At 28.6% G+C, this 494762-nt stretch overlaps 10 protein-coding genes, 4 long non-coding RNA genes and 1 other non-coding gene across 18 annotated transcripts; 4 read left to right on the forward strand and 11 right to left on the reverse strand.

Annotated features, from left to right (window-relative positions):
- Positions 1 to 44425: 44425 nt before the first annotated feature.
- LOC148230781 (uncharacterized) lies at positions 44426 to 55373 on the reverse strand. The gene is made up of 4 exons (XM_088194494.1): positions 55163 to 55373; positions 50597 to 50792; positions 49886 to 50157; positions 44426 to 45953 (listed from the first exon to the last, which is right to left on the reverse strand). Exons 1-4 carry the CDS (start codon positions 55187 to 55189, stop codon positions 45195 to 45197), a joined length of 1254 nt encoding a protein of 417 aa, XP_088050620.1. The 5' UTR covers positions 55190 to 55373; the 3' UTR covers positions 44426 to 45194.
- Positions 55374 to 98792: 43419 nt separating this feature from the next.
- Positions 98793 to 99901, reverse strand: LOC148230782 (uncharacterized). The gene is made up of 2 exons (XM_088194983.1): positions 99824 to 99901; positions 98793 to 99264 (listed from the first exon to the last, which is right to left on the reverse strand). The coding sequence occupies exon 2, from the start codon at positions 99257 to 99259 to the stop codon at positions 98894 to 98896; it is 366 nt and encodes a 121-aa protein (XP_088051109.1). The 5' UTR covers positions 99260 to 99264; positions 99824 to 99901; the 3' UTR covers positions 98793 to 98893.
- A 3568-nt stretch (positions 99902 to 103469) lies between these two features.
- Positions 103470 to 103588, reverse strand: LOC148230783 (5S ribosomal RNA). Its single transcript, XR_015811235.1, has one exon. It is a non-coding gene; the product is annotated as a 5S ribosomal RNA (ribosomal RNA).
- Positions 103589 to 106883: 3295 nt separating this feature from the next.
- Positions 106884 to 109864, reverse strand: LOC148230784 (uncharacterized). The gene is made up of 3 exons (XM_088194672.1): positions 109808 to 109864; positions 108206 to 108664; positions 106884 to 108127 (listed from the first exon to the last, which is right to left on the reverse strand). The coding sequence occupies exons 2-3, from the start codon at positions 108662 to 108664 to the stop codon at positions 107006 to 107008; spliced, it is 1581 nt and encodes a 526-aa protein (XP_088050798.1). The 5' UTR covers positions 109808 to 109864; the 3' UTR covers positions 106884 to 107005.
- Positions 109865 to 118690: 8826 nt separating this feature from the next.
- Gtpx (phospholipid hydroperoxide glutathione peroxidase Gtpx) lies at positions 118691 to 122463 on the reverse strand. Of its 2 annotated transcripts, none has more exons than XM_088194444.1 (2): positions 122113 to 122463; positions 118691 to 119111 (listed from the first exon to the last, which is right to left on the reverse strand). In XM_088194444.1, the coding sequence occupies exons 1-2, from the start codon at positions 122303 to 122305 to the stop codon at positions 118798 to 118800; spliced, it is 507 nt and encodes a 168-aa protein (XP_088050570.1). In that variant the 5' UTR covers positions 122306 to 122463; the 3' UTR covers positions 118691 to 118797. The 2 variants fall into 2 exon arrangements, with proteins under 2 accessions (XP_088050570.1, XP_088050571.1); XM_088194445.1 differs by lacking the exon at positions 118691 to 119111 and adding an exon at positions 119321 to 119964 and having other exon boundaries at positions 122113 to 122407.
- Positions 122464 to 123967: 1504 nt separating this feature from the next.
- LOC148230786 (uncharacterized) lies at positions 123968 to 140136 on the reverse strand. The gene is made up of 5 exons (XM_088194443.1): positions 140084 to 140136; positions 139811 to 139907; positions 131236 to 131417; positions 126680 to 126783; positions 123968 to 126338 (listed from the first exon to the last, which is right to left on the reverse strand). Exons 2-5 carry the CDS (start codon positions 139842 to 139844, stop codon positions 124553 to 124555), a joined length of 2106 nt encoding a protein of 701 aa, XP_088050569.1. The 5' UTR covers positions 139845 to 139907; positions 140084 to 140136; the 3' UTR covers positions 123968 to 124552.
- On the forward strand, positions 127887 to 140136 carry LOC148230787 (uncharacterized). The gene is made up of 2 exons (XR_015810960.1): positions 127887 to 128223; positions 140090 to 140136. It is a non-coding gene; the product is annotated as an uncharacterized LOC148230787 (long non-coding RNA).
- Positions 140137 to 151976: 11840 nt separating this feature from the next.
- On the reverse strand, positions 151977 to 153060 carry LOC148230788 (uncharacterized). Of its 2 annotated transcripts, none has more exons than XM_088194120.1 (4): positions 152983 to 153060; positions 152502 to 152895; positions 152289 to 152435; positions 151977 to 152213 (listed from the first exon to the last, which is right to left on the reverse strand). In XM_088194120.1, the coding sequence occupies exons 2-4, from the start codon at positions 152872 to 152874 to the stop codon at positions 152140 to 152142; spliced, it is 594 nt and encodes a 197-aa protein (XP_088050246.1). In that variant the 5' UTR covers positions 152875 to 152895; positions 152983 to 153060; the 3' UTR covers positions 151977 to 152139. The 2 variants fall into 2 exon arrangements, with proteins under 2 accessions (XP_088050246.1, XP_088050247.1); XM_088194121.1 differs by having other exon boundaries at positions 152304 to 152435; positions 152983 to 153056.
- A 1314-nt stretch (positions 153061 to 154374) lies between these two features.
- On the forward strand, positions 154375 to 157622 carry Polr3D (RNA polymerase III subunit C53). Of its 2 annotated transcripts, XM_088194150.1 has the most exons (8): positions 154376 to 154693; positions 154769 to 154890; positions 154985 to 155097; positions 156279 to 156399; positions 156556 to 156642; positions 156874 to 156986; positions 157067 to 157150; positions 157217 to 157622. In XM_088194150.1, exons 1-8 carry the CDS (start codon positions 154485 to 154487, stop codon positions 157484 to 157486), a joined length of 1119 nt encoding a protein of 372 aa, XP_088050276.1. In that variant the 5' UTR covers positions 154376 to 154484; the 3' UTR covers positions 157487 to 157622. The 2 variants fall into 2 exon arrangements, with proteins under 2 accessions (XP_088050277.1, XP_088050276.1); XM_088194151.1 differs by lacking the exon at positions 156556 to 156642 and having other exon boundaries at positions 154375 to 154693.
- Positions 157623 to 159103: 1481 nt separating this feature from the next.
- Positions 159104 to 159933, reverse strand: mRpS26 (mitochondrial ribosomal protein S26). Its single transcript, XM_088193984.1, has 2 exons — positions 159359 to 159933; positions 159104 to 159297 (listed from the first exon to the last, which is right to left on the reverse strand). Exons 1-2 carry the CDS (start codon positions 159842 to 159844, stop codon positions 159151 to 159153), a joined length of 633 nt encoding a protein of 210 aa, XP_088050110.1. The 5' UTR covers positions 159845 to 159933; the 3' UTR covers positions 159104 to 159150.
- Positions 159934 to 161963: 2030 nt separating this feature from the next.
- On the forward strand, positions 161964 to 170027 carry LOC148230791 (uncharacterized). The gene is made up of 3 exons (XR_015811049.1): positions 161964 to 162061; positions 168099 to 168148; positions 168216 to 170027. It is a non-coding gene; the product is annotated as an uncharacterized LOC148230791 (long non-coding RNA).
- On the reverse strand, positions 162554 to 175029 carry Tps1 (Trehalose-6-phosphate synthase 1). Its single transcript, XM_088194977.1, has 9 exons — positions 174724 to 175029; positions 166130 to 166286; positions 165782 to 166051; positions 164715 to 165718; positions 164460 to 164649; positions 163862 to 163999; positions 163593 to 163779; positions 163426 to 163532; positions 162554 to 163074 (listed from the first exon to the last, which is right to left on the reverse strand). Exons 1-9 carry the CDS (start codon positions 174858 to 174860, stop codon positions 162817 to 162819), a joined length of 2448 nt encoding a protein of 815 aa, XP_088051103.1. The 5' UTR covers positions 174861 to 175029; the 3' UTR covers positions 162554 to 162816.
- Positions 175030 to 184532: 9503 nt separating this feature from the next.
- On the forward strand, positions 184533 to 188449 carry LOC148230793 (uncharacterized). The gene is made up of 3 exons (XR_015810977.1): positions 184533 to 186830; positions 186911 to 186954; positions 187036 to 188449. It is a non-coding gene; the product is annotated as an uncharacterized LOC148230793 (long non-coding RNA).
- Positions 188450 to 190708: 2259 nt separating this feature from the next.
- Positions 190709 to 407778, reverse strand: LOC148230794 (limbic system-associated membrane protein-like). The gene is made up of 10 exons (XM_088194479.1): positions 407285 to 407778; positions 240017 to 240135; positions 235850 to 236045; positions 215396 to 215527; positions 212423 to 212572; positions 212056 to 212124; positions 210962 to 211209; positions 206826 to 206934; positions 198957 to 199145; positions 190709 to 191168 (listed from the first exon to the last, which is right to left on the reverse strand). The coding sequence occupies exons 1-10, from the start codon at positions 407346 to 407348 to the stop codon at positions 190873 to 190875; spliced, it is 1572 nt and encodes a 523-aa protein (XP_088050605.1). The 5' UTR covers positions 407349 to 407778; the 3' UTR covers positions 190709 to 190872.
- On the reverse strand, positions 333363 to 334324 carry LOC148230795 (uncharacterized). The gene is made up of 3 exons (XR_015811082.1): positions 334229 to 334324; positions 334105 to 334148; positions 333363 to 333859 (listed from the first exon to the last, which is right to left on the reverse strand). It is a non-coding gene; the product is annotated as an uncharacterized LOC148230795 (long non-coding RNA).
- Positions 407779 to 494762: the final 86984 nt, after the last annotated feature.

The raw sequence follows: 494762 nt of genomic DNA on the forward strand, positions 1-494762 counted from the left end.
TAAGTTGAACTATATATTGAAAAATAATTAATGATGATAAAGAAATGAATGATATAATTTCAATTATTATTAACATTCATTTTGGAAAAATTTGATTTAAATTTCCTCTACAGATTCATGTGAAATAAATTTATTTTTTCTGCATTAAATATCATATTTTGCATAATAATAAAAAAAACATAAGTAAACCAACATAAATATATTTTAAAATACATTTTGACAAGAACAAATCATCTATGCGTTTGACCTGACATTAATTAAATTATACTTGAAATATTTTTTTATAAAATAATATATAATGTGAATAAATTGATATATTGCATATTTTTTTACAGATTCATGAAACATAATAACAGATAATTTTCTTCTGTAGAAGTTTTTGATATTAACAAATAAAAACTTAGGCCCGGAAAGAAAAATATATTCAAGTATGGCAAAAAAATAATGATTACACATATACAATAAATACAAATTATTGCCGTAAATTTGACTTTCATAGAAAAGTGCATTTAACATCATCATCAATTTTTGGTTCGATTCGTTAACTTTGTCAACTTAGTCTAGAAGATATAATATGATTTTTTAATAAAAAAGAAGTAAATAATTTTACTCCTATTTATTTATAAATTTAAATAAAGTGAATTTGATTTTTATGCCCATTGCAAGATTCTATAATATTAACCATTTCGTATAAATGAAATTCACATTATTTAAGCTTTTTTATATACCGTTTATTATTTTTCATGAGATTTGTTTATAATACATCATCAAACTTAAAACGTATTAATTTTATGCATAATTTTTAATAACTGCTATTATATTGTTGTATTTTGTAAATTTAATCTAATATAATTAATACATATTTTTCATATGAATAAATTAAACCGAATTTTAAAACCATTAATGAAACATATGCAAATTTATCTTCAAGAGTTTTACACAGGTCAGAGCGCTTATTATATGATATAATATAATATAAATTTAATGATTATAAAATAATAATGCTAAAAATACAATAACTTAAATTTAATTCTAATTATATGTAGCTTTATATGTAGGTTTATGGATTTTTTGAAACGACAATTTAAATTCTTAAATATTTACTTATATATTTTAATAGCTAACAAATATTGAATGCAGTGTGCATTCTCTAAAAACAAGATTGCTATTATTATAAGTAATAATTCAATTTAATTGTTTTATAAAAATTTTCGATTTAATTTTAAAATAAAATGCTTATATTTCATGTTTCTAACCCTGAGGGGTGTGAATTTGCAGCCAGTAAGACGCATGTGGAAACTAGTGAGAATTTTATGAGATGGACGAGATGTTTTCTCCAAGCAGTAGTGGAGAAGCTGGCGGAGGGATGATGTCGGTGGAATATTCTCAGAGATCTTTTAGGTGTCGTGGCAATGACAGTATAGCTGAGGTTGATCTCTCTCTGCTAGTCTCTTTGAGTGTCTGCCGGAGTCTGCTAGGTGACTGCATGTGACTGCCTTCTTCTCATAGGAGTCCAGGCTTAAGTATCCAGGACTAAAAAGCTTGCTGACCAATCGCAATTATCCAGTCACGGCACTCGTTTCTTAGAACAACGAAGTAAGTATACGCCTTTAGAAAGTGACATTTGCATGATAGATATCTCCGAGGTGAATTGCGTAACGGGAATATTGAGTCCTTACGGTTATTTAATAATTTATCTTCCGGGGATATATTGTTCGTAACAAATAAATATTCATTCTATGCACCCAAAAATACTTGCGTGCTATTTATGAGGGAACCCTTTAGTTCTAGTCGTAACGAGAGCCTTTGTGTGATCGCACTTTTGGTCAGAATAATTTCGCGAGTTTCAAGAATATGGTCTTCCACAAACGTGGGCATTTTTTATTATTTATTAGGTTTATTTTATTTATTACATTTAATTCGTTTGGAATGCTTTACAAGATATTTCCAGTTATACCGTGTATACCGAATATTTAAATATATTTAGCAATATTTTCAATTAAAATATTATTCCTACTATACATTTATATTTTTTTTAATGAAATATTTTTTTTTTTAAATTTCTATATGAATATTGTACTAATTCTAAAAATATATAACTCCATGGGAACTTTTTTGTGCGAAGATTACCTTCTTATCTTAAGGTTATAAAAGCTGAAAGCTAAAAGCTAAAAGCTGTCAAACCAGTAGTCGCATACAAAATAAAGAAAAAAAAACTTATTTAACTGCCATAATTCTAGAAATTACTAATATTTCAGAGTTATTATTATGCAGCTGTGGACTTTTTCAATATTAACAATTGATTTTTGTCTCTTTTAAAATAATATGAATAGTGTGTAGTTTTAAGTAATTTACTATGGTAATATTTTTTAACATACCGAATTGTAATTGCGGTGACCCATTACTGACAATAAAACATACATCAATAACAACTAAATGATTTTTTTCGGCAGCAGAAATAACAAAATTTAAACTTTATAATCAAAGAAAAATATTATGTCCTATTATTTTTTAAGTAAAATTAAATAGTGCTAATCGCTAAGATTCAATTTATACATTTTGTTGCAGTAAAATACATTTTTTTTCAGAAAGTAAAGGTTTCATGAATATTTGTACTAATACAATTAGTACAAATATTATAGTATTTGTTCATTTTTAACATACTTATCAAAAACCTTAGTATTTAGAAAATTAGATTTTTTATTCCATCAACAAGGAAGACTCGCAATTATTTTTTTGCACCCATCACAAATTCTATATAATTTTTATTATTAACAGTTTTAAAAACGTTTTGTTATCGATTAGGCAGTCGTTAAAGGTCTGATATAAATAGTTTTTTACTTCTTTTTGCTTAAAATTTATGATGTATTTGAAGTCTTTCCAGCATAATAATTATGAACAGAAACTAATTGCTGCAGATATTTTTCTTTTCGCACAGAAAGAGGTGTATTTTAAACGAACTACTTAAATTAGAATATAAAAAATTGACACGAGTACTAAAATATATATTGCTAGTTCAATACTTTTAGGCTTTGCAAATACGAGATAATAAACTATACCTTACCTAGCAGACCCCAGAAGAAACGGCAGTAAAATAAAATCGATTAAAAGTGAGCTTTCAATTTTACCAGCAATTATATATTTATATTATTGTATAGCTAATATTACTTACGTTCTATACATTTTCTGCTAATTATTATTATATATAATATATAAAAAAAATAGCTTCACATATATTGAGAAATATATTTTTAAGCATAATATTTACATTACAATATGTTAAATTTGTAATATAAATATTTGCTAAAAATGTTATTAAATTATTAGTCATTGCGTCAATTTTTGATTACATAAGAATATTGCGTTACATTTTTATTTAAAGATAATTATTTTTTAATTATTTTTTTTAAAGAAAATATGTAATTCATAAATCATTTTCTGCAATAATAAAAAAAAAGGTAATAAATTTTAATATCATTTATAAAAAACAAATTTCACATAAACAATAGCACATTCGTAGAGACAAATTTAATATGGGAACATTAGTTTTTACCGTTTAATTAATTTCATTTAATTAATTAACAATTCGGTCGACTGTACAATGTCGTGTTTACATTTTTCCATCAGCCACCAACGACGACAATGAAATGGGGGGCGCGACCTTGCTTTTCGGTTTTAACAATTCGCAAATATCAATCGCTCACGAATTGTCGATAAACGCCGGTTGCGAAACTTAATGGTAAAATACAATTAATTAAATAAATATACACAAAAGCGCACAATTTAACCGCAAACGTAAATACGCATCTTTCATTACGTTTTGCTCGGTTTGTGCAACGCGTTGTATAGTAATAAAATTATTTATAATGTAGACGTAGGATATTTTATGAGACAATTTAGTGAGCGAATCTGTCGTGCAAAAGTTCTAAAGCTCAAAATTGCTCATGACGTAACTGATGAGCCGATCATGTGTAACGTTTTGTGTGATATAGCAAACTCAACAATGGTCGGTTCCGTGAAATTGCAAATGGTATGCTTTTTAGATACTGTATATTTTATCTAAGAAATTTATGTAGATGATTATAAGTTGGTACAATAATAAATACATAACAAATTATAATAATATCCTTATTCCGTATATTATTTTTTTTTGTTCATCGACAGAAAGCATTAAAAAAGCAATTTAATGTATAACAGACTTATCGACATGCATTAGGTAACAACATCTTGGTACTTCTTTATTGTACTCTTTTTGAAGAACTTCCTACTTATTTATGCACTCATATGAAAATAAAAAATCTGGACCAAAATTTAAATCTTTTGTTGCAACATTATAGTCGTTTGCCCAATTCGTTTCAATGAAATAGACACAATTAATAATGAGACACCAGACTAAAATCAGCCTGGTAAGATCAGTGACAATTATCTTATCAATTAAAATTATTGTATAATTATTGATTGCAATAATTAGATGTCATTAAAAATAAAATGAAGCTCGTGCTTGACAAGATCTAGCGTAATATTATTTTTAAATATTCATAACTGTATCCATCTGTGAGACTAGGAAATCTAGAAAACTTTAATTTGTGACGATCGATCGGTATTAAATTTATATAATTAAAAATTCTAATCTGGCAGAGATCTATATGGGTTTTGAACCCAGATATTTATTATAATGATCATCAATAGCACTAGGCATTAGACTACATATTGACAATTTTGGATTAATGGAAATTTTTGGTTGGCATTTAACTCATTCTGTTTTTATTATTAACCTATATTTTAAAAGTATAGAGAGCAAAATTGCGCATTAAATGTATTTATTATGTACTATGTATTTTTTTTATATGTACTTCGTATAATTTATAATGTTGATTATCAATCTTTATATTGTTGATAGTCACAGTAGTAAATATTAAATTTTGCTTAATTTGCCAAAGCAAATGTACTAAAAAACATTTAATTTTTTTAAGTCAGAAAAACTAACGATTTTCTGAGATTTGAAGAAGCTTTTTATATCAGCGTTAGGAAGCAACTCTTTACACTTACTTAATGCGCTTTGAATTTTCAATGGTCTTTGTCGATGTCTTATCTTAACTTCGTTGAAATTTTAACTATTACTCTTGGTCAATCTCAATGTCATGTTTTTTTTTCTTAGAAAATTTTGGTTCATATTTTCATGATAGTTATAAATAAAAAATAACATAAATCAATTATTTATGTTTTTAATTTTTTTCATGGGTTGTTAAAAATAATATTTGTATATATAATTAATAAACGTATTATTAATATTATGGAAAAAGAAATTCGTTTTTGAATAAAAGGGAAGTTAAAATACATTTAAATTACAATGTTACTGTTTTTAGAATATACATTACAATAAATATATAATTATATGACATTTAAAACAGAAAAAATGATAAGATGGTATCTTTGTTATCTGTTTTCAATGCGAGTTGAATTTAATAGAAGGTAACATATAAACAAATATATGTAAATACATTTCCTTTTATTGAAATACACATATAATATATTATTTTTTCTTTAAAATTGGAAATATTTATTTAATAACTTAATTATTAAACCTCGTTCACTATTATGTTGTAAATTAATTTATTTTATCTCTTTTGGCAAAAATATTGTTGAAGGAAAAATGGGTTTCTAATAAGATGAATAGCTATTGTAACTCACAATCGTTTAATCTGTTAAATTTATTATTTCAAATGCTATTTCATTATTTTTTTTACTATGTTAGTAACCTAAATACCTTATTTATGTTACATTTTCAAATAAAATGTTTTGAGCAACGTACCATATAGAATTTAATCTTACATCTCATTATAGCCATTAAAAAAACGCTACTATTCAGTCTAAATTCCGCAACAGATTAAGACGCTTCCCAATGCAAGAAATTTAATTTGTGTAAATAAAAATTGTAAAAAAGCACAACATACTGGACAAAAGGTCAGAAGAAAACGACGCGATTTTTTCCACTGCGAAATTCGTACAAGAAAATAGGAGCATCTCGTAACTAAATTAAATTCGTACCACGAAAAGGCCGAAATCGTTTTTCAACACAAAAAATAGTGCAATTCGAGTTAGATGTGGTAGCAATAAAAAAGCAACACGAATCTTCGGACGGATCAATCAAAAATGCATTTGCAAATTTATAACATACAAGTCAATCGATTAAGGAGGGTGAAGGATTTTCTTTGAAATTGAATCGTGATTACATAATTTGAAATATAATATTTTTTATTTATAATTTTTTATATACATTTAATTGTGCAACTTATTATCATACATAAGGTAAATAATATTGAACGATTTATACGAAAGTATGGTAATGAAGTTTTCTTTTAATATAATTGTACTGATATATACGTATATATTGTAGAAATAATACATAGCCCCATGTCAATGATTTATTTATTTAAATAATATATGTGTGTATATATTATAAATTGTTTTATGCATATCGATGTTGTGATAGCTATACAAAACTGATCAAACGACACACACAACTTGAGAATGTGAATAAACGATAAAACGTCAGATTTACATAATTCGATTAAATCACACTGAATTACGGATGCATCCCAATTGTAGTGATGCTAATTAAAAGCCTAGACTCGCAAAGACTATCCGTCTTGCGCAACAGTTATATTTATGGTTCAAACTCTATTCAAGAATAGGGAAGAATATATAAATTGTGTGAAGTTTGCATCGAAGCGCACGGCATTTGACAATTTATTTCATATTAAAATACACTATAGAATAAAATTAAATGAACGTATAGAAAAGCGCGGTTTTATGGCTTTATTTATAAAAAAATATGTTTCGTAATAGATTCGATTCCTTTTGTGGCATAGTTATGGTCAAGATGCGATGACAACAGAAGGACTCGTGAGATCTCGAACGGCCAATATGGACTGAGATTTTATGACGATGACAGTGTACTACTTAAGACGGACATAAATCTTACAAAGAAAAACACAATAATAAAGAGAGCGTCTTAAAAATCGAAAGATGTGATCTTTTCAGCGCGAGCGGAAGTATTAAAAAATAGATTATATAATAACAACCCAAAGACAAGCATGGGAGAATCGTCAAAATTTAATATATTTTATAACCGGGTCGAGTTTTGAAACATTTATAATAAACGCTAATTGCTGTAATGTTTTCAGTGACTGCTTTTTTATCGTAGCTGAAATGTATTATACAATGCTCGTTTACTTTGCATGAGAAACGAATGCGAAACGATACTTGTTTTTTGTTGTATGTCCAAAAACGATTGTAAAATTTATTGTTAATAATTGCCAAATTATTATATTCTTTTTATTTACGTTATAAATAAATGTTCTTAAAAACATAAACGAATTTTAAACATTTTATTTATATTAAACACTAATGCTTACGCTTACCTTTATTTAATACATTAAATAAGATTAAATCCATTTTAAATTTGTATATTTTTTTTAAGATCATATTATATGCATAGCTGTTTCACTAATTTAAGTATGACTGTATTTATCAAAAAAAGGGTTAAATACTGTGCACTCTTATGCCAAATAAATAATATAAAAATAATGTTTACAAATTGAATGTTTATTTGAAAGTGATGTAGATAATATTTATTACCGGCAAAGATTACAATAAGCCGACGTACGAGTAAATGGCTAATCCTGGAATCAGTTTTTGTTTAGGTTCAACTTTAAAGTTGCAGCCTAATCTAAAGTGTTTAAGAGGTAGGTTGACGGCTTCGTGACATCTTTTCACAACTAGAAGCATAACGGTCTATGCAGAGAGGCAGGATTAGCTGACTGAGGTCGGTTCACGAGAGTTCTTTCGCCAGCCGGCTAGCTGCGGCTTCTCACGGCGGTCCGAATGAAGCAGTTTATGATTGTAAATCACATTCGGGAATTTATTTGAAAGTTAAAAGAGAAGTTCTTTAATGAGAGCGGCCGGCCAAGGACAAAAGCTGCTGTGCTAGCATATTAAAAAGCTTTTTATGTAGCACTAAGGTGAACTTTAAATTATTTTAGCATGAACTAAGTATAATATTTATTTTATCTTTTTAAGAGAGCGTGTGAAATTATTGTAACATTATATTGGAAATTAGGTAAAAATAATTATAATCAAATCAATGGTGATACATATGAAGTTAATTTGTTATTAATATATATTGTATTATCGTACGCAAATAGTTGTTTTAATAAAATTCAAAAAATATGTAAAGTAGAAAAATTATCACAATAATATATAATATCGATTATGGCGAAGAATTTGATCTATTAAGTATTTGTGCTAATTATTTTCCATTAGTAATGACTTTTATGTCATAATATAAAAATTAAATTACGCCGAAGAGTCTGTATATTAGAAACATGGTGATATAATAATAATAAAGTATCTATATACGGTATTAACGTATTTATCAATTACCTTGTTAATAATGATGTATACATAAAGTAATTAGTTAATCCTATCTTTATAGGATCAGCTTATGATTTTTTAATGTATACGGAAAACGACATTTTTAAATAATATAACATAACGTGATAACATATGACTACTTCAGGTCTAATTTATAAAAAAATGTAATTAAAATTCTTAATTCTTTAGGTCAGAGTATCGTCTGCTCATCGACAAGATGATTGCCCGTCTTGGCGTTTGTAGGTTAAGCATTATGTTTAAATTTTTAACTAGCAATCATTCATAGAGCACGGTGTGTTATTAATTTTGCAATGTGGATGTTTATTTAAGTTAATTTTCCACGGTACAAGTAGTAATGGGCTTCGATGAAATTTTCTTAAATTAAAAATATACGATCGTGACTGCCGCGTTCCGTTCTTCTTTTATGATCGACATGCGGTAGCTTAATCACTTTTAAGTTAATAAATCAATAGATAACGTTTCAATACAATCTTAATTATATATTTTAAAACGTAAATGTACACTTTATATCAAATTCACTTAAAAAAAAACATGTTTTTAAAAATATGTTGTAAGTCACGTTCTATATTTGTTTTAGTTTAATTAACATGAGCAAAAATGATAGATTTATGAGTGAAAGAAAATAATTATTTTGCGCATCTACATATATCAGACAGTTGTGCTGCTATTTCATTAGTGAAACGTAACGAATTGCATTACGTTCATCTTTTTCATATTATAGATAATTATTATCCTCTGGCGGATTGTGTCAAAATGGTTTCTTTCAACTGTCCACACAATGGAAATTATTGGAATTAAATCTTATAAACTTAATGATAACGGTGATTACGAAACAATACAGTTGATACTTGAATAGGCTGTAAATATTTGTAAAACGCGCGTCTTTCATGATTATTTTGTAAACTGTCTATGTTTCGAAATTAGCTCATCTTCATAATAAAGGTTATACATCTGACTTGTGTATGCAAATAAATTGCTATTCTGTGAGCAATGAAATATGTAATCGGATGTTCTACGTCCAAGGAATAAAGCAATTTAGTCGGTAGTTAATTTCTTAATAAAATACAAAAAAATAAAGCAAATATTTAATATTAGTTTGGGTGTAAATAATAAAATATATTGTAAATATTATGTTACTGTATCGAATCGATAATTTTTTTTCTTTCCCTAATAAAATAAGGGAGAAGGAAAGTGAGAGAAGGAGGAAAGAAATCGATAACCAGGTAAATTGCTTTATGCCAAGGAACTGGGAAATAAAATATTAGTCACTGTAATGTCATCTATATAAATTATTTCAATGAAATGCATATATGTATTTAAGTGTCCTTTATGAAAAGGTATTGCTCGTTAGTGAAAGTCAATTATATTTTCATTATCCACACTCATGAGTTAGAGATCGTTTCCTCGTTAAATATAACAATTCCGTATATCAAAGTACAACTGGTGTAACAACTACCTTTTATTTTGTAATATTACCAAAGTCGGAATCAAAAATCAAGTTTTTTTGTAGTGCATTAATTTATTACTAAATTAAATTGAATGATTTTGATGAAATATTTCAATACATGTTTTTAAAGTGTATGATATAATAAAATCAGTAAATGTGATGCCACTTTTATTTTTGATTAAATTATTAATTTTTTAAAGTTTGACGGTTTTAACTTAGCATTTTGAATTTAATTCTCTTTGATAGTAGATGTGCTTAGGAAAGTTGTAATATTATAAATTATTAATATTATATATCACATAAATTTGCCTCAATTTTAATAAAAAATAAAAGTAATATTATTAAGTTTTAATCAAAGCAAAGTTGTGTTTAGAGTGTGTTTTAAATGCCCGTATAAATTCATATTCTTGCCAATAGCAAGGTGCGGTAAGTGCTCGGTTTTTTCTATGCAAAAAAGTGTCGATAAACAGTTTTTGTTTATGAATATTAAAAAGCATGATGCAGAGATAACTAAAATCCATATGATATGAATTGTTTAAAATAATAATATGTGTCTGTTTTTTATAAACATAAGATTGTCGAAAATTTTGCGTGAGTTGGGTGCCAAAATAGAGAGCAGAAGGGAGACTTTTATGACTTTGTCAAATAAAAAATCGTTCATTAGCTCACAACTATATTGAAATATAAATATGATTGTGTTCTAAGAGTAATAAAAGGCAATCCTTTTATAAATAGTATCTTTTAAACTTTTATAAATAATACATTTCGAACTATCTGAATTTTTTTTATTATTTATTTTCGAATATCCTTCATATTCTGCCACTGATTATAAAGCATATAAATGTATTCACTATTGTTCACAAAGCATATGAAATGTAATTTTTTAATAAAATATATAATTATTGAAACAATTCCCACTCTATAATAGAAATCATACTTGTGCAAAACTCTCTTGTCAATATGCATAATTTTAAGTCTATAATTTTAAAGTAGCCTCCAGCGCGGTGCAGTCGGTTGTGCCCACACAACACGGCAGACATTGATGGAATGTGTGCCGCATAAAATCAACATGAACCAATTTATTTTGATTGATGAAATGTGCCCTGGTTGTTCGGAAGCGTTCTGAAGCTTTTGAAGATGCGTTCAACGAACCTGAGCGTAGGAATGATTTACATTGTGCGGCAACCGGTCGCTGTGTCACGAAGTGTTGGATGAAGTATTCCGTTGGATTTGTAGGAACTCCTTTTGGTTTCGTCACAAAACCGAGAACATAAAGGAGATGGCTCCGTGGATTCCGCTCAATGCCGCTGTTGATACAGTGTGGTTTAGAGTTGAACTAAAAAAGTTTATGATTGATTTTTCAACATCAGTATTATTTACGATAAGGCTCCGTTAGCTTTTAACTAATGATTTAATATCATTGATATTTTTACACGTCACTTAAGTTTTTATTGCCATTCAACTCTTTAGTTACTTTGTTAAATTATGTTTGTTTTCAATTTTAAAATATTCAACTCTTCAGTGATGTTATATTTTTAAGTTTTTAAATGTACAGGCAAATAAGTTTTCTTCCTATATTTAATTTCATACTTAAATATTAGTATATGTTTATTCTGATTCACTCTGTGTAGGCAATATTTCGTTACATGTTCGAAATTTTATGTCTAACATACGGCGTGATCGGAGAATGCAAGTTGTGCGTTTTATAATATGCGAATTATTAAGAAGCGCGGAATGCTACGTCGTTGTGTGATTGGCGTTTGCTTTTCTCGCATGCATATCTCGAAAAACCGCAATCGTCTCTCGGGTTTATTTGTCACGTTTGGCATGTTAAACATAGTAATAAATCCATTTAATAATAAATTTTGCACTTTATATTTTCTGGATACTTTTTTATCTCGCATAAAGATCTCCGCTGAGCGCACACTTTTAATGTCGTGATTATAATTCGAGTCTTATGATAAATTTTGAGCTAGGATATAGACGCACGACATTTGCGCTAATATATTCGTGCATTGTATTGTTGTGCTGCGTCCTTGCGGTTTTTTTCGTGGTGTCTTGAAAGCAAATTAAATATGTGTGTTATCCGTAAGTCAAGTTAATGTGCACAAATAGTAAATACATACTAAAAAAATTTATTGTATGACAAAATATAGTGACTTAGCCAAAGTAAAATGTAATAAGTATATAGATCAAGTAAATAAACAATTATGTAAAAGGCATGATCAAATTTACTTATTTAATTTAAAAATATAAAAATTAGAAACGTACAAATGCAATCTAAAAACCTTAGAAAGCATTGATTTTACTTTTAAAATATTGGCATAAACAACTTTGACACAAATTGATTTAAAAACTATCAATAAATTTTTATTTGAAAAATTCTTTGTATAATATTTTTTACACAATTAGTTCGTAATTGCAGTTTTTTATTTGATTAAGATTAAACTATTATATGTTACGTATTTTAAATCAAATTTATTAATAATATACTATGCACAAGATATTAAATAAATATAAAAAATGAAAAAATTCGGTATAAAAAGTTTTACAAATATGCGAGTTTTTTTATATTGTCATTTAGAGAAATTTTTATTTACAAATAAACTACTAAATAACGTACAGTATAATGCCATGGAAGAACAGGAATAATTAAAAAATACAGATCAATTTTTATTTGGTTTTAAAATATGTATAATATATTTACAATACAGATTATCACTTTTTTATTAAATAAAAAAATCTGCGATTCTTGTATGCTTTTGAGAATCTATCTATAATCATCAAATATCAGTAAGAATTTTGTCAAGGCAAAAGTGTTACATGTAATATTTTTCAATAAAATAAGTAACGATAAATTAAAACATTACCTATCACATAAAACTAATGACAGTGGATTTCAGCATTTAATTCACTTATAAATTGAGTTATTTTATCATGTTCTACACTGTAATTACATCCATAGATTATGGTAAACATCTTGCAATGATTCATCATAGATTAAAATTTCACAATTGAACAGCGTAAATCATCAATTTAAATCAATCGAATATTTTTATATACCAATGTATAGATATATATATATATATATATATATATATATATATATATATATATATATATATATATATATATATATATATATATATATATATATATATATATATATACAAATGTGTTAGATAATGGTACCAAAATAGTAATAAATAACTCTAGTATAGAAATAGTGGATAATATAAAATATTTAGGAGTAATTGTTGATACAAAATTAAATTTTAAAGAACATTGTAATTACATATTAAAAAAAAATAGTAGAAAAATAGGTTTATTATCTAGATTAAGAAATATATTAAGTATAAATACAAAAAAAATAATTTACAATAGTATAATATTGCCCCATTTTAATTATTGTGCAACACTATTAAATATGTTAAATAAATTAGATAAACAAATGTTGCAAAAATTACAAAATAGGGCAATGAGAGTAATCTTAAATAAAAATAGATTAACTAATTGTAAAAGTATGATTGATAGATTAGAATGGTTGAATGTTCAAGAAATATTGAGTATGAATGTTTTAATATTTATATATAAGTTAGAAAATAATATGTTACCAAAATATTTTAATAAGTATTTAATAAGAAATAACGATGTACATAAATATAATACTAGAAATAAAGAAAATTTAAAGATAATTAAGTATAAGAAAACGAGTACGGCTAGGGGAATTATGTACGGAGGTTTTGATTTATATATTAGTCTTCCAAGAGAAATCCGAAACAGCAAAAATATAACGGGTTTCATAAATGGAATAAAAAAACACCTTCGTACATATAGAAATAAATTATAATATTAAGACTTTATTATTGTATATTTTTATTTTTATTTCTGTTTATGTATTTTTTATATATTTTTATATATGTTTACTAAATTTGTTAGATGTAAAGATTAGCTATTAAGCTAAATAAATTAATAAAATAAAATAAATAAATAATAATCATTAAAATGCTGTTTAAAACTATTTTTTATTATTTTGTCTCAATATGCTAATATATAAAACAAATCCCATAAAATATACATGTTATGTATAATATATGTAAAATGAACGGTGTGTTAATGTAATTATTATGATTGCTTGCTACGTTAATATTGATTAATATAATAAGAAAAACGTAAATATAAAGTTTACTAGTAATATTTATATCTTATGTTGTATTGCTTCTAAATGCAATAATAAGTGTAATATATTTATGGATTCGTTGTTCGTTAATAAAATCTAACATTTTTCAATTCTACTTATGAATTAAAGCGTTATAACTAATAATGTAGTATGTACATGTTTTATAAATTAACCACCAAACAAAGATCCTCATGGTTCAAATGAATTGGATTACGAAAGTCACGATTTTTCAACGACGCAGCCGTATTAAATTCAACAATGGTTAACCGCAAAAGCTCGGGGAAGGCCTCGGCGCTTGGACGGTTATGGCTTTTCGATTATTTATTACCGAAACCGATTAAGCATTTTATGTCTTTATATCGATCGAAGGCGATAACAATACGCAGGAATCTTAGGCGTGACGACATGTTTGATCCGCTCTTTGTTCCTTCTGACGACACAGAAAATAATAAATAAAACAAAGCTCTTGAACAGACGATGATCTATTCAGCTTACACAGGTCGTTCCCATCCGCATTCGCGTAACTACACAGAATTCGAGTATTGCATTCTCGAGATGTTGTGATATTTCAATTATGCATCTGGCGCGACACAATATTTTGCCGCTTTTTAATCGTTATGTAACGATCATTAGGGATCGGTTAACTATTTTAGAATGGTTAATGTGCACTGCGGATGATACAATAGAAAAGGTAGTACCGCTGTTTAATTGAAAGACTACTAGTAATGCTGGCATTCGTGACAATACGTGGAGTAGAAAGTGTATCAAGTAGGATAAGTCTCAAGTAGTGTGATTACATCTAACAATGCTATATAATACAACAAACCTCTAATTTATCATTGTTAATTTAATTGAATTTAAATAGAGGCAAACATATTATTTCTTAGAAAAAACCTATATACCCTTTATATTGGTAAGAAGCACAGATCTAATTTAGACAAATCTGGTAGAAAATTATTTAATTTAAATATCGTGAGCGTAAATGCCATAAAACTACATTTTGATCAAATTTAATTAACATGATAAATACAAATACAATTTTTGTATACTCTTAAATAATTTTAATTAAAATATAAAATTTTTCCATAATTAAGGTTACTTCTGATTTTTTTGTCATTAATTAAGAATTTATGTAAAATTATTTTTACATTTTTTTAAAGCCTATATGGTTCACGAATCATCCACTGTATTGAAAGGATAATATATAATAATACTGTTAACCGGTCGTCTAAACTATTATTATTAGCTACAATACGAGTATAATAAAACGTTGGCAGTTAAAACTTTAGGGGATAAAAATAAAAAGATTGATACAATTTAAGTAAAAGAATAAAAAGCAATGGATTAAACATATTTAGCTGAAGATCTGGAACCATTGCAATGTGTTCTTCAGCCTCTAAAACAATATGTGTTTTCATTTAAATTAAAAATTGTTTTTTGTCGAAGTTTTCGATATACGAGATTAGTGGGTTAGTGTGGTTACGCGAAAAAAATCTTTAGTATTTTCTCATATGAAGCTAACAATGCTTTTTGATTGTTGGTATCTAAAAGCGTTTTAAAGATTAGTATAGAAACATGTAAAGCATATTATCAGTAAAGCTTTATTTTGGATTTTTAATTTTGTTAATACACACAATAGGTATGACTCATTGTATATGCATTAAGATATTTTTGTAAATTAAGCAAGCTCTTTCTATTGATTGTCTATCTAAGGGCCGCAATGGCAGCAAGTCATTTAGAGTGTAATTTTAAAATATGTTTGTAAAATTTTGGCATAGAAACAGAATTTCATGTACTTAATAAGGCTAAATTTCCATTTTACGTTACTGCCTGTAATTTTTATATTTTCTACATATAATCTAAAAAAATTGTAAGGTTATAAAAATTTAGTGGAAAATAATTTATAATATTTTTAACGATGAACTTATTTATTGAAGCAAACTTATTAAATATTATATTACCTACATGTTATAATTTAACTAGTATAAAACAGTTTTTTTTTTAATTTGTACGACTTAAAAAAATTAGAGTTTAAGTTGTTATAATCCAATATTTTATTAATACTGTTATATACTTTTAATTGAAAATACGTATTGTACGTCTTAGTGGTAGTAAATTCATTAGCGATTTAAAAATAAGCTTTTTCTCTATGTACTCTTCTCAAGGTTTTTGTTTAAGGATATATGTTTAAACTTTGAAATCGTTAAGAGAGTAAAATACCAAGAGTGACACTGAAAATCAGAAAGAAGAGGAAAATCAGTTATGATAAAATAAATTAATCGCTAAGTAATATTAAAAATTTATAGTATTCTTATAATTCTGCTTCAATAAATTATTATCGTACATTAGATAATATACATATTTATTTTATTTGTTTCAAATGACATGCGTTAGTCTAATGCGTTACAAAAGATATTTCACAACTACTAAATAAGTAATAAAACATTAGTAACATATATTTTAATAATTATAAACTAATATTGCAGCTAACAATCAATTGATGTCACTATGCACGATCTAAATATATTTTATTTATCGCGATATTTAATATTAAATCACGTGAAAAATATATTATATAATATATTTTCATCTATATTATATACATCGCTAGGAAAATCTAAGAAAACATAATCTCAGGGTAAAATATCGATCGAAATTTTAATTATATAGTAATCACTAATGCAGATCATCCAGACACGATCGAAATTGTAAAAATATTGATTCGAACCCTGATCTTTCAGATATTAGTCATCAACTTTTTCCTCTGTTCTATTGTACTAGTTACTTAGCAAAGCAGAATCAAATATTTATTTTATTCAATTTTAATCATAAAATAAAAAGGTATACAAATGGATACTTTTTTACAATAAATTATACGTGGAAATGTAAATACGTATGGCTGAAAGAATTATTGGAAATGTTTCTGTAATTTATAAATCATGATTGTGTATTTTAATAAATTTATTCTAAGCTGGATTTTTGTTAAAATATTTAGCTTTGTTAAATATTAAATTATTTACGTAGCGTTAACTATCGAATAAGATGACGCTTGGTGCAAAATATAGGGCGGTGCGTTAAAAGGTTAAGCCATTGCATCACTCAACTGTTAAATCAGCAATGGGACAAATGTTAATGGATCTGCCACATGAGAGCACCGAGCAAATTAAAACAATACATTATTATGTCTAAAAATATATAAAAGATCTCATATATATTAATGTTAATATGTAATTTTTATGATTGTATCAAATTTTAATTTATTTGGTTTAAAACTGTATGTAGACGTCATACTATTATTATGCTTTTCTATTAAATGTTATTAGACATTAAATTGTACTTGTCTACATGTGAACATCGCGTTTGTGTCGTTACAAACCTAATGTGATTATAAAATGTTCTAAAACAATCTTGCAGACATTCAAATGGGTTTGTTGTAATTTATTATATCTGATTCTTTGTCGTGACCATCTCACGGCTAGATCAAGGGCTCATTCACCTCCGATTAGAAATTTAATAAATCAAAAGATGATTGTTTTCGATTCAAAGGTCCAATAACCTAATTTATTGCAAAGCTGCGAATGACTTAATTATTTGTTAGCAAATAAAGGGGTTAATTGTATAATAATCTAAATTTCGTCGGACGTTAAAATAAAATTAGTAAACTGAGATAACATCAATTGCTTTTTCACGGTTTCGCAAATTTCTCTATCACGATACTCATCCACGTCCATTATTCCATAGAGAAAATCCACATCACAACACATACATACAAACACATTAAATAATAAACCCAACCGCCAACAAAGGCGTTATGTAAAGATAATTCGTTTCTGCGATTGGCTCGGTAGTTATCCTGTGAACGAAAATCTAAGATGCAACCGCCAGTTTTGCAAGTATCGATCCGCGTGTTTACAATGCTATTTTTTCGTCATGTGGTACTTATACTCGGGTCGTTTTGCAATACGCAATCGGAAAATCTGGACCGCTGGGATGTTCCGTCATTATCTCGTGCAGAGATGATGTCTCTTGTAAGTAATTATTTCCATGGACCACATGCATAAATCTCGAGGAGAAGAAGCGCCGAGGCGTTGCTAACTGCAGCCGAAGCCTTTCTCAAAGTGAATAATAATGCACATTTTCAAATGCATGCAAATAAACATTGCCTATGTGGTAACTCAAAGTTAACTGTATAATAAATTGAACTCATTAATTATTGTATTAATCCTTAAAAGTAGCTTGTTCAACATTTGCATATGTACTATTTGGATTTTATGTATATTATATAACTACTATTACATTTCGAAAAAACAGTTTTTATATAGGTATAATTAAAAAAAATAGAGTATAAAACTTAACAGCAGAAAAATCAATTACATATATGATATAACCATTTATATACAACATAAAATTAAATATGGTTTTTAAATAATGTATGTTAACGAAATAACTGTCATAATAAGTTCTTACTGTCTTAAAACAATTGCAAGTAAGTTACAAACATTTTCACAAAACTTGAATAACTATTTTAATAAATGGAAAAGCAAAATAAACCAAGAGAAACTAAAGCAGTATTTTTTACTGTTTAATAGTAAACAAAGAAATGCAGGGTGATCGTCAAATACCTGAAGCCAAATTCCCGGGGCCCAACTATCGAAAAAATCATAGCAAGAATATATTTATAAACAAAGTAAAAACCGACCTCAAATAAGCTACAATTGTTCGAGATGTATCTCTATACTGATGTATTTCAGTTATAAGTTCCTTTAGCCCTTTTTTAAACATATTATACAATAGATAAAGGAAGCAGAACATTGCCTTCAAAAGCATCCATTTTCTAGGTAGTACTTTTACAATAAACAATATTACTCAAAGGGATAGATTGTAGTTTTTTGACGCGGCTCTGTTTGTGCTAAAACTTGTTTGTTAATTGTTGACTTTATTGATTTTTGAACGTTTAAAAAATATGAGACATAAATGGAAATATTCAACGAATGTAAATTAGTAGCAGTAAATTTATGTATTCGATCTGAAAATTCAGATCGAATCTATCTCAAAAACATTTTAGTAAAATCATATCGGAATATATTTTCACCAGTAGGTATATATTTTTACTAGTGTAAATATAAATTATCCAGCAGGTGCTAGTAAAATTATATGATTTCAAATTTTCTATTTGTAGTAATAATGAAAAGTATGAATATATATATATATATATACACATACTTTTCATTATTTATTTACATTCGATGTATAAATGTTACAACGAATATGTATTTTTTTGTAAAGTTATATTTTCAGTAGTTAATTCCAAATACACTATCGCCATGATATATATTTCTACTAGAGAAAATACAATTTAACTGATAGGGAAATATTTTGCTTTAAAAATCGCAATTTGACAGTTGCGAAACGTCCATTTGTTGTTCAAACCCAAACCTAACCTAATGAAAGTTCTAAAACTATAATTAGTTTTAGAACTAGGTAGTCCAAAATACAAACTAAGCCAGCTCATCTCTCAGGGGTATATAAGCGAAAGAATAAGTAAAGACAAACATCGCGTCTCACATATTGCTCCACAGTTTGTCTGCATTTCGATATTACACTATATTTTAAAAATATGATAGCTATCCTTACCGATATTAATATAGACTTCTGATATAATAAAGCTGATCAAAGCATATTCAAACCGAATTTTGGTCAATAGGTGAGCGTAAAAACAGAAGGCAAAAATTCACGTCTAAAGCAATAAAATTGTGTCGGAACGATTTTATTGCTTTTGACGTGAATTTTTGACTTCCGAGAAGGGATAATAGTTTTTTGCGCTTTCCTATTAGTCAAAATTCGGTTTAGATGTGCTTTATTCGATTCTCACTCGTAATATTGTATAAAATTTTTTAATATAAACGCTTGATAATCGAGCATTTTTACCGCGATTGCATGATTTTGTTGATTTTCATCTGGACTGGAAATTCACTATATGGCAACACTGAGCAGTAAAGAAGACACGATTTGTTATAAGGTAAATAATTTAAGTGGAAGTTTTTAATAATTATTAATAGCTAATTAAAATATTTTGCATATATGTCGAAAGGTTATAAAATATGATTTCTGAAAATATATAACTTGTACTTATTATTATTTATTTAAGAAATTATATTACGATGTCAAAAATATATTAAATGGCATTTTTGTCATGAGGCCCGAAATCATTGTTTTTCCAGGACCTAGATTCGCTCACCTGTATACACCTGAATATTTATTCACAAAACATATTGTGGAAGAGCCTGGTTTAAATGGCATGCTGTGATGACGGTCCTAAAACCAATATTTAGCCCCAAAACCGCAATAACAAAAAACATAATAAAACACTTACAAAATAAAATGATGAAAATAATATATATCAAACATTTTTATAATAATCTTAAAAAACTTCATAGTAGATTTTTAATAGAAAAAACTAAAGAAAATTGCCAAAAAAGATTATAAAATACTACGCGAGAACATATTGATCAACTATAACAACGACAAGAATAAATTCAAATATAAACATAAAATGCCTAACTACAACAAATTTTAGAGGCATATTTTTTTTGTAGTCCTAGTTCAGTGGTCGGCAAACTTATTAGCCAAAGAGCCAAATATGTACATTACAACGATTAAAAAAAATTGAGAGCCAAATCTATTTAATAATTTAGCAAACCTTTATTATAATTTTCCAAATCAACACAAAGACGTTTAAATTTAGAGCTCCATATTTCCTTATTTTTTAAATCGAATGCGTGTGGATATTTGTGCCAGAGCCGCACTTAAGGGGCCAAAGAGCCGCATGCGGCTCCGGAGCCGCACTTTGCCGACCTCTGTCCTAGTTCCCTAGCTAAGTAAATATTTTTAAATAGTCTTAAATTGAATATCAATAATAAATTGTATAGTTAATTTTTTGACTTAAATACTATTTTTAAATACTCTATAATTGTCAACAAAACATGATGGAACAATCAATTGCTACATTCTGATCTATTTGTTATGTTTGTGTATAATTTCGCATACTTCGATATAAATCATTCGCGGTTACCTTTAACGCTGCGAATGATTTATTCACGACACAAACAATCAGCGAGTCGAGCGTGAACAACGTTATATTGATGTTTTATAGCATGGTAAAAACTTGGTTTAGTTTGTTTAAAGCTACAAATCAGTTGTGCAAACTTGAGGTTGAATTCCACATAATCCATAAGCACCCAGACCTGTGCGGGGCTAATAAACGTTTCAAAGATCTTATCTAACGATTCACTTGCATCATGCTTGAGTTTTGATACGGATAAACACAGAGCCAAAAGCGACAGTAAAACTCCGAATAAAGGGAGGCTCGTGATGCGTGAAAGCGTCAGCGGAACATTTTGCGCAAACTTACTATGATTGACGGCGAGTGTGATGCAAAAACTTTGTAGGAATTGTCGCAAAAGTCGTTTTTGGACTGCGATTTGGTAAGTTGACCTATGATGATTGCTGTTGATGTTTGTGGTATTGTAACACTTGGATATTTATAGTTAGGTAATGTTATGATTGAGTAGTGTAATAAAATAAAAAAAAAGTTATATATAGCAAACTATTATAATTTATTTATTTGAGGATCATTTACAAAAATAAATAAATAAAATTGATTTTTAATTAAAAATATATTTATAAATTTAATTAATATATTTTTATGAATTTTGTAATTCAGTTTGCTATAAATCCAGAAGAAGACGCAAACACATCTTGGACACATTAAAAAAATAAAATCGAGGAAGCAAAAACAGCCACAAAGAAAGCGTCGAAAAAACTAGATCACTGATAAAACATGGGACCTGATAAAAAAATGAAACAATTCGAGGTATAATCACTAAAAAAGACCATGAATATTATGCAAATCTTTACATATATTTTTAGAGAAACTAGACATGACAAGAACAAATACATAAATAATATCTGCGTTGAAATTGAAACGAAAGCACATGAAAATCATACGAATGATCTATTTATAACTATGTAATTAGTTAGTCGCAAGTTTCACCCAAAACCATGGGTAGTTGAGGACCGCCCAGGAAACCTCATAATGGAAAATATAGCAGAACTTAACAAAATAATCCAACACTTATTCAGCTTAAAACCAGATATCTTATCAGCCGAAATTTAAAAAGCTATTTTAAAAATAGAGAAGAACAAATCCAATTCTCTAGTGGAAATAATAAATGATCTTGGAGACAAGGGTAGTGTCATTTTGTGTTGATATATTGTATGATTACTTATATATAGTTTTACAATATAGTTCATATAAGATAAGTGAGAAAATTGCTTATTTTACACGTATGAATCGTTTGTAATGTATTCAAGATTCAATGATATGTCTTCCTCATAAATACAAAGACGCCTCTTACGCAAACGGATCTGTTGAATCTGCTCGGTTTGAAGTATCTCAAAAGGAGCTTTTATCTCATTTAATGGCACAGCGTGGGCGCTTTTGCTCATGCCGTGAAAATCATGAGTATTTCACTCATGAAACTATTTCATGGTAATCTAATGGTTTTAATATATACGTACGGGATAATAACGGCAGGGAAAAACAGTCGAATTTATCGACATTATGAAATAATCGACGATAAACATAAATATAATACATCTCTAAGACGAAGAAGACCCATTACCATTATCCCTTGCTATTGACGATGGGTCAGAGTGCGAGCGTTTTGCTTCGGAACTTGTGAAAAATCACATTGTTTCCAAGACGATCACGTCACGAGACGCAATGCTGAAATTATGAAATGCAATTTAATAAACAAAGCGCCTATAAATTTTAATTGTAACTGAATTTTGGGAGAATTGATGCTTTGATGTAAAGTTTTGACGCAATGGCGTATTTGCAACTGAGAGTAATTGAGCGAGAATTGAGACGATAGCCTTCAAAATAATTGAGTTATTAACGTTTGAATATATACATGTTTTAGCTACTAATATTCAACATCTATTGATTGTAATAGTATTATTGTGATTCCAAAGAGAGATTCTGTATAGGCGACAATAATTGATTTTATTTACTTTTATGTATTTAACGTTTTTTTTATAATTATTCAATCTACATTAAAATATTAAAAATTTGTTCAAAATATATTATTGAAAATCCCTTAATGTCTTAAAAATATTTCTACAATTATTTTAATAAATTCAGTAACCGGAAATTATTGCTCTTAATTTGTTTCTTCATATTTTCTACATAACATGTTACTACTCACAGAATTATGTTACTACTTAGTTTATTATTAATTTATTTATGTAAATAAGCATCTTAATTTAAAAAGCAAAATCTTTATTCTAAAATATATTATATGAATTCAACATGTACTATTTTAATAACTTTGTTACATAATCGATCTTAACTAATTATTAATAATGATAATAATTAGTAAGTAGAATTAAAATAAATTAAATGAAATTGAAGCGCTGAAATTTTTTTTTTTTAAATTAAGAAGAAAAAAAAATATGTAATAAAATAAACACAAGTATATATTTATATAAAATCTAGAATAAATTATATTAATGTCTTAATTAAGTTATCTTATTTTTACGGTAAAAAGAGCTAAAATATTAGTAATGTTTTTGTTGCCCTGAATTTTATTGTCGTCACAAATAATGCTGGCGTTCTATAACGAAACAATTAAACCGCATCACAGAAATATTATGAAATCGTTTTAAAATACAGCCATAAAATAGTACGTATCATAACAGAAAACATTGATACCAACACTGCATGACACTAATGATGTTTATTACCAAAAATGCATTAATTAACCCATAGCATGATCTCAAATAAAACTGCATGCAATATTATTATGAGCGCAGGAAATTGAGAGAATGTTCTGCTCTGCGATCTACGATCGTTAAAAGAAGCGATATACATTTTTTCACACATTGTAGTACATCAAAATAACTGACGTTTCACAATTGACGGATACAGAACTTTCGTATGATTGTGTTCGTTTGTGTCTTTTGTGAGATGATTAATATTTCAGAGTTAATTTTGACGAAAGCTCTATTACGCAACCGCGAACAGGTTAATCAATATGTAAATTATTTTTTATCTTATATAGAGATGATCTTCAAATTTGACCCCAATCAGTGGTCAGATAGTTGGAATACACATTGCAATAATGGTGCGTTACATAATTGCAAAAACGATAGTGCTATCGCTTTAATTATTGTAACTCATTTACAGAATGTATCATAATTGGTACTACATCTGATGTTAATTACATATGTAAGAAAGGTGATAGAACAAGATGCCATTAATTAAAGAGCACTTAAGTAAAAGTTAAAAGTGGACATAAGTAGGGGAGAGCGGAGCAAAACGGGTTACTGAAGGAGTGATGGGTGATGTGAAATATTAATAAATTAATATTTTAATATCTATATTAAATTTCATATATTTTTAACATGATTCATAAAGTTAAGAATTGATTTATATTTATTTATATATGTTCAGAATGAGCTTTTTTTTATAAAATAATGAACTCCTGGCGAAAAACTAAATTTCAAGAATAGTTATTTAGCGAGCAAAGATTTGACGATAAAAGGTATCTAATATTTTTTTCTGTGGTAATTTTTGTCGTACCCAACAGAGCACCATTCGTAGTTTATGGAGATGGTTTATAACGCTTGATTAATCAGTCATAAATCTTTATACAACGTTAGAGTTTGCATTAAAAATATCAAAAATAAATTTCTTGACCAGAATTTATTGAACCAAAATCGAAACGCATTAGTCATAGTAGTTGTTCTACTTCCTTTATGTACTAAACTAATTTATTTATTTAAATTAAATTTGGGCCATCGTGACCTAGCAGGTTACTCAAATGCGTCATGATAATACACAGAAAAAAATTATGCAAGTAGGGTAAAAAATCATACATAGTAAGAAAGAAAAAAAAAATCATAAAATATCAAAATTAAATGATACGGACCAGACCAGCTCCTCGTAGCTGGCATTAAACATATCCATGTGCAATGCCAGCGTATTTAGGAGCCGGATAGCGACACCCAAAAACGAGTTGGCTAGTGCAGACGTCCTAGCTCTAACGAGCATCAGAAGGGGACACGATCGTGATTCTCGACTAGAATGCTTTGAGAATAGTTTGCTTATTGACATCACCCTTTAGAAGTTTGAAGAAATGCTTAGCGACATACAACTTTCTGCGAGAAATCAGCGAATCGTATCTCAGCGTTTCTAAAAGAAAGGCTCTGGGTTACAAGAACGAATAATAACCAAATATCCTTTTATATATGAATGTATTTTAAGAGCCTTTTCTGTACTTTTTAGAATGCTGCGAATTAAAATGTCATAGAATACGCAAATAACTGACGGGTCATCAAAGTGAAATACATTCTTTATGAGCCGAGCATCTTGAAAAATATATCGCAGACATCTTTTACATATAAAGAGAATCACTACTTGCTCTCAAAGGGGATTCCGAGATTTAAGTAGAAGTTTCCGCATCGAGAGATTTTGTCACCTTTTTGGTGAAATATAGAAGGTAAAATATGGCAAAAGAAGGCAAAATAAATTTAACAAGCAAAAAGAAAGACTCCAGTCCCATCAATGAGTCTAAGTAAAGTGTGGTCGTTGCTTTTATCTTCTCTCCCGATTGCACATACGCCGGAACGCTACCACAGAAAAATCATTGTAAAGGTGTCATTAGAACTTCCCACTTATTTTTCGATTTGTTCTGACTAAATTCGAATCCACCGAAGTTCAGTCAAGTAGTAACGTGAAATCGTAAAGAGTTTATTTCGATCTTTAAGACTGCAACGAATGACATATAAGATATATCCACTTATAAATATATAAATAAATTGTCGGGCCAAGCCGTTACTCAAAAATAATTGATAAATCTCTGTAATTCGCACTTGAACCGCACATTAATGTTTGTATATACATACATACATACATATATATTATAGATACATGATTAATATAACTTATAGAATTCAGGGTTTATCTTAAATAAAATATTAAATTAATTTAAAATGTAGGTTAAATCAATATTTTTAATCACTTCTTAATAAATAAAAACGTGGTATGCTTTTATCTATAATATATTATCCAATCTTTATTGTCAAACTTTGACTTAAATTGCCGATTGTTAACTCAAAGTTTGAGTTAACAATCGTGCTAAATAAACACAAGCATCATATCAGTTTTGCAATGTATAAATTCCTAGAACCTGAGGTATGAGATATTAAGTTTTTCGCACACTTTTGGCCTAAAGCTGTGCAAAGCTCGGAGCCTCGATCGACCTCGATATTCATCGCCTGCTCATCGTGCCAAATCCTATTTGATATTATTTCGTAACGATGGCATTACATGACTGACCGGTCGCGAAGCCGAAGACCGATGACCTTAACGGAGAGCCCGATGGACCATATATCACGTTTCAGATCATGGCAATAATCTGTAACGGTCGGGGTCGGCGTTAATTGCACCTGTGGCTAGTAAATAAATTTGTTCCAATAAAGAACGCGTGCGAAAAATTATTAAAGAACCATTAGAGCGGTTGCGGCTTCATCGAAACTATTGACGTGTTGATTTAGCTAAATTATGTTTCATAATCTTTGATAAATTTGTAATTTATAATGCTAAAGAAAGAATATGATCTTTATACGCACAGTGTAGAATAAAAAGTTGACTTTAAGTGTAAAGAGTAAGCTAGAGTATAAAGAATATTCGAAAAGTAAAAAAGAAAAAGAGGAAATTGAAAATATAAGAGTGTTCAAATACATCGGAATTAAAAATAACCCATTCTTAGATATTTTGGCTATCGATTATTCACAAATTTATAATCATTGTAAAATGTCGATGACATATAAGAAACTACAAATTTATAAGCTGTGCGTTGGCTGATATATATAGCGTTACACTGGGACAGCGCCGATTTGATCGACATCTTTCAATCCTCATACATACTAAGAATATATTACACGTTTACGTTTAAAACGTACCTGGCTTATTTGAAATTCGTCAAATCTAACAAATATGTGCATTAAATCTGAAGCAATGATAATTTTTATGTATTGTAAAAGAAAAAACTCACTTTTCGACCTCGGAGCCCGTCGACAGGAATTCAAAATTTGAAGATTTCATTATGAAGATTGTTTATGATCGTTTATCTAGTTAAATCAATGTATTCTTATAATCCTTACACACATTATGTATATATTTCATTTTCATAGCTATAACATACCTAGTTAATTTGCAATCCAATTATTTATATTCAGCCAAATCAAACAACGCGCATGACAAAGTAACGAAAATTATTGTCGCATAGCAAAATTTTGTTATAAATAATAATTATTTAAAACTGTTGTCACGTTCATGTCGGCCATTTTGTTTTATATTTGAATGCTTATTTTTCATTGGTCGAAACAACAAAATGAATTACCAATCAGAAAATTAATCGGTGCAAATTCAAATTTTATTTTTATCTATATATATTTCCTTTGTTTACGTGTAGTATTATATACGCCGTTCATACAATCCTATTTCTCTCTTAGTTAAATTTGATGTTCCGTTTATTAGAATAGTTATTGAAGTTTTAAATTTTATACCTTAATTGCAATTAGGTTAAGACTGTAAAAACTAGTTATGGTGGTTGTGTTATTTTTAAAAATAAGAACGTCATTAGTGTATATAATGAAGAGGAACCCGTCGAAGAAGAGCAGCCCGAGCAAATTGATAGTTCGTTATTTAGCGAAACAACACAGCTTCGACCTTTCAGGTATGAGCTTATTATATATTTTATATAATTAAAGGGTTTATATTTGGATTATTTATAAGTTAAACCGTCGTGGCAAACGGTGTCGAATGCTTTTTATGTGTATTGCATATTTGATCCCATATTTTTGTTATGTTGAAACTAGAAAAAATGCGTTTATTTTGCCTCTCAAATTGCCGAGTTAATTATAATTTTACGTTTAAAGATATTTTTTTAAAAATATTTTATTTAGCGAAGATAATAGCTTTATAGGATACTAAGAATATAAGCATATGTGACTGTTTCACCCAGTCATATGTTTTTAAAAAAAATATTTGCGCTTCCGATGTTTTTTCTGTTTTGTTAGAGTTGTATGGACTTTAAAATTAGTATTTTGTAGTAAAAATATATGCTGATTAGTAGTAGAGCATTTAAAAAAGCAGTAGGAACTTTCTAACGATTTAATACAGTTATGAAATATTTAAACAATATAAATAAATATACACATCATACTTTTAACTAGATTTTAAAATTATTATCACTGTTGCCGTCTTAAGGAAACCTCTTTCATATTATTTATGTATACATATTTCCATTAAAATTAACTACACGCAATATTATAAAATTTATTTATAAAAATAGTTAGATTTAATCTTTCGTAAATTAATATGTATTATATAAACAATTAATCAAATATTAAACGTAATCGTGCAACAATCGCATATTTTATATAAATAAATTTCATTGCACACGATTGTCACAGCTTTTTGCCATCATTTTCATACGAACAATTATAATGAGAATGAGCAAAAAGTTATTGATATCTCTGCTGTGACACTGAAGGACATTTCTTTAGGAATTTTTGAGAAAATACAATCACAGTCGAGCGTTCCTTAGGCGTTTTTAATTAATCGATAAATTTAATCCAATTGGGTCATAGCTTGTGAACTTTTAAAAAATTAACATTGAACTAGAGAATTCCACCAGGCTGTAATAAATTACGACTATTATATAGATCAATCGCTCGAAACGCTCACGTTGCGTTATGCTGTCCGGTTATAGTAGATATAAATGATACTGGTAATTTCTCAATTTTAACAATGGTACACGGGCGAGAGCATGGGAGAAAGAAGAGCAGAGCGTTATGTAAATTTGCATGGTACAATTAGCAACAATGAGGAAATGTGAAAAGTTGAATGTGTGACCTTGGACTCTAAATAAATAGAGCGTATACTGTTTCGTAATAGTAAAAACATGATTTTATTGTGGGAAATTCAGCATTAACATGTTAAATAAATTTATTATTAATCGAAAGATAATCTTATAATTGATACTGAATTTCTTTTATTAGTAATAAAATTATAAAATAATGAATTACCACTTAAAAAAAACACGTATTTGCTGAATTTTATAATATAATATATTATTTACAATATTTTTCACTTTTTCATCTGTTCATCACATCGATTGGAAATGATTTAAAGCTAAAAATATAACATTTTAAAAGTGAGTTATAATTTGTACAGAAAACTTTTTTGTATTTAATATACATGTAGTATCGAGACAGGTTTCTTAATTTCAACGTCATAGAGCAGTAATATTGTATTTTTTTTTATGTATAACTGTTTTAAATACTTGTGAACATTATTCATAAAGTTCATCGATCGTTAAATGCCTATGAAAACATTTTTTATTCATTATTTGAATGAGTTCTTTAGTGACCTCTGTGACTCTTATACTTCTTTCTTCATCATGAACGTTACTTTTTCTTGCTTTTAATTCACGAAGTCATTATGTTTGATCATAACGCCTTTGCAATAAACAGGAATTGATCAATACACGAACCTCATACTTGCTAAAATTAGTAATTAATTTACTCTCCCACGTCACGTGTACTTGAGCGGAAGTAGCAGTGTTTAATCTTGCTAACCTAAGTTTGCATTTAAAGTAACATTGTATATTTGTATTCCGAATATTTATTATCCGATACTATATTTGTAAACTTCAATCAATAAATATCATGATCGCTTTTTAGTGCTTTATGAAAGCAGAATAAATATATATTGAATGAAATAAAATATAAAATAATAATTTTTATTATTATTAGTTATAAAGAATGTAGATAAAAGTAAATGCAAACAGAAAAAGACATGCAAAAAGATACCGAACTTTTTAAATATCGTATTGTGAACTTATAGCCCCATTCTTTGTAGGTAACATAGCATTCATTGCATATATAATACATATCTATCGTGCTTATTTTTTATTACGTTACATCGTTTTATTTACGTGTCGGTCATATTTGAAATAATTTAATTTTACGTTGAACGTATTTACATATAATGTTTTCGTAGAAAAAACTGTAAATTAAAAGTTGTGGAAATTCTTGATCAACCAGTGTTAAATAAAATTAAATCATTGTTTATCAATCGACGATTGTTCATTCTTCTTACTCCATTTCTCAACATTATCTAGTTCAATTTCGGGGAAGTCTAATTAGCAAATATTCAGGGGTTTCAACACCTATTGGGGAAGATTCTCACTGATGCTACCATCGGCGCGCAACTTGCTATGACCGCGGTTGCGAAAGTGCTCACATAATCAATTGTCTTGTCTTGGTTTTGTGTGAACGTTAATCTGCTGCACATTATTCACGGTGGTCGCCATTGTTGCCGGTTTGCTCGTTCAAAGCGGACGGTTTGATCTCAGATATGCGTGAAAAATTTGTTTTTAGTTCAACTTAATAGTGTAATAAGGTCTGACAGAAGCAATGTTTGGTCAATGAGAAAATTCTAACTATAAATAACTTAATACAAAAGAAAACTCAACATTTACAATAAAAATATTAGTATTTAAAATAATAATTATAGAAGAAGGACTTAAATTTGCACACTTCAAATATAAAATCATCTCGTTTAATGTACTTTAGTGAAATATTGTGCATTTTTACTTAATTTTTCAAGAAAATCTCGAAAATCTTCATTGAAAGCGTTCTATAGATAAAACGTTATCAATACAGAAAATTTAGGTTATAATAACTTAATTTACGAATTAAAAATTTGTCAGGGTCAGGGTACTTATTTTTTTTTGAGAAAAATCCTAAATGCAAGTGTTTAGTATCTTTTACCAAAACGACGGATATTTAAATCTTTTCTGATTTATATTACGCACTTTTCCACTTGAGCTATTAAAACTTTTCACACGGTGGTGTTCCATTTTAACAAATAAATCTATTTTTTCTTAGACGATTCAAACACTTCATAACAAGTTAATCTAGCCGTTGTTTATGAGTAAATAGGACGAGTTTATCTCACTAATTGTGAATAGGAAAGTGATTAAATTTATAAAATTGACTAAAAATAATTAAATTAGTTTTATTTTTTAAGCTCTTATGTGTAATTCGTATTGTTTCATTATTAAGTAATATAACTAATTAACGCTTCTTCCTCAACTATGAGATTGATATTGAAATTCAATACTAATAATACCATACCATAATCGAAATCACAGGAGTGGGAAAGTAATATTTTTGTATACGTTAATATATATGTAGGTACACAATTTACTAAATAGCCTATATAGCATATACAATTTAGTGTATTTAAAAAAAATATTAGGTACATGTACGTAAACAATCTTCAAATACAATATATAATATTATACGTTTATAAATTATAATGTGAAAGTTAAAAATACGATTTTTATGATATTTAACACCATTGATGAAATCTTGTTTCTTTATTTTTTATTTTTTATTTTGTAAATTGATACGAATAATCAAATTACTTTTATCTTTGACGTTTTTATAATTGTGTATTAAAGGTATTTTTATTACTTATCACCATCCTGATATCCCGCACATGACAAGTGCAGGTGTATCGAGAAAATTTGTTCAAATTGTAACTCGATTATTTTTTGCCATTTTGTATTGTGGATCGTCTGAGATTCCGGTTCTCGAGTTGTTACGGATGAACTCAATAAAAACAATACAATAAAATATCAATAAGCATTTAACAAATAATGAATTTTATCAACAATATCAATAAGTGCGCAAAACTATTTTTTATGATTGAACTATTCGAAACAATTAATTCGTTCTTAGACGCACAAAATAAATAAATATGGTATTCTGAAGCATCATAATAAATCAATTCCAAAATTAAATATAGAATTGATATATCAAATGATAAAAAATATCTAATACTTTTTAACTGTCAAATTTCTTCACTTATTTATAATGATATTTACTAAGTTGTTTTTTATTTTGATGTTATAATGCAATAAATAGTAATATGATATATTTTTTTCTATCTTGTTCAATTGTGTCTGTATATTATTTACATATATCACTTACTAGTTTTTATCTATGCAGCTTCATTGTTAACTGATATTGCCTAGCATTGTTAAATGTTCAAAGACATATAGTAAAATGTTTTCATGTAGATTTAAATGTTATGCAATTGATACATTTTTTTTAATAAATTAATTATTATAGTAGTATATACATTTAATTATGGTGCTAAAATTTTTTTTTTAACTTCGTTGTAAACAAAGCTTGCAATGTAATTGACCTAATATAAATTAATATATATTGCATACAATATGACTTTACTTTGTTACGCATTATTGCCACCTCAGTATCTCGCCCTTTTCTTAAAGGTCAATCCTTTCCGACTTGAGTCATCGATGCCGATGATGATAATATTTTTGAAAAACACAATAAAAGCACCCACGACACTGTTGTGATGATTGTCGAAAGATATTTGTTCTAACGTGTACATCGATCAAATGCTTTGATTGAATTATCGCCGACTCGGGTATTAACCCATTATCGCCGGCCTAAAAGTGATTGACGTCTCAATGTGGCGGCCTGGGGCCGTTTTGACCCCGGGACCCGGGACAAGTACATAAACAAGAAGTTTAGTACTGGCTAGGAAATGTTTCCGATTTCCGTAAACGGCCTATAATGGCCGATGCATACGAATAAAACGATCGGCCGACGATTAATCCTGAGATTGCGCGTTGTCACGACACACTTTCTTTTGTTCTAAGCATGGGAATGGGACGTGTTATAGCTATGTCATGGGTAACCAACTTGAAATGTTTTTTTGCAAATTAAGAGTATGCATAAAATATCTGAGAGATACGTTAAAAAATAAGCATTGTTGTATTTTTATTCTATATACCATTTATATGCTATGATATAGTTAAATATAGATGGTTTAAATTAGCTTAATTTACTTAAAAAATACTTAGAGTACGACTTTGCATTCGCTAAAATCACAAACTTGTTCACTGATTTTTCATAAAAATGGGTAGTGATGGCCTAGAAAAAAGGAGATAGAAAACAGTTCGATATTAGTCTGAAAGATCTTACTGTAACCTCATTACGATGCATTAAAATAATTCATGCAGTTATTTGTCTTTTCTCTGAAGATAATTATATAGTTATAATTGTCTTCAAAGAAAAGAATTTTATCAATTCGTAGGAATTCTGAAAAATAATTGATAAATCATGTGTGTTTGATTTAAATCTGACCTTTGACACACGAACGATATATGTATATTTGGCAAGTAAAGATGCTACTGAAAAGTAAATGGCATTTTTTTACTCGTTTACAAACACTCGATTCTCATTTACGTGACAGTGTTCAAAAAATTTTATTCGCAGCAAATATGTGTTTGCAGTATGTGTTTAAAGTGGGCATGTCAATTTTTTATACCACCGAATTCCAGATTTGTTTAGTGATCTGTTTATTTTATGCCCATAAAAGAAAAAGCAGTATTATCGCAATTTCTTTCTTTGAAGTGGTTCCGAAATACATAGTTATCATTTTTGAGTAGCAAATGGATTGAAAAATGGTCATCACAGGTCATGTTTATAGCGACTGTGTTTAAAATATATAAAAGTTTGCTATTTTATTTTGATTATGGTCAGATAATTACGTGTATATAAATCTTTTATACTTGAATAAAATCTGCAATTAAGAACTTGCATTAAAATAATTAAAATACTGAGATTTTTAATAGGTTGATTTCTAAACTGTACTGTATTTATCTGGCGCTATTTTTTTATGAAATATAAAGTTGTTTATTGATTCCTTTTTATATAATAGAAAAAACATTTTTATTTTCCGATTTATCAAATGTAGACTTAGTTAGTAAATAGTAGTGACCCATTATAAGGGAAATTTATGTCACGGCTTAACATATGCATTTTTAAAGGCCAAATCTGAATTCAAGTGATTTACGAAATTTATGTTAAAGTATCATATAATATTATATATTGTTGTTTTAAATTATGTTTTAATAAAAAAATATGGATTTATATACTTAACCCAGATTCTATTCTATTTGTTTATTTATTTTATAGAAATTAAGATTTGTTACATCTGACTTTCGCTGGGTAAAATTTGCAATTGTACGTGCAATATGTAAAGCATCTTCGGAACACACGATTTATACCGTAGTATTGTTATGGAACTGTACTATACTGGATTCAATTTATTTGTCCGACACGATACGATGTTACATTATGAAATTAAAAATAAATTTTAATTGAATTATCAATAGCTTATATCGTGCTCGTTTTAAAACCAACGTAAGAGTTTTCTATTTTTATTACCCAATAAAAGTATAAATTATTTTTAATCCATAATTATTCGTATAACTAATAAGGCAATCTTATATATTTATGTTCTTAACTTCGACACCTTCGTCTAAAGATGCTTTAAGAACAGTAATAAATGAAACATATTTTGGAAAAATAATTTTAGTGATATTTATGGAGTGTTCTGTAATAAATAATTAGAATAAGTAATAAGTATATCTGAAACGTGTTAAAATAATGTGAACGCTGTATTAATTATTTTATATGATTAATACGGCTCAGGTGTATGGCTCACTTTGGAGACCACTGAAATAGATATAATATAAATTCAAAATATGTACAATTAAATAATTTATACATATGTATGTAAACATCTATAAATAAAAAAATATACCCATATGTAGTAAATAGAATAAGTCATTTTTCTTTCAACTAACTTTATATGGTACACACGGTGGGGTTCAATTTATCGTGTTTTATGCCGTTTCTGAAAAGGAATTCATATAATTTACTTATTTTTTTATTATATTAGCTGCTTTTTAATAGTATATAAACTATAAAACATAGATATATAAACACATGACATTTAACATAAATATTATAAGTATCAATGTACCGAAATTAGGGTCAACATTTTTATTGTAAATTGACTGGATATTATCAATTTCTATACTTATTTAATTGTTTAAGAAATATCTAGGAATATTTAAGATCAAACATCGTTCGTCTTTCTAAGTTAAGCTATAGAATTTAGTCACTGAATAACAAAACCTATGCACCCGTATAAAAAATCACTTCGTAATACTAAGATTCGATCCGCCTAGCGCATACAACCTATTAATACTAAGATAACAATAATTTTCACCTCATAATGAGCTATGGCCCGCAGCGAATATTTAATGGCAATGCCGCATTTTGGCAGGTTCATGCTTCGTGGGAATAATAGCGTTTGTTTAATACCATATTATTTATGTAGCTTGCGATAATAAGCTTAGATTATATTGCCGATGACAGTTAATTTTTATTATATTTTTAACAGCGTTAAGTGATGACGAAAAACAGGTTGTTTGCTCACAGATTGTCAATATATCGATGATCTCTCTTCTTTGTTTTCTGGGTCGAGAGATTGACGAACGATAATTTGCAATCGCTTTTAGACGATAATTATCCAAAGCAAAATTTAAAGGGCGCGCACGTCATGGTTTCAATCATGTGGAAATGATATCATTTTCAGGAATTCAGATCGTAAACCTATATTGCGTTGCGTAATTTGCAGTTTAGAATAATTTAGAAACTCGTATGATATAACATACTTTTATTTTGTAATTAATCTGTATTTAATTTCATAACATTATGTTGATTTAAATTTCGTAGCCGATTTTTACGAAAACGAGTATATTTTATTTATTCTACAAGGGATGTTTTCTTCTTATTCTTTTTCTTATTTAATTTTATTTTTTCAAAATTATTATGCCGATAGAATATTTACGTATCCATTTTTATACACTATCAAACATTTATTAGGTTAAATATACACCCCGAGCAAAATTGGATATTGATCATTAATAGATCAATTTAATATAATAAAACTATCTCATAAATATATAATTGTTTTTGATAAAACATTTACTTAATGCTATAATTATATAATATTACACAATCATCATAAAAATAGGCATGTTAATCATATTCGTGCACAAAAAGTCGTCAAAGGCAAAAGCTTCCGATCGAAGGACTTTATTTTATATGGTACCGACCTTCATTAACGTGTAATGTACGTTCTTCTACCATGTCCTAAATCGATTTTTTTAAGTGTTTACCCGCTGAATTGTGGTTATTAGTTTAACAACGACCGCTACCTCCCCATATGTCACGATCTCGGTCTTCTTCATCATCGTCGGTTCGATCGTGTGGCGTCGGTGACAGGTTAACTCACGAACACGAACAAACTTAGAAAAACATAATAGTATCCATTATTAAAATGCAAATTAAATTTTAAGATTTGCAAATTTGAATCTATAGAAATTAACGTATTTATTTAGAGACGCACTCAAGGATACAAATAATTAAACTGTGTAGGGTCAATGTTTAGGCGTTAATAATGTCTTAATCGATCCATTATAGAGTCAATCATCATACAAGTAGGCTCGGTTAAAAAAATATGACATTATGTAATGTTGTTAGCATGGTCACGATGGCGGTTAAGTTAATAGTATTTTTTGAGATCTTCGTTTTTTGTTTTGCATAATAGAGGCTAAGGTCAATTTATGTGTAGCAGCTAGAGCTTCCGAGTTGCGGTGGCCTTCTTCAATTGTAAAGCTTTATTGGAGTATATTTTGAGCTGTTTTTAAAGTGGTTAGCACGATCGCGTGATGTAATTTAATTTAAGTAATTAATATAATATTAATGCATAAACTGTGTTGTATATATAATATTAACATTGCTAGTTGGAATTAAATTGATAGAATTTATCATTAGTGTTTTCCTAAATTATCATATAAGAAATATTTTATATATATAATTTTTAATTCGAAGGGATATAGTGGTTTTCAGTTGCCTTTTTTAACAGATTTATTAATGGATGTAGATATGAAGTATAATATATTTTTTCATTAATTATTACATTAATTGTAAAATTTAGTGTTTCAAATTGTATGTATGTATATAAATCGAGTTATTGTATAGCTTTATAGCAAAACTGTTTCAGTTTTAATTTTTATTTATTTAAATTAAGCCCATCGTGACTCAACAGGTTACTCCAATGCGTCACGATGGTCAAAAAACAATGCATAGTATTATTATAATACATAGTAAGAAAAATAAAACATAAAACATTAAAATTAAATTATATGAATTGTAGCTGACATTAAACAGATCAATATGCCAAGGTCAAGGAGTCAGATGGCGACAGTCATTGGCTAGTCGGCTAGTGGTCATCAAATGAGGACGCGATCGTGATCTTCAAAGACGTTCCGGAACCTAAAACTGGAATTATTTGAGACCATTTGAGACCACTTGAAGACCCCGAAAGGGTGAAATACTCATTTGGCAATCGGTCGGAATAAATTACAAACTGTCTACAATCGCTCAAAGAACTCGAGAATAACCGAGTTATAAATCATCCGAGCAACCAAGGTCCGACAATTTTTTAAATAATAACCCATGATGAATCTTATTAAAGGCCTTCTCAAAATTAATTTATACGATGTCTACTTAAATTCTCGCATCGAGAGATTTTGTCACCATTTTGGTGAAAGACTGAAGGTTAGTAAAAACGGAACGGGCAAGATGAAACCTATGCTGTTGATCTCACATTTTATTAGTATCATTATTATTATATTATAATGTAATACAAATCATATATGTTGTCATTGTGATGTCAACAAAAAGGTCGCGTTTTGAATCGCATTGAAGCTAGATTATATGGTTTTTCAACATCATGTTTATGAGATTAGGGCGTTCAAACATATAACATTTTCAATAAATTGCACACCGTTTTGTGCCAAATTCGTGCATAAAATTTTGACATCGATTTTAATCGAACCCTGTGTCAGATTATTGTGTATACTTTTAAACGATCGACTCTATCATTACCACGCGTGGCGTTTGCCTGATTTCTCCCTCGTGGATGTGCGTCCTCTGATTATACACATTACGTTAAACGTGATATAGTTTGTCCACCTTGACATTTCGTCGGCCGAATGTGCATATGTGTGTAATAACGTGGAAACGTCGTCGCGACGTGAAATCATTCTTGGATCTCATGACATCACACGTGAATCCACCAAACCACGTTCTCCTTATTAATAAGCAACCTAGATACGCCGGTACACGAATATCGTATCTTTGCTCAAGGATGAGCCCTAAATCCTCCGTGGCAAAATTCTATACATTTTAAAGGACCTTCTGAATACTTGAATTGAGACCTAGACTAATCTACCATGAACTGTATTATTTTAATTCAATTTAACATACACTTTTTGTTTTATTTGAATGTTACTATGTGTGAATATACAGCGTTCTTGAATGGTTGGGAAAGTCCTGATATGTCCTCATTAGGTAAAAATACATATTGACTTATAATACATTTTTTAACATGCACCTTAAATGCATTTGGTAAGCTTGAAACAAGTTTATTAATTCCTTTGTCATGTCTTGTGTCTGCTCTTTTTCGACATTAATAATTGTTCTTAAACTTAAGCATAATCTATTTAACAGTATTTAACATTATTTTAAACTTATACATTTTCTCTTTAATTATTTTAAATGAATTTGTGTTGATTAATTTTAATTTGCTGTACATATAACTGTTTTTTAATAATGATTAATAGAAAAAGTAACCTAAAATTAATATATTTTTTGCAAATACTACGAAATATGTTTCGCAGAACTATTAAGGCATTTTATAAATAATAAAGCATTTCATAAACAACCATTTATCATCTAGTATTAATATAGTTATATTGATTGCGCCCATTCAAGTATCAGACGCAAGAGAGCATCCGCGTTATGGTAACCAATCATTTATCATTATTAAATAATAACTAATTTATTAAATTATTAAAATAACTTAACAGCTTGTTAAGCAAATATCAAAATACCCAGTAGCAAAAGCTGTTTAAAATAATTATATTACAAGTAACATCCTTTTTCCGTGTAAATTATAATGATGGTATTCGTATTACGTTTAAATTAAACAGCATGTTTATTACCATTCTCTTTATCAAAATAATCGTATAGGATAGCTGCAATAAGAAAAAAAATCTGTAAAAAATAGATGAGTTAAAATTATCGTCAGCCGATATAATAAGCATGTAAATACTCGTATTATAACCATTAATAAAATAATATTATTTTTATATGAAATATTGAAAGCATATTTTAAACATAAAGGTGTTATTTAAAACTTTAATCATTTTTACACGGACAGATATATTTTTTTCACTACATAAAAACATTCTGAAGCTTCTTTAAAATATTTATAAAATGCTTTATATATTTTTTAAATCCAAACAATTAAATAAATAGCGATTTCCCATAAAATAATCAAACCATAATATCTCTATACCCTAAACTGTAATATGCAACCAGTGGGATATTCTAACACTATTTTACGCCTATGCTTAGTGCCAGGGGTTCCTAAAAAATAAGAAAAACAATTTTAAGATAGACGAATAAGTCACTGATTATTTCCCTAAAATACCTGGGTTCGAATTTCATATGAACCTATTTATATTATGTATGGGAGATTGGAATTAGTGATTGTAATTTAATTATAATTTCAATCGATCATCACAGATCAGTTTTATCTAAATTTTCACAATCTCACGAGTGAATATCGTGATGATTAATTAAAATTGAGCTAGGTCGTACATATTAACACTTAAAATTTCTCTAATAAAGAGCTTCTTCAGCTCATAGATAATATATTTTATGTATTCAATAAAAAAAGATATTCATCAAGGGTTAATTTAAATTTGTCATAAAGTTTGATACACCGGATAAAATGACATTAACCAATTTTCATTTTACATACGGCATATTATTAGTTTCTAAGGGATACGAAATGTATTTTCTCAGGACCTAGTGTTCTTAAGGAAATTTCGCTTTTGTACAGTTCTTGGCTTTTAATTGAAAGTCCCATAATTACTAAGTCGTTTTCATGTATAATAGACAATGTTGCATTGCGGTAATGTGGCTCAAATTTAAATAGTCGATAAAATTATATTTTCTCTGTGATCTTCACTTAAATTGTAATTTTTCAGCATTTATTAAATGTTTATATAACAAAATAAATTAGTAATATACAAATCAAATAAAAATACAAAACATTCACCTGTAAATTGTGTTTTATGATAGCATATTAAGTAAAAATCTGAATAATATACAATAATTTAAAATATATTCTAATTTTATGTTTGATGTTGTATATAATTATTATATTCTATTGATTATATCACAAGCAATGCCACAAATACTTTTAGAGAGAGATTGCTTGCACCATTCTACGCTGTGTCCTTCTTTAAGCGCGTACAACACCTGGTTAACTTATAAGGATAAAATTTATAACTCAATAATGAAACGTTAGTTTATATTTTATAACAATCACTTGACGGATGATACACGCCGATCACGCGTTCACGCTCCATCCGATAAGACAGAACATAATTTTGTACACGGGTTTTAGAAGATGGTTCACATGTGATTGCCGTTGCGTGCAAAGCGATGCACAAAACGCAACGATGGTTGAGCATCGCTGCCTCGTGCAGTCACGACTAATTGGTCGCACACTAAAATCCAGGCGAATTGCGTAAATATCCATCGAGCGGCCGGTCGCCATCGATCATCACTGGACCGTTGCAAAATTGATAAGGGTTAATTGATGTAGAGTTACGATGAAGAAATTACTAATATATTCATATCATATTATACATTCTAGCTCATACTTGTTGAAAAATCAACAGAGAGTACACATCATACATATTTTATAAGAAATATAATAATTATTCAAAACAACTTCCTGCCGTCAAAAAACGCACAAGCTTTTTTAAATTGAGCGTTATTAAGGTTAAGTTATAAGTTCGAGTAGAAGAGCGTTATACCCAAGGGCTCCGTCCTAGGGTAAATAGCTATCAGTTCATAATTGCATAATGCTTAGGAGTTTCGGCAACTACATATGTACCTAGTCAAGTTTTACATTGTGTTGTGCGTGAATCGATGCTCTCACTGACATCTTACCTCACAAAGTTAATAATTGTTTTCTGAGATTAATGTCTTTGTTAGTTTCGGATATGTGAAACGAGGTGATATAGAAAGCAACGGCTCAATACAGATCCGTGTGGATCTTTTTAAAGCAGTAATCCCAACTACGCGCTCTGCAATTATTTGCAGGCGACTCTTAAATAGCTTAGGTCAAAGATGGATATAGGTTGAATTTTCATTCGTCATAACTAAAACAACAGAAGTCAGAGCCTTCTTAAAACCTTTCCTATTTATAGCACTTTACAGCAAATTTTGCATTATTATATGAAGCGATTTTTCTTACCTATTTTATAAGACTTAAATTTATTATTTATACTTCGATTTATATTAATGACTTCCATCACCAGGTTGAAGAAGAGTGTGGATACCCTTGTTTGACATCCGATTTAATTTTAAACTATTTTGTATGTAAACTATCGCTTTTAAGCATTTTGATGTTGTTTTAGCTTTTCTCATTAATTTATCTAGGAGGTCTAGTATTTTTATAATATATAACTTTTTTTCTATGAATGCTAGAGAAAGCCTGCTTCAAGTCTATGAATATGTGGTACAGTGTTATACCATATTCGTAAGTTTTTCCAGTGTTTATCTCATTGTATGGATATGATCTATTGTAGACCTGTTGGTTCGGAATATACACTGATATTCTTCCAGTATTTCATTGGCATGATTTTCTAGCCTTTTATATATGGTGTTTGAAAATATTTTGTATGTGGTCTTCTGGTATTATCTAGTTTTTCCAGGCGTTTCATATTACTTTATATATTAATGTAACAAGAACATCACCTTCATACAACTCTCAAGTAATTTTATCTACCCCTGGTGCTTTGTGATTTTTTAAGCATTTCATAGCTGATTTTATTTCTTAAATTGTGGGATCATCAATGTTTATCTCTGCTGAAAAGTAGGCTGCTTCTCGGATACGATATTTTTCCTCTGCAGTACTTTGTATATTTTCAAAAAACTCTTACCATCTCTCTATGATTTCATCTTTCTCTATCAGTATTTTTCCTTCTTTAATTTTGCAGGCATTGAGACGTGGTTGAAAGAATTTCATTTGAGTAATTTATAGAGGGTTTGGTGCTCTTTCTTATTCTATTATTCGCAGTTAATATTTCATCATTTTAGTTATATTCTTCTTGCACAATTTTATTTAAATAATAGTATATACATAAATGAATAGTCTTTTTTTACTTATTTCATTTACAACAATATTATTTATGTAAGTTAAATATATAGTAGTTAATAACCAATATTTAAATGAACGTGGAGAATGATAATTTTTTTATAAAAATATACCAGTACATAATTGTTACATTATTATTTTATTTCAAATTTTTATCAGAAATATTAGTATAATTCTGACTAAACTATTTATTGCGTGTTTAATTAATGTTTATTTTTCATTACATGATATTTTCCCTTGTATAAAATCTTGTCATATGATTTAGAAAAATTGACTCTTGTTTCATTTAGCTTTGTCTAATACCTTATTTTATAATCATTCTTAAGTTATTGATCCTTGCATTCTAATTTTTTGTTGACCTGAAAATGTTTGAGCATGTAGAAACAAAATGTCAAATAATCGTAATTTCTAAGGTCGGTCATAAAACTATATACTATATAATAAAAGTATATACTATATAATATTAATATGTTGGCAAACAATGTTTTCGGAGAGTTCTACGGTAATTTCTCTCTTTTATCACTACTTGCTCTGAATGTAGCTGTGAATTTAAAGACTTTAAACCACTTCTTGTTTACAAATTTGCAACAATTGTAAACCTAGTCGGATAGATTCAATTTTTATAAAATAACTTTTAATGAGAATTTTTGGGAAACTTTTAAATTTTATATTATGTAAGAAATGATAAACTATTATTTTGCATATTTCTCAAGCAGCAATATTAAATTATTAATGTATTGTAATTAAACTATACATCTCATTGTTTATAAATATAGAAAACCCAACCAATTCTTACTATTTTCATCTATTCTTCATTGAGTTTTATTTTTATTTTTAAAGATATTCTTACAATTAGATTTAACAATAATATTATAAGGTTATGAACAGAAATATTAGAAACTTTGTTAGGAATATAATATGATATTGTATGGAGCGTAACATATTTTTCTGATAAACTTAATATAAATAATTATGTACTGAATTTTCCATTTATAGTTTAGTATTCATTCTATGATGATATGGAAATTAAAAAGTATATGAAATTTTAATTAATATTTTAGAGACATCTCTTGGGCAGCAAACTTACTATTATATATTATTATATTTTATAATAATTTCAATAGTAGTATTAAAAAATTTGCAGTTACTCTGCCTATTTAATATTAAAATAGCCTTTTGTGTAATTTAATAGTTCATTTTTCAGTATCGCTATGGCAAAAAGCTATGGCGCGTTGAAAGAGCAACGATACATATAATTAGTTATTATTGTATTTTTATACATTAAAAATATATAATTTATATTTATAAATTAATTAAAAAATATATATTCAATAAAATATATACTAATGAACTTTTAAATTTTTTTTGTGTATTATTACAATTGAGCTTTTATGAAGCATTATGTACCTAGAAATATGAAGTACACTGAAAAAAACTGAGTTTTCCTTAAAGAAAATTATGTGTACACATCTTATATATAATTGTTCTAAGCCTATTAATAATTATGTTCTATAACTAAATAAGCATATTAATTATATTGTATAACATTAATACTTTTTTGTAAATAATTCACACTTAAATTACGTCTAAATAATAATTAGGAATTTGATATATGTTTATGTTTATAAGAGGCTGAATTTACCTGATTTCCAAGGAAAATGTTCCATAAATTTGCAACGACATCTCTTAACTTATATTTAAACTAATACCGTTGATTTTAATTTCAAAATTTACCTGTAGGGGTAAAAAATGATGTTCTGATTAAAATTAATATTAATCAGTTTCTTGAAGTCGTTCATCTTAATATATTTGCCTTTAAAATTTTATACCGGATATTTTTTAATGTTGAAAACCTTTTTTATTTAAGGCAATTTCAAGAAATATCACATTTTTAAATGATTGATTTATTAAGTTCTTTCAGAAAAACCACGAAGTAGTAAAACTTTCATAAATAAATAAAAATAATTATATATTATTATTTATTCCATTCGAATTACATTATCTTCAATGAAAAATACAATAATATAATAATATAATTTCATAAAATATAATATTGATTAATTAAAAATATAATATATTAGTAACATCAGTATATAAATATATTTTTTATAATATTCATTAGCTTATTTACCGTTTGAACATAACATTTTATTTTATTTGGTATGACTATCGGTAACTTGAGCAATTTGTTTGCCTTGCCTTTATTTTGACTATGGTATCTACATAGTTTAAGAATAACATTTACTAAATTCAATATATAGGCACGGAATAAATAATAATTATCTAAATACTTAAAAATATAAAAATGAATGTTATTTTAATTAACCTATATGGCAACATTGTGGTTAATAAAAATAAAATTATGATAAAATACTGTCATTGGAATAATTGTAGGTCTTTCTAAATATAATATTTTGATTCAATAACTTTCAATCTTAAATTAAATCAATCATTCGACTAGTTATAAATGGTATAAACCAATCAATTAGTAAATTTTATCAAAATATAAAATATTCATGCAGTTCGAAAATAAACTTAAAATAAACAAAATTTATGACATGGACATGAAAAAAAACTACACAAACACGAAGACGACATATAATTTCGTCATTGTTTAAAACTTAAAATAAAATAACTATAAACTATCCTCAATGGTAATCGTATATAAAACCTATAAAATGATCAGGTAATCGTTTATAATTATCACAGTGTTTTCTTGTAAATATGTAAAAAAATAGATTTTTGTAAAAAAAATAAAATATAAACGGACTTTAGTTAAGGCTCATCCAGTCTCTTTCGATGAACTCGTCTACGACGTCCAAAAGCCTTTCTTTTAATTTGATGGTATTGTTGTTAGCATCTAAATTTAAAAAGTCAAAAGTCTCGCTTTTCGAATCAATAGTGATGCCAGGGAGCATAAATATAGCGTTTAAGAGTCCGTATAAGCGACAATGTTGGAACTCGCTCAAGAAGCGTTCATAAGTAAAGCTTTTCTTATATTCCTCAGCTTCGTTTCTAAGGTAGTTGTTCAGATGTTTCACGAAGCATTTGTAGTAGAATTCCAAGAGGTTTTCCAACTTATATCTGCGTATCCCTGGCTCTACACTAGTGTATAATAAATGATGCAAGTCCATCGACGAAGCTCCCATCCGCGAGCATTGAAAGTCTATGAATTTCGCACGCATCGGTTTTTTGCTGACGGGATCGTGGCTGATCATGACATTGTTGATCCACATATCTCCATGGATAATCACAGCTGAGTGGTCATCGAAGGGTTTGCGAATATTTGGTAAGTGCTTGCTTTGGTTATTTGCGATGTCAGATAATATGGCAATCGCGTTATTGTACTTTTTATCACATCTCTCCTCCAATATTTTAATGGCATCCATTATGCTCTTCTGAATGAAAGGAACGACTTTAGATAAACTCTCTTCAGTGTCGTAGGGATGTTGGATGTCTTTCAGCAGCTTATATCTTTTAGCGTCCTTATACTGCATAGCTAGAGATGACGTATGCAGGCGAGCCAATTCCTGAAAGCAATTCATTGATAAGTTAGGAATTTAATAACATAACATACTGCGATAACTATGACGCGAATTTAGATTTTTACTATTGTCAAACGCGGAAAATAATATTGCATATCAGTACAAGGTCAGTAGTACTTGTATTGTATAATATAAACAACAATAAATTACAATTGGTATTTTTCAATCATATATAATAGGAAATCACATTAAAATATTTTATAGCTTAAGCACTATTGTTAAATTAATTATTCAATTGTAGCCAAAATAACGCGCAGGTAAATTATATATTTTTGCATATTGAAAACAGTGTCTCTGTGTTTAGAATTATCAATATAAGAAGATTGCTAAGGCCGAATCTAACGAGAAACAGACAATGACAATGAATTTTAATATATCACATAGCTATGCACATATCTAGTGACAATATTGCAGTGCACTTGAGAATGTAAAAATTATTAGTGATAAAGCAATCACGCGCATATTGCCAAGGCCATAAATATTAACAGTTATTTAATGAAATATTGTGCATAAAGAACCATTTTTTAATTGATTAATAATTCATAAATCAATGAACTATTAAGCAATAAATATAGAGTCGTTTTAAACAGTTTTAGCAGTAAAATAGTAATTATTAAAGCAATAATTTTCTTAAATTAACTTTTTGTATAGCTCACTATATAGGTGATAAGTTAAAGTATCATAATAGCTTAATGAAAGTATTTAGCTAGTGTGTTGTATGTCATATTAATTTATATATCATGTATAGCATTAAGGTACTATATACGTATTATTAAAAATATGTATTATAACAATCTTTGTTCATTGAAAAAAATAAAATATGTTAGTCTGAATCGGGAATTTTTTGCTGAACGTTTTTCTAATTGAATGAAAAATGAGCAAGTGATTGTATAAGGCTATATGTAATAAAAAAACTAATAATTTAGCAGTTATTTAATAATGAAAATACTCTGCAAAATGTTTTTGCAGTGTTTTTATTATTTATATGTGTAAAATTACACGCTTATTTTAAATTTGTCATTGATTATTTTCAATAAGGTTTAGTTTTTTCATATTATCAATTTTAAGAAATTATTATTATTACACTCTATACTCTTAATTTATTTATAGCCGAAATTATAATTATTGATTTTATTGTATAAATAATAAAATTATTAGTATAGAATTGCATGTTGACGTAATCCGTTTTTACTGGCATATGTTTTATTTTATTTTAATAGTCCATTTCGTCATTTAATTTTATATTCACGTATAAAATGATATATATTACATATTGTAAAGAAGGTCAGTTACAAAGAAGCAAGGAACCCATTAAAAAATCAGGTGCACAATTATTGTAAGAACATGGCCTGAATACACGCTTCATCTCACATTGCGACGGTCATTGTAAACACAGATTAATTCTACAAATATTATTATTTTATATCTGACAACCGAAAATAATCTATTGATCTCTCAGGAAGTACCCATACATAAAATCTATAGTCTTAATCTATTAACAATGTTATACATAATATGATACATGGTAATAGTTTTCAAAGCTGTAAGACAAAAACCCACATAGGTATACAAGGGAAAGTTGATACGAGATGTAAGATCGAGATAGTGTGTAGTATATATAAATCTTGAGATTAGTAAACATAATTCTGAAAATTTTGCGATTGATTTTTTGTCCAGAATAATGGAATTGGTATCTGTTCATTTTTTTAAATGTTCAATGCTTGTATGAAATTACTTTAAAAATGCCCGAAAGAGCATCGTATTGTAATAATTTTCCAAGTGTCAAAGTGCGCGTTAGAAAATTTTCCAAGCCATAATACCAATTGTGCATCGCTCATAAGATTCATCTCGCCAATTCTGATGTACTTTAGCAAAACGTTTTAGCTCAACTCTCGGAATCATGCTCTAAATCTATCTACAAATTAATGTATCAGAGATTTAGTAAATAGAATAAAAAATAGAGACACTCGAAACGCTGTCTACACTTATTGAATTCTCTTCCGTCTTCTCATCCAGAAACTTGGTAATCCTTACTAATTTTATCAAATTTAAATTCTGAAATCCCGGGATTGCAATTTTATAGTTGTTGCCAATATCAAGATCAATTTTTTAATTCGTTTATAAAATTTCCTATTTTTTTGTGCTAGTGTAAATTTATTAAAAAAATAAAAATAATTTTCTCGTTTTACCATCAAGTATAAAATGGTATACCTCACATCGGAAACTACTGCTACATGCAACAGGAAGAGCACCATCTAAAATAGCTGCGTGTAACGTGCATACTGCACTTTAGTATGACCTAGTTTCCGCATATCGATCGTCTCGCTGCTAGCTGCGTCACTGCCAATGCCAATGCCAAGCCATTACACTGGTACTATACGTATATAGATCTCGGGTAATTATCATAACCCAAAAGGTGTCTAACTAGCAGCCGAACAATGGGTAATCAGACGTGTGAGTTTTGGGCCAATGATCTCATTAATGGTCACCGATGTGAACGAACTACCAAAAAAAGCTTCTGAAATCTATGTTATGTAAATCATTGCGCAACTTCTTGTAACAAACGTTTGCCTATTCTAATCGATGCGGGAAATTATAAGGAAAACAAAGGATCAGTGCGATGACTTGTGGCACGTGTGCGTTGAGCTTTGGAAAATAATACTATTCTGGTGTTTTTTAAGAATGATATTTTAGACCCCGCGAGCAATTAGTAGAGTCTACCAATATCAACCATTTAATATTAATTTGCTTTATTTTAATAATATAATAATATACTCAAACTTTAATTTAATAAAAGCGAAGGGCCATTATAATGTATTTTACTTAAAACGTTTATATTTTTACTTCGCATATTTTACTAATAAACTAATTATTAATGTAGTAGCGCAACAAAGAATATAGAAATCGTGTAGGACAACTAGTACTGCACAATAACCACAATTTTTAAAAGCCAATAATACGTAATGAATTTTTTTTCCACCTTGGCCATCTAGCCAATGGATATTAACAAATAGGGTGTTGTTTTTGAATTATCATTGTTAGCGATTCGTAGAGCATACTCGGCAGAGCAAAGTAGAATGCCGAGAGCATCGGAAGAGCATATCGTGAGCATTAACAGAAATTATCTGATATATTAGTATACGAATTTCTCTCGTTTAATTATTGAGGCAAGTTTATTTATGAGCAAGTTTCTAATTAGGTACTAAGATTAAGTATTATCTTTTTGTATGAACTGAATTTCTTTACTCTGATCTGTGCTCAATAAATCTTTTTAGTATGAATCACAGTTTAAAATTCGTAATTTTTTTAAAAAGCACTATCGAATTGTCAACATCTATTTTAATACATACATAACTGTATAACCTTTTGTAAAATATGATTTAGTTTATTATATAAAAAAAAGAATTTTAATAAAAAAAAAAAAATTAGATTTTTAAAAATAGTTGTTCAAAATATAAAAATTACTTTGGATCAAAATCATAATACAGTAGATAATTATTAATTTACCCTTAACCAAATCTTATAAATATTGTAGTAAATATATTTTTTTACTATAAGTTAATGATTGGTTTCAAGTCATATTAATGGCGTGACTTATCCAGATATAACTAGTACTAAAAATATTGCGACATATTTGAATAAAGCAATATTATCGTATATTTGAAATTCGTTTGATCCATTTATAATATGTATTTATCAGTCATAATATTTGGTTAACACATTTAAATTATTGCGTCTTTTATTTTTAATCTATTGAAACGGATTTCAAAAGATCGTTTGAATATATTGACATATTGATTACAAAATGGTATATGAGTTAATGTGTATTTAATTGATCTATTGAATTCGACTACAAAATCTTTGCCTAATCAATCTATTGTGATTTGATAACAAAAAATATTTAAAATTATACTCACATCCATTACAACCTTAGTTTGATCCATATCAAGACCACAAACCCTTTCCCCCATAATGTATCCGCTTTCGCACAAGTCTTCAACAATTATATAGTTAGAATCACCATAATAGAAATTTGGTTGTGGTAACTTTTCTCCGGCATAGTGAGTCAGAGCCGGAAGCAAATTTTCGTACATGTATATTTCGTTGTTCCAGACCTCATTGGCCATCAACATCATTTTCTTGCCATCGTCCTGCACTTGTACTTTCATTATGAAGCTTTTTTGTACACCTAAAAACATTAATGATTAAAATTAATGTTTAATAATCGACATCTATTAACTGTTTGATAGGGTTAATGACTTTTGGACTTTGAGACACTTAATACATTTAGATATAACTGTGACCACTAAATTCATATTTCATTTTTAATATCTATGAAAGTTCAATAACCAAGAATGATAAAGCAATAATTTCAGCATAAGCGTTAGTCTTGATATACATAATATCAAGACTAACGCTTAACTTTTATGGATATTTTTGATAATAAATACCTTATAATAAATTAAATGTTGTTTAATTAAAATTGTAATACAATATATTTAATCAATCAAGCAATCTCATGACTAGATACATTGGATTAAATATTAAATGAACAGTTATACTGTAGATTGTTTAAAAAAATACCTATAATTGAAAAGAAAATTATTTTAGTATTAGGGTTAACTTACATTTTCCGTCAGATCTTCTAACTTTAACTTTTGCTTTTTTAATCTGAGACATGTAGTTGTCTCCATTTCCACACGGATATGAAATATCAAAATCGACCATAATAAGTCCCCGATCATCCTGATCGTTCTTCATAATGTCCAGCAGGATCGTTTTGTCTTTTGCCAATGGTTTGCTGAAGACCATTGGTTCTGGCATCTGTAAAGAATATGTATATCAAACATCGATAAATCACACTTGCGGAAAATCTTATTATCTAGTCTATTAATATTTTACAAACAAAAACACGGGGTCAAAGCGATTCTATTTAATGCTTACTCTACATTCGTAGTTCATTGCCGTCATTATAGAAAAGTAAACGACCTGATATATTCTCCTCTAAAACGTACAGTGACGAGCGATCACTGTGCGTTTTCAAAAAATATAAATTAAAACGAACGTCAGTAAACATATTTATAGATTTTTTGACAATTTACGATTATCTTAAGCGAGATCATTGACCGCCAATCGTATCTATTTAACAATCTGCATCGGTGATGACCTTAGCATTTTGTAAATCTGCCTTTTATAAATAAACAATATAAATAATAGATACCTTAATTAATTATTTGCTTAATGTTTTAAAATCGAACGATCTTAAATATTTATTCTAATTCTATAGAATAAATACAAGACGTTCAAAGGCGGTACGTAGGGACCACCCTGAAAGCTCGAGCGGCGAAACAAGACTATTAATGCTTAGTAATGTTGTATGTTTCGTTATCATATGTTTGTTAATAACATATTTAATTGTCAAATTTGTGCGCGCGAAATTGCTTTCGTATGCACTCGGTTCATCGACCTTTCATTCATCGTATCTTATCGACGAATTAATAACCGATTATGTCAATTCGCAATCGGTCAACGATCGTGATGTAATTTGGAACGATAAGAAATCAAAAATATGATGATTAGTACGTTAACTCCGGTCAGATAATCTGCATAATTCGATCGATAAGGATTATGTTTGAATACACTTAGAAAAAAAATTTGATTACTTATCGTTATTATTTGGCAACTTTGAAAGTTTATCACTTTCACATCCGTATATTGTGAGTGTAAATAAAGTATTAAATATTAACTAGGTCTATTATAAATGTATTATTAATAATAGACCTAAATTAACTGTTTTGACAATACGCTTCATTTTAAAAATACATTAACTGCATGATAATGTAACGAAAATAAAATTCTGTACAATGATAAAATCGTATCTTCACACGTAACTTTAAAATTTGGTATTCAGGTTTTGTTGACATTTTAAACTGCGCGTCGATATCTATTTTTTATCATTTTAAGAGCTAGCATTTAAGCAAAAATCACTTTTTAGAATTATAATAACTAAAAAATTATTTATTGGGTATTGTTTTTTTATAGTATAGAAATAAATATTAAAATAAGGCTGTAACGCTATTTATTAATTTCCAGTTTAAGATCAATTTAAGTGACGGAAATTGGAAACAGAAACAGCCTCGTCGACGTAATAACCACAATCACAAATATCAAGCTGGTTATAAATACGCAACAACAATAAAAATATTATCAACCAAAATGACTGTAAGTGAGAATATGAGAATGTTGTACATAACACTTCCACCAAAAATTATGGAATGATTCATGTGATGATAACTTTTTAGAACACGATACCATTCTTACGGCGTATTATAATTAATATATGTAATGTTCATAAAAGGTATTAATTATATCATATCTTTTAAATTAATATATTATTGAAGTAAATAAGGTTTATAACCAATTAACGATCAAACCATGGCGCTTTTACTTAAATGCATGTTTACATCATTATGTTTTAATTTTCGTTTGATTGCATTTTTATCAAAATCGTACAAAAAGCGTAACGCTTTTTGCTCTAGATTAATCTTATTCGTGTAATATATTATTACTATCAATATTTTAGATTTATATATCACATAAACAATAAAGTCCTAATTCAACATAAATAAAAATTTTAAAGCATTTCCTGCTTTAAATTTAGTTTATATAAAAAAACAATTGGACTTTTTATGTCTCTCATATGAATTATCAAATAGTGTTTGAATAATAAACCATTTTATTTATATACACTGGTAATTCATCTTTATATTAACTCATTAAAAATATGATAGGACTTTATTATCTTGTAATAAAAAAAATATGGACCAATATAGTGGCAAAAACCGTTGATTTTACAAAAAAATAAAACCCTCCATCTCTTTTTATTCATGAATATATTATATAAGTTCTTACTACGAAATTTTAAAGGTTTTATAGAACACGTGAACTTCAGTTAAATATAATATATACAAATAAACATATTATTGTATTTATTAAAAAAATATGAAAATTTTACAGTAATAAATCTTTCGTACAAATTAAAAATTTAAATAATAGATAAATAATTGTGATTGACGAATTTTAAGTATAATACTAGCTACCAATCTTAAGTCTAAATAAAACAAATTTTTAACAAATTAAAGCTAAATACACCAACACATGCACTTAATTCTTCAAAATTTATTTATTCTGTTTATTGCTTTAAATTAGAAGAATCAGTAATAAATTAATTTTTTTAAATACATATATGATCTTTTCTATAAGCTGAAGTAGCTCACTATTAGATTTTTCTTGATACTTTATATGAACACCCCTTCTCGATTTTAATTAATCATCACAATATTCGTCCATGCGAATCGTAAAATCTGGGAAAACTGTGATCATATAACATAATCATGAATATATTAAGGTCACTAATTACAATCTTCCAGAAAAGATATAAAATTAAAACACTAGAGTCAATATGGGATTTGAACTCAGGTCTTTTCGGGTAATGTAATACCTACAATTATACAAAGCCAGACAGCTCGTATGTAACGTTATCAGGGTGAGGTATATTAATGGCATTTTAGTACCGTTTTTTAATATAAAAAGAGTATTGTAATATTCATGAATAATTTTAATAAATAAATTAATGTTATATATGTTTGCATTTAAATATAATTATAAATATTGCAGTTTTAGATTATTTATATAATACTTATATTATAATAAAAGACAACTTTATGAGATTTTTATTATATGAATATTAAAAATATGACATTAATAACTTTTGTTTGTAAATATATTATCCTGCATTTAGGTAGAGAAAAAAAATTGTTATTGTATTTAATTTAATTTATTAATTTTTATTTGATAAATGATTTTTTCACCGAGTTTTATTTCAGGCTTAATATTGAGAGCATATTAAATAGTTCAATCGCTTAGTAACATTTTTTTCTGATCTCTTCCTTTATTATTTTTAAAGATTAAACATATGCACACTTGAACGTTGTTAGACTGTTCATTGTTCACTAAAAGCTTGATACCCTGACACTCGTGACGTCACGACATAGCTGAGCTATTTGGCTTTTATATAGATGGTGTTGGTAATATTCACCGACTTGAACCAATCGTATATTATGCTGGTGTAATATAACAAGTTCGAATTTAAAACACTGCAGCTTAGAAAAGACGGACGTTAAAATTACAGTTTAATCGCAAAAAGCATTTTATGAAAATATCTTAGTGCAACACTCAATATATACGAATCTTATACACCTATTTTTTCAATAGCACCGTTTTTGCTAGATTGAATGATCACAAGCTTTTATTTGTGATGTGGCAGATATCTTCAGGTGCAAATTTTCAAAGCAATTTTCGTATAAAAACAGTAAAAAATAGAAAAACACAATATTTTTCAGGCTCAGTGCTTATGTATTATTAAGATTTGTGCAGAATGCAGAATTTAATCAGCAGAGAATATTGTATATAAAACAACATAAAACCTCGAAAAAAATATACATACTAAATCTCGTATATAAATATACATACATACATACAAAACTTAAATAATAGTTTAGTTTACAGCATATATAGTTGTTCTTTAAACTATCCAAATGTTAATGTACTTTTTTACACTTCTACATTTTTATTTTTGCCACCTTGTGTATCAAATAAGAAAAAAAAATATTCATTAAAATTATTGATCAGACGGATAAGCCACTGACCCAAAGCCATATTTTATATGTCCATCCACTTGCTTTAAAAAACAACCTTCGGCGCATTTACCGCTTGATTATTTTTATGATATTTATATTATAATCCATATTTTATATGCCATAAATTTCAAATTGTAGTTAATATTAGAAAACGTGTTTTTTTTAAATAATTGTGTATTTTTCTTTTATTACTAATAATTTACTACAATTATTTTTACAAACTTTAAGCGCATTTGTAATATAGATGTTGAATATCAAAACTGCACATTAATAATCAAGATTGCTATTATCCTGATTTACTTGTTAAGATTATATATCATGAATATTAATTGAATAATTTCGTTAGACAGGACAATTTTAAACTATTCTTTTACATACTATCACGTGCATTTTCATATTACACAATAAGCTTAATTTATGATATTTGATCATTACAAGTTTTCATCGAAAATATCATCACAATCTTTTATACACATTTTCACATTTCCGCTTTACCTTTTCCCGCTCCGCATTCAGCGACATGTGTAAGGGTCGCTCAGAGCGGACTGACCAACAGGGTTGATGGAAGTGGATCAGTGGATCAGGTGCGAGGTGATGCACTTGGACTTGGTGACGCGTCGCGACTCACTGCGCCTATCGCCATCTAATAGCTAAATATACGTGGGACGCGACCTTCGACGCGAAATGCCGCGCAGCTGCATATGCAGCTGATTGCATGTGCAGGAAATGCGCAACTGGCGCCAAGGGTTGACCAGGGACTGAGCGCCACCATAGCCCCCACTTACACGCCAAGGTTAAGGTTAGGTGGGAAGGCGTCCAATAGAATTCAACGGAAAACTTTCTGATCCATCCCACTGTGCGGTAATAAAGCAACTTTGAAGTGATATGAGAGTCAGTAATAATATTTTCCACTACCTGGAGTGAAAATGTATGAAAATTACAAGAAAATTGCATAGAAATCTGATCCAACAATCAAAAGCTACCGTAAACAATATAGTAATTTCTTATTCAAAATATTATAGACGAGTTAATATTTTTATTCCAAGTGGTTATGTTATCGTGGTGAAAAGGTTGACTCATGTTGTATAACATGTAAATGTTTTGTCAACAATAATTGTTATTTATATTGTTAAATAAATAGATAAAAATTATAAACTTGAAAAAATTCGATTATTAAAAGATTATAACGGCAATACACTTTTTTATGAACCATGAATGTAGTTTGTATTCGCACTGAGCCTAAAACCTATCGATCATATTATTTTTGCAATATTAATGAAAAATGCAGCATTAATTATATTAACACATTGGAATGTTATGGTCATATTTAACTTTTATATAAGGGTGGTTAAAACAATTTAAAGGTTTCACGCGTTTATACATATATGAAACATGATATTTAGCTCAATATTAGGAAATTTATATACTTTGGAGGTTATTGCTCTCAGTGAATCAGGCTGACAAATTCTTATATGTGATAAGAGGTAAGAGCCTATATAAAATTTAGTTCCTCTCCCTGTAGGAACGTTCCCACTACGACAGCGATGGCACGATTTTATTGTTTTTGACGTGAATTTTTGACTTCTGAGAAGAGATAATTGTTTTTTGCGCTTTCCTTTTGGTTACAATTCGGTTTATATACGCTCCATTCAATTCTTATTTATTGTAGGTCGTAATATTATTATAAAAAATCTTAATATAAACGCAAGACAACCGAGCGATTCTACTGCAACAGCGATGGCACGATTTCATTGATTTTGACGTGAATTTTAAACAGGAAATTTTGCCAAATAAATGCATGTCATTTATTGAAATTCTGTGAATCTTAATTAAATATAAATATTAAAAATATGACAAGTTCAAGACGACTTTCTTTGCAGAATTCTGTATCCCCAGATAGTTTAAAATCCACAAAAGTAACAAAAATAAGATACAGTAGTACCTTGAATTGCGAGTATTTTGTAAAACTAGCGATTTAAAAATAAAAAATTGACTTGATAAACGAATGATGTCACGTGATTACAACTAAGCTAAGTTAAGGACGGAAAAATACCTCTATTTTAAATGATATCACGAATGTGTAAAACGTAAAAAACAGTGAAAAAAATTGTGGAAAAGCACCACCCAAATAAAACTGTAGCAATGCGATATTTTTGCGAAATTCTCAAAAGCAGGCAAAAGCGAGTATTATTTGGTAGGTTCTTTGTTGAAGTCATACTAAAATAAATGATCTTAGTGATCCAACTCTGATTCTATCTTCTCGCGTCTCTTTCTTACCAGTCCTAATTATATTTGATTCTTTCAAATTAAATTTAAATAATAAAAATATAAAAGGTTGTGGAACATTTTATTTCTAATGGTAAATTCACTTTGATATACGGGTGCAAAGCCAATTAAACATAGCTTTAATCTCAGCATCGACTAACTTTTTTGACATATTTTTACATAGATATATTTTCAATCACTGTAACTGATTTTTCGTTTATGACCATCGCGGATGTTCCACTATCACTAATCTTTTGACATACACGAAATAATGATAAAATCTCCCAAATACTACTCGATGTTGGGTTTTTGATGACCAAACAAGGTTTTTTCATAATTGCTTAAAAATTTTTCAATAACTGATTGCAATAAAAAAAAAGATTATTTAGCAATATTTCAAGTCGACGACTAACATATAAATGTATTTATTGCTAATCTTTCGTTAAAATATGGCAGGCGTTAGCCAAATACGTTAAAACGAAGTAAACATAACCAACAACTATTTATTAATTAGATATAGATACTAGACTAAAACCAAATCATATATATTATAATTTATTATTTATAAACTATTATTACATCTTACAGTCAAATGTCCCTATGCACAATCTAGCTTGATTTTATTTTAATTATTCATTACGATATGAATTCTGTGAGATTAGGAATATCTAAGAAAAACTAATTTGTGTTAATCAACGCATGATTATTACGGTTATATTAATTTACTATTTCAGAAGAATTGCCTTCTTGTTTATGCATGCATGTGGATGTTATGTTGTATATATATATAGATACATATGTATCACACGTTACTTTGAAAATTAAAAATTAGACTAAAATAAATATTTATCTTAATCTTTTGTTACAGTATTATAGGCGTTACACAATAAATAACTACTAAGTAAGTAATGAGACTAAAGTTAGGTTAGATTATAACACACGAGCATGTACTAGAAACTTGGAATTAAAAGACAATGAAAAAATATTTGATTAAATTTGTTTAAACAAAGATATTCAATGAAACTAACTGAAAATATTTACATTGCTTCAGATATTAATATCTTAGTCATTTTCATCGTAACCCTTCACAATTATTGAATTAATAATTATATTATATTTTCTAAGGGTAGTTAAAAATTTAAATGAGTATAATATTAAATGAAAGACTAATAATAATATTAATGTAATAGAAACAGTGTATTTAAAAGTTTAGAGCTTAAAAAGTTTATGATAAATGTATATAATTGTGTAATGGAAAATGTGTTATAGAAATAAAGCAATAACAGCTCAATTGTATTATAATGCAAAAATGTTTTAAAAATGCGTGTTTAAGTACAAATTTTTAATAGAATAAAAATTAATTTATGACATTGATACATTAGCATAAAAAAATTCTTTGAATACGCTTTCATTTCATGTTCAATTTATGTGTTTTGCAAACAAAAATTGTTCTGATGCAAATATAAAAAAAATGTAATTAATATTGCAATGTATATAAGTTTTAAATTAAAAAGCGAGAATAGCTTAAGAATTAATTAATAAAATGTTTACTGTGTATGTATAGTTTCGAATAAAATCGTAAGCACTTATTTATGATCAGATTTTGTTTAAGTACTATGGGTTTTCAAGTATATTTGGATTAGAAATTAAGAAGATTTTTAGTAATTTTTGATATTATTTCGTCATACAATTAATTTTGAACATATTCTAATATTTTTATTATTGCTTTATTTGTATCAAATCAAAATGTACAATTGAAGCTTTTTGTAAACTAGTAATAACATATTAACTACAAAGTAAAAATTTTCATTCAACTGAATTTAAAAGCTCACAATTTTATTAAAGCATTGTTTGCAATGTATGAAAAATTAATCTGTTGAACAAATCTATCAAATAAAACATTTGTTCTTATTAATGTTTATATTTTAAAATACTTTTTTACATGTTTTAGATTAGATAGGATTTGTTGATTTAAAGAATAATATTTTGAGTGTTATTGTTTATTACATAAAAATAGTAAATTTCAAGTACTTTATTATCAATCGTAATCTTTGTAGTAAAAATATCAATACGTCATTATAACAACTAATTACTAAGCACATTTTTATTGAAGAAAAATAATAATTTATTTTGGAATGTTTCACAAAATGTGTCAATAACCTTTTATACATTATAAAATTATTATAAAATCGCTATTAAAAAAAACATTTTCGATCAATTCTCAACAATTTGACGATTCTTAGAAATAAAACGTTAAAAATATATTTTTTGCAACATCTAAAAATTATACAAATGCATATTGGCATAGAAAACCAGTTATTTTTTTCATGCAAACTGCGTTTTATAACCGACCTTGAGCGCTATAACCCTGCATCTCTGCATTAGTGATTAAAAAAATATACGGTTATATTTTTTTCAATATTATTCTATCAAAGTGCGGTAGGCATGTCAAGCACAACATATTTATCAATACATTAGTAATTTTAAATGTTTTTCTCAAAAAAGTCATTCTTAATGCATCCAGTCTGGGGCTTAACACAATCTAATAATACCCTAGACATTAAAATGTATTTTTTGCATACAAGATCGTTGACCGTATAAAGTTTAAAACTAAACAATATTTCAGTTTTAATATACATGTAAATATAATTAAAATAAGTATTTGTTAATAATAATATAAAACAGTATTATTATGAATAAAATTAGTTCGTTGAACTCGTAATATGAATTATGCCGTATTCGATAATAAGATATGCGATATATAATCTGATTAATTTCGCATCGTCATAATATAGAATCAATGAACCGTCACATGGGTAAATTTATTATTACATAAAAATGACCCTGTACATAAATTACACATTATTGTTTAATGTTTACTACTTTATAAAGCGCATGTGAATCGGTGTTTAAAATTACATAAATATGCTTAACAATATATAAATAATTCAATATCTCACGTAGATTAAATCAACCATTATTATAATTAAATTTATATATTGTAAAAAGTTGACACTTATTTTTTTAGAGTCAAATGTCAAATGTTCAGGAAGAGGTATCGTTGAAAAACATATACTGTTATATATGTGCAGCATTAGCTGAATGCAAAAAGTGCACTTCACCTTGACGGTTCTAGACATAGCAATACGTGCAACCGGTTAAATATTTTGCTGTTGCCGAATATTAATAATATATAAAATATTCAGAGTCGTAACAATGTATGTATATTCACTTTTGTTAATTTAATATCAAAAATGAGCTTTTAAAAGGTAGTATATTATTATTTAAGGTATTATACATATATGCATTTTGGAAACAATCTGTATATGTATACACGTTGATATTATATTTATTTATCTTTGTATATTTACTCGACCTTCAATAATTAATATCACTGGAAAACTTCCAATAGAACTGCTCGTGCATTCGGTCATTGTACTTGCATTTTATTAAATAATTTTCTTGGAAATGCAATGGATTATGTGATCAGCAATCTTGTTTGTTGTTTTTTATTTACTTATAACATACTACCATTACACACTCGAATATTTTACATAAAACGATGACTTAACAATGGTACTTGTGTAGATATATCAATTGTCAAAGTAAAATGCCGATTACTTAAGTTACCTTTATACCATAATATGATATAACATCAATCGTTTAATTATGAAATTCTTTAAACATGCTTATATATATACATATATCATATGCAATATCACGTGTTACGTTCAAGGCTAACATTGACGTCCGTAAACTCATCGCGGAAAATTGCAACGAGGTTGGTTGGTTTTCCGCGACGAGTTTAGTATTTTAATTTTTAATAGAAAAGCTTAAATATATTATTTTCTTTATAATTATTATAAATATTTATTTACTTGGCATTTAGATCTATCGTAATTGTGTTATAAATAGAAATGCCGTAACAACTGATTTGGCAGTTGAATTATGCAAGCAGTCGATGCAACGATCAACGAACTCACTTTTTGCAATGCGTTTATAATAAAATATGAAGGTCAAGTGCTTAATATCCGGGTTTTTGAGACCTTGCACATGCACCGTAGAATGCCGAAAACTAAAAAAAATGCAATATTATCATGAAGAAAATTTTACTTGTATAAACTTGCATAGTTCACTTTGGTGGTTAGTTCTTATTTTATTAGTACGTTATTTTAACTTTACTTTTGAAAATAATAACTTTATATATTTCCAGAGATACGGGGTTTCTCTTGGCTCGCATTACATATAAATTATATAAACTACGTTAAGATTTTTATTCTGAGAACCTCGATATCTTGTACAAATACTTTTTAAATTTGATATGTAACATACTTCAGATAAATATTTGAGTTGCTAAAATATTATATAAAACGATCGAAGTAAAAGATATATGAGACAGTCAGATTAGTTTTTTTGAATTACCAAATATCAACACTCAAATTGAATAAATACAGTGATTGGTTCATCCTTTTGCATTGAATTTGTTAATCTCTATTCATTCAGGTTGATGTTTATGCTAACATCGGGTTTGATATGATTGTTTGTCATTTATGATTTAATGCTTGCTTTGTGTGTAGTATATAATATTTACATTGGTATTTTTTAATATTAAAGATTGTTTGCTTGTTTTTATAAGAAGATTCTATAAGAGAAGAAAACACGTGTCGAGAAAAGTGTACCGAGTTTTCCCTTGAAAACCCGATTGAGACCAGCAGGACAAGGATGAACGATTTGACCTCTAGTTTAAATCATACGACCAACACACGTTGACATGTGCAAACTAACTAATGTAATGTGAAAGATTATATAATGCTAAAAATCATCATTAATATGCATGTATAATTTTATTGCACTCAAGCGCCGCATTAGGAAAGTATTTCGTATTTATTAAATTGTATGAATTTACTACCCATATATGTATACATATGATATACATATGGGAAAAATATAAGAGCAGATATTAGATTCTATAACAGAATTTAGTCTTGAAATGTATTTTAACCTGTTAATTCAACTTTTGCAATAAATATAAATGGTTAATACATAGTTCTAAGATTAGTATATTTTCAAAAAAATATTTGTAAAAGATCAAGATTTTTTTTTAATTGTTTATTTCAAAGTATTATATAATTTATTTATGTAATATTTCACCATGCGAAATATATCGTTGACTCTATTTTTGTGATTGATTTCAAGTGCAGTAGGCCATATATGACATTACAATTTATGTACGACAACTGTCCTACATTTCCTAGCCAAGGGCGGCAATATTGTATTATATTACCGATATCCGTATAGGAATTTAATATATTTTGCAAAATTCTTGTGTTTTTATTATCTATTTTTATGTCATCTGATGGACCTACAATGTCATCTGATGGAAAATACAAAACACATATAAAATATAATTTTAGATATGCATAACTTTATTATAACATTATGTATTTGATAATAAATTAAATGTGGACATCTATTGGTGTAAGTTCAAAGTTAAAATAATAATATTTTTGTGTGTCATGTACAATAAAAAGCCGCCCTCATTTAATTAATGTAAATATTCTTAAAAAAATATTTAAAATTTAAATTAAAATAAAAAAATATTTTTTTTGGAAAATATTTCGAATTTCGTAAATCTATACAGAGTTTATTTAAAGATTACCTGATTTATTATTTCAATTGTGGTTCTAAATAATAATAATAATAATAATAATAAAGTTCTTGATTTAAAATTTATAATTCACGTGGAGTTTTTCTTCGATGTAAGGGTTTACTTTAAAAAGAAAATCATTAATTGAAAACAACAATATATTTGTAGTTTTTCTTTCAATATTCCAATGAAGCAATACAAGTTTTATTTCAGACAATAACTGTATTGTTAGTGAATTTCATTCCATTTTAATTAAAAAAATATAAGATTAATATATGATTTTTAAAATATGCACAGTAGCAATCTGCAGTGGTGTTATTATATAATACAGCTACCCACTGGTCATCAACCTTTGATTAAAATTTAGTGTGAATAAAATATTTTTTTAGCTAAAAATCTTAACACGGCATCATTGGATTAAAAAAAGCATTTATTCAATTTTGTAAATGTAATTTACTGTGGTTACTACAGTAGTCATTACAGAATTTAATTCAATAATTTTACCACACAAATATAATTGCAAAGGTTACAGTTCATTTTTATTTAAAAATATCCTGTAAATGCGTTCTATTAATTCAGTATTGTAGCGGATCATATTTTTGGCGTCGCCTGTAGTGATTCTAAATTCAATTCAAGTTCGTTAATCGTTTCTGATACTTTTAAAAATATATTTTAACCAGTAGTAGTGTCATTTAAGATTTTTATCGCTGCTAGCTCTTGAATTACTACCACATATAAAAATAATCAATTGAGCAATCACTTATGTCTTAATTTTCATCGATTGCCAGGGAAAAGATGTATTAACGTAGATGCCTTTTCTTTTAGCTTAAAAAAACATTTGCTCTTAGATCTTCGATCTCTCTCATAACTGTACTATCAGATAAACTTACATATTTCGCTAATTTAAAAAAAAATCTTTAGCAATTGCAGGAAGACATTTTTAACAAATTTTCTATAAGTTAAAAGTTGGCCTTCCTTTGCAATAATTTGAGCAACACGGTAAAATTCTGCGGCAACATGTTGATTTCTTAAGCCCTCTTTAAGTTCTTGAACTTTTTTCATTCAACAATCTATTTATAAGAGAAAATAGTGCACGACATTTCTTTTATTGTTTTTATTATTATAGTAAGAGCAGAAAAACCCAGTTCAGATACGTATGTGGTTGAAAATTCTATTATTATTATATTTATAGCTTTTTTATTAAATATAATGTTAGGATACTATTGTAGGCAATTTAATGCATTGTAACTTCAGAGTGCGGTCATACCAAATATTGGTTAGCTCTTTTTCTTCCTTGATATTAAATTGTTGTACATAGTACACTTCACAATTACTAACTGATTTCATATCAGTACGGAAGTTCCATATTTGAATTTTAAAAATAATAGTTAAAAGATGTAAAATTGAAAAAATAGAAGTTCTGAATACATTTTGCAAAACATATTTTAAACCCATTTCACCAATTAATATTTTTATAACATATTTTAAATCAAATTAAATGATGTTACTGGTATTGATCTGGTAAAATGACAGAGTATATATACATGTTTTAGAATAAAGAATTCTTTGGATATGTAATGGTTTGGTTGTCAAAGAAGTTATATGGGAAGTAAGATATTTTAATTATATTAGTATTTTTTTGATCAATACGAAGTAAAATACTATGCATTTCAGTTTTATAAATTAAAAACTTGGATTTCGTATATCAATTTTTATTCATTTTTAATATAATAAATTATAATTTTTTAACTTTCACTATACATTAACTAATTAAATACAAAATAATAGGTGGTTAAGAGCATATAATATGGCTTTATAAATAATTTAAATACCCTATATACAATATTACTCTTCATTACATAAATATTATTGTATATTACTAATTATATACCCATTCAATTTCCATCACATTTTCATAATCAAACATTTGCTATAAGCAAATGTACTGAAATAAATAGCCGTTATCTAATATCAATCTTGTTCTATTTGGACGAGGGGAGGTAAGATCTGTCGGGACTGGTGAACTGCGCACTTGCTTTATTGCCATTGTAATCATTTGTTTGTTCTAAATCGACAGGAGTTTCTTCGGCGGTGATATCATTGCTAGGTGGTGGCAAATAGTCTCTGCTTGGGATTACTGCTCCGTTTCCTAAACCATGCTGGAATACGGCAAGATGACCATTTCCGTTTCCATTAGCGTGATGACCGTTTCCATTAGTGTGGTGACCATTACCATTAGTATGACGTCCGTTTCCATTGGTATGGTGTCCATTTCCATTCGTATGGTGTCCATTTCCATTCGTGTGGTGGCCGTTTCCATTACCGTTACCGTTGGCATGATGACCATTTCCGTTAGTAAGATGACCGTTTCCATTTCCATTAGTGTGATGACCGTTTCCGTTGCCATTACCATTTGCATGGTGTCCGTTTCCATTACCGTTACCATTCATTAAATGTCCATTACCATTTGTTGGAGGAAGATAAGTTTTTTGCGGGGCGCTTAAGCCATTGCCGTTTCCATTACCATTTCCATTACTATATCCGTTCGTTGGTGGAAGATATGTCTTTTGTGGTGCGCTCAGTCCGTTTCCATTTCCATTGCCGTTTCCATTCTTGTGTCCATTACCGTTTGTATGATGACCATTTCCATTTCCATTGCCGTTACCATTTACATGATGGCTGTATCCATTTCCATTACCGTTGGTGTGGTGACCATTTCCATTACCATTGCCGTTTGCATGGTGGCCGTTTCCATTACCGTTACCGTTGGCATGATGACCATTTCCGTTATTAAGATGACCGTTTCCATTTCCATTAGTGTGATGACCGTTTCCGTTTCCGTTAGTGTGGTGTCCATTTCCGTTAGCGTGATGACCATTTCCGGCTACAGCGTTTGCGTTGCTATCGTATCCAGCGAAAGTGTTTAAGTTTGCCAAAGTTTCTACTTGATTAGCGCCGTTGTATTGATATCCATTGCCGTTTCCATTTCCATTGCCATTTTTGTGTCCATTACCGTTTCCATTTCCATTTTTGTGTCCATTACCGTTTCCATTTCCATTCACAGCAGGTAATCCATACACTGGACTCAATCCATTTCCATTGCCGTTTCCATTTTTGTGTCCATTACCATTGCCGTTTCCATTTTTATGTCCATTACCGTTTCCGTTTCCATTTTTGTGTCCAATGCCGTTTCCGTTTCCATTTACAGCAGGTAGTCCATACACTGGACTTAATCCATTTCCATTGTGTCCATTACCGTTTCCATGATGTCCGTTTCCGTTTCCATTGTGTCTGTTACCGTTTCCGTTGTGTCCATTACCGTTTCCATTTGAAGTGGGTAGTCCATAAACTGGGCTTAAACCGTTGGATCCCTGGAAACCAGCTGGGGGTGGGTATTCGTAACCGTTACCGTTCTTGCCGTTACCGTTTTGCTGTTCTTCTTGTTTCAGAGCTTCTAGTTTAGCTGTGGCTTCTTCCATTTCGCGAACGATCATTTCATTTACACTGTAGAGCTCTTCGGCTTTGCTGCAATCAAAGTCGTACCACCACACACATACGAGGTATTCTTGATGAAAGACGGTTCCGATCGGGCAGAGGAATGAGTCGCTTTTGCCACCCTTTTGACAAATGTAGAAGGCTTGGCACTGAGATTCTGGATCGGCATAGTAGCCAGGGAATTCTTGGTTGTCGCAGCTAAAGCTGGTTTCTGGGACTTCGGTATAATTAGGGTAATCTGTTCCAGCTTCTCCGGGTATTTCTCCACCGCTGGACTCTTCGTCATCCGATCCGTTATCGCCGAGGGTCAACTGGTTGGAGGGCACGTCCTTGGAATAGCCTTCGTAGCCCAACTGGCTAGATGGGGCGTCCCTGGAGTAGCCATTTTGAGCTTGGGCCAAACCTACTGCACAGCATATCACAAAGCACCACTTGAGTAGCATCGTGAAATCTGGAAATAAAACAACTGTGTTAATTAAATTTTATGGGAAATTAAAAATCGCTTTGTTATAACAGATACAATCTTGCAATGGATCATATAAAGATTGTTATCTTTTGAAGTTTGAGCCATGTTTGTTTTTGTGATCGTTTGTATATTTTTTTAACTAATTTTTCGGTACGTTGAGCGCCCTTGTCTAGATTATGCATTAGATATGAATGGAATGATATAAATCAAGATAAAAAAATGTAAAATTGCTAATAAGTTTAACATTATTTTTAAATAAATAATGGATTTAATAATTGTTACCAAATAAATACCTTTTTAAATCCATTCCACGTTTATATAAGTTGGAAAAAAATTGGAACGGAACAAATAAATTATCAGTTTTTAAATGGATAAAAATATAATAAATCAACTGTTTTATATGCAATGCATGAGTAATGCTAGTTAATAATTTTAAGTTATTGACAGTTATTAAAAAAATATCTTGATACTAAAAAAAATATTTAAAAAATCATGTAGATAAACAAAATTATTGATTTTGCTCAATAATACTTTTAATTAATATGCATTTAACAATAGCTTACTTACTTAATAACTTACTATTAAATTATAATTATTTTTAATTGGCTGAGGTTCAGCAATTTTTATTTTATGTTGATATTTCAACAGCAAAGCAAAAGGTTTTCGTACATTATTTTTAATTAAAGGTACTTAATTTACTATCATTTAATATGTGATTTTAAAAGAAGTTTTAATTTTATTTAAATTATTAGATATTATTTTAATCACTTTAAATTTGTGTGAAGTAAATGAGTTTAACAACATAAAAAATAATAGGAAAATACTTCATTGGTGATAAAACTCGGCCCTAATTGGCAATACTTAATGCATTGTATTGTACAAACAACGTTAGTCGTTTTTATGTATTATTAAAATATTTTAATTAAATATTTTTTAATAATTTATAAAAGTCACTCAAAAATTATAGAAAAAAACAGTGGGGCATTAAAAGTAACACTTGTTTATATCTATTATACTATGATAAAAATACTTTATAGTCAAAAATCAAAATTCACAAATTAATTTAATATATTTTTAACTTTTGTATTTTTAATATTTTTATTTTGCACTTTATCCATATTTGATCACAAACACGTATCACTTTTTTATTGCAATAATATTTTATTAAGATAAAACATCGATCGCTTTCATGCGATATCGAGACTATTACCGGCGCAAAGCTTTGAAGCACTTTCGCCAGTAAACACAGAACGGTGGTTGTTATGTAGGTTTTGCACACACGTCTTCACCCCGATGGATGCTGATGGATCAGTATGATTTTAAAAAATCGACTTCTCTTTTTATACTCGATGCGTGTCGAGGACTTCGTGATCGGAAGATGGCCCCCGCCCCAACGAATTTTCGATCATCCGCCAGAACGTGTAAAATGAGATCCAGAAATGGTTGTTGCAGCAATGTCGACGTACATATGTGCTCTTAGATTATCACGAAAAGAATTTTCGGTGGCCTCGAGATACATATCTTTCGATCGTAATATGTGTTTTTTGCTTCGTGCTCTTCTTCGGCTGTGATGTTAAGATGAATAAAAAATCATAATATGACACTTTAGGTTTTATCTATTATATGAGTTAAGGGTATGTTATGTTTAGCTCTAGATTATAAAATAGCACAGATTTTATGTCATAGTTACAAGTATTTTCGTAAGATTATAGCAATGTGAAGACTGAAAACAATCTTATTTACAGAATTCATGATTAAAAAAACTATAAGTACATGTTTTTATACTGAAAAAAATAATTTTATAATCTATTAAATAAGTTGTACGAACAACGATAGAATGATATACTATGTGTGTGAATCTTAACAAAACTTTTTAGGTAATAAACACTTCAAATAGGTAGTAATAAATGTCTACAAAAACTATAATATAATAATATACGTTAAAGTTGTATTTGAATAAATCCTTTAAGAGTAATTTCGCCATTGAATGTAAATTAATATTAACTAAAAATACGAAATAAAATGTCTTTTCGTTCGGTTTATACAAACAATAAATTATTTACTATTTTATAAATTAATTTAATTTATTAAAATGTGTGAAATATAAAGAGGCATTATTTATAACATACTAGTACATGTGGTTTAATATTTAATAATAAATAAACAATATTAAAGTAAAATAACTATGATCCATATTTATGCCATTGATTAAAGTGTTAAGTCTAGTGACATCGTAATTAGATTTATTTTAATTTTATTAATTATAATTATTTTCTTCAGATGTAAGATCTTATTATATCATCTATTAAAATATGTTGATATTCATCACATCAGTGTATTAAAGATTTCTTAATAAATTAATTTGCATTAGTCTTATTAAATACGACTTTTAAATGGTGTAATTATATTTAAATATACGTAAACAAGTTATTTTTATATATATTAAAATATACACACAAACATTTAGATAATAACAATCAACTAGCATAAATTGTTTAATTATCTTTGTTCTGAATCGTCATTGAATCAACACTATATCTACATTGAAAGTATTTTAAATAGTTTAAGGTCAATTATTTAGCTCATTTTGACCCTAAGGTCGTTACAAAATTATTATAAATAATCTTGACTGGTGCAATTTCAAAATTGGAAACAATCTAGAATAATGTGCAACCTAAACGTGCAGACTAGCATATGATCTTCAATTTCATGTTCACTTAAGACAGAGGTTGAGAATCTTTTATTTTTTTTTATACAAAGCAGTAGCGATCGACTATTTTTAATGTAAAATATTGCAAAAAATATTTTGAAGAATCAACGATTTTTTGACAGGCAAATTTATTAAATAAAACTAACATCATATAGGAGAAAATCTTGATTATTATTTTTATCTCAGAACAAATCCAAATAAATCAAATTGTGTTACACTTTATGCATTGTACGTATAGTTTAAATTTTTAGATTGATATCAAGTGTAAAACGTATCACTGAGTCTACGAACAGAATGGTTAATTTGTATAATTTATTAATTAAAATTGTTATTTGAGAACAGCGAGCGATATCTTATAACGATAGATAGTTAAAATAAAATGTTGAAGATGCTCGTTGGTTGTTCGTATTTCATTTTAACGTGTTTGTTGTGTAAAAAATATATGAGCTACAAAAAAGTATTCTTTTTTTATTAAAATGCAATCATCTATTTGGACAATAAGCAATTATTACATTAAATATATTTCTATTGGTAAAACTATTAACAGCAAGGGGAATAAGGATGCTCCGTGAATATTACGACTGTATGATCCTGTTAGAACGTAATGACATGATTAATGTGTTACATGTGCACATGCTGTGCTACACGTGTATATTATGATAATTACATATAATTTGATTAATGCATTACACGTGTATATAATGATTATTTTATTAATGTGCTTGGATGTTTTCACTATAACACATTACATACACGTGTAGTGTATGTAATGTGTTATAGTGAAAACCCCAAATCTTAGCCTCATAAGACCACACCGGTTTTATAATAAAGTTCTATACTATCATTTTGTTTCTCAATAATAAGCTTGAATTCGGTCCTGTGAGCCAGTGCAGCCTGCGAATTTCAAGTCCCAGAAATCTTTTAATTACAAATATTAGTTTTTCAGGTCAGTCTTCTATTAAGACGAATTCTAGGATTTTTGGCGGATTTTGTGTTATCTATTTCCCGTTAAAAGATCCCGGAAGAAAAGTATCTTTGTTCAGCGTAAATGTAACATGGATTGATTTAGTTTCATTAGCTTTGATTCGCCATTTAGAAAGCTAATCTTAGACTTTTTTGAGATTATCTTGTAGTCCCTTTGGTACTATTTTTGGGTCAGTATCAGATGCTTTTTTTAAAATGTCGCCGGCAAATGTAGCAATTCTTGTGAGGTTCTGAGGAAGATCTATTGTGTATAACAAATACAGTATCGGTCCCTGAAGCACACCCAATAATATTTAATACAATTTTGTGTTTAATTCTATGATTTTAATTTGAAAGTGTCTTTCAGGTAGGATTCAATTATTTACAAGATGTTGCAAGAAGAAGTTTCTTAATTTTGTAAATTAGTTCAGGGTGCCACACTTTGTCAAAAGCCTGAGTTATATCTAAGAATATATCTAAGCAGTATTTTTTATTTTGTCTTTGCCAGCATATGCACTAATTTTATTGTAGAATGTTTATTTCTATACCCAAATTTATGATTTTGTAAGAGCTTAAGTTCCTTTATTACTGGTTTTATTATATCTTATAGTACCTTTTAAATATGTTTAACATAACTGGTAAAATATTGGTTGGTAGGAAGAAATAACGTATAGTTCTTTTCCTGTTTTCAGTAAAATTTTAATTAGAGCAAAGTTCCTTCAAGTTAAAATCTATTTAAAAAGGACTAACAATGCCCCCAATGTTAATACTATTTAGGATTTCGATACTTTATGATAATTAAATTATTTAGAGTCTAAATAATTGATTCATCATCTTTAGACCTCATACAATGCACAATTCATTTTAATGATAATATCATTACGCCTGCGTGTTGTTACCATTATTACGCAATTCAATATAAAATTCAAGAAAATTTTTTTGCAAAGGTTGCCGATCCATCTCGTGATTTTTTCCGCCGTTTCGTAAATAGTAAAAATCGTGGCCCTGCTGGTGAAAAATTATTAACGCGTTACCATTACCCACTTCTGTTAATAGAAGCATGTTTAATTAGGCGATTTATGAAACCTTCGTGATGCGCGTATTGAACGCTTCGTTTTAATATATAACATATGGTAATATACTGCTCTGATCAACCGTGATTATAATTATTAGCATTATTATGTGTGTTTGTATGTGAGTGTAATTCGTGCAATTTCAACATGTTATATATGAGTATACATATATAGAGTGGCGAAGACCTCGCGCTGAGACTGTGGTAATAACAGGTGCCATAAAGATCATCTTCATTTGGATGCAAATTCACAAGAAAAAATACGAAAGCAATGCTAAAGACAAAAGAAACACAAGAAGAAATGCAACTGCGATTAAGAAATTATTTTAATGCTCATCCATCTTTTAAATGCACATTCTCGTCGTTTTAGTTTCTCAATATGTTTGTGGATGTAGTGAATGTAACAATCATATTTTTTATTAACATGATTTATTTACACTAAATTGTTATGCTTAATTGGTGCAGTAATAAATTAACATCATTGCAAATATAATTACGATTAAGAAATTTAAATAGGTGAATCAAAATATAATTTGTGAAGTATAGGCAAGGAATGCCTGAAGCAGGAGATGCTGTAATCGTTTCTTTCAAGTTTATATTTTAGATTAAATATAATGTAATATTAAATTTAAGGGGCGTAAAACTTATATTTTGATTAGTAGGTCAAGTATTTGGTGTGGCTCTAAGTGCATTTGTAAGAATGCTGTTATAATAATGATGTAGTTAAAATTAAAAAAATATAATAATTGTAAAAGAGCTTTATTACTTGATAATTGCAGAGATAAATAATAATTTATTTATTTAAGTAAGAAAAATATATAAACAACTTGTATTTGAATTCGCAAATCTACAAAATATAAATTTATTAATTTTATATACTGTATATGGTAATATATAATATATTATAATATCAATTTTATTTTTTTTTCTAATATGTTTTAATTTTTTTGCCTTTTATACACTTTTCTCTGAGATTTTTCTCAACAGAGTTTGGATTTTCTATTTTTTTTAATAGTCGCTATTTTAAAACAATATGTTTCTAATTTTTTAATGTTTTTAAGTAGATTTTTTTAAATAAATTAATTTTCTAATTATTTTAATTAGTCGCTATTTTAAATAAAGATATTTATTTATTAAAAAATCATTAAATATATTTATTTATAAAAAGCTATGAATTAGGCTTCAAACAAAAAAGGCCGCATTCAAGAAATTTAAATTGATGACCTCAAAATTAGAATCAGAAATGTTAGGCACCCGCAACAAAACCAAATCTGTACGGCCGCAGGTATTCATTTTATTTAAAAAAAAATTTCGCGTCATTCAAAAGGCAGCATCAAGGAAGCCAAAAGGCCACATGCGGCCTAAAGGACCTTAACCCTTTAGCGCGCAAATTAATTATTTTGGAATTAAGGGTTAAAAAAATACTTTTTAGAACTTTTATTATATATAAAAAGTAATTTTAAAAAAAAAAATTAAAAAAAAGAATTTTTTTTTTGGAAATTTCGAAAATTTTGTCGGTTGATATATCGACCTTTGACCACTTAGGGTGATATTTTAAAAATATGTTTATTATATAATGAACGATCAAATATTGGCACACAAATATAATTTATTGTTTGAAATATATTACATATACACATATAAAGAAATATTGTTAAAAAAATAATTCTTTTAGAGTTTTGTAATGTTTTATTTTGATTTTTGATTTTATCGTGTTTTAGCCTATAGCAACAACTTAATTTCATATGGTCGATATATCAACGAAAGAGCTTCCTCGATGACATATTATGATGCTAAGTAAGATTTTATTATGAATAGGTATTGAATTATAGACCGTTATGTCGTCGGTCGATATATCGACCGTTTTCGCCCTTTGCGCGCTAAAGGGTTAAGGCAGAAATGATCTGTGCCCAAATTGGTTTTTATATTTTGTTTATATAACATATTTTTTAATTTATGTAATATATATTATATTTAAATAAGCAAACGGTAAAATAAATTTTAATCTGAAAATTGTTGAATAAAAATGGAAATTTTGCACTCTTGTAATTTTTTTGAGACATGTTCATTTTATCTAATAAGAATAATTTTTAGATTTAATTTTGTTTCAAATTAATTTTTTAAATCTTTGGATAATTTATTAATAGAGACGAATTATTGATATATAAAGCATAATTTTTGGTAAAGAAATCGCAACTATGTTGTAATAATAGTAAATTGTAAATAGTAAATAATTGTATAATAGTAAAATGTAAAAAAAACTATTTAGTTTTGTAGTCTCTAAGATATAAAATCTATCAAATAATATTTGCCTCTTGATTCAATATTTTTTTGCCATTTATATTCACGACCTAGCTCAATGTTTTTAAATCGTCACGGTATTTTTTCGTGAGATTTGAAAGATCTAGGAAAACATAATTTGTGCATATACATATAATGTACTAATATTATTTCATCGATGCCAAACGATCATTTTTACATATGATATTTTATTTAATTTATTTTTGGGTGTCGAATGTAAATATATTAAAAATAAGTTCTTTGTAGAAAACCCTCATTGTTATTCGGAAAGTTAAAAAAAATTATCAACGATCGTCAGAAAAGTACATATAATTTTACATTATTTATAACACGTAAATCAATATCAATGAATGCCACAAAAACGATATCATACATTGAACCAACATTTGATTATCCCGATCTTATCGTTATTGCAAAGCAAGTTAATGTTTGCCAAAATTCATATCATGTCAATGACCTCTTAGATAATTATTATCACATGTTGCATTTTAACGTTCAGTTCAACCAAAAAGTAAAAAAGTATGTTTGGTAATTTAACACAAGCTCTCATAAAACACTTACCTTTCTTGTGTACATAAATATAAAATTAATTATTTAATTTAGATACATATATCAACCGATATAATATGCGGAGAAGGTCTGACAGATTGAAACTGTTTTGGTCGTCTTAGATTAATATATACTACCGGGGAATGATAGAATAATATTTTTTACTCCATAAAACTAATGCGAAAATATTATGCAAGGACATACTTAATGGATATGATATTTACGTATTTTTTTGTATTAAAATACATAAGTATGCAGGGCTGTAACAATTTATATGGTATTAAATTAAAAAATATATTGCTTTAAAAACAAAATGTTTGTATTAGCGTAACTATGTAATTAATCATATTTAGTTTAGTACATACTTTATTAATGAGTTTTATAATCATTTCACATTATTTTAAAATTATATTATTGTAATTTAATTTAAATGTAAATTTCATGAAACGTTACACAAAAAATCAAACTTTAAAATTACGAAAACCCCCTTTGATCCGTTATACAGAACCATGACACACTTTGAAAAAATTTAAGATGTTACATACGCTCTACTTATATTATAATATAGTATGTATCTAGTCGACTATTCAAACACGAAAATGATCAAGGACTTAGTAGTCCTCGGGCGCAGAGAGCATCGAGACCCCCTATAATTTATAATTATTAAATTTTATTCTTATTCAAACGCACAGATGAACAGTTTTCTTTAGCATCACGAATTCGCTTAATCTTAGACAAAAGACGCTGATATCCTGCAGCGCTCGTTAATCATCATCTAAAAAATGAGGATAGCATCTCTAATCGAAAACAATCAATACGCTCGTTTTAATGATGGCGATGATTTGCTGGAAGTATCTTATAAAGTTATCAAAAATGTTGCGAAAAAATACCTTGAAATGTCATATACACATACATATGTATCTAAATATAAGTATACCTGGTTAATATATTACATCAGATTATGTTAAGAAGCCATTAGGGCGGTACTTATTAGAGGATGGTCAATCGCACAAATGTATTTAATAAAATAATTATGATTACTTTTCTTATATGCAAAATGTACAACAATGTTTGAACCTATTCTTTAAGAAGTTTACCATTTAATTATAACAGTTGTAGCGCAATATATTGTGACAAGTTACTGCACCTTTTTTTCACTGCTGTAAGGTAAAAATATATTTTAATTTAAACACATCTTTATCACATTTTTATCTTATATTTATGTTTATACGTCAACGCAATTTACACGCCGCCACTAACAAGTTTTTTAAAGGTACAGTAGAACTTCGGTTTACGAGCATAATTCGTTCCGAAAACGTGCTCGTAATTTAAAACACTCGTACATCAAAGCAAATTTCACTCTAATAAATAATTGAAACTAAATTTGATTTGTTTTAAAACCCAAAAATATTAATATAAAAATGATTAATAAAAAATACAGGTATATTTTTTATATTTTTCATTATTTAAATTTAATATAAAATTATTAAAATAATTATGCATAACCGGACATTTTCTCTTCTGCTGTAATATAGGTCATCTTTAGTTTTTTTTATCAAAAATACTGTGGGTAAAAACTTGCAGGTAACTCTACACTATAGCAATCACCTCAGTTTCCTTAGAGTTGAAACTTACAGCCTCCCCGTACCTCACAAGACTACGAATGCCACTTCTCCTTTTAAATAATCAAACTATTCACTGCTTGCTTTTAAGCCTTACAAAACTTTTGCTTTCTCGCAGATCAAACTCTAAGGGCCCATACGCACTGTCGGCTAGCCGCCGGCGACTAGCCGCCCGGTGACTGTACTTTATATGGTTTTAAATGGGTGCATACGCACGCAGGCGCCGAGTCGCCGGAGCGTCAGGCGCGATCCTGCGCAGAGGTGATGCACAGGCGACTTGCCTGTCGCGGCAACCTATAAAAGCATGGGTTTAGATGAGTGCATTCGCACGAGGAGCGACTTTAGAGGCGACTTATACACCATTCATAAAAAATGGTTTCGACACAGAAACGCTCATCGTAGAAATTGAATCCCGAATCGTTTACAATAATTTTATATGAATATTGATAACGAAAAAAAAATATTGTGAAATAATATGTATAATTATTTTATATTATTTCTTGCTTCTCGATTTAAATTAATTTTATTAACATAATACAGATACATTTATAATTGCATTTGGGAAACAAAAAGCGTTTCATACGGGGAAATTCAATATTATATTGAAATTAAAATAATATTTTTTTCTCTTTAAAATTAATATTGCAATTTCTTCGCGAATGTACACCCGACCTCTAGTCGCTCGGCTTAGCTGCCTAGACTAGTTACCTACGTTTTTTAACCGGCGGCCGCTAGTCGCCGGTGGCTAGCCGACAGTGCGTATGGGCCCTAAGACATAGAATTACAGCTAGTTGCTCGTATATTTACACCAAACAATATATTCTACATCTTTCAGAATGCATGGTAGTTGTACAAGCACTTGCAAATTCACAGGTGAATTTGTGTGACTGTGAATGGGAGAAACTAACTTTCTGTCCACCATCATTTACAGTCCTCCAACAAGAGAGAAATAAAGAATAATCATTGGCTCAGTTTGGGAGAGAGTGATGCAATACGTACTGCTCGTATAATTTTGCTAGTATTTCAAAACTCTCGTAAACTTTAATTTTATTTGATAAATAATCTTTATTATTTAGTATTTAATCTTCCCCGCGTATACGGCAAATGTTGTAATTCATTCACAAGTAAGGTTACTGTGTAACTATTTTTTAAACGAGCTATATATATTTATAATCTATGAGTATAAATATATATTTTTCAAAATTATTTAGGTTATATAAGACACACTTATATCTTAGAAACTAGTTCAGATCAAATTAGGATCTTAAAATACACGAATAAGTAAATATGTAGATTGGTATATTTTTGTAGCATTTTTCCTATCTTTTTTAGTTGCATTACTTTATTAATTTATCATTACTGATGTTATGCAACAACAACAGTAAAAATGTTGTATTAAGAAACAGTAAATTTATTGTATTTTTATTTATTTTATGTTAATAAATGTATATCAATTATATTTATAACTTTAAAGGGAACGATTTTTTACAGAATAATACAAATATTTTCACTTAAATTAATTAACTATAGAATTATATTTTGCAACATATTTTATTAAATATTAATTGAAGGATATTCCATGAGTTATTGAGTTAATGTTGAAATTTCCTAAAAGCATATTTGTATATATATAATATATGTAGGTATTCAAACTCTTGAAGAAGATTACATGTTTAATATTTAATAAATGTTTTTCCGTTTCATATTGCAAAATTTATTGTGTGAAATATATCTTATTTAATTCATGTAGATATATGATTTTAAATATATACTACCTACTAAATGTTACGCGAATCATTTATATGTTATTACATATTGATGGATGAACCATGTATCGCATAACGTGTTATTAAAAATTACGACTTTGCTTAACTACTGAAGTGTTGCGAGTTTGTTTTTAATGATTTTTTCTTCTCATATTCATCAAATGTTAAAAGCGAAGCGTTTGACGTTACGACCCGGCATGCATTCGGTCATAGTTATGCAACAAAAAGTGCACGCAAAAGCGATGCAATAAGTCAATGTGAGGAATAAGATCGTGACCGAGGATGAGAAATGCCCCTGGACACTATATAGTTCGCAAGAAAAGCGTTCATCTTGCTTTAGCCCACAAAAAATGAAGCACTTTCTATAGTGCATTCTTTGGCGGGGATTCGACATTCAATGCTATGGCTCAATGGCAAAACTCGACCAACTATATATAGGAGAGTGCATTTTAATTTGCCAAAACAGAACGTCTTCGGCGACAGAAGAAGACATCGCTTATCTTCTTCCTACAAATGTAAACAAAGTATCAAAATCAATTTAAAACTTAATTTATTTAAAATGACCGTTACTTTCAGATGCGTTACCACTACATATTATTGATTTGCTCGCTTGGAATCGTTAAAGGACAGCTCGGTTATTCAAAAGATGTGCCATCTAAACCATTTGGATATGATCAAATAAGTCAAAAGTATGAAACCTTTGATGAAGAACAAAATGGAAATGAAGGCATTCAAGGAGAACCGGGCCAAGATTATCCCGTTTACAATGAGGTACCAGCAACTGGATTCAATTGTAATGATCAACAGTATCCTGGGTATTTTGCTGATCCGGAAGCCAAATGTCAAGTATTTCATATATGTCAAAGAGGGGGACAAAAAGATTCATTCTTATGTCCTATCGGAAGCATCTTCAATCAAGAATTCTTAGTATGCGATTGGTGGTTTAACGTAGATTGCAATAAGGCTGTCCAACTATATAAAATAAATGAAATGATATTCAATGCCATGGAAGAAGCTAATGTCAAAGGGAATAATTTTGAATTGCAAGCTTATAAAAATAATGACGATTCAAGACCCAAAACTAGTTATGACGTGCCATCATCTTATAAAACTGACGATTATAATGGTGCCATAAAACAGGAATACGCTACTCCATCAGAACGATTGACAAGTAATGGATATCATCAAAGTTCATCAGAACCGATATATGGTACACCTTCACAGAAAGCAACGGACGTAAATAGTTTACCAAAACCAGTGTATGGATTACCAACAGAAAAGTTGATTAATAATGGTACACCAAAGTCAGTATATGATCATCCGTCTGCAAAATTGACTAATGGTTCACCAAAACCAACTTATGGCGCTCCTGCTCAAAAATTAGTTAACAGTGAATATAACTCTAACAACCAAAATGGAGCATCTCCTAAGCCAGTTTATGGCGTACCTGATAATAATGATAAAGGGATTTACAGCTCGAAATATTCAGGTGTAGTCTCTCAAATCAATTCTTTGGCTGATTCAAACAAGTTTAATGGTTATGAACAAAACAACGCTGCGAGAGGTGGCAATATTAACAATGCTTATCTACCTCCTAATGGAAATAATAACAATGGTAATGGAGTAGAAACGGAAGCTGATGATGAAGCTATCGATCTTCTGCAGCCTGTCGCTGAATTGGAAGCTTTGAAACAATCTGAGGAACCTAGTCGTTCATATTTACCGCCAGTCTGATTATAACGTGATTTTGTAATGATCTGTGTAAACAATGCTTTATATATCGCTTAAGTAGTCAAAACAAAAATAAATGATTGAATAAGATTTTTTATTTTTATTAAATTTGTTTTAATTAAATGTGTTTATCATGAAAGTACATATTTATTTTAATAACACGTCAATCAAATTTAATTAAAAACTAATTTAGTATGTAGTAAAATTAATATTTATTAATTAATTATAAAGCTTAATTCAGTTATTTTTTTATGTAATCAAAGTAAAAAAAATTACAAATAAATATGCTTTTTAAAATAAATAAATAAAACGATAATTTTAATCAGTTATATTTTTATTTTAGAACCTGTAAAATAAATTAAAATAAAATAAATGTCGCTGTCGCTTCCGCTTCCGGACGCACGCTCTTTAAAATGAAACATTACATGCTCAATCTTATACTCTGTAAATCGTATCGTTTTGTATGAGCGGTGTATAAAAAATAATACACGTAAACAAAGGAAATATATTTAATTATAATATTAAAAATAAAAATTGAATTTGACCGGTAATGAATTCTGTTGTTTTGACCAATGAAAAATAAGCATTCAAATATAAAACAAGATGGCCGACAGTACCGTGACAACAGTTTTAAATAATTATTATTTAATAATAAAATTTTGCTACGCGACAATAATTTTCATTAATTCGTCATTTGACAATATAAATAATCAGATTGCAAATTAACTAGGTGTGTTATAACTATAAAAATTAAATATGTACATAATGTGTTGAGGAATAGAAGAATACATCGTTTAAACTAGATAAACAATCATAAAACAATCTTCGTAATGAAATCTTCAAATTTTGAATTCCCGGCGACGGTTTCCGAGGCCGAAAAGTGAGTTTTTCCTATTATTATTACCTAAACATTTAATGCTTCTGGTTTAATGTACAATAAAAATTGCAAATAAATCAGGTATGTTTTAAACGTGAACGTGTAATATATCCTTAGTATGTATGAGGATTGAAAGTTAATGTCGATCAAATCGGCGCTGTCGCAGTGGGAACGCTGTATATATCAGCCAACGGACAGCTTATAAATGTGTAGTTTCTTGAATGTTATCTAATAAACGACATTTTACAATGATTATAAATATGTGATTGCATACCTGGTATAATCTATAGGCAAAATATCTAAGAGTGGGTTATTTTTAATTCTGATGTGGCAAAATATGTACGTCATGGTTTTTATTCAATTTTTGTTCTGTGCTATCATTCCTCTTTCGGAATAGGCAAATTCAATATATTCAGTTACATCAAACTTATGTAATATTTTCTTGATATAAAGATAATACTTGCTGACAGTGACTTTAACATGAGAAGATTCGCTCTTTGTTTATGTATATCAATTCTACGTTGTAGCCATATAGGTCATCAAATTGTTCTATTATTGTTTCTGAAAAATAATTAAAAACAATAAAACTTTATCAAAAGTAAACATCAGACACATTAATACTACTAATATAATCTATAAATAATCGCCGTTCGTCGTCGTTGTTGTTCAACAACGAGAAGTAATATTATTAGAATATACATACAGACTTATATTTTGACATTTGTAAAAAATACAGTAAATTATTTCAAAGGTAAAAAATACAGTACTTTAAAGGTAAAAAATACAGTTTAATACGTAAAAAATATTATATTTTAAATCAATAATTTTCATTTCATTCGATAAGAACAATTTATATTGGGTTAATTTGAAAGTTTTAACTTTTTTTATAGGAAATATTTTTTATTAGTTTATTTAATTATATAATTTCTATTATCGAATTGAACTCTCTTAAAACTATTAATACATTAATTTATTGCAATAAAATTTCTTTGAATTTGATACAATGATTTAAAAATATTACGATTTTGCGGCAGACATTTACAAATTTTTTTGGAGATCTACTGTTGCAAAAGACAAAACCATAGGCTTGACAATACATTATCTTTAAGCATTGGCAAAAAATTAACAAAAAGTGAAAAGGAAGTGACACTAATATAATGGGATAAAATTGAATAATAATAAAAATAAAAATAATATATAAAAACAGCTAATTGTAACAAGCTTAAAGTCGTTTTTATATTTTATTTTTATTTTTATTATTGTTCAATTTTAATTTTATTTATTAGTTCTGCAATGAATGGTGTTGTGATATTTATTTTATATGTATAGAAGATTTATTTTTATTTTTATAGATTTTTTTTTTTATTAAAATATTTGTAATAACATATTTAACAATGATAATATGATAATTATATGTGTGTACCAAATAAATTAAAGCTTGCATTTAATTAATATTATTATTCACATTGAAAAACATTAAGTTAACGCAAAAAAATGTTCATACACTAGTCATTTTTACTTTTATAACATATATTGTTATTTAATTTAATTTTGTTGTTAAAGTGATTTATTACAGCAATTTATGTTTTCAACTAAAAGATTATTTATTAAATTCTCGTATTTAGATAAACTAAATATTTCTATACAGGTTCTCTTGCCAAAAAACCGGTCGTTGTCCCAGAACACGTTCGTGCGTTATTTAACTGTTTTAACATAACTTTACTTTTCCAACATAATTTCAAATTTATATTTTTAAAAGAGCAGCTGGACCCTTTAACAAATATCTGTATCTATTTAGTATATGGGGAGCATGAAGTTTTTTTATAGAATATTATATGCTTATTTTACTCCTTCTATTTGTTAATATATTAAATATATAAATATATTATTTTAAGGTAATTTAAGTTTATTGTTTTTTTGTATAAAATTCATTAGCGCCTTACTTTTGAACACAAAGATGCATAATACATAATATTCACAAAATAAGTCAATGTATAATATATAAAATAAAATTAGTTTGATATTTTTTGTTATTATATTTTTATTTTTTACATTTTTGTAAAATTGCATACATATTATTTTATTGTTAGTTTGCTATATAATTTTATAAATAAATATTCACAATAAATATGAAAAGCAACATAAAAAACTTAAAATTATATCACATTATAAAAAAATTAAAGCTAAAAATAATAAAACTTGTACTGAAAAAATAAATATATTCGTTAAATTTTAAGACAATGCCAAGTCGCACAAAATATCAAAGAACACATAATGGCCATTTCGTCGTACATTTAATTCGAAGGCGGTAAATAAGATCTATCAGTAGCTTTACCGCTATAACCGTTCTGGTAACCATTCGAATAATTTTCATTCGATGGTGGCAAGTAAGTGCGTTCTGGATTTCTTTGCCCGTTTCCAAACGTAGCAGAGGTAAAGGAATTACCATTGGTAGGCGGAAGATAAGCCCTATTGGGTTCACTGAAAGAATTTCCATTTCCTGCATTATTGCGAGGAGGTCCATACACAGGTCTTGGCAAATTTCCATTTTTATAATCTTGATTTTTGTATCCGTTTCCATTTTGGTTTGGTCTTCTAATATCATTTGATTGATTCGGAACACCGTAAACTGGACTCACGTTGCCATTTTTATATCCATTACCTTGATTTTGGATCCTTTCAGGTGCATTATAGTTGTAACCAGCTTCTTGAAGTTTATTTTGAGCTTCTTCAGCTTCTTTGGCAATCATCTCGTTGATGCTGTAATATTCTTCAGCCTTATCGCAGTCAACGTTGTACCACCAATCGCATACCAAAGATTCCTGGTTGAATATTGTTCCATTGGGGCAAAGGAATGCAACTCCACGACCACTTTTCTTGCACACGTAAAAGGCTTGACATTGAGATTCTGGATCGGCGTAGTATCCCGGATATTCCTGATTGTTACAGCTAAAAGACGTTTTGGGCACTTTGGAATATATGGGATAATCTTCGCCTGCTTCTCCTGGAATTTCTCCTCCTACGGATTCGTCTTCGGTGATGGCCTGACCAAAAGTATTATATCCAAGCTGATTTGATGGATTATCACGGGAGTATCCATTTTGTGCTGTGGTAGTGCTGATAACACAAAAAAGTATGACCCATCTAACAGACATTTTATCTATAAACAAAAGAATTTAATTTTTAATATAATATTAATATATACATATAGTAAATCAATAATAACCTATTTAAACTAAAACTCGTTCGTATTGAGTTAACTTTTGATGGTTCTATGCTCAGATTTTAGACGAGTGAACGCTGGATGAGCATATGATGATCTGCATTGATTTAATCTTTGAGTTCGATGTATATATATAGTGAAATATGCAATACAAGTAAGGCAAGGATGGGTGTTATTATCTCCCCTCTTACACTTATCATATTTTAAAGGAGCACGTTGATCTAGAACGTTTAGAAAGTGATCTGTGTGATTAGACTTAACCCTAAATAAGCTGAGATGCGTGCCTCAACTATGCATGTACATATATTACACGTACGTGTAATACTTTATTTAAAATTAAAATATTAATTGCAATTATCTATCACCATTTAAAAATAGTAATAATATATTTTAAAATCGAATAGCTTCAAACCAAAATATTATTTTTAGGAAAAAACAGTATGTTAAAACGTCTATACGTATTTGTAATTATACGAGTATTTTGTATTTATTTATTATGTTTAAAATAATTAATACAAGTATCCATATACGACATCCAATGGCTAATGAATTTATTTTTTTGCTCATACTTTCCGATAAATTCGTGTTAATGAAACACTTTATTGCAATAAAAGCTTCCTTTATAAAGGAAATTGAGGAGTCAGAAACTAGATGCATGATGATTGAATTTTAAATGGGTAGATGTTGCTAAGTTCTTATTCTACTACCTTTTAACAATACCTTATTTTTCTTCTATCTTTTAAGCTATGAAAATTTCATAACGCCAGAGCTCACTGTACGAGAAATTTAGCTGCTTCAGCAATTAGTTTTTGCTATATATTGTCAATTAGGCCACATTGTAAATATTTTATGCTCGCCGAGCTGGGAAACAAAATAAATGAGAGCTTAAAAAAATAACTTCATTCATACTCTAAGAAAAAAACGCGTATTTTTTCTAAAATTAATAATTTTAGCACCGATTGGCATATTTTTACGATTTTAGCATTTATTATGCATTTTAGCATATATTGTAAAATGCTCAAAACATGTGGCACTTTAAGTAAGCTTTTCTTATTAAGATATATATTTTTTTGCGATAACATTTTATCAAACTGGGGTTCGAAGTTCTTCACTTTTTATCGGTAAATGCTCGTCTAATAATACTGACCTAAAATTGTGATTTTATGTACTTTTTCTTTAAAAATGTCTTTTTACACACATATGTGCTGCTAATTCTTATATGATCTTAATTGCTCTTATTTTTCGCTCAGAAAACATATTTAAAAAAAATTGTTAGTATATTTTTTTAAATTTATTATTTAGCATGTCACTACTTTGTAAATTAATCACTTCCAATTGAAGGAGAGATTGACGTTTCGTAACAACAGAAAATGTCAAATGGATTTTTAAAAATCGAGATGTCAAATGGATTTTTAAAAATCGAGATGTATTCTGCATTTGCATCAGTATTCGAATACCTCTGCTAGAACTGCAGTTCCTGCTTGAAAAATATATCCGCCACAATTTTTTTCGGATTAGAGATTTTACTTATTTAAAAATATTCCCACTATTGAAAATACTCAAAGCAGCTTTACATAAATTGTGACTTAATCAACGACAGTTGTCGAAAATATATAAGTTTCATATATGATTCGTTAAAATATATTTATTATATCTGCAGCAAATGCTATCTAAAGCCATTCAATATTCGATAAAAATAGCTAAAGGCAAATTTATTCGTTAAGAACAATTTTCTTCAAAACTTCAGTCTTCTGTAATGTAGAAAAATCAAGAAATTTATTTTTCCTTTTTGTTAAAAAACCAGAGCTAATAAGGTTAAAAAGCGAATAAAGTACACCACGGTTAAATAACATGTGATTGGTTTAATATTTCACACAAAGTATCTTCTGTTAAATAATACAATAAATAATCAGGAGTTTTAAACACTACATTTTCACAAGCCTTATATTTTTTCCAACTTAGCCTTAATCCGTTTCCCACATATTTTTACTACCTTCGGATATGACACACTTTATTCGATTACACTTGAGATTGTTCTTTGTTAAAGTTTTCTCAACTTCATTAAAAATGTTTTGTTCCATATAAACTATTCGTGGAAGTTAATTATTTGAAGTTACTTCAAACATATCACTGACTTCTCTAATAATCAGTTACTGTCAAAAATGTATATAATATATCGTTACAAAAATATATCAGTAATAGGTAATTTTTAGAAATATATATAAATATATGTGAGGGTGTATTTAAAATACTAGTATATGGTTAAGTTCTTGCGAAATAGTAGGTACGTGGTAATATAATATCGCGAATTACATATGTAATATTGTAGGCTTTAAATGCACGCACGCTTAACACGTACATGATAATAATTAGCATATATGTTCCTTTCATAACAAATTAAACATAGAGAACAGTATTTTAATTAATAAATAAGGTATTATGTTTTCGAAACTATACTATGTCCGAATCATTTACATGCTTGTATGTGTACGTACATATATTGCTAATGAATTAAAAAATATTAAAACATATTGCTTCTTATAAAAACTTACACTTTTAATTATTTTTATATGCTATTATTAAATATTATTAATTTACTTATTTTTGGTACAAATATAAATATTTAAATTAGGATTAGGAATTGAGGGGGGGAAAAGTTATTTTTTAATTTTAATTATGAGCATAAGCGATTTCATCAATAATTGCAAAGTTAAATTGCAATCACACTTGGTATGTGTAAGCTCTTTGCTAAGCCACTTTTTTAGCACGCGTGCACGTGTATTAGCACGACTTCGTGCCACGACCGTGAGGGTCGTTCTAGGTCTTGAACATAACGCACTAAATAAATTCGATCACGATCAAATTCAATTTCGATTATTCTCTATTTATTTTCTTATGTAAATCGAACGATGTATGTAATTTATTGTTTAGAAATCCACGTGTGCGTACATAATACATACTCTTCTTGTTAGTTTTGCATAATGATTGCGGTTAACTTTTTACTCTATTTAATAATATATCTGAACTTCACAATCGCTATTGAACCAAAAATTAATAGGACGCAGTTAGTATTTTTAAGTCTAAGTTGATCGGAAGCTTTTTTTGTTGGTTAAAATTATTTTTTGAAAATATAATTTAAGCTAAAAAAATATATTTTTAGTATAAGTTGAAGTGGATCAGGTGTTATGGCATCATACATTACTGCTTAACCCGTCATAGATCTTAGGTTGCCGACTACTGTTTTATTACAGAAGTTGCTCAAACTTTATGAACTTGAAACCAATCTTATTTAATAAAAATCAATCTAAAATCATACTGATGTAGAGTTTTCGATGTTAATCGGCTTCAATTGTAGCAATTAACTTACCATTGAACACAGTGATGCATATTGATTCAGATGATCTACTTTATAAAATCACTGGACAATTTTGTTTACAGATACAGATTTGACAATTTTGTTCACATATACAGTTTCGCTGATTTGATTAAGTGGAACAAGTCCGCTTTTGCATTTGGTAAGATAAATAAGTCATAAAAAATTATACAACATTAACTATTAATTTTGTATAATAATGTTAACTTGAAAATGTATGTAATTCAGCAACTTATCCCAATTTTGCATTTCGTATTTAAAAGGAAGAAAAACTGTAAATAGCCAGCAAAAAATACACAAAATCAATGTTAAATTGTGCTTTATTTATGAAACTCATAAAAATGCTTTCAATCGCAATAATGTAGATGTTTTACGGTTTATGTAAAAATAAATAATTCTTCAATCTCCCAGAATTTATTATAGTTAGTCTCAGTCTGAGATAATCGAGGCCGCTTAAATTCGCAAAATATATACTTGCACGACCGAATAGCCAAAGCCCAATTTCGACTGAAAACTTTTGCGATAAATCACATTAAGCGGGGCATGATTGCATTATATCGTGTAAGGTCCCATTTTTGACCAAGCGCATCTAAGGCCTTGGTCCGATTGACTGCGGAATAATAAGATTAATGAATTCAGTACTGAATTTTCGATCATGATTTTTTGCTGCGGTCAGATATTGCTTTTGTCAATAGAACGAAAAAAACATGATTTATGTTATGTCGTAAATTGCGCAAACATAATATTTTGACCGGCGGCTATCAACTTGTCTGGATGCTTCAATTTGTAGTTAAATCTTAATTTATATGATTAATCGTTGCATAATATGTAGATGATATGCGTTGAATCTATTTAATAAAACAAATTTATATGCTATATATGTAGTTTTTGTTGAGAAAACAATCTCATTGGTTGTTTAAATCATGTCACCATAAATTAATAAATATCCTATTTTAGTCACTACATTTAAGCTTTAAATTTTATATAGATGTAGAGTATAAATTATTGCTAATATACAGAGTTTTATTTTGTGCTATTGATTGATATGTTTAAAACATATATATATGCTTCTTCTTATTCATATTCTCCTGCACTGTGATTGACAACCATCATGGCTATTTTAATTGCTACAGTTCAACTTCTAAATTATTATAAATCCACATTATTATATTTTTATTCTCTCTCTCTCTCTCTCTCTCTCTCTCTTAATCAAACTTAGTATTTATTTATTTTGTACCTTTTTTACCCAAATAATCGTCAGAATTACTCTATAGCATTATATTTCAAAGGTTTTTATTTGCTCTTTGGTAGCGTTCGTGAGCTACCAAACTTTACATTTTTTCCATACGGCATGACATAAATCATGTCCACGAAATAAAGGTTTTCTTAATTCAATATTGATATCCTGTTAAGGATATTTTTCATTTTAAAAAATCAATACCAACACAATCCTATTTTTGATTTTTTGTGATTCAATTAATCCAGTAATTCAAAAATTTATGCACTTTTCAACACCATGTACATTGTATTTTCGACTAAGAATACCATCACTACAGCTAAATATTTCAGTAATGCCTTCCGTTGAAAGGTAGATAAAGGAATTTAAACGATTTCTTTATTTAAAAAGAACATATGTAATTATAAATAGTTAACGATATGGTAAGAACGATTGTAAGTTATGATTTGTGTTAAGTATCTTACAGTATTCTACAGAATCATGAAGCTAAACGATTTTTAATGGCATAAATTATATATTTGGATCTAATATAAAACTATGGTTATCTTCTAACCGTTTTCGAACAATGTGATATTTATTAGAAAAACTTAATGATCATTTTCTATTCAAATTAGTGAAAATAAATTACCATAACATAAATTCGTACATACAAAATAAAATGATAAATTAATTTTAAAGAACACTAATTAATTACATAATAAGTTTAATTTTATTGTGCAGTGAAAATATTTTTGATAATTTTAAATGTAGAGATACAATTAAAACAAAGGTTTAAATAAATGTTAATTGAGTGTTTGGTTAAAAAACTGATATATTCCTTTAATAAATATAATCAGTCATAAAGATTTTGATTGCTTTTTTTTATATATTAATAACAAATACATATTTCTTTTAATGTAACTTTAATGGTCGCGTAATTATTTTTTTATGTTTTACTTATTCATAATATAAATGAAAATTTACTACTTTAGTCAGTAAATGTCGTCATTAAATTGCATGGAATATTAAATTAATTTAATAATTTTAAAACCAATCTAAATAATTGTTGAAATAAACACTGTAGTAGTTTTCATTGGTGCTAAAACGATCGTCATCCACAAACTCGTCCAAGTAAAGTTTTACAATTTTGATTATGTTTATATGATATTCCACTTGAATATAGATTTATATTTCTAAAGAGTGTTATATATATACGTCCTAAAAGCACTACTATTTTATTAAAATACTTTTATTGATACATTATGTTCTTGTAAGAGAATTCTATAGACTATTACAGTAGAATCATATTGTAAGAAAAATAAAACTACGCATTGAAAATTAATCATTAAACATCTGATGTTGAAAAACAGACTAGAAGCGGTATTGCTATATTTATGATAATGTGAGACTTCATACTTAACTTATTATTGTTGCAAAATTAGATGAATTTGGATTGCCAATTTTGTCTCATCCCCCATATTCCCCTGACCTTTTCTCTGTAGATTATTACCATTTATAATATTAAGACTTATTTCTTAGAGATAAATTCAATAATTAGAATAATAATATTAAAATCTCTATAAATTAATATTTTTATAAACAGGTGATTCATTCATTCTTAAATCGTTAGCAAAATACCATTTTTGTAAACAAAAAACAGTTTTATTACACTTTATAGTTAATATATTATATTGCATTGTTATAATTCTATAGATTTTTAACTAATAACATTGTCCAATCGATATTGCTCAAAAATGAATAATAGTGTTTTAATTTAATATTATTTCTCGTGGTTCTATTTTATTTAAGCTTTTTATTGCTCTTTATTTTTCAAATATATTTTTAATTTACACCTCGGATCCAAATTAGTAACAGCGGTATGGATTGTATCTTAAAAGAGTTGTGGTTCAAATGAGAACCTCTCTCGTATCGGATCCAGCCCGCGGGCCGTATTTTGGAGGCACCTGCTAAAACTCCATCAGTAAAACTCACAATATTTGCCAAATCAACAATTTTAAAATCTTGCAATATTCGAACATTCAAATTGAAACACTAATAAAGAGCAATAGAGATACTGTGATTTTTTGTAGCTAAAACCAAATTAATATAAATGCATGTTTGCTTAAAACCCAAAAACATATTACGCCAACTTATATTGTGTTATAAAATTATAAAAAATCTTAATGCATCTTACATGTTTTTGCATCAAATTCATGCAAGCTCGTTTAGATACAGCGAAGATCTCTCACACAATCTTTTTTTGTAAGAGCATCATCTCCAGATTTCATCTCGTAAATTGCAACGTTATCAAGTTTATTTCCCAACGTTCATCCACTCGAGCCATTAGCACCAATTATTGTTTTAATTCAATACATTTAACCTAACCCAAATATGCTTGTAACGTTGTTTATATAGAGATGTATTAAGCAACTACGTTTTGATAATCAAAGTGCAATAAATAAATTTAATTAAACGTGCATGGATATATTAAGTGGTAATGAATAATATTTTGATCTATAGATTTCATTAATTGAAGATCCATTACGGAACCTTGAGTGTTTAATATTTTAGATCTTTAATTAATGCATTTTTTGTATGTATTATTTAATAGATCACCTGCAGACAATTATAAAATTTATCTGAATAAATATGATGAAAGGTCACGAATCTGTATTAAATTTAATTTTTATTCATATTACAATTACTTCTAAGTTGAATATATTTATTATATTGTATATAACAATAATTATATATTAATTTTGTATTTTCAATAATATTTTTGAGTAAAAGATTGCTTAGTAACATAATTAGCAGGATTTTATTTTATTGTAAAATCATCAGAAATATTTGAAAAAATAATGTTTTCTTATATACATATTATTAAATAGACAAGTAACATAATTAAAAAATATAAACATACGGCTTCTTAACTTTATTTATTAATTAGCTCGAGAAAAATAACCCTTTTGCAAGACGATTAATTTTTTTATCAATAATTTCATTCATACTTTTTTAATGCCAAATTTATTGTTAATAGCTATTTATTACAACGAGGTTTTGAGGTCATATTGTCAGTTAATATGAGTATTTGTTTCTCTTCATTATTTTAATCAATATAGGATAAACCAACAATGGATGTTACTTTTCGCCTTGAACATTTCAATCAGTCTATCAATTTTGATTTTCGCCCCAGAGCCATATTTCACTTGTGTTCATTTACATATCGTAATTATCAGATAAATCATTATAGTGTTTAACCTCCCGAAGCTGTAAATTTTGTAATACATTGTTAAATCGTGTGTTTGAACAGCATAATTGAAACGTAAGTATAAAATTATTACTGTGTTTATTTGCCATAAAAGTGTAAAAATTAAATTATATTACGTGTTATAAAATATTATTTGTATGCGTAAATATATATTTCAAAGGAACTGTTGCATGGCGGATTTGTTGGTTTGAACACGTACGAACCTTTGACTTGCAGTATAGCTTCTAAAATCGCGCAAGTCACGTTTTATTTTAATTTGATTAAATAAACTGCTTCACCATAAAGATTCTTCGGGATTATGCCATTAAGTTTTCACATATTACGTGGCGAAGACGCGTGATGGACCTATTTCACGTACGACCGTTTTCGCTTTCGCGTGTGAAGTTAATTTTTATTGAATTGAGATTAGTCTCTCGTTAACCCACATGTTCGGAGAAAAGGAAAAGTCGGGAGTTAGTCGTGTTTTATGCAATACAATGTGCAGATCTATATTTGCATATGGGTTAAGGGTAAAAGGGTTTATGCAAAAAATCTATAATTAGGAATCGTACAAATATTATTTTTCTTTGATAACTTTTATTCATTAAAAATAATAAATTAATTATTAAAAGCATTTAATATAAAATACTTTTCCGTAGATTTAACTTTAAAGTTTATTTTCATAGTTTAGAAATGTATTGAATGTTATTATTATATCAACTGTTAAAATATCAAATAATTATCGTATTTAGTATGTGCTTATTAAATTCAGAAGAGAAAAAGTAATATAGCAGCATATCGAAATATATAATAAATTAAAGGTTTAAGACTTTGCTAGAAATATTTTATATTATTTGTACATACACATTGAAACAGATGTCTATAATAAATGAATCATTTTTATAATTATTTGTAAATTAAACAGACAGAGATTCTCTATCTTTAAAAGTACTCAACATAAAAAAACGGTCTAATTGTTTCATTCGCCGACTTGTCAACAAAAAATGTACATGGTACGTAAATGCTTTTTACCTGTTTCTGGATCATTTCAATGAATTTTTAATTAAACCACAATTATGTTCCTTTCAATGAAGTTGTTATAGGGACTACCCATTCAGATAAAAAGCGTTTTAGCAGATATGTATTGACGATGAAAACGGACTTGTCGCACATACGCGTTCAAAGCGAAATTTCAATTGTTAAATAAGTTAATTGGGTTTTATTTATTTTAATATTAAAAGAAATAAATATTTTTCATAATTACACGTAAACTTTATTTATAATACATAGTAAAAAGATAAGTAATATAAAAACTATATGACATTCTAATTGAGATAATAAAACAATAAAGTAGTATTTCAAAGATGCACGCAAAATTATAATAAAATATCAGTGAAAAATTATAAAATTTTACAAAATTTATTTTATTCTGTATTATAAAAATATTTTTTTAGAATATAACTATTTATTAAACCATTTTAATACATACAAAATATACTAATCTATAACTTATATCATCTGTACTGAGTATTTATTATATATAAATAATTTTATTATCGAACTACATTGAACCCGTATTTTGTATTTTAGCATCATAGTCTAATTTCCCACGTAATCCTCCTTTCACTCGATCGGTCTTAGTATTCGCATACTCGTTTTTAGAGTCGCTCTCGATTTTATCAGAAGCAGAAGCTTTCGGTTGATCGTTTCCGCCAGACGACGCCAGATTAAGATCGTACTGATCATCCAATCCGAAATGATCATATTGTATATACTCTTGCTGAATAATCGGCTCATTTTTTAATATTTCATTAGGATCGGGTGAATCGTAGGAAGATTGGCAATCCACGTCATACCACCATCCACAAACTAAAACTTTTTGGTTAAATATGCTTCCGGTTGGACAAAGAAACGATATTTTGCGATTTTCAGCAACGCATATGTGAAAAACCTTAAAAATAAAATGTATTAATTTAATTTAATATATACATAAATATTGATTCAACATACCTGGCAGTTAGCTTCAATATCAGCGTAATATCCAGAGACGTGCCTCCCTCTACAAGAAAAACTAGTTTTGGGTATTTCCGTATAAGATGGAAAATCTACTCCAGAATTTCCTGGTATTGTTTTAGACAGATTTTCATTCTGAGGATCTTCTTCGTATTCCTCTTGAGCGAATGTAACGCTCCCTCTGTATTTTTGTTTCGATGGATTAATTTCGTTCTCTTCATAGTTAAGTATTACTGGAGTAGGAGATATTCCTATTATTTCTCCTTGGTCATATTCCTGTCTATCTTTATCTTTTGTGTATACAATCTGAGAGGTCACAGAGTCACACAATAAATACGCAATTATTATAAGGTACATTTTGGACCATAATCAGGCCATTAACTGTCGACCGTTCCTGCCACTTTGTTGCTCTGATGACAATACTGTTTTGACTACATAAACGATGAAAATCGCTTATTTTATACTCGTTCTTATGATAGTAGATTGTGCATTATTGCACATTGCATCTTCACGACATATCACATTGAAACATACAATCGCCGTTCGTGGGGCTAATGATATACATGTGGTTGTTTCTCCAACAGTTTATAACGAATATTATAATTTTAATTTAAGGAGAAAGTTATAGTATTGTTTTAGTTAATAAACTACTTTCTAGTTAATTAAGTATATGTCTTAATTTATTGTTAAGAGCCTGTATTATTCTATAATATTTACATTGAATTGTTTGTTAATCGTTAATTTAAATTATTATTTTATATTTAGAACAGTTTGAAAATAGCTTTCAATAGCGTGTGTTATAAAACATGTACAAACTAGAAGCAATGCACACATATTTTGATTCCGGGTGTAATCGTGATGGAGCTTTGTAAGATGCAAAAGCGTATATATAAGCTATACATCATAAATTGCGTAAATAATGGGTTATATACAATAATTTATATAAATATTTATTAAAATATTAATATTTTATGAAAATTAGTTTCTGGTTTTATTTGTAAGAAATCTTAGTAATCTATTTATATTTAGTATTGTGTCGAAATAAAAATGTTAATACATTTTATTTTTCAGTAAAGTATTATTGATGTTACAAATTTTATTTTATTTTGTGAAAAGAAAATGTAACTGGGGCAATTGTTTTGTGTAAGAGGATATTATCATTTGGATAGACGTGTATCACGACATGAGATGCAATCAATTATTATGTTACGTCGTTGTTTAGGTATTAATACATACGTATGTGCGAGAAAAATATGTGCAACATTACATCTTGCACAAAACATGAATGAAAACTATTTTTTATTTTAAATATTCGAAACTAGGATTTTTAAAATTATTTACTTATATAAACTACAGAATTAAATTAAATATTATGTATAAGTGAGGTAATTATTTTTATAGAGAATAATATAAAAATAATGAAAGTTAGGAGTGAAATTTTATTAAAAATCAGAAAATAATTCCATTATAATATTTAAGTAAGAGGATATTTTTTGCACGGCTCATATTTTTTATACCGTTCAGATTATTATTATATGAACATTATTAATACATACAGTAACAGATTGGAAGGAAAATGCAGTTTGACACTTTACTGTATACTTATGTTGGTGTCAATTAGTAATATTGATATATACGACAAAACAACCAAAAAGTTACTTGTTATTTTTAGTAAATGGGTATTTTTCATACATAAGAGACGTTGTCCTGATAGACAGTTTATTATAAAATATCGAATATCTGTTAAAAGTAGGAAATTCAATGTGCTAAATTAAGAATTTAGAGCGTTATGTTTATTGAAAAACTGATTCCTTAAAATGTGGCAAATGAAGAAACAGTAGCCCTCTGGCAAATGTGGGTTAGATTATAAACACAAGAAGGCGCTTATAAATTATGTTGCACTAAAGATTATTTTGTATGGTGAAAAAAAAATGATGTAAAGTGGCAAATTGCGCAAAAAGACGTGGAACATACGACATTGTCTCTATATTGACATATTTAAATCGTTTAATTTAATCAATAAAATTTGACACAATGGAGTTTGTTGTATATTTACAACACATTGTTTTTGCTAAATAAAAACATTATGAATAATTTCTACTTATATTAACAATTTAGGAGTTGAGTTAAAATATTTTTAAATTTTTCTTTAATCAGATGGTCAACAAAAGTGTATTTTATTGTGTGGTTTTTTAACCACTTGCGCCATAAGTCACAATTTAAAGGTCACCATAACTATCACTTGAACAACGAAAAGATAAATATCTTACACTACTTAATTATCAAACCCAATAGGAAAGTTAAATACCTCACACATCACTACATGAAAGAGAGATCTTGGTAACACAAAAACAACTCTTTGTATGAGAAGATGTGCGCCAGATAATACGTTCGATTCACAGACAGTGGCTGGTCGACACCAGAGACATGAGCTGATCGTCCAGAGAGCATAATAGGAACAGGATATCATGATTAAAGTCCCAGATATTCCACCAGCATTGAACTGACAAATAATATGATCCTATTTCGATACTGCGGTATATTGTACCTATACAATAAACTGCTATAACATTTTTCGAGGTTTATTTGGGTACAAATTTACACAAACAATAAACCAGTATAGCAAAAAGGTATAAATACCAGGGCTGTGGAGTCGTTAAAAAAAACACGACTCCGACTCCGATTCCGATATTTACCAACAACACGACTCCACTCCGACTCCGACAAAAAAGTTTAATTTTATCAGGTATTTTTGCTGTTTTTCTACACGTTTAATATTCATACGCTATACACATTCATTATTACGCAATTAAAATATTATAATTGAAAAAAATGCATTTTATAGAAAAAATGGTCAGAGTCGCTCATTTTTCACGACTCCGACTCAGACTCCAACTCCGGCCAAAACACCACGACTCCACGACTCCGACTCCGACTCCACAGCCCTGATTAAATACACCATGCAGCAAAAGTATGAAATAGATTACGTAGTACTTCACAACATATGTACATGTGAAACATTTTTTGAACTTAAAGTTCTGGAAGCAAAAAATGAATATAACGGTGTATTGTAAAAAAAATGGATTTAATAAACAAAATGGAAGAGTTGAAGATATAGATGAAACATTAGAAAAGTAAGATTAATCCATCGTTTTTAAGTGCTGCTGATTTATAAAAATAGTCTGTAAATATACACACACATATATATAATATAATACTATAATAATTACGAACGTATATAAGAAATTTATATTTCAGAGTTTAAAGTTTGAAAGAGAAGTTTTATAAATTCAAATTAATTAGAATCAGGTAATAAGTAAGATGATTAGGGCATCTTCAGCTTAATGACAAAATAATTTTTATGATATGATATCTTGTGACATGTGGAAGGGGGTTTTACAATTTAAAAATTAGTTACGGCACTGCTTTTAATGTGAAATCATGTCTAAATTTAAACTTCTTCGTGACATCTAGATATGTTTGTAATTATATATTTATTTATTAATGCAAGTGCAATAAAATAGTTTCGATTGCAAAATATAACATCGACGTTCGCCAACGACAGTACAGTGCTTAATGTACCGGTTCTCGCCCGATCACCGAGGCTAAGCAGCATTGGGACTTAACAGTACTTGGATGGGTGGCTACAGAAATAGTGTTTTGCGAACACTAGCGAACACGGTTTCACTAAGTCGCAAATGAATGTGCAAGGATGGGCCTTAATAGAAAGAGAAGCGGCCTGGGGAAGTCGTTGATAAACCAATCAGGGTACCATCGGAAAAGAATGCCACGCTTAAAAAACAGCAAATGATGCTCAGAACCCCAAATTATCGCTCTTATAAGGAATGGAGGGGGGTGAGGAAAGCAATAGGAACATGCCAGAATCCAATCAGTACAGAATAAACTACTTCCGAAGAAATGCACTAGCAGCAATACCAGTACGCTACAAGTACAACACGGACCTTAAAAATTAAACGAAGAATGGAGTGAGAGGGTCATCAGATATTGATTCAATCAACAAAATGAAGAATTTTTTGCCTTTTAATAATCAATTATTCTTATGAACAATATCATAATTGTCCATTGCCGTTATTTATGAATCAGTTATCTAATTAGATGCTGAAAAACACAACAAGAGGGAATCATATATTAAGTCTGAATAAAAAAGGCTTACCAAATGCATTGATGTTCTTATTAATTTTGTTAAAATAAAAAGTTATAAATAAGTAAATTCCAAAATATAATACTCCCGAAATATTTTCTGTTTCCTTTTTGTATTTTTGTTTGACATTGTATATCGATTAATATGTTTATTTTTGTATGCAGGTATAATAATAAAACAGTCCTCTAGAGAGGCACATTAAAACCATAATAACTGAATGTAGAAAAATATATTCTATTAAAGTTGAAATAAGTTTTTATCAAAATATGTCTATTGTTCGATCGATAGATGTCTCTGATTAAAGATATATTTATTAAAAAAAAATTTTTTTATTTTTTTTCTTAAAAATATTTAATATTATAGGTAAAGAGGTATCACAAAATTAAAATCATAACATTTGGCTGGTTCGACTTCAAAGGTAATACAAATCAGCCTATAACTTGGATAATCCTGACATGGAAAAATTCTGAAAAAAATGTAGCAAAATTCTGAAAAAATTTAGCCCTACTCGGATGCCGTGTCACATCTAGAAATATTCATAATTTTGTTGTATTTGTAGCTCTGGTAAGATTTTTTTTTAAATATTTATTTATTGAAAAATCAAATGATTCTTTACATTAGTGACTTCTTTATTAGTGCTAAATCTTTAATTAAAGGATGATGAAATATGTTAATAGCTATCAGGTATTTCATTATTTTAGAACGTGCTCCAATAAAAAAAACAATAGACAGCATCTGGTGTAACTTCGACTTTTACCGATTCTAAGAAACTTTTCGGGCCCGTATTTTTTAAACTGTTGTTTATTGTTTTCACACATTCAACTTTCATATAGCGCATTTTTTAAGAACCACATTTCACGAACGGTCCTTCCATCGCGAAAAGGCCGACTCCAAGCGGTCCACCTCTCCCCTTCTTAGCTAAGCCACTGCCAAGCACTACAAATTTATTGCATTTTTATGGCACTCTTCTGTATTTTATAAGCGACTCTTTTCCATATTCTTAAATTTAGACCTTAAATAGACAAATTATTGAACCCAGATGCTATCTTGAAATTTTGGAAGCTGCATCTCCAAATCAGCAATTTGCATTCATTGGAAACCATTTAATTCCATGGTACCGTTTACTACGTCCAAATACTTAATTATTTAAATTGTCTGTTTAAGTCTTCTAAATTGCTTTAAACTTTCACCAAACTAGTCAAGTAGTAAGTTTACAATATGCTGATATTTTTTATGCATGGACTCAATTACATTTCATACAGTTGTTCTGGCCTTTTAAAATACATTTTTACTCGAGAAAAAGTTTTTGCCTCTACATCTTACTTAAAAATCTTAAGTTTACTTTAAGAAGTTTTTATTTGTATCCAAACATAGCGTCAATACTTCTTCCTTAGTGAAGTTCAAAGTAAATTAAAATACCGTTAAAATATGTTTGACTATTTTTATTTTAATAAAAAATTCTTATAAATACATCGTTCAACAATAAATTAAATAAATTATTTCAAAATACTAGGAGATCGTCACCAGTTCATCGCCTCATTATGAAGCCAGCATCCTTGGCTAGTTTGTAGATTTTCTCTCTGGGTATCCTTTCAGCCTGTCTGTTATGAACTGGGAATTCCTTGTTGGTCATCCAAGACGCTTTGGCGAGACCAGCGGCGATACGGGGATCATCGTAGAACTTCTTGGACTTCAATAATTCTGGTGGCAATAAAGCTTCATGGGCAGCGTTGATTTCTACAGCTCTATGAGGCGGAGCAACTTGTTGAATATCTGGTACAATCCCATGGTGATTGCCTAACTGATAGGCAATCGGCTGCTGTTTGAAGAAGATTTGAGCCAGGCACATTTCAGCGGCTAAGGCTACGCCCAGGACTACGGCGAAGAATTTCATTTTTGCTGAAAATCAAAATTCTCATTAGTGATGCTTCGATGTACACTGTTGCACTATTAAGGTGAAATCGCGAAACACGCGGGTTAATATTCAGATCGTTTATAGACATTTGCATCACTATTTACGTGCAAAAGCTTAACTTAATTGTGTAATAATTGTGTCAATGTCTTGATCCATTTAGGAGATGAAACCTTGATCTAGGCTTTGCCCTTTACTGAGTGATACAATGATAGGTTGAGCTGTTTGAATCAATTAACAACCTCCATTTGGCGTAGTGATCGGTTTATCATTTGCATATGTTTTGATTAGTATTGAGTTAGTTTTTTTGTGAAATGTATAAAATTAAACCTGTTATCGTTATTTACCATAAATATATAATTTCTTAAGCTATATAGTAATAAAATTTATGAGAATTGTAGTCTATGTATAAATCTATTCGAAAATTTACTTTAAGAAACTTCAAGGAATTGATTTAAGCTTTCTAAAATTTGAGTTTTCTTTTTATGTGTGCAATGTATGATTGTTTATTTTGAAGATGTTTATATTAACTAAAAAAGTACTCACAAATATTTTGATGTAAAGGTGACAGTGGTTAGTAGTTGTTACCAACAATAGGAGTTGCTATGTACTGATGCAGTCAAGGGGTGGGTGTACCATTTTATATCCAAGCCGGATCTTAACCTTCGCTTATACACTTCCTTAATTCATTCATACGGCGTATGGCAGTCAAGGTTGTGAGCATAAGCATTGTGAACTATATAGAGTATGTGTTAAAAAATAAAATTCAATTAAAAGTATTATAACATAATACAATTCTAAAGACATATTATAATAAGAAAAAAATATTTTAATTAAATATTAAAAAATATTCTCTAGTAAATTTATAATAAAACAGATAATATAACTACTGATTTTTACATATAAGCTTTGCTTAAACATCAAGGTTAAAATGTTAAAATGAATGGCAGTTAATAAAGCTGCTATTATTTAGCCCCACACATTTTTTAAGACAAAGAATAAGAAAAAATATATATTAGGTACTGTTCTGAACTTTCAGTACAGGCTTTTTAATTAATTGTAATTAAATTTACAAACGTAAAACTAGTTTAACTACTAATTAACAATTTTTAAGTATTTCATTAAATATGTTTTGTTGTTGTTTTATAATTGTTGTGAGCTTTTTTACTTAACGAGTATGTGCATATTTCCGGTAAATATATTGTTTAATTTTCAATAAATATTACATTAAATATAAACACTGTTTCTTTGACAAACGATATATTGGATGTAACTAATACAGTATTTTATTTCTTATTTTCGTTAAATTTAAGGCTTTTTCTAAACAGTTCATATCATGAATTCAAATTATATCTTCGCTAGTATTTTTTTAATAGATCTTCTGTATTATTTAAAATTTAATGGACAGTTTTGTTTAACTGAAATGTATTCATGTTTAAGGTCCTGACAACCATGTAATACGTAGCAAAAGCATTCAGCAGTACTTTTACAATTAGCTACAGATACTTGCTCTTTTTACGTGTACGGTAAAGTGTCACCGATAAAAATGTATTGTCTATTTAGTGTTTCTCTTTATAGTACTACACTTATTTGCTGTCAGTGTAACTTATTAATTTATATTTTAATAATAAGAAATCCCCCTATTAGCACTGAAGTACATAGTCTTATGCGTAGTCAGTAATGAGTAATACAGTACAATTTTTGGTACTTCAAAATCTGTTACGCAACGACGTATAATGATCGCCCTGACTTACTTGATTAATATGATGTATAAATCGATAATAACGTCCTCAAAAATATTTGTACCTTCTGTAGGTCTTCGTAAACGGGCCATTGTCAGAAGATGCTGTCGGCGATACATGACCATGGTACCTGTCATGCTGGAAAATAAAGATTTCACATACTATTATATATTCTACTCGGACATTTCACGGTAAATGGTCAAGTTAATATTTAAAAGTGTTTTGTTTGTAAGCGCTAATAAACCGTAATAACATATGATTCATCTGAATATGAAACGTTTTACCGGAATTATGCACAGCCTTCACCCGGTAAACTACCTTCCGAGAGGTCTTTGACTCTCGGAGGACTACGAACTCGTATTTTGAAAACAAGAACCATGTTGGATATGAGAGTGTATTTTTTGCTACCATTATTTCTCTGGGTCAGCTTCTCTCAAGGTTTGCTCTTCAATACTATGCCAATTATTAGTTAATGTAAACACGTATGGTTCTGTGTTGTCGTTGCACAGGAAACCATGTAAACAGTATATGAATAAATTTATAGTGAAACTGTTTAAATTTAGTTCAATTAAATTTAAAAAAGTAGTAATTAAGAAAAATAATTGATTAACAGCTTGATTTGGATTCTTCGGAAAAATCACTTTTATTACATATATTTATATGTTGTAAATCTTCCGTTGCCATATAATAGGCGATAACCAATGCGATAAAATGGGGGAAAAACAATCAAAAACTACTAAGTAAGTGGTTAAACAGCAAACTGAAATCACATTCTGTAAATCAGGGATAAATATTTTAATAATTATAAACGAATACAGTTTACAATCAAAATATGTAACTATGCACTACTTAGTTACGTTTTTATTTTTAATTATTCATCACGATAGGGACCTAGTTCGATTATATTTTAATTATTTATCCGTGAGGTTAAAGGAATTTGTGAAAACCGATTGGAGCTAAGATTACATAATAATCACTAATTCCGATCCCTCAAACACAATTAAAATTACATTCGAATCTCAGTGGGATTCGAACTCACGTTTTTTAGGTATAAGTTACCCATTTAAAACTGATCTTGCAAATATTTTATATGTTAAAATGATTTATAATCAGTAATAATAATAACTTTTACGAATAAAATTATTTTTGCCTGTAAAAAATACATTCAGTTTTAAATTTGACTTATTGAATCTTCTTAAGGTATAAACTGAATAATTCAGCCAATAAAATATAAATTTTCCATTAAAATTTTGAATCGCAATGAAAAAATACTAAAAATTTAAAAAGATAAATTAAATATCTTGTTGCTGAAAATATCGAGTATCGCCAAGGGAATTTTGTACGGGGGTGCAAATTTTTATAATTATATTCCTAGGAAAATCCGCAAAAAACTCCTTTTCTTAATGGAATAAAGAAACACCCTCATGCATTAAGAAATAAATTATATTATTAAAGTATTTTTTATATATTCTGTGTATGTTATATGTATTTATTGATTATACTTGCTTAGTGTATAAACATTTAGCAATATCAGCTAAATAAATAATTGTAAAACAAATTCTTCGAACATCTATATATTGATGAATACATATTTTAATAAATGCATTGTAAATACTTTCATAAATCAGTCAGTTGCTTTGCAACCCACCGTTTAAAAAACGTTGCTTTAAGCTATTTTTGGATTTTAATAAATTGCTGATAAATCTTATTAAATTTATTTACTTACAAATGATTCCTAGAATCATTAAATCATAGTGTCTTAACACAAGGCTGTATCTGACACTATTCACCTTCTTATTTTCGCTTATATATTATTTTTATTATGAATTATTATTATAAGGATACGAAATCAATAAGATTTGCGGTTCAATGAACAGATCGAGGTCAATCGCATAAAATTTCATCTCAAAACGATCGCTTATTTCGACCTCTGAAAGGAGTTATCCTTGCCTATGTCTCCTACACGTGATCATAGTCAGGTATTACTATATTTTTTACCATATTACATATGGTGTAAATAAAATATATTTCCCAATTTGAAGTATTAAATCATCTTAATTTTTTAAAATTTAAATGAACAATAATGTACGAGGGGTCTTCTGAAAGTATAGATTCCTAAGCATATTTCTAAAGCAGTTTATCATATAATAGAATTGACTTACTTCAAAATACCTTTTTATTAACATAAACATCAATGAATTTTTTAGACGTATTGGATAACTCGCTATAGCTTTTACATAAATACTTTTTGGCATTGTTCATCTAGTAAATCGATGCTAAATCCAATCAAAACAAAATTTGAATCAATCGGTAACAATTGATAGCATTCCACTCCTTTTTTCATCACGAGCGTCACTTATTTCTGCTTAACCAATCGCAGGTCATGCGATTATATGTACGAAAAAGTAGTAATTCATTTTATAATATAATAAGAAAAAGCAAAAAGGAGAGGCCAACGACACCCGGTGTTCCCAAGCGGTCACCCATCCAAGTACTGACCGGGCCCAATGCTGCTTAACTTCGGTGATCGGATGAGAACCGGTGCATTCAGCATGGTATGGTCGTTGGCGAGGAAGAATCTTATATTTGACAACATATATAATCGGATTTATTTGAAGCCCTTTAAACAGGGGTATCCAACTTGTGGACCACAAAATCTATTTTATTGTGACCACATGTTAATGTCGTTAAAATAAAAATATAATTAAAATTATTCATTATTTTTATAGTATGGCTTATCCTTTTAGCTGCCCAGACTTTTTTCGCAAGTATATGTCCCACGCCCAACATTTTAAATGTCTAAAAATAGGGTAAAAAATTTTTTTTTAATGTAAAACATGCTATTACTTACATAATAACAGCTTTTGGATTTTTTATGCCTAAAAAACGCCGGAAATCGGGAAGTAAATGTCGAGTCAAAAGTGTTGCCTGCGTGCAACAAACAAATTCCACACACATAATTTACCGCCACTGATTTTTTACTATTTATATTTTTTCACTTTTTCGAACTAAGTTATAAGTTTTTTATTTTGTTTATATTAATATAATATCGTTCTTTGTTGCAAACATATATTGTTTGTTAGTTTCCGAAACAATCAAGTTCATGATTTCATCATTCATAATTTTTTTTAAATAATCGGATTCTTCGCAGTTATTTATATGAAATTGTGATCCAGATTGGCTAGGATCAAATGGATGCATTTGTGGGACAAATGTTTCGTGCTTCCATTCAAAAGTTGGCTGTATATTTACTTAGCTGGTGGAAGAAGTATCATCAGGAGTATCTGATGGAAGGAGTATCAAACTGTCTTCGTTGTCCGGTCCGACAAGCGAATCCAAATCGTCGTTATCGCTTTCGTCTTCAGATTTGGCAGTTATGATATAATAAATATCTTCTGTATCTTCAGAAGCCATTATTATTAAAAAATATATAGAACACAAACACAAAAAACACGAAATTATAATTTTTTTTGTAAATGCACTTTTATTATCGAAAACTGTATTATATATGCACTTTTATTATCGAAAAATGTATTACATATCTGATATTTAAAATATTATAAGATCAACACTAGCACTCTCGAGAACAACAAAATACAAACTAAATACAAAAGAATGCAAGATGCTTACTTTCAACGCAAAAAATAATACACATGTTCCACAGATGTGGGAGATTTTTTGCAAGCTGGCAACCTCGGGCCGTTATATTTTGTATGGAATCCAAAAGACTTGCCTTTATATTTAAACTGGTGGTTTTTATCTTGGGTTATAATGAAGAATCCTATTGCTAAGAGATGTCAGACCTAAATTAAAAATTAATAAGTCGAAATATACTTTTATATATTTTTTTATTGATATGGGAATATATGCGCCATATGGCGCGCTTGGGCGTGTGGGACATACTCGCGTTCGCGCCATATGGCGTCTATGGCAGCCAAAAGTTAATACATACAAGTTTTAAATTATCTCTTAATAAAACTGGAAAAAGAAAAAAATATATACGAAAAATTATGTTTGCAATGGAAGAAAAAGTTTGTCCGGCAAAGACCGCAAGGCCGGTTTCACACGTGCCGGATGGATTTACCCGGCGCCGTGTAGTGGGGGTGGTGTTGTATGGGCAGCGTCGGGCCGGCGCCGGATGGATTCGTCCGGCACGTCTGAAATGGTAAGTACTAGCCCATACAACACCATCCCCACTACACGGCGCCGGCCCGGTGCTGGGTGAATCCATCCGGCACGTGTGAAACCGGCCCAACAATTAGGTAGCTTCGTGTAGAAATGTTTTTATTTTAAATTTTATTATAGAACAATTAGTTAATAAACAAATATTATAAAGCAAATAGAATTTTTGAAAAAAAATAATTTATATTTTTAAACGTTTTACTATTTACTCTTTTTTTTAAATATTTTTTTTTTATATATTTTAAATAAACATTTAATTCTTTGTGCGATGAGACCAAGATTATTTTAAAGGTTTTAATTTTTAAGACTCAAAAGTTGTCATTTTTTATTCAATAATAATATTCTTTCAATCTCTAAGAATAATATAGTTGAAAATTGATTTCAAAATAAATTCTTAAATATACATAAAATGATATTTATAATATTGAGTACGAAATCAACATGCACATTAAATCCCATATTTCCACTATTCGCCAGCCCAGCAGTTACCGACTCATACCTTATTATTTTTAATATTTCATGCTAAATTTATTTTTCATTTTAATATATATTTATGTACATTAATCTTTTTTGTAGTAAACGTTTTAGCTTTATAAAAAATAAATTTGTATTATATTAAAAATAAATATTTAGTACAGAATAAAAATAAAAAACTAGAGACATCTATTGATAAAAGTCAATAATTTAAACTAAATTTATTTGCCTTTTAAAACCTTATATTATACATTAAAATGATTGATGTAATAAAATTATATTTATATATTTTTTTATTTATTTATAATATAATTTAAAATTTATTTAATTTAGTTTTCATAAACCTCTATAGAGGGCAGTTTTAACTACGTATACAAGCTTTCACGAAGAACTTCATAATACTTGCAAATCATAAAATATTTAATAAACAAAAGAAAAACCATAAAATATTTAATATAAAAAAACAATAATAAATCTAAATAATGAATTATTTGAGTATATATTGTGTAATCATTTATCATCAGCAAGCTACCGTTTAAACGTTTCTGAATCAAGGTTAATTTCTGATTACAGGTGTGAACGATCAATGCGTAGTAATAGTTCAGATTTAGAATGTTGCAACAGGATATATATTTTTTTATTAACTATATTATTATTTTAATTATATGTATTGCAACAGCAAACAGAGGACATATGCCAAACAAAAAATATATTAAAAAATAGTCGTTGACAACACAATAATTTTACTTTTTAAATTGTACGACAGTTATCCTTGACTTGACACAAACAATGTTTCCGATCGATTTAACATATTATATATTATTATGAAAATTATGAAACTGATTCGTTTTCTGCTTGTGAGGAAAACAAAGTAAAATACGACGCATTTTCCATCACGACTATCCTTTGTCGTGATATGCAAAATGTCGACCCAGTAAACCCGGAACCCAATCGCTTAGGTTTTGAAATGTATAACGCCTTGTGTTGTAGATACATTATTATATAATTTCACATTTATGTAGAACGAAGGTCATAGTGCAGAAAATTATAGATTGTCAGAATATTTTTGCGTTTAAATGATTACATATGTAGAAAACCTGAAAAAAGTACTTGTTGTCACATCACGCAAACGACCCATTACCTCTAATTACGTATTGCAAATATTGCATAGCTCACGTTTTGTCGTTACATAAGTGAAACGAAGCGAAAAATGTTTATTTAGATTTTATTTATAAATTCGTTTAAAAAATATTATTTACAATCATAATTTATTAAATATGTATATCAAATATTTACTTTACAATGTTTGAGAACAACTAATTGCATAATTTTACTTGTGGTAATAGCTAACTGGTACTTGGGCGTGTGCGATCGCCGGAGCCAGAGTTTTTCCATAAACTGGCACTGATGTGTGCACTCTTTCGACACCGACCTTAGCCGTCTTGATTACGGTGTGTTGGTTGATGGCTACCCTTTCTATCTTCGTGGCTGGTTCGACGACGTCGATTTCTTGGAGGGTTTGGACCGGGCGAGACACTACGATTCTTCTGGTCTTAACCTTCTCTTCGACAGGTGGGTGGAGTGGAGACGGGGTGGCTGAAAGAACGCGAGCTCTGGAGATTCCAGCATCTCCCACATGTTCGGCGTGTCCTGGCCTTCCGAATCCGATTTCAGCAACTCCTCCCCTAGCTGTCAATAACTTGAGCAACTTTTGTTGGTTATCTTGAGCTTCCTCGTGGCTCAAATGATTGAGTTGACGCACGTGGTGTTCAGGTGCGATTTCGTGGTGCTGAAGTTGGACGATCTGCTCATGGGGAGCTCCATTGGAGTAAGATTCTACGCCGAGATGAGCATTGGCATGGTTGTAATGAGCGTGAGCAGCTTCTTCATGAGCTACATGAGCGTTATAAGCGGCGTGTTCGAGGGCAGCGTTTTTGGCAGCGTGTTCGATGGCAGCGTTTTGAGCGGCTACTTCAGCTAAATGAGGAATTGGAGTGGATGATACCAAATAAGGTTCTGAAGAGTAGTGAATTGGAGCTGGAGTCGAAGAAACGACGACTTGTTCATGATGGATCTGTTTGTGGAGATATGGAGTATCTACTACGGCCAACTTGGGTGTGACTGCTACGTAGGGTTCTGATTGGTGGTAATGGTGAGCATGTCCACTGGTGACGGCGATGCTGTGTGGAGTCGGAGTGATGGCTATGGTGTTCGTGGCAATTGGAGCGTGGTATTGTACGGGGACTTGGGCATGGTGTTGGATGGCAATTGGAGCATGATGCTCAGCGGCAACTGCTACGTGATGGGGATCTTCGAGGGATTGTACTAGAGCTGGTCCCTTTTGGGCCTTTGATAGAGGCTCGTCAAGTTCGACCAAAGCAGATCCTACTGGACGGATTATGGTATGCTCTTCAATGTCATAGAATTGTTTTTGGATAGCTGGACGACGAATCTATTAAATGTTAATTGATCAGTAACTTATTCTTGTTTATAATAAATAAATAAAAAAAGCTTTTTAAAATGTACTAACTTCGAATTTGCGTGTCTTGATAGCCGGCTTTGCGACATCGACGATTTTCTGGAAAACGGCTGGTTGAGCTTCGATTTTAGTGTATGGTACGTCTGCGACTGCTGGTACATGGTGTACAGTTGGTACAGCCACGGCGGTCTTGACTGGTACTTGGGCGTATCCAATAGCAGCTGGTTGCTGAGCATAATGCACATGCTCTTGTTGATAGGCGTATTGAGCATGGGGTTCCGAGTAAGTCACTTGCTGATGACCATCATATCCTTGCTGATGACCATCATATCCTTGTTGATAGGCGTACTGAGCATGCGGTTCAGAGTAAGTCACTTGTTGATGACCACCATGCGGTGCTTGACCGTATTGAGTATAGGTAACACCGGCAGGGTTCAAAAATGGCATTCGCACTGCAACGTGACCACCTAGGGCCACATTTGTGAGTGCCAAGATAACTAACAGTCTCATCTGTAACAATATAATAGATTAAAATTAAAATGCTATAAATTATAATATCGATATTAGAGTAATTAGTGGTGGACTATTTTTTTAATCTCAAAGTTGTATTTATAATTAATTATATCACTATTCCAATCGGTAATTAAATGTAACACATTCTATAACATAACTGACAGCCTTGAATCTCGAGTAATTTATGGAATTATACGAGCGAAATTGTATTTATCGTACAAGTCCAAATAAGATTGAAACATTGCGCAATTTAAAAATATATGTGTCAAAGTATTTATATGTTAAATTATGCAATCAAAATTCAATATTCAAGTAATCATGCCATCAATCAAATGCAACTGAAGTCTAAGAACTGATATCGTATATTATCATGTTCCACATGTTTGCCATCAAACGCAGTAATATAATATTTTAATTAATAATAATTGTTTAGTATGATACTAACTAGGATTAAATAGAGAAATAACGATAAAACTAAATATGTTTTCTATACAAGATACATTTCTTAATTACAACAATAAATACGGTGTAGCACCAAAGTCTCTAGAAACCGTCAAATTTAATTACACTCCTAAAAAAGCTCTTATGCATTAGGCATTCGAGTCAATGAGCCACGAGACTTAATCACTTATTGTATTCCAAGCAATTTTCCTGCGTTGTAAGCTTTTAGATGATATTTATTAAAGCTCAATTTTAGAATGATATATTTTTAAGTAACTGTCCAACTAGTCAATGTAAATTTTGGAGATAACGTCATCGAAGTTTTTAGCATTAGCAAAAGGAAAGGAGATGTTTTAAAATTTATATATTAATTAATACATATTTTCTGGGTCTCCATTAACTCTATAAAATAAGTTTATTGGGTCGTATTAGGACAAAATCAATTATTACAACACAATACTTACAAACTATGATTTATTAAAAAAAAAATTAATTTAGCACAATACACTTAAATTCCCAAAAAAATATTTATTTGTTTGTGGGCTACTTTTAAACGCGCCAGTCATTGTTTACTGGAACGTTTCTAAATCATATGTTAACTTTATGGGATGTGTCTATATGCCACGATCATTTTTTTCGTTCGATTAGAGAGCAAGGTTAACTGACACGGTTAGTAATGTTAATCGACAAATGGCTAACCTTGGTTCGGGTAGCACAGGCGGTTATTTAATGCGAGGCTGGATTTTCGTTGTGAGAGGAAAGGGTGTTCGGAGTTGCTTTTTATAGTTTTCTCGAAATCTTGACGGGAGGGAGTGGTGTCAACTATGTGGGCATAAAGTTGATATCTACTGGTAAATTTAGATTACCATAATTTAATTTACAATAGGTATTAAATTAGAATGCTGCAGTTTATTCTATCAAGTCTTGATCACGTTCATTTGCAACTTTTGTATTATTTGGGTATATGCCCAATGAGCCGATTAGTCTAAAAGGCGAAGAAAATCAAGAGAGCGATGCAATTAGAAATTTATATCCGGAACGTTGATTTGTATGTTTTAGGTGATTTGTTACAATTGGTGGTTAATCTAATTGTTCAATAAAATCTTATTATGACAATAAGAAGAGGCATTTAGAAATATAAACGACATTTCTAATTTGTCTTATAATGTAATATGTATTTATACCCTTAGTAGATTAGATACGTATTTAAATTATATATACATATGTATATATATATTGATAAAAATAAAACAAATCCAAATAGTTATAATAATGTTTTTTCACTAATATCATTATATTTTAATAATATTACAAGGTATTTTCAATTTTAGAATGATATATTTTTAAGTAACTGTGCAACTAATCAATATACATTTTGGACTGAAGTTTTTAGCATTAGGAATATGAAAGGAGATGTTTCAAAATTTAGTTTATTAATTAATATATATTTTTTGGGTCTTTATTAACTCAAAAAATAAGTTTATTGGCTCATAAAGCAAAATAAAACTATCATGCAAACAAATAAATAAATATATATTAAGCATTCAATTTTATTCTTTTTAATTTATTTTATTTTATCTGCACAACGAAATGTGCTTTTTATTTATTACATTTTGTCAGTGGTGATAATTTTCTCTATAAAATAATAAATATTTCTGAAATAAAATAATAAATATATACCTTGGTGCTAATAGTTGCCCTCATACGAGTGATTTTTTTTGAACACTTAAATAAGGCACAAATAAAGCTGGATGATACGACAGATAAAGTAAATAAAAATAAGTTTTAAAATGCGATTCTTAAGTTTATAAAGTCTTAGAAAACTTGAAATATGGTTATAATTTATTTTTTAGTATCGTAATGTAATAATTATATAGTTTAGACGTTGGAACCAAAAGACTTACTAAACTCATTGATGTTTATAGTAAACAAATACATGTCTTTTAAATAAAATGTATATTATTAGTAATTATCATACATTCTTCCACTATGCACCTAAGTGGAAATTCACACTAAAAATTTATGAAAAAAATTCGTATTGGACGAACAAATAAAACTCTTAACAGTAGTTTATTTTTTAGTAAAATATACATTTTCAATGTGTATTATTAATTAAATATAAAATATTTATTATTTTAAAAACGATTAACTTTGTGTCTTACACATTTTTTTAAATCTTACCTTGTAGCCCAATGCGTTACAACAGGCAAATCTATACCAACTGATTAAGTAAATCAGATATAATGAATACCTACAAATAAGTATTAACCGCCAGACTGAAAGTCTAGGAATTGCTGATTACTATATTATTAATTATAAATAATAATTATGTGCTATACAACTTATTATTAATAGATGTCACTGCAGCTGGGGCTGTTTTTTTTAATAATAGCGCATTTTTATAAATAAAAATTCGAATGCCGCTGCCGGGACTTGAACCTGCAACCTCAGAGTTACTAGTCTGAGACGTTTCGGACTACGCTATTCCGTTCTTAATGAGTCTTGATAATTCAAATACGAGCGCGAAATTAAGCCGGTAGGTTTAACTACTAATAGAAACATATATGCGCGTAATGATTCCGTTACAAAACTAGAATATATTTTATTATACATATTTCTATCGATCATGTATGTAAATAAAATATAATTAAACATAAAATATATTAACCGATGTGTTTGCATTAGGAATTTTTATTAACATAATAGTAACTTTCAATGTTATGAATATATTAACAAGATTTTTATATTGATCTATTTTATTTATCAATTTACAAACCTGGAAGTGATCTAAATATGTATTTTTTTTATTAATAAAAACATATTCTGATATAGTTTTAATGTGGTTTATTGGCACTAATTATAATTTTAAAATTGCATGTTGAAAAAAATAATACGAGAGCAATCAAGTAAAATTGCGCCACGCAATGATCGACGAGAAAAATATGCACGGAACAAGATTCGTAGTCGAATTTCGAAAAAATGGGTCACCAAAAAAAGAGTAAAAACAGGGGCTCACACTCTTGTTTCGAAAGTAAAACGAGAACAAAGGACGGGCGATCACGAATCGGTAAGCGTACAATAAGTCGTGACCAATTCGATAGATCATCGATGTTTGACATGTCATGTCACCTGTTCTTGTTTTAAGCATAAACTAGTTTCCTGAGTTATATGCAACTTTGAACTATTACTTATGCAATTTTTTTGTTATAATATATGTATATCCGTCTAATTTATTTTATTTTAGGCGATAACATGGCATATACCATTCTGAAGCTGTGTCTGATTATAGCCAAATAGTATATATTTGTTATGGATATAGTAGCATTTGTCCTGCATCATGAATCGTCGCGTTATCGTGTTGATTTAAATGACTAATTATGTCTATCTCGACTAAGAATAAAGCGGAAATGTTGTACTCATAAGCAACATTTTAATTTTAAAATATCAAAGTTACTTTGGATGGGCAGAGAAAACTTCCTTTTAAAAAAACAGACAGCATGGGCAAAAATAATGTGCACTCGGTTTGTAGTTCGCAATTTTAACAGCGTGGGCAGTTACTGATGATGATTCTAAAGTTATCAAAAACCGTTGAATATTTAAGTTAATTTGTCTGAGAACTATTTTTACGAAGTTACAAGAAAAAAAAAACCACATAGAACAGAATCTCTGTTTTAAGGAAGCCAACTCTCCAAATCTTCGGACTTTTGCATCAGGACGCGGACCAATGCCAGGCCCGACCTCCTACTTGGGTTGTCGCAAGCCACTGCCACGATTGGATCTCATTATTTGCGAAATATTTCGCGCTCCTAATCAAAACAGATATAAATCTGCGCAATAAAAAAATCAAAAAGAGCCAAAACATAAGAACTTTATTTATATCAACTAAGCATATATAAGTGCGTATACATATCTTTCACTTCCAACAAGAACCTTCATCAATAAATTCCTTCAGTTATTTGCAACTCAGAACACATGAGTAAAGCTAAATTCAAAGATTAAGAAAACCGAGAAAGCTGCCGCTTTCCTCTACATGTCATCCAAGATCGAAATCCAGAGTTGAACCTGATCTTAAAATACTAAAGCATTCTACCGACGCAGACAAGGCAACGAGAACATCACATATTTATAGTAATACATAACCTGTACCTAATTTTTAATTTATGCACAACAATTATGATGTATAACCTAATAACTTTGCAGTATACACGTTCACACCAAAGTTATAGCAACCACATATTCACATGAATTCAAAATATATTTATGGAATTTTCAAAATAAATACTTTATGGCGAAGAATATTCTTAGAGCTAAAGAAAATAACCCAAATTTTCACATGCAAAGTAACCCGATACTATAAAGTATTTATAACCCTATAGGGTTAAGTTGTAAGTTGTTATAAGTTGTAACTTATCCAAAAAATATTTAAATTAAATTGTATTTATTAAAAATGTATATGGGGTAATTTTATATCCCATTTCATACGTATTTTTTTTTTTGCTTAAATACAGATAATAAATAAACATTTATGCTGAGCGTCGAAATGTGCCTCGGCATTCTTTTTGCGATGATTTCAGGAACTTCAAACATTATTTAATAGTTTGTAGGTGCGTTTAAGATTAGCTGTGTATAAAAAATCGACTTTGATCCATTTTCGCTACAGATTTCGTTCTTGTTTATGTAAATTATTTAACGAGTCACACGTAGCGACTCTGCAAAATACCTTGACCAGCATTTTTTACGGATCTACTTTCTTTGTAGGCGTAGTTTTTAATTACACTTGTAATACTGTTTAAAATACAAAATTCTCACGTTTTTCTGCTTGAAAAATGTGAAAAAAATATGCTTTGATAGGATTTTTGATCTTGCCAAAGAATACCATTTAAAGAAAATTTTGTGTTTTAAATTTATAGCTCAATCGTATACAAACAGGAACTTAATTATTGAAAGTTTTTTTTTTGTTTAAATAAAATTAAAAAATTATCTTATTTGATAATGCTTTTCTTTACTGTTTTATGTTTGAGGGTTATTGCTATAGTATTTTATATTTAATTATGGTCTTAAAATAGTACAAATATATTATACATAATTGACATTATACTGAACTTTATGAATTTAAAAATACTTTTTAAGTCAATTTTTAGATCTCAAAGTATCTTCAAAATATGTTTGTCAATTGACATTTTTCGCCTTGAGAACTAAAAGAGTAATAAGATTGATTTTGCACATAATATACAAAAAAATGATGTTTTAATGAGCTAGCATAACGTTACAGAATGTTCAATAGATAAGTTACAAAATATAAAATATTAAAAAAGAAAAATAAAAACTGAAAAAACTAGTCTATATATCGCAAGTATCCATTTACGTATATATCAATCACTTATAAATTTATGAAATATTATTATATGGATCATATTAAATTAAGTATGTGTTATTTGCATTCCATATATTATATTCTATTACACAAGCAAAAAGAAGACATGAGAACTGATTTATGATTACTAAATCTAATTAAACGGTAATCAATACGTTCGACTTATTTGGGTTAATATATAAAAGTAAGATTGATTTGAACTATCATAAAACTAACAAAAAAACTTAATATTGTATTTATATGATATTATATTTTAACTATATAAAATCTATTACGCTCGTTCTTTCTTCCTAGACACGACATTTACTACAACAGACCACCCATTTGTTAAGGTAAGTACGAAAACCTTAATGGAGATCATTTATCTGCCATTCAGTCATTACTCAATCCTTGACCAATAAATAGAAAGGAGTAAAAATCTAGATCAGTTTTTATTCGTGAGTTATCATTGCATTATGTCAGACAAAGAAAAGATATGGGTTTGTATGTACACGTCTGAAGTTTTTATCGGCATTATTATATTTTTATATTTCAGCAATATGCATGTAATTACTTAATGGCAAATTAGTTTGCATCGGAGCAAATTGTCGTTTTCCTCACCTTTCACTGTTACTTTTGCAAGTATTTGCATCTAATGCAACAGATTCGACAAACGTGTGTGAAGTTGCGTTACGATCGACCTGAAAAGAGTTCGTTTTTGTGACATCGTCTAGATTGTTAGGTATTCTTAACACTTCACAAAGTTATCTACAGTACTTAGAAGCAAAACTCATATGTATGTATGTATAATAAAAGTCATTTTCTATTGTAATAATAATACTTTTTTCGTGATTTGAGGTTGATGACAAGAGTTCTTAATCGAATATTCGATTATTCGAATTATTTGCCCAGTTTTCAACTTTATAAATATTCGAATAATTGATTGAATATTCATTAATATTATACTAACTCAAATAAAATTTGAAAAAATCTTTAAAAAGAAAAGAAAAGAATTTAACTATTTGTATACTTGAGCAACACAGGTAGTCGTTTTTTCTCTCAATGTACTAGTGTCGCTCCAAATTCTACGGTCCTTTATGCGCCTTTATTTTGTTTCGAAAAATTTGTCTTTTTATCTACATTTATTATCCAGTTGCTAATAGCTGACCGACCTAATCAAAAAGTATGTAAACTAAGTCTTCGTCCCTGAACAAAAAGTATGTAAACTAAGCATTTTCCTTTAGACGCCTTTACTGATCAGTAATTCGCACAGCATTGTGTTATGCATATTTTATAAGTTTTATGATTATGAATGTATTTAATAAAACACTGATATTTGCTTACATGATTGCTATCATATTATGGTATTTGGCTTTGTCAATTTGACATGAAGCTCATTTTGTCGTAAGTCAATATTAAACAACCTTAGTAGAGATTGTTTTATATTTAAGAGGTATTTTATATGTATATATGTAAGTACAAATCAAATGTTAATAACTAAAATTAAAATAAAAACCTATCGAGACTACGTTTTTATGATGTTTCATTAAATTTAATAGATACAATATAGTACGTGGCTGAAAATTGTAAAAATGTTTTTTTTTTATTTAATTGGAAGTAAAGGGGTTATTAAATATATATTGCTTAATCTAAAATTGAGAAATTTTATTTAAATATTGCGATTTAGATTCTGAGTTATTTATGAGTGATGATTATCTATTACTTTCAAATACTTATTTACATGAAACCCATTAAGATTAAATCTTGGTAACAGTACAAGCATGCGCGTTTTTAATAACCAATTTTATCGATTTTTTATATTGAATCTTTAAACTATCATTATTTTTAACACATTTTCAAAACTTTTCTATAATGCATACCTTAATTACGCTGTTGCATATCTACTGGTAATCTGTACGTAAATAAACTTTTATTGATTCTGGTACATAAAAACAAAAAAAAAAAAACCTCCATAAAAATTGGAGCAAGGTTACATTCATAAAGTTACACCGCAATTGTGTGTATCGATCGTAAGTAATTTTCCCATTATTCTTTCATTATTCCACATGCTTTTACGATAAGCTTGGATACAATGTATTGCTTATATATTATGTATAAATCCGGATACCACTGAGTCATTGGAGTTAAATTGTTCAAGGCGACCGATATTTAATATCAACCATCGATTTAGTGTGTAAGTACTTAAAATAGCTCGTTATCTTATATTAGTCACCTCTCCAGTAGACACAAGGAACTCAAACGCAAAATGCTATTATCAGTCAAAACCATGTTTGAGTAAAAAAGTTTATCGAGTCATTCATGGCGAAGGTGGAGTTGCAATTTATCTTTAAGGTGATATGAAATGCAACTGCTTTCTGTTCGATTATGTCCTTGTCCCAGGCGAAAGCTTATATCTGGATCGAATTGATTCAAAAAGGTTATGTTGGTCAATTATGAAAGATTTTGTCTGATACTTTTCATACATATGTAGGCGTTTATCTGAAAAAAGTATTAAATACTTCCATTCCTTCTATGTAACGCGCAATATGCTTAAATACACACTTTTTAAGTGTGTTGATTTATTTATAAAATTCTCCTAAAAATATATTCTACGTATTTTTTAGCGATTTCTAACTGCAAAAACACATACAACTATTTTTTTATTGCATCTTTCTTTATCTATAATAATTTACAGATGCTTCAAATGTATTTAAAAGTGTTCTCAAAAATTATTATGGTGTTAACAAATGATACTATATATCTGGATTAAATGCAAATTATATTGAACAAATCTTTATCAACGAGATAATTAATATATACTACATAATATATACATCAGGGATTGACAAACTTTTGTGAATTGCAGTCTACTCGGAATTTTGGCGGAAGTGTATTCCGAGTGCGCTATGTATGCATTTATGTACGCTTAGGTAACATGGAGGTTATTTCGCTCGCCTACTCTCGACGCATGCACAAGAGTTAGAATAAGATTAGTCGTCTTCTTTATAAGAATCGTTTGCATGACCATTAGAGTTTAAACAGGTCAAGATTTGGCAAAACTGCACTTGTCATTCCTCATTCCACCCATTGTCGGCACTGTTAATCCCATGCCATTATTTTATGTTTGTAAAGGCATTGAACGGAGGTTGTCGATGTTCTTTTTGGATATGCTAATAATTCGGAATCTCCGATCGTCACGTTGTCTTTTATTGCGCTTTCAACTTGTATTAGCGATCATGGTTAATGTGTATTTGCGATAACTGCTTTCTACCTGGCAGGGTAGACCACGCAATATTTTAAAAAATTTGACTTATAAATAAAAAATTAGCGCTGTAGTCAGTAATTGCCTCATTTTGATAACTTCATTAATTGATTTTTACTTAGTATCTAACTGGTTGTTACATACATGTGTATATACAGCAGTAGTTTAACCTGGATCAACGGATTCAAGAGAACACCATTTTGATTTTTTCGCTTGTTTTCAAATGTTGGTTTGATTTTCCACTCAGAATAAATTTCTAAAGCTGCAATACTTACCGAAACATATATATTCTAAGATTATACCTGGTTCTTAAAAAGCGCGTGTTTTGTTCTTAATAATTCTGATGCCACATCTCGATTGAACATGTAGTAAACTACAAACAGTTTATATCTTGAACTCAAAGTGTAGCTTCGGTTTTGTTATCGTTGTGATACACCTATAGATTTTTGTTGGGTAATTTAAGTTTATTTAAGGCTACTGTTTTATATTTCATACACCGTACCTTTAGGTAATTCAATACTTGTATTTTCATTTAAAAGACCTACCTAAATTGCAACAATTAATTGCTCAATATTCTTCCTAAAAGTATATAAAAGATGTTTTAAAGTAAATAAAAATCATTATTTTTTACATATTCTCTTTTCAGATATCCGGTGGTTAACCACTATGCTTATTCATTTTACAAGAAAACTTGTTTACTCAATACACGAAGGAAAGGATTATGAAGAAGAATGTGTATGTTATACATATTTAAATATATTTGTCTCTGATTCCACTACTTGTAAAAGGTTGCTTATTTAAATATTTATTAAGTACAATTATTTAATTTTGTTCTGAATTGCCGAATCCTAAATATTCATAAATATGTTATTTATATAAAATCTTATTTTATTTATATAACACAATTCAAAAAAGTGGTGCTATGCAGATAACTATATCAATGTGTATTGAAATAAAAACAAATCCATAATAGGCATAAAACATTATTTTATTTAAATAATACCATAAAAAATAAATCATTTGATAGCGATTTCTTAAGATTAAAAAAAACTTTGGTAATGAATTATGAATTATTTAATTTAGATATTTTTCGATATTTTTTGACAGACTGCTAGGGTCTGTTTTCGGTCCATGTCTCTCAACCGGCTGTCCTTCTTTGTCCACGATAAACTTTGTGTAATTCCATTTTATGAAGTCTCCCAGAGTGCCGCCTTGTTTGTGTTTTAAATATTTATACAGCGGAGCTGCGTTGTTTCCATTCACTTCTATCTTGTCGAAAATGTCTCCGAATTCGGTCTTGTTGTTCAAGAGGAAACATTGAATATCTTCGTTGTTGCCTGGCTCTTGACCATTGAACTGGTTACAGGGAAAACCCAAGATCTTAAAACCTAAGTACAAGAAACAAAAATAAATTAATAGTTGAAAGTAATAGAATATTTTTAAATAAAATTAAAACACATATACTACTCACCGTTACTGACAAACTAATGGTTAGTGAATTAAAAACAACAAAATATTCACACGAATGCTGTAATTTATAGTGAGACATAATATAATATGCACAAACTAATGTAATCTACATAAGTAAAATAAAACATTTTTTAAATAAAAAAATATTAAAAACAAATTTATTAAACATATAAAAATACAAAAACCAATAATACAACAAATTTATATAAATAAAAAACTATAGTAAAATCATGCGATAAATGTACTCCTAGTAAATGCGGTTTTATTTGGGGATTCGATGAATTACAAACTAAGCAAAACAATAGCACCCTTAAAAATAAAAAAATAGCTTTTCGTTTTGTCTAAACGCGTCGAATTTTTAGTTGAGTTCTTTAAATGGTTGACTGCATTACATAATAACTCATAAACTCGCCTACTCTACTAAATCACTCGACTCGCGTGGACGGCCTATAAAAATGTTTTAAAAATATTTTTCGAGATTAATTGCAAGTGATTGCGGAGACACGTTCGGTCCATGTCTCTCCTTCGGCTGTCCTTCTTTGTCAACGATGAACTTGGTGTAGTTCCATTTTATGAAATCTCCTAAGGTGCCGGGTAGTTTGGATTTCAAATATTTATACAAGGGAATTGCATTGGCTCCATTGACGTCTACTTTATCGAACACGTCGCCTAAGCTAGCTTTGTTCTTCTCTAAGAAGCAGGAAATCTCTTCGTTGCTGCTAGGCTCCTGCCTTAGGAATTGATTACAGGGGAACGCCAAGATTTTCAGGCCTGTGCGATTTGAAACATTCACATTATTGCACTGTATAAAGATTGTTTTTTGCATGATGCAGTAAGCGTAAATTAAACGATTTGGATAAAGTAGGATATCCGCTTTGTGATATCAGTTAATTTATGAGCAAAAAGCTAACATCGCACTGTTAAAATTTATTTGATAATAACTCAATATTTCTATATTCTTCTTTTGATAATGTAATGTCAGCTTTTAACTGTAAATAATACCAATAAGCAATAATCATGTAAATAAAAGCTCACACTCATGCAAATAAAGTTAGTAAACAATACAGCAAAACATATTTTTATGTAAATGGATAGATCAACTCTTCTTTTATTTTGAATTATAATTAATTAGATATTTTAATAAACAATAAAACTATTAATGTTTTGCTGTATTTTAATTTGGAAATAAGTATTATTATTTCTATATTTAATACAGCAATTAATACAATAATAATAAACAAGCACTAATTTCGGTCTAGGTTATCAGTTTTGAACCGATGCATTGTTTCAAATTAATTATATAAGTGTATAGATATTTTTATCTTTATTAGTGATATGACATTGTGCGCCATTAAGTTAATAACAATTATTTTAATCTTGGTGTTTTGAAAACATTTTAATCATATTGTTTTTAAGTTTATTAAAATACATAAATATATATTAACGACGAGGAGAGAATATTATACAAGTACTAGGATTTTTTCTATATATAAAGCAAATTATCAACTATAAATAATTATGAATTTTCATGGCTAACTAAAGTTAGCAAAAATAAAATGATATAATTATGTATTGTTTTAACCAAATGTCAATAATATACAATGTTTAATTCAGTAATTTTTAAAGAAAATTGAATATACAGAACTTTTTAGAACCTAGTCTATTTATTTTCAACACATCAGAAGCTTTAATATAATAACGGACTGCATTTAGCAGTCTATAAAGTCCAAAATAATTAAAGATTTAAAATATAATGATGATAGTGATAAGTATATGAAAAAGATGAGTCATCAAAATATGACGATTTTAGGCAAAAATACGACGCTGTCTTAAAGGTCTAATACACATGAAATTTAGAGGGCAAATACACATGTTTGGATGCGAAAAACAATAATAGAAAAAATATTACATCTATTGAGAAAATTGTAAACTTTTTAAAAATATCTTTAGTTTTAATTGAGTATTACAAAAGCAATATGGAGTATGATGAATATTTTTAAGTATTAATAATACGCCAATTAAGAAACGAATTCGTTAAAAACGTTAGCATATGGCTGAGTTACAACCCGTTAGAATAACAACCGAATATTGTTCATAGCATAGATTCAATGTTGTGAAAGGGGAATTGAATTTTATGTTAATAAATATGAGTAGTGGTTATTATTATTAATTAGTATAAATATTTTTTAGCATTTTATCAAAGTAAAAATTAAATAATAATGACATCATAAATTGATCTATATATATGTATATCCAGCAAGATAGACCAGTGGTATAAATCTGTGATTAATACCTGAAAGACTAAGAGGCAGTGTATATGAAAAATTTCTGGAACGCTCTAATATCAGTACAAAATTTTCCAATCGAATAATATTATACTGGTGTATATATATGAAATAAAATACTATTTATTTATATATTAATTTGAAATTTAAATACGTTGTGATTTAATTGTGCATAATCGTCATTAGTCTAGTTTTTTAATTTAAATTCAAATAAATGATAAAATATTGTGCATGGTCATTAATGCATGCTTAGATCGTACGTACGCTCGTCGTACGTGACGTGTTACACGTTTACAGATTTAAGCACAAATTGCATAAAACTTTCGTCAATATTTTATTATTTATTTAAAATATTATGCTGGTTTTAATCTTTAATTATGGCGAAAATACGGGAATCTCATTTAAAAATGTAAAAACACATACATTATTAATCACTTAATTTTTAATAATATGCATGGTCGCATTACATGCGTTTTTGGACCTGTTTCGGATGCATATTTTGACCGATATTTACGCATTGCATAATTAGACGGATAATCGTCAGGCGGGTCAATGGCGGCGCATTTCGCCGCTTCGGCCAAAAAGTCGACCTCGAGCGGCTGATAATTTTTTTCAAATAAATAAATTCGCTCACCTTTCTCTTCGTACTTCGCCTTGAGCTCGGTGAGCTCCTTGTTATTGGTGGCTGTGAGGCCGCACTTGGACGCAATGTTGACAATGAGCAGCACGTGCCCCTTGTACTTCTCCAGGCTCACGTCCTGACCCTTGTTGTCCTTGACGGTGAATTCATACACGGACGCCGCCGTCTTGTAGTCTACTTCGGCCATTTTAGGAATCGGCAATCGAACGACAACTGACGCAACAGGATGACGACTGTAGTATGCGTGTTGTGCCGGCTGTCAAGTCAAAGTGATGCGGAAACGATCGCAGCGCTGACTGCCGGCTGGCGGATGAACTGCGACGCATCGCTTGCTACTGTCAAACTGTGGGCGCGGTCAATTTTCAAATTATTCTTTTGTAAATTGGTTGTTGTCGACTCGTTAATGTACTGACCTTGGGATGAAGAGCAGGGCTTCCAATTGTTTGATAATAAAACAAAATTGCAGCAATGGTCAGAATAAAAGCGGCCAGAATAAATATTACATGATCATAATTTATATTAAATGATCGGTATTTATATTAAATAGTTAGAATTTAAATTGGGCTGGTCAGAATTTATACTAAATGGTAAGAATTATTTTTATTGATGGTCAGTATCATATTTTTCATTTAGTGTTTATTACAGTTCATTGGTCAGTTTTTATAAATTATTTGTATTTTAGCCTCAAGGTTAGTTTTATGTTGACAGATGATCAGCATAATAATAAATTGTGCTTTAGGGGCAATTTGCATGGTTGGGCTCGCAACATTATCAGATGTCAACACAACAAGCCAAGGGTGCTCTTCGCCACCGCTCTGTCGTTATTCCCGCTTCGCTCGTCGCTCTGAATACCATCGCATCCTACATACAATTAAATAGATTCGTTGAGTGTTATTCACAGTGTTAAATGTTCTGACCAACGCTCGTTTACTACCGCTCCCTCGCACCTAACCTGTCCAACAGTTTTGGTGCGAGCGAGATATTTTATAAGATATTTCCAAAATAAGTTATTTATTGTCCAAAAAATACTATAAATGGTATAATATTATTTTATTTCACATAATCGTCGTGTGACCCTTTATTTATTTAAGTAAAGTAAGATTGTAATACTTAAGCGATCATTGTTTACAGGACCAATTTTCCTATAGTTTGTTTACTTATAAAAGTCAGTAAGTCTATTATCATGACGTGCTTTGTGTTACCTACTGTATCAGGGCATTCCTTCCATCTAATCACATTGCCAAAAGTGATTAGATTTGAAGTGAACTTTGATTTTGTGGGATGATTCTTGAATGTGAACACACTACAGTTGAGCTAGACTAATATAAATATTACAGTTATATTATTCCATCATGTGTAAAATTATTTTCTAAAGAATAAACAGATATTGTTGACAGTAGTTTTAGAAGCTCAACTTATTTAAAATTTCGATAACACAATGTATAGCAATTATTGAATAAAATTCAATAACCAAACATTAACAAGGTAAAATTGATATTTGTATTAGAAAAAAATATGTGATGAAAAATCTAAATACTGTATTTTTGCAATTTAATATTATTTATATAAAAATAGCATAGAATACACACGTATATTTAAAAAAAATATGTAATATGATAAGATATATTTATTAGTATTTTACTCGCTAGAGGTAAAACTATGTCATATATGTATATGTACATATTAAATTCATGAATATGGATATATATTTAAAATACTGTATGACTATAATACGTAATGCTTAATTTCTCTTACAGTATAAATAGATAAATAATATACGAAAGTAGGTAGCTTATGGTGTCACATAAGCTATTTTTTAAACCTAATAAGTAGGTTGAAAGAAAATCAATTTTGTTTTTTATTTCGATTTATTATTATAATATAAAAAAATATTGCACCACAGTTTCAGAATCTTTACACAGTCGACAAGAGTATTTTTTTGCATATTTATGGCAATTTCAAATATAAGTTGTAGCGAAGACGCACTTGAAGGTATTTTTTATTGCAAATTACAAAAATATATGTTTAACATGTTTAATAAAGTTGCTAGTATTTTAAGAGTATATTAAATAGTTTGTAAGTTCTAATTTTTAATTATTATTACATACAAATAATATTAAAAGATCATATAAATTAACACATTTATGCTTCATGTGTGAAACTTGGACAATAGGTAAATATTCTTCACTCGTACACGCTTCTTCTCACACATTTTAATTATTTATTTACATATATTGTTCCACATACAGTGAAACCTAGGTTGAATTTTAAATTAATTTATTTACATACACATCAATTCAACAATGTCAGAAAAAACACTTTCGGATCTTCTTTCCCTTCATAAATAAATTATGACCCATGCAAAGGTCAAAAGATTTCGCATACAAATTGGCCAAATACAGTTCTTATAACTAAGGTACATATTACATTATTCTTATACTTCTTCGTCTTCTTGGGTGTGATAAACTCTGCTTCTGGTTTGCTTCTTCAAACCGTATCCAGAAGATTCTTGCGATTCTGATGCATAGGCGTATTGCGGTTGAGATTCGCTTTCTGCTTGAGCAGATTCACTCTGAACTCTGTACCTTGGCTGATTAACAGGACGTCTTCTCTGGACTTTTCTCGTCCTCGGTGCTTGGGTGGCAGTGGAATACGTTTCACTGGACTCTTTCTGGTATGTTTGTTCCGGAGCAGGCGTGACGCGTTGGTATTTGCTATGTCCTGGATAATTTACTGGAGCTGGACTGAAACCAGCGCTTGGTTCCTCGTCGTCTATTACTGGAACTGGAGTGACGGAATACCCAGCGGCGACGAGAGCTTGAAACTCATCTTGGGTGTAAACTTTGTTGTTTTTTGGAGGCGGCAATCTCACGGTTTGAATCTCTTCTTCGGGTTCTTCAGGGACTTCGATTTTGGGAGTAATTTTCTTTTTGGCCGCAAGGGATTTAGATACGTATATGGATGAATGAGATGGACCTGCTGCAACTTGAGGTTTGGCATCAGCGGCCTTAGGCGTGGAATATCCCGAAAGGCCCTGTTGTTGAGGCTTTTGGAATGCTTGTGCGTACAAAGCTTGAATTAAGCTTTCATCTTCGCTGGAATACTCAGTCAGTTGAGGCTTAACAGACTTGTATCTTACATAGTTTTTAGGTTCTTCTTGTTTGATTGGCGCTGCGTATTTAGGTAAATATGTTGGTTGTTCTTCGGATGGAATTGGAGCGCTGGACTGGGCCTTTTGTTGCTGAATTCCAAATCTAGGCACGTATGTTTCTAATTTAACGTTATTCGCAGAGTTGACTTCTTCTGGTTGAGCTTTGACAGTTTGGTAATACTGTAAGTAAGGCGGAACGATTGGTTCTTGAGATTCTTTTTGAGAATATTGCTTGTATTGGATAGGAGCTTGATGCTGTAATTGGGGAGCGCTGACAATTTTCATAGGGCTAAGTTTTTCTTGATAGGATTGGTATTCGTAAAATTTAGGTTCTTCAGTTGTTACTTGAATGTATTGGTGTTGTGGTTGCTGTTGTGGTTGTGGTTGTAGTCTTTGCTTGAGAGCGACGGGTCTCAATTGTGCTGGCTGTGTGGGTTGTGGTTTTGTGGTTTCGATTAAATATTGTTGTGGGTATTTTTGAAGCTTGCCCCTGGATGCTACAGCTGGAGCTAAGTATTTCTGTGTTTGAGCTTCAGGTCTGAGGTAAGTGAATTGCTTCTGCTTAGAGGATGGTACTAAGGTATATGCTGATTTTTGCGGTGCAGCTTGAATATACTGTATAGGTTGGCTTTGATGTTGTGGAGTTGGTTTAACTTTCAATTCAGCGGCTCGGTTAGCAGCTACCAATTCGGCCAATTCTTTTTCAAATGAAGACTCGAGTTGTGAAACTTGTGGCTTTCCAGTGAACTGGAAGACGGCTTGGGATTGACTGTGACCTGTGGACTGCTTCTCATCGGCTACTGATAGAGCAGCTTGTACTCTGGCTTCGTGGAGTGCATGTCCGGGAGATGTTTGTAAAAATCCTTGATTAGTGTAAATCCCTTGAACAGGTGCTGGTTTTACAGCTTGAGACTGTCTTAGAACAAGTGGATATCTAGAATTTTGATACGTTGGTTGTAAGTTGTATTGGTTTTGTGAATAGACTGGACGCTTCAATTGAGGTTGTTGAAGTTGTAGTAATTTTTGTTCTGGTGCTAACGACTGTGCTGTTGCGTAGGATGGGTGTGCTCTGAAATCATTAAAATAATATTATGTGGATTGCATCATAAAAAATAACTAGAAAGTTCCTTAGTACAATAGTTGTGTATTGGTTTTAAAATCAATATTTTTCTAAATGTGCGTTATCTAATAACAATATTTGAGCTTATGACGCAAATCATATACCATATATAACTTTCTTCGTGTTACGTTTATTTTGTTAGAATTTTACAAATGCCTTAACGTTTATATACGAAATAGAAAGTTGTCGCTAGTGCGTAGGAATATCGACAAATACTTTATTTTAAGCATAAACGTATCATTAGATATCAGCAGAGTTAGATAAGATTGATTCAGAATAGAAAAACTCACCTGGGTATTAAATACTGTTGCACCGTGGGACGAACTTGGGCGGCAGCTTGTTGCAAATTACCGCTTTGAAGCTGTCTTAAGAGGTTCAAGTATTCTGCATCCGGCTGAAATTAAATTATGTAAATAAATAACGTCAACCCCATGATATAATAAATTATAAAACAAGGGATACATTAATCACTATCTAGTTACTCAATATTCTACTGGCGCTACAACAGTCCCTGTAAGTGACATCTCACTACTGAAATTACCTACATTAGCGTCATCGTGTCAAGAATATAAATAGCAAGATTGCCATTGCAAGAATGCGTCCGAGCAGTGAAACTTCCCGTCACACTGACACTCTTTTAGACCATTACATCCGCCGTTAAAGGCTTTTGGATTCCACAAAAACAATATGGACATTTGAAGAATGCAACGCTTTGGACATAGGAAAAAGTGAAACCGCTGCACGTTCCATGAACTGTGTCAGCTCGTTTCCGTTGCATTATTAATTAATTTGCAAGGTTCAGAAGGAAGACAACTTCTCGGTAGTTCGAGTATCCAGTCCGATGAGAATGAAAGTGGAACGGTTTCACATTCGAGTCTGTAGCGTATTATATGTAAAGGTAATCAGCAATTAAATCTCACTTTCAGTTAAACCGTGTCTCTCTGGTAACTTGCCATAAACGTTATTGTCTTCTGTGCTATTATATAAATGAAAAACAAAACTTTGAGCTACGTTTAGAACACATCATTATCTAATAATTGCTTACATTCATTATTTTATCTTTAGATGGATACGAAAAAATAAAATATATTATTGTATAATTACTAATGTTTTCCCAACTTAACGTTTAACTAGAAAATAAATCATGATAAACAATTATAAGGTATCCGAGAATGTACCTTCTCTAGAACTATCCATTATGTTTGTTAATGACGCTTTCAATTATAGTTGATAAAGAGAAGATTCTAGTATCACTACAGAAATTAAATTATTACATATTTTTTATAGCCGGAATGTATTAGGAATATATTGATACATATATAATATGTCCTTAAGTATTAGCGATTATTAAGCAGTAATAATAAAATACTTATTTTATTATTGATGATTTTCAATAATTATGTAACTATGTATTATATATTTTCTAAATTGCAATAGATTAATATTATTGCATTATAGTAATATCTGGCCGTGGGTTATGATTTGTGATATATTCAGAGTTATACAATATTATTTTACACGCGAGTTGTGTCATTATTATAGTTGGAAGTTGATCTTTATAGTAAATTTGCGCTCCAAGACGCGAAGCTAAGAGCGGTGTTTACTATGAGAGTGACAGTGATTTAGTTGTAGTTACCCAATCAATAGTCATACGTCGTGACTAAGCGGCGATCGTGCTTGCCAACGACCGCTTCCAGCATCTGATTGAACCCACAAGTTGAACCAACCGTTATCATCACTCTCACTTGCTAGAAAATAAAGAAAGCTCTCGACAAGCTCCAAATACTCCGACGTAAAAATAAACGACCAGAGATCATCAATTCCGGCACGGATCGTGAGTAATAACCCATGCCAATTTATTACGTCATAAATAGTAATCATAACAATGTTGCGAAGTTGATCCAGTGATCGTCAGTAATCCAAATAAATGTAACACTGAAAAGCAATGGAATTCGAATTTCCCAACAATGAAGATAATGATGTTTTTGTTGCAGAAATGTCTCGTGAGGTATGATTCCGTCAAGTCATTTAAAGTGTGTAAACATGGACGTTTGCACAAGGCTAATTCGTACCAAAAATTGACGCTAAGATACATTACTGTTTTGCGTGGAAAGTATAATTAAAAAGAAATTTCCCATCGTCTTTTGAATCGTGATAAATGTAAAGGAAATGAAATGTACGAGAGGAATAGGAAATTGAGAGTGATGGGTATTTACAGTAATCGTATGCAATTGAAATAAATCTGTGTAATTTGTGTGATTGTTATGTGATGAGATGAGTTAATTTTGCAGATGTGCATAAATAATGAGTAATAATATAGTAGACGTATATCTAAAATGGAAACATTTAATTATTTTTTGCGTTGAAATCGAATTTAATGAATAGGTTAGGAAATATTTAACAAGAAGAAAATGTGAGAATAGGGTCTTTATTACAAAAATAATCTTTTGAAATATGTAAGTTTATATTGATTCTTTGAAAATCAAATAAATGTTAGGTATTGAAAATTAAATAAATATGAAACCTGTATTAATATAATTAAGTCGAAATTAAGTAAAAAACAGTTTAATTAAAAAATGGTAAAAAATGTTTTTGTTAAACTAGTGGCTTTATGAAACAAAACTCTAAGATCTTCTGTATTTTTTTCTCTTTACCACCAAAAAAATAGAAATATACACCAATATAATTTTATAGAAAATTATTTCTTTATGCCTTGGTGTGAAAAGTGTCTTAGATTTTATGGACGGAAAAGTTGCACTACTAAAAAAGTGACTAATCACCCAAGCAATATAATACAATTTTATTGTTATAATTTACATTTTTTCTCTATTGATATATGTAACATATACTGTAAGATTCGATATTACTTATTGTCTTTGTTTATAATTATTGCTCTTCACAATTTTCTCATAAATTTATAACCGAAATTTATTTACTTAGACCTTAGCGGATGAAACGTCTAAATATATACACTATTATAGCAAAGGGATCGTTTTTAATTTAACATTATTTTTGAGAATAAAAAATGTGAGATATAAAATAAACACAAGGATGGCAAAAGATAACAAATATCAGAACCATTGAAATATATGTTGTAACAATGATTGCAGAACTACTTAAAATTTAAATAAAATAGTATTAGTAATTAAAAAAAGATGACAAAAATGATGCAAAATGGGGTAGGGAAGTCCCCCGTTCGCTTAAGCTGGGTATATAATTTTAACTAAACGTAATCTTTTCAACATTGTTCTTTTTTAATTAGTAAAATGATTAGCTTAAGCTTATTAAACATTGAACAACAATATGTTTTCCCTGAAGATAATATTTTATAACATAAATAATAATATTTTGATTTAAAATTATAATCAAGATCAATCCTAGGAAATTATTATATATAGATCAGTGGTATAAGTTGGTATCTAAGATCAAAAAGATCTGAGTTCGAATCACATATAAATCTTTGTGCTTTCCAATTAGATACTTATTACAGACAATTTTTCGAAATGTGCTAAAATTATATTTAGTTCAAGAAAAAATACGTTTTAGCTCATTTTGAGTTTTTGTCCTCAACAAATATGAAAATTGGAGCAAATGACTTTTTTTAGCTTGTTTCGAGATTCTGTCTTAACATTTTCAACATTTGAACATTTAAGGCTTATTTTTATTCTGTATGCATAGAGTATCATTTTTTTTTCAAAATGCTAAAATAGAAACAAGAATGTGCGATCGATACAATAATTTGCAGAAATAGAAATCTAAATGCGAAAATTAAAAAAAAGTATAATTCCAATATATTGTCACAAATTAGGCTTTCTGACTAATAAATATTGTGATGGTTAATTAAAATTGAGCTTGATCGTACATATAAGTTATTAAAAATTGTATAAAAAATACTATATAAATACTGTATAATATAAAAATTGTATAAAAAAACTGAATACAGTACGTAGATTCCCATCACTACAATTAAAATAAAAAAAAAATAAAAAAAAGTGTATTTTTGTAGGGATTTTTATACTAAATTAAATATATTTTGAATAAATTTAAAATGTAGTATATCATAAACAATCAAGAATTAAAATTAAAATGTAACAAAGCAAAATTGGTAAAAAATTATGGTAACGTTCAAGACAAACCAGAGTATAAAGAGTAACTAAAAATAAAACTTCTTTGGAGAAATAACTGTAAGCAGTGTATAATTTTAAATGTGAATCAATATATCTTATATTATATTTTAGGTAAAAAAATACGAAATTCCCTAACAGTTTAATAAAAGCTAATTTAAATCGTATTTTTCGTTAATAATTTAAAATTATTGTTTCTTTGAAGAATTGCATTGGAAAATACATTCATAGATAATTAGATAACTTACTATAATATATTTGCTATCCATAATATATTGGAATAATAACTGCAATATATTAAAGTAATAAATATTAAAATCTTATTTTTACTCTATACATATACACAAACATGTGTATGTACTTTCACGTAAGATTGAAATATCACTTTATTTTGGAAATAATATTTACAAAAGAACAAAAAGATAATCTTATTGATAAGATATTGTAAAAAAATATCGTTGAATGACACAAACAAGATATGAGACTATATTTAGCCATTCATACAACATGCACTATGTATCAATGATAAGCACAATTTCACAATGTATAGTCATTAGGCAACAAATGCAACTGACACTTTGAAATCATTGGTCAAGTTCTTGATGCTTATTCAGCACACAATCCGAGCTTCAGGGTATATACTTAACCATTCATCTCGCTCAACAATTTCCCAATTTGGCCATTATTTACGCTCCCGTCATAACTATAAATTAGTATATTACCTCAGACTCAGCTTCCTTTGCGACCGCTGTCCTTAGCACGTAATGTCCCGGGGCTGATCCGTAAATGTGCTGAGTGGTGCCTCCAATCGCCCTTCCTTGCTCAGCCTGTCGTTTTGGCTTCTGGGAGTCGTCCTCGATGCTTTCTGGCTTTTCTTCCTCGCAGAAGCAGACCGCCAAGAAGGCTGAAACGTGATATAATTTTGATTTAAACCCATTGAGTAACCGTGCAACAGCAATTATGTCAGATATTCCAGTCGATTGCATGACAGATTCTTTTATTGGCAATAGAGAGTGCTCCGGTTCTTGACGTGAAACTAGATTGGCGACGCTCTTATCCAACTGATAGAACACGCGTAATATATGAATTAATTATAGCAAAAAGTATTTTCATAAATTAAGTAAGGCCTATCGAACTTTTAAATTAAAGAAAAATCGATCGTTAAAAAACACTATATTGATGACAGACTCTCAAGAATATCAACGATGTATGGTTGCAAAAAAAGAACGACTGGTTCAAATATTATAAAGGATTTCTGCATGGCGAAGTGGATAGCCATCGTCAGGCGCATAATATATGGTTCAGTACACTTAGCGATTTTTTTTTTGTTTCAGTTATAAATATAAAGGATGACAATCCATATTTTTCAATATGCTAACATCAATATTAAAATGATCGTTTCTGATGCAACAGTTTACATAAAATATTACGTTAGAAATCGATAGTATTGGAATTAGAATGATATTACTAAGTAATTGGATGATTGTTGTCCTTGAATCATCACAGATTTTGTGATAAATATAGGTATTTAACGACCGTGACTGATTGGTTACCAATCCATTTTATTTCCTATGATATTAAATGGTTCGATTGATTACAAAACAAATACACAAAATTGGTTCTTCGTTACGCACGATCGCAGTTTTGAGAATGTAAAGATCTCGACAAGCGTTTCTAGATAAATTTTTATCTATCCGCATTACGATAGCGTCGCTTCGTGAGAATTTTGCCAAGTGAAGGTTTTGTTGCACTAGAATACAACAACCTTGGCAAAGTTCTAACGCCGGTTACGCGACACACAAGCACTATATTACTAGAGACTAGAGCACACCTTTCGAATTTCGCGCACAATGTATGCAAAACAGGAGTTTCGACAAACAATTAGATGTTTCTTAATTGGGTATTTGGTCCTCGATATCCGTTGAATTATTCATTGAAGCGTGTGTACGAAATTCGTGAGAAAATGCGCTAAAAAAATGTCGTGCTTTTGATCAATCGTGTGATGGCTTCGTTTTTAACGATCAATTTTAACAATCGAATGATTTTGTGCAATTTTTAAATACGTGCATCGACAATCACTTGTGAAATGTATAACGTGGACGTTACTTTAACTAGGTCTAGTCGAGAATTGTCATCTATCACACATGATATATGGGCAAAGATGTTTAATGAACGATATACACAAAAGAGCAGAGCTAGAAATGGAAATTTTAACGAACTGAAGTGTTAGAATATATCAGTGTAATACTATTGTATCTGCAATTCTATTCTAAGCAATACATATTATATTTCTGCAATATTTTTGTCACAACACTATGTTGAGTAAAGCTATAAGATATTTTACGATACTTAGAATTTAATTCATGATTATATAATAATATATACATTTATATATACATATTATACACTATATAGTGAGAGAGATTTTATGATATTTAATTAAAATATGGGATGTTTTTCAAGTATCTATCTGTTACAAACAATTTTATTGTCATTACAAATTCACGCCATAAAGTAATCCTATTAAACTTAATTTTATATTTTATTAATTATTAAAAACATTTATTAATTATACTATAAAAATCTGTAGGTTTTTATAGTATAATTAATAAATGTTACATTTTTATAAAGGACTTAATATCACCTTCAATACATACAATAATCCATCATATGTCACATTAAAAAAGTTTTATATTATATAACGTATAGCTATTTTATTTCTTTAAAAATATGCGTTGTAATTCTTGATAATTAAAAAAAATCCTTTGTATATTTAGTAATATAACATTAAATAAAAATCTAATTAAGGATCGATATATACAAACAATTTTATTGCCATTAATAATAAGCATAAAGTAAAACTTTGTTTAATTTTGTAGATGCTAGTTAAAGTATAATAGCAAGTGTTAATATAAAGGGCTTGATATCACCTTGATACAAAAAAAAATCGAAAACATACAGTCACTTTAAACACGTTTTATATTATAATACGTATAGCTACTCAATTATTTAATAATATGAGCTCTATGCAGTTTTAAAGACTAATATTTAAGGAACTGTCAAAGAAAATATAAAATCACCCTTTATATTTTTAGTATTGTAGTAGTAGAAATATGGATCGAAATATATAAATACTTTAATATTGCTATTACAAGCTCAAAATAATAGTCATATAAAATATTATTATTTCGAAAATAAATTTTAATTTTGTAGAAGTAAGTTATAATATATTAATTTTAACCTTAATGTACAGCACTTATTTTAAAATGACCATTACAATGACTTCAAAACGTCAATACAAAGGGTTTAAATTGATTTTTTTCATATCACATCAACAGTTTATGAGCGATAACATACAAAACATGTTATTTCAGTCACGTGTTGCTGCTAAGCAAAATGCCAGATTTATTATTAAATAAATCGAATAAGTAACATTTTTCAGAACCATAATTATTGTATGTTGAAGTTGAAGATATTAAACAAAAATAAAATTTTACCCTAATTTAATAAAAAAGATTGCAAATCTTCGTTGCAACATATCAGGTGTAAGACCAATGATTTACATCGATGTACACAATTTAATCATTATGAATTATTATTACAGCTTACAATCAATAAATGTAACTCTGCACTACCTAGCTCTATTTTTAAATTATTCATCCGTGAGATTAGGAAAATCTAGAAAGACCTAATCTGTGATGATCGATTGGAATTATATTTATATTAGGATCTTAAAAATATTAAGGTCTATATATATAATTTTTCGCGTATTAGTTACCGAATTATACGACTAGTCTATCGTGATGGTTAAGTTGATTGTATACACCTCACTTCACTTATAGATAATGTTATTGGTGTGACATATAATGTATATAAAGATTAAAGTGCAGAGATATTAAACAAATCATGAGAACGAATAGATCATAACCTTTGGTTGAACCTTTCATAAAATATATTTATTATAGGTAGATTTTGCATTCGATGCAAAACCGACAATTATAGGTACATTTGCAAAAAACAATAAAAAAATATTACCTATCTAGTGTATTACATACCGGATTTTACAAGTCGATCAACCTTGACGTGAAACGATAGGAAACCGTTCTAATCCTGTTTCGAACGTAAAGTTGCGCTTAGATATACAGCTTTTTTTGTATTGTATGCATAAAAAACATATTTTTTAAACCGTCAATTAAATGTCAGCGATTAGTTACTTTTTCACAACATCCACAATTTCACAAGCTCAATTATGAGATGAGAGACGGGATTTGCCTCTAATGCAATGCAAGACGGTTGCGCTTTGAGAGTTCAAGAACGCAATCTTTGCTTTGGATTAATTAAGTTAACAACTAAAGTGAATAAAGCGAATTAAAACAAAAAGTGAAACGATTCGTTCAAAGCTCAATGTCAACGTTCAACATGAGAAAATAATGCTTGATAAAGATATTGAGGCTAAAAACTTTCAATGTCATTTAGTGTTAACACTTTAATGGTTTATCTGGTACGAAATGTTTTCATTCACACCATTTAGTGTATTTAATGTGATTTGAATGAACTCATAAATATACATTTGGGTAAGTCCATTACAACAAAAGTCTATTGTTAATCTGAGAACCTAAATTTATAGTTATATAATATAGACAAACTATTCATGAGTTTGTTCTCACAAATTAAAAATTATGGCGTCTATATTGAAATATATTAATATATGAAATTTAATCAATGATTGTATTACATAAGCATATTTTTCACATAAGGAGTGAAAATATAAAAAAGCATATGAGGATAACAAGAATTAGGTTTCATGACATATGTATAGAAAATTAATTAAAATATTTTTTCGACTGAGATTCTTGCTTGCACACCTAGAAAATTTGAAACCAGCAATGAAAAGCATTTTAAGGGTACTTTGGTAGCGAAATATAATTTTACATAATTTTTGTTAAAAAAGTAAACACATTTTTGCTATATTTTTTTGTATTATAGATAAACAAAATTTGTCTCTGTAAAATGTTAAGAAAATTCAAGGTTCTGTCATACATAAATAAATTTGTCCCTGTACAAATATGAGAAGAATATTTAAGGTTATGTGGAAATACAATATTTCTATTTGTATGAAATATTATATTTTCAATTTAAGAACAGCACGCTATAATTAATCAGTGACTAATGCCTGAAACACATAGATTTGAATCCCAAACAGAGCATAGTGTTTTTAATAGCAATTGTGTCTGGGAGATTAGAATTAGTGATTAATATATAACTATAATTCTGATCGATCACAACAGATTTTCCAAATCTGACGAATACATATCTAATTAAAATGAAATCTAGTTCGGTCGTAGCATTTAGTAATTGCAAGTTATAATAATAGTTTATAATTAATTGATATATGCTAATAATTTACAGATTGTTTTCAGTCTGGTGTCTCACTAATTACTTGTAAGTGTTGATTGCATTTAACCCATTGTAAAGCATTGGGCTAAGGCCATAATGTTACAATGAATATTGAAGATGTTCAATAAAAAAACATAGGCGCTAAAGAATAACGATGTATGTAATATCTGATTTCGATATTTTAAGAGTAACATTAAGTTAGTTAAGGGATCTAAAGTACAACTGAGCAATATTTAAAACGGATGGCATTTAGGTCAGAGGTTAGGATGAGTATTTAAGGGAAGGTTTGAAAGCACCTATGCAAAATTAGATTCATCATAAAAATATACTTTGTATAAGAAAAATATCTATATTTTATTATTATATTTTATGCAAGATAAAGTTTATCGTAATAATTTATGAAGTCCAAATCTTATTAATAAATTATCTTATTTATTATGCATTTCAAAATATAATATGTACTACTAATATGTTTAATATATAATAGTAATATTTAATAAGTAAGTTGCATACATTTAATTTTACTACTCTAAAAAATATCAATTTATTTCAAGGCTATTTGTAAGTATTAAATATATTTAATAATAGGATTGTAGATATTTTTTAATGAGTAATTTATTAAAAAATATCTGCAATCCTTATTTTTTGAAGCATTTATCTGAACATACTAGTATATTCAAATTAATTATAATACGTTAAGTTAAGGTGTTTTAATCACAGAACTAGGTTTTATTGTACAATATTAGTTATTTATAAATTATAATATATAATGCATATTAAATAAGCAATATTTATAATGCAAACGTTATCAGCCTAGATCGCCTTGTTGGCCGGTCACCCAAAACTCAAATTTAAGGTCCACTTTTTAATAAAAACGAGTGAAATAAAAATGAACATTATGAATGAAACTAGTTTCGGAGACGTGTTATAAAAATTTCACTTTCGCTATCGACCGTAACGAGTTTCTTTGGCTGTTGTCACGGTCGCTCTTTGTACCACTACTGGTTTTGAAAAGTGATCATTTATGCGGTCACTCTTATATTATCTGGACCGAGAGATGCTGCTGATGATAATAGTATAATAGCGACGATAATATGAGTTGTGATCTTGTGCAATCTCAAGATTAAGCATTAGATACTAATTATTGTGCACAGTCGTAAAACTTATCGCTTTCGCTAGTTATATATAAATGTGAAAAGTTGGGATTCAAGCGTGAGAATTAATTACAAGCTAAGATAAATTATTTATCAAGTTCAATCAACGTAGATAAAGCTTTAAATATAGACTAATTAGAAATTATAAGATTGTGTTAAATATAAGGTAAAAATTGAATTTTTGATTACAAATTTTTAATCTAAATGAATTTAGCACTTAGAAAAATTTAGTGGTTTTCTTTAAATCGCTATTTAGTAGTTTAATTTTTTTTTAAATTCTATATATTTTTTTAAATATATTTAAAATGTTTTACTCAACTAAGAGATTTTTTGTTCTACAAAGTTCGAGATTTGTTCTGTCAGAGAAATTTCCATTGCAATTTATTGCCAACTTGTATGGTAATGAAAATGGCGTTATAATCAGGCAAAACGTAATGAAACTCGGTTTTGAATTTAATGTAGGAAAAAGTGGTGTTTATAGTTAATAAAAGAGTGTAAATCCATCCTTTGTCATACAAATAAATAATTTGATATGCGTTTAAGTAATGTTTCTACAAAATTTGAATGAAACACTTATTTACGTTCTGAAAATTAATTAAGGTTATTAAATAGTATTTAAAAAGCTTTTCAATATGTATAAAAAAATTAAGGGTTCATTTTAGATCAAAATTTAATTTGAATAAATTATTATTATTTTTTAAACGTGACTAAGCTTTTGAAAGTATAAGTAAATATTAGGTAGGATAAGTTACTTAATGTTAAAGTAGTCATTTAATTACCCTATGTAATCAACATCAACGATCTCGAAATAAACCGCAAACGCAACAGTTAAAGTACACAATCTGGATGGATTAACTGTTATATTTAAACGTTGCAACATTACAGCCGCTTTAAATACTATGTCCAATCAACGCCACAGTTTTCTTGTCAACAATCAATGATACATAAATAAATGCATAATCTAGAAAGTCGATCTACGCTTCATGCAAAAAAGTGCATTTGAATTACAATTGCAAATTTACTAAAGGACGATTTCACTAATGGAGGAAGGGCTTAAATAGGAAAAGCTCGCTTTTCTTCTGTGCGTGTATTGAACTCGCAACCGGATCGTTCAGCAGGGTCAATGTCACGTTATGAGACCGAACAGGTAATCGCATGCATCACATGTATGACGAGTAAAGAAAAATGTAAACGTGTAAGGAAACTGCTAGACAACTGGGAAGTTGCGGGTTTGTAGCTTACAGCGCGTTGATGTCGTCCGTGCGAGTTTTTCCTCTAATAAGAATGTCAATTAAAAGTGACGCGGAATGTACATTGTAACATTTTAAACTGTTAAGAAGTATGATATGATTATGTCGTTATGCTTTTATAATTGCGATTGTGAATAAAAAATGTTGGGTTTAAAACTATATTAAGGCATAAAATAATTGGTGAAAATCGGTGATGAATATATTAAAATGAAAGTAAATTTTATATATTTTATCAAGTAAGTGGTGAAACTTTCAACCAATTTTTTGATGGACTTTTGCTACTACAATGTTTTGTATGAATTTGTTGGAATTGTCTTTTTATAACACTGTAGAAAAGTAGATTTGATATTTTTTAATTTTCTACGCAGGCATTATAAAATATGTTTGGATAATGTTGAGCCCCAAACTATTTGGCAATTTATTAAGAAAAACATTTATGATTTTCTGTCACACATCACATTAAAATGAATGAAATACAATTTTAAATAAAAATATATTTCAAATCTACCTTAAAAATTCTTTAAGCTCTGGTCAAAATAATCAGGTTGATTTCTAAGTATTAAAGGATACTTTAACTATTTTAAGGTACATTTTTTATTAAAAATATTTTAAAACAAGGTAGCAGGTTAAATTGGCTAACGAACTATTTTTCAAAAAATTATGTTTAATCTACATTTTATTATTTCTATTAAAAGAGTGAAACAATTATTATTACAGTAAAATTATATTTTTTTTAATATAATAACGAAAAATAACAATTTAGGTCTTTGTAATTTTAATTAATATTTATAATTTTATCTACATAATTTTTTTAAGATAATAATAAATTTTATTGTAAGTAAACTACTTTAACTAACAACCATATAATACAAGTTCATTAAGCAGTAAAATTACGAATTAACTAGATCTAGATTTACGACCCAATGAACTACGTTTGATATCCGCAGCAGAATCTAATTTTTTCAATTAAATTTTATAATAATAAAATATTGAAAATTACCGAAAAAATCCGTTGATTGAAAATATATTATAAATCATTTATAAAACATGATTTCTTTAATTACCAGACGTTTCGTGCTTGTCTGAAGTATTATTGTACACAATGTTAAAGGTTTGGGTATTTTATGTTACAGCTATAGATTTATAATAAAAAATAAATCGTTCATGTTAAAATACATTTATAAATAATAAATTTAATAGCAACCAAATAGCAAAGATTCAAAGTTAATATTTTAATAAATAAAATAAGTTAATATGAAATAGTTATATTTTAAAATATTAAGTAAAATTATAAAGCGACAAATTGAAAGTAAAGTAAATTTATAGTATATAAGCTAAATTTAAAGTAAATTAACAAGCGTCATATATTGAAAATCAGTCAATATTTAATTTTTAATTATTTTTTGAAGATATCTCATATTAATTTAATTTAAAGGATCATGATTAAAAAACAGAAATAAACATGTATATATAATAATAATATTAAATTTACTCACCATTTATAACGATGAACCACAACAACAGCTTCATGATTGCTTTAAAATTGAAACAAACTCAACCACTCAAAGACACTGTAATGGTTTATATTTGCACCTATAAAAATGAAAAATAATTATAAAACTAAAATCACTTGTATCAATATTTAAAATCATATGAAGCAAAAAATCTAACACTTAATAAACTAAACAATGTTTTTAATGAGACAAATTGTTTGATGCTTCTAATTTTCATTGATCGTTATTGATTATTTAGTAATTCAAGTTGTTTACTTTTAGTCCGATCGCTGTTCGGCTGTGGTCTGTGGCGCGGTCCGAGCGAGTGTGCCGCCGCCCCCACCCGGTGTGTGCTTTTAAGTATGGAGCCCCACTTTGAGCCCCATTTGAGAAAGGGGCCTCCGTGCCTGGGAGGCTTCGTGCTCACAAAGTCCTGAAGAGTATCCGGAATTTTGTGTTGGAAGGCGCCAATTTTACGCACGGTAAAAAGGTCATCATATTGGCGTGCAATTAATAACGTAGAAAAATAATAATAGTATGTAAAACAAGCGATGGCGTAGTACAGCAAAAATTCGGCAAATTAATGCCACCACTGACTCATAAAGTAAGTGAAAAAATAATTGATATTGCGATGTAAAATATTAGCTTTATAAATATTTTGATTCACGGTTATTCTTTAGCGTAATATATATATTGTTGTTGGACAAATCAAAAAACCTGTATTATTTATGTGAAAAGTTATCTGTATTTATATATATTAGAAGTTTCAAGAACATATGCACATATGGAATTCCGAAGAGTTGCAGAAGATGCTGAAACAAAAATAAGACAGATTACATTGATCAGGTACGTTTATGTTCAGGTCTCAAATATTCAACAATGTATTGATCAAACATAAAACAAATTTATGAAATATGTTTGTAAAATGGTTTGAAATTTAATCAACTCATAAAGGATCTTGATTGACTCTTAAGCTTGAATAAAAGTACCGATAAAGATTAATACAGATAAATATTGGTAAAGAAATAAGTCACTGATGAACTTTGAAGTCAACATTTGGTTATAATACGCACTAAACAAAAATCTAGCTCTAGAGCTTTGGTGAAGGTAGAAGCTCTAAAAGGAGTGATAATACATATTCTGGCAAGAAGTTGGAGACATTTTATTGTATTGATTTTTGTATAAAATCTTAAGTCCTAAAAGTTTGGGCCAGATAAATTAAACGCGTGGGTAGTAAAATTGTTTATAAGACAATTATTACAGCAAAAATTTTAGGAAATAATGTATTGAAAAATAATTATATTTATATTAAGAAATATTTTTAAAAAAATGTGTCTAATTCTATGAATACGATAGTTGATGTTTGGATTTTTGGCACGATTTAGTGTATGTATTGGAGTCATATTATAATTTTAGAAAATATGTGTCACGTTTATAATTTACAGAATCAATTTATGTTAAAAACTTGTATTTTATAGCTTTTCTTGCATTAACGAGTCTTAGTTAATAAACATGAAAACATTCTAATTTCTATTGAAAACAAAATTAAATGAAAACTGACAATATATTTTATCTGCTAATTTATAAATATCTACAATATATTTTATCTGGAAAAGGTTTAAAAGTATATATTTTTATGTTACTTTTTAGAGCCAAGAATACCTTACAAAATGTAAGTATTTGTTTAATATAGTTCTTTAAAAATATATTTTATTATTTTTATACAATTTGGGGTATTAGCAATTGCACAAAATTATATAAGGAAAAAATTCAGATTTTTTCGATTTGGTTTAGTTATAACCATAAAATTGAATGACTTTTATAATTTATCCTAAATGATGTTCAGAAATTTATTAGATATATGCCACAACTTCTAATCAAAATTATTTTTTGAAACGCTGAAATTAATTTATTACAACTGTTAATCCAAAGCACTACTTCTTAAACTAAATATTGTTACATTTATTCCTAGTATATATAAAACGGGAATACTTTTTAAATACTTCAAAATTTTGCTAATATTTTATAGTAACAACAATTAGAAAAATAATTAAACTTGCTACTTATTTATTGTTTAAAAACATTTATATATTTTACCAGCAATATGATATTTGTTCGATACCTGTATTAGGCAAATGTTTTTGACGTATTTATCGTGCAACAATTTTTTTTAGCTTAGTAAATACGATATATTTTCGATGGCTATTTACTGGATAAAAATAAATATGTATTATAAAAACCCAACGTTACAAAATTTTATACCTATCAGACAGAAAATACATATTAAAAATATAAAAAAAAACAGTCATGATTAAATGATTTGATATACATAATATGTACATATTATATTACGGATGAGTAGCGTAGAAAACATCGTAAATACATGATCTCATTCCTATACTATCATTTCGTAATATTGAGAGAAATGTTTTATTTTTTTGTAGTTGATCTATTCATAGTATATGTAATACTTTTAATATTTTTTTCTACTAATATTAAGTATTACAAAACGATTTATTAGATTAGACACATAATGTTGTCATTTTTTAGTGTATCATAACTATTAAATAAAACCTCAAACGTAGCATTTTAACCACAATTATATATTTACAATATTATGCAATGTACTATTTCTTCCTGTTTTTCTATTACATCACTTTCGAAACGTTGTATGTTGTCAAAAAACACAAGACACATACGTACATTTTTCACTCTGTAAATCTCACATTTGGTAACGATACAGAACAAGAATTCTAATAGACCTCGAGCCAATTGTTCAATGCTATGTATGACATTTCGCACGCCAATCTTTTTGTTTCTTTTAGCTTTATTTGTTCTGTTTAATGTATAAAAAAGTATACACATTATAAACACTAAAAACTGCTCATAGATACAGATCGTTCTTTTTGTCTATTATTGACGAATAGATTATTTAACCGATTGCAGTAGTAATCCGCAAATTCCTTTCTTCGTTGGGAAACGAAAATTTTTATATTAATTGCGATACGTTATCTGCTATTTTTTATTATATTATATATATGAATGTGCAAGACAATGCAATAAATTATAATATAATACTATTTAAAAGCAAAATAATATAATACTTCATGCTCCAAGTATCTGATCGTTAAATATGATATCAGCAACGATAAAATCTCAATTGAAATTGTGCAGAATTGTATTATGGGTATCATAATATTTATTTTGTGGATCCATTGACTTGTTTTCAGCTGCACAGAAAGCATTTTTCTCAAAAATCCAACGCTACAATTATATATTTATAGTGTAGTATTTTTAAAACAATAGATACATTTCATAAATGTTAAATAGTTTTCAATTTAAAAATATTAAAGCATATCATTGATTCCCAAGTCATGATCATATGACGTAAAACGAGTGTTTCCCAAAATTTTGAGCACTCGATTTTTATTGTTCTTTGTTAATCGAATGTCAAAATTGTGCCATCGAGTTCAAGAGTTCATTGTGTAATTTAATTAACGTTACATATAAATAATAAACATAAATAATAATTAAAACGGTAACAATGGCGATAGGTAGTTTTCACGGTACGCACATGTGTGTACACGTATTTTTGCATAAACTTACGTCAAAACTGTTGCTTCCCACAAAATATGACCTATTTATGAACATTTTTCCCTTAACTGATAATTTTTTAAGCGAATGTCGTGAATTTTTGTGAATATGAGTATAAAAAAATATCAGAGCATTGAGTTATATCATTCAACACGTGAAAGTATTTTTTCTATATATTAAAATACCCAACGAGAGCGGAACCGTTTTTTTTCAGACATGATATAAAATTGGAAATAAGATTGCAATAAAATATAAAAATCGTAAAATTGTATCATGTTATAACAACATTAGTTTTAGAAGAATCGACGCCGGTAAAAGTGGGAAACATTTTGTTCATTGTTTAAATAATAATTGGGTACTATTGTTATACTTTATTTTCAGAAAATGTCTAAATTTTAGACATTTTCTGTCTTTGTTTTGCTAGTTTTTTATAGTGTGTTATAGTGTATTATATTTCATGATACATTATATTATTATGTGAATATGCATTGCAAAAAATTATAATAAAATAGCATAATTTGTTATGTTAATAAGAGTATAACATGAAATTTACGATTATCGGAAAATATATTGACATTTATACGTCAAGTTGAAGTGAAAATTATTTTACAATATATTATTATTGCGTGATAAGTACAGTTAATTATTAACTAATTGCAGTACAAGTGTTATAAAGTTAGTTTACTTTCTTACAATATTAATATTATGTTGTTTCTGTAGCAAATTACAAAAAAAATGTAAAAAATAATTAAATTATATTTCTATTTATTTTTTTAATAATGCTTATAAATTAAATGACCAAGTAGCTATTTATAATTTATAATGAAGTTATTCATTTATAGATTCTTCTGTGTATTTTTTATGGTACTCTATGATACAAAAACAAATTCCAAATATTTTATTGTATATTGTACAATGCAGTAGAAGCCACAGAAAATATTACTTTGGATATTTGAGAAGGTCGTGTAAAAATTTAATATCAGACATCCATTTGTATTTATTGAAGTACAATTTTAAGGACATTTTATAGATTTTTTACTTAAAACTGTTTTTACTTTAAATTAGGATTTAATTAAGAAATTATCATCACAAAATTGAATTTATATTGAAATTTTTATTTTATCACATTAATTTCCCAGCATCTCCTTCAAATTATTGTTTTATAAAATTATATTATAATTTCGCAGCTTCTTAATATTGAGATTTCTATTACCATTTTATAAAATGTACCATATTTGTATCAATAAAATTGGAATTTAGAAAAAATAATAAGTTATATAATATTATATTTTATAAAGTAAAAAATCTAAAATATTAGGTAATCATTAATTAATCGTCGTTTTGATAAAATTTAAGGCTTAACAGTGAGTTGTGCTTTGGCCGTTGATATATAAATGCAACATTCCGATATTAAAAAAATAATATTTGCGCATCAAAATTTACTACAATTTATGGTAAATAATTTATACAAAATTGTATACTACATCAATTTAAAAAAAAATATTTGTGAAGTAGTAGGTGATTCATAATACATCAGTAAATGTCAAAGTTATTTAAAAAAAATAGAACCGGAAATTACGATATCAATAGTCTTGAATGTGGGAGACCAGCAAATAGACGATGATGTCCTGGCTGCATAAATGGAAGCAAATCCTACTGAAGCTGGTCGAGAAACTAAACAAGTCTGATTGAATAGTGCATAGACATATTTAAATCATTAGGGAGGATAGGAAACAAGGTGTATGGGTTCCATATGAATTGAGCAAAACAAAAAAATACATATATCGCAAGAGCTTCTAAATCTTTAAGCTGAATCACTTTTTCTCGATCATTTGAAGATTGATAAACGGAGATGAGAAATAAGTTTTTGTACGACGACAATCGTCGTAGAAGATAGTGGTTATCTAAAGGTTAAGTAGGAAAACCTACCTGGAAGCCCTGGCTCACTGTGAAAAATATATTTTGTGTGTATAGTGGGATTGCAAAGGGATTTTGCATTACAAAACTCTTAAAACTGGTTGAATAATAACAGCAAGCTTTTATTGTGATCAGCTCTATCGTTTTTACAAAGAAGTAAAAAAGGCCAGCAATTGTCAACAGAAGTCGAATAGTATTACAACACGACAATGCGCATTCCCAAGTGGCAAAATTAACTCTCGAAAAAATCAAGAAACTTGGCTGAAAGGTTTTATCTCATCCACCTTATTGTCCAGACCTTGCACCTTCCGACTACCATTTATGTGAAAAGGTGGCTATCGGAATATATGGAATCAATTATGTTAATGGAATTAAAAAATTGACCGTAAGGTCGAAAACTTGACTCAAAAATATAAAATCAATCAATTAAGTTTTATTATTTCAAATAAAAACATTATTATAGGGAATAATTATTTTCCATAGCAATATGTCATAATGTATATGCATACATGCATAATATTAGTTACGTTGTTCCTGTCATATCTTGATAAATATTTCTTATATGTTTTTTTGTAAGTTTCATTGAGGAAACATATGTATGATACCTACACGAATGTAAAACTTTCAAATACCTTTAGAAATGAACGGAAATTAGGAAAAAAAATGTTTTGTAATATAAAATACATATCTTTTATATTCTTTATATACATATATAATATCATCGGTTAAGCTGACAATTTTTATATGTATTACATATAACAGTAACTAGATACTTAATTATGTAATTAAAAAACTTCATCAAAACACTATTTCGCGATGCTCAAATAGAGGCCTTGACATTACATTCCGTTACGAACGTCGAGATCATCTTGACCGATAAGAATGCCATGATGTATATAACTTTATTCTATTTCACTTTTCCTGACTCGGTTTTCCTCTGTGAGCAACTGTGAGCACGCGATCGATTAACTTTCATTTTCTTGGCAACTAAACCCGCCGCAGCGTACACCTTTGAATAGCAATGCAACTCGGTTCAGTACCACATTTCAATTACGTGAGTTCTCGTTTTCTAATAATAATGAAAATTTTTTTTCTTATAAAATCTGATTACTGTATGACACTAATAACGAATACAGCTAAAATATTTTTAAAAAATCCCTAAAATATGTCCTTAATAATACAAGAGAATACTGTTCCGTTCTAAATCATTAATAAAGTGGTTGACAGTTGACCTTCTCTCATTTTCCCTAACATAAATAAGCCAAAGCACTGTTACATAAAACTCTTTTTTACTAGGGAAGCAACAAATTAACTACCACTAATGGTTCAATAACTTTAAAAATAAATTTGCATAGCAACGAATAAATTATTATAGACACATGCTACACATTAATCAAATTGTATGTAATTATTTACACGTGTTGCGCATTAATATGTAATTATCATTATTTAAACGCGTATCGAATTTTATTTTTACTAAAAATATGGAGTGATTAAGTAAGACAGTACTCAATCAAAAATTCACTAGAACTACCGTCGTATTATTTCTGAAGCATCCGCCTCACTTGAAGGCGGGCGTAAAACTTATTACTTTAATTTCAACCTAGAAATGCACCAGAGTTCAATTCCCAACTCGCCACCAGTGGAGCTTCACCAAATCGACCCCATATATATAATAAATACACAGAAAGGCAGCCGCTTCTACTTCAATCGTCAGTTTTAGTCCAGTCAAGCAGTCACCTTAAATGACCAAGAGTTTAACTCAATATTTGAGACAACATGAATATTTTGTGACGCAGCGCCACATCAGAAACGATTATATTTTTGTTTCCTAATTAAATTTAATACAGATAAAGTTATAAATAAATAAATACAATATTTTATCACATTTTACTCAAAAATAATTGGAAATGACATCTATAAATTGTATTCGTAGAAAATGGCAGAGCAACTACACGTTATTAGATCGATGTAAACTAAGTTTGGCAAAGGTGATACATACTGTTAATTTAGATGTTTATACTTGTAATATTGCTGTAATTTGGAGCTATGGATTTATTTTTTTAAGATTAGTTATGTTAATACAATTTTACACTTTTATTAAATACAGGACGAGTAAATGTATTTATGTAGTCAAGTAGGAAGCTTTAAAATGATACTAAAAATCTAGAGAATAAGATGAACTACTCACTAGTAGTCATTCAGCTATGCATATTAATAGTAACGTACTTTTTAAACTTTAAGATGCAATGTAACACAAAATAGCATTTAATAACGTATTTTTATGAGTATCAATATCGTCTACTTTGTGAATTAAATCATGTTATATAATAATATATGATTATTATATAACATATTCTCAAAGTATTTCTGTTTTCATGGCTTACTTAAAACTCGAAAATGAAGCAATATGATTTTTTAAGATGTTCTGCTACGAATTTCTAAGTTAAAGCCATTTTTTTAATATACTTTAAAATAGATAAATACATAGATATTTATTCAAATTACAATACATGTAATAGTTATAGGTTTCCATAATTTTCATTATTCTTTCATTGATATTTTTTCGGAACGTAATTTAAATAATTATTTAAGTGTCTAGAATAAATGGATTTTAGAATGAACCATACTTGTTTCAATAAATGTAAAAGTTGATTAAGTAAATTTCTCAAATCAAAGTTGATGCTAGTCGCAGAACGTTATTTTACTTTATCGACCATTTATCCAATTAAATTCCTAACTTTCCTACATCCAAGTGGATTATCACAGTAAAAAACTAACCCTTAATATCGATTGCCTATAGTGCTACAGAGAAATTTAAATATACAAAAACTATGCAAAATGATGTACGTATGATAAAACGTACTTAATATTATATCACGCATCTCATAACAGTCCAATCCATAAAAGCAACGCAACAAGCTACAATTAAATAGATTAATTATAATACTCGAGCTTAAGACATTTTCATTGCAGTGAACATTCCAAGATCATTATCTATATCGACGTAAAGATTTACGATTATATACAAGACCGCATCCAAAGTGAAGGAACTAGGAAATTGAGTCTTTAATGCAACAATTTCATTACCGATGAGCATTGTTTCATTACCGATGCGTTTCCTCGACATACAATGAAACGGAACGAAACGCTAAGTACCGAAGCAGTTCCGAGTGTTGTTCGTGAAATTGCACTAGAAACCTATCGGCCTACCGCAACGGTCGAAATCAGAAACAAAAATAAGAAGCACGTCATATCATTATGTGCACGCGTGTTTCTTTTTACGGTAAATCGAAGAGCGAATTTAAACCAAATAATAAAATAATCGTCATTGCACCAAAGTGCTTTTCGACTCTAAAAGAAGTGATTGTTCGTTTCGATGAGAACAATCGGACATTAGCGCAATGGTCCGGAGGCTGGGAGAAAAACGTTTCTTCAAAAAATATCTGTATCAAGTTCGTCGCTGAGAAAAGTGAGACATAATTAATACGTCAGTTTTCGCGAAAGTAAAAGTGTATATTTTTCAGTGAAAGCGATCGTTTTCGATGGTTCGTACTTTTTGAGTTCGCTCTCAGTTTTATGCTAGGTGCACCGATTAACTTAATTTTGAATAAATTTCATCCTAAGGTAAAGGAAAATAGTTTACGCTGCGATTATTAGACTCGAAAATTTGGAAGACAGTTTCAACTCATATTTATTAAGTGGATATTCTAAAATTTTCTATATCGGTGTATGTATGAAAATGTTGGTACATGAGAGTAAAAGAAAAAAACGCGATTGACATTAGAGATATTATGATTTTGGCATTGAAAATGAGCCACAAGATTTACTTACAACCCCATTCTTAAAATGTAATGCTTTTACTAAAAACATAACAGAAATAAACGTAACACCGAAATTGTAAATCATAACAAAAAATATATATTTCTCTTATGACTCTATTATACTAATTCTGGCTTTATAAACAACCTGAAATAATTTTAAATTGTCTCGGCAAAACAATAAATTAAGATAGAAAACAAATTCAACATCAGTGAATAAATTTGCAGGATGTACTAGTTTGTCTATGATTAACGTTTCAACACCAAACGACTACCATATAAATATCAACAACCAGTTAGATATTATATTAAATGTTGTATTACAATGAACGAATTTGAAATGTTATTTTCATTCCTCTTGTGGTGAAATTTAGCATAATAATAATTAATCAAATCATACGTTAAATTTTCCAACCACTACTTTATTTTAATTTATAAAATTCACAAAAATATCACTATACGAACAATTAAACGTTTTAATTTTATTAAATACAATATGTAAAATATTCATAATAGCTTAGGGCTGCGGGGGTAATTTAATTTTGACATTTTAAACCTAAAAATCGAAGAAAAGGGTAGAAGGCCATCTATTATCACCGATAAATTCATTAAAAAAATAGAAATTTTTAGGCGCTTTAAGAAAATTTTAATGAGTTTCTAGAATTGCTCTTTATGAAACAATTACCCAAAGTTCAAACTATCGTAAACTAAGAGCGCATTGGTTGCCAATAAAATAACAGGCACGAGATTGATATTTTCTATGAGCTTAAGAAGCTCATTGTTAGTGTCGAGTTCATCAATTAAACCACTCTTCTGTTCACAATAAAAGGAATACATTTATGCTATTAAATCATAAAAATCCAATTTGGTTTGTGATAAAGCGTTTAAACCGCCTAAGAAAAATGGCGTTCTTTTTTTTAAAATAGGACACCATCGTAGAAAATACTTTAAGCGGATTAAATTACAAAGTATCAATAAATCAGAGAGGATTTAATCGCCTTGAGAAAGTATAATGTATGCATTCGGGATTGCCCGCGAAACAGCCGTTCCTAATCTGCAGCAATTTGTATCAAAAACTTGGTCGTCGCGCCGAAAATATGTAGACAACCAAATTTTCATGGGAGGGAGCCATAAGAACTCACCTGAGAATACTTCAACTTTCACTTCGGAGTTCAAGGCATCCGAATTTTGAGAGCTCTCCAACCTGAACTTCAATCAAGAGGAGGTTGACTTAACTTCAGGCCATCGAAGTTGCTTCTTTCTTCGCATCCACTGGTCCAGCTCCACATCCGTAGTCCAGAAAACCAATTTAGAAACGCCTGCAGCCTAATGAAAAACATTTATTAATTGTTGCACAACAAATTAGATAATATACTTTGTCTTAAAAATAAACATCCCTATCTCCAAGGTTAGGACAAGAGACTTTTTCTATACCAAATATATACAATCTACCTCGATTTTAATTAATTCATCTGTGAGATTAGGAAAATCTAGGAACACCTAATCTGTGATGATCGATCAGAATTATGGTTATACAATTATCGCTAGTCCCAGACACGATAGAAATTGAAATTCATATGGGATTCGAACCCAGGTCTTTCGAATATTAGTCACCACTGATCTTTAGTGTTGGTAAAAATGTATTATAATGAATTAAAACTAAAACACTTTAGCAATATTTCTTGGACTTTGTAATTAATTAATGATTTTAATGGATCTATTTTTTAATAGTTTGATTGTGAAACTCATTGAAACTTCGATAAGCGTAAGCTAGTTCGGTGATGCATGTTTGCCATTCTAGCAAGTGTACGAGTTCACTAGAAAGTTCTGAAACACACTCTTTTCAGGCACTTGTAGCAGGCAGTGCATAAATGGCTGCGAATTCAACCAGGATTTTTTTCCTAAGCCTTTGAACCATATATTGAGTGTCATAGAGACGACATAAAAAAGTATATCCTTTTCCATTACAAAAATTACAAGGTAAAATATTTAAATTTGACTCACAATAGTATTTTTGATTCAGATAGACAGTCGACATATAATACATACTTACTATTGGTGTGTATTCGTTGTTTTCAATTTTAAGCAGCGCAGCAAGACATTTTTCATCTATACTATTTAAAAGCGGTTGACTTTCATAATAAGGCGATTCTTTCCAATGTAAGGGGATATTTACAGTTGTTTTTTGTTCAATAAAATAACATTAAGCAAAAATAATTTTGTCACAAAGATATTATTATCATAACTTTGAATTTATATACCGGCAAATAAATCATCTTTAAAACTTTTGCCTGAATTATTAGTGTAATTATTTTATTATGCGGTGAATAACTCATCAACTTTTTACATTAATTGCCTCTTTTCTTAAGAAAGTGCAACAATATTTTGGAAAGTGCAGCAAAATGTTTTCCAATACCTAATATTTATTTTTATAATAATATTATTTGGAAATAAACAATAATCATAAATACATTTTGCAACTATAAGAAAACGTTTTGTATCATGAATTTAATTGAACTGGTTGAAGTTATTATTGTTTTTATGAAAAAATTGATAGTGGACATCAGAAGACAATATTCAAGAAAGTTTAAGCTTAGTTTATCATAATTTTGTTTTTAAAATATCTAGAAAGAAACATACTGTTATGAATACCTATACATATCCTTCTTAAATGTCTATTTTTGGTGTCATAAAGAAAAGACAGTGAGAAACTCTCACGGTTAATACAAGTCATGGAAAATACAACAATCCCGCAAAGACATCAAAGGTATAAAACAATCCAATTAGTAACATACCACAAGGTTTGAGATGAGATGAATTGTATAGAATAGAACAGATAAGATTAAATCTAAATGTTTAGGATTTATTCAGTAATCAAATATAATTACACGAAAAACATATCGAATTAAAATAATTAAAAAGCTTAAACATGTTCGAAAGAATAAAAATAATGACTAATATAAATATTCATATCACAAATTGGTTAGTAAAAAAGCTGAACTAAAACGGGAGAGACGTATCTAAGTCGCTAAATTCGGCATTGTCAAGTTCTGAATAGTCATCTTCGAGTAGTTCTGTAAAATAATATTACAATAAATAAATGTTTATAATAGTAAGTAATTAATGGATTATGTGATTATTAAATATACCATTTAGAGATTGACCTGTTATTTCCGGTACTAACATCGAAGGCTCTTCCATAGATTCAGGACGCAGATAGTTGTTTGTAGGTAGACCGAGTACAATATTGTCCAGTTGTTTATCGGAAAACATGAATTCATCATCATCTTCGTCTTCTATAAATTGGATTATTTTAAAATTTTATAACATCAAATATAAATTGAATAAAAATATAAATATACCGTAAAACATAGGTTTACGGTTGAATTCTATATTGGTATTGTCTTCTGGTTCTTTCTTCTTCATCGGCACGACGTCATCTTCGTATACTTTCAGTGAACTTTTCATGTTCTGTAGAGGTTTTCTGTTTGTGTCGTTGCTTTTAGGGCAAAACATTTGAAGAGATGCTCCCTCATTTTGCAAGAACGTTTTCTTTTTTAAATCGATCTGATTATGAGTCGAGAAATTTTTGTTTAGTTTTGCCGGGGTAATGCCCTTGGAAATCATTCCCATTTTGCCAACGTTTGGATTTTCATCGCTTAGAATTGTTGGTAACTTTCTATGTCCAGTTTCTTGCAAATGACTCCCAAATATATTGAACACGGTGTCAGCCATTGTTATATATTTGGAGTTTAACTATCGCCAAAATGTACATAAAATGAGCAATTTTTTAATATGGAGCTATATTAACAGAAATAATGAAGATATTATGAGTTTTCTTACCTATTTTATGTTGAAATCGGACAAGAGGCGCGAATGTCGTTACAACGGTCGTTAGTGTTGCCGCTTTAAAAAAAGTGTATGGAAATGATTTTATGTAAAACAATAAAAGATGAAATAAAATAGTAAATTAATTTTATTGTATAACTACATTTAGTGATGAAAAATAATTAAAAATTAGGCATATAATATTTTTTACACATTATAATTCATTCTTTTTTTATTTATTAATAAAATTGTTAGAAAGATCAATTTCTAGAGAAATTAGTTTTATCAAGTAATATAATATTAGGTAATCAGAAATATTTACTTTAATTGCAACAATAATTAACAAATTAAAATTGTGTGTGCAGTTTTTTTGAATTTGCAATAAAATAGTATTAATTTATGTACATACGTAAATAAATTAATATATGATATATTTATAGCACCACCCTATTGTCCTGTAAAACTGTAGTGGTATAACATATCATTTGAAGAGTATCTGACATATAACAGAACAAATCAAGATTACAACTCTAAAGCGTCGCAATAACTTTGAATAACAAAATGCACTAAAGTTTTACCCAAAGTTTGTGAGGTGCTTACCCCGCTAAGTGACATTTTAATTAAGGAAACAACGTATTGATCTTTTAAGCAAAACACTCTTCAGCGTTTGAAACATAAACTCACTAAAATCGAAAAAAAATAAGTTCATAACCACTGCAGTAGAATTATGCGAACTCTCTTTTGGGATGCACAAGAGATTATTTTGAATCAATACATACTCTAAAAAAACTTTGTCACTAATATGACATACGCAGCTTTTTTCGAGAATCATTTCAAACTGCAATGAAAACAACTTAGACATATAAATACAAATGTTTGCTTAATTGCTCTTTGAGTATTTGAAATATTCGTCTTACTCATCAGATCTCACTCTAGTGATTTTCACACTTTAAGAAAGCCCAAAAAAGTGATGAGCAGGCGGTACACGTAAGCGGCACACACAGTAACTATATTATTACTACAAGTATCCATGCACTGAAATCCATAAACCATAGGGGAATCAGATTTTTGTATGAATCAGTATGAATCACTACATAGGGGAATCAGATTTTTAAGTATATTTCTGAATTTATATGCTTAGTCGAGCTAATATCACCGTTACTTTTAATAAATCTAAATATTACCTGAAAAAAACCTTATTTTTATAAAGCTAATAGTAAATTAAATGTTTTGAAGAAAGTATGTACTAGAATTTTCTTAAAAATTATGCTTAATAATTTTTTTTATAATTTGTATATTTTATTAATATAAACTTTGATTCGTAAAAATATTTAATTTACTTTGAAATTACAATTTTATCGAGATATTAATTTTAAATAAAATTATATGACAATAAAAGTCATGGTCGAAAATGATACTTTTAAGACCAACTAAGAACTATCAAGTGGCTGACAGCTTCAACGTCACTGTTTGGTTATGTCCCATGTTTAGTCGGCGTGTAGTTTTATTTTTATAGAATGAATTCCTCGAACAATGAATTATCGAGGTCTGATAACATTGCTTCGGAGGTCAAAATTAAAAGCGAGCCTGGCATGACGCCACCGGTGAGGCTCGCCTCTTTTAAACAAACGAGAGATCTCATGCTAAATAACTGTAATAACATCAAACAATTGCCAAAAAAGGTGTTCACGCCCAATTTAAATGTCACTAGGAATAAAAGCAAGGGGTGAATGAGCACATGTATTTAATTATAATATAATTAAACCTGTGTTATGAAATTCACGTTTTCTTTGTATTATAGACCTATCATAAACGATAATAAAGATCGTCGAAAAAATGACAGATCGAACGGGCGCGATCGAACTAGACAACATCATAACAAAGGCTCAAATATTGTCAAGGCTGGTGGAGTCTTTTCAGAAGGTAAATTTACTTTTCTTGTTATACGTTTATCTATATTTTAAAATAATAGTATGTAATCTTATGTTAATATTATATATCAAAATTCAATTTTTAGGTATTGCTGCCGCTGCAAATAATAGAAGGTACTCGTCAAGGGAAAATTATTCCTCTAGAGAACCGTCAAATGGCTTAGAAAAACCAGTTTTCAAAGCAAGAAATCCAAGAAAGGTAAAAATTATTACATAACAATTTAAATAAAATGTTTTGTAGTATAATACTGACTTAAGCGTATCTTTTTGATGTAATTAATAGTTGAGTAAATTTAAAATTTATATACAGTGTTATCATTATTATGATCATATACACACTATTAAAATGTTTTATTTTGTTAAAGTGAAATATTTTATTATGAAAGATAATGAGTCTACTTTATTTTGTACTTTTTTTTTGCCACAAAGATAAAATAACTCAATTTATATGCAGGTTGATAAAACAAAAATGTTCTCTTAAAAAAATTTTAGTTTTGTGATCTGACTTGGGAGCTAAAAACAAGGTCATCAAATATGGACATCTGATGTGTATGTTGTATATACTTTATTTTGTTTAAAATTGACAATAATTAATGTCAGATGTAAGTTTTGTAATTATTAGATCAATACTGGTCGTTTAGATCGCTATTGGTTGGTACTATGTCTCTTTGAATCATCTCTGTCATAGTAATGTGTCATGAAGTCACTGATCGTTTCCTAGCTGTTCTCTAGTGACTATCTGGTTCTCAACCGATTCCAAGGTTCAAAGTTGGAATGTTGTTCAGCTGCCAAGACCTGACTCCGAAAGTGTCAATCCAATTGTGAAATTTGAATTCATTTTTTGGTGTTATCTGGTTTATATATAGACAAAATCTCTGCCATTGCGAGAGTGAAAGAAAATTCTTCCCTTGTCCCTGCATTTCTTAAACCAATAGAAGCGATGAGGATGTAAATTGAATTTGCACCAAATTTTACTTATTAAAACTTGTTAACAAATGTAATGGAGTGCTTCGTGGATTATCAGTGGAAGGGCATCTTCCACAAAAACCACAACAGTGAAGTCAGCAACGCTTTTAGCGCTTTCTATACTTAAAAAATTATGTATTGTAATTTATCACTATCAATAATTAAATGGTAATTTAAAAGCGTATGTGTTGAAGATGAAGAAGTTTGCTTATTTTTTGAAAAACAAAATAACTGATTTAGCTAGATCTAAAAACAGGACATAAATAATGGATGAATCAAGAAATGATCGGTATTGGTAAACTGTAAAGTACATTAGTTATGATAAAAAAGAAAACGTGATGTGTATATCTCAATCCAATGTAACTTATGGCAAATTTAAAAGGTTATTCTAACACTTAATAAATGTTCTTTTAGTTTGATAAAGAATTCGAAGATTTGCAAATAAAAGAATCGTTAAGTGATGATGAAGAGGATTCGGAATCACCGATAGATAACCACTTCTTGCCCATCAGACTACCTCTAAACGTCGAGGGAGGTAATTATATTTTATTATTCTTACATAATTATTTGTACTTAAAGTAGTGTATTGAATAAATCATCATAAGTATATGAATAAAGACTGGGTTTTTACAAATATCACAAGAATGCAATAAAATGTATGCTCTTTTAAACACAATGAATTAACTTCTAGGTCTATTTTACAAGCTCGATGATAGCGTTAAACCTTCGATTAAAATGGAACCCGTAGTTAAGTCTGAGCCTCCAGATGATAACATGAGTAAGATTGTGTTATATAAATATACGCATACATACCTATATTCAACGCATTCTTGATATTTCTGAAGTAACTAGATTTACTGTCAGTCTTTGAGGGTGCTATAAGATGCTGAGATAATCTCAAACATGATTTTATTATTTAATATGTAAATTTTATTATACGTATGCTTTTAATTATTGTATGTGATTCATTGTATATATATATATATTTTAAACATTGATTTTATTTTAGTATTAACTGAAGAACGCAAACCAGTTTTATGTGCACTGAAATCAAAGCCAATAAATTTAAATGAGACTTTCAACTTTTTTCAAAATCCTAAAACTTCGCTTATAATGGTACAGGTTAGTATGCATTTTGTGTATATATATTAGTTTATTTGAAAAAATAAAATATCGGTCAATTTATTTGCTTCATTTTATAGTTCCCAGATAGCTTACCAGGAAGAGGTCCTGATATAGACCCTCGTGATCAGAAGGGCAAGACTGAAGAAGTTGAGACTGAACGCGTCAGTATTATAAATAATATATATTTACCTGAGATTATTATAATTAAATATTACAATCATTTTCAGGCGGAAAATATATGTAAATTTGATCATTTAGAAGAGGGTCAAATAGGCAAAATTTTAATTTACAAATCTGGCAAGATCAAAATGAAAATAGGGGAAACTTTCTATGATCTAGCTTTGGGTTCGCAAACGTGCTTTAGACAAGACGTCATGTCCATATCCTCTAATACTGAAGAACGCACAGGAAGAATGATCAATCTAGGCAGTGTTCATAGTAAAGTAATGGCTATACCAGATTGGGAACAAATTATCCAAAAGCCTGACAGCTCATAGCATTACATAAGTAATCGCATCTAACTCATAAATTTAATATTCTTATATAATATGTTGTTATATTTATTTGTTTATAAATGAAATGTAAAACTGCGCATACATTATTATTAAAGTTTATAAAAATTTCATATTTAAAGTGTGTATTTTACTGATGGCCAATATTGGAGCCTGTTGTTTATATTTATTGTGATTTAATATATAGTTATTAAAAGTGTCTTAAATAGGTTGCTGTGTCATTCTTTGTGACCACTAGTGTACTTGAGGGTATTTGTTTGTACATAACTAAAGAATTATAGAGCTTACGACACAACACAAGTAGGGATTGCATAATACTGGGATTTTCAATACCGGTGTTACCGAGTAAACAATAATAATGTCAATACCGGTATTGACATTATTATTATTATTTTAATTAATTGGTAATAAAAAACCGAAAAAATAATCCGAGTATTGCTCGCATGTTTTACCATATTTGTTGATTAGCAAAACCGAAGCATTCAAATAACCCGGCAAATTATTGTTTTCATATATTAATAATATCATTATCCCTTTTAATGTTTACAATGTTTACATCCTGTAGGGATAATTATGTTTTTTAGATTTTTTTCCTTGATTTTGAATTACTATATTTAGTAATGTTTAGTATCTTGAAATGTTGTTTAGTCAGTTATCTGATAGATATCCATTCATTGAAAGTCAAACTGCTTTATTGCTAAGATTATGCATCCGAGGAAGCGATTTTTTGTGGCCTGCGGACCTCTTGTTTAACCTACCTGTTTTATATAGCTAGACCACCCTTAGAAAAATATCTTCTATGCGCGTCTGCATAAGATACACAACCTCCAAGATGTAAGGACGTCATTGTTTTGCTGTTTGCTTCAATTATTTGATTACAAACAATAAACATAAAATTCAGTGCCATGTTTGCATGAAAATTATGGCAGTGCCTAAAGAGTACAACGTGAAACGACACTACACTACATTACAGTAAAAAAATATTTATTTATAACGGAGATGCAAGAAGTGCAATTATTGTAGAATATAAGAAGAAACTGATGCAGCAAACTACATTTTTCAAGAAAGTTACCGCTACAGTAAGGTCCAGCCTTGTTGCTTTGTACAGAATAGTTTTAGAGCTAGCGAAAGCAAAAAGAAACTTTTTAGTAATGGTGTAATAGTGAAGAAATGTGCGATAGAAATGGCGAAACAATTAGGCTATCTCAAATTATAAGTGGCATTATTTCATCAGACGGATAACTCACATGTGTGAATACATTTCTACAAAGTTGTGTGATGAAATATCAAAATACGAATATTTTTCAGTGTCTTGATAAAAGTACTTGTCAAACTGATCAGTCAACTTTTAATTTTTGTTCGAACTATTAAACAGGATTTTACTATCAATGAAGAACTTCAGCCGATGGGACTACTAAAGGCGTTGATATTTTTGAAGAAGTTCAAAACTCCGTTATGAGGCTTAAAGGAATCGACAAATATTCATGTATCTTAACTGATAGAGCCAAAGTCATGAGTGGGCTAGAAATTGGCTTTCTTTATAATTAATTTCTCATTGGGAATATTTTTTAAAAAAATATTAAAAGAAATAAAATAAAAATAATCAACTATTATACTTTATTTTATACAAATTTTATTCTACATTTTAATTATTTTTTTTCACTATCCTTATCGTCAAATTCACTGATCTTATTTCCATCTAGCTCAAGGGCATAATTATAGTTGACAGGATTGTCCAAACAACACAATATAGCTTCATCTAGGTCCTCTCTTTTGATGAATGTTTTGCTTTGTTCCTAAAATGAAAAATATTTTATTCATGAACTAAATCAAATCACATATTAACTATATACTAACGGCAATAGTATTGATCTTTTGTTGAGCAGCTAATGAAATATTTTCAAGTTTCTTCTTCATATATTCTTTATGCCTTTCTATCTTTCCCAATTTAACTTCGAACTTGTTTTTCAGATAAATTTCTCTTTCTTGCGCGATCTCCTTGTTCCACATTTCATTAGCATGGATGGACTCGGCCCACTGCCGTTCTTCTTCTACTATATTCTTCTCTGAGCCGATGTGATCCAATGACAATTTCGACCCTTGAAAATCTTGGTGGAAGAAATTTCGAACGGCTCTTACTTGAGTGTGGTAATTATCGTGAAGTCTCTTAAGTTCTTTAACTTCTATCGGATCGACTACGGGTCTGGGAGCAACCCGGAACATTTTCGACTTGGCCATTGGCAGCCAACGAGGCTTACGTTTCCATCGAACTGGTTGCTGCAATTTAAAAGCAGCTACCACCTCTGATCCCAACCCGAAACCCAATATTCTCGACAACGACATAACCGTAACCGACCGGCCCACGAGCTGTCAAATGTTAACGTAGAAAAAATTTGGCCATAACAACGTAATTGTTTTTCATGTTGCGTATAAGTGCAGTTCTTTTCGCAAGAGTATTATAGCAAATTAAAAAATCAAGAATATGTAAAACGTAAAAATGTATATTCGATTTACTTTCACATTTTGAAATTTAAACTATTTTGGCAAACGGATGGTGACGGGTGGCACTTAGACACAGATTGAGCCGCTACAGCAGTATTTATTTTAAATAATGTAGTGGTTTACATGTTAGAATATGAATGTGAGCGGTGAATCAGGCATCACTGCCATTGTCTAAACGTCGAAGTCTATCAAAATAATGTGCCACCGGCCCGTCAGTGTTACCGGAATGCCGCCAAGTTTTATCCATGTTATAATAATTACATATTTAAATAGTCTCCCACACTATATATCACCATTTACAGATTTTTGTGATAATTATGGTTATATTATTGTTTCGAATCCATATACATTTTTAGCTATAAAAATATATTTTATTAAATTTAGCCAACGATATTTTTATAAAAGGAATGCATAACAACCTTAATTATTCACTTAATGTCCAGACAAAATATGATTTATTATGGATAAATAAATTTTGAGTAAAATTCTTCAACAAATGTATGAAATAAAACAAAATTTAATGAAAAATATATTTTGAGCAAACTCATTTATGGTTTAACACATTTTTCATCTATTTGACTTTACATACTTTTTATGTTTATTGTATATTTGTTTTCATATAAAGTGTTGTTAAGACATATATCTATCCATTTACATGCAAATATGTTTTTGGATACCATAACTATTTTTTGACAAGAACCGAACGTTTTCACATCTGCGCCACTTCATGTTTTGAAACAAAAAATACAAGAACTTTTAAGGTACTTCAAAAGCATAATTCACATCTATTTTAAGATCAGCGTAAAATAATAGTAAAGAATGGATGATTTTCAGCCTTAATAACTTAGGGTTGTAAAATTCAGACAGAACTTGTACGTTATATTTTCAACATTCATAGCATTTTGGATATAAAAATTTATATTTAATTTATAAAATGTAAAATAATTCAATCCTTATATTTTTCATTACAAATCTCTTGTCGAAAAAAAAATTTTTGGCTAATTTTCACATTTAAAATTCTAAGCAATACTGCTTTAACTAAGGTTAACAGACTAAAAATATAAATAAAAAAACACTAAAAATAAAACGACTATCTTGGATTTTTTGGTCAAGGAGGACAAAAAAGGACAAATTGTTACGGGGGTTAAATAAAAACAAAAAGTCACTATTTTTAGAGAACAAATTAGAAAAAATTCCTACAGGAGTTCAAAAAAAATCATTTTGGATATTTTAGCTCAAGAAGGACAAAAGACAACATTTTTGAGAAGGACAATCCACCTTAAAGGTAGATGTCTGATCATCTTACTGTAACAAAAAAAAATTTTCTGTTAAAAAAATTAATTACTACCTACTTGCAATTAAAGTATGAAAAGCTTGCTAAGATATTGCAAGCTTTAAAAAAACATTTATTTTTGAAGAAATAATGCATTAAAAAAGACATGAATGATATTGAAAGTAGAAAAAATTAAGTATTCTTTTTTTGTTTTATAAAAATGTGATTCCATTTGAGAAAACTTTCTCTTGCTAAATTAAATTAAATAAGTTATAGTTCAGTGTAATTCCTACCTATTATTTAATGAATCACAACAACACTAAAATAAAAAAATGTGTACAATATACACACGTGTATGATTATCTTATTAATTTAATATTGATATTTAAAATTAATTTTGGTTTGATATTTATGTATTGTTTGAAGTTAAATAAAGTTGTGAATATATATTTTATATAGTATTATATATGTTTGTTACATATAGTATTATATATGTTTGTTACATCCAAAAATCCTTACAGCTTAAGGTTTGCCGTAATGTTTAAGATTAAGCATACAGTAATAGATAAATCAAGTTAAATTATATGTAAAACTAAGACTTGTTAGAGCCTTGTTCAATATTACCTTACAGAAACCACATAAAAAATAGTTTTATTTGCTAGCAACATTACCATGCTGTCAATTATTGAGAGTTATGAAGTAGTAATAATATATAAAATAGGTGTATTTTTCTAGTCAGTAAAGAGTAATTTGTGAGAAAACTAGAAATACATTTTGAGTGGCAGGTATTTTAAAAAATTTGGAAATATTTATTTTATTTTATTTATATACATATATTATTTTAATTTTATATAATAATACCAAATAATACGGCTTAAAATGTAAAATGCTTATGTGAATCGTGAGATGAGTACAACTGTGCTATATTGCGCTTTATTGCAATTGTAGTGTAAAATAAACGTTTTTATATTTTGTATTTTATAAATTTATTAGCACTGAAAATATTTTTTTACAAAATTTAATGTAGAAACACATAAGGCACGATAACTACAACATATACTAATTTCATAATAGGAACTATCTATTTCATGATACCTAAATAGTATACAGCAATTTTTTAATTTATAAATATTTTTGTTTTGATTCTTTGGTATTTATTATGTTTTTATCTCATAAAATTGTTATGTAAACTAACTTTATTATTAATTTACAATAATAGAAATAATTAAAATTAATTTATTAATAATATTCTAATTATATAAATATATAAAACTAAGGAATGTTGAATTAAGAATTTAATTTTCAGATTATTGTATATAAAAAAATTGTATCCAAAAGCAAAAGTAGCAGTTTTACATTAATTAAATTTATCCAGACTAGATTATTATAACAAGCAATTATCAAGAATATATGCATATATGCATACATATTATACTACATGCATATATATTAATGTAATATACATGTAATCTTTGGAGTATATAAATTGCAATAATTTCATGTTAAGCTTGTATTGAAATATACATATATCGTAAAAATCTCAGTTAGATGCATCATCTGAACCTTCACTGCTAAGATTGTTTTTAATATCAAACGACATGTGCATCTTTACAACGTCACGTTTACGTGCATTTTTATATGTCAACGAGTTTGTTCTGGGCTTACGTTTGCTAAAGTGTCTCTCTACCCATTTTAGCATTGCCAGAACCGAATCTGTAGACGGAAGACGTCGTTCTGCTGAAGTTTTTATGATGTGCGATGATACAACGCGGAAGGTTGCAGCCATACCTTTCAATGCCTTAAAAATAAAACATGAATTTAATTTCAACATATCATTCTATACATTTTGAGATGATTATAAATAATCGCCGTACTTTTTTCTATTTTTTATAACATATATTACATTATCTTCCAACGCGACCCATGCTAATCAATCTTCAATCAATAATCTTATTGATTTAATTATTATTATCGATTATTGATGTGATTGACTTTATTACCCTTTCTAAAGGTATGCAGTACAGTTTTAATACGTTAAGCGGTAGCAGCTATGTGATGCAGGTGAAAATTTCATGCAACGATGGAAATATATATACATATATATAAAATGAGCATATCTGAAATTTAATTAATTATGCTATATCTTTACCTGCATAGCATCTTCATCTGTGTTATCGTCACCAGCATAAATTATTTTTATTCTTTCACTCCAATCCACTCCGAAGGCAGTTCTTAAAATGTATATTGAAGCCCGACCTTAAATTCAACACAACATATTAGATATAAATTACTTAATAAATAAAATAAAATATATACCTTTATTCCATTGAACCGGTGGCTTGGCTTCAATGGCGCAATGAGCAGGAGCAGCTCTAAAACCAGCTTTGAGAATCAATGATTTAGCCTGTTCCACTAATGCATCCCTTAAAAATGCAGGAGTTTCTCTGTAGTGGAAAGTTAGAAGCGCTCCTTTGTTTTCAACCCATGCTCCATCTCTACAGACCTATTTATAAAATATTAAATTAACTATACTTATAATAAACTAAGTACACATTCATTCACATTGAAATATATAATATAATAACCTGTTCTTGTAAATTCTTTAACAGTTCACCGACTTTATCTTCAAACTCCATCGGCATTGGATGGACGAATTTACTTCCATCTGGATGCAATATTTCTAATCCGTGGCTGCCAGCATATGTAATACCCTCAATTCCAACCTAAAAATAAAAAATAATAATATCTATATTCGCCTATACGTATATGGATGTTAGTTCAATGCTTAATTCATTTACATAATCAGACCCCATTATTTATAAAGTGAAATATCTATATCAAAATCGCTTTGTGAAAGTAATTCACTTTCACCAGTGAAAAATATGAAAACTTTTGAACTTTATGCGTTACTACTAATATTTTTTTTGAAAAAACAATGTTTAAATATTTTATTTTATAAAAAAAACACTTTAAAATAAAAATATTTTATAATCAAACACATCTGCAATAAAAAATAGAATGAAATAATTTACTTAAGTTTTAAACCAATAATTATTCACTCGCGATTAACTTCACAGGCTACACACACATTTCGGTAATTAATAATTATTTCATATTTTTTGATGGGAACAATGTTAGTTTTATATAAAAGATAATGGATATTAAATTACATTAAAAACTGACCATTTGCTTGACATTATCAACATTTCTTCCAGAAATAATAGAAATGTATACATCAGATAAATTCGAAAGCCTCTGTAAAACGTTTTTGGTTTCGATAGGTAGAGTTGCTAGGTCTGGATGTGGTGCTATCGGAGCCAATGTTCCATCGTAGTCCAAAAGCAGAGCTAGTTTATGAGTGTGTCCGAGATATCTGTTATTATAAAATAAGTTATAATATAATAATGCTAAATATAACACATAATCTAATACACATACTTAGAAAGATAATCATCGAAGTCGTCCATCGTAACTGGATGCATAGTAGTAGCACCAATTTCATCTCTTTCTTCTTCGAGCGAATCCATTGCTTTCAAGAAGCTCTTCATCCAGTGATTCACATCGTGATCTCTTTCACGGCGTCTCAAATGGTTCATACGAAGTGTGCGTTCGTCTTCTGGCATTGTTAAAGCTCTATGGATCACTTCAGCTGCGTCATCAATTTCATATGGGTTACAGATGAGCGCTTCGTGCATTGTCTCTCCAGCACCGGCAAACGGTGAAACGATCAGAACGCCAGGAGACGAATTGATTTGACATGCCACAAATTCCTTTGCTACCAAATTCATTCCGTCTCTCAATGGAGTTACTAAAGCTACAAAAGCATCTCTGTAAAACGAAGCAAGCTCCGCTTGTCCTACGCATCCGTATATGTACCTAATCGGTGACCAATTCGGCGTTGTGAATTGTCCGTTGATTCGTCCGACGAGTTGATCCATCTCTTCTTTTAATTCTTGGTATTCTTTTACATCTGTGCGCGATGGAACAGATATTTGCAAAAGTGTGATCTTCTCTTTGTGCTCCGGATGCTTTTCTAATAACAATTCGAAAGCTTTCAATCTGTTGACTAAACCTTTCGTATAATCTAAACGATCAACGCCTAGAATTATTTTCTGGTTTTTGGGTAATAGAGTCGGAGCGCTTTCTGCTAGTTCTACGAATCTATCAAACGGGATTCCAATAGGCAATGGTCGGACTCGTACGGTTCTGCCTCCCAATTCAACGAGTAAATTCTTACGATCGACACGACATCCGAGATTTCTTTGGCAGCAATCGATGAAGTTCAAGCAATAGTCTTGTATATGAAAGCCGACCATGTCACAGCCGAGTATTCCTTGCAAGACCTCATCCGACCATGGGAACAACCTGAATATATCCCACGGTGGAAACGGAATGTGCAAGAAGAAACCGAGTTTACACGGTATATTGTTTTCTTCAGCTTTCTATAAAATACAATATAAATTATGATTATTATATAAGCAAAGATAAATGATTAAAATATTAACCTCTCTTATCCAATTCGCAGCCAACATTAAGTGATAATCGTGAACCCACACAATTGGCGTTAAATCATCTTTCTTATCATTTTTTAGCATGAATAAGGCTTCCAAAGTCCTTTGAGCAAAGTTCTTATTGATTTCAACATAAGCTCTCCAATTGTCGGCGATGAATGTAGCTCTGTCTGGCATTGAGTGAAACAAAGGCCAAAATGTACCATTACAGCATCCGTTATAGTACATGTCAAACATTTTCTTGTCTGCGCTTACACAGACAACCTAAAATTATAAGTAAGATATATGATTAAATAATATTTAGATGTGATGTTTTAACTTTTAAGATAAAGATATATTTACTTTGCTCGATAATAGACCAGCTGTTGGAGTTTGATCCTTCGGGTCAGATTCCGGAATCCTTTCGTTGGGATTGTCCAAATGTATACCTGGCCATCCTACCCAAATTCCATTACCGTTTATGACTACTGGAGCTACTGCTGTTACCAGTCCACCAGCACTGAAATCATATTGCATAAGCGTTACGGTCATTGATTATAATTGCATATTTTTTTGCAGTCAACTTTGACAAATGACGTCAATCATATATTATTGTTCTACAATTGGATGATTTTATTTAGAGGGCGTTATATTTATTTGCATCATTGATAATGGAAGATTTTTATCTTTCCATTCCTATTTTAAATTGAATAGGTTTAAAATTACATTGTTTAGTGTTCTATTGAAAGATTTGTGTTTAAAAACATTGGTTGTTTTATTGCATATAATGACATCGTATTGGAATTTGATATTGACAATAAAGATAAGCTATTAAATAGGACATGAAAGAGATATGAGTGGATTTGTGTGTGTGTAATAAACAAATATAGAGTGAAATAATGTGAATATCTCATACATTTTTTCACAATAATTTGTGATTCAACCTTTTCTAGAAATGATAAAACATTTCTAGTGCGATTGAATTAGTAACTAATTTTTTTAATTTATAGTGATAAAAGATCCAATAGTACAAACACCGAACATTAACGTTACAGCAGCTAAAGCAATTGAAAGCAATCCTAGTTTGTGACAAGATAATTAGCTTTTAACAAAGTCGCCAATAAAATGAGTATTTTGAGTATTTTGCAATAGGATTTGAATTTGTGTATACTATTCAACTTATTAGCCACTTGAATCCAAAAGTTGCACTCATATTAATGAAAAATAAATGATCTTAATTATTCACTAGTACGGTTACTAGCAATGAGTGACTATTTTGATGCTAGTTAATTTTAACTAATTTTTAAAAAGCAATTTCTTATGTACAATCCTTGATTAAAATATAAATTAAAATAACAATAAACAGAGGTGTTCATGTAGCAATAATTAAGAATTGTCCCTATCTATTTAAAAGCTATCATCTTCAAATAATTTGGTACTTCAGCAATGATGAATTAGAGTGAAGGTCAAGATTCACTTGTGAAATTGTTTCAATCACTGGAGAATCTGACATATGATCCAATAATTGAACTGTGACGATAGTCGTTGCTAACTCGAGCATTATGTGTAATATAGTTGTTGCTAAGTATTCAATTTATATTTATTTGCATATAGAGACAGTGTCTCATTTATGCTTTGTAATAATATATACGTATATTTAAATTTAATTTTATAATGTATATGTATCTAGAGCTGGTAGAAATAGTATGACAAAATTAATTAAACTTGGCATAATAGCCATGTGTGCCATTTTAAGTTACTAAAGGAGAATTAATTGTAGAGCTAAAGGGCAAGCAGCAAAACTAACATGCTTATTAATTTAGGAGGCATTTTGCAGTGGTAAAGTGGGCTAATGTGTGAATTAATAACTAAGAACACTGTGGATCAAATTCCGGCATAACGAAACGTAATTATAAATTTAATGCTCGGCTCATATTAAAGTTTTGGCGCAAAACACATTAGCTTAATTACAATAAGTAGCTAATTTCGTTGCATTAAAGTAAAAATATTTTATTTTAAAATAAAAATAAGGTTTACTCAGTTATTATTTAACATGTTTAAAATACATGTATATTCTCAGGAAACCATTATAAAAATATCTTTAAAACATTAATTTAAGAAGGGTCTGCTTGCTATTAAATTTGTTCAGAATATTTTTTGTATTTCTGCTTGCGCATTGATGGCGCCAATATTTACATGTTTAATAATAATATAATTAATTTACTATCGATATTAAACTTAAATATGTTAATAATAAATTAATTAAATTTAATATCGATAGTAAATATTATTTTTATACATTTATTGTTAATCTTCCGTTGCAACATGACAGGGGTTAGTCAAATGCAATACTACGGGGTGAACACAATCAACAACTAATATGTAAGTAGTGAGACACCAGATGTAAATCAGTGTAGTCTATTGTATTAATTATCATTTATTATTACAGCTCACATAATCATTTGATGTCACTATGCAAGGCCCAGCTAGATATTCATCCGTGAGATTAAAAAAATCTAAGAAAACCTAATCTCTGGTGATGGATCAGAATTTTAATTATATAATAATTACAAACTCCGACTTACCAGAAACAATAGAAAAAGCAAAAATACTTGGATTCTAATGGATAAAATCCAGCTCTTTCAGGTATTAGTCACCGATTTATACTACTGTTATTTCGTATCAGTTAGATAGATTAGAAACACTTTTTATAAAATATGCAAATATTACAGCAATATATACATATTTATAATTTCATTAATACTTTTCAAATTTAATTATCTATTATGAATCAATCATATTTTTTAAAGGTATTAAATTAAAAATACTTAATAATTAATTTATGCTACTTTAATGTATCTACTCTCTATAGTCTATACCGTATAAGTAATATAATACGATCTCAAACGTACACATATGTTTAGGCTTTCTGGGTAAATGATACATATAGCATAATAATTACTTATGAAATGCTATTTTAATCTTTTGGTATTAATTGTTTTGGCATTATACATTCAAAACTTGAACTAGAGAAACGATTTGTACAAATTATATCGTTTAAAATATTACTAATTTTATAAAATTTATTGTTGCTAAATTTTATAGTTACACTGTGAATATATAGTTATGTCAATTTGCGATATTACTACTATATAGAAAATAAATGCTGCAATACCATATAATATTAGTCACTATAGATAAGGTTTTTTTTCTGAAACTTCTGGGATAAAACAATATGATTTTATGAGTGGCTTGTAATAAAGTATGACGTTGTAATATATATTAAAAAACGTTTAATATTTACCCAATGCGAGTAATCAAAGTTAGTAGACACTTATACTATGCAAACAAATAACGGAAATTGTCAAAATGATGAATATTCATGTTTGCATTTGTATTATCATTGCCTATATTGATATGGAAGACTGTAACAATATTTGCACATGGTCGCTAATTGATGCAATAACACTGTATTATAATAATATAATATTATTTATTATGAAGTTCACATTAAAATATATTCTTGTATAATTTAAGTAAATCTTCTAGGTAAATACAGATTAGTTATAATTAAGTGTAAACTATTCGAATTTTATTAAAAAAATATTGTAATATTAGTTTAAGTTAAAACTTTAATAAACGATTATTGTGCAAAAATAAATAAAACTTATTTAAAGTTACCGCGAAATTATACTACTAAAATTTCGATCTTAGTTGCATACTTAAATATTAATAATTTCCTGGAAGATCGTACGGCTCAGATATTCTCATTCGTGCTATAGGCTTCAATATATAACAATCGCTTATATATATTATATTGTACATCGTCGGCTTAGTTCAAACCTCGCGTATCTCACTTTCTCATTAATATTCCGCTCATCTTAATACGCATTATAATTCATTGAAAAGTTAAGTTAGATTGTGAAATTAATATATAAGTGAAATATAATGTGCATTGAAATATATGTGAGAGAAATTAAAATTTTTAACAACCTTGAATAGTACGTAAAAGTAACAAAAGATACTTGTGGTCGAATCTCATATAAGCACTAGTATTTTAAACTTGTATCGTATCTGGAATAATTATATTATTTTAATTTCGATCGATCATCACAGATTGGGTTTTCCTAGATGTTTCTAAGCTCACAGAGGAATAATTAAAATCAAATTAAACTCGGTAGTGCATCTATTGAATGAAAGCTGTAATAATTGCTTATAATAAAATACATATGTATGTCACTAATATACAGACTAATTTCAACTTGGTGTTTCACTATTTAATAGTTGTTGTTATGCATTGTGCAAATAAATATAAAAATATTTAAATTTGACTGGAACCGTTAGAGATAGGGTAATAATCGAGATTATGGCGCAATCAGATAACACAAGAACTGAAGCCCAGAGACCATGGACCACGAAGAATTAACGCAAGTTGCGTGCTAATAATAGTTCGAAGTTAGATCACCCTTTATTAACCTTTGGCCGTATGAGACTTATTGCGGTATTATTCCGCGGTGCCCGTCCGCAGTGGTACAGCGGAGGGTTATGGTACAATTTTGTACGGTAGACCTCGTTGTCATGGTCACGAATGATATTTAAAAAAAAGCAAATATTTAATTCATTTTTTTATTTATTAAATAAATTATACTTTCAATATTATGTTTTGTAAGTATCTATGACTATATTAAGCACTTGATTACTTTGTTTTTTTGCTGAGGCTAGAAATAATGATTATCCTCCCCCTGAAGAGTATTTTGTCATGGTCACAAATTATATCTAACTGTGAGTATCGTAACGCTTTGATGTAAATTCGCTAAAATCGATATTAATATTGCTGACACTTTGATCAATACAGCAAAGAAACATCTACCAGCTCGTTTTCAACCCTCACCGATCGACCCTGAGAGTACTGATATCCGGCCCTCTTACAACGTGAGCTTTGCAGTCACAACACGATGAGGTACAACTGAGCAAACTATTCCTCCCTGATTTTTGACGAAACTTATTAGATCAGAGAGGACGCAGTCAATCCTTGGTGTCAACGCACATAGTACGACATCGGCACCGTGAGAGGCCGTTTAAACCATCAGTCTACCTCTACTTCCTCTTCGAGTTAATAGCCTCATTGCTATCCACCTGAGTGCTAAAAGAAACGATCGGTAATAGCGGTTATACATTTTTTATCGTCGGCTCGTCGTTATGCAGAGCGCTTATTAAACAATAAATATCATGACAACTAGGTTTTGAATAGTGTCTCACTTTCGGTCAATTTGTTAGTAGCACATTCGCATTGCTGAACAAAACATACTGTACAAAATTATAACTTCCACCTTATAGAAACTATTTTAAAAACTTATTTTTTTAAGCTAGTTAGATAATTTCAATTCTGATTTATAGCTTTCACGCCTATTAGGTTTGGTTACCAATATTCTAATTCAGTAGCGGATACAGAAAAATTGTCAAGGGTCGACCACTTAAATAAATAAAAATATAATTTACGATAATTTTTATTTACTTACAATTACAAATTAGTGGCGAAACTTTTTATGACAATCTTTACTAATAATAAAAATTTTGAGTCCATTAATAAACCCTGGAAAATCTGGCCCTTTTAAATTTTTAACTGAAAAATAATATTTGCTATTAACTTTGTTTACATCATGTGTGCAATTCATGATTAAAACGTAACAAATGCACGTCCCACGAATCACGCGCACGAGGTTGTCACGTGTTCGAATGCACACAAACACACAGCGCATGCATTGTTTGAAAATGTTTTACAGCTTTACATATGAGTTATGGTCGTAAAAATTACGTTTTCTACGTTTTCCGCCCACGTTCGGCTGCGAAAACTCAGCTGTGATGTCCCAAAGCGGCGATATGTTGACATTGAATTTGATTATGTATTGCACAACCTATGATAATTAAGCGGAAAGTTACGTACCTCGGAAACACGATAGTAACTTTCCGTTATACGTAAACATATATGAATAAACAAACATACATACATGGAATAATCTAGACAAATGTACGATAATGTTTCAATTGGATAATTGTCTATGATACTTAGCGAGGGACGGATTAATCCCTATGTTAAAGAAGCGAATTTTGAGAGAGAGAAAAGTACCCATTTGATTTCATGAATGGAATTGTTACTTGGAAATAGTGAAATTAACATTATAAATGAATACTTCATATGAAAAGGGACATTCATTCAAATGTAAGGATACTAATTAATTCCGATATCAAAAAGGCATTTCACAAATTTGAGAGAGAAATATATATTGAGACTTGAGAATATTTTTTTTTTTACTTTATTATGATACTATATTTTACTTTATTTTAATTTAAAAGTGACAAGTCTAGAAAAAATATTTACCAAATAAACACTATAAATACAGTTTCCATATAATATACAGAAATTGGTCTATACAAGTTTGTGCTAAAAATTGTTATACTTATCCGGTGCCGGATATATTTGAAAAGTATACTTAATATATATTTTTTAAAGAAAATGCAATTTACGATATTAAATAGTGATTAAAAAATCTTTATTAATTTACCATATTTACCTTGATGTTTATTTGAGAGTCGTCATATTAACATATGTATCTACACTAGTGCGCAATAGTGTTATAAAAATTAAAGATGCGTATTAAAAATATGAGAAAAATACTAATAGATGGCAGTACGTAGTACACATATAAAAACACTGATTTACAATAAGATACTAAAGTTATACACTCATACATCGATATACGCGATATATACCTTCCAGGAAATATTGCATAAATTGAGGCATAACGAAAATGAAAAAAATATTAAGCGAAATGCGAGAACTCAATAAGCAACTCAGGACACACTGCATGGGCAGTGTGAGAGGTTTCAGATGTAGGTCAAGTGAAAAATCTAGGAGTAAGCAGTTTCTTCACATGCATTGTTTTAGAATATTTAAAAAAATAACTGGGTAAATGTAAAACCGTTAAACGAGTATTGCATACATCAAGGAAGAGATGTAATATAAAATATATTTTTATTAATGCTAACTGAGAGATGGTGGAATATTCATTATTTTACTTGAGAATAGTTTGAAACTATTCTCAAGTGTATGCAATAGATTCTATTGCATACACTTAAGAATACTTATCTTTGATATATGTATATGAAAACAATCTGAATAAAATAATTGATATATTTACTTAGTAGCGGCAATTAATTCAATATGTTTAACTTTATATTTTTACAGAGTTACCATTATATGTCAATATAAATGTAATCGACTTATAAAATAATATATAGAGAATATTAATGTGTTTAATATACTTAAAACTATATTAAAATTTTAGAAATAAATATATATATATATATTTGTAACATAGTGATCGATAAGAAATTTAATTGTAATTACTAAGGGTAAATAATAAATATACATATTAGTAAAAAGCTGCAAAATCTTGAATAGGTTACTTTATATACTAGCACGAAAGACCAGTGAGTAATACGTAAGAGATCTGAGTTTAAATTCCTTATAGACCCTAGTGTTTTTCTAAATTTCTATCGTGTCTGAAAGATTAATGATCATTATATGAATAAAATTCCGATCGATCACTATATATTAGATTTTCCACTTATGAATAATAAAAGTAAAATCGGGTTAGGTTTTGCATAGTGATTATAGTAATTGCTTATAATAAATAAAATTATGTCTCTGTTTAACATACTTTGATTTTAGTATGGTGTCTCGTTACTTAGTAGTTGAATGTGTTTTCCCGCTATAACGCATTGGGCTAGCGCCAATTTTGCAACGGGCTTACATTTAATAAATAAATATTTTTCAGAGTTGCTATTATATGATATAGCACTATACATTAAATATACTTATAAAATTAGAGCAATTGATTAATTCCTATGTCAACTGGGCTAAGGTTTAGAGTCTAAATTATAGAAGGAAAAAAATATTTACAATATGTTAGGTGCTATATTTAATTAAATGGATATACACTGAAGCACCAAACACACAATGCATGAAGTCTCATTAGCTAAAATGATCTAAATATTTTTTTTTAATAGGCATGAGTTATATATAATACACATTTTTAGTAAAAATTGTGTATTACATATACACATAGTAATTTTTATGTACATATATATGTAAATATATTTTCCATATACAGATTTTCTCCAAAGATAAAGTTTTGATGCAATAAAAAATAAAACTAAAGAAAGTTATCTTGTAAGACTTTTTGATGTAGATAGCATTAAGGTTTATTTGATATCAGTAGTAGACCTTACAATTTTGTAGTCTTAAGTTATTTTTTTAAAATAATTTGGGTTAAGGTTATTTTAAATAAAATTCTAATGAATCTAACTTAACAAACAAGTTCAATAAATATTAACGCGTTTATACTAACACTGAAGCAAAACAATGGGTTATTGTTAATTATAACTAAAGAATAATATTCAGTTAATTAGATCTTCACTTATGGGTTTTCTTTGATTGGATCTTGCTGTTATATAAAAATCACTGTGGTTAATGAATTAAATAATATCTGATAAAGAAATAAAACAATATGAAAATATAATACATTTAAAAGTATATGTATAAGAATACGAAAGTCATTCTATTTTCTTTGTGTATTTATAGTTTGAGACATGCATGACAATTTTAGATTATATTAAACATCTGTATGTTCTATATGTATGTTCCTTTTATAAAATGATGATTAAAAGATGCCTTATAATATTAAAAAAATACAAGGTCAAGTCGATATGTTCCAATGTGTTTTATTATAGATTTTATATGTATTGTTAACTACTTCTAAGTGTTTCTGGAAATTTCAGTCACACGTTTTCTATATATTTATACAAGTTATATTCCGATTTTGGCTTATGTCCAATGCTCATTTAAGTCAAGATCATTGCTTTTATTTACTATTGTTTTGAAAGTTAGGACTCACCTTGCTTGTCTCTCCAGGTTTCCGGTCTTATCGTTCCTTTTGAGGACGAACGGCAGCCTGTTGGAGACGACGATCATACTGCCCTTGCATGCTGTCTTGTTGTCTGTCTGTATCTTGAAGACTGGGGTCTTCTGCATCTTGTATCACTGTTGTTTCTCTTTTATTTAGAAATTATCGCCTTTCACCACTTTTCAACAGTCATCCGGCCGGCAAATCCGCAGCGTTTGTCGCGCGAACCTAGACTGGTACCACGGATACGAACTGATGATGATTAGGTCGATTTGAGTCGGTGCAGCGATAGCTACTGACTGAGTCAGAGGCGAGCCGATTGCTTTTATGGACCTCTGCGGGCTATTGACGTAGCATGGGACTTGGGTGTCGAGGTTCCAGAACTCGCTGAGGCAAAGTTCAAAAACGCATTTTGACCCTATGTCCGACTACCATAGGTTATCTGGATGCTGATTTAAATGTAAACAGATCGCCAGTGATGGTATATGGTGAAAAAATACTATTAACTACTATTTTAATTAGTTAAAAAAATGTATTTATAGTCTATAATATTATCTTTAATGATCATATGACGGAGATTAACTGATATCTAGAACGGAAAACAAAGAGAAGATTAGTTGTATTGCATAATAAGATTTAAAAATCGTATGATATAGAACCCGGAAGAAATTTTATAATATATATTTATGTTCATGATTTTGATCGAATATATAATATAATATCTATATGACTAGGTGTAGTAGTTATCGCCGGTTAAATTTGACTATGAAGATAAATCATATTATTTGTATACAAATTATTTTTGTGAATATTTGTTTACCTACATGTGAAGTTAAGGAAATAAAATATATTAAAAAAAAACCATACATTACATAAAATATATAACAAAAAATAACACTAGTGTTTATGTTGTTCTGCCCTTAATGATAACCTTTATTCGATGGTTTTTACCACTTGACACAATCTAATTAACTTTTTTAAATACAAATATTTATAAACAATCAATTAAGTGAAAAATATCCGCACAGTTTGATCTTAGATTCTGTACTGTGCTGAATTTCGCTATAAAATTATAACAAAATTGCAACAATATAATTTATTTAGTTAATGAGATTATCGATTGTGTTTTTACATTGCATGCATTTTATTTAATCTGGATTTTTATATGCATACTTATCGTCACGTTTCTGACAATAGTCATTTCAATCAATTGAGGTTATCGCTTTCTTACTATGACTGTGGCATCTATGTAAACTCAAGGTGAAAATAACAGGAAGATTATGCACTTGGCTCCTAGTCGGTCGGCTAAGGACGTTTTAATATTTGTGTTTTTAATGTCAAAACATAGAAATGCGAGGTTAACGGTTATTTTTAACTACTTTAAGAACTATGTTTTACTTGAAATTTAAACCTAATATTTTCAGAAATAATTAAATAATTGATCATTTTACTTTTGGCACGTTTTGCTGTGCAGCGAAAATTTTTTAAAAAGTTACTATTATTTATAAATTTGAATTTGTAAATATGTAAATTTTATATAATGATTTATAATATTAAAAAAAATACAAGGTTAAGTCAATGTTCCAATGCATTTTATTATAGATTTTTAGAATTATATACATAGAATTTTATAAATGGTCTATTTTTTATGTATATAAAATATTTATTGAAAATATTATTAAAAAACATAGTCTTAATTCTACAAATTCAACTACCAATCAATAATATGCGAAAGACTGTTTTGCACAATGTTTTATCGTCTTGTCCTCGAAAAAGAAAGCAATTACGCATAAAAAACACGCTTCTATAAAAGCGTTCATTTTTTTAAATTGTTATTTTAAGTTTCAAGAAATGAAAAGCTCAATTTAAAAATGCTTATGCTTTATTGTCTAAATATAAAATAATATAATTTAATAGAATTTAATATTTATTATGTCGCAGGTTGCTTCTAATATTATATCATAATCTCAGGACGATAAGCCGAAACCCATAGGCTAAAACGCAATTGGGCTAAGGCTTATAAAACTTCCTCAAGCTTTATCTTGAGCCGACACATTCGGATAGCCATAATTTAATTCAAGATTCGATATATAGAGTAATTCATTTGGACAGAGACGTAATAGCTTGGAGTTTAACTCAAGTCCACCCTAATCACTTGAGAAAATTCTATTGTGACCGCGTTGGAATTTTACCTAATAAACATAATTAAATATTGCATATACGCTCTGTCTGTCACATTAATTATTTAGATAAAGTATATTAAACTACAAAATTATAAGAAATGATTAATGTTATGTACAATCATTTTTAGAGCCACGCAAAATGGATAAAAGTTATGTTGAAAATTATGAAATATGAATTTGTTTAATAATGATAAGTTTAACTAAATTATAATTGAGTTTAAAGTAAAATTTCATATAGCTTTGAAATTTCTGTTTACAATTTAATTATAAAAGTCATATGAAAATGCATATTTTCACAAAGTTAATTTCCACAAGCAAATATGACTTATCCTTTTACGGATAAAAATGATAAATATAGTCAAGTATTTTATAAAACTATATTAAGTTTTTGCATTTATTTATATTTAATAATCTGTACATTGGCAGCTGTCAGTCTAAGGACCACAAATATGGAATAAAGTCATTGTGAATCAAAGAAAGTTATGAGTCATTGTCGCGTTTTGTTGACCTATATGTTGGCTGTTTTCCAAGCATTTCCTGCCGTCTCGGAATTTAGCAAAATATGGCAAAACATTCTTTGTCATACTTGAATATGTTTTGGTACACGGTTTTGCACAAAAAATCAAGCTCAAATATTTGAGCATATCCTTAAGACGTTTGTCTGAAATATTGTCACACGCTGTAAAGTTTTGGGCTAACGCCTGTTAGCTACAGACAAATGTCATATTTTGAACACCTGCTAGTATTATCTATACTTTAGTATCGACAATACTACAGGTTTTATATATTTAAACTTTTCTCTATAATAATATAAAAGCAATAATACTAATATAATAGCAATCGACTTATAAAATGAAAGATAAATAGTAATTATTGTGACTATAGAACTATATTGAAATTTTAGAAAAAATATATTTATTACATATTTGTTTTGTAGTGATCGATAAGAAATTTAGGGAAAATAATATCATATTTAATTTTTTCTCAGGAAATTGTGGAGGCGCATTTAAGTATGTAAGTTAGTTTACGCGAATATTTTTGCGTATTTTACTAGTAACTATTATTTTTTAACGAAGCGTGAAATCATAGCTTAAAACTTTATGATATCTTACGTTAAAACAGAGACTTTGATAAAACAAATAACAAGTAAATTAAACAACATTTACTCATGTTACATCTTAAAGTAAAATAACAATTAGAACAACTTGAACAAGCAAGTTTTATTTTCTGTGATAAAAAATAAAAATTGCTTAAAATTCCCAAATTATCATTGACATCTTTAAAAAATAATTACTATTAGTTCATATTCAGCAATTTGTAATGAAAATATTGAATAATTAATCTCATGTATATATACTTCATATAATAAACTCACAAAATAGGGTCTACTTAAATTAACTCTATGCTTCTTCTTTGTTAACCCTTATCCCAATTTTTAAAATGCATGAAAATTCATGAACTATAGAGTCGTGGGAAAAAGCCATTTTCCATCTGCGTGTTTCTGTGTGCAAACAATGTGTGAAAATTTATAGTGTTTTTAATTTACGGCCCACGTATGGCCCATTATTCAATAATGCAATTTATACTACACACATTCGATCTGAACGATAGTTTGCTCGGTCGTCGAATAAATCGCGTTAACTGCTACGACCACAATTTTACCAAAACACGTTACCGGTCGTTAATTGTATCATGCCGTTGAACAACATAATCATATTACAAAGCATGGGGGTAATCCTTTGAACTGAGTTTAGTAATACACAGAGAGTTACTTAAAGTAAATAATAGAAATACAAGTATGTGTAATCTATCTCCAAAGATTTTAAATTAGGCTTTTAGATGCTAAAGACACTTCTTTAAATAATTTTTAATATTTAATTATATAATACTGTATAGAAATATATAACAAATCATTGACAATGTCGCACGAATTCCCGATTTAATACGTTATTTATAAAACATAAATAATTGAGTAAGGTGACTAATATCGTTATTGACTTTCTTTGAATTGAATCGTCCTTTTCAAACAATACCCAGTTACAACGGAAAAATAGAGGGTAACTGGGATTAAACCCTATTATTAAATTTTCTAAGAATAGTTATAAACTTGTTTGTTTACACTAGCTACCAGTATTTCGATACATTAATTATTATTTTTAAATGCTATAACACAAAAAACTTTTCATTACACCATTATGTATATAAGAAAATTACATTTAATAAATGAAAAGTATAAATAATTACAAGAGATTTACTTGGACCAATAATTTAATCTCAAATAATTTGTACAAATTATTAATTTTTTTTTTAAATACATAATTGATTGCTAAATATTAGAGCAATTTTATTATCTTATATTAACGGCTTAGCACGATTTTAATTATTCATTACGATATTCATCCATAAGATTAGGAAAATCTAGGAAAACTTAATGTGTGATAATAAATCTAAGCACTAACATTTATTCCAACTCAGAAGATCAAATATTTACTTAGCTCAAGCATGAAACATATATTAATAACATTGCTATTGAATTTAAAAGCTAAATATATATTAAATTAGGAGCACAATAGCAGAAAAATATAATTGCCACAAAACGAACCACTTAAATAGTACAAAGGATGACGCTCTATATACTTTGCTACGTTACGCGGACCCAAACGGAAACGGCAGTACTACCAATAAAGTAAAAAATCTCTTAAATTTGTACTAGATTACTCATTTTTTTAGATAAATGCGAAAGTTAACAATTACTATATAGTAAGAAGTTTATAAATTATTAGCTATCTTGACAGAAAATTTTCCATATTTATTTTAATTTATCAAGATTACATTGTTATATTTATTAAACATTTAAAAAACTTTCTTTATCTCTCATTCTATCTCTTCATCACAGGCTGTATATTAAAAAACAAAATTAAATCATTAAGCTATCAATCGCAGACTAGATTTGACTTCGCATTAATGAAATGTACATACAACTCTAGACTTTTATTATAATACTGTTTATTTACCTTATTTTGATTTATTACGATATTTTATTAGTTAGCAAGTTTAATTTTACGACGATATTTTATCCTATTAAAATTACATACAAACATACATATATAATTGTAATGGTTAAAATATATATGCTCTTTAAATTAAAAAGATCTGTTCTATATGCCTCTGATATCATAACAATGTCTAGTTAAAACGCGTCTAGACGAGTTCTGTACGAGTGTCCGAAACATTTCTGTGCGTTTTAAAATTAAGGTCAAAATGCTAGTATGTCAGAAATACGGACATCTGATGAACACGCACAATTGTTTGTAAACATTGTGATCATACTGTATTATCGGATTTTTCCGGAAATCCTCTAGTTACATATAAACACAATAACAAATAAATAAACGTATCCTATTAAAAAATATTGATATATTTTTAAGAAAAATACTTGATATTCATATAAATTATTTTCAGTATTTATAATTTATTTTCAAAGTGAATACATATGAAATAGGTTCATTACTTTGGTAAAAGACATTTAAAATGTAAATCAATACTGACTTATTATTCCACAGTACTACTGTTCTTAACGTCTGGGGATTTCGCAAGAAGATTGAATGAAAAGTGGTTTACATCTAATTATTTGTGAGGTTATAAAATATATGTTTATTCATAACTTTATTACAAGGGTCATAATAACATTATGCATGTGTGCATAACATATTTGTGTTTTAAAGAATTTCAATCAATAATTAAATAAAAATAATATTTTTTAGTATCTTTTCTTTCTTATGCTTATCCAATACAGTTAAAATACAGTTTATCTTCACGTCTGCTCTGCATGTTTGACACGCACTCTGACGTAAATTCATTTAAGAAATCATTAAGAAACGATGACTGAATGCAATCACAATATGGTGTTGATGATTTGTGCAATTTACATGTACATTTTTGCAAATGCATTTTAGTGCTTTGTTGTTATTATTCTTGCCAAGGATTTCCTCATTTCTTAGTACGCACGATCATGCATACACCAGGTGATAACAAACGCACACTATGTACAAAGTGTCATAAAAATACACATATATACACTTCAGTAGATTAGTATCTATATGTATTAGCATGAGCTGTTCAGCTGATTCATTTTCTTTTAAATATTTTTAGTAACACTCAATGAAAATTACATGTATGTATAAAAAAATCATATGTAATTAATATCTGGCAATTCATTATATATTTTTTTATGTATGCACCAAAAAGCAGGTAAATATCATAATAAATACAAAATTATAAAAAAAGTTATTAATTGTATAAAGATTAAAATATTTTAATTTTGGAGAAATATGAAAAAATAATATTTTATTACTATATATTGAGTAAAATATTAACATCTCGTTATCTATAGTTTTAGTATTCAAAATTGGTTTGTTACTACGCTAGAAATAATTTAAGGGTAGCTAGGTATAATAAAAACGAGGTGTGAATTTATATATTGCCATAATTTATACAATACGTACAAGTTTATGAAAGAAAAAATAAACCACATTAAAATAATATATGTATATGTATTTATATAAAAAAACTGTGAATATATATTTTTTTTATTTATAAATTTGGTTTGATATTTATTATCACTAATATGAAATGTTGTTTAGCAGCACTTTGATCTGATTTTAAATATATTTTTTAGTTAGTAGTCAAAAAATCATAATATTTAGTATTATAAAATCTTTTTAGACTACTACAACAACTATTAGTTTGGAAAGAAAGCGTGCTAGACAATAAATTCTATCTTGCGCATATAACTATTGTTATTCGACTCTTTGCTACCGATCGCCGGAGTGGCTATCTGGACCGTTACTATTTAGGCATAAACACATTTCAGGAATGTGTACAAGAAGCAATGAAATTGGCTTGCTAACATCCTCATCTGCGATTTGAAAGAATTGTCTCGAAACAGCATTATAAAAAATGTGAAACTTGATAATAGAAGAGAAAACGCTAAGAAGACGACACGAATACGCTACGTCATAGCATCAGAAACGAGCCAGAAGACTGCATAGATCAAATTCCAAAAACCATTACGATAGTACATCACGGAAAATACCACCTGCGTCGCGAAATCAAAGCCGACAATAATACAACTCAACACGCCAACAAAGATGAAGTTTAAAAATCAAACCGCTTATAATTATAATCACCATAGTGAAAACCCAAGGTCTTTGAAGAATATTTTAAAACATTTCATAATTTTTATGAAAAAAGTAGAAATCGCAAATATAATAGCCTACCATTTAATTGGTAATTACTAATGCCTAAGGTCATCCGCCATGTGACTATAATGAAAACTTAGAATTATTGCTATTTACTACAAATTCGATCTTCATTATATAACAAATATATCAAAGTGTAATACAGTTTTTAAAATGTATTATCTACGAACCATATTAAAGCAGGTGTGTTAAAGCTATTAATAGACAAATCGTTGCTAACGCAATTCTGTAAAGATCATGACATTTATCAAGTTGTTAAAATATTGTTAATACCTAGAGTGAAATTTGAATGTATACGACGAGTAAAATATCGAATAAGCTCATTTACCTTAGTCAAAAATATTATGTAACCTGAAGAAGTTGACGATGACAATCATATATATGTATAGAATTTTAGCTGTGAAATTTACGTGAGCGCAATAATCTGCTCACCATTATATAAGTTTATACAACTAAAAACATTGTGATTATTTTGTTAAAAATAATATTATTAAAATTTACGCAATTATATTATGCATTACTGGTATTAGAAAAAAACTGTGTTGCTAGGAAAAATACTAAACTGCGCATGTAGTTGTTATTGATTTTGTTATTTATAACAATGTGTTGTTTTGCAACACTTATGTTTTGACAATATATATTATGTTTTAAAAGATTAGTCATAATAAAGTATTTTTAAAATATTGCAGAAGGTCATCGTTAAAATATGTTTAAAATTGAAGTCATTTTAATAACACTAAAAAATGGTGTTTATGTATGTATATGTTATAATTTCTTTTTAAATTCAATTTTATTTTAGTGTATTTAGAATATATACATATTTATGAGTGGTTGTATTTCAAGAAAAAAATTCCAGTTTTGGTAAACGACTCAAATATCACTAAACATCTAATGTGGATTTCTTCCATAACTGTATTGGAAAGATTCCATATTTATATTAAAATTTTCCATCTATTGCGTCTTTGTTACGTTCCTTAATTATACTTTTGTTAATTTTCAAAGGCAAAAGGTGATGTAATGCACAGTCGTAGTTGTTATATTATCGCCATCGTTAATTATAAAAGGAAATCGTTTACAGTCCGATAACGTGATCACAAGTTAAACATGCATAGTGCGAATGATCACCAGAAGCATGCGGTGTTGCAGCAAGTTGAACGTGATCTAGTCGCATATCTTACGGTTTATTATGACGCGTTATATTTACATTATGATTCTGTAAAGATTAGACACGTAAAGTAAAGGTGAGTAATCAAGGATGCGCTCGTAATCTAAATTATTATGATCAGTCTGTTTCATTGCACATTACACGTACTTATAAAATCTGACGTGTTCAGGTTATTGTGTCTTTGTTACATGAAAAAGAATAAAACATATTAAGTCTAACTGAAGTAGGCATATAAAACGAGTTCCTATTCATATTGCAACAGCCCGTTGTTGTATTATTGTTAGCTGTGTTTTCGTAGAGCAGCTGGGATATGATATGATGAATTTGTGATGGTGCTGAATTATTTACTGATGTGGCTTATGTCGATGCAGTGTCCTGGTTCGTCTCTGTTGCTGCGACTCCGTTGCGTCTCTTCTGGGGCGTCTCTCTTCTGTGAGCAAATGTTACATATTTTATAATGCTGATTCGAGAGCTCTGGCTAATTGCAGATAAAGATGCTTACGGGCCAATTGCATTGCTTCTTGGACACATCCACGATATGCGTTTACGCCTTAAAAAAAGTCCATATGGCTACTCCGGAGATCAGTAAATAAGGGCAAAATAACAATAGTATAATGCGCAGTGTAAAAAACCTTTTTTATTGTGCTTTCTTTAAAAAAAAAGAGTAGTTTTTCTCGGGAACGTCTCGGAATGGAGGTCATTTGTTCAAAACCATTAAAATGACATCTAATTAAAACAATTGGTGCAGTTTGGCAAAGCTCTCACATGTATACCATTAACTTGGGGTTAAAAAGCTAGAGAAAGAATGCTACGATGAAAAAAAACACTCAACAATAACCTATTTTCTTGGTCTTGACGTAATACAACTTGGTCTTAACTAGCTAATATTTCAAAACTGTATATACTATATGCAGTATTGATATTTTAAAATTAAATTTTTAGTCTGAGTTTAAAATAAATTCAATATATAATGTTATTATATAAATATACATATTATTTATTACTATAATAAATCTATAATGTAAAAAATAAGCAAAACCAATTTTTGTTTAGGTAGTGATGTAGTATAACTATTGCCAAATGTGGTTATTTGATAGAACATTATAATATAAATCTGTATGGGTTTTTTTCCACTGAAATTACATTTGATATTAATATTTTTAATTTCTGTTACGTTTATGTAAAAACTAGCTGTCGGTACCTCACTATCGTGAGGTACCGATAGCTAGCGAGTGTGCGAATACCGGACCCTCAACTTTTTGGGTTTTAAATATAATTTTTGCTTCGTTCTGATTTTTTTAAATATTTTTTTAAAATTTAATGGTTCAAATTGGACATTACTATTTAGAATTTTCAATGATAGACAAAATAGTTCAATCTATAAAAAACTACTTGAAATTTTCAATTCATTTGAAAATAGGTTTACAACTTGACTAAATATTTCTAGAAGAAAACATTTTATATTATTTATTAGATTTACAACGTTAGATTTTATCATTATATTGAAACTTAGATATTTAATGATAAATCTAAATATTGTATATCATTTATGAATAGGTTTAAAACTTTTATTATATAAAAATAAATTTTAAATTGTACTATGAAATTTCAATACAGCGAAACTCACGGAACCAATGAATAAATTTTGGTGTACTGAAAATTCGTTATATTGAATGTAAGGAAGATGATATATTTTTATTTTATTTTTAATTACTATATTACTACAGCATCAAAATAACCTCTTATAAGGTTGACAGATCGTTTTTTTCCTTGTTTAAGGAAAATGTATGAAACACAATAAAATTTGTGAAAAAAATGTTTTATAAAAAAGTTTGAGGGTCAACGAAACACCTGTAATGTCGCTTTTGAACACATCTGGCACACCCCAAGTCAATGATGAACTGAATTCTTAGAAATATTTTGTCAAGTTATAACGTCATTCTTAAATTCGGAGCAAAATATTTTGTTATACTGAGATTAGTCTTCATTACAATGAAAACATTTTGTATGAAAGCTTTTCGGGGACAAATTAAAGATTCGTTTAACTGGGAATTTCGTTATTTCGGTATTCGGTACAAAAAAATATCATTGTATTATTTTTTAAAATAGGTTTGTAACTTTACTAAATATTAATAAAACAAAAAATATCAAAATGTTTTCAACATAAAAAATAATATTAAAACGTAACATTTTGTATCATTTAAAAGTAGGTTTACAGTTTAATAAATAATAATAATAAATAGCATCGGTAACACATCCGCTCAAAAATATTACTGATATGAAAAAATATTTTGTTACACGTTACTAACGCAACAACACAATCGATCATATATAGTTAGTGCAATGTGAGTGATTATAAGTCATTGATTGTGTTTTAGCGTATTTTAGGTGTTTGAGTGTCAGTTTTAACGCTGCATAACACAATTTTATCATAAATTTAAATTTTCGTAACAAAAAACTTTTTGGTGACACCATAAGTTACTTTATAATAAAAAAAAATATTTCTATGTTTTATGTGTAAATATAAAAGTCAGTTTTTAATTACATTTACTAATTAGAAAGAAACAATAAACTAAAAATATCAAGCATCTAATCTGTTACTTTAGACCAAAAGTGCGCTTTAAAAATATTAATAATTTTGAAACCTTTGTCTTTTTTGATCAAAAAATATTTTGATTTACATCTTTTTTAAAGTAAATGTTTTTCTGCGCAGCATTATATATTTTAATAATTAATGAGTGTAAAAAGTTTTCACTATATTTAAAATTAATAATAAGCTAAAGATATTTAAAATCTATAATAAATTATTATTATTTAAAATCCATAATAAAATAAAAAAGATTTTTAATGTTTAAAAAAATATTTTGAATAAATCTTGAAATTTTATTCTGAAACTTTTAATTTAAAAAATATTTAAATTAGTGTTATACATTTTTGTGTAGTTTACTTTTAAAGGCGTCAGTAAGAGGGATTTTTGCAATACTGTGCGCTTAGTAGTTGGTTGGTAATGAATAGTACTTATTTTTAAACTTTGCCCCTTTTTGTTGAAAATATTTTTTAAAGCAAAGTCTTAAAAATTCTCTAAAAACTAAAACTTTAAATTGCCAACGTTCGCCAAAATTTTGGTACATATTTTTTCTGTATAGAGAAGCTAATACATATCCACATTATTTTTATTATATTTTAAATCTATAAACTAAAAAAATATTTTAAAAAACATTTTTTTTAGTATTTGATGATTTTTATACATATTTTAATAAATGTTTTACAATTTAAATCGTTAAAATCAATTTCGCTCGTTAAAATCAATTTAGTTCGTTCTCAAGCGCGGGACTTCCCAAATTTGCTTTGACAGTTCTGTCACATCTGGCAAGCGCTCGCTGTGCCGGCTGCGTAATATGTTATAATCGCGGCACTTTTGTTAAAAAGTGACAATTGAAGATGATTCAAGTGATGGAGCATTTGAAATTATAGACAAAACTATAAATTGTGGGTGTGCCAGTAAGTGTTTAGTTATAAATGAATAATATAACACGGTTATTCTAACAAAATTACTATTGACTTTCCAGGATCTAATATTAAAAGACAAACAGCGGTGATTTGGCAATTAAAGGTATACATACCGAAGTTAATTAAACATATTACAATGCTAGTAATAATAAAAAATATATGACATATTGTGACAATTTTGTAGAAGATGAAAAGATGCCAATCTACATGTTTAATCCTCTACAGTACATCCATCAATTGTGTTCTTTGGTTGTCGTTTAAATTTAATTTATGGATTATATTAGTAGTAATAATGTGTTCAATGTTTACTCTTGATAGGAGTCTTATTGTTTTTTAATTATTTTTCAGAAGCAATGATGGAACAATTTGATGACCTATATGGCTACAACGTAGAATTGGTATATATAAACAAAGAGTTAATCTTCTAATGTTGAAGTCACTGTCAGCAAGTATTATCTTTTTATAAAGAACATACTACATAAGTTTGATGTAACTGAATATCTTAAATTTGGCTATTCAGAAAGAGGAATGATGGCACAGAACAAAAATTGTACATATTTTGCCACATCGGAATTAAAAATAACCCACTCTTAGATATTTTGGCTATCGATTATTCCAGGTATGCAATCACATATTTATAATCATTGTAAAATGTCGTTTATTAGATAACATCCAAGAAACTACACATTTATAAGCTGTCCGACAGCGCCGATTTGATCGACATTAACTTTCAATCCTCACATATTAAGGATATATTACACATTCATGTTTAAAACATAACTGGTTAATTTAAAATTCTTAAAATCTAACGTATATGTGTATTAAATCGGAAAGCAATGATAATGTTTATGTAATATAAAAGAAAAACTCACTTTCTGGCCTCGGAGCCCGGCGACGGGATTTCAAAATTTGAAGATTTCATTACAAAGATTGTTTTATGATTGTTTATCTAATTTAATCAATGTATTCTTCTTATCCTAAACACATTATGTATATATTTAATTTTCATAGTTATAACACACCTAGTTAATTTGCAATCCGATTATTTATAAAAGTAAAAACTCACTTTTAGGCCTCGGAGCCCGTCGCCGGGAATTCAAAATTTGAAAATTTCATTACGAAGATTATTTTATGATTGTTTATCTAGTTTAATCAATGTATTCTTCTAATCCTCAACACATTATGTATATATTTCATTTTTATTCAGTCAAATGACGAATTAATGAAAATTATTGTCGCGTAGCAAAATTTTATTATTAAATAATAATTATTTAAAAGCGTTGTCACGGTACTGTCTATTTGAATTTGAATGCTTATTTTTCATTGGTCGAAGCTATTTGAATATTTGAATGCTTATTTTTGATTGGTCGAAACAACAGAACGCATTACCGGCGGCTCGAAAATCAATCGGAACAAATTCAATTTTAATTTTTATTATTATTTATTATTATAATTAAATATATTTCCTTTGTTTACGTGTATTGTTACACACCGTTCATACAAAGCGATACGATTTACAGAGTAGATATTTGAACGGAGAATGTTTCGTTTAAAGTTATGCGCGTCCGGAAGCGGAAGCGGCTTAGAACAATTATATATAAGATATTATTTTGGACAATTTAATTTTTCGCATGATTTTATTGTTACCAAAGATTTCGGTTTATATTTAAATGTAAACACTAATCGTATAATATAAATTATAAAATCGATTATGACTAATAACATATTATTGTATTATTATATACTGTGTAATTTGGTATTTAAATTGTAACCATTAGTCTTTTTATATATTGATATTTTAATATATGCATATCACGTGGTAAATATCCTGTAATAATATTTATAATTTATGTTTAGTTATATAATTTATTCACTTTTCATATATAAAATGTAATAGATTTTTTTTTCTAACATATATATTTTTAAGTTAAAATTTAATTATTATTGTGTTATCCAGTTGATTCGCTTTATAGCAATGCAATATATGAGATATCATATCAGTCAGCAAGGTCAGTTAATTTTTATAGACAGTTAGTTCACAACCCATGTGTATTATAATTTCGAAAAATAATATTATTATCTGATCAATATTATTATTATATAAATAAAAAGAAAGAATAAATATTGATGTATTCAGGTGAAAAAAATAATAAATTATACTATATTTTCGAAAAACGTTTTGTATTTTTTTAATAATATTTTACACTTATATGTGACAGGAATGTATGTATATATATAATAATATATTGTATATATGTTTGTATATATATAAGAAATAAAATTTACATCCATTTTATTGAAAATCAATCTAAACAGTATTTGTACAATAAAAACGGATTTTTAATATGAAGTATTAGGAAATATGATTTACTAGCTAACAGATTCGATTTTTGTTGTTGTATGTATATACACTATAAAATCAACTACATATACAAAGACCATAGAATGAGTAAGTGGAATTGAACACAAATGATTTGGACACTTAATTATAATGTCGTTATTTTTTTTACATATAAATAATATATTATATGTTTCATATATATTATAAAAGCCGCATAGACATAAATCATCTATAATATAGTTATAATTTAAATATATACTTATATAAACAAATCAACAACAAACGTAATCTATACAAAAATATTTTATAAATATTAATTTTTCAGTAGCATAGTCCGTAGATATTGAATAATGTAAATTAAAATTGATTGATCCGGGTATTTATACTTTATGGTATTTACAATATTACGTTTTATTAACATAATTAAATAAATAATGGTATACGTATTATATATGTTAGATATAGAATTAACCAATTCAAAACACATCTATAAACTTTGGTTAAACTTTAATATTATATAGTCAAATCTTTGGTACAGCCGAAAATTATATTTATCATTTGTATTTATATATTGGCTTATAAAATTTGGAGATAAATCAACGTATCATCATATAATAATGGATACGTGTATAAATATTTTTTAATAATATTAAATATAACAATTATTACAACAATGAAGCCTACTAAATTGTGGAGTGAAAGCAAAAAGCAAACGTTTTGATAGTTAATATGTTACGTACATATTGTTAAATATTATATCATTTAAATATACGTTTTCAATACACCTCATTCGTTAAATAAATTATAAGGCGACTTTACATTGATTTCCGTCGATCTTTCCAATATACAACTAACTTACTTCTTAACGTAAACGAAAAAAATCTATAGGAAAGAGTTTCGTTCAAATTGAATAAGAACGATAGGGTGTCATCAGTTAATGACAGATCCTGAGAAATATTTTATTTTCACAGAAATGTCCAACGATTCGTAAAACAAGAAGATAAATCAAACAGAGGTATTTTCCTTGTAAACATTTGTATAAAATATAGCGCTTTAATGAATGTTTACTGTGGATAGGCGTGTCATAAACGAGCCGACAAAAATATATAACAATACAAAATCGACACCCGAGTTTTACGAAATTGACTAAATAAAATACAAGAAGATCCCGACGTTTCAATAAAATATCAAATGCGATTTTATTTTAACATTTTTAAGTTACAATCGTATTGCTATGTGTCCTACGCGCTTAAACACTCGTAGGAATGCAGTCGTATTGAGTTCTGAAACTTCAACATTATCATCGTTTTTATATTTTCACACATCACACCCGTTTGCCGTTATATAGGTAACATAATATACACAAAAGTTTTCTAACATTAAAAATAATTATAGCAAAAAAATATGTGTAATCTCAATCAAACACTGTTAGTGTATTTTACGTCGCTTCACGTATTTTTTTAATATATAAAATAGCAGTTGTTTGATATAAAATAAAATGCAAAATTGTTCTTCAAGCCACTTCATATAAGGTAAGGCTAAAAAGAAACAGAAGTATCTTTTTAGACTCGTATTATAAAGTCAAACTCGCGTGGCGGAAGTGCGTTTGTTATTAAAATGTAATATATAGTAATTCTCAGTATTGTATGCTGTATAAAATCGACTAGAGTTGTACAAGAATTAACATCTCGCATATGACACTTGATTGTATTGTTTGAAATAGTCATAGTTGAAAGCTTTCCGCTTGACTAGATTTGTTTGCTGACACACAGAAGCTATCAGGATTGATAAACAGCCGATTAGGGTCAACAATGTGGGTGGTGGAACCGAAAGTTTGGCGCCGTTGACAACCACCTCTTTTTCGGTCGTAAACAGAAACGATCTGGAAGGATAAGAGTATCCTGCGGGATTACGCGACATTACGCGCACCGTGTAATTGGTTTCTGGTTCGAGACCGGTCAGCACAAATGCAGGATCTGAAACAAAAATAATATTATATTATTTCATTTAAAATGGTTTATGATCTATCTAAAAATCCGCAGATCCTTCGAAACAACGTAAATAATAAGATTTAAGAACGATTACATAAAAAATATTGTTGATCGTATATTAATTTTTGAAGATGTGTAAGTTTAAAAATATTCCAACTGTTGAAATAGATAGTTATGCATATCTAGAATACATATAAAATTGTCTTTGTATATCATAAAATATAAGTATGTTCAATGAGGAAAACTGGTTGTATAATTGACATTTAAAGGTAAGTAATATATTATATATTTATTATAAAACTGAATTAATAGTCCGAATCATACTTTTACATTTTCTGATAAACTAAACTTATACTTCAAGAAGTGGATAGAAGCGACGAGAAGTTTCCATTAACTTAACGAGTCTATTGTTGGTCTTATTGATGAACCTGTCAATTGATTGATCATTTTTTCAGATCTATTATATTATAAGTTTATCGTGTTATTGATATAAACGAAAACAAGTTAGCGATGAATTTTATTATTAGTTTTAATTTTCACACAAAAGAACCATTGTCGATTTTTATATAAAATGAAACTATGGTACTATTTAATGCGTAAGTTAAAGAAATTTTAAGTAAGTATGTTATGCGAAATTCCATGCATTTCAACAATGTGGTGATACGAGGTGTGATAAAAAATACTGTGAATAAATTTTTATAGCAGCAATTGCTGACGCTACATCCATTTGAAGTAATAAGTCCGATAGCCTGATTTGTTGAGATAGTCAGTGTCAAGTTTGAACAAGTTGTGACTTGTTAGCCGGCTTCCAGAGCCGGAAGAGTTAGTGGATTTCGAACAACGCGTTAACATTAAATTTTGTTTTAAGTTGCAAAATAGTGCCAAAGAAGCTCATGAAATGTTAAAATCAGTGTATGGCGATAATGTAGTGACTCTGAAGACTGTTTGCAAGTTGTAAGAACGATTTAAAAGCGTTAATGAGTCGGTTGAAGACGAGCAACAGTCAGTACGTCCTTCAATCTCAAAAACAGACAACGTGCAAAATGTTTCAAAAAAGGTTCGCTTAAACAGGCGATTGCCTATTCGAGAGTTTACCGAAGAAATGAACATCTCGTATGGGTCAGTGCAAATTATTTTAAGCAATACTTTACAAATGAGACGAATGAGTACGAAATTTGTTCCCAGACTTCTGACTGACGAACAGAAGGAAAATCATGTGTCAGTTTAAACGGAATTGAAGGAGCATATTGATGCAGATCCGGACATTATGGCCAAAATTATAACTGGTAATGATAGTTGGATGTATGGCTATGACCCTTAGATGAAAATGTAAGAGTTCCCAATGAAAAACAAGTGGTTCTCTTCGCCATAAGAAGGCACGTTAGTCAAAATTGACCGTCATGGTTATGCTAATTGTTTTTAGTAAGGGCATAATCAGTGGTGTAGCAATGGGGGGGGCGGGCCGACCCAGGCGGCACTTGCTTGGGGGCGGCATATTCGCGATGGGATCGTCTAGTGTGGTTCTTAGCCCAGAATGCACTAAAACATACATAAATCTACGAATAACAAGAGCTTAATAATAACCAATTTATTATTTTAAGAAATGCTGATTTTATGATCCTGCTAAAAATGTGTTCCAAAGGAACCACTGTAAACTCTAAATACTACAAGGGCGTACTGCAACGTTTGCGAAACTTTTTTCCTTTCGCTTGCTCGCGTGTTAAGTGACGAGAGTGAGTGAGAAATAAGAGCGTGCGTTCCGCACGCCCTTATATCTTCGATAGTAAATTGGATCACTATTACGCTTTAAGAAATTATTAGACCACGGATTTCAGCTCCGCCTGTTGAGCAGAAGATCTACTATCGAAGCGACTATAGCCTGTAAGCTTCAAGACTATCAACGTCTTAACTTTATTTTCTAAGAGCTCTGCGAATAAATTGGTGGAATACATAATAGTACATTAACTAGAAAGGACAATGATTGCCAATATCAAATCTAACAATTTCGCCTCTCAAAGAAAAAAAAAACTGTCGAAGCGTGAACGTTAGTAATTTATTCACTGTTGGTTTGGACTGCGTGGTGAACATGTACCATTTGTTTGCCATCACTGGCGGTCAGCAAACAGCGCTGCACGCTCGGGTCAGTCGAAAATGCATAATCCAGATTTGTGGCCAACTTTATAAACAACACATGCGGCCAAATGTATCAAGCTCCGAATTATGGCATTGATCCACATTGCGCCCAAAGCTAAAACGTATCATGTCTGTGGGATGACAATTAAAAACTGCAAAATTTGCAACATCACTATTAGCGATGTTTATTTTTTTTAGTAGAAAGCTTTTATATATAACTATACAATTTATTATTGGGTAATATTTATTGACTATTTGTCTTATATTATAGATAAAACAATAAGCTCTCTACTCGTATTCAAGTTATTTTTAAGATTATTATCTTCTCTATAAAATTATCGCTTTGTTCTTAAATATATTTTAATAAAAACGATGATCGTAAAAGTCATAATTTGATTTAAGTTTTAAGTTAGTAGGACATATGTATATGTATATATAACTAAGTGGCATGTATGCATATGTGTCAGAAAATTCAGTGCTTATTTTTTTATCAATTTTGATTTTTAAGATGTCGTCAGCTATTACATTATGTTAGACAAATTACTATGTAACATTAGAAGTTAATAAGTGAGCTTACTAAGGAAGTTAAAAATAAAAAAATAACAGTATTTTTTTTTATATTAAAACAGACTTATAATTAAAATATCAGACTCACAAAACAGAGAAATGATTGTAGTTTAATGATCTCAATAATAATCGACCGACGCGACGCAACATTGACCGTGATACGAAACTAGTTTTGTTATGTAAAATTATTTTATTCTGAGATGTACGTATTTGGCATGATAAATTATATTATTTTATTAATTATCTGTAGAATATGTTGATTTTAAAGACTTCTGGAATATATAAGTAATAATATATATAGATAGGTATTTAGCAAAAAGGGAAGTAAAAACTTATTTTAAATGTGTATCTATTTATTATTAACTTTATAGCTTGTTAAAATTTTATTAGATATCTCAAACTTTTCATTAAAAGCTAAGTAAAATTCACATATCATTAATTAATAATTTATGTATATTTTGTTGTTAATTTACTGAATTGAATATATGCATAAAAAAATATTAAAATATAAGAATATATTAAAAAATGCTTGCACAAATGTATTTGAAAATCTGATTTTTTAAACGTTTCACAACCGCTGCATAAAAAGTATAAGTCTATGCCAGATGCTTGAAAATATGCACGCTTCCTTAAAACTTTTAATAAAAGTCAAAAGTATTTAAATGGCAATAATTTGTCTACGATTTCTTAACTAATTTAAACGAGTCCTTATCCTTGCTTTGGTAATTTAAAAGCTACATTAATAATCAGATAAAAAGAAAATGCTCTGCGTGCGAATCAGCAGATTACAAAAATGTACACCTATGCTGGCTTTCCACAGAGTTACGCCATAAATTTACATTTTGGCAAACATAAATATTGATTTTTTAAAAATCTAAGAAGGATCTTGGTCTTTATATTGTATAAAAGTTAAGAAAAATTAAAGTAGCAACAGCTTTTAATAAATATTTTCTTTATAAAATTTGGGTATAAATTGTTCCACTTAACGATCATGCAGTTCTCTGTTCAGATAGTATGTTCAAAAAATTAATCGTTATTTTTTAATAATTCAATTGCTTAGACTTAGAGAAAAAACAATATTGATTGCTTGTTTGATGCCCCATTGGCAATTAAACAAACATGGGCATAAAACGGAAAAATCTTTTCTGCGGGCAAAAATTTTTTAACAGAAAAAACCCATGGAAGGCTCATTTTACTTTACATGGTATGTGCTATTAAAAAAGTTATTTTAAAAATAACGCTTGATAATGTATGTAACTAATATGTTTTAATTAATACTACATGTTTTACCATTCTAGAAGTTCTTTTATATTATAATTACTAAACGAAAGCAATGAAATATATGTAATCTATGTATATGAACACAATTAAACAAAGAATATGCATTCTAGCAATTACATCACAAAAATAGTTATTAAAAAAAGCATCTTTTGTAATATTTCTTATGAGTTAAAAATAATTTTACTTTAAAGCTTAATTAAGAGTTTAATAATATAATCAATAATATAAATTATTTTTAAGTATACTGTACACAAAAAAGTGTTTTTGACTAAAAAGCGATATTGCGATTTGTAATACATATTAATCGAGCTGAAATATCTTAAAGAAAAAAATGTATTTTATTGTTAAATAGTGTTATCTAAAATATATTGTAACAATATTTAGCCTTTTCTTCCTATGCACATTAATAAAAATTAATTAAAATCCACATTCGAAACTCGCGCTAGAGCTCAAGAAACTTTCGTAATTAAACGTCAAATTGGCGTTATTATTCGACTAAGATTCAAGAGAAGAAAACTCATTTGTTTGACGAGCCATCATGTTAATTTTGGCTAACATGTTTGCCTAATAACCAAAAGGGAGAAATTGTGTCGCGGATTGGAGTCACTTACAAAATTACTAATCAACGACACAAATAATTACTTTTACCCATCGCTCTGGAAATGTGAGATGTTTTATTAAAAATGTATACGAACTTACGCTAATTGTACATGCAAACATGTTTGTAATATTTCAATAATAAATTGCCATGAGATCAGATGCAATGAGGGTCCAAAAGTCCCGAAATCTGTCAGTTTCACGCAGAAACACCTGGTATTTTGCGTTTTAACAAATAAACACTTCAGCTGAGTGAAGTGGAATTATATGTAGGCGTATAAAGATAACATTTTAATATTCGTTGATAGGAAAGGTTGGATGATACATTGAGATACATATACTATTTTTATTTAAATACGTTTTAGAATAGTAGTGAAAATACATTTCACTGTTGTATTTTGTACAAAGAGGCTAAATTCGATTAGACGCTGCCCCAGATCGTCAAAATTGATTAAAACAGCAAATGCCCAAGAAAAAAGTAGATTGAACAAGGAATACCAATTTCACGGTTTCATCAACCGCCTTATTTACTTCACTGGTTCTTCGTAAACAAGTTAAAATATACAGTTTAAAGATAATTAATTAAAAGTATGTAAAAACAACTATGTATATAATATTTTGATACACAGCTTAAGATATTTATCCTTTTATTTCTAAATATTTATTTATTAATTAATAACGAGCACAATTTATTATTTTAAAAGTTTTTCACGTATTGAATTTATTTAGAACCATTAAAATGAGTATGCATTTATATTTTGTGATTTTTTGTATGCAAGATTCGAGATAAAGTTTTAAACAACAGTTTTGCTTAAGTTATAGTTATGATATTAAAATTTTGTATTTTTCTTGCGACAATATTGTTTTACGCGATATTTAAAAAAAGGGTTTTTAGAATCATATATCAGAAGAACTTTTTAAATTTCAAGAAGGTAAATATTTTTTATTTAACTATTGTATATAGTCTAAGACTAGGGTTCTCAATTATTCGTAGTTTTTAACTAGTCGAATATTGAATAAATATTAGATCAAGTATTCGAATATTATAATATATTTTTAACCCCCCCCCCTAGTTTTTACCGATAATAATTTATTTAACCAACTAGTACAAAAATAATTAATCGCTCGTAAAATATTATTTAGTTATTTTTTATCGATGTTTAATAGTTATTATTATTATTAATTATGTTTTTAGGGGTTAGGGACCTTAGGCGTGATTGACCATTTGGCCAATGAGACTAATGTAGAATATAGTGAGACTTTTATTGCAATATTTACATATGTGCGACGGACGATTATTGGCGAGACGTGGAACTGGTACAGGTGATGTCGGTGGACGATCCTCGGGGTTCTTGTGGCTATTTTCAGCGAGTGTCAAGAAGCAGTTTCTCTTGCAGCGATGGTCGTTTGGGAGTTCCATGTCGACTCTTTGCGTCTGTCGGTTGGGCGCGTCTACTGGTCTCTTAGAGTGGCTACTGGTGATTCTGACTTCATGACTCTCTGACCCCTCTCATCGGAGTTCGGGCTTATATATCCAGGGCTATAAGGCTTGCTGGCCAATCGCTTATATGTAGCGATCTTCCAGCCAATCGCTGCAGTCGCTTCGTAGAACGGCGAAATAAGTCTACGCCTTTAGAAAGCGACGTTCGCACGTCGTATTGCATTTTCGGAAATGTCACTGATGTGGTGATTTATGATATCCGTGACCGTTTCGCCACAAAGGCATACTCTTAATGACTAGTAAACTCGAGGTCTGTGTGGTCCCTCAAATCTTTTACGCTATTGTGTTGTCTCAATTGTTAATAAATGATCGTTTTTGAGACAATGATTCTTTCGAACGTAGTCATCTCTGTGTGGTCGCTACATTTTCAGAATATTTAATTTTTTTAAATTTTATAAAATAGGTATAATACAACGCTGTGTGAATTACTGATCAGTAAAGGCGACAAAAGGAAAATGCTTAATTTATCATTTTGCATACTTTTTGATCAGGGGCGTCAGATCAGTTTTTTCTAGGGCGAAGCAAAACTTTAAAAAAAATATATATAAATTAAAACCCCTCTTCAAGTTAAAAATTATTAATTTTTCTGCTTTGGTTATCCTCAGTGTTGCTACATTTTTATAAAATGCGCCACAGACGAATTTTTTTTTCAATAAAAATAAATATGTTTTATTTAACGTTAGATTTTTAACATTAATCTATGATAAAAAAAATTAAATTTTTTTTTTCGTATTTTTAGTGTTGAATGTAGCTTACGTAATATAATGAGATGCAGTGAATTTGATTTTAATTCAAGTACGATTTTTTTTGAGAAGTGTTTCATTATCTCGTATTTTAACAAATGGCACATGTGTATGTTATAGGCAAATGCAGCATCCAAATCAAAATAAATAAATAAGAAAATTCATCATGTACTTATACAGTAACGGAATTTAAGAAAATATGATGAACGTGTTCCATGATCCACAATAATAAAAAATAACCTAAAACCATCGTAGGTTTTACCGAAACTGTACATTCGCTAATGGCTAATTCTACAAAGTCAAACAACAAAACGACCATTTAAATTCTCCATGTTTTCCATGTTTCGGCACTTGTTACTTGGGTATATTGAGAGAAAAAACGACTACACGTGTTGCTCAAGTATACAAATTGTTTCTTTCTAAGATATTTTTCAAATTTAATTTGAGATAGTATAAATAAATATTCGATTGGGAACCCTATGTAGGACTCAAATGCAAACCATTGATTTAACTGGGCACGTCTCTTATCTTATATAATTTATTCTTCTTATTTCGAGTGTGTGATTAAAGAAAGTAACACATTATTATCAATAATAATTTAACGTTTACCTTTCAAAGCGTTAATATTATATTTATAAAACCTAATTAGTTCAAATATAATATAAATCGCTCCAGCAGTTCGAATTAATACAACTCTCAGCTAAACGATTTTAAGGGTCTGAATTGTATTTTAACAATGTGAAATTCACAGTTAATATTCGGCATATATGTTTTGTACGAACGTCCATTATAGTATTACCTCAAAATGGTTATTAGAGCATTTCAATAGAGAACAAGCATATTGTTTTACATGGAATTACTGTTAACATATATAGCCGATTTATTATTGTTGGCCTAATGTCATCATAGTTAAATATTTTATTATATATTTAATAAAAGAAAAATAATTACTAGCGTCTTGGATCTTGAAGTCAAACTCATTGGCGTTTTTCCACAGTTCTTCGTTGATTTCTTCTGGCACTTCTGTACTGGAAGATGTAATCAATTCGGTGACGTCGTTAGATATTAGCTCTGGTGACGATTTAGGCACTGAAATGTTGTCGAGTATTGTCGGAGCTTTCATGATTTGGAATTTATAGCCTGTAACAAATTAAAAAACACATTATACATATATTTTGTTAAATTTATATATCAAAGATTAAAATAAAATTATGCAAACGCAATAAAATCCAATAAACTCATTTTAAAAAAAAAATTAAGTTTAAAAGGGTCAAGTTTTCCTTCATCGGCATTAAGACTTGTAAAAATTAATTTACTTTATTAACCTCAGGCTTTTTGATTGTTTGAAAAAAGATTGTCAGATATTACAGTTAGGGTTTAATTTATTTAGAAAATTTTCAAGTCAGATTAAGAAAAAAAATATTTAATCTAAAAACTCATTAAACAGTATTTTATTTTAATTTCACTGCACAATAAAAAACATGTATAATTAATTATACACTAATTTTAACTGTATTATTATTATTTTTTAAACAATCAAAAATATATTTCGTACCGTTTTATGGGATTGAAAATTTACTAGATTTTCTGTTATGTGAAGAGATAACAAGCTAATATGCAATGCTTCGATGCATTCCACAATTAAACAGCAACAGCAGTAATTTATTTCTTCAAGCGAATAATTTTTAGCGTCTATTTCTCGTCACGTTTTTTTTACATTTACAAACGCGTTATAAATTAATGCGTCTTAATTACACGGCGCTGCTAAAGACCCCGTTTCGCAATAATTTTACTCAAGTTTTCCGCCGACGTCAATGAAAAAGCGCTCGTCGTCATAATCTTAATTCTCGCTGATTCTCCTTTGGTACGAATTTTCAACGACCGTAATTTTTCTAACCATTCACGTCGCATAATTGCCGTGATCTATTATTACCACTTTATTCCGGCCAAACGACCCAACTTATGCCCCGAACTCTGTAACGGTTACAAATTGCCAGTCTTTGTGTTTCCAACCCACAAGATTCAATTAAATATAGTTTTAAAAAAACATACTAAAATTAGTTGAAAACCTGCAAAGCGGGATTGACTGTGAAAGCTTTTCACGATATATACCTAAGACGTATTGTTAAGACTATACAGTTGATGTATGTCTTTCTAGGGTGTCGTTATATCTCTGAACACCAAGATTCTAGAGTACATTACAATGGCGGTGCTTGACATTTACTAACGAGCAGACGGAAGAGATCACACAAATAGGTGGATGCACTTCCTAAAATATATGTGTTAAATTATAATTTTGCTAATATCTCACCCGTATATATTTTAACTTTGATTACTCGTAAAACAAGATTTAATTCTGAAATTATGATACATTAATATGTGTGGAATTACATACTAATATTATTTTTACCTTAAATTTTGACTAAAGTCATCGATTTTAAGCACTTGATATACAATTACACAATACATATATTTAAAACTAAATTATAGGCATTAGATTATATTTATTAAAATATAGTATTAAAAATCTTACAAAATTGTGTTTACTCTTATAAAAGAAATATTTTTTTATTAAATTTTTTTGATTCGTATAAATTACATGTATAAATAAATTTATTTTAGCAAGTGAAATTACATACCGATATTAGAATTAATATATAATCTGCCAAAATTATCTCAGTTACTGGTTTGTGAACGTATTGTAGTTTAACCATTAATATTTATATTGTTAATGCATATTTTTTCTGTGTAAAGCTGTTATTCCTTGCACATGTATGTAAATAAATGATTAGATTTGATTGACTAGATAAATTTTAATATGTTTCGAAACAGGGGAGTGGCTACTTGTATTTTTTGAGAGTGATAATAGTATTCTGCGCTTGACAGCATGCTTGTTTGTAGCAAATTTAAAGATTTTTTGAAGGTAGTTCACTATTCTTAAATATATATTTATAACCACATGCAAAGATACTGTATATACATATGAAAACGTTATTGTATGTTTTGCTCATTCACTAAGCATTATTAAGGCGTAATATGAACACGCCTAAAAATTTTCACGTGCAATTTTTGCCAATGTAAGCAAGTCTCAGAACGGTATTTCAGAAGGCGTGTCTGCAGCCTGAAATGATTATCAAGGGAGCTCTAGAGCCCTAGAGCATGATCAATTACTCAACTCGAGTCGTAAAACCACTTACATTCTCACACGTTAAGAGCATAATAATTAATGTTTAACGAGGCCTACCTGTTCTGTGCTACTACATTGCGATAAAGCAAAAGATTCGCTACCATCAAAGAACGAAAGGCGGTCCAAGTTCTTTCGAATTAGCAAAATCAATTTGCGAATTGTGAAACTGCATGAAAGCAGTTCGCTAGTCGAAAACGTGAACGTGATACGCGATCGTAAATTAACGCGAACCTTATCGTGATTAATTTATAGTTGGAAAATTACTTAGAAACTTTTAAACGAAGAGCGACGATGTTGAACAATATTATCGGCTTGATATTTGATCAAATCGTAAACACAATAGTTATGTATGGTTATGGCGTATACTTAAATGTATATGATTGTATTATTATTACTACTAATTGAAAACAAACATAATGTTGAATAATCCATGTCATTAACAGACAATAAAAGGTAATGGAATTCCAGATATTTAAAATCATTAACGGCTTCTATTGTAATGATGCGTATATTATGCAATTTATTATAATTTAGACAATATTTAACTGCCTTTGTGTTTAAAATATTTCTAGGAATAAATAATTATACTGCGTGTATTAATATCTAAATAAAAACAATTTGTATAAAACATTTTAGTCACTATGCAAAAATATGATGTGATTTTACAATAAATTACAAACCAATTTTTGGAAATTTGAATAAAAAAACCGAAGTCACAATAAATTAATTGTTTGTAAATCACCAAAATTTTAGCTTATATGAGTGAATTTTTAAAAATAATTATTTCTACGGGGTACCTGAAATGGGTTGCGTCAGATTTCGAACAAAACGTTATTTCTTATATTAAACCTTTGATACAAATACAAGATATTTATGGTCCGACTGATACTTAGCCCACGCTTCATTTACATACCAATTTTAGAGGCGTATGTCAATTACATTTAACTTTCTCAATTACAATTAAGCGCCGCTAACCGAGCACGTACAACGCCAAAAATAAATGTATATTACACAGACGCATAAAAGGTAAGTTGTTAGAGAGCAAACAAATTTCACACGGGACGCCCCGTTTTATTTATTGTTTGCCGTGGATGAGGGCGCTAAAGCCCCTTTGAGCCCTGTCTTAACCAAGTTAACCGTGAAATTTAGCAAAGTTAACTCCGGCTGCTCGGCCACATTTCATATTCACTCCGAGTCGCCGAATTGACAAAGTAATCGTGGAATTCGAAAAGCCGAGCGCTAACTCTTAAATTAATTCGGCGTTAACACGGCTGGCTCGGGATAAAACTGTGCGCCCTGTTTGTATACGTACAAACATATATACCTAGGTGTGTGTAATCACTTTTAAATTGCGTCAAATCGCGTATCGGTTAAATCAAAAGGTGTTAAAAGGACAAAATTGCGGTTCATGAACGAAACACACGTTAACACCTTACATGCATTGCTACATATTAATTTAAAATGTAGTCGGAAATTTTTATTAAAAATATATTAAATTTACCAGTAACTTTACGTTAACTTCACCAATTTACAGTTTTTCTGTATTTGGATAAATTTTTGAATACCGAAATACCGATAAATGAACATATTCTGGAAAAATATTGTAACACACTTTATGTACACAGTGTACAGTTATGTTTCTACAAAACTTTAATAAATCAAAACCATCGCTCATACGTCCAGTTTCTAAAATATTACTATTTAGTTAAATTGTGATATTTTTAAGTTATATGTAAAGAATTTTTTTCAAGAACTGACTAGATAAACATCATAAAAAAAATTTACATAAATTTATTATTTGAAGATACGCCTAAGATATAAATTCCGTAAAATTAACGATCCTTATCTCATTTCGCATAAGAAATTAAAGTTGCATAGTAGTCTGTTGTTTGTTGAAAGTAAATACTTAATAAAATACTGTTATAACGAGCTTTTCTAAATGTTTACGTAGCTTAAAGGATCAAAACACAATACAACAAACTAGCTATATATAAGACATACAAAAACACGCTTTCAAATATATATTTACAGTTATAAGCAAATAATAAGCTTTTAGTATTATATATTCATCCATTTCCTTAATTTTTTTATTATTATTCTTCCTTTACATTCTGACAAACGTAAGCCTAATATGTAAGTATTAAAACAAACAACCATTTCAGTCTAAAAATCAGTGACATTTATATAATTATTTAAAAATTATTATGTGTAATATAATTTAAATTTATATATATTAACAGTAAGCACTTATCTTATTTTTATCAAAGTACGGTTAGAATAAATTTAAGGTAAGAAAGTAAAAACGATGATTTATAAAACAGTAGGTTGGCAACAACTGTTTTGAATTAAATATTGATTTTTGTATTTTCTCTTTAAAGCATTTTATAAAAAGAATCTTTTGAAATATGGTAATATTTTTGTTATTTTTTGTAACAACTTTTATGGATACATTTACTAAAACAATTAGGTGGTCTACAAATGCTGCAAAAAGTTTGTTAATTTATACGGTTATTGTGGTCGTTTTAGATTCAACGAAAATTTAACTTAAAGAAAAATTATAATTATAATAGAAAACAGCAAAAATATGATCCAGAAGTGATTTTTGATTACTTTGTTCACCCTATGAGTTTTTGGACTATGGTGAATCGATCATAAAATTCTATGGTAGCCATGGTGGTAGCAATTCAATTCAATTTTGGTGTAAAGCAGTCTCTTATACAGAATATGTCTGCCTAGTAGATTTTGATATTAATCACGTTTAAAGCCCGAGGAGAGTAATTGCTTACGAAAAGTTATATGGAAAATGTGCAACGCAATGATAGATATCTACCAGTTATTTCATATTATACCTTAATAATTTGTTCAGCAAATTAAACAAATTAAATTATTTTAAATGAAAGGCTACAGCTGCAGTCGTACATGAAAAAAACTGTCAAAACAGGCCAATATCTGCAGTGTTTATAAAAATAAAAAAACGCAAATCTTTTAAGCATATAATAGAAAAGAAAAGTTTCTATAAAAGTAAAAAAAATGTATTTTTATATTTTATAAAGACTAGCGTGATCAAACATTAACGATTTATAAGTGATTTATAAGAAAAAAATTAATTTGGTTTTAATGATAATTTATTAAAAAAAATGTTATTTTTTGGGGCTGATTTATATGGCCACAAGTTAGGTGGCACTTTGGCAACAGTGACATGGCGGCGGTGAGAGCAACACTATTCCTCTGGCAATCACGACGGAAGTACAACAATAGCGACGCCTTGTCCGTCAATTTCATTTATAACATTCAATTACTATGTAACTATTATATACATTAATATATATTAATATATATTATATACATTATTATGCATACAACCCCATGGAGAAAAGATTGATAGAAAATAGGAATACGGAAAAAACGGACAATTTTTGGAAAGTATCAAGAATTTAATGTCTACACGTATTACCTCTTCTTATATTTTAGGGTTGTATATGACTCGATAAACGTAAATAACTTATATGCAGCCATGGAATAAGTCACAATAAGAAATATAGAATGTCAGGTAAAAGTACAAAATGATCAATTCAAGCCCCTATACACATTTAAAATTTAACGGTCTTCAACAGGGTGACACTCTAGCACAGGCCTCGGCAACCTTTTTTGGCTGCGGGTAAAAATAATTAAAATGTGACTATTAAAAAGACTATTTAGGTCAGTGAATATTTTTGGTCCTAACAACCATATATGTGTTCTAGTCCTGACATCGTAACACGTTAAAAAAATCATATTTGCAGAACTGAAATGGGTCACTTCAAATCATCAAACGGGTCACTTAGTGACCCGCGGGTCATAGGTTGCCGAGCCCTGCTCTAGCATATTCTCTATTTAACATTGGAAATTCTCTATTTAAACTGGAAAAAGTCATTAGAGATGCTAAATTAAATATAACTGGCAGTATATACGTATGTGTAATAAATCACTTAAAATCATTGCCTATGCTGATGACATTGACGTCTGAATCCTGGCGTAAGACCGCAAAAACTAAGGGAAATTATTGGAGGGGTCGAAGAGCCTTCTTTGGTTGTTTGACAAAAAATGAATGAATTTCTGAAATTCTATGTAATCAAAATGTAAACTATTAATACACATATTCATTGTCAAAAATAATATCTACACTAATTTAACAATAAAATAATTTTAAGATCATATATAATATTGTTTTACTTTGTGTATATTTTTATTAACATCGATAGGTTGATATCGAAAATTGTTTTTTTTTAATATATATATATATATATTTGTATGTTAATTATATTCCCAAATATAAACTAATGACTACTTTTAATACTGAATATATCAAATAAAAGCTTAGTAATAAAATGTATCAAAATAGACAAAATCCTTTTTAGAGGTTCTGTTTATTTAATAATAATAATAAGACTTTTAATTACACTGTAGTAAATATAAAGCCATAAATAAGAGCGGATAATATTTCAGAAAGTTTAATTAAATTTATGGAACTGTATTTAGAAGATAATCGATACGAATTGTAATATGTAATCGAAGATACGAATCGCCAGAAATGAACAAACGTATAAACTAATAAAGAAGCCATTAAAAAACCGCATTGTAAATAATGGATACTATTTAATCATATAATATTACAATCAAATTTAAAATAGTCTATGTAGTGGGATATTAAAATGATATATATTTAATTAAAGTATAAATACAGATATTTTACAGTATAAACAAGATACAATTGTACTGACCTAATTAAAAAAAAATATGTAATCATTTTGTATTGAAAATCTAAGAAAATGTTTATTAAACATGTTTTTATAGAACATTCAAAGTTATATATTATATAAATATATACTCATGTAATGTATAATACATAAAAGGCGGAACAAACCTTGTTATCTTAATATGAAAAAGCTCAGGTGCCGGGATAGATAGTGGGCGGAAGAATGGAGATTAAGTTTAAAAAGGATTTCAGCTTTTAATACTACCCATGAAATCAGATAAGTGCATTAAGCATTAAGCCGTTATATAAGTTATACAGAATATAGCGTACGAACAGCGTGTAGAGTTATGTTTTTTTATAAAACAAAATAAGGAAAAACTTTGCCTTGGAAACAAAATATGTTTGCAGTGTAAAGGGGAGAGTGGAAATTCGTGTTTACATTTGAGAATTTAAATGACGTCATATTTAATAATTAAAATAAAAAATTGAGTAATTTATTAATTAAAAATAATTTATAATAACTGGTGTTTTATATAAACGATTGACTAGTTCAAAGATTTGAAAATATTGTTTGTTTTATAATTCTTATATTTATCTAATTATCTATCACGTTTCTATAATTGTTATGTTACACGAGGTTAAAATTATCATCAAAATATTTAGTAATAACTTAAAAAATATTTTTGTATATTTTTAAGAATCATCACTTTTCTAGTTTATATTATTTACGTAAGTATTATAAAATAGAAATACTTTTTTTCATATAATAATAAATCTGGTATTATTAAATATATTTTTATTTGGTTACTAAGATAAATTAAAAACTAGATCAATTGACCAGTGTTTTATTGATTATCAGAATAATTAATTAATCAGTAATATAAAATAAGGGACATACCAATAATAGGAAGATTGTCTGGTTTCGAAGTGGTGAAGGGCTCTGGTGTGGGTTCCATCCCAGGAACCTTGACTTCAAGATTGTTGTGGTTGGCTTTGATGAGAAACATCTGAAAAATTCCAATCTGATTAGCATTGTTATAGTGTGAAAACTGTCCGTTTCGATTGCAATAAGTGGTGAAAACATCGACTCGAGAGCATTCGAGCGCGAATTCCTGCCGGCTTCGAATTCATGGAACAATGGTGCCGTATCGACCAAGATTAAAATCATGGATGAATACTCTCGACTAAGAAATTGGGGCAAATAGTGAGCTAAATCGTATACAGTCAAGCGAGAATGGGGAGAGAATTGGGACGGTGTTTAATGCGGAAATTTCGAAGATATTGTTGTCTATTGTGGTCGAGGGAGAAACTTGCCAGATCAGACCATAAGTTCCAAGATATAAAAAAATATAAATTAGAAAATAACATTTTTAATATTATTATATTTCAATAATTTATCAAACAATAAATTACCAAAATGATTTTTTTTTATTTATTAAAAACATAATATACTAAAAAAATAACCTTTGTATATTGAACTGAAACATAGCAAATTTAACTAAAGAAAAAAATAAAATTACAATATAACTTAAAGGGACAAAATATAACAAATTGTAACTTGTTTTTATAAAATCATCGTAAGTTGGATTAACTTTGACTTGAAAAGCATCAATCATAATAGAAAATCACTTATTAAGAACTTGAGTGCAAGGAAGGCGAGAGGTTTCGAAGTCGAATTCGCCCTTCAACATTATTGTCAAACTTAACAGTTGTTTTCAAGTATGCCTTGTGTAACTTGCAAGTACACGGTTTTCAAGTCAAAATTTTCGGTTTAAAGGACATCGGTGACGATTATAGTTGTGTATTAGTTTTAGGATGCTTGAATCTGATCTTGTGATATCGAATTTACATTTTCAAGAGAAACTATAAATAAACTATTCGCGTACACTGCTGCTTATATAGAGGATTTATCTGTGCGTTACTACAATAGCAAGTTATAGCAAAGTCATCAATTGCTGGTTACCAAAAACTTAATTTCCTCCATAAAATGACATGAAATGACCAGCACGATAAACTAGTAATATAACTCGGTGACTAACCTAGGTTTGAACCTTATATATATTCAAGTATTTGCTGTCTCACTACTTACTTATTTTTTCTATTTTTTAACGCATTAAGATAGCGCCTATCACGTTTTACTAAAAGATTTACAAGAAAAAGAAAGATAAATAATTAAAAAAAATAAAGATACAGTTCCAATTTATAAGCTAATATATAAAACATTTATGCAAGGAACAAAGACTTAATTAGCAATACGTTTTACTTTGACAATCCGTCCGCTATTCGTGTCCTTTATGACAATATAGTTCATAGTCTTAAATCGAGATTTATTATTTTAAATACAAAATAACTAAATATTTTCTCTCAATCGAAAAATTCTAGAAAAGGTTTTTGAGATACGTTTATAAGAGGGTATTTTGTTATTATTTGTTCTTGTATTCCAGTGCCTTTTTTTTAGGAGCGTTGGGATACGATTTTCTGAGTTTTTGCAGAAAGTTGTATGTCGCTAAATATTTCTTCTAACTACTCAAGTCCTCGAGTCTATTTAATGTCAGCTACGAGGAGTTGGAATTTATCATTTTCCTTATGTATTATTAAATTATTAATATATTAAACATGTATTTTTTGCCCATTGTAATGGATTGTATGAACCTGCTAAATAAATACGGTCTTGATGTAATTTATATAAATAAATATATTATATTTTATTTGTATCATTACTATCTCAATATGTATACCCAGAGTTATATAGTTTCTTAAAAAATAATAATCGCAGAATCGCCAGCTTCATTTCCATAATATCAGGACATCTAATAAAAAACATCCCTTAAATTTCCACAGCTTTCACCACGCTGCCCGCAATAAAAACACTTTGCGCATCGTTAACGTCGCAATTTAACGGTCGGTTCATAAAAGTGTTATCGCCGATAAAACTGATTCGAGGCGAAAGCTCGATTTTCGACGAGAACGAACATACACACATTCAAGCTTTGCCATTTCGAACATCGAAGCTCACCTGTTAAAGCTTAAACGACTCTAAGTCTAGTTCCTTCTATGTAACTAGATGTGTGTTTATTATTCTAACCCGTTCGACCCCAAATTGTGGCGTAAGCGGCATTAAGGAACCACTAGACCCTTTTGTAACAACATATTTACGAGTTTGCAACGGACGACCCTTTTCGCCCTGTCCCTTGTAACATTGCCCCATAGACAAGACCGTTATTCACTAATCAGATATCAATAAGCGTGTAATTTCAATAAAAACCTAATGCGAGCGTGTTGTAAGACTATAATAATAAATATAAGTTTTGCATATATTTAGGTCAGATACAGAAATATTATAGATTAAGCTGACAATATCATATTGTTCGAGTATACCCCATATAAAATTTAACAGTTAAATCTGATATTATGGGGTGGCGGAATTTTATTATACTCTTAATTTTTATTGGAAGTGCTATTTTTAGTATCTGAGAATACTGGGGTTTAAAACTAAATATCGCATTTTTATCGACGGTGAGCGATTAAATGAGACTTAAATAAGCTTATTTCACTGAATAATATATATATATAATTATTTAGAAAAAAATAAAGGAAAAGTATCATTATTTTTTATTATATCTACTAATCTGTTTCTGATTTGAACAGTTTTTATATAAAAATTGTTTCTAAAGTAACCATATATACATTAAAAAATATTAAAAATATAACAATTTTTAAAGCTTATTACTTCTAAATTCAATATACTATGTATTATACATTCATTGTCTAATACATAAATTTGTATAGCATAATAAAAATATATTTTGACAATTTTTTATTTTAACAATAATAACTAAAATATAATAATTATATATAAAATATCAATGTAGTACCTGCCTATTTTTTATTGTTCTCCGTAAATACTACGGTCTTTAATATGTTTATAGTTACACTTTAGAAACTTGTTGAAAACATTGGTAACCTCTCATTTTTATCATTTTACCTTTTTTTTAATTATAAATGCTATCTATTATTTTATTAATTATGCTTATTAACAATCAAAGACACTAAGAAAATATAGCAACGTATTTATGATATTATTTTTACAAATTAAATAAGCAATGTGCACATTAATTTATATATCAGGCGTAAATAATTTGTCAATTATTGATTAAATATTATCAATTTTATTAACATCGGTTTTGTTAATAAGATTAGATATAAACAATGTAAGCATTTATTTATATTAAGCGTCGATAATTTACTTACGCGTAACAAAGATCTAAATAAAATTGCCCATTTGTAAATATAAAATTAATATTGTGTATACAAAAATTAAATATTTAAAAAATATCTACGAAAAAGATAAGATAAAATCCAATGTTTTTAGATGAAAATATTTTTACATTTATTATGGTAATTGAAGTATAATTAATATTATGATACGTTCACTAATTAGCACTTAATTTACGAAACTCTTCTACCATAAAATTAATTAATGAAATGTGCACAATAATGTATGTTAACATCGGCTCAAATTAAAACATTTATAATTTTATGTATAATATATATTAAAGTTAATTAAATTGTTAAGAGCAAGGTATATATTCTTTCAAAAACATTAAGGATTTTTTAAAGGTAAAAATATATTTTCACTATTAAAATTCTCTCTACTATTTTTTAAGCGTTTTATTGTTTTATTAATATTTTTTTAAAATATGAACAATGTTAAATAGTCTAATAAATACTAATTAGCTTTCAACTATTATATATCTAATTAAATTGAATAAGGTTTTTTGGCATTCATAAAAATGGCTAAATGTACTTAATTGATTTTTATTATTAGCTACAAATGACAGTATTGTAATTTTTATTTATTTTTCAATAAATTAAAATATTATTTTTAATAATAATTTTAATTTCTCGGTATCCAAGTTCAAGCGTAGCAAAATTAATTACGTTTATGATAAATACTCAATCAAAAGTTGCCCACAAACTTCCCAAGAGCGTTAACAGGGTAGGATTAACCCCTAAAAACTAAATTTGACCCACCTCTGTCGGTATCTCGGGTCTGTGTCCCTCGAACAGCGTTATGACCCTTTTCATAGTGCCCATGAAGTTCTTGGCCAAGCATATATAGTCGCCGAGGTCGTTCTTGTCATTGATTTCCACCTGCAGCATGGACACGTGCGTGTCCTCGTATATCCTGCCGGTTTTCTTGCTTACTATTCTGTTGTTTCGGTGCCACGTGAAGTTGGCCGCAGGCTCCGCTGTGGCCTCGCACGTCAAGTTGATGGTACCTGAAACCGGAAGCGAGCGTTGAGATCGGAAGGCGCTTTTCACCGGATGTGTACCCCTAGTACACGCTTAATTACCATGCGGCGGAAAAGCTCTCACTAATTAACGGGTTGGAGAAGTGGTTCGTTTTCAGACAGTGTTGGAGTGTAATGTGTGAATTTGTGATGCACTTTGGCTTTTTGGTCCGACGTGTGCTGGGTTTTAATTAGTAGTGTGGTAATAGGTGGGTAATTTAAAAATACATTCAGTCAATTTATTATTATTGAATTTAAGATAATTGGCGTGAAATTTTAATTTTTTTTTTTTTAATATAAGATATTGAGAAGTTACACCTATGAGGTAACGACATATGCTTAGTAAAAATGATAACGATTATATACTTTGATGATGAATAACAGTTTGGGATTGTCAAAGGCAAAGTACTTACAAATATTCAAGGAATATAAATGTATCTTAATTACTCTTCAATATATTATAGTTAAAAAGAACAGTTTCTTTCCTTCCAGGTGGTAACAATTATAAAGTTAGATAATTTACCCGCAAGGACAAACAGTAAATTGGAAAATAAATTATGTAAGGTTAGTGATAGCAAATATAACTAAAAATAATTATTTTAAACAAAATTTACGACTAAATTTGTCATGGCATGACTGGTTTTATTTTGAAACCTATGTTCGGATTATCCTATTTTCAAATACATATATATGTATATACAAACACAAAGGCATATCAAAGCTCAATCGCGTCAAAATTTAATATAAAAAAGGTTGATTGCAACCCGATCCATAAAGCTATTTCTGAAATTGGATGATTGATATTATATTAATAAATATTAAAAAAAAATATACCGTGAAGATATCCAAAGGCTGGCTCTGCGTTGGCGTGGATCGGAAGCTTTTTCACAGGTATTGGTTTATCTGAAAACGAAATCATCTTAAATATATATTGTAGAAATGTATGGGAAAATATGGTCTATTAATCAGGCAAGACAGTAAAGGAAATGTCTGAGTCGTGAAATATATCGGATTATGACGTTGAGTGCTACGATCTACATATACACGAAAATTTTGCGTGTTGAAACTGACAAGTGCTTTTCATATATACGCGTTTAGAATTGTGATGGATGTGTATGTGTGTGTGTGTGTGTTTTCAGTGTTAAATCGATAAATTTAACATGCATAAATATTATATGGATATTGAAGATTTATTACTAACGTTGTACGTTCAATTCGATAACTTCCCCCTTGACGTCGCTATTTGATGTTGATACTTGTATGGCTTTACACGTGTATCTTCCTTTGTCGCTCAAGGTGATGTTGGATATAAAGAGTCCTTTTTCATCCCTTCGATATTTACTGCTGGTAACTGCAAAAAATATTTGATTACAATAGAATTTGAAGAGTGATATGACTTCGTTTTCATGGAGGATATCAATAAAACGTATTTTATTAAGTTATGAAATTAATGTGTCTTTTGTAAATTTTAATTACCATGCTGTTTATTAAATAAGTAAATATGACAGTATAACATTTTTTATATATGTTTCTGTTTGAGGAATTATTATATAATATTATGCAATAGTATGTCGTTTAAAATAGCCAATAAAATTTTTTTGATCATTCGGATTTATTATGTATAAAAATATACTTTTTCTCCTTTATTTGGAATCTGTTTAAGGATAACAAGCAATTCTTATAATTATTATTTTTCTCTTTCCTTTAAAGACAAAATATAGCATAGAGAGTATCTTTTTTTTTTGAAAAAAAATATTTTTAGATTAAATATATATAAATTTAGGTATTTTAAATTAGAAAAATATACCATAAAAAGACAATATATAAAAATAGCAATATATATAAATACATTTTTATAATCGAATATCACCTATTTATTAAACTACTTTTGATTTGTAAATTAATTCTAAATTATTTAATACTTGTTTTATATTTTCATTTTTTACTTAGTAAATTTATTTTAATTTTTTATTACCATTTTACTGAATGCTGGTAGTCTAGTTTTTTTTGCCAACCTTTTATTGATTTTATTCAGTAAAGTTAAGAAGTTTTTTGGAAATTTTATCGACATTTTGTTTTTATTTTCAAATATATGTAGTTACATTTTTATTTTTTTTATTTTTCATTAAGCCATATTTTTATAGCATCTTTTATTAGAGCTTTGTTTTAATTTATATTTGATGAATTGATAATCATATAGGATAAAGTATTTTTGACTTTAACAAACCTTATTAATACAAAACGGTTATATACAAAATCAATGTCAAACAATTTTTGCCACAAAGATAAAATAACTTAAATTATCAATGAAAGTAAATTTTAGTTTTTATCCAATAGTGACTTGTATTAATTGATATTGTCGATTTTATTTAAAAAAAAATCGTTTGAAAAATATTCAATTATATTTTATAATTTACTGAATTATATAAAGTACTTAATAAATGTATTTGAGTTCCAATTAAAAGCTTTTTATTATTGATTTTATTAAAATTTATAACAAAAAATCAGATTGTATTATTTCACATATATATTACATACGCTATTTCATCTTTGTGGCAATATTTTTTTCTTAATATACAATTGTATCATTTGATCATGTGATCATTTGTAAAAAATGATGTCGTAGTCTATAAAAATCATTTATAAAAATGTTTTTAAAATTAATAAATTGCTGCGTCTCTCAACTTGAAATAATATTTTAAAAATATAATTACATAATCTTTAAAATATAAATAATAAAAATATACAGCGCTAATATTTTAAAATTAAATTCTAAAATATAAGCTTTATTTGTTAATAATTATCTAAATGTCTTAAAATTAAAGTAATATGCTATTTGGAGTTTTGAAACAGATTTTATAAATGTTTTACAATATCGTTAATTTTGCTTAATATGAGTTTAAATTTAATAACATTTGGGTATAATATCTTTTTGTAAACAAAAAAGAATGATTTAAAAATACAATTAAGGTAATTTATACATAAATAAAAAACCCCAGTATTATTAGCTAATTTTATATTTTTTAGTAAAACACAATTCATGGTAAGGGAGCTAAATTTGGAGGAGTTGCGAAGAAAGGTTTATCAATGCAAAATAGCTTATTGTTGGATTGCCCAAAATGAATTGCTTTATTTTTTAGGTTCTCAAAAAGTCTTACAATTAAATATTTAAAAAATTAAACCGTTTTTTTCAATTCAGAGAAAAAGTCAGTAATGCATTAGTTCAATCTAAAACAATGCTCTTATTACACATAATTTAATATCACAAGTATAATATCTAAATCAAATAGTAAAATCAATTGACAGCGTTCCATTCACTGAGTTTTCCTTTTATCTTTCACGAATAAAAAATAGGATTTATTTGAGCTAACAACTAAGCGATAAAGATTTTCAGATTCTAATCCCTCACGTTTATTTATATCCGCGGTAGAACAAACATTCGAGCCTCGCCTCATCCCCGGGGAGAGCAATAGCCTCTCAGCGTTTACACTATCCTCAACCCGTTTCCTTTCGGCGCTGATCCCTACGTTGAAGGACTATTAAGGCGAACAAGCAAACCTGATTTATGAATACAGGATCAAATGAAGCTGAAAAAAGTCATTTCCATTCACGGTACACCTTTTCCCGGATTATCGGACGGCGGAACGCGCCTGCCTTACGGAGAATATTAATGTTTGTCCTAAGCGAATACCAACCCTATTCTAAAGATGTAATTACATAGGAATGTATATTAATATGAGGACTAGTATCGTAAACGTTAGAAAATCTACGAATAACATATAAAATTAATCATAATTTATGTATATGTTATGATTAAAAATATAAATAATATTTCTTTTATGATACACATTTTATTATCGAAATAAGTTCTATAAATAAAATAAATTTAAAAATCTGACAGTTGACAATTGCTATTGCATTTTATTTTGCTACACCTTCAAATATGAAAAAATCTATATTTTTTGCTTACAATGTATGAAGATAATATACTAGTTTAACGCGTAAGAAAAGTTTTATTGTATTTAAGAAATCATTTATTTACAAAAAATGTTAAAATAAATAGGTTAAGATAAATATTCTTATTATTTTTATTATTATTTACCTGTTATATGTGTAGATAAAAAACTCATTTCATTGGGTTGAGAAATTTACTGTAATTATAAAATAAACTTACTGTTTATAGAACCACCGTTGAAGTACCAATATATTGTAGGAGCCGGATCTCCTTTGGCTATGCACCTTATTGTAGCATCACTACCTTCTCTTGCGTTTTGTGTGTTGACTATATCTAGAAACGATATTGGTTCTGAAAAAAAAATAAACAAATAATTATTACACGACCATGGACAATGTCATAAGGATTGTTTTAGAGCGCAAGGGTCGTATATCAGTGGAATTGCTGACCCGCTACGCTCGAGATTTATGGCTTCTATTGCAATTGTCACATAAATCTATGACGTTTGATGGGACTGGCAACTGAATCGGTGAACAATACATATCGAGATAAATTTGCGTACGTATACTCGGATACAAATCCTTGAACGCTTGTATGAACCTTTTATTACAATAAAGATAAATCAAATTCTATGATTTTTATGGTTATGAATTCGAGTTGCATTTAAAATTAAGAAATACATACACTTATATGTACCGTAAAATTAAAAAGTGTCTTGATATATTTTTCATATTTCTAAAGTGTAAGCTCTTTGCTATAACACAATTGATTGTTCAGTATTTTAATATATTCTGTATATTTTTTGATGTGTCTAAATTGTTTTAGTATACATATAAAGCATTCTTAAAACCTATAATTAATTATGGATCAGCGCTTGGTGCAGACCGTACGTGACAATAGACGGACATATCATTGTAGTCATTCGCGTTTTGTTTTGTATAAAGGTATACAACTTATCTAATCACACTGGCAGTTTGTTTTAATTTGCTCTTGTGACAAAAAATAAGCAAGCACAAAATTTAATCAGTTTTACTTCCATACATATAAATGTAAATATTCAGGGTTCATATGATAATTTCACCAGAGTTTTCAAACTAAAAAACTGGACCAACGATAGACAAAGATTTATCATAAATTAAATAAACAAAAATTGTTGCACACTATTAAATATTAACAAAAATCATTTTGTCGCTCATTACACAAAGGACAGAATAAATATTTTACTGATTTATTAATTTGGAAAGTATTAGTTATGTACTATTTTTGTTATTATTTCCTAGTAGTTAATGATCATAATTGCTTACCATTCAAAGTTACTTTTATTTTAATAATAAGAACACACCTGAAACATACATTAAACGGGTATTTTTGCATCTTTAAAATATATTAAAAGCAAGTAATATTTTTTAAGGAATCCTGATAAAAATATTCCTCTCTTTTTGAAGGAACACTTACTAAAACTCAAGTATCGTTTTCAAGTGCCTCTCAAATATTATTACTTAGCTCTCGGTATCACCATTTCAAGTTAGCCACCACAAAACACACCCCACCCCCTTAACCTTTGAAGCGCCATACGCTTCGAATATTTAATGTGAAATTTTGACGACACCTGCTACTCATCGGCCGGCCCGCGGGGAAAACAGCGGAAAATCCTCGATGGAAATGTTCGTGAAACTTTGCATACATACATGTGTACCGTATGATAAATGAGATGTAAGGTGTATAAATCTCGCGTTTTGCGTACACCTGTACTTGGTGAAATATGGCTTTGGACCCGGAACAAGATTACATGGCTTCGGTGAAAAATGCTCGACCGCACAGTGATTCATGCTCGGTTAAAGTGCATCCTTTGTCATAAATGTGTTTGTGTTAATATTTTTTTTTAATAATGTATCACCTTAAAAATAACTTCAAATTTTAAAGCGTGCTTTAATGTTTTATGGGCATTATGTAAGACAATATATCTTTATACTTTATATATCATTATTAAAGGGATTTGCTCCCTAAAAATGAATTGGCTAATTGTTTGAAAATTGTTTTATCGCTAAATTAATTTTGAAACTTGGCACGGAAAGGGGATTTCATATTGTAGAAATTGCTTTATGGAATAGCTTCAGTTCATTATTATACTTAGTCAATTAATTTAACGAATTCATTATCAGTAATGTTCTTCAGATATATTTTTAGTTACTCTTACTTTGCATATGTATTTTTATTTTTTTATATTTAAAATTAAATATATTTTGCAATAATGTATTTTTGTGACCATTATAAGATTTATTAAGTTAATTTAAGAATATGAATCATATTCTACTGCATAACATCAAATTATTTATTAAGTCGTGTACTACCCACCGAATATAAAATAATCCTTAAAAATATTTAGAACGTTTCTCAAGTGATTTAGTTTATTGTTTACTCTATGAATTTGCGACAAGAGATAATTTGCGTTAGTCAAATTATATGCTGCTCTAAAAAAAATCAATAAAACTCTATTTATCAGTTAAGCGGCTATTTGCTGTTTAATGCCAAAACTAACCAACACGAATTAACATATTAAAAGCTAAGCTACTACATTTTTCAACTTTCATCAGGTCAAGCTGGTGTTTTAAAAATATCATGTAAAATGTATTTGAAATACTTTACTGTATTACATAATTTTTTTTCATTCATCAAAATTTTGTGAAAATTCTCTGAAAATCAATTATGAAACATTGCATATTTTGCCTTCAAATGAATCTTAAGACAAGCATTGCAAAATATGCAATGCTTGTCTTAAGATTCACTCTACTCTATCCATTGCCATCTCACCTTATCTACCGATATACATTTGTATACAAATGTACATAATATTGAACGCTACTTATTTTCAATATTACATAGTAACACTTTAAGACATAGCCAACCTCACTATATCCTCCATTTCACACTCCTTATACATATATCGTTACTTTTTAAGGCCTAGGAAAAATTAAGATACCCCTTATTTATATGAAAACATAGTAGAAATAGAGAATGTATTTATAAATTCACTTCCATGTATTTTTTTAAATATTATTTAGGGCGATAAGTAAGGTTTTATTAGTGTATTTTTCTTAAGAACAAGCATACAAATTATATATATTTATGTAAATATAAAAAAAATGTTTTTTTGGTTTTTTATTATGGACAACCCTGGATTTTAACAGCTAGTATATTATAGAATATATAAAAATAACTTAAGTATAAAATAAAAATTAAATAAATACGGTTGATCATATATAGGTGGAAAAGTTTCTTAAATATGAAATAATAAGTTCTAAGAATTAAAATCTTTTTTCACTGTTTTTTATGCTTATATATACAATGTTTTTTTATTAAATTTTCTGAATTTTTACTGATTATAATTTTTCAAAGTCTTATATATAACAAGTAGAGCAATGAAAATCATTTTATTACTTCAATACCAGACTTGAAAAATATAAATATTATATGGATGTATTTATGTGATTTAAATGGATTTAATTCTGCAGTACAGACAATAGTAATACCGTTTTACTTATGTATTACAATAATAACTTGGTATTCGAAAGCGCTCGAGCGTTCGGTGCGAATGCATAAACTTGTAAATCCGCTTTAGGTGTAAATCTTATAACCAATCTAAACAAATATTAACCCGAAATAAATTATGCGGAGCTGCAAAGCACATCCATTAACCGTAATAATAATTAACGCGTTCGACTTTATTGGCGAAACGCTGCAAATATTAACTTAATCCCTAAGCTCAGAAAAGAGGTCGCAGTAACGACGCGCCAAGAGTTTCCTCTCCTTACGCATGTATAATACATTAATAGCATTAAACACACGCATGGGTGTATGGTATAAAGTTCGTTTCCAATATAACTTTGGTGGGTTATTTGGGGATAGAGATTTCATTAGTCAATCCGTCCGGTGGTCCCGGGCGTAATCCAAGTTTAAGTTAACCGATTATAATTCGCGGCCCTTCGCTACTCTACACATCTCCATCTGGATGTTAAGGGTCGAGGGTACCGGGAGAACGTTTTCTCAACAAGACACACTTTGGAGTACGACTTATGGTAATAAGGTACAAGGACTTTGATTGGTCCTGATTGGATTTTCAACTCATTGTATATACAAGGGTGAGGCAAACGAAAATCTTAAAACTGTGATGAAAATCATCTTGTAAGTTAGCGACAATAATTTAATGAATTAAATAGTGTTTTGTAGTTAATAATATATATATTTTTGGAGCCAAAAAATATAATAATATAATTTAATATATCAGGTATATTCATAGTATCAATTTTAAAGTTGCAGTTCTTGAATTGTCACACCGGTGAAACATACATAAACTCACTATCGCCTTCTCTAAAGTCTTTCAACAAACTGGTTAGATATTTAAAAAAATATAATATAATATTTGATATATTTTTGGGTAATTTTCTGATTGAGAACTGTAAGGGCTTATAGACAGTGTTATATGTGAATGAGTTACTCGTAAAATTTTTGTCACTTGTTTCAAACTTATGACTATTTTAAGTTTATATTTCACATAAATATATCACAATCATACATATATCAAGAAACATATTTCGAATAAAATTGTATACTTCGTCGCATTGTTATCGCCGCGTTACGTCTGATGCAAATCGTGAGAAAGTTTCGCCGAACGAACACAATGCTCCCATATGAGACTGTCTTTTTTTTTTTTAAAAACCACCCATATCTCCTCCGCCCTTTTGTCGCCCCAGCAGCAGCCGGACGAAAGGAGGCAGTACGTAAGAGCTTGGATACAAAGTGTTAGAAAACGGCGACGATGAACAGTAGAGAACTAACTCCCATGGAAAGAATATTCGCGTGTACGTTTGTAACGAACGATATCTGCCCGTCCGAGTTATTCTCCGAACGTGCAGTGAACTTTGAACTGCTTGGGAAAAATTGAAGCTTACGTCGTCAGATAGGGGTGGGTATGTTATAGCGACCCTGAAGGGGTGATGTAGTGGTGGTGCATTTGTCGGTGTTTGAGCGTAATACGAACTTATATAATACGTTCAATTTGATGCATGTCATACCGGGACGTTGCAGTCGGAAGACGTATGTGCGCTCTTTTAAAACTTTATTACTCCATATCGAAAGATTTCATTTCCGTGGCTTGCAAGGCTCGCGCTTAGGCGGAATTACATTTTTCATATTGAAGAAGGATTCTTGTTGACATATGTATACCAGTATAGGGTGTAGATACAAAACATATAATTTAAATTGTGGGGTTTTTAACTAGCTGCAAAATCAGTTAAGAGGCCATTCTAACGATTATTTTAAACAATTGAAAAAAATATAATCATATCGAAAGTAAGGCCTACCAATGAAATATAAATTTCAGGACTAAATAATTGCGTTATTATTTCACGGATATATTAGCATATCCGTCTCGAGACATTAAACATTCGTAAGCACCCACAAGTACCAGAAAAAACTACTCTTTGTTCGAAAAGGATGCGCGATAAACAATGTACAATACATGCAAATGATTGTTGTTATTCTACCTCCTGTTAATGCTAGTTGTTATGATTGTACTAGTACTAATCAAAGATTCTAGAGGGTAGTGAAAATGTGATTTTCTTTCATTTATTTATTATATATTATTATAAATTATATTTCATTAGAAAAAAAAAATATAATCATTGTTTTTTTCGCAAAACTCGCAATCATGTATAAACATTTAACAATATATCACAGCATTAACTTAGCAATAAAGCATTCAATAATAATTGCCAGTGTATTTGAATGTTTGGGTTTTGCTAAGCAACGAATATGGTGAAACATGCGAGCTTTACTCGGATTACTTTTTTACTTTTTTTTATTACCAAAAAATACAAAATTATTATTAATGTCAATACCGTTTCATACCGATAATACCGGTATTGACTGTTTTGGTTTTTGTTAACCCTTGGCACTCGTAATCGTTTTCATACTAGGTATGTCGCTAGCTCGGGAAAAATGAAAAATGTTAAATTCTATTCAAAAATTAAATTTATATATGTAGAACATAAATATGAATAAACTAATACCAAACACGAAGAAATCATAACAAATACTTGCATTTCTCTAATTTACATTTTAATTTTTTTTGGTTCTCTTAAGTACCATTTGTTGACAATTCATAGCAATAAATTAACACAATAGGGCGACGACCCATTTTAAAATATTTATGGGACCAAAAAATGTTTTAACCATAAATAAATAAATTTACACAAATAACAAAGACATGCCGCTCAGTTTTAGATATATATCTACCTGCGAACGAAGAAAGCTTACATCGTTTGCAGAAATACAAAATTGTACCGTTTTACAACAATTAAAAAATCCACAAGGTATATTTATGTTTATAAAAACTGATGTTAGGTATATTTTTAAAAACTAAAATACGTACCATAAAAGGTCAAATAAAACGCTGCAGTTAATGTCATATTATTTTATATATTTCTTAATTAAAAATAGACAAAACTTTTAATGAGTAGCTTTATGGTACATATTTGTTTGTGATTTTATATATTCGAGCTAATAATGCTTAAATAGCATATTTTTATATAAAAATAAATAAAGTGATGCACGAAAAAGGGCACTACGTTTAATAATATGTGGGATGTTGATTTGTTATAAATTAAAGAAACAAATATGGAAAAATACTATTTATTAATTTTTCGTAAATCCCCAAGTTCTATTAGTATACCAACTCATCAGTGTAAAACAATTAAAAATAATCAATAGGTTGTATACAGTTTGTGGGAACTTGGGGCCCAGGACATTTATCACTTGGTGGAAATATTGCTATTTATAAGGTACTTTGTCATTACTAGTTATTACTTTCCAATTTTCTGATGTGATGCGATTTGTTTGAGGTACCGTTTCTTCCTCGCTGTTGTTTTAATTGCCTGTATTCTATCTTCGATTCAAGGCAACAGGCCTAATTTCGACGTTACTTTCTTTACTATCATCATTGGAAGATGAAAAATCAAACATGAAATCTTCCCCATCACTATCATTACAATCACTAAATTCAGCGACAGCACTGCTATTTTTTTAAAATAATTTTACAATAAAATTAGAAAAAAATGAAAAAATAAGTAATTAAAACAAAATTATTAATTACTATAGTCTTACTTAGACACAAATTATGGTCACCCGAGACACTGTCGAAAACCCAATAGGCAATAAGAACAACACTGACACGTGTCTACTGAAGGGTGATCGCCAACCATTGCCTTCGAGAGAAATCTACGACACATCTGCATTTAAATTTAGTCACCAAAAAACCCCGACCTTTCGCGATAAATGAGCTCTCCCCGGCTTGATTAAAGTAAAAACGATAGTTTTTGATAAGATATGCTTTATGAAACTTTTGTCTACAACACTGCAAAAACGCCATTTAAAACATGCACAGGAAATACCCAAAAATCGACGTTATATTTCAATAATTGAAATGGTGCGCCTGACGCACCCTACAAGTAATAAAGAGCCATGCGCTGGTGCGTCTCACGCACCTTACGAGCAGAAAGGATTTTAATACCAGTATTATTGCAATCCCTATATATGCACAATAAAACACTCACTCTACGAACTAATAATACTTATTAGAAATTTAATTATTGATATTTCCAACAATATGCACTTCACAGTCTATTGTGAAGAGCACTATTGTAAAAAGCATGAACATAACATAAAATAGCTCATATTCATTACAAGCAAACATAAAAAACGATACTATTTATATTACAATAACACTAACCAATAAATGTGTTACAAATAAGCTTTACTTTTACTCTTTTCCTAGTCTATGAAAAATAATTTTTCAAAAAACCTCATATATTTTCATACAGGATGACTTAAAAATTTGAGCGATTTATCTATTTTATTATTTTACAAATATTTTCAATAAAACATGCCACAAAAAGTCTGTATAATAATTATCTAAATGGTAATCTAGGTGTCATTTCCAAATTAATATATAATTCAATTTCGATTTTGTTGACATCGTTTTAAGATCTAGTACTGTGATTATAAATTTGAGGCTGTTTTGCTTAGAGATTTAAATTTATATTTTTACCTAATTACTGCTATAAAACGTATTCAATTATCAACAATATGGTGTCATAATAAATGCTATTAGCAACACATATTGATTATTCAAATGAGTATTTTTATTATAAGATTTCACATTATTCCAATTTTTTTAGACTTATTAATAAAAGATTAACACGCTTTTATAAAAATAATCAGTAACGCTAAAAAGCTTATTGAAAATAATTTTTAAACAATAATTTGGTATAAATCCTCATAAGTATAATATTATAGTCAACAAGCGTTTTAAATTAATAAAATATAGATTATTATTAAAAGATTAAGATTAAAAAAATATTATTAACTGATTAGCTACTCTGTCAGACAAACCAAGGCATTTCAATAAAGCTATTTAATCAGGTTTACAGTGATTATTTATTTAAACTGTTGCTTCCTTTGAACAGGGTATTTATTGCAATTAAAGCATCCGTATTTTAAAATGCACGTATGGGTGTACATACATAGCGGGCTTCAATTTAATATAAAAACATACCACTGAGTCGGATTCGGCGTAGTGTATGTCGAAGCAAAGCAGATTAGTAACTGTGGTTATTTTTTTTGTTGCAATTTGAGCGTACACACAAACACCACATAAAGTGGGGTGGTTGGATTGGAGAGCAGATTCTATACCAAACCCAATTATACGAACAAGTTCGAATACCGACTCGCATATACTATATATGTACATTTTATGAATGAGAAGCGTACAATTTCCAGCGGATTGGTGTTTAATTAGAAAATTCTCGATTCAACAATTTTACCTTTCAGTGAAAATATGATGTTTGATATTTTTTTATTCCGAGATATAATGAAGACGAAATTAAAGAAACGCGCTTCAAGTATTTTAATATAGTATCTTATGTATTAAAACAAAGGGTTTGTGAGAAAAATGTAATTATTCTTTATTATGTTATACTTTGATATAGGGCCGAAAGTTTCTCAAATACAATGAATTGCGCTTTTTTCTTCAGCGCTCGAGTGTCTCTCTACATTTAATATATTAATGTAATAAATCAGTTTATTTTTTTTTGTGTTATAGCTACCTACATACGCACAACGACACAAAAATTCGTAAAGTTATTCTCTAACAAAGAGTGTGAAACAAACATTATGTTAACTTTATGATTCCTTCTAAATGGTAAATACTACCTTTTAGACTAAAGAAAAGTAGCAATTATTATTGTCTGAATATTTTTTTAATATACTTTTTCTATTATTCAGCAGATTTATATATTAAATAAAATAGTATATAACTATCTAATATAGACATCTCGATCTAGTAATCATATATACTACCTTTTATTGCTTTTTTCAACAAAAATATCATTGGATTCAGTATTAAGAAATCAGAAGTGTCTTCTGGTTTCATCTGAATCAGAAGTCAAGTTCAAAGATCATTTTTTGTTTATAGAATATGCTTTATTGATTTCTATCTCAACAGTTTTTCATCTATTGATTCTTTTAAATTGAAAATAAGATAATAAATAAGGTATGACGTATGCAAAATACTGCAAAAAGCAAAACCAAAAAAATGTATAATTATATAAACAGCTAAGAATGGCATAAATAGATGATATATGATCTCAATCCTAAACTAGTAACTATTAACGAAAAAAAACTATTAACGAAGCATTCCACTAAGCTTAACACAAAGCAAATTGGCAAGAATGTCACGATTTTAAAACAGCCTAAAAATAACCTCTTCATACCATTATCAGTAGATGCGTTGATACAGAAGCGCTATAAAACTGACATTATTTAAATGGTGAAAACATGTATAGTTTGGTATGTTTATGAAATGAAAAAGTACAGTTTAATAAATCAGAATTATAAAAAAATCATATTGTACAAATTGTATATACAATTTTTATATTATATAATATAACATATGATTCAAGGGGAGATATTGGGCTTTAACTCGAGCTGAAAATTGTATATAATCATAAATATTTACTATCGTTCAGTGACCGTAATGATATTTGCATTTGGCCATCGAAGGGTCTTTGTGGTGTCATACGACAGCGCAATAGCATTAACCAAATTACCCATCGCCATAGGCGTTTTTATTGTAAATAAGAAATTACTTTTTACGAGCGCGGTTTAACGGTCACAAGGTTTAACGAGCCCTGACCCTTCGTCGCAATCCGTAAGACTGTTTTAGGGTTAGTTTTGCAATTTTCTGCTAATGTCCGGTCGGCCACCAGCAGTTGCAATTAAACGTTTATCGCTGTGAGCTGGAAAAACAATTATTGTGATGCCTTTGTACAATTGCGAGATATAAACTATACGAAGGCGACTTTAATGAAACCTTAAATATATATATACATAGTATTTATAAGTTGTAATTAATTAAATTAGCAATTTGTAATACAAATACTTTAATCAGTGTGATAAACATTGATTTTTCTAGGATTAAGTACGTCACTAATATACATACTTTTTTTCCTCGCCTCTTTCAGGGATACAAATGTAGGGAAATCCTCTGGGGAGAGATTTAATATGAGTTCGGAGAGATGTATTTAATCGACTCTATATTATAAATACAAACTTTCAGTCATTCATATTACTTTTTGGGCTTAAAACATCCGTAAATAACTAAAACTTTATATATGCTACATACTAAATGTTTTGATATTCAGATACTCGCTGAAAAATTGTGGAATAATAAGAATTTAATGTTAGGTGTAAAATAATATTTGTAGTATGACAACTTATTTGTAAAATTATCTAAATACCTTGTTCTTGATTAACTAATTATGAGTATATAAAATATAGTTGCAATATCATTTATGAATAACAACATCGAAACTCTGCAATATGCTAATAGAACACTAAATGAGAACAAACACGATCATTTTTTTAAGCTAACTTAGTATTCAAGTTAAATTCATTGAGCAAATCATATGATTATGTAATATATTACGCTTTAACATGACAGACATAACAATCAACACACAATATACAATAACTATCAATACACAATACACATATTGTGTCAATATCACATAATACAAATATGCGAGGTAAAGCACAAAATACAGATTGTGACAATGCCAGATGGAAACTAAAATCTCTATAATAAAATAAATGAAAATATCGATTTCGCTGCGAGAAATCGAACTCATGCCTTAGTGAAATTAATAAAATAAATATTTAAATAACTCGTTATTTCGGCTAGTATGTTTATAAAAAGTTTTACTAAAATCAGCATAAATATAATATATTTGTTTTAGTTACTATTATTGACAAATTAGGATGTTTACCTAACTGATACATATCAATGTTGACTTAAATTAATAAAATAATAGATGTGAAGTGTTAAGACTTACTGTGCTACTACTTAACAAATAGATCTGTAAATAACTATTTTCTTAAAAATATAAACTACTTATAGCAAAGATTTAATATAGGGTAATGATAAACATAAAGTTAAACCAATTTCATTACTAATACGTATGAATTTCATTTAATATTTTTAACTGCTAAATATTATTATGTATTTTTAAACACATTTAATCATTTTACTTATTAAATAACAATTTAATAATTACATTTTTTATTAAATATTTTTTTAGCTCTGTATTGTTAAAAAATGTTTAAGACAAAATGGCAATCTTTTTGATAAAATGTCCTTATTGGGAAATACTCCTTTGTTGTCATTTTTAATAAAATATAATATTTCGCATTCCATAAACATGTTACAATATTTTTAAATTTAATTTAAATACTTTGTTGAATAAAACTGATTATTTTAAATAAAAATGTTCATGTTTCTTAATATAAAATTTTGTTAAATTTAAGTATATTTTATAATAAATTAAATTAAAATGCGATAGAAATATTAGTTTATTATTTCTAATATTTGTTCGAATACAATATTCATATTAATATTATATTTTTAATCTAGGATAAAATACGATAAAATATTTTTAATCCTGATTGCTACTTTCCGACCAACCCACAAACCTGTCGTTTTCTTACCGCTTAGAATATTGATTAATGTCTTATATTTTTGCTTTTTTAAAAACATAAATAATAGCTTTCATTGTGATTTATTAATATTTCCACGGACAGACGAACCGCCGAAGAACGAAGATTGATTTTAGCTGTACAACTGCTATTGACAGTGCTTTCGTGCTAAATGGCTGACGGCCAAAGGACCAAAAAGTAGAAACTGCGCCTTTCCCCCGATTAAATAAAACATGAACGGCGTGTTTTTGGTTTGGAAAAATCATATATAAAAAAATACCGAAGAGCCTCTGTGGCCGCTGAAATTTAATGATAACCGTCGTGTTCCGAACAGCACAAAACAAAATATGGTCAAATTGTTATTCATATGGAAAAGCCGGAAAACCAACATTTGTAAAAAAGGTGCAACTGGCTATTTCAAATTCGCAGTTCGTCGGAATGGAGAGCGAATTCGAGTGGAAAATCATGAAAAGAGCGACCTCGTTTTATTTTCAATATCCGATTACTACAATATTTTTTAATTTATTAAAAATAAACCATTTATGATTGTGCCTTTATTTAAAATTGCCTTTGATGCATGTCAAAAGATGTATATTTTTACTATGCAATAATATTAGACAAATTTTATTAGAAAGACTTAACTTTGATATGAATCAAAAAATACTGTGACATTTTAATTTGGGTTTGATTTATACTACGTATGAAAAACCCAACTATTATTTTTAAAAGAATCTTAACGAACCTCAATGCATTTTTTGCGCACTTTTTCTTCGTTAGTTATTTATTATCTAAATTATTTGTTGTTTATTACTTAATTATGATAAACAGAAACAAGTTGAAAATTAATTTTTGCACTATAGGAACGAATCACACATTAATAGAAATGTTGCTGAGTAAAAAAATAAGTGTGCTAAATTAATCATTTTGTTTCACAACCTTTTGGGATTACTATCTACAAATGTTTTGTCCCTGAAGCAAATACCATATAACTCAATATAAATGTATTAGATTCTTCATTCAATGATTACGTCAGATTCGTCGGTTCTTTGAAAAGTAGCAAAAGCAGATGTATTGAATCTCGGAAACCAAAGGTATGCAACTCAATTGAGAATTAAAGGTGAGCTTGAACGCCTGCTCCGAATTTTAATTTATTTATTTAAATAAAATTAAGATCATCGTGATCAATATGTTACCCTAATGTCTCTTAATAAATAATTATTGGCTGAAAATGATATTGGATTATCAAAATCTAAATAATATTAGTGCTATGTAAGTATCTAATGGCATCCTAGAATGCATATTTTCCGAAACAAATAATCTAAATGTAGAAATAAAAAAAGTATGTATATATGTATATTCAAAATATTATATGTGTCTGTATTATATAGTAGGTATACACACTTTGTAATATATACCTATTCGAAGGCCATAGATTTTGTTATTATAATTTATTCCAAAATACCCTTTTAATTAACTATATATTCTAGAATACATTGACAATCTTTTGAAAATCTGTAATTAAATTATCAGAGTTTCAAAATGAAAGTTTTTCAGGATGTGCATTATGAAAACATAACATAAACCAAAAAAACTTTATTTTCTTTTTACGACGCTTCTTATTTGTCGTTTCAACACCGTTTAGCAGTTGTCGTAGGCGCGGCGGCAGGATCGTTTTATGCGAAATAATGAAAAGAGCAAATAGCGAAAAAGAGTGAACCGCAATCGGGCACATAAAATTTATAGGGGCTCACCGCGGCGCTTTTGTCGAATTAAACCCAAAGCCCCGAGTATATGCCCCGGGGGTGTACTATCGTGTCGGCATCAAGTCTGTCCGCATTTAAACCCGTGGGGTTGCGTACCCAAAACGCAAACAATTGTCTAGTGAACCATCATTGTCGCTCATTTGCACGGAAATGCAAAATCTCAGTAATATGTGTTCGTTTTCTATCTCTATCTATATTTGAACTACGCTACCTAAATTCATAAAGGTGGCTTTTAAACTACCTGAACTGAATTTTTATGACTTTTGTGGGTCGTCTACGATTAAGACTTTCAATATCAAACTGAATGTATAATATACCAGTAGTATGGTATTTTTAAATTTCATAAAAGGTTTATCTTAATATGATATATATTATTTATTTATTTAAATCGAATGAGCCGGATGGCGATTGCGTTAGGCAAGTCAGCTAGTGCAGACATTCTGGCTCTATCGGGTATCAGAAGAGGACGCAACGGTGGATCTTATAGACGAAGAATTTTCTTAGGAATATTTTAATTGTCAATAGAACTCTTTGATAGATTATATCAATGCTTAGCGACATACAACTTTCTGTGAGAACTCAGCGAATCGTATCCCAACGCTCCTAAAAGAAAGATGCTGGGAAACACGAACGGATAATAACCAAATATCCTCCTTTAAAGGTATCTCAATAACCTTTTCTGAATTTTCATGATAAAGAGGAAGTATTTATAGTCTATTTATTTTCAAGAGTCAGTGCGCAAGAACATTGTTTAACGCGTAATCAAAATGTGCTCTTAAATTTCTGCCTTGCGCTTGGTCGTTCTCAATGAAACGATTGATCTTACGGCGAACGACCAATCACAGGGCAGAAATTTAAAAGCATGTTATGATTACGCGTTAAACAAAGTTCTTGCGCACTGATTCTTGAAAATAAATAGACTATAGTTATTTAGGAATTCCAAATTATAGTCTCTGATTCAAGAATGCTGTGAACATAAGTGTCATAGATTGTATTCTTTATGACATAGAGGATACAAATAAATACCGGATCCGGATCTTTTAACTCCGGAAGATTTATTGCAGATTTAGTTTACGTGTAGCGAGAATATATTTAGTAAAAGTTTCACTAGCTAAAACTTTTCCACCAACATCGTAAAATAATATGCTGGAGAACGTGGTCAAAAATATGACACAGTATAGCACTTTCCGAAGCTCATCTCCATAGTGAATTTAAATCATTGTAAAGAAAAAGAGTCCGCAATATATCGAATGCATTTAAACAATTTAAAGCACCTGGATACAAAATAAATTGTAACTGTAACGTAGTTATGTCATTAATAAATAACATATAGAGCAGAGAGCTCAGGTTCGACTTAAGAGGAACCTCGGAAGAAAAAATATATGATCATACAAAAACGTTCTTTGTCGCATCCCTTGGATTGGCATTTCACATCTAGACTGAATTCGATGGTAAACAATAAGAATTAGTATTAGAGCATTAATATAAACTTATACGTAAATTTATTAAAAAATATTACATATATATGTCATAAGTACGACAAAATAATATTTTTTTTTATACTTTAAATTTGACAATATGTATCTGTGTTTTAACGCTTATAATTTGTTTGAGTAATAAGTAATAGATTATAATGAGCTGTTAAATACAATTTTTTAATCTGGTGAATTAATTATAATACAAAGCCCTATATGTTTTATCTATTATTTGTTTTTGTCATTACCTAAATAGTACATTTTAAAAATTTAATACCAGCAATACAGTAATTAAAGTATTCCTTACGATTTATTTAATATTTTAAAATATTGCAGTGCTTTGTATATTTTGTAATTTATTAAAATTCTGGGGGCTCATTGATGCAGAACATCCAACAAAATATCCTAGAAAGGTGTGCATAAGCTCAAGAAGCAGTGCATATTCAGTCAGTTGTTAGCTTCCACAGGTAGAGCTTTATCACGTGTCTGACACTGAAAGCCAGACGCAAATTGAATCTCTCGCACATTGACTCTCAGGACTCCGTTACATGCTTGAAAGGATGGCATGGAATAGAATATCGTAAAACTAGAATGTACTCGTATAGCACATTAAATTGAATAAAAAAGCTTTGTCGTGTCACTCTTTATATTCGTTGAAAATATAACGCAGTTTCATATGAAACAAAGGGCCGTAAAACAATTCAATTAATGAAATATCTACACATACTATGCCTACACATAACTACTTCAAAATTCAATTGAAATTGTATTTGAACTGTTTTATCTTAAATTACGTTATTAGGCGATTTTATTTACCCTTTTTAATGTAATACTAATTGAATTTCTGATATCCGGGTTTCGAAAAAGAGTAGTGCGACTGAAAACTGAATTAAAATTCTTCACAATTACATCTCCTGAGAAATTAAAATATTTTTATATAAATAATAATAAATAATTTGTCATTTTTGTGTTTTAACTAGCAAAATAAAGGATTACAGTAATATTATATATAATGAAGTATAAAAAATGCGATTATTTTTTTTTTGTTGCGTGCTTTCATTTGCCGTTTAATATTTTTTATATTAATAACGAAAAATTGCAATTTTAGTAGTAAAGATAAATTTATGAAGGACTGATTCCAACTAACTTTAATTTAAATTTTAATAATACGTTCACACGTCTTAGTGAATATAATAATTTAAAGAAAAAAAATGATAACTGCTCAGAAAGAAGGATCGAGGGATGTTGAATGGGTCATTATTTTTATTTTAGACGTTTATTGAAAGGTCAAGAAAGTGTAACTAAGAGCTTAAAAGCTCTACATAAGTAAAAGCTTTTATCAAAAATATTATGCTAGAATGAGGTTGGCCACACCAAAAATCCAATTTAAATATTAACTTTATGGTAATAATAAAATAATAAGAGTTAAATTTAATACTAGCGTTGAATTAAAATCGTAGTCTTAAAGCAGTGATTTATAATTATTGATTTATTTTTATCGACCTCTGGGGCTGTGTGTTATTTGAAGTATCGGAGATAAATATCTCGCCGTTATATAAATTATGCGTTGGAAAAAATATAAATCTTGATGCATTGGATAAAGAATCATGTTAATGTTCATTTACGAGGGTGAATTAAATAGTTGTACCCAAAACTCTATATTTTAATCCACTATAATCGATTCATAAACAAAAATTCACTTTAAGTTAAATTATACAATAACTCAGAAGTCAGATTGTATTGAACGACTGGACATATAAGGTTTGGTTAAATTCATAAAGAATTCATTGTTTGTTTAAAGCCGTAAAAAACTGTATATAGCTATGGTAAAAAAATTATAGATGCATTGTTTTTAGTCATTGTATGAAAAAATGATTAGCAGCTTTATGAGATATGAACAAAATTTTAAACTTATTATTTACCCATTATTAAGGTGCCTTTATATGTAGAGAAGACAAAATAATTCTAAATTCTGCCGTATATTATTGTTATGTATTATTAAGTGATATGGTTCAGTACTAGGTTATCATATTTATCGTATTTTTATCGTGTTTTACTGCATATTATGATATTGTGACATTGGTTATAAAGCATATTATTGTAAAATACATATCTGAATATTTACTTATTATTTGTCTTTAAATGCTAATGGGGAAGATATAAAAAAATATATATAAGGCAGTAGTTGTGTGCAATAAATATGTTGTACCTCTTCGACTAATAATAAATAAAGTAGTGATGTATGTATGTAATTATTTTAAATAATATGAGATTATGAATAAGATCACAAATAACGGTGTGAGGTATACGTTAGTGCGATATAAATTCATGAGAAAGATCTTAGGATTATGTTGAGAATTTGTACGTAGCAAAAAAGTCCCAAGAGGAAAACATGATATAATGATTATGTATGGGGATATAGACATTTGTCAGAGCTCGAAGGCTTAAATGAGCAAGAAATATAGCTAGATAGGATAATCGATTACCTAAGACACTATTGTGTCTTAAGCAATTTCTCTCGGGACTTTTTTGTAAGTGGAAACCGAGTTCTGGTGCCGAGTTCAGTATCTACTGAACACATTCTGGAGAGATAGATTCGCGTCATATGCTACTTTTGTGGAATTTAGCTGATATGATGATGGTGATAAATGGTTAAACACCTTCCTTCTAATTACTTAGACTACTATATATTTAGGTGTGTATTCACTATATAAATAACCACTACACTATAAGGGAAGGTTGCTATCACTGGTCCACGTATGTGTATCAGGTAAAACATACCTAATTTACTTATGAAGCAAGCTTCCATGATGCCCTCTAGTTTCAGTGTCACCGTAGCACAGTGAGTAATTGATGTGAGCTTGAATGTTTATAGTATAATAACAAGTAAAACTAAGCGCAGTGAGTAATTGATGTGCGCTTGAATGTTTATGGAGCTTATAGTACAATAACAAGTAAAACTAAAACGAATTTAAGTATTATTCTATTTAGCTATATTTTATTGTATTATAAGAAAATAGTTGTTAGGCTTAAATTTTTGTATAACTTGTTTTTGTGACAGTTGCTATCAATGAACCACCAGATACATTTGTAATTGGACCGGTACGACCATGACAACGATCTTAAAGTATTTCTCAAAAAAAAAATGTAAATCGTATTATTGTTTTTATCGGAATTAATATACATGGAATAATACAAGCTTTAAGAAAAAATGAAGTAGATTTGAATTAGGCAAAACGCTGATGAAAAGTAAAGAAGATCGGACGATATCAACAAAAAGGCAATGAAGAAGTATAGATAATTGGTTCTGGTGATCTTCCATTATGATAAGAAAACTACCCATTCTCTGGATTACCATATTAGCTAAAAAGTTATTATGTTATTGAATACATATAATATATTCTTTGTGAGCTGAAGTAAAATTTTGTTAATACCTAATACGAACGACTTTGCTCGATTTTAAGTATTTATTTGTGAGATAAGAAAAATCTTGGTTAGTTGAATATACTGTGATGATTAATCGAAATTTTAATTAGCTAATATTCACTTATTAGGATTTCCCAGACACGATAAAAAACATTAAGGTCTATTAGAACAGAAGACTTTCAAGTCAATAGTCAGCGACTCATACCACTTGTGTATCGTGCTTTATATGGTATCACTTTAAAATATATCAAGCTATTGTCATTACAGCTAGCTTTTTATATATTTAAGAATAGACCCGTCAAAACACTCTGAGATGTGTCAAGAATATTTGTTATTTAACAAAGGTTTTTCTTTACAATTTCTCTTGCTACGGATGCAAAAGGATTTTTAAAAACATGTATTTGTCGACTATGAATTTGTATTAGTTTAAGAAAAATAGGAAAATATACCAACAATATTACCTAAACCATTAAAAAAATTTTCGAATTCACAAGAGTCAGCAGTTTAAGATTTGATGTACATATGTTTTGCAAGAAAATAATACTATCAATTTAACATTGTTTGACTGTTAAAAAATTATGAAAAAGTAGTCGTATATTACAACACATTATTTAATTGATATTATTACCCCATAAAAAAAACTGTAGAACCCTAATACATCTGACACAAAAATCTAGTATAAAATAAATTAAATTATTTTGTCCATAATTAATAAAAATATATGCAAACTATATTTTTAACTTAAAAAATGTATTAATATTTGCTAATTTATTTGATACGAATACACTTCAAATGCTGTTATTTTAGCTTCAAAAAATAGATAAATTAATTTCTGTTTACATTTTTTAATGTAAATTGATTTTAACAAGCTTATTTATTATTAGTACAATTACAGTTTTTTTAACTGCCATTACATAAATAGAAAACTATGTAATTTTATAAAATTCGCACAAACGAAAACCATAATTTCTACAGATAGGCTAACGCTTTTACTTATTGGAAGTGCTTCTGGGTATTGCATAACAGAGTCATTTCTAATTTAACACAAAAAACCTAGAGTATTACAGAATATATTTAAGCATGGTTACCTGTTATAGTTTAAGAGTAATAATAATCTAAGAGTACGAATGAATAAAGATTTTTTTGAAGACTGTAGAATTTTCTTTCTGTTCTTGTAGAATTTTTTGCCAAATAAAATATTTTAGATAATAATAATGATATGACTATAATTAAAATATAAGGATAATGTTTTCTACAAATAAAACCTCTGTTATTAGATAATCAAGGTGTAAAACATACATTTAAAAAGTATTATCTATGAGCCACATTTATGAAAGCAGTTAGAGCTATTAATGGAAAAAATTAAATTGTCAACGCAATTCTGGAAAAAGGTATTTGTAAAGCTGTTAAAATATTGCTAAGATCTAGAGTAAAATAATTTTAAAAACTAAAGAAGTTAATGATGCTATAAGCGATCGAGTAGAAGTTACTAAAGAACTGTAACTAACTGTAATAATTGAGGTGTACATATGTATGTAGGACCAATTTATTTTCAGCCATAAAAAAAAACCTATAAAGTTTTCTTCGAAAGCAAAAGTATCGTTGCAAATAATTAAATAAATGCTTCACTTGGCACAAATAAAAAACATCTATTCTGAATTTTTTTTATCGACTATTAGTATGATTTTTGTAATGTCGACCATTTGTTAATGTTGGTTTGGATATAGAAATTCTTGCAGTCTTTACTAAAGATATTTTTTAACTGTCATATGTTTATGTGTTTCTTGTTTAGATATCTCGATAATTAAAAATATTGTAAACTAGTGTATATTAACCAATTTTTGTATTTAATTATATACTTCTTAAGATTATATTAACTATAAAATAGTAATTAACTATCGAACTATAAATGGAACACGTACCGTTGATGATCATGGTAAAGAATTTGGTCATATTGTCCTTCGTCTCGTGCTGACACGTCCAATTGCCCTTGTCGGTGCTGGTTACGTGCTCGAACACAAGCGCCAAGGCACCTTCCATCAACTGGGGGCGATCCTCGACGTGAAGCCTTCCCGTCTGACTGGTTACTTCTTTGCCCTCGGGACTCACCCATTTCACCTGTCGGCCGGAAAATGTTTGAACAGATTACAAAAGTGATATATGACCGGAGAGTACCCGGTGCCAGATGACCTGGAGATCGTCGCGGATGATAAGTCGCTCGACGGGGCGGGGTTTAATCGTAAACAACTCAAAACCAGAATTATCCGGGATGATGTGTTGTGTTTTATGTGGGAAAAATAAAAATCTGTGTGTATATGTTTTCTTCTTAGCACAAAAATATAATATGATATGAGAGAGGTAGGAAACGCTAACGCGAGGATATCAAGTGAGATTAAAGTCCTTTATGTTATCTGTAAAATACCATCGAATTATTATATTGTGGACTAACTGCGATCTAAAGAAATATAACAATAGATTGAGTAAAATAAAAAAAGTATTAAATTGTGTATATATTATATATAAAAATCAAAATTACACAATAAAAGATTTTTTTAATAACAAATAACTAAATTAATATTTTGAATTACACGATTATTTTAGACATTTAATTAGTTATTTTTAACCTGTTCTCGTTTAATAGATATTTTTAAAATTGTTTTTAAAAATCAACATTTAATACTTTGTATTAGAATGTTTTGAGCTCAAGTTTATAATTATTAATTTTCAATTCATTATTATTTAAAACGCTTATCTCATTTTCTGGCTGTCTAGTTTCTTTGGAACAGTTAATTGAGTCAAGTATGTCTTTTGCTGTAGTTGTTAATATAAAGCATATAATAAAGAAAAATCATATAAATCATATGCAAATTTTGTTATAAAAAGTAATCTTCGCGTAACAAATATCAGTAAAAGTAAAATGTAGCAAAATGTATGTATTATATATATTACTTAAATATTTTGTAAAACTACGTTTTATTAAAATACGTTTTATGGAAATTACGTTTTATGGAAACTTTTAATACGTTGTATTAAAAGTTTCCCGTTGAAACATGTCAGGCGTTAGCCCATTGCCTTACAATAGACTTAAATCAAACTCTGTAATTTAGTGATATTTATTTTATAAATTACAAATTGTTATCATAGCTAAGAATCAATAAATGTCTCTTTGCACGATCTAGATGAATTTTGTTTTATTTATTCATCTGTGAGATTAGGAAAATCTTGGAAAACCTAATCTATGAAGAATGATCAGAATTAATAATATACAGTAAAACCATTATTGACGAGTTGAACGTGTTCTGGTAATGTGCTCGTATTCCAAAACACTCGTATATCAAATCAAATTGACCCTTAACAAACAATTAAAACTTAAGTTGATTTCTCCCCAAAAAAATATTTATATAAAATAAATAAATATAAAATAAACGTATATTTTTAATATCTTTTAATATTTAAATTTATTCAAAAATATTTTATTGTATTAATTATTTATACCGAAATCACTGCTGTCTATCACTGATAGCTCAATGACATCTTTTTCCTTTTGTAGATTTTTAATTAGGAACATATCCAAAGAGACTTGTCTTTGCCTCATTTTGAGGATTTCAAAAAAATGTGATATTATATTGGCATTAAATAGATTCATAGCTTGCAGTGCTACAACCTTACTAAAATTGTGCTTTTCCATAAAATTTTGCACTGTTTCTTATATTTTACAGATATCCATAATCTCATTTAAAGTAAGGCTCAGCCTTTTTCTCTTTCTCTTCAAACAAGATCTCCTCAGTAGTCTCGTGCTCGCGATGCAGATCTATCGATGGTCAACTCCTGACCCTGATTATAAACTAAATCTTGAATATCGTCTTCATTCACCTCCAGTTCCATATTCTTTCCCAAGAACAAATTTTTATTGATAATTGGCGGCTTCTGTATATGAAAATACTCAGCAATTCAATTAGACCACAGTTTTCTCTAAGAATAATTAAGGGTTCTCTTGGTAGTCCCATCCCACACTTTATCGATGATCTTGAGGCAGTTTACAACGTGGAAATGATTTTTCCAAAAGTTTAAAATTTGTTTCCTTGCTCACTTTAAAGCATTGCTCAAATAGTGATTTGTTGTAAAGCTTTTTAATGTTAGAAATAATCTGCTGATCCATGGACTGGAGTAATGGAGTGGTGTTGGGGGAATAAAACTTGATCTTAATGATTTCAAATTCTTCCAGTAAGTCGTCCTCCAGATCTTGTCAAAGATTAGCAGGAGCATTATTCTTAATCAACAAGACTTTGAGTGGCAAATTATTTTTTAAAATGTATGTCTTCTCTGCAAGTAGAATCATCGGTTCAGTTAAGGAGAAAGTGACGAAATACGTACTGCTCGTATTGCAAGAGATCGCTCGTTTATTAGTCCATATTAATTTGAAAAAAATATTGTAAATCAAGTTACTCGCAATCCGTAGTTCTACTGTATAATAATCACTAATTCTGATCTTCCAGATACATACAAATCGGATTCAAACCTAGGTCTTCTGGGTATAAAAAAATTAACGATATATATTAAATTGCTAGGTAGCTTAACAAATAAATTAGGTTTTTTGCCCTTTCATAAAAAAAATATTATAAATCTGTAAATCGTATAAATAGATTGAGGATTTTTAGTATAGATGTGGAGTAAGATATATTGTTTTTTTAAAGCACGATATATATAACAATTTATATTATACTCTTATATTATAGGACATAAATAAGTAAGAAAAGTGACTTAATAAGTTAAACATATAAATTGAGAATATGGCAGCTCAATTCAAGTACTGAAAAAACTTTGAACGCCGTAAAAAAATAAGTTATATACAAAAACAATAAATAGAAGCAAGAAACAAATACTTGTTATTATATAATAGGTATTGTATATAAAAATAATTGGGAAGACGATAGGCAGATCAGAGAAAAAAAGTATAATACTAAAGGTTATTAAGGTTTTTGCATTGAGAAGTTTCAGGACAAATGTCCTAAGGGCATTTTTTGCTTACGTTACTAGAGATTTAATAAAAAAGATACGACATTCGAATTTTTAAAAATAAATATACTTTTTAGACTTTTCAGAATTAATTATAATATTGTGATATACAATTTTATAGAAAATAATTATTACAAATAAAAAGACGCTTTAATAAATTAGCAATAATAAATCTATTTTTTATTAAAAAATATATTATTATTATTATTGTGTAATCTAATAGAAATAATATTGCATAAAAACTATTCAATCATATAGCAAGAAATACACTTTAATGAATGTTTAAATTTATCTTTTAAAACTTTTCCAGTATAAATGATAGACAAGGCTTTATTGGAACTAGTATTTGTCTTGCTAATTAAGAATAATAATATTATAATAATAATTCGTATTCCATCACAATAAATTTTAAAATGTATTTAGTTATTAATAATGTTGATAAAACAATGATTTATTTAATCTTTGTGATACAAAAATACATATGATATAGTGAAAAAAATTGTATGTAACTCATTATTAAATAAACTATCAAGTATCATCCATGATTAAAAAATCATTATATATTTAGCATGAAAAATACATTATTAGTGAAACTAAATTAATAAATTCCAAGAGTTAAGGGTTGAACCGACATCAACAAATAATGAACAAGTATTGAGTTATTATCGTGATAATGTTCACGTTAATCGCTATTGTTATGTAAAAAAAGATGTATATAATTTTATTGTAAATAAATCATAAAACTGACATATAATGGGTTTATGCAACCGTATTACCATCTATCTGAATTCGCTTCAGAAGTAATCGACTGACCTTACGAGTGCAACAAGATAACATTCGTGTGACACTCCGAACAAATATTTTTTTCATAAATGAAATATTGTGTTTATCGATAATTTATTGTCAGTTGTATGGGCGTCAACAAGATGGAATGGCAAATAGGAGCAAGGATAACAGTTTAATGACCTGCTGGGATTGATATCGACACAATAAGTGACGATCGATAGCGGTAAACATCGTAAATATAATATTAAAAAATCATGTTATTGAATTATTATTTTGAAACTAATTACCTTATCGCCATTTTCGGCTGTACACGTAACTATGTATGAATTATTGACGTATCTCACTACTTGAGTTGAGGTTGGGCTTATTTGTACACCGGGTCCCAAAGGGCTGCTCATCACCATCACTGTAACAAAGACATTTATATTTATTAATAAATGCATAAATTAAATAAATATGTAACGTATCAAATAATACGTTAAATAATAAGTCATCGATTTTAATTATAACTTATAATAGATAAAGGTAATAAATTTTGTTTGATCAACAAAAGTCGTACCTAAAAAAATATACAAAATATTGATCGTTCTTAGATGTGTAAACTTACAATTTTAGATGACAGTTAAGGAAATAAAATATTTAAGTAAAATATTCCGAGCTTAACTGGAATTTAAGCAGCCACATCAATATAAAAAAAACAGTTAAAAGTAAACATATAACGTGAGGATGACGATTTTAGTCGTACTTTGCAGCTACTATTAGTTGCTATATTATATTATATGTTTATAACACAAAGATCTGAAAATAAGTTTCACAAAACAAAAAAGGGTACAATAAGCTGTAGTTAGGCTACATATACTGCAGCGTTACATTAAAAAGAATATGAAGGAAGGGAATTGACTTACTGCGTTGTTAAAACACTTAAGTAATTAAGAAACAACGAATAGTTAAAAAACGGGTAAATAAATTCGTTATTTGAATATTTAAATGTTCAGATTGGAGTCTCTAGACACAAGAGAGTTTAAATGAACTCGCACTAAGTAGAACTCTACGCCGACCATCGACTGAGATTTCGAAGAGCAATAAAGCAGCTTCTTCCCTCTTCACATAAACCCTAGTTGAGCTAGGACGTCCGAAATTCAGAGCTCAACCCAATTTTCCAGATGACTAGTTTATACAATAATCACAGAAATTGTTTGTGATTTAAAATAATTTGTAACTAAATAAATTTGCTTTAAATAAAAATAAGCACATTGACACCTAGAGCAAAAGTTCTAAAAACTGGTTTTGTAAAATGTGATCATTTTATGTATCTATGCTAAAATAAAATGCGCAAAAGTAATAATACAATAGTAGATACAAGATTACACAATAATATATATTATACAGGTGTCTCACTACTGTGTAAGTATTGAGACACTTGAGTGAAATCAAAGATAATTTATCTATTTATATAATTAAAAATTATTATTACATCTAACTATCCATGACCTATCTAAATTTTATTTTTAATGTCTATCGCGATATTTATTCGTAAGCTTAGAAAAATATATAAAAACTCATCTGTGATGATCAATCTAAATTATAATTATAAAATACTCCCTTATTAAGATAAACATTTAAAAACACTAGGGTACATCCAAGATACGAACCCAGGTCTTTTAGATATTAGTTTTACGACCTACACCACTGTTCTATCGTTACAGTAAATCTATATAATATATAATCATTTATTAAAATATATGCAATTTATTCTTCTTGATTTTTAATTCCAGTAAAATGCAATTTACAACGAAATCTATTTTAAGACTTTTAGGCAAATTTTGAAGCAGAAATTTGGAATTTAAATTAGCTCTTTTGATGTCATTTAGAAAAAAAAGATTAAATATATTTATAATCAAAGATTTGACTCTTAAATTTTTTTTGACGCTGCAGTAGTCTAAATAGACAACTTATGAAACTCTAATTGCATATATTTACAAAGATAAAAAAGTATAGTAATTTTTTTCAATAAAAATATGTTTACACGTAAGTAGCACTAATATTACAATTTAATAAGCCATGCATTTATATACGGGCTATAAAATTACCACAAAATAATCATAAAATTATTCACTGACACAATTGAAACTGCTCAAAAAAAAAAACTTTATGAGAAAATGCGATGATTTAGTATTTTTTATAAATTTAATTAAAAACAATTATTCAATCATAACAAACTAAAGTGAATTCTTAAAAAAAAAAAACAATAGTCTATTGCGAAAACGTTCAATCCTAAAGTAACTTTTTACTGAATGTAGGAAAGGGAGGAAAGGCACACCGGGAATTGTGAGGTAAAATTGTAACATACTATACGTATTATATAACCGAATAGAACGCCTTAAATTTTTTACAAGGACTTATTTCTTGTCACGAGTGTCTCACGAACATGCTATGTATAGAATAAGCAGTAAGGGGGCGGCTTCCTTTTAATGTATCAATTTCCGATCACGTTATTATTAAGTGATATTCTTAATAGGATTGGGTTACTTACGAAATTAGGTTTTTTATTCTTCTTAATATATAAAGGCCTTGGGTAAAAAATAATGAATAATATAACAGGTGTTGATAAAAAATATACTAATTAAAATTTGGTTATTAATATTATTAACAAAATAATAACATATTTTTTCATGATATGTTATTCAAATTCTATAAGACTCAATTGCCTAACAAATTTAATTCTTTAATTCCACTTTTAGCTATTATATAAATTGCTATTATTTACATAGCTCTTAAACTATAAAAAATACCCATTAAAGAATAAATAATGAATAACTGAAATATAATTTAGCTTTATTTAATGTAATGTATGTAATATTGTTTTAATAAAATAATATATTATTTATTATTGAATAATATACAGTTGTACCGACATCTTTATATTGCTGCTGTAAATTATAAAGATTAAAAATATTATGTAAATACTAATAAAAGCTATTATTTTATTATTATTTATATTATATTATGATTTTTTCAAACTATAAGACATGGACACTTATTTCCAGGACAAACGTCAGTTTCAACGAAGGCATTTTTGTTGTTGTTATTTGCAAAGAGGATGAAAACAAAAGACTTTTGTCGAGTACAATCTTATCTTGCTTAATTGTTTCTTACAAACATCTCGTGGACATTTTTTTTTCTTGTTGAAAAAGGATTTTCCTACATGTGTGCTTATGAATATATACACATACACAGAATGGACAGAAATTAAGTAAACCTTAATGAATAGTAATTGAGTAAAAAAAAATATAACTAAAATTTGTTTTAATAATATATATGTACATATATGTAAAAGTAATATAAATTAAAATTGGCTAGAATTTGACAACTTGACAAATAATATGACAATCTTCGCAACTGTCGATTGACTAATGACAGTCTATTGTCGCCTCGAAACAAAACGACGCGAATGATAAAAATGCGATATACGATAATAGTACTATTTATTTGATTATTTTTATAAAATAATACGCATTGCGGAACATTAGGGAAAATCTATTTTTAATCCATCTAGGAGTGATTCTCAAGACAGTACAACGCACCCGACTCTAACAACCAAATTTCTCGTACGGTTCTGAATTAAATATATATATAATCAATTAGTTTGGTTTGTATCCACCCTGTATATTATACGCGTTTACATGTTTACCCGGAGCTTTTTCGAGCGGTTTGTTCGGTCTTGTCCGCCATTTGGGTAATTGCCGAGATTAAGATGGGCCCTCGGTTGTGTGTTCAAATGTTTCGGGTAACGATATTCTGCTGACTGGACCGATTATGGACGCGTTTCTCGTTTGCTAGAGATTAGCCCAGAGGATTATTATTATAGCGTAGGTATACCATCTACAGGTGTAAGTTTTCGTGACGGCGAGAAAACACGCTCACCTACTAATTATTACACTCAAGCACCAAATCAGAGAGATATTGAAGAAATTATTTTTTGCTTCTCTTTAGGCACGAGCACAAAAGAAAACACACAGAGAGGCTGAGGGCGTGTTCTTGATCCGAAACGATAATATTTAATTTCGCCGCAGATTAAACACGCGTTCTCTTCTTGTTCAATTACGGCTATGTGTTCACATAAAAGGATATTTGTTAAGGTCTAGGTATATAAACGGGGGTTTGTTCAAAGGATGTTATTCAACGCCGACGATAATGGAATATATCGGCAAAATAAAATCCCTCATAGTAATTGTTGACAGATTTAATGATGTAATATTTTATACGAAATCTTTCAATAATGCAATAACGTGTACAAGAAATCCGCAAGCAATATTTTTTGCTAACTTATATACACTAGACGTTTTTACGACGGGTCCATCCGATGATATACTTTTTTTATTATCATTTTTTTTTATATTGGACAAGCTCGGTTGAGAATGTATGTATATAAAGAAATACCGATAAACTGATGCATATTACATAAGAGAGCAGATTACTTTTCAAAAATATGAAAATACGATTTATATTAAATTTCAAGATACAAATAAATATATTTACATAAACATATATGATACTATGTAAGTATTTATATTAGCTTTTTTTTAATATTGAAGATAAAGAATGTATATATCGTGTAACTTTAGTGAAATATTAAATTTGTTCATAATAATTTTTAATATCTAGTCAAAGAAAAACATTTTTTTATCTATATGGATTAATAAAAAATAAATATAGTTTTGCAAAGTAAATATTTTGTTTTAAACATAGTTTCGTATGAAATATTTGATATTTAACGTATCTAAATTAACAATTTATTGATGAAAATATATTTTTACTTCGTGTTGATTTGCAGAGGTCATTAGTATATGCAACTTCGTGGGTTACATAAACATTTAATTTTTTCAGTGAAGTTAATATTTGATCAGGATTCTTAAATCTATGTGTATTTAAGAAAGCGAATTTTTAAAGTAAATCAATTTTATCACATAACCAAAAAATCACCGCGTAAGATTTAATCCTGCATAATTAAAAATAAATCAATATTTATAAAAATGAACACAAAGCATAGATAAATAATGGAGTAAGAAGAAGTAGAAAATATACAATGGAGGACTCAAATTAACTTAGTTCCGGGAAACAATATTTAATAACAAAGCCAGCGATAAAATGAAAGATTTTAAAAAAGTAGAAAAAATTATGATATAATAAATAGTCCAATTAAAATAGCAATATATATTATCGCAAGGGCAGGAATATGCAACTCAGAAAAATCTTATATAATTGTGTTTGCCACCCAAGAGATAATTATTCCAACGTATTGTCAAAATATACTGTCAAGTCGCACTTAAAATTTTTATTTTTATGCAGTTAGGAAACGACAATTTTGCTGTTAAAGAATCTATCTAAAATTAGCAAAATGACTAAGCCATAAGCAGAGTACAAAAGATTGATATGACAAAATAAATCAGATCAAATCAGTTAAAATCATTGAAGATATCAGAAAAGAATCTGCAGCTTAAATCCAACCAAATATTTGAGACAAATAGTCCGCCATAGTTTTTTTAACCACACGGTCTAAAATACTCTAATACGACAAAGATAAGCTTCTGAAATATTTGCGACTCTACAGATAACAGCATGAAAATCTTAAGCTGATTTTTCCTCACAGAGATACATATAATTCACATAACCCTTAGCGCATAAGTGGTAGAGGACACTCTTTGCGAACAGGGGTACGGCTAGACCCCCTGATCTGTTGTCAGTTTTATGATGAATACTTATTTTCAGCTACGGTTTTTATCTTTCATTCAGGATTTTTCAGATCCATAAAATTCAAGCATTTAAAGTTATTTTTATTTTCATAAACATACTGAATGAAAGTTTGCTTGTTGAACTTAAAAATTATAATTGGGTAATTTTAGCAATATCTCTTTTTATTGTAATGAATGCTAAACTACTTCTAGTCTTTTTCTACAAAAAATCGTGATTTTTTTATATTTTATGGAGCATATGATTATTTTATTATATTAGTAAAATTTAACAATAATAATTAAAACATAATTGTAAAAAATATTTTAAGATTACATAAACTATAACTCAACAACATTAAAATAATATACAAACATAAGCAATAAATGTGTATAGATAATTTTTGGAAACTAGTTTAAATATTTTCAGGTTTGGGGCCAAAGAGGTGTGACTTTGAAACTAAATAGACGCCCGAAAAGCTTATTCATATAAAACAGCTTATTCTGTGAACATATTTTATTAACTAAATATGTATATAGAGAAATGTGGATGCCGCTATCAAACGGTAGATTTTAAACATGTCATGGAAATCAGAAAGTTTTCTCTGGAGTATCGAGTTAAATTATTTTCGGCTGTAATCTGTTGTATTTTGGATTGACTCCGTCTGTTCTGGCGAATCACAGATGAAGATTTTTGCGTGACAATTTAATCGCCTCTTAGCCACACCAACGAAATGTGTTTTCATCTTTAAATATAAATGTTTCAGGTGACTATTTCGGCGATCGGTAACCAATAGTAGAATAACAATAATATGCAAAAGATAGACTGTATTGTATAGCGGGCGTCTTTTCCTAACAAAGATTAGTTATTTGTGATTAACGTTTCGGGACAGATCTGTTCTGTGAAATATTTCTAATTATCAACGCAACTTTATTGAGGTCTACCTTTTTATCGTTGTCCTTACTGTGGATACGTGTTGGTTTATCTTTTTGTTTGTTCGAAATGATATTTAGAATGGTTGTTAAATGATAATAAATTGTGCTAGTGGTTGATAAAATAAGAGTTTAAGATCGTTAATAATAGTAACAAGGTAAAATAAATATCGAATTCAAAATCTAACGGATTTTTCCCAAGATCACAGTCAAAGTAAATATTATGATATTTGTCTTAGAGATTGTGGTCGGAAAATTTCGCATGTTCAATATTAAAAGCTAATTGATAATATGTAATACAATTGTATATATTATGCAAAGTTAACTTCTGAGTAGTTAAGTAAATCAATCGCAATATATATAAAGCAGATACAAATACGAGAGTGCTAAATAGCGACATTCAAATTTGTTTTTGATGCCAAAAAAATACAGCAATATATACGTTATAACATAAACACTACTTATGTTACAGCGAATTTAAAAAGTTTTTAAAGAATTTTGAGAAATTTCCTATTTATTTGTATAGATGTGTAATCATGCTAAACTTTTAATACTTATGCTAATATTGTTATATATATATATTATTTTATATATAAAAGGTTAGATTGAGAAATACAAAAAAATATCAAAGATAGATTTTTATGAACTTTATTAGAATCGGTATATATTTTCTGTTTAAAAAGACTACTTGCTATAATATAATATGATTAGGTAAAGTATATTACTTATACAAACAAGGCTTAGTATTTTGTTTATTTTTTACCGCATAATATGCTAGTATATTAATAATTAAATTTTCTGTTCGAATTTAAATTATTATATTATGAAATTGAGCGTAGCGTAGACCTGTTTACGTAAGTTGGATATCATTTTCACTGAATATTATATACAGAGTCAGGCTTGATCAACAAAAAACGAGAAGAGTGAAGGTGGAAAATGTAATTCTTCGTCTTGTTGCTGCAAAATTTCGTGACTTGGTAACTAATACGGGGTTTACTTTGAAGTCGAGACTGAGCGAGTAAGAGCGGTACCTTTCCCAGGTTTTGCTGGCCGAGAACAAAACAAAACGTAAGGTATAATATTTATAGAAGAGAGAATGCGAAAAGCGACGTTTCCCCCGCGGGAAATTCTAGCTACTAGCCCCCCTCAAAATTTATTCCATTGGTAAATATCGGTCCGCGTGATTACCGGATTCAATTTTGAACCGTGTTTGCCCTGAGCCGTAAAATGAGACCTTTTTAACGCGGCGACGCTTCTTAAATATCAATTAAGCATTGTGTATAAGCGCCAAAATTAAAATTTGTATCCGATTGTGTTTATTTCAATTTATTCATATTGTTGGAAATATCGTGTGATGTAAAAGATACTCGTAAGACGGCGTAAATAGTCGTGTAATTAAAAACGGCAGAAATTCGCTGGACGGAAAAGCAAGTAATTAAATGCCTTACCTGGGATTTCGTGCTAAGGAGGATAGGAAATAAAATATAATAAAACATGTTCATAAACATGATTTAATTCGCCGTAGGGCCGGCCCCGAACAAATGTCTGAAGTAAATAATAATATTAATTATGTACTTTATTATCGTGCTAATTATTATTTTATGGAAGTGAAATTATTAATTGTAATATTTTTTTTGTGTATTATAAATAATATTTTTTTATTAATAACGTATATAATTTAGAATATAAAAATTGTGCATTCTTTATAAAAAAAAATCAACGCCACAGACTGATCGCACTATTGTACTAACAGATACCATATTTGCACATCCGCTCAAAAAACAAAAAAAAACTATTGGTTTATGCGTTCAGGATTCAATAGATCTAATACTTTGTCACGATGACAGACTATTAAGCGATTTGAGACGAGAGGGTCAGAAGACACACGCATCGAGAGACACGATCAACCGATTCGAGACAGCAGACAACCAGACCGAGACCGGGAACAAACAACAACAACAAACACAAGAGACCTCAGTGGATCATCCAGAAGACATCACTTCTCCCATAGCACTCAGTCTACGAAATACAATTCAACACTATTTACCAGCTTTTCCAGGCGTGTATTTTGGCTGCAACGTCACACCACTTCGGCCTCAAAACCTCACACTTTTCTTGAAAAAATTAAACAAAAGTCTTGAAAAAAATAAACAAAAAATTAAACACTAACAGATGAATGTAAAAAATGCAGAAACAGTAGTGATCATTCATTTGTATTAAGTTGCATTTCCTTCGTAAAACAATTCAAAAATCAAAAATTCAATAAGGCCGATCTTGCACGTCTTTTAGGTAAGTGATTAATATTTTTTCTTATATACTTTGTGTAAATGTAAGTCTTAAATCTAGTAGTATAAGTATTTAACTATCGCTTTATATTAAGTGCAATTTACTTATTCACTTTTAAGAGCTGAGTCAAGGTTTGTCTACGAATTGTGAATATTCTAAAATTAAATTTTTTATTAAATTTTGGGTGATTTTATTTTCAATTACGTGAGATCATTTTCTTTAACAAATCAACAGTATAAAACTTGTTATAATGACTGTGTTAATTAGTATTTTATTAAAATACATATTATTAGTATATATATATTATATATAAAATAATAAAACTTCACTGCGTTATTGTGTAGCTAAGCAATATATTATGTTCAGAATATAATTAGAAGCTTTAAATTTGATTAGTTTTGTATTAAACTTTTTTACCACACTGTAGCAAAAACCTTTTTTTTTATTATAAATGCTAAAAGTATTATTAATATTAGTTGAATTGAGCTATAATTATAATTTTATGTTCTTAGATATCGTACTACCTATAAACTTAAATGTTCATAAAATAATATTCACTTTTGTATTACCAAGAAAAATAAACTTCGTCATTTTATTATTTTCACGACACGAAAGGAAACCCAATATAGAAAACTTTTGTTGTTATATGTCAGAGTATTATTTCTATTTATTTAGCCTTTTATAGTTAAATTTCGTATATATTGTATAAAGTTATTGATGACATCAAATTTGTAATCGTCATAAATATGTTTGGGGCGTCCATTGTTGGAGAATTTATCTCTTGGCTCTATGTTAATAGAAAAGGGCAACATCAGAAAGTTATTTCGGGTCATTCATCACTGGGCTACATTTGGGAAATAACCGGTGTGCAGACAGATCATGGCAATAATTTTCTCGGATGATTTATGTGCGAATTTTTATTATAACCCTTCTTTAACTCCCTTAGGTTGTGGTTTTTGGATTAAAACAATCAGCACATATTTACGGGCATGCCTTTATATTATTATTTATGGGCTTTGTACTTTTTTATCATAGCAAAAAGAGGGCAAGGAGAAAAAATACGTTTTCCCATTTTTTGCGCATGGTGCCTGTCGAGGAAAGTTTTCGGCGAATCTTTCGATTTTAGCAGCGCCTTTTTTGCATCGTGTTTGTTCGAACATATCGAACTGTGAATAATTTATGTTAATGTCGAAACAATTTTCCATTTTCATCACATCTTCAGAATTTTTTTGGAGTCGCCCATCCCGAGAATGTATGAAATTTACATATTTTCATATTTGACCGGCAAAGTTTACGGGAATGTAAGACGTCAGCTTTAAGCCTTTTTATGTTTCATCTGCCACCTTTTTGTTTATAAATTTTTTTACAAATCTACGATTCGCATTTTGAATTTTCAAACAGAATATATAAATATCAAATGTAAAATATTGGTTAGTTCACTTGAAATAAACACATATACTCTGTATTATAAATTATTTATTATTTAATGCATTTTTTATATGTTTGATAAAATAGAAATCGGTGGTAAAAAAGGTTGGATGGAAAACAAAATTTATTTTCTCATAGTTGAAATATTTATATTTTATGATTGATTGAATACAATATCAACACAAAGTACGTGAAAATTTTTATGAAATTCATTATGCATTATTACATCTTTCAAAGCATATATTACATCTTTCAAAACAACAAATGTTTGAGAATATACTGAGTATGCAATTTAAAAAAATTGTAAATATTATTTTTGGATGTAATTATCTGTATATATAATACGATTAAACATTAAAAAAAAATATTAAATTTTGAAGTGAGAAAACGTTTTGAAACCATATTTTGGATCGTGATTTTATTTATTTATTGATATTCGGAAAGTAAAGATAACGTTAGGGATTGCCTTTCATATGCACATGTAATTTATTTTTTACAATAAATGTATTGATTTTAAAAACTCATAGCATTGACAGTATTTTTTATAACCAAGTATCAAATTTTAAAATACATATTTCTCGCGTAAATTTTATATTTTGTCTACAAATCTAATTTTCAGAAGTGCATCAGATTTTTTTGTATTTAAGGAGTCTAAGTATCGATACAGAATAAATATAAATATAAATTTAATTAATTACTAAGATATAGTAATACATCTAAATATCTATATCATTTTTTAAACAAAATCTCATGTCTTAAATAAAAACTCTTAATTACATATAATTAACATAATTCATTTTATTTGAATTATTTTATACAATTAATTTAATTTGTTTCAGAGGTGCTGCAGTTTCATAGTTCCACAGCGTCATAAATAAGCTGCCTCTGATTGAATATATCAATTCAGATTTTCACTGTAGGGACGGCTTAGTTTTTGGGAAAATATCATATCGTGATATTTGACTTTCTACAGAAATGTTTACCAATTTCGAAGCTATGAAATGAAAGCTTTGCCCGGGATTGCTGAATATGAATGGCGACAGATGCAAAATTATATGAATTTCACAGATGAAATATCAGAATATTGTGTACAGGCATAAGTGTACTTATATATATTTGAGTATAGGTATAGAATATAAAATATTGATAAATTTAATAGTTACGTAATATGTATATACTATAAGCATTACTTTCATTGTGGTTGTTTAATTACTTTTAAAGTGCAGTTTATAGTATTATTATAGAAATACTTTTTTTGCATTGACATATTGGCTAGAAATTGGTTAAATAATAAGAATAAAATATATCAAATATATTCTTTCATTTCTAGTTGTACATCACAATAAATTTTAAAAGTTTAACTTTTTATTTATATCACTTAAAAATAAGTTACAATGTTAATTAAGTAATCGTTAATTTATTTTACTTACACAGTATAATAATGTATAACTCAAATAAATTTATAGTACAATAATTTCTAATAAATATATATTTTTATACTATGTTACGGATACCATTTTAAAATAAAATAAATTAATATTTTAATTGAATGGCTCAATGACTTTTAACTAATCACTGATAACCAATTGTAAAACTGTATAATTTTAATTATAATTTTGCGTAGGATTATTCTTCCAAAACCCCTTTCATACCTTTTATATTATATTATCTACAAAATATAAGTTTTATATTATGCTACGTGATGAACAGTTATTTCCTGATTTGCAATAAAATAATATGTTATGAGTGTCCTTTAAAATATATGCTTTGTCATAACTATTCAATAAATCATATTTTACATGTCTATCTATATTATTAATAAAATCAAATATATATAAATAATATAAGGATTTATATTTATATTAAAAAATTTTTTAAGTTATTTCGCCTACGTATTTTTAAGATAAATAAAACAATTAGTGCGTACTTCAGACTATATAAAGATATTGCGTAAGCTATTATAAATAAATACATACATTCGTTAAAAAATACGAATTTATCCATTATATTATTTTTTATCTCTGCTAAGGGCATTAGAATGTGTGTACATGACACGTACATAGTAAAAAGCTGTTGTAAATATGATACTTTGATGCTTACATTATCAAATTATTTATTAATATAAAATCAACTAGAATTACATTTGCAAAAAACATGAAAAATATTAAAGCGAATCATAATTAGAATAAAAAATACGAATACGAATACAAATAAAAATAATCATTATTAAAAGGATAAGCCAATTGGACTGACACCAATTATTATTTGGCTCTATTTTTGACAGTAGCATTGTTAAATAACAGCGATTTTTTATCTGCAGTCGATCTTAAAAATACAATTATTTTTTGCAGATATAAAATGTTAAGTGCTTGTTAACGTTAAAATTAAAAATATGACAAAAGTATTAGAAGTACAAATGTTTTCCTGAAATTTTCTTTTGCTTTATTTTTGCTTTCACCGTCCCCCTATTTACATTTACCATCCCCAATTTGCATCTGAGACTACTGACGCCCCCCTTGGATCACCCAGCGCCCCCAGGGAGCGTTATCACTTACTTTGGCAATCGCTGATTTAACCCAATCAACGATTTATATACAAATTATTTTTACGTAAAAGTGTTTTGTTAAAAAATTGTTGAAGAAAATCATGATTTGAAAAAAATATGTTAGATATCAAATCAGCGTGTTTTGTTCAAAATAATAAGATCAAAAAGGGTTGTATCAAGTTCAATTGTATTTCGTTGAATTTTCTTTCAAAATAATAATAACTTCTTTACAAACAAATAACTTTTCGTACTCACCCATTCATAAAAATATATCCAACAAACCATAGGCGTGGTCGCGGCTTACTATGCGAAATTAACAAGCAGTATTTCCATGCGATTAATCGTCCGTTTACTGACCACACTTAACCGACGCTTATCGTGTATCCAATTTACAACAAACCCTTACTACACAAACAAAAACACATAAAACTTAAACAATAAAAAATAAAATTAATCATCTTTACCCTTTCTTTTTATCACATTATATTCTGATGATGTACGTATATTTAAAAAATATATGTACACATCCATATATAAATTGTCAAAATAATATTAATTAATATCTTTAATGGACAATAATCACTTCTTCGCTATTCTTTTCATATTCTTTAAATAGCTTTGACTTTGCCCTTTTTGCTTAATCTATAATTTTCATAGCTATAGACTTGTGATTAATTCAAAATTATTTCTTTATATATATATATAGAAAAAAATATGAACATTCCAAGTTTGCGTCTTGAATAACAATTTTCGAATTTTTCCAACGTCCGCCCTAGCGACACTTTATTTTACTCCGCATCTCACGCAGCTAAGTGATGTTAATAACTTGTTTAAAAATCTCTTTTTTTATTGTTGGCTATATTTTTTTATTTGCCCTCCCGTTTGTTGTGATTAAGAAAATGAAAGCTGGGAGGGTGGCCTCTTGTTACCCTAATTTATATACCTTGAACCTCTGGGCAAATTTTGGGCAAATACAAAGATTCATCACTTGCGCTTTCGATATTTGAAATTATAATATTAGACTGAATATTATTTGAATACGTTTTCAGACATTTGTCATTCGCCGAATGGATTTATGTAAATATTTGTTTGCGCGTAATGAAATGGAACTTTGGAACGTGAAACGTTTTCGTCGAGGCACACCAAACAATACAAACATGCGTTACGTTTACGTGAATATATTTATACCTAGATGGAATAATTATTAGAAAACATGTTTAAACAATGTTTTATTAAATCGTGAAATTCAGTGTAAATATAATTTAGTTTAATTAATAAAATTTAACAATAAAGTAAAAATAAACAGATTGTAAAATATTCAATAAGAGTCAAATTCTTGATAATGTAATAATGTATTTATGATTTATTGCTTTGTATTAAACAAACTACTTCTAAAAAAAAATTTAAGTCGCTGCTAAATAAATTTGTATTAAATTACTGTAAATAACTATACCTAACTAGCAAATAATATATATTTAAAAAAAAAAATTGTATAATCTCTAGAATTTAATTTGCATTAAAACGTATGTTATAATAATAATGATAAAAGCTTTTATTCTCATAAATATGTATATATAACAGATTTTTCCCAAACTGGGAGACGTAACAAGTTTAACCTTTAATCCTTTATTATACATTTATCTTTATTATTTCAAGGAATTGTATAATTTTTGACTAGTTACAAAAGACATTCACTAAAAATATTAATGCTAATACAAAATAGAACAAGTAGAAAAAAATACGATTTATTTTATTACATAGACAATACATTTACATACTACTAGTATATTATTATTACAAATGGCCGAGATAAACCAAAATGTGTTTGTTTTGTTCAAAAGTTTTGGCTGAATATAGTATAAAACTATGTAAATTAAAACGTCCCATTGAAACTGTTTATTTTAAATACGTTGTTATACATATAGTATTTTTTTTTAATTTGATTAGTTTAATAAGAAAATGTGCAAAGTTTAGAAATCAATGGTGCATACAATGCTTGTGTTAGTCTGCACTATTCGAAAGCATGTAAATAGAGATGAACTATCGTAATTGCATTTAAAATTATTTTTTGTATTTTTTTGGCGTCGCGTTAATAAATTAATACGAAATATTTATGTTCTAATAATAATTTATTTTAAAACTAAATTTATATACTAGATATGTAGTACATCTTTTATAAAGTCACCGTTTGAAATGACAATTGGAATTATTTGATTGCTTCAGTTAACACAAACTACAAATTAAACGACGGAAGCTTTTATCGTTCCCGTAACAACAAATCACTGTGTGTTAAACAATGGATTCGCCCAATAGAACATTCCGTTATATAATTTAATATAATAGATAGGAGCAAGCGTAAATAACGATCTCGCAGATTATTTCTGATTGAATTTTCCGTCTTTCGTTTTTCGCAGGCTATATTACGAAGAGAGTGATTTTAATTAAATTTCCCCAAAAACCACTTTTTCGGGGCATATTCCGTCTTGCGACATTTGTTACCCCTTTGTTATACTATATTTCCGATTCGAGCAATAGGCTTTTGTGGACCCACCCCGAGCAATACCTACTTTTTTATATTTGCGGGTGGATATTGCAAAAAACGATATTCCATCGGTATTTTATTTTATTAAGATCACTCCGCCGTCGATAGGGTAGCGCATAGAATTTCTTAAGAGGAAAAAAATCGCCCACAAAAAGAAACAATTCCACTCTTATAGTGTTTGGATGCACGTTGAGCCTTTTTATTATTATTTTTATTTATAAAAGAAAATTTTAGGGGCAAAAGAGGGAGTGAAGATGTGTAATTTCATTTAGTGGTTTTGATATTTGTGCGCTAGGTCATAACCGGTCTGACGATGAAACAAAATGAAGTGGCCATAAAATAATGCTAGGGTGTATGTATATCTTGTTATAGTATGTTTCTCTATGTATGCGGTATATAGAAGCTAGTTAGACCGACACCTACCCTACTTTGAACCCTTCCTATCGTGATGAAGTCTGATTTATGATTCTACGTTGTCATAAATATTATTGAACAGTCTCACGTGCTACGCCCGACACGATCTTCTTTTATACGCCTTTATCGTCGTGAAAGCAATAATAATTGAATATGCTATAATTTACTATGTATTACAAAAGAAAAAATGCTTGCCTTTCAGTATTCGTAATATTACTTATTACTAAATATAATATTAAAAGAGCTTATATAAAAATGAAATACAGATAATATGTATTGTATTTAAATATACTTTTTATAGTAAGAATCACCTAATACTACAGTAACTAAAGATCTATATATAGAAATTGAAATGGATATAAAATAATTAGGAAAGCGCACGAAGTTACAATCATGTGACTTTAAAATAAGTTGCTAAAAATAAACCGAAACTCATATTTAAGTTTGAATAGTGAGATAAAGACTTTACAGCGTGAAAGTCACTTTACTTTGGTATGAAAAGGCAGAGTAAAATAAATACTTTTTATCTCTTCACACACATGACTTAATTACCATGATCTAGTATAATTCATTATATCACAGCTACTAGCTTTGTCAAATTTTACATATTTTTATTTTGGGCTTTGAATCACACGAAAGATAAATTTTACTAATTTATATTAAAGTATGACTTAACAGCTTAACGACCGGTATTTATTTGCCGAACTTTGCTTGGTGGCCGGGCGATCTCACGGAAAAATGGCAAACAATTATGTTTTTCAGTAAATTCCCTATAGCTTGTAAACTAATTAAGATATTGTATTCAAATTTAATATGTAGCTTCCTTATGATTTTTCGCATGAATACCTGTCAAGTACGTCATTTAACCAGTGTTTCTAAACCTGTGGGTCCGATTTGTTTGAAATAATAGTTTCAAAAACAAATTTATATCATTGGCAAACATCTTACAAATACAAAGTAAGTGAGACTCTTCAATAGATTAGTATTAATTACCTGATTTTTTATCACTTTTTAAATTTAAAAATAAAAATTTTGATTTGTTATTTCTGGGCCACCATGTCTGACCATTTGTATGCCCATACTCACGAAAAGAATTTACGGTACACTTCACTAAAAATATTTTGCTTATTGCACTTAAATAAATTAAAAGTAACATGTATGCTTTCAATATATTTTATATTCATCATTTTCATTCTTTCCATAATAATAATTTGGTATTATATAGGTGATATAAACAAAAAACCAAACATAAATTCTCAGAACAGTTTTTTTCTAATTATATTGTATGCTTTGAGCGAAGGCCAACGCCCATTTCTAAAAGGTTCATTGTTGACAATTTACTACCTGCACTTGCGATAGATAGATTGGCTCTAATCTTAGGAAAGATATTTTCTACTTAATTTTGTATTGGTTATTTACATGAAACACAAGTTAGATCAGCCCACAATATTCGCATACACTACAAGGTGTCTATCAATTCACAAAAATATTATGATAATATTTTATTTAAGAAATTATTATTAAAAAAAATAGTTTACGATTTTATCTAATGTTATTGTTAATTTATTATTCTTAATCTTATAACACATCTAAGCACTATATTTTTTACCAGCTTAACGCCCGGTGTTTTTTGCCGAACTTTCCTTGGTGGCCGGGAGATTTCGCGGAATAATAGCAAAAAATTACATTTTTTAGTAAATTCCCTATAACTTGTAAACCAAATAATATATTTGTCGAAATTTAATTTGTAGCTTCCTTATGATTTTTTGCATAAATATATTGTAATTATGTCATTTAACGAGTGTTTCTAAATATGTGGGCCGCATAATTAAGTGATATAACGAAAAAAAAATTGTTTACAAATATAATATTAAATATTTACTATAAATTACAATCAATGTTATTCTAAAAGGGTAAATCGCCACTACCTGTCCCGTCTTATCAGCTTACCTTGTGCATACCTTTTAAGTATTCATCTATTGGGGTATATGACACTTTTTTTATTGTGGAATTCCCAAATTCGGGAATTCTACACAGATAAAAAAATGCATTTTATAACCGAAGTAATGCAGTATATTTAGTGTCTTCTAAACTATCGGTCGAAACGTATCGCGAAAATTGCTCTTCTCTCTGTGATCTTTTGTGATTGTGATTTTGATTTAAAAATTTTATTTTCAATCACGGCAAAATGGACGAAAGAAATTAAACCTTTTTGGAAAATTTTGAAGTCGCGTTGTCCAAGTGATTGTGAACATAGTGATGTGTGCGAAAGTAATTCTAATTCAAGTGTACGTGAACATAGACCGCGTGTGACAAATTTGCACTCATCCAGTTCATTTTCTTCATAATGACAAATGTTTTTACACGTATCACTCAGTGTAATTATGAAAATAAATGCGTTCGAAACAGTTGTACGCAGAAAATGGACGCCAAAAAATTTAGTGAGTGCAAATTATTATTTATTATAAATGGATATTTCTTATAAATCGTTTATACAAAAAATTTCAGAAGCATTTAAACATACATGTTATTAATTTAATTATCACATTTTTAAGCTAATGTGGTGCTCAAAAAAAATCGTGCACTAATCAACGTTGTCAAATTTCAAAAATTTCTTTAATGATTATTTAACTATTTTTGTAAATACGCAATTCACTGTTTTTAATATTATTAACTAACTTTTACTACAAATTATCACTTATTAATAACAACAACAATAAATAAAAATATAATATTCCACAATGCAAAAAATATGGTCACTGTAAGTGGGAGCGGCTTGGAGAACCGTTAACAAACAACACACTAGCCCAAAAATATTAGAATATAACAAACTAAAATAGGCGACGACTCGTTGCATTGCGACGCAGTGGAATAAAACGACTCTTTACGAAAAATTAAAGTAAAATATTATTTATTTTATATTATCTATAAATAGTATACTACCATCTCGCATTATAATATAGGGGTAAACTGTATTGTATCATAGTGTATTTTTAATAAAAGAAGACGCGTGACGCAGGACGCATGGGCGAGTCCTCGGCCGCTGCAAAAGGTTCTCTCAGGACTCGTGGGTGAGTCCTCGGTCGTTAAGCTGTTAATAAAAAAAACTGATATGAATATTTGCTACCGATATTTTGCAAGTATCTACAGAACAGTACTGAGTTTACAATAATAACAGGTTATTTATTTTTATTATTAAAAATGTTTTTAGATTAAAAATAAAACATAATTAAGCATCTAAATGTTGTACTTATTAAATAATACTTATGATTAAAATATTATTTTTTTAATATATTAAATTTAAAATCTGTAATATGTTCTAAACTTATATATATATATATATATATATATATATATATATATATATATATATATATATATATATATATATATATATATATATATATATATATATATATATAAATCATTCATAACATTTAGATTTCTTAATATTTAGTAACGCGATTTAATGTATTATTATTGTATATACATTATATAATATTTTATACAGTGTATACAAAAGTAATACATCGTCGATCATTCGTGGACAGCTCTCACGTCCAGACAACTTACAGTTAATTGGCTTATTTCATTATTGCGCGAAAACTCTAGTTTATTACACTTCAATTTATTGCGGGTGTTGATTGATGCTTATACACAAATATATTTTTTTATTCTGATATATTATGTATATTTTATCGACGTATAAAAACATGTTTGTTTACGAGACGTATTCCTAAAATAGCAAATTGTGTTATCAATAGGCTCTTGATTATTAAATCAATATATCTTTCTCGTTTCTGAAAAACACAGTGACAATTCTATATAGTATATGTATATAATATATAAAGGATATATTTTTCAAATAGTAATACCTTTATTTTTTTCATTACAAAATAATAAACCGTGCTTTAAACTAAATACCATTATATATAGTGTTTCTCATTGTCAAAAAATTTAGAATAAAAAAAATAAACACGTATGTAGTATATAATATGTATTTATATTATTACGGTATATTTTTATTTTTATATAAAAAATATTTTTACTGATTTTATTTACAACAATTCAGGTCAATATTTATCCATGTTCAGTATTCACTGATCCTCCGCTACTCCATCAGTCCGCTATCAGTAGTTTTACGATCAAGATAATGGACTGAACTGATGTCAGATTGAACGTGTAACACACGTCTTAACGGATCATCCGGGGGACATCACTTCCCCTCCAGCTTCTCCACCAGCATTCAAAATACAACATATTTACAACTCGACGATATTTAGTTTTTGATAAATTCTACAAATTAACTAAACCACTTTTCCAGTGTCTATTTTCGCTGCAAAGTCACACCCATTTGCCCTCAAAACCTAAATAATGTCGATAAAGCCAAACGCACTAATAAATATTAAATCCGATTATATTTTTAGTTAGAATACATTTTTCTATACTGCCAACTGTGATAAAACATTGTTTTAATATTACATAAGGGTACTTATCACATTAGATAAACGTTGTTATATTTTAATCACATCAGGATTTGCTCACACCACACACCTTTACTAGGCGACCAAATTATATTTAGGAGATATTTTTTTTATAAATATTTATGATTTACTCACAAATGTACGCATTTTACTCCCCATTTATTAAAAAATACGTACTTATATATCGCATTTCATACTTATCCTTTCCTTGGCTATCGGTTATTGTACACCGCATAATCTGAAACCGACGCCCCGGGCATCTGGAAATATCACGTAACTTTTCCTGTGACTCTGGGTGACGTACGTGACTGGCTAAACCGCCGGGGACGTGCGCCAGTCGCACTTTACCTTTTTACGACTGTTTTTACTTCACACCTGGAAATGATCTTGATGTTCGTTTGCACTCTGTGCGCGTCGATTATCGCCTCACGGAATGTGCCTCGCCACGCATCGGAACATGAATACGGAGAGGCGAGGATGTGCGAAAACGGTTATGATTGTTTCCGTTATGGCGTCGTTTCATTCTTTTAGTCTTGCGAGATGCGAAGAATAAATGAGTTGTTCACTTTTATGGAGGCTTAGCGCATTAGCGTAAGACGATCGTGCGCGCGTTAGTATAAGGCTGAAACGAAAATAGCTTTATCTTTTATTTTTTATAATAAAAAGTAGTAATCAATTAAAATTTTAAAGCATGTTTTTTAAACTAAAATTAAATAAGCTGAATAATATGAAAAATGAGATAATAATTTGTCACAGATATTGATACAAATATAACTACACATTCGACTATAACAAAAAAAAACATAATTAACGTTAATATACTAAATCATGTTGTCGTTGAAATTTTGTATATTACTCTCTTATCTGATATTAGCAATCACCTTGCTTTATCCTTTCAATATTTTTAATTAGTAAAACATGGAACTAATGATAAATTGAAAAAATAAACAGTATGATGTAAATCGTATTATATTATAATATACACCTCCAATATATAAGTAGTAAGCAGCAATTAATCTAAATAAAATTAATTCATATCCTCGAATTCATTACACATTCAAGTTAACAGGTTCGATAATCTTGATGTTATTATTAAATAATTGTTTATTTAGAGCTTTGGTTTTAGTCTATTCGTATATATAATATATACACAAAATTACTACGTTACGTGCTTATCCAAATGTTAAATCAGAACATTAGGCGATGAAAACCTCAGTGTACAAATTGAAGGCTGTATCCTTTTACTAGCGGGAAATCCGCAGCAGCTGGTTAATCTGAATGTTAAATTTTCACTGTAAACGATGCCACATTTTCTGGACGTTGTATTAATGTTTAATTTATATTTATGCGGTTGAAACATACTTTTTATACAAGCTTATACATTTACTTCGATAATTATTAATGAATAGGATTCTTGATTGGTGTTAATTAAGCGGTGAAGGCGCTGATTGCATATTATATCAAAGTTTCGTAACCAATAATATGTCGGCGTTAACTTAATATGAACAATTTCTCAAGTTAGTTTTACCTAATATAATTAGTTTACAACATCTGAAGCAGACTTCCTGATTGTTACTCTAATTTGCAAATTTGCGGCGGCTCAATTATTTATTTCTGTTATAAATTTTAAATAATAATTTTTATATTTTTTTTCTAAAGGTGTTATTTTTTACTGTAATACTATAATTGTTGATAAAGGTAACTTACATAAAAAGATATTTGCCTGCGGATTTCTACGCAAAAAATAAGATCGATAAAAAATTCAGAACAGAATAGAAACTCAAAGCTTGTTTAAAACGCACTGATGTCTATTAGATTTTAAAGACTAAGCAAAATATTCAATTAAAACATATTTTCAGTCGCAAATTGACAATAATATAGAAGAAAAAAATAATCTTAACTATAACTTATTTATAGTACAATAAATGGAATACATATGTAATAAAACACAGTTATAATGCAAATCATTGCTAATTTGGGAGCATATTGTATATTTTTAGTTGATCCAAACGTAAAGGATAGTGCTTTTGATGCTGTTAGGTATTTTTTTATACAAAGATAAATTTTTTTAAGTGCATTACAATGTAGAATATTTGTGGAAAACGATGAGCCATAAAGAGATAACGAATTGTTGTGATTATTAAAAAAATGTAGACAAAATTGTTGCAATTTGATCAATTCGCACCACCTATTTATTGATTTTAAAGCTGCATATAATAAATAAAAGTGGAGTGCAGCCACCTGAGTGAAGGAATTGTGTCTTATGGAGTACCACAAGGGTCTAAATTGGGACCATTGTTATTTGTTTTGTATATTAATGATATAGTTAATAACGTGAAAAAATGTAAAATTCATCTATTTGCGGATGACACATTAATGTATTGCATAGGTGATAACATTAAAGAAATTGTAAATAATTTAAATAATGAATTAAGTATATTAGAAATATGGTTAAAAAATAATGTACTTAAATTAAATGAGAATAAAACTAAATGTATGTTTATTAATTATAAAAATGTGTTAGATAATAGTACCAAAATAGTAATAAATAACTCTAGTATAGAAATAGTGGATAATATAAAATATTTAGGAGTAATTGTTGATACAAAATTAAATTTTAAAGAACATTGTAATTACATATTAAAAAAAATTAGTAAAAAAATAGGTTTATTATCTAGATTAAGAAATATATTAGGTATAAATACAAACAAAATAATTTACAATAGTATAATATTGCCCCATTTTAATTATTGTGCAACACTATTAAATATGTTAAATAAATTAGATAAACAAATGTTGCAAAAATTACAAAATAGGGCAATGAGAGTAATCTTAAATAAAAATAGATTAACTAATTGTAAAAGTATGATTGATAGATTAGAATGGTTGAATGTTCAAGAAATATTGAGTATGAATGTTTTAGTATTTATATATAAGTTAGAAAATAATATGTTACCAGAATATTTTAATAAGTATTTAATAAGAAATAAAGATGTACATAAATATAATACTAGAAATAGAGAAAATTTAAAGATAATTAAGTATAAGAAAACGAGTACGGCTAGGGGAATTATGTACGGAGGTTTTGATTTATATAATAGTCTTCCAAGAGAAATCCGAAACAGCAAAAATATAACGGGTTTCATAAATGGAATAAAAAAACACCTTCGTACATATAGAAATAAATTATAATATTAAGACTTTATTATTGTATATTTTTATTTTTTCTTTCTGTTATGTATTTTTTATATATTTTTATATATGTTTACTAAATTTGTTAGATGTAAAGATTAGCTATTAAGCTAAATAAATTAATAAAATAAATATTAATAAATAAAACAGACATTAATATAAGCCTTTAACACTCTTGAGTCATTAGAAAATAAAATAGGCCTAAAAATTAATGAACAGCATATTGCAAATATTTAAAGCAATGAGTATTCTTTCGAGTGTGTCAATAGTTTTATATACATATGTAACTTAAGTCTGGTACCAGGCAAAAACGACATCAGCGAGGAGATCAAAAACGAATAGTGTCAGAAAATAAATGGTATTTTGGTCTAATAAATTAGATCAAATTGTGGACACTATCCTGTCGCACGAAAATATTCATGTACAAAACATTGAGTAGACCTGTGCTGACATATGGTTCAGAGAGTTGCACAACTAGTAGGGCCAACGAAAGACTGCTTGGCACATTTAAGAGAAGGATATACGGCGCGAAGAGAGAGGGCAACGAGTGACGCATTAGGACGAATAACAAAACCTTTTAAGGAGAGGGTGCTTCTACCATAAAAATGGATAGACGTCGATGTATAAATTGACTTTATTCAATCTTTTAAGCAATTTCTGGATAAAAAGCCTGATGGCCGAATCTTGGCCGGCAGATCCAAGCCGATGTTACAAAAGATACCAGTGCGTCTGGGGCCAATAACTGGAAAAATCTGGAGCAGATTTTTCTTTTTAATCCGATAACCTTCATCTAAAGTTGTCAGTAATAATAATGATAAAAGTTAATATGCATAATACGCAAAAACTTATAAAACAACCTAAAACATGTTCTCGCTTTCGGGGTCTTTTATTGGTTTTAGCAGCATCAAGACTAGCAAATATTTATATTATCAGAACCCAAAGCATTAAAAATAAAAATCAACGTTTTAACATTTTTACCTTGATAAATAAACTAATAAAATATTATTTTTATAATCACATCAGTATGCGAAAGCTCACGCAATGCTCAAATGGATAAATATGCCCTATAATCCGTCAACGTTCCCGTTTTTAACGGCGTTTGCACAACGCCTGGCTAAAAAAACTCAAAATAAATGGTTTTCCGCGCCCAGGACTGGTTCTGGTCTAATTTTTCGCAGGACGTAGTAATATAATCATTTTTGATCCTCGGGCAACGTGGCACGGTGTAATGGATTCGGGCACATTCATTTCCTTTGCGTTCAATTTGCGAACGGACCAGAAACCCGCCGGTCGAAATTAATGCCCTCTGTTTCGGGCTTCATAAAATCGCATAAGCAAATAAAATTTACGATTTTATTACGACCCCGGCCACGTTGGATGTATTATATAATATGTATTTGCATAAAATATTCGGAAAACGCGCCGAATTGTATTCGAGAAAGAACCGAAGGCGCCTTCGCGTATCTACCAATTACGGAGTAATGCGAATTATTAAAGAATTTTCCGTAGCAAAGAAAGAAAGACTATTTTTTAATACTGTAATCAAATTACGAATTGTAATATATTTATTTATTTTTTATTGTTTTTAATAAATATTATTAGACACATTATTGAAGTGCCCTTTAATATTTTCATAACTGTACATGATAGTATGAGCACAATGTGTTTAACAATTAGTTATAACCAAAGCTGTGTAGTAGTTTAAATTTTACCGAATCCGGCAAATTTAATAAAATTATTTTTAACTAGCATATAATTGATAGCAATAATAATAATGTCAGCAATTTTCAAGATATAAAAAAGCATTAAGCAAAAAAAGAGCACGTCTACCAAATTTAACTTTATTGATTTACTGTAATTATATATTTTAAAAAAATAGTACAAAAAATAATTTGAATATAAAAAAAATACATAATAAGCAATATAAAATATTTATAAAAAATACATAATGTGTATAATAAAATATTTATTCATAAAATAAAATATTTAAGGTGTATGAAATATATGTATTAAATAAATTAAATAATTATACTCGCAAGGGAAAAGCTTGTTTCTTTGGTTTTAATTTACCAGGTTGACTAAATCTAATCTTAAATCTTTAATAATACTAAATCTAAATTTATTCTTTTTCATTTGTGATTTTAACTGAATTGGATCTTAAAAATAATTGATTCTAATAAGTCAGCGCGTATGTTATTTCTTAAATCAGATATGATTATTTTAAGCACGGAAAATAAACGCTTTCCAGTGTACTTATGTGTTGAAGAAAATTATAAAAAAGAGTGGGAATCAGTTGATTTTTTACAACTCCGATTCTTCCTAAAATACCTGGTTATAACTATAATAGTATTAATACAAACATATTTCTCACTATGTTTTGCTTGCTGACTTATTATAAATGTATTATCTTGTCTATTTACGTGTTTATGTTTGCTTATATCTCATTCTATTTTTAAATCGCAAATTAAGTAAAGGTCAAAAGGCAAATCTAACGTGATTGGGTTCGTAAGTACTAAATTAGACAAACATTAGTAATCGAATTAATCGTTGTGGCACGTATATCGTAAAACCTTTAGAAATCCCTGAAACAAGCCTTAGAGCAGGCCGATAAAATATATGGACCTACATCATTATTAGCAGTAAGAATGATACTTAGATATTATAAAGTTTTAAATAAGCCATGACTTTAAAAATACAAATAGAAGGCTAGAAATAGACTTAGAAACCCCGAGACTAGACAATTAAAGATTGACCGAAAGACATTTGATCCGTAGAATTCAACTTTATTGGTTTAATTAAATTTATTTTTAGTTAAACAGACGTCTTTTTGACGTCTCTTTCAAGATTTTTCGACTTTGGTGATGTGTTTTGCCGTTATTGAATAAGAATATTTTGCTGATTGTGTCGTACATGTGTAGGACAGAATAGTGTAGTTCGTAACGTCTCAGACTAATAACTCCAAAGTTGCTGGTTCGAGCCCCTGCAGCGGCACTCAAATTTTATTTAAAAAAATGCGTTATTTATAAAAAAAATAAGCCGGCTCTAGTTGCAGTGGAATATATTGGTTATAAATTATGTATCACATAATTATTTATAATTAATAATACACATGTCACCGATTCCCAGACTTTAAGTCTGGGAATTAATACTTATTTGTAGGTATTCATTATATCAGATTAATTAGTTGGTATAGATTTACCCCATTGTAACGCATTGGGCGTACGCCTGTTAGATTACAATGGAATATTTTGAAATAATAAAAAATATGATAAAACATTTTAAACATCTAATCATTTATGTTGCATAGAAAATAAACGAATTTCAAGGGCGAGTCACATTATTATTATAATATGAGACGTATAATCTCCCATACTTCTGGTGGGCACTGTATGAGTAGGTTAGGTTTTGTTGCTTACAATACCCATCACTAATTGAATATTAAACATTCAGGGAATTATTGTTCAAGCGTATTATGATAATCAGTTTGTGATAACGACGCAGAGAGCGTTTCGTAATCTTTGCGCTCGGTTAGAATGCATCTAGTTCCATACTGAATCAAAAAGAAAATTTAACTGAAACTGAAGAAGCAGTGAAACTTCATATTTAGTAATCACTGAAGGATTCCACTCATAATAATAATAATTCAAAATTTGAGGAGAATTTGGCATGCCTATTTAAAACTGCATATTTAAGAAAAGATGGTATCAAGAATCAAGTAAAAGAGTGCAAAACATATTATAAAGGTGATTTTTGCGGAAGCCAAACTGTTCTTAAATTATTTTATTCCCAAAAGTACTGCTCCACTTTAGTGCATCATATTACTACTGCGATCATTTTAAGCTATGTGTTATTTTTGCATATTTAATTTATATTAGATACACATACGTTTATTTCACATATGCGTTTGATCAAGTTTTGCTATGCTATTCATTATTTTAAAAGCGCAAACATTTAAAGCAATAAAGAGATACATAATATTTCAGTTATCTTACAACACATGAAATTAAAATTAACCGCCGACACAACAAGCGTTCCGGAATGCTTTCATGCACGCACGTATCATAAATATAACACGACTATACTCACATACCTATTGTGTACACGGAGGTATGGTCCAGGTATTGCGAGCTTTACAGGTGTGTCGTGTGTGCGATCTGTTTAATGGATGGCAAACAGGGTACATTTTTAATTTATTAATGTTTGACTGTGACGCCGAAAGTCGCGTCTCTTGTTTGCTTCGGGGGTACAAACAATAGGGGTGGGCTTGTTCGACTTTACGAGGGCAATTATCGCGCCCGCTAATGCAAACACCACCTTCTATCACTATGTCTGCTCGGTGATATCATCAACATAAAAATATTTATTAAAATGACGCATTTTCACGAGAAAGAGAGAGAGAGAGAGCGATGCTTAATTACACCCCTGGCGACGTTGAACGCTTTACAAGTTTAACTGACGACTCTTTGTTTTTGAGAGTTTAATTATGGCTAAGAGAGTAAAGGAAACATCAAACTTAATTCAGATTATTATGGTGGCCTGTAAATAGTTGTATTTATTGGTCTATGGCGTATTTTTGCTTAATACAAAAATATATAAATAAATAATTCATCACGGAGAACCATACACGTTCTACTATATTTTTTTAGTTATTCAGTAAATTGGTGATAATTTTTTTAATAAAATAAATAATTAAATCATCTGTTTTCATCCCGTAAATATAAAAAGTTATGATTGGTTTTTCAAGTGTTTTATAAACTAGTATAATTGACACTTTTGAACTGACCAACTAACTACCCAAGGGTATTGGCAACCCAAAAAGTATCAAGTGGCACTTTGGATTCCAGCGCCAATCCCATTGCTTTCTTTATTGTCGTATGAGTGTGATCGGGTTCCCTAGATATTTGAACTCCGACACCATTCCTATTATATAATTGCATGAATCTATAGGCGATTGGAAGGCCACTTTCATACATTTTATTTCATTAATATTTATTACATGGTTAAATTTAATATTTAATGTTTAATGTAATATCCGTATATATTTATAACTGAGTGGTCGTAAGTAGTATCTTATTATATGCCGACTAAATATATTACTACTGGAAATAATCCAAGCCCCTCAAGTATGAAAACAACGATACCGTGCGGTAAAATAATATTTTGCGAGGCTTAAAGGGTAATATCTTTTGTAGAGTTTTATGATAGAAGCATGATTATAAAACGTCGAGAAAAATACGCTAGAGCATGAAACACTTTGTTGTCTCAAAGCAATAATGTATTGGCAAACACACTTCACGAGATTATAACTTGGGTATATTCAAAGCTTTTCTATGGAATAAAGGTAACAAAATCTGCTAGATTATATAAAATTAATTTAAAAACATTTTATAATTTAATTTATAGTGTAGCTAACATAAAATAATAGTTTAAAATAAACCTGCATTATTTGTACATATATATGTACAAAATATCAATTCATTAAGATACTTTTCACTTCAAACTTTTATAGATTGTAACGTTCTCTTTTTTATGAGCACAAGTTCCGTATTTGCTTGCTTTTAATTCATTATAAACTTGATGTACATATTCGCATATCTATACATATTTAATATGCAAACTCATATCATATATTCGCGTTCAATAAGTGAAATATATGAGTCACACTGTTTGCACGTTCGATAGCAAAGCTTAGCTACAGACCATCCTGTGGCGGCCCTCCGATACGTTTTACGGTGGTCAACGCTAACCTACATAAAGTCGAGACACGGGTAATGGCTTGTAGGTTTTGTTTCATATTTATTTAATGTTGTTTGCGGTGTGCGGCTCTGGTCCTCGGGGTGCCATTTTCAGCATGAACGCTGAAAAAGGCCCCTTTTTTACATTCTGGGGCCTCACTCATAATCCGGTATTATGGCACGCCCTCAGAAAAAAACGTGTAAATTGCTTCATCGAGGACGTTTTAATGCAAGGATTTTTATCCTCAGTACAATGTCGGCAAATCTACTTATACGGGTAACTCTAGGATGTGCACGAGGGTAATTCTATAAGTAAATAGGACAACAGAACGCTGTTACGGAAATTTCGTTTTGTATGATATTGGTTTGTTTGAAATACCTAAAGTAAATATTATACAAATGTTTTATTTGTTTTTGTATATGAAATAAGTATGTGATCATTCAATGAATATCTTGATGTATACATATTCTAAGAATATCAAAGTCATATTACTGCATATTTTAAGAAAAACCTGTTGATAATCTCTATGTATTTTAAGTCAATATACATAAAACCCAAATAAACATTTTTATAAATTTATTAATTATTAATAAATGTCATATTTTTTTGTACTAATTTATTATATTTACGTTAAAATGTTTTTTATATTTTAATTAAAAAATTCTGATTATTTCACATTTAAACCCAAACTTAACTACTCTTAACTTGACATAATAAAAGTTATAAAAAATAATTATAGATTTTCAGTTTCCAATTAATTAATTCGTTTAGGTTAGTTTTGGGTTTGAATAGCAAATGGACGTATCGCCACTGTCAAATTTAGTATAATAGACATTTTAGAGCAGCATATAATTTCACTAGCTATATTTTCGCTGGCAGAACTACAATCTATATATGTTGATGAAAATGTATTCGTATATGATTGTACTGAAATATTTATAAAAATTATATATATACTAATGAAAATATTTCATTTTAAATTAACTTCACTGCAAACTACACATTCACTGTAACATATAAATATGTATTATAATTGAGCAACGATTACATTTTTAAATTGTTATAAATATACTAAGTTGAGATAGATGCTAGTAGATATTGGGTAAGTTTAAAAAGGTATGTGATATTTAATAAATCAGTGCATAGTTAAGTTATATGGTAAGAAAGTATATAAGGTTTATTTATTACTATTTAGTAGTTGTTAAATTGTTTTACCAATTTATATAAAAAAATATTTATTAAGAGTGATGTACGTTTATTAATTTAAACAAAAATTTAAATTAGAAAGATCAAAAATACAAACAGAAACATGGTTATGGATAAAAATATACGAATCAAAGGTGTAGTCAAAAGTCGAGAAAAATCCTGGTATATAAATCTATGACATATTTCTATGCAAAGATGCAACAATCATATTTACAAATAAAAAAATCAAAATAAAATTAAAATTGTAATTTTTGTGTAAAATGAATAAATAAATAACAAATCTCACTACTACTTAATTTATATTAAAATAAGGAAGGTGAAGTAATTGACTTTATTTTGGAACTGAGACCCTATTGTAATAACTTATAAAAACTATATTTAAAAAAAAGAGTTTGAGTTTGTAATCAAAGCTATTAATTTAGCGTTTATTTTCAATTTTGAAGCAAACATAATTAACATATTTTAGGTAGGTAGTATACCCGACCATAACTAGTAGCTTTATAAATGGATATGTCTTGAAATAAATCAATAATATTTCTGAGTGGAATTGCAAATAAAAAGTCACATACATCATATATAACAACTACGTATTGACGTTGAGGTCGACTTCAATAAGAATTTACGCTTTCCTTCTTACGTTTTTTATGGAGAAAAACGTATACGTTAGAGACTCGAGGGATTTGTGAGAAAAAACAGTACACCCCTATATGTCTGAATAGAATTATTTTTATGATATAATACTAAAACGTATTCTATAATTTTATTATGTGTTTAAATTAGTTTTTAATACATGTTTTAATATAATTTTTATTTAAAAGTTTATTGTTAGAACATAGATAAAAAAACGAGCCTTTCTAACAAACTGCGGACGTGTTTTATCAACGAACACAGTATATATATACGCTTTTAAAGGGTATTTTTTCAAGTTGGGGTGGTATCCCCAGTACCACTTGGTGGTAGACCACTCGTCTGAATGAGCAGACAACGACAACTTGCCTGCAGTGCTTTCTTTCATGTCACTGAACTGTTTTATATAGTTTATACTTGCAACAGCTAAGTCAACGTTAACTTTATAAGCGTCTTTCAAACTCAGCGATTTTGATGATAACCATTTTGATGCTTACTTATAAAATGCAAAGAAAACATTGCGAATTAACCCAGAATGAAGCTCAATTAGATATTCTTTAAAAATCTACGTTTTTGTATTATTTTCTTGCAAAGTTTTCTTTCTAATGAACAATCCCGAGTGTAGTCCTTTAGAAACTTTATGCTGAGCGCGAAGCTCTAGTGCCGTATTTGCAGTGAATAAAATTATTTGCATAACTTCTCAACTTTTAAATGTTAAATGAAAGTTTCAACTTTGAAACACTGACACCTGCTTCGCCTATGCGTATTGTTTTTTGCTTTAATGCAAATTGCGCGTTAGCTTTGAGCTAAAGTTTCAGGTATTAGTAAAAAATAACACTTTCCAGTCGACGCCGTTGGCGGAACAAATTAGTTTTTAACTTTAAAATTCCCAATTTAACTTCTGCATCGGAATCGTTTTGAACGAATAAAAAAAATCAAACTCGACGACTTTTTTAATTACTTGTGTGCGAAAAATACTGGATGTAACAAACACGCGTGTTTACCCTTTTCATATTTTTGAAGCTTGTAAAATGTAATATTCTTTTTGTTTGATCGTTTGATCGAACATTTTTTTCGTTAAAGCGCTGTGTTTGGAAATGACATTCCTGTAATGCTTTGTGCGTATAATATAATTATGTATAAAAATGCTCTATATATATACATACGTGCATTGTGAATTTTTGGTATGATTTTATTAAATAAAAATATATATTAATATAATAAAAAAGTTTTATATTTTTAGTAAAATATTTTATACCTGAAAACCCAAACAAAAAACAGCTTCTTAGATAAAAAAATATTAATTAGAATGAGCCGTTATTAATTATTGCAAAATATTTTAATTCTAACATATTGACATCGAAAAATAATATAATTATTAAACTCATTGCAAAAGTAATAAAACATATAATAAATAGTATTTATTGATATATTTATTTAAATTTAGTACCCTTTTAATAATTAAAAAAGAATAAAAATATAATAATTAATTTGAAAATGTAAATATAAAATAAAATTACAATAAAAATGTACAATAATAAAAAAAGAATATATTGAAAATCCAAGTCTAATCGGAGAATTCCCCAATTTCGCTTAAGAAATATACTATTTGTATTTATTTCGCTTAGGAGTTTAATTGCTTTTGCAAGGATTTGTTTTCCCAAAAGGGATTTTTATAACAATTCTTAAGAATTTTTAGTACATACGCATTTGCACAGTATAATTATGTTTTTAAAATAAAATTTCTTATATGATAAGACAAAATTAATGATAATCTTTATACAAAAAACATACAGTAGTTTGCAATTGTAAAGTCATATAATTAAAATTCCATATTTTTTTGTTATTCCTAATAGCTAGATTAAAAGCAGATTTTTATAAATAATTAACGCTTATTATAAATAGATTTAAAAATAAGTAATAAAGAATGTTAATTTACATAAATTCTCAGCTGCTCATAGTGCGCAATATTTTTAAAGTAATAATAAATTTTAATTATTTTTAGAATATACTATTATTTTATCATTTAAAAATAAATAATATACTATAGATGTTTACGTACCTTTTCAAACGAAATATCACAGTTTATACTTATTGTACCGTTTTATGTTATACGTCATTGTACATACCTGAAACAAATAATAAAAACATCTGTAAATAATTTGTAAGAAGTGGACATTTACACAAGGATTTATATTCCTTGAGAAGTCATGGTGGAATCGAATAAAATAACATTATTAATATTTTATATGAACATATGTTATTTTTCATATATAAATTATTTTAACACTAGTAAATAATATACCTTTAATTACTAATAATAATTTTTTGTCATTCCTCTTGCATTTTTTTATTCCTTACTTAGCAAAAATGATATTTTATAGAAAATATAATGCAAAATAATGAGTAATAATACAAACGTCTTAATTGTTGTAGGCTTAATTTATTAGAAGAGTGAAATAAGTAAGAAATTGTCCATCAGCATAAAAAATATTTAAGCTCTTAAAAAAATATGCAGATCAAATCGGACTATTATACAATTTAAACATTAAAAATAATGCAAATATAATATTAGTATAAAACAGTTTAATAATCAAGAGAATTTTTTAAGAAGGGAATTGAAAATGAAAGGAAAATAATGGAGCAATTATTATTTATTTAACATATCTTTAAAATGCGTACCTTATGTTAAATTACTTAGTTATAAATGCATATAAAGTATAGAATGAACCAATAAAATGCTTCTTATACGTACTGCAAATTTTTTTTTATACAAAATAGTTGTTTATCGTTATTTATTTATTAGTATAGGTTAAAACTCAGTAGTAAGTAACTTACTACCTATCAAAGATACCGGCACTCTTAATAACCATAAGTATTTTTTTTTCTGGAGTAAAGTAATATGCTTTTGCTAACTATCCAATTGTTTAGCATCGGGCTTTCTCTCTACGTTTTGCTAAGATTAATTATGAAGACGAGGAAGGTCTAAGAGTTCAAACGGGCCGAATTCATTATACATAAACCGCAGCATCTCCTTGCCTTCGAGTTAAGCCGATAAATCAACTTCTCGACGTTCGCTTTTCCGCGCACTCTCGTGCCTTTTCAGTCCCCTTCTCAGGTGTCGCTTTCGACGACTGTCGTCCGAAGGGCTCATCGTTAATTCATGACCGTTTTCGTGTTATAAAAAATACTATAAAAAAATAGGCCTTTCCGTGCCGAAAAAAAGCGAAACGCGGTTAAAAACTCAACGGAGCGCTTTTTTCTACAATATTCAACGACTATAAAGCGAACCGTAAAACAGCGGCGTGTACCTGTATGTATATGTACTATAAAAACCGAATTTAATTTGAGTAGTATAATGTAAACAAGGCCTCGTGTTAAATAACGTAATTAGTGAAAATAAAATATTTACGTAAATACAAAGCAAATTGAAATTGCTGAAAAAATAATAAACCTTTCTCAGAAGTGATACACAATTATTTTTAGAAAAAAATACAATGTATGTTTTTTTACTACAAACAAATCTTGCCTTTGATTTCAAAATACTCATTAGTATATCACTTGTAGCTATCTATAGTATTTCAGAATTTATTTTTATTATTTTAGTTTAAAAATAATAAATTACTAAAAATGTGAATTATTCATGTTTTAAAAAAACAAATTGAAATACTTTTAAGTTGTAGGTTAGATTTAGTGCTTTATATATATTTTTTTATAATATGGTAAATTGTGTTTTTAGCAATAATATAAGTAACACATTAAACTATATTTTTTAAATTATTAATTATAATATCTTTATTTTTAGACAAAAAATTACACTATATTACTTTTGCAAAAAAATACACTGTGCTCTTTTTTGTATATTTTGAAATTACACACTGATTTTAATATTTAATAATAAATATAAATACAGTATACATTTATTATTATGCAAATTAAATAAAGAATTACAAAATATACTAAATAATTAAATTAAAAAGATTTTAAATTTTACAAAGCAATAATTCACAACGAATTTGTCTCGCAAAAAGTTTGTATTATACCGTAACAAGTTATTCTAAGCTCTTTTAATTTAATAATTTTAAATGTAAATTTGCGGTTAAGACTATCACAGAGATCCAATCTGGGTCATTTGCTTTTTTACTCTTTATTAATGACAAGCACGCGGCAATTGATAACTCAGAATATTTATCACATTTTCCAGATCCTTTTATCTGGCAGAATTCTCTTACAGTATAGACAAAGATGTTTTGAGCAGAAATACTTCCGTCGATGACATCGCTAAAATTTGCGATAAGGCTTCTAGGATGCTCGACTTTGTTTTGCGGAGCGCGTATCACTTGAATATTTTATAGGCGATTCGCGTTTTGTACGATACACTAGTTTGTATATTGCTTCAGGAACTCGAGCAAAGTACTCCTTGTTGTTAGAAAAAAAATATATAAAATATCTAAATATCTCTACAAGGAGTAAGGGTCGTATCTGTATTTGTATTCTAGTGCATTTTCACTGAGAACATTGGGATATAAATCATTGCATTATAGGCATAGCGTATATTCAATGAAGCCCTTTTAAAGTTGCTATGATGCGGTGTCGACAACCGTCAATGATCAGTGACTTTTGACCGCAAGCTTTAAAATGCTCTAGAGAGTCGCGATCGCGTCCCTTTTTCTTACCTGTTGCGGCCGGAATGTCAGCGCTTGAGATTTAAATAAACTCGAAATCATGTTTTTTAATTTTATTATTAAGACTATTAGGATAATAGTTTAATGAATTAAATAGTAATAAGTAAAAAATGTTTAATCCAGATTTTTTTTACTTTTCGCATAAATATATGTTCTTAAATTTCAGCGACATCAAGTAGTACAAACACTTTGCGCGAAGCTCTGAGCCATTGACAAGAATAAACTCCAAAGTATCCCACTCACGTCTTGCGGGGGTTGAAAGTTTTATTCACAGTAGAGCATCGTACATTTATTATGGATGTTTTTTGATGTCACCTGTATGAAAGTTACCCGAGGGACGAGCCGTTTTGAGTTGTTAAACGAATTTTTCGTAACGCGATAGCAAATTTTTAAAGTGTCACGCCAACTTGTTAGGGGTTGGTAGTTTAGACGCAACAACTGAGCAACAACAGCGAAAAAAAATGTATACGTTAAGCCTTAAGTTGAATATTTCATCTTATGAGCAAAGGTGAAACGAGGCGGACACGCATAATTTTACTTTATGTATTTAATCAGCTCGCTTCCGTGTAGATATGAGAACGTTTGCGTTATGAAAATGTAAATTTTTAATAACGACCCTTTGGAAATAGCCGTACGTAGGCTAACTATCATCGTTGTTACGTTTTGCACATATGTAGAAGGTACACGCCTTAATAGAAACATCGAAAAATAAACTGTGAGAATTTTTTTTTTTTTTTATATATTTGATAGTCGAACTTTTTTATTTTAATTGACTAAATAAACTTAGATTATTGATAAAAATAAATCAGCTGAAATGTGAAAATTAATTAAACAATTAATACATTTATTACAAAACTAATAATCAATAATGATTATAAAACTATAATTTCGATTTAATTACTATACAAATGATAAAATATTTTTTTAAGCGAAATAATAAAGCTTACTCACTTATTCAAGGCGCCTTTTAGATTTCTCTTTGTACAAAACAATCACAAGCAAGGGTAAAAGTAATCACAATTTCTAAACCTAAACATTTCTATTTATATTACTTTGTAATTTATTTAAGAAACTTAATGGAACAGTAATAAGAAGCAAGTAGTTTAAACTCATTAATTTAGATTTTAAAACAAACATGAGATAAAAACAAGCTGTTTTAACAAATGATAATATTAATAGCGTCCTTATTTTCTCCCTGCTGCCTCTTACGGGAAAAGCCGTTTAAACAAAATCATTTCAAAAAAAATATAAACTTACATTTTCTTAAAAATATTTTTATTGAGTGATTAAAAAAACCTTTGCCATTGAACATAAGTACATAAACAAAAATACGAAACCGCTTAGTGAACAAAGCTACCTATTTAATATGCTTTCATATTATTGTATACATACATTTAATAAAAAAATATGTAATTTATAAATTTTGAGTACTTCCATTCTCAAATATATTTTTTAATTGTATTTACAATCCATCTGCTTTTGTGGATATTATGAAAATTCTTTATTATATTTGCAGAATGTGTGTAAATCGATCATGAGCGATTCTCGTTATCCCTATATAATAAATATTATATATCGTATTTGGATTTAAGTTGACTTGTAAGTCAACATATTGAGATGGATTTTCAGCCTTTTTTTGCTCATGTTATATTATCTCAAATCTCAGATTATCGAGTTTCACGAGTTTTTTTTTATATATTTTATTTATTGTAAATATTTCTTTGTAACATGACAGGTATTAGTCCAATATGCTACAGTTATAAATCATCCCAATAAACAACTACTAAATAAAATGATAGAAACCAGATGAAATCACCCTGTAAATCAGGGTTATATATTATTAATTAAAATATATCAATTGCTGTTACTATGCATTACAAATATGTAATTCAGTACCAACTGGATAAGTCAATCAGACATAAACAATAGTTAAAAGTATATAAAAAAATTTAATACAATTATTAAAGAATAGTTCGTGAAAATCACCTGACAGTATGAGTATGTATGTGATAATTTTAATATAAAAGCGTACAGGGCTTTTGATGTTAGATATTGAAGAAGCTTTTGACATGGTATGGAATGACAGTTTGATTCACAAGCTATACAAGTATATGCTCTTTTACTATATGCTACGCTTAATACATTTTTGCAACTGAATAAGGAACACTAGATATCGCTCAAAATTCTAGTTGGGGTTTTTCAGGGAAGTTTGCTCGAGCCGTTTCTCTTTATCTTGAATATGAACAATTTCCTAAAATTAAAATGTCTGAACTCTTAGTGAATTTTTGAGTGTCTATTTAATTAATACTGCAATTTAAATACGATTAAGTAAGTTTAAAACTAAATCAGATAAATACTGAGATCACTTATATTTCATATTAAGGTTGCCAATATTGTAATATGGTATTATAAATATATAAAATTATTTTAAAAAAGGTTAATTTTAAATTATTTTAAGCTAGGATTTTCCTTATGATTTTTTCAGAAAATCAACATATTCTCAGCAAAAATATAGGTATTATGCATAACAGTAAAAATAAAATGCAAATACGTGTGTCGCACCCCAATACGCCTCGACGCTCGTTAACGTCACATGCAATACGCGTCACGGAGTTGCAATCATTTTTATAGCGCCAGACGGTGTCCTTTATTCAATCGGGCACTTGTCAAATTACGGGTTTTTGCCAGCCCGTAACTGGACCCACTCCTCAATGGCATTTATCTCAACGGGAGCCATATTTATCTCCTTGACAGTAACAATCTCGGCCGTTATCCGAAACACTGTCACCCTCCCACCGTTGGTTATTTAATACCGTGACATTTGTCTACGGACGTCTGTTGCATTTCATTTATTTAAAAAATCTAACCTGCTTGTTTATACATATATACTATATAATTAGATTCTTAGATTTAATGTTTAATTGTGACTCTATATTGCGCAGGTGGTTGAAAAGCTCTACAATTAAATATTTATTCTTTTACGGCGCAATTTCTATGTTACCCAGAAATGCTTCTCTGCGATTATTCTATCTTCCCCATCAACATTTGCACCTGTAGGTAATAACTCACTGACATTTGACACGGACATGAAAGTATAAAATTATGTATTTAAAGAGAAGCTCTAACTTTGTTATTTGAGTCGTATTACTTCGACAACACGGTAGCATTCCAAGCCATAAAAACAATCTTACTTTACATAAAAAATAAAATTCTGCTTAATACCGGAAATAAACAAATTTATTTTAAGCATATCTTTCAGTGCCATTTATAAGATAAATATATGTATATATGTGATTTAGCATAATTTAAAATTTAAGTTTTGTAGAAAGACATATCATTTTTCATTTTTTTTTCAAAAAGTTCCGTCGAACGTGTGACTTAGTGGCGCGCAGTGTCGTCAAAACTTTTTTCATTTCACCTCCTGCAAGCTACGACGCTAATAGAATATGATCGGAAGTTTGCACGGTGAAGCCTTTAACGCTGAAACGTTTTGCCTTATCGAAAATGTCGTTGGCATATTTAACTAATAACTTATTTTAAGATATTATTTATGTGCATGCATGCAATCTAAATATCGTTTTATAAAAATAACCTTTTTTTTCCTTACGTATTTAGCACTCGAATACCAGAATAAGTTTTTTTTTTCATTAAAAATTATGTGTATATATTTTTTATTTATAATATTAAAAGCATTTATTGCAGGGGTAGCTCACGGAACTATCTGAATCGCCCGCCTGTCACTTTGTTTTAAATTGCCAAAAATATTAATATAAAATAGCAATTTATAAATCAAATATAAAAAATGTGATTCTCGGCTCAAATATAATACACTTTTTTTCATAACTAAAACATATCAAGTTTACACAATGCATGGGTAATAAAATATCAATAATATAAACACAGTTTATTGCACAGTAATACAAATATATTGCTTAGTGATTAGAGTCTCCAATTACTCGAACCATCAACTACTCGAGTATCGAATATTAAGATTTTAAAATACTCGAGTACTCGAGTACTTTCGAGTATTTACCAAATGTACCAAAATAGCTATTATTCAAATTCGTGCACATATAAATAAATTTATAAAATACTTAGTATGTTAATTTTTATAATTATTTTAACTTCACGAACATACTTTTTAAAAACAATAATGCAAAAAGTGTCTCGAATTTAATATTACTGCTAACCTTTGGTTTTATTATTCCCGTTATGGAAAAAACCCTTTCCGTTGCTGTTGATGTTGGTCTTATTGTCATTAACGCATTGGATAAGGCTTCTAATTTATATCTGTTCGCTTTTTATAGATATAAAATTTTTTGAACTCTCTTTTTATGTTCTCTTCTTTCATTCCCTTCTCTGCTTTTCTCTTATTTCCTTCAACTATTAACAAAATAGCATTTTGTAATTTTTCTTGAATAGATTTTTTTTCTTAACAATATACAATATTCTACTCCTTCTGATTAATGCGAAGAATTTAAATCTATATCCTTCGAAGATGTATTTGGGTGAATCCCTTTCACTCTAGAGCTAAACGATTCGCAAAGAACTGACTTTACTTTAAATGCCTTTAAAACACACAATTGTTTTGATTTATATTTTAAGCTGAGGGATCAGTATAAACAATTTACAACACTTTACGCTACAACTGCATAGTCATAAAACCTAAAAATTTTTTTTTATATTTCATATTGTTCATTGCCATAAATTAGATAAGTCGGGACTGTCGAACAGAAAACACAAAAGAAATTTCTCCGTCGTACCCACTAACATAGCCGACGACCGGAACTATGCAACTATGGAACTATGAAAAAATTATACCTGATAGTAACCGCTCTAACTCGGGACTTCGGGCATAAACGCCAAATAAAAGCAAGACGTTAACCTTTACCGGACCGAGTTAAAATTATTTTTGTTTCTGAAATATTTCAAAATTTTTTAATTTCGAGTATTAATCGAGTAATTTTCAAAATACTCGATTATCAAGTACTAGAAAAATAGACAAGTATACTCGAGTATCGAGTACTCGATTACTCGAATTGGAGACTCTATTAGTGATGCTATTTATATAAAATAGGTATTGCATGTTTATATTTATCACAACCACTTGCTTATAATTTTATATGCTCGTAGCTTATATACATAATTCAGTTTATAAATATATTTTTCACACCATGCATGTTCTACGAATGCTTTTTATAAGATCATTAAGGGTGAGACAGCTTTCGGTGTAGTATTAAACGTAGATTGAAACTAGACACGATCTCCTACTTGGGTTGTTGCGAGTGACAGCCGAAGATGAGTAAACTGGCGTCCAATTGTAAATGACATTAAGCATCACTAATGAATTTAAGTATTCGAGTAAGTGATAATTTATTATATTAGTGAGTCGCTCTTGGAGCTTAATTTTTTTAAATCCCAAAATAAATGTCGTTTTATATCTGATAACAGTCAGTCGTTCTTTGACCGTTGATACCTAAATACATATTTTATTATATAATGTGACCTCTACTTTGCGATAATAAAAAAAAATCGGGCCCCGAATTTTAGGATTGCAGATTTTTTTACCAAGTAAACATTTGATGAAAAGTTGCTTTTTTATGAATTTTATAAAAAAAATATACGATGATGTCCTGGCTGCAGAAACGGAAGTAAATCATATTTGAACTATCCGTAGGAAACTAAACCAGCGAATTGAGAAGATTGAGAAGGTTGTATGGGTTCTACGCGAATTAATCAAAGAAGAAAATTCGGGGCGTTTCCGAATATCTTAAGAGCTTTTGGACCTTAAAGCTGGGTTTTATTTTTATATTCAATTGCTAAGCAAAAATAAAAAAATAAAAAAACACGAAAATGACAAAATTTACTCACGATAAAACCTTGGAACTTGGCTGGAAGATTTTATCTCATTCACCTTTCTTCTTCAGATCTCGTTCATTACGACTACCATTTATTTCGATCGATGTAATACTTTCTAGATGAAAAAAAATATCAAATTGCAGACGATGTGAAAAACTATCGGATAATTTTGAATCAAAGCTTTCAACATTTTATGCTAATGGGATTAAAAAAACTAACCTAGATGTAGTAAAAGCTTAAATCTTTAAAACTAAATTAAATAAAAAATACAATTAAAAGTGAATTTTTTTAACCATAAAAACGAAATTTTTTTGGGATTACCTATATACAAATCAAATAATTGTTATATATTACTTTTTTTATTATAAAATAAGACCGACTAAATAGAGAAAAAAACGTTAAGCAAATATCTTTCGCAATGGAAACATGTTATGTATTGAAAACTAGTGAGTTCAAAATCTTTAATCTATTTAAATATAACAAATTAAGCATTTAGATATATTTTTTTATCGAAGTTATAGTAAATTTTACTTTTAAGTTCTTAGGGTAAATTGTTCTTAAAAATATATATTTAAAGTAATGAATTTAAAACACATTTAAAAGTCGATGAAATCAATTTATAGACTCAAAAGATAATGTTAGTTTTAGCACGTTTATTTTAGTCGATTGATATAATAATGAATAAAGAATAAGCCATAATAGATAAAATAAAACTGTACAATAAATTAGAATTGTTTGTTGTAATGAAATTTAATACATATGTAAAAAATTGCATATATAATTTTGTATCTTTACTTGCATTATTAAAGTTGCTTCAATTCTCAATTTGCGTTGCTTTTTAATGACAATAACAGTCGTTCAATGTGATTGAAATTAATTCAATAGATCAATGCTTCGCTCATTGTAAATGTTATGTCGCAATGTTACAAATGAAGCATTCCAAACACATGTGTGTGCTGGAATACAAAAATAATTGTACAAGTGTTAAATAATACGATATAACTTAGAGAAAAAATTGGGGAGCCCACGTACGAAAGCTAGTAAATATATAAGACGTAAAAGTAAAGCGAATTTAATTAGGGAAATTGCCCTAAAATTTGTCATATTTTTATTTTAAATGTACGCACAAATTAGAAGTGCGAAAGCTGCGTCGCTTGACGTGGAAAAAATGTGGCTAATTGAAGGAGGGCCGTAGCTTAATGAGTGCTGGATACGTGTTTTGAATAAAGCAATACGTCGGACAAGGGTAGGCCTGTGGGAACACCGTCCCAGGAAAGCTTCCCCTTGACACGTGCACACACACATACACGCCTCATCCGCTCCATTCAGGAATGATTGATTGATCATTGAAAGGATGGTCTCATTCACGTTTTAATGGAATTTTGTAATGGAAGCGCAAAGAAGTGCCTCGCCGTGGAGAGAGGGAGAGTTCATCACGACACACCGGTTAGGCGCCCAACGGAGCAGGGTTAACTAGGAAATTTGCCCTAAGGCGATAGGAGATACCCTTTCGCAAGAGATAATAACCGACGCAAGAGGAAATAAGGTCTTCACGGTGAAAAATTGCTGAAATCAATTAAACCCGTGATTTGGAGATGTGATACAATTGCGAGTTGTAAGAAATGGGTTAATTTTATTAAAATAATAAAATATTCGTTGTGTATTAAAACTTTCGGAAAGTTTCTTTAAAATATATTTCGTTGTGTTAAAACAGTCATAAATCAAAATTTTCCGTTGTATTGTTTTTGATAATATAAAGAGCAAAAACGTATATTTTTGCGGAAACAGTTCGCTTGTTTGTATGATTAAGTTGCTAACTTACAAAGTTGCTTGTTTCTTGTAATTTGTAAGGAAATGTCAAATGTATATTTAGTTTTTAAAACATTAAATAAATTGTGAATTAAAAATAAATTAGGATATTTGTTATTAGAATACGATGTCGGGAAAAAACCGTGTTAAGTAACATTTTTCTAATTGTCCACAGAGGGGTAATAAATCCTGTCATTGTGACTTTTTCCCTAGTTGACCATCTTTCGAACGATTAAAACTCTTAAATTATTTTTTTGCTTGTAAGTATAGTTAAATGATTCAAAGAGTTCTTATATTTTATAAATATCTTCTAATATCCACTTGTAATAATTCTTAAGCTAATTACCTCTGTTTTATTTTGCTTGATTAAATTTTTTATAAAGATTATGCTTTATAAAACCTCCGAAACATCCATAAAAAAATATATGGCATTGATTGAAAAAACATGTATCTAGTTTTACACATTTTTGCTGTCATTGATATATCATACTTAGGCTTAAGGTTTCTTCTCAAGAATTTCTCGAAAAAAATGCCGAATCAAAATTTCACATATTTGGAAAATTCCTTAAAAAATTTAAAAGGCTTCTTTTTGTTAAAAATTATATTTGTACAAATCATTGTAAATGTTTTGCAATCGCTGCATAAAAGGGTGGGTTCGTGCCAGATGTTTGAAAATATGAATGCTTTCTTGAAAGCTTTTAACAGAGTAGTAGAGTAATTAAAGTAAAAATATTGTATACGATTTTTTCAACTACTCTAGTCGGAGTTATCTTTGCTTGTAAAACCTAATAAATACAAAAATAATTAGATAACTGGAAACTGCTCCTCATGAAAATTGGTAGATTGCAAAAAATTATGGGGGCTTTACACAGAGTTACGCCATTGTATTTGCGTATTTTTCGGCATTATGTCTCATCTCTGAATTGCTTAAAATATAAAAAAAAATTTTTAAGGCTTGGGTATAAATATAAGACCCTGATATTTTTTCGTAACTCAATGCTCTATAATGAACTGAAATAGGCTTCCTTTATAACAAATCATCATCCTACTTACTTTGGATCTTTTTAACGATCAGCTGGTTCTTTTTTTTATTAATATTATAAAGATATCTACAACTATATACTGTTTTATTACAATAAAATACTATTTATGACATATTTATTAAAAATTTTCGAGAATTCTCAAGAAAATCAAGAAGTAAAAATGCGAATTATTATTTTCAGAAAAATGAAAAACACCAAAAAACATAATGCCTTATTTAGCTTCTATTGAAAATATTATCAAACAATACAAGCACGTAGTTGAAAAGGTACACTAGCTAATTTAGTATATGTTAGTTTCTGCTATAAGATTTTTTCATATATTCGTAGGAAAATTTTTGAATTACTGAATTTTTCAATAAAAAAAGACATTTACTGTTAAATATATGTACATTCATATGTATTAAATGGTTTTATTTTGCGAACATAGTAATTTTACATATTATAATAAACACGAAATTAATCCCAGCACTAAATACACGCATTAAACAAAGCTATTACCACTTACTGGACGGACCGTATAAATTCTGCTTGCGTTTTACCTTTGACGCGAAAATTCGAAACTCGCTTTTGTTAAATGTTCAGCAGAGACATGGGGTTACACGGAAAATCTGGGACGAGAATAAAACGGTAGAGACGAAATTTATATAAATGTGTATACTCAAATATAGTATCTGTATACATATAATATGTACATAAATACCAAGAACCGATTTTATATTTTTACTGTAAATTATATTTCAAAAATGTAATAATAAAAGCTGTAAAATCTGACGAGAAAAATATATAATATGATATATGTATATGTGTATAAAAAATAGTCGAAATTTTCTCACGTTTCAAATTTGAGTTCAACGTAAATATTCTCATACTAAGCCTAAGTGAAAAATTCAAATTCGCTATGTATAAAACGGGCGCATTTGCTGCGGTATTAGAGATAATATCAGCGGATTGTAAAGAATAAAGGAAAGGCGCAAAAGGGAATTTGGCTAGGGTTTAAGGCAGAAGCATTGACGAGACTTGCCGCCGAGAAAGTGTCGAATAATGAGCAAAGAAAGAATATGTTTCGTTTTAATGATCGCAGACACTAATGTCAAGGTTTAATGTCAAAATATATAAGATAAAATGTAATTAATCAATTGACAAATGATAAGTCTTATCAAAATATATTCATTACACACAAACTTGGAAACTCGTTAAATATTATTTTAGAATAATTTATTATTATAACTGATAAAGTATAATTACCGTCAAAGTGGAGTAATGTAATGGTTCCCTTTACTTGTTCACTGTTGGCATATAGAAAGAAAAATTGTCGATTTTGATTATTATCAGCAATAAAGTAAATTGAGTGTGCCCTTATATAGTCTCTATAATAGTTTTGATAAATCTATCTTCACCTTTTTGTGTCGTTTATTTCTTTTAAGATAAAATAAAATACGACGACACAAAATGTGTCGTATGAAACGTTATTATCTCTAAGCGAGCATGAAATATGATGTCATATTATATTAATATTTTATATTATTTACGTTTAGCAGCTTTAGTATCACTTTGTGTTAAGTAAAAATTAAATATTCACATAAAACTTTGTATAAGCCTACCGTCTCCTTTACCAGGCCATAGACAACTATCCTCGTATAAGTAATATTTACAATTTATTTTTGGGAAGCAATAATATTTTTCAGTAATTTTTCCATACATTTTTTATCAAATCTTTGTATTATTAATTTTTTTATAAAACCAATTACAATATAAATTTTATTTTCAATATTTATTTTACGTATAAAACTTTATTTCCCCTTAAAAGTTATAATACACTTATTTACGTTTTATTGAATTTTTACGTTCAGTATGGTCCAAAGAATACTTGAACTATATGCATGAAATCTGTGTCCATGCAGACACACAAAATCTAACATACTTTTCGCAAAAATCCCACTAACGGGAAAAGTATGCGCAAAGTTTTCATGTTTGCCTTGTCGGTCGAATCCCAAACTGAGTTGTCTGTATCGAGGTTGTTAACAGGATTCCTGTGTTGCGGCCCGCACCTTTTCCGGCCATTTTTCCACCTTGCTATTTTGGAATCTGACCATCGCGTCGCACAGTGGGGCAAAATCCTATTTTTTGTTTATACTAAAAAATATAAGCATTTTTATTTATATAAATAAAACTGCTGGATTTGTTGCTTATTATGGTGAATATAAATCAAAATTATTAGGTCTAATAAATTAAAGCTTAATAGCAAAAAAATAAAATATATTAAAACACTTATAAAATTGCATATTCATAATTGATTTTAATAGATAGTTTATACCTATTCATATATTTTTAATTCTACATTATGATTTTTTTTATTAAAATTTAATTTGTCTATTTGGGTAATAAGCAATTTTTATAATATATATTTCGTTCTTTAACTTTCCTTCCAGTTAAAAGGAGAAATAACACGTTAGAAGACTCCCACTAGAGATTTTCTTAAAACAATTAACATAAAACTATTGTATGTATATTAAAGTTACATTATAGTCTTATATTTTATTAGTGGTCATGATATTACTTATGCTAATTAAGTCTATTTGTTAGGTTTAAGATATTTACACCCTTAAGTCTGAGTTTAGTTGTAACATTATCTTTAGCAGATTACTTGGCAGTATGCTGGGGTGAGTTTTAAATCTCTTTAAATATTGTTCATTCATTTTTTTACACTGTCACACAACTGTGTCAGTGTAAAAATTTCTCTGATATTAATTTAGAAGTGTCTATCTTTTAAATAGAATTAAATTATTAAGATGTTGTGTGGAAGCAGTTCCTTAATTTATTAAGTAGTCTCAAAATATTTATATATTTTGATATTATATCAAATATATCAATATTTATTATAAAAATATTGATATATTTGCCAATGCCAGATTGCACATTTTATGAACACACTGAAAACAGTTATTGTAAGTTGACTAAAATGTTCAAATTCATCGACTATATAGTATAAAACTTCACACCTTTGTTGTATATTTTGTAGTGCAATACACAGAAATCTGTATGGTGTTAATGTTCTTGGCACAAATATAATAAACCACAAAAATCATTTAAATCATCAAGACAGAAAAATGGCATAAGGTCATTGATAAAAATAATACAGATATAAAAGATTAAATTTAACAAGATACAACTATATATTACAACCCAATATATCTAATAGTAATTGAAATTTTGACTTGCTACGCATGCTTGATATTATCTCCTGTGACGCAAATTTATTACTGCATGGCTTTTGATTTGATCTTACAATTTTTCTATTTGATTTTATATACTAAATATGTTATACTATATTTGATTTTGCCCCACTATGAGTCGCCTACAAGTCTACCTATTCCACACACTTAACAAATAAACACCAGCCCTCTCAGGAAAATGCGCTTTTGGTACCTCGGGGACATGGGTGACTCTGCCCCCTACGCCTAATCCCGACCCTAGAAAAGGTAAAGCACTTAGTCCGCCCTCCATGCAAAGCATTCTAATTATATTTACGACCACCACCGTCGATATTTGTATTTTATTTTTGCAAATTGAACGGGACGTGTTTTATTTCGGGCACGCGCCCCGGTTAAATAATTTCCACGCATTACAACGGCACTAAAAGCCGAACGATGTCGGCTAAACGGCCACGAGGAATTTTTTTCAGACAATACCAGCCATTCTAACGAGGCGCGAAAAATATTTTCGTACGATTTAACTCTGGGGTCGTGCGTCCAACTATGCGCGAACGTGATGGATGTAGGGTTAGTGCTTTGAAATAGGCTTTAACAGGTTACGGTATATTTTTTAGAGAGAGATTACTCAAACTAGAAACAATAGATACACTTTATGGAATGCGTACCAAATAATGACGATATAAAAGCCTGTGTAATTTGGGGGAAAGAAAAAATATTTTATAAAAAGAAGTGGTGGACCTGAAACAAGTATTATTATAACCATTGAATAGTGATAGAATTGCTATAAAGTATCCGAAAGCTTTTACCTATAAAAACATAAGATAGTTTGAAATGCGTGCTCGAGGGTAAATAAGTTTGTTAATAAAAGTAGCAAAATATAAAAAATTATAGGTATTTAATTGCAATGAATAAAAAAGTAATGTTGATCATATATATAAATAAAAAAAGTATGAGCGTGCAATATAATTACATATATTTATAATATAATATTTTTAATTATCGTATGTTTTAATTTTCTCTCAAATTTAAAACAAAATTGAAATTAAATTTTAATTAAAAACGTACCGCAATTATTTACTCTGCCCCCACATTTTGAAACCATAATATATGATTTTTGCTTTTACGGCATTAAACTGCCATTGCTATGCAATACGCTGAAAATTATTTGTTTAGCTAACGTGCAATTTGATCATTATCGGGTACTTTAATTTTACGACAAATTCAATTTAGCCCCATTTCATCCATTATGCACGTATGATTCAAACTGTTCAAACCAACTACGAAATATTTAAATATAAATTTTTTGACGGTACAAAAAATGGAAAAAGTTTAATACGAAGAGAAAAATCTTTCAGAAGTTGAATAAGTTTTACTCCTCTAGGAAAACGTCAAACGCGAAAGGTGTCGAGCTCAAAACGAAAAAGCGGGTAGAACGTGATCTCGTCAAGTCAAGATCTCCATCGCGTTCTCGATATATAATAAATAAATAATACCGAGAAATCTCGAGATTGCTTCAATTATCCAACTCTCAAGTTTCGTTTCTTAAATCAGATTATGCTTTATTAAAAATATATATTGATATTCGAGATTAAATATTAATACTTTAAAGTTAAACCATACATCACTTATAAAAACACGCTTCTTTAAATCTACAACAAAATATGTTATAGTCGTGTTTTGATTATTACTCAAATACACTTTTGTGTTATAATTAACTTAAAATGTTAATTCCAGCATTAAAAAAGTATATTACAGAAATCAATGAGTGAATATTATTATTGATTTTAAAGCATACGTATATACTTTTATACATATTTTTTAGCTTTTCTCTTTTGATGCTAAAACAAATGGCACACCAACATCGTTATTTTAAAGCATGATTTTATATTTTATGGATAAATCTCTACGTATACTCTTATTCATTTTTATTAACGCGCCTTTGCTGCGGCTTAATGGATAATATATCAACATTGTTACAATGCACGTTAATATTATATTATCTGCCGACACCCTAGACGCCGATGCTATTAACCGTGTGTCACTTAACATTTTTATTACGTCGTAGAGGCGTTATTTTCAAGCTTTTCTCACCCTTGCACCCCTTGCACAAATTCGCGTATAAGCTACACTATAAAAATGTACATGTACAGGATGGTTCATGAGTCATAATTAGTTTTTTTATGGAAAATTATTTATTTTTATTAAAATTTCTCGAGAAAATTTCTGATGTTTCGATAATTTTCAAAGAGCCATTTTTTGTTAGGTATTAAATTTGTACATTTTTAAAAAATGTTTTACAGCCACTGCATTTTTTTAAACAGCAGCATAAGAAAGAGTGGGTCTGTACCAGATGATTATTATTTTTATAGAAAGCTTTTAATAGAGGTTGAAAGTATTTGTAGAAAGTGTTTTAAATTTCTTTGTAATCAAAAATGTTGTAGAAGTTGAATTAAAAAAAAAGATTTTTATTTTAATTTAATTTTATATGAAAAATATAAAATGGCAGTAGCTTTTATTGACATTTATATAATATTTCACGATTCATGTATAAATATAGTAGCCTAGTTTTTTCGTAGCTCGATGCACTATAAGCATTAAAAAGTAGATCGATCCGTTTTGTCCCTTCGATTATTCCAATGGTATTTATGTTCAATTCTCAAATCATGTTAGTTAGGAACTAGAAATTTTTGTATGATATCACAAGGTATTTATTATTAAAAATACGCCATTATATAAATTAATAAAACAACGTTTATTTGCAAGATGTGTTCAAGTAATTCACTCTATATAGTTAAAACACAAAATAAAAAACTTTAACAAGAAAAACTTGAACAACTCAAGTATAAAATTTGAGCTAATATAGGTAATAAAAACATCAAAATATTTATTTTAAACTCTAGCGCGAATATAGGAAACCTGTATAAATATTATACTTTGTTCAAAGGCACTGCATTAAGCTAATATTTAATTACTAGCATCGTACCTGATGAAAAATTAACCTAGAATTCGAGAAGTTATTTATATTATAACCCATGTAAGATATAACTTTTTTTGCCGTTTTCTTAGTTCTTAGTATTTGTCATTTCTACCAGAACAACTATTTTATAAAATTATTTTTTTATTAAATTAGTCATACTTTTAATTTAATTAATAAGTTTTACACGTTACTTAGCCCATGAAATATTGATATATACATTAAGTATAAAATAACTTTTCTAATGAATTTCAAGCAATCGTTGTTTCATAAGCATTGTCAAAACTTTTAATGAAGATTGGTTTATTACAGTTTACGTACTAGTCGCAAAATCACAGCAATTCCGTGTAAAATCAATCACAATGGCTCTCGTTCTTGTATGAGCTTCGAAATTTGATACACAATAGCGCGCATCACCGCAAGGACAAAGTCGTCAAATTGGATGGATGCATCTGAATATTTGAGAAGCTGCGGTCGGCACAGCTGAAGACGGCATTCAACCTCGACCACACCGAGACGTAGTAGTAGTTAAGGTTTGTGGCCATAGGTCGTTATGCTGTAAAATACGTTTTCCGACGAAATCCCACAAGAGGACGCCTCTGTGGATCACGTGCCGCCAGGTACAGACTAATGACTTATAGAAGAAGAGGAAATTTGTCCTTAAGCGAATGCTGCGAATATAAACGGACGCCAAATGCAGTCACGCTCTAAAGCGAAATGCTCGTTCGGGTGTGGAAGAAAAAGTAAACACAAAAAGGAGCGAGAAAGAAGTTCCCTTTTAATATTACGAAGCCAATAAATTATGAAAAGAAGAATAATCTGAAACATCGCAGCGGCAAAATCCCAGCGGGGAAGTAAGCCCGTTGGGTTCTTGTATCACATCGAAAGGGGAAGAATATTAAGGGATATATATATTAAATGTCGAAATTCAATTTATAAACATACTTAAATTGATAGCGTATAAATAAAGTGTGGCCCACAAAAAAATGAACGGATATCTAAGCTCATAAACTATTACTGCCACATAAATAAAAATTATGTCTCGAATGTTTTGAGATGCTAAATATTATTTTATTAAGCAATTGTGTATCTTATTTAGAACATAGTGAAAATTAAAAATAATAATAAAGTTTTTAAATCAATAAATTAAAAACATATATAGTATATGCATTTTATAGGAAAATGTTTTATAGGAAAAACTTTATCTGGAAAAAAATAATAAAATTGTAAGTAACTCTTCTAACTATTTTTGTATTTATTAAACGAGCTTAAATCATGTTAATACATATTTAGTATACTTAGTTAAATTGTTTATAACTATATTTTAAGATTTATTTTAATATATTTACAATTAAAAATATTACCTCTCTTATATTAGCAAGTATTGATTGTGCGTTTTAAAGGTTGCCGAATTTTCAAGCTAAAAAATCTAAAGTATGTCTTGGTACGTAAATACATAAACATACAAACAGAGAAAATGTGTCGGCACTCGTTAGAAAACAACATATTGCCCAAGATAAAAAAGGGTGTGAGTAATGGTACTCTCGAAACGAGAAAGGCTGTCACACGACTAAATTTATACTGTTAGGTGGAAGAAAAGGACACTGAAGCTGGTCTATGTTTGTGTGTAATTATGTATGCAAAAGTACCTTTGGAAATACACAATCTGGATTGAGGTTTTTTGCTTTAAATTCAGTGGTTTAGCGGCGAACCATAAATCCCGATTGTAGTCCAATGCGAACCTATTCGTTTGGTTTAATTTATAACGACTAATAATATGGGATGTATTTTTTATGCGTGTTTATTGTTAAACGCGATATGTGACTGCATAATATTTATGTGTTCTCTCACAATATGGATTTAACTTACATTATTTGACAGTAGGAAAAATAAATAAAATTATTTTTTAACGGTATTTTACTTTGAACCTCAGATTTTGCTGCGGCTTTTTCAATTGTATTAGATATTTTTTATTGCTTGCCTAACCTGAATAATACGTTGAATGTTATTTATTTCTGATAAAAAAAATATTTTCAAGAAAAATCAAATTCTTGAATTGTATAATTTTAGTAAATGTTCTCTCGAGAACAATCTTGACTCACACCACTAATCACCATTACCATTTAGCACTCAAATGATACACCTCCACACCATCCAATCTACATTTCGATTCCGCACCTCCAAAAGATAATTTTCATCGGAGCGTCGATGGTTTCCGAATCGAAAATCGCTGTGGCAATAATGCCAGTCAAAAGCCACATTAGCATAGAGACGAGATACCTACTAGGAACCAGAGCTTACAATTTCCATACACCCAAAACGTTAGAGGGCAAATAACACGATTGCAAGTGCACTTTCAGGTTTGCACTCGGGTAACGCGATTTGCTTTCGCTCTAATGGCACAAGGTACTATGGATCCGCTAATTATTATTCATACATTGTGCTTAATTTCATTATGCGGCACCCCTTAGCTCCTGGGAGCCAATGTTCTTCGGCTTATGCGATCATTAACTCCATTACGCATTTCGATTTACGTCTCGCTAACTAACGACATAATTAAATAATTTGACGCGAAAAGCGCGTCACTCGTCTGACACCACGAGAAAATACCCTTATAGTGAGTATAATATATGAATGTATCTGTACTGTACAGGTGTTGCGAATTTGCGAGAGTACGTGCTTAATGCAGTGCGGTGCTAATTATATGATGTGTTGTTGTATAACACAGTTGGACGTGTATATTGTGACACAAAGTGAAATGGCTTGACTATATATTGTATATATATGCATACGTAGTATGTGTATAAAGCTGCACGTTGAATAAGTGGTCAGCATATTGGACTATGAAGAGAAATACATACATACATATCAGGTACATAACTAAATTAGTTTGTGCGGTTTTGTATATTGAAAATCAAACAAGGGTAGAAATTTTCAGAAATAGTTTTGCTAAGCGATAATAATCACGTTTATATTCTTTGACTCTTTTACAACGAGATGCAAGTAAATATAAATTTCGTTTTTAAATAATAGACGCAAAGCTTAGTAACCTATACACTAATCTCATCTTTATTATAAAATGATCCATTTCTCATGTTGAAAAAATTCTAAGCAGTATGGAAGTTGTAATGTATTGCACACATTTTTTTTCTTATTGTGTTCATTATTGGCTTCAATAAATTTAGCATTGTTTTTTTAATTAGTCATACATATGTACAAAAATATATATTAGTACACATATAAAAGTTAACGTAACAATTGCTTGTACGTAGCTAGGTTTATTAATATATTTAATTCGTAACTAAAAAAAAAATATATTCAATGGTAAACCAGAAATGTTGCCGAAGAAATTAAGAGGACTATTCGATTATGGACAAAACGTGTCAAGTCCAGTCGGCATTATGTGCAAGATCTCTACTTTGGTGTCTGCAAACTATGCTCTGTGCAGGGTTGATTGAGTTAGTTCCGGCCCCCTGGTTCGCGACAGTTGCTGTCCACAGCCCAACTAACTAGACGTTTCTTACTTATACCAAGCTATATATATATATGTATACCTAACCAGATTCGGTAGAAACTTCTCTTTTGGCCACTCGTTACGTGGACGTCCTTTGTTCCAACTCCGAGTGTTCGGTAAAGTCTTAGTACTGCATCCAGAACGAAAAGAGATTCGCTTTATATTCGTCTAGTGACAAAGGGTATCTTAAATGAGGGAAACATTAATATTAAATTATAAAGAACTCTACGAATTTTGTATTATGATAATACTTCTCAATGTTAAAATTAAACGGAAGCAAATAAATTTTCACTTTCAAGTTAATAAGAGTTTTAAAGTATTCATTAAAGGGCGTTTTAATTAATTCACAATTTAAACCAGCTAGTCTCACGTAGGGTTGTTATTACTAATGGATATATATATATATATTTAATTTAGCTTGTCTGAAAGATGTTTTACTTAAATATTTTTAAGAGATAAATTTTTTTTCCATTTCCCTACCGGCGGTAAGTGAAAATATCTTGTATATTAACGAGAGCAATTATCCATGGTGCTATTACCGGGCATATAATATTAATTGCTATTTAGAAATATTTTTTTAATAATGTGAAATTATTCATTTTTATACATATTTATCAATTCATAAATAAACAAACTAATTTCAAAAGAAAAGTATTTTAAAATGTCGAGAAAATACAAATTCACGAGATACTAATTAGTTGGGTAATTAATTGCAGATATTTAATTTATATTTTAATAAAGTGCAATCTGCTTATTTGCTCAATTAGCAATTATTTTATTATATGTATAAATTTCCTTCTTTCTCTTTTCTCCAAGCAACTAGGCACACGGGGAAGAAAAATAAAATAACATAAAAAAGTCTCACTCTAGAGGCTTTCTTAAAAAAATTCTATAAAATAATAGTCTTATATTTACCATTTTATAAATTAGTTAGTAGTACTTGTTACAGATCATTATGTTGCTAATGTTAATTAAGATAATTAAATCTATTTGTTAGTTGTACCATAATTACATGCGTAAGTTTACGTTTAGTTATTACATTGTATTTTTGAAGATTACTTGTCAGTACGTTGTGGTGCGTTTCTAAAATAAAATATAATATTATAAGTAATATAATATATAACAGTGTCAGTGTAAACACTGACACTGCTTTAATCACTTAAAATATAACTGTTAGACGCAAACTAAGTAGACAAGGACTCTTTCAAGAATATTGATAATAGATATAGAGGTCACACTCCTAATCTAAGCTCCATAAAGTTATGTATGATTATTTTGCTTTCCAAAGATGAGCATAAATTTGATCCTATGAGCCAGTACAGCTTGTGAAGTTGAAATCCCAGATGCTTCTTTTTGTACCAAAAATTGGTTTTCCAGGTCAGTCTTCTGTGGAGATGAATTCCAAGAAATTTGGCGGAGATATCCGTTTTCCGTTAAGGGATATCGGAAGACAAATATATTTATTTAGCGTAAATGTAACATAGATTAATTTAGTTTCATTAGAGAGGCACGCTTATAATTTTGAGAGATGATCTTGCAGTCTCTTCGATGCTATCTTTGGGTCGGTATTAAACAGCATTATTGTAGTGTTGAGTGCATCTGAGAAAGATCTATTCTGTATAACAAATACAGCATCGGTCCATGAACGCAGCTGGTACGGTTTTGTATATGCTTCTTTAATCTTGATAGGATGATGTTGTGTGGAAGTTGCCTCTTAATTCTAAAGAGATGCTTAGGGTGCCACACTTTGGAGAAAGCCTTGGTTATATTTAAAAATACTGCTGAGCAATATTTTTTATTTTCAAAATCTTCATTGATATAATTTATATTTATAAATAAACACTCTATTAAAGATTGTTTATTTTCTAATCCAAAATGATGATTTGGTAAGGGATTAAATTTATCAATCACCGGTTTGATTTTCTTTAATAGTAATTTTTTGACATCACTGGTAAGATTATTTTTGGTCTGTAGGAGACAATCTTATCAGATTTTTGCTATTTTTAGTAAAATTATAATTTGAGCAACATTTGATTAAGTTGAAATAAGATGGTCATTCATTTGAGACTTTAATAGAGAATTATTTTATCACTTTACTACTTATGAGATCATATTCCTGTGTCCTTCATATGTGTATTTTTTATATTATGTATTTTAGTTTTTTAATTAAGAATTTTTTATATTATATTTGTATCTGAAGAGGTGCTAAAGCCAATCATCCAAATTCAAAACACTATTTCTATCTAATAAAAACTAACTTTTTATTATGTTCTTAAACCTTAAATTAAATACATACATAAATGCATTAGTACATCTGAATTCTCAGGCAAATATTTTAATTTACGTAGCTCCAAGTCTCTGGTACTGTAATTTTGTAAAAATATTTAGCTAGATTTTCTGATGTTTTTATTACTTATTTATGTACCATTATCCTGTATCATTAAAACATATATTAATATATCCTTTAATTTATTGTACAATAAAAATTCAACAAAAAACCGGTAAAAATAAAAGTGTCTCCTATATTTATTTATTATAATCAATGAGCAACACTAAATTATTTTTATTTTTATTGAAGTGCTATACTATCTATCTAATATTAATGATGTAATGCGGATACTAAGTTGATACTAATATTATATGATATATAATATCGACAGCGTTTCTTACTACAGTTATACTATAGCTGGGTTTTATATAACAGACATTTCTATCTTTAGAAACCCCATTTTTTATAATTTTATCGAGCTTTAAGTGCTTAAGAAATAATTTCACCTTTCGGATTTCATTATCGCAGCTCACTGAACCATAAAAAACGACCTATCGCTTGCAATTATTGTGAAATTTAATATTTTTAATGAACTCTGCAAACACGTATGAAAACTCCATCGATGAAACCGTTAATCGAATTTTATTACGGACATTGCGAAACAGAACGGCGGTCGTATTCAATTTTTATAATTCATAAAACGATATTACCGAGCATTATTAAACTGGGCGACATTTAAAAACAATATTATAGTATACAATATAAATTTGTATTTACATTGAACTTAAGGACAAAACTGTTACTTAGTGATATCCATAATCAACGATTGTTATTTTAGATAATGGAGTATTCAATTAATCAGTACATGCCACCCTTTTGACTGTTTAATTCAACGTTGGGTCGGATTAAGGGAGAACATAGGCGTTGAACATGACACATTTTGGCGTTCTAACGAACCGTAGTGATTCGAAAGAAAAAATAAAAAAAGGAAGGGAAAGAAAATAAGAATCATAAAACAGAGAGAACGCTTCGAAATTCGTACACAGAGCAAATATATAAGAGAATCGGTTAAACAATCAAAAGCGAAGCTTTGGCTCATCTTATATATATTATACGTATATACTTAACAAATGTTGTATAGGAAAAATCGACGAGAGATTCGAGATAATGGAATATTAAATTACATTTGAACGATGGATACGAAAGAAATTGGATATGATGTAAAAATGGTCGCTATGCCATTTTGAGTATTCTTTTTCCGATAAATAAACGAACATATACGAAATCAATATGTTAACATTACCTTAGAGTAGACATTTTCATCAAATACTTAAAAGTGTGTCAATTTAATTTAATTTTAATAAATTCTTAAGCACATAATATATTATCGCAATAAAATAAACTGTTAACGTTCTACGTAATTCGGAAAAAGGTCTAATCGTTTTATGTGGAACGTTCAATGACCCAATTTGCATTTTCTCGTAAATTTGTCAAATAAAAGATTTCCGTTAAAAAAGTTATCTTTTAAAACTGCGCAAACATACCTTTACTTTTGTGTACTTTAAAATATACTCGGTATTAATATACTATTAATTTTAAAATTTATGCAACACCAAATTAAAGTGCATTAATTTTATAATAAAAAATTTATGTGCAAACGGACGCTACAACACATTTCATTAATATAGTTAATTTATAAACGTGTGATGCTCTTTTGGTCCGACGGTTAAATTAACTAAAACACGACTGCAAGCATAGTAGCTATATATGTATGTGAATATGATTATTTTGTCGTATGTAGTTGTAGCGTTAAATTGCGTCCATTTAATTTGTTTTCAGTAACTGTTATATTTCGGACGCGGTTATTTTGGATGTAGGTTAATCGAAATTGACAAGACAGATGTCCAAGAATGGGTTTAACCGGATAATAGAAATCCTAGATTTTGGCAACTGACAGGAGAAGAAATTGTTGGTGATATTATTTAACTTATAAAATTATCAAATAAATATTCATCATTCAGAAGTCAATATTGCAAGATTACTACAATATAGTTATAAATATATAATAATAATAACGATATATAAACAACTAGTATAAATTAAATATTAAATTGCAGTACTCTTTTACAGAGTACTGCAATTTAGTACATACTTTATATATTTAAAACACATACTTTATATAATATTATAGCTGGTTTTAACAAAGTAGCCTACGATTTCTGAATGAAGAAATCATTTAATGACTGATCTTTGTATTTTTATTTTGAATTAGAGTCACTTTATAAATAAGATAAGTTTTTAAAATTATTTTCATTTAATTCAGACGGCTGAACTGTCACCGAAAATTAATTCCGAACCGTGGAATCATCCTCACTAGTTTTTGGAAAGTATTGCAAAAATATCTGCCCTTTAGGACTTTTAAAATAGCAATACATTAAACAAACATAAGATTGGTTGCCACTTATAGTCGCTGGACATAATAATTTACTTAATTATAAAGAAATAATCTGGCTAGATATAAAAGCTGGATAGAAAATAAATTATAAATAAGTTAACTACTAAATCAACATCAGCAATAAGAGAATAAAAAGCTAACCTTTATTTAAAAAAATAGATAGATTGTGGCAAGAAGATTGAGCAGAGAAAGAATGTGGAAGGAAAATGCGAGACTGACGGGGATGAAGGATGCTTTTGGAAAGCTCTGTCCGATGAACGGTTGTTATGCAGAAAGAATAAACGTAAAATATGTTTATATTATAATAAATCTTACTAAGCATTATATGAATTTTTCAGTGCTATAAATGTTCAAAAAAACACATCGAAACTAGTGCCAAAATATCAAATGTAATAATCTCGAAATACTGAATTAAATAATTATATTTACACCAAATATTTTTTATTTATTGTTAAGTATATTTTTAGGTATTTACATATTTATATTAAATATTTTCTGATAAATTCTTGATCGATACTCTCTCGACACGCAAAGAGCTTTAGCCTCAGGCAAAGCAAACCGCGAGAGCTGAAGCGATCAAAAATATGGGAGTGTTCGGTACATTTTCAATTAAAGTTTTTCCTTCTCGCGAGAACGATAGGGTTAGACGTCACTATCACAGACAAATTTTTATATACATACATATATGTATAATAATGTGCATGTGTATATAGATATACACTCACTAACAAAGACCTACTTCCCAACTCAATTTCGCCTTGTAGTTTTTCCGCGACCATTACTCGAAGCTGTACAGCCATTCCGACCACTTTACGATAAGGCCTCGCCAGATGAACATGTTTAAGGTTCTTTTGCGAAAGCCTTTATGGCTGATGGTTTTGCAATTCTAATTTTTTTTTCAAATAGCAAAAACGGGGATCGCCAGATATCCTCGCCAGCCAACCATCCCCCAAGTCTGATGCGTGCCGAGAATAATAAAATCGATACTGTGAACATACACACGCCTTCAAGTGAGAGAGACCTTAATTTTTTTCTATCGTCCTATCGATTTTCAATTAATGTCGATAACGCGAAACGGTTGCAATTTTTTATTCAAACGGATAACGCGTGAGCGATTTTTTAAATGTAAAAAATGGTTAGATGGTAATTTACGCGTGACGTATATAAGTTTGAAAAGCTATTTAATCATACGTTTTCTTTACCAAATTTATGTCACACAACATTGTAAGCATTAAAAATTATACCTGCCAACATGATGTCGTTAAGGTATAAATTTCACATGAGTTTATAACCATAAAATTGCGCATTAAATATTCAGAGCATGAACTAAGTATATCGTGAAAAAGACACCACTATTTATAATGCTCACTACATATTTTATGGACAAGATATACATAAAATAAGCATTTATGAATATTTAGTTATAAAATATTTTTTTTTTAATAATTTGTAATTTATATTTTATAAAGTTATTTATAATTTAAGAAAGTAAAATAAAAAGTATTATTATTTTTTTTACAACTATTTATAGGTTAATAATAGCGCTATAAAAACAGCGCTTTTTAACTGGGGTTCCGAAATATAAAACTGTGTACAAAATATGTTTTAATTTAAATATATATTTTTACGCAATCTGATAATCTCCTTATATATAACACGTGACAAATGGTGGTAAAAAGAGACAGAACCACACAAAAAACGATTGTTTAGGCCAGTGAAAGTTTGGTAGTAGATAAAAAACGTTTGTCCCAAGTATATTTAATTTAAGGGTTCTGTTTAATAGTATAAAAAAAATAAACGGTCCCGTGACTAAATTTAATTGGAAAACGCCTTTATACAAAGCTCAAAGCCACCACATGTTTCGCAAAATACACGAATAAGTATTGATTTAATTAAATCTCTCAAAATCATTATTCTTCGAAAAACTAAAAATATTTTAAAAATAAATAAATTCGTATAACAATACCAGTAATAAAAGAGATATTTTTTTTGCATTTTATAAAAAAAATTAAATAGGGTAAATTATGAAATAAAAAGTATCATGTTTTTTACATTATAGATAAAATCACTAATTAAATTTCAATTTATAGTACTATGCACGATAATCTAAGTATACTTATACATTCTACTGTATTCAAATCAATATGTAAATATATTATATAAAAAAGTTATAAAATCAGTAATTTATTCAGATTAATATTTAATTACGCACCTTAAAAGTATTGCTTCGAACTTTACTTAATCTTAAAACGTCTTCGAAAAATATATATATAATAAATCAATATTTTATAATATTTTTATACAACTTTTTTTTACCAAAATAATTTTAATTTTGAAGCGAAATCGAATTTTAATATATTTTAATTTAAATAAAAATAATATATATAAAAGCTTTTCTGCACTATACAAAGAAAATATCACATAAAGGACTATGACTTTGATTGTTTCTCAAACTTGTGATAGTTTAATTAAAATAAAATATTTACTATGTGTGAGTTTGTAACTGTTAACGTAAGAAGAACTGAAATTAATTTATATGATAAATATCATCAGATTAATGACCATCCTATTTAACTTAGTAATTTGGTTATTAATATCTAACACAATGAAATGTTGCACAAATTAATATTTTAAAAGGCAAAGAACCAGACGATATTATCTCATACAGATTGATAAGTATGTGACTAGTTATGATAAAAATATTAGAAAAACTACTATAAAAAATATTTAAACCGGTAATAAAGGAACACAATCTCCTACCAAATCATCAATTTAAAATTATAAATAAACATTCTACCATAGAGCAACTGCATAATATTATATTATTTTGTAGATATGGATATGAGGAAATTTTATTCGCTTGCTGAATTGGAAAAAAAGTTATTGATCCAAATTTTTCCTGAATGATCCTGAACATTCACCCGATATCATCGATGCTCGTCGATTAGATTTAGAAGATATCGATGATATTATAGAATATATTTTAACAAAATATGTTAAAGCCTACCGATGAAAACTTCCTTTATGGGTACATATAATAAGAAATATTTCTAAAATCGATAATCTATTCAACCATTCTTTATATTTCATTTCATATTTTTCTTTATATTATTTAACTATTAAGGAATATAAATATTAGTGCATCTAGCACAGTGTGATATAATCGGATGAATAACTATGAAATAAAATATGACAAGATTATAATAAATAAATTAATTCGTGGTGAATTTGACTATAGAATAGAAGTTAAAAATAACATATTTTCTGTAGTATGGAAAGACAATATTGTGTTAAAATGTTATCGACTCAGAAGATTTATTTCCATTAAATAAGTAAATAGATGGTTAAAAAGTAAGAAGAAGCACGTAAAAATCTTGCAACCTCAAATAAATATATGGGAGGAGGGGAAAAACTAGATTGGAGTATAAATAAATATAGGATAAAAATTCGTGAAAAAATGGTATTTTCCGATTTTAGGTCCAAATAGATTTTATTTTAATAAAAATAAAAAATACAATAAAATTAATATATAATATATAAAAATTAAAAACTCATTATAGTATTTAAGTATATATGCTTTAAGCTACGGTTATCTTTATATTTTACAGTTCTGAAAGCTCTATCTATTAGGCTTAGGCCTTGATACTTCTATAAACTAAATTTATTTATAACGAATCCAATAACCACGCATACCTTTGTTAAAGCAAATTTATACAATTTCATTCAATTTACCACGCAAACTCTAGATTTCGCAACAATGAGCCATCAAGTACACGATATATACCCAACACTCTAACGAAAACAGTACTCGCTCTCTCTGTAAGGCGGCAAAACTTGAAAGCGATTGAAGGTATTGTTTGCCAAGTTTGGTTATTTCTGTCGGCGGTTTATCCAACACCAATCATTAATGCAAACGAAAAATTCCTAATACTCGACGCAAGGCGTTAGCGCAAATATTTAAAAGCTTCGGTGAATTTTTGAAGCCAAAACTTGAGCCGGTGGAAATGTGCAAAAAAAAAATCGGCCCATCCAAATTTCCAGCCTTTCCGGGCTCTTGCTGGCTGAATAATTAATACGTCCGCATTTCGTCGTAGTAGGGCTTTGTCTCAAGTCGGCATATAATTGTGTATCCGTCCCTTCAAAACTCCATCGTTCATAATGAAAATCGTTTCATCATTTGAAATAAAACACGTCCGGGGGAAAAAATAATAAATATTTATTATTTTTGCGACGGTGGCGGCCACCCCTTAAAAAAAGAGAAAAATAAGAAGGAATGGTGTGGCGTTGAAGGGTATTTATTTTCGGCTAACATTTGTCCTTATATTTTGCGCAGTCGAAAAGAAATTAAGCTTAGGCTGCTCGAGAGTGACAAGCTGTGTAATAAGTTTCCTTTAATGAACTAAATGTGTGTTATATTTATACAATATAGAAAAGGGAAACATACCTATATAGTTCTTATGAAATCTATTAATGTAATAAAATACCAACGTACGTAGCACAGCACAAATTTTCGAGTAAATTAATGTAGCTATTCTTATAGACTGAAATAAATGATATGACACTAATCACCAGCAATGAGAATAAATGCCACAACTTCTGAATAAAGAAAAGATACAAACCATATTAATAGCATTTTTTCTACAAATAGAAAGTAAAAGAAAATACATGATATAAAAATTTACCTTACTTAATATCAAAAAATATCTCCTATACATTTAAATAATGTACATTTACATACAATTTTTTTACTTAAGATTTATTGTGTGTAATATGCTTGAAAAATAATTTATATAAATATTCATAATTAAAACATATTATACATAGTTCATAATGAAAAAATCAAATACATATTATTTAAATGTAATGTTATTTTATAAATAGCTAGTTTTGATATGAATTATTTTAATTAATTGCTATGGAAAACGACAATGAATTATAAGTACAAAATGTCCTTAGTTTAATGTTTGCTTAAAAATGCTATTTTGTAAATTTTCATACAAAATTAAATACATACATATGCAAATACGCATTCACCGTGAAAAATAGTGTGTCGTAAATACGCGTTAAAAGCGCAATAAGTTCATTTGTTATGCATGACTATTAGAGATTGGCATTTCCGAATAGACAATAAACAATGACCAATAGGAATTTAGAATGCACTTCCGTTAGAACTTTCTTTATTAACTTTATTTAGGACACATACGAAATTATCTGAACTCACACCAAATGAACATAAACCGAAGAAGTCGCAGCTTTCCAATTCACGACAACCCAATCCTAGCAGTAAATACATAAATTGTACTGCACATTTAATAGTCAATTTTATTACAAATAACTGCCTTTGATATAAAGAATAAACATACAACTGCTTTATGAGTAAAATACATTGTATATAAAATACTTATACGAAGGAAAATAATTTCACAAGTTAATTTTGTAATAAAATAAATATTTCTATACGTCTGATTATTTACATTACATGATAACTATGCACATATAATTTTCTTTAATATTAAAATACTAGTATTAATTTAATGGAAATACCGATACTGTAAATACCAGTACTCTCTAATTGACTAACTTTCTATATACAATAGTTATAACCATACCTCAAAACTTCATTCATAATTCGCTATTTTTGTTTTGAACTTTTTATAGCCGATTGGAATGCGTTAAAGATTAAGCACACAAAGAAGAAAAATCTATTTTCAATTTGGATTTATTTCAGAAAACTTTATAATTTTTTACCGACACGCCTAAAAAAATGATAAGCTGCACGAAACCATTAAAATTTGTTGTTGTTAAACTTTAATCTAACTTATCATGCGATATAACGGAGTAGATCTGTACCAACTAGGTAAATCAATTAAACATAATGAATACCTGCAAATAAGTATAAACCACCAGTCTGGGAATCGGTGACATATATATATTTTATAATTTTAATAATTATGTGTTATTCTTTGATAAAAGTAAATAATAAATAATGCAATATTTTACAAATACCTGACAACTGAGTTTTTATCTTAATATCAAATAAATTAAATAAGATTCGGGACTATATAACCAACTAGTTATTTGGCAACTGACTTTTTATGCAAAAAATGACATTGCCATAAATTTGGAATTAAATATTCGAATAAAATATATGTTCCGTTATTAAAATTTTCATGCTGTTGATAAATAAAATTAGACTATTGCTACAAGCTTAGAAACTGAACGTGTTTTAATTTAATTGTAGGTAATTATACAAAAAATAAATCGTTTATATAAAATAATATTCACCTTGTTTGCATGTTCAATATTTAAACACATTTTACTATGTAATTATATTTTTAAAAGCAATAGAAAACAGTTCTAAAACATATAAATTGCAAGAATTTCATGAGTGAATTATATTAACATATAAAGTATTTAAATTATATAATAAGCAAGATATATAATTTCCACTCCCTTAATATTTTCAAACAGCTTTTCAATTATTTATATATATGAAAATATAATTGTATAGATATGTATTTATTTGATACTTATATGAGCTTCTTACGATTAACTAATATTGTCTTGAAACTTTCATAGTGAAAAATCAAACATAGACATAAACGAGTCTGAACCCTTTTTTTACTAATCGGACGAGTGCTCTGCCAATCGGGGTTCCTTCGACAATTTCAAGCACACACATGATTGACAAGGGTAGAGCATTTTGTTCGTCAACATCGTCCCTTTTTTAAAGGCACGGTTAGAATTTGCCGTTTCTCCAAAAATTCTTACTTATTTCAATCCGTAGTCCAAAGCCATTATTCTTCCAGTCGTGAAATGTAATTCTAATATAATTTATGTTTTCTACGACTATATTATATTATAAGGGTATCGGAAAATATACGAAAAATCATTATACGAGAGAATTCGAAAAGTAAAGATTCGAGTCTGGAGAATATTTAAAAATTATTTAATTTAACAAATAAAATATAATACATTAAAAATGCCTCTTTAGTTTACCTAATATTTTTAAACATCTAACATAAAAAACACCAATAAACAATGTTCATAATTATGATCGTTAATTCTAATTAGCTTTTTTTATTATTGTTTTTAATGAGTTTATCATTAACATTGGACGGATTTTTTCCTCTTATAATTAACCACACAATAATGTTACATTTTGCTTGTTGTTTTCTATAACGGTATTGCTTTAACTCACTTAATAAATTATTAAATTATATTACAAATTGATGCATACATTATGCAAACAAGTTGCAGCAGTGATAGCCTATTATATTTATCGCATCCGAATAAATTAAAATTGCATCTTAATTTACTTTCTAAATATACCTTGTATTACGGAAATATATTTGCAATTTATGAGGCTTTGGTAATTACTGTGGCTTAATTAGATTAATTTACGATAAAAATATTGTATATTAACTCATTAATCATTTGTAATACATTGCTTGTTTACCCTTTGTTTTTAACAATAACCATTTAATGGTATTAAATTATTTATGAAAATAAGTTTTTAATATTTATGTAACAGACATTTTATTATATTATTTTTAATTATTTAAGGTTTATCATTATATTAGATAATTAGGACCATCATACGATAATCAGTGGTATATTCACAAGTTGTTTTTTTAACTAAAACTTATCAATATTTCATCTCTGATGAACTTTTGAACAAGAAATTCTAAATCGCATTTTATCTAAACGTCTGTAATTATTAAATAAGTAAGATGAGAAGCTCTTATGAAGATGGATTATATAAGATTGGGTATCTTTTAAAAAAAAATAATTACTCAATGTGTATAGTACAAAATATGATTTAGCATTCAACAAGCATCAAAATAATTAATGACGCCTAAAATATATATCACCGATTAAGCATCGCAGATACACATATATCTAACAGGGCCTCTCAGGGGCCAAAGGGCTGCCTGCTTAATTAAACCGAACAGACAGGCGCTGGCAAATCTTGATGGATTTCCACCGGCAACAAGATGCTGGTTGGAGTGTTGTTGCATCCGAAGAGATTTCGCACAAGCGCCACGTTAAATTAATTAATATCTCGTGCAGGATTTGAATGATCGTTATTCAGATGCTCCAACGAAACATAATTCATTAGGCTTTTGTACATATAAGTACAAAATCCGTCTGTCGAGTTTTTCTCCGTAATTGGAATTCTCCGGAAAATAAAGCGAGACTTGCTTAATTAGCATTTGCTAAAATTCTGCAACAATATATCAGGACGCTATCGCTTAAGGCACTTTTACACGTTGCACGTCATTTCAAATTTAGTTAATAAAATAGAACGCTGGGTTAGCAGACCTCCATGGGGTACGCATAGAATCAGTATCTGCGGAAACAGTAAACATCCTTAGTAAATATATAATCAAGTTAGTCTCAAATCGCTTGATCGTCTAGTCTCAAATCATGTGACAATCTTGTCTTAAATCGTATGATCGTCTGCCGATGTAACATAATGTCAGATATTTTATTCTCAAGATTTGAGATAGCTCTGGAAAATCACAGAAGCGGATCTTGATGGGACAATTACATCGCTTGATTATTCAACCAACGAAATATGTTCACATCTTTAATAAGTGAATCTGTGAATGTCGAATAGTGGTTTTTATGTAAGTGGACGCATTGTAAATCGCGCTTTTTTTGGTGCTTATGCGTGGTTAACGGGCAGATGTGCTAACAGGTAAGTGGTCTATGATATAATGTCATTGTGGTATGGAGTATTTTATTATTGTTAGTAAAGATTTTTGTCAAAACGAGTTGTTATTTCATGTACATAATATTCAAAATAATTGCTTAAATTACTACACAGTTAACGGTGCAGCTGGTTGTACATCTCACACATGTATCTGCAGATTAGACATAATGGTATTGTTTGTGGACCCGAGTTTCAAATAATCTTCCCTGTACTCTTTTCTTTAATATAATATGTTGCTGTCTTATATAACAATTTATAGTAATTTATAGGCAACTCACACCTTCTCTATATGTGTCTATATCTCCCATGGGGAAGCCTACGCTACAGATAAGGTACCCCTAGGTTAAAACAAGGTTGCTAAACTGATACGTCGATACGTAATAACATTCAGTCGATCTCGATTGTTTCATTTTAATAATTTATGATATTCGCTATTCCTGTTTTGAATTTATGACGATATATATAATTTTACAATATGACGATCGATTATATTGTAAAATATTTATTCTATTGCAAAATATATTTTTAAATAAGATAAGACTTTGTTAAATTGATTTATATGTAAAGAAAACTCAATCGTAGCTCGTAAAAAAATATGTAATAACCAAGCACACAATAATCATATTTAATATAAAATAATGATGGTGTTATTATGTTAGATTATCAATGAATAGTACTGATTTTGTAAAAAACACATACAGTAGCTCACAATTTTTTGGATTTAACTGCATAGGATTTTTATAAAGCTATAAAGCTTAAGTGTATGTAAATTATTCTTAAACCATAAGCAGTAAGAAACATCTAGAATGATATATAAAAACGCCACAGGATCAACACCTATATGCAAGATTTTTTTAAATCAGCAACTCTTTTTAATTTACATGTTAAAGTTTTCATATAAAGTTTTAATAAAAGTTTGGGTTAACCTTTTATACATTTTTCAGCTTTGTTAATCAATTAGGTCACACAGTAGCAATTTAGAATGCTTCGTGTAAAACAAAGCTTAACTACGAAATTAAAAAAAATATTATAATTAAAACTTAAACAAGAATTAAGTTTTAAACGTCGCGTCATCAGCAGCTGATAATTTTAATAGTTTATACTGGAAATTGCAGTAAAAGGTAAAAGTAATTGAATATACATATATTATAAGATGTAAGTAATTTATTCTAAAAAAAAATATACTTCCAATGTAAACAATAAATTATGTAGTAACATTAACTAACAATATAAATTTTTATATAAATTGTGTAGTAACATTAACTAACAATATCAATTTTTGTAATAAATATTATTATACTCAATTATAAAAAGTTATTATCAATAAAATTGGTATATTTCTTAAGTTACTACGTTTATTAGATTCAATAAGCGGAACGATATTTCTATAAGTTTTCAAGGAAGTGGAACGACTTTAAGTGACGCAGTGAACCGTGTATTGATTCAAAAGGAAAATTACCTTAAAAATAAAATATCCGTATATCTACTCGGATTGTAGATAATTTGCATAAGCCGTATCCTTTGTGCATACGTAACTTTTATAAAGAATCGCGACCGTTTTTACTTAGTAAGTATATATGTATGCATACACACAGATAAAAACACTTATACGTGTATCGGAAATATGAAAAATATAACAATAAATCCTCGGAGACAAAGCAGAATATGCGTATACCATAAAAAATAATAAAAAGGAAGCGGTAAAAAGGTCGAGAAATGTAAAAATATTCCGTCCTCACAATAAATAATATATTATGTGTTTCCGATGAATATTTATGGGTTACGATGGCATTCTTTCCTGGGCGAGAATGTACTGTGGAAAGGTCGGTTTTGCTCCTGCCAAAGTAAAGGGATGGAATATTCAAGAGACAGAGCGCTACCGTTATACTAGCCGTCGTTCATCAGGGAATTTCCTTTTGGCACTAAATCGATATAAAGTTGACCAGAAAAACTTTCTCCAAAATCCCATCCGCATTTTGGACACGACCCTGGTCCATGATTGTCGAAAGTTACTTTTACCGAGCCTTAGCTTACGACATTTATCCTTATAGTCCGAATTGATCGGAGATAACTTTTTATATAAATAAATTTGTTCGATGTGTCAGTGATTCGTATATATGTACCTTAAACATAAATAAAAACAATTTTTCCTTAACTTTTTACTTACTATTGAAACATAACTTTCTTTTACACGTTACAACTTAGACGAACAACAAAATTAATTAAAAGCTATACAAAAATAATTTGGAGTAAGGATGTGAATATAATAAAATTGTTTTAACGATAGTCGGCAAAGTAAACATTTTTAAGCTGTTCAAGTTTTGTTAATTTATAAATACAAATACTAAATTTTTACATTACTTTCTACATACGACCTATACTATAAATTGTCGAATTTTGAGTAAAAATTACTTAACTACTAACACATTATTTATTAATGCGACTTTTCTCCTGCTATTTTATTATACATCTTTTTATCACTATTGTAACACTAATTTTATGTATTTTTTCGTCGTCATATTAAAATAAAAGATCACAGTTTTATTTACATATCAAAGAATTTAATTAAAAATGAAAAATAAATAACATAAAATGCATTGGTATCTAAAAGTTTATTTTGAAGAGAGAATATTAAATTACACATATATTATATGTATATGTATCGTTAATAACAAAAATAATCAGTTAGTAAGGAAAAATATGAAATCATGAAATGTTTTTTTACCACAGTATACAAACCAGAAACACAATTCGCCGAGTTATTATATAAAACATTCAATAAAGGCGTATTTTTTCAATCGTGATACGTTTGTTTTCGCGCGTACGGTTTGCACGAAATCAGATTAACCGATCGATTTGCGCCAAAATTGAGTTTAACAATGCGGTTACCGCGCGGGTTAACGCCAGTTTTATCCAGGATAACCCCGCTCAATAACGTCAGACCTAATTCGATGAAATCTATAATCTGAACTGCGATTCCACATTGGGTTAATGTCTCAATTAAACGCAATCGTATTAAGACGACCTAACAAACACAAAAGCAACAAAAAATTGTATTATGCTTATTATATTTGTGTTTCGCTAGAACGAGTTCGTTACTTAGTACTAATCGAGAATCGATATTGTTTCGGTGTATTTGTTTTCAACATCCATTGGCCGGATTCATTACATTTCAATTAGAGTGAAAGTCTTCCGTTTGATTTGTATCGTAAAATATCCGTAAAAAATGGACGGCTCATACGAGACGACTTTGCTATCGCTTGTGAAGGGGTCGTATAAATAGTATTTGGATGAATTAGATTGTCGGCCAAAGTATATTTGTGTAAAAAAACCTAATTATTTTGAGTTAGTAGATATATTTACCAATTTCGTAATGGAACATTCGCATTTTTATATTTGTTTATTTTACTGTATATTTATTTGTATAAGAATATAAAAAATGTAGAAATATAAATACGAGCATGTTGTACGTTTGGAAGCAATATATTATTAAAATGTGATATTATATTCACATAAGAGGAGTGTGTAATTTATTTTCTATAAACAATGTGAGTCAATAAAGATAATGTTGGTTCAGAAGGCTTTTGTGAATATTTAAATCAAATAAAAAGTGTATCTAAATTGTAAATATATCAACTCTGAAACATTCACAGTTTATCAATATATCTATAAATAATATTCTATAAGCAATTGCATTTATTTATATGACTAATATGGGTATTAGTAGATATTTTATTTCATAACTAGCAGTTTAAAAAATATAACAATTTATAGAGCTTCAACTTGAACCCATTATTATATAATATATAATAAATATATAATTTAGAACACAAATAAATTTCAAATACATTGTATTTTTTATTTTTAACAACAGAAAATTTATTTAGGAGCAATTTACCTAAGCTAAATGCTAATAAAATTGTAACAATGAAATTTTAATTTAAGAAAATAGTAAAACTGTGGGTTTACTCTCTAAAATGCGTTGAAATATCAAGAATTGTTTAAAATAATATTTTATCCCCAATTTTATTATGCATTGAGTAATAGTTCAATTAGATAAAACAATATTACAAAAACATATGAGAATAGTACAATTAGCGTATAAAGAACAGAAATGATTTAATTATAAGTATATATTTTTTCATGTGAATATACCAGGTGTTTTATTTAGTAAAAAATAAAAAATAGACATTTGTACAAATTAAATTAGGTAAATATACATTGGTGTATATAAAAGTATTGTGAGAGGTTTTAATTATTAATTTAGAGATACCAAAGAATGTATTTTAAGATACTTTTAAGATACAGTTCGGAAAATAAACAGAGGCTTACACATATAATTTTATACGTGTCGATACTAAATATTTCTAGATTTAAATCAGTACAAAGCTTGATTTTAATTTTACTTGCTACTGAAAAATTTACAACACGGTTTGCATAAAAATATTATATAAATTATTATAGGCAGATATAAAATATTATTACCAGCTATAGAAAAAGTTGGAACAGTTGTGCAATAGTAATTTGGAAATATAAGTAAATTCTGGAATTTAAGCAATTAAAAAGGGTTTTTTTTTTGTCTGTCAGCAATTAGCTGCAATGATCTAGGCTGTTAATAAACAATAAGTGTAAACAATAAAGCTGTAAATCAAATAAAAAAAATACTATCTGCGTTGTTTTAATTCACAAAAATAATATTAAACTGGGTTTTTAAGATGAGTCATGAATAAAAAACAAATATAAACGAAAAATTAGACAAATATTCAAACAACAAATATATTTGGTATTCGAATATTTGGATTAAAGTTCCTAATAACCAATTTAAAAATTACGCAAACGAGAGTTATTGAATTTTTACGGTTTTGAATCAAGAGATTACGTAAACGATGGCTTTTAACAATGAAAGAGGGATCTACTACATGACAAAATAATTGGGCCAATAATAGATATATAAATCGTGCAGGACTTTACGTTGTAGTAAGTTAAAATAAATACCTTAAGAGCAATTCATTGTAGTTAAATGTCTAACAATGCTGTGTGTAGAGTTATTGAAAAGGTGACGTACCTGAAACTGAAAAAAACATAAATTAAAAATCGCGTAAATATAAATTTTATATTAAAAAATTAAATAACCCTTATTTAATTTTATTTTATTTAAGTATTTACATATTATTGTTTTTTTTTAAAATACCTTGTACACTGTGTTAATATAATATAATGTGTACCAAGTGATGTCGTCTGACCGTGATGATTTCAACACGACTCTTAAATTACTTTCCGTCGAGTTGTTTAATTTAATTCAAAGAGGATCTTGTAATAAAAGGTTTTTCAAGTTAAATTTTAAATTTACTCCGCGTTTAATTACGTTACTTTTTTTGAGGTATAGCAAGTTACCGCAGCTCCTCCGGAGATATTAATAAAATTTTACGTCACAATTTCAGACGGGCAAAGTTAGTGCGCCGCGTTTTGGCGGTGTCGTATTAAAATTTAAATTTTCTACATTCAAAATTATGTTTCGAAACTTAAAGGTGCTGCAGGAATTCGCAAAAGTATAAGAAAATAATATCTTTTCCTCGGGGGCAACGAGACTGCGACATAATCCTCATTAGCAAGTGTTTCAGATGATCGCTTTTTGAGAAATGTTTAAGAGCGATCTCACTAAGAGAATATGTTTTAAATATAATATAATATTTTTAATAAAAATAATAATTTTGAAACTAAAGCAAACACAAAAACTAGGCTTTGTAGTTCAAAAGAAATAATTCAGCAAATATAAGAGTAGAAGATTTATTTTATCCTATAAGCTTAAAATGGGTATAGATAGAATTCATAATTATCTTTGATTCAAAATTAGGGGTTTTATAAAAATATTATATATATACATATGTTAATATTAAGAGACATTTAATTATTTATTATAAAAGTTAATTTCTTATAGAGGGACTAATAATGAATCATATTATATATCATATTCAGGTAAAATATTTTTAACCGTAGATGAAATATCCTGTTTTTTAAAATATGATTTATAAATCAGTGTAAGAAATATATTAAACCGAATACATAAAAAGCGATAGAATTAATTTAAAAAAATAAAAAAGAGCTTTTTACACTTTTTAAAAAAAAAATTAGTATCGTACATAGAAATAGTATAAAATAAACGATTTTTTGTAAATAATAATATTACTTAGTTTTGTAAATAATATATTCATAACTGTTTTTTAATAAACTCTTTCAATCGATTATGGCGATATCAAAAAAATATTGTATTTTTCCTACATACATATAAAATTAATTATTTGTATCATATTTTATCCACATAATATAATAGAAGTATTAAAAATTTTTTGCTATGTTTTTAACCATAATTTACTCACACATCACTGTGTTTGTGACAATTAAATTATTGATAATTTCAATTAATATAATAATTATTATTCATGCCCGTAAATCAAGCGTATATTCATATAATTTTACCATTATATTCATGTTTCATTGTTCGATTTCGTACATTTAATACGTGTAAAATATAGCTTGTATTATAATACGACTGTTGAATGTGCGTAAATGGAATATAAATGAAAATGATATGATCTATTTCAATAGAATCTTAATTTTCGTATTATGTGTTTGCAGATACGTCCGTATATATACATAGTTATCATATGATACTCTAATATTATATATTTGTTTAGTAAATGAGTTGCGATAACTATTATATTACAATATAAGGCTTATAGTGGAGTAGAAGTCTTGCAAATTCATACTAGAACAATATGTATTGATTATTCTCTATAAATTTAAAGGTCAATGGTGAAATAACTCAACTAAGAGAATGTTTCCAATTGAAATAAAATTTATATTACAGGTTAATTACTTAGGCTAAGAATTTTTTAATGTCAATTTTCTTATTAAAAAATTCGTTTCTTTAATAATAAAATTGTCAATTTTATTAATAATAAAATTGTCAATTTTATTATTAATAAAATTTCAATTTTTTAATACAAAATTTGTTAAAAAAAATCAATGTCAATTTTATTTATTCAAATAAAATTATAAAAAATCAAAATATTATAAAAAATCAATGTCAATTTAATTTATTATTAAAAAAATTTCAATTTTTTAATACAAAATTTGTTAAAAATCATAATAATACGATACATTGTTCATATATTATTTATTTTAATCCTAGTTTAAGATTTTAGTTAATAGCAATAAATCACAGATTTATGTATATTTTAAGTAAAGATTAGAATATTATTATGTACCGAAAAGATTCCACTCGTTATTATTATTATTGATTATTTATAAACGATGAATTAATTATTGTAAAAATATTTAAAATATTTTTTTATGGATGTTTCTTTATTTTATCGGTAAAAGTAGTAGTTATTACTTTTTTTTTGAGTCCACAATAAATTAGTTTATTAATAGACAAATAACTGTTTGATAAGATTTTTAGACATACATATATATATATAATACATAAACAATAAAAGATTTTAGTAATATTATAATAATGTTACCAAGAATATGTGAAAATGATTTTATGTATTGTATATTCCTAATAAAGAAGTTTTATCAATGTTACATAAAACCAGAATAAGACTAGTATTAAATAAAAAAAGATTAGCTAATTGTAATTTTGGATGTTAAATATTAAAAATAAATACTATTTGGTAAAAAGTGACGTCTTAAAAAAAAATAATGAATTATAAATAAAAGCTCTGAATAAATCAGTTTCATCGTATATTCGCCAACCGACTCGTTTAGTAGATTCTTCATGGCACAAAAGCTTCATCAAAGCGTATCCATTCAGTTTTTTTTTAGTCTCTCGGGTAATTCATTGCTTTCATCGTTTTCTTTCGTGTTTCAATGGCAATAGACGAGGCCGGAATTAAAAACTGGTAACCATTCTCATTCGTTCATTAAACGAAAGTTATTCCCAAAACGGATAGCTTGTTGTGCGGGCCCTAGCGAAATTATTATCCTTTGATGGGAAATTTAATATTGGCGCAATAAATTAAGGCGCTGTATAATTTGCAGGGTTTTCAAAATTTTATGGCAATTGATTGAATTATATAGAATGGCAGGAGGGGTGAATGGAGTGTTCTAGGGTCCGCTCGGAGCTAACGAGCCGTAGAGTCACGAATGATGCTTGCAAAGTTCACTCGGTAAACGAAGGTATTTCAGTCCAAGAAATACAATTTTGTTATGTAAGCGTGTATGGGTTTAGGTAGTTTTATAGGGTCAATTTGTTCAAAGCTGAATGTATAGGATAAAAATATTAAATTGCTTTTTATTCTTCAAATATTATATGGCTATACCTATTTACACCTAGCTCAAATATTTTAATATTAATTTGTTCATACATTTTATAGTAGGCGAGAGCGTTAAAAGAAAAAAAATAATGCTTCTTGGTAAAATATTATTATTTTTCAAGACTAAATGCTATGAAATAAATTATCTTAAGACGAGAGATAAAATTGTTGCGAAGCTTTCCACTGTAATACATCTGTTGTGTAACATTTTCAATGAGGTTTCCAGCGTAATAAATCTTTGTATAATATATTCTCTATGCCAAGTCATGACGTCACCCGCCGTGTAAATTAATAAAGTTTGTGTCTATATTTGAATAATTCATGAAACTAAACGATGATGAAATATCCTGATTTAATATAAGACATTTATGAAGTATAATGCTATTAATTTTACATAATAATTTTAGTATCGATTTCATGAACGTTTGAAAAGTTTCTTGTTAGGTATATTATGCAAAAAAAAATAGTGAGATTGTAATCCAACGACTAATAAAACAATGATGCGCGTTGTCACGAATGCTCAATCAAAATTCATATTCAATTAGACACTTGAGGGTCTAAAGAGTTCTAGGGATTCTGTCATGAAATTGTTTGATCAAAATTTTCCGGAAAATCTAAAAAAAAACTCTTGAATTCCAGGAAATATCCTTAGAGCTTCAAAATTTAATTTTATTTAGCATAAGTATGATTTTTTAATAAAAATATATTTTATTATAGTGAATATTTTTATAAACATACTTTATGTAAGCAAATTTATTATTTTAATATAATATAATTAAATACTTATTTTGTTATATATTTCAGAAGAACCTAAACTAATTTTGTTTTGTATTACTAAATATCTAGAAACGTTAAAATGTTTTTTGCAAAGCTTGTGCATTTTGTGCTTATATTAAAAATTTTAGTTGTTTGTACTGTAGTTTCCTATACTTAAAATAAATGCCTATGTATGGGGATGTAAAGTATTTTTATATAATATATTCTATGGTAAAAATGACAGGGTTCTGTGTTACCTATTACGCTCTTAAAAGGGGATTATAAATATATGTTATATAAAGGAATTTTTAACATCATAATCCGATTTATAATAAATAATATGTATGACCTAAATTTTTCCTATGATTTTGCAAACACAATATAAATTAAAAAACTTAAAGATCCATATAGGATTTGATCCAAGGTCTTTCAGGTATATACAGCGATTTGTACCACTTTTATTTTGTGATAGATTAAATCATGAGTGTGAACTGAAAAATGTGTGTCTTCTGAAGTTAAAACAAAACGTATGAAAAAATTTGCATAAATTTAAAAATGGTTATAAAACAGACACTGGAGTAACAAATACTCAAGTGTACAATAGGTCGCAAAGGGCTCGTATAAAATGAGTTATGTTTAAAATATAAAATTCACCTGATTGTCATAAAATACCTCACAAAACACGAGATCGTTGTTTAATAGCTAATATTTATGATATTGAGTTTTGACATTTTAAATTGCTTTAATAAATAATTGCAAGAAAACATACAGTTTTGATTTAAAATCGATTATGTACATATGTATTACATTTGGTGATTTATTGATATAATAAAAACGAAATTTCGATTATAAACAAATAATAAATTCAATAAAGCACTGAATTTGATACACTGTTTGGACGAGATGAACTTTTAAGATTTTAAATATAAATAAATAATAAAATATTATTTAAGTATGGTATTAAAATGTGAGATGATATTGATATTGTAACAAATATTTTGGTTGAAATTTCCATTAAAATGGCCAAGATGATGTTGATTGTTAAAATATTTACAAAGTAGTATAAATTCTATATTATTAAGTGTAAATTTCATTAAAATTTATAACAAAAAAATATGGAACGTATATTATAAGTATCATAATTGATGATTTTTTAATCCTAATTTAAACGCATTTACCTTCTAAATTATTTAAAATAATTAAATAGTATTAGACATTGTAACGATTTTTCTTAATAATATTTGATATATGTTTCAACTATTGGTTAATTACTAATAAAATGGTTAGAAAAATACATAATCATTATTAGCCATAAAGAAATTAAGATTTCTTGGTTAATTGTTATAACGTAAAAATTATTTAGGTTGTCCAAATAATTCCAGATATATACAAAAATTAAAACCTTATCTTTTCCACATAAAAAATATCGATTTCTGAGATACAAAATAGTAGGTATCGTTAGATAAATCATATTTGCTATGTAGAAAATTTACATATTATTGCAAAAATTAACATAATATTGACAAAATATTTTACAATATCTATCATATGGTATATCACAATATTGTAATTACGTGCTATTCAACAAACTATTATATAAACAAAGAGAGCGAAACAAAAATGTCGACGTGGGTAAAAACATAATTCAAAATTTCCGTAGATATAAACTATGCTAATCCGTTGATATGTAAGTGTACCGACATAAAAATTTACGAAGGTCCCTCTTTCTCTACCATTAATTTTCCCCGCGTACTTGCACACTGATTTTGTAGTTCCCTTTTTAAAAATGTAGCTGTGCTTATATATTTTTAAACCTTTATAAACTTGCTTTAAAATATAATAATAATTATTATAAAATGAATAAATTTTAGTTTAAAGATTTTACAATAAAGTGTAATACAGTAAAATTAAAGCAATTTTAATACTTACTTAATTAATTAAATTATAAGGATAAACTAAAATATTCATTACCGTTTTTAAATTGAAATAAAAGTAAAAATAAATACATTTTTTTTTAAATTGAAATAAAAGTAAAAATAAATAAATTTAACGAATAATATAGAGCAGTATTAGCCAATGGTAGTTTATTTTCTTTAGAACAGAAAACCCAAGGCATGAGATCATATATTATGTCTAGTAATTTGTATTTTTTTATGCGACATTGTATTATATATTTAACTCTGCTAAGATATTTTAATTAAAAATATAAACCAAAAAATGGAATAATTTAACATTTTTTCAAAGTCAACAGCTTTTATGAGATGTAATTTTTCATCATGCAAAAAAATATTAATTGCGTCTGTTCCTTCGCATTCCGCATTTTTAGCTTTTCCCGACGAACGCTTTTCTTAGCACCTCTGTTTTTGAAAAATTTTCTCAATTTTCCCTCATGTATCTCTCTGTCTTTCCCTTCTCTTGTATTCATTCTCCATATTTTTTCTCCGCTTGCGTGTATACGTTTGTAAGTATTATTATTTCTCCTCTGGCCTAATTTTATATTAATGCTCACATCACACACGCATCCATGCGTATGCATTAACTTAAATTTAGGTGAAATTAAATTTCGCGTCATTCCCCCTCGTGTGTGCTCGCTATTTTGGCTTAATAAAAAATCCACCTTATATTGTATGTATGTATAAAGACAACATAGCCAAATACAGAGTAGCTCAGGTGCGTTTGAAATTTTGTATAAAAATAATAAGTAAATTTCCGAATATGTGAAATTAATAATCGTAAAATCGATATGATCTATTTTACTATTGAAATTTATTTTAATAAGTCAGTTTGTATGAAGTAAATAAGTAATTAAATTTATGAGAAACTACTAAGAAGGATTTACTCGACACAACAGCATGGTGGTTTATAAGCCATGATGTGCGTTGAGGATATTAATATATTATATAAGTATTTTCTTAAGTTTCTTAGTCACAATACGTTTATTTTTTTATAAAGACAATAAAAATATAAAACCACGTACTTATTCGTAAATCACTGAATAGTACCTGTAAAGATGTAGTTCATATTTAAATTTTATATTTTGCAATTCTTCTATATAAATAGGTTCAATTAATTCAATTTAATCTAAAATCAAAATTATAATAATAAATAAAATTAATAAATACGTTCGGGTTCATGTGGGATTTGTATTTACTATTAAGAAGGACCTATTAATTAATTATTAATGGTTTTACCGGTAATACATAATGCTGGTAAATTATGGATTATTATATTTAAACGAACCGCACATATATCTTATATATAATAATCCTAAAATTAACGACTTATTATTAAAACATTTCCCAAGAGAATAAATCAAGATTGATTTATTCTCTTGGGAAATGTTTTAATAATAAGTCGCACATGATAATGTAAAAATAGATTAATAAAAATATTTTCTGATTTTTCTACAATAACTGGACGATAAATTATAATATTTTAGCAACATTTCTTCTTAGAGATGCAGAATATCCTTGTTTTAATATTAATTATGAAATACTGCTGTGTTAGCAATAATTTAATATTTCATATACGACAAAATAGAATAAATAAACGACAAAATACCATTTTAATAATAATTATTTATATTTCAGTACAATCATATAGTATTGATTATTGCTGCAAAAACTGGCAAATACAAATAAAAAAATAATAATACAAATGCTATTTTTTTTAAATAGATAAATTTATTTTGAATTTGGTTAGAATGCCTTTTGATTGATAGCGCAATATTTTTATATCCTGAATTACAATGAAGAAAGTCGTAAAAAACATACAATGTGTTCTTGAAATACTCATAGAAATACGTTGTATGAAAGATAAATTTTATAAACGTACTGTATAAAATATAAAAGATGAGAGCCCACTTTGAGAATTTCGATATTTGTTACGGTTCAAAGCGGTCATTTTTTTATCTATGTATGTTTAATAAAATTAATATTTTTTATTAGTGTTTATAATTCTGAAATTGTATTTATTTTATCTCTGTAAAATGTAATTGTTTCTATGAAAAAATAAGTCAATTATTACTATGATTTTATTATTATATTTTTTATTTAGAATTTTTAATGATCATAAAAATTGAAGCTAGGTACGAAGAATATTGAATATTGTTGATGTTTGATACCATCCATTTAAATGTATAAATTATTAACACACAATACATATATTTTATACCGCATAAAACACAAAGCATTGCCATTTTTGGCAAATTTCTGCTTTGGAAACGCTTAATTGGCAAATAATGGCACAGACTTCATGCACGAAAAAAAATTAAAACATGATATTTAAAATTTATAGATAAAAAAGAGGAATATACAAACGTTATTCCTTAATGCAGATGACTCAAAATAAGGGGTTTTCAATAAGTAAACCGTAAAATTTATTTTTAAAATAAATTTTTATTACATTAAACATTTATTTAGTCTGTTCAGCCCTATTTGAAACACTTATACACGTAATTGATATGAAGAGTTACTTATGTATACAATTAATAAATTTTAAATTTAAAAAAGTAGTCTTTGAGTATTGTGAAAATTAAAGTTAAATTTAAAAAAAGAACACTATTTGCTAGATAAATAATAAAATAAAGGTGTCGTCGATATATATTAGTTCGTATTATATTAATAAAATAACAATCTACAATAGCATAATCCAGTACAATTATAACTCTTGATAATATATGATCATTTTAGTATGCTCATATTTTAAATAGTTGTAATCTGGCAACAGTGATTTTTAACTTTTATCGGAACAGCCACGATGTATTATAAATAAAAAATGTTGATAAAAAAAAAGAAAAATAGTTTCTGAGACGCCCATAACGAGCTTGATAGGGATAAATCGCTGGTGGTGCTCAAGTTTCCACACTATAAACCGGTACTTCCAAAAATAAATAAGTAACGTAAAATCTGACGCGCCCAATATAATCTTACCGAAAATCTCGCACAGTACATTTACGGTGGATAGTGTTACGGCTCTCGAGCATTTTTTCAGATTGATGCTGATATTTGTATAACTGCCGGGGAAAGCCCAGGAGGCGATGAAAAAAGCGTACCCGTCGCCATGAAAAACACAATACGTGTCATTTGTCATCCACGAAGTGGTCGTTTTCAGGGGTGACTGTCAACGCTGTATACCCTCCATCTCTCTCTCACTACTCCATATACTTACATTTATACACACGACAAATAAATTGTAATTTTCTATAAGGGTCGAGTTGGGGAACTTACTGACGGGGGTGTTCATAATAATAATAATAAAAAAAAAACACTCTCCACTTTCCCTTTTAGTCTTTGGCGCCTCCTGGGGCGCCCGCCTTTAATATTTTTGCAAAAGCAGAAATACATAATATGGAGGGGTGTTAAAATTTACGCCGGCAAAGGTGCGATGCTTTTAAGTAAAGTCAACAACTTTTTTTTAACAAGTCCACCCAAAAGCGCGGACGCAAAAACTTCGCCAAAAAGCCAATATACCTAAAGCGTTTCTGGAGAAATTGAGCACTTTGTGGATAAATTGTACTGTAATAAGCTGTGTAACACGTGGACATAAAAGTTTGTGCTAAGAGCATTGTGGCATCATTTTTATTACTAACTTATTGTTAAAAGTGATAATAGCAGAGCACGCATTTCAAAGTAAAAAGTTTTGTTTAATTTTAAATATAAGGCCATAAAGTATTTTGATTTAATTATGCATATTAATAAAATATATAAATTAAAATAAGAAAAAGTTTTTTTATTACCAATACGGCATAAATTAGTCGAGGATTTTAATTGGCCAAAACAAAATACTACTATTAAAAACTTTTTTAAAGCAAGTTTTGATAAATTAAATTAAAATATATGTTACAGCTAAATAATCCAACATCATGATCAGAAACATTAAGATGCATCTTATTGAACCTATGGTTCATGATAAACAAGACACTTTTATTTTTAATATATTTTCGATATTTGTTTATCTTGTATTAAAATTAGTAACAATATTAAATAAAACTGTATTAAATCTTTATTATAATGAATACAACATAGTTTTTCAATTTGACGTCTCTGATATTTAATTTATAAAATTCTAACTAATTTGAATCAGAAACGTCATTTTTTTCATATCAAGAATGCAATAAGCTTCAGAGCAACAAAGACGTCCGCAAAGTCGTTACAAAACGCGAATAAAATATGGATATCGAAAAGAAAAAACCGTAAAGAATGGGCAAAACAACCAAAAATATATATACTATAACAAAGAGCATACCATTTTCGACAATGGTGGAGTCGCATCGGTAACGATTTACTGAAAAATGTATAAAATGCGGTCTTTTGTTAAGCCGTCCTAGTCCATTTATTCGGATTTTCGCCAACTTATATAAGCAGTGCGCTTTCCGCATGAAAAGTCGTATTCTGTTCGTAATTCGATAACACATTACATAACCCCTTCGATGAGGGAGTGACCTCGAAAAAAATTCAAACGACTCTTCTGACCCCGTTTTCGGCAGCGTATTGTGAACGAATCGAAACGACTTGGAAAATGTGCAGCTAACGATTTGAAAACGTCCAACTGTTTGACTAGCTTTTACCGAGTTTGACAATTTTATAGTTTATTGTTGTACGAAAATTGGTTTAGTTAACATACCAGAAACATTAAACTACAATAAAGCGACAATAAAGTTTGATGGATTGAAAATATGTATAGGTCTTACTATTTCATTTATAGTTGTACTAGACTAGATACACTACTACTACTACGGCTCCTCGACATTCTATAACAAAGCATCTTTATTTTTCGTAAGTCCATCTCAACGTCCCGCTTCCACATTTTCTAAGAATTTGCATGTGATCTTTTGTATTCAGATGGCATTCGTACGTTTTAAAGGCTTTTCATCGATCCAACCTGAGAACATGTCTCATACTACATCTAATATATCTTTCAGATTTGACAAAGCGCATTATAAGAGATATACTGAAAGTAAAGATACATAGTACAAAACATATTTATACAGTTCTTGATATTTGTATAACTAAAAAAGTTTTATTTTATTGTATTCAATTTCTGGAATAGTATTTCTGAATACTTGATTTAAATTAAAGTGAATCAGTAATTTAGTTAATAAATCAGTAAACAATCAGTACCAACAAAAAAAATATTTATTGCGACACCAGATTAAAATCAAAGTCTGGGAATCAGAAACACCTATTTTATTTATTATAAATTAATATCATATGTTGTTAACAATCAATAAATGTTACTTTGTAGCTGTAACCAGTTTTTAATAATAACATATTATTGTAAATAAGATTTTAACCTATAGCCTTTGAATTATTAGTCGAGCGTTTTTTTTTTATATTATACCAGCATAAGAATTAATCGTTTAAAATTTACCAACTATGACTCTAACTTAAATTTTTTAATAAAATTAACCTTTTTTCAGAAAACAAGTTATATTTTGATAACAATTTTTAAATTATAAAAAATAGCATTAATGAAAAACATTAAAAATTACTACGATAATTTAATTATTAAATTTGACTGCGAAGATTTTGTACATTTTAATTTTTTTTGTAATATTGTGATATATTATTTTCTTATGATTATGTTTTTTACACATTTAAAAATACATATAAAAATTATACATATTTGAACACACATACATAGGTCTCCCTACATAAGATATTTTGTTGGCAGCCTATTACAAAAGGGTGTGAAATTTTTGAAACAAATTACCGTTGGCCTATAGAGAAGATTACGATTGGGTTTTTTGATGCATGTGTCATATTTTTTCAAGGCGTTTGCTACATAATTTTTAATTCATGGTGTTTACTTTGACTTAATCTGCAATAAGGTTTCTCACGGTGGTGCTCCATTTTAACATAAGCTCGATTTTTTCAGTAATACTTATATCCAGGGTTAATGATTTAATATAATCATATTCAGATTCTAACGCCTGTAAATTTGGCGAAAAGATTGACCTAACGATTTAATCAATTCAGGAGGGGTCAAGTTGTTAAATGGAATGGTGGTTTAATTAATAAATCCGATATCCTTTTCACTTGATAATAGCAGCATTATTATAAGTAATGCCGGTTTATAATGCTACACTTATTTTGTTTTTTTGCCAATCTGCGGTCTACGCCGCTTTGATGTATGTTTAACTCTACCAAAAGTGTTTAGTGTCAATGTTACTAGTTATCAAGTAAAAAAACTGAAAAAATGAAATATTATATATGAACGTGTCTTACATTTGTCACGAATAACCTTGACCGAATTTCTCTCTTAGCCAAAACCATGACAGGCTTGTATCCAGAGAAAGATAATAAAAACTTATATATTGATTGAGAATCAATGACGCAATCTTTCCTACATCCGGCCCGGGGACAACTCCGCATTTGATTGTCACCGTCACCATGAACGAAATTATGATCGAGACTGAAAAACAGGCGTCGCGCCTTTCATTCAGCCTTGGGCGTCGGGACATTGCGGCGCCACGTTCACCCTAAACCCCATCCCCTCAGTGCCGAGCTTTAATTCTGCACTTTATCTCGTGGCGCGACGAAGCCAACGTTAAACAGGTGATTCGACACAATGGGCCCTACGATGAAACGCTTTCACCGTCACACGTCTTCATATTGTAAACATTCTACGGGGAACGTAAACATTCACGTATTTACGAAGACCCGTGTACATAACAAAATGTTTCATCATATACAGGACGTATCAATGAACATATGAGGGGCATATTATACATGCAAAGGCGCCTCTCATCATCATACGGGTTCTTGGAAAATCAACCCTTAGACAACTTAATTTAACTTCATAAATTTTGAATTCAAAATGTATTATCAGACTTAAGACAAAAATGGAATTATTTTCGTCGTTGACACGATAAAATAATTTGTTATGCATTTATAATAAATAAATAAAAAAATCACTCATTATCAATAGATAAATTATAAAATATAAGAGAAAAATATGGTACTTAGATTGTAAAGCAAATATAAAGCCGAAAAGAGTAATCAATTTGCGTTAATACAGTCAGTTCGAGAGTTATCTATTACATCATTATTCAAAATTGAGAAAGAGATGACAATTTTAGGTTTATGCTCCTACTATTGGCTCTAAAATACACGATACGGATATACGTTCAATATATTTATCATTACTCCGAATGATTGATAAATATAAAAAATATAGTAATGATTTTAATTTCTATAAATTTGTTCAAAATATAAACAGGAGTAATGATAAGTATATTGAACGTATCGTGTACTTTAGAGCTAGAGGAGTAAGCCCAAACTTGCCACCTCTTTCTTAATTATGAATAATGGTGAAATGCATAGCTCTCGAACTGACTGTGTTAACGCAAATAAATTATGGTTGAAAAATCGTTACAGTATTTTTGCCATTCAAATACTTTCAGCCTATACTAAAAGCTTTTAAGAAAGTATGAATAGTTTCAAACATCTGGCACGGATCCACCATTTCTTAGGCAGAGATTGTGAAACATTTAAAAATATTTTTACAAAATTATTTCTTAACCAAAACAAAGCTGTAATAAAATTATCGATTTAGCAAATTTCCCGAGGAGTTCTCAAGAATAAACACTACGTATATTGTACACAAAAAATTCTAGGTTCCAGCCTCAAATATCATCTCGGCTCAAATGTTTAAAAATGAGAAAACACATTTATAAATTAGCATACACGAAGGAAAATGATATAAATTATTGAAATCATTTTTAATTTGCAATGAATCAAAACTAATTAATATATAAAAACATTTGATACTCAACTTATCTAAAGACTATAAAGAAAGAATTGTACTCTGGTTGATTGATATAAGATCAGAACTGTCAGTGTGCAAAAGAATAATATAAGATTTATCTTCAAGTCTGTTCCACAAATTTTACGAAAATTGTTGGTAAAAGTATGTATCGCATAAAGCATTCATTCTATGAGTTATTCAGACGCCATCTGTGCAAGAAAAAGCCCTCAAAGACAAAAAGAGTCTCGAATCCCAATTTATTAAGCACTAGAACATAAAAAAAGTCTGGATTATTAAAATAAAAAAATTAAGAATCTCTTTAATAAGATTTTTTATACGCCTTTGATATATTAAAGCGCTATATACATATTTTAGCAAATACAGACGGTATAGTCAAGGCCCTTCTGCGTGCGCTCGATACTTATACCATGTTTTACATCATAACACAATGCGGCTCTAACGACCTTTGAAAGAAGTGTTTGAACATTTTACATGTTATCCTGAATATTTTATTTATTCATGATGGATAGTCTCAAAAATTATTATGATCTCACAATGTTTGTTACTTGACAATACAAAATAGACTTTACCATTCATCACGTATCCAATATACTATATTATAATCTGGTTTGAAAGTTCCGAAACATTTCCGTCCCTATATTAAAAGCCCTTCAGCAGCTTAATTATTTTAAATCGCTTTTAATACATCACAATGACACGCTTCTGGGGCGAATCATTTAACTCGGGACAAATTCGTCCAGTAAATTTAGAGTGGGACACCCAACGTTTGCAAATAAATATTAATCGTCCGAGGGTTGATTCCGTGACGAGCCTTTTCGTCCGAAATGGCCCTTTTTGGTCTGACACGAAAGATCACTTTTGGCCTGTTTCAGCCGCCCTAATATTTATACCGGCCCTGGTTGGTTACGGATGGGTAACACGTGCTTAATAACGTTTTATTAGACGGTATTAATTCCGTTTTGACAGCGGTTGTCCGATCCCCGGGTCGCGTTTTACGTGCCCATCAAAAGCTATTCTTTAAATGGAATTAAGGGTATGTACAGAATGTCACGGAGAAATGTATACAAGCGTTAATGGAGGTTATCTACAAATTGAACAGAAGTGGTGTATATTCAGCTTACATTGCCTTATCCTAAAATTATAACCGTTGCTTTTAGTACTGATTACTTGAATATATTTTGAAATGGAAACATTTACGACTGTTTTTGATTTATGTGCATTGTTTCAATTATATTTGTATACCCTAGCTAGTGTTTCGATGAATAATATATAACAACATAATGCTAAAAATAGAATACATCATTATTCTTATTTTTACATTATAAAAACCACAAAAAAGACGATTGTTCAGAATATTTATCAAAAATGTAAATTTTATTTTTTTATAAATAACAGTCGCCAACTCGATTTATCAATTACTAAGATAACAAAAAAAAAGTTACTATTTCCCAACTGTAATCTATAATCTAAAATTCATTAAATAAAATAGTCGATAATAAGCAATAGAGAATATAAATTTAGTATAATTCAATGAAAGTTTTTTTATTACATATTAAAAATAAAAATTATTGTTTATACGTTATTTACTTTAAATAACAACAATAATGAACTGCTAAGCAAATATGTTGTTATTATATACATATAATATCATCTAATAATATTCAATTTAAATACTTTATTATTTTTATAAATTTATTTTTATTACTTTAAATCATCTGTTCTAACATAACAGGTGTTTTACCGTGGCGTTATAATGTGATAAACACAGTCAACAAGTACTAAATAAGTAGTATAACATAACAAATTCTGTAAATCATTGAAATCTATTAATTATAAACTATTATTACAGCTTACAATAAATTATTCATCCGTGATATTAGAAAAATACCTAAATTGTAATGATATATTATTATCATAATTATATACCTATCAGTAGTCCTAAAATTAAGAACATTTATTAGCAAAATAATACATAAATAAATACGCTAAATATCTTTAAAATAATTGTTTCTAATTTATTATTGTTTAAGGTAGTTTAGGTTAGTATTGGTTAAGTTTCAAATTTTGATTTGGGAGATTCAGATATAAATTAAAAAAATTTAATTAAATTTTTTAAGTTAAGCTTATATAGTATTTTGTCGAAGCAAATTTAAGAAACAGCAATACGTTTAAAACGGGAAAATAAAAAAAATATCTTGTGATACTACATTTTTATTTTTTGATATTATATTAAGAAATCAAAACAAACTTACAATAAAGAATGTATTTAAAATGTATATAACCTAACAACTTGACAATATATCAATCGCGATGAGTATGCAAATGTATGTACCTAACAACTTGACAATATACCAATCGCGGTGGTATGCAAATGTATATACCTTCCAGAATTTGTTTGCTTCTACATGTGATTTTTTAATATAAGCTGAATTTAGGTCTTTATAGAGACTTTTTTGTACCGTATTTGCACAAGATATTTTGATTTTATTTAATAATAATAATGATATTTATCTGTGACATTTAACAACTATCTTCCAGGCAATATTTAAAAATATAAAGTTTAATTTACAAGACATTAAAATATGTGGTAAATTTCCTATGAAATTTTTTATATGAGTTCATAAATAATTTGAAGTTACATCTAAGATATAATAACTACTAAATATTCATAATTTAATTAAATAAATAGTTATTGATTATATAAAAAAAAGTTCTTTCAAGTTAAACTTTTATGTAATATATAAAATAGGCATATTATATCAAAATATGTTTGATATTTAAATTTGGCGTTATAAAATACTCGAAGAATATGTAAAATTCCAACTAATTACCTTATAACAAAAAGGAATAATAATATTACAAATTTAACTTTATAATTAACCTACAGCACTATACTTTGTTAATAATAATTTAATAAAAAACAGGCCTTTATCTGAAATTAATCTATTTGACTTAGTCATTAATGATATAAAATATAAACTACTGATTTTTTTTGCGAAAAATCTAATTTTTTGTCACAATCTGTATGCTCCACGTATATATATATATATACACCTAAATATACGTACGTAAGCTTAGAGATCACTCTTTAGGTATCTATGTATATTATATATTCTGAATAGAAAATAATTTAGAACCTCTGACCCAAACCGTGATTGACGTAATCGGCTTACAACTCAAATCAAATACGTCATAAAATAAGCATCACAACCCTTAAACGTATAACGAAAACCGCAAAAAAACATCCACACACGTGCAAGGTTTTGAGTGCAATTTCAGTGCGAGAATAATTAGAATTTGTGGAGCGGCGAGCATTTAAAAAAAATAACGTACATAATAGAACCGCAGAGGCCGTTTTAAAACCACAATTCCGTATGAATGTGTAATCCGCAGATTAAAGCTGACCATTTGGTTTGTGTGACTATTAATACCATTAGTGGTTTAAAAAAAGGAGATCGTAATTTGATATTGAAATGAAATTATTATACTCGCATTATGTTAATTAATGATCAAGAGGCTCTTATAATTTATTGGCAACCCTTTGAAAATGCGGAGAGATGGGTCATTATTGACTCTCGAAAACATGGACTGATCAGAGTGTTATTAAGATATTTCTTGGAATAGCTAATAATTTGTATAAAATATATAGCGTTCAATTATACATCAATTTAATTTAATTTTTATTATTAATTTTATATTATAGATTTTATACTACATATTTTTGTTTTTTTCTAAGAAGTCATTAGAAATTCTAAAATTTCAACTACTATTAGTTAAATAAATACGCAATATTAAGAACTTTTACATAATAGTTTAACTATACATAATTTTGGAAACCAATTAATTAATAAACAATTAACAAATTATTATAATTGAGATGTGCTCTGATATTCAATAAAAAAATAGCAAAATTACCAGTTACATAGAACCGTTTTAATTTGCAAATATCGACGTTTAATTATGTGAAATAAAATTAAACAAAATTATTTGACAACGGTTAACAATATTTTTACTTATAAAGCTATTCAATTTTTAGACATTTGTCCACCGGACGTCCGTCTCGGACAGATCCGTGCGTGTGTAACCAGAATTATTATTTTTTAAAACGCATTAACGCTTTGCTTATTTTCTATAGAGAGAGTACATCACCATTTTAAATTAAATATTTTTTATAATATGAGTCTTATTTTTAAGCTACCAATAATAATGTTTAGTCAACTACTTTTTACGGTAATCTATAAAATTTAGCTATTTAACTTCTTAAAATAGATTATTACCACAATAATTTTATAGCGATTGTCGTAAGGAAATTATCACTAATTATTAATTAAAAGTATATCACCACTAATTAAAAATGAATTTATGTTTATCACAATTAATATATTAAAAAATAAATAAAGAAAAAATACTTGAAATTAATAACAAAGTAGTGCAAATTTTATTTAATCATTAATAAAATAGATGTTCTATGAAATAATTTAAAAAATTATAAATTAAGAGTACCATGTGATTATATTTTTTTGCCTTTAATTAAAAAAATATTGGTTTCGATTTTAAGGCCTATTTTTTTAGTTTAATAAAAAAAATATTATAATAAGTTAGATAAAATTTTATCTGCCATAAAGATGCCCTTAACTATATTATTATGATTTGCTTTAGCTAATGAAGATCTTATACATAAAATTTTAATTTTATGTGTACAAGGCAAGCGTATAAAACTTCCTAAAAAACGTAACATATTATCGATAATTGGATGATCGGAGCGCGCCGTTAAAATCGGCCCTCGATGCCTTTCGCCTCTGTTCTGTTTAGTACATACTCAGTCATAAAAAACAAGTAAACTTTGTCCATATATTGCGCAAAAAGGATAAAACCGGATCCACAATTTAAAAAATAAGCTATACAACGACAGAGGAATTTCTTTTCGCCCATAACTCGAAAAGCTCGCGCGCTTAAGCCAAACGGCATTTCGCGTTTCTGGAGCAATGCGTAAAAAGGCACTCGTAAAATGACGCAATCTTCGATCGATAGCTTGGACGACCTTTGTGTCTTTGTCTTTTGGCCGAAATCCAAAATTAGACATACCAACCTTCGCCTCATGTATCAAAAGTAATTTTTAACCCGGTCAATTCCACGCGCCCACGTATAAAACGTAAATACGCAATACGTGTTAATTTTTCGTTACGTGCGTGTTTTAAAAGGTACTTTTTACCATTTTTTCACCCAAACACACATTACACACCCTTTGGTTTTTTTACCCAAAAGGCAAACAATTTGTTTGCTTTGCCATCAAAATCAGCCATTCACCTTCATGCCTAAAACAGGATCGTAATGTTTTCATCTCTTGCCTCAAGAGACCAACCCGAAATTTTATATCGAGTATTGAATATTTATTTCTGTGGTAATTTATTTAAATAAATAATTTATTATATATTTTGGGTTGTGGATATATTATTATATTATTACTTACTACCTCTAAAAATTATGACTTTCATGAACGAATTATTAGCAAAAGCAATTTTAGTACATGAAGAATATTACGATTAATAAAATTGTAGTTAAATCTCACTAAAATAATTGTCACTCTATATGAAACAACCACTTTAACTTTAAAAACTAAAATAATAAAAGCTTTACTATTACTTCTTAATATTTTTTTATTTATATTTAAGCCCAAAATAATAAAATAAGAATTTTCACAATTGAAAATCGCCCATCGGGGAGCTCTGCAATAGGTTAGCCAGGAAAAAAGCGTATCCGGAGCGGAAAACTCCAGTTCCGGTTAATGCAAATTGGTCGTTTGTACGTCCGTATGTCCGGACAGATTCCGAAACCTTAAATATCCCGATGGTAACATATGCGGATGTTAATTTATGGAAGCTGCAACTGTTTCGCTAATTTAAGCACGCGGCAGTACGGTGCTTTTTAAATATTCAATTTTTAACTGTGTTACTTATTTTCAAGTTAACTTAGCCTTTACCTTGTAAAATAAAAGAAAATATTTGAAGGTTTAATTAATAAAATATTCATTTAATAAACAAAAACATAGATAAATCAACATTATCAAAAAGTAAAGGCCAATAACCATTATTAGGTTTGCGGTTTGTTTTTGATCAATATTCCCCTTCATTGTGAAATTGTGACGCTAATTTTAAAACGGCAGCTTTGAATGTAAATTTACGACGCAAAAGCGACGATGAAATTCTCTTTGAGAACTCATAACGAAACAATTTAATAAGATATTATATTTCATGATAGATTAAAATTTGTTTATAGATTAAATATTCATCATAGAGTACAAAGGATTGTCAGTTTTTTGTTATGGAAATTGCAACAAAATATTGCAATATTTTATAAGCAGAATCTTATATATAATTGTTCTAAGCCGTCGCTTCCGCCGTCGCTTCCGTATCCGGACGCGCATAACTTTAAACGAAACATTCTCCGTTCAATTATCTACTCTGTAAATCGTATCACTTTGTATTAACAGTGTGTAACAATACACGTAAACAAAGGAAATAAATTTAATTATAATAATAAAAATTAAAATTGAATTTGTTCCGATTGATTTTCGAGCCGCCGGTAATGCGTTCTGTTGTTTCGACCAATCAAAAATAAGCATTCAAATATTCAAATAGCGTCGACCAATGAAAAATAAGCATTCAAATTCAAATAGATAGTACCGTGACAACGCTTTTAAATAATTATTATTTAATAACAAAATTTTGCTACGCGACAATAATTTTCATTAATTCGTCATTTGACTGTATAAAAATTAAATATATACATAATGTGTTGAGGATTAGAAGAATACATTGATTAAACTAGATAAACAATCATAAAATAATCTTCGTAATGAAATTTTCAAATTTTGAATTCCCGGCGACGGGCTCCGAGGCCTAAAAGTGAGTTTTTGCTTTTATAAATAATCGGATTGCAAATTAACTAGGTGTGTTATAACTATGAAAATTAAATATATACATAATGTATTGAGGATAAGAAGAATACATTGATTAAATTAGATAAACAATCATAAAACAATGTTTGTAATGAAATCTTCAAATTTTGAAATCCCGTCGCCGGGCTCCGAGGCAGAAAAGTGAATTTTAATAATATTACATAAACATTATCATTGCTTTCCGATTTTATACACATATACGTTAGATTTTAAGAATTTTAAATTAACCAGTTATGTTTTAAACATGAACGTGTAATATATCCTTAGTATGTGAGGATTGAAAGTTAATGTCGATCAAATCGGCGCTGTCGGACAGCTTATAAATGTGTAGTTTCTTGGATGTTATCTAATAAACGACATTTTACAATGATTATAAATATGTGATTGCATACCTGGAATAATCGATAGCCAAAATATCTAAGAGTGGGTTATTTTTAATTCCGATGTGGCAAAATATGTACAATTTTTGTTCTGTGCCATCATTCCTCTTTCTGAATAGCCAAATTTAAGATATTCAGTTACATCAAACTTATGTAGTATGTTCTTTATAAAAAGATAATACTTGCTGACGGTGACTTCAACATGAGAAGATTAACTCTTTATTTATATATACCAATTCTACGTTGTAGCCATATAGGTCATCAAATTGTTCCATCATTGCTTCTGAAAAATAATTAAAAAACAATAAGACTCTTATCAAGAGTAAACATTGAACACACTATTACTACCAATGTAATCCATAAATTAAATTTAAACGACAACCGAAGAACAAAATTGATGGATGTACTGTAGAGGATTAAACACGTAGATTGGCATCTCTTCATTTTCTACAAAATTGTCACAATATGTCATATATTTTGTATTATTACTAGCATTGTAATACGTTTAATTAACTTCGGTATGTATACCTTTAATTGCCAAATTACCGCTGTTTGTCTTTTAATATTAGATCCTGGAAAGTCAATAGTAATTTTGTTAGAATAACCGTGTTATATTATTCATTTATAACTAAACACTTACTGGCACACCCACAATTTATAGTTTTGTCTATAATTTCAAATGCTCCATCACTTGAATCATCTTCAATTGTCACTTTTTAACAAAAGTGCCGCGATTATAACATATTACGGAGCCGGCACAGCGAGCGCTTGCCAGATGTGACAGAACTGTCAAAGCAAATTTGGGAAGTCCCGCGCTTGAGAACGAACTAAATTGATTTTAACGAGCGAAATTGATTTTAACGATTTAAATTGTAAAACATTTATTAAAATATGTATAAAAATCATCAAATACTAAAAAAAATGTTTTTTAAAATATTTTTTTAGTTTATAGATTTAAAATATAATAAAAATAATGTGGATATGTATTAGCTTCTCTATACAGAAAAAAAATTGTACCAAAATTTTGGCGAACGTTGGCAATTTAAAGTTTTAGTTTTTAGAGAATTTTTAAGACTTTGTTTTAAAAAATATTTTCAACAAAAAGGGGCAAAGTTTAAAAATAAGTACTATTCATTACCAACCAACTACTAAGCGCAAAGTATTGCAAAAATCCCTCTTACTGACGCCTTTAAAAGTAAACTACACAAAAATGTATAACACTAATTTAAATATTTTTTAAATTAAAAGTTTCAGAATAAAATTTCAAGATTTATTCAAAATATTTTTTTAAACATTAAAAATCTTTTTTATTTTATTATGGATTTTAAATAATAATAATTTATTATAGATTTTAAATATCTTTAGTTTATTATTAATTTTAAATATAGTGAAAACTTTTTACACTCATTAATTATTAAAATATATAATGCTGCGCAGAAAAACATTTACTTTAAAAAAGATGTAAATCAAAATATTTTTTGATCAAAAAAGACAAAGGTTTCAAAATTATTAATATTTTTAAAGCGCACTTTTGGTCTAAAGTAACAGATTAGATGCTTGATATTTTTAGTTTATTGTTTCTTTCTAATTAGTAAATGTAATTAAAAACTGACTTTTATATTTACACATAAAACATACAAATATTTTTTTTTATTATAAAGTAACTTATGGTGTCACCAAAAAACTTTTTTGTTACGAAAATTTAAATTTATGATAAAATTGTGTTATGCAGCGTTAAAACTGACACTCAAACACCTAAAATACGCTAAAACACAATCAATGACTTATAATCACTCACATTGCACTAACTATATATGATCGATTGTGTTGTTGCGTTAGTAACGTGTAACAAAATATTTTTTCATATCAGTAATATTTTTGAGCAGATGTGTAACCGATGCTATTTATTATTATTATTTATTAAACTGTAAACCTACGTTTAAATGATACAAAATGTTACGTTTTAATATTATTTTTTATGTTGAAAACATTTTGATATTTTTTGTTTTATTAATATTTAGTAAAGTTACAAACCTATTTAAAAAAATAATACAATGATATTTTTTTGTACCGAATACCGAAATAACGAAATTCCCAGTTAAACGAATCTTTAATTTGTCCCCGAAAAACTTTCATACAAAATGTTTTCATTGTAATGAAGACTAATCTCAGTATAACAAAATATTTTGCTCCGAATTTAAGAATGACGTTATAACTTGACAAAATATTTCTAAGAATTCAGTTCATCATTGACTTGGGGTGTGCCAGATGTGTTCAAAAGCGACATTACAGGTGTTTCGTTGACCCTCAAACTTTTTTATAAAACATTTTTTTCACAAATTTTATTGTGTTTCATACATTTTCCTTAAACAAGGAAAAAAAACGATCTGTCAACCTTATAAGAGGTTATCTTGATGCTGTAGTAATATAGTAATTAAAAATAAAATAAAAATATATCATCTTCCTTACATTCAATATAACGAATTTTCAGTACACCAAAATTTATTCATTGGTTCCGTGAGTTTCGCTGTATTGAAATTTCATAGTACAATTTAAAATTTATTTTTATATAATAAAAGTTTTAAACCTATTCATAAATGATATACAATATTTAGATTTATCATTAAATATCTAAGTTTCAATATAATGATAAAATCTAACGTTGTAAATCTAATAAATAATATAAAATGTTTTCTTCTGGAAATATTTAGTCAAGTTGTAAACCTATTTTCAAATGAATTGAAAATTTTAAGTAGTTTTTTATAGATTGAACTATTTTGTCTATCATTGAAAATTCTAAATAGTAATGTCCAATTTGAACCATTAAATTTTAAAAAATATTTTAAAAAATCAGAACGAAGCAAAAATTATATTTAAAACCCAAAAAGTTGAGGGTCCGGTATTCGCACACTCGCTAGCTATCGGTACCTCACGATAGTGAGGTACCGACAGCTAGTATAAATTAATTACATCAGTCGTGTAGTGCTAGCATATTGCATATTTTATAGTCGTTTTAATATTTAAAATTATTAAAAAAACAATAAACTATTTTACGTGTTTTAATACAACTTTTTTTTAATAATAAGCTTAGTATATATATTTCATATAAATCTAAAAACTTTATTTTTCTGACTAGATTCAATTTTAGATGTAACTTCAGTCAAGTGATAAATAAACATTCAATATGGTTTACAAACACAGTGAGAATAAAATAAAACACGTTTCTATGATATCAAATACCTTTTTATACTAAGTAAATTCACTTATAACTCATTTTTTAATATTTTAATAAATCAAAAACGACGAATGTCATACATATATGTTCAACAGGTGAACGTCATACACATTCATAAAATACTTTAAATTTGTCATATTAATAAATTATAAAGTCCTTTGAATTATTAATATCTAAAATATCATTTAATTAAAAGTAATTTTAAAATCAGATTAGGTATGCTCACAATATTTAATATTATAATACGTTTGATTTTATAGGTGGCGTCTTCTATACGTATATCCGCCGTTAAGGTTCCCATAACAGTAAAAAATGCGTATAGCCCGATAAAGATGTGTCTGAGAACAAATTTCCTTCCGCCAGTATATTGCTCAGAGATTCCGAACATGCTAACACGCCCATATTCAACCCCCAAATTGATGGTAAACCGCACGTGTTGAGATTTTCCCATCGCATCCCTTTTGTGCGTGGTATGACCTCCCAGTGGAGGCTTTCAGCGACCTTATTTTTTCGGCCGATATCTCATCAATCAAGCCTTTTCTCAGCTATTTACAAACACACACCAAGCGGTATCGAATGTTAAAATCTCGTCCGAACACGGATAAATATATGCGCATAATATCCTGTTACAAGAATAAAAGGTTAGGGCATAATGCACACATCATGGCCATTTATGTTATGTCTTTAATATATGAGGCGCTAACAAGCATGTTAGAAAATATTTGATTCAAAGTTAGATTAAGAGCCTACTAAAAATTTCAGTAGGAGTCCTCCAGGGTAGTTTATCCATTCTTTTCAATTGGCAAACAGACAAATCACGCAGGACAAAACCGCACCGACAAATTAAAAATCCCAAATGTATTCCAAATAAAAACTTATTTTAACGATAAAAATATTAGTTGTTTTATTAACAAACGGCTAATGTGAAATATTATATTTAATATTAGAAATTTTTAAGTGTGCCAAAATTCAGGAATAAGAGTTCAAAATAAATAAATAAATTAGATAGCAAAAAAATGTTGTATGTAACAAAGTTGTGTATCTTTGCACTTCGCTTACTTTTATAGCAGACCGTTTTCAACTTTTATTATTATTTTTAATAATAGATTCTAAATAATTTTGGATAAATATATCATTAGCTATATATTCCACCACAAAGAAAATTTAAAACTGCTGCTTCTATGCTTTTTATGAAAAAAAAATATAAAAACAGAAAAAATAAATTACATTTAATTAAAAATATAGAAGAGCAAAATAAAAGATACATATATACATATTTTGTATTAAATTTAGCGACCTAAATTATTAGCTAACAATTATAATAATTCATTAACACTTTATTTGCCAAGCTTTTATAATTTTTTAAATAATATTGTATTGAACTTAAGAAATATATGTTTTTATGTGATGAAAACATCTTACTGCAAATTAAAATATATTAATTATAAGAACTTGTAATTTCTGCTAAAGGAGCAAAAGCTAATACATTGAATTTCAGCAACTAGAGAGTTATAAAGTTATTTTAAATATATTAAAAAAATATTCACTAAATTTTTTTTTTAAGCTGACAATATTACTATTAATATTTAACAAAAATAGAATACTATTAATGATAAACTAAAAAAGTAGTAAATATAAAAAAAAAATTAAAATTATGGTCTACATACAGTAATAATATTTTAATTTAATTATTTATTTTAGTAATTTTTACTATTTAATTTCTACAGTTCTTGCTACCAATTAAAATTGCAAAATATTAAATTTTTTATTGCGGTTTTCAAAGGAAATTTATTGCTAATATTAAATTATTCATATATCATTCAAGTAATTTTTTAACATACCTAAACATATAAAACCAATTTTTAATAAATTTATTACAAAATATTGTCATTTAAACTCAGGTTGAAGTGACAACATTTAAACTCAAGATTATAAATTCAGGTACAAATGTACTTATCAAAAAAATTTAAATACAACCACACCTGAGCTTACAAAATAAAATAAAATTAAAAATATTATTTTTATTATTTCTAAGAAAAAGTGTTTATATATCAATTTGAGTTAACCTAACATAGCCTAACTTCAAATATTTTAAACATCATTAAAATATGTAAAAATATTATAAATATTTGTAGACGTGAACTTTGTTTTGAAAAACAGTTTAAAAAAACAAAAATATAGTTATAAGGCCAGTCAGTGTGTGCAAGGCACAAAAGTTGTGTAATAAAAATACTAGTCGTCTATTTATTTAAATTTAAATAGATAATATTATTATAATTGTATAAGACAAACTTCTGACAACGTATACATATAGACATAGTTCTTATTTTATTATTATAAAAAATATTTTTGGCTTTCTAATTTATTTATGTATATATTTAAGTTACTGTTGACAAAGGTTGTTTATATAAAATAATAGTATCACAAATCTGTTATACTATACATTCCCATAATTATACTAAAAGTATATATTACGTAAGACTACAATAACACATTAATCTCTATAAACAGTGACTACAATAAGACTACAACAAGAAAAATTATATCAAACTAGAGCTATTAGTATCAAGAAAAATTGTATTTAATGCAGTGTTTGTTCACTGGGGTATTATTTAATATATTAAAAACAAAGAGTTATTTTTTGCAATAACTTAAATGTCGGTCAATTTAATCAAATTAAACAGCACAATTTCAATAGTTGTCGACGTACACTATATCGTTTTAGCTAAATGAGCTTACATAAAATCATTATACTGCGTCATAAATGTTTACGACCTAATAGTAGGCATCGGCTCAAATAAAATGTTTGATGTCTCTGTGTTTTTGGTTATGAAATAACCGACCGAGGCTATGAGAACATAAAGTGTACAGTAATGGTCGAGAGAAGACAGTTATTTTTTTTATTCGTATATTTATGGATTTCTCTTTGGCAGATATACTTATTTCCTTCCTCTCCTTCCAGCGTCTAGTTTGGTGTAAACATCAAACTCGCGAATATAAATGCACAAAATAAAAATCAAAACTAATTGTCTATGGTTATAATGTTAGTTGCTATTTAATCTAAATAATCATGAGCAATATTTTTTATTATTTAATTAAATTACAAAAATAAATATTATAGCAATATACAATAATAGAAAACAGATCATTTAATAATTATATTTATATTTAAAACTATTTAAAAAATTTAAGTATAAGCCTTTATTACAAAATGGTTTATACTTTTCAAGCTTACAAGAGCTTATAAATATTATTGTATTTGTATACTATATTTTATAAAATTAAAATTTAAGCAATATATAATAATTTTAATTCGAAAAAATATTAATTTAATACAAAAAACAGGCTGCGAAAAGTTTTATTGCGCACTTTATCTGAAAAGTACGTACTTGCCCCATAAATATGTCTGACTGAAATATTATGAAATACAAAAAGCAAGACCATAAATAATATTAAAATTATTTATCACTTTTAAATTTTATTATAAATTTTTTTTTTAATGATCAACGAATTCAATTGAGTAAGGAAATATAATGTCAATAGCAAAAAATATATCCGTAATGTATGAGCGACGTATGTTCTATATATGAAACAATATTCGTCATGTCAATCAAACATGGTGACACTCTGTCATAAATGTAGATCTCCTAAAAGTATATTTTTATGCTTACACACACACACATTATTTTGATACCTAGGGTTTGCTAATAGCATATTTTATTTGTGTACATTTTCGCCTTTACTAGAAAGTAAGTTGAAAGACATTAAAAAAAATTTAACACTATACTTTTGTGTCATATTTTATGACGCATGCATTTATTTGGTTTTTGTAGTATCATATATTAATAACATTTATCTAACGTTTATATGATTGATACCAATGTTATATAGAATAATAATAAAATTATATATTTTAAATATTCGTTTTAGCACTTAATGCAAAAAAAAATATTGTTGTTTTTCTTCGTTATATAAAAATTATTGCTTATATAGATTTTTCGATATTGCTCGTTTGCAGGGTACTATTTACAGTTGCGTTGTACATACAGTGTAAGTTTAAAAATTATATTATTAATTTGTAATTTTACTAACTGCAAGGCAATTTTGTTAAGAATTTAAAGCAAAAGCAAGTGACGTTAATGATTAAAAAATGAGTGAAAGGCCAACTGTTTTCACTAATAAATTGGTTTTGATAGACGTTTAACGATCGATAAAATTAATGAATAATGTCAAAATATATTTTAATTTGTCACTGAAAAATTAAACTGTTACAAACTCAGCGCACGTTGGGTGATAAAAAAGATTAGATGTTTAAATTACGTTAAAATCAATACAACTAAATGCTATGCTTTTAAAAAGTAAGCATAACGTAGAGTACTTAAAAGTATACATAGACTCCAAGCTTTAATTTAACAAACAAATTTTAGGACTGAGAATGACTTGCAATCATTGTGGCTCTTAGACCGATATTTATTAAAACGGCGCGCTTACCGCATAAAATAAAATCCTCATATACAAACACTTATTCAGAGCAATAAATGGTTCTTTAGTATAAAGTAACGAAAAAAAAACTATTTTTTGTGAATGGCTATTTTTAAATAAAGCTATTAAAATAATATATTGGGTAATGCAGAATCAATCACTCTTACTTTGACCGTTGATACCTGAGCATATCCTTCGTTATATCTACATATGTTGATGTACAACTGGACTTGTACTTAGGCAGAATATGTACCAAGTGTACAATTTTTTCAAAATTGCATGTTATGTACTTTTTTAAAAAAATATTGCTACTACTACTACTACTGCCATTCAAAACATTTTTAAAGTGGTAGGTGATTCATTATGTATTTGAAAATTTCTAAGATGGTTTGAAAAATATTATTAAATATAACGATATTAAAAATAGTTCTGTATGTAGGAGACCAAAAAAGAAAGACGATGATGTTCTGGCTGCAGGAATGAAAGCAAATTCTACTCAAACTATCCATCACCTGGCCAAAAAAGTAAACCAGTCCGATTCAGCAGTGCATAGAAGCATTAGGGAGATTAGGAAGGCTTGGATACATGGTGTATGGGTTTCAATAATTATGTTTTATTATATTGTAGCTAATTTAAAATTATAAACATAGAAATATAGCATGATATGTTTTTAAGATTACCTATTGGCATTAAAATAAGCAATAAAAGCAACAAACAATATATATAAAAGTAATAACTATCAATTCTAAAGTATTTTTTTTATATATTTTTCAATTAAATGATTACTTTTTCTATTAAAATAATTTGATGATTAAGTGTGTAAGATAAAATTTATAAGTATATAGAATTATTTTATTTTCTTCATGGAAAAAATGATAAAATATCTAAATTCTTAGAACAAAAAAAAATCGTTTGAAAAGATTTTTTTTATCATATATATGTAAATACAGTTTTTTTTAACCACAGTAATAATATACGAGATCTCACTGTCAGATGTAAATTTTATGCCGTTTTTAATCTGTATGCAAGCTTTAAATATTTTTTGACTTGAATATTTTTAGCTTTATCAAAAAAACGCGACAAAAAGCTTTAGCGGCAGATGGCTCCCGATACAAAAGTGTTTTTCGAAAGGGAACAACCAACCCTCATACCTATGCATGAACAAATGTCATGTGTTTGCGGGTATGACATAAAACGCTCACGTATCGTACATGCTTTCATAATCTAAGCAATATCGTCCGAAACATTTATGGTGTCTATTAGTCAGATTGGTTGGTTTAAGACAGATTGTCAGATTGGTTTGTTTCCAAGGCCGTTGAGGCCAAAATAAGATTCTATCTGATGGTGAACGTGTACACAGTACAACGTGCGTCATCGTTTCAGGAACGAGGACGCCTGTTGTTGGGCTAGTCTTTTGGCAAGGTGGCGTCGAGACGCCCGACGTCTCGGCGCCGGAACAACCCAGATTCGAGATTGTTCTCGAATATCGACGACGCGACAAAACAACGGATGTGTATAATACTTACGCCATGAAAAGCCTGAAGGTTATACGAGCGGATTGTGCATATATTTATTTGCGGCGATGTTGACTCACGCGAGCTATAGTCGGGGGAGGGCTTTGTTTATTGCTGAAATAAAAAAATAAAAATCGCCATTTTTTTGCCTTTTTTATCAGTTCTGTATGTATAATAGTTATATATTACTTAAGCACTATAAAAGCATAAAAGTATATGATTTTTTTATAGACCACAAAATCTTAATTATGAGAAAAAATAAGGTTAAATCAATAGATTCTCAAGGAAATAAAAAACTTATGCTAAAGTTCTTTTTTAGAAAATAATTTTTTGCGACTATGTTTTTTTTCTATGAAAAACTACTAATGAATAAATATGAATGAATATTATAAAACACGATAAACTAGTACTGAATTTTTTTTAATAATACTTGATAGACATGGCTTAAAATCCCATATGCACCATCGTATAATGGAAATCGAAATTAGTGTTTAGAATGAAATTACTTGTAAAAAATAAAATTAAAGATTTAATCCTGAAGGTGAATATAGAAGTATGAGAATCGATAATATCCATTTTATTATTAACAAATTATTATGTGTATTATAATTTATATTAAAATATGTCATTTTACAGCTGAAGCTGGTTTTTAACAATAGCACATTTTTATAAATATAAATTCGAGTGCTGCTTTGGCTCGAACCCACTACATGAATTATTATTTTTTATATTTTGCGATATAAGTATTACATATGTAAATATAATGAAAAGAAACGCTTCAAGGAATTTATACTAAGGTACTCGAAATTTTAATGAATAATCGTTACCAAGTGAAAGTTGAGAGCTTATATGGTAATTATTATTTATTATTTAAAAAAACAACAAAGCTTTCACTTTTCAAGTATGTACAGGTGTATAGAAAATAGCAAAATATATTTTCGGGGATAATAAATTTGTAAATCGTGTCATTTTTTTCTCTTGAATTAAAACTTTAGTTAAAGAATCAAAATTCACCACCCATCCGTTACTTATGAAATAAAAATAAAAATATTTATTTTATATTTATTTTAAATAAAAATATTTATAGTCCTATTTATATGTTTTTTAAAACTGATTTGGTTTAATTTGGGATACACAATATAAGAAGCATTAAAATATATCGTTTTTCTCGATTCGTCAGATATTTACAAAAATATTTTTATTATACAAATAAATATTTTTTTTATAAATGTACAGTTTTTTAAAGTTTTAAACTTGCTCTTTGAAGTTAAAGAAAAGGTTTTCTTAAAATATTTTCCCAAAAATATTAGTGCTTAATTACTCTCCATTGATTTTAAATTAGTATGTGCCACAGAATTTCTCAGATTAGGTAACAAAAACATTTGTTAAAATTATGAAGCAACTAATTAAATATGCGTCGGTTTTACGACGCAAACATGAGACATAATCGACTCTTGTTTATTTTATCTTATGAAAGCATATCCATTTCTTGGTGCGCTTATATATTCACTTATATTCACTGTTTACCGTACATATAGAAAGCTCATACATTTTTGTCCGATGACAGGACTCAAAATATCGAGCGTCCGAAAATCTACAAAAAATTTGTGATTGAATGCATTGTAACATTACTTTTAATAGACGCAATCTATTGTTATTTTTTACCAACGATTACTGCAATGCCATAAACCCTACATTCGTTGAAAATAATAAATTTTCTTGTTGTAATTTAAAAAAATTAATGTTGCGGCTAATGGACCATAAGGCGTGTTCGTTTGTGAGAAATTTAATTAACGACACAGAAATAAAAATATGAAAGCACATTTAGCGTCATAATACAATTTCTATCCGGTTTTATTTTATTATACGCTATTGAAAAAATAGCAATGTCGCGTTTATAAACCATTTAGGCTATTATTTTTTGTATATATAAGAAACAGTTGCACATGGTTTTGTAAAAGCATTAAAATGTTTAATACGTTCTTATTATATAAGGAAAGCAATTTGCAGCTAAGGCGTGTTTTGGCACTGTTTCGGGTATCCAAAAAGAAGCCGGTATTAAATTCCGAAAAATCGGTCATTTTTTTAGAGTGCAAACAACAATTCTTGCCAACCGACCGTGGAAAGTTTAAAACCACCCAACCACTTTCATAAAATTCCCGTGACGCTTGCCAGACCATAACTAAAACTGTTAAATTTATAAATTGTCGTATAAAACTATTATATATTTCAAAACACTAATAACATCGAATTCGTTTAAGAAATTAAGGGTATTATAACGACAACGGTAGCAGTTTATTTACCACTCACAAGGCACGAGTCAGTCTCTTTATGTAATACCTAACGAAAGGCAAAATACGATAAAAGTATTTTAAAAATCAAGAGTAATAATTTAGTGTAAAATAACACAGTATAAAACAATACTGTATAATTAATTTATCTTATAATAAGAATTTATTTTTTTATATATGTACATCAATGAGTCTAAAAAGTCTATAAATAAATTAAGCATATGAATAATTTTATAATGGTGTAAAAAACAGTTTTTAATAACAAGTTTATCAGAAGAGATCTTAATAGTATATAATAAGTTTATTAGTAAAAAAATTAGTGATTAATAAAACACTAGTTAATTGTGTAATTAAGTATTATATCCAAAAGAGAAAGAAATTACGCAGTATTTAAAAATGATGTTGTCAAAAAACCTTGAAAGGTTTATTTACTTGTGATCAAAAATACTATTGGATAATATCAATTAGTTGGCAGGACTAATTTGATTTACTATAACCTTTGATTAAGCAATAAACTCCATGAGCCAGCTGATTTTAAACTGATCTGTCGAAGAGACTAGAGCCAAAACATACACAAGGTACATCAGGGCATGCCTTCTTTGTTTTCACCCATGAGAAAAAAAAGACGATCAGTAAAACTTTAAAAAAAAATGTTATACCCCTATTTAACCGTCATCCCATAACATGCGATAAATATATGCACCACAAAGTCCCAAACTATCGCCTCATCTTGAGTCAAGTCAAGAAAAAAGCCAATGATCATATTGAAATCGGCGTATTTTTGCATATATTTATATATGTGTATAAATCTAGCTAAATCTCTGATAGTATGATCTAACAACTCTCTTTTTTTAATTTTTGTAATAAAAGTTAAATAATATATAATTTAAGTGCTATATATCTATTATATTATACAGTGATCTTTATCCATAACTTGATAACTGATACTATGCTCTTTGGCACTGATAACCAGAAACCTTCACGAAAGGACTGAAATGAAGCTATTCATTAGCATATTCAAACGTCACCAACAGTAACCCATTTCATATTTTTACGTCAAATAGAATACGGTGACATGGTCAAAGTTAACATTTTCGTCGTTGTTTGATTCACAAAGCAGCAGCAGTTGCCACCGCAGGTGAGTTTGTAACGTCAAAATTGAACTAATTAAGTATCAAGGTATAAAATAATAAACCTGTTTGTCAAACGACACTTTGCAATAATTATAATTGGGTGTTGTAAGCGTTTAAAATAAATTTTAATTAAATTATAAAGGGTGCTTATTGACATGACTTTGTAAATAAAATAATTTTAATAATATGTAATTTAATATATTAGTTTTCAGCCCCTAGCCTTAAACCTTATTTTCATTCATATATAAATATGTCTGGCACGTGCAATGAATTATCTTGTTATTTTAACAGGTTTCGTGATCCAATCAAATTTCTTGTTAAAATAACTAAAATCCATACTTAAACTGACAAATTTTGACATTTTCTCTGTCTAACTGAAAGTTGGAAATTACTATACATATTAGAATCACAAAGTATAGATTTAATAACCACATAGTTCATATATTTTAACTCTAGAAGTATTCTTTTATGACAAATTTTGAATGTGCCAAATTATCTAGATTCAAGTAGATTATCACATTATAAAGTAACTCTCAATATTGGTGTTGCTGAGAGATTTGCAATGAAACGCATATTTAGTAATACATTTAAAGTTATCTTCCTAGAATTTTCATTACATTTACAAAAAATTGTCATATCGATATAATCACAAATAAGCACCAAAGTCGCGCCGTAAAACACGAATTGACATTTAAGTTTTTCTCATGATTAATTTTATGCTGAAATGTCAGCAGTAAAACATTAAAAATGTTCATTGTAGCATATAAATACAAAAATCGATTATGGTTGAGTTTTGAAATATATTATGTGTAGGAAAAATACTGGATTAGGTTAGGCATTTTAATCGTTAAGTAATAAAATATCTGATACGTGTGATATATTATTTGTACAGTCATTACTTTTATATATACATTAGTTGATTTACTCTTTATTGATTTTATAACTGATATATGATATTTTTTTGGCAATTTGAGAACCATTGTTATTGTAAAGGCTCTTTATATATAAATTTTAATATTAAATTAACTGCTAATTATATATTAAAAACTTAATCTAACAGAAATATTCATGTTCAAAAAAAATATTTTAATATATATTGCTAATAATGCAATTGCGAATATTTATGTCACATAACATGAAGATATTATATATTAGCAAATACATAAACATATATATTATAGCTGTCGGCATTATAGGGCTTTGACATATTTTTCTTGGAATAAAAGGAAGATTTATTGCATAAGAAAATATAAGCTCCTTTTAAAAATAAACAAAAACAAACTACGAAAGCTATATTTGACGTATAAAGTTCGATTTTTATATACTAAATATATATAATCACGAACCGTAAAATAAGTATGTTGTACGACTTTCAAAGTTAATTAATTTTTCAGAATCTGAAGTTAAAAAATAAAAGTTTTCCCAAAATGTTTTTAAATGTGTGTCAACTTTGAAAAATATAAATATATTTATTACAAGGAATATTTTTGATACTAAGATAAAAAGCTGGTTTTATTTTTATTTTTTTATTATATTTTATTAAATAAATTTAAAAACACTAAGGCCTTTATGGAATTTGAACTTAGGTTTTTCAGATCAATATTCAGAAACTTATAGAGATAAATAAATAAAGATCTTGCAAATGACAATATTTTGGTGTCAACAATAAATATAGTTGTGCAGAGCATACAGTATTTCACAATAGCATTTAAAATCGTTTCAATTATTAATTTTCTCTGCATAAAAACTTAACATCTATAAGTTTGTAACACACGCTTAAAAGCAATACTTGATATTGCTTTGAATAGAAAATTTTGCAATTATCGGACGATAAGGCAAATAAGAAGGGGGTTGACTTAAAGAGATATGTATAGTCAAACACAAATGAGGTTGGTTTTCAATCTTCCTCATCTGTCATTCGTTAAGCTTTTTCAAAGCACCTGTGAAAAAAAGACACTTAATCACATCACCACTCACAAAGAATCACTTGAAAAAAGGCGACGCAAAAACGGTAATAAAAGGAAAAAATCATTGGCCAAGCACAAGAAAAACGACAATGACTCAAAGAAAAACTTCAGTCGACGAACAGTGAAGACTCTCGGACTCTTAATTAACATCGACATTTAGATGTAAATTCATACCACTTGAAGCAAATCACGAAATAATGAATTTTACATTAAAATAATAGCATTGCACAAAAAGATGTTGATGCATATTTGCAGTTAAAGCCATCGCTACATAAATCTAGATACTTGAAAGTTTAATTGTAATAAATATTTATGTTGTGTTGTATGCAATTGTGAATAAATTCACAATTGCATACAATTAATTTGCAAATTAATTGTATAATTAGTTTCTTTCCTAGTTTTTATGATGCAATTAATATTTTAATTTATTTTTATTTTTACTGCGAGAAAAATAAGAGGAAGTTTTTTGTTTATTTCATTCAAACATAACATTACTTTGTACATACGTATATGTTTATTTTTAGAATAATTTGACACCGAAATACGTTTTAGGTATTTCGTGCCGCTTTTAATAAAATATAATATTGAGCGTATCACGACGAATCCGGATCTGACGATTTAGCATAAACGCAAAATTTTCACCTCAGCAAAAAGACACAAATTTCATTATGTGGAAACTCAAGTGTCTTCGGAAAATAGCCCGTGCACAAAAAGCTTTCCAATCGTTACCCGACCACGACAAAAGATCCTGAACAAAGATAGTGAGTGTATCGCGTTGCGTGATTTCGAAGCTGAGCGCGATAATGACACACAAGGCCTTTCAAAGGCTGGGTCAAAGGTCATGGTCTGTTAGGGACCGTTTTTAGGGTGGATACGCACTATTGCTGACGTGTGTCATACGGAGCACGCGATCGGTAAGTAAAAATGGAAATGAAGTCATCATTATATACTACTATCGTGTCGTTGAATAAGAATATGACTTTTATAAATTTAAACCTTGTCTACTAAATAAGTTGATAATCTCTACACAGTATAATTCACATATACAAAACCTTTAATATAAAAAATCTCAAATTAGAGGTTCCTGTAAATCTGTTTGTTATAAAAAGGCGTTCGACTATGTATACTTTGCAAAGTTAAAACGAATTTTGGATGGGATAAAGTAAAACATATCTACACAACATACATAGATGTGTATAGGTAAATAACGAGGATAGGTAAAAAATTCAATACCAACTCAAATAGTAAACCTGTTGATTTTTTCACTTGTGGCCATTATTGATAAAACCAAAAATTTCCAAAAATATATAATAATAATAAGTTGCTTTTATGAAATATTAAATACATTTAAGGATTATGTAACTATATTTATGGTATTAAAATCCTTTAAAATCCATCCAAATAAAAAAAATTAACAGCAATTTGAAGAATTATCATTTCATTACCATATTGCATTATTAATAAAATACTATCACTGAATAATTACAGTTTTGTGAAATACGCATAACATAATTAATTTATGAAAAATCAAAGCAATATTGATTAAAAATAACACGACGATTAAAAATATAAATAACAATATTTAATTTAAACCAAATAAAGAATTCTTTAAAACATTGGGAAACAGATTCTTTGCTGAAGGTGACTATAACGCAAAACATTCGTGGTGCGGATGTCGATTTTAAATTGATTCTTTTAAAGGCTGGAAATAAATAATCTTTTACAATTTCTACAAGAGAACCTATGTAGTGGCCAACGGATAGAAGAACTAAATATATGTGCTGAATCATGCTCTGATCTTTTATCCGACCATTTTCTAATAATTTTCACAATGGACAGTTACAGAAAAAAAAACCGACTGGAAAACAATAAACAAAATAATAAAATGTGCTTCATTACTAAAAACTACTGAAGATAGATAAAAATGCAAATTATTATCCAAAATAATATATACAAAATTTAGTATGGAAAGGATCTCCTATATAAATAATAATAAATACAGAAATAGTAATATATGCGACAAAGCCAAATTAAATTAATTCCAAAAAAAATTTAAGAAAATATTCACCAAAGAAAAGAACGAGGTAATCTAAAAATATCTTAAAAGTCTTGTTTTGTAAAGTAACAAAGAGAAAAAGAAACCCTTAACAATTTTCTCTCCCAAATAGACTAAATAACGGGAAATGGGTCACAGACATTTTATTTTTTTTACATATTTCTTATTTCCTAAGATCAACAGTCTATACTTCTTAAGACTATTGTCTGAAGAAGTACATTTACAATAATATTAATTTTATTGACACTTTTCTGGTCATTTTCATTAGATTTAGTCTGGAGTTACTAAATCTGTAGCTGTTTGTGTTAAGCTGAAAAGAGCAATATACTAAAAATAAATCATATAACAGAGTATCGAAAAAAATAGAAAAGTTTTTGATTGCAATTTAATAGTTTTTAAGTAGATTAAATTTCATCATTTTCAAGTCAAAAATTATCCTAAAATATCCAATATGTATATATTATAAATAAATATAAAAGATTTTTAATGCAGGTTCATTATTCCTGAAAAATTTTCGTTTTGTGTGTTTATTGATATGATAAGGTTATATTGTTTTTGGTCTAAAAATAACACTGATAATTTTTTACAAAGACTTGTTTACACGATATAATATAAAATCAATTGATTTTTTCCATTATTAAAATGTTACGTGCAACATGACACCGCGCCGGCGATATTGTGTATCCGCCCTTATACGCTATTTCCGCGCTATTTGTTACAAATAATACTTAGGCGTGAGACCAAAGGGCGTGGGCTCATTGTTTGCCAGGAAAAACCATTATAATTTTCCCGGACGCGTCCCACTTTCCACATTTTCCATTTGCATAGTTTTTCATAATTAACCTTCAGACAAATTGGCTATCAAGTTAAATACTTTTTCAAGTCGCACGAATAAAGCAGAGTTATTTCTTATATTGTGTATGTAAATACATTTATTTTTACGAGGCACGCGCTATACATAAAGCTAAGATTCAGCAAATAGATGTCCTTGAGTAAAAACGAGTATCGTTATGTACAATTTCTCAAGATAAACAACACAGTGAACGCAGAAATACATTTTGGTAAAAATACACGAATTTACTGGATAATTTGGGATAAGGAGATAAGTAATCGAGTTGTTAAAGTAACGGTAAACTTGATTTAAGGTTGAAAAATAAAATTTTAATAAAAGTAGTGTAATATATATTTATCGATTTTTGCTGGTAATTAATTAGATGTTTTAGTATGTTATATCAAAAATAATTAAATATTCTGAAATTATTTATTTCTTATGTATTAAATGATTTCTTTACATATTACTTTGAAACTTCGCTTTAAAGGGCTTGCCGCTATTGCACCCCTTATATAGATATTTAATATAAATAGTGCACTAACCATAAAAAAATGAATTTTAATCTATAAACAATAAATTAGACCAATTTTAACATACGCCTACCTAGTATGGAGTAACAGCAAAAATACTTTCTTTTTTAATTGCATTAAAAATAAAGCCATAAAAATAATATATAGTACACCCTTTTATACAAATCTTAGAAAATCCATATTTTCCTTTAAATAGCAATAGTTAAAGAACACTGTCATTTTCTTACTAGAAAATATTATGATCTTCAATGAGATGTACTCAAATTATCACTTCAATTATTTGGGTTTTTTTCTTCCTATATTTCATATTTTTCTTCTGCTTAAATTGAAAAAGTATTTTTTGCTTTTTTCTTAAACTATAACCACCAACGTTTTATTTTATGTTCCTATTTTTTATTTAATGATTGCTTATACAAACTACAATATATAGATGAGAATGGTAATAAACTAGTAACACGTATAAAATATATACTTAAAATGTTCGTAAAATTATTTTTATGTAGACAAAAATTCCTTGAAGGAAAAATCTTAAGAATACAGATTATGTGAAAAAGGAGCAGCATATGAATATTTTGCATTATAGCCTTTAACACTTTGTGCTAATAGAATTAAAAATTGAAGTGAGGTGGAAAAAGATTATATTTTTAAAAATAATATATTTTTAATCATTAAAATAAACATAAACATTTCAAAGTAATTTTCTTGCTTCAATTGAAAAAACGACTTATTGTTATATTTTTCAGAGCAGGTCTAACAAGAATTCCAAAAAATATAATTTTAGTTCGACTTAAACGGCTTTATATAAATTTAAAAAAATTATTTCTTAATTGCAAAAAAAAACATAAGCACGCGTACTTAGATTATGTAAAAAAACTCTAATTTCTCTAAATATATTTAGTTATATCTAAGGTTGGAAACCGTGTGAAATAAAATTTCAGTCCCGTAAAGAGACAATTGCATCGTACAAAGAGGCTAATTTTCAGATTCTGTAAGACAATTGCTTTAATATAAACTTGTATAGAAGCTATAAACTTTCGTATAAAATCTAAATGCCTTAATGCTAATTAAAAATATAAAAAACTTAATACAATTTTTTTATTATAGAAAGTTTATATTTTATATATTTAAAATACAATTGTTTTCCTAGTGTGCTTAAGTTTGTCTTTCTTAATTTAATAATAATCTCTGAAAATATAATAAACAGAAAAAACAACTAGATGTATGCGATCTTTAGGAGAAAAATAAAGATTCTTCAATATTCAGCAGACGAAGAAAAAAAAACACCCTATCAATGTAAGCTTACCTGTGAGTTTTTCGATTTGGTATTCGAGAATAAAAAAGGGAAAAAATGGAACGTGGACCCTTTTATCAAATCCAAGCACATTCTTTTCATGTACTCTATATCAGTATCGCATGTCTAAATATTTTACGCTAACCGGAAAAATCAATCGTTGAATGCGGAACACTCTCAAAGTAAATATTTTCACAATTCATACATTGTTAAAGTGTGTTTACAATACTGTATGATTTTTTAAACAAACTTTATTTATTTTCTTGCTTGTTTGCCTTACAGGTACTACACATTATTTACAACTAAAACTTTAAATTTATAATATTTATAGTTTAGTATATTATATTATATTTACTTACACATTTAAGAGCCTAAACTTGAGAAGCATAAATGTGTAATTTTATACAATAATGTTATTTTCGTGCCAAGAAATGGAATATCGTTACAAACTGTCATTGTTAAGTAAAGGTTGTAATTAAGCTGTATATTAGAGTTAATTAATTACTTAATACGAATAATTATTTCCAAATACCCACATGTATAACAAAATTAATTTCATCGACGCACACGCACGCCGATCTGCGTTATCTCTAGCTTTCGAGATAAGGATTCAACAATACGACTGTAGACGGGCAATCACGCGCGATGTTTCCAAATTGTCTAAATTCATTCCGCACTGTGCCGAGCCTGAATTGGGCATTATGGCCCATGCTAGCCGTGGATAATGCGGGGGATGGAGGCAAAGTGTGGCGAATTCCGAATCCTCTCTCTGTCTCCGCGAAGCCAACGAGCAGGGTCGACAACTCACAAAGTCTCCGAGCTTTAAGCTGCGCGAAAGCTCGCACACCCAGATAAAGAGATTACATACGTACTACTTCCGCGGTTTTCTTTTGCTCTCAAACAATTTGACGCCGCGAACGGTGCTTTGCGAATCCGAAACAACCGTGTTCTAGTTTTATTTTTTCGTTCGGGTATTAAGCGAAAATACCAATCAGGAGGCTTTAGTGGTTCAGGGAATCTTATATGTAACAAGCGATGTGCGATGCGGGTGGGCTTAAAAGCTTCGACATGTTTTTTTTCTGTATACATAATATGCATGAAAAGTATATGATCAGTACACCCACCCTATTCACTGAAATGGAAACTTTCAATTATTATTGTTTCTTCTTTAATAATAGACTACTTTGATATTTGTCCCACTAATTTTGTAATCTAAAGCGGCATATGATGTTACTGTAGCGTAAATTGTATATGCGAACTAATTACAACAACACGTCGCTCTTACTCATATTTTGCGAGAAATAATGAGTTAACGGAATTAAATTGATCTGCATTATTTACACTCAAATTTGTGATTTATGTTCCAAAAATAATATGCTTAGCCTTATAATATATCCAATATACACTTGATTATTCATGCTAATGCTGGGAGTAATGGCATGGATAGTTCAAACATATATTTTTTATTTGGCTTAAAAATATGTATACGTTTGCTTTTGAGAATCTCTCAATAATTTCCGAATAACAATACGAAATTTTTGAAGAGCTATTATATCGTTATATTCGAATCCACTTTGGTCGATGTAGCTTAATAAAGTTTCAACAGAACTTATTGTGACTAATATAATTGTTAGTATATTTTTCACTTATAATCTCACTATCACTCCCTCTCACTTCTGACAATGTGACAATGGAAACAATATCTTTATAAATCAAGGTTGCAAAGATTTTTTAAGGAAGAACGATTTTACAAAGTAAAAAATGACAGAATTGCTGACTGTTTTCTTAGTTTAATAAAAATAAAATAGGGATAAATTTTAAACATTTGTTACTAGTAAATTGCACAATATTTGTGAATTAATTACTTATGTTGGATTATTTTATTTTATATTTTCAAAAAAAAATTCAGTAACATTGCTAAAAAATATCAGAAAGTTTATTATAGTTGAAAGTTCTCTATTTCAGGCGCTGAGACGTTCGTGGTTTATTGGCGAAAACCAATAAAAGTGCGCCATCACCTGGGAATCGAATCGCTCGCCATTTCAAATAAACTTTGCTGTTTAAAAATTAACTGACATTCGGAACTAGCAATGTTTAATTTGTTGTTTTAGTAGATAAATACATATAGTTTTGCCATATAAATATAGATATACTTAACAACTTTTTCCAATTATTATAAATAGGTACAAGCTATTATATTTATCGCGTATTACCATTAAAATAATAGGAATAAATTATGAAATATGATAGCTGATATACGCATAGTTAATGGTAATTAATTTTCTCCTAACAACAAAATTTATATTAAAAATTTATAACATAGCTGAGGCGTGGAAAATATAAATTGTATTCGTTTAAAATTCATAAGAGCCTAATTTTGAAAGCTGCAATTTCCGCACTATGTTCATCGGATTTTAATTAGAATTTATGCCATCTTAGTCGGCTATGATAATATTCGCAGAAGTCAATGTATTATTCAAATCACGATTTTTAATATGCCGTAAGGCGATATAAATTCAGAGTGGAAATAATGAAATATAAAAGGGGAATTTATGTTTGCGTCGAAATTGAACTTTACACTGCCGGAGATTATTATTTTTTCTAATTAAGAGTCCATTTTTGTTACAAAACAGATTTATTTAATTTCGGTAAGCAATATTTTTCTACTAAACATTTAATTCTTTTTTTGAATTCATCTTGGTGCATATTACACATTATCCCCAAGAGGTAAAGAGGTTTATCATTGTGTGTGTATTTTTAAAATACTAATATATAAATTAAAAACATATTTGTTGAGTAAAATATAGTGTCCAGAAAATATTTTCGATTAGATATAATTGGCACATATTATATATTATATATTTAGTGCCCCCCTTATTTTTTCATAACCTTAATAATAAATCTAGCTCTTTGGCATCGCATATTTTCTATTGCATTTATTAGTTAATGAGATATGAGCATTTTAAAAGTTCAAGCTCTATTTTGAATAAGATTTACAATAAATTTAATATTTATATATAAACAGAGCTTTCAAAAACTTAATGCAGAGATAAATAATGAGTATTTCTTCAAAGCCCAAATTGCCTTCAAAATAATAACAATAATTTACTCTACCGTAAATTTAATGAAAAGGTTGAAAATTAAATATTATTAATTTTCATACTTATATAATTATTTTAAATAAATATAAAAATAAAAACAATACTCAAAGTTATTTTTAAATCTAATATTTGTTTTTTAGATGCAATCAGCATTAATCAACATCTCAAAGTTCACCATAAAATAGCTTCTATATCGATTATGATTATGAATGTATTATATAAATATACACTTGTCCAATATTCTTTGACCATGTTCGACATATTGGCAAATAACAATTTTAAGAATTCACCGAACGGACATGAAAAGACACACTAGAGAAAAATAGAAGATCCACAAGTCTGTTCCTATCAATGTGATGTACATTACAGATGTGAGTGGAATTTTCCTCTGACCGCACATTAAATAAATCAATAAGGCTTCAACCGTTTGCCGAAATTGGATGTTGGGATTGAACTTCATCCGTGTCGTAAAAGCAACATATGAAAGGAAGAAAGCTCAAGAATATTGTGCCTATAACGTAGACGGCTCGGCGGCCGATCAAAGATCGAACTTTTTTATTTGTTATTTCTCATCTAAGGTAAAAATCTATGTATTGCCTGAGACGGCAGAAAAAATATTTATATGGTATAAAATGTATATATAAATATAAAATATATGTTGTTTATTATTATTAAATTATTAGTACTGTCAATTATATCTTAAATATTCAGTTTTAACATATAATTATAGCTATATGTCCAACAAAATATTAAATTATGGAAAACGTTATATGATCAATTCAGATCTCTCGTGTTTCTATATATTGATATATTGTAAACACTTGCTTTATAGTCACTGTTAAAGTTTAATTTTTTGGTAATATATCATTCTTTTAATGGACACGATAGTTAAGGAATTGGTTCAAATTTATTTTAGTAATAGATATAGGAGATTTGTTAAAAATTTGCATATGCTTGAGTACTTTTAAATATTCGTTTTCTTTTTGTTATTAATTTTAAAACTCAAAACTCATTTATATTTCAATTATCAAAAAAATTAGTAGCATTGTAGAAAAATAATAAAAAATGTTATGTTATTAATATAAAAACTAGAATTAATCAAAACATTCAATGTTATACATTAATTGATTTTGATAAACTTACTTACTTAAAAAATTGAATATAACAGCTATTTTATATTTCACGCCACATAAATATATTTAAATAAAATACAAATATTAATTAAAATGTGAGTGCGAACCCTGTGCAAATCATTCACACGTAAGAAGTGTTTTTATATGATTTTCGTATTGCCTAATCGACAAAAGTTGGCTCTTTTGATTAGTTTAGTTTAGGTCTTGTGATTAAGTCTACGATCGTAGCACTCACGAGGGGGCCAGCGACAAATGGGTCTACGGGGCTGCTACGAGCAAGGACGAAGATAATTTCATTCCGCGTCAAAAGTGAAAGCACCCGGCTAAGCTTTTTACTCTCCATTTAGCGACGTCGCATAAAATTTTCCCGAACAATTAACCCACTTTGGGGTTATAGCGTAAATGCCATAAACACGTTGGTAATTTTTCAACTTACAGCAATTACGAGCAAACACAAGCGGGCGGCCGAGTGCGAGAGGCGTCGAATAAAAATTATAATCATTGTAGCTAATTTGGTGGTAAAATAAGTCCATGTATACATACTCTTATATAATCCAATGACCTAAAAATCCATTTTTTATACTTTTTTGCGTTTAAGTACTGTTTTAAAGTAAGTCACCAATGTACCTTATTATGAAAAATTACAGTACTCTAACCAGATAATGAACACATTTATAAAAAAAAACCTGTAGATCGCTATATTTTTTCGTGAATAACAACATCAAACATGTCAGTTTAAATTAATCTGATTATGCGGTTACTCTATTGTTGACTTTTTTAAAAGGTTGTGTAAGGCATTTACAAAAGCTTGGTAAAAGTATAGAAGTTTGATTCTTGGATGTCGCAGCAATTTAGTGTACCGAATATTTTGCTTGCGATTCATAATTTGACTTCGATGAAAATAATTTTATTTTAAACAACTCACCATTGGCGATGAATATTCGATTTAATTTAATCGAATTAAACGAAAAAGATTTAAGTCACAACGAGGTGAGCCTACTATTGTAAAGACCATTGCAAAGGCTGGATTTCACACAAAGAAGGTAATGTTATATACCTTATGCGATTGAAATAGTATCGTGTAATACGAGCAGCTGTCAATAAACTAAGATTCCATTAACTACAACTAACATTTAACGCATTAATTGACACGAAGAGGCCAGAGAAAGAACAATGTTTTCCACTGACAGTTCTAGCCAACAGTTTATATAGAGAATTTGCAAAAATTGTTGCAACTTGTCTAAGATATTATACTACATCCACCATATAGATCATTTATTAAAAGCTTTGCATAAGTCTTCAATTTGTGCTTATCAAAATTCCTAAAAAACACATGGAGATTTCTAATAAGACACATAAATAAAAAACATATATAAAATATAGCACTAATATATAATAGACATATTAATATCTAAATATAAAGATACACAAGATATAAAAAATATTCTTCCTTCTTAAATGCAAAACTGTCGTGATTATGTAAATCACGACAGCTTTGCTTTAAATAAATGTTTAAAATTTTCGTGTAAATGCCTAATTCTGCTAAGTGCAAAGTTCGTTAAGTGATCTGTTTCTCCTGTTACAAACTGCTACTAAAATTTGGTACATGGACAGACAAAAAGTTGCAAAATGCTGTTGTGTATTTTGCGACTTTTATGCAGACGTTTATGATAAAAATAAGTTGTAGGCCATTCGTTGTCACTAATAAATATAATAAAATAATTTAGGAAAAGAACATTTTGATTAGGGTTAAACGATCAATACGTAATATAAATTGGAGAGGTTTCAACCACCTGCAAAATTAAAAATCATTTTAATAAGTATTTCGAGGAAACAAAAACAATGTTTAATAACCAAAAAACTATTTTTTGTGTATAATGGATACGCGATAAACAATGCGTTTCACCCTGCGCATAATAATATTGTTCTCTACCTTTAGGTTAACAACCACCAAAGTGGCCATATTAACTGTTTTTTTATTTTAACGCGTAAATACATTTCATGGAAGTCTATAAGAAACGATGCAGTTGCCCCTCAAACATTCTCATCTACGATTCGCTAGAGTTGTCTCAAATAAATGCTGAGGAGGAAGATGCCTCATACTCCGGAGAAATGCACCGGACGCAAAGGACGAGACAGCGAATCGTCCAGCATCATCACAAGATCACAAAACGACATATCACAGCTGAAAATAATTCAACCCGACACTCCATCGAAGACTCTCCAAATTTTAATATCTGCCATTTTAATGTAACTGCCTGATATTGACATATATATTTCTTTATATATGTTATAAAATAAACTGTTACTATCCAGTGGAATTTAATCAGGAAATTTTCTAATTTTTTCAACACTTACTCCTGGAATTTACATTTTAAAAACCGGGATGAAACAATATCTATGATGTTTTACGATCGATTATTTATAGAGATAAAAAAAATCCTCAGGAATAGCACTCACTATTACCAGATATTTTTGCGTTTATTTCGGCTGCACCCAAAATAATTATATAAAGAAATGTTCAGTGCAGTTATTTTTAAAAACGTTGCCGAAAGCTTAGTAATTTGTTGATAAATTTAGTTACTAATATATTAGCATAAAAGAGCTTGATAGCTCAATCTACCAAAAATAAAACACGCGAATTTGATGAAAAGTAATTCTTTTCGTGGGACTAAATCACATGAGCAACTGATTCTTTTCTTTATTTATAAAATCTTTAAGTATAACTTGCACTAAATAGAAGTATTTAAATTCATATACTTTTTAAGAACATTCTTGAAAAAATAAGAAATATTTTTTCCACCATTCACCTTATATGTAGAAGATTATTATATAATAATCATTTACTTATTATTAATTTTGTTTAAAAATATTTGACACCTAAATAAAAATATTTTGTAAATAAAATAAATCTGATCTAAACATTTTCGTAGCATCTACCAAATATATTATAAATAAAATTTAAAGATTAAATGCTTTAGAAATATTGTTTATACTCGAATATGTCTCATAGATTCAGTGCTGTTACTCGTAATCATTAGAAATGAGTAATAGTGCGAATCAATGCGATAGTTTCAAATATCGTATAATAAACTTAATGCATCCAACGATAAACTATATTACGACTGAGATAATAAAAATATTTTCAATTACGCTATTTTATGTCACACAATAAAGCGTTCCACTAGATCAACTTTTATTAAGGCCCCAATTGTTTCGACGCTGCTGCGAAAGTCTAATAATAAATAATAAGTTCCATTGCCCCAAAGCATTTTCCAAATCTAGATCAGGGGCGTAAATACGGCAAGAAGTTATTAACAATGTAAAGATGAGAAAAAATTCGATACCCTAGATGGCCCAAACGCCCTATGTGGCACGCCAGATCTTCGTTTATAAATTATTCATGAATTTTCCGAAGAAACTATGAAATTGGGGAAAACGTAATAAATAGATACAGCATTTCGATTATTTATTCATACGCACATAGCCGGATTTTGTGCGCAATACGTAGTAGCGAATTCTATTATTTTTTAAATGTTTTATGTATGACTTCCCTTATAAAAACTCAAAGAGCTATGTTTAATTTAATTTCCTTCAAAATTAAATTAATCAACAAGATTGTATTAGGTTATCTAATTATAATAATAATTTTATTGACACTGTTTTTATGTTCCTCTATCTATCTCATTTTAATCTAACGTCAAAATATACACAAACATAATAATGTATATTTTTTGAAATAATGAAAATCAGTGAATTTAGTTCAACAATAAAAACCATATTTCTTGTCATACCACATTAGAAAAATTGGCAATTTTTCAGCAAGCAGCATACGAAAAATAAATATAGACCCGTAGATGGATGCGGCCGTCGAAATAAACGGGACAGTCGCGACTACGGGCTATAATTTTCGCCATTGCGGAAAAACGTGCGAACATTTTCCGGTATTGGCTGGGGATGAAACGAATTGTCGTGTTGAGACCAGTTCCGGTTAAAAAATTGTCGCGAAAACTCACAAACAATCTCGCACCGATATTGCCTTTTTTGCAAAGCCGACACGGTCCCCTGTGTTGCGCGACGCGAAAATATTTTTCAATTCGGTCGGACTGCTTTTTGACACGCTTTGATATTTTTCAGACGCATTCCGACGATAGCACACATTTTTGAATGATTATTATAGTGTATAAAATAGTATTATGCAACTATTCACAGCTACGCTAAAACGTTTGGACTAACAAAACTAGACAAAATATAAACTTGTGGAGTCATAAATAAATGGGAAAATGATATTAAATTTTTGCATATCCTCGAGAAGATTTAAGAAACACCAACCGTTAGAAAATATGTAAAACTTTTAACAACAAAAATATTTATTACCAATAAGCTATCATATGTTATAAAAGCCTTCGTCTTAACTCTCGCCAAATTTAATTTTCAGTTATATAGAATTCTTCAACACTTGTCAATCTTTTTAAGATTTTTTTGTGTATTGTATTTATTTGCCAGCACATTTAGATTCTGCTGTATTTTTTTTTTGGTACACCCAAGGTACACACACACATACATACAAACATACGAAAAATAATAATATAATTATTAGGTGTATTTTGCATTAATAATTATTTAAAAGTAATAAATTTAAAATAAATCACAATTGTATATGTGACTTATTTATAGCACTGTGAATTGAAAAAAAACTAAATTAAAGCAAAAAAACAATCGCGAGCTATCCAATTTTTTAAAAAGCTTGTCGAATACAACAATATTTTCAGCAGGTTATTTTATTTTGTTTTTAAAAGGTTTAATTTTTTGTATAACGGTTGACATGATGCATAAGGGAAACTTGATATCATAATAATTAGATTTGTATTAAAAAAAATAATAAATGAAAATATTGGAAATGTTTCATTTGTGAATTCCTATTAATACATACTTTAAGAATTATATTAAAGAAGAATATGCTTAAACTTTGTTAAATCATCAATGCTCACTTTCAATGTTCAAACATTAAACTTTAAAGCTTTAAAGCTCTCATATCCCTGTTAAAAACTTATATTTTAATAAAACTTTTTCGGTGAATTCTACATTAAGCTTTTTATCATATACGCTTTGAAACATTTCACCATTCTGAATACTAACATTTAAGAAAAGTTTATTTTTGTTATCAACATCGATCGATTAGAAAAAAAAATAGAACGATTAATACGCAAACTACCAAAGTTTGACTCAATATCACGTAATATCATAATTATGCGGAACTTGGAAGGTTAAACGTGTGTAAGAGTAAATAATGACGGTCGAGTTAACAATACTTGCATTGTTATTGAGAAAAACATGCGAGTCGTTCATTAGAGTCAACTAACGAGCCACGAACGGGTTGATTGGATGAAAGCGTATCATAATCGCGTTTCGGTCCTGTAATGATTTTATTCAAATAATGTTTTCATCGAACAACTTGAAAGCTCTTGGGTCTCAAAGACCCTCGCAATAATCACAAGAAGCGGCAGCTCTAATGGAATATTAAAAATAAGGAGTAAACAGCAATATTTATTAAATATGCTACCCCCAGATGCGAGTAATAGGGCAAGCTGGTTTTAAAAAAGGTTTTGTTTTTGTGTGCATACATTTGCATTGAAATTGTACATTAAGACAACGCTATACTGAATCAGCGATATATAATAAAAATGTTCTTAGTATAATATTATATTATATTTACAAGAAGTATAGTGCTTACATAAGGAAGCAAATTTTTCAACAGATGTAAATAACTATTATTATTTTAATTGTTGTATAGCATATATATAGTAAATTTAAGCAATTATAAAATCTAAAAAAAATACTAAAAAATGTAATTAGTGTTTGGCGGGGTACGAAAAACAAACAATCGTGTGTTTTAATTAACACTGTCATTTTCATTCCATTATATATTATATAATATATCGCAAAACTACGATAAAAACAACCTAAATATTAAATACAAGTGTAATTAAGTCTAGTTTCTGGTCTACTTCGTGGCCGCCTGGTTTTATTCTTATTAGTATTGAACCTACCTACTCGAACTATCTGAGCCACGATTTAATTAAATTAACAATCGAACATTTATTCACATTGTGTAATTGCTAGTAAGAGCAAAACAGGCACCAAACAGTCACAAAAAAATCATTGTTTTTGAAAAACTATTTTACGCAGAAAAAACTTATTCCCCCCGTGAAGTAATCCATTGCGATTAAATTTCCAATGACCAAATTTCTGCTAACTGTCACCCACGCGGCATTTTTTTGCGCGGTTTTCGGTCAGAAACTTTTTAAAAATAAAAAAATTATGGTCCTATGGCCTTAAAAAAATATAATTTTTTAAAATCTTTTATAAGAAAAAATAAATCTTCAAAGGAACCACAAAATTATATATAAAAATATAAACTACTTACAATAAATTAAATTTAAGATTATATATACGTATTTAATATATAATCCGATTGCTAATATTAACATTCAAGTAAAGTAATCAAAAGAGTTCAAAATAGCGTTTTCTTTAGCCTCAAACAGATCGGACGAATTTTTTCATAAAAAAGAAATACATTTGACTCACTTCCGCCCGTAATACGTTCGTCTTCATTTTTTTAGCAAATATTTTTCTTATCTTCAACCCACCGGGGGGAAGTGCTCGAGATGTTACACAAAATTAGAAAAGTTCAAAAAAGATAACAGTAATTTTTGTGTCGGGCCTATGAAGTTTTCAGGCCCAGAAGTGCTACGTTAGGCAACACTGAAAAATCTCCGGTTACGTTTTATGTTCCCCCTCGACTTGCGAAATATTAATTAATCATTTGCCCGTGCTGATAAGCGATATGCGCCCTAAGCAGAAAAAAACTGTAGTATATTAAAATACTAACTATATAAATATAGCTTAAAATACAATCAAACATGCTTTTTATTATCTACTTAATTTTGTGTACACTTTTTATGCTTGTAATAAAGAGAAAAATAATTTGACGTTTAGCGCATTTAATGACAATTTATACTTGTTGTTTATTAAAAATACACCTGGCGTTATTGTGCTTAATTGCCACAAGGCGATTTCTTAATTGCGGTCGTTTATAGGCGCCTTCCGGGAAAACACGGAAATTATTTAATGGGTAAATTCTGAAAAACATCAGTACTTATATCTAGTCATTAGGTTGAAATTTAATATTCAGAACATAAATCCCAAAATTAATGTATAAGTATAGTATATTATAATATTTGAAGGACCATTATTAATAATTGTCTTGTCTTGACTTTAATTTGCACGTTAGATCTAAAATAATATTTTGAGAGTAAATAAACTTCGATAAATATTTGATGATATAAATCGACTTCAATAGAAGGAAATTTATTTTTGGAATCTCATTAAAAGACTAACATCACCGCGATTTCTGATATATACAAGTATTGCATATAGTTATACAAAATAAGCAAAATGGGCAAAACACAAATTTATACGAATATTACAAATTAAAAACAACAAAGCTTTTAATACTATATATACAAGCAAATTGAATAAAGCAAACATTAATTAGGATTTCTGAGTTTAATAAGAAAATCACATTGTGCTATAGGTGAAAATTAAAATTATATATGAACTTGCCTTTATAGTTGTTTTAGTAAAACGTTTATTTTAATAATATAATACAATACATGTTACTAGTTTATAATTATGTAAGCTTTCAAAATTCTGTTATTAGAAGTAATAATAAAAATAGGAATTTTAATTACAACTTTAGTAGTTATAATCAAAGAAAAAATCTCGATGAAGGTTGTACAATTTAATTTAAAAAAACGAAAAAAGATAAAAAAAACAATTGTATGTAGTCCTTAGCCTCTAAAGCAATGTAAAAAACTTAATTTAGAAAATTTATTATATCTGTTATTATTCCACACCAGGCAGGCATATGTTCAGATGGGTCTGATTAATTGTTTGTAAAATGTTTTGTAAGTAAAATTGATTCTGTTTATTTTGATTAATTTTAATTTTTCACCTCTCGAAATATTTATTACAGTTTCCCAAATATTTTTAAATTTTATTTGCGATTGATTTAGGACCGTATGCACTCGTTAAAAAATATGTATTTTCAGCGTAATTTTCAAGGGATTTTTGTATAGTTTGTGAATCAAACCGTTATGCCACACCATGTAAAAAAGCTATTCTATATTTCTTATTAAATACTATTTTTCATATTAAAATCATCGCATATATGCTCCGTTAAAGTAGTAAGTTAATATGTTGAGTAATATTTGCGAAAGCCTAACTGTTCGTAAATTAGTTTATCATCCAAAGATTTCTTTAAACGCAGAAGAAATATTTTTTTAAATATTTTATGTAGTGATAACTATTTCGAATTATTGCATCCTTTTTTAACTTGAATGGATGATTTTAGCACTAATCTTTATATGTTATATGATATGTATATATATATATATATATATATATATATATATATATATATATATATATATATATATATGTGGTTGAATGCGTTTTCGCGGAGAAATATTTGGTTAATATTTCTAGGAGTCGGATTACTCCGCGTACTTTTTTGATTCCGTGTGGAATCATGGTCCCTACGTGATCTGAACAACCACATGCTGGGCTTTGCCCACACCGGATGTTCATATTCTCAATTTTCCCCTGAGGATGGCTGGGCGAATCTGGCCGAAACGTAGGGACCATGATTCCACACGGAATCAAAAAAGTACGCGGAGTAATCCGACTCCTAGAAATATTAACCATATATATATATATATATATATATATATATATGCCTAATTTTTTATTTTACAGTTAAATTTTGAATACTGAAATATATATTTAAATAGATATAATATTTTTGAATAAAAATATTTACAAAGGCTTAATTATTTATATGAAATCGATTGAAATTAATAATTTAGAAAACCTTGTAAAATACGTAAATGAACTAAAAGCACGCGAACTGGCATGGTTCATATAAAATTAATGTAATTGCTTAATATTAGCTCTCATGCTTTATCAATTATTTCGTAATTAAATTTACCGTTACAATAATAAATTTATTAATGGATGGACACTATGAATAAATCTTTGGGTAATTAACTATTATATGTTACTATGGATAATGTTGAAAGTATTTACTTGCAAAACCTATTTTTACATAAAAAATATAAGCATTAGTTTTAATGCTTTTAAAAATAAAACTGTTTTTTATAAATTTTGTTATAAGATAAGTTAAAGAGCTCTAATTAAATATAAAAATATATATAAATGTTGACTCTATGAACACACTAAAAGGCAAAATTAAATTTGAAGCTGTATTTCTGGGCTATACATTTTTATATGCTGTATTATAAATGATATCATAGTATGTTGCGTGCTCATGTGTACAAATATAATATATAAAACATTTTGAAAAATTTGAAGTGTCGTCGAGAGTAATATAGCACGATCGGTTCGTGCTTTCGTGTATAACAAACGTCAGTCACAATAGTTAGCTTTATCGCCGATATCTAGCTATGTTATAAGTCGTTTCTATTTTCGCCTCGAAAATTATTAAAGTCACGGTAAGCCGTAATATATTATATGGATGAAAATGAGTGTTTACTTTTGGACAATAGCAGCTGGGGTCGAAAGCAATATCAAGTATTGCCATTACCTGAGGCCGTGCAAGAGGGGCAATAAAAAAGTTTTTCTTTCCTTTTATAGTTTTCTTATCTGCCCGCGAGGATATGCGTCAAATATTTTTTATGGCTTTCGTGCGTGGCCAGGCCGGCGAACGACACTTGTGTAAAAAGTAATAGGTGACAGGAGACGGTGTAATAAAAATTGAAAGTTGGCACATTCGTGGCATAGGCGAATTATCGCCGTCAGGAAAAATATATACTTTTACAGCCTTGTAAGATCTACGACGCGTAGGCTTCGAAGTGAAATATTGTGAATGGAGCTATATTTCGAATGCATAGTAAGCGGTTTTTATGTTTGTTTTCGAACGAACAAAACAGAGTGTTTTTTGAAATAGAGAGATCGCCGCTTTTAATTGGCGACTGTGAATCGGTGTGGAAATTCAGGTGGATTTGACTTGTTTCTTTTTTGGGGGAAGCTATAATTGAAAAAAATAATTAAAAACCTTTGTTTGCAACCAGTTGTATTATACTGTATTTCTGCGAAAGAAAATTATATTTTATCTCAAATAAATGTGGTATACCCATATATACTATTATCATTTTATTATACAGAAATAAATAATTTCATAATATTTTATAAATGGGTGGATTGGGATATGGTTTAATGGTTGGTTGAGTCATTCGAATTGTTTATTGCTCAAATTTTATATTTTTTTGAGCTAATTAAAAATACATAGAGAGTAAAAAGGTGTGTTAGGTTAAACTAGTATAATACCTATTTTTATAATACATTTCAGAGTCGCAGAAATGTGTTTTTATGCAATATGGGCGACACAACTACAGTGATAGATTCATAATAAATAATTAATTAACAAAGCTTATAAGTCAACAATAATAAAGAAAAGTTTACGCGAAAAAATATATAAGGCTCGCCTCTTAAGTAAAATAATATCAAAAACATCACATCACTAGTAGTGTAAGTCGATAACCAACACCTGAATGTCTTATGAACCTCTATTATGTCTGAAAGATCAGAATTACAAAATTGTTATAATTCGGATCGATTATTACAGATTATATTTTTCAAACCTTTCCTAATCTCATCGTAATGATTAATTGAAAAACTATTCTATAATATAAAACTAAATTTAGCTCATGAAGAGAAAAAAATCACATATGTGTAAAAAAATAATATTACTATAGATGCTTACTTGTCTTCCCTCTACAATTCCACCCTTGACGACGGTGTAATTCTTTCAACACTGGCATGCCGACAAAACTGATATGCTTCAATTGCCATAATATGTTAACACATTGAATGCATGCTCGTAACTTTACTTTCCACTTGATAAATGGTTAGGTATTCTATTATCGAGATAAATGACCAAGTTTGTATAAAATAAAGAATATAAATAATAATGACTTGACTACATAATGTCCATCAACTACGAGTACTTATAAAATATATAAAAAATAAATCAATACTATTCGTCATATATTAAAAAGTTAAAAAAACCTTAAAGACATGCTTTTTCATGTACATTCGTTGACGCGAATCAAGAAAATCATATCTAAGCATAAAAATTTTGTGTTAAATAAAAATGAATAATATTTATATTTCCTCATGTAAAACTATCTAAATAAAATTCTATATTATTCGCACATCAGAACAGAGAAGCATGCTCAACAATATTGAGTACTAGGTGATTATACAAGACACACATTGACCTTAAGCTCTTAATTGATACAACATTTTACGTGCTTTATATTTTCAATGTGCTAATGTATCTGTACTGTGTTTAATGTAGGGCATCAAACTTGTTACCATTTTATGTGCAGTAAAGCATATTTTCATCCATTTCATAATCAAAATTAGGTTTTTGAAACGACTATTGTAAAAACTACGAAACATAGTTTTTACCAATAACTTTAAGACGTTTACAATCCTCAATAAAATTTATTTAAATAATACTTTAACGTAATCGGCGAAAATATTTTGATTAAATAAAGTAATAAACTAAAAAACATTAATAGAGCCAAATTAGAGGCTCGATGAATTTGCTCGTTAGGTAATATTTGTTCTGAAATATACCTAAAAAAATTAAGTGAAGATTATTTTTATGTGTTAATATTAATTATAATATTTTTCTAAGGATCATTAAATGTACTAAATACAAATTCTCTACAGGAATATCAATTGTAAAGTTCTATATTATTTTTAATAGGATATATTCAATAGAAACGTTAGTTGTATTATAAATTTAAATAAATAATGCAAAAAAACATTTACTTTTTATAAGGATGAATTGGTAGCTTAAAAATTAAAAAATATTTATACAAAAACTTTTTTTTTGACAACGTGTTATATTGATAAATATAATATAATAGTATTATATTTTTATGATTAGATCTACCTAGCAAATTGTTTTTAAAGATATTTTAAAAACAATGTGTGTTTTAATACTAATTATTTTGTATACAATATAAATATGATTTGATTTAGGTACAAAAATATAAAAATATTTGTGCTAATTTTTTTATAGATATTTGCTATTATACAAATACTTTTATTTGTAAATATTATTTTGTAAACATCGTCTATTCTATTATATGTAATAGTAAAAGAGCCATAAAATAATTAATATAAAATTATTATGAATAAATGTACTAAATAATACTATTCTAACGTTAATATATTCATATAATTTATTATTAACCAAATAATCAAATCATATGCAAAATCAACATCACCCAAAATGTGCCTACATTTATGAATATGCTTAAATTAAATTAAAACCAATATTTAACCTCGTTTGCTTGCCTATTTGTTTCATTCGACGATAATTTAATCTACATTTTTAATTTAATTGCAAATACACCACAACAAAACCGCGGTATTTGTGCGAAACCAAGTTTGAAATTGACCTGGCTGGTTTTAATCGAATGGTAATTTGACGCTGGATTAATTCTTGTATATATTACATACACATAACAAAAAAATATTTACACATGTACATACGTATATTAATATAAATACTTTATTAATTTCATTGAAAAGAAAATTACGTATATGCGTATTTTATATTTATAGACGCATTTGCTGGAGGTTGACAAAATGATAGAAAAGAAAGCTTGCAATGGGGAATAAGATTTATGTGAGAAATAAAAATAATATATGGCTTCGACGTTGAAGGGTTGTCTGAAATAAAAAGATGTGTGAACTACCACTACATCGTTTTATGGCGATATTAAATTATCTGCAGGGTGAGTATGTAATAAACTGGATTTTCTTTGAAAAATGTCATATTTGATAAAAACAAAAATAAATCCAATTGTACGTCTCAAATTTATCTTTTATAGCTAAGCAATAAAATATGATTTTGTCTTATTGTTACTAATATTTGAAATATTTTTAAAATAAGGTAAAGAAATCTGTTGTATAATATTGTGTTCAAAAGAGACCTACATTATTTTATATGACTTTTCTGAATAAGAAGTCATTTATGTAATTGATTTTCTGAGTCAAATTTAATTTGCTTTTATTTGAGTTGTTTGTATTTTTTATTTATTATATAAATAGTAGTATAAAAAATATCCTCAATTATACATTTCACAATGCAAATGTCTCGCATTATGAGTGGCTTTAAAATTGCAACTCATTGTCTTTCACGATTTTCCGTTTTCAACAATGCCGTTTCCACTTCAATGGTCCACCGTTCCTTTATTTTTATGATCCTCATTTTTATTCACAGATTGGAACTGTCGTCGTAATATGATTGTGTTCCTCTCTCTCTTTCTCTCTTCTTCACTTTTCTCTGTTCTCAACATCAGAGTAAAAATACATTGAAAAATAATTTCCATGCAACATAGGAATAAATAATATAAAACCGGATTAGTTAATTCTGCTGGAATAACGAACGCGATTTGATGTTACTGGATTTACTTTGAAATACATACACACTTTTTCTTTGTGAATAAAATAAAAACAGGATACATTCCTAAAATTTTAAAGCGTCTTTGTAATACCTCTTATATACTGCTTTTAGTGGATAATATAAAAATCTGATGTTTGAATCTGGCATTAAAAATTCTGGCAGTAAATATTATATTTAAAATTTAAAGCAGACTTTCAAGATTATATTTAAAATAAAAAGCAGCATATTTTAAATATACGACTGTTTTTAAAAAATGCAACAAATTTTGAGATTCTAACTTTCTTTTATATGTTACGATAAATATTTTTTTATTTAGAAAATCAATACAAAAAACAAATGGCTAGGTTGATTTAGTATATATATATATATAAAATACTTCGCATTAAAAACAATCTTACTACGCGTTTTGTTGGGTATTAATTTAATTGCGCAAATATCTCGGTTAAGATGGTTTTTAAACCGTTTTAACCGGTTCCCTGGTTAACGTTATAATCCGCCGTTTAACTAACTGCCGTCGTTATTGCCGGTAAGTAGCATCGGCCCTGTGTGCGTGGGTCGGTTTTTTGAGTGCCTACGAATTAGATGTTCAAAATTAATGGATCAATTAATTAGCACAATCCTGCACCGGCGGTCGTGCTAAAAAGCCTATTCGGGCACATCGCCGAGGAGGTTTTCCGGGTCTGAGTGGAAGATTGCTTACCCCTCATAAATTGCCGTGCGTACATAAAGAGCGGCCCTGGCTATTGTTCTGTGAGTGAAACACTTAACAATTTATGCTAGACCCCGTGAATTTAGTGCTCAAATGGATATAACCGGTGCCCCGCTCTCTCTATCTCCTCGCTCTCTACGCGAATGTCTTAATTGGATAATGAACTTGACATTATTCTAAGGTGGCTAAATTTTCAAAGTTTCAATCTGGGACGAGCATAGAAAAAAAAATGTAATTCATACGAAATAGGTTGGAATTTTAATTAATTTAGATTGATCAGCCGTAAAAAGTCTTGCAGATATAAAATCGTCGTAAGCAGTAATATACCTCCTCGGATCGTATTTGTTTCATAGCTCTGCTTAGACTGCTCCAATCAGAGAATCGCTTGTCTCAATTTTAAGGTAAGCTCATGACTGAGTTTTAGTGACAGCTTGCTCTCAATTGAATCGAAAGATATAATACGTAATCTTATTTAGCTAACAAAGTCTGAAATTGCGTTATTATTGGCTAACAAAGTCCGAATCTAAATGTACTTTCGATTTTTATTATTAGTTTTTATTTTCAGTAATTTATAATTGGAGCTTAAATCAAATAAAATTTGGAACAATATTCCTGTACTAAAAATCTATTTAATATCAATTAAATGCTTGAATTGCGACCTATTACAGCGGATTAAAGACGTATTTTGTGAAGAATTATTTCTGTAACTGCTAACATTGTTTGTGAAGTGCATTTAAAAATAACGTTTGATTGCACTATATAAATAACTGCATTATTCAAATGGTTTCATTTGTGATTACATAAAGTTCCAATAAAAATAATCAGATATTTTTTTATTGTCAAAGTACTTGCTACTAATAATATTTTGTATAGCATATATTTCCACAGAGTCATTATTAGATAATAAATAGAGCCGATAAATCAAACATCTATTAAAACTCGTGGGGATGGATTTATCTGGCTACAAGCTATGCAGCACTTTGGCAACAGTAACGGCCGAAGTAATACAATTATTTGCTGGACCAGGATTGAAAAACAACGACTAGCGGCACCTCGTGCACCGCTTTCAAAAACTATGTTAGTTTTATAATATAACTATACTTTAATACACTTTTACTGAAGCAACCCAATTTGAGTCAGATTTCCACCCTTCACCTTTCGCCTATCAAACATTAATAAATCACAGTTCGATAACAATTTAAAACCTTGCATCAGTAAAAAGGCACAGAATAATCAAAACACTGGTTATGATTGCACAATAGTATTTACGAAAGATTAATATATAAAGGATCGTCTCTAAAAGCCAAAATCATAAACTTCTTGAGCGTTGAGATATTAAGACAGAAGCATTCAACTTCTCCGAAGTTAAAGGCACCAGGACACTTTCAGTACAGTAGTAGACAAAAATTAAGATAAAGCTTTGGAAAATTTGAAGTTCATACCGTCAAACAAACACCTATTTTTCATATTTAATGCGTAGTTCTTAAATTTCGTTACAAAATTATTGCAAGAATAAATCATATATTGATTTGCGTTGCTTCAAATTAGGATTTTTTTCCATAATAACATTTAGTATGTGTCAGGTTTATTAATTTAATTACCAAAAAAAAATTAGAGCGTGAGAAACACTGTCAAAGGCAAAATCGGAAAAACTGTAAAAAAGCTATTTTTGCATACTACGTTATTAAGTTGTAAACATCGGCAGGTTGACCGGATTTTTAAGTATGTAAATCGGTGCCAGACAGCACTCGGAATCTTTTCAATTAAAAAAGCATAGCGCTATTGTGTTATTCAATATGGGGTTATGTTTTAGCTTCACTTAGTGCATATTTTAAGGCCGTTTGGACTTTTTCAAAAATTTTACCAACTTAAAAAAATTTAAGTTATTTGACGTCCTCAATCCTTTGTTATTGACCATTGCGCCAAAATTGAGTAAAAACTTTTTCTTAAGTAGATCTTGGGTTGTAAAGGCAAAAATATATAGAGAAACATGCTCTAGGCTACTTTGCACTAAGTAATTATACAGAGCACACAGTGCTTTCGAGCTCCTCAATTGATATTTTCTATATGGTGAGGGAATCTGTAGTCCACTTTAAATATAACAACCAAATTGGTTACTACTTTTATGCAATTAAGTACGTTGTTAAGCATTTTATAATTAAAATTATTTATTGCTCATATGTCATGTAATCTATTAGTACATATTAAAACCACACATTTTTTACAATTCCTATTTGAATATATTTTAATAAATACTTTAAGAACATCAGTAAAAAATAAGACTTTTTAATTGTTAATGGCATTAATAAGCAAAAGGAACAATAATGAACCATGATTGAATTTTTAATATGTTTTTGTATTTGTTTCTATATCCATAGTTGAAAATCAAGACAAAAACAGTGTCTTCATTCAGAATCCGGGTCATTTTGATAATCTGTCCCACGAAACCCGAAACGTCTAGTTACCCTACATAATTTCAAAGTGTAAAACACCAAGGTGTTACGTTGTGCAACTGCGAAGTGGCAGTAGATAAGAATATATGATTCAATTTGTAGCGAGCGCTATCGTTTAGCGAGACCGCAATGTCCCTTGTTTATCATAGTTGGTAATCTAATATGGTGACGTTTCTGGGCGCTGTTGCTTTGTACCTCAATTAATCATGGCATAGCGTATGCAATTAAGCTCTGAGCTTAAGTCTGGAACAACAACACCTAAGACTTGGGTTACAAGTGGGCCGGACCATTATGGCGGTGGCATGTGTCACATTTTTCCTATTATGCGGAGCGGACATTATATAATGTGTCATAATAACGTACACACCCGACAATTTAGTATAATGGAAGCTCATTACGAAAATAAAGGGTAAAGAAAAACGTCAAATGTTATATATTATTACACTATTTCAAAGATTAAAAGCTAGTGCTTTTTCTAGCCAACTTACCGTTGCAAATACTAAAAACATTTTATGTATTAAATAAAACTGAAAATGGATTATATTCCCTAAATATTAATCGTGCGAGTATTGATGGTAGCAATAAGCCATGCATTATGTAAACTCATGTATGTGCTACACAAGTGAGACGTGATGTTTGTTTTGAGTAGGGGCTCGTGGTAAAAATATTTAGGGTGCTGCAAGAATATATGTAATATTCAATATACACCTTAATTACTTTTATTACTAATCAGCGATTAGATAGCTTAAGCATGATGCTCTACTTAGATATATAAATACATAGTAATCAAGCTGAATATTATTAGCATGAACGCTTCACGTTGAAATTTGATTACAATAAAATAACTTTCACAATAGATTTACGTAGCGCACCCAAAGATTGCTCACAACGAGCCGCCACTGCTTGTCACCATTTCGAAAAATAATTAACTGTACCATCTTTTACCTTCACAATATATAATTTAATTAGCGTAAATACGCTTTGATTAAATTTGTGCTTCAAGTCTTCACACCATTTAATAAAGTCGTTCGACGCGTCTTTTGTATAAAATAGCAATGCAACGGCATTTTACATTTTAAGCTATAATATCATACCATGTATAATACTGTGCTATTGTATGCCACAGTGATTCAACGTACACGTGTACGTTACAACACACTCTGTGTAGTTGGGTGCCCTTGTTTATTGACAGGAAATAACAATTTGCCAGACGTTTACAAAGTAGCACGCCCGTAGGGAACACCTACCAAATTAGTGCCACAATCTACTTTTTGCCGATCTTCTTCGCTCTATGTATATGGAAATCGTTTGCGGTAGGCCCAGCCCGATCGAAAATAAAATTAAATCTTAAATTCATGAAATTAAAATAAATAGTACAATAAATCTGATTCGATTAAGGTAGATAGGCAATTGATAAATCTAGTTTTAGATATATTAAATATCATAATATAAATATAAACAATTTTGTCTTTATAAAAAGATGCATTAGCATTACTTAAATAGTAAATTATCTGACTAACATAATTACATCAAGTACTTGTTTGATGAAAATTCCATAGAAAGTAATCGTCAAATGTTCTGTTATATTTACCATTATTTTACATTCTACTTTAACTGTCTTAATTAAATTATCCTAAAAGTATTATATTGCGAGTTCTTTATAAACCACCGAAACTCGTCTTCAAAAATGCTTAGTGCCTAATGTATGTATCTCTTTCATCAGAAATGGTAAACAAAAGGGTCAAGGAAGTGGGTGGTTTTTTAACCTCTACATAAGCAGTGGCTCGGAAAAACCGAGTTTTTACACATGATTGGACAAAAGGCATTTATGTAGTCAGTCGAATTTAATTTAACGATTATTTTTAAATATTGTAATGTATTAGTGTAGTAGAATTTAAATCTAAAAAATACATTATTGCAATTTTATATTTATTTTTGCAACTCATGGTACTGTCAAAAAATCGAGTAAAAAAATTGTCTATTGTGTCATATGAACGCGTTATGATCAGAAATTATAATTATTGTTGAAAATTCACAAACTAGATTCTATCATCATTTTTTTTCAGATGGTGACTGAGAATGTACAAAATAATTCAGTTTTAGGGCCACAACAATATAACAAGACCAGTACTTCAAACGCAAAAGGATAACTTTATCCAAGCTATCTGATGAACAGCTATTTTTTTATAAAACGTTCTTTTTAATACGACAAATATTATTAAGAGAAAATAAAATACTTTTGGTATTAGCTAAAAATAATAAAAAAAAATAAAAACACTAAAAAAAGAGTATACAATTAAACTTTGGTAGGTACATTTTAATGGGGCAAAACCAAAAAACCTTTTACGATTAAAGAGAAAAAGAAGAAACATTACATAATTATATTTACCTAAAAATCTTGAACCACTGAAATGCGTTCTTTAGCCTCAAAAGCAATATGTGCTTATATTTAATACATAAATAAAAACACGAGATAAATGGGTTAGTTTGGTTACGCCAAATAAGTTTATAGTATTTTCTGGTATGAAAATGGCAATTTTATTGTTGGTATTTGAATGGTACGAGTATTATAAAGTTTTTCAGAATTATAATAAATATCTCCTGACCTTTGGCTTAGTGGGCTTATTCTTTTTTAAGGAACAGATTGTTATTTTTAATATGCTGCGCAATATCTAAAAGAATAGTAAGTTTTCGTGGGTGTAGTGACATCTCTGGTTTCTAGGCGTCGAGCTTAACCAGTGAATGCTAAGAAAGCTGAAGCTTCTGCGATCTTCGCTGGTCCGAAGCTAAGAAACCTTCTTTTGGTTGAAGGCTAAATTTGAGAGCTCTTGAAGATCGGATGCCTCAAACTCTAAAGTGGAGGTTCAAGTGTGAATGCCAATAAAAGTGTTTCTGAGAAAATCTGAGGAGTTCTCAGACAAAGTGTCTGAAAGAAACTGATTCTTGATTGCCCGCGTTTCAGTATTTATATCCATGGCCCATAAAATTTTGTTTTTCACCCTTTTTAAATAAAACGAGAAATTGCAAAAGGGTAGCAAGTTTTTTTTTGTATGTTGTCGTTAGCCGCTAAGACAGGTCGGAAACAGTCGCTAATAGGATCAGCCTGACGCACGCGTTATATTGTCTTAGGGCGACTGACATTTTAATACCTTGTGACTCAAGATATTGAAAGGTTTCTCACGGTGGTGTCCTATTTTACCGAAAATTTTTTTTTTTTCTTAGACGGTTGAAACGTTTTATCAAAAGCCGAACTGGCATTTTTATGATTAAATAGTATGAGCTAATCCTTGAAATTATGAAGTGGAAAGGTGCAAATAATGAAGCAGACAATATTTTTTTTATAGCTTCATTTTAGATGACTAATTGTTTTTCCCACAATAATTATTGGTTTAAGGGTAGCAATAACAGCAAGCTCTTTAGATAAATTGCTATAAATAGCCAATCAAATTATAATTTAAATAAAAATGGATATATTATTTCACAGACTTAGGAAAATGATTCGCTAACTTTAATAGAAATTCCATTTAAAATTGTTGTAAAACTTACTCATCTGTTCGAGCAAAATATGTGTTTATATAATTAAAAAAAGCAAAAGTGATATTAAAAAAAAAAATCGAACGACATTGTCACTTCAACCATTTAACTTAATTCAAAAACATATTTTTAAGCACCTTAAATCAATTTTGGCTAAGTTGCCTACTAATATAAGAACTTAATTATATCGCAACTAGATGTGGAAAAAGCGTTTGATACTGTGTGGCATGATGGGTTGATTTACAAACTCCACAAATATAAAACCCCTAACTATCTGCTACACTTGTTACGCTCCTACCTTGATCGTCGAAGTTATGTTGTTTCAGTAAATAATGAACAATCGATACCGCGTAATATCCCAGCTGGTGTTCCTCAGGGGAGTTTACTTGGACCGTTCCTTTTCATTTTGTACACAAATGATATACCTATTTTAAAAAATACTTGTCTTTCAATGTATGCCGATGATACGGCGATAATGAGTAGCTCTTACGGTCTTAAGCCTATTTCAATAAAATTGCAAAAATCCTTAACTCTCTTAAGTAATTATTTCAAAAAGTGGAAAATAAAAATAAATCAGGACAAAACGGAGGCTATAATTTTTACAACTCGAAGACAACCTTTGCCCCCGACTATTATAAGCGAGCAGGGAAAGTGTATAGAATGGAAGGCGAGCGTTAAGTACCTCGGAATTCACCTGGACTCCAAGCTTAAATTTAATAAACATATAACCGAACTTAAATCTAAAGGGCTCGCAGCCATTGCGGCGTTAAAACCAATTTTTAATCGAAAAAGTGCGCTAAATACTAAAAATAAAATTTTATTATATAAGCAATTAATCAGACCGGCAATGACTTACGCCTGCCCAGTGTGGAGTAATACGTGTAATACTAACTTTTCTAAGCTACAAGTTGTTCAAAATAAAGCTATAAAAATAATTTATAATACACCTTTTTATACTAACCTCAAAAAACTTCATAATAAATATTTAATTCCAACTATTAAAGAATATGTTCACCACCATACTAATAATTATTATAAAAAAATACCGCGAAATCATACTAACCCGTTAATCTCAAGAATCGGTGATTACGACAAAAACAAACTCAAATTTAAATATAAACACAAAATGCCAAAGCACATCTTGCTCTGACGCATAAATTTTATCTATTAATTTAACAGCTCCAGGTCCACGAGTTTTATATTAAAAATATATATTTATAATTTATAATTTTTTTTTTTTTTTTGTTAAAGGTGTTTATGTACTTTGACCTAAACTTAACGTATTTTATGTTCTTTTATTATTCTTATTTTTGTAATTTCTCTTAATTAAGCTAATCAATCGTAAATTGTGATAATGGTAATTAACCAGCAACCAATGAAATGTAAATATATATGTTTATAAAAATGTATTATTTAATATGTAATAAACAAAAATTAAAAAAAAAAAAAAAAATTATATCGCAATACAAGCGTAAAAAAAATATTTCTATGTATTTTTAAATATTTAATAAATTATTATAAATACTGGATAAATCAAGTATAGACAGTACGAAATCCTTTTTAAGTAATAAGAATTCTAAATAAATAAATACTTGTTTTAAATGTAGTTTTAATGTAATGTAGACTGCAAAAGTACTAACAACTGGATATTCAATTGAGACTTAATAATAAACCGTAAAAGAGCAATTGCATATTTTGGCATGCTGTATTAAGCAAAGAAAAGAGCCTCAATGAACTTGCCCAGATATATTTATAAAAACATTGCCTTTACTGTATGCTGCACTAAACATAGTTTAGAATTTATGCCCTATCAATGATTTTAGCCCAAATATTAAATAAATAATGCAACTCTACGATACCTTTCCTATCTCTCCTTAAAATTGGTATAGATGTTACGAAACATTATCTTTACGAGTACTATGCTTTAAAGTTTTACTAATGATACAATACTTTTATGGCAATTCCATAACCAAGTCTAAATAAGCTAGATACCAACTGTTCAGTATTTTTATTTATCTATGCGTATATAAATTATTATTAAATAAATCTATTCGTATAATATAATTCTTTAACATTTTTTATTTAAGCCGACAACTTTATATTGTCATTTTTTGTCGAAACTAATATGTTTCTCGGATAAGTGATTATATTGTTTACTCGTGAAGTAGTATAAAATGTTATAAACATAATATGGAATAATAATAAACATCAGATTTCAGCCCACTTTTTATACTTTGTTAAAGCTTATTTATAAAAATATCTCTTTGTATTCCAGGTTCGTACTGCTTACAAAAATAATTAAGCTGCTCTTGTGGTTGTAGAAAGGGAGGAGAAAAAGAATTGTCTTTCGTTTGGCAATGTTCTTGGGAATTCCGCTTATTCACAATTGCGGTCTGGCTAAATGAAGACAATTGCCTAAACTCTGATGGTCGGGAAAATGTACTACATAGTATCGTTTCTAAGGTGAAAGACGGTCATAAACGAGCTGAAAGAGAAAACGTGTAAATGTAAAAAATAAAACATTTTTTGTGCTCTCGCGGAAGGATAGCTCAATTATTTTTTTTATCTTTTTGTTTTTTCTCCTGCCCGGTTTTGGCGAAGCGTTGATTAATTTCCAGGCGCTAATGGTCTTTGCCCAAAACACGCAAAACAAGTAAAGCAAAAATTCAAATCATTCTCTTAATAATTTGCAACACCATAAAGCAAAATATTCTCATTTAGGTGTCATAATATTTAAGTATTGTTTTTATCTCTCAAACATTTTGTGTTTTTTTTTATACACTTTAGCATAATTGTATGCATAAATTCTAAAGCAAACGTTTGCCAATTTGTCGGGTAAATATTTATCAAAAAATAAAACACACTGTACTAGAAAAGCAAATGAGATTTCAAACATTTAATTTACATTTTAAAATAACGCTGACATATGTTTGATCAAATATTTCAAGTATTTTCTAAACAGTTATCTGTTTACATGAAATAATGAAAATTGAAAAATAATAAATAATAAAAAATTATCAATATCTGTTTCTGTAGCAACAATATTTTTTCTACGTACAAAAATCATAATACTAATTTAAAACTTAGCTTTAGTTCAGATAAAGTTCATATTAAGTGTGTATCATAGTTTATTAAAAATAATTAAGGTTTTATAATCAAATTGACATTCAAGAGAAAGACTGTATTAAAAAAAAATAATCTGCACTTATTTTATATTATTAAAACGGGTTATTGCTGTGGCAATAATATTGTTTTACTGTCTTATATAAATAAACTTAGACTGTAATACACATGATTATTTTATTGAAAATAAACCAAAGCATAGGAAATAGCAAACTTTTCTAAAAAGCTCTACGCCAGAGCGAACATTTGAAACTTGGAATTGTTTCGGTCGAAGAAAAGGGCACTTATACGACGTAATAGAAATTGGAAATGTACACTTCGACACAAAACATATATTACGGTTTTATTGTTGGATATAAAGGAAGCAGGAGATATGGCCCGCGTTTAAAGTTACATACGCCATTACTTAAAAAAGTACCCCCCATATATCTCTCCCTCGCCGGGCATCAACCGATGCGAATTGCGGACATCTGCCCATAGACATAGCCCATCAATTTGGCTAAAAATTTCACCATTGATTAATCAAAATGAAATTAATCTGAATAAATCCAATTATTTCGCCGAAGGGCCTATTAATATTCGCGGCCTGCGCCAACCCCCGGAGGGAATAGAAGCGAGAATGCTAAACGGGGAGATTTTCCATAGGTCATGTTATATTTACACACGTTATGCGATCCCAATGTCAATTACCAACATATTTTGACGAAACTTTATAATATAAAACTTCCGACATCCTACGTTACTTATGAAACATTCCATCTCGATATTAGATAAATACCAGTCGCTTTATACAAGAACGTTTCACAACAGACTAGATTCGCAGACTGAAATATTTTCTTTAAAACTTACATGAATACACCATAATATTATTGTGAATCTAAAACAACTTAAATCAAAGTTATAGTATGAACATAACTAAATTTAATTTACCAAATAAAAACACATGATTAAACAGATGCAATGTAGAACGAAATCTGTCACATTTTTACCACTAATGTGGACTAAGTAAATGATCGTATTGATCGGCATGTTTTATAATATTATCTATGATGAATTACCGGATCTATCAATTGAACCACTCGAATCACTTGAACCAAGGTTTTAAACAATGTAAATATTAATATCAAGTTTGCGGATCTAGGGTTTCAGATGCTCTTAGAAGATTTTTCTGTTATTATTTAAAAAAAAATCATCGACAATATATTGTTTATGATTTACAATACCCTGGAGTTCTGCAGTGATCAAATCTTAGTTTCATGTTGTTTCTACTATAAAATACAGCAGTTAATCACTTTGTTTTTATTATATATTTTTTTAAGCTTTCGTTGTAACCTCACAGACTCGAAGCGTTACAACGGTGTAAATCTGTACCAACTGGAAAAGTCAATCATGCATTATGATTATCTACAAGTAGGTATTAAAAATAGCATATTTTTATAATTAACAAAAAATAAATCTGCTACTGTGGCTTAAACCCACGGCCTTTGGGTGACCAGTCTGAGACATTTACAGACTACGCTAGTCTAACCTTATGATGATGATTTAAAGATTTTTAGATCTACAAAAACGAATACTGGACACCGAATATCTATAATTTTTTTATGACATGAGGTTAGTGAATTGTTTGTCATTTAATATTAATAAATGTCATATTATCTCATTTTCTATAAAACTAGACCCTATGAGATTTCTCTACAATCTTGGGGGAGTTACTTTTAAAGGAAAACTTATACTTAAGATTTTAATATTATATACAATAAAAACTATAATTTAAATTTTCACTCTATCAACGAAAAAAAAAATTAAATAATGCATTTGATATAATATATAACCATAAAACAGAAATTTTAAAAACCAACAATTATGAGGAAAGAAATTATATTTAAAATTATTATTTAATAATTAAGATCTTAAATGAGGTAAAAAATATGTTACCTTAATAAAATACAATACAAATTTAAACAACTACATTATTAAAAAAAAACGATAAAAGATATATTTTTCTGATGTGGTTAAAAAAGTCAAGAATATATCGATAAATATACCAAAAAACATACAAAATACAGAGAAAACTAAAATTGATCATAAAAGTTTAATAAGACTGACATAATATAATTGGAAATTGGCATTAAAAATATAAGATTTTTAAATCAAGGTAATTTAATTATAACCTTTGAGTATATTGAGAATGCATCAAAAATATCAGAAGTAATAAAACAATTAGGACATAAATATAATAGAAAAGTAGGAAATTAAAAAAATGAAAATTGGAATTTCAGAAGTAACTAAAAATCATAAATTAAAAAACTGTATATTCAAACAAAATACATGCTTAAACGAATACAAAAAATATTTGGAAATAAAATATGTAAAAAAAAAACAATATTTTAGATGTAGGAAAATTGAATATCGAAAAGAATAGGTGCAAAGATATATTTATATACCGTTGTTACCGTTTTATTTGAAGACTGGAATTTTAATTGGAAACCATGTGAGGATTTTTATACTTCAAAAATAGAAAAATGTGCAAATATTTTTAAAAAGGTTTACGACAATGTGTTACAAAAATACAAGAACAACTAATAACTCGAGCACATTAATAGGTTTAGTTTTTACTAATACTAAAAGAGTACAATATAAAGTGAATTGCATATAATTTTATTGTATATATTGGTATAGAAAAACATAAAACAATTAAGGTAAAAAAATAAAGATATAATTAAAAAAATGGATTTTATTAAATTAAGAATAGAATTATAAAAATGTGACTAGAATGTAGATAACATGGATATTGAACAATATTTATAATTTTTAAACAGAATATAAAAAGTCAAGCAGAATGTCGATTCAACCCAAAACTGTGGTTTAATAATGATGTAAAAAAAACTTTAAAGAGAAGAGTTGTACTATTTCAAATAATAAAAAAATAAACGAGTGAAATATAAGGTCTTAAATAAAAAAATTAAAACATGTTAACAATGTAGAAATATGGCAGTCATAGCATTAAGATTAAATAATGAAAAAAGTCGATAGATGAAATAAAAAATGACCCAAATAAGATGTGGTAAACAATGAAAAAAAAAAATTAATACTACTCAGAGCGACGACAAATTAAATATATACAAAGATCTTTATATGATAACAGAATCTCGGTGTCATAAATACCTCAAGTAATTCAATTTAATAAATTATTAAAATACAATAATAAAATATTAACTCTCAAATCTAGAGAATTTTAATCAATATTTTAAAAATAAATTTGCAATATAATTTGTTAATTAAAAAAATAAATCAGTACTAATAAATGTAAATATAATTAAAGAAACTTGGGAAATACGAGAATATAAATTATATTATTTAGTAAATAAAACACTCTCCGAAGGAGAAATGCCTCATAATAAAAAGATTGCTACCTATACCTAAGATAAAAAATGGTAAATAGGTTGAAGAAATGAGATCAATTAAAATGTTGTCTTGTACAGAAAAGGTGATGGAAGAAGTAGTAATCAATTAAAGGATTTCATTATTTCTCAAAACAGTCTATGTGAACAAAAACCGGGATTAAGAGAAAAGTATTCCCCCGAGACTATATTACAAGTAGTTATCAAATCATTTATATCTTGTGAGCAAAGGATACAAACAAAATCATTAGAGCAGTTTTCTTGGATTTCAAGAGAGCTACAAAAATAATAATGTTGAAAAAATTAGAGAATATTAGTACAAGTAAAAGAGGTTTAAGATGGTTTTTAAATTATTTTAGAAATAGAAAGCAAAAAGTAAAAGTATTGCGTTTAGTATTCATTCATTGCTTTTTTCGTAAAGATTCAAGATTAAATTAAATTAAATTGAATATGATCCATCATAGTACACTTGTTCATTTTGTATGATAATTAGTATTTCTCTATCAATTTTTTTAATATGTTTCCCATATCGTGCACATACAGTTTGTGAAGTAATTGCCCAAGAAAACCACAATGAGCTACTTAATATACTACAATTCACTATAAAACATTTCAAAAAATATACGTTGTGAACCCTTGAATGTAAAACCAATTGCGTTTAAATACAACATTGAGAAACTAATTTAAGATTGCCTTTCAAAACTAAGATGCTTGAATTAGATTCTAAATGACTTTAAGTGAGAGATTGTTACATATCAGCAAGGATCGTAACGCGTGGAAGAGAATATAGCTTCACCGCAGGCTATATCGAAACGATGATGACGATGATGACGATGATGATGAAATCCAATTAATCTACCGAAGGATCTATTAATATTCGCGGCCTACGCGACCCCCAGAGGGGACCAGAGGCGGGTATGCTAAACAGGGAGGTTCTCCATAGGTCATGTAATATTTACACGCGTTATGCGATCCCGATGTCAATTACCCGCATATTTCGCCGAACCCAGCTTTTACGTGCAAGGATTACGTGCAATGTTTATGGTTGAACCCGCGCGTAAAACGGAGGAACGCGACCGCGATTTTGAATGCCCTCCAAAATTTAAACGTAGTCATATTTCGCCGCTTCGGGTTAAATAATAAAGTTTTAATAAAATAAGAGAAATTTTATAGACGGCTATTAAGCGTGAACGTTGCGATTAAACATTTAGAATGTTAGGGTTAAACGACTACTAAAGATGCGTGTAATGGCTATAATTATAAATACTGGGAAAAAGGCGAAAAATATATTTTGAAATATTGTGAAACCTAATAGCCAATTTTTTTATTTTTAACTTTATAAGAAATAATTTAGTGCATAACTATCTATGAATAATAAAGCATCTATTAAGAATTTTAAAATTCAAATACAGATGAGATATAGTAAAAGTTATAATTAAACCTATATAAATAAAATTATTCAATCAGGGGCCAACTTTTGGTTATGTAATTTGCCATTACTTCAGAAAATTTGTTTGCTTTGTATATGTAGTAGTACTGCATACACAAATATAATGAGATCTTAGGCTACAGTGTATATAACTATTAACTGTGAGAACCCAGTAGCAACATATGAAAAATATTTAACAGTTGTTTAAATACTTAGCTGTATTTATCGAAGAATTACATATACATATATTACTATACTTATGGTAACATTGAACATAATTACTGGTTATTATATTATAGTATACGTTGAAAAAAAGTTGTTTTAATTTAATATTTTTATTAATAAACATCTTAAAAATATATAAGGATTGCATTATCAAATTAAGAAAATTGTGAATCATAGTGTCTTCCAGCTCTTTAATCTATTTATAAAATTAGTGGAGAAACAATCTCAACATTTTGAAAGCTTTTATGAATATATTTTCTATATTATGATAAATTATCTAATTCGCAGACTTTAAATAGATTAAATTCAAATGAGATACATAATTTAGAGAAACAATTCAAAATATTATACTATATGTATAAATATGTTTCATTAATCATCAAAAAATACAGTGCCAACAGGTTTGGTGACGATTGATCACCCAAGAGTTAATCCTTTGACAGTTAATCCCCCGCACAGTTAATTCAAGTTTCTTTAAGTATTTATATTTGTAAATACCAGCATCATGATTATAAATATATATTATTATATTTAAATCGGGTTGTAAATTTTTTTTTATTATTACTCTAGCATAAAATTACATTTTAGACAAATAAGATTTTTTCATATTAACAAACTGTTAAAGAAAAGCAAAAATCTAAACTAATAACACATATTTGTATCTAGATGCTATATGTGTAAATAATTAATTTGTATTTATACCTAATTACATAAATAATTTTTTTAAATTTATAAATAAATAAATAAACAACAGAGCAAAAGTTTGAAGATATCGTTATAAAAAAAGTGTTATTATATATTTATCACCCTTACGGATGCTGGTATTTATGAATATAAAAACTTTGGCATATCAACTGTCGGGGGATTAGTAATCGCTGCACCATGCCAACATGCTCTTTGAACTGTGAAAAGTAGGGAATTAATCTGAACGTATTACAAGCTTTCCTACATATTTTTTCTATACTATGGTGGAATATATTATCTGCATAGAATTATACATAAGTTATTTATACACATATAATTAATTTCAGAAAAGCAATTTAAGACGTTATACACAAACAAATATTTTATTTAAATCGTCTAAAAGCACAGTGCTTTCGAGCTTTTCTACACATAGTTATATGTAAATCGTATAAAGCTATAGAAATAATAAATTAAAACCAAATACACAATTTAAGAAAAGCTATTCAAAAATATTTTTATTATTTGATTTATGAGAATAGTAGAGAATCATTTCCAATATATTGCAGGAATTCCTGAATATTTTTTTTTATATTATGCTGGAATATGTAATCTACAAAAAATCATACATACTTTATCTATATACAAGTTCAATTAAAACATTTACATTACTTTATGGCAGCGATTCAAGCCATTATATATGTGAAAATATGTATTATTAAACAGAAAAAACACAGTGCCTACATGCTTTTTGATCTGTAAAAATAGTTAAAAATCAATATTTACATATAAAAAGCTTTTCTGAATATTTTTTTTTAATTTATGGCATAGAATCATACATAAATTAACTATTTAAAGATAAAATTTAATTTAAATATAACCTTAGAGCAGCAATTTAAGACGTTATATAAGTAAAAATATGTTTATTAATCATAAGTGCTTTTATTGAAAATAAAGAAGAATCAATCTCATCATTTTGGAAACCTCTCTGCAAATATTTATTTATTATGGTAAATAATGAAAACTCATAAAATCATACATAAATTAAATTCAAGACAAATACATAATTGTAAAAAAAAATTCAATGCGAATAAAACTATTTTTATATATCGTTAAAAATCCCAGTGCATTCGAGCTTTTTGATCTATGAAAAAAATACCGAATCAATCCTAATATATTGTAAGCTTTCCTTTATATATTTGCTTTATTATATACATGTATAAGTTAATTACCATAAAAATAGATTAATTAAAAGAAAATAAACAATACTAGAATTTCAATTTAATAATATACATAATTTACTAAAATATGTACAGAAAATAAAAGTATCATTATCAGGCGGCTTTTTCGAATAGTAAAAAGAGCCTTACAGTTATGCCAATAAATGGACTGTGGTTTTTAGTTTTACGTATGTTAGCTAAATTAAATTAACAAGTCTTGAAAGTCCGTTAAGTGATCGATTTTTGAACGAGTTCTGGAGTGATTTTTTATGTCACATACTTTTTACTGGTCCTTTGGGAATGCTTGCATGAATGAAAGCGCAGACCAATTGAGAGCCAATCGCGTTAAAATTTGTCTTCGTCACATATTCATACCTTTATGAAAACAAATGTTTCAAAAGGTTTACTAACAGCAAACAATAGTTTCAAAATATATGAAGAAAAGGGTTTAAAGAGTTCTTGTGGTAATTAATTGTTTACAAAAATCTGCGTACCTATTAAGCAATTCTATGTGTATTAAACGTACACCTACAAAATAATATATTAAATAATAAAAAAAATACAAAATCCTTGCAACAAACAAAAATATATTATTATATATTTTTAATTCACATAAAATGTATTAAATTGTTTCTAGTATTGCTAGTGAACGTTGCATGTTAAGATTTGGAATTTACTTATCTTTTATTACAGGTAAAAATAAATGTAATATTTAAATTTATATATGTAGGAACACGATTTTGCCTGGCTGGAAAAATGAGCCTCTATGTAAGTAGAAAACTAAGGTTGAAAACTATGTCTATTAAGGAGTTCAGCTTAATGAAAAAAGCTAGAAACGTAAATTTTAAATCTGGTCATAACGTGAGTACATATATTTATGGTATTTAAACTATTCATGTTACATTAAGCAAACCATTAATTTAAATTAAATGTAAAACTTAAGTTGGCCAATTAGAGTTGCTTAATTATGGTGCACCTCTTTTTTGCAAGATTTTCACAAAAAACTTAAGTGGTTATAAACTGTACTACTATAATATAACATTTAACTGTTTTACTTTGGTTTAATCTGTAATATTCAATTGAATTATATGTTACAATTTAATGATAAAATATTTATATTTATAAATTAAGAGTTAATCCATCTTCATTTTATCAATTTGATTTGTCATCTTGTAATAGGCATGGCTGACGATTTAAAAAGCATTAATAGTTAATTTAACTGCATTTAAAAACAGTAACAGCATAAAGTAAACGTCAATAGAAATTGATATTATCTAAGATTTAGTATAATTTTATAATATCAAAACACAGTTTTTTGGACATGTGTATGGTTGCATATTTATCGCAGTTAATCGATAAAATATTGAACAGTAAAACGCACAAAATAAAAATCACTATGACTTGACCATTTTATCCGAATGATTTACGAGCCAGTGCGATAAAAAATATTTACACTGAAATTAAACACACACGTGTATAGAGTGTGTTTGACACGGGAAAATCGCGTTTAAAATTGCAAAGCTACACTCGAAAGTACCAAATTGTAAGGCTAACACGTAAACGTAAACGCGACACGTTAAATTAATTTGTCGACGAATCGCGATTCGTTTACATGTAAATTATATATTATGCCCGTTAATTTTACCGGATAATTATTAAACGATCAAAGCTCTGCTAACGATATTTTCACAACCGAACGGAGAAAATATGGATATCTACCTATGTACATACGTGAACGTATTTACGTTGTATAAACATGTGCTAATTTTGTTTTAATAATTTTCTTTAAAGATTTAGATAAAATAGAACAAATCGGTTTTTAACATGTAACCACATGTTACAAGCTTACACTGTGCAACAAGATTTTTGCCACAAAGTTTAGATAATACAGAATTAAAACCAGATTCCAACTGTGCTATTAGATATTCACGATTGTATTTTTAAAATATCTCGGCAATAATAAATGTTCTTAACACTTTTATTGGGACAAAATACTTAAATTTTAATAGTTTTTAATTGCATCTTTCTTATTGAATATGAAAGCCTATGATAGATTGTAAATATTCATATATACTCGACCTTTGCGATATCAATTGTGTATCATAGCATAATATAATCATTAAAATATAATAATAAATGATTTTTAAGAAACAAAAATAAGTATATTTATATTATAATAGATGTTTTATAATTAACTATATTTGTAATTGGAGCGCTTTATTTTATTTTTGATGTTAGTCCCTTTAGTGTAATACTAATAACAAATTAATTTATCAACGCCAACAATATAACTGTAAGAGCAAACCCTAATTTTGATAACCAGACCTTAGATAGGATTTCCGTACTCTTGAGAATGCTGATAAATTTTATTGAGGCGACTTTACGGCAGACACAGGTGGTATAATTATAATGGTACTAAAACTTGACATGAAATAATGTCGCGTAATGTTTCTAGATTGTGTTCGCCTCGAAGAACAATAAAGTGGATCAACTTTATAAGATATTCTTTTCAACTCTAAATGAGAAAGAGTTATGAATATTTTAATTAAAACGTCATTTTGCGGTCAAGAAACAATGAAGATATTATTAATAAACTTTATAAGAAACGCAATTTTAATTTAATTTTATTTGAAACACGCTTTTCATTTTTAAATTAAATAAAAACTATACATTGATAGGAAAACAGCATCTCCGGAAAAAGTGATGTTAGTTGTACATTAGTTCATATAGCGTTGGTTGTTTAAGATAAAGCTTATTATATGTACAGTATGCCGCAAAAATAGAATAAAATATAAATAAAAATAAAAACACAAAAAAGCTTGAATCAGTCATTATATATTGATTACTGCATGAGTTCGATAAAACTTATTCTGAAAACAATCAATAAATAAAGGTGCAATTAAGGCTGAATCAATCTGCAAACGGTTTCTGTGTGCATTATAATGTTACTATGATAAGTAATTAAAAAGTGTAATATTTTGTTTGTATTTTATCATGCTATCTTGTGTGCAAGTGAGAAAAATCAACAAAGAGGTAATTATTTGAGGCATAGAAACAAGAGCGAAAAGTAAGTATGCTGAGAGGTAGGTAAAAGTTATTTAAATTGATCCAACAAACATTACAACTCAATAGGTAATTTTAAATCGAAACACTTTTTATATAAAGAGTTTCAAGCCGCATATGACGCAATAATTATGATAAAAATATTATGCGGAACATGCAGACTAAAATAAAAGTTATGCGCAAACTTATAATGAAAAAAGTTTATATAGTGCAGAGTGATCTACCCAACGTTAAAAACACATTGAATGTCTTTACGCTCATGTTTAGCATTTTCTTTAAAAACGTTACCAAAGACGCTAAGAACAAATGTATCTAGATGTACTTAGCATCTATTATTTCGTTCCACCCGTTCCACAGTTACCAACTGTTTAGTTGTTAACCAAAACGGTAACAAAATCTCTCGATGCGGGAAAAGAAGTAGACTTGGTATATACGGATTTTAAGAAGGCCTTCGACTAAGTTTGTTAAAAAAAGACTGGATTATTTTATAAATATTTGAGTGATTGTAGACAGTTTGCAACCCATAGTGACCGATTGTCGAGAAAATATTTCACCTCTTCGGTGGTTCCTCGAGGGTCCAACTTAGACCCTCTATATAGGGTTCAACATTAACTATTGGCTATAAGTTGTTATTTTTTGCATTTGTATTGCTCACTTATTTATATATTTGACCCATCGAGAATTTTGAATTGTCAATTATCGAGGCTTTTTTTATGGATTTAGAGGGCTAAATTATTTTTGCTTCTTGTCTATTGTATTTACCAGAGTTAATAACTTAGAACACAAAATCAAGCTTGTGCTGATGTAGAATTGCATTAATTTAAACATCGTAATGAATGACAAGTGCTCACTTTATATCTTCGAGATACTTCGCATGATTAATGGATGAATAAAATCGTAACGAATGGCTTAATAAGAGCAATCAGCAATATCACAGTCTCTTTCACAACTGGAGAAAAAGAGTGACGGAAAAGGGGGAGCAAGTAAAAACCTTGTGAAACGCTAAGCCCTATTTTAGTTATTATATAGTCGTAATTGATTGCTTGATCAAATATATTACGCCGATACATTTAAATTGTTTTTTAATTCTAACATTTGTATTAGTAAATTTAGCTTTAAAAGAATATTGGTATATCTTTGCCATTATTGAATTATATATTTTTTCTAAAAATACTTTTTTCATGTTAAAAAAAATCAAACTACATTTGTAGTGAAAAATATACATTTTTTTAGGAATATGTCACACGCATTAAATCATTTGTCATGCCAAAAACATACACACGTATGAACTGCTGTCAAGGTCAATCAATTTAAACTTTAAGTGACAGCGACTCCATTAATGGGTTAACAGGTAGGTCGCCTCCGCTCTTTTAAGCCATTGGTCAATAGCAAATCCAATAAAAGTTTCTAGGCATTAGAGTTTATTCTCGCCCAGGGGAGATAATTTTTTCTCGCGAAAAAAATATCGACTACGTGACCCTTTCTCGATTTTGACAGCGGCTCGTGCTCTGCAAAAGTCCGATTCTAGATCCGGAGGTGAACCGCGAAAACACATACGTATATATATAAAAACGACCCTCGTTTGAAGAATGACCCTTTTCGGGTTACAAATATGTGCCGCCGTAGTCACGTACTTTGCTTGAAAAATGCTTTAGGGTGTCATACAAAAAAAAGTAATACGAAACACTTTCCACGCCTTGTCACAATTAATATTTTTTAATTCAAAGTTCAACCACTTTTTAATATACTTCAAGGTGCGTAAACATACCGCAAACATTTAAATATTTGACAGTTATATATTTTGAGCCAATATATAAACGCTGTGCTAGGAAAACAATTTTCTCAGGCGACGTTTTAAGTCTCGACCTAATCGAGCAAAGCACGCGATGTCGGTTTGTATTATAATAACGTAACCTAATCTTGTGCCGTTGAAAATGGCAACAATTCACGATAAAGAATTAGGGGTGTTTAAATGTCGCGTGGTAATTATGAATATAAATAAAAGATACGCATCTTGAACTTGATACATGTATGTTTGCGTAAATTTTATATAAGGCTTCAAAATAATACAAAACAATAAATGAAATAATATTTTGTAAAAAATATATTACATTGATCTTATTTCTACTTTTTTTTTATATTAACGGACCTTGTGAAATAAAACCCAATATCAAAAGTAACGTGGGAATGAAAGCATATGACATAGCAGTTATAAATAACTCTCACAGACTTTCACCAAAGAACTGTAAGTTACAAAATTCATAATAAAAAAATGAAAATAAAAAAATATATCATGCGTACAAAATCTCTAATATAATATTAAAATAATGAGCGAATTTTTCATATTTTAATATGAAAAATAAATATATCATTTTTTGCATAATTAGAAGCTGGCCATGATGAGAATTTGACAGTTTTTGAAAATGTCATGAATCATGCATATCACATTAGGATTATTATGTGTTTGCTTACAGCAATTTATTGCGAACCACATGAAATATGTGACATTCATAATTACCCTTCTGCACTTAAAATAATTTATTATATACAGCAGAAAGTAATGCCCAATATTGGTAGAGCTATTATGCCGCTCAGAAATTTGGATACATCAAAACTGTCGATTAGGTATGAATTGTAATAAATTGTATGTATATAATATATGCACATTCATAGGCAAGAGTTATTTGTATATTTTTGCCATGATAATAAATAGATCACAAAACAGCTGTTATTAGAACATCAAAAACCTGTGCATGTGAATCTATGGCATCATATTTTCAAAGGTATTAATTACTCGGCATCTCAATATCGTACTATGGTAAACTTAGTTAAAAACTTTACAAAGAAAAAAACTTCAGAGTCGCTCTCGAGCTTTGAGGTAAAAGTCAAAGATATTGAATTTGGGTTTTCTTTTTTATATAAAGATAGATTTATATACTGAATTTAATTTAATTTTAAATTCAGATAGTTCCATTGTAAGAACGGAAAACTAACACAAATTTGCGATTGTTGTTATCGCCGCGTCTATCGCATTCAATTAAATTATGACGATGTCGATTTCATTAGACGAAATTTAGTTCATCTCTCTATTTGCGGTAGGACAATTGGACTTTATTTAGCAATTAGAGGTGTCTGCACGAACGAGTGGGTTAGACTCGGTTGATTCAGAGCGTTAGAGTGGGTCAGTCCACACAGTTGCAACGAAAGAGCAACAAGGTGGTTACTATATACCTATTATGTATATTTTGTATCAGTCTCGGAGTTGTTTTCGCTTCAGCTTGCCTTCCCTAGCGAGACGAAACAATTTCGAAAACTCCGTTTGCGAAAATTTAATCTTGTTAAAAACACTTTGCACGGTAAACTTGCGAATCGGGACAAAATTATACTCAACTGACAACGAGCTACTTGATACAAAACATGAAAGTACGCAAATTAATTCCAATTATTTATTCTTGAGTGTATTTATGCACTTAAAATATTTGTGTATACGAATTTAAAAACTTTTTTTTCCTAATCGTTAAAAACGCTTTGAAGTGTCTCTTTTGCTTTTCTGTTTTTGTACATATATATTTACTTATTTTCGCATAATTTATATAATTTCATTGTATGTATAAGAACTGATATAAAGAATTGATGAATAATTTCGTATATATTGAGCCAAACAACATATACAAAAATTTTGCAGGTACATTATTCATTCCATCTGCCTCAATATATTCTGCCACGTAGTAAAACTAAATTCTATTAATTATGCTTTAATCAGCAGTCATTCCAAATGGGTCACTTTTAGATGACAATATAGCTTTAATTAATTGCTTTTAATTATTAATAACCAGTGGCAAAGTAAAATACTTTATTATTGTAGTATATATTTTACTTAACCTAACTATTATTACTTTTTAAGCTTGAATATGTAACAATGCAATTATGTAAACAACGAGATCATAAACCAGTTAAAGTTGCTCTATTAAATCATATTTAATTAGATGTATGTTTACGTAGCTCCCTGAACGCGGCGCAAATCATATGCTAATAAATTAAATATATAATTATTTTACAGCATGCTAGTAAATATATTTCTAAACCAAATTGATAGACCGCTTTAACCTATATAATAATAAATTAAAACTGTAAAAATAATCAATGGAACTAATATAATACAATATTATGTCATGGACATTAAAAACAACAAAGTATATTTAATAAATACAATATTATTTATTTATTTATTTTACATTAAATAAGACATTGTAACTTGGCAGACGTAAGCCCAATGCGTTACAGCGGGATAAATCTGTACCAACTGAGACAGTCAATTAGATACGACGAATCGATGATATCTATTTATTTTATTAATATAAATTATTATGAGTAATACAATTTATAATCTATATATTTTATAAATATAAATTATTATAAATAAAACTTCGAGTGTCGCTGCCGGGGCTCGAAACCGCAACCTCAGAGTTACTAGTCTGAGACGTTATGGACTACGCTATTCCGTCCTTAATACTAATTTAATTCCAGCTTTGCAAAGTAATTTAGAGGGCCATATTTTTGACGAATCAAATAACTCTTTTTACGTAGGATTGGAAAAGTAAAACATATTATTGGTAAAAAGTATCAACTATAAAATACTAATAAAATAATAGATCCGTGATTTGCGAGACAGTGTTTTGTCAAATCCTAAACAAACATGCCATAAAATCGCAGAAAAGGTTCTTAGTAAATATACATCCATTAGATAATGTCTGTAGTGGGTACAAAAGGTTTAAAGAAACAGTATTACGGCCAATGTCAACAATTATACAAAAAAAGATAAAATAATTTAATTGCTTAATACTGATAATATTAGCTGAGTGACCACAATCAAATATAAATGAATATTAAAAGCTAATGATAAGTTTAAGTAGTATAAGCTTCATATTATATACAAAATAATGCCTTTAAAAATATAATTTGTTTATAAAACATTTTATAAGTATTAATTTAATAAACAGATTTAATTTACTTTTATTTTAACAACCAGTGACATCATAAAAACTACTAAATTACATAAGGTAAAGGTCAATTCACGTGGCTTTCTAACTAGCTTCTGATTGCTTGTTTTTATGTGAGTAGATTAGTCATTTACAAACCTATATACACAATAAAATATTTTTTGTGTCATGTAATATTAAATTCTTATTTCTGCATATTTTATAAAGTGTCTATTTACATCTAATATGGGATATAGATATCATAGTTATTTATTTATTTAAAATCTAATTATTATAATCTAACAGGTATTCTTAATGCATCACAATATATAATACGCCTAATATATACACACATATTCCAAATATAATACATTACCGAACTGTAATTCACATAAATGTATTTTAAAGTGTAATTAACTAAGTGTACGTATTTCGAAAATATGTGCACCGTTCCGCATTTATTATATTAAACCAGCTCATCGTATCTATCGCCGAAAACATACTTTTCTCTAACTATCTCATTGGAAAGCTGAAAGCAATTACGATCCGAATAAACCATTTTGAATATACCCTACTGTTGCGTGTATATAACATCTATAGACCACCTCGTAAATGTCACTGCGGTAAGTGCCAAATCAAGGTTGTCCTACTTGTATACTAATTTAATAAATCAAAATGCCATATATAAGTATTTTATTATCACTCGCTCAGATAATTAATGTAACATCATTATCAGCAAATGTCATTTGATTAGGTTTATAATTTATTAATTTAAACTACCCCCGCGATAACAGCATATTTGTTTGCCTTATCTCATAATAAATTAACCTCATAGCAATAGATATAAAAGTTATTATAGCAAAGTTAATATTGAACACCCAAACTATTCGAATCACAATCGCTAACTATTTAGCTACTCAATTGCTACGTTACTAAGTCACAGCACGAATAATTGCGTGCCCTCGAATCGACATTTGAGCTAAATCTAAGCTTTGCGTATGTGTTTGTGTGTGTGTCGAACCTGGTTAAACGCCGAACGGATTTCCAGTTTGTCGAATAATGATTAAACACATTCTGTCTATCCTGTAGTTTGCAGTCCGTAGAGAGTTACGTAAGTGCTGGCGGTTTGGGGTCACAGCTGACCTGACAACTCGCTTCCTGGTAGAAGCCCAAGCAAATGGAGCCTGTCTACAACACACATTCAAGCAAACGCAGGTTGATTATTAACGGGCCAAATTGATTAGCCCTACCTCTGCAACCGCAGATTCCCTAGGAATGCCATTAGGTACTTATCAATACGTGCATTGTACAATGTACATTATATGCAAAGTCAAAGCACAATGGACTTGCGTTGATAATCTATTAAGCTTTCGGCAAACTGGCCGTTGGGTTTTACGCCCTAGTTTTAGTGAAAATTAATTCGCAACGAAGAGTGTGTAAGGTGTACGCGGTTCGGTGAGCAAAGCTTCCGAAACTCTAAAAACTTTCGCCCCAAAGTTAACTTTGCCATGGTACTCTTGTATGTGTATAACAAACAGCGTGGAATGTATCCCGACCGTCGAGATTGTTCAGCTCAAAAAAATATAAACTATGTACACACTCCTTGGTTACTGCGGTTAAGTAACTCTCAGCAAAATTTATTTTACTTTAGGGATTTTTTCAAATTTACCTTTACGCATTAAAACGTAGATGAGTTAAATTTGCGATAGAAATCCTAAAAACTGCGCCGTTGTCTTACAAGTAAAGAAGTATCTGGAAATCTGCCAAAATCCACCCGATTAAAACACATGGAAAAGAAGATAGTATTCTCATAAATAGTTATCTTACTAGCTTAATATGTCAGTTTATATCATATTAGTGAATTTCAACCATTCAACAGAATCACTGTTTATATTTCCGGCAATTTTAATATCAAAAGAGTACAATGTTTTGATGCTCAACATAAAAGTATTTATTTAGTGTAAAACAACGATTTTAATGTATCTATAAACTTCACACCATAAAGTATTTAAGCATTAAGGTTAGACATATGTTGTTTATTCATTAAAATCAACTCTCGATACCGCGTAAAATCACAGTCTTTCCGGGAAAAACTCTCAAATCCTTCCTAATATTAATTGTAATATTCCTATGGTAAGAATAATATCGATGTATACAGATCATCATTAGCATTGCTTGTTGTTAATGTTTTAACGAATATTAATTTTATTAAAAAATAATTTAAAAGCTGTCGGATATTTAGATGATTTAATAGAATTTTTATTTGGCAATAATATATAATTTGCTAAGAGATCTCTGTATTATAGGCAAAAAAAAAGATGTGGCAAAATAGTGTTGTGAAGTATAAAGAGGTAACATAAATTTAGCGATCGATGAACTTATTGATCAATGTCAAGACTTGTTAGTTATGACATTATTATATAAATTATAGATTATCAAATAGAGCGAGCTGTCTACCGTATCATCAAATATACTTAAGTATTTTAAAAATCAATATCAAAATCTCTATCTTTCCATTCACAAAAGCTTTAAAATATACTTAGTCCAGTCAAATAAGGGTTTAACCTCGGAATGAAAGATAACAAGCTGAAATTTTGCACAGAGCTTTGTTTTGGCGTTCTAAAGATAGGGTGAAAAGTCTCATAAGATATCGTGTCTGCTAATCAAGATATTAAAGGTCAAAGGTCATAAAAATCGTTTTTTTGCAAATATCTCGCCTCCTTTGCGTTGCATGTCATTAGATGTTTTTCAAAACTTATAGAAAATAAAATTTTCTACAAGTTTGTCATAAATTATTTCTTCGTATGGTTAATGGTTTTCGAGATATATCGCGGGGAGTGGGAAGCGCGCATCCGTTTATAGGATAACGCTATTTGAACTACGGAGCCAGAGCTACCTGCACATTTTTCCACAGTTTCATAGGAAACGTCGCAAATTGTTATCTGCTGAATGAACCCATCTAAAGCATTATAACTTTCAATCTCCATATCTTCAAAAATCATCATCGATAATGCAAAAATTAATAGCGTATGGCCTCTGATACTTCTTGCAAAAGCGTGACCATTCAACATTTTGTCGACAGAATTCGAAGCATAAATTGTACTGAGAGCTTCCTTGATTCAGCTTCCATTCATTATATACCCTATGCATCCAATAAAAGATATAAGCATATGAAAGCCTCCTAGTTTCACAACTACTCTGGACAAGTCTGAGTTAGCATCTGAAGCTGCTACGATTTCACGTGCTTTTATGTACAACGGCTGATCAAAAGTTATTAAGCATGTTCTTTGTTCATGTTTCTTGGCAGTGTTTATAGTACACTGTAATGTGGTGTTAATTGTGTCCATATTACTCGCAGGATGATGAATAAAAGTAAGAAACAGAATCCGAGAAGTTACAAAGTTCTCATTGTTTTTTGTAAGTTGTTCAATAAATCCATTCCACCCTGGCAGCGGTGAGATATTTTTCCACTTTCCGTACATCCACAACAAATCAACTACATTAAATATTTGTTCGGTTAGTTCTTCTACATCATTAAAATTTTGAACTTGAATCTCTTGCTCAATCCGGGTACGACATGATTTTCATACACTAGAAGGGGTATATGTGATAGTGCTGCTAGCTCCTTTGCACTTGGTTTTGTTGTAAATTTCTTTATGCGGTCATCGGATATAATTTCAGATTTTGAAGTTATTATTTTTATCATTCCCATTATATGAACAGTATTATAGCCATCAAGAGTATAAATATTTTTCTGCATTATCCGCTGCATACTGTACTAAGGCACTTGACTCTGATGGTTGATTACGAGGCTGTGGGTGATAAACAGCTGAAATTTAACATTTTACAGTATCACTATATGAAGCGAAAAAACCTAAACTTGACAAAACATCCAAAAGTATTTTTGGATGTTTGGCCTATCTGTATTTCTTCATAGAAGGCCAAACTGCGAAGAAAAGGACTGTTTTCGTATGGAAGTCATTATAGCATGACTTATAGCTGTGTATTTCGTTTTAAAATGCCCCGTCTTTCCTTTTCTGTTCTTTATAATAACTTCTTGCAGAAAATGTAATAAAGTTTTCGGAATTTCTTCATTAATATTTTACTCGGGGGCGGATAGGACTTGGTCTCAACAACAGAAGATCGAATATCTTCTTTAATAATCGCCGCAGCAGCTTCCACTATGCGCAAGTGTTCTTCTTCCGAAGTGCCTTTTTTATTTTCATACCAAGCTATGGATAAAATTTAAGCTTGAGCATCGCGAAAAGAAAAAATAGGGAATGATCCAATCTTCGTTGTAATTATAATATCAGTTAAATATTTTTCTCTTAATTTGGAAATGATCTTCTTATCATCTGGTACATACTCCGTAAGGACATCTCTCAACTCTTTCAATTTTTTCGCACAAATTTCTTGTCGAACAATATTTCATTCTTAATTCCTAATAATACAATGAAGAAAGTAATAAAATTATGGTTCAAACGACTTGCCGAGACCACTTTTTTCACGATTGTTTACTTTTTCAAAGCTTATACCAAGTTAAGCAGGTAGAAATACTCGCTGGATTCTATAAACGGATGTACGCCTCCCACTCTTCGCGCTATATCTCAAAAACAGTTAATGATACAAAACAAATATTCTTACCAAACTTGTAGAAAATTTTATGCTTTACAAGTTTTGTAAAGCATCTAATGACGTGCGACGCATAAAATGCGAGATATTTGCAAAAAAACAAATTTTGTGACCTTTGACCTTTGATATCTTGATTAGCAGACACGATATTTTATGAGACTTTTCACCCTGTCCTTAGAACATCAATACAAAAGTCTGTGCAAAATTTCAGCTTGTTATCTTTCATTCCGAGGTTTAGCCTTTATTTCGCCTTATTTGACTGGACTAACTAGTTTTAGAGTACTTAGAGCTGCAGCTACTATTTTACTTTATCATTGCGGCCTTAAAACCAAAATTAAACTAAAGAATACGACACAACAATATTTGTTTTTTAATATAAATTAATCATTAGATCAATAATAACATAAAATTGTTCAATGTAGAACAACATTAGTGATTATTTTTTTAAACCTTAAGTAATTCCTAAGTCAGATACTATTGAATATTTAAAAAAACTTTAATTGAATGTTAAAAATCTGTGAAATTGGTATTCGCACAGAATTACTGATTTGTATGTTTGTGCGGACTATCGATTCCATTAAAATATTCTAAAAGATTTTTTTACGCCACATAATTACCAGCGGTTGCGTTCCCTAATTTTTTTTTGATTACCTAATGCTAAAACATTATATTTACATATCCTTAATATTTTTTATATTTGTATTTTTGTAAAGTGCTTTGGTGAAAACATAATATTGCCCATGCATGTATATAAATAAATAAATAAATAAATATAAATAACAAACATAATAATGCTAATCTAAACGCTTTGTAAGCTACGTAGAAATTCTATAGTTTTTACGACTTTTGTTTAGTAAACTATGTATGTATAAAAAAATTGATAATAAAACGTGTTAACTACAGAGTCGTTTTTTTTTAAATATATAGTTTTAACTGCTTTTATTATTTTTCATATATATTTACTTTCGAGATTTAACTAGATTAAACTATATTTATCATTATAATGACATAATTTTACATTTTAATGAATTCTGTTGAAAACAGGTTTATAAATTACGTGTGTGTTATAACTGATATATTTATCATTAATGTAAACAAAAATACTTTTAATAAGATATATAGTAAATCACATTTGCTATATATATATATATACATGTATAACCATATACAGAATCCATAAACATACATAAACATAGTTTTGAGATATTATCTAATATATAGTGGTACAACAAATACAAAAAGTCGTATGATTAAGATAAAACGGTCAGATATATTATCTTCTATTCACATTTTTTACTTCCTATATTCATAACTATTACTTCGTAATTTTGTACTGTTTTTTGTATAATGCTAAGTAAAGGCTTTTTAATTATTTCATAAATTGAAAAGACTTGGAAATTAATCAAATCTAAAATAAATATATTTTAAGATGTTTATATAACATCAGATTACAGAGTTTGCTAAAGAAGTGCATATTTTATGTATTTAACAAATTTCTTTTTTGCACACTTTAGACCAACGAAAAGCAATATTTAATTCAGAAGGTTGATTTATTCTACACTCGCTTCGTTAATTCTAATAACGCTTCGTTAATTCGTTCGCTCAGTTTTATTTCAGGATCCTGATGCAAAATTACACAGTCGTTTTGTATAATAGATGGGTGCGGTTAACGTTTTTTCTACAGCTTTCATATAGATATATATATTTTCGCAAACAAGCTTTAACTTAAACTTTAACCGTAAAATTATAAATTAGGTTATATAGTTAGTTGTGAAAATATATACCATATTTTATTTTTTATTCACGACAAAAGCCACACCTTATAATGCGTGAATTTTGTGTTACTTATAATAATGAATTAACGCCCTAAAATTAAAATAAAAAGTAATATGATCCAATAATATAATTAAATTAAATCTAATTCAGACTACACAGGAATAGACTTACTTAAATTTCAATATAATACTTAATGAGTATATTATGTAGTTCGAAATGGGCGAAGGATATTTGAAAACTTACACGTTATTTGGAATTAAACGTTGGTTTGGGTATATACATACATATGTATGTATAAACAGCTGATTCTGCTAATGTAATTAATGGTTTAAATTATTAGCGATCTTGTAATTACGTTAAGAATGTTAGAGTTCATCTAAACTTAATAGTTGATGTTATGTTAGGTTAAGTTATTTAATTAAATTATGATTTTGAAACATGATTTTCATGTAATGCAGCAAAAATATATTTTTCTATCAAGTCAAAAGGTATACTAATCGACATCCATTGCTCACGTATTATCGAAGCGATGTGTCATCCGTTCTTCACTAATGAATGAATTAACCGCGTTCGAGGTTCCCTTATTAGAGCAATTAAAACGACACGGAGATGTGGTCGAGGTCGCCCACCCATGAATAAATCACCATTAATTTGTAAATCCTACCGATATGACAAAAAACCGTAGCCGCAAATCGGGAACGAGATTCTTCTTCCAGGAAAATGTTTTAATACACATAATCGGATGAAGCACGCGCAATTAGCCCGTTTTAAAATCGTTTGATTGGTCGTAGAAATTTCCGGATTATAATCCGATTTTATGAAATTAATAAGGATATTCTGACTTATGTAAAAAATAATATAACGGGATTACTCGAACAAATGTCAGACGATTAAATTCGCATAGTAACACAAACGAAAATAGTCAAAACTATTACAATAATGAAACAGAATATTTAATTGATTAAACGTATTACGTTTCAAGAATGTCGATCAAAATGAGTTGTTTTTAAATTTCTGGATCGCGTAACACATTTTCTTGACGGTTTTTGTAATAGTAGCTAGTAAATTAAAACTTATCAGAAGAACCGCTCGATACACTGCGATACTTTCTTTTGGAAAATAAAGCTTAAAAGTTCAATTTTAGTGTTTTTATTTCGTCATTTGTAGGTGCCAAGACCAGACATATAAAAATATGCAAAAATATATTCCACATATTGATGTCGTTAAGTGTAAATTGGATTACTAGATTTTTGAATGGACATTAATAATGCCTTACGATTTGGTTTAAAAAAATCGATTTGTTCAAATATATTTTTAGGACTGCTAGAAATTAACTAAAAAAAATTTTTATAGTGTCTTATATTTTAATAATGATTTTCTTGGGCTGAGCCATTAACTTGGGTAACTATTTAATTAATTTAATTATTCTCCTATTTATTTTTTAAGGGCAAAAAAACCCGCGTTTCAATCATTAACTAACATTTTATGGTATTTAATGTTTATTTGTTTCAAGTTTTTTAATTAACGGATAAATGATTTTGATTTCCTTTATGATGCTTACTGTTTAGTTTAAGTGTTAGCGTAAACTGTCCACTTTGACATCTTTATGAATGTTCAAGTTTTAGACCAACCATTGAGCATTTATCGCCATTCTTAGCGAAATATTTTGTTGCAATCGAAACGATTTGGAATATTTTCAGTGATTAAGTATACTATCCCAGACGGAGGATGCATATGAAATAACTGGTCGGAGGATCGATTTATACAGCTAGATATATACCTATGTAAATGTCAGATTTTTCCGAAATAAAGGTCGTCTTTTCAAAAGTTCAGGTTTAACCATCAGTCGTACTTTGACCGTTGATATTGATATCTATCTATTATATTATATTTATGTTGTTGCACGTCTGTACCCACATTTCTGTATTTAAAAAAAATGAGATGGCTGAATTTTTAAGCAAGCTAACAATTTATACAAAATTAAATTTCACCATGAACACAACATTTCACTATGAACAACTATCACAAACAACTATGACTACGAAAAAATAATTGTAAAGTGGTATGTGATTTATTAGATATCCATCAATGTCAAAGATGCTTAAAAAATCAAACGATAAATTACGATACTAAAATAGTAGGAAACAAAAAGATTGACGATGATGACCAGCACGATTGACAAGCGGTATACGTTCCTTACTATTGACCTGAAATACCTAGTCTCGGATCCTATAAAGATCGTAGTGGTTTTTTCATTCCTATCGTATTTAGGAGATCGGTATTAGTGATTATTATATAATTACAATCCCAATCGATCTTTACATATTAGGTTGACCTAAATTTTCCTAATCCCACGGATGATTAAATAAAATCGAGTTAGGTCGTACATGTAGAGTACTAAAACTACTTCAGTTCATATATAATATCTTGTATGTATTCAACAACAACAAACAACACCAAAAACATATAAGTAAATATTACTCAAACTAATAATCAGCTGGCCGAGAAACTAAACCATTTCGAAATCATCAGTGCATAAAGACATAAAGAAGATTGTGAAGGCTTAGAATCAAGGTAGGTGTATATGGGCTCCACTTGAATTTAGTGAAGAAAATATATCAGCGAGTATCCGTATACCTAAGAGCTTCTGGATATTAAAGCTGGTCACTTTTCTCGATTATTTAATAATGGGAGATAAGAATTGTCTCAAAAGGCAGTGGTTATTCAAAGCTCGAAGCCCAGGCTCACTGTAAAAAAATATTTTGTGTGTATGGTCAAATTGCAAAGGGATTGTGCATTACTTAACTCCTAAACCTGGCAAAATAATAAGAGTAAGCTTATATTGTGATTAACTGGATCGTTTATACGAGAACAACAGAAGTCGAATAATGCTAAACACGACAATGAGTACCCCCAAGTGGCGAAATATATTCTTGATAAAATCAAGAAACTTGTCTGGAAGGTTTAATCTCATCCACCTTATTCTTTAAACCTTGCTCCTTCCGATAACTTTTATTTTAATCGATGAAATACTTTCTAGCCAGAAATAAATCACAATGCAGACGATGTGGACAAGGGTCTATCGAAATATATAACATCATCTCCAAAATGTTATGCTAATGCAATTAAAAAAATGACTGAGAGGTGGGAGAAGGTTATTTTCTTTGTATGAAATTTTATTGTAAATCATTTAAATTACAATTGAATTTTTTATTTCATTACAAAATCGATATTTATTACGGGAATACCTAATATTTAAGAATTTAATAATAAAGTTGACCAAATTACGTCCTGCAAACTATTACCATTTTTCTAAAATAAATATTGTAATTTATTTTATTTTAATTTACTGTTGTTTAAAAAAAACGATATTTGTTTTATTAAAATCGTAGATATTCTAAATTAAAAAAAATATATTTTTTAATTTTTATTAAGCAAAATTAAAAAATATTTTTATAAACCCTATTTTTTTCAAGTATACCCACAAATTGTTTGAGCTACACTGCTCAAATTATATTATTATTATAAACACAATACCTCTTTAAAATTATTAAGTAAAAATTACAGTTCGTTTACCTTAAATTGTAGTAAAAAATCAATATTCCGGTGTCAAAGTATTGATTAAAACATCAACTTTAATATTATTTAGAAGGAACGATTAAAGTAATTTCTAAAATAGATTTAATATTTATAACTTAATAATTTAGAAAGTTTTTTGATTGGCCTTTGATTCAATACAATAACTATTTATTGTATTGATTTATTTATTATCAATAATTTTTATTTATTAATCTGCAATAAAATGTACAAGAAATACAACATTATATTTTAGTGTATATCTAATTGTTTGATTTAACTGAAAATTATGTTTCAACAAAAAATAATATTTAAATTTTACATATAGTTATTATAACATATTTTATTATAATAATAATCTAACCTAAATTATTACCTAAGCTTATAATTTTAAAAATATATATTAGTAGATATTTAGTTAACTGTTTCATATTTGTATATATAAAAAAGAAAAGTTTTATATATATAAAAGAAAACCTCTTTGCAAAGAAAAAAATTATGCTTACAATTATCATATTTTCAAAGACTTTTAAGATTTTTATATATAATTGTCAATAAATTAAAAACCATTGAAACATATTTTTTTACTGTGGTTTGCATCAAATATATTTTTTATGTTAATTTTAAGTCTGATTTCCAAATATCTAATTATAAATTTTATTATAAAAAATTACGAATTACTTAAAAGTATATATTGCCAAATAAAAGTTAACTACATAAAAACGGCTTTCAAATAATTATTAAAATTATAAAATGTTATACAATCTACTTGTTCAAAACTTTTTTATTAAAGATTACTTCCAAACAATTCTAATTAAAATAAATAAATTTTAAATTATTTTTTATTGTAATATAATGTTTTTTTAACATTTATCAGGTAACCTAGATAAATATAGTATGTCATTAAATATTTTTAATAGATTACTATAAATACATGTATTAAGTATTAATATTTAGTACAGCTATTTTAATTTTAAATTAAATAAAATATGTGATATTTTTGAAACAATACTTTTTATAGCTATCTTATTTAGAATTTTTGTGCAATTAGTGACACAACATAATATTCCACACTGATAAACCCACAACTTGATAGTCAGTCAAGAATAATAAAACATAAATTTGATTTTGACAATAAGGATATTTTAAACTTATCTAAAACTAGAGTAATGCATTATTTTTAGAAGCATGTTATCAATACAACATAATAGCTGTTATATTAATGTGAAAATAACTAAACCTTGTTTCAAATAAAAATATAATAGGCTCATTTGATTCGACTATTATTTTAAAATTAGAGGCCCAAAATATGTCAACATTTATAATTTCGCTGTCAAAACAATTTAGACAGGTTGACAAGTAAAAATTAATTGTTTAATCCATATTTTCAACAACGTATTAAAACCTGACAAAATCTATTTTAAATTATATATTTCATTAGGGTTAATTAATTAACAATACAATACAACACAAGCTGAGTTAGACTGACTAACATATTAAATAATTAATTACTTAGCGAAACCATTGTTAGTTAAGTAACTCCAGAATTTGATTACACCCACTTTGAATGCACTTTTGGAGTTGTTAACCGGACGCATCAATTTAGTTATTTCGCCGTTTCTTTTTAAACCCAATACACTCTCAGTTTCCGGCTACTCTTTTGTATTCATTATTTTTGTCAACCGGAGAGCAATTGCTTCTATATTGAGAACGAGCTTGTTTACTCGGCGATACACACGAAAATAAAAAAAGTTCAAAACTTTAAAACTTACCCGTGCAAAGTCCCAGGGCGGCGATCAAACTCGCCGCACTGAAGTTGGCGTAGTGGCGCGCCATTTTTGAATTTTTAACTCACTTCACAACAATACAATTAAATAAAAATCTCACAACTAGGATGTTCACTTGATTTATGTTAATTGTCGGGAAAAGTTAGTTGTTATTCACTTTTGAAAACTTTCGCGGCCGTCGAGTTTTCGGTTTGACGAAAGTTACCGAACCTACAAAGTCAAGTCGGAAACTTCAAGTCGACTTTGGGTCATTCGGGTCTGACCCGTGACCCGGTTGTCCGTGGTCGCGTGCACTGCGTAAGCAGCTGACTCGGCGCGGATGTGGCGACTGACTGAATTTTTTTGGGCCACTCTGTGTGTAGCACGTCGGGGATGGGCGCCGTGACGCATGCGCCGCAACTCGAAACCGAACAAACCATACAAAAGTCCGCTCCTCAGACAACGAACGCGCCAGGATGTGGATCAGGAAATGATCTTTCGGCTCCGGATGCTGAGCAATGACTGATCCGCCGGGACGAGACGTTTCTCGCTCTGTCACAAAGCGAGAATGTCGACGCTTAAAGAAACGTATCGTCGTGTTTAACATTGAGAGAATTACATTCAGTTTAGAACGGGTATACATATTCACATTTGTTTTAGGATATATTTCCCTTTAGGTTTTCACTTATTTTTTGACATTTATCATAAACAATAAACGCGAATAAGCCCTTAAGCATAATTTATAATTCAATAACCGGAAATATAATGATAGAAATATTATGTTTCAGGCGCTAGCATTATTTACCGATATACATACAAATAATAATAGGAATAAAGCAAATATTATAATAATAATGAATGAGAGAGCAGAGAGAGGCTAGGTACACGCATAGGTGTTAATATTATATGATCTAGATTATGTTAGAACCACTACAACTCATTTTTAGTTTTTTTCTGAGAATTCACTATTCACACACGTTTATAAATGCACAACACTGACTTTGAATACTAATCGCAAGAACCACGAATATTTTTATACGCTATGTATATTTTTTTACGATAACTAAAAAATACATTTGTTTTTTCATTTGTTCTTGAATTTTTATTTTTAATATTAAATATAAACAAATTTTGTTTTTTCCTAAATATTTATTGAATTTATTACGTATTTTTTAATATTTTTCTTAATAGTCGACATTTTGAATCAAGATAGCAGATCAGGCCAGCAAAAAACTTAAGTAAGGTACTTGAAACGTTATTTTTGTAGAAAAGTTCAGTAATAATTTGAATTTGTTCAGTACTACAGTAGTTGACCTATCCTTAAAAATATAATTATAATTTTTAATGTGTGTTTCTGTTTCATAAACATATATAATTTACTACATATACACAAATATAATGTTGGTATCAGGCAGTGGACTTGAAATGACGAATAGTCTTCGCTGCTGTGTCGAGTGGCAATATATTATCCTGGTGTAGTTTTTCGTATCTCTTTGTTTATAGTCCTCAGTGTGTTAGTGTTTTGGGTTTAATAAGTCGTCGTGGTCGGTTATTTTCTGTTTTCCTCGGTTCTGTTCTGTTGATATAACTGACACATATTTACATTGATCATTTCAGAAAGATTTTACGAATCGCTGACGAGAATAATAAGGAATCAATCTCACACCTCTAAAATTTTGAGACCTATCAGGAAAAGCGATCTCCAGATACTACTATTATGACGATCTCGACACAGGCTGTATTAGACGGTATGTATTTTCTGTGATAATCTAAAAACTGCATAATATTTTTTATTAGGTAGTATTAATTATATTAAAATTGATATTTTTTGTTAACAATTGTTTTAAATATATATATATTACTTAAAACTTAAACGTACTGTTCCTGTTGACATTTTATTATTTAAGTCCTACTGGTGTGGTCCATAACTATATGTTATGTTTTAAAACTACTCATTGTGATCAGTTACGTGTTTTAACAATCTATGCTGGATAAGCCTCTCAAATATCTTACCCACAACGGGTAAGAGGCTTATAGGTCAATAGCTTGGAACTATTACATATAAAATCTTGCTTCACTGCTGCTGCTTGACATAAAAGCAACAATTGTTTTATTTAAGAGTGTATAATATACACTTATGATTTGAAAATAATTTAATCCATTGAAACAATAACTGATCCATCATATCCACAATATGATTTTGATTCATTGTACAGATGGAACTCGGTAAGTCGTTTACCGTTCAAAAATAATTATTATTTTATAAAAAGCTATATGCTGCGAGATTTCTCTACGATATAAAAAATCTTTTGAAAATGCAAAGAAATATAAATCATTTTACCGTGTTGTTACATGCTACCTAAAAACTCTCACGTGGTTTGTCTCTCGTGTTTATAATGTGGCATATAAATGCTAGAGTTTTTAATGCGAAGATCGAACTACTGTATCATAATATAAATTTACAATGAATAGATATAAAATATTAATATTTTTAATTTGCATATTGAATTTTTAATATATACTGTCCCTTCAAACTAATCGAACTCGAACGAATTTTTGACCTCAGAACACGCGTCTTGGCAAAATTAAAGTAAATTTAGAATTCAACTTAATTAAGAATAATCCGAATACTAAAAAAATATCCGTTGAGATCGATATTTTTTATAATTAATAAAGGGAGTTGAGATTAAAAGTGATATAAATTTTCTTATGATATTTTTTAATTCACTTAATTATATTTAATAATATTAAGTATGCATTATTTATATTATTTATTATAGTATCAGATTTTATATGTATGTACAAGGCGCATTAGCTTTAAGCTTTTAGTCCCTGCGTATGTATTTACAAATAAACAAATATGTATAACTAGAGATACGAAAATTTTCCATTTTACGATGCATACAAAATAAATCTAATAAATATTTATATATTTTAAAATAATAAAACACATAAATAAATGATACAATAGACAAAAAACTATTATCCATACTTTATATAATACTATATGTTTGATATAAAAATTTGCTGGGTAGAAAATGTTCTTATAAAAGAATACAATATCACTAAAATTAAAATAAATTTACATACCAATTAAACAAACTAAAATATTATTACTTAAGTACTACTATAAAGATAAGGTAAAATTATATCTTATATTTTAAAATATATTTCAAATATTGCTTCAAATTCGCTAAAAAGTAAATTATAAATCCATCGAATTAAAAATTTGCTAAAAACTATAAGTTTGAAACTAAGCATTCAAAATTTTTAGGGAGGTAAATAAATTCATTATTAAAGTAGATAAATCACTATTTTGTCCAACGATTAAAGGACGAAGTTATACTACAGAATTAATAGTTGGAGATATACTATATTATTCGTATTTACAGAATTGCTACTTAAAAACGATTGATAGAATGAAAGTTGTATTTGTATAAGTTGTCAATTTATTTAATTTACATTTTAAAGGAGCAATTCGCTTAAAAAGAATAAAAATATTTTAATACGATTCTTAATGTTTTAAAGACTAAACATTAGCATGATTTAAAATCATAAATAATATAGATATAACTTTCAATTAAAATAGCATATGAACTATTTTAATGTGCTATTTGCTTTAGTGCAAGATCAATATGTTTTCAATATTCAACATGTTATACTATTTTTTTCATTTAGTTTATTAAATTTAGTTGTATTTTAACTTACTTTTACGTTAATTAAGTCGTATTTTATTTACTTTTTGATTAACTGTTATTTATTTCTTTTATTAAATTATTATTTCATTTTGCTTTGTAATAAGAATATTCCTCATATTATAATATATATCATATAATTGTTTGTTGTATTTTAAATTATGCGTTTAATAAGCTAATGTCAATAAATGTGAACGTATGCTAAGGATTCCGTACAGTAAATTTAATTGCGAATTATATGCTAAAATGAAAATAAGTAACATTTTATTTTATACATATCACAAAATTTATAAAGCAAAAATGCGAAATTAAAAAATACGGCTCTGAATCTTAATCCTTTAGGGTACGTGTAGATTTATTTTGATTCAAATTTCTTAAAAAAATAAATTGCGTACTACTTGTAGAATATCTTATCACATGTCATACTATTGTGTTAAATATTGATCCGATTTTGCCTTCGACTTCTCTGACATAAAATTATATTTTGTAGTATCTCAAACAAATAATAATTAGGTATAAATTATTTTAATTATAAAATAAACAACTATTTATAAAGTGATTAAAGTCATTATTCTAAAAATAGTTTTTAATAATATACCGTTGTAAGTATAGCGGATAAAAATTTACCTATTACCAAAAACAAATTAAATAAATATTATTTTGTTAGCCAAACGATATTAGACAGTTAGGGATTTAATGAATATTAATATAGGTATAACATATTTAATTTTACTCTTATGCAATAAAAGTATATAATGTTAAACTTGCTTAAATCAAATACATTTACTAATGAGAGCGGTGTTATATCACAGTGTATTAGAACAGTACACTTCAGGTGCCAGTAAATTGCAGTTATTTTTTTCATATAAACACTAACAGTGTAATCAAATTCCCTGGATTGAATTTAATTCGAACTTTGAGAATGACTCCAGTAGAGTTAGTGTTGCAGTCAGAAGAGTTACTAAACTTAGATGGATAGCGAGAGTCGCGTATTCTGCACGTGTTCTCGATGAAACTTCTGTATGGTGTATTTTTTCTCTTATCTTTCTATTTTCGCTTTGTGTATATTTTGAACACAAAGGAATCTCATTACCGAAGGAATCCGAGAATGTCTTTTATTTTTGTTTCTTGGTCCGCAAAACGATAATATTCCATCTGAACGATATTAAAACTTGTATATCCGCAGTGTGACCCTAGGTCTATAATACATACATACAGAGCAGAGCAATAAAAATTGAAGTACGCGAAACAACATTCTATTTATAAGCTTTGTAATATATAATGAAACAAAGTATTTGTTTGTAATATTTTTTATAAATTTGTACAAACATCTATCTACATATTTATCGTGTACATTGATTAAGTATGAAATATAAATATCTTTAACTTGATTATATATGGACTCATTATTGTATATTTACTTCATCAAATATATTCACAATAATAAGTTGAAAACCATTGATCAAATAATAATATATATCTACATTAATTGTTTGTGAACAAATTTACACAATCATATAAGACATAAATGTTCATGTATTAGAATTATTTTTTCAAAGTTAATAATTGAGATCGAATCCAAGTATTAAGAATCTATATTTACCGTGAGCTATTTTATAATTTGCCTTTTCTATTACATCCATCTTACATTATTCATAGATATAAAAATTAGGTATGTTGATGAATATAAATAGTCAATAAAAAAAATATATTCCTTAATTATTCATAGATTAACGATGAAAATAATTAAAATTTTAAGCCTTTGGAATTTAAATACCATAAACTGCTTTAATTCGCTGAGTAAGAAACTAAACCGTGCAATTTTACTCGAGTGCCCAATAAAATTTTGTGATTCTTAAAATTCTTAAGCGTCTTACATTCGCATTTATTAAGCGATTTTTTTATTTCCAAATATTCTTTTACACAGCTAGTTATATACATAATATGACAATCGTTAAAGTAAAAATATAATATATTTAGTAAATACTGTATTTTGAAAATCAATCTATAAAAAATCACTACATATCCAGTTCAAAACATAATATATGTACATATATATATTTTTAGCTTAAGCTTTTGTATAATTATGCTACACATATTAAAATACAAAATCATAAATTTTCCGCTTTGTTTATTATAAAAAATAACATGAAAAGGAATACATTCGCAAGAAAAACATATATACCTACACACCTATAGAGAATTGGGGGGTGTCAGGGTACATGCATTCCCTTCTGATATTGGATCCCTGATACTTTATCAAGTTGCTACAATTTCTCAATGTTTTTCCTATTTTCGCAGACGTTTGCTCATCCCAAAGCGGTAAGTTTTCCTCCGTCAGCTATAACATTTCGTGAAACATTCGCTTTACGTAGAAATTACGTGTACTGTGTGAATATGACGCATGTGGGTTGAACCTCTTTCGTAACAAAAGGAGGCTACTTCCGCTAAAGCCACCTTTAAATAATATTCAAGTGAGCTTTATATTTAATTAAAAATATGTAAGGCACACAATATAATTTCTCATAAAACATTTTAAAGGTTTATGGTATTTTTCCAATACGAATAAAGCAACAAGACTAAAATAATTTATCCCGAAATGGCTCAGCGCATTGTGAAAAATCAGTTATTATTAGTGTTTGAGTAATGAAAAAGCAAATTAAAAACGTCAGTGATATTTTAATACATAAATAAATATTTTAAATACCTCTGTAATTATATAAGGTAATCCTAAAATAAACGTAAATTTTTATGAAAAGAAAAACACTTAAAAATATATATTTTAATTCTAATGATACTATATATAATTTATATTAATTAATCCTTTTCCCACATTTCGGTCAATTATTTTATTTTCATTAAATATTCTGATCGCTTACATATTGATTTTTTTATCTAGGAAGTGCTGCATCGATCAAAACAAATTTTAGCTGAAAGGAGCAAGGTCTATAGAATATGGTGGATGAGATAAAACCTTCCAGCCAAGTTTCCAGTTGTCATCGTGAGTCAATTTCTTCTATTGGTAAGTGCAAGCTTAGTTTTTTACTTCCTTGTGCAAACGATCCAGCTGATCACAATTATTGTTTGGCGTTTAAGTTTTGTAATGCACAATCCCTTTCTAATCCTACCATACACACAAAATAACTTTGTTATAGTGATCTCGGTATTCGAGGTAGGTTTTTATTTGACCTTTGAATAACCACTGTCTTCTACGATGATTATTATCACCCATTTCTCAACCCCTTTCTTCGCTTAATTCGTGTGGAGCTCATACACCTTGTCTCCAAACCTTCCCAATATTCTAAAAGGGTCTATGCACTGTTGAATCGAACTAGTTTAGTGCCTCGGCCAGCTCATAGATAGTTTATATAGGATTTTACTTCCAATTCGGCAGCTAGGATATCTTCGTCTATCTTTGCTGATCTCACACATCCAGGACTATTCTTGATATCGTATTTTTCCGGTCGAATTTTTTTAATCCATCTTTGCCATTTACAGATATTTAAATAAAGTAGTTGCCGATTTTCTGAAGAAATTCATATAACATGTAATTTTGTATAAATTTTTCACATGGTAAAAATTCTGCCATATTAAATTTTTTTTAAATATCAGAATGCGGACTCCAGTTCCGCACTAACACAGAAAATATTTTTAAGTATCAGCAGTAAAGGCACGACTAATTGTTAAAACTAATTTATTCAAAATATTTATATTTCCTACAATTACTTTTAATTAATTCATTGCAAAAAATCAGTTTTAGCAAAAACTATAATCGTCTTAGGGAAATATTTTATGTTCTCATTTTTTTCTCCTTTGCAATATTTTAAATTGTGTAAATTTTATTTTTATTTTTTTATTCTTTAAACTATCAAATCTCAAAATAATCAGTTACTGTTCATCCAGATATAAGATACGTGTTGATATTACTATCAAAAATCTAACTACTGAAAACCCTTAAGAAAAACCCTAGTTTGTATTTTTTGTAAAATATTAGAAGGTGTTGAAAAAACTTACGATTATTTTAGCTATGAATACTTAGATTCATCAAACATATTTATTCTGCAGTTTATTATTTAGTTCATTAAAAAAAAGTACCATTCATTTTGATATTCATTCGATGTCTCTTAATTGACTATTTTTTCCTCATTACTATACATAAATAAATTCTAATTTTGGATAATGGAACATTATATTGTCATTATATATTCGTCGTTCTGTCATTTTGATTAAAACAATTATATATATTGTACATTTGGTTGATCGTATTTAACAATTTATTGATGCATTTTTTTTCATGTAGAACAAAAACATACTTTTACAAATATTTTTAAGTATTTAAACTGATGAAATGTAAATCATACAATTGCTAAAAAAATTCAATTATAGTATGCTATAAGTTATACGTTTCTGTTCCAAGATAATTCTTTAATGTAAATACATATATTAAATTATGAAATAGTAAATTATGTTATTGTTCAATACTTAAAACAGTAAATTATTAGGTACTGGTTTAAATCATTTTCTAGTTTATAAAATATCTAAAATAAAATTACCATAATATAGGAGTAACAAAAAAAATAATTAGGGAAAAATTAAAATAAAGTGTGAAAATATAATATATGAATAATTCTTTTATACTGGCAAGTTTTTAATATTTATGAATGTTATGTATACGAAATATTTGTATAGTATTTATCAAGATAATTTTATTTAATAATATATATTAGTAGTAGTAATTAATTAAAGTTTATAAATAATTATTACTGACTTGCGTATATTATTATCTGTTTATAAAATAAAATTTAATTCTCTTAAACATCGGTCTTGGAACAATAATGGCAACAATTATAGGTGTATAAGACCTGAATTCAGTATTATTTTTTTGAAATCTTAGGTTATAAATTAATACCTTTTTTACTTTTAAGAAATGTAGCCAAGGGTAGTAATTTTGATAGTTAATTATTATTGGTTTCAGAGTGTCTTTGATAAACACACTACACGACTCGTTGGTTCATTATTTAACGAAACATCATTTACCTTTAAGTAGATATATATATGTATTATATAAAAAATATCCGCGGCTTTATATTTAAATAATGTATCATACCGATCCAATGCTTTATCAATATCGAGCAGCATTTTATTCCAAATTTGCTATAAATAAACTCTGTAAGAATGTCAGTTAATAAGTGATCGAGTACATTTTGCAAAAATAAAATTTAAACAGAAAATTTTTTTCAAGGGAAAGGGAAGGTGAAAAGCTTATGTAAATATAATAATTTGATCGGAACGCTATTTTCTGTTCTAGAGTTTTTTTACTAGCTTGATGGTTATCCATTGCAAATTAATAATATAAAAAAATTGTGTGGATGCTATTTTTAAAACTTAGTAGTAAGATATGGCTTATCTTAAGCAATACTTCTTAAAATACCTCATAAACATATTTATATTAATAAAATCAGAATTATTATCATTATCTGGAATATTATATGATTTTTTTCTGTAGCTGAAAGTGTGCAAAATTCGACTAGAGTTTCCAATTATTGATTCCATACACGTGGTTTAAATTTTGGCACATTCAATAATTTAACTAAATTGCGTACATTCCTGGTGTTATTCGCTCAAGTATGGTTCTAGTGAACATCGCAGATATTTGAGGGGCATAAATCGGCGCCAGGGCGTCCCGACGACTTACATCCCCATAGAGGCTTTGAGGAATTTTCCGAATGCCTTCGCCGTTGCGGAATGAGCCCACAATTGTAAATAGGGTTTGAATACGAGAAATCTTGGCTCTCGTTCGCGTTGGCGTCAAACAAGAAATAATCAATACACACTGTATTTTTGTCTGGCGCTCAAAATTTTCTAGGCATTGCGTAATGCGTGGGTATTTTGTTTTGTACGCTTAGTATTATCTATCGTTACGGGTACCTGAATAATAAAAACAAGTCGTTACATAGTAGATAATTTCTCAGAAAAATCAACAATAGTGAATGAATAAGGTAGGACATTATAGTATTTACACTACAATTTATTTTAGGGAAAATATAATAAAGATAAGCTTATCTTAGTTTCTATGAATATCTTTTTTTATTATACAGTTATTTTAGACTGTATTGATCCCAAGGATATTCAGCATTTTTCTAGGAAAGTTTTAATATACCACGACCTGTTTACCTAAGATAGATAAACCAATATATATTAAATATCTTATACTAACCGTAATATTTTTATATCAACTAATCAAATCCATTTAGGCGGATTTTTTCATACCTTTCTAATTAAAATGTTAATCAAATGTATTTTTTTAAATTGAATAGATTACTTGTTATATTTTTTTCTGAAGAGGAAACTGTAAAAATAAAATGCAAATAGTGCCTTGAATGCATTTTATCTCAAGTTGAATCCGAATCCGACGCAGTCCGGGTGGTTAATTCGAGAGAAACAATTAAGTTGGCGGAACTGCACGGCGAGCGGCCGAGTGGCCATTACGTTTTCGGGTTTTTAGGGCTTTTACTGGCGCCCCCTCAACTGTGTCATGGAGTGCACTGTGCTCAACTTTCGACCTCATTTAGTCGAATATTCTTGGCAAGGTTGACTCTCTGCGGTCCCTTACACGCTTGTGAGCGTCAACTTTATAAAAGAGAGAACTCTGGTTTAAAAAAACTTTATCAAGTCGAGTGGCTTAGGATGATGGGTTTAAATTTGTTTGAGAATATGTTTTTAGATTATCTATAAAATGCAAGGAGTTTGGAATATTGTGTCATTATAATGTACATATAAATATTTTTTAAAACAAAATTAAAACCTAATTTATATGTATAATTAAACACTCTTCTGAATTGTTTTATTTATTATGTATTTTTAATTTTTCAATTTTATTTAATTTTCTTGCACTATCTCTCTTAAAAATTCTAGTCCGTTCACGTCTCCCGTATATTTGATCACAAGGTCGCTAGAATTAATATTTGTACCAGTAAGAAAGCCAAAATCTTGTGAAAGCTTTCCGAATCTCCAGCTTAGTGCATCGATTATTATGTCAACTCAATTTATACTTTCAAATAAAAATAATCTTATTTATTGAATATTGAATATTGTCAGTTGTAGAAATTGATGTTACAAGTAAAGAATATCAAGTAACACATGTTGTCATTGATTGAAACAAACGGCGAATCAAAACGACGCCATTCACAGATTCGACTTGTGTTTTCGAAACAGCGTTTTCATTACATATAAATGAATGTGTGGAATACATTTGTTTAGATTAGCGTGTAACGAAATATTTATATGTACGCTGAAGACGAACCAGGCATACCTTAAGTGTCGGTTGAATATTTTATACCGCGACATTATTTTTAGTAAGCTTCGCTTCTTGCCTTCACGTCGAACGAGTTGACATTTTGACATATAAAAAAGAGAAACGGAAAACAGGGTAAAAAGGTTTGCGGAAAAATTTCCCATTTGATAACACGCACACATGTTCATGTCAACAGGTTTAATAATAAAATGGTTTCAATATTATATTATATTTAACTATATGTATAATAATATGAATTTGATGATTTAAAATCGATATAAATATGTTATTTGTATCATATTTATATTCAGTATTGTATATAAGGGGCAAGAATTTATTTAATGAATATTTTAAGTTTTAATATACATATGAAAACTATAACGGTTAATTTTATATTTAACAATATATAGTAAATAACTAGGAAGCAATTGAGAACAATTATTTTATATAGCAAGAGCCTTTGTTCGATCCAATAAAAGCCTTTAAACCGTCGACTGCATATTTATGTTGCTTAATTATTCCCTAAGCTGCTTTTCCGATTTGATCGCGAAAGCTCTCTCAGAACATGCTCACGTTCTTTATGGCTATTGAAATAAAAATAAATAAAATAAAAATACCCTCGTCAATACTGACCATCCTTATCTACGCCATCCCGTGGACACCCATGGATTACCAAGGAACATCCCTTAGGTTAGGATGTCGGGTCAACTACTCATTATGGCGATATACATTATATGAAGCCTACTTACTTTGGATACTTTTCTAGCGATAATTGCTATACAAGTCAGCCGTAAACGCATAAATACGTCCGAATGAATTATCTTGAGCAATTTTCGCGTGTACATTCCGAAAATGAATAGACGCATATATTTGAATAATTTAAGTAAGACGTACTTATGTAAGAAAATATGGGATAAACGTGGTACTATAATAATATAGTATAGTAAATAATAATATAGTAAAATCGAATAATATATTTAGATCTGTTAAATAATATCAAATAATATATTTATTATTTTAAATGATTAATTAATTATGCATTTGCAGAACCATTTTGATCGCATATATTTTTTATTTTTCTGGTAGTTCTCTTAATGAATTCAAGAACCTAAGCGATGAACTTTTTCAGAGGATTTTGGTAGACGTTAATGTGTAATAAATTTACATTATAAAGAGAACTTTTAAAGCTCTAAGCAAAAGGTATTATGAAGGTGCAAGGTCTGGACTATATGGTGGATGCACTAAAACACCTCAACAAAATTGCAATCCGACCACAGTGGCTTTTTTATTGGCTTACCTTTTTGTCGTTAACTCATCTCGCTATGAACATAAGATTTTTCAAAGATCGTTATTAAACTGATTTTCCTTTGCTTTGATAAAAGAAATATTGCGCCAAAGTAACGATTCGTGAACTTATCGTTCAATTTTTGCGACACCTAAATTTTTTTTTTTTTTTTGATAAACCCAAGTTTTTATAAATTAACCGAAACAATATGTAATGCCTAACCAATGTCATGTGTGACTTTCAATCCTGATATTAATTGTAGTCATCAAGTGTGAGCTGCATATTTTTGGCATCAATTTTTTTTTCTTTTAAACAATTTTAACCACAAAACGTTTTTTTTTTATTTAAACAATATTCTTTTTACCCAATTTTAATTTTCAGAAATTTTATTTAGCTATATTTATTACAAGATTTTTTTTATTGATTTTTTAAAGTGGTAATGTTCTAATAAAATAAACATAATATGTCCAGGCATTGCAAATCCTATAAGACGGTTTAGTTCAGTCCACTGTTATGGCGTAAAGTGATTACAAAGCCATGAAGTCATGTCCACTGTGCCAAGAGCTTGCGGTCACAGTTGCACCAAAGCTGCACATCTGCATTGATAATGGTGGCTTACAGCTGAAATAATTAATGCAATTATCCCTGATATGTGTTCATAATCCGTAATTACAATCAAGCGTGTGTTTGGACCAGCTCGAATGCTAATCAGGGCTTTTGTAAACAAGAACAGGGGTGTTGTACGCTTCGACACCGTGACAGGATTAATACCGGTCTATTAACTTGCACCGGTTTTCCCTTTTATTATTTCCTCTGGTTTTTCCAATTCCCTTCTCTGTTATTATTTCGTCTAAAATTAAAGATGTGTTTTATCAAAGGAAGTAATTATGGCAATCGATAGTCTATCTTCTATTGAAGCGCTCTCTGTATTTAGATTTAAATTAGAGATATATTGTTCATTCAATCGTTAAACATGACATTATTAAATAATAAAAAATCAATACATTTATTAAATCGCAGACATAGCACGGTGTATATCTGATAAAATATTGTTTCATATATTTACATACATATCATATATACATTCGTCTTTTATATGATTCATAGTTTTCAACTATTCGCCATTGTCTCACTCCGCGTTTTTTTATGACCCTTTTATCGTTGACTTATTACGTAACATTCCAAAAACTTGCACTAATAAATAACGAAAGTTCTCAGGCCATGTTACGCAATGGCAATTTAATGGATTTTATTTGTTATGATATATAATACATATAATTTTATATGTATGTATGTATGTACCCTCATTATATGTCTACTAAGATACGTGGAGACTCGAAAGTTTGTAGTCAGTGTAATGAAAATTCAAGGAAATAAAAAGGGGATTTTTAAATATTTCTGCTACATAGAACCGAAGATCGAAAGTTTTTAGATTTACGGACTAACTTTCATTATTTGTGCAATTTAAGTCCGGGCTTTAGTGAAGCGCTCCTCGTTCATAAAAGCTATGTAAATATTAAGATGTTCGACTATAATCGTGAGCAATGCATCGATGAATATCTACTGAGATAGTTATATGCATAATTTCTGAATATATACAGTGATGCTTATTTATATGCTCATCGTATAAACTATTGAAAATAAACATAAAATATAACTTTATATCATTTGATATAAATATATTTTTAAGTTGGTTTGATACAAATTATTGAAAAATAAACACAAAAAATAAAATTTATAACTATATTATGTTTTTGAGAAAATTATTATTTTCGAGCTAAAATTGTAAAATATTTTTATAGGATTGTTGACAAAATATCAGCGCTTTATTACTTTTTGAAATTGTTTTGGCTTAATAAATGACAAGTTCATTTTCCTACTTAAGTCTTATATTTATATATTTAAAGTTTAAAGTAACCAGCATGATAGACAAGGGGAATAAGGTAGTGGAGCGTAAACTATTTTAACTACCAACCCCCAATTTTGTCGTGGCCCATGAATAGACTTTTTTTAGTTAAGTTAAATTCTCTGAGGAACTTGCACTAATGCTTTAGCTTGTTGAAGGTTGGAATAAATCGCAAATATTTATGAAACAACGGTTTTATTTCTAATTTAATTATACGAATTCAATGTCAGGTATGCGCTTGCAGAAAATAAATATAAATGTTGATTCCTTATATATTCGAATCTGTATTGAAAATTGCAAGCTGTAAGTCATTCTCTGGACACGTCACACGTCATCCTCGTCAAATTTATTGCTCAGCAGTCGCTAAGAGACAAGATCTGCGTCGTATCCCTTGGCATTCCGTCTGGTGGCAATTAGGGCTGTCTCTTTTCCGCCTCTACTGCATATTAATAATGAAAAAAGCCTTTATTTCACTATTTCATACTTGATTCTTGTTATATAATAAATCAATATTTTTTCTTAAAAAATTCTTCAAATTTTGTGACCCCATAAAAATTTTTTTTTGCGAACCCCTGTATTTTTTATTTTTTTATTTCAATATTACAAATAATTTTACAAAGATACAATTTATATATATATATTAAACATACTATTGCTTTATAAGCATTATCATGTATATTTTTTTTGTTATTTGCTGTTTATTAATTATAATTTAAGGATTAAACTAAAATCCTATTCCAATTTAAACGAAAAAAAAAATCTAATTTGGACTACAGTAAAGAAGAGGTCGACTTCAAACCAGCTTTTAGCATTCACTGGTCCAGCTCTCACATTGTCATACACTATATGGAATATGTATACTCATATCATCATAAACGTATATTTTTAAATGTTCTCACATTACTAATTAATCGTTAGGTTCAAGGTTTAAAATGGGGCGTATTATATTGCCACGTATATGTAGATGCATAATATAAAAATATATATAATATATAATGAGATAAGTTGAAATATCTTAGCTATTCTGCAAGAAAACGCGCGTAAAGGAACCGTAAAAATCGCATTAAAGCTAATTTTAATCGAGATTTTTCAGTACCCCTTCTGTATAAAACATACCTATCTAGATAGAAAATTTGTCTTTTAAAACTAAACCGCCGTCGACTTTTTTACGACGACGGTTTAAATTATATCAATCGTAAAACAGCGAGTCTCTGTTTGGATCCAGTGTGGGGTAAGGGGTGGTTGAAGGTTTTATTTCACTTTTGCAAAGTCGTAAAGGACACCGATCAGAGATTTGCATCGTAAAAATGTCGTCGATATACTTATGCATGTTTTATATTATGTCTGACAATGGACTAATGGTCGGTTTCGTATCGCACCCGTCATCCCGTTAGATAAACGCTAGGAGATACGGTACGTCAAATCGTTCCGAACGTTTCCACTAACAACCTGGAAACTCTCATCATTCATCATAGTGAAATCAAAATGTCGGTCACGTACGAGCTGAACGCAGCATCCGAAATCCAACGTTTCAGACATACCTTTTATAATCTCCCCAACTTTTTTTCTCTTTTATATGTCGTGTGTGCGCGGATGTCTGAAGAAATCTTTAGAATCTTTTGATTCCTATACGTATATATTATATTATAACTAGACAATCCGTAGATTAACAAGATCTAACATATCATCAGAAATATATCCCTGTGCTTTAAATTAATATAGACTAAAGATTTGCTAGTGACATATAAGACATTTGGGAATATTGGTAGGCTTACTCAATGAATACGTAATAATTAATTGCCTATTAAACACATGTTTCTAAGCACTGTATTTCTAGTATCTCCTTTATTAAATTTTCACTATGAATTGATTTAATAAATTCAATCATAAATATAAAAAAGTCATCCCGTAAATCGTAAGAGATGTTTTAAATCTCATTATATATTGAAATTATTAAAATATCTGAAACCCTCTAATTCATATAAAAACAAACATATATTAGATAAAATTCATAACAAATATATAACAGAGTGATTAGATGCAAACCATATTATAAAAATAAATATTAAATTCTTATAGATTATATTATATAGTATGTTTTATTTAAGTCTCGTATAATAATTTATTTTAAATCATATGGTTTCCAGATAGTGATGAGAATTGACATGTGGTTTCAGATACGTAGTTTATATTATTTGGCCTTACTCCCAGAGAGTTTATTACTGATTAGCTTATAAATTGTGCATTCATTTTAATTCTGTTGTAAAATTTGTATATTTATTGTTTTATAATGTATCCCTCAAGTCATTAAAGCCTTGTTTGCATCCGAAGTATTAAGTCATCTCCGAATATCGGATTGAACTCTTTTTTATTTTAACAAGTTGTTTATGTGTATTTTCATAATTTTCATATGTGATACATTATTTATTTATAAGTACCTAACCTAATGTATTACCTTAATCTACAACATTTTCAATTTCTTAAAATTATTGTATTTGTCTAGAATATTAGGCTAATTATTTATAGAGGAAATGTTTCCTAAAACCTTTTTGAAATGTCTTCTCTGTATTGATAATCGGTACCGCTACTTGGCTTCGAAATAATATTAACTCTTATGTGTTCAAAATCGGGAGATTAAAGTTCTTGATAATGGGGTCGAAAGCGAGTTCCGAATGGAAGTGTAGATTTTCGCTTGTATTTACTTGGTTTATCTAAGGATAGTCTACATGTACATTAATAAAAAAAATCGCAAGTCGCTAGGTTGCAACTTTACAACTTGTACAAAATATAATGGTCGCATAATATAAAAAAAAACTTACAGAAAGAAAACAGATGGATAATAGCAAAACCACTTATGCTCTCAAATCTCCATAATTGTCCGTTGCAGAAAGAAGTCAACTATTTTTTTTAAATAGTCTACTTAGATTTTTTTTAATTATATAAATGTATTTATTAAATTATATAAATAAATATTCTTAATTTAATATTGCGAAACTTTAAGCGTGTTACTTCATTGCTGAGAGTGCAATAGATTATGTATATTTGTTTCTATTGTATATGGCAGTAAAATACAATATAAATATCTGCTGCTCATAAAATAAATAAGAATATTTTTTTCGAATAAAAAAAAACATTTCACGCTATGATATTCAGTCCTTCTTTGTTGTATTGATTGCTTAGATAAACAACTTGACGCAACTGTTATATTATACTCATCATTTCTTTACCAAAATATGTACCTTCTCAGAATATCATCTAAATATATCGGTGACATAACCAGAAATATCTGAGCCCCAGGCAAACAAGTAAACCGATCTTCCAACTATTCTTCCCCTCCCTTAAGGTTTAACAGATGTAAATATGTTAAATCAACATTAAAATTTTATGATATTTAATAAATTACAAAAATTACTATATTGTATAAAAATACGATGTTTTAATTAAAAATATGATTAAAAGACTTCTATTAACATGTTCCTGCCAATAAAATTTTGATAATAATTAAATTTAATATGTCACAAACATGTTGATTAACATATTAGCACGTTTTTTAAAGATCTTTTGACCAACTTATCTAAAAATTAATTATATCAGCATTTCGATATAAATATTAAAATGTATTAAGGGAATTTTGAGAAAGGACTTTTGTTATGCTAACGAACGTGATGATCGGATATGCAAACGAATTAGATAAATTCATTTTGATAAAATGCTTAGCGATTCAGAATTTTCTGTGAAAATCGTATTTTAACTCTGCTAAAAGAAATGCGCTGGGATAACTAAATATCTTGATATAAAAGTATGTCAAAGAACATTTTCTGTACTTTTTTCGCTTATAAGGGAAAATTTGGTCTATAAAAGAATTCTAAATCTTAAATTTTATTTCGAACTATAGTATCATAGTTACAAAAATAGCTGACGGATTGTCAAAGTGAAACACGTTCCTTATGACAAAGCTAAGCATTTTTTTCAAACGTCTTTTACGTGTAAAAGGACTTCCACTTGCTCTTAGAAATGGTACTAAGATATATAGTGAAATTTTCTCTAGCTAAAACGTTCACCAATATCATAAGAATACTGTAATAGTAAATAAGATCGGAAGGATTAGATAATATGGCATTTTCAGACAACCAAAATCTAAATCACTCTATAGAGAGTCCGCAACAAATGGAATGCATAAGCAATCTCACACGACTAAACTTGTTTCAATAAACAAATTATTTTTAAGAAGGTAAATAAATATTTAGGTCTTGCAGTGATATTTACAACAACTTTATTTTTGTTCGATAAAAACGATATATGTACATACATTAAGATTTTACAGGATAGGTGTATGTTGCTAATTTTTTCCTTGTGTAGTTTTAAGATTCTTATATTCGCTAAAATTATTCAGTATATGAGTTAGATCAGTATTAGGGATTCTGTGTCGAGACAACCCGGGAATTTATTCCCGAGAATTCTAAGATTTTTTGCTGTCTCGAGTCCCGGGAATTTAAAAATTAATAACCCGGGACTCGAGACTTTCCGAAGTGCAATTTTACAAAAATATGTAAAGAGCGAATTTGATGTCGAGCTTAATTTATGTCTCGATATGAAGACAAGGTGGAATTCCTTATTTCCCATGATCTCGAGATTTTGAAAGTTACGAAATTGCATTAGAAAATCATTAATTGATCTTGGCATCGGCCAAATTTGGAATGAATCGAACATTCACGTATTGGAAAATATTTGTGAAGTACTCACTCCTATAAAACTGGCAGTTGAAGCTCTAAGATGCCACTTTATTAACTTCCGAAAAGATTGTTAATTTCCTTTTGAAAAAAAATATTTGAAATCAACACAACTCTGTCGCACGAACCACCAAAATATTTCAACGACTAGAAATAAAAAATTCAAGTTTAAAAAGGAGTTTCAGATATTAGATTCAACTATCAAGCGAACTCCGAATCTAGAGCTTTTATTCAAATCATTGCTTACAATTAAATTTAAAAAAATATCGAATAAAGTGTTTTTAAATTGTTTCAATAAATTTTCACCTATCGTACCTATAACACAAATAATATAAGTTAATAATAATAAGTTAATTAAAGTTAATAATAATAAGTTAATTTTTTAACATAATTTTTTCATAAGTCTTGAGTCCCGGGAATTCCCGGGAATTTAAAAATTTGAGTCTCGAGTCCCGGGAATCGAAAAAACCCGAGACTTCAGAATCCCTAATCAGTATGATGTAGTACCCTCTAGTTTTATTATATATATATATATATATATATATATATATATATATATATATATATATATATATATATATATATATATTTATTTATTTATTTATTTATTTATATATATATATATATATATATATATATATATATATATATATATATATATATATATATATATATATATATCAAACTATATTTCTAGTCATATCCATATGCGTCTGAGTAAGGATACAAATGTCTGGCGCCTAGAGGATAAGTCTAGTCTGAATCGTGACTTCCTTCGTATGCAAAGTATATCGCCTGGAAATCGAAAAGGCTAATGCCAATGTCAACTCCCAAACGGGTGATAATTATCCTCAGCTGAAATGTCTATTTAAATAGCTCTGTGCAACTTTGTCTATGATGTAATAGGGAAATGGACGGAAACTTTCGCCAGTTATGCAGTGCAAACTGTTTCATGTGCAATACAAAATTATGCACAATGTATTCATTATTAATGTAAATATGAATGTTTTTTTATTTATATATAATAAGTATACAGATAAATGTGTATAATATACTAAAAAAATATCTATAAACTATATGTACAAGGACTGCTTATAAACGAAAAGTGAATTATACAATTAATTAATTCGAAGCTAATAAAGGGCGCGTTCATTTTTTCTAATTCAATTCTTAATAATAAAGTTTTCGCCCGTATTGTTGAACTTTGTTTCGTACTCAGTGTTTTATAATAATAAAGCTTCTCGAAATGTAATTCCGAAAACACCGTTCACTGCAGGATTTATCCGTTCAATTGATTTTAATCAGGCGATCCGTCTATTGTGCGAAAGTTGGCGATTTAATTAAACCTACATTAGTCCAATCCAAGTTGGTCTCTTTATATTGCTATCAACCAGAATAATTAACTAGAATAAACAAATCCTGAACTTAATTCACTTAAATTGTTATTATAAAAAAGCTTATTGAAAAGTTTTAAAATACCAAATAAAAAACATTTTTTACTCTAAATTGAGTTATTATAATTATGTTGGTAAATTTATTTATGAAACTTGTACGCTAACAAGCGCTTGGTTACAAACTGTTAATAATTTATTATTGCAGAATAATTTTTATTGTAAACAAAACTGCAATATTTTAACGGTTAAGCTGTTTTATAAAACAAAGCTTTCGGCTTTTACATTCCAAATATTTTGTTTTTAACTAGACGTTTATTTTTCACCGAAAACATTTTCTACTTTTCTCATACAGTGGATATTTAAGCGTTTTGCCGTGTACTAACAGTAGGTTGCCATTAGCCAGGAGTTATCATATTTTAGCCCACAGCATAGAGAAAATAAGTAAAAGCGAAATTTATATTAAGTATTACATAAAGTGCAACGATTTATAAATTGTAAACCGTATATAATTTCAACGTATTTCGTTAAGAAATGTATTGTTCAAAGCCTGATAAAAATATTAGTTGACCCCATTAGATTGTGTCGACCAATTGAAGCCCAGCTTATTACATACTATTAAATAATATACAACATACTATTAAAATATTCTTATAGTTCTGTTAACGATTATGATATTATCATAAAAACTCTTTAATTACATATTCTAGTGCATTTCAATTTACAAAACTTCTTTGAAATTGATAACAGTGTGTAGTTAGGCAACAACTTCATTTTGCAAAACAAAGTTCAGTCCTTTTGAATCGCTGAATAAATATTGACTGGCAAGTCGTTTCGGTCGATTACGCTCCAAGAATAATATTTGTCTCGGCGAATACAACTGGTCTAAAGACTGTTTGTAGTACCCACGCAACCAAAAACTCTCCTTTAAGTCTCGAGTCCTAACTTCATATCAATTTCCCTGTCTCCTTATTAAGTATGCCGCCCGCAGATGTCGTCTTCAGGGGACCTCGAATTACCATATTACAAATTCGACTGTATTGAGAACCTGGACCGACTCAACACCGACCGTTTATTTACTTACTTCGGCCTTAACTAAATAAAGACTTACGTTGAAATTCATCAATGGCGTTGTTCGAGTAAAAAAATATCCCTCTTGAAATTTGAGACATTATATCCTTAATCGATTTTAAAACAGGCTACCTTTACACGAAAGTTAATTCCACCGGAGACGCAAAACATAATTAAATGCTTTTTAGGTAGATTTAATCAATTAAAATATGCTTCATAATATACGCAAAAAGACATGTTTTATTAGGGTATATTATTTATGTACGCTTGGGTTTGATAAATAAATTATAAGCTGATTCAAAACTATATAGTAGATATTTATATATAAAATAAGTGTTTAAAATACAAAATAACATGGTAACTTAAATAGTTATAAATTGAGCAGCTGCACACTAAAAATTAAAGTTAATCCAATTTTTTCTTAAGCAATTTGAATGAATTTGTCTATTTAGTGTTAGTAGCTTTTAGAGAGTATAGACTAAAATAACAATAAGCATATATGTCAATAACTAATTAAAATATAAGCTTTTTTCAGTAAGGCAAAAGGCTACTAAGCAAAGGAGCTCTTGATATTCTACTATCGTAAATATGTGAAGTTTTTGCTATTGCCAAAATTTAATAAATGTATAAATTACTATGAAATAACATTTTTAATATATTACTCTTTAAATCTTAACGATATTTAAATTATAGTATTTTCCATATTGATCATTATACATTTGTATGATCTTTTACGCAGATGTCTGGCAGCGAAATTTATTCGATTTTTGTGTGAAATTATCTTACCCACTCTCTAGATATCTAAATGGTATTATTTCATCTTTAATGATATTTATTCCTAAAAAGTCAGCATCATAAACATTAGGACTCATTAAAAGTGTAGTCAGCTGGTAAAATGCGAATCCAATAGATTATTTGTAAAACTGCAGAATATCATGGGCAAAGCTTTTACTGGTTTGCTGTCATTTAGCGATTTTTCTTTAATTAATAATTACTGATGTGTACTTGATCTGATCATAGGTATTTTATAAAAGACAAGTCTCTTATTTGAGTAACAAACATTCGTCCCCATATTTAAAATTCACACACTCACTACTGAAAATATAATTTGGTGCATGTTTAACGTCCAGTTCACACTACCTTAAATTATTTGTAGCTCAGTTACTAATTTTTAAAACAATAAAGCAATGTTTTTAGTTTTAATTACCCTCTTTCTGAATTATTCATTAAGTTACCAAAGAGATAAATGAAGTTCATAAATTAAAATGACACTTCTAAAATTGCTTTAACTAAACTCAATATATTGTTATTTTTTATAGAATATTTATGACCTCTTTGCTTTTTTCTATGATTTTTAACAAAGCTTTAGTTTTTTTTTATAGCTGCTATTTTGAAACAATATGACGGAAACAACATCAGGTTGTCTGTCGAACTTATCTGAAATATATAAAATAGTCGTGAATAGTCACTAAGAATTTTGTATAAAAAAATACATTTTCCACAAGTCGATAATGACAATACAGTCACGAGTCTCGCAACAAGTTGACGTCCTCTTTTCTGCTTTACTTCACATTTATATTTTAATTATTATACCTCAAATTATAATAATAATAATTATGAAATTATTTATCAACAAATATTTTTTAACAACCATTTTTCTTTAGTTTCGGTAAAAAAACATGTGGTTTTACGTGCCCATCATATGATGGACTTCAGTTACCCAACTGGCTGACCATTTTGTGCTGAGCTAGCGTGGAAAGAGTTAAATCAATATTAAAAATAATTATTTTTCCATCATTAACCCAAACTATATGTGACTACGTAAATTAAAAAGTATTAATTTAATTTTTTAAGTATAATTATACGCATACTACTATTCGCAGTAAGACATCAAATTACGTGGTTACTACGTGAACGCGATTTTCCATCGAAACTTCGGTCTTCTAATTATATCGTCCATCAATGTTGTAGCAATTTATGGAACAGGCTGTTGCAGGCGGAGGCGCAGTCACGCAAGCCCGTCATAATTCGAGCAGACGCAGCACCCTGTATATATGAATGTAGCACGTGCAAGCCTACATCCCCGTCGATGCATCCAAGGGGGTAACGGTTTCGGTTCTCGTATGCCGGCTCGTAAAAATAGTGTTAAACTCCTTCCTGAGGATAACGATGCGATACGGAGGAACTGCACAAAAGCGCACCGTGTACCCGGCGAGATCTTTAATAACCACCCTGTGATATTAAAAGCTCCCTCGAAGCCCGCTGGATACGTTTACGTATGCGCATTATGCTGGAAGCTTTTGGAAAACGGCGATTTTAATGGCGCTTCGGCGAGGCTAAAACCGGACGAAAGTATTTTATATCCCGCATATAAATAATCATGCATTCAGTTCGATTATTTTCATACGTTATTCATTATTTTTTCATAAATTTATGGAGGAATATAACGATTAATATAGAAAAGACGCATAATTATATTTTGTAACATTTAAGTTACTTTTAATAAAATCATGTTTCATTGTTAATTTAAAGGAAATATTTTTGAAAGTAATATAAACAAGTTTGTCAAATAAAATGAAAAATTTATGAAATTCAATTTCATTACTATTTTATTTTATTAATAAAATATAGCAATATTTGATTAATATTGATTTATATATACTTTTTAAGTATTGTTCTTGTATCTAGATAAGAAAAACCAGTAACTAGCAATTATTATGTATTCGTATTCTCAATATATCACAGAAGCGTTTTTCTATGATGTAATAAATTTGCCTTCGATGACCAAAAGCTTCCCCATTGAATATATCCTGACAAAGATGTTAAATCTCCCGGTAATTTATTGCCTTCTGCTATATGCGAACGACGTGGATGATTTATCTTGAGCCAGATATGAATTATTATAATTTATTATGATGATAAAATACGTCTCGAAATTAAAACAATTAAACCTCGATAGCCAAATTCCCCGTCTCGAGGATCGATGAATGTTGAACGCAATCATGACCGGAATTTTCTTCTTGTTGTTAAGTAGTTTTCACCGAAACAAAGGCACAGAAAACGCCGCTTAATTAATGTGAGTTAATTATAGTTCGCCGTGATTCAACTCCTGCAACTTGGTAATAAGTTTAAAATTTGAGGTTTCAATTTGTGATGGTCGTTACGGTTTACTACGCTGTAAAACTTATAATAACTGTATAATTAATCGACGCGTATAAAACATTTCGGTTTATTGTTTCGTATAAATCCAACAATGTGCTACTAAAAAAAAATATTTGATGTGTGTTGAGATTTGTATATTAAAATTTAGGGTAATTAAACATTTTACAAATGCTTTTATATCATCAATTTAAAACACTTCAAAACATAAACATAGCAATTAAAGCCTCTCTATCGATATATATATTTAGTATTATAGTAAAATAAAATAATATAAGAATTTAAAACAGTTATACTTTAGAACTATGCGATAAGTATTTATTTTTTTATTTTTTAATAACATATTAATTAAATGATGAATAGAGCATAGTCTGAAACACCATCTTAATCCAGTAATTTGTATATTTTGGAATATCAGCGCCATATATGGGTTTACTTTGTCGTGGTAAAAAAATGATTATGTCACGTAATCAAGTCTGGACTTTTAATGTTTAATTATATATATTGTTTTCAATATAATTAAGCTATAATTATAGATTTGGCTTTCAGAAAACGATACTCACAGTCTCTCACATTTCGATCGATAGTTGAGGTGGTCGATCTTCGATCGACTACCTTTCAGCATTGCCGACTGTCACGTTTTCATATTTTTCAGATTCTGTTGCCCGGCGGAATTTTCTTACAGTTCAGTCGGAGTTGTTTTAAAATACTTGGGAGTGACGATTGAGCAGGGATGTATATTTACTAAGCACGTCACCAAAATTGCCCGGCTTCATTATGCGAAGCGCGTGTCTTTTCAATTATTTATTGATGATTCTCGTTCTTTACGATACGCTAATTTGTAACGTTCTCGATTATGGTTCTATTGTCTTGAATCAAAGTACTCCTAATTGTTAGAGCGAATTAAAAAAAATGGCTGAAATATCAAGAAAGGGTACTGTCGTATCCATATTTGTATCCTAGTGCCTTTTGCTGAGTGCATTGCGATACAATTTATTAAGGGTGGTGTCTACAACCTGTCAATTCTCGGTGACTTTGGATGCGAGCTTAGGGCCCATACGCACTGTCGGCTAGCCGCCCGGCGACTGTACTTTATATGGTTTTAAATGGGTGCATACGCACGCAGGCGCCGAGTCGCCGGAACGTCAGGCGCGATCCTGCTCAGAGGTGATGCACAGGCGACTTGCCTGTCGCGGCAACCTATAAAAGCATGGGTTTAGATGAGTGCATTCGCACGAGGAGCGACTTTCGAGGCGACTTATACATCATTCACAAAAAATGGCTTCGACACAGAAACGCTCATCGTAGAAATTGAATCCCGAATCGTTTACAATAATTTTATATGAATATTGATAACTAAAAAAAAATATTGTGAAATAATATGTATAATTATTTTATATTATTTCTTGCTTCTCAATTTAAATTAATTTTATTAACATAATACAGATACATTTATAATTGGGAAACAAAAAGCGTTTCATACAGGGAAATTCAATATTATATTGAAAATAAAATAATATTTTTTTCTCTTTAAAATTAATATTGCAATTTCTTCGCCCAGGGCCCATACGCACTGTCGGCTAGCCGCCGGCGAAATTGAATTTCATTACTATTTTATTTTATTAATGAAATATAGCAATATAAAATATAGCAATTTCTTCGCGAATGTACTACCCGGCTCGGCCTAGCCGCCTAGCCTAGCTACCTGCGTTTTTGAGCCGGCGGTCCCTAGTCGCCGGCGGCTAGCCGACAGTGCGTATGGGCCCTGGGCGAAGAAATTGCAATATTAATTTTAAAGAGAAAAAAATATTATTTTAATTTCAATATAATATTGAATTTCCCCGTATGAAACGCTTTTTGTTTCCCAAATGCAATTATAAATGTATCTGTATTATGTTAATAAAATTAATTTAAATTGAGAAGCACGAAATAATATAAAATAATTATACATATTATTTCACAATATTTTTTTTTCGTTATCAATATTCATATAAAATTATTGTAAACGATTCGGGATTCAATTTCTACGATGAGCGTTTCTGTGTCGAAGCCATTTTTTGTGAATGATGTATAAGTCGCCTCGAAAGTCGCTCCTCGTGCGAATGCACTCATCTAAACCCATGCTTTTATAGGTTGCCGCGACAGGCAAGTCGCCTGTGCATCACCTCTGCGCAGGATCGCGCCTGACGCTCCGGCGACTCGGCGCCTGCGTGCGTATGCACCCATTTAAAACCATATAAAGTACAGTCGCCGGGCGGCTAGTCGCCGGCGGCTAGCCGACAGTGCGTATGGGCCCTTAGAGTGTCCTAGAGAGTCTCAATCCTGTTTCTTTTGCACAACGCAATCGGCTTCTTAGCAAGATTACCAAACACAATGATGTTTTTAGCGATAGCAATGAGGAGTTGCATAAAATGTATGTGAATACCTTAACTCTTTTTTTTAAATTATTTATTTTTAAATGTTTAATTGTATGTGTTTAAATAATGGTCCTTATGACACATTGGGAAATTCTGTCAATAGCTGAACTTATCAGATAATTCCCTCAATCAAAATATGAAAATGCATTTTTTTTTGTTAAATACCTATGACCATTATACTCAATATTTACGACCTAGCTCGATTTTATTTAACCATCACAATATTCCTTTATGAAATTAGGAAAATTTAAATAAGCCTTATCAGTGAAGATCGGCCGAAAATATAATTATATATTAATCACTAATTCTGATCTCGCAAAAACGATAGAATTTAAAAAACACTAGGGTAAATATTAAATTTGAACTCAGGTTTTTCGGGTATATAATTAACGACTTAAACCATTTGTTTATAATGTAGGATCATTTAAAAATTAAATACGGAATTATTGGTAAAACGTATGTCTTTGAGAAGTCTTTCAGCGTTAAAAGAGGTGGGTTTAGTGTATTGTGAACAAATTATAATGTGTTTATGAAGCATTAATAAAAAGTTGATGCATGTGTGAAATATATTTTCCTAACTATTATATTAAATACAAAGCAGCATAAATGAAATGTACGATTTTTTAATTAAAAATATGCATTTATCTGGCAATACCAGTACCTTCCCATCATAGTAATTAGCAACTGCTGCATCTTCGACATATACAATTTTAAGTACTAAGATAATATAGTTATGTATATTATTAATTTCATATACGTATATACATACAAATGCATGTAAATATTATTTTATTTTTTGTTGTATTTCAACGAAAACATAATTTTTTTAGTGAAACACTATATTTTATTCAGTGCAGTTAATATTTTTCATATAAAAGTGTCGCTTCAAAGTTCAATCTCGGAACATCTTGTTGATATACATAAACCTTACGTATAAAGCTCAACGACCTATATTTTTAGTGTTCTTAGGGTTTAAAACCCTTTATAACTATCGCTTCCAGCGGTTATATGTTAAATTGCGAAAGTTTTCCTCGTAATTTGTAAACAGTGCCTGGTACACCAATACCATGTCCACATTTTTAACTCACCCCTCTGAAAACACTCCATAATTTTAACTTTTGCAGCATAATGAAGACCTTCGGCAAATTTGAATTGTAAATTAAACATCTGCATTTTTATGAATAGCATTTTCGACGCCACCGCCAGAGAGAACCCTTCACAAAGACGAACCAATTTTTAACTCTTTAATTTTCATCAGAATAAAAATATAAATAAAATAAAAAAATTCCCCTACGAAATTGAATATCTTATAGTATTAACAACAGTAATCCTGAAACATAATATAATAGGAATTTATTAAACAATAATACAGTTTAACTCTCAAGAGGAGCTCTCTTTTAGTTGAGTTTATATAATAATATTTTTCAGTAATCCGCTTTTTCCAATTATGATATTTTAATATTTTTTCATGCAATATTAAGAAATACTTGAAAGTGAATTCAGTTGAGCCTTTTAAGGCGTTTAATAGTCAGATTCGAAATAGCGCTCGCATTATATACAAGTCGGAAACTTTAACAATTTTCAGCCGGTTTTATTAGACATGTAATTTAACTATAAGCCGTTACAGTTAAAGTTTACAAAATATACGTGTAAATATTCATTTAATGTCGGTGAACTGCGGGAACATATTAAATCATATAAATTTTAATGCTGTATTTCCGTGTTGGTTAACAAACAATTTACGCGCGGGTGCGAGGGAACTTGGTTAAATCGACATAAATTTTATATTATGAATATATCTTGCCATTTATAATTAGAATCATGAACATGCAGGTCACGATTTAAACCTAGATTTTTATTTTGATATGTTTGCCATAAGAATTTTGCTTATAATTACTAAGGCAATGAATAGAAATAAAAGATTATTTTACTAGATGCAGCTAAAAATAAAATCAAACCCATTTTTTATTAAGGCTTTATCTTTAAAAAGTATATAAAATGGAATAAGACTTAAAGTTGATTTTCTTTCATAGAAACCCTTTTAGGAAAAATTGATTTAATTCTATATAACATTTTTACAAAAATATTTTGTGATTTTGAAATTGAATATATCCTTAAAAATTAGTGCAGTTAAAATTCATTAAAAATCAAAAGTTTCGGAACAACAAAACAGAATATTATATATTCAAATAAAAAATAAAATGATAAAATTAATTTGTATGAAACTATAAAATAGTAAACTTTTTATGGTTTTAATTAAAAATATATCTCTGAATCTTTGCTAAAAATAAAATAATCCTATTTTTATTTTGTATTCAAAACTGAACATTGAACACAAGAATTGAACACATCTTATATATAGATAGAAGATGTGTTCAATTCCGATTAGAACATATCTATAAATTAGTTGCAATCAAGTCTATGGTAAAATTTATTAATGTTCATTATATTTTCACACTAATAACATTTTAAAATATGGGTTCATGAAGGGTGGTCCTTCCGATGCACCTGATTTAATCTTAACATGAAACACAGTAAGTTATTAATTTTTTGGAATTTTTTATTGATTTATAAAGCAGACGTGTTGACCTTCACATCCACTGTTACAAACTTCAATTAACTCAGGAGCTCAAGACCATTTGCAACGGAGACTTTTTCTCATTTGCATTTAAATGGTTTTGTTAATAAGCACAATAATAAAATATGGGATAATACTCGTGTTATTCATGAAAAAACGATGCACCCACAAAAAGTCACTGTTTGTTGGGGATTATTGTCTGGAAGTGTAATTGGACCATTCTGGTGTGGCTAAGCTGCAACTGTACATGTAATACGATATCGTGGCATGATATCGAACTTTATGTGGTTATCAATTGGATGACATGAACCTCGAAGAAATGTGGTTTCAACAGGATGGTGCCACATGCCATATAGCAAGAAAAACCATCGATTTTCCTGTTCGTGTGATTTCCATAAAACTGACAATTGGCCGCCCAGATCTTGCGATCTAATACCGTACGATTTTCTCCTCTAATGCTTTTTTAAAGTTCAAGGCTTATACCAACAATCCACAAACAATTTCTAAAATAAAAACGAAAATCCAAAGCGTTTTCTCTGAGATTGAACCAACTGCCTTGAAAAAATTCTTTGAAAATTTGATCAAAAGGGTCAGGGTATGCCAGCACAGCCACGGCGGTCTTTTGACCGACACCGTATTCCATAATTAATTTCAGCATGTCTACTTTATAAATCAATAAAAAATACCCTATTAAATTATAATTTACTGTGTTTTATTTTAGAAATAAAACCGGCGTTTTCGATGGACTAACTGTATGATATATAAATATATTCCAAAATTTATTAAAAAATATTCCATTTATTTTCTTTTTAGTTGCAAATGCATCAAAACATAATTTTGATTGCGAATCTAGCATATAGCTCTAAGCTTAAATAAAATAAGCACATTATGGAAATATGCTCTATGCTAGATGCAATATATACATTTATAACAATATCTCAATGCTAGTTTGTTGTTGCTTGCTCATTTTTGTGAACCATCGCTTGCATTTCTCTGCAAAAGTGATACAAATCCCATTACACACAGGTTGGTAGGTTAGAGATAGTTGCCAAATGGTTGAAGTGTCTGCAATGCTGCTTTTGCTAGTTGTGGTTGATGTTCTAATTATGTACACCAGAATTGTCGTTTTAACTTTCAGTACCTCTATCTTGATGTATAATCAAAATATGGAATTTCTGTCTAAAATTGAAATGGCACCATCAGTACAAATTGAACCTTTTACATTCATTGGTGTTTGATGTCATAAAAAATATCTCTAATATGATTTATATCATCAATTCCGGTGATTTACAATATAAAATTTTAACATTTATTTTCCTTAATGTAATGCCCAAATAAACAGCTAATTGTAATTAAAAATGTCAGTTGACTAGTCCAATTAAATACTCATCACTGATATCTTGAAAACGCGATCTATTCACATGCTTCAATAACGGAATCTGATGAACAGAATTTTCGCGATTTCTAATGGACGTGTTTTAACAATTTTTTTCAGCTACTGTATAAGCTAATTTTCTTAGCAAATTTATCACACAGATATGCCACTTGATAAGAAGGGCTTTTTAAACTACTGCAACGCATTTTTTTTAACAGTACCGCCAATATCAAATCGTGCTTTCTCAGAAAAGCTTATTATTGGCTTAAATATAAAAACCTTTCATAGACTCCAGAATAAAAAAACTTATTATAGACTTGAATATAAAATTTTAAATTTTATAATACACATCTAAAAGTTAAAAACTTTCTCTTACCCCTGGATTGTTTTAGAGGCTGATGAATACATTTTAATGAACTTCAGTTAAATGTTCTTAAATTAGCACCTAATTCGTTGTTTTTTTTGTTTTTTTCTTGTAATTTTAACCATTATGGTTTAAATTTTTTTTATTATATTGTAGCTGATAACAAAAATTTACCAGTCATATGATTGTAAAAATATCTGTATCACATGTTGTAAGCTAATTTATATATACAATTATTTTATTAATACTGCTTATATAAAACCCGGACATATTGATTTTAAATTAAACTTTCTTAAAAACTAATTAGTTATATAATTTAATATGGTAATTAAAACGGATAATATTCAATACGTTTGCAAAGCGCGTAGCTCGATCGCTTCCCGATTAAACCAATAATAATAAAAAAGTTAATTAAAATCGGTAGCTCGCAAATTTAGTTAACTTTTAATTAAAAATAAAGAAAAGAGCGAGTCGGCGCCGTCAATAAATTTGGATTTATATTCACCGTTATAATTCACTTTCTTTCCACAAAAACCTTTTTTATTCTGGGCGGGCTGACAAGATCCTCGACGGAATAACAAAATGTATACAAATTTCAGAGTCCCGTACTATGTTTGCCACTTTGCAAGAACAAAGTTGTTGGCACAAAATGGTTGAAAACACATTATATGGAGGCTTATTTGGGCTTACGGGGCGCGTCGGTGTGAGTTTGTTAAAGAAAGGTCTCGCGTCGTCTACAATATTTTGTCGGGGAACAAAATCTATGGTCTGCTACGCACCGGGAATTCAACTAAATCTTTTTGTACAATATGTGGTTTAAAATGTTATTTATAATATCGAATTGTGTTTAAGCATTAAAAATCTATTTAAATAAAATTTAATATTTATTCTTAAAAATTAGTAACGCCACAAATTATGCAATATTTTCATTAAAATTAATTATGAAGTATTGTACTTACTATTTTTGAGTAAGATGTTAAAATTATCGTAGTGAAAGTCTAGGAATCAATAAATGTCATTTTGTAGCCGGGCCGGTTTTAAATAATATTAAAGTGGGTTGAACCTGCGGCTTCTGTGTTACAGTCTTAGACCTTACGCACTATGGTATTCCGACCTTCTTAACTTATTTTATCATACAGTGCAGTGTCCCAAAAAATATGTTACATAAAATTAAAACACAAGATAACTATTTTACATACATAGTAAAATTTTCTATGTTTAAAGAAATTTTGTCACTGGACTCAATAAGCGAACCATGGCATCATCCTGCATATATCGCCCTTTGCCTTAATACGCCCACATTACAGCCATCAAATATTTTAATGTCATTCCCCCGAGCGATTTTATAGTTAAGAATGCTCATATTATGGCCAAGACTCGCGGCATTCGCGAAAACTTTACGGTTTTCATTCTCGGTGGTGTTTATAGCTTAAATTTAAATGCGAGCCGGATGGCTACGCGCCTGTCCCCCGTATACGTATCAAGTGGTGTTGCTGTGAAGATAGGGAGCGAGAGAGAGAGAGAGATAGGGGTCGTAAACATTTCCGGAATGCCGGAATCTGCCGGCCCCGGAACTAACCCCGGAACTTGGCCGCCCCTACCCGGTCTCGTCACTGAACAGACCCAAATGAGAAAATAACAATGAGACCCGACGTTGCAATACGACATTTGAAACAATCATTATCATAATTGCAAAAGTGGCGCGCGAATTCGCTGGGACGCCACTGTTGTAATGTTTAATTTACGAAAATAGCAAAAAGACTCATTAATTTGATGCTGATAAAAGTTGTAACATAAGTTTTTTGATTCTTTTCGATAAACTGTGCCTTTGTATATATATATATATATATATATATATATATAATACATAGTATACATCACGGTTTCTCAAACTTTTCCTACAATGAAATACTAAAATTTTAACAAAGCATCTTGTCTGTTTAGTATGGTAGAGTACGCTCGGGATAAGGATGCCGGTTTGTTATTGTGTGCGTGTACATGTATATGAGAAGGAGAAGCGATGTAGCGTGTACTATGTTGTCTCGTTTTCTCTTTTAAAGACAGTCGCTAATTCGTCAACGCTGGTATTCGTCATTAAAGTGCAGTGTGGCACAGAAGTTTGATCTTCTCTTGTGATTTATTTTAAATAATTTTGTGCTGATATTGGTTTAACCCAGCTATGCCCACTGTCTCATGGGTAGGTCACTAAACTCATGCCACTGTTTTTTATTTATAAATGAAATTTTTAAAGAACAAAATTTCTTGGGTATATCTAAATTAATTGATATCAAGGCTTTAAATATACACTGTAAGTTATTCATTCTCTTACCCGTGGATTAAAATATTTTAATTATTTTTCCATTAATCCGTACGTTGTTGGTTTTTTTACACTATTCTCTGTAAGGCTTGAAAAAATTATTATTCTTATCGTTGCGCCAATGATATTTTTTTAATTTATTCAATGGATTCTAATGATTTAATAGAGTCGTCGAGCCATTAAACAATCTGCGAATAATTTCTTTCTCCATTTTATTTCTTTTTGCTTTTGAAGAATAGCTAAAGACTTCATTATTTTTTTGACTTTTGAAGATTTTAAATTTTGCAAATATTTAATTAATGACATCAATGTCTGTTTTCTTAGATTATATAATATATTTTTAATTGTCTGCTAAAATTTCCGAATTAGCTCAGATGTATGTATGTCAAATAAACATATATTTTCTTTCAAAATAAAAAAATTAATTATTCTGAGCGAAATTGTTTTGAGCCACACAGTTCACGCACACAATAACAAACTGGAATCCTTATCCTGAGCGTACTCTATAATAAAAATAAAACAGTATTAGCTTGTTTTAACTAATTATGTTACCATTCTAAAAAAAATCGCACAAAAATAATTTAATGGTTGATCTTTATATTTTAGTTTTAAACTAATTAAATCAATTAGGTTTTTTAAATCTTGATCTAAATACTGCTGGCTAAGCTGTCACTGAAAATAGATTCCGAACCCAAGAATCATCCTCACTAATTTCCGCAAAATATTGCAAAATTTTTTTTAAATACTTTATCATAAAAACTTTTGTATCTACTTTGTAATTTATTTTAATCATACAGTATGGCTGTAAAACAATTAAAAATATTTTGACTAACTGTATTAAATGTATATTTAGTCTAAAATAGTAGCATATTTTAACACAATATAAAAATAAAATCAAAAGTGTTAAAAAAAATACGAAACAAATCAAAAATAAATGATATGTTTACATAAGGAAAACAAAAAGTTGTTATACAACAATGTAAATTTCTTTTTTATATAAACATTAGATGAACAATGGGTTAAAACATGTTTTTCATAAAAGAATTGTTTAATTAAACATACAATAATATTACTGTGTTCATCAACAAAACCTTATTATAACTATGCAACAATAGGCAACTGTGAATCAAAATTGTTCCCAAGCAATTGAGTTAATTGTTTTTTAATAATAATTTAATACTGATAATAGTTTTAATTTTTAAAAACAGAGACTAGTATAATTTTTAAATTCATTTTAAATTATCATCTAATTTTACATTTATTAAAGTTATCTATATTTTTTTGCTGAAACAAGAAAACATTTTACTAAATATTATTAAACAATATCAATACTTTTAATACGTAATAATGTCATAAAATCAAATTGAATGCTTGGAAATATTGTTAAGTGTAGTTTATACGTGAAAAAAAATATAATTTTAGATTAGAATTTTTTCTCTAGAATACATAAAATAGCTCATTTTAAACCTTATTTAATGCTGTAATACAATTAAATTCATATCAATATAAAACAATAAAATTAATTTGCAGTATAAAATTATAGCATTACCTTTAAAACAATATATTTAACATATAACATCAAAATCATGCTTGTTTTTCCTGATATCATTTATCAGGTTTTAGCAACCTTGAAGTTATATGGATATTACATTTACACTGCCATATTTAAACAGTTGTATTATTAAAAATATTTTTTTAGTTTTCAAAGTTTTTAGCACAAAAGTTATTTTATATAAACAACGTTGTACTAAACACAAAAAATATGACGGTTACATACCATTAACTCATTTTCTATGCACTGTTACAATAACTTAAGGGAGCGAAAAAAATACAGTTCCTTCAATTTTAATACACAGTATGTTTTTTTTTGTAAAATAATTACATCCATCATTACTGTATTTTCAAACATTTTATTAATATACTTTTAAATGAATGTTAATGCAATTCATAAAACATTAAATAATTTATTTTTTCCAATATCTTAAATACTACTACTAACACATACTATTTTTTTTAGTACTAGCTACATGAACCTCAAAGTTTTTTAAACGAAAGCTTTTACCTGTCGTCGCTTATCATCCAATCTCACCCTTTTTACATTCGTATCCTCCGTAACACTTGGCATGTAGCCAAAAGTAATATTACACACCAAGAAATATCCTTTTAACCTAACGTGTTACTTTCATATTTAATGATTATATATTTCTGAAACAATTTAATCTTTCACAAAAATAAAATATACTCTAGGCTCGTTTGTATTATGATATATTATACATCATAAAGCGAATATGCACAATTGAAATTTCGCCCATATGGCAAGAAGATAAGTAATTTCTAGCAATTAAGCATTTCTGAATGTGGTGGAGTGGAGAAATAGATGAATGCATTAGACGATTCTACATACAACCAACTTTCTTGCAAGACGCAGTGTGGGAAATGCAAAAACTTTAACTTTAGCTAAATTTTAATATGACACGTGAGCTTTGCAGAATTGATGCATTTTGCGCTTAAAGAGCATAAAATTTAATTATATAATATAATAAATATCACATTTTTATATTTATAAAAATATATAGTTTATTTTTGAACCGAAAATATTTTTCAATATAATTTTTTAGTACATTTTTTTAGTTTTTAATTAAAATCATAATATACATGTATTATTTTTTATTCGATACATATTAATTATATAAAACTTCTTCTTAACCAATCTGGAACGCTAAATATATCCAAAACTCAAAATAACAAGTATTGATTACTATGTCAAATGCCAAATGTAAGAAATTTCATAAGCAAACACTGAACATTCTATGGCTAATGCTACCTCAAAAACTCAAATTTTTATTTATTGTGGCTTCTACTGCGTGTTTCTTTAACTCGTACAAAAAAGATTCATTAATCTTCTCTTGTTATTCTTTAAACAGTTTATTACAATGTTATATACATACTATACCATATTTGAGTTAACACAGTCAGTTCGAGAGCTATCCATTTCATTATTATTCATAATTGAGAAAGAGATGACAAGTTTGGGTTTACGCTCAGCTCTTAAGCAAACGATACGTATTATTTTTTTTTCGTAGACTCGTTACATATCCAAACTTCATCACATGCACACAAGTGAGCGTCAAAGTAAGCAGTGCTCGCTTGAACGGTCGCACTCGCTGCATACGCTGCAAATCATTCCGTCGCAAAAAAGAGTTTTATGGCACAAAGTTCGAATGCGATGCCAAAGTTTACCCTTTGATTCGGCCTCTCCGGACCAGTGAAACTTCGACGAGCGAATAATATTTTTCCCACTCAATGTCCCCAGAGCGAAGCGGTGGATGCAGTTTTACCCTTGCATTGTTTCGTCCTAGCTGTAAAGTAATTTAGGACACAGAAAAAACACACAACGCGGAGAGTGATAATATTCGCAAGTCCGTCCAGGCATTATGCTAAACAAGCGCACTTTATATTCCGAATTACCCCGCGGCACACATTTGTTCTGTGCTTTCTCTGAAGGCGCCTCGCGGTTGGGTTACTACATTCCGTGTCACACCCTCGTATAATATATATTAATTTACGTGATTTATTGCTCTGGTGTTTTGTGAAGCGCCGTTGTGAAAATTAACTTTGTTTGCTCTGATTTTTAGAAGAACTACAGGTTATGGTTAACGCACGGTACAGAATGATACTAGACCATTCACATTTAAAAAGCAATAGATAAAAATTGTGAAAATATTTTAAAAACAAGGCGTACAATAAATCACCAAAAAACATTTAAAGCATGTTTTAAGTTTCGTAAAATTTAATACGACATTTCAGAACAGTCGTGTTGCGATTTCGATTTTTATTATATCATAATTTATAGAATTGTTATTGCTCTTCCATATAAATGAAATACAGCGTTTATATTGATATTATATTGAAAAATTATGACAGCCCGTTTAAAATGTTGCGAGAAACCCGAGACATAACGGCGAGTGCAGTTAAGTGTATTAAAATTTATTGTTATTAAATGTGTATATAACGTTGTTATAACAAAGTAAACGACATAGTTAAAATAACTAATATTTCATTGACATTCTCATAGGATACTGAAATAAATCCTTTCATTTTAATCAAAAATTATAAATTGCGTGTATTAATAATAAAATTTATATTGATGGTTTTCACACTTAATCTAAATTAAATGCGCACTAACCGTAAAAACGACTGCGAAGCCAAATAAAACACTATTTGATTAATAGTTTTAAAATAAAACATGGGTTGGGTCAACAAAGCCAATCCCTTTGCAGTTCATTGTGTAATGGAACGATTTATGTTTCGGTTTAATATATTTTTCATGGCAATTAGTATACCAATGTAAAACGCTGTCTATCTAAAATGTGAAATTATTTTAAAAAGTAAAAAGTTAAACAAAACTATAATATAATATTATGGATGTTTCAATGTACCTTAAAAATTCTGGGCGAATATAATATTATATAATAAAAGCATTTACGACATTCATGAAAAATGTTAATTGTATCATAAAGTGAGTGCGACGCAATTTAAGAATATTTCAGACTGTTTTCCCTTTATTAACTATTAAATGTGTTTTATTAGAAGTTCACTCCATTTGGAATTTATATAAATGAAATATTATATTTTCTTGTATATTTATAATAAAAACAGTTATTAGTTTTGCCTCTTTTTGACTGACTAACTTATAAACAATACATTATTTCCTTTTCTATCTTTATTGGAACGCAATTTTTAAAATAAAGTATTTTATATACATCATAAAATAATATGAAATTATTATATACAATACGATATAAAAAGCGCGATGCTTTTAATTTTGATAAATCGACTATTTAACGACAATCTATGCCAAAAAACTCGCTACTCTTTTGTAATTGGCCATTCCACCGAAAGAGGCGGAAAAGCAAATCTTCTATGGAGGGGGGGGGGGCATATGAATTTATACTAAAACGCGGGCAGCTAACGATCACTTCTTTTTAATTTTGGAATTCATGGCATCCGAACTTCAAGAACAAGCTGACCTAAATTCAAACAATCGAAGACCGCAGAAGCCACCGCTTCTCTCTTCACACCCTTGGTCCAGCTCGACCTCTGGAATATGATCTAGGTTCGAATTCCAGATCGACCTTATTTTTATTAAATTTCTATTGTAGCTAGGAGATCAGATTAGTGATTATTTTATAATTATAATTCTGATTAATATTCATTATAGATTAGGTTAACCTATATTTTCCTGATTTTACGAATATATATTGTGATGATTAATTAATCGTGCTACAACGTACATATTATGTATTGATAATTCTCTTATAATGAGCTACTTTAGCTCATAGGAATATTATATATGTATTAAAAATTGTATATATTTACAAATTGTACGCGATGATCCCATTTCTTTGCACAAATATAAGCAATGAACTGTCTCTTAAAAAAAATGAACACTCCTGACAGAAAGGTGACACATCGTTAGCTGATATTACATTGAGATATTATTTGTATCGTAATAGTTCATATTAAAAAATCTTAATTACGTATTACATCGATTATAAGACGCACCCCTATTTTTTTTAAGCTAGTAAAAAACCTGTAAAAGTATATTATAAAAATAAAGCATACCCTTTACTCTGGTAAAAAGCCATTGAATATAAGACGCACCACAAATACAGAGACACAAAATACGAAAAAACATGCGTCTTATAATCGATGTAATACGTAATATCTTTTTTGTAATTTTAATGTGTTTTTATATACATTTTTGTATATTTAAAGTAATTTTGTATATTTTTTGTTAAACCATATATATATATTATTAAATCATAAAGTTTAAATAAATATATATTTTTTGAGATCCGACACTTGCAAGTATTATTCCTAAAACAATTATAGCACAATGAATAATTTATTAATTACATTTTACAACGATGGAATTTCATAGAGCAATCAACGCCATTTTGCCGCTTCGTTTTAATTGTGTTTTGCCCTCGTCCAAGATTATCTTTAACTTTGTTCTTACGTGTGTTTACAGTTTCCGATACCTATTATTATAAAAGCGCCTTTGTATGCTTAAGTTCCAAATACCCTCAGGCTTACTGCAAATTAACCGCTTTGCAGGTTTCGAATCAACTATGTGAGACAGATGTCCGGCCCACCTGAGGCGTTGATGTTCCAACGTCTCGCAATTGTATACCACAAAATAATGTAAGTGTATTTGTTCACAAAAAGCGCTATGAAAAATATTATTATATTTATCGCATTCGCTTGACGCCTGACGCGCTTTAGGCGGACAGGTACTTTATTGGCGACCGTCCGTACGTGGAGAGAAAGCGTTGTTTTCCACCCCGGGGACGGTTTATATTTATGCGTTACAGAAGTTCCGGGCTAGGGCTCGTTCCGGATTGTGTTAGTGTGTCAATCCGAGAAGGGCATCCGAGCGTGGCTTGCCGCGGGCCCTTGCCGCCCTGCATGCTAATGCGACTACGTGACAACTTACCCGCTCCGAAGGAATTCCAATACAAAGTTGCTAGCCTGAACCGTCCCACTATTCTATACACTACCTCTATTCTATTGCTAGCTCTTGGAATAGTTTCGTTTCGTCGAAACTACGAAACGAGCCATCCGATGCAGGCGAGCGCCGTGGTAGAGTCTGCTGGGAAAGATACTGGCTGGATGTGCTCTCAGTCTCAGACAAGATGGATAAACTTTTTTCATAAAATGTGGTATGATCCGATGGCACGTGTTCGATCGGGATTGGATATTGCTTTATGGCGTGATGGATTTAATGCATGAATGTGTAATGTCGAATCTCGCATGCTTGTGACAAAAATAAGATAAAAAATCACTACCCAAAAAAGAATGATTTCAAATAATAAATCGTTTTAAAATAAACTAAACGTGTTAGATATATAAATGTGACTTTTTATGGTTAATAATAATTATTTTTAAAATACAGGATTATATTAAAAATTCAATTACTTTTGAGGCTCGTCTCTTATATGTACATATGTATATCATTACTTTCAATTTAAAATAGGCAAGCTCCAGTGGTTCTAGTTATTCTAAAATATGTACAAACTATATATTTTATTTAACTGACAAATTCACAACTTCTAAAATATACAATAAAAAATAATAAAAAAACTATTAGTTCTATTTTAAATAATTAATAAAATATTTACCTATGAATTTTGCTTTATACGCTCACATTTCTCTATCGACCGAGTTGTGGAACAAATGTGGAACATATCCTCAGGGACTTTGACAGGAGTCTTCTGAAACATTGCTAAGGCTTTTTTTCGTGTTTGAATGCGGGTATTATACATGAATAAATTGTTTAGTAACAAGTCAAATTATTCTTTTTATAAAATTACATCGTTGAATCATTCAATCTGTCAAATCCCAGACCCTTATTTACTAACGCTTCCCAGTGTTAAATTTCAGCCCATTTATGTGAGATAAATATCTACTTTGCGTTTTTTTAGTCACCATCAAGCGGTAGATAAACTTTAAAATAAAATAAAAGTTTATCTACCGCTTATTGAAAATATTACAACAAAAAAATACAATTGCAAATCCCAAGGAAATGAAATGTTTTCCAATGCGTGGGCAAAAAAGATCTGATGTTTTAATAATTAAAAATAATCATAATAATATTAATAAAAAATAATTTAATTATACAAAATGAATCATACAAAAAAAGTTTAAAAATATCTCTTTAGTATTTCTCAGTTCTCAAAGTTTTAAATTGTTTTAGTACTGAAAAATTGGTCCTGATTTTTCGACAAAATTTGATATATAAAAAAAATCATGTAATATATAGTATGTATTCATATTTTTAGTATATGTAAAATCATTTTACTAATTTTATTTACAACAATTTGAGACAATGTTTATATAAATAATAATATAATATATGTATTTTCTTAATTATTAATTTAGTTTATATTATTATTTATTATGATAATAACATCCTGATTAAAATATTCAATGCATATTTTATAAACACTTATAATTACTTTTTATCATACATGCAACACAATTTAGTTGATCGGAAAATGTGTAAAAAACGAAACGAAATGTTTGCATTTCAAAGTTTTCGTAGTTTTAATCGATCTTAAATCTTTTATTTTTGTATTACCTGTTGGGAATTAAGCAAACTTTTTTGAAATTGCAGCGGTAGTAAATTATTTAAAAACACTTAAATACGTTTGATTTTTTCCAAAAAGTATTTTATAATAATTTTAAAGCAACTCGAGAAATGTAAAATTATTATTTAACATTTTTTTCAAGAAAAAACAGTGCGAGTGTATACTGATGATTTTATATACCACTTTAATGGTTCATTTATATTTATAAAAAAATATCATATTATAATCATTTATAATACAAACAAAATTCCCGTAAAGATATTTTTCTGCGTACACTTTAAAAACATCCAAATAGCTACTGTATTTTATAATATATTGTGCGTTAGTATTGTGCTTTACTCTTACAATTAAATCAATCTATTGTTCATAGAAAATTTCACAATTCTTGAAAATATTAACTATAGACAGCAAAATATCAAAAAATATACAGCACATTATCTACAAAGTTTATTTTCGTATTCGGTAAAATTTTGTTCCTAAAAAATTTTTTAGGGAAGCAATGCACAAATTTAAGTCGCCCAAGCAAATTGATGCATCCGCTCTTATATGTTCATACCGGCAAAAATATACGAAATATCAGTAAATCTGGTATAAAAAAAATGTCTGGAATTATAGGATTGTGTAAAAATAAATCTATTACACTATTCTGTTTTGCTTTAACCACCCTATATGAAAAAATTATCATTGAAAATACAAAAAAAAACCCAAAGGCATATTATTATATCTAACAATACTTACCATTACATATATCAGCCAAAATTATATCTGGCACCAATATTTTCTTTCCGGCACATGAGCACAGAGGTTGTTAAACCGAAAATTATAGCAATAGTCGGCGGTACAACTTTCTCACAAATTGAGCGTTTCACAAACCGTGTTACGTGTCGCATATATACGATTCATATCACGAAAAGTGTGTCTACGATTCGATTTCCAGTATGCGGTAATTTTCCTAAGCTCCGCAATACACCAAAGCGGTTAACGTTGTATTAATATAATATAAAATATCGTACAACGTATACGTCTACGTGACTATGTTGCGAATTAATATTGCAAATTATCGTCGCTGCGGGTTTTGCGATTTACGATTTTCACTAGGGGGTCGCTAATACCACGTAGATTATTTCTAAAAACTATTTAAAATAATTTGTATGTTATTGAATAGAATGTAGTTTAATTGTACTCCTTATTAAATGCTATCATAAGTTGTAAACGCCGTGGATGTCACAAAGTAAAGCGAAACTTTTCTTTAACACAGTATTTAGTACTATATGTTTTTTTTTTCTAGTTATTTACATATATTTTTATTTATAGCAGTAGAACTTCATTTCGGATTAAAACTGTAATTTATCTCTTTTTTATATTTCGTCTGAATTTATACAGCGGTATTTTAGGGTTAATAAATATTTTAGGCTTAATAAAAAGTATAAAAGTCATCCTTATAGAAACAACAGTCAGTTATGCATATTAAACATGGCAATTATACGATTATGTAGACAAATATTGCTTCATATATAAATTTATGTATATGCAATGATACTTGTATGTATATGCTGCTGATATTCTTTCATTCGTTTTATGGCAAAATTTTACATTTGCAGCTCTCATATTGTGCCTATATTTCATGTTTAAAACCAGTGTATTACTATGAACTAAAATCGCATTTTGCTAGCGTTAAACCAATGAAATGAACCGTTACCACGACTAAAAGGGTTACTTAACGATTTTAATGCGAAATGTATACCATATTCCGGCACGCATGTATGTTGATACATATGTATTATATGATACATATAAATATATAAAGTATTTAAGCAAGTATAAGACACTAAAGGCTCTACTGAAAGGCACCACAGTTAAACAATTACAGGTCGGCTTCGTGAAAATTATAAAGTTCTCCACTAACTAAGTAGTACAGCGAATGTGTTAGAGTTCTTGGTATAACCCTGTTTCGCGTTTTATCAGCGAGTTGATAAAGTTGGTGCCAAGTCGAAACAACGGAGCTGCTGTAAATGCTATCAAACGAATTAACTTTCGGCTGCGTGTTAATTAACGTAATGTGGAACGCCCGCGTAATTTCTTGTGTTGCGAGAGACATTACAATGGATTTTTTCCAGTTACTTACTAATTTACTAAAAACATACGGGTGTTAAAAATAAAATGTGATTTAAATTTATATACATATGTACCAAAGAGGCCAGACTTTTATATATTTGTATGTGCCTTCTAGAATCAATCTTCAGACAGAATATGAATTTAAAAAAAAATAGTTTTAATATTTTGTAAATATATACATACTTATTTTTTATAATTTGTTGCTGGATTAATATGTACAAACCTTCGTGTTAGGGGATTCATTTTTTTTAGACAATGTTTGTTATCAAATATTAGATATGTAGTACAACAATTGAGGAGTGTTTTCCATATGTGTGTCTATATGCTTCGGGCGTTTCTGGTGCGCGTTAAACTATGAAAGCGCGTTAAACTACGTCAAGCTAGATCCGTAGATGTAAAGATAAAAGCGGAGATTTCGGTAATAAAGTAAATTTTACAATTGTATATTATATATTCTAATGAAAGCCTAAGTAATTTCTAGTATATATGCCCAATCAAAAAAAAATGACAGCAACCTCAATTTATCAATTTTAAAACTTCCAACAATTTAAAAATAAAAAAAGTTCAAATACGTATTTGTTAAAATAAAATAATATGTTTTTATTAAAATTAAAATAATATCGTAGCAAATAAAAGTGTGTTATGAATGAGATTTTTATAAACCAATAAATAATAATGCGAGAATTTCATAATACAGGATTTCCATAAATATTTGCGTTTTTTGCAGGTAATGTAAAATACTTTTAATAAATTAAATGTTCTTTATCCTCTTCTACAATTATTCTTTACATTTTGATCATTTTAAAAATAATTAGTTTTTGGAAGCAATCAATTATTTAATGTCGTTTTATATATCTGTTTTTATAAGATACTCTTCTTCACCTAAAAAATGTTGCATTGATCTGAAAATATAATATTTGTTTTGAGCAATGTCTAAAGAATACGGTGGATGAGGAAGATGTTCTTAAGAAAATTTATTCATTTTTACTTCTTCTTTGAAACGGACGAGCGCTGTCTTACTGTAAAATTACGCTTCTTTTTAAGTTCAGAATCGCTTTTAAACGAATTATCTGAGCATACCATGTGTCTGTCGTAATTGTCTGCTTATAATTAGAAAAATCATAATGATTTATGTCATAATATCCCACAAAATGCAATCCTGTTGTTGGGGTTGGAATTGTCGGTTGATTGACGTCGCATGTTAACGTGAATAATTCACTTCTTATCTCCAGTAACAACACGACTCACAAATAAATAATTCTGTTTCAGAATTATAAATGATTGGCATATTGAATAGTTTTAGCATGTTTTTTTCATGACTTTTATAGGAAAATTATTAGGTGAGCTTGTAAAATGTTCATTCGTATCAGTATCATAAAGAAAAATACATTTTATGTATTATATGCCGATTACTTGTAAATGCAAATTCGACGCTGGTCAATCTTTCAGCATCGCCAATTTGTAATAATTATAGTTGCTTCAGTATAATTATAGTTATCTATTTTTTAAACCTTATTCATAATCCTTGAATTTTATTCTGTGGCGTCGAATAACAACCCTGCATTTTATCATAACCGAATGATCGATAGAAAGCTTGCAATACGAGCTTCGGTGGCTGTCAAATAATAAATTATGCATAATCGATCAAGCACTGATAGATTTCACCACTTGTGGTAGAATGGATTAATTTATATTTTTGTTAAACTATTATAATTTTAGGATTAATGATCGCAATGATGAATAATTAGACTTGTTTTGCAATAACAAATATCTTGAATATTTTTCTTATGACGTGCAATTCAAATGGCTTTACGTAAAAAAAAATCTAAAGTAACTGTGTAACAATTCCAATCACAACGTAAAAGTTGTCAACACCACATAGATGTAATTTTTTGACCGTGAATAGAACGAAAGCTGGAATAAATTGGGAAACTGCTTATGTTTTAGAATATAGTTTAACCAGTTACAGATATTTTTTCCAAGTATAGTCTTTTTTTTATTTTAATAAGATTTCGTTTCCCTGTACTATTAAGAGAGCAGCTCTACTTTTTAGGAATTTATATATACAAATAATTTTAAGTTGTACCTGCAATATCAACTTTGTTTCATTACAATAACAACCACTGAATTTTAAAATTCACAATACCATTTGAAAATAAACATAATCACTTAAATGCGAAATTATCACAAAATCAGGATACAGTTACAATTTTCATGAATCTACAGCATACCATTGCATTTTAAAATTTACAGCTCATGATTTATAATAAATAATTTGGTTGTAACATTTCAGTAATCATAGACCAACAGAATCTTCTGATTAAAAACTTATTTTTTGGCTTTTTGTACATGTGTAAAAATATTTTTTCCCGTTCCGTATCATTATTTTTAAAGTAATTTATATTCAGCTTTATGTTAAAATGTGATATTTTACATATAATTATTTGCAGTAATAAATAATAAATACTAAATATTTAGATATTTTTTTTTAATTTCATATATTTAAAACTATAAACATTTTTGACATATTTCTTAAAAATGGATAAGAAAATCATTTTTGTAATCCATAAAATAATTGTCATCCATTCGGAAAACAACAGTATCTTTAATATAGATAAAAATAGTCAGGTGATATTCCAGATTAATAATTCATATTATGTTATTTCAATATGTCATAAAACACAAAGTATAATGCTTAAAATTTAGCATCATTTAGGATACAAATTTAATAACTCATTAAAAATATTTAGAATTTTTCTTAAATATTATTTTATTATTACTCAAGATATTTATATATATGTATCAATTGATAATTGACTTTTAAATAAAACTTGTTTAATGAAATACACTTAATTACTTTTGTAATTACCAGTTTTTGCCTATGAGCGAAATCGCAATGATGTGCTTAATTAAACGGTGGTCGCAATAATTGGATAAATTAATTAATGTATTGTTCACACATATAAAGCATGATTGCATAATATAAATGTTGCATAAATCGGATTGTGCTATTAGAGTAAACTTTTAATAATAAATAGCATTGGCTATCTATATATTTTGTTTTAAAAGTAAAGCCAATAAATACAAAAATAGCCATATATACATTTAAGCTAAAGCATGGTTTATAAACATAGTTTATAAAATAGTAATGAAACTTTTATAATTGTAAATCTGTAAAATAAAAATGTTATTTTACAATATTTAGTCTGTCATAGCTGACCATTAATATTTATGTATAAAACAATAACACAATTATTCAGTACATTTAAATGTGTTAAAATAATTAATTATTGTCACTGTTGTATTCAAGTAACGTAAAGGCATATATAAACCTTTTTAGTTGACCCACTTCTACGGTCAAATTACAGGGAGCAAAATTAATGTAGGTGTTTAATTTCACGCTTGTCTTTTTCCCTTCTTCGTTAACTATAAATATTTTATTATAATAACATATTGCATAATTTAACATTATTATTATATGTATAAAATAATATTATTAGCGGTTTAATTTAAGCGGTCGTTTTCTTACTGTGAAAAAATCACCGGATTATAACGCCGCAATATTTATAAGGCGCCTAAGAGAATATGAATTATTGCATAGGAGAAATAATTTATTATAATATTTGCTCCATTAAAAAATTTCTTGTTCGGCAAGATGAAGATTTCTTAAATATATTAGCCGTTATTGTTCAGCGTTTCCTTTCATGTCCGTTCGTTATTTATGGTTTGTTTTTTAACCGGTGGAAAAAATATATAAGTTGAATACAACAGATTTTATGCGAGGCGAAAAATTAGGATATATTTTAAAATAATAATTATTATTACAGTACAGATGTTAAGACAAGATGTTTAACTCAATTAAAATTGATTATAATTTGTAAAACTTCGCCGAGTTTTGCACTAGCAAAAGATTACTAGAATAGTTTACTCAACGAGAGTTTATTGTAGAAGCAGCTCTATTCTGCAGCTTTCACGGTGGGTAAGAACCCACGCAAAGGTAGCAATTCCACCCCCAACTACCTGTATACATCCTCTCTGGAGAAATCTATTACGTAGAGGTTAAACTATTACACGTTCCTCAGTAGGTTTTGCATTCGGATTAAAGCTGACTCAATTCGCTGAGGTAGACTTCTGATAATTGCCGCTTGTTTATGATTGTATTTGCAACGGCTGTATGAAGCGATTATGCCTTTATATATTACTTGAATATCGCCCGTTGAATAATCAACGCCACAAACTGGTTTAGTAATAAATAAGCACTGTATTTTTATATTTGATATTTATCATATCAATAATTTTATTTTAGGTATTATCATCAGAATCGACTAAAGCTGGGAAATAGTCGTAAATTATATTTATACATATGACTTTTGTATAAAATGTAAAACTATTGTAGGTTTTTGAATGTAAAATTGGAAATAATACAGTGAAAAACTATGGTCGTTAAATCGGTCAGATATGCAGAAAATTAGTCCCCTGGGTCTTTGACGGAGACAAGTCCTCGTTAAAAGTTCTCGAATATAAAAATAAAAAATAGAAATGGAATAAGGGAAGCGAATGAAAATATGAACGCGCTGATTAAAATTAGTTGGATTTTATTATATCTGCGGTGAGCAAATACACCTTATAAAAGAAACTATTTTTTTATTTAGTTTTATTAATTCATCTTACATAAAAATAAATTATAATTTGGTAATTAAATAATACTTATGTTAGTTACTTTATATATAAATGTAAAGATTTAATAACAAATTATTGATTAGTGGAGAATAATATTTATTATTTTGTAAAACTATGCGCTTACTACTGTAGCGGCGTTTTACGCAATAGTTATCTCTATATCAGGGTTTCTCAAGCTATATTTTGCGGAACACTAATTTTCTGTGGAAAATTAATGAACGAAATTCAAACATGTTTGAACTCATATTAACTAGCGACTGATAAAAAAGGACTATTATTTCGCACCCAGTGCTTATGAAAGAGATAATGTATATTGTTTTTGTTAGGCTACCCGATCCCAACCGATGCGAAGGTCAGCTACCATTAGCCTGTCGACAGTTGCCAATATTGTCAAGTCGGGTGGTTGGACTGGTATTTTTTTATCTGATTAAATGATTGAAAAAAAGGTAAAAAACGCGTGTAAAGTCTGCGGGAATATTACCTTTTATACATGTGAGTGCTGTTTTAATAATTTAAATTTAATTAAATTTTAATCGAAACTATTTGCAAATTCACTTGACATTATATGTATAGACTTTGGAAAATGTGTCATTCATAACACAAATTTGCGAAAAACTGATATCATGAAAAATGACATATCGTAAAATTTAACATTATTTAAAAACAGCTTTTCTTATTTTCTTAATTTTTTAATTACTTTGTCACATTAAAATACAAATATACATCTGAAGACTAAATGCAAAATAAAATTGAAAAACATCATATACTTAAATAAAAGTTTAAAGTGATTTACAAAGTTTTGTCCAATTCTCGTCTGACAAATCTTCTCAATCCCTTTTATATTGTTGGTATCTATGGCCGAATGAAATTAAAATTTCAAGATTATTTTCGCAAAATTCACAAATCATTTCTCTTTTGTTTAGTAGTAGTCAGATTTACATGTTCCTAAATTCCATCTTTCCAAATAGCAACTGAACATCAATATTTTCAGGCCAATATTTTTAGTCAAGTACACGAGCCCAAAGTGCAGACTTAGCATTTTTTTCTATCTAGCATATTTTTTTAATTAAAACTTTAACGTGGAATAAAATGATTTTGAGTAAATGCAATAAAACAATTTTTTGAAAACTTTTTATAGTGTGAAATGTACAGCAGCTGCAGCACATTTATATTATGGTCAAAAATCAGAGATGTCATTTTTCCCTTCTTTAATTTGGCCAGAAAAATGCTTTATTTAATGAAATTTTATAAATTTTAAGGAAATAAAAATAATAAAAAAACGATAACTGACTAGCCAACTTTGGCCCACCTTTTCCTGGAAAAATCATAAATGACGTCCCTGACTTCAAACTAGAAATTTTTGGATTATTCCTCAAAGAAAATATTTTTAAAAATATGCCATTTCAGTGAAATCATATCGGAATACATTTTCACTAGTAGATATATATTTTTTAAATTATATGTTTCAAACTTTTTCATACGTAATAATATATACATTTACATCCTTATTATTATTTATTTACATGCGATGTATAAATAATTGTATTTTTCATTGAAGTTATATTTTCATTAGTGAAGTACAAATACATTTTACCAGTAGATATATATTTCTACTAACGAAATTTATAGTTTAACTAATAGGCACTAGTGAAATTATATGCTGTTCTAAAATTCAATTTGACAGTTGCGAAACGTAAATTTTCTGTTTTAACCCAAATCTAATCTACACGAATTAACCAAACCCAACTTGACCCAATAAAAGTTCTAAAACTAATTAAAAATTTATAACTTCCAATAAGTCTAAAATAAAAACATATCCAACTCAACTCTCGGGGGGAAATAAGCGGAATACAGACATACGTCGCATCTTGCATATTGCTCAATAGTTTGTCTGCACTTTGATATTACACAATGTTTTAAAAATATAAGAGTATCCTTATCGACATTTTTACGGACTTCTGATATGAGAGTACTAGTCAAAGTGTATTTAAATCGAATTTTGGTCAATAGGAGGGCGCAAAAACAATTACCACTTCTCAGAAGTCAAAAATTCACGTCAAAAGCAATAAAATCGTGTCAGTGCCGTTGCAGTTGGAACGCTCGGCAACGAGTGTTCCCACTGCGACGGCGACGACACAATTTTATTGCTTTTGGCTTAGATCTTTGACTTCTGAGAAGGGAAAATTGTGTTTTACGCTCTCCTATTGATCAAAATTTGGTTTAGATATACTCCATTCGTTGCTCTCTTATTATGAGTCATAATATTGTTAAATAAAGTATTAATATTAACGCTAGATAATCGAGCGTTGCCACTGCGACGATACGATTTTATTTATTTTTAAATTGGGGGGAAGGAAGGTAAAAACATAATCATAAATACGTATCATTTAATGAAATAGAAATATTAAAAAAATACGATCACTGACTGATCAACTTTTGTTCCCTCCCCCCCCCCCTCCTTGAATTGACGTTTCAATCCAAAATTCTGTTTTCTTTCTTCAAAAACTTTGACTAGTGTATTTATTTTTCGATTTTCAATGTACAGCTTCACATTCAATAAAACGGCTGCAGAAGTATTTTTTCATTTTTATCTATCGCTTCATCAAAATAACGCACAACAGATTCAAAATTATTCTAAATAGTCGAAACTAAACTGAACGAGGACTAGATTGCATTCTTAAAACTCTTTCAATTTTCAGCACTTCAATACCTAGTGATTCTGCACATAAATGCAACTCTATTATTTTTCGGATTGTATAAAACATAAAGTTTACCAATAACTTATTTGAATCTATTGATTTATAAAATTTTCTTTACAACATCATTTACTGATGATACTAATATATGATTAGCACAATGACAAACTATATTGAAATGAAATTTTTTTGGCAAGAATTAGAAAATATTAAGATTCGTTACTCATTTTTCTAAATATATCTCACCATATATTTGAACAGTAAAGTTTATTAAATTAAAAACGGCATCGCTTCACATAATAAATAATTTTTCGCCAAATATTGGTATATTGTAAAATCAACGAATACTTGCTGTCAGAAAGAACATAAAAAAATCATGAAAATATCTCGCCAGTGTGCACTCGTCTCGAGGGATCGGTTTTCCGCTTGCCGGTGAATTTTTTCCCACATTCCTCGCTATGGAAACTGACAAGAGAATATTCCGAGACACACATTTACATGTGAGAGACGAGAGATACAAAATTGATGGCGCCGTATCGAGAATAAGAAGGTGGGCGGTGGGAAATTCGAAAACTCGTCGGATTTTCATGCCACATTAGTGTTAGATTCAATTTGCGTCGCGCTTTTCATTGATCCCCGACGGAAGGAGCGCTTCGGGGCTGTCGCGAGAAACATGCTAGTGTATTTGCCGAGATTTTGGGCCGGTAATGAAGGCACATTTTTCAACAAGATCCTTCTGATGAAGATGGACGTTCGATTGTGTAAACATATCGCGTGCGTTACCTTGCATTGTAGGAGTAAACGCGAAGACGTTAACGTATGCGATTCCATAAATCACAAATACGTGTAATTACATACGATTTCTATGGTTTACCTAAACAGTTAAATTAAATTTGAAACATACTATTATATACATGACATTATGCCTTTTACCTTTCTTTGTATAACAATAATATTAGCAGTAAAATATTAAAATTATTTATAAATTAAGGCAATTTTAGAACTTGCTACGATTAAAATGATAGCAATGTAACAAATATGATTTTATATAATTACTAAGATATAATGTTTCGGTATTTATTTTTGTCAGATTTTTATGTTTGATGGGAAGTAAATGAGATTTATTTTTAAAATCTGCAATTATTAGTTATATGTCTGAGTAAATATAATGAAACACAGGCTAACATATAATGGTTTATTCTTATAGATTTACAATATTGGAAAAAAACGTGTTTCCTAACTGGGAGTCCATACAAAAATAGTTCATAATCAAATATCACATATATAATTTACAGAATTAATACATTAACTGACGTTTATAAATCCACATAGATACATTATACTTTGTATACAATAGCTGTTCCTAGATTACTCGTTACTCGTTATACTAGCAAATTACCAAGATCTAGGTCTCGTGCAGAAAACAACTCTTTGTTTTTTTTTCAGACATAAGAGTCCATCCAGCCTTTTGTACAGAACTGTATTTTTTTACCTGTGTATATTATCACACCTACACTTTTTCTCTTTAATATTATTCTTCCTCACCTATTCCAGCACTATATATTATCTGCCTATTATTATTATTCTTCCTTGCCTATTCCAGCACCAAGGAATTTAATCGGTAATTTGATGCAATTTGCTTCTTTATCTAACCTTTTTCGTTGTCTAACTATTATTTAATTATTAAAATGTACTTATGTTAAATTTATTATTAAGTATGACAAATTTCATTGTCATCAGTTTTTAGTATCTATATTGCACATACTTCGGATAATCAATTTCTATTCTGTGTATGTGCATTTCTGTAAATTACACGATAATGCTTTTTTATAAATACATTCTAGAATACAAAAAATCGTTACAGCGGTATACTATTTAATATATTTTTTATTATTATTATTGTATTTTTATACAAGATGTTTTTAATTATACTTCTACATTGCTTTGCTATCAATTTTTTTACAAATGTTTCAGCTAATGTTTTTATATATTTAAATTCAATTTTATGTATGGAGCAAATTGACAATTATGTGAACGTTTAACTTTTATTTTTATAGTTAGATATTTTTTACTTTTATTACCTAATTACTACACTATTCAAATTACTAACAACATTTATTTTTTACAATCTCGACGCCATTACTACTAATTTATTCATTTTTATTTCACCCTCCCAACTCCAAAATAAATAATAAAATTATCTTGCAATGCTACCTTTATCCTTGATTTATAAAAAATCATTTAACAATTAAACTTTCCAATCATGAAGCAAGTTCAACCGAATTACTACTTTTCTGCCTAGCTTCACAAAAATTATTATTTTCTTTGTATAATGAAAACTTAACTTTACAATATTTATTTAATCTCGTTATTAAAACTTCCATTTGTAATTTATTCGAATATATCAGGTGAACAGAACTTATCTTTCGTCAAAGCAAAAATTAGAAAAAAAAAGAGTTTTTATCCACATAAGAAAACGGTTGCAATTCTTGAATTAATTCAGTGAACACTTATCCTCTACAATATTTTGAGTATCGTTTTCTCTAACTAGTAATTCAAAGTTGACACATATACTTTAAATCGCTTAGAAACACTAAGCTAATTGTTGTAGCAATTATACATATCAATTGCTTTTTGCTTTTACATTATTTACATGCAATTAATATGTAGTAATTATCTAAGCAGCAGAAAATATCATCGACAGATTTAGTAATTTTTTGAAGGTCCAACCAGCTGCACTGGTAAAGCTAAGATCATTTAAACGAGCATTTTAAATATTATAAAAAGTAAATAAGCAACTCGTTTCGACAAAAGGCCTAATAACAATAAGAGAATATTCAATGCCAATATTTGGTAATGATTAAAGATTTGACAAAACGCTTACCTGCTAGCACAATAATTACTCGTAAGCACCATATATACTATCCTTTTGGGCGTAAATACGCGCAATAGACAATGCGTCTAGCCTGCGTAAAAACCGCTATTACATTAACGATTTTGAAATATTTTACCTTGTGTGAATATGCATTGTCGGTTGAATAATTAAGCGATGCAATTGGGCATCAACATCCGCATCTGTGAATTGACATAGCTGTCTTGAATCATGAGTATAAATGATGTGACACTTTGTCACATCATCAGATGATCAGACGAGAGGGTCAGTGACGGTTCAAGGCGATAGACTACCAGAGACGAGCTTAGACAGTAGATGGTATCCGAGGCAAACCGAGAAACACGCTCCAAAGGAGAGACATAAGCGGATCGTCCGGAATAAATCACGGCGACAATTCTAACTTCTCCACCAGCACTCAATATACGGAATACAACTCGATACTAATGATCCACTGTGGTTTTTAATACATAATAAAAATAAGCTGTAACCAGCTTTTCCGGCGTCTATTTTGGATGTTTAGTCACACCCCTTCGGCCTAAAAACCCGAAATAACAATTTTCAGATGACGATTTAATAGATAGTATTATAATATATTTTAGATTTTATTGGTTTTAATATTATTGTATATATTTTTTAAGTATCACAAAATAATCTCTTTTACAAAAAAATCCAATAAACAAAACTATCGATTATAAATCAAAAATGTTGTATTACGCTTTCATTTATAAAACTGTTTGCTCACGAAAATATCTCTGAAGTGCCTCTCTACTATTCTTTTTCAGATCTACATAAATTTTAATTTGGGTTTTATAAGTGAAATAAATCAGAATGTAGCTTTGTGTCGTCAAATCCGTGATTATATAGCTTAGTATCGATACATATATTTCAAAGAATCGATCGTTCCATTTTGTACCTTGTGTTTGATTAAAAATTTAAATCTCTACCAGCCGCGGCGGCTACGATGGATTTTTCCGGTTTTGCGGTCATTAATTTTGATTTTGAATAGAAGCGCGTATTTTGCACGTCTGGCCGGAAAACCATTGCAAAAATGAAACGCCAGAGTGCAGAACTTTACTGCACTTGCTTTCATATTGCAATCTCATTTCTTCCTCATAAATATTAAAGTGGATGGCAAACGTACGAGTGACCGCGGTATACTTTCGTTATTGCTGGACAGTGGAACTTCATTCAAGGGAAACGTCTTGGAAACATACTTCTAAACGTACACGAATAACGATGTGATGCGCTGTAACGAAGTTATTCAAAACGATGTTGGTAAACTTTAAAATGTTATGTAAAATAAAATGAGAGAGTTCACCATAAGCTAATTGAAAAACTTTTAAAATTAATTGCACATAGGAAAAGTTACGAGACATTCAACAGTGCTATCCTAAATTAATTATTGTCAGAGGGGGGGGGGGGATATCACGAATTCTAAATATAATCATTGTTTAACTTATTTATTTTAAACTATAAATATTGTTAATAACTATTATAGAAACAGACTCACATCTCATTTGAATGCAATTAATAAAAGGCGCCACGCTTATTAGTTATTAAATAAATATTTTATTTCTACTCTTAAAACTCTCATAATTTATTTTTAATCAGATGTGTATACCATAAAATGTACTTCTTATTACATAGGCTTTATATATATTTTTGTAAATTTTGTATATATATAGAATACTCTCGATTATCTGAGCTAATGATGCAGAGGAAGGGCACGACTTTTTAAAAAAACACGAAAAATCCGAAATACCAGTTATTTGGTTTTTAAATATGTATAATATATTTACAATACAGATAATTAATTCTTGTTTGCTTTTTTCACCTAAAAGTGGAGTTATCAAAGTCATTAATATGTATGTTTTTTATCGTCTCATTTATAACAAAGCAACGTTAGTAACACGGTTCTCTTTTTTCGCTAAACATTTCCTACGACGAAACGATTCATTTAACAGGTAAACGTTTTTAAGCATTTCAAGTATTTTCTTGCTAAATTCTTTTCCTGCAGAATTTCGTTCTATAGAACGGTGTTCGTAGAGAACAAATATGTTGATTCGCACGACGACGTCTGTCCCCGGCGGCGTCGCGACGCCTTGTTGACTGTGCGCTTTGCTTTCAGTCTAACGAACAACTTTTGCGAATTCACTTTGACGACGTATAAGCGAGTGACTTGGCTGTGCATGAGAAATAACTTTTATGCAACTGCAATACTGTAAACAATTACAATATATAAACCTTTGCATTAAAAATAACAATGAAAAGTAATAACACGTTTCATCAAAATTCATATTAATCAGAAAAAATAATTATGTATTTTTACACCGTAATAATACACCGATCTTATGTATCGATATTTGTAGACTAAAGTTAAAAATCAATGACTATTGTGTTTTAAATTTATTTTTCTACAGTAATTCTGCTGCAAATTTATAAGTCAATGCATTTTATTTTAGCAATATAATATTATTGTAAAGTTTTCAAATATTCGTTATTTAAAACATATCGAATGTAATGAAAAATCTTAATAATACAGTACAGGTTCATACATACCTATTTTTAAGTTAACAGTAAAAAGTATCACGACTGTATTGAATGTTTTAAACTTCAAATAAGAACAAAGTTTTGTTTAAATTATTACTACTGCTAAAAATACTCATTTAAATTACTGTTGATGTGGACTTTATTAGCAATAATATGTTACAGTAACTTAAAAATACTTTTCGATAGACTTAAAATTAAACATTGTTTGTGTCATTAAAACGACCATTTCGAACAAACTAAAAAAAATCAAGAGTCTCAAAAGTTAGGCCCCACAGTATATTCACACAATTATATATTGCGTTTATTTATTAGCTCTAAATTATTACAAGCTTATAAAATACACATATATGCTATTATTAAATTTTTTTGTTAACATATATACATATTTTAATGTATCTTTTTAATTTAATTAAGAAATTATTATTTTTAATTGGTTATATAATAAGAAAAAAATGGTATTATATTATATTCTATACTTCATTACATTCTCTCTAGAAATATAATGTTAAATTTAAAATATTAGAAAATTTCATACGTCCATTTCATAATAAGTAAGACGAATGGCGACGAAATAAAGATTTACTATCTGAGTGTATGAAGGGAAAAAAACAGGGAATTTTTTCTCGCGCGTCCACTGTGGCGAGAGAAAAGCTCACGAAGCGTAACCTCCCGAGCTCAGCCCCTCGCACAGCTAACCCTCCTATCTCATAATGAAGCCATTTGTATATTAGAGGGATGGCGATGATGATGATGATGATGATGAACACAAGAAAGAGCCGAGCACACCGACATGTCGGCGAGCAGCTGCCGTGCAAAATGGAGATTTATTTCCGTGCGGAAGCTATGAGTACAATTGCAGCGTTGCTTCGGAATGACTTTATCAAAAATTTGCATGTGATAAATGATAATATTTGGAATATTTAACGGTATGCCTGAAAAAAATATTATTACTACTTTACTTGTAATGTAGCGTAAATATTGAAGTATACATACATACATACATACTAAAATATCTTATCAAAAATTTTACATAGTTCATATGCGTCATCTAGCATCTGTAAACACTGATTGCAATATTCTAGACCTAGAGTGTCCAACCCGTGGCCCGCGGGCCGCATGCGGCTCGCCTTGAACATTTTTCCGGTCCGCGAGGTTCATCACACTTTTACAAAATATATTTATTTTATAATCGCCAATACACCATAGACAATTTTTTACCAAAAAAATGTTTATAGTGTATCTAAATTGGAGATATATAATTTTATATATGGCCCACGGAGTTGAGATGCATTTCCAAAGTGGCCCGCAAGAGCATTTGGGTTGGCTACCCCTGATCTAAACGGTTACTAAAATTAAACGTGTTTCTACTTGGCATGTAATATCTACTTGGCATGCAATATCCCCAAAGATGATTTCCCTAAAACCGTTTGCTAGATGATCAAAATCCTGAAAAGTCGTTTTTCAATTTAGAATCCCCAAAAGCTAAAATCCCATTAGATCATTAACCTGATGGCCGATACTAAAACAACAATGTCGCGTTTAAGTCCCTTGTTTCCCTGTGCAACGATGCTGTACGAATCACGACACTACAAGGATCGTCGTAAACTTGCAGTAAGCTTGCGGTAAAGAATGCATTACACGAAAGTGAGGATCACTGATTGTCTATATATAGCAGCGTAAACAATTCATCGAAAGACGATTTGGTAATTTAGCACGATTTTTGTTATTAAAACGCGAATATGTGTGTAATATTGGCCAATATATTTTAGTAAGAATTTTTTAACTTCTTATATGTTGTTAAACATTTTTTCAAATTACTAAAAGAGCTGTGGACAATACTACTCTCTATAATTTCTAGCTTTTTAAATCGTTTTCAGTGAGGACATCCGTACTTTTCATCTTGCCTATGCTGGTAGCCATCCATCCTCATAATACGCTGACAATGTACGTTAATCTGTTCATTGTCAAACATGAGGAGCTGGTTTGATTCACTTAGTATATTTTAGTATTAGGTAAAATCAAAAATGAATGTCGTTTTTATAGATATTATGATTTTACCTGATTAGTCATCTTTTGGCTGTTGAAACCCAAGTATTTATTTTGTTATATGTGTATCTCTATATTCTGATATTAAAAAAAATACTATGATATATTAGATATTTTATATATTTTTTTGCATAATTTCAAACAAATATTTACAATTTTTTAAATAAAAATTCAAAACATGCGAAATATCTTAATTTTTCTAAGGACGATTAAAACTGGTTTTTGCTTTATAAAAAATCGAACAGTCAATCTAAATTTTGCATCAATGTGCTCAAACTTTTTCATTGATTAATAACAAGAAATCAAAAATCATTTAAATTGAATTACCTTATGGCAATAATTGCAAATTTACCTGGTAATGTTTTTCGTATGAGATTTACAAGTGTGTAGAATATAATCTAATATAAATAAGACTTATTGTCAGTTTATGGTAAAACAAAACCTTTTGTAACGCAAGTTTGCATAGCGAGAGAATTGGCGTCATCTGAGTATACTCCAAACTCATACCCTACTCTGAGCGTAGGGCATGAATGATAAGCCTCTTAGGAGTGCCTTGTCCTTTTGTCACTGTCCCTATCCTTGCGTATACGCTGACATACGAACCTCGCTATTATACATATACATATATATTTATTTAGTTATAAGAGTCGATTTTTCAAGCTTGATAATATACATACACACATTAAGAAATATCATTTTTTGTAGCATAAATAAGTACTAAATTTATATGATAAATAATATTAAGAATAAGTGCATAGATTTATTAGTTTCATTGCATATAAGTTATTTAAAATATATATATTAATTAAAAATGACATGAGATAAATAAAACAATTTAAATTATATTTAAGGATTGTTGTTAATTGGTTATATATTAATCAATTTAAATTTAACCTTGCAAATTTTAAAAGTGTATCTTTAAATAGCAATAAATAAATATGTACAGTATGTCAATAATATTTATATAAAAAAATTATTACTAGTTTTTAGATAAGAATATGAAATAAATATATATGCTGAAATTAAAAATTAAAAATAGATTTTAATAATTACTTTCAACTAGTATGGGACTGAAAGAAGGTGTAAAAGTGGGAGTGGGAGTGGAAATATTTTATTATGTCTCCCAAGGCGTTACAACTAGGTAAACGCAAACTAATAAGTACTGAGACACTTGACTGAAATCAGTCTGTAAATTAGTAACATATATTTTATTAATTATAAATTATATATATACAACTTACAGTCTATATGTTCCATAGCTAAATTATCATATGTGAACTTAGTAAAATCAATGATAAATAATTGAAATTAAAATTATAAAATAATCCCAAATTCTAATTTCCAATATATAATATAAGTTGAAAAACATTGGACTTCTTATAGGATTCAAACCCAGATATTTCAAGTAATAGTCACCGACTTAGTCTCTGATGCTTGTATAAATATAAAATATTTAACATAAATTAAATAAATAAAACTAAGGAATTTAGTTCGTTTTCACTACTGAGCTATATGCAGGACAATCTCAACTAAATCACGATAGAAGCAGCGTAGTTAAATTCGTACGTTCCGCATTCCCAATTAATATGTTCCCAAACTTGCACGGTCTTGTATGTGTGTGAGTATAATTTGTATGACAACTAGTATAAGGGTTAGGAAACTCCTTCGGGAACACATCCCGCGGGGCTCCGCCGTCACTCACTTGCAATCCAATTTGGTTTGTCTCATACTTGCCCGAATAATATGAATCGAACAATGGCGTCCAATTAACAAAGAGCTTAACGAACCAGCCGGCTCTTGCCGCTATAGACATTGTCGACGTCATGTTGACAGTACACCGTCAATAAATATTGAGATTCGTTGTATTAGCGGCGACGCGTGATTTAGAATTTAAATTTGGTACGTGATTTAGAATCATTCAAGTGTAGGTATAATCACATATTGACTATTGTCGAATCACTGATACGTCATTATGATTATCATATATTTTTATGGTCGGAATAGCGTAGTTCGTAAGGCCTAGACCGTTAACTCAAAGACCAAGGGTTCAAGCCTCTGCATCATACCCGAATTTTTATTTATAAAAATACGCTTTTATTAAAAACTGACTTTTAGGGGGCGAACCCCTAGAGGTAGTTGACCTCTCTGCCAATGAGACTCTTGTGTGAATCTAGATGGATTATTTTATTAAGTGATATTTACATGTGACAAATGGACGATTACGGCGTGATGTTTCTCGCGATGAAGGTGAAGGTGGCGCAGGTGGTGATGCCGGTAGATGATTCTCAGGGTTCTTGTGGCTGCGTGCGGCGAGTGTCAGGTGTGATCTTCAGGTCTGTCGGTGAGGGCGCGTAACTGGTTCCTCCGGATGGCTGCTGGTAGATCGACTGCGTCGCTGGCTCTCTGCTGTCTCCGGCCGTCTCTTGTCTGGTGCCTCAGCCGTCTCGTATCTCGGACCGTCTCGTATCGTGTCTCCGATCGTCTGCTCTTTACTCATCGGAATCCGGGCTTATATCCTTTAGGGGTTGCACGCTTGCTGGCCAATCGCGATTGTGCATCAGTCTCCTAGCCAATCGCTGCAGTCGCTTCTTGGAACTCGAGAAATCGGATGTTGCATTTTCAAAACCAAGTTTTTTACTTGTCTAGACTTTCGAATTCTTCGGAAAGGGTTTGCGGTGTGGTGTTTTATTGCGTCATCCGTACCGTTTTGTCACAAAAGGGATTCTCTTAACGACTCGTGTTGTGTGGTCAAAAGAAATCCCTCTTGTGCCATGATATTTGTCTCATTGTTAATGAATGAACGTTTTTGGTCACGGTCATCAACAATGAGACAATTACCCTTTAAAATCTGGACCTATTTGTGTGGTCGCCACAGACTTTTTATAGTTTTTTTTTAATTTTAAATTGTAATATACATTATAGTTTACAATTAAATATATATTTGTCACTCATTCTCAAGCTTTCTGTCTGATGGTTATAACTTACTTGTCAGGTAACAACGAAAGATTAAAAAAATTATACACTTATATCTTTAACAATACTTATAAAATCAAAACCAGATGAATCCTCAAGAATTGCCAAACCAGTATAATAGTGCGCTACAGTTAACTTGTTTACAGGTTTCCTTCATACATGAAATATAACTGACCCTCCTAAAATATTATATTTTAATATATTTGTTGACGTCAACCCCTTCATTTAAATAATATAATTTTTACCAGGTTAAAATGCTCAACAGGTTATTAAAATTTATTCAATACGTGTTTTATTTATGTCCAAAAATACCAGTGCTTTTAATATGTATGTTATGTTAATACAGCAGAAAACCTATTTACGAATACCGATATATCTGTCATTATTTTGAGTTTCAAATTCTAAGCTTCACAGCTTTTTTTTAAGCCCGTTATATTAGTCTGCCTTGACAGTATTTATTAGTACACTTATTGTATTTTCAACTAATCAAGGCATGTAAGATTCTACTTTAGTCTTAAAATCAAAACGTGTTGTAAATATTCACATTTATAATCAATAAAATAAGCAAAACTTTTTTCGCTAAAAAAGAGTTGTCAGTGACAACTGTGTCTTAACCATGATACGGCAATTTAAACAAATGGTTAAACTAGATTACAGAATACAGAATAACTAGAAGTCAATCGTGTAAAAAGGTACAATTTCAATAATGATGTGATTCAAATATTTTAATGCAAATTCAACAGGGTTTCAGTTTTCATTGTGTTATATTATTATTCCTTAAACTAAGAGGACCAGATACGAAAAAGTCTGTTGGTTTTTAAACCACCTACACGAATTGTTTTTATTTAAAGTCTCAAAGTATTTTCACATTTATGAAAAAATATTTTTTAAACAATTATGTTAATAATATAAAATATTTCACAAACCACCTAATTGCTCATAAGTATTGTTAAAAAACAACTCTTTGTTTAGAAAGGATGCGCAATAGACAATATGTGTTATCTTACGTATAATAATATTGTTCTTCTTCTGGACTCCGTCTGGACCATTTCTCTTTTAGAGCGTGAACACATTTATGGATGGGTTTGTCCAAGAAGCAATGCAGTTGACTCCCAAACCTAATCTGCGAAATGTAAATATTTTAGAAGTTGTTTGTTTGTATATTTTTAATTTTTTTAAATTATTTAAAACCCAAACTGTGACTGTGTGGTTTTAGTTCTTATATTTTGCATCACAAACCCTAACATTTTTAATGGCATATTATAAATATTGATTGTATGAGAGTTAAATAAAATGTTAGTCAAATAAAATGCCAAGACCTTTTCAATTCCCTGGGGTTGTAGAAAAGTATTACTATATAGCACACGTCTAGTTTACTTTTAGCAGTAAATCACTTACACTTCTTGGTAAAAAATCTTTGCTATAAACAAGTTTCGTTAAAGATATCACCGCGTGTAGTAAGTGCCATAAAACCATAATGAATAATTTATTATAAACTTGAAATATTAACATGCTTCGCCAAGGTCCACACAGATACGACTTTAGTAGGTAAATTAACTGTCAGCATTCTACTTTTCCGACGATGCACGCTCGTTCTCATGGCGGTCACGGAAATTTCTCACTAAATAATTCACAGCAGAGCTTTGTCAACTTTTGTGCAAAAAAATATACAAAAGTTCCTACTTTAAACACATACAAAATTTATATTTAAACAAGGAAAAAAACATATACAAACGAGTCGTTGGGATTTTTCACTTTATACAATTTTAAAATAAATTGTATTTGTATTCAGTAAAATATATTCTAATAATATTACGATACATCGTTTTATCTAAGGGATTCCAATACGAGAGACACAAAGCAAAATTCGTCTGTCATACACAGGTAAACTTAATTCTCACTAAATTTACCTTCCCACTTGTGTTCTATTCATAAACGTGAAACCGCGATTTTAGTTATGAATAGGTATTTTGCACTGACATTTACAGGCACTCGATCTTTCTGCGGTTTTGCCTGCAATAGAGTTTAGATGATAATTGAGCTTCGATCGCAATATACAATATTTATATTTAATTTCTCGAGTCATGAAAGTTATTTTTAGTATTGCCGCATTCTATCAAAAGCAGTGAAAATCGCGTTATCGGATAATTCCATTGGAATTAATTGGCTTGTAGAATACACGCCAAAATATCAAAAACATTAATTAAGCTAAATTTAAAGTGAATGGGGCTTCAAAAGGAAAATATTGAAAGGAAAGTTCATTGGTAGGAAAGCTTCCGTAATTGGGCCGAACGTATTAAGCTCTCTAGAAGCTTTTCCGTTCAAAATGGTATTAAGCTAGACAAATTTGGTTACCATCCGTGGGCTCCCACTTAATCCGTTAAATTATATATAGCCTAGACACGTTGGACCTTAAGCCCGAACACTTTCAGTCAGAGGTTTTCACTAAAAACCAACCCTGAGTAAAGGGTCACTCTTGTTATTTGCTGCTAGCCCAAACAAATTTACATTACGCAAATTTAGCGTACAGATAAAGCAAAAACGTTCTACTTAACACTTTCGATATTTACCATAAATACTGTTTATAAATTATATCTAATATAAACAACCAAGCCACTACCGAATTCATGAATAATTAGTATCATAGCCAAACAACGCACATTTGACCCCCTTCGTGGTGGCGTGTTTTGTGAAATTGCGATGTGGAATGATATGCATAAACTTTGGGGTAAGGTGCGGTGTAGATTTATAGGGTTTCCTTATAATTTTCTACTTCAATGACCGCTTGTCGTGGAAGATGATCCATGAAATGGCGAATGAGTCATACGTGGTATCAAATTCATATACAAGCTGCATATGTCGATGTATCAAATATACGAGGTTAATGAGGTGCTTTATTTATTGACCTTCTTAAATGTATCTTTATTATTATCTAAATATGTTATTATTATTTGTCTCATGTCGATCAGCGTCTGTCTGTACCTGTGCAAGTCTTCCTCGATGTATCATACATTCAGATTCTGTATGTGATTAGCCGTGTTGCTGCAGCCCTCAGTCAATGTGACCTAGTACTACATTCTTATTATATAATGATCGACTGAGACATATTTGGTAAATCGCAGATAATATTTTTTTACAAACCAATTGCATTGCTTTTTTTATTGTTCAAGTGGTCATTATGGTAACCTCTAAATTTTAACTAATGTCGCAGGTGATTGAAAACCCTCATAGAAGCAACGCTACACATATTGCAAACTTCATTGCTATGAGTTGTGTGATACATACAATTTAGCTGGCGATACGAAAATTTTGTTCCAGAAAAAATTGATAGCCAAGATTTGTTCTTTAATTAAAGATACAGAGAACCATATTGAATAATTCGTGCATCATTTTAATATTTTTGTTTAAATATAAGAACGTTTCAATATTTTTAGCCATGCAAGTTTTGGAATATTATCACTAAAAATTATAATAGTTAAAGCAATAAATTAAAATATTTTGAGGCAATATTAGATACATCTACCGATCAATTGAACACAGTTTAGGACAAATTAAAATATTTATAAATTAAAGATTTTTACGTTACACACCCAACAACAAATATTTGAGATCCATAATTTAGCATTCATCCTATAAGTTTTTGTGCATCAACATTAACTGCCACTTTTCATTTGATTTAGAAAGTTAATCCAAGTTTATTCAATTATAATTTTTTTTATGTTAGTGTAAGTTTTTTTTATGTATATAAGCATTATAGTCTATAGCTTTCAGTAGTCTAGATAAACTTCTTAATAAGCTTTATATTCATAGAATTTTATTTCTAAAAATATATAAAAATTGAGTCTGCCAATTATTTATAGTCTCATAATTTAAGTGTTTGACTTGAGCAAATATAATATTGTACGTACGAGTATTTATTACTGTAATGCGTCATACATATATAATATAAATTGCAGTATGTTTCTATGCATTCGTCCCCTACTGAGAGGTGCAGTTAATTTAAACCGAGAGTGAAATTGGTTTCGGAGTTCCGTCGCAACGATCCACTTCAACGTACATATGAAGATTGTTAGCTTTCCCGGTAAGTATTCTCAATAAGCTCCTTAAGGAAGACGATGGCCTATTAGTGCCCTGAAGGAGCACTTTATATAATTGCAACTAATCTTCTCCTGTTTATTTAATGACCGGTCCCCGGCATCTCGCTCTCGGAACCAAACTTTGCACGTTACCCTTCTGCTTCGTTTCAAAATCTCAAAGCAAATATTATTTAGGTACAGCAAGTTTCAGTAAAAAATAATTGAATGGTTCACCTCTCGAGAGGTCGAAACATGATTAAATATTTTTATTATGATTAAATAATATTTAGAATGTTAAATTCGTTTTTTTATTCCGTTCTTTACATACTACAAAAATGTATATATTACTCATGATACAACATGGGGTTGACGATAAAAAATACACAGCTGTCACGTGCGATGAGTTGTGGCAGCAGTGCTTGAAATGGGTTCTTATCTCGCCACGTTACAATTTCATCCAGCGGAAAGGTCGGAAAATGCGAATGACCTCAATTTTAGTAATTGGAATATTTTATGGAATATTTTATTTACGTGCAAAAGCATGATTAGCAAAATTGCCTTATTCCTATGTAGTGAGTTAATTATTTCAGTCCATTTGGGAATTGAGCCTTCCAGCCCGCGATAATCATCTGACGGCTGTGGGGCGTATGAAGCTAATTTGCATGCAAATTAGCACTTTTTAAAAGTCATTATATATGTTAGTTTATTGTTTTAAAAACCGTGAAAATATAATTATTTACCTTGTTTCTTATTTCGCATTATTTGTTTTTGGATTTTTATTGTCCAGTCTCTCTATTGAAAACTTAATATATTAATTTCAATTTAATAAACGTTTGTAGTTTCGAGAGTCATCACGTTGCAAATATGAAGGCATAGAACGAAAGTTGAAAAAATAAACAATGCAAGTCAGAAGTTTATACAGCGTTTTTGTATCCTAATGGAACGATTTGTATACATTTATTTTTAGCAGAAAAAAATAAAATTCATATTTTCGACCAAAAGAATACTTCCGCCGCCGTGAAGGCTTTCAAAAACATAATAGCTGCCGGAAATTTTTATTGCGTTTTTTGTAGCACCCGTTTGCGGTTTCCGTTTTTGGAGATTCGTCAAAATACATATATAAACGTGTATCTCATAACAATGGAAGGTGCTTTGAAACTTTTTTGTCTGAATTACAATAGATAAACATAATGGATTGATATAACATAAATATTAATAAAATCACAGACAATTTCTACAAATGAGGTTGATATAAAATTTTATTGAGAAAAAAATATAACTAAATGATATTTTTATGCGGACTTCACGGCGCTTAATATGAATTCTCTAGTGCTAGCAAATTACTTTAACTTCTTTAGAGAAATATATAAGTCGCAAAAACGAATATTGTTCTTAGACCTATTAGTTTTTCTTGATTTATTTTCATGGACAATTTTTTCAACTATAATGTTTACAAACATATTTTTATTTATAGTATAATTATTATAAATAGCAGACATATGTCAATGTCTAGCCTAGCAAAATAAACCTTTTTTTCTATTCAAACAATTCAAACGATCGGATATACCCATTTAATTATCAGCAGTATCTTTGTGGAAACCATACAGAGCCGGTTTCTATTGAAAAGCTGGCCTTTGTGGGAGGCGCGTGGCCGGAAATTGAAACAAGAAAACCGGAAGCTTCAATATATCCTTTTGACGAGCGCTGTTAACTATATATTTTTTCCGCGTGTAAGCCACGGTCGAAAAATCTATTTGCAGCGAATATGTGGCGAACAATGGCAGATTTGTTCGACGTAGCTTTTGTGAAACGCACTTTATTAAACATGTCTATTTCGAAACTAATCCTGAGCTCATACTGGCGGTCTGATGTAAAAAATTAGAAAATTTGCAAGCGTAGATGAAAGTTTTCACTCATATAAATGAATAAAAAAATTTCATTGTTATCAATATGAAAAAATCCTAATATATTATATTTATGTTTTTTATAACGTGAAAACTAATTTCTACAAGAAATTTGCTTTGGATGTTGTTAATATGTTTCTAGCTTTTGTTTCAAAAACGGTCATTATGGATATTTCCAGCTCGTTCTTATTGTTTCGCTTAAATTTATACAGCTCTTGCTTATAATATTCCCATTAATAAAAGTCGGAAGCAGTGAGGTCCTGAGGGTCAAACATGCATTATGTGGCGTGAGATGATTTTTTAAGGCTCGTGATACAATTAATTAAACTATTACTATGCTGCGCTATTATTATTTTTTATAAAAAAATGCATGAATAATATAAATTAAATCAAAATATATACCAACAATATTTAAATTAAATTTTATAAATTAGCTTTTTTATAAATGAGACATTATTTTGAAAAGTGATAAAAAAACCTCTTCTATTTGTTCGGGATAATTGGCTGAAATACGTTGAACTTGTTACAGTTTGTAAAACCTTCAAAACAAGGCGAAACCACCAATTATATTAAAAGCTTAGTAAAACTAGGTTCAACGTACTCTCTAGACAGTCATAAGTAGTAAAACTATCGGAAGCGTTTCCATTTGTGAAATATATGTGTATCCAGTAAATGTTTATCTTAGTAATATATTATATTTACTACGTCGCATTAGATCTGTTTTTGGAAGCAATTTAAATATTTTTTAAATATTCTCTGAATGAAAAATGCATTTTATAACTAAAAATTATACAGATTATTTATTTTTCTTAATGATTTTTAAATATAAAACTTTCAATAAATTTGTCTTTTGTGCTTTTAAAAATTGTTTTAATAGATAAAAAAAATATTTAAGCTGCATACTGTTCGTTAAATTATAGGCATGGCTTATTATTTATTGCTCAAAAGAGTCAAACTAATTCTACTGTGCAAAATATTGTTTTAGCTTAGGACTTTTAATTATGAATATTTACAACCTATTATTGTTTATGGCTAAGTTAATTTGTTTATGTCGATATAATTATTTATACCGCTGTTTGCAGTAGCATAAGTTTAATAAAATAATCTGTTGTATAAAAAAATAATTAAAAGCAATATCATGATTAAAAACGACGATAAATGTTATTAAAAACTTAATTAAAACAATGGCTCTTATGCATTATTACAGTAACAATAATATTTTATAGAATAACGATAGATAAGATCTTTGGATAATAATCAAATTGCAATTAATTTGTTGCAATTAAACGTATAAAATTACTGTTACTTACATGGTTTCATTCATGTTTACTTTTCCCGTTCGTAAAACCCTATGTTTTTTATGCTATTTTATCAAAATATCCATACTACTATTTTTTTATATAATGTATTTCATATTTTAAAATACTAAGGTATTAACCACATTTTATATTTTATATATTCTCTAATACCTTTTATTCTTAATAAAATTAATTTGATCTGTGCCATTCTTTTTTTCTAATTCAGTTGCTTTCACATTAAAAGCATAGACTGAAATTAGAATGTATTCTTTTGTTGTTGACCAATTAAAAACAAGCATTCAAATATAAAACAAGATGGCCGACATCAACGTGACAACGGTCTTAAATAATTATTATTTATTAATAAAATTTTGCTACGCGACAATATGTTATATTAATTCGTCAGTGCGTTGTTTGATTTGACTGAATATAAATAATCGGATTGCCAATTAACTAGGTATGTTATAACTATGAAAATGAAATAAATACATAATGTGTGTAAGATTAATAAGAATACATTGATTAAACTAGATAAACAATCATAAAACAATCTACATAATGAGATCTTCAAATTTTGAATTCCTGTCGACGGGCACCGAGGTCGAAAAGTGAGTTTTTCTTTTTACAATACATAAAAATTATCATTGCTTCTGATTTAATGCACATATTCGTTAGATTTTCCGAATAGCAAATAAACCAGGTACGTTTTAAACGTAAACGGTTAATGTATCCTTAGTATGTATGAGGATTGAAAGTTAATGTCGATCAAATTGGCGCTGTCGCAGTGAGAACGCTATATCGGATAGCTTATAAATGTGTAGTTTCTTGGATGTTCTAATAAACGACATTTGACAATTATTATAAATATGTGATTGCATACCTGGAATAATTGATAGCCATAGAGTGGGTTATTTTTAATTCTGATGTAGCAAAATATGTATCTACGTCATGGGTTTTTTTTTTAAATTCTTCTGTATAATCATTTCTCTTTTGGAACAGCCAAATTCAAGATATTCATCCTTTAACTTCTTTATAAAAAGATAATACTCGCTGACAGTGACTTCAACTTTTTGTTTATATATACCAATTCAACGTTGTCGTCGTATGTGTTATTAGATCTTTCATTGCTTCTGAAAATTAACTGTAAACGATACTATATAGTGGGTAAAATGTAACTTTTTGCTTATACTAATATAAGTTTTTCATTATTAGTGTCATTTTAATATGTTTAATTCACTTTGGTATCTATACCTCTGCTGTTTGTTTTTTTTTAATATTTGATCCTAGAAAGTCAATAGTAATTTTGTTAGAATAACCGTGATAGATTATTCATATAACCAAACACTTACTGGCACACTCATAATTTATAGTTTTGATTATATTGTCTATAATTTCAAGTGATACATCATTTGGAATTATCTTCAATTAACACCTTATAAGAAAAATGCTGTGATTAAAACATATTTCACTATTTATTTAATTGTATCAAACTACGCGCAGACAGAATAGCTGTCACGTGTAAGCAAATTTGCGAGTTAAGGGAAATCCCGGTTTTGGGCGCGCTTGAGGAACACTTAACAAAACATGTATACAAATCATTAAATTTTAAAAAAATGTGTAACTTTTAAAGATATATTTAGTTTATACTAGATTTTTAATATAATCGCTTACATTGCACCAACTATAGGTGATCGATTGTGTTGTAGCGTCAGTAAGGTGAAACAAATTAATAAGCATTAAGACAATGAGTTACATTGCAGTAAACGCAATTAACAATTCATCGAAGTATGAAAATCAGTGACATCTAATGTATTCATTATGATCAATTGTAGTACAGCTTAAAATCAAAAGATGTCGTAATTCACGATCTACCTTGTTTTTATTTAAATTGTTTATCACGATGCATATCTGTGAAATTAAGAATATCTAAGGATGATTGAGCAAAATTTTAATTATATATTTAATAATAATATCGGTCTCCCAGACACGATGAAAATTAAAAAACATTAAAATACATATGGGATTCGTACCCAAGTATTTTACGTATTCGTCACCGATTTACATTGAATTCAATTTTATTCACAAAGTATATTTAATAAGAGTTTTTCAATTATTTTCTTCACAAAATCTTCAATACAGAGCTTTAAAATTTAATAACTATCTAAATCGTATTGTCGTTTGTTCACAATACCGTTTCAAAAAGTATTAAGCATATGGCTATATTTATACTACACACACAATCCAACGAGATACGGCTTCAAAATCAACCGCAAAAGCTTTTCAAATACCGCCGGCGTGGTTTGTTCCGTTTATATATATACTATATAGGTGTATAGCATTCGATTTGCTCGAAAATGAAGTGAAATGATATTTTATATGTTCGACACACGATTCACTGTATACATCCGATATTTGGAGGCTTTGTAACGGGATTCTTCGCCTAGTTTTATTTTGTTCTTTCGCAACCGCGAAAACCTGTGAAGCTTAAGTAATGTATCAAGACGTTCGGTGGCAAATCGAATCTATATTCCATTACTCGATGGTTGTAGATGTTTCACTCAATATGTGCAATTTGTAGTGAATGGTTGAATTTAATTCCAGCATAACTCTTAATTTGACGAATGAAAGGTGATACTAAAAATGTAACTGGAATAATGAATTTATCGTGTGATATGTAATAAAATATTATACTATGATAAATGGTTCATTTGGAAACGAGCCAATGGAAATATTGGCTAACCATAGCTTAGAGGTGAAAAGGTGTGAAGATATTTTTCAAGAGTGTGCTTTTAAAATAAATGGTTTCACGACAAAAGTATAATGATAATCGATTAAACATAAAAATAAGGGGAACGGATAATATTAATAAATTAGCTAAAATTTAACTTATATGACCTTGTCTATAAAAAAAACTTAACTGCTAGCTTAACTTAACAAGAAATCTAATAGTAATTAAATTATTTTAGCATTTACATTTATTGCATTATTATATCTAATAGTAATAAAATCATTTACATTTATTGCTCAATTTCAGTTATATTGGTTCAGGTAATATATTTTTACGTACACACTGCTTAGAAAATCCGACTATTGCGCAAATGTGTGAACCAGAAATATCTATTAAATAAATAAATAAAATATTAAAGTTTAATTCAGTGACTTATGGTATCAAAAAATATTAAATAAAAAAAAGACATCATCTTTTAAAAACACAACAATTAGGTTCAGTTCAAAACATTTGCATTATTGTTTTATATTATGTTTAATTTATTCCTTGTTAAAATTACAATTTTAGTGATATTATTAAACGATAACTTTATTTACAAATTATGTAGAATATCAGATCCATGAATGAAAATTACCTTTTTTAGGTGTTTCGGGTATTTTTGGGTGTTTTATGCCCTAAAACTTAAGTGAAACGCTCAAAATAATTTATTATATTTATTCTAATTTTCTTATCAAAAACAAAAATAAAATCAAACTTTTTACTAATTTACAAATTTATGTATTTTTTAGATATTATGAGCTCAAGAACTCATATAAAAAACTAATAAGTAGACATTAGTTTTTATCAATCTCTCTGATTTTGTAAAAAAATATTTACAAATGTTAAGCATTTTGGACAAGTGGACTAGAAACTTTTTTTATTTTTATGATTTTTTCATTTTAAACGGTCCTTAAATTTGTTAAAGATTAAGAAATAATAGAAATCCACAATTTTTTTATATATTTTTAGCTCATACTAAAAGCTTAAAATTTGTTCATTTAAAGCATTTTTTTGCATTTTTTTACTTTAAATTTTAAACAAGATTTATATATCTTGAGCACTTAATGATTTATATAAATAGCCTATATTCAATGTCATCTTGGATGTATTTATAAGCTCAAGTTTAAGGTTTTTTGTAATGCGTTGCACATAAATTAGAATTAGCACAATCAAAAATAATATTACAGCATATTTCTTGTAGCAAAAAGTTAAGTAGATATCTTTTCATATATTTTTTTCATAATCTGAAAATTATTGTTAATATACGTACAATTTTAAATTTATAATAAAATATGTTTTTGTTCTTAATCCTAATCCAATAAAAAGTTTTGGAATATGTTTTATAATATTTACAGCATATGCCATTTTTCAAAGGATTTTCTCGTTCTTACTAAAAATTTATAACTCTAAACGGGTATTTAATACCGCGCAAAACGTCCACTGTAGCTTTGAAAATTTTTATTTATAATATTTTTGCATTCAGCATGAAAACATACAATAACAATAAATATCAACCGCACAGGAAGAGTTAGCAAACTTTACAAAAGCACACAGCAAACGGTCCATAAAATGGCCGGCTGCAGATAAGCCATGACATATTTATTTTTGCACAAAGTGTCGGGGCAAAAACGGTTCGGAAATCGGTTCTAGTCGTATTTTCGTTTAATTAATTTATCGGTTCCGGTCGTAAATAATCGTCCGAGGAGCAATTAAAAGGAAATCTCCTTAAGCCGCGAAATTCGGGACCGAAAAAGAGTAATTAAAAAGACGAAAACAATTAGCCGAAATGCCATGTTACAATTTATTGCTCTTTCTGCGATTACAGTTTACATTCTGATATTTGCATACAAATTCATTATAAGTCAAGTAATAGTATCTTTTGAGAAAATTATATGCAATAAAGCGAGTAAATAAAACTTCTGTGTTGCAAATAGTCCAACGTCAATATTATCATCTTGACCATGTTTTATATTCATGTTTGGTTTTCGTTCAGATTTTTTTGTAAATTTTTTTGCAAAGAGCACAATTTGAAGTTTCACTACTACGTATTTTATTTGTTTATTTTGATTGATCTATATATTATTTATTCTTAATTATTATTGAAAATCATTGATAATTAAATAGATATGTTTAATTTCAAATAAATTAATTATCATAGCAATTACCGCTTATCAAGATCTGATATCACAAATAATTGAATAATATTAATCACAATTAAGCAACAATAACAAAATCGATCGAGTATATCAACATAATTGCTTAGCATTATAAGCACACACATACGTTTGTCTATATGGAGTGATAACGCTCAGAAACAGATAATTAATTTGATTTATGATCAACTGTCACTCTGACAGGTGGTTATCGAGATTCAATACGTTAACGGTTAACGTATATGGCTAGACGTCATACAATTTAGATGAACTCCTCTCGGAAAATAGTCATTATTGAATATATTTCTATGCTAGATGTTTTATATTAAAATAAATATATATAGCTTGAGGTAAATATAGTAGAAACAGATGGTTAGACTGGTTCGCTCTTCTTACCTGATGACTTATCTGAAGGGACGACGTTGCGCTTTTGTCTCGCTTTTTAGATTGCAATTTCTCTTTTGACTCGTTCTCAATTCCCTTTAGCGTAGATAATGGAGATAGGGGAAGACGTACAAGCTTTTCCTGTAACTTGTATAATAGTAGAGGCACACTGTGCTTTGTGTTTAACAGTGATATATTACGTAATACTTCACGACGATTTAATTGACTTTATATTAATATTTTTTTTTTTCAATATTTAACTTTTTAAGGCACTTGAAATTAATACTGATAATAATACATTTCTCATTCTTATCAAAAATAATTACTTTTGTTAAAGAAGGAATGTTACAATATCGAATTTTTAAGACAAAATTACTAAAAATAGTATATTCTATACTAGTAATTCGAGACAAACTTAAAAAAAACGAGCAGGGATATCTCTATATATATAGTAGTTTTTTTAGCAAACTGTCGACTTAAAGACGGACAAAATCAATTTTTTTTATTTATTTATTTATTAATTTATTTAGCTTAATAGCTAATCTTTACATCAAACAACTTTAAGTATATAAACATATATAAAAAATATACAATAGAAAATAAAAATATACACTAATAAGACTTAATATTATAATTTATTTCTATATGTACGAAGGTGTTTTTTAATTCCATTTAGGAAGCCCGTTATATTTTTGCAAATCAAAATAACACTATTATACAAATCAAAACCTCCGTACATAACTCCCCTAGCCGTAGTCGTTTTCTTATACTTATCTATCTTTAAATTTTCTCTATTTCTAGTATTATATTTATGTACATCTCTATTTCTTATTAAATATTTATTAAAATATTCTGGTAACATATTATTTTCTAACTTATATATAAATATTAAAACATTCATACTTAATATTTCTTGAACATTCAACCAATTTAATCTATCAATCATACTTTTACAACTATTTAATCTATTTTTATTTAAGATTACTCTCATTGCCCTATTTTGTAATTTTTGCAACATTTGTTTGTCTAATTTATTCAACATATTTAATATTGTTGCACAATAATTAAAATGGGGCAATATTATACTATTGTAAATTATTTTTTTTGTATTTATACTTAATATATTTCTTAATCTAGATAATAAACCTATTTTTCTACTAATTTTTTTTAATATGTAATTACAATGTTCTTTAAAATTTAATTTTGTATCAACAATTACTCCTAAATATTTTATATTATCCACTATTTCTATACTAGAGTTAGTTATTACTTTTTTGGTGCTATCATCTAACACATTTTTATAATTAATAAACATACATTTAGTTTTATTCTCATTTAATTTAAGTACATTATTCCTTAACCATATTTCTAATATACTTAATTCATTATTTAAATTATTTACAATTTCTTTAATGTTATCACTTATGCAATACATTAATGTGTCATCCGCAAATAGATGAATTTTACATTTTTTCACGTTATTAACTATATCATTAATATACAAAACAAATAACAATGGTCCCAATTTAGACCCTTGTGGTACTCCATAAGACACTAATTTCTCTTCAGAATATACATTATTTATTTTAACTTTTTGTTTTCTTTTATATAAGTAATCATTAAACCATCTTAAAACTATATCACTTATACCTATACTCTCCAATTTCTTTAACATTATTTTTCTGTCTATTGTTTCGAAGGCTCTCTTGAAATCCAAGAAAACTGCTCCAATGATTTTGTTTGTATCCTTAGCCAACAGCCAATCATTTATCACTACTTGTAATGCAGTTTCAGCGGAATGATTTTCTCTGAATCCCGATTGTTGTTCACATATTATGTTTTGAGAAGTAATAAATTCCTTTAATTGTTTGATTACTACTTCTTCTATTATTTTTTCTATACACGGTAGCATGTTGATTGGTCTCATTTCTTCAACTTTTTTACTATTTTTTATTTTAGGTATAGGTACAATAGTAGCAATCTTTAAATATTTTATATATCTACAATATTTTCTTAAGCTCAACTAGACGTTTTCAGTTGTATTGTTTTCTTATAATAAACTACAAATTAATCATGCAAAAATAGCTATTCTAGCAAGGTTATGTATAAATGTGTTTTGAGGCTGAGAAAAATAAACGCCAAAAAATCTGGCAGGAGTAATTTATATAAACATATAAATTACCAAATATTATATATATAAAAATAAAGATGCCGCTATCAGGCAGTAAAGTTGAAATATCAGAGTCATCACTGGCGTGTCGAGTTGTATTATTGTCGGCTGTGGTTTCGTAGAGCAGCTGTCGTAATGTATTCTTGTGTTACCTATATGATCTGTTGATTAGGCATGGTGTGTTTCCTAAAATGTCATCATTTCCTGATTTTTGTAAATGCACAAAAGTCACCCATATTCATAAAAGTGTAACAAATTGTTTCATAAAAGCATACATTTAATATTAGTATGATAATAATTATTTTTAATTGTATTCAATAAATAAATCTCGATCAAACTAAAAAATGGCCCAATTGAAAAATGTTTCACGTGGCTGTATTTTTATTTTCCACCATTGGTGAGATATCGGCCCATCAATCCATTTATAAGGATTGGAATCCTTGAACCGATTTTCCTTCGAATTCTACCGAAAACCTCACTCGATTTGTCTGACGAGAGTGCTACAAAATTCAGTTGCTAGCCGAAGATCGATCCGAGTACTGTGCTTTCATTGTAAAGAGTAAACACTTTCCGGTCCCATTGTTGTACCGGTCACAATATCACTTTGTCTTTTTTCGCTCAATAAAAAATCCATTACCCTAAAACATTATTGTGCCTATAATGATGCGGTGGACGAAATCTGAGCAGATTTAATTTTTGACTTTTCAACGTTCGAGTGGAAAGAGAGTCGAATGTTTGTTCTCGTCTCTGAGAGCGGAAAGTTTCGGACAAACTCTGAGATTGCGATCGGCGAAATTAATGAACTTAAAGATTTTAATTGGGAAACGTCCCAAGTTTTCTTTTAGTTTCACGACAATATTCTTCGGAACAAATTAAATGAAAAATCTCGTTGCTTTTGTAAAACTATTTAATTCAAGTAGAAAAGATACACATTGACGTTTATAAAAAATATACTGGGAAAGTTATAAGGTTACGTTGAAAAATTGGTGCGATTAAATAAGTAGAACAGTGTATAGTTCTAATCAAGCTAAAGGTTACTAGGATATTCACCAACGTCGTGGCGAAAAGCAATGCCATTAGTTTAATTACATAATTGCCTCTACAATTAAATGCAAATACTAATAATCATTACACAGTTACTTACCTGCAATTAATAAATGTTATTACAAACTACGTGTGAGATAAAGATGTTATTTTATTAATAAATGTTTATGACGAAAATAATAATACATATTTCGAAGTAATTATTTTTAATATGAATCATTTTTAATTTAAATAAAATTTATACAAAAATCATTAGTGGCAAATAGATTTAACAATATTTTTTAGTCGTATCTATACTTTAAAATTCACCTAAAAATCAAGCAATATTGTGATGTTTGCTGCTACTGATAAAAAAAAAAGCAAATCATCAGTCATTTGATTTTTTACATGGTCGACCGGAGATTATTAAATATGCTTTAAATCTTTCGTTATGGTATTCGTTACAAGGAGTAATAATTAATTATTCTACATATTAAATATTATTCCACATGAAAAGTCAACTATAGACTTAAATTCTGTGGTATATATTTTAATAATTATATTTAATAATCTCCGGTCTTTGTATTTGTAACATTGAAAAGTTATATTCATCGTTTAGTCCTAATATTATAGTGAAAGTAACCGTTCAGTTTTGACGTCACACCATTAAACATTGATCCTGTGATTATGTTATAAAGAAAAATTTTGCTCATAAATCTTTTTTTCCAATCAAACATTGGACAGACGGCGCTATATTGAAATTTCGTACGGGTCAATTTTCCGGCGGCTCTTCCGGGCAAACGAGAAACTTCTTTCAACCGTTCCAGATCAGGGACTAATAATTCACGATTATCCTGACAAATCACCGAGGACGAGTGCTGTCCTGTGCTGGTTAGTCCGCACCCCACTGTCCTCGTCGTTTAGGGTTGAACCCGGTTCGAGCCTCGGAAGCCGGCTGACAAATTGCGGGACAATCGAATTACCAGTCGAACATCTGGCAGTGTTGTATTATACAATATGTATTTTGCGATGAAATATCAACAATAATAATAAAACAAAAAAATATCACTCGTAATTTAATATACAGGATTTTTTGGATTACATTTTCAGTCAAAAGCAATTTTTCAAGCGTCAAGTTGGTAAATGACGTTAAAATATCTGGCGAGATAAGTAAAAAGTTTCGAGCCGAGTTAAACAACGAAAATTTGTGTTAACGGTTTCTTTTTTGGTGACATTAAAATTGTAATTAATTGATAAAGTGGTTTAATGTAATCCACTTTTAATTTCTTTGATTGTTGTTCACGGAAAGATTGCGATTTGAATGGTTATTTATTTTTTTAATTTATACATACATATGTATTATACTTGCGCCATGTATTGTATATTATGTGAGTTCCTAAAATTAATTTATAATTCCAACTTCCATATTTTGCTCAATTCAGACTAAACTAGTAATAGTTCATGTTTGATATCACCCTAACATATATATTCTATATATACTATGCAGCAACCATAGGTATATTATTTGTTTTTTTATACAAATATGAAAGGAAAAATATACACAATAGATACATTGACGGTATATTTTATAGGTCTACGCTTTATGTGTATCCACTGTATAGCATGGCACACATAGTCTTCAGAGAGGAAATATGAGCATTGTAGTTTTGCAGCGTAAAAAAATATTTTATATACGGTTACTCTGTTATTTACCATGCCACAGTTCCGTAGAATAAATGGTTGTTTATCCGAGATTTGATTAACCAAACCAACGGTTCTACACCAGAGTTTTCATGGCACTACAGTCGGAATTTGTGTATTGTTTTATTTTGCCACGTGAAATAGTACCTACGGCGCGTTCGCGTTTTATTTGTTTTGTTTGCTGCTTTCGAGTAATTTTAAACGTTGCAAAATAATGTAGTAGTGTAAAAAAGTGAGATATGAAAATATGCAATTTATTTAAATAATGCCAAATTTATATTTTTGTCATTAGATAGAAGCATAAGCAACATGACTCAATATGTTCAATCTACGATTATTTTATATAGTTTTTTATTAATTTTTTTTCCGTAAGTCATGGACGTGTGTTTTTAAGCACTTTGCTATTTAATTTATTTTGCTGAAAAGTTCATTTAAAAGCTTATTAATAAATACTAATATGATGTTTGAATCTACTTGTAAGAAAGCATATTTGATGTTTATAAGATCAAATTATCAAAAGCGGTATAAATAATGTTATTTATATCTACATAAATAAAGTGTATATTTAAATATATTTTGAATAGATTCTGATTCCCAGAATTCAGATTCAGTCTATTGTAAGTACAATATCTACTCATAGCTATAAAATATTACTCTGCCTAAGTAAATTGATCAAGCAGCTAATATATTATAATAATATTTTATTTTTAATATAAATACTTACACATGTATACATATGTAAGTATTTATATTAAATAAAGTATACTGTTGAATCTTGCTATACGAATATAATTCATTCCGAAAATATGCACGTATTTCAAAACATTCGAATATGAATGTAAATTATCAAATTAGATATAATGGAAAAATAGGTTGCTCGCTCCAAAACCCATAAATATTACTATAAAAATAATAAATATGAAATACACATAATTTTTTTTTATTACAAGATAATTAAATTAAATAATTATTTATATTGAAAATATTGCTATAAATTACTGTTTCTTTTCGTGAAATTTTAACTAGAAACCTATCCAATGACATGCCATTGTGACAAGAATGTGACATTTTTATTAAATAGATTTATCGCTTAAACCCCTAGTGCTTTTATAATAAATTTTACAATTTTTCTTACATTTTAAATATATATCCAATCTTATTTGAAAAGAGAGGTTTTTCAGTCTCTTTCTCCTCCTCCAAAGACGTAATCTCTTCTGTAGCCTCGTGCTGTTGCTCGCGATATAAATCGACTAGTTGTTCGATGGTCAGCTCCTGGCTATGTTCCTTCACCAACTTTTGAATAATGATCTCATTCACTTCCAGTCTTATCTTCTTCCCCGAGAACATAATTTTATCGATAATTGGCGGCTTCCGTTCTTAAAAATACCCGTCAACGTAATTAATACACAATTTTCTCCAGAGTTGAGGGTTCTCTTGGCAACCCCAACCCATACTTTATCGCAGTTCACGATGTGAAAATGATTGTTCCATAACTCTATTAGAGTAAGATTGTTCCTTCGGTTACATTGAAGTATAACTGAAATAGTAATTGGTGTATAGCTGTTTGATCCATGGGCAAACTACAGCCCGCAAGTCACTGGTCCACGAGCCAAGATTAAATTTTACGTTCTCAATCACTTTAAAATTTTAAAGTATGCGCTATAATGGAACCGCCAATCGTCAAGTTAAAGATTTGCGAGATCTGACGGTATGTGGTGCTCCCATTGCTTTATGTAGTTACGCAGTTATTGTCTTCAGTACCCTGTGTAACGATTTTCTGATATATCATTCTCGTTTTATAATCCGTGAATATTTTTCATGTTATGTAAAAAACACATTTACTTTGTTCATGCGACAATTGGTTATTTAAAAATAATATAAATGTTTAAAGTGGAAAATATGAAAGATACTGTCAGTTTTGGGGGTCAACTTTATTAGGTTAATTTTATTAATCTTGAAAAAATAGCAATGAAAATTTTAGATAGACTCATTTGTGCAATTTAACTTTTTTTTATAAATTGTTGAAAAAGGGGTGCAAATTTGCTGACCTAATTTTATTTTCTACGAATTTAGAGCCAGAACTAAAGTAAAAATAATGGTGAAAATGCATCACTTTCCTAATAAATTTTTAAGCTTAAACTTCCTAATTTAGGGCTTGAAAAAAAATATGTCTAATTTAGCTCTTTGATTGAATTGTGAACTTATCACCTTAAAAAAGTGATGAAAATTTATAGACTAAATATGTTTTCTTTAAAAACTTAAAAAAAACTAAATTATATAATTATAGCCAGAAGGCTTACTTATATGTAGATTTGATTTTTCTGTGTTTTTCATTTATCGATAAATAAAAAACTATTTTCACTTCGCGATTTTCATCAGAATTTTCGAGAAATTTTAAATAATAAATAAATGTATGTAATATATACTATGTAGTTTGTTCTTTCTAACGATAATCTAGTTCTCTGTTTAACAATAATTAAAAGATATTTACAATAATTTACTGTATTATTTTGATCATTTACTATGCATATAGTATATATTATATAATACAGTAAATTATTGTAAAAATCTGTATATTATTGCTAAACAGAAAACTGGATAATTTTTAAAAAGAACAAATTTTAATATGATGATGATTACTTATAAAGAACGCTGATTAGGACTAGATATGATACATCTACTTTGATTGATTACAGAGCGTCGAGTTACGAATGAATTTTGGGCAGTTGTATTTATACACGAACCGTAAAAAAGTCCTTAACAGCTGTGGTCATTTTATAATTTCCATATTTCCAAAAAAAACAAGATGAAGATAAAAAACCTATTTGAATTATTGAAAATATGTCAGATATTATTTTAATTTTTCTTAATTTGAGAACTTGTGTTTCTTGCATTGATTTATTTTAATCATTTTTTTATTAACTGCATAGATAATTTTAAAAATAAATTTATTGTTCTTAAGTAAATTTGCTTTTGCAACAATAAAAATCGCAATTTCTTCTTTAAGTTTGAATATAAATCACTACTGTGCAAGAAAATCAACGAACTTCACGTGTATTTAGCTCTTATATTTCAACATAACTTTCCAAATAACCTAGGGTTAAAATGACTGATTGTATTTTTTTAAATGTTGTCAAATTTTGCTTTTTTTATTATCACACCTTGATCATCCATCAATTTCGTTGTGTTCTATAATATTTTTTATACTCTCAATAAGTTTCAAAGAATTTATTTGCCCAATAATATAATATAACTTGATATAAGACATCAAAGTCGCATTCTCAAGAGCAATGATACTCGCTACTTTGGTTGTTGTTTCCACTCGATCGGACGATAAAAAGATTCTGTCGTCTGCGCCACGTAATATATTAAAATACATAAAAACGGAAGGAGTTCTACTAAGTTTTCCAATAAAAATCGCAGATGATCTATGTACATATAAAATAATCCCAACCGAGCTATTGAAATGCCTCGGGAATTTATCCAGAGCTAAGAAGGGTGGTGCACACATATTGTAGCCGCAAAATTGGTACGTGCCCGGAACGCCGCTTACAGCCAATAAATATTGTTTTAAAACACCCAGTATTGTACGAGGCACTTACGTGACAAGACGGTCGGCGAGCCCGTTCGCAACCACCCTATCCTTACCAATTATTCCCTCTAAATCCCCACATAAAACATTGCTCTACCACTGCCGTGGCAACCAAACCAAAGTTCCACTCGTACATTTTGGACAAAATGAATCTTTTAAAACATCTTCGGCCTTAGATAAATCAATGGGTGGGCGCTTAGTGCGTTTATTTACAAGGAATGTAACGGGATCATTGAGGATTTTTTTAGGGATGCTTTTAACCCTATACATAATGGTCGCGTTTTAACAGAAAAAATACGAAATACATTTAATATTGCTCTACCAGCATTCCAGATTTTTTTAAATAGAAAGACTAAACAAAATATATAAAGCACAATTTTTTGCTATCAAACTAGTTATTTAAGGCAAATTCTAAACATGAATTGTACCTACATGGTAATATGCTTAACTTTTAACTTGCATAGAATAAAATTAAGTTGCAACAACCATTTTAATTAATTTGCATCAACCATTGAAATAAATAATTTGACCTATATATTACATATTATGATGTAATAAATCTAATCTTGCTGTAATAGAACTACTGATAAAAAATGTTTTGTCTGTATAAATATATTGTCTGTTATTTTCATCACAGACTATCAAAATATTTTTAAAATATGATACGCTAAACCATTAGTAAAGGGTACAATAATGTTATTGGATAGAAAAGCATAGAAACATTTTATAAAAAAAGACGTAGCAATAAATAAAAAATAATTCGTTCGAAATCACTTTCAGTGTTTTATACAGGTATATTTATTAATTCCTACTTAAACTTGAATACGAGTATATTTTTTACTTTTATCATCATTAAAAAATACCGATATTGAAAACCCTATGTAACAAATTCTCGACTTTGTTATGAATGATATATTGCACATATTAAAAATAATACAAATAAAACAATAACATTTAACAAAAATTCTTACAGGAGCATTGTTTTTGGATATCGATAAAGTTTTCAAGCAGGCATTATATACAAATACAAATTTTAGTAAAATTAATAAGCTTGTTTAAAAACTGTAAAATCTTCAAATTTCGAATTAAAATCAATTTCACACTTATGCTGGCATCCCTTAATTTTAATTTTAATTTAATTTTAGAACCGTACCGCACAGAAATAAATTCACAATTATTCGCTTTATTATGAGACAGTCTTTTTATAAAAATTCCCATTGAGCGGTAAAGAAACTTCAAAAGAGAATAAAAATTATTTTAATCTGATTTGACAAATGGCTAGTCATTGAAAATTTCAAATATAAGAGAACAGTAATTTTTTTTGTAAAAGAAAAAAGCTTTACCTGTATATAAATTTGCAATAATTTAAATTTTTTTAACAATTTTCTAGACTGGTAAAATATGGCATAAGTACTTACATATCACCTTAAATTTATATATTTTTAACTTTTTAACATGTTGTCGTCATACAGATAAACCAATTTAAAAAAAACAACCAGAAACAAATTATATTCCCTATTGTGCCGCGGAAATAAATTGAATATCAAAAATAAATAACTTATATTTAAGACCAGCAATTCTATACGCTTTTCTGTTTTAGGGATATATTATTAATTCATTATTGGTACCAAAGGAAACATCAAACACAGCAAAATATTTCGTTTAGAATCGCGTCAAATGGTTTCCTGGTTTATTCGTAACTCGATATTACACCATAAAAAATTAAATCTCATAAAAACGTTTTAAAATTAATTTTACGATGAATAATAATCAAAATTAGAAAAACAAATTTAACATAAAAAATAACTTCTAGTTGGTTAAATCTAATAGCAAAAAATAAATTAATTAAAATATCCCTAAAAACTAAATGAGCTGGTAAGAGACCTTAGTCTAGGAATTTAAAAACATATTAATAGATACTGTAGAAAAAATAATTTCATAATATTAAATTAAAAGTGAATAAATATCAGTGAAAATGATAACAAATAATATTTATATCTCAGTTAAGAATCAAGAGCAACATAGAATTACAAAGTTTAATATGAAGTTACTTTATTTCCAATTTATATATTTGTATGTTATATAGGTCATATAAAAAAACTCGAAATACTTATATTTCTTTGAAAAGAATGCTCAACTCATAATTTGAGAGAGATTTTTCCTTGTCTCGTATACTTGTACGTAATATTATACATGTTGAAAGTTTGCCTATGAAAAACAGTTCCAAACTGCGTTGCCTTCGGTTGGATAGATGAAAAAAAACTTTACGACCGCACTGTAAAAAACTTTCCTTCAGTACGGACACAGTTTTCTCGCATCCGTGCAAATTATTCGTCCTTTTCAGTGCCTTTCACTATCTCGTCGAACTCGAAATAGTGAAAAGGATATCGGTGATAGTATCGCATACGTACAAAAATAAATGTACATATTCTGGTATTTTATAGCATTAGGAAATTTGCTTTTTTTATAATGAAAGAAAATTATCATAGATCTATAGGAATAATATTTTTTTTAACAAACGTTACATTACACATAAGCCTAGTATAACAACTAACTTTTTGACAAGATTGAAAAATCGACCTATTAAGCACTATAACAATACAAGATTTTTGGCATGAATGTTAGTGCAGTAATATATTATATTACCTTCAAAACACTTTCAATACTTTTGCTTTAAAAATGATTAAAATCACATTTAAACTTGTCAAAGCCAAACAAAATTGAAATTAATTAAGCTTTATAAAGAAATATTTTATTAAACTTAATTCTATAGAAATTAACAGAGTTTAATTTTAATCTTTATGTAGAAAAACTTTAATAATAAAAAAATTAATAACAGTAATAATTCTAGTACAGCAATTATACGCGTTTGTTGTGCGAGATTGGTAACTCGTCTGATTTTACATATTTTCAAACCTTTTCTTCCCCACCTGTTTAATATATGGTAAAACATTTTTTTTATTAGCATATAACATATACATATTACACATACATTAATATATACATTCATTAATATACACATTTATTTCTCATACAAAAACATGCACTCACACAAATGTACACAAAAGTGGTGTGTAAATAAAATAAATGGTAGCGGCGCACACCTAAAAATGAAGCACAGCCTAAAAGAGAAGCATTTATCTCGTATATTTATTTTAATCTGTTTATTAAATAAATACACTGTTGAATTAAACTTAATCTCAAAGCCTCTAAATAGATTAGAATAAACGGTGCGTCAGATCCGCCGGCGTATTCTAATTACATTTTTTATTCTTTTTTCTCATTTTCATTTATTTTGCTGTCCCAAACCTCATTTGCATAGTCCGTCCGAGCGTTTTCTTTTGTGTTTAACAGTGTACCACATTTCCAACGATGTATAGTCGCTGTGGCGCCCGCTGGGATGCTGGACACAAGCCAAAGACTTCGAATCTCGCGTCATCCCAGAAATTAGCGCTCTCCTAGGCATCCAAGACCCCCATGGAATCGCGTTATTTACATACCATTAATACTTGCTAGACATGCTATACTTGTTCAACGATTATCTATGACTTAAGTATAAGGTACATACAAAGAGCCATAATTTTCTAACGTTCATAATGCTATATATAGTATTATATTAATAATTATTATGAAAGATTTTTTAATTATGAAAATAATATGTAATACGTTTTGTTATTTGAAAATAAAATAACAATTTAAGTTATATATTGTCCTGTTTAACTTTTTTGCTATTATTTAATTAGTTGTGCAAACGTTACGTCCGCAGGCTCCAATGTAGACTGAACTTAAAAGAGAGAAGCTGCGGTTTATGCAATCTTCACTGTTTTGAAGTTCAGTCGGCATCCTCTTAATTATTATACCAAGTTGAAAAGCTCTCTAATATTCGATACCTTGAACTTCAGTGTTAATGTCAGTAGAGAAAAATCTCTGGGGAGTTATTAGAAGGAAAGTGATTCTCGGTTACCTGTGAAATATTTTGTTGCCCGCCCATTTTGGTGGAACGGCCAATTACAAAAGGGCGGTGAAATTTCGAGCGCATACTAAAATGTACACATTATATTATTTCAAGCCGACGGATGTTTTATGACTTATGTTTTCTATGGTGGTATCCTATTTTAACAAAGAAGCTCAATTTTCTTTGCCGATTAAAACGCTTTATCATAAGCAAAACTGGCCTCTTAATGATTTATTAGCATAATTTAATACATTTAATTGAGAAAGAAGTGTGGTTCAATTAACAAACCCAATAATATTTGGATTATAACTTAAAAGTTTGGAAGAAACAGATTGCGTTTTTACCGCTATATTTATATAAAAAGTTTACCTTTAACATCAATGTTTTTAAGAACAAGTGTTCAAGAATCCATATTTAACGTATAAAATATAACGTGCTTAAAATATCAGAAATTTTGATACGCATAGTGGGCTTAAATATTTTAACATTAAACCCAAATATCCAGGAACTTAAGAAAGCAAATTTTGCATAAATTCTGGAGATTATTTTTCAAGCATGTTCCTCTTATCTCACTGAAGATTTATTTTCAAAGAATATTTTAAAAATCGATGTTTTTCAATAAGCCTCGACAATAAGAACATTAATTGAGAAACATTAAAGGTCAAATTATGATTATTTACAATATATTATTTTTGTGTATAGGTAAAAAATTTATAAAAAATACTAAGTGGTATATAATTTTTCAACTAAAATGTGATTTATGAGCCATGTTT

Source organism: Plectrocnemia conspersa, unplaced genomic scaffold (assembly GCF_051122295.1).
Source record: "Plectrocnemia conspersa isolate PC_06_02 unplaced genomic scaffold, ASM5112229v1 ptg000010l, whole genome shotgun sequence".
Taxonomy (NCBI): Eukaryota; Metazoa; Arthropoda; class Insecta; order Trichoptera; family Polycentropodidae; genus Plectrocnemia; species Plectrocnemia conspersa.

Bases quoted from the DNA above. Each gene is read 5' to 3' on its own strand.
- LOC148230786 (XM_088194443.1), bottom strand. From the start codon at position 139,844: ATGAAGCTGTTGTTGTGGTTCATCGTTATAAATG. The intron at 131,418-139,810 runs GTGAGTAAATTT...ATCACGTTTCAG, and splicing joins GTGGTTCATCGTTATAAATG to CCTTCTTGGCGGTCTGCTTC. The intron at 126,784-131,235 runs GTAATATACTAA...ATTTAATTTCAG, and splicing joins CAAAGGAAGCTGAGTCTGAG to CCGGATGCAGAATACTTGAA.
- Tps1 (XM_088194977.1), bottom strand. From the start codon at position 174,860: ATGCAGAAGACCCCAGTCTTCAAGATACAGACAGACAACAAGACAGCA. The intron at 166,052-166,129 runs GTAAATATATCT...TTATAATTTTAG, and splicing joins CTGGTCTATTATCGAGCAAA to GTTGTCTGTGTAAGCGCAGA. The intron at 164,650-164,714 runs GTATGTGTATTA...TTATAATAACAG, and splicing joins TTCGATGATTATCTTTCTAA to ATATCTCGGACACACTCATA.
- Gtpx (XM_088194444.1), bottom strand. From the start codon at position 122,305: ATGGCCGAAGTAGACTACAAGACGGCGGCGTCCGTGTATGAATTCACC. The intron at 119,112-122,112 runs GTGAGCGAATTT...TCTTGTACTTAG, and splicing joins GGCGAAGTACGAAGAGAAAG to GTTTTAAGATCTTGGGTTTT.
- Polr3D (XM_088194150.1), top strand. From the start codon at position 154,485: ATGAATTCCTCGAACAATGAATTATCGAGGTCTGATAACATTGCTTCG. The intron at 156,400-156,555 runs GTAATTATATTT...ATTAACTTCTAG, and splicing joins ACCTCTAAACGTCGAGGGAG to GTCTATTTTACAAGCTCGAT. The intron at 156,643-156,873 runs GTAAGATTGTGT...ATTTTATTTTAG, and splicing joins GCCTCCAGATGATAACATGA to TATTAACTGAAGAACGCAAA.
- LOC148230781 (XM_088194494.1), bottom strand. From the start codon at position 55,189: ATGTCGCTGAATGCGGAGCGGGAAAAG. The intron at 50,793-55,162 runs GTAAAGCGGAAA...TATTCTTTACAG, and splicing joins TGAATGCGGAGCGGGAAAAG to ATGCCAGAACCAATGGTCTT. The intron at 50,158-50,596 runs GTAAGTTAACCC...TAATGTTTTTAG, and splicing joins TAGAAGATCTGACGGAAAAT to GTGTACAAAAAAGCTTCATA.
- mRpS26 (XM_088193984.1), bottom strand. From the start codon at position 159,844: ATGTCGTTGTCGAGAATATTGGGTTTCGGGTTGGGATCAGAGGTGGTA. The intron at 159,298-159,358 runs GTTAGTATATAG...TTTTCATTTTAG, and splicing joins AAAAGATCAATACTATTGCC to GAACAAAGCAAAACATTCAT.
- LOC148230782 (XM_088194983.1), bottom strand. From the start codon at position 99,259: ATGAAATTCTTCGCCGTAGTCCTGGGCGTAGCCTTAGCCGCTGAAATG.
- LOC148230794 (XM_088194479.1), bottom strand. From the start codon at position 407,348: ATGGCGCGCCACTACGCCAACTTCAGTGCGGCGAGTTTGATCGCCGCC. The intron at 236,046-240,016 runs GTAATTAGTTTC...TCCGGCCGACAG, and splicing joins CAGCCGAAAATGGCGATAAG to GTGAAATGGGTGAGTCCCGA. The intron at 211,210-212,055 runs GTATATTTTTTT...TTCCGGTTTCAG, and splicing joins AGCCTTTGGATATCTTCACG to GTACCATCAACTTGACGTGC.
- LOC148230788 (XM_088194120.1), bottom strand. From the start codon at position 152,874: ATGGCTGACACCGTGTTCAATATATTTGGGAGTCATTTGCAAGAAACT. The intron at 152,436-152,501 runs GTATATTTATAT...TCCAATTTATAG, and splicing joins CCGTAAACCTATGTTTTACG to AAGACGAAGATGATGATGAA. The intron at 152,214-152,288 runs GTATATTTAATA...ATTATTTTACAG, and splicing joins AACAGGTCAATCTCTAAATG to AACTACTCGAAGATGACTAT.
- LOC148230784 (XM_088194672.1), bottom strand. From the start codon at position 108,664: ATGAGACTGTTAGTTATCTTGGCACTCACAAATGTGGCCCTAGGTGGT. The intron at 108,128-108,205 runs GTTAGTACATTT...AACATTTAATAG, and splicing joins TCAAGACACGCAAATTCGAA to ATTCGTCGTCCAGCTATCCA.